Here is a 443,187-nt window from a genome sequence, read left to right as displayed (position 1 = left end):
CAATGCGGGAGACCTGGGTTCAACCCCTGGGTTTGGAAGATGCCCTGAAGGAGGACATGGCGACCCACTCCAGTATTCTTGCCTGGAGAATCCCCACGGGTAGAGGAGCCTGGAGGGCTACAGTCCATGGGGTCGCAAAGAGTCAGACACAACTGAGCAACTGAGAACAGCACAAGCACAAGCACAGCACAGTGGATATGGAGAAAATTGGACCGTATCAAACAAGTACATTTTAGAGGTGGCATTGCAAAGACTTGCAGATGCTCTGGAAGCTGAGGCTGAAGAAGAGGTGAATATCAAGAATAGCATCTAAGTAGACAACAAAGTCCGCATTTCGAAGAATTGGAAGAGGTTTGGTTTTTACCTCCTGTGGTGAGGAAAGGCCTCAAGGCTCTGGCTCTGAAAAAGTGTGGGGAAACCTGAAGGGGTTCTGGTTGCCCGACTGCCAGGGCTTCCTCCTCCCTCCATCCTCAGGCTTGATGTCCTTGAGAATTAGGCATTAACGACCAGGTGGTATGTTGGGTAAATCATCACTGAGCTTAGGCAACTGTAGTGGAAGCAGTCTAGCTGGAATGGGATAGATGACGCCTGGATGAAACAACGATTCTAACTCAGATAATCCTCAAGCCTTGAGAAGCAGATTGCCAATAAGAAATGGCCTTCCTCTACTCTGAGCCTCCCAAACTACATTCTCTTCCACAACAGCTGACTCCTTCCTGATACCTTCTAATCATGAGACCTGGAAATCATATCTTCTCTTAGATCCATTGCCTCATATACAAGGCCAGGGTGAAAACTGCCCTTGCTTACTGAATGCAAAGAAATAGAGGAAAACAACAGAATAGGAAAAAGTAGAGATCTCTTCAAGAAAATTAAAGATACCAAGGGAACATTTCATGAAAAGATGGGCACAATAAAGGACAGAAATGGTATGGATCTAACAGGAGCAGAAGATATTAAGAAGAGGTGGCAAGAATACACTGAAGAACTATACAAAAAAGATCTTAAAGACCCAGATAACCATGATGATGTGATCACTCATCTAGAGCCAGACATCCTGGAATGCAAAGTCAAGTGGTCCTTAGGAAGCATCAGTATGAACAAAGCTAGTGAAGGTGATGGGATTCCAGTTGAGCTATTTCAAATATTTTCTTCAGCTCCAAAATCACCACAGGTGGTGACTGCAGCCATGAAATTAAAAGATGCTTGCTCCTTGGAAGAAAAACTATGACCAACCCAGATAGCACATTAAAAAGCAGAGACCTTACTTTCCCGACAAAGGTCCATCTAGTCAAAGCTATGGTTTTTCCAGTAGTCATGTATGGATGTAAGAGTTGGACCATAAAGAAAGCTGACTGCCAATTGATGCTTTTGAACTGTGGTGTTGGAGAAGACTCTTGAGAGTCCCTTGGACTGCAAGGAGATCCAACCAGTCAATCCTAAAGGAACTCAGTCCTGAATATTCATTGGAAGGATTGATGCTGAAGCTGAAGCTCCAATATTTGGGCCACCTGATGGGAAGAATAGACTCATTGGAAAAGACCCTGATGCTGGGAAAGATTGAGGGCAGGTGGAGAGGGGGATGAAAGAGGATGAAATGGTTGGATAGCATTACTGGCTCAATGGACATGAGTTTGACTAAGCTCCAGGAATTGGCAATGGACAGGGAAGCCTGGCGTGCTGCAGTCCATGGGGTTGCAGAGTCAGACGTGACTGAGTGACTGAACCTACTGAATTACTGACTGAAGGTCATATGAATTATGTTTGTAAAAACCTTAGCCCGTGCCTGACAGATGGAAAGATCTCTACAAGTCCCAGTTGTTCTATTATATTATCTCCTCCTCCACATCTGAACCTTTCTTATTAAAGCCCCAATCTTTTCCTCCCAGCCCCCAAATTCTTGGACAATTTCTCTAATGCTTCCCACCTCATGACCCCCGTACTATTCCTTATCCCCCTTAAATGGGCAAGTATTTATTTTCCACTGACAGGGCAGGGGGCGGAGGGACCAAAAGGAGAAAAAGTCTGTAAAAGTGAAACTTACAGCATTCATGCTCTCTCACATATTTATGAGCCAACTTTCTTTAAATATTTACACCTTGTGTTTACATCTTATTACTTTTTGATTTGTTTCTTATAGCTGATCTGAAGTGTGAAATTGGAAACTTGAAGCTTGCTAACACTTCCATGCTAGAGAAATGCACAGTGAAGAAATCTGAGTTTCATGGGATTTTTCCTCCCCACACCAAGGATGAGATTTTGCAGGAAATCATTGAGATCACTTACACCTGCTCCCTGCACCCCCGCCCCCCTGCCCACGTAGTACTCTTCTTTAATGTGTCCCTGGCTCTAGCACCTGCTACAAGCTGAAGGATCTTTCCTTTTGGGAACCAAATGGGTTTGATTCTGAATGGAGATGGCAAAACTAAGGCAGGACCAAACCCAGAGAGGGGAGTTAAAGTTCAAGAAAACAGCTTTTCTCTATTTAACTCTACTAAAACCTCTTTTCTTTTGCCCTAAGTCCAAATTCCTTCTCTTTTCTCAGCATCTATTTCTCTTTCTGCAATATTACTCAGATATTAACAAAATCTCAATCAAGCCCTAAAATAAATCTGTAAACTCTTATCTCTTACTGAAGTATAATTTTGGTAATGGTAAAATCAAGATCCTTAGGCAAATGCAAAATGTACACATCAGTGATTTTATGTGTTTATTATTTATTAAATCAGAGATCCTGTAATATGCTAAAACTTGCCCAAAGAGCATTTGAGAAGCTAAATATTTATAGGGAATATACAAATTAAAGGAAAAGAGTAGTTTTTATTATGCTGTCAACAGAAGCATCCGTTGAGATGCTCATTTTATGCACAGGAGTGATCTTTATGACCTTGAATAAACTAAGCTAGTGGTTAGTTTTTTTGTCTGTCTTAATAGCCAACCCTTGTATCACCTGAATCAACAGATGGAATGAATATTAATCTCTTGTTCATGGGAGAAACCTCACACAGGATAAGGGTGCAATGGTCTGAAACTGAACTTGGAAAAATGGAATTTCATATCTTTCTTCCTAACATTTCTTGGTGTTGCCAGATAATTTATTAGCCTCATCCACTGACTCACAACACACCCAGAGTTAAATATGGCGGTTCTCGCTTCATGCAATGTCTTTGTCTCTCACAATATCCTCCCATTTTACAACTCTATTTATGGCAGAGAGATAAGTAACTGAAATAAAGAATGAAAAAGAAGAATGGATGACAGCAATGTTTCCAGGTAGAATGTGGCACAGGTGCTTGAACCAGTCTTGACCTATCACAGATGTGATGTGCTCTGTGTGGAAACTGAAAGATCCCTCCTACTCACACTCACACACTGGGGCCCAAGTATTCCTGCCTGAACAACACTTTTGTGAAAAGCAGAGAGAATTGTTCTCAACTCACTAAAAAATCTTTGCATAAAAGGAAAGAGCTTTTTCCTTCCCTAAAAGGTAGAGGTGAGAGTGAATTTTCCTTACCTTGAAAGGTGCTAAATATTTCTGCCTGACAAGGATCCAGGGCATCTTTGGGCAACCACTGTGTGTGGAGAAGAGACCTGTGCAGGGTGGTAAAGAAGCCTAACAGACCATGTGTGCAGGACATCTGGAAGCAGCAGGGTCTCCATCTTCATGGGCTCTGATGAAGACCTGGTCCTGAGAAGCAAAGACCAGAGGCTGCAGCACCAATTCTTGAGCTCATATAATAATCTCTTTGAGAGCTTTTGGCAGGAATGTGACCTTTCAGGGTGAGTAGGTTGGGGCTCATTCACTCACCCAGGCAAATCAGAGGTCAGGATAATTTGGTTATGCAACAAATAGTTATTTTTAGGTTCCTTCTCCAATCTCTCACATCCCTTTTCAGTTGGGTAAACTGAGAGTGAGCTACAGAAACGCAGTGCAGCAGCATGCTACACCCCTATCATCTGTCTGGCTTTTCATGCGTCACGGTCTCCACATTAGAGTAGGGCAGCAGTAGAAAATACAGACATTTTGACTTGTGTAATTTTTTCATGCCCCAAATTCCCATTAATCTCACTGTTTGTCTTCATAAAAGAGAGTTTCCTGAAGGGCACAAGAAGAGAGGAAATTTTGTTTCACTACTTTCCCTTGATTTATTTAGAATGTCTGGCAGAGGCCTTCCTAGCTCGGAGTCAGTATGAGAAATCCAGCCTGGGGGAAGGACTTCATGCCTCTGCTTTTCAATAGAACTATAAACTCTGTGGACCTTACTTCTTTAGCATCCCTTTCAAAAGAAAGCTCCTCTTAGAAAGCTTAACACCATGTAGCCACAATTCCCTATAGAGTTATTATAGCTGTGCTTCTGGGCAATGCAGAGAGTCAATGAATTTTACACCACAGAGGTCTCCTTAGGGGTCACTTACATCATGCCAACCCCAGGCAGATTTAGATTTTATATTATAGTAAGGGAAACTGGGCCAGGGACTTATCCAGAGTTTGGGGTGTTTTGCCTTCAATATGAGAGCAGAGTATCAGTGGTAGAATTCAAGACTGTTCTTTTACTAGATTATCCTCTTATCTCCTGAAAGGTCTGATACATAAGAATGCCTTGAGTATGGAACTTAACCTCTACTTTCAGGCTACTCCATTGCCCTAGGGGAGGCTTTACAAGTCATTGCATCAGGAGCAAATAAACACTGAGAAAAAATGTCCATTCTTTCTATCTCCAAACATCTCAGCTTCCAAGCCTTCTTTTTTTTATCTTTAGTCACTCTATAACTGGACACTCAGACAGGAGGAGTAGGTCACATTGCTTTGTGATTATGTCCCTAGATTCCCAGCCTCTGTAGCCAGGAACAATTTTTACACACAAATGCAAAAGGAGAAGTTGCATATTGTGCTTCACGCACTTTCCTCTGTAATTCTTCAGATTTCTTTTTCTTTTTTTGATACATGGAATGTCTATTGACTATCTGATTTTAAGAAAATTAGTAGGAATTTATAATTCCTACTAATTGAATTTTTGAGAGAAGATCTTTTTTCATAATTGAGAGAAGTTTTTTTTTTTTTTGATACATGGAGTGACTATTGACTACCTGATTTTAAGAAAATTAGTAGGATTAAAGAACCTACAGTGAATCAGAGGTGACGGAGTCTCTAATATTTCCTCCATTTTCCCCATCATTTCTATTTTGGCTCTAAAACACAATAGCATCGGACATAAATTTGAGCAATCTCTAGGAGACAGTGGAGGGCAGTGGAGCCTGGCGTGCTGCAGTCCACGGTGCCATGAAGAGTCGGACACAACTGAGTGACTGAACGACAACACACAGCAGCATGAGGATGTCAAGGAGGAAGAGCAAAGTGCTTTGGATCATGCAATGTCCTAATTTTCCTCTGGAAAATGTCCTGGGTCTGACATTATATAGAGACTGGTAAATGCAGATATTACAGAACAAGAGTAGGTTTATTTCGTGTACCAAACCTCAGTATGAGATATCAAGCCCAGAAAGAACACTTAGGCCTTACAGTGGCTTCTGTGACCTAAATCAGACGAAATCAAAGTCCTGGTCTCGTATAGGTGATAATGACAATCCTTTTTATCTCTTGAACCAAAGCTTGTAACAGGTACTAAATTTAGTCTCTGAGCCTCAGTTTCTCAGATCAATGTGGGGAAGGCTCTATAAATAGGGTTTTAGAATCTTATTTATACGGTATGAGATAAAGAAAAAGGTATGAGATAAAGAAAAAGGAGCTTTATACTTTGGCTACTAACATCTCCTGGGATTTCCAGGTTTCTTTAGTCTAAACTTTAGCTGCTGCTGCTAAGTCGCTTCAGTTGTGTCCGACTCTGTGTGACCCCATAGACGGCAGCCCACCAGGCTCCCCCGTTCCTGGGATTCTCCAGGCAAGAACATTGGAGTGGGTTGCCATTTCCTTCTCCAATGCAGGAAAGTGAAAAGTGAAAGTGAAGTCACTCAGCTGTGTCTGACTCTTAGCGACCCCATGGACTGCAGCCTACCAGGCTCCTCCGTCCATGGGATTTTCCAGGCAAGAGTACTGGAGTGGGGTGCCATTGCCTTCTCTGAACTTTAGCTAGTATACCACAAAACTGAATGAAGCAATATCCTCAGTCCTCATATTTTCCTCCATTTGGCACCCTGTTTTCAAGTCAGACACATTCATGTATAAAATAGAGGATGAAAAAATGAAGAGGATTGAAACTAACAATTCTAAGTACATGCATGCATGCTAAGTTGCTTCAGTCGTTTCTGACTCTTGGCGACCCTATGGACTATAGCCCACCAGGCTTGCTGTCCAGGGCTTCTGCAGGTAAGAATATTGGAGTGGGTTGCTATGCCCTCCTCCAGGGGATCTTCTCAACCCAGGGTTCGAAGCCAGGTCTCCTGTGTCTCCTGCATTGCAGGTAGTTTCTTTACCACTGAGCTACCAGGAAAGCCCAGTTCTAAGTACATGATATGGTTTTTTCTTAGTTCAGAGTCTAGTCTGAGAGACCAAAACGTGAAGAGGAATCCTGATATTGTTTCATTTCCTTTAACAAATATTTGAGTGACATGTCCCCAGCATTGCTAGTGTCCTTTTAGTATGGACATTTCCCCTCTACCTTCACCTCTCAGTAGAGGAGCGATTCTGTGATTGTCCCTGCAAAATCCTCAGTCTTTGTAATTGTGCATGGGAGCTACAATTGGAAACTAGCACTGGACTTTCATTCTCCAATGAAAGTCCTTTAGAATACATCTCACTTCACTTTTCCTCCAGTCTTGGTTTGATTAAAAATTCATCAATAGAACACTGACTCTCACTCCTCCCAGGACCATCCCCAGAAGTTGTTGAGTCTAATCACCAAGATCAAGATCTTTCCAGTCATGCCTTTTGGCAGGACCTCATCTAAACTGTAGGGCAGTCATGGGTATATCCTATGTCTTATGTTATTAAACAGCCTGAGACTGGTTTTCACATGTATACTTTGGTGAACAAATTTGCTATAGGAGAATCAACTGGGACAGAGCTTCATGCTAACTCTTTTATCCTATTCCTGTTTTCAGTCACCTCTATCATGGCCAAGAATGTTAGCACTGAGTGCAGGCCAAAGAACAGTCATGGAATGCTTTGCTTCATGTCTTATACTTATCTCCCCAATACTCCTTTCTACTCTTAATTGAGAATAAAGAAGTATTCAAAGAATGATGGAGATACTTAGAAAGTCAAAGGAGCCAACTTGAAAGAACTCCCACTAGCAAAATCTGGGAAAGTTTCAGCACAAAAATGAATAATTGTAGTAATAGAATATAATATACAGAATAAAATTAGAATCCCATGAGTCCATGCCATCATGAATAAACAAATAAATAAAATGGAATAAATAGGGGAGAAGGGAAAGCTCCCTTCTATAGTAGGATGCCAGTTAATAACTGTAAAAGGAATCACCTATCACTTGGCAAACAGTCATTTAGTCAACATCGTAGCAATATTTTTAGACGTGAATCATCAATGGATGCTGAAAGTAATGAGTAAAAGTTTGATGAGGAAGAGGACATTTAAAGAACCTCAAACTGTTTCACCACAAGGTCCCTCTTTAATTACAAAGACAAAAATAATAACTTTATAGTGATGAAAGTTGGTAGATAACTCTAACCAAGTGATTACAGCACTGAGAACAGGACAAATAGGTCTCATGTGCCTCCTTAACACGATGAACTGAAAAGATCACAACATCCCTTCCAAGAAATCTCTGCCAGACACATGATGCTGCTGCTGCTGCTAAGTCGCTTCAGTTGTGTCCGACTCTGTGCGACCCCATAGATGGCAGCCCACCAGGCTCCCCCATCCCTGGGATTCTCCAGGCAAGCACACTGGAGTGGGTTGTCATTTCCTTCTCCAATGCATGAAAGTGAAAAGCGAAAGTGAAGTCACTCAGTCATGTCTGACTCTTAGCGATGTCATGGACTGCAGCCTACCAGGCTCCTAGGTCCATGGGATTATAGCAATTTTAATCCTCGAGGAAACAGTGAATAAACCCAAATTGAGGGATCTTCTGCAAAATAAGGCTTACATGCTTCAAAAATGTCAAGGTAATAAAAGACAAAGACTGAGAAAATCTTCTAGATTAGAGAAGACTAGAAACATGATTACTAAATGCTTTGGAATCTTGGATTGGATCCTGGGGAATCAAAACAAAATAAAGCAACTTGCCATGAAGGACATTAAGAAGATAATTAGCAATATTTGAATGAAGTATATAGATTAGAATTTATCATTGTTAATTTCTTGATTTTGAGAATTGAATCCTTGTGAAAGAAATAATTCTTGCTTTTAGAAAATATACATGGTACTTAGATGAACAAACATAATGTCTGAGTTTTTCTCTGTAAGTTCTCTTTTTCCTCCCTTCTTTCCCCTCATTTCTTTCTTTCTCCCCGTCCTCCCTGCTCCTCCCAGATTGCTGCAATGATGCTCACAGGAACCTCAAGTACACAGGGTGCAAATGGGATAGAACCAGTCCCTTCTTATGATGATCTTCCACTCTCCCTTTGGCACTGGCTATTGGCAGAGTTTACTGGCCAAGTAGCAGTGGAGTTTGCATAGTCCCAGCCCTAATAACACAAAACAAAGTAGTGAAGGGTGAAACGGAAGCTGAGAGACAATGCTCCCATGTCTCTCAACCCTTCAGAGCTTTCTAGGACATGCCTTCATGACATGCTTCAGGATAAGAGACTCAGCGCTGGAGAGGAAACTTCATGTTGCCTCTTAGGTGGGCAGGATGCTGACTCATGAGTATTCATGTCTCCTGGTGTCATTTTCCTAAAGGGAGCACTCTTATTCCACAGGAAGTAAGCTATATGCTTTATTCTTGTGGTCAGAAGTTTCTATAAAATTCTCAGCAAATTTTTCACTAGTGTTGGGATCTTCAGTGAGAATCAATTATTATGAGCTCCCTCTCCAGGAAAGAACATTTATAGACATTTATAGACAATCTACCTCTCTCTTCCAGCCTTAATGAGATGTAAGATCCCTACACTGCATAATGAGCATCTTTCCCACCCAAGAGCATTACCAGATCTCTCTAAATTTGACCTTCAGGCTATGTTTATTTACTTATTTTTAAAAATATGCCTTCTGGAAGAATACCATCAAATTTTAGATCAGTAAACTGTGTGATATGCTTTATGTTTAGTACCATAGAACTGGGGTGGGCTTTTAAAAAAATAAATAAATAAAATAAATAATTTAGTTATTTACTTATTTTTGGCTACACCACATGCAGCTTGTGGGATCTTAGTTCCCCAATCAGAAATCAAACCTGGGCCATGGCAGTGAAAGTGCTGAGTTCTAACCACTGGACAGACAACAAGGGAACTCTGGGAGTGGGCTTTTATAGCTAGAGTTTGGGGACAAATTCATTGTTGCAGAATTAGGAGGAGTAAAACTTTAAACTGCATCTTCTATTATGCCTCCTGAATTCTCAGGTTTTGTTCTCCATTATTTTAAGCCCTGATGTATAGAGAAGACCCTCAAGGGACAAAAAAAAAAAAACCAACAAAAAAAACAAAAAAAAACAGGATTCTGTGCCTCAACTAATGTCCTCATTCCTTGAGATTCTTGTCTACTTTACACTCATGCTTAAAGGCAGAGTCATGAGGCAGGGAAAGGCTTGCTTCTTACAGGCTCCTCTAAGCCCATCAGAGCTATCTATGAGTGTCTTCATGAACCAGTTCTTAGCATGAGAGACTGTTTGTGAAGAATACTTTAAGAAGCTATATGCATCCAAGTTTCCCACTGCTAAATTAAAGGAGGCAAATTGTCCTGTCAGACCCCTGGGCCTCAGGCATCATCACTGTGGTTGTCATTATCTGCCAAATTTTCACTCAGGCGTCACCACTGTGGTGTGGGTGGCCATGGCAAGTCAGAGCCTCCTCAGTTACATATGGACACTTAGAGCGTGAGTAATTTTATCCTTTCCTCCTGGGTGGGCTAGTTCTAACGTCTTAGCATGAATGCAAAGTCTTTTCAGTGAAAACCTTGGAGATGCTTTAACGGTCAGCATGATGGGAAAAGATTAGCTGAAATAAGGAGAAATGAAGATTCAAGATGTATATCCTAAACTATTCTGCCTTCTCCAGACTACTCACTCAAGCTCAAGTCATGGGACATTGAAAAAGAAAGAACCAAAGGAAGGAGCATTCTCTCTTTTCAGAGTTTCCTGTTCTTTGGTTTCATGGCAGAGGACCATAGATAAGCATGAGAGGCTGCTATCAAATTTTAAGCAGTCTTTTCTTATTCCCCAAGAATTGTCTAAGAATAGTCTTTTTGACCCAGAGGGAAAAAAATAATTCTGAAGAGAGATCTTAATTTTCTTGTACCCAGAAGTATGTGAGCCATGTATGGTCTCTGCTCTACTGTCTCTCATAAGCACCTTAGCTGCTGAACAGTGACTGTAAATCACAGGCTCCCAAGGGCAACAAGTCAACTCAAGTAGAATCAGAAGGCATGTGGTCTCCTAGGCACCTCCAGTACTTGTTCTCTTCTGTAGTTCTCAGTCCCAGCATGTATGGAGTCATAGACAGGTATACCAGAAGGCTGGGTTTTATTTCAGACCCTTTCTTTGTTATAGGGACTTGGTGTAGGTGGGCATTGAAAGACAGTGAACGGAGATACTTTGTGAAGCCTCTCTGGAGCTCCCCACATGGCCCAGGCATTGTCTTTGGGGCCCAGAGCCTATCTGAGAAATCAAGGCTGATGGTGGGACTTGAGTCCAATGAGACACTCACTCTGTGTCCCTCTCTGGATACTTCTCTAGTGTTCCTCCAAGGAACTAATCTTACAGTTATTTCATCATTAATTTGTGTGTGGGGGGGGCGTGGGGTGGGGGGGGTGGGTGGGCGGTAATACTGTGTCAGGTAACTGAGACGTAAAACAAACCAAACATTATACACCTAAAATTCAAGCTGAGTCCCTATAATCAGTTGCAAGTATTGACTATCTGTTTCTCCTTAGTCTTCAGAGCTGAACTGCTCGAAGTGTCCTTTATACTTAAGTCCAGAGTTAATGACTGTACCAGCAAGAGGTTTACAACAGTGTTCTTGGACTCTGCCTCCAGTCCTCTTAAGTAAATCAAAACCCACCTTTCAAAGAGCTGCCTTGCTCTCTTTTCTTTGCCTCTCAAGGTTCTGGATTAAAGAGGTTCCAAAATATCAATGAACTGTCCCTTTTCTTTCAGTGTTTCTTTCCTCTAATTGATTGAGTTCCCTAAGTGCGGGCGGCTGCGACCAGCACATTTAGCGCGGGGGGCTACCCCATGTCTGAGGTCAGGGGCAGAAGCCGGGAGGACCCCATCCCCGAGAGGAGGCGGCCAAGAGGAGTTACCCCATGTCCGAGGTCAGGGGCAGCGGCCAAGAGTGCCAGGCTGCAATGGCGCAGGAACAGCGGAGAGGAGCTACCCCACGTCCGAGGTCAGGGGCAGTGGCCGAGAGTGCCAGGCTGCGACGGCGCAGGAACAGCCAAGAAGAACTACCCCACGTCCGAGGTCAGGGGCGGCGGCCGGGAGGAGCAACCCCCACCTCCAAGGAGTGGTGGCTGTGTGGGCGCAGGAGGGCCCAGAGGAGCTATTCCACGTTCCAGGTCAGATGGGGTGGCAGTGAAGAGATACCCCTCGTCCAAGGTAAGGAGCAGCGGCTGCACTTTGCTGGAGCAGCCGTGAAGAGATAGCCCACGTCCAAGGTAAGAGAAACCCAAGTAAGACGGTAGGTGTTGTAAGAGGGCATCAGAGGGCAGACACACTGAAACCATACTCACAGAAAACTAGTCAATCTAATCACACTAGGCCCACAGCCTTGTCTAACTCAATGAAATTAAGCCATGCCGGTGGGGCCACCCAAGATGGGCGGGTCATGGTGGAGAGGTCTGACAGAATGTGGTCCACTGGAGAAGGGAATGGCAAACCACTTCAGTATTCTTGCCTTGAGAACCCTATGAACAGTATGAAAAGGCAAAACGATAGGATACTGAAAGAGGAACTCCCCAGGTCAGTAGGTGCCCAGTATGCTACTGGAGATCAGTGGAGAAATAACTCCAGAAAGAATGAAGGGATGGAGCCAAAGCAAAAACAATACCCAGTTGTGGATGTGACTGGTGATAGAAACAAGGTCTGATGCTGTAAAGAGCAATATTGCATAGGAACCTGGAATGTCAGGTCCATGAATCAAGGCAAATTGGAAGTGGTCAAACAAGAGATGGCAAGAGTGAACATCGACATTCTAGGAATCAGCGAACTAAAATGGACTGGAATGGGTAAATTTAACTCAGATGACCATAATATTTACTACTGTGGGCAGGAATCCCTCAGAAGAAATGGAGTGGCCATCATGGTCAACAATAGAGTCCGAAATGCAGTACTTGGATGCAATCTCAAAAACGACAGAATGAACTCTGTTCGTTTCCAAGGCAAACCATTCAATATCACAGTAATCCAAGTCTATGCCCCAACCAGTAACATGAAGAAGCTGAAGTTGAACGGTTCTATGAAGACCTACAAGACCTTTAAGAACTAACACCCCCAAAAGATGTCCTTTTCATTATAGGGGACTGGAATGCAAAAGTAAGAAGTCAAGAAACACCTGGAGTAACAGGCAAATTTGGCCTTGGAATATGGAATGAAGCAGGGCAAAGATTAATAGAGTTTTGCCAAGAAAATGCACTGGTCATAGCAAACACCCTCTTCCAACAACACAAGAGAAGACTCTACACATGGACATCACCAGATGGTCAACACTGAAATCAGATTGATTATATTCTTTGCAGCTAAAGATGGAGAAGCTCTATACAGTCAGCAAAAACAAGACAAGGAGCTGACTGTGGCTCAGATCGTGAACTCCTTATTGCCAAATTCAGACTTAAATTGAAGAAAGTAGAGAAAACCACTAGACCATTCAGGTATGACCCAAATCAAATCCCTTAAGATTATACAGTGGAAGTGAGAAATAGATTTAAGAGACTAGATCTGATACATAGAGTGCCTGATGAACTATGGACTGAGGTTCGTGACATTATACAGGAGACAGGGATCAAGACCAACCCCATGGAAAAGAAATGCAAAAAAGCAAAATGGCTGTCTGGGGAGGCCTTACAAATAGCTGTGAAAAGAAGAGAAGCGAAAAGCAAAGGAGAAAAGGAAAGATACCCATTTGAATGCAGAGTTCCAAAGAATAGCAAGGAGAGATAAGAAAACCTTCCTCAGTGATCAATGCAAAGAAATAGAGGAAAACAACAGAATAGGAAAGACTAGAGATCTCTTCAAGAAAATTAGAGATACTAAGGGAAAATTTCATGCAAAGATGGGCTTGATAAAGGACAGAAATGGTATGGACCTAACAGAAGCAGAAGATATTAAGAAGAGATGGCAAGAATACACAGAAGAACTGTACAAAAAAGATCTTCACGACCCAGATAATCACGATGGTGTGATCACTGACCTAGAGCCAGACATCCTGGAATGTGAAGTCAAGTGGGCCTTAGAAAGCATCACTACGAACAAAGCTAGTGGAGGTGATAGAATTCCAGTTGAGCTATTTCAAATCCTGAAAGACGATGCTGTGAAAGTGCTGCAGTCAATATGCCATCAATATTGGAAAACTCAGCAGTGGCCACAGGATTGGAAAAGGTCAGTTTTCATTCCAATCCCAAAGAAAGGCAATGCCAAAGAACGCTCAAACTACCGCACAATTGCACTCATCTCACACGCTAGTAAAGTAATGCTCAAAATTCTCCAAGTCAGGCTTCAGCAATACATGAACTGTGAACTTCCTGATGTTCAAGCTGGTTTTAGAAAAGGCAGAGGAACCAGAGACCAAATTGCCAATATCTGCTGGATCATCAAAAAAGCAAGAGAGTTCGAGAAAAACATCTATTTCTGCTTTATTGACTATGCCAAAGCCTTTGACTGTGTGGATCACAATGAACTGTGGAAAATTCTGAAAGAGATAGGAATACCAGACCACCTGACCTGCCTCTTGAGAAATTTGTATGCAGGTCAGGAAGCAACAGTTAGAACTGGACATGGAACAACAGACTGGTTCCAAATAGGAAAAGGAGTACATCAAGGCTGTATATTGTCACCCTGCTTATTTAACTTATATGCAGAGTACATCATGAGAAATGCTGGACTGGAAGAAACACAAGCTGGAATCAAGATTGCTGGGAGAAATATCAATAACCTCAGATATGCAGATGACACCCCCCTTATGGCAGAAAGTGAAGAGGAACTAAAAAGCCTTTTGATGAAGGTGAAAGAGGAGAGTGAAAAAGTTGGCTTAAAGCTCAACATTCAGAAAACGAAGATCATGGCATTCGGTCCCATCACCTCATGGGAAATAGCTGGGGAAACAGTGGAAACAGTGTCAGACTTTATTTTTCTGGGCTCCAAAATCACTGCAGATGGTGACTGCAGCCATGAAATTAAAAGACGCTTACTCCTTGGAAGGCAAGTTATGACCAACCTAGATAGCATATTGAAAAGCAGAGACATTACTTTGCCAACAAAGGTCCGTCTAGTCAAGGCTATGGTTTTTCCAGTAGTCATGTATGGATGTGAGAGTTGGACTGTGAAGAAGGCTGAGCACCGAAGAATTGATGCTTTTGAACTGTGGTGTTGGAGAAGAGTCTTGAGAGTCCCTTGGACCGCAAGGAGATCCAACCAGTCCATTCTGAAGGAGATCAGCCCTGGGATTTCTTTGGAAGGAATGATGCTAAAGCTGAAACTCCAGTACTTTGGCCACCTCATGTGAAGAGTTGACTCATTGGAAAAGACTGGGAGGGATTGGGGGCAGGAGGAGAAGGGGACGACAGAGGATGAGATGGCTGGATGGCATCACTGACTCGATGGACGTGAGTCTGAGTGAACTCTGGGAGTTGGTGATGGACAGGGTGGCCTGGCGTGCTGCAATTCATGGGATCGCAAAGAGTCGGACACAAATGAGAGACTGAACTGAAGTGAAGATAATGAAGCCAAAGAACAAGTGAGTGAACAAGTTTGTTTATAGCAAATGAGTAAAGAGGAAGTTAGAAGAGGTAGGAAATGAAAGAGAACCTTTCTTCTGTCACCTCTCTCTGACTCCTGAGGTCTTGCTCTATGGCTCTCCCTGACAGGAGTGCTCCCTGAGGTTTTGAATGGCTAAAGGATGGTCTTAGCCTGTACTTGGTCTAGTAACAATTTTCATTGTTAACCAATTTTACAATAAACAAAATTATTCTTCAAGGAAGTACAGTTCAAACACTCCGCAGAGCCTACTTAGGTAAGAGAGTTTAAAAACAGCCAAACTCCAGCCTCCTTGCCCCCAAACCTCACTGCATTGGCATTGATGTAATTTTATGCCAGTCTAAAATAAAAGGAAATGCCCCAAGTATGGTGCAATAAAGTGCATTAGAAATATATTCTCTGGAATAGGAAAGGGTTCCTTGCAGTTAAGCATTTGGGAAGAGAACCCCAGGTGAAAAGGTAAGCAGACATGGCAAGAGCAAATTAAACATGAGGGTACATTTGTTGCAGAATCTGGGTAATCATCCGCAAATGCCATAAGAATCTTTAGAAAGAAGCTCTTTAGTTTGAATCTCCCATTAACATTTATAATAGTCTTATAGTCCAGCAAATCAGTATGCTGCTGCTGCTGCTAAGTCACTTCAGTCGTGTCCAACTCTGTGCGACCTCATAGACGGCAGCCCACCAGGCTCCCCTGTCCCTGGGATTCTCCAGGCAAGAACACTGGAGTGGGTTGCCATTTCCTTCTCCAGTGCATGAAAGTGAAAAGTGGAAGTCACTCAGTTGAGTCTGACTCTTCATGACCCCATGGACTGCAGCCGACCGTGTTCCGGTCGGACACGACTGAGCGACTGAACTGAACGGAACTGAACACATCAAGACATAGCAACACTGAATACAGACTCTTTGTGTTACACATATGGTATAATGCAAACCTTGGCCCATCAATCATTTTTTTCCAATGGCTTTGAGTAAATAAAGGCAGTACTGCTTTCGTAGGAGAATGACTCCTTCCCAGTTTTCCAGAAACATCAACAAAACCCCCTCTTGTTTGCAACAACAAGGATATGCTCATTTAAATTAAGTTGATCTCTGGAGACTGATGGACATGACTTACACTGAGCCTGCCCTGGGCAGCAGATACAACCAGGCGAGAACAGTAGGATGAACAGGTGAAGATTAAGATTTAGAAGCTGGGTCAGGTGATGGCCTAGGTCTACCTGAGACTTAGCAGAGAGAACTGAAAACCTTAGCTGGGATGAAGGGAAGTGAAGTGAAATTGCTCAGTCGTGTCCGACTCTTTGCGACACTGTGGACAGTCTGTCCATGGGATTCTCCAGGCAAGAATACTGGAGTGGGTTGCCATTTCTTCTCCAGGGGATCTTCCCAACTCAGGGATTGAACCTGGGTCTCCTGCATTGCAGGCAGACACTTTACTCTCTGAGCCACCAGGGAAGTCCAGGGATGAAGGGAAAGGAACCCTAAAAATCATTTGAATATTAATATGATAAAGGCATAATTTGAGCCTTGGGAAATCCTATTCTAATGCCTGATTTGGTTTCGCTCTGTTCCTTATTTTATACAATTTGGCCAATCTTGTCCTCAATGTCCCTTATAGCTGTTTTTCCCCTTCTTTTACATTTAATGTGCTCTCCCAGTTCAGGGGAAACAACTTACCCTTGCAAACCTTGCTCACTCACAACTAATTTCAAATTGTTGTCGTAGAGCACACTTCAGTGGCTTCTGTGGCATGGATGCATCATAGAGGTGATACTGACATATACACCATCTCTACTCTGTTTTTAAAAGGGAATTTTAGGTGGGGAATTTGATGACTATTTAATGGTAGCAATCAGAAATCAAGGCATACAGAGGCAGATGTCTCCATCTGATGCACAACCCACTGTTTTCCTTTTTAAGGAATGACCTCTGAAAGTGACCCCTGACATTCCCTTTGTTCTGAAAGGATGGGTGGATAACTACACAGCAACTTCATCGGCAAGTGTCAGGGCCACACTGGGAATCATACCTAGCTGAGGTCTTCCCGCCTCAGTATTCTGGGTTCTAAGAGGAACATCACTTCAGTGCAGATATGTTGACAGTACAGGACTGTCAAGGACACACAGATCAGAGTGCAGAGGGCAGAGTTACCTGCTCCTGCTTTCTCCTTCTATCCCTGCTAGGGAAGTTCACAATTTCCTCTCCTGGGACCAAAGCGCAGATCTCTCACTGCTAAAAGGATCCTGTTACAGTTGCGAGTTTTCTCACAGTGGTAAGTTTTAGTTCCTTGCCTACCACTTGAAACTGACTTCCAGCCAATGCTGTCTTGAGGAAGCAGATGCAGGGTGTTAGGGGACTTTGCTCTGTCCCAGCCTCATTCTCTTTCTGCTCCAGTAACATTCAAATAGAGTATTTCACCCAGATTCCTTAGAACGAACCAAATTATCCCTCTTCTCTCTTTCAGAACTTAACATCATTGATACCAGTCTCTCTCAATGATGTTTGCTTGAAAGTACTTTTTATCAGGTAAGTAACTTCTGGCTTTGAGTTTTTGAATGTCTGAGAGGAAAAGTCTGTCTCACTTTCCAAAATTATCAATTAGTACAGCTCCTTCTTCCTAGTTAGGTGTGCAAAATGCCCATTTTTGTTCCCATAGACACAATTTGTAAGCATGATACACTTCACTGTCTTCCAATAGAACTAGAACTAAATGTGGTCAAGATAGGTAAAGGCAGGAACAAGATATGAGAGCATCATTTACACTGGGCAGGGGTTTGGGAGAATGTTGGTGTGAAACAAGTGGCAAATCAAGCATGGGGACGACACTCTCGAGAGCAGTGATCATCTTTTCCTTGAAGATAACCCTCCTTGATGCTTAGGTCCATCTCCCTGTGCTTCAATTTCCTTTCCTCTCACCCCTAAGAAGCCTTGTTCTTACTGCCTCCTACACTGGAAGCAGAGAGAGGAGGGCAGCAGGCATAAAACCCCCAGACCTTTAGTCTTACCTTCCAAAGGTCTGGCTTTCTTTTTTCCATGGATAGTGGCCCTTCCTCCCATCCTAAATGTGCAGGATTTTATCTACTGAACAGAAGCAACAGCTCATCCAGAGATTCAGGCAACTTCTGGGAGATAAGACTGCTGTCATTCCCTCTCTGGGGCAGCTCTACAGGGACCAGAAAGAAGAGTAAACCTATAGGAAATGAAAGTAAGTCACTGAAGAAGAGAGAAGGACCATTCCCACCAGCATAGACAAACATCACGCACTTTTTCATCTTTTGCACTCCAGTATTCTTGCCTGGAGAATCCCAGGGACGGGGGAGCCTGGTGGGCTGCCGTCTATGGGGTCGCACAGAGTCCAACACGACTGAAGTGACTTAGCAGCAGCAGCAGCTCTCCTAAAAACCCATTTGTATCTCTTTGTTCTTCCCATAGATCCCTTTTCTTCTTCCTCCTTTTCCCCTACTGAGTTAAGCATATACACCTCTAAGTTTAACCATTTAATAAGCTAGTGACTTTTTTGTTAGCTTTTATATGGATATGAATCAGTCATTTTTCTCCTGTCAATCTGTTATGCTGCTGCTGCGGCTAAGTCGCATCAGTCGTGTCCTACTCTGTGCAACCCCATAGACGGCAGCCCACCAGGCTCCCCCGTTCCTGGGATTCTCCAGGCAAGAACACTGGAGTGGGTTGCCATTTCTTTCTCCAATGCAGGCAAGTGAAAAGTGAAAGTGAAGTCGCTCAGTCGTGTCCGACTCTTAGAGACCCCATGGACTGTGGCCCACCAGGCTCCTCCATCCATGGGATTTTTCAGGCAAGCGTGCTGGAGTGGGGTGCCATTATAGATCAGTTTAATTTGTAGACTCCAGTTACTGAACATAATTGGATAAAGAAAAGTTGTCTTTCTCCACACGTCAATTTTTAAATCTCAATTTTCATATAATATGAAAGCAGGAACCCGAACTCTTTAAAAATTTTGGCCACCACAACATTCTTGATATAAATTAACTTTCATTTATTAGAGAAAGTGCTGTGTTTATGTAATACAGAATACAGAAATACTTAGGCCTCAATTACTCCCCCTAGGAAACTCCAACAAACACATAAAGATTAGCACACTTTCTTATAATTCATGATTGACTGTGGTTATAATAAGAGAGGAACCAACATATTTTTATGGGAAATTGGAAGATAACAATTTGGGAGAGCAGGAAAAAATTCATGGGAGGCTTAAAAACTGAGGTAAATGAGGAATTTGGGGGATCCATCCCCAACTCCACTGATCTGAAATATCTGCAAGGTGAGGTTAGGCCACTGAAATTGTAAAGAAACTCTCCAGGGGATTCTCATTGAGTCTAAAATTTGAGAACCAATATCTTAAGTGATGTTTATTAAATAGGTAAAAGTGACAGATAAAAAAGGAATGCAGAAAAACATTAAGGGCTTATAATCACCAGGCTAAATTGGGACCTTCTTTAGTAGACAATGGGTAGCCATTACAGCTTTTTCATTAAAGGACTACTTTAATTATTTTGTGGTTTAGAAGCGAGGGTTCCCGGGTGGCACAGTGGTAAAGAATCTGCCTGCCAATGAAGGAGATGCAGGAGACACAAGTTCAGTCAGTCCCTTGGTTGGGAAGATTCCCTGGAGGAGGAAATGGCAACCCACTCCGGTATTCTTGCCAGGAAAATCCCATGGACAGAGGAGCCTGGTGGGCTACAGTCCATGAGATTGTAAAGAGTTGGACACGACTGAAACGACTAAACACATATGTTTGCATGAAGTGTATAGAGTAGGAGGATATATTGGAAGGAAGACAGGCTGAATAACCTTGGGCAGGTAGAGCACCTAGTGAGTTATATTCAGTCATATCAGCAGTAATGCTGGGCTTCGAGAGGGTGGTATTTGAGGAAATGGAGAAGAGGGGTTAGACTTGAGAGAGTGTTTTAGTAATGGATTCCTTTGTCCAAATTCTATGGAAAATTTTGTTGATCCTCATGTTTTACCTCTACTAGATACCACTGATTTTTTTTTGATGAGCATGCACTGGGGAAGGAGATGTGTGTTTGGCTATGAAACAGATTTACTGACCTAACTCAAATACCTGAGAGTGCTTTAGATGCCTAGAAAATCAAGAAAAGAGGAAAGTTTAGAAGACTTTGGAGAGACCAGGGCTTCTACAGTGGCAGAGATCTTGAAAAAATGTTTGAGAAATTGGCAAGCACATAAAAGGAGCAAAAGAGGGGACACTTGAGAAGAGTTGTATGAAGAAAGAATTCTCAGAGGTCATACCTTCATCTGATAAGCCAAGAAAAAAATGAGACAGATGGAGGGTGTGGGAATAATATGTGTGTGTGTGAGAGAGAGAAATAGAATGGTGGTGGTGGTGGGGGGGAGTTGAGCAATAATGATAATTCAGAGATGTAATGCAGAGGCCAGAGAGCATGGTAGGTTCAGGGAACCTGGAGTAATTACTTTTAAAGAAGGGGAGGCTATAAATGCTGATCTAGATCAAGGCAGTAGCAGTTATAAGTGAGAGATGGACAGAGAGTGTAACATGACAGATAAGCCAAGGAACTCTGCAGTTTTACTAGTTATAACCATGAGTGAATGAGAATCTCAGTTTTCTCATTCCAAAAATGAGGCTCTGGGGGTGGGTTGGGGGGTTGGGGGTGGTTCTTGTGAGAATTCAATGGGACAATGCAAGGGAAGCATTTAACATAGGGTCTGGGACATAGGATTATTACTCAGTACAAGTTAGCTCCTATTATCTTTATTAATTTTCATTAACTTTACAAGACATTAAGGGCTAATTTACATTGTTAAGATTTGAAAGTTGATTTCTATTCAGCCATTTTTTGAGTATTTTAAAGTTCTTCAGAAACCAAAAAAAATTTATTTCAAACATATAGCTGTAAGTTTAAAGAAAAACACATATATCTCAGTAAATAAGAGTTTTTAAAAGCCCTGATATTTAGCATAAGCAGTTCAAAATATAATAACTTACTCTGAATATAGCTTTAAAGAATTACATTCACTATGAAACTTCCTAAATTTTCACTGTCTTTCTCTCTGCTTCTCATTCTCTTTCTATTTAGGTGCTTATCTTTATTATTATTATTATTGTTTTTATACTACACGTTTCCTCTGCATTTTGCTCCTCTAATTTCCACAGGTATGCATTTTTCTTATTTTCCCACTTGTTTTCTTTGTGTTTATTTTTCTGTTTCTAACACAACTGTTTGACAACACAACTAGATTCCTAATCTGCCACTTTTTGTTAGTCTTTTTCTTCCTTCAACAGGGAACAATAAAAAGCCCCCCAAATAGTATTAAGTTTATTTTACATGCCTTATTCATGACTACACATGCAATAAGTAGAACAGTCATCTATAATGTCAGGGGAAACACACTGACTGAAACCGCCCATCCTGGCCAGGCACCATAGTAACCATTTGCATGCGTTGTTTTATGACAGGAGGTCCTGGTAAGGAACACGGAACTAATCAGCCACCATCAACCGGAAGAGTTCAGGAAACATCAAAAGGAGACACCACATGTCCAGCCACCTCCCAGAATCCTCTCTGGCATCCATCTTGGTTGAATAAGGCGTGTACCACCAGGAAGGACTCTGAGTCAAAAGAAGAAGTGAAGTCACTCAGTCATGTCTGACTCTGCAACCCCCATGGACTGTAGCCTGCCAGGCTCCTCCATCCATTGGATTTTCCAGGTGAGAATATTGGAATGGGTTGCCATTTCCTTCTCCAGAGGATCTTCCCAACCCAGGGATTGAACCAGGGTCTCCCTCGTTACAGGCAGACTCCTTACCGTCTGAGCCACCAGGGATGTCCCACAGGGGAATCCAGCGCAGCAGCTATTCTCTCCAGCCCTCTGAGTCAGAATGATTGGCTAAAGACAACCCGGAAACAAATCCCATCACCATAAAACCCAAGACTGCAAGCCACGTGGCAGAGCTGTTCTCCTGGGTTCCCTTACCCTGCTGCTCTCCACCCGGGTGCCCTTTTCCAATAAAGTCTCTTGCTTTGTCAGCACGTGTGTCTCCTTGGACAATTCATTTCCGAGTGTTAGACAAGAGCCCAGTTCCGGGCCCTGGAAGGGGTCCCTGTCCCTGCAACATATAATATTATCATCTTTTTAAAAAATGCATGGCCACAAATGGAGCTCCTCCAAACAGTGTTTTTTGACCTGATCTCCAAATAGCCATTTTTATTTTTGATGTTTGTTGGCTTTCCAGTGAGTGTCTGTTTGTTGAAAAGCAAAAATCTGTATTACTCCTTTTTCATGAACATCATTTTATTACCTCCACTTTTCACATTTTTAGCTAAAAATTAGGTACTGCTTACATAATGAATGAAAACAAAGGAAATTGTTGGCAGTGTAGAGCTTAGGACATTTTTATGTAATTGCCTCCTTTATTATGCAAATACGTTTTATTTTAACTTAGTTGGAATAAGCAAAGATTTTTAGGGGCTAAACTGGGCAAGAGAAATGGAAATAAAATGTTCAATGTTTTTCATGTTCCTATTCTTCAGGAGGCTCCATAAACTCTAAGAAATCATTGACTATAAAAAAAATACTCAAAAAAAGTTTAGTTTCAAACAAGTTTACTTCTCCAATGGACAAAAATATTTTTTTGTATAGTGTTTTTGTCTGATAGCTTTAAATTTCAAATACTAAGGGAAACCGTCCTGCCTTACTTATTTCTCCAGAGAAGGGGAACGTTATAACAGTGGAAGTTGGGTTTACTACCTTATCTTTTACAAGGGCCAAAAAAACCTTCTCCTTTCCGCAAAACTTATTCCCAGCCACTACTCTAGAGTTCTTGTTTTGGGGGTGTGGTTTATAGTTCTGGAATTTTTCTACAGTTAAAAGCAGAGAGATTTTAGTCTGACCTTGTATCCAGTTAAAGAATCTCTTCTGTAAGATAACAATTTAATGATGTAGTGAATTGTTTCTCCTCCTATCATGTACCAGGAGACCTCTTTAGTGAGCTCAAAGGGTTATGAGATGAATAACAACAACAACAACAACAGTTAATCCTTCTTGAACACCTAACTATAAGGTAGGCATTGTGCTGACTTTTCTAAGAGGGACTTGTTATTGTTATTTTTAACCCTATATAAGAGATTAAGGAATTGAGACATTGAGAAATTCTCTGCCTTTTTCCAGGACACATGGTTAAACAGTGGTAAAACCAGATTCCAGCCCAGGACTCTAACCCAGAGTCCTTGATTTTAACCATTATACTATTTGATTTTCTACTGAATCCAAATCAACCTCCCTTTAATCCCTACTCAATTAGTCTAAATTCTACCCTTTGGGGCCAAAAAGAGCATGTTAATTTCTCTTCTTCATTCATTTGTTTGTAAGAAAAAGAATATTAATCAGGCACCTTCTAGATGATAGATACTGTCTTGCAGCCTGTAATACAGCACTGAGAAGAGAGTTTCTGCTTTCATGGTGTTAACACTCTCTCCCTTAAATTGTTTGAAAACAGCCACCAGATTTCTAAAGGTTTGTCTTTCCTCAGACCAAAGTTTCCTATTCTTTCAACCATCTGTCATAGCACAAAGTTGCAAAATCTTCCCTATCATGGTAGCCTCTCTCCTCTAAACACATTTCAGTTGTAAATTTCTTTTTTTAATTAGCATATAATTGCTTTACCATGTTGTGTCAGTTTCTGCTATAGGACAACTGTGAATCAGCCAAATGTATACATATATCTCCTCCTTCTTGAGTCTCCCCCCATGAGCTGCTGAACCAACCAGACATGAAACAGCAAATCAAATAGCAATCCACATGCTTTCTGAAGGGTCTGTTAAAAATAAGGCAACCTGCCCCAAATGGAGTTTCTTAGGCTAAGACCCATGTCACCAACTGAATTAACTTAATTTTAGTTTCCATTCCCAGAAATAGAATCTTAAACTAGTGATCAGAAATTGCCTAATCAGCATCAGTTAAGTAATCTGCCTGATAGACCCCCACCATCCCCTAAAGAAAAGTGACCCTACAATACTCAATCTGCTTTTTGTCTAGTAACTTCTTGTCCCACCTCCTTTCTGAATGCAAATGCCACTTTGCACTGACCCTTGGGGCTCCTTCTTAACTGCTAATTTGGATGCTGCACAATTTGAATCCATTTTTGCTCAAACAGAATTTTTAATATGCCTCAGTTTATCTTAACACAGGTCTGGTGACTAACAGAGAAACAAGGAGACCTTTGACGGCCCTCAGCGGCAATGAGCAACAGCAGCGAAGGTACCTGAGGAGTCCCTAGAGTCGCTGCTTCCTCACTGCCTCTGGAGGTGGTGGGTAAGTTTCCTCTAATCCTCCATCCATAGATTGTGTGTTAGGAGTGTTCACTGTTTTGAGCATTTTTTGCGTTTTGAGCATTTTTTTTCCCCACGGCCTGGATCCCCAAACTGGCCTGAGTTGGGTGGCATGGGACACAGATATAGAACTGTTTCCAGTGGCAGACCTGGTCCGACCCCTAAACCAGACCCGGTGGAGGATCAGACCGGGTCCAATTTACGCTGGATTGGGTCCAGAGTAAGGCCTCCAGCAAGTAAAATTTTGTTTGAAGGCTGTTGTCTTGTTTGAAGCAAGTTAAGCTTCCCAAAGATAATTATGAATTACAACGGCCACAGTGGAGTACTTTTAAGCTAGATAAGCTTATCCATGTATGACATGCCTTTGAGAAGATGTGTCCTGAAGAAAATGGGGTTTTCTCAGCCAACGCTCACCATACAGGATAGAAGCAAAATTCTTTTTCCTTCTTTAAAGTTCCTGGTGGCCACTGGGACACACTACTCTCTCCAGAACCTGCAGAGAGGATCCAGGGAAATCCAGCAGGAGCCAGCCAAAGATGAGAATACTTGTGTGGTGCTAAGTTGCTTCAGTCATATCCAACTCTTTGCAATCCTATGGACTATAGCCCACCAGGCTCTTCTGTCTATGGGATTCTCTGGGCAAGAATACTGGACTGAGTTGCCATGCCCTCCCCCCAGGGGATCTTCCCGAATCAGATCTCAAACCCCTGTCTGTCTCCTGCATTGGTAGGTGGGTTTTTTTTTGTTTTGTTTTGTTTTTTTTTACCACTAGCAGCATGGGAAGCCTGTAAGAATGGTTATGTGGACTTAAAAAAAAAAAAAGGCATGATGTGAGAATTGCTAATTCAGTTTTATTTGGGGCAGAGTGAAAACTGCAGCCCAGGAAACAGCACTTCAGATAGCTCTGAGAAACTGTTCCAAAGAGTTGGTGGGGGGAATGGTCAGTATATACATGATTTTTGGTGAAGGGGGAATACATGCAATCAAGCACATATTTTTCCAGAAAGTTTCTACTAGTCTTGTGAAGCCTTTGCTAATTACAGGGAACAGTCATTACCATGAAGGATTTTAGTGCTTTTCTAGATATGGGGAGATACAAGAACTGGGCTCCTGAAATCATCTATCTGAAAGACCTGTCCTGCCATCCCCCACCCTTGCAACTGAGTGCTTCATTTCTGATCTTCACCCTGAATTCCTTTCAGGGGATGTTGAAGGTCAGCACCCGTAGCAGCATATAACTTAATCCTTGCAGCAGTAGATAGGTAGATGGCAAGTGCCAATTTGTAGTTGACACCAAAATCAGCTGGCTCATCACTGTTACTATCTGTGGTGCCTGCTCCAGAGAGGAAGGTAGGTTTCATTTTGTCCTTTCCTTTCCAAATCCAGATTGGCAGGAAAAAATCATTTGTAAGAAATCAGTCTGTTACTGAAGATAAGGTCATGTGCCCATTGCACAGTAAGGCCAAACAACCAAAACATCAGAGTGTGGAGCAGAAACTTACTGGAGGACCAAGCAACAGGCATGAGGTGGCTTATGCTCAAAAACCCCAACTCTCTGATGCCATTTAGAGAGAAATTTTTATAGCTAAAATTTGGGGTGAGGGCTATAGTGTGTGTGATTCTCTTCTGATTGGTTGGTGGGTGAGATAACAGAGTGGTTCCAGGAACTTTGTGCTCAGCCTGAAGTTACCATCCTCCACCCCAGTGTGGGCCTTAGTTCCTTCAGAAGAACTCAAAGATATCATTAAGTGTATCCCTTGGAAAAGACCCTGATGCTGGGAAAGATTGAGGGCAAGAGGAGAAGTGGGTGATGAGATGGTTGGATAGCATCAACAAGTCAATGGACATGAGTTTGAGCAAGCTCCAGGAGATAGTGAAGGACAGGGAAGCCTGGCGTGCTGCAGTCCATGGGGTCACAGACACGACTTAGCAACTGAACAGCAACAACACCCCTTGAGGAGGAACCAGGACTCGGCTTTAATCACTGAATTATAGTTTCTTGATCATTCTTCCTTTGTTTCTGCATTCTCTTACTTTCCTGATTGAATGTGCTATTTGGAACTCAGGGAAGGCCTAGGAGGCTGAAGCCCTTTTTCTGCAAATGAGAAATATGGGACAGGGAAAGGATTCCTACCCAGGAGGGCCCTCCAGGATCCCTCTGTTTCAGATCCTTGAATCATGTGACTCATAAATTTGCTTTCAGGTGCCATTAGTTGCCCTTCCTTTCTTTCCAGGGGCAGCTGTTTCCTCTTGTGTCTTGTGTCCCAAGAATTTGGCCTAGCAACAGTTAGGTTGGAGGTCTCAAAAATATGGCCAGGCAGAAAGGTGGGTTGCCTAAATTTATTTTTTAACAAGTCAGAAAGTGAGCAGAACCATTAAAGGTAGACAATCTAGGTTTATTTATTGCCTCTGCCTGTAATCTCCAAATCTCTTCTCTCCAGACCGTGACAATTTCTAGCATTCAATGTTTAAATCTGTTTACTAGAGCAAAGTTCCTTACGCTTAGCATTGCCCTTCAAATGTCCTCTAGCATCACAGACAAGATGCTGGAAGCCATCTTGCATCCATAATTTAACCTGGTGAGCTGTGAGGTGTGTTTGGCTGAGTTACTTAGTAGACCACAGCATCCCCTAGTGGTCAGATTTAAACCTCAAGCCATGTATATTCTGAATATCACAAGAAATTAACCTAAACCTTAAGTGTCATGCAACTGTGTTTTGCAAGTGTGGGACAGATTTTATTGGCTACTCTTGGTTCAATGGGTGATGAATTCTCCATTATTTATCAGGGAACCTGATGCATCTCAGGGTCATCTTACCATCTATCTACTTCTCCATTCTGGGCTACTTCTTTGTCTGAGCTTAGGAATTCAAACTGCTTTTCCTTCTCTATTTTTGTGATTATAGATATCTTTTTCCTTTTGAGGCACTTCTTATTTCTACATATGCCATTTATTGTGAGCATGTTACCTAAAGTTCCTGTAGAAATCAGGAAGGGATAGTCTACCTGGGGTGATTGTGGTTTCGACTAAAATGCATTAGATTTGGAGTCTGTCCTGAATTAAAAGCCTAGTTTTGCCACCTTATTTGGTGGTGATATTAGTCAGGTTATCTAACTTTGCTAAGTTTACTCATGAGATAAGGTTAACTACACAGGGTTATTGTGGCTCATAGGTAAAGCGAAGTGAACTACACAGAGGCCTCATGACCATTTCATCTGTGGTCTTGTAGGTCTGAAGTCCCTGTTTTTCACAGCAGATCACCTCTTGGGAGTGCTTTGGTGGCAAAAGTTAAATCAGAATCAGGTCTTAGTTCCTCTTTGTTCATCTCAGCGCAAACCCGTGAGACCCAAAAAAGCAGATCTCCAAGTCAAGCCAGAGATATAGTCCTCGGGTTGCCAGGGAAAATGGGGAGCTGTACATCACTGGCACTCACCTCAGTAACTAGTGGGGAATATAGCCTCTGCTGGGGGAGAATTAAGGCTGAATGCAAAGGCTCCTCCACCACACAGCTGAGAAAATGTAACTTTTGGTTTCCTCAATGATTTAGAGCCTCTTTGAGAAAGTCGTGCCTCACCTCAAATCTACTGTGAGATACATGGAAAATCTTAAGACTAAACTCTATTCCACTGGATAGGCAGCATTTCAAAATCGTATGCCTCTGTGCCTAGACCAGTGCCAGGCACAATAGATGCTCAGTTAAATTCCAAGGAACCCTAAAGAAATTATTTCAATCAGTGAATGGTGTGAGGCAACATGTTTCTGGACTGAGAGCTTTCCAATTGTTTCTTAAAATGCTAGTCTAATCCCCATGGGATTACGATATTTGTGATCAACTGCACATCCTGTAATTTAATGTCTGCCGTCACATTTCCTGGGACAGAGTCCTCAGAATGTGAGGAGGATGGGGAAGGGAAAAGCATCCTGAAAGAAACCCTGTCCAAAATTATAGGATTGCTGTATTTTGTAAAACTCGGTTTATTTTGAGTTTGCCTCCAGCTTCTGTTCTTGGTGTAATCAAACATGCCTTTGAGGAAAAAGCATATAGGAGCAACAGGACGTATTTAGATGCATTTTATTCAGCAATCAGGCCAGCCACGCATTGTAGTGTACTTATGGGATTTCAGAACTTGGGTTCTCAGCAAGGCCCAGATTTTTGAACAAGGACAGGAGTCTGACGTTCCCTGTAGAAGAGATTGGGGAAAAAAAATTAGTTTAAACTTTGCTGAGAAAATGTGACTATGGGGGGAAAACAAGGAAAAGATTCAGCTTTATTTAAAATGAGAGGTTTGGGATTTCCTTCCATTTCTGTTTCTCTTATTCATATATTTATTCACTTATTAAGTCATCAAATACTGATTGAGAACTACTACCTATATTGAGAATACAACAGAAGGGAAAACTGTTCATCCTTATAGAGTTGACAGATCTAGCAGGGCATCATTAAAAGCCTTGAAATGAATCTTTAATCCATTGTTGCTTTTCCTGCTGACGTCATTGTCCTAGCCACCAGATTTCCAGCAGCTGCCCAGGCTACTTTAGGATCTTTGCCTTAGGACTCTGGGGATTCCCATCTGTGAGATTTTGCAAAAGGAAATCATATCCTTATCTCGTAGGATAGTTGCTTTAGTTAGCATCTACACAGAACCCATGGTTGGACTTATTTTCCATAGCTATGCTGTCCATGACAGCTGACATGATCTCATATAGCTGCTTAAATTTAAATCAGTTTAATAATGTTAAAAGTCCAGCTTTTTGGTTATGATAGCCACGTTTTAAATGCTGGTGCCATGACTAGAGGCCTCCATATTGGACAGCATTTCCGTCATTGCAAAAGGTTCTTACAGGAGAATGCTAGTTTATAGAAAAGAATTTGCCAGTGTAGATTGCCTGAGAAGATATAGAGTAATTAGAAAAAAAGTTCTTACTGAATATATCTGCCAGGAGCATAGTGATCAAGGAGATGCAAGCCCTTGTTCTTCTACTCATCTCAAAACTCAACAACTAGGGTCAGAACCTGGATCTAGTTAACCATACAATATATTAACACTTGTTTGGCGGTTTTAATGGGCAGTAGAAAGAAAAGCAAAATGATACATGAGTAGCATTGAAGCGTATATATTACCATATGTAAAATAGATATCTAATAGAAAGTTGCTGAACAACACAGGGAGTTCAACGCAGTACTTTGTGACAGCCTGGAGGGGTGGGACAAGGTGGGGGCAGTTCAAGAGGGAGGAGACGTATGTATACTTACCGCTGATTCACACTGTTGTATAAACATTGTGAAACAACTATCCTCCAACTAAAAATATATTTTTTAAAAATGGTACTTTTGAAAAAGCTACATTTCTCTCTCCTGCTTTCTTATCAGAGAAATATAGGAAGAGAAAGTACTTTTTCGGGCATTCAAATATCACCCCCTTATTTACATATTTTTAAAAGAATAGAAAAAGCAGGCAGGACTGATAGATTTTTACAATCTAAAGAAACTGGGTGTCCCAGCCCTATGCTCATATTTTTCCAGTGTTTCACTCTAAATATTAGGCCGTTTGATCTTGGCACTTGGAAATCGTCCAAGTCTCAAGGCTGTTGTACTGCTTTCCCCTCCCCTTGGACAGAAATATGATGTTTGACTTTAACATCAATAACATAGGCCTTGAGAAAATTAACAGGTGGTATCAACTTTCTTTTATAAGTTTTTAATGTGGGATTTTTTTAAAAGCAGAGAATCTAATGTTTTCGGCCTAAAACTTTAGGATATTAAATATTTCTCCCTGGAAACCTATTTCCACAATCCTTGTTAAATACCAAGAATTTTCTGAAATGATTTAAAGCAGATCAAAGAGAGGGTTCATGATACAATGAATTAGAGCAGTGGAATGATGGAAGTGCATGCAGTCATTTGAGCCTAAATCAAAGTCTTAACACCACATCAGTTCCAAAATAACCGAGTTTTCTAGGTTCCTTGCGGAATCTCTTTTGTTTGACCATTCTACATCTTTAACCTGGAAGGTTTTTGTGATACTATGAAAACAGACCACTGTTTAAATGACTTCCTTTTCATGAATCCTTTCTTGACCCTTTCAGTAAGAAGCAATCTGTCTCTCTCCTTCATTCCTATAGCACATTGCTAACACCCATGTAATGGCATTTGTCACAAGTTACAAGAAGCTACCTTATTTGTGCTATTTTCTCTTAGTTATATTCACAAGGAAAGTGGAGGAGACTAGCACAATGCTTGGCAGAAAGTGTTCAGTAGCAAAGACAGAACATCTGTGGCAAATTTATTTCTCTGAGCTCGTGAGTCTGATTCCCATCACTAGCCACCTATAGTCAGTTCAGAAACTCCACTGAGGCTGGTTCTCACATCCATTAAAAAAAAGCGTTACCAAAATATGTTTTTGGTCACCTAATCAATATAATTCACCTTTGCATATTTTAAGACTTTAGTAAACACGATGATTACTATTGCGAAGAATGTTTTTTTTAAGTATAAGGGAATTTGGGGTATATTGTGAGCTTTAAAAAATCCATACTATCTCGTTTGCTACAAAAGCTTGGGGTTTTTAATCATAGAATTGACTTAAAAAATTAATTGAAAGACGCATTCAAACACTTCCCCTCCTCTACTGCTTGGTAATTTCTTAAACACCTTTTATACTGCACCATATTATTACTTACATTCTGGCTTTTGTTCAGTTTTTTCTTCATATTGGAATGCTTCTCTCTCCTTCTTTAGAATGTCCTAGAGAAAGCCTCCAAACTTCTCAAAATCCTAGCAGGCATGAATAATTCTTTTTGATTTTGTGCTCTCAGAGCACTTTGCTTACGGTACCACTGAGCCCACTGTGTTAGCGCTGAGCGTAAGCAAACCGGGAGACAAAACCTGGGGGATTTGCTTCTGTATCTCACACGTACTTAGGCTGGTACCTGACTTTATCATGGAAAGAGCAAGGATTTCGTACCAGATCTGTCACTCATTGCTGAGCATTATTTAAACCAACTAAATCTCAATTTTCTCCTGGGCATAATAAGCTTAGTATTATTTACCTCATAGAGTCATTATGAATATTAAATGCCTTGCACAATGCTTGACACAATGTATACTCTTTTCTATCATAATGCACACACACGTCTATATAATCTTTACAGATATATAATGAGAAAAAGATCAAGACTGTTTGAGGGAAAACTAGGTATTCTGTTTTTCACATGGTGAAATTCATGTTATTGGCATATTCACTGAGTCTTAGATATATAAAAATCTGAAGACATCTAGCTTAAAATATATATTTTAAAAGAAATTCAAGCTTGTACTCACTTATTTTCCATACATAACAAGCATTCATTAGAATAAGTAACTCCATCTGTCCCACAGACAGGGTTATAGATCCTGGGACATCCGTTCACTTCATTTGTGCACTTGGCCTATAAATGGAATGGAACAGAATCATTTCCCATCATTTTTCATTCTTTGAATTTATAGCACAGCCTCTAAAATCTCCCTGAGTTGATCACCTTAAAAATGGATTGGAAGGATGATACTAAGTGTTCTAAAGGGAAGAATCCAAAATTTGTGTTCAGAAAACCTGGTTTTAAGTAATGCCTCCGCTACTTAGAGGCTGTGTGACATTGGGAAATCTCTTGGTGTCTCTGAACCACAGTCACTTCATTTGCCAAACAAGCATGATGTTGTCCTTTTGCCTACCTGTCTCATCAGGTGTTGTGAGGTTTGAATAGGGTGAGTGAGAGAATGTTCTAGTTTACAGTCACTACAAGTGCCAGCTTCTCTCAGGTCAGCCACACCTTGAAGCACGTTCTTCCTTGCACACAGTAGTCCTGCTTCCCTGGTCTTATCCAAGTCACTTAAAGACGTGCAGTGCCTTCCACCTTTGGAGTTTTTGCACAGCCTGTTTTCTCTACCATCAGTAAGAACTAATAATTATGAAATGACTTTTACAGGGCAGATACTGTCCTAAATGCTTTTTATGTATTATTATATTTAAACTTCACAACTAGCCTATGAACTTTTTTATCATACTTTCCTTCTAGTAAGGATAATGAAGTACAAAGGGAGTAAATCTTCCCAGGTCACACACCTAATAATTACTGGTTCCTGGATTTAAACCCTGTCAATCCAGGTCCTGAACTTTAGCTCTTCACCACTTGACTCTAAGATTTATTTATTTTGGCTGCACTGGGTTTTTGTTGCTGCACAGACTTTGTCTAGTTGCGGTGAGCACCGGCTACTCTAGTTACCGGGTGTGGGCTTCTCATTGCGGTGGCTTCTCCTGTAGCGGAGCATGAGTCTAGGGGCCCATGGGCTTCAGGAGTGGCAGCTTGAAGGCTCAGTAGTTGTGGTTCCTGAGCTCTAGAGCATGAAACCCATTTGCCAATGGTTTTGGCAAACATGTTTTTTGCTCCGCGGCTTGTGGGATCCTCCCCAACCATGGATCGAACCCATGTCTCTTGCACTGGTAGGAGGATTCTTTATCACTGAGCCACCAGGGAAACTCTAGAGTAAGTTGCTGATGGAATCAGAACTTCTTTATAATACATCACAAATGTAGTAATTTATTTACTCATGCACTTTTGGTTTGTCATTGGCCTTCTCACTACATATAAATGTAATGAGAAGAGGACGCTTCTTCCGCTGGTCTCCACTTAAAATTCGTGTCCTACAAGATAGCCCCACTATATAGAAAAACCCCTTTACAGCAAACATAATATGACTACACAGAAATTGCCTGTGTATCTGAGAATTTGTCCCTCAACATAAGCACCTGTGGGGAACTACAGTCACTACCCACATTTAGTAGGTTAAGCCTTGCCAGCGTTCAAACTCCTTGTATTAACTTGAGGCTAAATTGAAAGGTGAGTTAGACTATGCTTTGGTTGGAACAAACACTTCTCGCCCCAGAGGTAAAAAAAATTACAAAATTTTCTCTACCTCTCTTCCCAGGATGTTAGCTCCACTGTTACCTGGAAAACATAAATCAGACATGTGAAGTTGAGTCTTGAATGGGAGAGGACAGATGTATTCTCATTCAGAAATTTCTGCTTCCACTTAAGTCTATGTCTTCTCTGCTGGCCTCTTTCACCACCTAGCCCTTCTTATTTCCATCTTTTTTCCTCAAGGACATCTCACTGCTGTTCACTCACAGCCTGCCTTCTGAAACCTCAAAAAAATTAAGCAAAAATTTGATTAGGACAAAAGTTTTGTATGTTTAAGACAAGTTGACTTGTTTCCTTGAAAATAAAAATGATGTACTTACTGCTTCAGATGTCTCAGGCACAGAGCAAATACCTTCTGAATGCTCACTGACATTCTAGTTAGCAACTTGTTTATTGATGTAGGAAATGTAAGTATCTATCTTAAATTTATAGATAAAGATATGGAGAGTTTCTATAACCAGTAAAACAGTTAACACTAGCAATTACCAGGTCTTATGATGCAAAACTAATTTTTATATTTATGCATAAGTCTTCTTTTGTAAGTGATGCTAAAAAAAGTGGAATCTTCTGACAACTCAAACTTTGGTTCCCAAAGACCTCTTTTCATCCATTGCATTGTGCTATTAGTTTAATTCACATTTTTTGAATTTACAGGTAGATACTTAAAATTGTCATGCTGCATTTTCCAGAAAATAGCAGGTCTTGATGACATCACGTTTATGTAGGATTCGGTGACTCTGGGTGAGCTCATTGTAGGGAAGATGGACTAATTCGATAGTATTAGTCACTTCTTCTAAAGGAAGAAATGTTGGTCAGATTTGATTTTGTTATTAACAATCTCTGAGGTCAACTAGGTAAGGAGGTAGTTTTCCCAAGTTAAATGTTTTGAAAAGGCATAAGACACTCACTGGCCTGGAAAAGAAGGTCCCTGGAATAGTCAGAACCTGATGTGGTGAGAATCCCACTGGATTTTAGAATCTAGTTGAGTCTAAGATTTAATGAGCAGGTGATCGCCACACAGGCATCTATCTGTATTAATTGATATGCATGAGAAATGGAAAAGGGACCACCACTCCCATAAATATATAGCAAATACAACAAATAGCATTGTTCCTTTTTTCATAAAGTGTCGATTTGGTTTCTTTGCTAGATCTGATAAAAAAATTTAACACGTTATCCATTTCCAAAGACAAAAAGGAAGCTGATGCCGATTCTGGAGGTTCAGATCGTCTCTCAGCATTATCAAGACAGTTTGAAGACATACACATACCATCTATTCAAGAAGAATATTTTTTCTAAAATTATTCTGTAGGTCAAAAGTCAAATTCTTAAACTCTGCCCTGTACATTGTAACCTATTTCTACAATTCCATGAGAACATAAAATTTGTAAATTGGCCTTAAACATGTACAGAGTTAGAAGGGTACTTGATGTTGAAATAATCCCTTCATTTTTCTACCATATCTCTTGAAGAGTCAGCTTCATTACCTGAAAAAAAACATTTCATGTCTGAGCACTAGTAAAATTGTTTTCCTGTGTTATGTTAAAATCCCTCTTTCGATATATAATTCTCATCCACTGATCTTATTTCATCTCCCTAGAACCAAAAGATCTGTCCAAGAGTAGACTCTAAGTCTTGAAAGTCATGTGCTCAATAAGGCAACAGGTCAAAAAGGTTTTACTCAAATCAGAAAAATAAGCAAAGATACCTACCAGATAAACTCATCAGAACCAAGGCAGTGAGGAGAAAGATGCTTGCCAGCTTCATGGCTGAAATGCTGGTTCTAGAGCTCAGTTGAAAACTGCACCGAACTTACCACTTCGCTCTGGAACCCTGGGACTGGAAGGGTCATATAGGCAGTGTGGGCTTCCAGTCTCCACCTCCTGCTCTGAGTCACAGATCTCCTTGGTTATTGATTGACTCCGTAGCATAGCCTGTCCTCCAGGTTTGGGGCACACCACCAGTGTAAGAAAGCTGTAGGAGAGGAATGCCCTAGGCCTGAAATGTGCAAGATAAAGACTGTCGGGAAGAGATTATTAGTGGTTACTTGGTTCTTGCCCTAACTTCCTCTGACTATGGAGAGAAAGACCATGGTCAAATTCTGGTTTTCTCATCTGTAAGGTGAACTCAAAAGTTCTTGTCCTCTGTAATTCTGGGTGTATGAAGAGGTATGAATATCTAAAAAAACTCCATTCTTGCTTCTTTTTCTTCAGCTTTTAAAATTCTTTCTCTCTTTTCTGTCTTTTTCTGCCACCCATTCACAAAGCCTAAAGTAGCTGACAGAGGGCCAAGTTAGAGGTAAGGAGGACTCTCTTTCCTAGGTGTGTGTGTACTCCAAGGTAGAGTGGGCTAACCAGAGACTCTTACCAGCTCTATGTCCCTGGACAAGTAGTTCACCTGGGGATGGAAATAATAACAGTACCTACCTCAAAGAATTGATCTTCCATTCCAAAATATGCCTTGTGTATATTTTGGAACCATGTGTGGTTTGGGGAGATAATTCTCAATTCTTTCTCATCTTTCTGCATATCTTATGGGTAGAGACATCGACTGCATGTGGTTCAAACAATCTTTTCAAGAGTGTTTCTACAGGAAATAGCCCTGGAATGTAGAATAGTCTCTCTCTCTGGTGTAAAAGAGAGGTTTGTTTGCCATTGGGTATAAGATAGTATCTCTCACTAGGGCAAAGTTTAGGCAGGTATAATGCTTTTTTTGTGTATCTGCATCACATGGTTTGTGGTATCTTAGTTCCCCAACCAGGGATTGAACCTGGGCCATGGCAGTGAGAGCACCAAGTCCTAACTGTTGGACCACCAGGGAATTTCCAGGCATAGTGCCCTTGAAAAAATTTAGGGATTTTTAAAAGCTGGGCATCCTTCCCTTGTAGCACATTGTGCTTTCTCTGTATGTTTTCTTGGCCCTCTTCGTGTCACGGTATGGAGGCTGGGCCTGGAGAACCAGAGCAAATGCTGGGACTCTGGCTATTGCTATTGAGTAATTACATCCCTTTTCTCTGAGTCAGGAGTCTGTGTCTTCTGTCAGACTGCCTTTAACTGTGGCAGAATAACGTGTCAGCTTCTAACCAGGGTGAAATCTTTAACCCTCCCAGGTCATGATGTATGTTAACTGTATTCAAAAGAAAAAAAAGAACTGTACTAATCTATGGGGATGGATCACTGTTCTCATGAAGCTTCCATGACATTTTAGTTTGAGAGAGATAGGGAATAAAAAAGTAATCAAATAATTACAAAGTATATCAGATCAGATCAGATCAGATCAGTCGCTCAGTCGTGTCCGACTCTTTGCGACTCCATGAATCGCAGCACGCCAGGCCTCCCTATCCATCACCAACTCCCGGAGTTCACTCAGACTCACGTCCATCGAGTCAGTGATGCCATTCAGCCATCTCATCCTCTGTCATCCCTTTCTCCTCCTGCCCCCAATCCCTCCCAGCATCAGAGTCTTTTCCAATGAGTCAACTCTTCGCATGAGGTGGCCAAAGTACTGGAGTTTCAGCTTTAGCATCATTCCTTCCAAAGAAATCCCAGGGCCGATCTCCTTCAGAATGGACCGGTTGGATCTCCTTGCAGTCCAAGGGACTCTCAAGAGTCTTCTCCAACACCATAGTTCAAAAGCATCAATTCTTCAGTGCTCAGCCTTCTTCACAATCTAACTCTCACATGCATACATGACCACAGGAAAAACCATAGCCTTGACTAGACGAACCTTTGTTGGCAAAGTAATGTCTCTGCTTTTGAATGTGCTATCTAGGTTGGTCATAACTTTCCTTCCAAGGAGTAAGCATCTTTTAATTTCATGGCTGCAGTCACCATCTGTAGTGATTTTGGAACCCAGAAAAATAAAGTCTGACACTGTTTCCACTGTTTCCCCATCTATTTCCGATGAAGTGTTGGGACCGGATGCCATGATCTTCGTTTTCTGAATGTTGAGCTTTAAGCCAACTTTTTCACTCTCCACTTTCACTTTCATCAAGAGGCTTTTTAGTTCCTCTTCACTTTCTGCCATAAGAGTGGTGTCATCTGCATATCTGAGGTTATTGATATTTCTCCTGGCAATCTTGATTCCAGCTTGTGTTTCTTCCAGTCCAACATTTCTCATGATGTACTCTGCATATAAGTTAAATAAACAGGGTGACAATATACAGCTTCGATGAACTCCTTTTCCTATTTGGAACCAGTCTTGTTGTTCCATGTCCAGTTCTAACTGTTGCTTCCTGACCTGCATGCAAATTTCTCAAGAGGCAGGTCAGGTGGTCTGGTATTCCTATCTCTTGAAGAATTTTCCACAGATTATACTAAATGTTATGGAGAAAAAGAAGATATTAAGCAGAGGCAGCATGAGGAAGCAGAAGATATTAAGAAGAGATGGCAAGAATACACAGAAGAACTATACAAAAAAGATCTTCATGACCCAGATAACCATGATGGTGTGATCACTCACCTAGAGCCAGACACCTGGAATGTGAAGTCAAGTGGGCCTTAGAAAGCATCACTATGAACAAAATTAGTGGAGGTGGTGGAATTCCAGTTGAGCTATTTCAAATCCTAAAAGATGATGCTATGAAAGTGCTGCACTCAATATACCAGCAAATTTGGAAAACTCAGCAGTGGTCACAGGACTGGAAAAGGTCAGTTTTCATTCCAATCCCAAAGAAAGTCAATGCCAAAGAATGTTCAAATTACTGCACAATTGCACTCATCTAACATGCTAGCAAAGTAATGCTCAAAATTCTCCAAGCGAGGTTCCAACAGTACATGAACCGTGAACTTCCAGATGTTCATGCTGGTTTTAGAAAAGGCAGAGGAACCAGAGATCAAATTGCCAACATCCCCTGGATCATCAAAAAAGCAAGAGAGTTCCAGAAAAACATCTATTTCTACTTTATCAACTACACCAAAGCCTTTGACTATGTTGATCACAACAAACTGTGGAAAATGCTTCAAGAGATGGGAATACCAGACCACCTGACCTGCCTCCTGAGAAATCTGTATGCAGGTCAGGAAGCAACAGTTAGCACTGGACATGGAACAATGGACTGGTTCCAAATCAGGAAAGGAGTACATCAAGGCTGTATATTGTCACCCTGCTTATTTAACTTGTATACAGAGTACATCATGCAAAATGCTGAACTGGATGAAGCACAAGCTGGAATCAAGATTGCCGGGAGAAATATCAATAACCTCAGATACACAGATGACACCACCTTTATGGCAGAAAGTGAAGAAGAACTAAAAAGCCTCTTGATGAAAGTGAAAGAGGAGAGTGAAAAAGTTGGCTTAAAACTCAACATTCAGAAAACTAAGATCATGGCATCCAGTCCAATTATTTCATGGCAAATATATGGGGAAACAAAGGAAACAGTGAGAGAAACTTTATTTTGGGGGCTCCAAAATCACTGCAGATGGTGACTGTAGCCATGAAATGAAAAGAAGCTTGCTCCTTGAAAGGAAAGCTATGATCAGTCTAGACAGCATATTAAAAAGCAGACACATTACTTTGCCAACAAAGATTCATCTAGTCAAAGGTATGGTTTTTTCAGTAGTCATGTATGGATGTGAGAGTTGGATTATAAAGAAAGCTGAGCACTGAAGAATTGATGCTTTTGAACTGTGGTGTTGGAGAAGACTCTTGAGAGTCCTTTGAACTACAAGGAGATCCAATCAGTCTATCCTAAAGGAAATCAGTCCTGAATATTCATTGGAAAGACTGATGCTGAAGCTGAAACTCCAATACTTTGGCCACCTGATGCAAAGAACTGACTCCTTTGAAAAGACCCTGATGCTGGGAAAGATTGAAAGCAGGAGGAGAAGGGGATGATAGAGGATGAGATGGTTGGATGGCATCACCAGCTCAATGGACATGAGTTTGAGTAAGCCCCGGGTATTGGTGATGGACAGGGAGGCCTGGCATGCTGCAGTCCTTGGGATCGAAAAGAACCAGACATGACTGAGTGACTGAACTGAACTGAACTGAGGTGAGCACATTTATCTACCTTATTTAAATTGCATATGTAAAATTGTGTATATTTCTCATATATGTATCTCTTTGCTAGATCTCTCCTCTGATCTTCATACCAGATATTAAGTGCCTTCCTGAAAATTTTGAACATCCTATAGACACTTCAAATTTAATGTTATACTACTGTTTTAATCATTTACCACAGATATTTGTCTCTTCAGCCTCCCAATTGCTTCTCTTTCCTCCAGTTGTTTGGTCAAGATCTAAGTGTTCTCCTTGATGCCTTCCTCCACCCTCACCATGTGCCATCTTCCACTTTTAATTCATTACCAAGGTCTCTTCTTGACTTTGTGTCCAAAATAACCTCAATTCTGGACACTTCTCATTCCCTTACATGGTCCTATCTAAGATGAGGCAATCATTTCCACCTTGACATTCTGAAATTTCTTTCAGGTAGTTTCCCAACAACATCTGTTATTTCATCTTCCAAGCTACCCTCCATAGGATAATTCAGTGATCTTTATAGAGTGTATGCGTGATCATGTGGTGCTCCGGTTCCCCGTGGTTCAGCATCCTAGGGAAGGTTGATGTGAATGACTTGGCTCCTGTCTACATCTCTTACTTTATTCCCATCAGTTTCCTGCTAGTTCAGTCTGTCAGTCTACATTGGTCTTTTCTCTTTTCTCTCTTGAAGGGGGGCGGCGTGGGGGAGCATCTAGCTTTTAACCCTCAGATTCAGGTTACATTTTCTCATGGAGCTGCCTTTCTGAGCATTCCCTAATTCTCTTCTGCGTCTATATTAACTTTTGTTATTTTATTATTTCCTGATACCCTGCATAGCACTTAACTTCCACTCTATAGCTGTTTTTATGGTTATTATGTAATATCTCTTCATGTTTAGGGAGCAAATTTTGTTGTTTTGTTTACTGTAGTAGCAAGCAAAGTACCTGGAAAAGAGTAGGTTCTAAAGAAATATTTACTGAAAAGATAAGTTGAGTAGTACATGTGTATATCTGATTTTCCTAAAGACTCAGTTTTATGCCTTGTTCATTTTTACTCCAGTGTCTGCAATAGAGTAGTCCTTCACTGGCTTCTTTAGTCTTTTATTTGTTCAGCCATTATTATAATTGAATATTCATAGAGCCTTGCTATTTAAAAAGTCTGGCTTGAGTGCAAAGGAAATCCATATGATTTCTGCTCTCATGGAGTTTAGGCTAAGCATTTATAAATATCATCTGAATGAGTAAAGTTTTGTTCATTTCAAATCATAATTTAAATATTAGTTTTATTGTTAATAAGTTTCCAATAGCCACCATAAAGGGTTGGGGCTGTTAATATTTGAATTTTAATAGAAAAGGAATTTTTCTTTGGTTTCACAAGTAGTCTGAGGAGAAAGGATTGACTTGGGACAGGAATTCTTTTTTTCTTTTTTAAAAATTTATTTTAATTGGAGACTGATTACTTCACAATGTTGTGGTGTTTTTTGCCATACATTCATATGAATTACCATGGGTGTACATGTGTTCCCCATCTTGACCCTCCCTCCCACCTTCCTCCCCATCCCATCCCTCAGGGTCATCCCAGTGCATCAACCCTAATTGCCCTGGGACAGAAACTCTTTAGATAATAATAGCAGTAGTAAAACATTCAGATTTAGAACCATCTGATGCCAAAGCCCAGGCTCTTTCCAAAACACTGATTAATAGACATTTTGACTCTGGACCCAAAGTAAAACATAGATTTTGTGTTATGGCCTAGTATATACATACACACACATGTATGTCATAGACAAGTAAGACTGTTAGGAAATAAAACATAATCTTATGATACACGATGGTTCTTGGTACATTTTATTCTGTCCTATCTCATAGTTCACCAGTCCTGACTTGCAATTTGAAAAACATTTTACTACAATGAAATACCATGGACTCCATTCAATCTTGTTTTCTAATTCACGTGGCGGATTCATGTTGATGTATGGCAAAACCAATACAATATTATAAAGTAATTAGCCTCTAATTAAAATAAATAAATTTAAATTAAAAAAAAAAGAATCTGGGTAAAATTCTAGTTAGAAACTGCCCTAAACTATGATAGGAGATGGTTCTTTGGAGGCACAAATCGAAGAGGACATGAAGAGACAAACCTGGCTCTAATTACAATACTGCTGTTTCAACTGTGATAGAACTCTGGGAAAATTATTTTCTTTAACTATAAAAATGTATTTCATAAGATATTTGGTTTGAGTAAAAATAAACCTAGAAAAATAAATATTGTGCAAAAATATTCTTTCATCTCCCTTGGAATAATAATTGCTAACTGGTAATAATATCACTCTTCTTCCATGGATTGGAATAATGGTAAAACATTTAAGCTTCTTATGATCAATGTTTTGACAGAATAAATACTGTTAGAATAAATACTATGTGCCCTAGAGGATGGGATGAGCACTGGTTGGAACAATTCTGCTACTGTTCTAGACGGTTAGTCATATTTAATGTGTTTACATGGCTAGCCTTGTGTAAATTCCTCCTTCACTTTACTTCTCTGTGTACATATCCATCAGTATATTATCAGGAACTCAATCAAATGTATTATGACCTACTGTCCTTTGCGTCAAGGACTAATTATTCACCTGTATAAAGAATGATGACAAACCTTAAGAGAACTGTTGTAATGGGTGCTGAGAGTATTGGCTGGAATGGGGATATTGGTTGAACACCTGTTAATTTTCACATCCTGTTCTCAAGGTTTGACTGGTATAAAAATTACAGAAATTGGAGAGACTCAGCCTCATATATTTAACCTGACACTTGAAGACTTCTTTGACTTAGCTGCATCTTAACTCTTAAATCTCATTTTTCACAATTCATGGACCTTTCTGATTTTTCTTAAATGATCTCTTCTTTTCTTTATACTGCTTACTCTCTTAAAAGGTACCAATGATTTTGTATCCATCCTCTAAAGCTTGGCTAAAATATCTATGGTCCTTGATTCAATTAGTTATGATTCCCCCTCCTCTTTAATCTCTCATAGAAGTTCATAAACCTATCACTTAATAGTTAAAAAAATTAGATCATCATCATTACTATAATTATAATCATTGTGGCTAAAAAATTTCAAATCTTTATGCCAGGCACTGTGGTACTTTATTTCCATCATTTAAAGACCCTATAGCATCATTATTTCCATTTTACAAGTAAGGAAACTAAGGCACAAAGATTTCAATTGTCATGTTTCTGACCACAGAGGTCAAATACTAACATACACATATTTCCTGTAGTCATGTATGGATGTGAGAATTGGACCATAAGGAAGGCTGAGCACCAAAAAATTGATGATTTTGAACTGTGGTTCTGGAGAAGACGCTTGAGAGTTCCTTGGACTGCAAGGAGATCAAACCAGTCAACCCTAAAGGAAATCAACCCTGAATATTCATTGGAAGGACTGATGCTGAAGCTGAAGCTCCGATACTTTGGCCATCTGATGCAAAGAACGGACTCCTTGGGAAAGACCCTGATGCTGGGAAAGAATGAAGGCAGGAGGAGAAGGGGGTAACAGAGGATGAGATGGTTGGATGGCATCACCAACTCGATGGACATGGGTTTGAGCAAGCTCTGGGAGTTGGTGCTGGACAGGGAGGCCTGGCACACGTCAGTCCATGGGGTCACAAAGAGTCAGACACAACTGACTGGCTGAACTGATATATATACACATGTGTATGTGTATATACATTTATATATGTATGTGTGTATGTATACATATGTATATTTATATTATATATATCTGGAGCTTCCCCAGTGGTTCAGTGGTAAAGCATCCACCTGCAATGCAGGAAATGGGGTTTGATTCCTGGGTTGGGAAGATCCCTTGGAGGAGGAAATGGCAACCCACTCCAGTATTCTATGGACAGAGGAGTCTGGCAGGCTACAGTCCATGGGGTTGCAAAGAGTAGGACACTGAGCGACTGAGCACACACGCAGTGTATATCTGACAAATGACTTCAAATCTCCTGTTTGTTCTTTCTAATGCACTTTTTTATGTCCCACCACTTTTCACTTTGAAACAGTTGCTTGAGCATTTGAGTATAGTGACATGGTTAGCACTAGCTTAAGCTTTAGGAGGCCTGGGTTCCTAATTTAATATTGCCACTGACAACCGCTCAAGTTTCTTTAGTCCTCCAGCTTTGGTTTCCTTTTGATCCATGTATTACAAATATGTTCTTCTATTGAGTGGCTTACATTTTCATCTTTTCAGTGATATCTTTTGATGAACAAAGGTCCTTAACCTTAACAGGTTCCAACTTAGCAATCTTTTCCTTTATCATTAGTGTTCTTTTTTGGAGGAGAGTCTCCTGTTTAAGAGAGTTTTGCCTGCTGCAAAATTATGAAGCTATTCTATATAATTCTAGAAGTTCTACAATCTACTGTAATTAATTTTTATAGATGATGTAGATAGATGTCAAGATTCAATCTTTTTTAACATAGATTTGTGGATAATCAATCCATTTTCAATTATTGAAACTACCACTTTCCCCTATCACATGCAGTATCAGTCTTGTTGGAAACCATTGCCCAGGACCACTGTGGGTAAGTTTCTGGTCCCTATTATCTTCTGTCTGTTCTTGCTTAGATATCATACTGAATTTTTTATCTAATGTGTTCTTCTCTCTCTGCAATACCTGCTTGCCCCTCACAGATGCACACCTTTGTTCACTGTGGTGGGCAGTAGATGGCAGCCTTCCCCTCTTATCTCTCCTATTGCCTAATGTTTCGTGACTTTGTAAAGGCCCATCCTGTGGCCATGGAAAATCCACCCTGAGCTATTTCTCCAATTACTTTGGTCTCACTGAAATAGGTCTTTATCTGTTACCACTAAGAATATAACTGGAGTTAAAATATTCTTCTCTTTCTTGGGTTTCTTTTTTTGTAGTCAAAGAATGTTGAAGGCAGGGGGGTTGCACCCTTGTTTTATAGGTGTCAACAGGGTACTGAGCTCACATATTCCTCAGAATTCCAATCAACTGGTTGTTTTAACATCATCATCAGATCCACATCATAAAAGTCTCATAGTTAAAAGTAGGGAACCTGAATGCTGTTTTGTAACAATACAGGTGTAGGGCAAACTAAATGTCAGCCATCTATCGCAACATGACTTTCCAGGGTTGTCACTGTTCTCTAGAATAACCATGTTCTCCACGGGATTGGGGAAGACAAGAATCATCTGTTCTAACTCTTTATCTGATGTTTAAATCTCATCTGTCTGACAGTGGGCATGTGCCAATGTTTAAACACTTCAGGTGACAGGGATTGGCAGTTTCTTCTATGGAGTTGAAACCTTTTCTGGAATTTCCATCTATTTATCCTACTGCTTGACCTCAGGTCAGTTCTGTTTTGCCACATCCTGATCCTCCAAATGTTTGTTAATAATGACTATTGTTCACTTTGAATGTCCTCTTCTGTGAGACAACCCAGTCTGTCAAGTATTCTTACTTGATATTGCTTTAAGTTTTTCTTCCTCAGGGTGGTTCCATTTTGTCTTTGTGCTTTTTAAAGGGAATTATCTGGAATGCTACTGCAGGATGGTTTAACCACTGCAGTGGACTAGAGGATCGTTACCTTTCTCTCACTCCATGTATTAAATTCTAATAATGATGTCTAAAATCTTGTTAATTATCTTCCAACTCAAAGTTATACTCTTACTTACTCTGCCACACAAAATTTACCTGTCTTATCCCCCCCGTCATGAGATATTCCAAAGTTTCTTTAAAAAAAAATCTGTCCTCACAATTACACACTTAGAAAACTTACATACACACACACTCACACACACACTTACTCACACACTTAGAAAACAAACCTATTACCAAAGAGGAAATGTAGGGGGAGGGATAACTTAGAAGTTTGGGATTAACGGATACATACTACTATATATAAAAGAGATAACTAATGACAATCTGCTGTACAGCACAAGGAATTCTACTCAATGTCCTATAATAACCCATGTGGAAAATGAATCTGAAAAAAGAATAGATACATGTATATGTATAACTGGGTCTTCCCAGATAGCACTAGTGGTAAAGAATTGAAACATGTAAAATATCATGTATGAAACGAGTCGCCAGTCCCGGTTCGATGCACGATACTGGATGCTTGGGGCTAGTGCACTGGGACGACCCAGAGGGATGGTATGGGGAGGGAGGAGGGAGGAGGGTTCAGGGTGGGGAACACATGTATACCTGTGGCGGATTCATTTTGATATTTGGCAAAACTAATACAATTATGTAAAGTTAAAAAAAAAAAAGTCTAGTGTACTTTAAAAAAAAAAAAAAAAGAGAAAAAGAACCTGCCTGCCAATGCAGGAGACCTAAGAGACCCAAGTTTGATCCCGAGGTCGAGAAGATCCCTTGGAGGAGGGCATGGCAACCAACTCCAGTATTCTTGCCTGGAGAACCCCATGGATAGCGTAGCCTGGTGGGTTACAGTCTGTAGAGTTGCAAAGAGTCGGACACGACTGAAGTGACTTAGCATGCAAGTCACTGTGTGTAAACTGGATCACTTTGCTGTACCTGTCCTTTAGCTGACACTCAGCGTATCAGTTCATGTGGGGTGAACCAGATGGGGAACTGCCTCAACCTCACCACTTCCTTAGTACATTGAAGTTTTACAACCGATGTACTTTTTCATTCACCAAATACTTATGCAGACTTATTATGTGTTAGGTGCTGGTAGAAGGGATTATATAAATTACATTCAAAGTAAGTTAGAAAGTGAAGAGAATGTGAGAAAATGGAAACGAAGAGAATGACATACATTTGAGGAACTTTTGCTCTAAAGAGAGTAGGGAATAGGTTCCTGAAAGTAGACGTGAGTTCAAAAAGTGTTTTAAGATTGGAAATAATGTGCTTCAAATATAGACTTTTGAAGACAACTATCAGGCTCAATCTACACACTCTTTTCTTTTTAAATTGAAGGACATTTAAATTACAGTACTGAGTTTTAGGTGGACAGCAAAATGATTCAGTTATACATTTAAATGTTTATTCTCTTTCAGATTCTTTTCCATTTTACAAGATATTGAGTATAGTTCCCTGTGCTCTACAGTAGTTTGTTGTTTATTTTATATATGGTAGTGTGCAAATATTTGTATATATTTAATCCCAAACTCCTAATTTATTTCTCCCCTCTCCACTCTGCTATCCTCTTTGGTAACCATAAGTTTGTTTTCTATATCTGTGAGTCTATTTCTTAAATACTCATTTCTGCAAACTCAAAATTCCTAGTTCTTTTAATCATTTACCAGAGTAGCAAGAAAATAATGTCATAAACCCTCTATAGAGCCTTTCTGTATTCAACGCATGAAAGGCAAGTGATAAGTATTTGCCGTTGGGGTAATAAAGGAAAAAATCAATCGAGATGATTTTTTTCTACTGAAGTATAATTGGCATACAACATTATATTGGTTTCAGGTGTAGAACTTAGTGATTTGACATTTTATATGTTGCAAAATGATCACTGCAGTGAGTCTGGTTACCATGTGTCACCAGACAAAGTTGCACATATTTTTCTTTGTCATAGAACTTTTAAAGATTTATGCTCTTAGATCCAAAGGTCTATAAGCAATAAATGCTGGAGAGGGTGTGGAGAAAAGGGAACCCTCTTGCACTGTTGGTGGGAATGCAAACTAGTACAGCCACTATGGAGAACAGCGTGGAGATTCCTTAAAAAACTGGAAATAGAACTGCCTTATGATCCAGCAATCCCACTGCTGGGCATACACACTGAGGAAACCAGAATTGAAAGAGACACGTGTACCCCAATGTTCATCGCAGCACTGTTTATAATAGCCAGGACATGGAAGCAACCTAGATGTGCATCAGCAGATGAATGGATAAGAAAGCTGTGGTACATATACACAATGGAGTATTACTCAGCCATTAAAAAGAATACATTTGAATCAGTTCTAATGAGGTGGATGAAACTGGAGCCTATTATAGAGAGTGAAGTAAGCCAGAAAGAAAAACACCAATACAGTATACTAACGCATATATATGGAATTTAGAAAGATGGTAACGATAACCTTGTATGCGAGACAGCAAAAGAGACACTGATGTATAGAACAGTCTTTTGGACTCTGTGGGAGAGGGAGGTGGGGGGATGATTTGGGAGAATGGCATTGAAACATGTATAATATCATATAAGAAACGAATCACTAGTCCAGGTTCAATGCAGGATATAGCATGCTTGGGACTGGTGCACTGGGATGACCCAGAGGTATGGGGAGGGAGGTGGGAGGGGGGTTCAGGATGGGGAACACGTGTACACTCGTGGTGGATTCATGTTGATGTATGGCAAAACCAATACAATATTGTAAAGTAATTAGCCTCTAATTAAAATAAATAAATTTAAATAAAAAAAAAGATTTATGCCCTTAGCAAATTCCTAGACCAGTAATACTGCAGCAAAACATGTAAAGAAAATAAATAGCCTTACATGATCTCTTGACAGATTTTTCTGTCTAATGAGTTACAAAATAAAACAACAGAAATTTCTGGTTTTCAGAACTCTGCATGGTTTGGTATTATGAATTAGGGACTGTGGACCTATACCTACTTCATGGAGTTGTCATGAGAAATAAAGAAGATGATGCACGTAAAGCTCATGGCTCAGCCCATGGCACTAAGGGCTTAGTACATGGTTACTATTACTACTACTGACACACTATAGCTTATGATAAATTTGGGATCAACCTCCTGCCCGTTCTCTTTTCTCTGATTGGTAAAATCTTTCTTCACTGTATATCTAATTAATAGGAAACTTCTGAACTGCTCTTGCATTAATTTTTTTGAAAGGTGGGGGGGTGGTTCTTGTGTCCCAAGCCAAATAAAAAATTATATATAAAAAAGGGGGCAAGCCATCAGTGTTGGAGATCACCCCTTCTGTCTTTCCTTGTTGACAGAGACCTGAGCCTCATTTTCAGCAGCTTTGCTCTTTTCCCAACCTGGCAGTGATTCCTCTCCAGCAATGATTAACTAAATGCTCAAATAGGGGAGAAGGAAACAGTCTAGTTGAGACATGTAAATGTTTTCTGGAAGAAAACAAAATGGTTTTGTGGTGTAAGGAAACCAAGAAAAATTCCATTGCTAAAGGTAGAAGCGTATATTTAAGGTTGAAAGATCAATAGATGACTAACCATATTTCAAATAAGGAAATGTAGATGGGTGTGGAACAAGCACAGCAAGAGAGAGAATGTGAAGAAAATGAAAACAATTGGAGTAGATTCTGGCTTCTAGTCCTACTTCTGTTAAACTAACCTCTTGCATTTTAATAATGAATTCTTGCCAATTCAAATGATCTTTTCTTAGTCTTTCTCACATCTCTAGATTTATGGTTTATGTCTCCAGACTCTATGTGGCTTCATTCTACTCTGGAGAATTTCCACCGATGCCCTGACATCATTTTCAAACACTTTTGTTGTTGTTCAGTCACTTAGTCATGTTCAACTCTTTGTGATCTCGTGGAATGCAACACACCAGGCTTTCCTGTCCATCACTATCTCCCAGAGTTTGCTCAAACTCATGTTCTTTGAGTCAATGACACCATCCAACCATCTCATCCTCTGTCCTCCCCTTCTCCTCCTCCCTTCAATCTTTCCCAGCATCAGAGTCTTTTCCAGGGACTCAATTCTTTGCATCATGTGGCCAAAGTATTCGAGTTTCAGCTTCAGCATCAGTCTTTCCAATGAATATTCAGTGTTGATTTCCTTTAGGATTGACTGGTTTGATGTCCTTGCAGTCCAAGGGACTCTAAAGAGTCTTCTCTAGCACCACAGTTCAAAAGCATCAATTCTTCAGCACTCAGTCTTCTTTATAGTCCAACTCTCACATCCATGCATGACTACTGGAAAAGCCATAGCTTTGACTATATGGATCTTTGTTGGCAAAGTGATGTCTCTGCTTTTTAATATGCTGTCTAGGTTTGTCATAACTTTTCTTCCAAGGAGCAAGCGTCTTTTAATTTCATGGTTCCAGTCACCATCCACAGTGATTTCAGAGCCCAAGAAAATAAAGTCTGTCACTGTTTCCATTGTTTCCCCATATATTTGCCATGAAGTGATGGAACTGGATGCTATGATCTTTGTTTCTTGAATTGAGTTTTAAGTCAGTTTTTTCACTCTCCTCTTTCACCTTCATTAAGAGTCTTTTTAGTTCCTCTTTGCTTTCTGCCAAACACTGTACCAAACAAATATGATAATCTTTCTTGTCAGTCCTCCTTTTCTAAACTTTTCTTATTCTCTTGAGAGTGTCATCCTCATTTCGGATCTTAGGCTTAAAGCCATCTTTGGTCCTTACTTATCCATGGTACTCAGTCTAATCAACTGCAATGTTCCTAGTTCATCTTTTATCCACATCCTTCTTTCTAGTCTGATCCTATCACTCTGCTCCATGCATGGATTAGTTCCCTATGTTCTTTCAGGTGGGCTCTCCTATATACTATATGCTATGCATCTAATGGTTTTAAAGGGGCAGAGGACCTGGATTTATGACTTGGCTCATCCACTCACCAAAAAGGTTCTCTCTGTCCTCTATCTCTATACACCAGATTCCTTTGTTCCCTAACACAGTCACCAAGTCATGTTCGACCTGCTTTAAAAATCCTGACTCTTTTCTCTGCTGACACAGTGTCTCTCTAATTCAGACTCTTATCAAGTCATTGAAAGAGTCTCTAAACTGTTCTCAATACATCCTGCTCTTTCTTTAAGGGAGCTTCTTATTTTAGGATAGTTTTAGATTTATAGAAATATTGAAAAGATAGTACAGAGTCTGTGTATACCCCCCACCTCGTTATCCATATTGTTACATTATCTTGGTAGCTTTGTCAAAACTAAGGAACCAACACTGGAATATTTCTATTAACTGAACTTCAGATTTTATTCAGATTTTGCTACTTTTCCCACTGCTGCCGAGTCTTTTTTTTGGTCCCAGAATCTCATCCAGGATATGACATCACATTTAGTAGTCATGCTTCGTTAGTCTCCTCTGACCTGAGATGGCTCCTCAGGGATATCCCTTGTTCCTATACCTGAGTTTTGTAAAGTACTAATCACATGTTTTTTAGCATGTCCCTCAATTTGGGTTTGTTTGTGTTTTTTGTTTTTCTCATGATCAGACTGGGGTTATGGATTTGGGGAAAAACACAGAGATGATGAGATACTCTTCTCATCGGATGTCATGGAAACATGCTGTTAACATGACTTGCCACTGATGATGTTAAACTTGGTCACCTGGTTCAAGTAGTGTAGGCCAGTTTCCTCAACTACAAAGTTACGTTTTACCTCCCTTTTCACAGTCTGTTACAGAGAAGGCAATGGCAACCCACTCCAGTACTCTGGCCTGGAAAATCCCATGGATGGAGGAGCCTGGTAGGCTGCAGTCCATGGGGTCGCTGAGTCAGACACGATTGAGCGACTTCACTTTCACTTTCATGCATTGGAGAAGGAAATGGCAACCCACTCCAGTGTTCTTGCCTGGAGAATCCCAGAGACGGGGAAGCCTGGTGGGCTGCCGTCTATGGGGTCGCACAGAGTTGGACACGACTGAAGCTACTTAGCAGCAGCAGCAGCAGCAGCAGCAGCAAGAGATACCTGTCTCTTTCTCCTTATTTGTTTGTTTTTGTGTCCAATAATTAATTTATATCAGTATTTTCAGGGAGGGAGAAATTTCCCCCTCTACCCTTCTTGAGTTCTTTTGGTTGGACCAGTAATAAATTTAACAGAAGACTGATAAATGGGAGAAAAGGAAACAGGTTTAATTTGTGTGCATGAAGTTCTCATAGAAGTGGAGCCTAAAAGGTGGCCAAAGCAAGAAACTTTTATATTTTTTAAACAAAGAAACAATGAATTTATGAGCAATTGACAAGACAAAGAAACTTAGGCTTTGGGTGCTCAATTAGTGAATCTTCTAAAGAGAGTCTGGGCTTTGGGTAGTAAATTAAAGAAGTGACAAGTTTTATTTATACAGGCATTTTGGTGCAAATTCTCTGTCTCTGGTGATAAGGCCATATGGGTGTCCTTATGTTTCCAGATGCAGGGAGGGAAATTTCACATGGGAGATTTATTTCCTACTTTCAGGGAGACAGAGAGGAGGATCAAAGTATCCCTGCTACACTGGGCATTTCTTAAGTCACTTTAATTCAAAATAAGCAATGTGATGGGTCACCTGAACCCCAACAGTTTAGATTTTGACATAAGTAAGTACAAAGTCTAACGAATGAACATGAATGAATATTCATTTAAAAATATGAATATTTATGTTTAAAATAAGCCAATACAATGCGATTTATTTTGTGGGTCAAAAACCCTTCCAACTTTGCCATCGGGAGTAATTTCCACTTGGTTCCTATAGCCCTACGTATATGCCTGCATGCTCAGTCGTGTCCAACTTTTTGCGACCCCAGGACTAGAGCCCGCCAGGCTCCTCTGTCCATGGGATTTCCCAGGCAAGAACACTGGAGTGGGTTGCCATTTCCTTCTTCAGGAGATCTTCCTATCCAGGGATCAAACCTGCATCTCCTGCATCTCCTGCATTGGCAGGCAGACTCTTTACCACTGAGCCACCTGGACATGTTCTTTTTCTTTCTTTTTTTTTTTTTTGAGTATTTACTTAATTTCAGTCACTACAAAATGCTTGAAACTTACCTTGCATTTTTCCTGCCTCAGTCCTAGAATCAATTATTTTTCTCCTGCCAGTTTTTAAGTCTGTTCTTCGCTTGGAAGCAGAATGCTACTGTAACTCCCTCAATTAAAATTTTTCCTTGACTCCATTTTCACAATTACGATAAAATGAGAATTCCTCAACATGGCATAATCAGTCCTTTAGGACTTGTCCTGCTTTTGTGGACCAAATTCACCCACATCTCAGTTTAGATTTTGCTTCTTCTGGGAAACCATTCTTCATCAGTGCCCCTCTCCCCAAACATGGATTTAGAAAACTTTTCTGTGTGCTTTCTTAGTGCTCTGACTGTATAGTGAGAGGCTGTGAATAAACTGTGTTGAATGAGTAATACTGTAATCTTTATAATAGCAACAAACCACTGTGTTCTCATTTGAAAAATGGGCAGGCTGGCTTCTCATTATTAGTTTGAATGTAATGAAATAGGTTTATGAAAATTTTATGTGAATTTTAATCAACTTACAGATATGAATTAGGCTAGAAAACAGGGGTAAACAATTAAATAATGAAACTTCTATCCTCGAAACCCTCTCCTCCCCTTGACAATACAGATCCTAAGACAAGAAGTTTACTTGGTGGAAGCAGGAGGAAAGGAACTGAATGTGTAAGACAAAAAAAGTAGAAAAAGGATGCATTATTGGCCTGATTACCATAGAGGGCAATCGGTGCTCAATCCCCACTGAAAGGTCTGAGGACATACATAAAATCGGAAGCCGGAGTATTTATCTATGGAACTCTAACTCCCATTGCTAAAGGGTTGGTTCCAGAAGAGTGGACTTTCCTGCCTTTGCTTTTAAGCTCCTTAGAGGAAGGAAGATATTCTGAGGCCAAAAGACCGAGAGGCACAATATTGTTCTAAGGTGAGATGTTGTCAGTGTGCACAAAACTGGTCGTTGCAGTGTTCATATTGAAATCAAACGTGGACTGAGTCGTTATGTTGGAAAACATACAAATCACTTGCTATGAAACCATATTCATGGGTCCTCAGGGTAGATAAAGTCATAAAAGACTTAGACCCAGAAATGATATGTTAGAAGAAAATGAAGAACTGTGTTGAATAAGATAGCTATTAGCTTGTATGAATGATCAGCACAGTGTAGAAATTAATACTTGCCAGAGTTTCCTTTTTTTTTTTTTTTGAGACATCATTAAAAAAGTTCTTGAGGTAAGCCTTGAAAGGCACTTAAGATTTGGATTAACAGAGGAAGGAGGAAACTTCAGTTCAATCTTATTTTTAAGGCTGCCTGGGATGTGACCATTTGAGTGTGTTGTTTGACAAAACTTGACAGGTATTGCACCTACCCTTTCTCAAACTTTTATTAGTAATGCCTTGTATTACCAGGCTCTGGTTACATGGGAAAACTTGACTAGCAGCTTCTTTTACTGTTGTGAAAAGTGCACATCAGTATTCAGAGTGTGATATGGGTCAATAGGAACTGTGGAGAGTCCTTAACCTCATTCAAAAGAAAGCTTTTTGTTGGAGGAGGTAAAAACTTTTTCTCTACCGTTTTTTATTAAAAAAAATTTTATTGGAATATAGTTGCTTTACACTGCTGTGCTAGTTTTTACCATATAGCAAAGTCAATCAGCTATATGTACACATATATCCCCTCGTTTGGATTTCCTTCCTATTCAGGTCACGCAAAGCATTGAGTAGAGTTCTCCGTGCTATACAGTAGGTTCTTATTAGTTATTTATTTTATACACAGCATCAATAGTGTATATATGTCAATTCCAATCTCCCAATTCATCCCATATCCTCCTTTCCCCCTTGGTCTCCATACATTTGTTCTCTACATCTGTGTCTCTATTTCTGCTTTGTAAATAAGTTTGTGTATACTTCTGCCCTTTTGAATTCTTCTGTCTGGTCTGAGAATTAAGTTACAGGAGAAAAACGAACAGATATTTAATAGCATGTAGGAGAGATTTTCAGGAGAAAATCAAACAAATATTTAATATTGTGTGTGTGGATCACAATAAACTGTGGAAAATTCTTCAAGAGATGGGAATGCCAGACCACCTGACCTGCCTCTTGAGAAACCTGTATGCAGGTCAGGAAGCAACAGTTAGAACTGGACATGAAACAACAGACTGGTTCCGAATAGGAAAAGGAGTATGTCAAGGCTGTATATTGTCACCCTGCTTATTTAACTTATATGCAGAGTACATCATGAGAAATGCTGGGCTGGAAGAAGCATAAGCTGGAATCAAGAGAAATATCAGTAACCTCAGATATGCAGATGACACCACTCTTATGGCAGAAAGTGAAGAGGAACTAAAAAGCCTCTTGATGAAAGTGAAAGTGGAGAGTGAAAAAGTTGGCTTAAAGCTCAACATTCAGAAAACAAAGATCATGGCATCCGGTCCCATCACTTCATGGGAAATAGATGGGGAGACAGTGGAAACAGTGTCAGACTTAATTTTTTTGGGCTCCAAAATCACTGCAGATGGTGACTGCAGCCATGAAATTAAAAGACGCTTATTCCTTGGAAGGAAAGTTATGACCAACCTAGATAACATATTCAAAAGCAGAGACATTACTTTGCCAACAAAGGCCCGTCTAGTCAAGGCTATGGTTTTTCCTGTGGTCATGTATGGATGTGAGAGTTGGACTGTGAAGAAAACTGAGTGCCGAAGAATTGATGCTTTTGAACTGTGGTGTTGGAGAAGACTCTTGAGAGTCCCTTGGACTGCAAGGAGATCCAACCAGTCCATTCTGAAGGAGATCAGCCCTGGGATTTCTTTGGAAGGAATGATGCTAAAGCTGAAACTCCAGTACTTTGGCCACCTCATGTGAAGAGTTGACTCATGGGAAAAGACTCTGATACTGGGAGGGATTGGGGGCAGGAAGAGAAGGGGATGACAGAAGATAAGATGGCTGGATGGCATCACTGACTCAATGGATGTGAGTCTGAGTGAACGGGAGTTGGTGATGGACAGGGAGGCCTGGCATGCTGCGATTCATGGAGTCTCAAAGAGTCGGACACGACTGAGCGACTGAACTGAACTGAACTGATGGGAGCAAAATATGCTCCCCCAAACTGTGTCTCTTTAACATGAGAGTTAATTTAGGCTGATTATTTTCAAGGCTCAAAAGACTCAGGAAGACACTTTGATCTCTCCGATAACTGCCTAAAGGATATAGATGGAGGATCTGTTCCAGCTAGGGAGCTCTCACTATAGGTAACTATGCTAGGAATTATGTGTGTAAATGAGGAGGAACCTAGCAAAGTCTTTGTTAAAATTTCTTTGTGTCCCTTTGTCTCTGCATGTTCCAGTAAGTATTTCTTTAACAAACATTTGCTTTTCCCTCATTTGAACATCTACTGAGTATGGAGAGAATGTGAAAATGAATGAGACATACCTTTTACCAATTTTTGCTGCTTAAATGGAACATATACAATCCTTTAGTAAAAACTAAAACAAAATCCTAGAGCCCAGATTGGAAAGGATATTACTTGACTATCTGGTCAAAAGTTTGTGTTTTAATGTGGATATATTAAAGGTATTTAAATAGGAGAGTGTTGTCTGAAATAAAAAAGCACTATGTGAGATTGTGAATTTCAGTTTTATTCAGGGGTCTTACTGAGAAATATAGCCTGGAAGACAGTCTCTTAGATAGCTCTGAGGAACTGTTCTAAAGAGGTAAGGGAGGAACTAGGAAATAGAGCCGTTTTTGCTGGAAAAAATGTAGTTGAACATCAAAAGATTACTATTAATCATTAAAACAGACATCTCCAGTTAATGATTTTAGTGCCTTTCTATGTCCGGTAAGATGCAACAATCTGAGGTCATTGAAATTCTTTCTTAGCTATGCATCTTAAGTATCTAGGGGCCCTGTAACCAAAGCACAGAAAGCTTCCTATTTTTTCATCCTGCTGCTGCTGCTGCTGCTGCTAAGTCACTTCAGTCGTGTCCCCTCAGAGTGCAATCTGTGTTGGTCGGTGACTGCAGTGGGTTATGAAAAACCCCTTTGTATAAGGAGATGATGAGGACATTCTTTGTTCTTTTTGTTTAGAGCTTGTTATCTTTTGGTCATAAATTCTACTAAGGTTTGGTAGACATTTTATGATTGGTTTGTCCCACAATATGATAAAGAATCTGCCTTCAGGAAACCTGGGTTCGATCCCTAGGTCGGGAAGATTCCCTGGAGAAGGGAACAGCTAACCACTCCAGTATTCTTGCTTGGAGAATCCCATGAACAGAGGAGACTGGCAGGCTATAGTTCATGGGATCATAAAAAGTCAGACACAACTGAACAACTTTCACTCTGAAGGCTCATTCCTAGTTCAGGTGATGATTTTGTCAATAGGCTATTCATGTACTATATCTAGATTGTGTGTGTGTGTGTTCAGATGCTCAGTCATATCCAACTCTTTGTGACCCCATGAACCATAGCCTACCACGCTTCTCTGTTCATGGAATTTCTCAGGCAAGAATACTGGAGTGGGTTGCCATTTCCTTCTCCAGGGGATCTTCCTGATCCAGGGATCGAACCTGTATCTCCTGTGCCTCCTGCATTGCAGGAGGGTTCTTTACCTGCTGAGCCATTGGGAAAGCCCCTATATCTAGATTAGGCTTTGTTAATAACTTGTAAATTCTCTGGATCATATGTCTTCAGTTCAGTCGCTCAGTCATGTCTGACTCTTTGTGACTCCATGAACCGCAGCACAACAGGCCTCCCTGTCCATCACCAACTCCCAGAGTCCACCCAAACCCATGCATTGAGTCGGTGATGCCATCCAACCATCTCATCCTCTGTTGTTCCTTCTCCTCCTGCCCTCAATCTTTCCCAGCATCAGAGTCTTTTCCAATGAGTCAGCTCTTCACATCAGGTGTCCAAAGTATTGGAGTTTCAGCTTCAGCATCAGTCCTTTCAATGAACACCCAGGACTGGTCTCCTTTAGGATGGACTGGTTGGATCTCCTTGCAGTTGAAGGGACTCTCAAGAGTCTTCTCCAACATCACAGTTCAAAAGCATCAATTCTTTGGCACTCAGTTTTCTTTATAGTCCAACTCTCACATCCATACATGACCACTGGAAAAATCATATGTCTTACTAGTTTATATGATCCAGAAAATGTTTTCCTTATTGCTTCTTCCTGTATCTAGAGTTACATCATAGAATTTATTTTCTTTTTCTTTTTCACTGCACTGCATGGCATGTGGAAGCTTAGTTTCCTAACCAGAGATTGAACTTCTTCCTGCAGTAGAAGCACGGAGCCTTAACCACTCTACTGCCCGGGGAAGTCCCCAGTACAATTAATTTTATGTAGAGCTATATTTTGGAGAAGGCACTGGCATCCCACTCCAGTGTTCTTGCCTGGAGAATCCCAGGGATGGGGGAGCCTGGTGGGCTGCCGTCTATGGGGTCGCACAGAGTCAGACACGACTGAAGCGACTTAGCAGTAGCAGTAGCAGAGCTATATATGTGATCAATTGCCTTAAAATATTTAGTGATCATTAATTTTGTCAGAGTCTTAGTTAACACATGCAAAAAAATGACAATCTTATAAAATAGATAGGATTATGAGTAATACAGCTAATAGCATTAATAAGGTCTTAAGTAGGGATTTAAGCCATGAGCTTCCAGAATTAAACAAATTTTTTAGAAGATGACCAATATTAGGAAGTACATCACTTAAGGCAGAAATCTGATTTTTCATATGGGTCATAAAATGTTTTATATTAGAAGATTCATCTGATATAAAAACACAGCATTCAGTTTGAATTATGGTACAGGTGTCTCATTGAGATGCTAGAAGGATATTGAGGGCTGTATGATCTTGTAAGACCACTTTTATTGTCAAAGTGACCTCAGAATTCAGTAGGCTGATAGCCTGATCACTATTTAAGGCCTGTTGGGTGAATTTTGTAAAGGCTTCAATGTGGGCAATTACATCTTCCAATCTTACTGAAGGCACAAAAACAGGTGCTAAGTGGCCATATCAATGGTATGACTTAATGGTATATTTCCCAGTATGTATTCAGTGACTTCAGTCATGTCTGACTCTTTGTGATCCCATGGACTGTAGCCCACCAGTCTCCTCTGTCCATGGCATTCTCCAGGCAAGAATACTGGAGTGGTTAGCCATTCCCTTCTCCAGGGGATCTTCCCAACCTAGGGATCTAACCCACATCTCCTGTGTCCTCTGCACTGGCAAGCAGATTCTTTACCACTACACCAGAGTTATATCTAAGTTAGCACTCTTGTGGCCTTGAGACAAAAGGAATCCTAGGGTATATTTTCCTTTCCATCTTGGAGAAAGCTAGGGCCACAGATTGATGCTGAAAGCCATTGAGTTCCATTGCTGCTACTGCTGCTGCTAAGTCGCTTCAGTCGTGTCCGACTCTGTGCGACCCCAGAGATGGCAGCCCACCAGGTTCCCCCGTCCCTGGGATTCTCCAGGCAAGAACACTGGAGTGGGTTGCTATTTCCTTCTCCAATACATGAAAGTGAAAAGTGAAAGTGAAGTTGCTCAGTCGTGTCCGACTCTTCGCGACCCCATGGACTGCAGCCTACCAGGCTCCTCCGTCCTTGGGATTTTCCAGGCAGGAGTACTGGAGGGGGGTGCCATTGCCTTCTCCATGAGTTCCATTAGGTGTGACCTAGTATATTTCTGGTTGCCAGACCCAGTTTGTTCCATATCAGTCTCTCTCTTTAGGGGAAACATGTTGGCATTTTTCATAAGGCACACGGCCTAGTTTTCTAGTTTTATTATGCTGGGTATCTCAGTATGATTGAATTGTTCCCAACATAGGGGAACCTTAAACTTAACTGACTATAGCTTGGTGTTAGCCATATAAATCCATCCCATAACTGAGGGTGGGTCCCTCCTGATAATTGGTTAGTTATACTCTTTGACTGAAATTAGCTGGTTGTTCTGATTGAGCTTGAATAACTTGAAAGAAAATTATTATTTATGGACATGGTCAGAGCAAGTATGGTTGATTGGACAAATGAGGGAATCCCATTTAGCAATATCAATAGCAGCCTGAACAAAACTACAATTTCTTTCTTCTAAAATAAATTTTCTAAGGGTCATCCAATCAGAGCTTTGTCAATAAAAAAATCCACCAGGGTAAACCAGAAGTACTGGATGCAAGTAATTAACTACAAACCTGACATTTGAATTGATTTCTCAAATTTGCATGGGATTGTATTCATGATAGAAAAACATTTTTATTCATATGCAGAAGTCCATGAAATAACGAAAACATTCTGAATAATTACTGGTCATGTCTGGCATCTTGGGATAGCTGTCTCCTTCTAATATCATCTTCTTCTCATACTGATGTTGATGTCATTTCTCCTCTGAGTATTAAGATGAGTTCAAGATCAGCAGTTCTCTACGTAGAGCAGTCCAATGTAGGAGTCCTTTTTAAGTGAAGAATATGAATTTGTGAGTTAATTCCCTTCAGTTTTGTTACTCATGAGCTAGTTAAGAGTACCTGATAAGGAGTCAACTGTCTGTTAATAGTTGGAAGACAGTCCTTTAAGTGATGCTTTTTCCAGTGCACATAATCTCCTGGTTTCAGGTCATGGAGCATCTGATCTTCATTCAAAAATATATTAGTGTGATAAGCTTCAGGAAGAAGCTTAGGGTATCTTTTAATAATTCAATTAAACTTTATAATAATGCAACATAGTAACAAGGAGCCATCTATTAATAGAAAGTGAAGCTTAGAATAAATACAAAATCTCACATTTTTCTCTCTTAAATTACCACCTTCATTTCTACCAAATATAGCCAATTTAAGACTCTTTTGTTTGCAAAATAATTCTAGCTTTTAATAAACTTGGCCTGATGATATATGTAAGTGTAAGTGATCATATAGGCTCTTTTATTTATTTTTGTTTGTGTTTTGCTTTTTGTTTTGTTTTTGACAGAGTCTTAACCACTGGACTGTGATGGAAGTCTCAATATAGGCTCTTTTAAATTGACTTTGCTGGAACTTTTCATAAGATATTTCAGACTGAACTTTTAAAAGATCTCTCAAGGCATGGAGAAGCACGTTAAGGACTTGTCATCAGATTTCACCTACAATATCCACAGATTTGTGATCAGTTCCTCTCTTCTTGGGGTTCTCAAACTATTCTGAGGTTTCTGTACTTGCCAGAAAGTGACCTTCATTATTTACTTCAATCATTACGTAATTTATCACTCAGGTTCTGGGAACCCTGTAAGCAAGGTACCAGGTTGTTTTTCCAAGGGCCTTTATGGCTTCATAAAGTTTAGGCGGTAGAGTACAACTGCAATGCAGGAGACCTGGGTTTGAGCCCTGGGTAGGGAAGATCCCCTGAAGAAGGGAATGGCAACCCATTCCAGTATTCTTGCCTGGAGAATCTCATGGTCAGAGGAGCCTGGTGGGTCACAAAGTCAGACATGACTGAGCAACTAACACACATGAAGTCCACCTTGGTTCTTTAAAGCTTTCTGGTCTTATCTGATTCTATGTGCATTGTCAAAAATGACATTCCAGTCAAAATCATGGTAATACGACCAGAATTTCTAATTATGCCCTGTCACAAGAAAAACAGATTCTCATTAAACTTATGCAAATAATTATATTGTCATGAAAATAAGAATCTCACTAAGAATTTCTAGATTCTGGAGGAATCAGAGAGAAAAGATAAATGTTTTAGTTCTGCTCACAGAGGTATAATTTATCAAATTGCTATAAACCATAATTAGCTTAAGGAGAAAGATTTCCTTGTATCTGGAAAACAAATATTAAAGCCAGTAATATTTTAAGAAAAAAGTCATAAAAATTATCATTTGGCCCTATGTAACTAATTCTTGTTGATCTTGATCTTCTGTTAACAGTTTTATGAAGTCATCAGGTTTTCTATTAGAATTCTTTATTACTCAGTTCATTGGTATGATCTGAAAGGTATCAGAAACCTGTGCTTGTCAAAAAGTTCTTTCTATGGTTCTTCTTGAAGATGAGGGTTTTTTGTAAAAGCATCATAGTAAAAGAGTAACTGTCTACAATTGATATGAGACTCAAAAAGTCACAGTTAAAGGCCTGATTACAATGTAATTGTCAAAGACTTTTGGTTATTTTGGTAACATACATTATTGAAATATTAACTAGAATTATGATTGATAACATTATACCAGTATATATTCAATTATTAGAAATTCCATATAGTTTCTATAACATTTATATTAATGACATTTACTCATACAACATAACCTAAGATGGTTTGTCATGACTCATTTGACAATGTTTCCCATGTAATTTAACATATTAAATAAGCCTAATTAGGTTAATATCTGTCTGGGATGTTCCAGGGCCTTCTGAAACATGCCAAAGTTAGCTACAGGTCAAAAGAACTTAATTTATTTAATTTAAGGATATTTATCAGATATCAAATAGTTATAAAACACTTGATCAAACAGGATCATAGGTCACTGTGAAACAATACGTATTCATTCAGCCTAGTGACAATAAAAGATTTCAAAGGCACATACAGAGAGTTGCAAAAGATTACCTAAAAGATAAACAGATTTTATAACCTGTTCTCAAAAGCGGATCACTAAGACAACATTGTAAATCAACTATACTTCAATAAAAAGTAAAAAAACAAAACAAAACAAAAAAACCCAATAGTCCAAGAATACTTTGTCCTCTTAACAGAGAGAAAACCAAATTCTAATTTGGTTTTAATTTCCTTTAATATTACCTTTACCTTTAATATTAAAATTCATTCCCAGCTATGCCAGTTCTAATCACATGTAAAACTCCTATCTCAGGGTTTCTTTTCCACAAAACATCTACAGATTCTCTCTTCACCTTCAGAGCCCTTCCTTTTCTTTTTTTTAACCTCTTTTTAGAATAAAATTATTATCTTCCCTTAACAAATGCACTTCTATTCCTTATACCTTCTTTCTTTTGCATACAATGATTTTTCCCTATTTTTAGTAGTTTTAATTTCATATTTTAATTAGAATTCTTAACCTTTAAAAATCTTAACTTCTAATAAAAACCAGGAAGTAAACAACTATAAACTACCCTTTATATTAGCATTTTGTAGAATGACAATCTTATAAATACTATTTATAGTTTCTAGAAACGTGTGCTTTTTTATAGTAAATGTCTTATTGTGGCACCAAACATATTTATTATTAATAGTCCTAGAAATTTTTAGTTTTCCTGTCAAAAGAAGCCTATTTTCAGTAATGTTTCAGTATCTTATTTTGTTTGGTAATGATCTAGATGTTCAGTAAACTTCCATCATTTGTGGGGTTTTAGTTCCCCAACCTGGAATTGAATCCATGTCCCCTGAATTGGAAGATGTATTCTTAACCACTGTACCACCAGGGAAGTTCCAGGGCTTTAGACTCTTTCCAACAGAATATTTCCCTTGTGAACTGTGGAAACATGCAGAGGAAAGGATGTACCTAGAAATGTAAAAATAAAAAATTTTTTGCATTAAAAAATTATTTTATATTGGAGTATAATTGATATACAGTATTGTGTTAGTTTCAGGTGTACAGCAAGGTGTCTTATTTATACACATCTGTACTCTTTTTCAGATTCTTTTCCCATATAGGTTATTATAGAGTATTGAGTAGAGTTCCCTGTGCTATACAGTAAATCCTTGTTGAAATGTAAGAGTTGAAAGCTTTGGAGTTTCTTTATATGTGTTTAAACTTGGTTCTTAATTAGCTTCTCCCCTAATTTGGGCTTTATCAGAGTTGAGGGGAGAATGGTGCTCAGGCACTGGTGGTCTCCGAGGCTGGTAAAGTGCCAGACTCAGGTATTATCAAAATTTAATCATCACATGTAATGAGTTAAAAATGTCTGCCTCCATAGGTGTGTTTGGTAGGTAGAAGGACTGAAAAGGCAACTTGCATTACTGGTAATTCTTCTGAAGCCAAAAGTAACTCTTCTTTAGTCAATAATAATAGCAAAACCAATAATAATTATTAATGAAAGTACCAGTAGCAATAAAAATCCATGATAAATAATAAAAAGATATACATAATGAAAAGAACTCATTGCATACCAAGAACTATGCCATGTTGCCTAAACTCCTTTGATATTTTAAAACACACTAGGGCCTGTTTAACAGACATTTAACAGACAAGAAATCTAAGGTTATGTGGGTTAAGAATCCTGCTTGCCATGCTTGAGGCCACACTGTCAGGAGTGGCAGCTAAAAGCAGATCCTAGTGAATCCACATCATGTTTTTACACACACTAGAAACCCTCTTCTACACCTACATACTCCATTAAAGAAGCTGGTGCAGAAGAAATATTTGTGTGCCTCTGGAAAGTAGGTTATGCCTTAAACATGTGAGCAAGTCATTCCTTTTTTGTATTAGAAGGGATTAAAGAAGAAATTCGGAGAAGGCAATGGCACCCCACTCCAGTACTCTTGCCTGGAAAATCCCATGGACAGAGGAGCCTGGTAGGCTGCAGTCCATGGGGTTACACAGAGTCGGACACGACTGAGCGGCTTCACATTCACTTTTCACTTTCATGCATTGGAGAAGGAAATGGCAACCCACTCCAGTGTTCTTGCCTGGTGAATCCCAGGGATGGTGGAGCCTGGTGGGCTGCCATCTATGGGGTCACACAGAGTTGGACACGACTGAAGTGACTTGGCAGCAGTAGCAGCAGCAAAGAGGAAATTGCTGAAGAACAGTATGTTGAGTTGCAGGTTGGAATTTGAGCACTCAAGGAAGTTATGAAACACTACATTGTCCATTCAGTTCATACAGAGACTGTGGCAATTAAGAATCTTAAAATCCTGTAAGTCATCTGGTGAACTGTACATTAAGACTTTTAACAAACACTGACTGCTAATACAATGTGTCACTCAGTTGCTTCTGACTCTTTGCGACCCCATGGACTGTAGCCCACCAGGCTCCTCTGTCCATGGAATTTTCCAGGCAAGAATACTGGAATGGGTTGCCACTTCCTACTCCAGGGGACCTTTCTAACTCAAGGATTGAACCCAGTTCTCCTATGTCTCCTGCACTGTGGGCAGATTCTCTACCACTGCACCACTTGGAAAGCCCTAATACATTGTTTACCAAAGGACATTTTTTTTTCTAAAGTTCACAGGAAAGACCCAATGTTTAAAAACATTTAAAAATATAGGTTTTAATATTAAACTGTGAAACATGCTCATGATAAACTTTGGTAAAAGAAAAGCATATACCCTGAAAAACCATAATTCAAAAAGACACATGTACCCCAATGTTCATTGCAGCACTATTTACAATAACCAGGACGTGGAAGCAACCAAATGTCCGTTGACAGATGAGTGGATAAAGAGGATGTGGTACACATACACAATTACTCAGCCACAAAAAGGAATGAAATTTGGTCATTTGTAGCGATGTGGATGGACCTGGAGTCTGTCATAGGTAGTAAAGTAAGTCAGAAAGAAAAGAATAAATATTGCATATTAGTGCATATATGTGGAGTATAGAAAAATGGTAAAGATGAACCTATTTGCAGGGAAGGAATAGAGATGCAGATGTAGAGAATGGACATGTGGAAGTGGGGGAAAGGGGATGGTGGGTTGAACTGGGAGATTAGGGTCGACATATATACTTCCATGTGTAAAATAGGTAGCAAGTAGGAAGTTACGGTATAACCCAGAGAGCTCAGTTCGGTGCTCTGTGATGACCTAGAGGGATGGGATGGTAGGGGGTCCAAAAGGGAGGAGATACATGTATACATATGACTGATTTACTTCTTTGTATAGCAGAAACTAACACAACATTGTAAATCAATTACACTCCAATAAAATACATAGAAGGAGTGAAAAGAGTAAGAAATAGAGTGAACAGTGTACAAATATATATACTCAGTTGTTAATGAAAATAATCAATAAGCAATAAGAATAAAAAAGAAAAAAGCAGTATAAAAGGAAATTTTGTTGTTAGAAAAGATCTCCTTCTTAAGCCTTCGTGGGTCATATAGCTTCTATGTATTTGTTCTGACACAGGCTTTTGGAGACATATGATCCAATTCCCCTATTTTTCTTTGTGATAGCCCATCATGTAACTAGGTTGTCATATCCAGTTACGCTCTCCTACCCTCCTGCCAGGCTGGATCTTCTTTCTACAGTCTAAGTGTGGTAATAAAGAAAATGTGTTGAGTTGAGCATTTTGGCTTTAAAGGAACAGGGACCCACTCAAGAGAAAAGGTCATTCATTAGAAGAGATTCAAATTGATGCTAGAAAGCTATCAGAAGCTGCAATTGCTTTAGGGGTCCGATTCTCTTTCCCCTCTTGTGGGTCACAGGTTGCCATCCTTTAAGGCAATTCTTGCTTCCTCTCTGCTCGATTCTTTTCTCTCAATAGCAACTTCTCTATCTTTTACTTTCTCAAAGTTTCTGCTTTCTTATAATTTCACCTTGCCATAACCCCTCTTGACTCAAAGCAGTCTTTAGGCTTCAGCATCTACTATCTCCTACTTCGTTTTCTTGCATTAACACTTTTTGTTTCTAAAATGCAAATTCTGACCTAGCTCAGTGTGTGTGTGTGTGTTTGTGTACATACCAGGCTATGCTGCTGCTGCTGCTGCTAAGTCGCTTCAGTTGTGTCCGACTCCGTGCGACCCCATAGATGGCAACCCACCAGGCTCCCCCATCCCTGGGATTCTCCAGGCAAGAACACTGGAGTGGGTTGCCATTTCTTTCTCCAATGCATGAAAGTGAAAAGTGAAAGTGAAGTCACTCGGTAGTGTCCAACTCTTTGCGACCCCATGGACTGCAGCCTATCAGGCTCCTCCGTCCATGGGATTCTCCAGACAAGAGTACTGGAGTGGGGTGCCATTGCCTTCTCCAACATACCAGGCTATACTATAGCTCATAATCCTCAATCCAGCTTGTAGCTTTCTCCTTTGGAGCTAGGTGCTCGGTCCCTGGATAAACCCATTAGAGCCTCTGTATTTGGGCCTTGTGGTAAACTTCATGGCTATCTGGCAAACAAGGGCTATGGGAGAGGCAGCTTCCTTCCGTCAGCAAGGAAGGCATCCTGAGGGTCAGCCTATCCAGCGGAATCATAACCCTTACATTGCCTTAAAGATATTTATGGAGAAGGCAATTGCACCCCACTCCAGTATTCGTGCCTGGAAAATCCCATGGATGGAGGAGCCTGGTGGGCTGCAGTCCATGGGGTTGCTGAGGGTCGGACACAACTGAGTAACTTCACTTTCAGTTTTCACTTTCATGCATTGGAGAAGGAAATGGCAACACACTCCAGTGTTCTTGCCTGGAGAATCCCAGGGATGGGGGAGCCTGGTGGGCCGCCATCTATGGGGTCACACAGAGTCAGACACGACCAAAGTGACTTAGCAAAAAAAAAAGATGTTTAAGTACAAAATGTCCTCATGTAATCCACATTATTCATGTAATACTCACCAATACAGCAAGGCTCTACTTTCCCCATTTTAGAGAATAAAAAGCAGCAAAAATGAAGTATCAGGCCCCAAGCCATCATTATTAACAAGAGTTGTCTAGCATTATGGTCTGTTTGATCTTAAGACAAGTGTTCTGTCTTCTATATCAGAGGTTCTCAAACTTTGACATACATCAGAATTTTGACATACATCAGACTTTGTCTCAAAGTCTGACATACATCAGAATTCCTTGGAGGGCTTGTTAAACTCCACATTGTTGGGCTATAGCCCCAAAGTTTCTAATGCAGTTGGTTTAACAGTGAGTCAGAGAATTGGTTGACAGGTTTCTAGGAGAGGCCCTTGATATTAATCTGAGGTATACTTTCAGAATCGCTGTTGTATACAAGTGACTTTATCTGAGTCTCCCATTGATAAGCAGTTGTATCAATGCTTATTGATACAAGGGACCAGGTGACAGGAGAATGTAATTGTATTTATCTTCATAGTTATCTGGAACCTCATAATGTTTTGATTTTCCTGGAAGAGGTTGGGAATAAATCCAATCATTTACAAGGCTGGATCAGGGCCGTGGGTACCTCCTTGAATATCATTGTGATTTGACAGATCTGATCAAACACCTACAGCTATGTAGCTCACACATTTGAGGATGGTCAAACAGCCACATGATAAGCCCTGAGTTTGGCTCAGTGGGTAGCAGGGGAAGAGTTAGAGTAAGATGCAGATGATCTGGATTCTAATCCTAATTAACAGCTCATGGTATGACATTGGGACCATTTCAAATAAACTCAAACCTGTAAATTTTTCTGTGTAATAGAAATATTAATACTTGCCAAATTCCTATATTTCGTGGATATTACATGAAATTATGTATTTGTTTCAAATATATATGCTTTAGAGTTTACAAAAAGTACTTTGTAATCTATAAAACCTAATCCATGATACTGATTATGAGGATGGTGATGATAGTGTTGGCCTTTGAGAGCATCTACTCTGTTCTATTAATAGAGGTGTTGAGTACAAGTTAGAGATAAAAAGGAAATTCAGACTTCACACCTACTGGGAGGGCTACTTTTTTAAAAAAAGGAATAAAATAACAAGTATTGGCCAGGATGTGGAAGGATTGGTACCCTTGCTCATTACTGATGGAAGTGTAAAAGGGTGCAGGCTCTGTGGAAGATAGTGTGAAGTCTCTTCAAAATAATTAAGCCTAGAATTACTATATGATACAGCAACTTTACTTCTGGGTAATACTCAAAAGAAGGCACAGGAAGCTTGGATCAGTGCTCTATGGTAACTTAGATGGGTGGGATGAGGGGTAGGAAAGAGGCTCAAGAGGGAGGGGATATATGTATTGTTGTTTAATCACTCAGTTGTGTCTGACTCTTTGGAACCCCATGGGTTGAAGCACACCAGGCTTCCTTGTCCTTCACCATCTCCCAGAGTTTGCTCAAACTCATGTCCATTGAGTCCATGATGCTATCCAACCATTCATCCTCTGGTGCCCCTTTCTCCTCCTGCCTCAATCTTTTCCAGCATCAAAGTATTTTCCAATGAGTTGGCTCTGCATCAGATGGCCAAAGTATTGGAGCTTCAGCTTCAGTGTCAGTCTTTCCAGTGAATATTCAGGATTGATTTCCTTTAGGATTGACTGGTTTGATCTCCTTGCTGTCCAAGGGACTCTCAAGTCTTCTCCAGCACCACAGTTCAAAAGCATCAATTCTTTGGCCCTCAAACTTCTTTATGGTCCAACTCTTACATCTGTACATGACCACTGTAAAAATCATAGCTTGGACTATATGGACTTTGGTCAGCAAAATAATGTCTCTGCTTTTTTAATATGCTTTCTAGGTTTGTCATAGCTTTTCTTCCAAGGAGCAAGCATCTTTTAATTTTATGTCGGTGGTCACTGTCTGCCATGATTTAAGAGCCCAAGAAAATAGAGTGTGTCACTGTTTCCATTGTTTTCCCATCTATTTGCCATGAAGTGATGGGACCGGATGCCATGATCTTAGTTTTTTGAATGCTGAGTTTTAAGCCAGCTTTTTCACTCTCCTCTTTCACCTTCATCAAGAAGCTCTTTAGTTACCCTTCCCTTTCTGCCATAAGGGTGGTGTCATTTGCACACCTAATGTTATTAATATTTCTCCTGGCTATCTTGATTCCAGCTTGATTTATGTATACATATGGCTGCTTCACTTCATTGTACAGCAGAAACTAACACAACATTGTAAAGCAATTATACTCTAATAAAAGAAAAAGAACTGAAAGTGAGGGCTCAGATGTACATACACCTAATACATATTTGCATTATGAATCATAGCAGCATTATTTACAGTAGCAAAAAGATGAAAAGAACCTAAATGTCCATTGAAAAGTGAATGAATAAGAAGAAGGTAGTATGTATATTCAACAGAATATTATTTGGCCTTAAAGAGGAAGGAAATTCTAATAATTCTAATGTATTAGAATTCATAGATAAAACATGAATGAACCTTGAAGGCATTATGCTAAGTGAAATAAACCAGTCACAAAAAGATATGTATTCTATGATGCCATTTGCATGAACCTAGAGTGTCAGATCACCCCACTTCAGTACTCTTGCCTGGAAAATTCCATAGACGGAGGAGCCTGGTAGGCTGCAGTCCATGGGGTCGCTAAGAGTCGGACACGACTGAGTGACTTTACTTTCACTTTTCACTTTCATGCATTGGAGAAGGAAATGGCGACCCACACCAGTGTTCTTGCCTGGAGAATCCTAGGGACGGGGCAGCCTGGTGGTCTGCTGTCTATGGGGTCACACAGAGTCGGACACGACTGAGGTGACTTAGCAGCAGCAGCGGCAGAGTGTCAGATACACAGATACTCAGATACGCAGATGACACCACTCTTATGGCAGAAAGCAAAGAAGAACTAACGGGCCTCTTGATGAAAGTGAAAGAGGAGAGTGAAAAATTTGGCTTAAAACTCAACATTCAGAAAACTAAGATCATGGCATCTGGTCCCATCACTTCATGACAAGTAGATGGGGAAACAATAGAAACAGTGAGAAACTTTATTTTGGGGGGCTCCAAAATCGCTGCAGATGGTGACTGCAGCCATGAAATTAAAAAACGCTTGCTCCTTCGAAGAAAAGCCATGATCAACCTAGACAGCATATTAAGAAGTGAGGTATTACTTTGCCAACAAAGATCCATCTAGTCAAAGCTATGGTTTTTCCAGTAGTCATGTATGGATGTGAGAGTTGGACTATAAAGAAAGGTGAGCACTGAACAATTGAGGCTTTTGAACTGTGGTGCTGGAGAAGACTCTTGAGAGTCCCTTGGACTGCAAGGAGATCTAACCAGTCCATCCTAAAGGAAATCAGTCCTGAATATTCATTGGAAGGACTGAAGCTGAATGTGAAACTCCAATACTTTGGCCACCTGATGCGAAGAACTGACTCATTTGAAAAGACGCTGATGCTGGGAAAGATTGAAGGCAGGAGGAGAAGGGGTTGACAGAGGATGAGATGGTTGGATGGCATTACTGACTTGTTGAACATGAGTTTGAGTAAACTCAGGGAGTTGGTGATGGACAGGGAAGCCTGGCGTGCTGCAGTCCATGGGGTCGCAAAGAGTTGGACATGACTGAGTCACTAAAGTGAACTGAACTTAGAGTAGTCAAATTCATAGAGTCAGGAAGTAGCATAGTGTTTGTAACGGGCTGGGTCGGGGGACAAGCAATTGGGGAATTACTGCGTGGGAACAAGTTTCAGTTTGGGAAGATTAAAAAGTTCTGGAATGGATGGTGATGATATTTACCCAGCAGTCTATGTGTACTTAATGCCACTGAACTATATACTTAAAAATGATAAATTTTATGTTATGTATATATTGCCACAAGGAAATTTGAGTAGTTGGTAAATTCTGAGCAACTGTGAGTGTTTAGGGACTAGCCTGGCTGCTCTTGTCGAATTAGGAAAAATTTTTTCTAGAAATCCTATAGGCATGTCAGCCTTGCTGTCTGAAATAGCAAGTCTCACTGGGGAAGATTTGAGCAGGGCAGCTGATCTTGGAGGAAGTAACTAGAAAAAAAGCTGATAGGAACTTAGAAATCAGCAGTTACTTGTCACAAGGCTTCAGTGGCTTTTGGCTCTCTGCCTTCTTAGACACCACTCACTCTTTTGAGAGACCTCCAATCTTCTTGATTCCCAAGGAACAGTTCAGGAGTGCTGGGTCAGGGTAGGCAGGTACCATTGTAGATATGTAGACTGTTAGAGCTGGAAGGAGACTTGGGATCATCAAACTCAGAACACTTCATTTAAAACCTTCTGCTCAGAAAGAATGCCTTGGCAAAGTTTACCCAGCCACTGTGAAGCAGAGTAGGGATTAGAAGGCATATGCAAAAGAGACACTGATGTATAGAACAGTCTTATGGACTCTGTGGGAGAGGGAGAGGGTGGGAAGATTTGGGAGAATGGCATTGAAACATGTAAAATATCATGTATGAAACGAGTTGCCAGTCCAGGTTCGATGCACGATACTGGATGCTTGGGGCTAGTGCACTGGTATGACCCAGAGGGATGGAATGGGGAGGGAGGAGGGAGGAGGGTTCAGGATGGGGAACACATGTATACCTGTGGTGGATTCATTTTGATATTTGGCAAAACTAATACAATTTGTAAAGTTTAAGAATAAAATAAAATTAAAAAAAAAAAAAGAAGGCATATGCCCTGTTTCCTGAGTTCTTTCTACGTCAGAATGCCTCATGAGTGCACAATACCTAAAGCATCCAATTCCTGACTCAGAGGAATACTAAGATAGAAATCATGAACATTTTTCCTGTAGTGCTGTGTATTCTTATGCTTTCTCTAACCACCAGCACAAATTCACCCCACCCCACTGCAGGTCACATTGTTGCTAGAGTCAATTTTCTACAAACATGGTTCTCATCATACCATTTACATCTAAATCCTTGCCCCTTATTTCCTCTAGGAAAACTATGTGAATTTCCTATTAAGACATTCAAAATTCAAAATCTGGCCCTTAATAATTAAACATCAATGTATTCTCATATTGGAAATACATACAACTGAAAAAAGAATGATGGAGAAATGCTGCATATTTAGAAAAAAGTTCTAGGTTATATTGCTACAAGTAGAGGAAAAAAGAGATGCATATCATCATTTGGGTGTGAAATAAAGGTTATAAAAGTGTTTATTTATATTCCTCTTAATTACAAAAATAAATGCTCAAAGGATAAATAAGACATATATTCATATTATCCAAACCATGAATACATGATGAATTTTTGAAAATCAAATCTGATCCTTGACTAGCTCTCTTTCTCTTATTAGCTACCAAAATCTTGAACTCCTATAATTTTTGAAATTTTAGTATTTGTAACAATCTCAAATCTCTCATAAATTCTCTCATAAAGAGTCCATTCCAATGCTTATCTTCTTCCCATTTTTAAACTTAGTTTCTATGGAATTTTTTATTGGAGTATAATCACTTTACAATGTTGTATTCGTTTCTGCTGCACAACAAAGTGAATCAGCTATAAGTATACATATATCCCCTCCTTCTTGAGCCTCCCTCCTGTCTGCCCCCTCCATGCCGCCCCTCTAGAGCCTCACAGAGTACTGAACTGGGCTCCTTGTTCTACATCACAGCTTCCCACTCACTGTCTATTTCACACATGGTGGTGTGTACATGTCAAGCTACTCTTTCAATCTGTCCCCCCTCTCCTTCCCCCACTGTGTCCACAAGTCTTTTCTCTCCATCTCTGTCTCTATTCCTGCCCTGCAAATAGTTTCATCAGTATCATTTTTCTAGATTCCATATATAGGAGTTAATATATGATATTTGTTTTTCTCTTTTTGACTTACCTCACTCTTTATGACAGACTCTAGGTTCACCCACATCACTACAAATGACCCAAATTAATTCCTTTTTATGGATGAATAATATTCCATTGTATATATGTACCACATCTTCTTTACCCATTCATCTATTGATAGACATTTAGGTTGCTTCCATGTGGCTATTGTAAATAGTGCTGCAATGTACATTGGGGGGAATTTTTTATATCTTGCATAGATACACCTCTTCTGTGAAACCTTTCTTGCCTCCCCAGATGGAATTTAGTGCCCCCTTCCCTGTGTACTTAGCCCTTCGGCATTCCCACTATTACTCTCCCTCTGTGTTCAAAAAGTTGGACATCTGCATACCGGATGGGGAGTTAATGATAGCAAGGACCACTGCCTCTGGTCCCTGGCACAGTGCTTGCCACAGTGCAGTGGCATGGCTTACTGCACTGGCTTTATCCGATGATTCTTTTGCAAAAGATTTTATTAAGCATGTATTTTGTCACATTAAAATTCTGTCTTTTAGTGCTTGCTTCGGCAGCACATATACTAAAATTGGAACGATACAGAGAAGATTAGCATGGCCCCTGCGCAAGGATGACACGCAAATTCGTGAAGCGTTCCATATTTTTAGGCAAAACACTCTCTGACATACATCACAGCAGGATCCTCTATGACCCACCTCCCAGAATATTGGAAATAAAAGCAAAAATAAACAAATGGGACCTAATTAACCTTAAAAGCTTCTGCACATCAAAGGAAACTATTAGCAAGGTGAAAAGACAGCCTTCAGAATGGGAGAAGATAATAGCAAATGAAGCAACTGAAAAACAACTAATCTCAAAAATATACAAGCAACTCCTACAGCTCAACTCCAGAAAAATAAATGACCCAATCAAAAAATGGGCCAAAGAACTAAACAGACATTTCTCCAAAGAAGACATACAGATGGCTAACAAACACATGAAAAGATGCTCAACATCACTCATTATCAGAGAAATGCAAATCAAAACCACTATGAGGTACCATTTCACACCAGTCAGAATGGCTGCGATCCAAAAGTCTACAAGTAATAAATGCTGGAGAGGGTGTGGAGAAAAGGGAACCCTCTTACACTGTTGGTGGGGATGCAAACTAGTACAGCCACTATGGAGAACAGTGTGGAGATTCCTTAAAAAACTGGAAATAGAACCGCCTTATGATCCAGCAATCCCACTGCTGGGCATACACACTGAGGAAACCAGAAGGGAAAGAGACATGTGTACCCCAATGTTCATCACAGCACTGTTTATAATAGCCAGGACATGGAAGCAACCTAGATGTCCATCAGCAGATGAATGGATAAGAAAGCTGCGGTACATAAACACAATGGAGTATTACTCAGCTATTAAAAAGAATACATTTGAATCAGTTCTAATGAGGTGGATGAAACTGGAGCCTATTATACAGAGTGAAGTAAGCCAGAAAGAGTATACTAATGCATATATATGGAATTTAGAAAGATGGTAACAATAACCCTGTGTACGAGACAGCAAAAGAGACACTGATATATAGAACAGTCTTATGGACTCTGTGGGAGAGGGAGAGGGTGGGAAGATTTGGGAGAATGGCATTGAAACATGTAAAATATCATGTATAAAACGAGTTGCCAGTCCAGGTTTGATGCACGATACTGGATGCTTGGGGCTAATGCACTGGGACGACCCAGAGGGATGGAATGGGGAGGGAGGAGGGAGGAGGGTTCAGGGTGGGGAACACATGTATACCTGTGGCGGATTCATTTTGATATTTGGCAAAACTAATACAATTATGTAAAGTTTAAAAATAAATAAAATTAAAAAAAAAGTCAGAGGGGGACTGAAAGTGAAGGGCTGGAAAAAGATTTTCCATGCAAATAGGGACCAAAAGAAAGCAGGAGTAGCAATACTCATATCAGATAAAATAGACTTTAAAACAAAGACTGTGAAAAGAGACAAAGATGGTCACTACATAATGATCAAAGGATCAATCCAAGAAGAAGATATAACAATTATAAATATATATGCACCCAACACGGGAGCACCGCAGTATGTAAGACAAATGCTAACAAGTATGAAAGAAGAAATTAACAATAACACAATAATAGTGGGAGACTTTAATACCCCACTCACACCTATGGATAGATCAACTAAACAGAAAATTAACAAGGAAACACAAACTTTAAACGATACAATAGACCAGTTAGACCTAATTGATATCTATAGGACATTTCATCCCAAAACAATGAATTTCACCTTCTTCTCAAGCGCACATGGAACCTTCTCCAGGATAGATCACATCCTGGGCCATAAAGCTAGCCTTGGTAAATTCAAAAAAGTAGAAATCATTCCAAGCATCTTTTCTGACCACAATGCAGTAAGATTAGATCTCAATTACAGGAGAAAAACTATTAAAAAATCCAACATATGGAGGCTGAACAACACGCTGCTGAATAACCAACAAATCACAGAAGAAATCAAAAAAGAAATCAAAATTTGCATAGAAACGAATGAAAATGAAAACACAACAACCCAAAACCTGTGGGACACGGTAAAAGCAGTCCTAAGGGGAAAGTTCATAGCAATACAGGCACACCTCAAGAAACAAGAAAAAAGTCAAATAAATAACCTAACTCTACACCTAAAGCAACTAGAAAAGGAAGAAATGAAGAACCCCAGGGTTAGTAGAAGGAAAGAAATCTTAAAAATTAGAGCAGAAATAAATGCAAAAGAAACAAAAGAGACCATAGCAAAAATCAACAAAACCAAAAGCTGGTTCTTTGAAAGGATAAATAAAATTGACAAACCATTAGCCAGACTCATCAAGAAACAAAGGGAGAAAAATCAAATCAATAAAATTAGAAATGAAAATGGAGAGATCACAACAGACAACACAGAAATACAAAGGATCATAAGAGACTACTATCAACAATTATATGCCAATAAAATGGACAACGTGGAAGAAATGGACAAATTCTTAGAAAAGTACAACTTTCCAAAACTGGACCAGGAAGAAATAGAAAATCTTAACAGACCCATCACAAGCACGGAAATTGAAACGGTAATAAAAAATCTTCCAGCAAACAAAAGCCCAGGTCCAGACGGCTTCACAGCTGAATTCTACCAAAAATTTAGAGAAGAGCTAACACCTATCCTGCTCAAACTCTTCCAGAAAATTGCAGAGGATGGTAAACTTCCAAACTCATTCTATGAGGCCACCATCACCCTAATACCAAAACCTGACAAAGATCCCACAAAAAAAGAAAACTACCGGCCAATATCACTGATGAACATAGATGCAAAAATCCTTAACAAAATTCTAGCAATCAGAATCCAACAACACATTAAAAAGATCATACACCATGACCAAGTGGGCTTTATCCCAGGGATGCAAGGATTCTTCAATATCTGCAAATCAATCAGTGTAATACACCACATTAACAAATTGAAAAATAAAAACCATATGATTATCTCAATAGATGCAGAGAAAGCCTTTGACACAATTCAACATCCATTTATGATAAAAACTCTACAGAAAGCAGGACTAGAAGGAACATACCTCAACATAATAAAAGCTATATATGACAAACCCACAGCAAACATTATCCTCAATGGTGAAAAATTGAAAGCATTTCCTCTAAAGTCAGGAACAAGACAAGGGTGCCCACTTTCACCATTACTATTCAACATAGTTTTGGAAGTTTTGGCCACAGCAATCAGAACAGAAAAGAAATAAAAGGAATCCAAATTGGAAAAGAAGAAGTAAAGCTCTCACTGTTTGCAGATGACATGATCCTCTACATAGAAAACCCTAAAGACTCCACCAGAAAATTACTAGAACTAATCAATGACTATAGTAAAGTTGCAGGATATAAAATCAACACACAGAAATCCCTTGCATTCCTATACACTAATAACGAGAAAACAGAAAGAGAAATTAAGGAAACAATTCCATTCACCATTGCAACAGAAAGAATAAAATACTTAGGAATATATCTACCTAAAGAATCTAAAGACCTATATATAGAAAACTATAAAACACTGGTGAAAGAAATCAAAGAGGACACTAACAGATGGAGAAATATACCATGTTCATGGATTGGAAGAATCAATATAGTGAAAATGAGTATACTACCCAAAGCAATCTATAGATTCAATGCAATCCCTATCAAGCTACCAACAGCATTCTTCACAGAGCTAGGACAAATAATTTCACAATTTGTATGGAAAAACAAAAAGCCTCGAATAGCCAAAGCGATCTTGAGAAAGAAGAATGGAACTGGAGGAATCAACCTACCTGACTTCAGGCTCTACTACAAAGCCACAGTTATCAAGACAGTATGGTACTGGCACAAAGACAGAAATATAGATCAATGGAACAAAATAGAAAGCCCAGAGATAAATCCACGCACATATGGACACCTTATCTTTGACAAAGGAGGCAAGAATATACAATGGATTAAAGACAATCTCTTTAACAAGTGGTGCTGGGAAAACTGGTCAACCACTTGTAAAAGAATGAAACTAGAACACTTTCTAACACCATACACAAAAATAAACTCAAAATGGATTAAAGATCTAAACGTAAGACCAGAAACTATAAAACTCCTAGAGGAGAACATAGGCAAAACACTCTCTGACATACATCACAGCAGGATCCTCTATGACCCACCTCCCAGAATATTGGAAATAAAAGCAAAAATAAACAAATGGGACCTAATTAACCTTAAAAGCTTCTGCACATCAAAGGAAACTATTAGCAAGGTGAAAAGACAGCCTTCAGAATGGGAGAAGATAATAGCAAATGAAGCAACTGACAAACAACTAATCTCGAGAATATACAAGCAACTCCTACAGCTCAACTCCAGAAAAATAAATGACCCAATCAAAAAATGGGCCAAAGAACTAAACAGACATTTCTCCAAAGAAGACATACAGATGGCTAACAAACACATGAAAAGATGCTCAACATCACTCATTATCAGAGAAATGCAAATCAAAACCACTATGAGGTACCATTTCACACCAGTCAGAATGGCTGCGATCCAAAAGTCTACAAGTAATAAATGCTGGAGAGGGTGTGGAGAAAAGGGAACCCTCTTACACTGTTGGTGGGAATGCAAACTAGTACAGCCACTATGGAGAACAGTGTGGAGATTCCTTAAAAAACTGGAAATAGACCTGCCTTATGATCCAGCAATCCCACTGCTGGGCATACACACTGAGGAAACCAGAAAGGAAAGAGACACGAGTACCCCAATGTTCATCGCAGCACTGTTTATAATAGCCAGGACGTGGAAGCAACCTAGATGTCCATCAGCAGATGAATGGATAAGAAAGCTGTGGTACATATACACAATGGAGTATTACTCAGCCATTAAAAAGAATACATTTGAATCAGTTCTAATGAGGTGGATGAAACTGGAGCCTATTATAGAGAGTGAAGTAAGCCAGAAAGAAAAACACCAATACAGTATACTAACGCATATATATGGAATTTAGAAAGATGGTAACAATAACCCTGTGTACGAGACAGCAAAAGAGACACTGATGTATAGAACAGTCTTATGGACTCTGTGGGAGAGGGAGAGGGTGGGAAGATTTGGGAGAATGGCATTGCAACATGTAAAATATCATGTATGAAATGAGTTGCCAGTCCAGGTTTGATGCACGATACTGGATGCTTGGGGCTGGTGCACTGGGATGACCCAGAGGGATGGAATGGGGAGGGAGGAGGGAGGAGGGTTCAGGATGGGGAACACATGTATACCTGTGGCGGATTCATTTTGATATTTGGCAAAACTAATACAGTTATGTAAAGTTTAAAAATAAAATAAAATTAAAAAAATAATAAATAAAAAAAATAAAAACACCCAAAAAAAAATAAATAAATAAATTTGAAATACACATGGCCTTTCAATGCTGGTTATCTCTTTTAATATTTTTATTTTTCAACTCTTATTGAAAAATATTTTTAATTAATTAGTCTTGGCTCTTATTTACTATATAGAATCACATGAGCTTATTTTTCTCTTTCTTTTATAATAAACGCTAATCTATTGTTTAGAACCAGGGCCAGGGTGAAGGGAGTAAGATCAAACATCAAGTGCAAAGTTTGATTCCGTCTTCATCTAAAATTTTGTATTTTGTTCATCATGGACTTTTAAAAAATATGTATTTATTTATTTGGCTGCCGTGGGTCTTAGTTGCAGCACACAGGTCTTCACTGGGTCATGGGAGGTCTTCAGTTGGCGGCACCCAGGCTTAGGTGCCTGGGGGCATGTGGAAGCTTAGTTGCCGAACGAGAGATTGAACCTGTGTCCTCTATTGAACCTGTGTCCCCTGACTTCCCTGGTGGTGCAGATGGTAAAGCATCCGCCTACAATGCGGGAGACCTGAGTTTGATCCCTGGGTTGGGAAGATCCCTTGGAGAAGGAAATGGCAACCCACTGCAGTACTCTTGCCTGGAAAATCCCATGGACAGAGGAGCATGGTAGGCTACATACAGCCCATGGGGTCTCAAAGAGTTGGACACGACTGAGCGACTTCACTTTCACTTTCCCCTATTTGAAAGGCAAATTCTTAACCACTTCACCACCAGGGAAGTCCCCATTATGGACTTTTTTGTATTAATTTTGATTTGTAACAAATTATTGCATCAAGGTATTATTTATCTTGAAGCTGGATTATTTTGGTGCTCCCTAAAATTTCGTACCTGAGGTGATTATCATATTAGAGTCACCCTAGTATCAACTCTGCTAGGGTTGTGATTACCAAATATGATTATTCTAGTTGCTCAGGCATTCTGGCACAAATTTGACTAAATGTAGGGTCCCATTAGCACTTGAGTTTCTGGAGGTATTTCCGTGGAGGCTTGTTGAGATAGTCTAGCTGGAATTATTTTCTGCCTTACTCGCTTGTCTGTCATACCATCTGCCCTCACCCACTTGTATGTTCCTAGGGTTTGCTCGTTCCTCTAGGTCTGGCCTCAATTCCCACTCTTATGAAGACTTTTCATACATATCAGTGCGCCTCATTTGTCCAGCCTGGGGGGCCACTAATTCCCATCCTAGCATCACAGTAATGTTGACAGGACTCTGACTCTGCTCCATTTCAAAGTTCTAGTTCTTCAGATTTAGTTATATCTCTGCCACTTTGAATTACGAAGACATGGGGACCTGGGGTGAACCAGATGACAAGGCCATTGCCAGCCAAGGCTAGAAAGAAAGTCACTGAGTAGGCTATCATGGAAAAGATGTCAAGGACAGACTTGACTCTCCAAAGAAACATCATAACTGACATAGGTTTGGAACTCTCCATGGTCAGCAGTTGCAACACAGACATATCCTCCAAGTTGCTATAAAAATAGCCAAAGTTTAGTTAGGCTTAATTTCTACAACTACATACACAGCTTAAATTTCTACTCTCTCTCTTGTAATAACTGCAGAGTATTTTCATGTTCCTGCTTTAGAATGTGTCTTTCTCTACTGCTGATATTCCTTTTTATTCCCTTCTAATCCTTCTCCTCCTTCTCCTCATCTTTTTCATATTCAGCTTCTCTACTACACTTTTTAACACTTATTCTGTGACAGCCACTATCCTACTTACTGTCCGTATGATATTTCATACCATAAGTTATGTACCTAGTATGTGTCCAATGCTTTGCTCATATACTGCATTTAATTCATTTCTCATAGTAAATCTGTGATGTATAAAGAATTATTACAGATGAGGAAAGTAAGGATCAGAGAAGTTAGTAAACTCTTATAGTCAAATATCCTGTAGTTAAAAAAGCAGAACTGAGTTTTAAGCCGACTTCTACTTAATTGAAAATTTACATTCTTGACACTGTTTTTTAGTTCTTTCTGTATGTTCTTCACGGCATAAAGGGGGCCCATAGTTATATTCCCAATTTAGTTTATTATTTAGAGTTTTTCTTTAATTCACAGTATTTAACAATTCCAAAGATGGAACACTAGGCAAAATGTGTTTTGTTATTGACTTCACTTTATATACATGAAACCAAAAACTTAAAGAAGCTGTTGTCAGGCAGCTCACTGCACTAGGAACTAGCACCCTTGAACTAAGACCTCCTAATGCCTAGTGGTGTATGTTCCCCATTTCATTACAAGGCTTCCTTACTATTCCTTATTGTGAGAAAAGTATCTTGAAGTTGCTGTCTTGCGGTGTTGGACTCTGCCCCAGTGACCCTCCGAGTTCTCGTAAGGGAAGATGGTCACATCAGCTGCACATAGGAGGCAGGGACAAGGATAGCACAAATGTCTAACCTTATGAATTATGGTTGAGCTCAGTTGGTAAAGAATCCTCCTGCAATGCAGGAGACCCAGGTTCGATTCCTGGGTTGGGATGATCCACTGGAGAAGGGATAGGCTACCCACTCCAGTATTCTTGGGCTTTCCTTGTGGCTCAGCTGGTAAAGAGTCCACCTGCAATGTGGGAGGCCTGGGTTCAATCCTTGGGTTGGGAAGATGCCCTGGAGAAGGGAAAGGCTACCCACTCCAGTATTCTTGCCTGGAGAATTCCATGGACTGTATAGTTCATGGGGTCTCAAAGAGTCAGACGCGACTGAGCAGCTTTCACGTTCACTTTTCAATCTCTTGTGAGAAACCTAGTGACTTTTGCCTCATGTTGTTGGTATTGTTGACTGCTTCTGTTGCTTTTCTATTTTTGATGTTTAAGCCCCTCAAGTTGTGGAGACAGTCTGTTAGTGCCTATTCAGTCTATTAACACCTCCAGGTTTTTGCTTATTGTGTTCTTGCTGCCTAGAATGACTCCCCCACACCCTTTTCTACTGGTGAATTCCTGCCCACGCATATCCTACTGGATTGAGTTGCTTCTTCCTCTTATTCTTCATAGTACGTGATAGAAGCTTAATTTCAGCAACAACGCATGTGTATCAGAAATCATTGTCTCAGTAAATGTCTTAGATAGCACACTTCTTTTACTTTTCCATCTAATACCTTAGACAAAAGATTTAATGTCTCTGAGCTTTATGTTCCTCCTTTTTAATATAGATAAATAGTATGAATACTTCAGAGCAATGTCGCTAAGTTCTAAAGGAATAAGATCTAAAGGAATATGATCACAAGCTGGAAACAAGATTGCCAGGAGGAATATCAATAACTTCAGATATGCAGATGACACCACCCTAGTGGCAGAAAGCAAAGCAGAATAAAGAACCTCTTGATGAAAGTGAAAGAAGAGAGTGAAAAAGCTGGCTTAAAACTCAACATTCAGAAGACAAGATCATGGTATCTAGTCCCATCACTTCATGGCAAATAGATGGGGAAACAATGAAAACAGTGACACTTTATTTTCTTGGGTTCCAAAATCATGGCTGATGGAGACTGCAGACATGAAATTAAAAGATGCTTACTCCTTGGAAGAAAAGCTATGACCAATCTAGAAAGCATATTAAAAAGTTGAGATATCACTTTGCTGTCAAAGGTCCATATAATCCAAGTTAGGTTTTTCCAGTAGTCATGTATGGATGTAAGAGTTGGACCATAAAGAAGGCTGAGCACCAAAGAATTGATGCTTTTGAACTGTGGTATTGGAGAAGACTCTTGGGAGTCCCTTGGACAGCATGGAGATCCAACTAGTCCATCCTAAAGGAAATCAGTCCTGAATATTCATTGGAAGGAAGCTGAAGCTCCAATACTTTGGCAAAGTATGCGAAGAACCGACTCGCTGGAAAAGACCCTGATGCGGGAAAGATTGAGGGCAAAAGGGGAAGGGTTAGACAGAGGATGAGATGGTTGGATGGCATCACTGACTCAATGGACATGAGTCTGGGCACACTCTAGGAGATGGTGAAGGACAGGGAAATCTGGTGTGTTGCAGTCCATGAGGTCAGACACAAAGAGTCAGATACAACTTAGTGACTGAACAACAACACTCTGATGTATTAATATTTCAGATTGATTCCTTTTCTTCCTTCCTCCGACAGAAGCCTAAGAGATTTTTCTGATACTTACCTTGGGAATCTTGTTGCGCTCCTGGAGATATTGTGCCCTTCCCACTGCCATGACTGGGTCCCTCTGCTGTTTTTAGCTCTCAGAATTGTGCGTGCTGAGCTTCCACCATTTCGTCAGTTATAGTTCAGGTTTCTCCTCCTCCAGCACTAGCTCGCCGGGTGTTTTCCCCTCATGAGTCTGTTCCAGTAAGCTGTGACTCCCTGGAATTGCCTGGCTTCCTCTCCAGTCTTAGAGCAGTTAACCCTGTGCCCTCATGTGTCTAATGGATCTCAGAGTAGTTGTTGATTTAGTAGTCTTCTGAACTTTTTATGTGATAGAACAGAGCAGTAACTTTGAAGCTCCTTATATGTGGAATCAGAAAACAGTTCTAGCTTTTGTAAACACTTTCTACTGTTGCTGATGACAATATCTTGGAAGTCGTGGATTTAGCACCCATAGACTACAGACTGCTGAGAGGACAGAATATGAATGCAGCTTATTTATCAGACTGCCTGTTTATTTATCCAGGTTCTGGCATGACAGAAGGATCTTAAGGGTGTTCCCTGACACTGCTAAATATTTAGAGGTGCTGCGAAAACCTCTGAGGACTAGAGGCTCTCAGGGCTTCCAAGGACATTAGTCTCTTTGCTTTTACCTGGCTATCACTCTGTGCATCTTTCCACTCTCGCACAGATAAATGCCCGCTCAAATCAACACCCACTCTCCCAAATCAACTATAATAGTTTCCAAACCTTCAGCTATGTTTTAGAGTTTCTTATAGCTTATCATTTGAGAAATAAAATGAAAAAGCAAAAACAGTAATTCCCCCATCCTTTTAATTGTGTAATTCATTACTGCCCTGTAGCACAGACTCTGGCATAAGAAATGTATTCATAAATCTCTTTTCTGTTGTTTTGCTTTGTTTTGTAGAACATCTCTGAACTGGCCACAAGGGGGCACTTGTGAACCATTTTGAAAATTAATTTGTGTTCAACATCAAATCCCACAAACCCTCATGGTTTCTCATAGTTTGGAGTTATTCCTCCCTGGAAGAAATAAAATGTACAGTTAAGGGCTTCTAGAGCAGGGAGGCATATCAGACATAATCTAATTCAGCTCGTCAACCTGAAAGCCCCAGATCTCAGGACCTGTGATAGTGTTATTCTTTTAAGTATTGGTGAGGCATTGTGAGCTATTCTAAATATTTCAAAAAAGAAATATTTTAAGTGTTTAAATTGGTATTGGGCATTAAGTTGTTCTGACTTTAAATCATTATAGCCTTACTCATTTGATAGTCAAAACCTTAAAAAAATTGAGACCTATAGGGAAAAATAATTTGTGCATCAGCATATACTGAGTTGGAGACTTCTGCTTGTGACAGAGTCCTAGAAATGGTGGTGAGGGAGCTTCACTGACTTTAAAGTGGCTTATTGCAATCTTGAGCGCTTTCTTCTTAAATTAAGATTCAGGTTAAGGAAGCTATTGGAATCTACGGTAATAAAGATGGTATAATCTATCCTGTTATTTATTATAAGAATCTTTATATAGTAAGTGTGACATTAGCTCACCTCTATTTTTGGGTTTTAATACTGATTCACTAAGCTGTACAATCTTGTCATTTCTAATCATATTTCAAAAGAACTCTTAAATTCTGTTTTACATCCGAGTCTATTCTTCCTTCATTGTGATAGGTCCCCAAGTATTTGAACAATATCTTAAGGTCCCCTTGATTTGTCTTATCTCCAGGCTGGTGTTCCTATATTCATTAACTTTCTCTCATATGATCTTTAAAAAACCTGGACACCCATCTTAATATGGATTTGTTGTGAATTTAATATGGATACGGGTTCCTCCCACCAAGAATTAGAGTGTTTTTCCTCTCTGCTCAGATCTGGACTGGTCCTATGGCTTGACTGGAATAATAGAATGTAGTTTAAAACAGTGGTCCCCAGGAACCAGGGACCAGTTGGCACCACGGACCAGTTTCATGGAAGACAATTTTTCCATGGACCTTGGGGGTGGGGATGGTTTGCGGATGATTCAAATGCATTACATTTATTGTACATTTTATTATTGTTATATCAGCTCCACCTCATATTATCAGGCATTAGATTCAGGAGGTTGGAGACCCCTGTTGTAAAAGAAACTGTGTATATTTTGAGGCTAACCATGATGACATCTTTGATTGCTCTGTGGTAAAGAGCCCACCTGCCAGTGCAGGAGATGAGGGTTCAATCTCTGGGTCAGGAAGATCTCCTGGAAGGAAATGGCAACCCACTCTAGTATTCTTGCCTGGGGAATCCCATGGACAGAGGATCCTGGCGGGCTGCGGTCCATGGGGCCACAAGAGAGTCAGACACGACTTAGCGACTAAACAACAACAAATCAGGACATCTACAGTTGTAATTATATTTTCTTGGAATACACTTTCTGGCACTCATGGACAACAAAGGCCTCTTGCAGACAGCCCACTACTGAGCTGCTGGCCAAAGCCAGCTACAAAGGCCAGTATTTTGTATATCCAGACATCCCAGTGCCTCATAAATAGACAGCAGAAGGATCCAGTCACTTCAAAGAATTATAAGAATAGTAAATGGTTGTTTCAAGCCACTAAGTTTTAGAGTAATTTATTATGCAGCCTTAAATAACTAATAGGTCCAGGTTGCAAATTGCTTCCAAGTATTAGATTCAGATCTAAATAACCTGACTATGACTAATAACCAGTAATGAAATAAATTTTTTTCTTCTTTGATTTTGATACCACATTTTTATAATTCTGGCAGATTTTTTAAGATTAAATTCATCTTTTTTCGACATGTACTCACTGTTTCATTATATACATTTATTTTTGGTTGCACTAGGTCCTCGTTGCTGCATGCAGGCTTTCTCTAGCTGTGGAGAGTGGGGTCTGCTCTCTCGCACAGTGCATGGCTTCTCACTGTGGTGGCTTCTCTTGTGGAGCACTGTCTCTAGGCGCATGGACTTCAGTAGCTGCAGCACGTGGGCTCAGTACTTTGCTGGTTCTAGGGTGCAGAGACTTCAGTAGTTGCTGCACAGGGGCTCCCAGCAGTTGTGGATCCTGGGCTCTAGAGTACAGGCTCAGCAGTTGTGGTGAATGAGTTGCTCCATGGCATGTGGAATCTTCCCAGACCAGGGAACGAACTTGTGTCCCCTGCATTGTCAGGTGGATTCTTATCTACTGTGTCACCAAGGAAGTCCTCATTCCGGTATATTTTTATAGCTGTATTATCAGAGCCTGTGGAGTTTGAAATGATTTTTGAGATTAAAACACTTTTTGCTCATATGGATGTTAAAAAAAAAAAGGATCATTGAAATTAGTTTGGTCTTATTTCTCAGTCCCCTCCTTTGTCAAGAAAGGAATGAGTCCTAAATATTTTTCTAGATGTGATGGAATGATAACCTTCGTTTTCATTATTGTGATACTTACCTGTAAACCAAGAGCCTGAATATACACCATTTCAATTAATCCACGTAACCATATATGCTTAATATTTGATTTTCCTTTACAGGTGAATGAGCTGATATTCAGAAAGGTGAAATGATTTCCTATGGGAATTAAATGAAAGAAATTGATTAGAGATTCTCTGACCACAGTCAACTGTTTTTTCTGTTTCACCATCAGTATAAGCTGTCAAAGCTGGCAAACTGAGGCACAAACATAGGATAAGAACAAAGCAACTTTTTTCCACTGAAGGACTGATTTAACTAAGAGAAGTTAAGAGAGAGCCATGGCATGCCTGGCATGCATGGCATGACTCTCCATGGCATGGAGAGTCATGGCCCGAGTAAGAAGAACATCCACTGAGGGGGTGCTGAATAGCAAAAGAGTCAAAGCCCTTGCAGAGAGAAGAGGTCATTTAAGTATATCTACATGTGTATACATATATTCTCTGGTTCTGTCCACTGGGAGGACCTTGATGCAGGATATCCTGACTGACATGAGTAACCTAGTCCCAGGACGATTCCACAATATTTTAATACCTTTTTTCTAAAAAGAACTAAGGGTCACTTTTTGGAGAAAGGTTTATTCCAGGGTTGGGGCAGAGAAAATTGAAGATGAGCCTGGATCATCTTGGGATTCCCTGGTAGTTCAGCTGGTAGAGTCCATCTGCAATGCAGGTGGACCCAGGTTCGATTCCTGGGTCAGGAAAATCCTCTGGAGAAGGGTTCTCTTTTGGCTCAGTTGGTAAGGAATCTACCTGCAGTGAGGGAGACCTCGGTTCTGTCCTTGGGTTGGGAAGATCCCCTGGAGAAGGGGATGGCTACCCACTCCAGTATCCTGGCCTGGAGAATTCCATGGACTCTATAGTCCATGATGTTGCAAAGAATCGGATATGACTGAGTGACTTTCACTGGATCATCCTGTAGTACCAAGGCAAGCAAAAGCAAGCAAATGCATAAAGAAAAATAGGAACACACCAGAGGCAGAGACCAGCTTGCAGGGGCTTTCACGGGCAATATTTGAGACATTTTGGTTATCAAATATAACGTTATAGTAATGGCTGATACTCCATTTGGTAAGGTAGGAAACCATGAATTGCTTCTGATATTTAAGCAGTAAATTGAATGTTTGCTTGGAAATTGGATATTTACAGAGTTTCAGTGTACATTCCCACAGAACATTTGTTATTTAAACAGGGAAATGAGAAGAATGGAGAAGAGAATGAGAACAATGGAGAAGTCCGGCAGACTTCACCTTAATCAAGGAATCACGATGAATAATACTCGCAGTAGAGGATAAACCCTGTGCCAAACTGATAGTATCCACTGACAATACAGCCTGACTTCTTGCATAACCGGAACCTGGCAATGAGGAAACGTTGGATGAAGCCAAATTGAGCAATAGTCTACAAAAAAAAAAAAGGTGTGTGTGTGGGGGGCTGTGGTCTTTCAAAATGTCATGAAAGTCAAGGCAAGATGGAGCAACTCTTCCAGAGTGAATAAGACTAAAAAGACATAATGACTAAGTGTAATACATGATTCTGAACTGCATCTTTTGCTACAAAAGGACAGGATTCAGATAGTTGGTGAAACTTGAATTAGGTCTAAGTCCCAGTTGGTAGTAATGTATCAACATTAATTTCTAATTATATTCAAGTGGGAGGATGTCTATCCTCATAGTATGCACCAGTATTCCTTAAGTGATGGAGCATTGGATCAATAATTCACTTTCAAATGGTTCCAGAAAGAATTCTTCATACTCTACTCAGATCTTTTCTATAAGCATGAAGTTGTCTCAAATTGAAAAACTTATGCCAAAAAAACCTCAATTCTTTGTTTCCTGGATACACTGATTATTCATTCCCCTCCTTTTATTCTATATAGCAAGCCAAAAGAAATATGGAATTCTTTAAAGAGAAAATTTAAATAAAAATCTCCAAATATTCAAAATTAAATAATTGAGAAGTTGGTGTTCATGAACTTGTTGGTAATGGTGGCTGCTGTGTTTGAGGTTATGGTTAGAAAGTTGGAAAACAAAAAGTAGAGAGGGAGAGAGTGGTAATAATAATAACATCTGATGTATATTGAATGCTCATCCTGCAGTAGTATTTCTTGTAACCATTTTGCGTGTTCATTCCTTCTCTGGTTCATAACAGTCCTATAAGGAAGTCAATTTTGTTAGCCTCATTTTATAAGTTGATAAAACTGAGGTACAGAGAGATAAGGTAATTTCCCTAATGGAGGAACTAGGATGTGAATCCAGGCAAGCTGGCCCCAGGACCTGTGCTCTTAATTACTAAATGAAGAATAAGGGCATTCAAGGGACAAAAAAGCAGTCTCAGCACTGGGAAGATTTGAAGAAGCCCGAGACATTGTTGAGCAAATATCAACTATGCACATTTGTCTGAGGCTTGCCAGGAGCCCACTCATGTTAGTAAAAAGGCCTCTCTCTCCCTGTACTTCTGGTCAAGAGTCATAGTGTAAACACTGGGAAAGGGGGAAGTGATTTATAGCAGAGGCACTGGTTGAGGACCTGTAACTTGGCAAAGTGCACCAGGAACTTTTCATCTTCTTCTGTGTGTGAGTCACACCCACATGGTGAACGTGCAGTCTGCCTGTTTCTTGGAGGGGTGTTAACTCACATATTCAAGAGAAGGCAAGGCTGAGGTCTTGACTGATTTAGTTGCTAAAGGTACAGTGAATCACTCTTAGATTTAGACAGTTTATCACTTTATTGACAGAAAAGAGAAGAATAGACCCAAAGTGTCAGATCCCTATCATCTTTGTCCCATACATTAAAAAGGATAAAAGTGGAGGCTTCCCTGGTTGTCCAGTGGTTAAGAATCTGCCTTGCAATACAGGAGACGTGGGTTCAGTCTCTGGTTGGGGGAAGATTCCACCTGCCAAGGAGCAACTAAGCCCATGTGCCACAACTACTGAAGCCCAAGTGCCCAGAGCCCATGCCCTGCAACAAGAAAAGTCTGCTCACCACAATGAAGAATAGCTGTTGCTCACTGCCACTCGAGAAAGCCCTCGTGGAGCAGTGAAGACTCACCACAGCCAAATAAAGAAATCTTTAAAAAAAATAATAATAAAGGATGAACATGAAACGGAAGGGACTGGATGACTCCAAGGCCAGTTGTGGGGAGCTAATTCTAGACTACAGCTGTGAGGTTTGGTTTGAATTATTCTGCAGCTCTTGTTCCAAGGCAGGTAGGGCAGAAAGTTCCACACCTCGTAGAACCTGGGAGGCAATGTCTTACGCCAGCCACCCAGGAGAGATGTGAAGGTGTGTGGGAGACGGCTCTTGTAGCCCTCCATCCTCTCAGGTTCCAGGAGGATCGCAAGGTGTTCCCCTAAGACTCAGATAAGCTATGGTTCAACCCTTTACCTGTGTGGATCACTGTAAGGTCACCAGGTGATACGGTAAAGTCATTCCCCTATAAAGAGCAGTTGAAAGGTAGGATTTAGAACATGATCTAGTCATGGAGAATGTCTGCTGGGCACTGGAGAGCTGCCTCTGGGAGTGTTGACATCTTTGCTGGAGGGAAGGTGTAGCAGATGCTATTCTGGTCCTCTAACAAGATGGTGACATTAGCTGTGAATGTGAGAATGGGCCATCGATTGGGAGTATGGGGTCATCAGAGCCCAGATTCTTCACTGAAAGACCTTTCTGCTTCCCTTACACTATAAACCCCTCTGACGAAGTTCAGCCCTGCTCAAGAACCCAAACATCTCACTACAGATCAAGTCTTGCCAGATCAAGTCCCAGGCCACCAGAAATTAGTTTTTTATAGCCATACTTTCTCATTAACTCATCTAACACAGTCCATGGGCTGTTTGGTCATAAACTAAAGATTTGTTTGAAATCTGCCATGGTCAGGGCCTGTTAACAAACAGTGCTGGGCAGAGAAAGATGGAAGAGACTTTTCCCACACAACTTCTTTTTAATTTACTTACTTGTCTTAATTAGTTTCTTAAAACATTACGAATTCTAGTTTTAGCTCTCATCTTCTCTACTTATTCAAATCTTTGAATTTAAGAACCACTTGAATTCATGAAGTCATCTTTGAAAACTCCAGCCTGGACAAATTCACGTTTTTACATTTTTGAGGCTTCCTAGATTTTTACTTCAATTTGGTCTTGATTTATGGGTCATTGGAGAAGGCAATGGCACCCCACTCCAGTACTCTTGCCTGGAAAATCCCATGGATGGAGGAGCCTGGAAGGCTGCAGTCCATGGGGTTGCTGAGGGTCAGACACGACTGAGCAACTTCCCTTTCACTTTTCACTTTCATGCATTGGAGAAGGAAATGGCAACCCACTCCAGTGTTCTTGCCTAGAGAATCCCACAGACGGGGGAGCCTGGTGGGCTGCCGTCTATGGGGTCGCACAGAGTTGGACACGACTGAAGTGACTTAGCAGTATGGGTCATTTCCTGTGTTTCTCCCTCATGGGCTCATATTCTATTTGGATTTCCCTGCAGTGTCTATAAAGAGGCTAAAAGTTAGCCTTAAACAATAATGGACTGATTTTCACTAGAAAGTGTGAAAGTGTTAGTCATTCAGTCCTGTCCGACTCTTTGCTTTCCCATAGACTATAGCCCATCAGGCTCCTCTGTCCATGGGATTTCCCAGGCAAGAATGCTGGAGTGGATTGCTATTCCCTTCTCCAGGGGATTATCCCGACCCAGTGATTGAATCTGGGTCTCCTGAATTACAGGCAGATTCTTTACTGTCTGAGACAATAGGGAAGCCCTACTTTTCACTAAATAGGACTCAATCAATATTGTAGACAGTCAGGAATCGATTTTTTTTTTTTTTTTTTTGCTTTTCTCCAAACTCCATGAGGTTGGTATACAAAGCTGTGACATTTGACTGTTACATGCTTGTGGTTTTCAAGACAAATTTTGAGACTCCAGTTCCAGTCCAGTTCAGTTGGTCAGTTGTGTCTGACTCTTTGCGACCCCATGAATCGCAGCACGCCAGGCCTCCCTGTCCATCACCAACTCCCGGAGTTCACTCAGACTCACGTCCATCGAGTCAGTGATGCCATCCAGCCATCTCATCCTCTGTCGTCCCCTTCTCCTCCTGTCCCCAATCCCTCCCAGCATCAGAGTCTTTTCCAATGAGTCAACTCTTTGCATCAGGTGGCCAAAGTACTGGAGTTTCAGCTTTAGCATCAGTCCTTCCAAAGAAATCCCAGGGCTGGTCTCCTTCAGAATGGACTGGTTGGATCTCCTTGCAGTCCAAGGGACTCTCAAGAGTCTTCTCCAACACCATAGTTCAAAAGCATCAATTCTTCGGCTCTCAGCTTTCTTCACAGTCCAACTCTCACATCCATTCATGACCACAGGAAAAACCATAGCCTTGACTAGACGGACCTTTATTGGCAAAGTAATGTCTCTGCTTTTCAATATGGTATCTTGGTTGGTCATGGCTTTTCTTCCAAGGAGCAAGCGTCTTTTAATTTCATGGCTGCAGTCACCATCTGTAGTGATTTTGGAGCCCCCAAAAATAAAGTCTGACACTGTTTCCACTGTTTCCCCATCTGTTTGTCATGAAGTAATGGGACCAGATGCCATGATCTTCGTTTTCTGAATGTTGAGTTTTAAGCCAACTTTTTCACTCTCCTCTTTCATCTTCATCCAGAGGCTTTTTAGTTCCTCTTTACTTTCTGCCATAAGGGTGGTGTCATCTGCATATCTGAGGTTATTGATATTTCTCCTGGTAATCTTGATTCCAGCTTGTGCTTCTTCCAGCCCAGCATTTCGCATCATGTACTCTGCATATAAGTTAAATAAGCAGGGTGACAATATACAGCCTTGACATACTCCTTTTCCTATTAGGCCTTTGCTTTAAGCCATTTTGACCATCTGGTTTACAGCAAGCAGAAGAAAAGATAATGAACTCTACTTCAATGTCTCCAGTGTGACTTTTCAGTTACTGTCTCTTTTCACCTAGAAGGAAGAGTCTGAGATAAAATCTCGGGCTGATTCTTTTATTTTTCTGATCTGTGTCTTGAATCTACATTCGGTTGGCTTCTTTAGAACTATCATTCTTCTCACAGAGACAAAAAGGACACGATATATCGCTCCATCTGTTTGTGTCATCTTCAGTTTCTTTCATCAGCATCTTATTGCTTTTGCCTCCTTAGGTATACTTATTCAGAGGTATTTTATTCTTTTCTGTGAAATGGTAAGTGGGACTGTTTCCTTAATTTCTCTTTCTGACCTTTTGTTGTTAGTGTATAGAAATGCAACCTAATTTTATATCCTGCAGCTTGATCAAACTCATTGATGAGCTCTAGTAGTTTTTCTGGTGGTGTCTTTAGGATCTTCTATGTATAGTATCATGTCATCTGCAAGCTGTGATAATTTTATTTTTTCATTTTTCATTTGGATTCCTTTTAGTTGTTTCTCTGATTGCTATAGCTAGGACTTCCAAAACTATGTTGAATAAAATTGTCAAGAGTGGACATCCTAGATTTGTTCCTGATCTTGGAGGGAATGTTTTCAGCTTTTCACCATTGAGAATAATGTTAGCTGTGGGTTTGTCATATATGGCCTTTATTCTGTTGGACTTAGTTGCTTCTAACAGTTTCCTTTAATATAATCAAGAAGAGACAAGAGTCATGCTATATTTCTAAAATCTACCACAGAAGCACATCAGCCAAACATGCTCAATAAACGCTTGTTGAATGACTAACTGAACTTCCACTCCCAATTATGAACTTAATCTCCACAAGTTCATTCAAAAAACACACCCCAAATTAATTTAGAAACAGTGACATTTGTTTCCTTTTCATTTCTTCTAATGAATTATTTATTAACAAGTGCTTGCTGGAAAAGCTTATACAGTTCAGTTCAATTCAGTTCAGTTCAGTTGAGTTGCTCAGTCGTGTCCGACTCTCTGCGACCCCATGAATTGCAGCACACTAGGCCTCCCTGTCCATAAGTTTTTCAAGGTGAAGAAATATAAATCAGAAGAAAGGGCTCAAATTCGGGCCACATTATATATATTTAAGTGACTCTGGCAATTAATTCATTGCTTTCAGCTTCAGACTTTCTTATTTATAAAATGGGATTAAAACTGTTTATCATCAGGGGTTTTATGAGAATGAAGTGGATACCATATGCAAAGTGTAGGGCCTGGCACTGATTGGTAGTTCCTAATAATATTATCAAGTGTGTAAGATTTTGTGTTAGGATCCAAACACGAACAAGAAAAAGTTCTTTGAGATGTTTACAAATTAGTCCTGGGAAAGAAGAATGTGTTTTATATTTACGCAGGTCATCAGATCAGGAGATGACTGCCATTTTAAAGATAGTTTGTCACAGCGATAGATCCCCAGAAAGGGGGCATGCCACACCCCAGGGCAGTAGGGTGCATGGGAAGCTCTAGCTTTGTCAGGAAGGTGTGGTAGGGGAGTGGGCAGGAGCCTTTACTCTGGTTTCTGTGGGAAGGGATGGGGAAACAGGGTAAGCAGGTTTACGATAGGCTAGTTTGAATAATTTCAGTGGGCTCTGTCTGGGGTGTAGGCACTGTCCCTAGCTGTTTGGTACCTGCCTGGGCCTCAGGGGGTAATTGAAGCAGGCAGACAGTGGCCCAGTGTCGGGGATTCCCCAAGGAGGTGGTTGGCAGTGTGGGCTGTAGATTGGCTGGTTTGCTTAGGAAAGTACATTCCCAGGTGAGTCATTTGCTATCTAAGAATTAGTTAGCCCTGGGAACGGTAGTCCCTCCAAGATCAGCAAGGCCCCAGAATGTCAAAGCATCAGAAATATGGACTAAAAAGACATGAATAATACACGGACTCAGGACACAGGAAGCATCTCTTTTCAGGTCTGACTGTACCCCTAACCCTCTTTTTCTCTACAATCAGTGCACCCTATTAGCTTCATCACAGCACCTAGGACTAGTTCTTTATTTGTTTACATGTTTATTGTTTGTTTATCCCATTACGTTGTCAGTTCCATGAAAGCAGGAAATTAGCTTGCCTTGTTAACTGCTCCAGTCTCAGTTCCTGACAGTGCTGGGCACAAAGATGCTTAATAACTATTTGTTGAACAAAAAAATGAAAACAGTTGTGTTTGATGATTTTGTATGTGTGCCTGTTCACATGCATATATTACTGTTCATGTAAGCATGAAAATGTTTGAGTTTGTGAGAGAGTGTTTGTGTGTTGCATGGAGGAGGTTCCAGTCTTTAGTCTAAGCCATCCATGTTTACAACTAGGTTTTGGTGAAGACAATGTCTGGTTTACTGCTAGATGGGCTCACCAGAAATCTATTAGCATAGGGGTCTGAGGAGCTTCCTGGGAGAGAGCTCACCTCCAGGACCAACAGACCAGCTGGAAACGGTGCCACATACTTCAGAGGTGGAAAAGGAGAAGCATCTGTGTGTGTATCGCTCTGTTTCTCCTGGATTGATCTAGCCTCTTGTGAACTTGTAACTTGGCACTTATGAGAGAGAGGCTGTTTCCAAACTGAAAGAGCTGTTTTGACCAAAAGCTCTATTATATTTTAGTATATGCTGTGTTAGGCAGAATCCAACCAAAAAATCAAAACCATATCCGGTGACCACACAGGAAAAATTTAACTTGAAAGATAATTTACAAGGTGCTAGAAAGGCAGCTGAAGCAACCAGGGGAAAGATGAGTCAACCCAGAGATTAGAAGGTGCAGGAAGCTTCTACTGCTTCTTGGTCAGGAGGGACAGGGAGAGCAAGTGGGGTCCAGGCTGGGGCTGCGCCATGGAAGCTGGGACAGTGGTGGTGCTCCCTGCTTGGGTCGGACCACAGGTGAAAGGGCGTTTCTGGAAGGAGCCATAGAGAAGTGGAGTCACTGCCCGAGATGTCTCCTGAAGCAGAGAGAGGGAGAAGCATCCAGTTGTCTCCCTTTCTCTCCCCTCCAATCTTTCCCCAGGGCCTCCTGTTTGCCCTCCCTAACCAAAATGCCATTGGCCAGGAAGTCTGGAAACCACAGTTTGGAAAACTGAGCTTCCCATAGAGTAGGGCAGAGGGGGTGGATGTGCACAGAGAGGATTTGAGAACAAAATGGAAACAACCAGCAGAGATAAGGGCAGTACTGGTTCCATATTCTGTCAAAATGTCATTAACATAAAAATAAAGGATGACATTGACTCGATACCACTTCACCACATACAGCCTTGGCCATGTGAGAGTTCTGGCTTGGGATAATTCCCCAGGAATAGATGAAGCCTTCTTGGGCAGAGAAAGCAGTAGAAGGGGCAGGATTGAGTATGTGTAATACTCCATACATGCAGTAATACATGATCTCCTCCGTGTAGTTTATAAAGTAGCAGAAAAATAAAGAAATGGCAATTGTAACTCAGCAATGTATGGAAATGAACAACAGGTGACATTTATTAGGTGTTAATCTTGGGTTGGTACAGCTACATCCTGGGTCTACATAATTATATTAAATCCTCATAATAGTACCATACCCTCAAGCAGGGCCCCAATTCCTGGCCTGGCATCTAAAGTGGACTGTGCTTTGATATATCTTCCTCAGAAGGTTCTGAGTACCCACTCAGTGGAGGGGGTGGCCAAGGCCAGCAACATCATTTGGCTAGCTAGCCCTGAGCTGAGACTGGGATCCACCTGGACTCTGATCTCTATTTCTCCCTTTCAAGGTTCATTCTTTCTCTTTTTCTTGCACTAGATACGCCAAGGAGCTCTAGGGCTTGGGCTTACAGATAGGATCCTCCCTGGCCAACAAGTATTTTATTTCCATGATTGCAAGGGACTGGACTGCCAAAAAGGCTTCTGACATGCATGTTTTGGTGACCCAAGTTATTTATATGTATGGGATCTTGTAAAAAAATTTTTTTCCCTCAGGGTCACACCCCTTTGGGACTGTCTTGCTGTTAGCTGCTAAATGTCCTATTTTAGATGAGGAGAACAATACTATAGAGTAACTATTGAATCCCAGGTCTTTAAAAAGGCATTTTTACTTTGGGTCCTGAACTAAATGAGAACACAGAGAAGGCCTGACCCTAGGTGTTCCCCCCAGATAGATGGGAGGCACTAGAAGTGGTAAAATATCTTGCCATGGTAAATATGTGACAGGATTGGGGTGGGTAGAGGTAAATTCCAGAGAAACATGGTTACTAAATGCCATTAAGCTGAGTCTATATTATTTCAGGGCTGAAGGGACCTCAGAATTGTCAACTGGGGCGTTCATCAGGTAATGTGTTTCTCTGAAATTTAAACAAATAGAACACTGGAGGAAAGCAACAGAGCCTTAATCCTTTTAATCCTGATACAAAACCTTCTTTTCCAGGGAAAGGACTCATAGAGCTTTTTGCTTACCACCGTCCCCTATCCCGCTCCATGTCTCATGTAAGAGCTTGTGGTGTGAGAGAGCCTTGAGGGTGCTTTAAGTTAGGGCTTTGTTTCTCATGGGAACCTGAGGGAAAGTGGAAAAAGCCTTCAATTTGTTTAGAGAGGAAACATGACCTTCATGCTGTTCTTCCCAGGGGCAAGTCAAGTGGTCATGACTGAAATCCAAGTCCTTGGCATATAAATATGTGTGCGAGCAGAAGCCACTGCCACACTTGGTACAGCAAGGGGAACCACTGGCTCAGTGGACCCCTTAGGTTTTCCAGTTTAATTTTAAACTCCAGGTAAATATCACAGGTAACCCACCATGAAGCTGGTCACTGTGTTCCTGCTGGTGACCATCGGCATTTGCAGTTACTCTGGTAAGTGGCCTGGAACACACGATCTCTCTCTACTTTCTTGTAACAGGAGCACAACTAGTGAGCCGAGGCTCCTGGTGGCATATGGTGAAGGGAGTTTTAGAGCCACAGATATTGGTAAGGTCAGAAGGGACTTCAGATGCCTCCTGCTCCCAGCTCCAAGCTCTAATCCAACACAAGTTATCCCTGGTGTATCCTACAAAGAAATTAATCAGCTCCCACTGAGGGTCAACAAATGCACTTCATTACTGAACACTGGCCACCATTGATTTCCCTTAATTTTAAATTAAGATTTGATTCTTTCATGTTTCTGAAATTATATGGAGTCATCCTTGCTCTCATCTCTAATCAGATTGCCATGCTGGTTCTCTTGAGACATAGCTACTTTTATATGTTCATACAATCAACAGGTATTTGTTAGATGGCTATAATCTGTTGGGCACTGGGTAGGCTTTGGGAGATTCAGACCTGAATTAGACATGCATATTTCTGTCAAGGTTCTTATAGTCTGGCAGAGGAGTGAAGACTTCTACAGAAGTCACTATTGTACTGGTCCACTGTGATACACAATGAAAGTACAGATAGAGCTCTGTGACAGGGGTGAAGGGTGAACAGTTCCATTTCTAGGTAAGGTATGCTGCTGAGTTGCTTCAGTCGTGTCCGACTCTGTGCGACCCCATAGACAGCAGCCAACCAGGCTTCCCGTCCCTGGGATTCTCCAGGAAAGAACACTGGAGTGGGTTGCCATTTCCTTCTCCAATGCATGAAAGTGAAAAGTGAAAGTGAAGTCGCTCAGTCGTGTCTGACTCTAGCGACCCCATGAACTGCAGCCTACCAGGCTCCTCTATCCATGGGATTTTCTAGGCAAAAGTACTGGAGTGGGGTGCCATTGCCTTCTCCGAGGTAGGGTATAGAAGCTGGCTTTTTGGAGGAGAATGGCAACCAATCCTTTCTTTTTGGAGGAGTCATTTTAGCTACAGGAAGATACATTTGGGTGTATCTGCAGAATACATCATAATGGCTGCTGCTCATTTGGAGAACAGAAAGCTTTGAGGATCTCCCCTCTGAAATATATAAGTAAATACAGAGAAGACACTCACCAAAGTGCTGAAAGTAGGAAGTAGGGAGATTAATCATAAGAAACTGTGTAATACCCACGCTACAATGGTGACTTTGACTTGTGAATTTTTGAACTAATTTGTAACTTCACCTATTTGGGCTATTTTGTCATTCTTTAATGTCTAGGGGTACCTGAGGAAAGGTGGCAGCAGAAAGATGGGTGGGAAGGATATAAATATCCCCTTTCTGGAGGAGAACTTTGGGTGGGAAAATAGGCAGTAGAAAGTGAAGGGAAAATAGGTGTACAAGCTCCATTTTTTTTTTATTTGAATGAGAAAACAGAAAGGATTGCAAAGGAGGATGAAGTGTTGGCCAGCAGTACGGGGGCTGGGAGTGCCAGCAGGAAGATGTGTGTCTCATGTATGTGCTTCTACATCTGTGTATTTACATACATGCACATGTATTTTGTAAAAATATGTATAATATGCATTTCCCCCATTCTCTAACATTGTCTATGTGAAAGTTATCTTGCTGAAGATATAAAATGCAGTGGTCCCATAGAAGAGCCATGGTAGCTCTCTATTACACTTGGGGGAAAAAAAAATCTCAGACTCATTCATATGACATTCAAGTCTGAAAATCTGACCTCACTCAGGTTGCAGCCTCACCTGCTTAGCACATCCAAGTGGAAATCTGAAGAAGACTCACCATCCTGTGTATGATCTTTGATCTTATTATCTTGGTGTCTTGGTCAATTATTTTCCTCTTCCAAATGCTGCTCCCCTTCTTTACCTGTCATCGTGATATTTGACTCAAGACACAACTATGGCAACATCTATTCTGGGAAAATTCCTGTAACACTCTCTTATATTAGAATTAATCATCACTTCTTCCGTGTTTCCATAGAGCTTTGTCCATAATGTTAGCATAGCACGTGCTGCACTGTGGCATACACAGCTCTTTACTGTCCATCAGATTGCATGGGTTCTCTGAGTCAAGTATCTTATTTTATTCATCTGTGTATCTGCACCAACTGACTTAGAGTCCCTACTCAGTTATGTTTGTAGCACTGAGTTGAATTGGTTGGGAGCAGTTTCCTGGGCTCCAGTTGGGTCCATTCATGTGTCCAAGTGGAAGGTCATTATAGCATCTTTCCGTTGGTTTCAAACTCATGGGCTGTGGAGACAGCCACATTCAAAGTATATCCCTGTCCAGTCAATCACTGGTAGCTACTGAGTTCATACTGTATACCAGGGTCTGTTCTAGGCATGGGGTACAGCAGTGAATAAAACTCAGTCCTTATTCTCGAGGAGCGTACATTCTAATGAGAGGATGAAGGTTAAATAAATAAATAAAGGTTTAATATTTTAGGTAGTGGTAAGAAAAATAAAGAAGGAGGGTGACTGGTGATGCCATTTTAGATACATCTCTGAGAATGTAACATTTGAGGAGAGACCAAATAAGTGAAGAAGAAAGACATGTAGCTATCTGGTGAAGGAAAGTTCTAGAGAGATAGAACAGTAGGTGCAGAGGTCCCGAAGCAGAAGTTTTTGGGAAATCAAGATGGAGCCACCGATAGAGTGGAGGGCGGTGAGCTCTCACTTGGGATCTCTTCTGCTCTGCAGCTACCGCCTTCCTCATCAACAGTTTGCCTCTTCCCGTGGACAAGGTCTTGCCTTTGCCTCTGGATGCTCTCCCACTCCTGGACCCACTGAAGCTTCTTCTGAATACTCTGGGCATTTCCGTTGAGCACCTTGTGGAAGGGCTGAGGAAGTGTGTCAATGAGCTGACACCAGAGGCTTCCGAGGCCGTGAAGAAACTACTGGTAACTACAGCCTGTGGGGCTAACTTGGTCAAAGGGCAGGGTTTACCCACCCTGAGTGCCCTTCCTGTCCAGCCCACTCCCACCTGACCTGTTCTCATTTGTGAACCTGTGCTTCCCTGTCGTGGACTGTACCCACACACATTCAGCATGTCCTGGAATCTCAGGGCAAGTGCAGTGTCAACATTTCTAGAAGGAATTTTTGAATGAGAAAGACTTGTGTTCTGGTTGTAAAATGTGTGCTACTTCCCAGCTCTGTGATTCTGGGTGGGACTCAATCACTCTTGAGCTTTTGTTTCCTTGTCAGGATAATGGTGGTGAAATAGGATATTGACTATCTGCTAATGACATGTAAACTGTTCTTATTTTTAATATTGTCCTTTTGACTTTCAGGAGGCGCTCTCATATTTGGTGTGATGGCAGAAAAAGCAAGAGTGGGGGAGGGAGGGAGGGAGATGATGCTCTCCCTCCCTCCCCCGCAGAAACTCTTTCCATCCTAAAATGTAGTGGCCCCAGAAAGAATGAATAAAGCATTGAAAAGTCTTCAGTTTGTCCTGTTTTTGTTTGGGGGACTCTATTCAGAAGGGCCTAGTTAGATAGTTTTGTCCTTGGGTTATAAACTCTAGACAGTCTGTTGTTATAAAGACAACTCACATTTCCTTTTTTCTTTTTTTAAGATGGTACTTTATTTATTTTTGCACATTCATTTCAACATTCTTCACCTTTATTTTTTATTTATTAAAATTAATTTTATTGGAGTATAGTTGCTTTACAACGTTGAGTTAGTTGCTGTACAGTAGAAACTAACCTAACATTGTAAAGACAACTCGAATTTTCAGTAAGGCGTAGTCATTCTTCCCCTTTCCTTTTTCTTCTTATCTGGTGATTTTTCAGACTCCTCATGTTCTTATTCCCCTACTTCTAAAGACATTTTAAAAGGTTTTTGTTGAAGTATAGTTGCTGCACAATATTATAAATTACAAGTATACGATATAATGATTCACAGTTTTTATTTTTATTTATTTATTTTTCTTTTTTTTATTTTATTTTTTAACTTTACCAAGGTTGCACTCTATTTGTAGTTATTTGTACGGGTGTACACAATACACTCTTGTAGCTTATTTTATACATAGTGGTTTGTATCTCTTTATCTTATATCCCTATCTTGCCCCTCCCCACTTTCCTCTTCTCACTGGTTTGTTCTTTATATATTCTATATCTCTATATCTCTATATTCTATATCTCTATATTCTCTTGGTCTCTGTATCTGTGAGCCTGCTTCTTTTATGTTATATTCACTAGTTTGCCGTCTTTTTTAGATCCCCCAGATAAGTGATATTCTACAGTGTCTGTCTCTTTGACTTATGTCACGTATCATAAAGAAACTTTAAAACATGAAATACAATAGAAATTTCCACGTATTGTCTGATAAGACTAAAGTGCTACAAAGCTCGTTGCTTGGGAGTCTACATCAGCAGAATGTGAGCATGTATTAAGTCTGTAGTTAAATAAGGCCACCCCATAGCTTCACAGAACTACCACCAAGTTAGGTTGCTATTACATCATTCTAAAATATCTTCCCTTTCCTCAGTGCTACATGTACAATGACTCCAGAATTATCTTTTCCAAGATAACATTCTAGCTGTATATGACCACCGATAAAACAGATTTCAAGCTCCTTAGCATGGCATATAGGGTCTTTCATGATCTGGACTTATTTTACATGCCTCGTCTCATTAATATTCCTTTCTTCACATGTGCCCCAGCTCCAGTCATGCTGAAAAGATAACTAAATCTCTTTGCTGCTAACACATTTTATGCCTTAATGAAAAATCAAGCTTCTTCTCACCTGGAATGTTGGCCCTGGTCTGCCTCCAGACTTGGACTTGTGCAAATCTGGGACTATTTTCCCTCCAATCCATTCCCCATGTTCCCCATGCTCTACTCCATGTTGGGGGCACTGAGGGGATGAGATACTGACCCATGCAGGTGGTTCCCAGGTCGATCTCTCAGGTAATCATGAAAGTTGACGTTGTTGTTGCTGTTGTTCAGTGGCTAAGTTGTGTCCAACTCTCCACAGCCCCATGAATAGCAGTACGCCAGGCTCCCTGTCCTTCACAATCTCCCTGAGAGGCTCCCTGTCCTTCACAATCTCCCTGAGTTTGCTCAAACTCATGTCCATTGAATCAGTGATGCCATCCAACCACCCTATCCTCTGTCATCCTCTTCCCCTTTTGCCCTCAATCTTTCCCAGCATCAGGGTCTTTTCCAGTGAGTCCGTTCTTCACATACTTTGCCAAAGTATTGGAGCTTCAGCTTCAGCATCAGTCCTTCCAATGAATATTCAGGATTGATTTCCTTTAGGATTGACTGGTTTGATCTTGCTGTTCAAGGGACTCGAGGCACAAGCAGGAGATGGGTAGTGGGAAAAGGGGAAAGACCAGAGTGTGGCTTCCTCTTGCTCTCTATTTGAGAGAAGTCAACTGTCTGTACTGGGTCTGAGCCACCAGTTTCTGCTGGATAAGTTTGTTTTGGTTTTAGTTTTTGCCAGGTGAGCCAGTCCTTGGACTCTGGTTGTACCATCTCTTCTTTTTCTTTCCAGCTGAAGTTCATAGTGGCTTTCTGTTATTATCGGTTTCTAGGTTGCCTTACATCACCTAGTTAATTTTTTTAGGTCTTCTCTCATCTATTGAGTCAATTCTGTGCCTTACATTCCTTCTGTTCTATGCATTAAAACAGTTTCTGTTTCTTGGTTGGTTTCTGACTAATACAATGTTAACTGTCATCTCCTCTCTGGAGAGTATCTTGATTCCTACCCTTCCTTAACCCCATATTGAAAAAATTTTTAAATTTAATTTTATTTTTGTCTGTTTCCTGACCAGGGATCGAAACTGTGCTCTTTACAGTGGAAGCAGAGTCTTAACCACTGAACCTTCCTAGCTGTCAATATAATCTCCATGTTAAGTATGAGGGGACATGGGCAAACCTATAGATGAGTCATGTTTATGTTTGGTAGAAACCAACTCAATACTATAAAGCAATTATCCTTCAATTATAAATAAATAAATTTAAAAAGAACTCTAAAATATATAGCTGCAACCTATATTTTTCCTTTGAGAAGAAGAAAATTAGTTATTTATAAATCACCTCCAACGGAAACTGTTTTTTAACATTCAGCTCAAAAGACATTTATATGGACTTCTTGTCTTTTAAAACATACACAGATGTTCTAATTCCCTACCTCAGTATATAGCACCATTTTCCTTGTTGTATGGGGTCAGAAACTTGGGAATCATTCTAGGTATTCCGTCTTCTCAGAAGCCTAATTTTAGCTGCATCTACTAAGAATAGACTAGGTTGCCTCTCTGTGCTAATGCATGTGTGCATGCCTGCTAAGTCGCCTCAGTGGTGTCTGACTCTTTGGGACCCCATGGGCTGTAGCCCTCCAGACTCCTCTGTCCAAGGGATTGCCAGGCAAGAATAATGGAGTGGGTTGCCATGCCCTCCTCCAGGGGATCTTCCCTATCTAGGGATCGGACTTGCTTCTCCTGTGGCTCCTGCATTGCAGGCAGATTCTTTACTGCTGAGCCACCAGGGAAATCCAGCTGTAGTAATAAATAATTCCAAATCTCATGGGCTTACATCCACAACATTTTAATTTTTTATCATACTGTATGACCATCTTGGGTTGGCTGTAGCTCTCCCTGTGTTGCCTGAATTCTGTGACCCAGAACTGATGGAATAGTCTTTGTCTGGAGCATTTCCGATCATCATGGCACATGGGGAAAGAGAACTTAGGTGATAATTACTTGGAAGTAGTCAAGTAATGTGGTAATTTACATTATTTTAACCCATTTTTGGCATCTTCCATTCACAGAATTGTATATGCCCTTCCTAAATAAGTCAGGCATGGTCATATGACTTGCTTTGGTCAATGAATAGGACAGGATCACTTGAAAGTGGCAGCTTTAAAAGTTGGCTTAAGTTCTCTTTCCCCGTGCGCTGTGATTGGAAATGCAACCCAAGATGGCCATACAGTATGAGAAAAAGCTAAAATGTTGCAGATGTAAGACCATGAGATTTGGCGTTATTTATTACTTTCTAATTGGTAACAAAGCCCTGCTAATTTTAAGACTTTTTCATATCTATCATATACATTTTCATTATCACTACTGCTACTGCTTTCCTCAAAACCTTGTCATTTATCATTTGACTACTCTGTTAATCTCTCAAATATTCTCTGTATTCCCAAAGCTGATCTTTTCCAATCTATCAGCCACACAGAAGGAAAAGTGATTTCTTAAAATAGAAAATTCACTCCATCTTCAAACTCACTGAAAGATTTTTTAGTGCTGATTGAATAAAAAAATAGTCAGACACTATTTTAAACTAACAAACATACTCAAATCACAGATTAGACATACTTATTTTCAAACTTGGTCTTCCCAGGTGGTGCTAGTGGTAAAGAATCCTCCTGCCAATGCAGGAGACATAGGAGATGAGGCTTCAACCCCTGGGTCAGGAAGATGCCCTGGAGGAGGGCACGGCAACCCACTTCAGTATTCTTGCCTGGAGAGTCCCATGGACAGAGGAGACTGGTGAGCTAAAATCCAAAGGGTGGCAAAGAGTCAGACATGGCTGAACCAACTTAGCACACATGCATTTTCATCCTTATATCAAAATCTTCTTTCTCAACTGTGAAATCAGATTGATAGGGACCTGATTTTACTTATGTCTGTATTCTCAGCACATAGTACAGAGTCTGTAGGTGGTCAGTGTTGGGTTTGTGTTTATTGAATGGATGGATTTCTTTCTGTTAAGTTTTATCTTGTTGGGTTGATCCTTTTGTTTTCTCCTATCAGTTGTATTAATAAGCTGTTCATTTCTCCTACTTTGTGGCATTTTACATATTTAAGAAAGATGATAATGCTTTTATTCAAGGTGTTAAATGGAGAAGCCTGGGGCAAAAGTTCTGTTTCACCAAGTTTTAAGTAATAAATGTAACACAGCAGTCTGAAGGATTTTTTTCTGGGGGTGTATCAAAGGGAAGGACTTAGTTATGAAGGACAGACTATGTGAGGGAACATAGGCAGAGCCTGATGATAAACATTTGGCAGAAGTTGACAAAATTTATTATCAAAGTGACAACACCAAATGCTGTCAAGCATATAGAAAAACTGGATCACTCATACATTGCTGGTGTGAATGTAAAGTGGTACAACTACTCTGAAAAATATTTTGACAATTTCTTTAAAAACTAAGCATGGAACTACACCAAACAGCCCAGCAATTGTACTCCTAGGCATTTCTCCAAAGAAATAACATTTATGTTTATGCAAAAGCCTGTACACAAATGTTCATGGCAGTTTCATTTGTAATAGTCAAAACCTAGAAACTATCCAGTTGTCATTAAATGGATGAATGGTTAAACAAACTGCTATATATTTATCTACAGAATTGGAATACTACCAGCAATAAAGAGAGAAGGAACTATCGATACACACAACAGTCCAGATGAAACTTCTGAGAATTATGCTAAAAAAAAAAGTGAATTATATGAAAAAAGTCAATCTCCAAAAGCTAAATACTGTGTAAGTCCATTATATAAATATAAACACTCTCAAAATAACAAAGTTATAGAAAAGGAAAACAGATTTCTGAGTTCCAGGGGTTAAGAAGCAGACAGGAATAAGAGGGAAGTGAGTGTGGTATATAAGGATCCCATGAGAAATGTTTATGGTGATAGAAGTGCTTTGTATTTGTATGTATTGATGTCAATACACTGTTTTTTATATTATAGCATCATTTTGCAAGAAACTTGGTAGAGAATATGGGGCTTCCATGGTGGTTCAAATGGTAAAGAAACTGCCTTCAATTCAGGAGACCCGGATTTGATCCCTGGGTCACGAAGGTCCCCTGGAGAAGGAAATGGCTACCCACTCCAGTATTCTTGCCTGGAGAATCCCATGGACAGAGGAGCCTGGCAGGCTATGGTCCATGGGGTTGCAAAGAATCAGACACTACTGAAGCGACTTAGCACACACTGGGAAGATAATCAGAATACAGAAATACATATTATATGCAATTTAATTAATACAAGCTATATACCTATATATGATATATATTATATGCATATATAATTATATACACATGTGACATGTGTATATACATATGTGTATAATTATATACCCATGTGTATAATTATATATACATGTTTTTTGTTTTTTTTTTAAATTTTATTTTAGTTTTAAACTTTACATAACTGTATTAGATTTGCCAAATATCAAAATGAATCCGCCACAGGTATACATGTGTTCCCCATCCTGAACCCTCCTCCCTCCTCCCTCCCCATTCCATCCCTCTGGGTCGTCCCAGTGCACCAGCCCCAAGCATCCAGTATCGTGCATCGAACCTGGACTGGCAACTCACTTCATACATGATATTTACATGTTTCAATGCCATTCTCCCAAATCTTCCCACCCTCTCCCTCTCCCACAGAGTCCATAAGACTGTTCTATACATCAGTGTCTCTTTTGCTGTCTCGTACACAGGGTTATTGTTACCATCTTTCTAAATTCCATATATATGCGTTAGTATACTGTATTGGTGTTTTTCTTTCTGGCTTATTTCACTCTGTATAATAGGCTCCAGTTTCATCCACCTCATTAGAACTGATTCAAATGTATTCTTTTTAATGGCTGAGTAATACTCCATTGTGTATATGTACCACAGCTTTCTTATCCATTCATCTGCTGATGGACATCTAGGTTGCTTCCATGTCCTGGCTATTATAAACAGTGCTGCGATGAACATTGGGGTACTCGTGTCTCTTTCCCTTCTGGTTTCCTCAGTGTGTATGCCCAGCAGTGGGATTGCTGGATCATAAGGCAGGTCTATTTCCAGTTTTTTAAGGAATCTCCACACTGTTCTCCATAGTGGCTGCACTAGTTTGCATTCCCACCAACAGTGTAAGAGGGTTCCCTTTTCTCCACACCCTCTCCAGCATTTATTACTTGTAGACTTTTGGATTGCAGCCATTCTGACTGGCGTGAAATGGTACCTCATAGTGGTTTTGATTTGCATTTCTCTGATAATGAGTGATGTTGAGCATCTTTTCATGTGTTTGTTAGCCATCTTTATGTCTTCTTTGGAGAAATGTCTATTTAGTTCTTTGGCCCATTTTTTGATTGGGTCATTTATTTTTCTGGAGTTGAGCTGTAGGAGTTGCTTGTATATTCTCGAGATTAGTTGTTTGTCAGTTGCTTCATTTGCTATTATCTTCTCCCATTCTGAAGGCTGTCTTTTCACCTTGCTAATAGTTTCCTTTGATGTGCAGAAGCTTTTAAGGTTAATTAGGTCCCATTTGTTTATTTTTGCTTTATTTCCAATATTCTGGGAGGTGGGTCATAGAGGATCCTGCTGTGATGTATGTCAGAGAGTGTTTTGCCTATGTTCTCCTCTAGGAGTTTTATAGTTTCTGGTCTTACGTTTAGATCTTTAATCCATTTTGAGTTTATTTTTGTGTATGGTGTTAGAAAGTGTTCTAGTTTCATTCTTTTACAAGTGGTTGACCAGAGTTCCCAGCACCACTTGTTAAAGAGATTGTCTTTAATCCATTGTATATTCTTGCCTCCTTTGTCGAAGATAAGGTGTCCATATGTGCGTGGATTTATCTCTGGGCTTTCTATTTTGTTCCATTGATCTATATTTCTGTCTTTGTGCCAGTACCATACTGTCTTGATAACTGTGGCTTTGTAGTAGAGCCTGAAGTCAGGTAGGTGGATTCCTCCAGTTCCATTCTTCTTTCTCAAGATCGCTTTGGCTATTCGAGGTTTTTTGTTTTTCCATACAAATTGTGAAATTATTTGTTCTAGCTCTGTGAAGAATGCTGTTGGTAGCTTGATAGGGATTGCATTGAATCTATAGATTGCTTTGGGTAGTATACTCATTTTCACTACATTGATTCTTCCAATCCATGAACATGGTATATTTCTCCATCTGTTAGTGTCCTCTTTGATTTCTTTCACCAGTGTTTTATAGTTTTCTATATAGGTCTTTAGATTCTTTAGGTAGATATATTCCTAAGTATTTTATTCTTTCCGTTGCAATGGTGAATGGAATTGTTTCCTTAATTTCTCTTTCTGTTTTCTCATTATTAGTGTATAGGAATGCAAGGGATTTCTGTGTGTTGATTTTATATCCTGCAACTTTACTATAGTCATTGATTAGTTCTAGTAATTTTCTGGTGGAGTCTTTAGGGTTTTCTATGTAGAGGATCATGTCATCTGCAAACAGTGAGAGCTTTACTTCTTCTTTTCCAATTTGGATTCCTTTTATTTCTTTTTCTGCTCTGATTGCTGTGGCCAAAACTTCCAAAACTATGTTGAATAGTAATGGTGAAAGTGGGCACCCTTGTCTTGTTCCTGACTTTAGAGGAAATGCTTTCAATTTTTCACCATTGAGGATAATGTTTGCTGTGGGTTTGTCATATATAGCTTTGATTATGTTGAGGTAGGTTCCTTCTATTCCTGCTTTCTGGAGAGTTTTGATCATAAATGGATGTTGAATTTTGTCAAAGGCTTTCTCTGCATCTATTGAGATAATCATATGGTTTTTATTTTTCAATTTGTTAATGTGGTGTATTACATTGATTGATTTGCGGATATTGAAGAATCCTTGCATCCCTGGGATAAAGCCCACTTGGTCATGGTGTATGATCTTTTTAATGTGTTGTTGGATGCTGATTGCTAGAATTTTGTTAAGGATTTTTGCATCTATGTTCATCAGTAATTATATATACATGTATCTATATGTGTATGGAGAAGGCAATGGCACCCCACTCCAGTACTCTTGCCTGGAAAATCCCATGGGCGGAGGAGCCTGGTAGGCTGCAGTCCATGGGGTCACGAAGAGTCGGACACGACTGAGCGACTTAACTTTCATTTTTCACTTTCATGCACTGGAGAAAGAAATGGCAACCCACTCCAGTGTTCTTGCCTGGAGAATCCCAGGGACAGGGGAGCCTGGTTGGCTGCTGTCTATGGGGTTGTACAGAGTTGGACACGACTGAACCGACTTAGCAGCAGCAGCATATGTGTATAATTACATCAGTTCAGTTCAGTCACTCAGTTGTGTCTGACTCTTTGTGACCCCATGGACTGCAGCACACCAGGCTTTCCTGTCCATCACCAACTCCTGAGATTGCTCAAACTCATGTCCATTGAGTCAGTGATGCCATCGAACCATCTCATCTCCTGTTGTCCCCTTCTCCTCCTGCCTTCGATCTTTCTCAGCATCAGGGTCTTTTCCAGTGAGTCAGGTCTTCCCATCAGATGGCCAAAATATTAGAACTTCAGCTTCAGCATTAGTCCTTCCAATGAATATTCAGGACTGGTTTCCTTTAGGATTTACTGGTAGGATCTCCTTGCAGTCCAAGGGACTCTCACAAGTCTTCTCCAACACCACAGTTCAAAAGCATCAATTCTTTGGTGCTCAGCTTTCTTTATGGTCCAACTCTTACATCCATATATGACTACTGGGAAAACCATAGCTTTGATTAGACGGACTTTGTCAGTAAAGTAACGTCTCTGCTTTTTAATATGCTGTCTAGGTTTGTAATTGCTTTTCTTCCAAGGAGCAAGCGTCTTTTAATTTCATGGGTGCAGTCACCACCTGCAGTGATTTTAGAGCCCAAGAAAATAAGGTCTGTCACTGTTTCCCCTGTTTACCATGAAGTGATGGAATATGTAACCTTAATCCCTTTCTTCCATAAATCCAACAAACTATAAGAAACCCATTCATAGTTTTATATGAGTTTTCAAAATATGGGCACATTTAAAAGCAACCAGGATTTCCCTGGTGGTCCAGTGGTTAGGACTCCATGCTTCTACTGCAGGGGGCATGGGTTCGATCCCTTGTTGGGGAACTAGGATCCCACATGCCCTGTGGCCAAAAAAATAAAGAAACATGCATACATGAATAAGCCATACTTAATCTAAACTGACATCAATATGAATATTTAAATCATTTCTAGTATGTTTTTTGTTACTTTGAAGAGTTCTACATATTTGCATTTATTTTTCTGTTTATATTTTCAGAAAAATCTTGGAAGTAGAAATTCAATGCCAAGAATTCTTTAGTGTTTAAAATTTTGATAGCCACTGACAAAGTTCCATGTAAAAGAGCAACTGAGATCTGAGATTATTTAAGTCAGAGAAGATCCATTCCCAAAGATGAATTAGGGACCCAAGACAAGGCTTCTGGTGTAATTGTTCTGCCTAAGAATGCAATAAATTCCTTTACTGGCTTGATATGTTGGAGGGTCGGGAGATGCAATATATGACATTCTATTTCTGGCCTCCGTGTTTAAGTCAAGTAATATTACAAACAAACAGATAAGAAAGTAAAACTTGCTGCGCTTATATACAGCTTGGAAAGGAAAAGCTTGCAGGCTGTTGAAGCAGATTGAAGACAGTAGGGGGCGCTCATAGGTCGTTAGCAACATCAAAGAAATTTTATTTGTTACATATTATCTATTGAAGATATTTAATAAGAAATTTCAGCACCTTCTATTGTATCAAATTTTTCATTTAGAAACATACCTAGATGAAAATGATCTAGATTGTCCTTCCTAGTAACTACCTATGGCTTTATTTTGAGCATTTTAAAAAGGTGCATTCTTTGCCACTAGCTAGGTGTGTGTGTCTGTCTAATGAGAACTTGTTTCCTAATTGAATGACAGTAACCATTAACATGACTAATAGTTATAGTAATGGTTGTTTGTTATTTATTATGTCCTCTATGTATTTTTAATTCAAGTGGTGATGGAATATAAATTACACTAACTTTGCCAAAAATTGAGCACACAATTATAAAACAAAATGAACATGGCCCCACAGATTTTGCAATGTGAAGAAAGACAGAAACTGTGTAAGTAAACACAAGTAAATAGATCATTATGAATTTATGATAAGAACAATGAAAGAAAAGAATAGGATTTTAAGAATAGTAATAGTGACAAGAGGTTCCCTGTTTTATTTTGAGTGGTCAAGGAAGTCCTCTCTTTGGAAATGTTATTTAAGTTGGGACTCGAGGTTATGAAGAATCCATCTTGGCCAAAGAATATTCTGTTGAGTTTCCTGAATATGCAAGTATCCTGAGAGTCACAGGCAGTTTTGGATCCAGTATCTCCATCTCCATCAGTAGCACCACCACAGGTCCAACTGTGCTAGTCAGACAACTGAGAGTCAGATTGTGTTAGTCAGACAACTTTTGATACTTCCATTTCCATGACACATCATATCCAACTCATCATCTTGTCTTGTCCACCTTGCTTCCTAATATTCTCTTGAGTCCTCCCACATGGCTCCATCTGCACTGATACCCCTTCACCCTAGTCTCTCATTTCTTGTAAGAGTTCACTCTCGAGCCCTCAGTCTGATCCTTGCAGCTGCCAAGTGATCTTCTCAAAATTCAACAATGAGCATTCTCATTCTACTGCTTCCAAACCTTTGGTGGCTTCCCATTGTTCTCAAAGTTAAGAATGGAATCCTGACCCTGCCTGTGAGGTCCTCTAGGCCTAGCGTTTGCCTTTCTCTCTGCTCTCACTTGTTTCCCAGCCACCTTGAACCTCTGGCACCGAGGATGCCTGACACAGGGCTTTTGCCTGTTTGCTCATAAGTACTTCCTCTTCATTTACTTCTGCTGAATTTTTTCTCATTATCTCCTTGTCATTTTTTTTCCTTTTTTCTTTTCCTGGATAACAGTTCAGGTTAGGAAAACCTCCTTATCTTAGGAAACCCTCCTCCCTGTCCAAGTGAGATACATTTATTAGAGGCTGTAATATAATCGTGTTCCTTCCCTTTGGAGCATGTATCTCAAAAATAATTGTATACTTACGTGTGATTAGGTGATCATTATTTGTCTCTCCCACTTGTTTGTGAGCTCCAAGAGGGCAGAGTCTAGTACCTAGCATAGTATGCAGTGCGCAGTAATGTTCAGTAAGTATTCTACGATTAAATGAGTAACATGAATTAATATATACCTATCAGATGATCCGTTTTCTAGATATTCTAGAAGGCATTTCATTTAATGAAAGGATAGGAGACTACACTACCTTCAGGTTAGTCTAGTATTAGTCTGCTTTTAAGTGAACAGTGCACTCTCCACCCATGTTGGTAAGAGGAATGCAGGTAAGAGGACTGAAAGCTAGAAGTACCCTGGTTTCCCTCACGTATTACCCGAGCTAGAGGTGTATCGGTCATGTGTTTGGCTTTCCCAAGGTCCCTCAGTACTCACATATGCCAACCAGATCCACTGCGTGTCATTTGTCGTCTCAGTATCTAAGACATGGCTGAAAACGTGGTGAGGAACAAATAAGTACTCCGAAGTCTATCTTATAATTCTAGAAAATGTAAGCTAATCTGTAGTATCAAAAAGCAAATCAGCGGTTCACCGTGGCCAGAATAAGGGGTGGTGAAAGGGAGGAATGAATTACAAATGGATTCATGTTGATATATGGCAAAACCAACACAATATTGTAATTAGCCTCCAATTAAAATAAATAAATTTAAATTAAAAAAAAAAGAAAAATTGGTGGGGGGTAATGGATATTTTCATTATCTTGATTGTGGTGTTGATTTTGTGGAGCTATATATATATATATAAACTTTTCAAATTGTATACTTTAAATATATGCAGTTTTTTATATATCAATTATGCTTCAGTAAAGTTGTAGAAAGTTATTCATACACTGAGAGATATATAGATCTCAGCTAATTTTTGTCAATACAATGTCAATTTGAGACAGTAAGAGAATTGCTACATTTTAAGTTTTTTTTTTTTGACAATATGCATCATAGTTTTTTTTAAAAAAGTCCTTTCATCTAGCAACTTAGTTTTTGGAAGTCTTTTATGAAGAAATAAAGACATCTCGGCAAGTGTTTATATATATAAGAATGGTTATTGCAACATCCTGTAAGAGCTGAAAAAGTAGAAAAAAAAAAGAATCATGAATGTCCAGCAATAGGGAAATTATAGTGTCTTAAGTTTTGAGCTATCAGGTAGCTTTTCAAGGTTGTATCCAGTTATCTAAAGTGAATACAGCGGGATATTGTTAAATGAGAAGGACATGCTGCAGAGCATAGGGCACACACAGACCTCGCTCTACATTTGCATGTACTTTATGATGGACAAGAGAATGGAGTTCCCCTCCACTGGTTGCTGGAGGGCTGGTGGGGATAATGGTGTCTGAGTGGGAGATGGTTAACTGATAAACTAGTTTTTCCCTTAGGGTGAGCAAGTTGCTGTTGTTGTTTAGTCACAAAGTTGTGTCCGACTCTTTGCGAGCCCCCAGGCTCCTCTGTCCACCGGATTCTCCAGGCAGGAATCCTGGAGTGAGATGCTATTTCCTTCTCCAGAGGATTTTCCTGACTCAGGGATCAAACCTGTCTTCTGCATTGGCAGGTGGGTTCTTTTTTTTTACTGCTGAGTCATCGCATATACTACCTTAATCATTTTTGAAGAGGAATTTTGAATAAAATGTCTTGTCAATTAACACCTATTAGATAGTAAGTTCCCTTCCCTCTCAAAAACAACAACAACAACAGAAGGAAATCCTATCACAAACTAAAAAAGCATTGAAGTAAAACCCAGGGGTTTTGGGCTCACAGAGAAATTTTTTTTTAAGTTCAGTCCCCAACAGTGGTGATGTGAGGGATCTTGGGAAATTTCCTTAAACTTTCAGGTTCTCAACTGATTATTTCAAGTGAAAAGTGAAAGTGAAAGTCACTCAGTCATGTCTGACTCTTTGTGACCTGATCGACTGGTCCATGGAATTCTCCAGGCTAGAATACTGGAGTGTGTAGCCTTTCCCTTCTCCAGGGGATCTTCCCAACCCAGGGATCGAACCCAGGTCTCCCACATTGCTTGTGGATTCTTTACCGGCTGAGCCACAAGGGAAGCCCAAGAATACTGGAGTGGGTAGCCTATCCCTTCTCCAGGGTATCTTCCCGACCCAGAATCGAACCGGGGTCTCCTGCACTGCAGGCAGATTCTTTACCAACTGAACTATGAGGGAAGCCCCGATAATTTCAAAAAGGAATACTAATATCTAATTTTTGCACTTACAATGAGGATTAAATGAAGCATCATTTCTGAAGGTCCACATATGGGTGATGTCCCAATGATATCCGTTCCTTTACCAACCCAGGTAGCTTTTGAACAGCTGCCATTGAATGTCAAGCATTGTCACAGTCTGAGCTTTAGTCTAAGTTGTCATCTGTGATTGAATTACCCTTCCTCCACTTTCTCTGTGTCTCCAAATCCTGTCTCATCTGTCCAGATTCTGTCTTCCCAGGGCTTCCAAATGAGAACTGATGGCTGTCCTGGTTCCAGTGCTACCATGTCTGTGCCTCTGTTAGATCAAGCTGAGTGTGGTCACTTGATTATGTGCTCATAACTTCTGCATCAAGACCCTGAACTACTTGAAGGCCAAAATTACAGAGTGTCCAACTTTGTATCCTTACTATCTTGTCCTTATGTATAATTTTTTTTCTTAATATGTTGTTGTTGTTCAGTCACTAAGTCATGTCCAACTCTTTGAGACCCCATGGACTGCAGCACACCAGTTTTCCTTGTCCTCACTATCTCCTGGAGCTTTCAGATTCATGTCCATTGAGTTGGTGATGCTACCTGACCATCTCATCCTCTGATTCTCTCTTCTCCTTTTGCCTTCAATATTTCCCAGCATCAGAGCTTTTTCTAATGAATTGGCTCTTTGCAGCAGGTGGCCAAAGTATTGGAGATTCAGCTTCAGCATCAGTTCTTCCAATGAATATTCAGGGTTGACTTCCTTTAGGATTGACTGGCTTGATCTCCTTCAAGTCCAAGGGACTCTCAAGAGTCTTCTCCATCACCACAATTCGACGGTGCTCTGTCTTCTTTATGGTCCAACTCCCACATCCATACATGACTACTGGAAAAACCATAGCTTTGACTATATGGACTTTTGTTGGCAAAGTGATATCTTTGCTTTTCTAATATGTTGTCTAGGTTAGTCACAGCTTTCCCTTCAAGAAACAAGTGTCTTTTAATTTCTTGGCTGTAGTCACCATTCATAGTGATTTTGGAGCCCAAGAAAATAAAATCTGTCACTGCTTCCATTTTTGTCCCCATCTATTTGCCATGAAATGATGGGACTGAATGCCATGATCCTAGGTTTTTGAATTTTGAGTTTTAAGCCAGCTTTTTCACTTTCCTTGTTTATATTCATCATGAGGCTCTTTAGTTCCTCTTCACTTTCTGCCATTAGAGTGGTATCATCTGTATATCTGAGGTTGTTGATATTTCTCCTGGCTATCTTGATTCCAGCTTGTTATTCATCCACCCCCACATTTCACATAATACTGTGCATATAAGTTAAATAAACAGGATGACGATACATAACTTTGTTGTACTCCTTTCCCAATTTTGACCCAATCAATTGTTCCATGTAAGCCTCTAACTGTTGCTTCTTGACTCACATATAGGTTTTTCAGAAGACAGCTTTCTCAGGAGACAGGTAAGGTGGTCTGGTATTCTCATCTCTCTAAGAGTTTTCCACAGTTTGTTGTGAACCACTCAGTACAAAGCTTTAATGTAGTCAATGAAGCAAAAGTAGATGTTTTTCTGGAATTCTCTTGCTTTCTCTATGATCCAACAAATGTTGGCAATTTGTCTCTGGTTCCTCTGCCTTTTCTAAATCCAGCTTGTGCATCTGGAAGTTCTCAGTTCACCTACTATTGAAGCCTAGCTTGAAGGACTTTGAGTACTACCTTATTAACTTGCAAAAAGAGTGCAATTGTATGTTAGTTTGTACCTTCTTTGGCATTGCCCTTGTTTGGGATTGGAATGAAAATTAACCTTTTCCAGTCCTGTGACCACTGCTGAGTTTTACAAATTTGCTGGCACATTGAGTGCAAGACTTTAACAGCATCATCTTTTAGGATTTGAAATTCTGGAAGTCCATCACTTCCACTAGTAGTAGTACTAGTGGACAACTACTAGTTTGTAGTAATGCTTCCTAAAGCCCATTTGACTTCAGACTCCAGGATGTCAGGCTCTAGGTGAGTGACCACATCATTGTGGTTTTCTCTGTCCTTAAGACCTTTTTTTGTATAGTTTTTTCTGTGTATTCTTGCTACCTCTTTTTAATCTCTTCTGCTTCTGTTAGGTCCTTACCATTTCTGTCCTTTATCGTGGCCATCTTTGCATGAAATATTCCTTTGATATCTCCAATTTTCTTGAAGCAATCTCTAGACTTTTCCATTCCATTGTTTTCCTCTACTTCTTTGCACTGTTCATTTAATAAGGCCTTCTTATGTCTCCTTGCTATTCTCTGTAACTCTGCCTTCAGTTGGGTATATCTTTCCCATTCTCCCTTGCTTTTTGCTTCCCTTCTTTCCTCAGCTATGTGTAAAGTCTCCTCAGACCACCACTTTGCTTGTCGCATTTCTTTGTCTTTGAGTTGGTTTGGTCACTGCCTCCTGTACCATGTTATGAACCTCTGTCCACTATTTCTTCAGGCACTCTGTCTACCAGATCTAACCCCTTGAATCTATTTGTCACCTCCACTGTACAATCATAAGGGATTTGATTTAAGTCATACCTGAATGCCCTAGTGGTTTTTGCTACTTTCTTAAATTTAAGCCTGAATTTTGCAGTAAGGAGCTGATGACCTGAGCCAGTCAGCTCCACGTCTTTCTTTTGCTGATTATATAAACATTTTCCATCATTAGCTGCAAAGAATATAATCAGTCTGATTTCTGTATTGACCATCTAGTGATGTCCAGTGTAGAGTCATCTCTTGTGTTGTTGGAAAACGGTGTTTGCTATGACCAGTGTGTTCTTTTGACAAAACTCTGTTAGCCTTTGCCCTGCTTCATTTTGTACCCCATGGCCAAACTTGCCAGAGCATGGACTTGGTTTACTCTGATGTTGAATGGTTTGCCTTGGAAATGAACCATGATCATTCTGTCAGTTTTGAGATTGCACCCAAGTACTGTATTTCAGACTTTTTTTTTATTGACTATGAGGGCTTCTCCATTTCTTCTAATGGATTCTTGCCTACAGTAGTAGATATAATGGTCATCTGAATTAAATTCACCCATTCAGGTCCATTTTAGTTCACTGATTCCTAAGATGTTGATGTTCACTCTTGCCATCTCCTGCTTGACCACACCCAGTTTACCTTGATTCATGGACCTAACTTTCCAGGTTCCTATGCAATATTGTTCTTTATATCATCAGACTTTACTTTCACCACCAGACACATCCCCATCTGAGCATTGTTTCTGCTTTGGCCCAGCTGCTTCATTCTTTCTGGAGCTATTGGTAATTGACCTCTGCTCTTCCCCAGTATCATAGTGGACACCCTAAGGCTTGGGGGGCTCGTCTTGCAGTGTCATATCTTTTTGCCTTATCATACTGTTCATGGTGTTCTCATGGCAAGAATACTGGAATGGTTTGCCATTCCCTCCTCCAGTGGACTGTATTTTGTCAGAACTCCCCACTATGACCCTTCTGTTTTGGGTAGCCCTGCACAGTATGGCTCATAGCTTCATTGAGTTTTGCAAGCCCCTTTGCCATGACAAGGCAGTGATCCATGAAGGGGTTTGCTTAATATAGAGCACAATAAGTATTTATTGACTAGTTACTCTTTGACAAATGCTGTTCTACTTGCTTCTCATATATATTTCCAGGAATATTGAACAAAAGAAGTAAAAGTATAGGCTCATAGAACTTGTAGTCTATTGAAGGTGCAGAAAAGGGAACAAGATAAATAAAATTCTTAACACGTGTTAAAAGATGAGTGCTATGGACTAAAATATAGCAGCCTAAAGGGATAAGAAATGGTGGGTCAGAAGATGCAACTTTAAGCAAAATACCAAACAAAGGTCTCACTGAGAAGGTAATCTCAAAGAGAAAATGAACTGAGGGAGCAAGCCATGTGGCTGTCTTGGGGAAGGGTATTTTAGGCAATCGAAGCGAAGTCACTCAGTCGTGCCCGACTCTTTGCGACCCCATTGATAGTAGCCTGCACCAAGCTCCTCTGTCCATGGGATTTTAAAGGCAAGAGTACTGGAGTGGGTTGCCATTTCCTTCTCCAGGGAATCTTCCCAACCCAGGGATTGAACCCAGTCTCTCACACTGTAGACAAACTCTTTACTGTTTGAGCCACCAGGGAAGCCCTTTTAGTCAAAGGATACAGTAAATGCAAGGCTCTGAGGAAAGAACATGCCTGAAGTGTTAAAGAAAGGCAAGGATCCCAGATGGCTAGAGTGGAAGGTGCAAAGGAATGAATGGCAGTAGAAGAAATGTGAACTGGGCAACTCAGGGAGGTCCTCAGCCACCACTGTAAAACAATCTGAATAGCTTTTGTTCAGAATGAGATGGGACGTTGCAGAAGGAATCCATACAATTAGAATATTTTAATAGAAGTACTCTTTCTGCATGGCTCAGAAGGTAAAGAATCTGAATTTGAATATTTTAATAGATGTGCTCTTTCTGCATGGCTCAGATGTTAAAGAATATGAATATTTTAATAGAAGTACTCTTTCCCTGGTGGCTCAGACAGTAAAGAATCTGCCTACAATGCAAGAGACCTGGATTCAATCCTTGAGTTGGGAAGATCCCCCGGAAAAGGGAATGGGAACCCACTCCAGTATGCTTGCCTGGAGAATCCCATACAGAGGAGCCTGGTGGGCTATAGTCCACAGAGCTGCAAACAGTTGGACACAACTGAGTGATAAACACCTTATTTTACTTTTCCTGCATGGCATTGCTGTAAAGTGTAAGAGGTAAATTCTCTGAAGTGCTGATGTCAGGGTAGGGACGTTGGGATTGTGGACACAGTGATGCTGTGAACTGTGTCCTCAGGGTGTCACAGGGCAGCAGAGCTGTGCTGGAGATTGGACCAGCCTCACACTCAGCCACCATCGGCTCTCATATCTTAGGCATGATATCCATTAGCTTCCCTAAATCTTGGTTTCCTCACCTAGCTTGTGAAGAAAATAATACTTGGCTCAGGTTACTTCAGTTGTACACTTGGCCCAACTGTACTGCAGTTATAAGGTTACAGTGAGATAATAGTGTCAAGGGATCATAAAAAAGCAAAAGAAAACATCAAGATATGAGAGATTCTTGATCTTCAAAAACAGTTGTTCCTCGAATTTGGGTCATTTGAAGTGATGTGGATGGACCTAGAATCTGTCATACAGAGTGAAGTAAACATATATCTTACATTAATGCATATACCTACGGAATCTAGAAACCTGGTAGAGATGAACCTATTTGAGGGCAGGAATAGGGGTGCAGAAGTAGAGAACAGACTTATGGAACACGGAGGGAAGGAGAGTGCAGGACAAACTGAGAGTAGCGTTGACATATATACCCCATCATGTGCAAAATAGATAGTGACCGGGAAGCTGCCATCTAGCACAGGGAGCTCAGCCCAGTGCTCTGTGATGACATGTGTGTGCTTAGTTGCTCAGTCTTGTCCAACTCTTTGCAATCCCACGCACTGTAGCCCGCCAGACTCCTCTGTCCATGGGGATTCTCCAGGCAAGAATACTGGAGTAGATTGCTATTTCCTTCTCCAGGGGATCTTCCTAACCCAGGGATAGAACCCGGTCTCCTGCATTGCAAGCAGATTCTTTACCATCTGAGCCACCAGGGAAGTCCTCTGTGATGAGCTAGAGGGGTGGAATTTTGGGGGAGGTGGGAGGGAGGCTCAAGAAGAGGGGATATATGTATACATATAGCTGATTCGTGTTGTATACCAGAAACTAACACAATATTGTAAAGCAATTTGACTCCAGTTGAAAAAATAAAAATAAATAAAAAATAGAAAACAAAACAAAAACAAGTGTTCCTGCTGGCTGCAGAGACGGGTCTTATTGGAGGGTGGGAAGAAGTGTAACATAGGGCAGGAAGAGGAAATGTGTATTGTAGAGCAGTTGGGAAATTTCAAAATCTCTACAGGTTGCTGGAGATCTTAGATATTTGCTTGTGTATTAGTTGCTCAGTTGTGTCCAACTCTTTGCAACGCCATGGACTGTAGCCCACCAGGCTCCTCTGTTCATGGAATTCTCCAGGCAAGAATACTGGAATGGGTAGCCATTTCCCTCTCCAGGGGATCTTCCCGACCCAGGGATCAAACCCCGGTATGCTGCATTGCAGGTGGATTCTTTACCATCTGAGCCACCAGGGAAGTCTTACATATTCCTTTGCAGTGCACCAAATCCAGTACCGATTCGGTGCCTGCCTTTTTGCTGTTGTTATTTGTTTTGTTGTGTTGTGTTTTGCTATTTTACCAGCATGAAAGAGGGATTTCAAATTGTACAACAAACGGATGGAGATAATGACAAAAGCTCTGATAGGGCATGTCTCTCTCCCACAGGGAGTACACCAATCATTTTACTTACAGTAAATTTCCTGAGCACAGATTAGGCACTCAGATCTGAAGGAGGATTCTTGGGTCATATTTGTTGGGAAGAAGCAGTCTGCATGTCAGATGCTGAATATAATAGAAATCTTAGATAATTTTAAGATGATGTGATGTTTAAATTTAGCTTAGTTTTGAAATGATAAACAAAATGAAAAGGTAACCTATGGAATGGGAGAAGTGAAAAGTGAAAGTGAAGGTCGCTCAGTCGTGTCCAACTCTGTGAATTCATGGACTATACAGTCCATGGAATTCTCCAGACCAGAATACTGGAGTGGGTAACCTTTCCCTTCTCCAGGAGATCTTCCCAACCCAGGGATCGAACCTAGGTCTCCCACATTGCAGGCAGATTCTTTACCAGCTGAGCCACAAGGGAAGCTCTGAATGGGAGAAAATATTTGCAAATCTTGTATCTGTTAAGGGATTAACTTCCAAAATAGATAAGGAACTCATAGTGATCAACAGCAAAAACAAATTTTTTTTTTTATTAAAAAAATGGGAAAAGGACCCGAAGAGACATTTTTTCCAAAGAAGACATAAAAATGGCTGACAGGTATATGACAAGGTGCTCAACATCACTAATCATCAGGGAAATACAAAACAAGGCCGTGATGAGACATCACTTCGCACCTGTTAGAACGGCTATCATCAAAGATAACAGATAACAAGTGCTGGCAAGGATATGGAGAAAAGGGAACCTTTGTGCACTGTTGGTGGGGGTGTAAATTGGTGCAGTCATAAAGGCTAAAAAATAAAAAACAGAACTACCACAAAAAAATAAAAACAGAACTACCACACGATCCAGCAATCCTACTTCAGAATATATATCAAAGGAAATAAAATCATTATCTCAAAGAAATGTCTGTACCTCCATATTCATTGCAACATTAGTTACAATAAACAAGATATAGAAACAGCCTATGCCTGTCAATGGATGAATGGATAAAGAAGGTGTGGTGTTATATGTAATATTGTTCAACCTTAGAAAAGAAGGAAATCCTGCCATTTGCAGCAATGTTTCCCTGGTAGCTCAGTTGGTAAAGAAGTTACCTGCAGTGCAGGAGACCTGTGTTTGATCCCTGGGTTGGGAAGATCCCCTGGAGAAGGAAATGGCAGCCCACTCTAGTATTCTTGCCTAGAAAATACTATGGACAGAGGAGCCTGGAGGCCTACAGTCTATGGGGTCGCAAGAGTTGGACACGACTGAGCGGCTAAACCACCAGATGAATTGTGATGATGTTATGCTAAAGTGAAGTAAGTTAGACAAGAATACTGGAGTGAGTAGCCATTCACTTCTCCAGTGGATCTTCCTGATCCAGAAATCAAACTAGGGTCTCCTGCATTGCAGGTGGGTTCTTTACCAGCTGAGCTATCAAGTTAGACAAAGGAAGACAAATATTGTATGACCTCATGTATATATGAAATCTTAAAAAAAAGGGAAGTCATTCAAGTAGAGAGTAAACTGGTGGTTGCCAGGGCCAGAGGAAATGGTGACAGAAATGGGTGAAGCTGGTCAAAGTTTACAAACTTCCAGTTATAATATCAGTAAGCTGGGGATCTAATATACAGCATGGTGCTGTAGTTAATAATACTGTATTGTGAACTTGAAAGTTGCTAAGAAAGTAGATCTTAAAAGTTCTCACTATATGGACTTCCCTGGAGGTCCAGGGGTTAAGAATGCACTTTCACTGAAGGGGGTGTGGGGGTCCATCCCTGGTCAGGGAACTAAGCTTGCTGCACTTGGCCAAAAAATAAATTAAAAAATAAAATTAAAAAAAAAGTAACCATGTGAGGCCATGAATGTGTTAACTAACCTTTTCATGGTAATCATTTTGCAGTATACATGTCTATCAAATCAACACATTGTACATCTTAAATTTACACAATGTTTATTAAATGTCAACGGAGTTGGGAATAAAAAACTGGAAGTCTCTGGAAAATGCAGAAGGTGGATTATCTAAATTTATGATAGAAAGTAATGTATTTTTCAGTATTTAGTAGGTATTCACTCTTTGCTTAGCTATCTGCATTATGAGAGTTTCTTTGTGTTGCATGCATACCTATACTGGCTTAAAGGAAGACAAACAAACAAAAGGTTTATTGAAAATACACTGAAGTAATGCTTGGGAAGAACAGGATCCAGGACAGAAGTACCTAGATCTTCTATTCTAGACTATAGCGCTATATGCTGTAGAGCTGTAGAGTGCAATTAATGCCGTAATTGTCATTGTGCTTTACGGTTTCAGTCTTGTCTTACTATCCACATTAAATAATTCTGGGAGAGTCTTCTGGCTCAGCTGGGTCAGATTTGACAGTGGTTTAATCCTTTATGACCAAGTGGGCAAGAACCACACCAGTGGCCACTGAGGACCCACATCTGTGTAACAAGGTTGTGGAAGAAATGAAAAGACTACACTAGACTTGTCAAAATTCTTCCATCCACTCTTTTCAAGTGTCTTCAAGGGCACTCTGCTAGTCCCTGAGAATAACAAAGACTGGTGGGAGTAGTGGTTTACTCACTAAATCACGTCTGACTGTTGCAATCTCAGCAGGCTCCTCTGTCCCTGGGGTTTTTTCAGGCAACCCACAGGAGTGGGTTGCCATTTCCTTTTCCAAGTGATCTTCCTGATCCTGTGTTTCTCCTGTGTTGCAGGTAGATTCTTTACTGCTGAGCCACTAGGGAAACCCAATGAAGACTGTGGAACACCAATAACCTTGTTAATTTTTTTTTAAGGTCAGATTTTAGTTTACTAGCCCAACAACATGGGTTCAGATTTTTTGAAAGACTTTTCCAAAAAGAATTTATGAAACTTTTAACTCTGAAATTTCATACATTTTTAGGGATTAAGGGCTTGTTCTTTGGAGTTAGGTTCAAATCCTTTTTCTTGTCATTTACTGGTTCTGAGACTTTGGACTTACATTATCTGAAATTTAGTTCTCTTAATTTGAAATGTTCTTCAGTTATTCTGGATAATAATAATTTTTATATATTTCATTTTTTTTGCATCATTAAAAACTGTAAACATTTTCTGGAAAAATTACTTCTACCAACAAAACCTTAATGAACTAGGATTTGTGACCCACGGTGGACATATTTATTTTGATTTCTAGAAGCAAAATTGCAAAGTCAGGATGTTCAGAATAAGCTGTGTTTGGTTGAAGCCGGGGCCTGAATTCTGAGCACTCACTGGGAACTGCTTTGAGCCCTCTGTCCTGGAGGACTTGTGAAACAGAACTGGAAAAGCAGGATTTGGTTGCCCTTGGCTTATTCTGGAGCCTTGTAGGTGTGTCCTTAGAAACAAACCAGACACAGAGAAACAATTACCAGCTAGAGACGGCTTAAGACCTAGGAAAAACAAACATTTTTACGTCTCTGTACTGTAGAACATGAGATGATTTATTATAATGAAATCAACTATAATATGTATCTGAAAAAACAAGCAACAGCAACGACAATGAAAATGCAAGATATATGAGGCAAGAATCAAAAAAGGGATGAAGGGAGAAGGCACATATGTTAAACATTGGGATAAACTGAGTCATCAGTTTTTCTTTGAGTTTCTGGATAGACAGGAAAAATAAATGAAATAGACCAAGCTACATAAATCTTATAACCAGAAATGAGGAAGCAGTCCTTAGGGAAGGCTCATTTTTTTTCTTGCTCTAAATTCTAAAAGAAACATTTCCCATCAGACTTCATGGTGTAGATGCTGAGTGGTGTCTTGCCCATCTGCAGTTTTGCTCATTGGTTACTTAAGGATTTCCTATGAAATTTATTTTTCTAGCTCCCTCCTGAGGAAGTTCTGACTCAGCAAGTCTAAGCATGTCATCTAGTGTGTCAGTTACACTTTTTTCTTAATTAAAAAAATGCAAATAGATATTGAGAATTTGCAAAGTGCTTTGCCATCTTTTACTTCTCTTATAACCTTAGTAAGATTCATCAGATTCTTATTTTAACATAAGAAAGGTGTGTTAAATGTCAAATGACTTAAGACATTGGGAGACTTGAATCCCCATGATTTCAAGTGACTCAGGACACTAGGAGGTGAGATTGTAAGGCTATTAACATAAGGAAATTGTGTCAATGTGATTAAGCAGAGGTTGTGAGGACCTCAGATTAATTAGGTGTCTGACTATTAGAAGATTTGTTTGTGAGAACTTGCCCCTTTCTGCTCGTTATCTGAGACTAGACGGAAATGCAGCTTCTTTGCAAAGCCCTTCTAATGCCCACTCCTTCCTCCGGGTCTTCCTTTTTATATCCTTTCTACAAGGCATATCCACGGCACTTGTACATAGAACTTGACCGTTTTCCTGCACAGTCCTGGAGCACACTGTGCTAGGTGATAGCCCAAACTAGAAACTTCTTAATGATGGAACAGTGTTATTTATCTTGGTAGCATTGACAGAATTTGACACATAGCAGGCATGGGTTAAATGAGCGTTAAAGGACTGTGTAAGAAAGAGGCATATGTTACAGGAGAAAGATGGTTTATTTATATATCTACTTATAAATATATAAATATGCATCCCAGAGATGTATAGAACTCAACTAACCAAAGGGGTAGTGTATTATCTCTATGGACACCTCGAGGCATGTCTAAAATCACACAGTTCAGTCACTGTTCTCTGTTCTCCAGTGAGCTCTATTGCTTATGGTGGAGCACAGACTATGGACTCAGGCTGCTTGAATTCAAATCACCTTACTTAAGCTCCCTGAGCTTTGGTTTCCCTATTTATAAAATTTTAGAATGACAATACCTATCTTTCATAGAGAATGTTAGAATTAAATTAGATAACGCATACAGAGCACTGAGCTTAATGCCTAAACTTAAACCTAAAACTAAGCAGGTTCATGCTAGTTACTCATAGAATTCCTTTCCCAGGTCTAACATTTCTATATTTATATTTTGATATCCATTCTCAAGAGAGAACTGGATAAAGAACCAGCAGGTATCTCTGAACACAAACCAGACTGTTTTCATATAAATTAGAGAGCTTATTAGTTCTTTCCGCTGGAAATAGTTTCTGTAAATCTTATTCTCATGAGTAACTAACTGCATGATTTCATGGGTCCTTAGACTTTAGTGCATATAAGCTCCTCTTTTCACAGGCAGAACTTGCACAAATCAAGTTCCAAGCGGAGTTGGGACAAGCCCAGCTCTCCTCACTTCGGTGCTTACTTGTTTCACCCCACAATTGTGCTTTTTCCCTTAAGAGAATCTTACTAAGTCTGTGACTTTGAGATAATAAAAATACATCTATTTAAAATTATTTAAAAAAACAATGCAAGAACAAAGCAAAAACACACACACACACAAAAACACACCTTTTTTGCTATGTTCAGTATACTATTTTTTGATTGTAAGTTTTTAAGTTAAAATCACCTGGGAAAGTCACTTTGATGAATGTTCTCCTTGTTTTTTATCACCATGTTCCAAAAATTCTCTTGAAAAAAAAACAAAGAGAAAACAATGAATTATGATTTAGACTGATCAGGAATGTTAAAAAGATCACTAATTTATACTATTTGAGCAATACTTTTCTTCTCCAGGTTTGCCTGTGTCGTAAAATAATAAGATCTAAGATTTCTACAGTAGTTCATATTTGACAAACCATGCATGCATAATTCTCTCTTTAATTCTGCCAAGAAATCTATCAGTTTGGTGTCTAGTCTTATATAAACTCTATAAAGATAGATATTTTGATCTATTTGTTTCATAATACATCCCCAATACCTAGAACAATACCTGGCATATAGTATGAATTAATAAATATTTGTTGAATAGGTAAGTGATGATTTTTAATCTTTTTACATATGAAAAGACCTCTGAAGCTCACAGAGATCAAATAACCTGTTTAAGTCAAATGGCTGGTAAATTGCAAAGCAGAGTCTAAAACAGGTCTCCAGAAGCATGAATTAATGCCAGAGGTTTCTATACTGTTTAAGGATTGGCTGTGGGGTAGCTGTTGAGAAGGTAAAAGAAAAAAATGCAGTCTATGAGGAAATTCTTATCTAGTGGAGAAAACAGATGCATTCAGAGACAAATAATTTAAAACAGTGAGGTAAGAAAAGCCATATGCCTTCATAATGCCTTTGCAGGAATTTGCCTTCCTGCAAAGGCATTATGAAATCCCAGCATCTGAATATCTGATGCTGGGGTCTGTGGGTCTTCACAGAGCTTGTCTTTGGACTGGATTTTACAAAATGATTAGACTTAGCAGGTGAACAGAGTGGAGCTGGGGTTTGAGGGTGAGGCACTGATGACAGAAAATCATGTGCAAAGATAACTGGAGATTTAAACGAACATTATCTGTTCTGAAACAGAAATTACTTGTCACTGGGGCATCAGGTGTTTGGCTTCAGAAGTGAGAGATTTGACTGAAAGATATATTGGCATCAGGGAAGGCCCTTTAGCATCAGCTGTTGTATTTGCTCCCATTTTGCAGGCAATGGAAGTTCACCGAAAGGGTTTCAAGCATGGCAGAGAGAGAATCAAATTTGTAGCTAGGTAGAGGATGGGTTGGAGTGGGGAGAGACAGAAACAGTGTAACTAATGATAGATCTAATGAGAAGAGCTCTGGAAAGAGATGATGATGGACTCAACTAGCCCTAGGAGTCAGTGGAGTTGAAGAAAAGGAATGGTATAGGAAGAAAAACTTGTTTAGTCACTAAGTTGTGTCCAACTCTTTGCAAACCCATGGACTATAGCCCACCAGGCTCCTCTGTCCATGGGATTTCCCAGGCAAGAATACTAGATTGGGTTGCCATTTCCTTCTCTGTGGAATCTTCCTGACCCAGGGATTGAAACTGCATCTCCTGCATTGGCAGGTGAATTCTTTACTGCTGAGCCACCTGGGAAGCTCTAAGAAAAGCTTAGAAAATTTAGCAATTAGATGGAAGTGTTGATGAGCAGGAAGAATCAAAGAAGACCTGAAGTGTCTAGATTCTGAATAGATGGAAATGTGACTTATTGAGATAAGGAAAAAATGAAGAGGAGCAGATATGTAAGTGAGATGATGGGATTGGGTTTAGACCAGGTGAATCTGATGTATTGACGAAAACCTAAACAAGGTTTTTGTAGCAACCCATGAATTGTTACATTCTGTAGCTCAGGGAAAAGAATGCAATAGACATCTGTATTAGGAACATATCAGACTGTAAATAATATTCCTAAGGTGGAAGCTGTGATGTGAAAAATCAGGGAGGCTCTACATTTGGAACCTTGAGTAGCAATGATGTTTAAGGGGCAGATGCATGAAAAGTCAAATAGAAAGAATGAGAAAGAAAGGCTTGTGGTAGGGAGAGAACAAGGAAAATGTGTCATGGAAACCTGGGGGTCAGGGTGAAATTCACAAGAATTGGAGGCTTCTCAAAGGGCCAGGGGAATTAAGAATATGGATATTTTTAGATCAGTGGTGACCAGAATGCAGTTCATATAGCTCTTAAGTTTACCCAGAGGGTAAGTGGAGGGAGTGAGCTGGTCTATTCATTGTCCTGAAAGCACATACCCAGCATTTGTTACATGATTGACACAGTATGTAGGCATCAGATACACAGGAGTAAACAAAGCAAAACTTCTATCTTTATGAAGGTCCATCATTCTTGTCATTCTCTCTTCTAATCAAATCTCATCGAGTCCTTTAAGATCCAAAGTACATCTTGCTTTTGCCAGAAACATTCCCCTAAGCATCCTTGCCCAGTGCCAGCTCCTTTCCTTAGACCCTTCACTGTGAGGGTTGACTGACATTTACCTAAACATCTTAGCTATCACCAGATCTGCTCATGTCATCTTATACGATAAGGACTGCAATTTCTTTGAGGAGACTTCTAGACTTATAGTCTAGATTGTTTCCTTCACAAGTCCTCCCCCTACTTTCCTAAGCACACATTAAGTTCTTAGGTATAGTTCTTGAGGGTCTCTCCCCACTCCCCATCCTCTGCCGTATTTATGGTATTTTCTTGGACAGAGGGAGGGCAGTTAGATGTGTTGCCTTGAGCAAGGACTGTTGTGTCTTTAATGAAGATCCCTCAAGTTTGAGTTAACAGAGAAAACAAGTGCTATTTTATAATACATCTAGCGAATTCCCCAGGGAAGGAATAAACGGGATTATTATTGTTCTGATTCTTTGCACTGCTATTGTTATGATTTATAACAATTTGAATTCAACTGGAGTCTAATCTGTACTTTGTAGATGAATAGTGTTGCTCTTATTCTTTTCCGTGTCAGTTTTTTCCTTGTTTACATGAACAGTCGTGGGAACTCGACAGTTGCAAAAGTAACCATGATAGGAAAAATGAAAACACAAAATAAATACCTTTAAGTTTTAACAGTTTGTTCTTGATTGTATGCAGACTCCTGCCTATTCACCTGATTGTAATATGTCAATTTAAGCAGATCGGGGATTACAAAATGGCCCCTGATCACTTCTATACAGAAGCGGTCCTTAATCTGTCACTGGTTATAGACTATTTTGAGAATCTTATAAAGTCAGAAGCACTGCCCCTAGAAAATAGAAAGAGTCACATCTACACAAAAATGTGAATATAAATTTAAAGGTAATATGGACCTTTAAGACCCAGCCATGTAGCTCAGAGCATCCAATCAATGGTTAATCAATATTAGAATAACCTGAAAGGTTGTTAAAATGCAAACCTGCAGCTTTGCCCCGGAAAGGTACCACATAGGATGAAGCGGTCCGCATTTTGTGAAGTTCTCCAGGAGATTCTTAAGCAGGTAAGTAATGGTCTATACTTTGTCAAACTCTGCTTAGGGTGTTGTGAAGAGAGAATTAGAGAGCAGAGTCTCAGAGAGGTTAGCACCTAGAAATTCAGGAAAACAAATTAGACCCTGGTGAGCTGAACTGGGAGAGGTTAATGTCAGGAGAATGAAGAACAGGGTGAAGTAGATTTAGAAACCAGAGCTATGTAAATCTAGGTAGGCTGTATTAGGAGTTGGGTACAGGAGCTTGGAAGCAGGTTGAAAATCACAGGAAGTTTATGGGCTGTGCAATTTGCCAGCAAGGCAGTCTCTCAAGATCAAAGCAAACCCTCCCTTCTAAGAGAGGTTCTCTAGGTTGCCTTGGAGGAGAGATAGCTACTGTGTCTGCTAACCCTCCTAAATTACTCAGACTAGAAAATAAAGATAGAACTCCTCATACCCCTTACTACTGAGCACATCCCTACCCACCACCTTCATCAGAGAATTACTGTGTCTGCATTGGGTAGGTCCTTTATTCCTTTAACTTGACAGATTAGCCCACTGAGGCACACAGAGAGGGAGAGTCTAACCGCAGATCACCCAGTAAGTAGCACCTGTGTCAAGACCAGACCCTAGTTTTCTGCCTGTTGGTCTGATGCTCTTCTTCCCCCCTACTTGGTCGTGAAATAAAACATATTTTATGGATCCCCTTGTTTCATAAATTCCTTGGGAATGTTCTCACCCCCAAAGAGTTTAGGGAATTCCATGCAGATGCAAATATATGTTAACGTAGGCAACGTTTCAATTAAAACAGTACATTGGCATGCATGTAATTTTGTTTCTCATTCATTTTAATGCAATGTGGTCATTACCAACAGCCAACTGGACAAAAGCAAGGTTTGTCTCAGCGCTTACGTGCTCCTCGTCATGGAGCGGAGGATGAACTCCACCGCATTCTCAATAATGTCCGAGCCCAAAATGTTTAGGAATTTTGGGAACGCTGGCTCCGAATTTTTGCCTGAGTCATGTGGCTGCTCATCTGGCTTGCCCTCTGGTTTGTCATCTGTAAAACAAAACGGAATCTCAGGGTTGATTCTCAGCAAAAAGATAAGGAAGTTTCTTTCATTGTAAGGAATCCTAGGGCCCTTTATAACACCCCCCATTATATAACCTCATATAATTATATTTAGGGACATCTAATGCCTGCCTATTGTCTTCATGTGCATTATGCCATTTATTCCTAAACAAACAGACCCACAGATATTGATGCCTTTGGTAGACACAGTTTCTCTTTCTGATGAGAAAACCAAAGCTCACAGAAGTTGTTACTTGTTCAGAGTTAAAGCAGCTAGTAAACACCAGTGCTGGGACTGAAATACAGGATGCTTGGTTTTAATGTATTTTTCTCATGTAATCCCTGGACCTCTGGAAATGATAATGAGGAGGATGATATAATAAGAGCTAGCATTTGCTGAGCACATAGGACAGGCAATCCTGGGACAGGCAATCTATGTGCACCGTCTCATTTTATTCTCCCAGCAACCCTATGAGGGAGGCAACATTATTATCCCAAGTTAAAGGTAAGGAAATGGAAGTTGAGAGAAGTCTAGAAGGGGACCAAAGTCACAGTGTTGGAGTGGTAGAATCAGAATTCAGCCCCATGTTTGTCTGGTATTAAAACCTGGGTTCTAAAGCACTCTGTGATGAACTGCATAGTCTTGGACAAAAAAAGGTATGAACTAACTACATGTGTGTTATAAGACTGCAAGTATTATGATGACAAGGAGAAATTCTGTCATTTGTATCCCAGCATGTGATAGTTCTGTAAATAATGATTTTACATCTATATGTAATTTTAAGTTTGATCAATTTTTTGGACTGTGCAGATTTTAGCTCACTGGACTCAGAATCTGAGAACACTGGGTGACTTGCAGAAGATCTTACAAATAGCAGGAGAAGATGTGATTTTAACTGCTGGTCTCTTACTTTTTAAAAACCAGTTTTAATTGGAGGATAATTGTTTTACAATGTGTTGGTTTCTGCCATTCAGTTCAGCCGCTCAGTCGTGTCTGACTCTTTGCGACGCCATGAATCACAGCACGCCAGGGCTCCCTGTCCATCACCAACTCCTGGAGTTTACTCAAACTCATGTCCATCGAGTCAGTGATGCCATCCAGCCATCTCATCCTCTGTCATCACCTCTCCTCCTGCCCCCAATCCCTCCCAGCATCAGGGTCTTTTCCAAGGAGTCAACTCTTCGCATAAGGTGGTCAAAGTATTGGAGTTTCAGCTTTAGCATTAATCCTTCCAATGAACATCCAGGACTGATCTCCTTTAGGATGGACTGGTTAGATCTCCTTGCAGTCCAAGGGACTCTCAAGAGTCTTCAACACCACAGTTCAAAAACATCAATTCTTCAGCGCTCAGCTTTCTTCACAGTCCAACTCTCACGCCATACAACAACCTAAATCAGTCATAAGTATACATATATCCCCTCCCTCTTGAACGTTCCTTCCATCCCCCACCCCATCCCACCTCGCTGGATGTCGCCACAAAGCACTGGGTTGAGGTCCTTGCGTTACATAACAAGTTCCCATTGGCTATTTATTCTGCATATGGTAATGTATACGCTTCAGTGTCACTCAGTTCACCCCATCGTCTCCCTCCCCGCTGTGTCCACAGGCCTGTTCTCTACCTCTGCATCTCTATTCCTGCCCTGCAAGTAGGCTCATCAATACCATTTTTCTAGATTCCATATGTATGTGTTAATGTATGATATTTGTTTTTCTGTTTCTGACTTAGTTTACTGTGGACAACAGGCTCTAGATCTCTTACTTTTGATATTTAATCAAGTGCCTTTTGGAATAAGGCCAAAGATCCAGAAAGTGAAGTTGGTGACATGCAAGGTCCCTTGGTGGGTTTGGCTTTGCTTAGTGGTCTAACAGGTTCAGGGGATTAAAAGCAATGAAGAGCGGCATTTAGAAAGTACGAATGGCCTCCCCTTTGGACCCTGGTGTCAGGATGAAGTAGAACCCTTTATCTTTTGATTTAACTGTAGCCTCACAAGTAGTGCTGGCAGATTTGGTAAACAAAAACACAGATGCCCAGTTAAAACTGAATGTCAGATAAACAACAATACGTTTTTAGTATAAGAATGACCTGTGAAATATTTAGAACATACATAAACTAAAATAGAAAATTGTTATTTATCTGAAATTCAACTTTAACTGGGAGCCTTGTGTTTTATCTGTCAATCTTACCACAAATTTTGACTCAAGAAGTCCCACCCTCTAGACAAAGTACCCCATGACTCTGAATGAAGGAGATGTAACTAGCTTTTGGTGCGGAGGCTGTCAATTAGCGAGAAGAGTTGCATTTGTATCATATCCTAAAATAGAGACTCTTAGTAAAAAATATGGCTTTCAATTCTACAAACATTTATTTTTTACTTTGCCACAAAAAAAGATTCAATAGTCTGAGACCTAAAGACAAGATCAATATACCAACCACCAAGTATTTATTCAGCTGTTGGTTTTCACATTCAATAAGTGCTTTTGAGCCTACTATTATGTACATAGCATATGCTGCTAAGAGTTAAGGCCAAAATGGATGTATATGGACATGATCCTTACATAAAGGGCAGGGCAACCACGGAGACCAGAATTGCTTTGTCTTCATTACAGGAAGGGGAAGGAAAGAGAAGGCATATTTGTAACGTGTAGGTACTAGGATGTACATTCATCACTTTCCTGATCTTTATTCAACTCAGTGACAGCATTACAGTTTTATAGGAGAGAAGACAGATGTTCAGAGAAAATAAATGACTCAGCTAAAGTCACACATCTAGCAAGTGGATGAGCCAGGGTTTGAATCTATTTTTTTTTTTTTTTTTTTTCAAATTTCACAGAACATGTTTCTTACATGAAATCCTGCCTTCAAGTAGTTGTTCTCTGGAGACATTTACCAGCTGCAAATGGAAATTTCTTCCATGAAAAGTGAGTTCTTTTCTCTGGTTCCTATCTGCCTACTTGAATAACAATTTAATTTTATTATTTTTATTGTAACTTAGCAATAGTTACAAGTTTTCAAAATACAAGGAGCCCTGGCTTAGAGTGTATGTGAAGATCAAATCCTTGGCCCTGCCTTTGGATCATATATATGAGAGGTATTACAGTGTGGTGGGTGATGTTTTGAAGTCCTGTATATCTGAGTTTGATTATTGTCTTCAGCAAAAAATTCACCAATGTTTAACTGCTCTGCCTCTCAGTTTCTTCATTGTGTTCTTGTCAAGATGGAAGGATACTTGATGTATCTTTGTATATCATATATATGTGTATATATTACTGGAGTGGGTAGCCATTCCCTTCTCCAGGGGATCAACCCAAACCAGGGCTCAAAATGGGTCACTGGCATTGCAGGTAGATTCTTTACCATCTGAGCCACTAGGGAAGCCCAAATAAAAGCTCCCCCATATTATATTTGAAAGGAGAAAGTATTCAACTATTGGCTTTGATAATTTTTTTTTCTGGTATGTCAAATTTCTTAGTTTTTATTATTTTCCAAAATTTTCAAATTTCTTAATATTTTAGCAGCATTTATTTACATTAATACTTGACTGTGTTTCTTAGTATAATCATAAAGTTCTGAAAAACAATAATGCTGATATTTCTACAGTTTTTGTAGCTTATAAAGTGATTACAAAACCATGTTCATTTCACCTGGTGAAGTTGGTAATTATCTTATTCTACAGATGAGGAAACTGAGATTCAAAGCAGTGAACTGTTTTAACCAGTTTCAGTGTTCATGAGAGACAGACCTGGGACTGGTCTCTAGGATATAAATCTCACTTTTCGCTTTATCACAGTGATTACTTAGGGGTAGATGGACACAGTGGGCTTCCCAGGTGGCTCGGTGGTAAAGATCTTCCTGCAATGCAGGAGAAGTGGGTTCAATTCCTGGGTCAGGAAGATTCCCTGGAGAAGGAAATGGCAACTCATTCCAGTATTCTTGTCTGGGAAATCCCATGGACAGAGGAGTCTGGCAGGTTACAGTCCATGGGATTGCAAAGAGTCAGACATGCCTTAGTGAGTAAAACCAAAACCAAAGAACCAGATGGACACAGTAATCTCTGAGGCCACCTCTGCCATAGCCCTGCTGGAGTGTCTGCCCACATGTGCCAGTGGACGGTGGGTGACCGAGGCTGTGAGTTCTGCCAAATTATATTTAGAATAGCTCAAAAGGTTCTATTACTAATTAGCACTGTCTGTATTTTCTGACCTGTTATTCTGAATAGAGACAGATTAAGGGCTCATTGTCATATGTAGACCAAAAATTAATTAATGAAACTTCTGCCTGCGGTCCTCTATGTGCTTGGAACAGACATGAAAGAAGTAGATGCTTTATAATAGAAAGAATCTAAAGACTTGGGTTTCAGTCCCAGATGTGCCACTTCTGCCTGTGTCAATGCTCAAGTAACTTTCTCTCTGCAAGCCTGGTTTATTTACCTGCAAAAAGGGAAATGATAAAACTGTGCATGTTTACTTAAAAGAATTATGAGAATCAAACGAGATAATACATATCCATAATGGTTAATGTTGGTGTTTATTATGGAACAGTATGTTTTATCTTTAATTTTCATGACAGCTAAATGAGAAACTTAACTAACCCTAACCCTAACCCTAAGCCTAACCCTAACCCCTAACCCTAACCCTAACCCTACTCCCTTTTAAGTGTGAGGCCCATAGAGGTTAAATAGTGTTTCTGAGTCACATTTCTGATTAGTGGTGGAGCCAGGCCCAGGAGTCTTATTCTAGACTCTTCACTTTTGAATATTATTAGTTACAGTCATTAAAAAAACAAAAAACAAATGCCCCCAGCTTTCAAGGAATTTATGGTATAATAGTGTCACTATATCATGTGAGGATATAAGAAAAAAAATCATTCTAAACTTCATACATTCACTGAGGATGGAGGCTGTAAATGATGCACACTTGAATAAAAATCCTACTTGCTTTTTGTTAAATCTGCCTCTGTCTCCCAGTCCAGTGCTCTTTCCGCGGTGCCCTAAGTTCCCCTCATTCCTCTGCATGTTCCAAATCAGTGCCACTGACTTCCTCCAGTCATGGCTGACTACTGCATAAAGCATGAGCTGAGACTTAAAGTACTTACCAGCCTGGCAAGTCAGGATTAAGACAAGCAGTCCCCAGACAATTGTCAGCCGAAGCACTGAGACAGCCATGTTTGTAGCAGTGGGTATCGATGCAGAGAAATTGTTCCGATGCATCCGAAGTCTTGCTCCATTTATAGGGCATTTATAGCTGACATCATCTGCTATGGAATTTAGGTTGTTGCATAATATATCAGTAGAGCTTGCTTCTGAATCTCTACTAATGGGCCCTGCCCTATCTTTAAAACCAAGAGTTTTACAGGTAGGAAAAGAAAAACCCTCTTGGTATTTTTAATGTGTGTTTTATAAATGACACTGCAATCATTCTTTGGCAGTTATTTCTGTGCCAGGGTTGACAATTGGGTGAGGATCATGCAGAATTGCTTTCCTGTGCCAAAGAACAAGCAATAAACCGGTTGGCAAGGTGTGCCTACTCTCCTCCCTGTACACTCTGCTTCCTTCCTTGCTCTGAGCCAGTGACCTGTCCCCACCTGGGCTTGCCCATTCACACCCACATGCTGTGCTCATGCCCTTTTGTTTTTCCTGTATATGTTATCATCCCTATTATCTCCCCTTGCTGCGTCCCCACTTATTCCTCAAGCTCAGGTTCAAATGCCCTCTCTGCAGAACCTCCATCATGGCCATTGCATCCCACTCCAGATAGTTGCTCCGTCACCAGCCATATATCCTCCTTGACTAGTTATTTGGGAGCTAAGTATTTTAATAGTTCTCTTCTCCTTTAGCCTATAGATCTCTTAAAGGCAGGGTACTTTATTCACTTTTGAATCCTCAAGGAGTCTAGCATAGTACTTGACATTAGTCTTGGCTTTCACTTCACTTCCCTGGGAACATTGTTCTGGTTCTCCAGGGAATGGCTAAGTGTTCTTTTTATGTACCCAATAGGCACCTGCTTAAATATCTCCACAAATTGACTGAAGGCTCCTTGAGGGCAAGTTTATCTTTTTCAGAATTTACATATATATATCTATTACTCAAGGCCTATAGCAGACATTAAAAAAGAGAAAAAAATTAAATTACAGCACTCACTGAAAGGTAATATTGGGTTTGACATGCTGTTATGTAAAATATCCTTCCTTTCAGATACAGACATTCAAGAAGATACAATTTGGTTCGAGTCTAGGTGATACTGCTTATTCTGAGGAATGATGTAATAAAACAGTTACCTGGAATAAGGATTTAGGGATGGTCCCTAAACTTACATGTTGAACAAAACTTGTACATCGTGAATGTCAGAGGATCCTTTTAATAAATGATGAAATTAACCAAGCTACAGAAATGGGCATTTCTGGTGTCACAGGGCCTAGGCTAGGTCCTCTTACTCTCAGTTTAGTACTTGAAAGCCATCAAGAAGCTCTGCTTGGATGCTTTCAGGCCTCTCCAACCTATCTTCTGGTTCGGTCTTTCCTATAGAGAGGGTTGTGACCTGGAGATTGTGTTCCTAGTAGGGAGATTTCAGCAAGTTAGATTTATGCCTTCAGGGTCACTGCTTAGGACTGAGCATTGTGCTCTCCAAGAGCCTAGTGGGGAAATAACATTCAAGCTAGCCCTGCCATGGACCCTGACATGTGCCTGTATTTGCAGGCTAACAATTCCTTTTGCTTTGCACAAGCTTCAAGTTCTCAGGGCTTAATCAGCCAAGAGAGTGGTGTGTTTTTCTAATTCACCACAAGGATGCTGTGCAGGCAAGCAAAAGCTCTGGGTATTACAACATAGGGCCTGCTGGCTTATCAAGGATATATCAGCTAAATGGGGCATGGAGATAAGTCTGCATACTCCATGTAAAGGCTCATTTAATGAAGAATGAATGGCTCTTGGTAGTCGGGTGTCAAAGAAATAGCACCATCCTCGGGGTCAGAATAGTGCTTCTTCTCTCTTATTTTTATTATTTTTTAAAAATTCATTTCTGTTGGAGTATAGTTGATTTAGTGTTGTGTTAGTTTCTACTATATAGCAAAGCAAATCAATCATACTCATACATATCCACTCTCTTTTAGATTCTCGTACCGCTGTGTGGCACTGCAGTGGCGGCTGCACGGCACTGGAGCAACTGTGAGGATATAAGCCTGTCCAAGGGCAAAGGCGCCCCAGCAAGACGGTGGGCGCTGGACCAGTGGCTGCGTGGTGCTGGAGCAGTGGCTGTGTGGCACTGAAGCGGCTGTGAGGAGATACCGCATGTCCAAGGGCAAAGGAGAAGCCCCAGCAAGAAGGTAGGAGGGGCAAAATAGTGTTTAGAATCAAACCCATACCTACCAGAGATGCTCAGAGGGCTCAAACAAATCCGTGTGCACCAGGATCCAGAGACCCCATGGAGGCTGAGACAGAACTGTGTTTGAGTGTCTCCTGCAGAGGTACAGGTTGGCAGTGGACTGCGACAGGAGCAGGGGCTCTGGGTGCAGCAGACCTGGGTATGGCATAAGCCCTCTTAGGGGAGGTCGCCATTAACCCCACTACAGAGCTGACAGAACTTACACAGGACTGCGGAAACATACACTTGGAGGGCACACACAGAACCCATGTGTGCACCAGGACCCAGGAGAAAGGAGCAGTGACCCCACAAGTCACTGACCCAGACTTGCCCAGGAATGTCCAGGAGTCTCTGGTGGAGGTGTGGGTCGGTGGTGGCCTGCTGCAGGGCCGTGAAAGGTTGTTGCTGAACCATGAAAGATGCTGGGATTCTTGGCCTCTGGAGGAGAAGAATTCAATCTGGAGCCAGAGAAGAGGCGTGATGGTTCAGAGCTTTTGTGTAATAGAGTTTTATTAAAGTATAAAAGGGATAGAGAAAGCTTCTGACATAGACATCAGAAGAGGGCAGAAAGAGTACCTGCCAGAGTCCAGCTCCAGCAGCCAGGGATTCAACGTGAAGGGGTGAGTGGTGTCGGTGAGAGAGAAACTGAGGCAGCCTCTCAGTTTTCTTGGACTGACTGTTTATTTCAAGCTTATGATTCTCTTTTATACTTTTACAAAAGCGTTAGGTCAGAGGTTTGATATTTTTAGTTCCCATTGACCCAGATTTATTTTTCTCCAGAAATCATTGTTGCCCCTCAAAAGGAGCTCCTTCCTCAGCTATACTCTTATCTACTTTTTCTCATGTGTCCTTGTGAATACACTGTAACTCATGCTAATGTCTGGGCTGCATACCACATTCCTCAGTTTATTTCTTATCTTTCTAAGTTCTGTTTGCCCCTAGTATCCTAAGCTCACGGGCTTCTACCTAATAATATCCCTAAAGTCCCTAATTTCTATAAGCTATAGTAGAATATGCTAACATTACAGCAATCCTTATATCTTTAGCTTCTAACGATTTTAATTATTCCTAAGCCCTAAATTCAGCAAACTCCTTTGCCATAAACACTTTTCTCACAAATGGGCTTTGGATAGCAATCCCTCCCATGCCCTCAAGCTGCAGCCTGTGTGCTCACCCTGGAACATTTTTTTGTAAAAGTCCTGGAACAAATGTCAGTGATTAACTTTATGAATTACTCTTTGAGCACAGCTGCAGAAGGCTTTATGCCTTCTTATGCTTCTCTCAAAAACAATAAGCACCTTAATATTCTCTTCAGTCAACTCAGCCGAGGAAAGGGAAAAACAAGTCAGAATCACAAAGCCTAACTCCTTCATTTCGGGTCAGTGCCTATGGAACAAAGGGAGGGGGTTTAGGGCCGTGCCTCCATTTTGTCAGTAATGCCTAATGCGGCTCTCGACAAGTACCCCCTTACTATTGTTAAGAATGGAGTTATATACCTTTTAATTAGTTATTACAATCAATCAAAAGCATGTGAAAATTTTACCAGACCCACTCCCACAGTTTACATTTTAGGATAACAAGATTAGAATTTAACAATAGAAAGATCCTACCAGACCCACTCCCATAATATACATTCCAAGATATCAGGATTAGTCATAAGGTTTTCAGGAAGGAGAAACTGTCCTATAGCAGGATACATTGTTCTTGTATAATCCCTAGTACCGAGTTTAAACTGAGTTGTGTAATTGACTAAGACTAAGGCTGGATGGCATCACCGACTTGATGGATGTGAGTTTGAGTGAATTCCGGGAGTTGGTGATGGACAGGGAGGCCTGGCATGCTGCAGTTCATGGGGTCGCAAAGAGTGGGACACAACTGAGTGACTGAAATGAACTGAACTGAACTGAAGGGATGTAGAGGAAAAAAAAGTTTGTTCTTTTCTCCTCCTTGAGAATTCCAGACCCCTATCTCCACTTTGAGAGCCTCAGCCCCCTCTCCCCTTGGGGACCCTGGACTTCTCATCAATCTGCCTAGGAAGTGACTCTCAGTTGGGGACACTAAGTGTGGCAGTGCATGCATGGGACCTTTTGAAGGAGGTCACCACTATCTTCATTACCTCCACCAGAGTTTAGCCCCAACTATGGGAGGGAGGGAACACAGCTCCACTCATCCACAGAAAATTCGATTAAAATTTTACTGAGCATAGTCCTGCCCAACAGAACAAGGCCTGGTTTCCCCCTCAGTCAGTCTCTCCCATCAGGAAGCTTCTGTGTCTCTTATCCTTCTTCATCAGAGGGCAGACAGACTGAAAACCACAATCACAGAAAATTATGAGTAGGGGAACCCTAGACATACGTGGAGCGTTCTGACAAAACGTGGTCCACTGGAGAAGAGAAAGGCAAAATCAGTATTTTTGCCTTGAGAACCCCATGAACAGTATGAAAAGGCAAAAAGATAGGACTCTGAAAGAGGAACTCCCCAGGTTGGTAGATGCCCAATATGCTACTGGAGATCAGTAATCTGATCTGGAGTAGCATCTATCTATATCTGGAGAAATAACTCCAGAAAGAATGAAGAGACAAGCCAAAGCAAAAACAATACCCAGTTGTGGATGTGACTGGTGATGGAAGTAAAGTCTGATGCTGTATTGCATAGGAACCTGGGATGTTAGGTCCATGAATCAAGGCAAATTGGAAGTGGTCAAACAGGAGATGGCAAGAGTGAACATCTACATTTTAGGAATCAGTGAACTAAAATGGACTGGAATGGGTGATTTTAACTCAGATGACCTTTATATCTACTACTGTGGGCAAGAATCTCTTAGAAGAAATGGAGTAGCCATCATAGTCAACAAAAGAGTCCAAAATGCAGTATTGCATGCAATCTCAAAAATGACAGAATGATCTCTGTTCATTTCCAAGGCAAACCATTCAATATCACAGTAATCTAAGTCTATGCCCTGACCAGTAATGCTGAAGAACCTGGAGTTGAACAGTTCTATGAAGACTTACAAGACCTTCTAGAACTAACACCCAAAAAAGATGTTCTTTTCATTATAGGGGACTAGAATGCAAAAGTAGGAAGTCAAGAGATACCTGGAGTAACAGGCAAATTTGACCTTTGAGTACAGAATGAAGCAGGGCAAAGGCTAATAGAGTTTTGCCAAGAGAACGCACTGGTCATAACAAACATCCTCTTCCAACAACACAAGAGAAGACGCTACACATGGAGATCACCAGATGGTCAACACCGAAAAAAGATTGATTATATTCTTTGCAGCCAAAGGTGGAGAAGCTCTATACAGTTAGCAAAAACAAGACAGGGAGCTGACTGTGGCTCAGATCATCAACTCCTTATTGCCAAATTCAGACTTAAATTGAAGAAAGTAGGGAAAACCACTCGACCATTTAGGTATGACCTAAATCAAATCCCTTATGATTATACAGTGGAAGTGACAAATAGATTCAAGGGATTAGATCTGATAGATAGAGTGCCTGAAGAACTATGGACGGAGGTTTGTGACATTGTACAGGAGGCAGTGATCAAGACCATCCCCAAGAAAAAGAAATGCAAAAAGGACAATGCTTGTCTGAGGAGGTCTTACAAATAGCTGAGAAAAAACCAGAAACAAAAGGCAAAGGAGAAAAGGAAAGATATACCTATTTGAATGAAGAGTTCCAGAGAATAGCAAGGAGAGATAAGAAAGCCTTCCTCAATGATCAGTGCAAAGAAATAGAGGAAAACAACAGAATGGGAAAGACTAGAGATCTCTTGAATAAAATTAGAGATACCAAGGCAACATTTCATGCAAAGATGGGCACAATAAAGGACAGAAATGATATGGACCTAAGAGAAGCAGAAAATATTAAGAAGAGGTGGCAAGAATACACAGAAGAAGTATACAAAATCTTCATGACTGAGATCTTCATGACCCAGATAATCACGATGGTGTGATTGCTCACCTAGAGCCAGACATCCTGGAATGCAAAGTCAAGTGGGCCTTAGGAAGCATCACTATGAACAAAGCTAGTGGAGGTGATGGAATTCCAGCTGAGCTATTTCAAATCCTAAAAGATGATGCCATGAAAAGTGCTGCATTCAATATGCCAGCAAATTTAGAAAGCTCAGCAGTGGCCACAGGACTGGAAAAGGTCAGCTTTCATTCCAATCCCAAAGAAATGCAATGCCAAAGAATGCTCAAACTACCACACAGTTGTACTCATCTCACATGCTAGCAAAGTAATGCTCAAAATTCTCCAAGCCAGGCTCCAACAGTACGTGAACTGTGAACTTCCAGATGTTCAAGGTGGATTTAGGAAAGGCAGAGGAACCAGAGATCAGATTGCCAACATCCATTGGATCATCAAAAAAAGCAAGAGAGTTCCAGAAAAACATCTACTTTATTGACTATGCCAAAGGCTTTGACTGTTTGATCACAACAAACTGAAAAATTGTTAAAGAGATGGGAATTCCAAACCACCTGACCTGCCTCTTGAGAAATCTGTATGCAGGTCAAGAAGCAACAGTTAGAACTGGACATGGAACAACAGACTGGTTCCAAATTGGGAAATGAGTACATCAAGGCTGTATATTGTCACCCTGCCTATTTAACTTGTATGCAGAGCACATCATGTCAAATGCCAGGCTGGATGAAGCACAAGCTGGAATCAAGATTTCCGGGAGAAATATCAATAACCTCAGATATGCAGAGGCACCACCCTTATGGCAGAAAGCAAAGAAGAACTAAAAAGCCTCTTTAGGAAAGTAAAAGAGGAGACTGAAAAAGTTGGCTTAAAACTCAACATTCAGAAAACTAAGATCATGACATCTGGTCCCATCAGTTCACGGAAAACAGATCGGGAAACAATGGAAACGGAGACATAATTTATTTTTTTGGGCTCCAGAATTACTGCAGCCATGAAATTAAAAGATGCTTACTCCTTGCAAGAAAAGTTATGACCAACCTAGACAGCTTATTAAAGAGCAAAGACAGTACTTTGACAACAAGTGTTCATCTAGTCAAAGCTATGGTTTTCCAGTAGTCATGTATGGGTGTGACAGTTGGCCTATAAAGAAAGCTGAGTGCTGAAGAACTGATGCTTTTCAACTGTGGTGTTGGAGAAGATTTTTGAGAATCCCTTGAACTGCAAGGAGATCCAACCAGTCCATCCTAAAGGAAGTCAGTCCTGAATATTCATTGGAAAGACTGATGCTGAAACTGAAACTCCAATACTTTGGCCACCTGATGTGAAGAACTGACTCATTTGAAAAGACAGTTGCTTGGAAAGATTGAAGGCTGGAAGATCAGGGGATGACGCGGGATGAGATGGTTGGATGGCATCACCGACTCAATGGACATGAGTTTGAGTAAACTCCAGGAGTTGCGATGGACAAGGAGGCCTTGTGTGCTGCAGTCCATGGGGTCGCAAAGAGTTGGACACGACTAGTTACTGAACTTAACTAAACCATATAGGTTATTACAGAGTACTGATTAGGGTTCCCTGTGCTATACAGTAGGTTTCTGTGCTTAGTTCCTGAGCTGCTCAGGAACTGCTGCTCACTCAGTCGTATCTGCCTCTTTCTGACCCTATGGGCTATAGCCCACCAGACTTCTCTGTCCACAGGGATTCTCCAGGAAAGAATACTAGAGTGGGTAGCCTATCCCGTCTTGAAGATATCTTCCAGAGCCAGGAGTCAAACAGGTCTCCTGCATTGCAGGCAGATTCTTTACCAGCTGAGCTACCAGGAAAGCCCACAGTAGGTTCTTAACTAGTTATCCATTTTATATATAGTAGTGTGTGTATATCATTTCCAATCTCCTAATTTATCCCTCCACCCTTTCCTTCCTTGGTAACCATACATTTGTTTTCATCATCTTGGACTCTCTTTTGTAAATAAGTTCATTTGTATCATTTTTATTAGATTCTATATGTGATACCACATATTTGTCTTTCTCTGTTTGACATACTTCACTCATTATGACAGTTTCTAGGTACATCCATGTTACTGCAAATGGCATGATTTCATTCTTTTTAATGGCTTAGTAGTACTCCATTGCATATATGTACCACATCTTTATCCATCCTCTGTTGATGATCATTTAGCCTGCTTGCATGTCTTGTCTATTGTGAACCAATGCTTTGATGAGCATTGGGGTGCATGTAACTTTTTGATTTATGATTTTCTCCAGAATTATGCCCAGGAGTAGGATTTCCAGATGATATGGTAGCTCTATTTATAGTTTCCTTATAGTGCTTATACCAGTTTACATTCTCACCAATAGTGTAGGAGGATACCCTTTTCCAGACCCACTCTAGTATTTATTGTTTGTAGATTTTTTTTGTATATTTTGATTTGTGTGAGGTGATACCTTATTGTAGTTTTGATTTGCCTTTCTCTGATAATTAATGATATTGAGCATCTTTTCATGTACTTTTTAACCATCTGTATGTCTTCTTTAGAGAAATGTCTTTAGGTCTTCCACCCATTTTTTTGATTGGGTTTTTTTTTTTAATACAAAAAACTGCATGAGCTTTTTGTATATTTTGAAGACTAATCCTTTGTCAGTTGCTTCATTTGCAAATATTTTCTCCTACTCTTTGTCTTTTCATGTTTATGATTTCCTTTGCTGTGCAAAAGCTTTTAAATTTAATTAGGTCCCATTTGTTTATATTTGTTTTTATTTTTATTACTTTAGGAGGCGGATCAAAAAAGATCTTGCTGTGATTTATGTCAGCGAGAATAGTTGCCTTTTATTCCTTGCAGCACCCCTGATTGAATACTCTCCAGGCCTGACACTGTTTTCTCTGCTGTGTTCTAATCACTTCTCTTCTTTCAGTTGATTCATTTTAGCTTCAGATTTCAACTAAAATGTCTTTTCTTTTTGGTGAAAACTTTCATGATCCTCTAATTCAACTCATATTGCTCTATTACAATCTTTTCATTTATTTATTTAAAAATTTATTTATTTTAATTGGAGGCTAATTACTTTACAATATTGTAGTGGTTTCTGCCATACATTGACATGAATCAGCCATGGGTTTACATGTGTTCCCCATCCTGAACTCCCCTCCCACCTCCCTCCCCATTGAATACATTTCAGTCAGTTCTAATGAGGTGGGTGAAACTGGAGCCTATTATACAGAATGAAGTAAGCCAGAAAGAAAAACACCAATGCAGTATACTAACACATATATATGGAATTTAGAAAGATGGTAACAATAACCCTATATGTGAGACACCAAAAGAGACACAGATGTACAGAACAGTCTTTTGGAGTCTGTGGGAGAGGGAGAGGGTGGGATGATCTGACAGAATAGCATTGAAACGTGTATATTATCATATGTGAAATAGATCGTCATTCCAGGTTCGATGTATTACAATCTTTTATACACTCTATATTCTTCCTTCTTAGCACTTAAGTATTAATTTTTGTTTATTTTAATGCCTCTCTTTTAAGAAATGCTAAAATCTGTTCTATGTTGTTCACTAAGACAGCACTGCTTTCTAGGATAGTGCCTTAGGTATAAGAGAACCGGCAATATGTGCTAAATACATGAGTTAATAGTTTTCAGAAGAGAAGCATGGACTCATGTAATAGTTCTATCAGTTATTATCTGTGGGACTATGGCAAGTGATGGACACCACTCAAGTCTCAGATTCTTCATCTGTAAAATTGAGTCATAATTTCCTGCCTGTTTATCTGTACTATCTTGAGGATTTAGGAGTTAACAGATAAAATGCCTGATAAACTGTAAAGAACCTTTAATATGTGCCATATTTAAAGCATTTAAGAAGTTGTGACTTACCTTCCACTGGCGTAAGCAAATGAATCCGACTTTATGTAGAGGGGAAACAAATTATGAAAGACAGTTTCACCCAAGCTGGGAAGAGGAAATGGGGGCCTTCTTTCAGAATGCTGTTCTAGTGCTGCAAGAAGATAGGAAAATACAAGGAACATGGCATTCTTAGTTCTTGTGAACATTTCCATGCATAACTGAAAGTCATCACAGTTCTTTCTTCAGGTAATACTTGTAGTCTGCTTTGGAAATCTCATAGACAGATCTTGATGTGTGTGTTAGTGACTAAAGGCATGAGTTTTTGGATCAGACAACTGAGTTAGAGTTTCAGATTGCCACTTACAAGCTGTGTGTTTATGTGATCTTTAGGAATAGTTCCTAATTTCTTTATGCCTTGGATTCAGTGTCTAAAAAGAGGAATAATGTTATCTCTCAGGATTGTTATGAAAATTGGATGAAAAAAACACATGGAAACAGCACAGTATCTTATATATATAAAGTGAAAAATAAATGGTAAACCTGTTTTCCTATCCTGTTCTACCTTGGATTGTCCCAGAGGAGGGTGTGACTGCCATATAAGCAGCATTGGCAATAATAGTAATAATAAAACAACAAAAACAATAGTAATAGACTAATGTTGTTAACTCTGGCCAGGTATCAAACTAGATGAACTATATTGACAAAGCAGTTGAGAGGCTGCCATTATTATCCTGATTTTATATAAGGAATCTCAAGTTTGGGGAAGTTCAGTAATTTGCCTCGCATTGCAAATCATGTGTGTGCCAGAGCAAGGAACTGAACTCAAGGACATGATTTTGAAATTTGTGTTCTTTTTTCAATTTAATTTTTATTGGAGTATAGTTGATTTACAATGTGTTAGTTTCTGCTGTACAGCAGTGAGTCAGTTATGCATATACACATATCTGCTCTGTTTTAGATTTTTCACATATAGGTCTTTACAGGGTATTGAGTAGAGTTCCCTGTCAAAGTTTGTGCTCTTAACTATTACATTATTTGCAATGACACACGCTCAGTGCTGTAACTGATGAAAAGCCTGAGTCAAGCAAGGAGCCCTGCAGTCACCAGCCTGTTTGTGTAGATTCATCTGTTTTCCCCCAGTAAATTCCAGACTGCATGTTGACCTGAATCATTCACCTCTGATTAGCTCAGGTTGATGTATCAACAATTAGGCGTACAGAGTACCTCTAAATCCTTGGCAGAAAGTGAACTAGAGATAGGGCTTCAGAATTAAATACAGGTTACATCATAAAATTTGAGTTTCAGAGAACTAGTGAGAAATTTCTATAAGTATGTCCCAAATATTTCACAGAACATACTTCACTAAAAGAAATTTTGTTGGTTATCTGAAAAATAAATTTAACTGGGCGTACTAAAGTTTTGTTTGCTAAAACTGACAATGCTATCTGGAAAGGCCCTCATCAGTATTTTCTTACATTAAATCTCAGATCAGAGAGTAAAGGACAGGATGGAGAGGGAATCAAAGAAAATATTAAAAGATAGTACGTGAGATGTTAAAATCATACATGGAAGGAGGAAGTTATTGAAAAGCTCCAGTTCTATATTATCAAGTCTAGAGCATATTTCACTCCTGTGTTCATCATAAGGAAATTGTTAACCCCTCTGTTGTTCTTGGTTCAGTCTACCTGAAGTTTCAAACCAGCCCCAGAAGGGACACACATGTTTGCAGGAAGAACTCCCCTTCCCGTGGTATCCATATGCTGAGGAGTGGCTGTAATTTTATCACCCTAATCACCTTTGTACACATAACTTGTAACTTACTCAATCCTCATGCCACCCATCAATTTATTAATTTCTTATTCAGTGGACACATCCTGGGCTTGCACTGTTTGCCAGGTGCTCTGCAAGACTCCGGGGACAAAAGACAAAACAAAACACTAAACACCAGTCCCTGACCTCACCTTTGTTGAGGAGGCAAACAAGTAACCAAACAACTGCAATTTAAATAAGAGAAATGCTGATGGAGGTATGAACAGAAGACTATCAGGGAGTGGTAGCATTGCCCAAGGAGGCAGTTATGGGGGTACCATTTGTGTGGAGCCTGGAAAAGTGGGTGTGTATGTGTTCACTATACAAGCAAGCTATGGAGAAGATACTTCAGGTAGGAGGATGGCATCTGCAAAGGCACAGAGCAGAGCATTTCCAAGAATGACCCCTCAAATTCTTGAGAGTTGAAATCAGAAATGAACATTAAAAGTGAGCTAACTGAAAGTTGAAATGTATTTTTTAAAAAATATGTATTTATTTTTGGCTGCATCAAGTCTCAGTCACGGCAGAAGGGTTCTTCATTGCAGCATGAGGTCTTAGATGCCCCACAGCATGTGGGATCTTAGTTTCCTGACCAAGGATTGAACCCGCATTGCCTGCATTGGAAGCTTGGAGTCTTAGTCACTGGACCGCCAGGGAAGTCCCTATATACTTTAAATATGTGCAGTTTATTATACATCAATTATGCTTCAATAAAGTTAAAGAAGGTTACTCATGTACACTGAGATACAGATCTAAGCTAATTTTTGTCAATACAATGTCAATTTGGGCCAATAAGAGAACTGCTACATTTTGAAAGTTTTTTGACAACATCCATCATAGTTTTCTTTTAAAATTAATTAATGTATTTTAATTGGAGGATAATTACAACATCTTGATGGTTTTTGCCATGCATCAACATGAATTGGCCACAGGTATACATGGGCCCCTTTTGTCCCATATTTCCCCTCCCACCTCCCTCCCCACCTTATCCCTCTGGGTTGTCCCAGAGCTCTGGCTTTGAGTGCCCTGCTTCATGCATCAAACTTTCACTGGTCATCTATTTTACATATGTCATGTATATGTTTCTCTCTCTTTTTTTTTTCATGTATATGTTTCAATGCTATTTTCTCAAATCATCCCACCCTTGCCTTCTTCCACTGAGTCCAAAAGTCTGTTCTTTACATCTGTGTCTCCTTTGCTGCCCTGCATGTAGGATCATAGGTACTGTCTTTCTAAATTCCATGTATTTGTATTAATATATAGTATTTGTCTTTTGCTTTCTGACTGACTTCACTCTGTATAAAAGGTTCCAGGTTCCTCCACCCCACTAGAATCGATGGACATCTAGGTTGCTTCCATGCCCTAGCTATTGTAAATAGTTCTGTAATGAATATTGGGGTACATGTGTCTCTTTCAATTCTGGTTTCCTCTGGTATATGTCCAGCAGTGGGATTCTGGATCATATGACAGTTCTGTTCCAAGTTTTTTAAGGAATCTCTACACTATTCTCCATGGACATACCAGTTTGCATTGCCACCAACAGTGTAAGAATGTTTCCTTTTCTCCACATCCTCTTCAGCTCTTATTGTTTATAGACGTTTTGATAATGGCCATTCTGACCAGGATGAAACGATAGCTCATTGTGGTTTTAATTTGCATTCCTTTGATGAGTGATGTTGAGCATCTTTTCATGAGTTTATTAGCCATCTGTATGTCTTCTTTAGAGAAATGTCTATTTAGGTCTTTTGCCAGCTTTTTGATTGGGTTGTTTATTTTCTGGTATTGAGCTGCTTCAGCTGCTTGTATATCTTGGAAATTAATTCTTTGTCACTTGTTTTATTTGCTATTACTTTCTCCCATTCTGAGGACTGTCTTTACACTTTGCTTCTTGTGTAAAAACTTTCAAGTTTAATTAGGTCCCATTTGTTTATTTTTGTTTTTATTTCCATTACTCTGGGAGGTGCGTCATAGAAGATCTTGCTGTGATTTATGTCAGAGAGTGTTCTGCCTATGTTTTACTCTAAGAGTTTTATAGTTTCTGGTGTTACATTTATGTCTTTAATCCATTTTGAATTTATTTTTTGTGTGTGGTGTTAGAAAGTGTTCTAGTGTCATTCTTTTACATGTAGTTGATCAGTTTTCCCAGCACTGCTTGTTGAAGAGACTGTCTTTTCTCCATTGTACATTTTTGCCTCCTTTGTCAAAGATGCGGTGTCCATAAGTGCAGAGATTTATCTCTGGAGTTTCTATTTTGCTCCATTGATCAGTATTTCTGTTTTTTGTGCCAGTACCATACTGTCTTGACTGTAGCTTTGTAGTATAGTCTGAAGTTGGGAAGGTTGCTTCTTCCAGTTCCATTCTTCTTTCTCAAGATTACTTTGGCCATTCGGGATCATACAAATTGTGATATTATTCTTTTCTAGTTCTGTGAAAAAACACCATTGGTAGTTTGATAGGGATTGCATTGAATCTATAGATTGCTTTGGGTAGCACACTCATTTTCAATATATTGATTCTTCCAATCCAAGAATATGCTATATTTCTCTATCTGTGTCATCTTTGATTTCTTTCATAAGTGTTTTATATTTTTCTGTATACAGGTCTTCTGTTTCTTTAGGTAAATTTATTCCCAAGTATTTTTGTTGTTATTGTTGCAATGGTGAATGGGATTGTTTCCCTTTTTTCTCTTCCTGACTTTTATTACTGTGTAGGAATGAAAGGGATTTCTGTGTATCAATTTTATATTCTGCAACTTTATTATATTTATTGATTCAGTTCAGTTCAGTTGCTCAGTCATGTCCGACTCTTTGTGACCTCATGAACCGCAGCACGCCAGGTCTCCCTGTCCATCACCAGCTCCTGGAGTCCACCCAAACTCATGTTCATTGAGTCAGTGATGCCATCCAACTATCTTATCCTCTGTCATACCCTTCTCCTCCTGCCCTCAATCTTTCCCAGCATCAGGGTCTTTTCCAATGCGTCAGCTCTTCGTATCAGGTGGCCAAAGTATTGGAGTTTCAGCTTCAGCATCAGTCCTTCCAATGAATATTCAGGACTGATTTCCTTTAGAATTGACTAGTTTGATCTCCTTGCAGTCCAAGGGACTCTCAGAGTCTTCTCCAACACCACAGTTCAAGAGCATCAATTCTTTCGCGCTCAGCTTTATTAATAGTCCAACTATCACATCCATACATGACCACTGGAAAAACCATAGCCTTGACTAGACGGACCTTTGTTGGCAAAGTAATGTCTCTGCTTTTAAATATGCTGTCTAGGTTGATCATAACTTTCCTTCCAAGGAGCAAGAGTCTTTTAATTTCATGACTGAAATCACCATCTGCAGTGAGTTTGGAGCCCCAAAAAATAAAGTCTGACACTGTTTCCACTGTTTCCCCATCCATTTGCCATGAAGTTATGGGATTGGATGCCATGATCTTAGTTTTCTGAATGTTGAGTTTTAAGCCAACTTTTTCACTCTCCTCTTTCACTTTCATCAAGAGGCCCTTTAGTTCCTCTTCACTTTCTGCCATAAGGGTGGTGTCATCTTCATATCTGAGGTTATTGATATTTCTCCTGAGAATCTTGATTCCAGCTGTGCTTCCTCCAGCTCAGCATTTCTCATGATGTACTCTGCATATAAGTTAAATAAGTAGGGTGACAATGTACAGCCTTGATGTACTCCTTGTCTAGTAATTTTCTGATGGCATCTTTAGGGCTTTCTATGTAGAGGATCAAGTCATATGCAAACAGTGAGAGTTTTACTTCTTCCTTTTCAGTCTGGATTCTTGTTATTTCTTTTTCTTCTCTGATTGCTGTGGCTAGGACTTCCAGTCTTGTTCCTGATTTTAGAGGAATACTTTCAATTTTTCTCCTTTGAGGACACTGTTTGCTGTGGGCTTTTTATGTATGGCTTTTATTATGTTCAGATATGTTCCTTCTATGCCTCCTTTCTGGAGAGTTTTTATCATAAATGTGTGTTTAATTTTGTCAAAAGCTTTTTCTGCATCTATTGAAATAATCATATGGTTTTTATCTTTCAATTTGTTAATATGGTATATCACATTGATTTGTGAATATTGCATCCCTGGAATAAAGCCCACTTGATCATGATGTATGATTTTTAATATGTTGTTGGATTCTATTTGCTAGAATTTTGTTAAGGATTTTTGCTTCTATGTTCATCAGTGATATTAGCCCGTGGTTTTCTTTTTTTGTGGCATCTTTGTCTGGTTTTGATATCAGGGTGATTGTGGCCTTGTGGAATGAGTTCGGGAGTTTTCCTCCATCATCATAGGGTTTAAAAGCATCCTTTGATCTAGCAACTCAGTTTTTGGAAATCTTTTATAAAGAAATAAAAACATCAGTGCATATGTATAAGGATGGTTATTTCAACATTCTATAAAAGCTGAAAAAATAAAATATGAATGCCCATCAAAAGGGAAATTATAATATCTTAAATTCTGAGCTATCAGGTGGCTTTTTAAAGGTTTTTATCTATGTCTCTAAAGTAAATACAATGACATATTGTAAAATGAGAAGGGCAAGCTGCAGAGTACTGGGAACATATCCTTCTCCCTCTATGTTTGTATGTATATTTGGATTGCCAGGAGAATGGAGTCAACTATTGGTTGTTGGAAGGGCTGATTGGGGATAATGGTGTTTGAGTGGGAGATGGTTACTTTTTTTTTTTTAATATACTGAATGTCATTTAGGCTTTAATGGTTATTTGTTCTTTGACAAATCTGTTCAGAAAGCAGTATAATGAGCACTACCTTTTTGAAATCAGTAAATGCTGAGATTCAAAAGGTGAGAAAAGCAAAGTCCTTGGCTTCTCCATGAATACAGCCTAGTGGAGGAAAATGGATAATTTAATAATCACAGTGACATGTAACTGCAAACTACACGAGTTTCAAGAGTAGAGGAGAGGAAACTATAGACAGGATTGTGGGTGATGGAGCAAGTGATGGAGCATAGGGAATCTCTGAGGAAGCAGTGCATGAACTGAAATCATGAAAAGTGATAGTTTAGTAGGTGAAGTGTGATGAAGTTGGGAAGAATTTCCACTCTGAAACAACAGTATTAAAATATCTCTAGGGCAGAAAGGACCATAGTATGTTGGGAGAACAGATAAAGGTCTGGTAGGACTAAAGTGTGGGGAAGAAGGAGGATGGTATTTTTAGATAAGAGGTAGGCAAAGGCTAGATCATGCATTACCTTCAGGGTGCCAATAGTAATGTTTATTTATTACTAAGATATAGTGTCTAAAAGCTTTGGGAAGCCATAAGAAGGTTTTCATCAAAACTCAGATGTTCAGCATTTGGTTTCAAAAATGTCACTTCACATGCCCCAGTGTGGAAAATCAACTGGGTTAAGGAGAGATAGAGTGGGAACATGCTTGTTAGGAGGCTGCTTAGTATTAATAATGATCAGGCAAGTGATGATTGGGACTAAGGTGGCTGCACCAGATCAGCTAGGCAGCTATTTTAATAATCTAGGCAGGAGATGAGGGTGGTTTGGACTCAGAGCAGTGGTAGAGAAGATGGAGAGGGATGCATGCATTCTCCATAGCTGTTGTGTTTCTTCAGTGTCACATGGACCTCTATAGGCTATCCATGTAATTGATGCAATGAATTAATTGACAAATGCCAGCTGATATGAAATCTGCAGGTGTAATTATAGGTTTAATGGATCCCATTTTGGAGGGCTTTTTTTTTGATTGATATATTTTAAAATTAATTAATTTTTATTGCATTTCAGTAACTTTATTGAAAAGTATATCCCTTAGTACCAAAACATAATGGGAGTTTGGTTAGGTTATCTCTGGCAACTCAAAATTAACACTGATGTATTAAAAATATTGAAATTTATCAGTGTGTTGGAAAAACTGTGAAGTTATCCATAAAACATGGTTTACAAAACTATAAGATATGCTGTGGTTCTTTGGTTTATTTTCTAATGCGTGTATACACATAACATGATGTCAAAATTGGGTACAGCCATTCCTGGATGGATTCAGGCTACACATTGCCCTGAGTTACTCTCTGCAACACTTAAACCCTGTAGATCTCTGAACACTACACCTCAGCAACCTTGTAATTATGAAGTTGCCTACTCACCTTTCTTAATACTTCCATTTGGCACAGTAGGGGCAATTAATGTAAGTATATTCTCTTCCTTTTAAGCAAAATTCTAAGTTAGAACCAACAAGTTTTATAAAAACAATCCTCAGTAAAAACTTATGGAGTGTTAAAAAGTTTTCAGAGTGATGCTAATTTGAGTTACTAGTACAGCAAAAAATAATTTTCTTGATGGGACTAGACTGAGGCAGTAAATTTTGTATAAAACTTTTAAAATCAAAGATATAAACATCACCTGTTTTCTAGAAAAATATTAAAGATAACTTCAGTTCAGTTCATTTCAGTCACTCAGTCGTGTCCAACTCTTTGTGACCCCATGTAAGCCAGGCCTCCCTGTCCATCAACAACTCCAGGAGTTTACCCAAACTCATGTCCATTGAGTCCGTGAGGCCATCCAACCATCCCATTCTCTGTCATTCCCTTCTCCTCCTGCTCTCAATCTTTTCCAGCATCAGGGTATTTTCCAATGAGTCAGCTCTTCGTATCAGGTGGCCAAAGTATTGGAGTTTCATCTTCAACATCAGTCCTTCCAATGAGCACTCAGGACTGATCTCCTTTAGGATGGACTGGTTGGATCTCCTTGCTGTCCAAGGGACTGTCAAGAGTCTTCTCCAACACCACAGTTCAAGAGCATCAATTCTTTCGCGCTCAGCTTTCTTTATAGTCCAACTCTCACATCTATACATGACTACTGGAAAAACCATAGCCTTGACTAGATGGACCTTTGTTGGCAAAATAATATCTCTGCTTTTTAATATGCCGTCTAGGTTGGTCATAACTTTTCTTCCAAGGAGTAAGCATCTTTTAATTTCATGGCTGCAGTCACCATCTGCAGTGAGTTTGGAGCCCCCAAAAATAAAGTCAGCCACTGTTTTTACTATTTCCCCATCTATTTGCCATGAAGTGATGGGACTGTATGCCACGATCTTAGTTTTCTGAATGTTGAGCTTTAAGCCAACTTTTTCACTCTCCTCTTTCACTTTCATCAAGAGGCTCTTTAGCTTTTCTTCACTTTCTGCCATAAGGGTGGTGTCATCTGCATATCTGAGATTATTGATATTTCTGTTGGCAATCTGGATTCCAGCTTGTGCTTCATCCAGCCCAGCGTTTCTCATGATGTACTCTGCATATAAGTTAAATAAGCAGGGTGACAATATACATGTCCTAGCTGTTGTAATGGCACCCCACTCCAGTACTCTTGCCTGGAAAATCCCATGGACAGAGGAGCCTGGTAGGCTGCAGTCCATGGGGTCGCTAAGAGTCGGGCACGACTGAGTGACTTCGCTTTCACTTTTCACTTTCACGCATTGGAGAAGGAAATGGCAACCCACTCCAGTGTTCTTGCCTGGAGAATCCCAGGGATGGGGGAGCCTGGTGGGCTGCCATCAATGGGGTCGCGCAGAGTCGGACACGACTGAAGCGACTTAGCAGCAGCAGCAGCAGCTGTTGTAAACAACGCTGCAATGAACATTGGGGTACATATGGCTTTTTCAATTTTGTTTTCCTCAGGGTATATACCTAGGAGTGGGATTGCTGGTTTTTTCCCTAGTTTTTAAAGGAATCTCCATACTGACTTCCACTACTGGCTATATCAATTTACATTCCCACCAGTAGTGCAAGAGGGTTCCCTTTTCTCTACACCCTCTCCAGAATTTATTGCTCTTGAATTTTTTGATGATGGCCATTCTGACTGGTGTGAGATGGTATCTCTTTGTAGTTTTGATTTGCATTTCTGTAATAATGAGTGATGTTGAGAATCTTTTCATGCGTTGACTAGATCTTTTGCCCACTTTTGATTGGGTTGTTTTTCTAGTATTGGTTTTTATGAGTTGCTTGTATATTTTTGAAGTTAATCCTTTGTCAGTTGTTACATTTGCTATTATTTTCTCCCATTTGGAGGATTGTCTTTTCGCCTTGTTTATAGTTTCCTTTGCTGTGTGAAAGCTTTTATGTTTAATTAGGTCCTACTTGTTTATTTTTGTTTTTATTTCTATTACTCTAGGAGGTGGGTCATAGAGGATCTTGCTGTGATGTATGTCATCGAGTTTCTGCCTATGTTTTTCTCGAAGAGTTTTACAGTTTCTGGTCTTACATTTAGGTCTGTAATCCATTTTGAGTTTCTTTGCTGTATTGTGTTAGGAATTGTTCTAATTTCATTCTTTTACATGTAGTGGTCTGGTTTCCCCACCAGTGCTTACTGAAGAGACTGCTTTTGTCCCATTGCATATTCTTGCCTCCTTTGTCAAAAATAAGGTACTCATAGGTGTGTCAACCCACTCCAGTGTTCTTGCCTGGAGAATCCCAGGGACAGGGGAGCCTGGTTGGCTGCCGTCTATGGGGTCACACAGAGTTGGACACGATTGAAGCGACTTAGCGGTAGCAGCAGCAGCATAGGTGTGTGGGTTTATCTCTGGGCTTTCTATTTTGTTCCATTGGTCTATATTTCTGTTTTTGTGCCAGTACCATACTGTCTTGATGACTGTAGCTTTCAAAGATCTTCATCTATGTTTGTATGTACATTTGGATGGACAGGAGAATGGAACCAACTATTGGTTCTTAGGAGGGCTATTTGGGGATAATAGTGTTTGAGTGGGAGATGGTTAACTTTTAAACTGTATGCATTTTCCCTGCTTTCCCCGTCATTTTTCCCTTTAGAGTGAGTGTATGCTACTTTAATCATTTTCGAAGAGGAATTTTGAATAAAGAATCTTCAAGTATCATATCCTTCATAAAAATATCTTGGTCATATCTTTGAGCTAATCCATGACAGAATTCACCATTTCTGCTATGGGCTCACACTGTACACAGTTCTATTGTAGTATGTATTATTTTGAGTCAGGGATTATTGTTTTATTTCTGACACCTTCATTAATCTACAGTTTCCTCAAGTGTGGGCCATGCCTTATTTATCCTTGAATACCATTTGCCTACAACATGACTAGCAAATAGACAGTGATGAATAAATGTAATAAATGTTCAGTGAATGCTCATTAGATGTGTAAATGGAAATTAAGAGCCAATGGCAGAGTGGTTCAGGAACTCCAGTAGAATGAGAACCAGAGCTCAAATGGAGAGACCAGGTATAAACAAGGAAAGTTAGTTAAGAGTCTAGTGGCTTTGACTCTTCTAGCAGTTAGAGCTACGGTTGAGGATAGAAGCAACATTCCAAAAGAGGTACTTGATCATGCCTTTGGCATATGGGATGGAATGAAAGGGAGTTAACAAAAAATTAAGCATAAAGTAATCACATGGAAATAATGAATTTCCCCCAAATTATGAAGGCCCTTGCTCTGAATTCACAGTATAAAAATTCCTATACCAGTCATATGTAATTTGGGCTTCCCTGGTGGCTTGGCAGTTAAGAATCCACCTGCCAATGCAGGAGACAGGACCTGCAAACAATGCAGGTTTGATCTCTGGGTTGGGAAGATCCCTGGAGAAGGAAATGGCAACCCATTCCAGTATTCTTGCCTGGGAAATCCCATAGACAAGGGAGCCTGGTGGGCTATAGACCATGGGGTCACAAAAAGTCAAACATGACTTGGCAACTAAACAACAACAATAATGTTTATTAACGTATGAAACCCAAAGTTTAAAAGATTCCAATAGAAGAAACTCTAGGATAACTTCACTAGTAAATTCTATCAGGGAATAAATGATAGTGCATCTATAGAAGACTTATTCAGAATGCAGAAAACAGGCTTCTTGGTCCTGTGGCTAAGACTCCATGCTTCTTATGCAGGGGTCCAGGTTTAATCACTAGTCACAGAACAAAATCCCACGTCACAACTAAGAGTTTGCATGCTGCAGCTAAAATCCCTTGTGCCTCAATGAAGATTGAAGATCCTGTATGATGCAATTAAGACTCAGTGAAGCCAAACAGATAAATAAATAAATATATATATTTTAAATGTAGAAGCGGGAACAGTTCTCCACTAATTGTTTTAAGAGCTTTATTGAGATGTAGTTCACATACTATACACTTCAACCTTATAAAGCGTGTAGTTCAATATTTTTTAGTGCATTCATGGAGCCATCATAATCAGTTTTACCATTTTTTTTATTGCCCCTGCAAAGAAACCTATACCCAGTAGTAGTCATTCCTCATTTCTCCCTAATCCATCCACCTCCAGCCCTAGGCAATCATTAATCTGCTCTTGTTCTCTATAGATTTGCCTGTAAGGAACACTTTATACAAATGTAATCATACAATATGTGGCCTTTTGTACCTGGCTTCTTTCACTTAGCATAATGTGTTCAAGGTTCAATCATGTTGTAGTGTGTATTACACTTCATTAAGTTTTATTACTAAATAATATTCTTCTGTATGGATGTACTGAATTTTATTTATTTATTCATCAGTTGATAGAAATATGAGTCATCTCCACTATTTGCCTATTATGGATAATGCTGCTATGGATAGTCTTATACAAGTGCTTAAATGGATGTATGCTTTTATTTCTCTTAAGTATACACATAGGTAGGAATAGAATTGCTGGGTCACATGCTAACTCTGAGTTTAATCTTTTGAGGAACTGCCAGATACTTCCAAAACAGCTGCACTATTTTACATTCTCATTAGCAGGGTATGAGGGTTTCCATTTCTCCATGTCATAACCAGCCCTTGTTGTTATGTCTCTTTTTATTCTAGCCATTCTAGTAGGTGTGAAGTAGTATCTCATTTTGCTTTTGAATTTCCTTAATAACTAATAATAATGAGAATTTTTTGTTGTGCTTGTCAGCCCTCTCATTTTACGAGGCCAACATTGCCCTGCTACCAAAATCAGAAAAAGAAACTACAGGATGAGAAAATTTTCGAAGAGTTGACTCATTGGAAAAGACTCTGATGCTGGGAGGGATTGGGGGCAGGAGGAGAAGGGGATGACAGAGTATGAGATGGCTAGATGGCATCACTGACTCAATGGACATGAGTTTGAGTAAACTCCGGGAGTTGGTGATGGACAGGGAGGCCTGGCATGCTGCGATTCATGGGGTCGCAAAGAGTCGGACACGACTGAGCGACTGAACTGAACTGAACTGATCCCTCATAAGCATGAACACAACATCCCTCCCCAAGAAAGTACTATGAGATCAAGTAAGTAAGGCTTATAACTATTGAAATTGAAAATCAATAAATGCAATTTATCATATGACTAGAGTAAAGAAGAAAAATCATGTAATCATATTAATTGATACAAAAATAATCTAAAAAATTCCATATTTATTCATTATTTATTTATTTTTGGCCACTTAGCATGCAGGATCTTAGTTCCCTGACCAGGAATCGAACTTGTACCCCATGCAGTGGAAGCACAGTGTCCTAACCACTGGACTGCCAGGAAAATCCCTCCATACTTATTACATGTATATACTTCAGCAAACCAGGAATAGAAGGGAAATTCCTCAATTGATAAAAGGTGTCTATAAAATATCCACAGCTAACTTCTTGTTTAATGTTGAAAGACGAATGGTTTCCCTCTTAAATCAGAAACAAAACATAGATATCCTCTGTAATTGCATCTTTCTGATATTGCGCTGGAGGTCCTTACCAATGTAGTACAGCAAGAAAAAGAATTAAAAGGCATACTGATGGAAAAGAAGATATACAACTGTTTCTATTCATAGAAGACATGATTGTCTGTGTAGAAAATCCTGAATAATCTACAAAAATGCTGTTAGAATTGATAAGTGCATTTAACAAGGTTGCAGAATGCAAAACTAAGATACAAAAATCAATTGCATGTGTCTGTGCTTGCAAAGAACAAGTAGAAATTGAGTTAAATATATATCATTTGTAATAGCACCAGAAAAAAATAAAATATATACATCTAACAAAATATATGTGTATTATGCATGCTGGTAACTATACAATTTTGTTAAAAAGAAATTTTAAAATGACCAAAATAAATTAAGACACTTACTATGTTCTTATATTGGAATACTGAATTTTTATTGCTAAAATGTCAATTCTTCCCAAAGTGATTTTGTATAGAAACTGAAAAAGTGATTTTAAAATTTATATGTTAGGGCAAAGAATTGAATAACCAAAAGAATTTTGGGGAAAAAAATGAGCAAAATCTATGGAGTCACTGCTCAGTAATTAACAGAATATTTTATTGGAGAAAGGATAGGTGTATCAATTGAACAGAATAGGGTTGAGAAATATGTGCACACTTGTATGGTCAACTGATATCAACTAAGATGCAAAGATCATCCAGTATAGAAATGATAGTCTTTTCAATGTTTGATGCTAAAACAATTGAACATCAATATAGAAAAAATAGGAAGAGAAATAATAAATTTTCACCTATACCTGTACAATATGAAAATTAATTCAAAATATGTCCTAGACCTACCTGTAAAACACTTAAACTCCAAAATTTCTAGAAAAAAATATAGAGGAAAATACTTTCGTCCTTTGGTAAGAGAAAGATTCCTTAGATATAGCACTAAAAACCTGATCCATACACACACAAAGACAGTATTAAGAAAAAAACAAAATGTGCTTTCTGGTGGGAATGTAAAATGAGAAAGCAATTTCTTATAAAATAATATATGTACTTAACCATATGACCCAAAAATCCCACTCCTAGGTATACTCAAGTGAAATAAATACTTGTGTTCACACAAAAAATATACATGGATATTTATAGTGGCTTTATTGGTAAAAGTCCCAAACTGGAAAGAATCCAGTGTTTATCAACTGGTGAATGGTTAAACCAACCATGGTACATCTATGTAAAGGAAGATTGCTAGTAAGAATGATCTGCTGATATGCGCAACAGTATATTGTATAATGCTAGCTTCATTTATATAATGTTTTCAAAATGGCAAAACTATAAAAAACAAGAAACAGAACTCTGATTGCCAAGCATTGATCAGGGAGAGAAGGGCTTATTATAAGTGGATATAAGGGAATTTTCAGGGTGATGGAAATTTTCTGTTATGAGTATGGTTGTAGTTAGAAAGCTTTTTCTTTGGTACAACTCACAGAACATCATGTTAAAAAGATCAATTTAAACTGTGCAAATTAAACCTTAATATTTTACTATAGGTAAATTATATCCAAATAAAAAGAAAAAATTATTAGCCTTGTTTCTGGTGGTAAACAATTGGACACAACTGAGTGACTAAGCCCTGCATTGCATGGTGGTGGTAGTCAGGGTGGTTAGGATATATAATGGGGTGATAGCTTACATCTGTATTCCAGCCATGCAACTTAACTTACCTTTCCCCTTTCTTTCTTTTTTTTTTTTTAATTTTATTTTATTTTTAAACTTTACATAACTGTATTAGTTTTGCCAAATATCAAAATGAATCCGCCACAGGTATACATGTGTTCCCCATCCTGAACCCTCCTCCCTCCTCCCTCCCCATTCCATCCCTCTGGGTCGTCCCAGTGCACCAGCCCCAAGCATCCAGTATCGTGCATCGAACCTGGACTGGCAACTCGTTTCATACATGATATTTTACATGTTTCAATGCCATTCTCCCAAATCTTCCCACTCTCTCCCTCTCTCACAGAGTCCATAAGACTGTTCTATACATCAGTGTCTCTTTTGCTGTCTGGTACACAGGGTTATTGTTACCATCTTTCTAAATTCCATATATATGCGTTAGTATACTGTATTGGTGTTTTTCTTTCTGGCTTACTTCACTCTGTATAATAGGCTCCAGTTTCATCCACCTCATTAGAACTGATTCAAATGTATTCTTTTTAATGGCTGAATAATACTCCATTGTGTATATGTACCACTGCTTTCTTATCCATTCATCTGCTGATGGACATCTAGGTTGCTTCCATGTCCTGGCTATTATAAACAGTGCTGCGATGAACACTGGGGTACACGTGTCTCTTTCCCTTCTGGTTTCCTCAGTGTGTATGCCCAGCAGTGGGATTGCTGGATCATAAGGCAGGTCTTTTTCCAGTTTTTTAAGGAATCTCCACACTGTTCTCCATAGTGGCTGTACTAGTTTGCATTCCCACCAACAGTGTAAGAGGGTTCCCTTTTCTCCACACCCTCTCCAGCATTTATTACTTGTAGACTTTTGGATCGCAGCCATTCTGACTGGTGTGAAATGGTACCTCATAGTGGTTTTGATTTGCATTTCTCTGATAATGAGTGATGTTGAGCATCTTTTCCTGTGTTTGTGAGCCATCTGTATGTCTTCTTTGGAGAAATGTCTATTTAGTTCTTTGGCCCATTTTTTGATTGGGTCATTTATTTTTCTGGAGTTGAGCTGTAGCAGTTGCTTGTATATTCTCGAGATTAGTTGTTTGTCAGTTGCTTCATTTGCTATTATCTTCTCCCATTCTGAAGGCTGTCTTTTCACCTTGCTAATAGTTTCCTTTGATGTGCAGAAGCTTTTAAGGTTAATTAGGTCCCATTTGTTTATTTTTGCTTTTATTTCCAATATTCTGGGAGGTGGGTACCTTTCCCCTTTCTGGACTCAAGTTTCTCCATTTTTTCCAATGGAAAAAATTGAATCAATAATAACTAGAATAAAATATTTTCTAGTCTTGGCATTCTATGATGCCTGAAGAGTTGATTTCTCTGTGTGTGGTAATCACTTAATCGTGTCCTACCCTTTGTGACCTCATAGACTGTAGCATGCCAAGCTCCTCTGTCCATGGGATTTCCCAGGCAAGAATACTGGAGTGGGTTGCCATTTCTTTCTCCAGGGGATCTTCCCAACCCAGGGATCGAACCTGAGTCTCCTGCATTCCAGGCAGATTCCTTACCATATGAGCCACAAGTGAAGCCCTTGATTCCTCTAGTTGCTTTGTATTCCTTCAGTCTTTGAGACCAGTCACTTTGGTTGAGGTCTGGGCTGGGCTCACATTCAGAGTCATTACCATACATTACAGGTAGGTATGTGTTGTGGATGTCTAGTGCTGCAGTTGATCTGGCCACCACCCTTTATCCTTTGTATGCGTCCTTTACCAAGCTGTTTATGCCTGAGCCGTGAACAGCTACCATCAATAGTTACCCAGAGCCTCGGGGTAAACAAAACAAAGCAAAACATCTGTTGTGCACCCTGCTTGGCATCCTGTTTTCTGTCTCTCTTGATAGAATAGTTCAGTATCGTTTAGTAAACCTAATTCCTATTCCTAAGGCCCTCTTCCTTGTGAGAACTCATGCATTCCTCACAATTACCCTACCTGAAATCTAGGTCAAGATGGGTATAATTATCCTCATTTTGTAAATTATTAAAAAAAAAAGCAACAATGACAATGTAAAACAAACTAAGGTGTAGGCCTTTTAATTCACTAATCTCATGTCATGCTACTTATAAAGGGAGAGCTTAGATGTGAACTCAGTTCTATCCGATGAAAAACCAGTGAAAAGAATGTGTTTTACTTATTTCTATGGGCAGGGAGGCCTGGCGTGCTGCTATTCATGAGGTCGCAAAGAGTCGGACACAACTGAGCGACTGATCTGATCTGATCTGAGTCTGAAATATGGGAACCTGGTTACTTCTCATAAACTTTTGTATTGATTCCTACATTTGCTCATTTATCAACCAATCAATCCTCTCTGACCTTACTCATGAGGTAGGAATTCACATAAGATACAGATTTCGGAGTTATCACTAAAAAATAAAGCCATGGGAATAGCTGAGTTTCTTCAAGGATTGTGGATAGAATTAGAAGTGTACTTACACAGATGCTTGAGAAATATTATCATGTAAGGACCTCACAAAGCAAGAAGGCTCTGTAGGAGAAATTTAGAAAAAGATCTCAGAAAGAAAGAAGTAGAAAAGAGGCTATTTAGATGCTATAGAAACTAAGGGAAGAGAGGCTTAATGGAAGGAGACACTGTTCTGTTCTGTTGTTGTGGCTCCAAGATTCAGGGAGGTAAGTATTATGATATTTTATAAATCCAGCATCAAGGAAGCCTTTGATCATTTGCAGGAGTGCAAGTGGAGTGGTGGTGATAATTCTCAGTACATGCTGTGAGAGAATCCAGGAAGTAAATAGATTCCATGAGAACAAGCATTGCTAAGAGCTGGTTTCCTTCTCCATGAAACACAGGTGTCAGCAGCCCCACTCCTTTTCAGAAGTACGTGAAATGTAAAGAACATTAATATAAAGCAGAATATAATGAAGTCATCATCTTGGCATAGAAGAGAGAGAAAAGTCATATTCTGCGCTTGCTAATTCTACTGCTTTCATCTTATATGTCCTGTTAAACTCATCATTGAATATTATACAACTGTTTAAAATTATAAGTTTCACGTGATTGGGAAGGCTAAAATCAGAATTGGGATTATTCTCAAAGGTCGTATTCAGCTCATCAGCTGTTTAGAGCCTCATTCTGTTGTTCCCCCAGGTGTGCATCTAGACTCTGTTTGTACACGTCTAGAGACGGGCAGTTCACTCCTTCTTTAGATGACATAGTGGCTGTTCCATGGCATAGGCTTGTCTCTGAACTCAGGTCCGGCTGCTAGAAGCTCAAAAATCAATACCCGAGAGGCAAATACTAGTAGAAATGGAAAATGTTGCTTTTAATTAGAAAGCCAGAAAATCTAGGATGAAGGCAGACTCATTGTATCCAAAAACCAATTTCCAAGAGTCTGCTCAGCCATGAGAGGTTTTAAAGGGAAAGAGGGAAGTACTCTCAGTTAATTATTGAGATAGGGAATCAGAACTGTCGCCAATCCCCCATTCCCCTCTGCATGCACGCGCGTCATCTTCTTGTGGTCCTTCTTTAGATGCTATCTCAGTCCCATGGTTTGTTCTGGAGATTACTGAAGGGAAAGCTAGGGAGGAGATCTGGTCAACTGTTAATTACTTTTTCTTCATTTTTACTTTTTGGATCTGTAAAAGAACCAACAGGTTAGGCAAGGTATTATGTGATCAAAAGATCTGGAAGGTGTGCTTGGGCCAGAGATGAGTAGAGGATGAGGGTACCTGGCTTAAGGTTAGTTACAATATAGCTCTGCTAAAGTGACAAGAGAAAAGGGGCCTCCTGCAGAGAATTCTTTCCTGCCAGAAGCTGCTTACAAATCCCGACTGTTAGAACATCATTCCATGTTTGTGAGATTAGGAACAAAGGTCCATCTTCTGTAACTTCTTCATGTTAACACAAGGGGCCAAATTCTGAGCATGAAAGACATTGACAGGGTCTGCCACATCTCTTTGCTGACGGTTGTTTAGGTACCTGCTTACACATACAGGCAGAGCAAGCTACAGTTTTTTGGGTGCCACAAAGATACAGATTATTGTGAGCAATAATATTAATCCCATTTTCTTGAGAGCAATTCTTGGAATTGTGCTAGCTCTGAAAATGGAGGAGCTTATGCCATAGCTACAGTCTAGTCATCATGCAGTTAGCTTTTTAGCTCCGGTGGCAGCTGTCGTATTGGTGAAATGACTCAGGAATGTGCATCAGATACTGCATCTATGACTCCAATCATTAACTGCTTGAGCCTGCTCTTCTATGACTTTAGGGAGGCATGGGAGAGTTCAGTTTTTCTATAAATAAGAGGCAGAGGACATGGAGAAACCTTGGAACCTGGGGACTGGGGAGGCTGCACAGTTCTGCTCTAGTCCAGGCTCTGAGGTCAGACAGGAATAGGTTTGCGTGCTGTTCTACCGGTGATATCTTGGGTTAAGCTCTCTAAACCTCAGTTTTCCTATCTGTAAAGTGGAAATTATAATATTGATACTTAACTCTCAGACTTCTTAAGAGACTCAAGTGTGTTTACATTTGGTAAGAAAACGGCACAGCCGCTGGCACAAAAATATATTAAAGAAATGATAGATTTTATTCCATTGTTTTATTTTTGACAACTTTGACTTGTGGGATATTTCTTAATTGTTTAGGCCTAAAATGTTTTTGTCTCGTTTCTGAACGTTGGCTCTAATTTTTGCTCTTGGGTCTGAGCAGCAGCAGAGTTTAATCTACTTTCTTACAACAGTCCTTCATCATTAAATATTTCCTCCTTTGTGGTAAGCATCCTGATTTATTCAAAATTTCCTCAAAAGCCATGTGTTTTAAAGCCCCTCTCCATCTTTGTTGCTGTTTTTCTCAGTTTACTCCAAAGTGTTTCCATTCCTTCAGAGTGGAGATAGTGGCATTTGACCTGAGACTTGAAAGATTATTAATAGTGAAAGGCATAATTTAGATGTGTGGTTGGGAGTAGGGGGAGCAGGTGGGAAAGGGGCATTGCTGGCTGAGGAACCAGCAAGCAAAGTACCAGGTGGAAAGTTCTGGGGTATGTTCAGAGATGGTGAAGAATTAAGGTGCAGGGAAGCTCTGGGATGAGAAGTATTTAAAATTAAGCTTGAGGATATAGGTTAGAGGCTCAGGTCAGGGAGAGGCTAAATGCCATTCTAAGGAATTAATTCTATTCAATTGATGACAGAGATCCTCTGTGGTGAGTGTGGTCACACAGTCATTTTGGCTCATTACTTTGAAAGTAGCATGAGATGCAGCACAAGGGGTATTGAGAGTTTATAGTGATAGACACGCACATGTAAAAAGAAAGAGATCTTGAATAAACGACCTAACTTCAACCTCGAGGAACCAGAAAAAAAGAACAAATTAAGACCAAAGTTAGCAAAAAGGAAAAATAAAGCAAGGGCTTCCCTGGTGGCTCAGTGGTTAAGAATCCACTTGCCACTGCAGGAGACGTGGATTCGATCCCTGGTGGGGAAGATCTCACATGCTGCAGAGCAGCTCAGCCTGTGCACGACTGCTGCTGCGCCTAGGCTCCGGAGCCCGGGAGCCACAGCTATCGAGCCCAGGTGCCATAGCTGTTGGGGCTGGAATGCTCTGGAGCTCACACAACAAGAGGAAGCCAAGGCAAAGAGAAGCCCTCAGACCGCAATTAGAGAGGAGCCCCCACTCGTCATAATTAGAGAAAACCCTGCATAGCAATGAAGACCCAGTACAGCCAAAAATAAATAAATAAAAATTAAAAATATGAAAAAAGAAAAAACGTAGAAATATAGAATAAAAATCAGCAAACTAAGAATTTTTTTAAAGAAATAAAAATGGACAAATCTTTACCTAGACTAAAAAAAAAAAAAGAGAGAGAAGACTCAAGTAAGTAAAATCAAGAATCAAAGAAAAGAAATTATAATGGATGGCTCAGAAATAAAAAGGATCATAAAAGACTAACAGAAATAAAAAGGATCATAAGAGACTATAAGCCAACAGGCTGGATAACCTGGAAGAAGTGGGTAAATTCCTAGAAACATTCAATGTATCAAATTCAATCAAGAAGAAATAGAAAGCTTGAACAGACCAACAACAGCATGATTTTATCAGTAATCTAAAACATTCCAACAACAACAACAAAAAACCCAGGACAAAATGGCTTCATGGGTGAATTCTACCAAACATTCAGAGAATTAATATCAATCCTTCTTAAGTTCCTTTTAAGAAATTTAAGAAGAGGGACTACTTCCAAACTAATTGTATGAGACCATCATCACCCTTATACCAAAACCAGACAATGACATTTAAAGGAAAAAATATCCTTAATGAACATAGGCGGAGAATAAAATGGCAGTCGCCAGGGGTTGTTGGTAAGGGGAAATGGAGAGACATTGGCCCAAGTAGACAAAGGTTCATTTATGCAAGATAAGTTCTGGAGCTCTGATGCACAACACTGTGCCCATAGTTAATAATACTGTATTATACACTTGACATTCGCTGACAGGACTGGTCTAAAATGTTCTCACCACACACAAAGACAGTGGTAATCATGTGACATGATGGAGATGTTATGTAGGTTGATTGTGTTGATTACTTCACAATGTGTCTGGTTATCAAATCATTAAGTTGTACACCTTATATAGACATGACCTTGAATTGTCAATTAGACCTCAATAAAGACCATGCTTGCACAAAAAGCAATAACTTCAAAGTTTCAAGGAGAGATTGATGAGGAATTTAACACACACACACACACACACACACACACACACACCTCTCATGTCTTTGTGTATTTATATGTTTAGTCACTAAGTCATGTCTGACTCTTTTGCAACCCCATGGACTGTAGCCCACCAGGCTCCTTTGTCCATGGGAATTTTCAAGCAAGAATACTGGAGTGGGTTGCCATTTCCTTCTCCAGGAGATCTTCCTGATCCAGGGATCGAACCTGTGTCTCCTGCATTGCAGGTGGATTCTTTACTGCTGAGCCACTGGGGCTTCTCCCCATGTATGTATATATGTATATGTGTGTATATATATGTCCATGTATGTGTATCTACTGTCATACAAAGAATGTGAAATCCATGTGCTATGTTGCTGAATAGAATTTTTATTTTTTACTTCTACTTTCCATGTGACCAAACAATTAAACACAGATAAACAAATTAAAAAAATAAAAACTCTTCCCCCCAAAAGCAAACAAAAGCCTAACAGCTTTCAATCTAGAGATCTCTGGGTCAGTTTTTAAAATAATCAACTTTCTATTCAAAAAGAAAATCTGATGCTTTTTCATGTTACAGTAAATTTTGTTATTAAAGAAATGTTTAAAACATTATGAAAAATGTATCATATTAAACTTGTGTAAAATAAGTCATGTTTTAGTTGATGGCTAATAACGACTATCAGCTTCCCAGTTGGCTCAGACGGTAAAGTATCTGCTTGCAATGCAGGAGACCTGGGTTTGATCCCTGGGTCAGGAAGATCCCCTGGAGAAGGGAATGGCAAACTACTCCAGTATTCTTGCCTGGAGAGTCCCATGGATAGAGGAGCCTTGTGGGCTACAGTCCATGGGGTCACAAAGAGTCTGACATGACTGAGTGACTAACAGTCAAGTTACCTTACTTTGACTTCCCTTGTGGCTCAGACGGTAAAGCGTCTGCCTACAATGTGGGAGACCCGGGTTCGATCTTCCTGGGTCAGGAAGATCCCCTGGAGAAGGGAATGGCTACCCACTCCAGTATTCTTGCCTGGAAAATCCCATGGATGGAGGAGCCTGGTAAGCTACAGTCCTTAGGGTTGCAAAGAGTCAGACACGACTGAGCGACTTCACTCACTTAATGACTAACAAGTTAAAGATAATGAGAAAAATTAAGATTCTGAATAAATTTTCAGGGAATTTGACAAGGAGATCAATGAAAAATTTTCTCTACACGTAACAACAGATTAATAAAACATTTTTTTATTTAAAAAACTTTATTGGAGGGTAGTTGATTTACAATGTGTTAGTTTCTACTCTAAAGCAAAGTGAATCAATTATACATATATCCACCCTTTTTTGGATTCTTTTCCCATATAGGCCATCACAGAGAATTGAGTAGAGTTCGCTATAGAGTAGTTTCTCATTAGTTATCCATTTTATACACAGTAGTGTATGTATATCTGTCAATCCCAGTCTCCTAATGCTTCCCACCCCACCTTCCTCCCTTGGTAACCATATGTTTGTTCTCTGTGACTCTATTTCGGTTTTGCACATAATTTTATTAGAACCATTTTTTTAGATTCCACATATAAGCAATATTATACAGTGTTTGTTTTTCTCTTTATAACTTACTTCACTCTGTATGACAGTCTCTAGATCCATCCACATCTCTGCAAATGGCACCATTTCATTCTGTTTTGTGATTGAGTAATATTCCACTGTATATATGCATCACGTCTTCTTTATCCATTCCTCTACTGATGGACATTTCGGTTGCTTCCATGTCTTGGTGATTGTAAATAGTGCTGTAGTGAACACTGGGGTGCATGTATCCTTTCAGATTATGGTTTTCTCTGGATATATACCCAGGAGAGAGATTGCTGGATCATCAGTTCAATTCAGTTCAGTTCAGTTACTCAGTCGTGTCCGACTCTTTGCGACCCCATGAATCGCAGCACGCCAGGCCTCCCTGTCCATCACCAACTCCCGGAGTTCACTCAAATGCACGTCCATCGAGTTGGTGATGCCATCCAGCCATCTCATCCTCTGTTGTCCCCTTCTCCTCCTGCCCTCAATCCCTCCCAGCATCAGGGTCTTTTCCAATGAGTCAGCTCTTCGCATGAGGTGGCCAAAGTACTGGAGTTTCAGCTTTAGCATCATTCCTTCCAAAGAACACCCAGGGCTGATCTCCTTCAGAAGGGACTGGTTGCTGGATCATAAGGTAGCTCTATTTTTAGTTTTTTAAGGACCCTCCATGCTGTTCTCCATAGTGGCTGCACCAGTTTACATTCCCACCAACAATGTGGGAGGTTTTCCTTTCCTCTACTCCCTCTCCAGCATTTATTGTTTGTAGATTTTTTAATGATGGCCCTTCTGACCTATGTGAGGTGATACCTCTTTGTACTTTTGATTTGTATTTCTCCAATAATTAGTGATGTTGAGTATGCTTTCATATGTTTTTTAAAGCATCTGTATGTCTTTTTGAAGAAATTTTTGTTTAGATTTTTCACTCTTTTTTTTATTGGATTTTTTTTTATATTGAGCTGTACAAGCTGTTTGTATATTTTGGAGATTAATCCTTTGTTGGTTGCTTTGTTTGCAAATATTTTCTCTCACTCTGTGTATTGTCTTTTTGTTGATGGCTTCCTTTGCTGTTCAAACGCTTATAAGTTTAATTAGGTCCCATTTGTTTATTCTTGTTTTTATTTTCATTACTCTAGGCGGTAGAGCAAAAAAGAACTTGCTGCTATTTATGTTAGAGAGTGTTCTGCCTATGTTTTCCTCTAAGAGTTTTATAGTATCTGGTCTTAACATTTAGGTCTTTAATCCATTTTGAGTTTATTTTTGTGTATGGTGTTAGAGTGTATTCTGATTTAATTCTTTTACATAAAGCTATCCAGTTTCCCACCATTGCTTATTGAAGAGACTTTTTCCTATTGTGTATTCTTGCCTCCTTTGTCATAGATTAAGTGACCATAAGTGTATGGGTTTATTTCTGGACTTTCTGTCCTGCTTCATTGATCTGTATTTCTGTTTTTATGTTAGTACCATACTCTTTTGGATTACTATAGGTAAAGTTTATTTTGAATAATGACAATGTGAAAATAGTAAAATATATTCTTCCTATGAAATGTGACATGTTATTTACTTTCTGTAGAAATAACTGTAATGACCATTTCTTTGCATTAGGGGGTGTGGTTTTTACAATGATGTAGCCATCTTTTCCTTACTTTCAGTTTAGTTCAGTCACTCGTGTCTGACTCTTTGCAACCCCATGGACTGCAGCATGCCAGGCCTCCCTGTCCTTCACCAACTCCCAGAGTTTACTCAAACTCATGTCCATTGGGTCGGTGATGCCATCCCACCACCTCATCCTCTGTCATCCCCTTCTCCTCCTGCCTTCTATCTTTCCCAGCATCAGGGTCTTTTCCAATGAATCAGTTCTTCGCATCAGGTGGCCAAAGTATTGGAGCTTCAGCTTCAACATCAGTCCTTCCAATGAATATTCAGGACTGATTTCCTTTAGGATGAACTGGTTGGATCTCCTTGCAGTCCAAGGGACTCTCAAGAGTCTTCTTTAGAACCACAGTTCAAAAGCATTAATTCTTCGGCACTCAGCTTTCTTACTTAATCCTTCATATTTTCTCTTTCCCTTAAAAACATTCTTTGTTTTCTCCTCTGTCCTTGTCAACATAGTCGTTACAATTTGCATCTTGAAATTCTTCTTTCTTTAAATATGAGGTCTATTTCCCTTGCTCCCTTTCCCAATCCTGAGCTTGATTCATCTGCCCTCATTCTCCTCTTTCTTTTCCTCTTCCTCCTCTTCCTCATGTTCTTTGGGTGGACCAGCTCCATCCTCCACATTATCTTTATTATCTTGTTTTCATCCTCATCCTCTTTCCCTTCAGACCTGATGTTTTTTTTTCTTTCCTACCAACTCCCTGTAAGAGTGTTTTACTGCAGCACTTAAAAAATACTTTAACTTTTAGGATTGCAATCGCATAGCTAAATAAGTCATGATTTTTCTATTTTTTAATGTCTCATGGATCATCATGCCTCTTTCTTTTAAATGCATGCCACAAGGCCTTAAGTCATTTCAACTCTCTGAACATTGCGGATGGGATTTAAAGAATACTGGACCATACATTAGCATATCCTGAAATGTGCTTCATAGAACACCAAACTTTGTGTGCTTCTCCATGGAGAAAATAAAAAAGATAGGTGTAACAAATTAAGTTGGCACACTTATTTCTCTATCAGGAGAGCATGGTACACTTTTACTATATTAAAGGCTTCAAGAAGTTCGAAGTAAAACACTTCTTCAACTTGGAATAATCTGGCATTTCTGTCACTTATTGACAAAGCCTTCTTTCTTTCCTCCTTCCTTCCTTTCTTTCCTTCTCTCCTCCCTTCCTTTCCTTCCTGCCCCCATCTCTCTTTCTTTCCTTCCTTCTTCACTTTGTTCTCTCTCTCTTTCTGTCACAATAATTTGGAGAGATGTTAGACTGGTTCTTTAAAGACATTTGTAAATATTAAAGTTTGTGGGTCTATCTTAGAAAAGTCAGGCAGAAGGAGGATGTTTCTAAGAGTTCCCCTCAGTTGCTGGTCAGGACAACTCCCAGTGGGTATCAGGTTTCCCAAATGGAGGCATCAAAATTTAATAAAAGAGCAGGGGATTTAGGAGCTCCATTGGTGGAAGTCATCATTGAGCAAGTCTTTGGCCTTCAGTTTCTGCCTCTGTCAGAAGATGTGGGATCAGCCTGGTGACTCTGTCATGATCTGAATACTAGGATTACATCTGAGCTGTGTAGGAAATGTCCACTTGCCTGTGAGGGAGGAGAGGACCATGTGTTCATGCTATGAAGTTCAGAGGTGAACTCTAGTGCTCTTCTTGTTTGACTTAGAAGTAGAGTTTTCCCCAGTGAAGGTGGGCTTCCTCTCCCAGTGTAAGGATCTGGGGAGTCCTACATTTGGCTTGAAGAGGGCCTACTGACATAGATTAAGTGCCCAAACCTGTCCCACTTGCTTGACTCTGGGTTTCAAAAATATGGCCACAATCCAGAACAAAGGCCAAAGCTTGTGTCAACAGGTATTTTGATGTTATCCACCCTCCTACACCCTCCTGCATAAAGTTCCCAAGCCTTTAATATGAAGAAAAGAAGGATTCCTTATCAAGTTCCTGAAGTTTCCTTTCCTGTAAAATGATAAGTAGAAACTGTATAAGCTAGTGGATCCTGGTTTAGTGCAGTGAAAAGGAAAGTAGATAGTAGTGCACCAGCAATTTTGACAGGAGATTCGGCAATGATAGGTAGTGGGCATGGAGAAAAGGGTCCTGAGGTCATGGAGAAGGAAATTCTGGTCACATTCAAAGAAATTCTTCTACACGTCCAGATTCGAAACGGAGACTCGGGTCTAAGAACCAGACTAAAGTCCTGCTTATATAGGCGGTGCTGTGTAGTTTTTAAGAATTCAGATTCAGAGGAAGGCAAACCCAGATCCAAACCTGGGGGAAGAGATCATCCAGATGACACGACTGCTGGTCGACCTGAGGGGTGGACCCAGGCAATTGGAAGCTCCTCACCTTCTCCCCTGCCCTTGGAATATCTGTTTTCCCCACTAGTCCCATAGTAGGAGCCATTTGCAAGCCACAGCCTCAAAAGGGTAATAAGTTCTTAAGACCATTGGGACTAGATACATGACTGAACCCTCTTCAAGGCTTCAATATAAACATTTAAGATGCTGGCAGGCAGGTGCAGAGATCTACCTATCTTGTGGTATGCAAGACAAGCCTTGAACCTTAAAGTTCCCGTAGTAAGACTGCCACCTATGAATTTAGAGTGGTCTATCTCTTTAATAATTACTCACATATTTTGATAATTCAGCAAGAGATCTTGAACCTATATTGTATCATGATAAAGGAACCTGTCAGATGTCTCTGTTCAAATCCTGATCCTGCTACCAGTTTGGGAAAGTTACTTTAGCCTCTCTGAAACCTTGGAAGGTTATGAAGATTAAATGGATAATGAATCCATGAACCTGTTATTGGGGTCTTCCTTCTATAAGCATTCAGTGAAAATAGATATTTTCATCACTAATGTAGAATATTGGAGTTCTAAAATACAACTGAATGAAGAAGTTCATAAACATAGGCCCAGAGTGGAAAAATGACTTCTCCAAAGTTACAGAAATGTAAGGACTGGAACCAAGTTCTCCAAGCTCGAAGCTAAGTGTTTTTGCCTCTGAATACTCAGTGGTCTCCATTACATAGTATTTGAAACACATTTGAACAGTGGAGAAGTATGGTGTATGGTGACAAGTCCCATGGAACTCTGTAGACTTAATGAGGTCCTTTAACGTACTGGAACCTGGTGGTCCAGAGTCGATGATAAGAAAGAGAGAGAGAAAGAGGCTGATATTCCTTGGTTTATGCAGAAAACCAATAAAGCCCTTGACACAGGGCTTGTGTAGCTCACGAAGGTACTGAATGCCCTCTCGAGGGGGTGAAGGCACAGTGTGCCTTTTCGAGAGGGTCTTAGCAGCCTGGGCAGGAGAGTGAGCATGACGGGTTTCTACACTCCAGAGAATTAGCTGGGGGGAGAGAGAGAGAGAGAGAGAAAGAAAGAAAGACATGTGGACCCAAGCTCTGATGGAACAAGGGTGTTTTACTCAACATAGTGTTGGTATATATACTGTCTTACAAGGTAGCTTTGTTCAGCAAAGATAAAGATCAAAAGTCCAGACTTACAAATTATCAAGGAAACATAAGGCAATCCATATCAAAGAGAGAGCATTGTAAATAATCACTTTTACCATAGGGTTCATAAAAAGGAAGAGGGTTGTAAATAGTTACTTATCACCATATGGAAAAACTAATGTGGATTGGAAGAATCAATATAGTGAAAATGAGTATACTACCCAAAGCAATTTATAGATTCAGTGCAATCCCTATCAAGCTACCAACGGTATTCTTCACAGAGCTAGAACAAATAATTTCACAATTTGTATGGAAATACAAAAAACCTCGAATAGCCAAAGCTATCTTGAGAAAGAAGAATGGAACTGGAGGAATCAACCTGCCTGACTTCAAGCTCTACTACAAAGCCACAGTCATCAAGACAGTATGGTACTGGCACAAGGAAAGAAATATAGATCAATGGAACAAAATAGAAAGCCCAGAGATAAATCCACGCACATATGGACACCTTATCTTTGACAAAGGAGGCAAGAATATACAATGGATTAAAGACAATCTCTTTAACAAGTGGTGCTGGGAAAACTGGTCAACCACTTGTAAAAGAAGGAAACTAGAGCACTTTCTAACACCATACACAAAAATAAACTCAAAATGGATTAAAGATCTAAACGTAAGACCAGAAACTATACAACTCCTAGAGGAGAACATAGACAAAACACTCTCCGACATACATCACAGCAGGATCCTCTATGACCCACCTCCCAGAATATTGGAAATAAAAGCAAAAATAAACAAATGGGACCTAATTAAAATTAAAAGCTTCTGCACAACAAAGGAAACTATAAGCAAGGTGAAAAGACAGCCTTCAGAATGGGAGAAAATAATAGCAAATGAAGCAACAGAAAAACAACTAATGTCGAGAACATACAAGCAACTCCTACAGCTCAACTCCAGAAAAATAAATGACCCAATCAAAAAATGGGCCAAAGAACTAAATAGATATTTCTCCAAAGAAGACATACAGATGGCTAACAAACACATGAAAAGATGCTCAACATCACTCATTATCAGAGAGATGCAAATCAAAACCACTATGAGGTACCATTTCACGCCAGTCAGAATGGCTGCGATCCAAAAGTCTACAAGCAATAAATGCTGGAAAGGGTGTAGAGAAAAGGGAACCCTCTTACACTGTTGGTGGGAATGCAAACTAGTACAGCCACTGTGGAGAAGAGTGCGGAGATTCCTTAAAAAACTGGAAATAGAACAGCCTTATGACCCAGCAATCCCACTGCTGGGCATACACACTGAGGAAACCAGAATTGAAAGAGACACGTGTACCCCAATGTTCATCGCAGCACTGTTTATAATAGCCAGGACATGGAAGCAAACTAGATGTCCATCAGCAGATGAATGGATAAGAAAGCTTTGGTACATAAACACAATGGAGTATTACTCAGCCATTAAAAAGGATACATTTGAATCAGTTCTAATGAGGTGGATGAAACTGGAGCCTATTATACAGAGTGAAGTAAGCCAGAAAGAAAAACACCAATACAGTATACTAACGCATATATATGGAATTTAGAAAGATGGTAACGATAACCCTGTATACGAGACAGCAAAAGAGACACAGATGTATAGAACAGTCTTTTGGACTCTGTGGGAGAGGGCGAGGGTGGGATGATTTGGGAGAATGGAATCGAAACATGTATAATATCATATATGAAACGAGTCGCCAGTCCAGGTTCGATGCACGATACTGGATGCTTGGGGCTGGTGCACTGAACGACCCAGAGGGATGGTATGGGGAGGGAGGAGGGAGGAGGGTTCAGGATGGGGAACATATGTATACCTGTGGCGGATTCATTTCGATATTTGGCAAAACCAATACAATATTGTAAAGTTTAAAAATAAAATAAAATAAAATAAAAAAAAAAGCGTCCCTTCTCTCTCTCTCTTTTTTAAATGATTCCAAATGTTATTTTATTTTGGGTGAACAAATTTATGCCCATTTACACAGAATAATTTTCTAACAATCAGATCAGATCAGATCAGTCACTCAGTCGTGTCCGACTCTTTGCGACCCTAATGAATCGCAGCACGCCAGGCCTCTCTGTCCATCACCAACGCCCGGAGTTCACCCAGACTCACGTCCATCGAGTCAGTGATGCCACCCAGCCATCTCATCCTCTGGCATCCCCTTCTCCTCCTGCCCCCAATCCCTCCCAGCATCAGAGTCTTTTCCAATGAGTCAACTCTTCGCATCAGGTGGCCAAAGTACTGGAGTTTCAGCTTTAGCATCATTCCTTCCAAAGAAATCCCAGGGCTGATCTCCTTCAGAATGGACTGGTTGGATCTCCTTGCAGTCCAAGGGACCCTCAAGAGTCTTCTCCAACACCACAGTTCAAAAGCATCAATTCTTTGGCGCTCAGCCTTCTTCACAGTCCAACTCTCACATCCATACGTGACCACAGGAAAAACCATAGCCTTGACTAGATGAACCTTTGTTGGCAAAGTAATGTCTCTGCTTTTGAATATGCTATCTAGGTTGGTCATAACTTTCCTTCCAAGGAGTAAGCGTCTTTTAATTTCATGGCTGCAGTCACCATCTGCAACGATTTTGGAGCTCAGAAAAATAAAGTCTGACACTGTTTCCACTGTTTCCCCATCTATTTCCCATGAAATGATGGGACCAGATGCCATGATCTTCGTTTTCTGAATGTTGAGCTTTAAGCCAACTTTTTCACTCTCCACTTTCACTTTAATCAAGAGGCTTTTTAGTTCCTCTTCACTTTCTGCCATAAGGGTGGTGTCATCTGCATATCTGAGGTGATTGATATTTCTCCTGGCAATCTTGATTCCAGCTTGTGCTTCTTCCAGTCCAGCGTTTCTCATGATGTACTCTGCATATAAGTTAAACAAGCAGGGTGACAATATACAGCCTTGATGTACTCCCTTTCCTATTTGGAACCAGTCTGTTGTTCCATGTCCAGATCTAACTGTTGCTTCCTGACCTGCATACAAATTTCTCAAGAGGCAGATCAGGTGGTCTGGTATTCCCATCTCTTTCAGAATTTTCCACAGTTTATTGTGATCCACACAGTCAAAGTCTTTGGCATAGTCAATAAAGCAGAAAAAATAGATGTTTTTTTGAACTCTCTTGCTTTTTCCACGATCCAGTGGATGTTGGCAATCAAAGTTACCCAAATATGGGACAGTCTTCCTTGGAGATAGTAAGTCTTCCTGAGCTGGCTTTCTTAAGCAGTCTTCTGATAATTGGAAGAGATAGTGCAGGGGGTGTGGCTCACTAAAAAGAACCATTAAGGTATTTTCAAATCTTAAGAGTCAGCATTTCTATAGTAAATTTCAAAATGAAATAATTTGTCTGGTTCACAGTAGGCTTCATGGCAAAAGTAATCTTTCAGCTGAATTTGTGCATTAGGTAGGACATTTTTGATTACAAGTGGTAGAAGAAAAACTCTGAAGAAAAACAAAAAAAAGTTAATCATATGGGTCAGAAGATGTCTCAAGAAGTCCACAGGCAGAAGAAAGAACTGAAACTAGGATCTGAAATATCATCTGTTTTTTCTCTCCATCCTGAATTTATGCTCCTGCTTATAGATTATACTTCTTTCTTCTTTACTTCTCTCTAGAACAGGTTTCTCTCAGTTCCTCTGTCCACATGGCAGGAAGTAGATATCCATCTGATTGTTTCTGAGCTGACATGTTACAGATGCTACAATATTGAGAAAAAGAAGGAATTTTTCTTTTGGTTTCAATTCCAACATTTTGGTGGTTCATTTTTAATTTTTTATTTATTTTTTTACTGTGGTAAAGTTCATGTAATATAAAGTTAACCATTTAAAACTGTACAGTTTAATGTCACTTAGTACTTATAGAGTGAAACTATCATCTCTATTTATTTCCAAAGTATTTTCATCACCCCCAAAGAAACTTTTTATCCATTAAGTGGTCACTCCTCAACTCCATGACTCCTGGACCTGGAAGTCACTAACCTGATGTTTGTCTCTACGGATGGACCCATTCTGAATATTTCAAATAAATGGAATAATACCATAGTGACCTTTTGTATCTATCTACTTTCACGTAGCAAAGGTTTTTGAGATTCATCCATGTTGTAGCATGGATCAGCATACCATTCCTTTATATGGCTGAATAATTTCCATTGTATAGGTATCTCACTTTGCTTTCTCCACTTATCTATGGATGGGCATTTGAGTTGTTTCCACGTTTTGGCTATTGTGAATAGTGCTGCAGCTTTTGTTTGAATGCTTGTTTTTAATTCTCTTGCATCTATCCTAGGAGTGGAATTGCTGGATCATATGATAATTTTATGTTTAATGTTTTAGGAAACTGCCAAGTGTTTTCTGCAGTGGCTGCACAATTTTATACTCCTGTCAGCAATGTGTGAAGATTCAAATTTACTACATCTTTGCCAAACTTATTATCTTTGTTTTTTAAAAAATATTATAGCCACTCTAGTTGGTATAAAAAGGTACCTCCTTAAAGTTTTGATTCTTATTTCCCTGTAACTAATGATGTGGATCTCCTTTTTAATGTTCTTGTTGGCCATTTGTATATCTTCTTTGGAGAAATGTGTTTTTAAGTTCGTAACCTTATTTTAAAAATTGTGTTTATCTTTTTCTTGTTGAGTTATAATAGTTCTTAATATATTCTGATAATAGTCCCTAATCAGTTGATTCCCAGCTCTGCAATTTACCTCAGGCAAGTCACTAAACTCTTATGAACTTTGTTTTCTCTTTTTAAAAATACAGAGAAAAGATACACATACATCAAATATATGTGTGTGTGTAGAGAAGGGATCACTTCTCTCTCTATATGTCTCTTCTCACTACATAAAACTTGTGTGTGTGTGTGTGTGTGTGTGTGTGTATCCATCTTAAACTCTATCCATCTATCTGTCTATACCTAGGAGCAATATTTCATTTTTGCTAATTCATTGTTTGTAGTGACTTTTATGGGCTTCCCCGATAGATCAGTTGGTAAAGAATCCGCCTGCAATGCAGGAGACCTCGGTTCGATTCCTGGGTTGGGAAGATCCACTGAAGAAGGGATAGGCTATCCACTCCAGTATTTGTGGGCTTCCCTTGTGGCTCAGCTGATAAAATATTCCACCTGCAATGTGGGAGATCTGGGTTTGATCCCTGGGTTGGGAAGATCCCCTGGGGAAGGAAAGGCTACCCACTCCAGTATTCTGGCCTGAAGAACTCCAGGCAGAATTCTATGCAGTCCATGAGATTCCAAAGAGTTGGACACAACTGAGTGACTTTTACACTTGACTAGTGACTTTTAGAATGTAAGCATCACAATAACATGAATAGACTGTATGATTTACAAATATTTTCTCTCATTTGGTATGTGTCTTTTCACTTTCTTAATAGTATCCTTTGTTGACCTAAAATAAACAGACCTCCAGCAAAAATGGGTTTATTTGGGATCAGAAAGACTTGGAATTTAGAGTCTGTAGCCAGAACCACTGCAAGTCCTTGAAGAGAAAGGGAAAAAAATTCTTTTCAAGAAAGAAGTTGGGAGGCCTATCCTAAACAAAAAAGCCCATGGCTTTTCATTGGCTCAGTCCTTGTCAGGAAAAAGGTCCTTCCTATTGTGTTCTTAAGGGCGTGGGAGCTCCCCTTTCTGGTCTCCTATTTAATTGATATTTTTGTTTATTTATTTTTAAATTTAAATTTATTTTAATTGTAGGCTAATTACTTTACAATATTGTATTGGTTTTGCCATACATCAACATGAATCTGCCACGGGTGTACACGTGTTCCCCATTCTGAACCCCCCTTCCACCTCCCTCCCCATACCATCCCTCTGGGTCATCTCAGTGCACCAGCCCTGAGCATCCTGTATCCTGCATCGAACCTGGCCTGGCAATTTGTTTCTTATACGATATTATACATATTTCAATGCCATTCTCCCAAATCATCCCACCCTCTCCCTCTCCTACAGAGTCCAAAAGACTGTTCTATACATCTTTGTCTCTTTTGCTGTCTCGCATACAGGGTTATCGTTACCATCTTTCTAAATTCCATATATATGCGTTAGTATACTGTATTGGTGTTTTTCTTTCTGGCTTACTTCACTCTGTATAATAGGCTCCAGTTTCATCCACCTCATTAGAACTGATTCAAATGTATTCTTTTTAATAGCTGAGTACAATACTCTATTGTGTATATGTACCACAGCTTTCTTATCCATTCATCTGCTGATAGACATCTAGTTTGCTTCCATGTCCTGGCTATTATAAACAGTGCTACGATGAACACTGGTGTACTAAGTGTCTTTTTCAATTTTTTTCTTACTTTTTCTCCTTTTGATCAAGATCATTCTCTGAAGCATCACTGATCAAATCAGCTTTTCCACTTTTAGTCGCTTTTTCTCTCTCATGCCTAGAAGGACCTTTCTGAGGCATGGTTTCTCATGTTGGTGTACAGATTGGAAACCTGTTGAGGTCACGCTCAAGTGACAAGGAGGGGTAGGAGGAAGAACTCTCGGGGACTTTCTATCTCAAGCCCATAAGTTATCAAGTCATAGATATTGGAGATCATCTGAAGCATTATGCCATCATCAGAGGTTTGGTAACAAACTTCCAATGGTTCTGTTCTAAATAACCTGGGAAAGTGGTCTCATCAAATGTGGTCTGCTTTAATTCAAGGACATCTTTACTTTCAGGTCGCCAGATGACATGCAAGTCTAGTCAGGCTTCAGTGCTTTCATAAGGTGTGAATTCAAGGGTCTATTCTCTTGAATTTGGAGGCATGAGGGTTGTTATAGCAGGACCTGTCAAGGCCCTTTCCAGTGAGGATGAAGAGAGTCTTTCTGGAAGTGTCTTCTCCAATAGATGAAATCTCCAGGTTGCAAGGTGTGATATTTAAGGTCTTTACCTCCTGAGAGTACATTGTGAAAAGACTGTTCCACCAGATCATGATTATTTCTAATAGAAGCAATTAGACCTTAGTAATAGTAGAGTATCTTTCCTTTTACATCATGGGTCACAAAAGGCAGGGACAATTGTCTTGCATGTCCTGTGACTGTCCCCAAGGGCGAGAGCTCATGAGTTTCAAAAAAGGTGGATCTAAGATTTAAAAGGACCAATGGCAAAGGTTTAGGTCAAGGTATTTGAAGAGTCTTTACAAATTTTACCAACTGAGTCTTAATAATGACATTAGTGTGTTCAACTAAGCCAAAGGATTTGAGGGTATTAAGCATAGTGGAAGTGTAAAACCATACAAATGATGTAGACTTGTTGAATGCCTGATCTGTAAAATGGGTTCTTTGAACACTATAAAGTTGAAGAGGATTTCATCAGGTAGGGGTAATCTTTTCTAAGAGAATTTTAATCACAGAAGAGGCAGTAATCTATTTGCAAGGGAAGGCTTCAGTCCAGTGTGAAAGCATATAGACCATGACTAAAACATACTTGTATCCATGAGATGGGGGAAGGTGTATGAAACGCATTTGCCAGACCATGAAAGGTCCATTAGGCAGGTTAGCATGACAGCAAGTAGCACCAACATGCTTCCTTGTGCTGTATTTTGGACAAGTGGGAACAAGTGAGGAAGGCACTTTTCGCAGCTTTGTTCAGTTTCCCTACCAATACTGATTCATGAAAGCTATTATTTTGTCAGTAGACCAATGGTTTAATGCATGTAGAGTGGGGAGGAGTGGTAATTTCAGTCTCCAACAGGACTGAATCATCATTTGGTCCAAACCAGAGCTTTTTCTTTTTATCAAACCAAAAGTTGTTGACTTTCAGTCTTGGTTATTTCTCTTCTGAGGTCAACTTTTGGGCTTCTCTAGCCATTTTTTCTAAGTTATCATCTAGGGAAAATAGTGTTTGTACCAAGCAGAGGTTTGGCTGCTGTTGGTCCCTTTCAGGGCAGCATTCTTTGCAGAAACGTCAACTAGGTGATTTTCTTTAGCTTCCAGAGACTCAAGTTTAGAACACCTTGGAATCTTCATAATGGCAAAAACAGCAGGTTAAAATATTGTATCCAATAATTCTTGAGCATCAAGGCCATTTAAAATTTAATTTCTGTTGAAAATTAGGAAGATATAGTGTTTCCACAATATTCAAAAACCATGAGCTGCTCCAAAAGCATATGTACTATCTAAAATATTGATAGTTTTGCCCTTAACTAAAGTGAAAGCCTATGTTGTTGCTTAGTTGCTAAATTGTGTCTGACTCTTTGACAACTCTATGGACTTTAGCCTGCCAAGCTCCTCTGTCCATAGGATTTCCCAGGCAAGAATACTGGAAGGAGTTGCCTTTTCCTTCTTCAGGGAATCTTCCTAAGAACATATAATTCAACCTGCTGGGCTGAAGTAGCCATAGGTAAAGATGCTGAAATTGAAGATTAAGAATTGTATCTGTACTGACAAATGCATAAAATGTGGTGTGTGTGTATTTCTATATAATATATATATATGAATACTACTCAGCCATAAAAAATATGAGACAATGCCATTTGCAGCAACAAGGATGAACTTAGAGATTATCATATTATGTGAAGTCAGAGAAAGGGGAATACCATATGGTATCACTTATCCATATTATGATAAGTAGAATCCAGATTATGATACAAATGACTTATTTACAAAACAGAAGCAGACCTGCAGACATGGAGAACAAATTTACAATTACCAAAGGGGTAACGAGGTGGATGAATTAGGAGTTTGGAATTAACAGATATAAACTGCACTATATAAAATAGATTAACAAAGTCCAACTGTTTAGCATGGGGAACTATGTTTAATATTTTCTAATAACCTATAGTGAAAAAGTATATATGTATAACCTAATAACTTTACACAAGAAACTGACACAATATTATAAATAAGCTATATTTCAATTTAAAAAATCCTTTAAAAAAAGAGAGAATTTTAGCTGTCTTCCTTTGAGGTGACTCATTCTCCATATGAGAGAGCTGATTTGCAGATTAATTAAATCTGGAATGAACATAATTTCTCATTCCATCCTGGTTGTTTTTCCTAGAAGGGTAAGGTCCTGGTTCATCCTTTAACCATTGGTTTAACACAATGTTAAAAGCTACCTAGGTGGAATCGATATCTGAAGGAATACCAAATTTTTTCTTTAAAAATAATCTGAAGTTGATTGTAATAGTCACGACAAGATTAATCAGACTTTTATGTGCAAACACCAACTTTGTTTCAATCAATACACTTTTGGAAAAACCCTAAAAGTTATTGGATAAAATCACCCGGTTATTGCCTGAGCCTAATATTATAATAAGCTAGCGGTCTGGTCTCCCAGATGTCCTCTTAGAGACCTTTCAGAGTGTTCCCAGTTTCATCCAGTCCTGGGCTGGCCTTCTTTGACAAGCATATGAACTAGCTAACACAAGACAGAAATACCAGGTTGATAGGTTTGAATGATTGTGTTAAATTCCTCTGCAAATCTGTGAGAATCTTCAGTTACTTTGGGAAGATCTTGGACTGTGGCTCATAGTTTAGATTCAGTCTAGGGAATATGAGAAATTAAGGGTTAGCCTCTGGATTCTCGGAAAGTTTAATTTTTTTAAAACTTTTTTATTTTGTATTGGGGTATAGTCGATTAACAATGCTGTGGTAGTTTCAGGTGGACAGTGAGGAAACTCAGTCATACATATACATGTATCCATCCTCCCATAAATTCCTCTCCCATCCAGGTTGCCACATTGAGCTGAGTTCCGTGTGCTTTACAACAGGTCTTTGTTGGTTATCTATTTTAAACATAGCAGTGTATACATGACCTTCTCAAAGTCCCTAACTATCCCTTCCTTCCAGCAACCATAAGTTTGTTTTCTAACTTTGTGAGTCTCTTTCTGTTTTGTACATTTGTATCATTTCTTTTTAGATTGCACATATGAGGGATGTCATTTGATATTTCTCCTTCTCTGTCTGACTTACTTCACTCAGTGTGACACTGTCTAGGTCCATCCACGTTACTACAAATGGCATTATTTCATTCTTTTTAATGGCCGAGTAATATTCCATTATATATATGTAACATATCTTCTTTATCCATCTCTTGATGGACATTTAGGTTGCTTCCATGTCTTGGTTATTGTAACAGTGCTGGGGTGAGCACGGGGTAAATGTATTTTAGATCATGGTTTTCTCCAGATACATGCCCAGGAGTGGGACTGCAGGATCATGTGGTAGCTCTATTTTTATTTTTTAAGAAACCTCCATGCTGTTCTCCATAGCGGCTATTCCAATTTACATTCTCATGAACAGTACAGGGGTATTCCCTCCTCTCCACACCCTCTCCAGCATTTGTCGTTTGTGGATTTTTTGACAATAGCCATTCTGACCAGTGTGAGGTGACATCTCATTGTAGTTTTGATTTACACTTCTCTAATAACTAGTGATGTTCAGCATCTTTTCATATGCCTATTGGCCATCTGTGTGTCTTCTTTGGGGAAAGGTCTATTCAGATCTCTCAGAAAGCTTAGTTTTAAAGCAATATATTCTGACAAGTTCAGTGGAAAAGGGAGTGAGGCATGTTGCTGATAAAAAGGGAAGTTTAGTGGGAGAATTAGTATGGGGGAACTGAGGGTATATAGGTGTAGGCGGCATAGAAGGACAGGAGGAGGATGGGATACAACCTCAGAAAGGAGGCAGGGCTCGGCACAAGGAGTGGAGGCAGACAGAGCCGATGGCGCTGGAGGTGGCACCAGGGGTGAAGGAGCCAAGGAGGAAGCGCCAGTAGCTCTTGGACCCATTTTCACTTTCTTTAATCCTTTATTTGCATCAGTTAATCTTAAAATCTTATTTTGCAGAGAGAGGCAATTTTAGGCTCCTGATAATGTTGGAATCCTCAAAATATACACATCAAAATAGACATTCTATTTAGTTTGAGAAATTTTAGAGCTATGGTAGTCCAATTTAGTTTTAAGAAAATTAAGTTTGGGAGTTTCCCTAGTGGTCCAGTGGCTAACACTCTGCACCCTCAATGTAAGGGAGCTGGGTTCCGATCCCTGGTCAGGGCACTAGATCCCACATGCCACATGAAGATTGAAAATTCTGTGTGCCATAAATAAGACCAAGCACAACCAAATAAATATATTAAACAAACAAACAAAAAAAGAAAAGTAAGTTTAGGTGTTTTAAAAGTTCCTCTCAATGGCCACTGATATATTCTAAATTGCCTTTGGTTAGCTTGGTCCATTTAGTTAGAAACATGCATGAGGAAAGACTATGGTTTTTCAACATAAAATCAGCTCAAATCCCTGAAGGGAGAGTGCCTACAAAATACTTAGACAACTGGAGTCTGATTCTCAGAAGTTTTTCTCTAGGGCAACAGAATAATTTTCAAAACACCTTAACAGCTTATAGCTCAAACAGTTCAAATATCTCTCACAATCTGTAGGCCTAATATTAACCATTTCTGAGTAACAGTCTGGTCCTAGAGGGACCTACGTCAAGGCTTCTCAGCTCAGTCCCCATAGAACAGCCCTTGTTCAAAAAAAAAAAAAAAAAAAAAAAAAAAAAGATGGCTCAAAGGCCAAACCAGTCCAACTGGAACAATCTGGTTTCAAATCAGATCAAAATGCCATGACCTCTTCCATATAGAAGAAGGCCTTCCTAGAAAAGATGAAACCTGAAAATAGATCTAAAAAAGAACTTCAAAATGCAAAAAGTTGGGGGAAGCTTTGATCCAAGAGAGACATCCTTTAAACTCCGGGGTCAGGGAGAAAAGCCATGAGTAATGGTGGGCTCAGTATGGGTACTGCACTTGTTTCTCACCAGCCCTAGAGTTATTGGGGGTCTTCTCTAAATTCCTGTATGTGCCACCAAAGTGTTGATCTAAAATAGACTGCTACCTATTTCTCCAGCAAAAAATGGGTTTATGGGGGATTAGAATTGCAATTTGGGGTCTGCATCCATGACTAGCAAGCCACATGCAAGTCCCCAGACAGCAAGGAGAGGGAAATTCTTTTATAGACGGGAAAAGGAGGTTGGGAGGGCTGTAGTAAATAGAGTCCATGGATTTTCATGGACCGAGTTGTTGCTGGGAAAAAAGAGGAGTCTTTCTTCTCTGTTAGGCTCTGCTATTGTTGCAGGGCATGAGAGCTCCACCTTCTGGTCTCCCAGTTCAGTTCAGTCGCTGAGTCATGTCCAACTGTGTAATCCCAAGGACTGCAGTTGGGAAGCCCAATTGAGGTGTTAATTTATTAATTTTTTACATTTTTGATACATAAAAGTTGTGTGCCTTAGGCTGATGCCTTAGACTTTGTTCAGTTCAGTTCAGTCGCTCAGTTGTGTCTGACTCTTTGCGACCCCATGAATCGCAGCATGCCAGGCCTCCCTGTCCATCACCAACTCCCGGAGTTCACTCAAACTCATGTCCATCGAGTCTGTGATGCCATCCAGCCATCTCATCCTCTGTCATCCCCTTCTCCTCCTGCCCCCAATACCTCCCAGCATCAGAGTCTTTTCCAATGAGTCAACTCTTCGCATGAGGTGGCCAAAGTATTGGAGTTTCATATCCCTAATACTTAGCAGGGGCTTCCCTGGTGGTTCACCGGTAAAGAATCCACTTGCCAATGCAGGAGATACAGATTTGATCCCTGGGTAAGGAAGATCCTCTGGTGCTGGGAGCCGGCATATTGCATATTGAGTGAGGATCTGTAATAGCTCAACTGGAATTCTATCACTGCCGGGAGCCAGCGTGAGGCACTCCGCCCATGACAAAGGTCATGAGGAAGGAGGCTCGGCATACGCAAAGGCGGGATCGAGCCTCAGGAGTCCCCCTGGAAATTCTCGAGCATCTACCCCCAAAACCAGAGTCTGCCTACTTTCTGCTTTGTGCTTTCACCTACACCTCTGACTTTACGGGGGGCTGTCTCCCACTACCTCTCTCTGGAAAAAGAGTTAGCTTACAGCTCCAGTTAATAATTCCTGGGTGTGACAGTGTTTAACCTACAAACTCCTTTGGAAATCCTCTAGCCTGCCTGAATAGGTTTTTCCGGCCACATGTGATTGTTCAGAGCCTCCCAACTGTGAGAGGCAGGAGATGTTCTAAACTGCCTAAACACAGATTCCTTTGAGTAGTTAAAAGATTGATTAGAAAATGTATTGGTGAAGGGTTTTTCACTTGTTGGGCCAATGTTTGCTGCTAAGTCTCCATACTCCTTACCTACTGTGTCTTTGGCAGTGTATTGATTGATATAATGGGTGTATAGAAATGTAAAATGCAGCTTTGTCCAATGCTTTTTGGAAGGCTGGTGCCTGACTTTGGAATAATCACCTTTAGAGAAAAATAAGTTTCTTAAAATGTTAACAGGCCTCCGGGCCAGAAGATGATGTCAATCACCTGAACTTTTGCATATGATAAGTTTGAAAGCCTGGCTTAGATTAGAACCAGGAACTGCTGTCCTTGCATGACTCCACCCCTTCCCCCATTATCCTCTATGCATACCTTAAGGTATAAAAACTACTTTGGAAAATAAAGTGCGGGCCTTGTTCACTGAAACTTGGTCTCCCCATGTCATTCTTCCCTTTAACTTCTGGCTGAGCGTCCATCTGGAGCGCGGATGTCCTCTGCGACCATTTATTTGCCTGGGCTTCTAAGACCCACTCGAGAAGGTGTCTAAAGTGGGGCACCTTCCGCTATTCGAGAGGGCGCCTGTGGCCTCCGTGGTCAGAGCTAACCTGGTGTCACGGGTTATATTGATTTTCCGCGTAAACCAAGCCACTCAGCTTCTTTTCTCCACTGAATTTTCCTACTGAGCTATCCTTATTTCAGCCGCTTTTCTCCACTGAATTTCCTCACTGAGCTATCCTTATTCTATTACTCTTTGTATCCTTAATTAAAGTGTAATTAAGCAGTTATTCCCTGACCCTCGCCTAGCCGTCTCTCCTTCGAATACCCTGGATCAGCCGGGGCTGGTCCCCGGCACTCTGGAAAAGGAAATGGCAACCTACTCCGGTATTCTTGCCTGGAGAATCCCACGAACAGAGGAACCTGGTGGGCTACAGTCCATGGGATTGTGATTTAGGACTGAACGGGGTCGCACAGAATCAGACAGGACTGAAGCGACTTAGCAGTAGCAGCAGCAGCAGCAACAATACTTAGCAGGTTTGCTGTTATCACTAATACTAGACACAAGAGGGTGCTAAAAGATCTTGCTTCTGGTTCTTTAGGCCCAAATATAGTCATGGTCTCTTTCCTTTAATGCAATTTCTATTTTCAGAAAAGAATCTTAATAACAAAACAGGAAACTCTTAAGAGAAAAAATGAAAATACAGTATAATATCAAATGTTTAGATTTTAAGGTTAACTGAGGTGTAGTCCCAGTGTTGCTGATGATTCAGTACCATTTTAGATGAATGTAATAGAAGTTCATTTGCTAGAAAAACACGTGATACTTCCTTTTCTTCCTTCCTACTTCCCTCCATTCCCCGCCCCCCCCCCACCTCTTCTTCCTTCCTGGGACACTTTGATACATGCAATTTTTTCCATTTTGAAAAAGTAAACAAAATATAAGCAGAACTGTTCTTGAAGTGGAGATAGGATGCTGTTTACTATTTGGTCCCTTATAGAAAAAAGTTCACTAATTCCTACTCTAGATGCTCATAATGACTTACTGGGATGAAGGAAAATATATTAAAATTTTGACTGCTATTTTAAAAGTCTAATTATTTAGAAACTTTTGTGGTATGCTTTGTACAATACATAGTATATTCAGATTGAATATTCTTTGGGCTTTCCGGCTGGCTCAGCAGTAAAGAATATACCTGTCAATGAAGGAGATGTGGTTTGATCCCTGGGTCAGGAAGATCCCCTAGAGAAGGAAATGGCAACCCACTCCAATATTCTTGCCTAGGAAATCCCAACAAAAAGCAGGCCTTTTGTTGTTGTTCAGTTGCTCAGTCATGTCCGACTCTGCAGCCCCATGGACTGCAGCATGCCAGGCTTCCCTGTCCTTCACTATCTCCTGGAGCTTGTTCAAACTCATCCGTGATGCCATCCAACCATCTCATCCTCTGTCATTCCCTTCTCCTGCTTTCATTCTTTCTCAGAATCAGGGTCTTTTCTAATGAGTCATCTCTTCATATCAGGTGGCCAAAGTATTGGAGCTTCAGCTTCAGCATCAGTCCTTCCAATGAATATTCAGGATTGATTTCCTTTAGGATTGACTAGTTTGATCTCCTTGCAGTCCAAGGGACTCTCAGAGTCTTATCCAACATCACAGTTCAAAAGCATCAATTCTTTGGTACTCAGCCTTCTTTATGCCCCAACTCTCATATTCATACATGACTACTGAAAAAACCATGGCTTTGACTATAAGACCTTTGTTGGCAAAGTAATATCTCTGCTTTTTAATATGCTGTCTAGGTTGGTCATAACTTTTCTTCCAAGGAGCAAAAGTGTCTTTTAATTTTATGGCTGCAGTCATCATCTGCAATGATTTTGGAGCCCAAGAAAATAAAGTCTGTCACTGTTTCCATTGTTTATCCATCTATTTGCCATGAAGTAACGGGATCGGATGCCATGATCTTAGTCTTTTGAATGGTGAGTTTTAAGCCACTTTTTCACTCTTCTCTTTGACCTTCAAAAAGCTCTTTTGTTCCTCTTCGCTTTCTGCCTTAAGGGTGGTGTCATCTGCATATCTGAGGTTATTGATATTTGTCCCCGCAATCTTGTGCCCAGCTTGTGTTTCATCTTGCCTGGCATTTCATGTGATGTACTCTGCATATAAGTTAAATAGCAGGGTGACAATATACAGCCTTGTGGTACTCCTTTCCCATTTTGAAACCAGTCCATTGTTCAATGTCCAGTTCTAATTGTTGCTTCTTGACCCGCATACAGGTTTCTCAGGAGACAGGGAAGGTGGTCTTGTATTCCCATCTCTTTAAGAATTGTTAAGTTTGTTGTAATCCACATGGTCAAAGGCTTTAGTGTAGTCAAAGAAGCAGAAGTAGATGTTTTTCTGGAATTACCTTGTTTTTTCTATGATCTAACGGATGTTGGCAATTTGATCTCTGGTCCCTCTGCCTTTTCTAGATCCAGCTTGAACATCTGGAAGTTCTCAGTTCACTCACTGTTGAAGTCTGAAATAAAGTGAAAGTGAAAGTTGCTCAGTCATGTCCTACTTTTTGTGACCCCAAGGACTGCAGCCTGCCAGGCAGTTCTGTCCATGAAATTCTCCAGGCTAGAATACTGGAGTGGGTAGCCTTTCCCTTCTCCAGAGGATCTTCTCAACCCAGGGATAGAACCCAGGTTTCCCACATTGCAGGCAGATTCTTAACCAGCTGAGCTACTGTTGAAGCCTCTTGGTGAGTTTTGAGCATTACTTTGCTAGCCTGTGAGATGAATGCAATTGTGTGGTAGTTTGAATATTCTTTGGCATTGCCTTTCTTTGGGTTTGGAATGAAAACAGACATTTTCCAGTCCTGTGGCCATTGCTGAGTTTTCCAAATATGCTGGCATATTAAGTGTAGCACTTTAACAAAATCATCTCTTAGAATTTGAAATAGCTCAGCTGGAATTCTATCATCTCCACTAGCTTTGTTCATAGTGATGTTTCCTAAGGCCCACATGACTTCACACTCCAGGATACCTGGCTTAGGTGAGTGATCACACCATCGTGGCTACCTGGGTCTTGAAGATCTTTTTTGTATAGTTCTTCTATGTATTCTTGCCACCTCTTCTTAATACCTTCTGCTTCTCTTATGTCCATACCATTTCTGTCCTTTATTGTGCCCATCTTTGCATAAAATCTTTCCTTGGTATCTCTAATTTTCTTGAAGAGATCTCTAGTCTTTCCCATTCTATTGTTTTCCTCTAATGTCTTTGCACTGATCACTTAGGAAGGCTTTCTTATCTCTCTTTGCTTTTCTTTGGAACTCTGCATTCAGATGGGTATATCTTTCCTTTTCTCCTTTGCCTTTAACTTCTCTTCTTTTCACAGCTATTTGTAAGGCCTCCTCAGACAACCATTGTGCCTTTTTGCATTTCTTTTTCTTGGGGATGTTTTTCTATCACCGCTTCCTGTACAATGTTATGAACCTCCATCCAGGTACTCTCTATCAGATATAATCCCTTGATTTTTTTTTCCACTTTCAGTGTATAATTATAAGAGATTTGATTTAGGTCATACCTGAATGGCCCAGTGCTTTTTCTTACTTTCTTCAATCTAAGTCTGAATTTGGCAATAAGGAGCCCATGATCTGGGCCACAGTCTTGTTTGAGCCCATGATCTGGGCCACAGCTCCCGGTCTTGTTTTTGCTGACTGTATAGAGCTTCTCCATCTTTGGCTGCAAAGAATAGAATCAGTCTGATTTTGGTGTTGACCATCTGGTGATGTCCATGTGTGGAGTCATCATTTGTGCTGTTGCAAGAGGGTGTTTACTGTGACCAGTGTGTTCTCTTCGCAAAACTCTGGTAACCTTTGCCCTGCTTCATTGTTTCACTCTAAGGCCAAACTTGCCTGTTACTCCACATGTCTCTTGACTTCCTACTTTTGCATCTGGTCCCTATGATGAAATGGACATCTTTATAAATAAATAAAATAGACATAATTTCGCATGCGTCAGCAGAAATGGTTTTTTGATCGAAGTGCATAATCAAATATTTTTAGAAACCACTCTAGTTTAACTGTATTATTTTACATATGGGAAGAATAAAATCCAGAGTGTTAAATGATTGTTCAAAGTCCCAAAGAAAGTTATTGGTAGATCAGCTACAGACTCCTGCCCCTTTCACTGTATTATTCTGCAAACAGGCCCACCTTATCTTTTGCTGTCCTCCAACTGAGGTTTCTGAAGTAGGGGCTCCCCTGTGCTGACTTCACATTCTCTTTTTCACTAAATCTACTGCTGTGTTATACATTCACAAGGCTTTTTCCTCTCCTTATCAACTTCTGTATGCCCTGGTCATGTGAGTGCTCTTTGGGCTCCAGGGAGAAGTTGAGGCACACCCTAAATTAATCCCAAATGTCTTCCCTGAGCTTGTAAGTATCTGGCAGACAGATGAAGTAGAAATCTGCACACATACTGCAAGGTACACTTATCCTTCGCTTTAGGAATGTGGTGTCGGGGACAAGATCAGAGAAGTTTCTGTAGTTGACTTTGGACTTTCCTAGCTGTGATGATACAACTTATTTAGGAAAGTCACAAGTCAAGAGGGACACATGAAGTAATTGTAGATATTCAAAAGTAGGTCCAGGATGACAAAAAATAAGAAACCCCATGTGTGTAAAGAAGAGTAGAAAGAACTTGGTGGTAACTTAGCTCAGCGATGACTCAGATGCCCGAGTAATTATCTTCAGGTATCTTAATGATTGTCCTGGGAAAGAGGAACTTTTAACTGTCTCGTAAGCCCACATCTAGGACCGATGGGTAGAGTTAGCTGGCATTTAGGCTTGAGTTCACTAGTTAGAGATGTCCAATGAATAACTAGATGTTATTTAGACTTTGGCATTAGAGAGAGAGGGCTTCCCTGGTGGCTCAGAGGTTAAAGCGTCTGACTCCAATTCGGGAGACCCAGGTTTGATCCCTGGGTCAGGAAGATCCCTTGGAGAAGGAAATGGTAACTCACTCCTTAGAGAGAGAGGGGTATAATTCCTGGCTTCACCTCTTATTGCCTACTTGACCCTGGGAATTATGGTTATGGAGGAGAATAGTATATTGCAACATTGTATATAGAGCCCTCTTTTTTCCCCCTCTTCTACATGCCCTTGAACCTCATACATCCACTGTCAGTTTATACTATCAGAATTTAGAAACTCAAGGCTGCGAAAGTACTTTGAGAAAAAGGATTTTGAGTCTGGCTTTTAGAAGCAAAAGCCAGAATGTCTGGAAGGAAGTAGAATACAAAGTATGTGCTGAAACAGTTGGTTTGGAAATAGAGTAGGAGTCACATAGCACTGCCTCCTAATATCAAATAAAAATCCCATGGGCTAGAAGTTAAGATGTGGCAGCAAGATGGTGTTGAGAGAGGAGATTGGTGAAGCCTAGCCTGTCTGGGGCTCACAATACCCAAGGGAATGAGAGGGGGTGCTGTGGAATTGGCACTAAGGCCCATCAACTATCGATAGGGAGACATCCTCTATCACAAGATGAGAGTCAGATCATTAATGTACCTCACGGGATCACATTAGGCATTTGAACCACTGTCATGAGTCATCGATGCCATACTGTCCTCTTCACATTTTGTAAAGACCTCCTAATGAGACACTAGCAAAGGCTAGTCAGTGTCCTCTGAGAATTACAGCTCTTTGGGACCAAAACTTTGCTCAGCTCTATTCTTCTTTCCCTGTATGGAAACAACTTTTTTTTTTTTTTACCAGATATATTCTAAGATGTTGGTGAGATGACAGGAGGCCTTCTGAACACCTGTAGGAGGAGAGGTGATATGGAAGGGAAGCCTCACATCGGTACCTTGGTAGGAATGAGTCGAACTGGTTTGAGATCCTGTCTCCTCCTCCCCAGTTGCATCAAAAACAGCAAGTCCAGTTACATGTTAACCATACTTTTACCCTTTCCATGTTGTTACAGTTAACTTTCCTAGATCATTTTTAGTGTTGGCTTCCCAGGTGGTGCTACTGGTAAAGAACCTACCAGGCAATGCAGGAGAATCAAGAGACGAGGGTTCAATCCTGGGTTGGGAAGATCCCCTGGAGGAGGGCACAGCAACCCACTCCAGTATTCTTGCCTGGAGAATCCCATGGACATAGGAACCTGGTGGGCTACAGTCCATAGGGTCGCAAAGAATCAGACACAACTCGAGCAATTTAGCATGCACAACTTATATTATCAATACTTGTTTTATAAGGTTGCTCTAAGATTAAATGAGATAATGCATAAAATATTAGCACATTGATTGTCTTAAGGATATATTCAATAAATGGAAGCTGTATTATTCAAGAGGTGATGACATCATGATCCCTTTAAGTGTTTTTATGAAACTGAGTGACCACTTGGTGTTCATGTGGTAAAGGACAGTAACATTTCTGAATGTGATAGTGGTCTCAGAGACTGATCTGTCAGTTTAGATCCAGTGGTTTTCAACCTGCTGTGCATGGGCTAGTATAGACGGACTATATAGCATAGCCTGAATAGTGTTAAAAATTAGATAAGTCTGGACCCAAATTCAGATAATCTGATTTCGTAGATCTAGAGAAAGGCTCAAGATTCTGTGTTATTAACAAGATGCTTCCCTCTGGAGGTTCTAGGAGAACATGCATTTCTTTGCCTTCAGGTTGTAGAGAATACCCATAGTCTTTGGTTCACAGTCCTACATCACTCCAACTTCCCCTTCCATTGACATAGCTCCCTTTCTGACTCGGACACTCTTACCTTCTTGTTATAAGGACCCTTATAATTACATTGGATCCTCCAGGATATTCCAGGCTTATCGTTCTGTCTTAAAATTCTAAACTCACTTACATCTGCAAAGTCTCCTTTGCTATATAAAGCAACATATTCACAGATTATAGGGATTAGAATGCAGGCATCACTGGGGATCATTATTCTGAAAATCATAGAGGGTAAACTATTTTTTTGATTGTCAGCTACAGGAGAAATCCTGGAGACTTTCTTCATTCCCACCCAGTAAGTCCATGTATTGGGAGAGTTTTTCTTCTAAACTATCAACCCCTCTAAGTATCTATTTCTTTGGTATACAAGTGTCCCAGGAGGCTGATGTAGACTTGACAATTCTATATTTAGATCCACTCTGCTGGTATGCAAAGTTCCAATATAAAGGTGGAAATTACTCTGGAGCAGCAGAATATTTTTACTTTTTTAGAGTGTTGGTTCCCACAATGGATAGAAATGCTTTGAGATCACCCTGGGGAAAACTGGCCTCTGAAGTCTTCATGCGGAATTGGGATGCAGCCATGTAAGACCTTATGTGGCTAAAAGAGATCATAGATAATAATTCTGTGAGTTTGCCACTTTAGTCTCTTCAGTAGCAAACACAGCTCATTCACTGGTCTCTGTTTTCTTCCATCACCCCCAAAGATTATAATAGCATTATTGATCTCTTCCTTTGTGAGCCACAGTATCTTAACATGCTTTATACAATGTATCTACATATTCTATGCTTTTTGACCATAGTGAAGGTGAAAGTCACTCAGCTGTGTCCGACTCTTTGCGACCCTGTGGACTGTATAGCATATGAAATTCTCCAGGCCAGAATACTGGAGTGGGTAGCCTTTCCCTTTTCCAGAGGATCTTCCCAACCCAGGGATTGAACCCAGGTCTCCCGCATTGCAGGTGGATTCTTTACCAGTAGTCATGCAAACAAAGATGTTCAAAAACGCTGGCAGGTACTATTAATAAAAGATCTGGTCAAAATTATTCAACAGGAATCCTACACATATAAAAACCCAGTTACAGAGTTTGTATAATATTTATATGTTAACTTTGACTTTGGTAGGGCTCAGAAAAAGCTGAGGAAATATGAGTCAGTGCCAGTGAATGATTTCTTCTTGGTGACTTGAGGATTTCATTGAAAATGCTGAACTCTTTATATTTGAATTTTTTGTCTCAAAATACACTGTATCCATCAGTGTACCACCATTAACATGTTGGCAGGTAAACTGAATGTAACTCCAGAAGAAACTGAAAGGTGGATTGTAAATTTGATTAGAAATGCAAAACTGGATGCTAAGATTGATTCTGAACTAGGCCGTGTGGTTATGGGTAACAATGCAGTCTCACCCTATCAGGGATTCAAAAGACCAAAAGTATTTCATTTAGAAGACAGAGGTTGGCCATGGATATTGAGAAGAAATTTAAACAGGGGCTTCTAACTGAGCAATTCAGGACTCTGGCTTCTATTGAAGAACTGTACAGAAAAAGTATAAAAGAAAACTATAAAAGAAAAGTGAAACAATGCAACCATTTTATAAAATGAAACATGTTGAAAACAACATACTGAGTATAAATTTTGGAGAATTTGAATACAATTGTTTCATTTAAAAAAATACTCGACAATTCTAGGATAAGCTGGATGGGGATCGCACAAGCTTATGGGCCAGGGTATCAATGGCTTTCACTTGTGCTTGATTATCAGTGTGCTAGATGCTAGCTTCTGTCAAAGGAAGGACCTCAGCATAGCTCCTCAGTACAGGCAGCATGTAAGACTTCATGTCCGAAGGCTGTAGCTTCTATTCCTGGGTCCTGGTTACACATGGTCCTGCTCAGATGGACACTGGTCATTTTTGGATGTTGACTCAGTGCTGTGTTTAAGGTCTCTCCGGCTATTTCTTCTCATTCTTTGTCCAACTGTCTTCTAAGTCTCTTTTATCTTTTTGTTTTTAGCCTTTGGAACCCATCTTTTGCTTTCAAGGTAAACTTTCTCTTATCATTTATATCATCACCATATCATATATTCTTTCAAAACCTTATGCATCTATATCTGAGGCATAATGTGTGGGTTGCTAAACTCCAAACCAGCAACCGACTCCCTTTGCTTTCTCTGCTTTCTTCTGTCACTTCATCTCCACAGCAATGATGGAGAATGCTTAGCTGATTGAATGTGGGAAGAAATGAGGAATTAAGCAAAATTCTGGCAACAAATTCATATTGATTAACATTTCAAAATGTTTTCCATTTGCATGATTTTCAAAGTTTGTTCCAACACTGAAATTCAAAGGTACAATTTCCTAAGTTCAAGGCTACTGCCTGTTTCTACTAAACCACACCCCATTGTATTCGCTGTCATCATTTCAATAGCTTTTTCAACAAATTCAAGACCTTGGATTTCCAAATTGGCATATTTCTCCTTCACCAGTACACCTCCCACTCTTTCTAAATATCTGCTCTCACTGTAGTACGAGCATCCTGCTCCCCAGTTCCTGGGAAAGGCTAAGTAACAAGAAACCTGCACCACCCTCTGTTAAGCTGCCTGTCTACCCTTTCACAATTTCAGCCAACTGTCTGACTCAGCTCTCTGTCTGCCAGGAAAAGACTTGTAGAAAACATTTCCTACTGCTTCTCTTCTCCCAAGGAGTACAGGATTAGCATGCAGTATACCTGAGCACGGGGCAGCTCCTTTTCAGTTTGTTTGTCTGGTATTAAAAGGGGATGGGAACTAGCTTAAGGTCTGAAATGAGTTTCTTCCCACAGATACCTGCCCACCCTCTAATACCCAGGTACACAGCAAGAATGTGGACTTTGCTGGCCGCTCAACTGGTCCAGCTTCCTTAATGCAAGTGGCTGCTTGTCTGATTCTGTCTCATCATTCCAGCTCTTTCCTTTCAATTTTATAATGAAGTAGTACAGAGAGGCAGCCAAGATTAGTATGTAGGTTACTCTTGAGTTTGTATCAAAAAAAAAAAAGTGAATTGAGCTGCTCCTTACTAATTAGGTGGTGTTGGGCAAGTTGTTTAAGTTCCTTAAGCTTCTATCTGCTCCTCTGTAAAATGATACTGAAGACACCTACATCATGGATTGCTAAAAGGGTAAAAATAAACTAGGTAAAACACTTACATGCCTGGTACATGTTATTCCATAAATGGAAGTCATGGCTGTATTTTGTGTTATTTAATAAGGAGATCCAACCAGTCCATTCTAAGGGAGATCAGTCCTGGGTGTTCATTGGAAGGACTGATGCTGAAGCTGAAATTCCAGTACTTTGGCCACCTCATGCGAAGAGTCGACTCATTGGAAAAGACCCTAATGCTGGGAGGGATTGGGGGCAGGAGGAGAAGGGGACGACAGAGGATGAGATGGCTGGATGGCATCACTGACTCGATGGACATGAGTTTGAGTAGACTCTGGGAGTTGGTGATGGACAGGGAGGCCTGGTGTGCTGCGATTCATGGGGTCGCAAAGAGTTGGACACAACTGAGCAACTGAACTGAATTGGACTGAGTCCTTACAATGAAATATACCATGCTTGGCACTATGGAATTAGGGAAAGAAGGAGACATGGTCCCTGCAGAGGACTTTACAGACTATTGGAAGAGAGAAAATATCAAAGTAAGCTAAGGACATGGGTGATGGAGGAGTGTTATGGGGCGAGAACCGAATGGAGATGAAGTTGGAACTATGCAGCAGGGAGGAGGGTCCAGAGGGAAAACTTCATTGCAAAAGTATGGGAAAGGCCACCTTGACATTAAATTCCATTCTGTGGGCAACAGATTTTTCTCATGTTTCTGACATTCTCCTATTCAGTAGTGGTGTATAATGACCGTAAGATGTAAACCTCTATTATTCTGTACTTTTTGGATAACTGTGGGTATCGCAGCTTCCCACTAGTTATCTGGGTGGCTTAGACAGTGAAGAATCTGCAATGCAGGAGGCCTCGATTCAGCCTCTGAGTCAGGAAGATCCCCTGCCTGGAGAAGGGAATGGCTACCCACTTTAGTATTCTTGCCTAGAGAATTCCATGGACAGAGGAACCCCAGCAGGCTACAGTCCATGGAGTCACAAAGAGTTGGACATGACTGAGTGACTCACAGTTACAGGCTAGTTAGGAACAAAGAAGCATTTCTTCCTTTCTCATCCACCCCTCTTTCCCTCATACTACTGTGATCTTCTGGGTCATCTTTAGAAAGCTTAGATTTTTTTTTTTCTGTCTAGATGATAGTTCAATCACAGATAATTTTCTGGGCAGATTTTAGCCATCTCTAAAATTTAGAATGCAAGTTAACTGAAGTGTATATATGCCAAACCAAATGCATGTATGCCTTCTCTACACTCAATAAAGCAAACAGGTTGTCTGAATGCCTGACCAGATAGTCATCACATGTGTGGGCTGAATGGTACTTGGGGAATTGGCTGGGTCATTCTTCAGTTGACTAGCACACGTTACAAAATTCTCCTATTCCCCAACGTCATAAGGAATTTTATAATGAGAATCAGGGCACCTGTATTCTAGTCTAAGCCAGCAGTGATGATTGTATGTAAAATCAGGTAAATCTTCTTGATTGATTTCTCAGTAAGCAAAATAGGTGAAATAACCCCTGCCAATGGCTCTGTGGAGCACAGTTGTGATTTTCTTTGCAGAATCTGGTGCTTCTTATTTATAAAATGGTAAGAAATGATAACTTCTCCTTGAACCATTTTACCTGATTGTCGTTGAAGTCAGACTATAGAAAGGAAAATATTGTACATACACACCACATCTTCGTTGTCTATTCGTCCGTCAGTGGACATCTAGGTGGTTTCCATGTCTTGACTACTGTGAATGGTGCTGCTATGAACATAGGAATTAGAGTTTCTTTTGGATGTATGTCCAGGAGTGGGATTGCTGGGTCATATGGTAATTTTTTTGTTTGTTTTTTATTATTGTTTTAAATTTATTTTTAATTGGAGGATAGTTGCTTTACTGGTAATTTTATTTTTAGTTTTCTGAGGAACCACCGTATTGTTTTCCATAGTGGCTGCGCCAATTTGCATTCCCACCAACAGTGTAGGAGGGTTCCCTTTTCTTCACACCGTCTCCAGCATTTGTTGTTTGTAGACTTTTTAATGATGGCCATCATTTGCTGTACAGTAATAATGCAACATTGTAAATCAACTATACTTTAAAAAAGAAAGGAAAACATTTGGTAGCCTTGTCTCCAAGGCTGGTTTTTAAGTGCCTAAGAAGATTATGTTCCCATTAAGATTTCTATAGGTTGGTCATTTCCTGTTTTTCCAACCTGGCAAGGCAGATTTCCTGGGTGTCTGATTTCCCTCCTATTTTGGTCCTAGACTCTAGGCTGGTGAATTTGTTATCATTACCAGGTATGCATCTATCAGGTCATTTGTCAGCCTCAGGTTTTGCAGTTGTAGTCAACAGACAATAGGAAACAGTGTCTTCTGAGTTTCTTGGAACCAGGCGTTTGTAAATATGATCATCACATTTCAGTGTTCTTAAATCATCCAGTGACTGCTCCTCACACTTGGAATAAAACCCAGATTGTTACCAGAGACTGCCCACGCTCACATGCTGTCGCCCTGGCCTACTTTGGACAACACTGATTGTGATGTAGTCACAGGGGCCTTCTCTCTCCTCTTCGTACATGCCAAACCCATTCCTGCCCCAGGGCTTTGGCTCCTACTCTTTCCTCTCCCTTCGATGCTCTTTCCTCTCTCTTTAATGCTCTTCCCCAAGATCTCTGCGTGGGTGGCTCTCACTCCTTCTTCCCTATTCCTGTCTCAAAAAAATCTCACTTCTGCAAGGAGGCCTTTCCTTATCTTGCTATCTGAGGTCCACCCCTGCTTCACCCCAACTACCATCTCGTTTCTTTAGAGCTCTTATCACAATCTGCTATTGACTTATGCATTGTTTCATCCACTGTTTACTCTGTATCTTCTCAGTAGAATGGAATCTCTTTTCCCAGAGTGATATTCCAAATGTTTAAGAACCAGTGTCGCATGGCACTAATCAGTCAAGATTGACATTGGCCAAAGACTTGAAACAGGGTCCAGGGGGCCCCCTTGACCTTTAAGTTGTTGAGGAGGCCCAGGAGTCCAGAGGGAGGGGTTGGAGTAAATAAGCAGGGCAGGTTAATTACAGGACTCAAGAAAATGTCTATGTACCCACTGTTGTGGAAATATTTCAGTATGTTAGTAATCAGTATGACCATTAGTTTGTCTAGTTGAATATCCACCCTACTTGAGTCTTCTGTACTCAACACTGTATCCCAGGCCTGGAACAGTGACTAGAGTATAGCAACCCTCACATGGGACTTATTTGACCAGCAACACTAAGTTGATGTTTTCTAGAAGAGCTATAAGGTAGCCTGGGTTCATAGGTCACTCATAGGATTAAATAATGGTGTATTTAGGCCATGCAGCCTAATTGTTTTCTTTTAATGGCCACACTGTGTGGTGTTTGGGATCTTAGTTCCCTGACCAAGATCAAACCTGTGTCCCCTGCAGTGGAAGCATGGACAGCTTCCACTGGACCACTGGGAAGTCCATATGGTCTGCTTTAGTGATAACTAATGTGTTGAACTCTTTATTGTTTACAGTTTTTATGTCAATTGTCTCATTTTGTCCTCTCAACCATGCTGAGAGGCTGGTGCGACAAGACATTATATTCATTTCTCGACTGAATAAACTCAGGCTCCTATAAATCAAGTGGTAGCCAGAGGGTGGGCAGAGCTGTGAAACAGTCCATGTCTGGGCTGGGACCATGTTCTTTCCAGCAAGCTATGTGCTCTGTCCCCAGCCTTGGTTCCATCTAAATCTTGAGTGCAGAAGCACCTACTGGGTATATGTGTAAAGATTCTGGGTTTTACAACTACGGTTGTATATAGCCTTATATAATAAATGACTGTGGTTATTTTTACAGCATAGGGTAATTTAAGCAAGAGTGACCAGCCTAAGAGGGCCTAGAGGAACCTAGAAACTCTGTCTAAGAGTTGGAGGAACAGGAAATGACCAACCTTGAGAAGACTTCAGGGAGATAGGGTCTTCTCAGACACTCGAAAACCAGTCCTAAAGACAAGATTGCCAAGACTTTTTCTCTGTAGGCTCTGTAGTTAATACCTGTACCTCTGTAGTTAATACCAACACTGAGAAATAATTGCAAAAATCAAGATTTTGGTTCAAAATATGTATTTAAAAAATTAGAAATAATGTAGCCCTGAACAATGTTTTCCAAAATACAGTATATACAAAATGGTGCTAAGAAAGATTTTTTTTACCTAGGACATGATTTAACATTTTGAAAAAATTTGTTAGTTATAAGTTTACTTTATTACATACTAGGGAAATATATAACTAGTAGACAAGTTTATGATTTCAGATATATAAGAAGTGGTTAAAGTAGATATTTAACTTTTCAAAAAAGTTGAAACAAAAGCATTTAAAGATAAAGTTTTGGTGTGTAACAGTAAAGGTGATTCTCAGACATGTTACAATTGAAACGATTGATGAGTGACTGAAGTTTGTGAAAATCATATTCTTTGAAGCCAGCTCTATCACTTTTCATGGCCTTGGACATATTCCTCACATTATGATGTTTAATTTCCTCATCTGTTTAATAAGTCTGTGTGGCAAGGACTAATGGTTTAATGAATGGAAAGTATTCAGCTTAGTTTGACACACAGTGAGAACCAACTAAATGTCCTCTGTTGTTTTCATTTTTATAAATAACAAAGAGAACTATTGAACCATGGATGGCTACCTCGTGAAGCAGAAAGCTCCTCATTGTGGAAGATGTATAAATAGAACCAGGTGGGCATTTGTTAGGGGTGCTGAAAGGGAGATCCTATGTGGTGTGAACTCAGCTAGAACTCTGAGGTTGTTTCAGATGGGAGATGTCTGTGAGTCTACCCTTAGTGAATTCTCTCTTGATGTAAGAGAGACTTGAAACTAGAGTCTTCCTCCTACAACTTGGGAGGGCACCTAAAGTACTGCTTGATGGGACTCAAAGAGCCATTGCTGTGTGAGCACTATTGTTGGCCTTTATAGAACCCACGTCACAGTCAAGGAGAGTTGTCAGAACCACACGGCTATTGTCCCATGGTTCTTGCCCAACCAGGAAAAATACCTCACAACTGTGAGGAAGGCTGTGAGGGTTCCCATGGGTACAGAGGGGACCTGTCCTGTCTAACCCTCAGCTGGAACCTGGCCTTCACCCGCCAGTGGCTGCTGACAGGCAACCAGGTCCACTTGAGGGCTCTGGCCATGGGAAACACTTCCTTAAGCAAGCTGAAATAGGTTTCTCTGCAGCTTTCACCCACATGTCCTAATTTCGTCTTCTTTGACCACAAAGAACAAGTCTCCCATTGCCTCCCATGAGAATCTTTCAGAAGGCTGCAGACTGATGGAGTGCTTGCCCTGTGGTTATTGATTTCCATGCCGTTCTGAAGTGTTCCCACAGTTACACTGTTTCAGTCATAGTTTCCAGGCCTTCTTAGTCATTGACCAACATGTTCTAATATTTGTCTCTGCCCTTTTTTGAAGGCAAAAGATACTGGAATCTGGGCCCCTTTTCCAGTATAAACAGAGATGCTTTCATTAGCCATTCAGTTACACAAGATCCAGTCACTGTACTTATGTGACTCCATTATGACAGATTATGGTGTGTCTGGTGCTCTTTAGAGCTCGGCCCCTCCCCACCCCTTTTAACTCTGCAAATGATCCTAAAAGATGTCCTCCAGGTCTACTACCCTCGTTTGCATCCACAGACTGAGGATTCTAATGTCTAATTCAAATGCTCTCCTGAATTTCATGATTAAGTATAGCAGCCTTGTGAATATCTATGGATGAGTGTCTTACAGGTGTTTTATCTTACAAAGTTCAAATTGAACCCACCCACTTTCTATCTAGGCTCCATCTCTGCACTGAGGATAGTAATAGTATTTACTTCACAGAGTTGTTCTAAAGTTGAGGGTAGCAATAGTTCTAAGAAGTAAATGAATGAATGAATGTGCATAAAGCACTTAGGATTGTAACTGATGAATTTACTTATATATTGCTATTATCAGAGGATATAGAAAACAAATAAGGTATAAAGTTTGAAGAGGGAATGGTTATATGGAAAAAATGAAACAAGACAGATTGAGAAGTGTTGGTAGAAACAGGATGATGCTACAGGGCAGTTTTGGAAAAAATGACTATATGTTCCTCAGTGCTCTTCTTTGTGAAATACATGTCTGAAGAAATTCTTAGTGTATTCTTAAACACTGGTCATTCTGAGCCTTTTATGTTATTAAAATGCTCAATATGAGGAACCTTCTTTCCTATGGCTGAAGTCACTACTAAGTCCAGGATTTCTCTGAACTCATCAAAAGAAGTGAGTTCATGATAAAGTTAATTTCTGAAGAACAAGGGTTGCATTTGAAGATGGCAACAGCCTGCTTTGTAAGGCTTTATGCAGGTCAAATGTCAACTTGCTACCAAGAAGGATCTTGTGGATCTGGAAGGTGACTGGTTAGGCATGACATTAGAACATTGCTACTCAAAGTGCACTCCTCAGACCAGTGCTGGTCCTCAATCTGTTGCTGTTCTGAATGTGATAAGTATGGGATTGAGAACAAGAATTTAAACAGATGTGTATCAGTCTTACAGAGTGCCTTTATGTCTGTTAAATCTATCAGTAGAGAAATGTGCACTCATATTTGGCACATGTGTGATAAAGGACTTGAGTATCTGTGGATTTTAGTATTCATGAGGAGTCCTGGAATCAATCCCCCATGAAAATGGAGGGCTGGCGGTATACATTTCATTTAATTTAAGGCATTGGTTTGTGATGAATAGAAAACAAACAAGAAGAAAAGAAAAGGAAAGAAAGAAAATAGAGCTGGTTTTTTATGACAGATTGTTTGAAAGCACTGGGCAGTGTGGAGTCATGGGTTCCAGTCCTGGCTCTGACACCAACTCATGTTATTTCCTCATCCTAAGCTATTTCTTCACATTGCAGTTGCTGGTATTGATTATCTTGTGGAGTCAAATATCTTGGCACCTCATTCTTCTTTGGATATTACTGTCTTCATTCATGGATGAAAGGTCTTAGAATAACTGATTTTTAGTTTCCATTTCAGTTCCACAGATGCCATAATCCCAAGAATCTTTAGAAAAAAGTCTAAATAAAAATTGAGTGCCGCTCCATTGTTCTATTTCAAGCTAAATAATCCTGCTTTTTGGTAAAAGCCTAAGTATAGCATAGATTCTGAATGCTTTACTTCAGATCCCCATAAGAAGCATAGTTTTTCTTTCAGTGGTTATCTCTCTGTTGTTTTTTTATTAAAAAGATCTCTTTTTCTTGCTGCTCTCAGGTTTTCCCCATGAATTGCAACATTTTATAGGGAAAAATTTCTCTGCTGGGTATTCATAGACTGACTGACGATTGTCTTGAATTTTCCAAGAGAGTCTCTGAGAATGTTCTCTGAATAAAATCTAACCAGCATTATAAGGAGTTTAGATCTTACTCTATGACTAAAGAGAAAGCATAAGATGGTGCTAAGAAGGAGACTGACAACATAATTTATTTTATCAAATAACATATTGGCGGATCTTTGATTAGACTGTAAGGGTACAGACTATAAACACAGAAATGTTCAAAGGCTATTGCAGTAGTATAGGCAGGCTATAATGGTGGTTTGGCCTATGGGATATAAAGAATAGGTTATGCGATCTAGTTTATTTATCAGCCTTGGCAGTAAAATGCCATGGAATTATTTATAATTCCACATTTATAATTTATAGTTCCACTTATAAAATTTTTCTGAGCTGGATTGGGATCATAGTTTTTTTTTTTTTTTTTTTAAATGGGGTTATAATTAGTAGTTTGTATTGGAATTAACATTAGCTCACACAAAGTCCTATCTTAGATTATTACTGAATGTCCTGTTCATATAAGTGAATGGAATCAGAAAACGTGCGGGTATTGAATAACTATAGATATAGGATTTCAGATGATAGAGGGCTTCTATCTTTCTATCTCCTGCACTGAGAAAACAGACTTCACAAATAAAAGTGCTAGCGTAGAAGTCAGAAGCCATCCCAGACAGTGCTGGTTTGTTGGGTTCTTAGCCCTGGAACTACCCAGAAGATAAAGAGACCTGCCTTTGGAGACAAACTGTCTTCAGTCACGCAGACCCCACTTTAGCTGAGTCAGCATCACAGAGCATGAAGCCATTCAACTCATTTTACTCTGGACTGTATCCAGGCATTTCACTGGGAAGTAAAAGACTGAGAGGAAGAAATAAGGACTCCACCTGGGTAAAAGCATTCTGGTGTAGTAATGATACAAGTGATTGGAGATTTCCATCTAGGGAAATATTTGATTTCACAAGATGACCAATACCAGCGACTACAGAGTGAAGAGATAGCATAGGATGAGGAAGTAGTTCATGAAGCACGTGATGCAAAGAGCCTAGGCTTTAAGGTTTGACTGAGATTAAATTCCCCACTCTTTCCCCTGCTGGCCTCTAATTTCAGGTCATTGTCTAATTATCAGAAACTGTACCACCTTCTGCAAAATGAGATAATTGCATATTTTATGATTGATATGAACCCCAAGTGAGAACTAGATAAAATGTTTCAGTTCAGTTCAGTTCAGTCACTCAGTCGTGTCTGACTCTTTGCAACCCCATGAATCGCAGGACGCCAGGCCTTCCTGTCCATCATCAACTCCCGGAGTTCACTCAGACTCACGTCTGTGAAATGCCTCAGACAATTTTGTTATAATAGTAAGGCTTCCACTGAGTTGCATCAGAATGGCAATACTATTTGCAGAATTCATATGACTTGCTGGGTCACAATGCTGCTAAGTGAAACTTGAAAGACACTGTGAGAAAATACCTGTAGGTGTGGAATTGCATAATATATTAATATGATGATTCTTGTGTATGCATGTGTGAACTTGTTTGCACTACATTGGTGCTATATTTATGCTCAAACATGAACTATATTTTGATGGGATGGGATCAGATGTAATATGGGGCAAGGGTTCAGAGCAAGGGCTTTGGAGTCAGAAAAACCAATGTTCATTCTCCAGCTTACAGGCTTCATGACAAAATTACTTAATCTGCACAAACTTCAGTTTTATCAGTTGCAAAATGGTGATAGTAATACCTACTTCAGGGTGTGGCAATGAGAATGAAATAGTATAAAGAATAAGAAACATTTAGCAAGTACTGAGAAACCGAAGACTCTAATAAATACTAATTGTTGTCATTGTTCTTGTTCTTAAGAATAAAACTCACTTGGTGCTTATGTGTGGAAGGATGGAGACTCTTGCCTGGAATGGGACAAATGAGCAGAGATGACCACTTGTGTGAGGAGGGAACATAATTTCTGGAGTGTGTACCTCCCTGGTGTGTGGAGGAAGTCTCCAGAATCAGAGTCAGGATTTGATTCTCTATCCCTTTCCTCTCTAGCTTCTAGAAATGGAAAAATCTTGTGGGTGCTGGGAATTATGGATGAGGAAAAACAAAAGAATTAAATTTTGTCGATAGCCTCTTCCAAAATCATTCAGTGAATTAAGCTATATGAATAGAGAAGCAAGGAAGGTGACGGTCCTTGATCCAGTAAAGAGGGTAGAGAAGAAATGACACATGGGCAGAGTTGGGACATTTGGTCAAACTCTTTAGGGTCAAGGGGTTTTAGAGTCAGTAAAACATTGTGGTTACAAGAGGTGGCTTTAACGTTAGGCAAAGGAGTGTTCAAATTCCAGTTCTATCACTAAATGTGTGTAGTTGGGCAAATTACTTAAATTCTCTGTAAAGTACACACTGAAAGTAAAAAATAACACACTTCTTACTTGATGAGGTAAGAGTTAAAATGTTTAGCAAACTGGTAATTTGGGGGCTACTTTTAATAGCTAAGAACCTGAAGTTTCTCATTTAGAAACGGATTCATTTCGATGTTTGGCAAAACTAATACAATATTGTAAAGTTTAAAAATAAAATTAAAAAAAATAGAAACTTGCTATTCACTAAAATGATTGCCTTATTTTTCTATTTGGCACAGATTGATAAAGATGTTCATTTCAAAAATGAACAGCCAGCCTATGACCTATGGCAAGCAGTGTAAACGTTTACATGCCTCAATTTCTGCATCTGTAAAATGAAGTTACAATAATATTAATAACTGTTAACAAGAGTGGTTGGAAGGATTAGGTTAAGCCATCACTGTGACATCACTGGAGAAGGCAATGGCACCCCACTCCAGTACTTTTGCCTAGAAACTCCCATGGATGGAGGAACCTGGTAGGCTGCAGTCCATGGGGTCACTAGAGTCGGACACGACTGAGCGACTTCACTTTCACTTTTCACTTTTCACTTTCATGCATTGGAGAAGGAAATGGCAACCCACTCCAGTGTTCTTGCCTGGAGAATCCCAGGGACGGGGAAGCTTGGTGGGCTGCCGTCTATGGGGTCGCACAGAGTTGGACACGACTGAAGCGACTTAGCAGCAGCAGCAGCAGTGACATCAGTAGCACAAAGCCTGGAACATTGTAAGCCCTCACTAAGAATAAGCAGTTATTATTATTAAATCATTCTGTATTATTCTTAAGGAGACAAAAGGGAATACTTTGTTTGTTAGAAGATTTGTTATAAAGGGCTTCATTGGTGGTCCAGTGGTTAAGCCTTCACCTTCTAAATGCAGGAGATGAGGGTTCAATCCTGGATCTTGGAGTTAAAATCCCACATGTGTCTCAGGTAGACAACCAAACCATAAAACAGAAACAATATTGTAACACATTCAGTAAAGACTTTAAAAATGGTCCACATCAAAAAATCTTAAAAGATTTATTTCAACATACATAACAGTTTTTTGAAACTTGGACTAAAATCTGCTCAGAAGACAAAACAGATCCTTATAAAATAAGACTTGAATCTCAGTGTTTCTTTGCATAAAGCGCATGTAATTTTGTTGCCTCTACATGTTATATTCTGAACCCACAAAACGTAATTGTATGACGCCACTGAAAAAGGGAACAGTACCATCATGCTAATTTAAACTCAGCCAGTGGTCTACTCTCTTCTCCCTTATTTGGGTCAAGTGGTGTTTCTTCCAAGCCTGATACGGTCTTTCTCTTCAATTTGTTTTTGATAAATATTGTAACCAGTTTTCTCTTTTAAATACATTTAATTAGCATATTTTGAATGTCTAAGACATTCAATAAAATTATTTTAAGATTTATAATTGTTTGTGGAGATACCAGCTAATATTGTTGCATCAGTGCGGTACTTTATAGTTACCCAAGTGGTAGAACATTACGTTTAAGAGGTTTTTTATTTGTTGAAGTATAGTTGACACAAACCTTAGGTCAAGCTCAGGGGCACAACACACACAGTGATTTGACATTTAGATACATTACGAAATAATCACCACAGTAAGCCTGGTAACCATCTGTGTCCATACTGAATCCTGGCTCTGGCACTCAGAGCTGCGAGGCTGGATGATTCCAGGGATCGCCATATACATAGATAGATAGATTACAGCATCTACAGTGCCAACTCGAGTTTTACACTAGGACAGTTTTCACTGTCATGCTATTTCATCTCTTGTGTCTTGGTTCCTTATTTATTTATTCATCTTTGAACTCTATCAATATTACTTGATTTCTGTACAGTTTATTTAGGTTATGTAGATAAATTATTTAACGCAATGCTTCTCTCTCTCATGTGTGCCCAGTCATGTGCAACTCTTTGGGACCTCATGGCCTGTAGCCTGCCAGGCTCCTCTGTCCATGGGATTTCCCAGGCAAGAATACTTGGGTGGGGTTGCCATTTCCTTCTCCAGGGGATCTTCCCAACCCAGGGATTGAACTCACGTCTTTAACACAGTATTTGGCACACTGTAGACAGCAATGGCAACCCACTCCAGTACGCTTGCCTGGAAAATCCCATGGACGGAGGAGCCTGGTGGGCGGCAGTCCATGGGGTCGCTAAGAGTCAGGCACGACTGAGCGACTTCACTTTCACTTTTCACTTTCATGCATTGGAGAGGGAAATGGCAACCCACTCCAGTGTTCTTGCCTGGAGAATCCCAGGGACGGCGGAGCCTGGTGGGCTGCCGTCTATGGAGTCGCACAGAGTCGGACACGACTGAAGCGACTTAGCAGCAGCAGCAGCAGCAGACCATAAATGGGGGCTATAATTGTTGCTTTCATGATTACTATCTCCCTTAAGCCATAAGGCAATTCTCTGAACTTGATGGCATTATTATATTCACTTTGCACATGAGGAAACTGCAGTACAAAAAATGCATATTCTTTTCCCCAAAGCAGGGACAAAGGCTGAGAGATTTTGCCATAAAATTGGATAGTATAATATTGTTTTTATTTATAATGTTTTAAAATATAAATTTATTTATTTTAATTGTAGGCTAATTACTTTACAATATTGTATTGGTTTTGCCATACATCAACATGAATCTTCCAAGGGTGTACACGTGTTCCCCATCCTGAACCCTCCTCTCTCCTCCCTTTCCATACCATCCCCCTGGGTCATCCCAGTGCACCAGCCTCGAGCATCCTGTATCATGCATCAAACCTGGACTGGCGACTTGTTTCATATATGATATTATACATGTTTCAATGCCATTCTCCCAAATCATCCCACCCTCTTCCTCTCCTACAGAGTCCAAAAGACTGTTCTATACATCTGTGTCTCTTTTGCTGTCTCGCATACAGGGTTATCGTTACCATCTGTCTAAATTCCATATATATGCATTAGTATACTGTATTGGTGTTTTTCTTTCTGGCTTACTTCACTCTGTATAATAGGCTCCAGTTTCATCCACCTCATTAGAACTGATTCAAATGTATTCTTTTTAATGGCTGGGTAATACTCCATTGTGTATATGTACCACAGCTTTCTTATCCATTCATCTGCTGATGGACATCTAGGTTGCTTCCATGTCCTGGCTATTATAAACAGTGCTGCGATGAACATCGGGGTACACGTGTCTCTTTCAATTCTGGTTCCCTCAGTGTGTATGCCCAGCAGTGGGATTGCTGGGTCATAAGGCAGTTCTATTTCCAGTTTTTTAAGGAATCTCCACACTGTTCTCCACAGTGGCTGTACTAGTTTGCATTCTCACCAACAGTGTAAGAGGGTTCCCTTTTCTCCACACCCTCTCCAGCATTTATTGCTTGTAGACTTTTGAATTGCAGCCATTCTGACTGGCATGAAATGGTACCTCATAGTGGTTTTGATTTGCATTTCTCTGATAATGAGTGATGTTGAGCACCTTTTCATGTGTTTGTTAGCCATCTGTATGTCTTCTTTGGAGAAATGTCTGTTTAGTTCTTTGGCCCATTTTTTGATTGGGTTGTTTATTTTTCTGGAGTTGAGCTGTAGGAGTTGCTTGTATATTTTTGAGATTAATTCTTTGTCAATTGCTTCATTTGCTATTATTTTCTCCCATTCTGAAGGCTGTCTTTTCACCTTGCTTATAGTTTCTTTTGTTGTGCAGAAGCTTTTAATTTTAATTAGGTCCCATTTGTTTATTTTTGCTTTTATTTCTAATATTCTGGGAGGTGGGTCATAGAGGATCCTGCTGTGATTTATGTCAGTAGATATTTAATTTTTGTTTAAATTGTGATTTTTTTTTGTTGTTAATTAAATCGGGTTCTTTGCTGTTGTGTGAACATATGCGGAAAATAGTGTTTAAAGCCTGAGCATGAAAGACAGAAAACAAAATAGAACAGAAAAAGAGCCTAAGCGTGAAAAGAGCTGAGAGACTGTTTTAATGCTTTGGCCATGGAAATCTGGGTAGGAATATGCTACCATCTTCACATTCCTGAAGACTGAGAATTCTTAGGCAGGTTAACTCCCAGACACATCACATTGAATGTAGCTCTAGTCTGATGACAGCAAATGTAACAATATGAGCGCCGACTATTACAATTTTCACCCCTTACAGAATAATGTGAAAGTACTCATGGGGAAACTATTTCCTTAGTCATTAGGTTTGTTAATGTCAGGTATTAGTACTTTATGGGTTAAATGAAGCATATATTGTTGAGTGATATTCTGAAAGTTTCTATATAATGACACTGCAAGAATTTGTGATATGTAGTCACAGGGCTAGGGGGAGGGAACAGAATGACTCATGAGTGAGGGATGTTAAGAGTCAAGAAAAAATCCAGAAATTTGTAAAATCCTGGTTAGGTTACCTTTGTGGTATTAATAGAATGATTTCTTCACATAGTTTCAGTTTTTGTATTTTCCATTAAACAAGAAGGCTGCTTCCTAATTTTGTATATTATTTCATCAAGTTGAATGATCTTTTAATAGTTATGTTTTGGAAAAGATTTGTCAAGCACCAACTACACGGGGTGTATTTGTCTAGGAGTTGGGAGTCCATTACAGGATGAAACAGAACTAATTCTTGACCTGAAACTCAAGGAGGGAAGACAGATAATAAAATGAATTACTTTAGATAAAAGAGTACAGAGGAATCGTGTCACAGGGAGCACTTATCTTGTCTAGTCAGTCATGGAGGATATTGCCTGAAGAAGTCCTATGCAAGTTGATATCTAAAAAATGAACAAAAATTAGCTGCACCCTAAGGCAGATCTGGTTCTGTTCATTCATTCATTCACTCATCCATTTTTAAGACTAATGTTTGATGTTTTCCTACAATGAGACATGCCCTATTCTAGGTTCCAAGAACTCAGCAATGAATAAGCACTCCCTTTCTAAAACAGGGGACTAGATAAACAGATACAAAAGAGAATTTCAGGTACTGATAAAGAATAAAAATAAGAAGGAGGAGGGAGGAGGAGAAGATGATTATTATATAGGTAAATGTGTTGGGGGAAGATACCTGGGAACCCGTTGCTCTGGGGAAATGACCCTTAAATAAAGAAGAGTCAACCATGCAAGGAGCCTTTTAAAGTTATCCTCAGTATTTAACTTCCTTTCCTTATTCACAAAGCCTCAGTAAATTCCAGTCAAAAAGTAGAAGCTTTGTTCAGGGACGTTTCGAGTAGCAAAGACACAACCAGTTTAGGGAAACTGCCTTCTCCAGTTGATAACAGAAGAGACTAGTAATGCTGATCTCCCCTGGACAACAGTGTAACCAAAAAAATAATCAATTCCAAGGGTCACTAGCAACAGAAACTTTAGAATGGTGGCTTGATAAAGAACAGAGGGCAGGTGAACTAGAAGATCTATTTCCCAACCACATAAATAGCAAGAATGGGGGGGAAAAAATCTCAGAAGTATTTGAGGAACCTTTGAGATGGGATGATTTTTGAACAGAGGATCATTAATCCCATCATAAATTGGTTATGAAAAGGAAGTATGCCCTCATTTTATTGTCACATCCTGTTTAAGCCTGGAGTGTGTATATTAAAACAATTTTTAATTGGAGTATAGTTGATAAACAATGTGTTACTTTCTGCTCTACAGCAAAATGAATCAGTTAAACATATATATCTTTTATATATATGCATCAGTTATACATATACACGTATCTACTCTCTTTGAGATTCTTTACCCATGTAGGTCATTATAGGGTATTGAGTAGAGTTCCCTGTACTATACAGTAGGTAATTAGTAGTTATATATTTTATAGTGTTTAAAGCATACTTATATAGTGGTGGATGTATGTCAATCCCAACAGCTATAGATATTTTATTCAACATCTGCTCAAATACTACTTACGCTATAATGATTGCTAACACTCTTTGAACATTATGAACTATATGAATCACTCTCCCGCCTAAGTGCTAACATGTGAGCTTCTAGGAGGGAGCTACTACTACTGTTATTATTTTTTTCTTTTTTGTATTTTTTATCTCAGACACAGAGGACTTAACAGAATTTGGCTAAGTTCACAGTACTTGTTCAGGAGTCCAATGCAAGCAGTCCAGATCCAGGGCTCTGAATCATTTTGCAAGCCTGATTCTTATATTCCAGGTCTGTGTTTTTTTTTTCCCCCTTAGCAGCTGCTAGGTAAGTAATACCTAGCAGTGTGTGGTATTCTTTATATGATGAAGAGTGAATTGTGGGAAAAAGAGATGGAGAAAGAGAGGGAAAGGGAGGGAGGGAGAGAGAAAGGAGAAGAAAGCATGTGGATAGAATTACTCTGTTTAAAAAAAATTCTGAAGAAAAAGAAAAGTGAAATTTTCCAGATATTATTCCAGATGCAGGTGTTATTTCTCTTACACTTCAAAGCAAACAAAGAAACAAGGTATTTTTAGCCCCATTTTACAGATGAGGAAATTAAGCTTAGAGTTCAGCAGCTAGGCTCTGCCTCTCATGCCAAGTTTCTGCTCCTTATGATTTTGTACCCTAGGGATGTCTATAAAAAAGAAAGAAAAGCAAAAATAAAGCAGTATCTAACTTGTCTTCCAGCCCTAGATCTATGATACTGAATTAGGCTTTCACACATAAAGAAAAATGAAGGAAGCTTTAAAAAAATTTTTTTTAATCGAAACAAGTTGACTTACAATGTTGTGTTAGCTTCAGGTGTACAGCAAAATGATCCAGTTATGCGCACACACACCCATATACACACACACATATAAATTATAATTTCTTTAACATTCACTTACATTATAGCTTATTACAAGGCATTGAGTAGAATTCCCTGTGCTATATAGTAGGTTCTTGTTGATTATCTGTTTTACATGTAGTAGTGTGTATATTTTAATCTCAAACTCCTAATTTATCCACCCCACATCCTGTTTGGCAATCATAAGTTTGTTTTCTATGTCTATGAGTCTATTTTGTGAATAAGTTCATTTGAATCTTTTTTTTTTTTTTTAATTTCATATGTACGCCTGACCCAGGGATCAAACCCGGGTCTCCCACATTGTAGGCAGATGCTTTACCATCTGAGCCACCAGGGAAGTATATCATTCACATGTAAGCAATATCATGCAATAGTTGTCTTTTTCTGTCTTATTTCACTAAGTATGATCATTTCTAGGTCCATACATGTTGCTGCAAATAGCATTATTTCATTCTTTTTTATGATTAATATTCCATTGTACATATATACATCACTTCTTTATACATTCATCTGTTGATGGACACTTAGCTTGCTTGAATAAAGCTTTTTTATGGCTGCATAATAGACAGAGGAGTCTGATGGGCTATAGTCCATAAGGTCACAAAGAGTCAGATATGACTGAACAACTGAGCACGCACACACACAACATATATTTGATCTTAGAAAAGCCTATGTGATCCACTACCCAAATCCATTTCATGGGAGAAGTGAGAACACTCCAGCACTCTCAGTGCAGTTCTGGAAGCTTTACTAGTATCACCCTGAGGATGCTGGAGTGTCCTTATTTGGGTGCCAAATATACACACACATGCTGGAGGGAATAATGAAAATTATTTTGTAGTATGCACACCAAGAAATGTACATATTAGTAAGAGTTTTAAGAAAAGTATAAAACATGTAACAGGCTTAACACAATAAGACCCTTTCATTAATTTAGGAAGGTCCCTAAGTATGACTACTGCCTCTATCATAAAACAAAAAAAGAAAAGATAATCACCTTGATTGTTATATTTCCTGTATTATTATTATTCTTAGGCATGTTCAACTTCCTTTTTGCATTGCTTTTGACATTTTGGATGTTTTGATATAAAGTCATCCATGCTGATGGCACTATATTAAAAACCCATACTCCTTTAAATGACCAGTTTACTAATATATACTCCCTTCCATAGTACAAAGTTTGTGCTCAGTTGTGTCCAACTCTTGTGACCCAATAGATGTACCCTGCCAGGCTCCTCTGTCCATGGGATTCTCCAGGCAAGAATACTGGAGTGGGTTGCCATTTCCTTCTCCAGGGGATCTTCCCGACCCAGGAATCAAACCCAGGTCTCCTGCATTGCAGGCAGACTCTTTACTGACTGAGCTACGAGGGAAGCCCAGTACCAAGTTTATGCATTGCTCTTTTCTTAATTAGCTTCCATGATTTGTTTCTTCTTCTTCTTCTTCTTTTTTTTTTTTTTTGTTGATAGTGCTGTTAAGGGCTTCCCTTGTAGCTCAGCTGGCAAAGAATCCACCTGCAATGCAGGAGACCCTGGTTTGATTCCTGGGTCAGGAAGATCCACTGGAGAAGGGATAGCCTACCCACTCCAGTATTCTTGGGTTTCTCTGGTGGCTCAGCTGGTAAAGAATCCGCCTGTAATGTGGGAGACCTGGATCTGATCCCTGGGTTGGGAAGATCCCCTGGAGAAGGGAAAGGCTACCCACTCCAGTATTCTGGCCTGGAGAATCCATACATGGGGTCGCGGCTGAGTGACTTTCACTTTCATAGTACTATTAATTTTTAAGGAGTTGGTCATGATTAATTTAAATGTGCCTCTAATTTATTTGATGTAAAAATGTTTCAGGTTAGTTCAGTTGCTCAGTCGTGTCTGACTCTCTTCAACCCCATGGACTGCAGCACCCCAGAATTCCCTAACCATCACCAATTCCTAGAGCTTGCTCAAACTCATGTTCGTTTGTACTCCAAGGTCTCTTTGTAGTCCAAGGGACTCTCAAGAGTCTTCTCCAACAAGCATCAAAACCATCAATTCTTCGGCACTCAGCTTTCTTTATAGTCCAACTCTTACATCCATACATGACTACTGGAAAAACCATAGCTTTGACTAGATGGACCTTTGTTGGCAAAGTAACGTCTCGGCTTTCTAATATTCTATCTAGGTTGGTCATAGCTTTTTTTCCAAGGAGCAAGTGTCTTAGTTTCATGGCTGCAGTCACTATCTGCAGTGAGTTTGGAGCCCCCAAAATAGTCTCTCACTGTTTCCATTGTTTCCCCATCTATTTGCCATGAAGTGATGGGACCAGATGCCATGATCTTAGTTTTCTGAATGTTGAGCTTTAAGTCAACTTTTTCACTCTCTTCTTTCACTTTCATCAAGAGGCTTTTTAGTTCTTTGCTTTCTGCCGTAAGGGTGGTGTCATCGGCATATCTGAGGTTATTGATATTTCTCCCGTCAGTCTTGATTCCATGTGTGCTTCATCCAGCCCAGCATGGACTCATGCCCATTGAGTCAATGATGCCATCCATCCATCTCATATTAATTAAATAATTAGTTTGTAATTTTGTGTTAGAAACGTCTCTTAAAAGCAGTTGCTAAATTTCTTTTCAGTTATATGGAGACTCCTTACATTTGATCAGGAATATTTACCTTTTATATTTAATGACTTTTTCATAATTTGACATTTGTTACCTTTTTGTTTATTTCCTTGAATTTATTTATATTTATTGATTATTTGTTTATCAGTACACCATCTCTTTTTTTGATTTTATACTTAAAATTTTGTGTGAGGAGAAAGTTTTTTTTTCTATGCTATTAGTTATTTCTTAGTATTTCAAACATTGTTAACCACCAGATTATCTATTTATGCTCATGTAAAATCTATTTTAAGCTTAATTTTATAGGGGAAAAGACCATTCTTATTGGCAACCTTTTTGTTTTGTTTAATCAGGAGAATGAGACTATCTTTAACCGCTTTTTAAAAAATTTGGTCAGCATGACTTAAATTTATTCAAAATATTACATTAATTTGGGATATTTAGTAGCTCCAGCTATCCTATTTGCAGTTAATGCTTTATTTTATTTTATTTCTTTTTCTATTGGTTGGTTTTTTGATTATTGGTTTTTTTTTTACCTTTGGTATTTAATGTATCAATTTTCTTTCACTGAGTAACAAATTATCACCAACTCATTGATTTAAAATAGCATAATTTTTTATCTCACAGTTTCTGTGTGTTAGGAATCCAGACATGGGTTAGATGGTTCCTATGGTCAGGACCTCACCAGGATAAAATCAGGATGTCAGTTGACGTTTAAATCTCATCTGTGGCTCTAGGTGTTACTCCTAAGTGATTGGTTGTTGATAGAATTTAGTTCCTTACAGCGTGGAACTGAGGCTCTCGGCTCCTTGTGGTCAGGTTTCATTGTCTGAGACATAGCCCTCTTTAAAATACAGCAGTATTATCCTTTAGGATCTGCAGGAATGTGTATGCTCCTGCTTTGAAATGTGCTGACCTTATGTCTCTGACCTCCTGCTACACTGTCATTTAAGGGTTTACCTGATCAAGTCAGGCCTACTTAGGATTATCTGCTTTTAATTAATTTAGAATTAGTAGATCAAAGACCTTAATGACACCTGCAAAATTCCTTTACTTAGTTCTATAACATAGTGTAAGCTTGGTGGTGGTTTGCTCTCATATTCACAGGACCTGCCACACTCCAGGACACTCACTGGGTATGTGCAACAGGGGCGGGAATCTTGGGGGCCTTCTTAGAATTCTGCCTACCACAGTGGCTCATTTAAATCATACAAATTCTTCATCAGTTTTGAGAAATATTTGTAAAGACTTGCTAGAGGATTTCTTTCATATAAATATGTTCTATGATGTTTGAAAAGAAGTTCTTGAGATACATCTCTAAATGTTTTATAAAAGTACTGCTTTTATATACAAATGAAATATATACATTGTGCAATATAGGTAAATTTGTAATGAAATGTATATTTTAAAACATTAATTCTAATACTTATTGGCATCATTATAAATTAGTATAACATTATACAAGATTAAGTTGCCTTAGGTTGTTTAAGCTTATGGGGTCGATAATCCCACTCATAAAAATCCACAGTAAGGAAAGGATTAAAGACAAGGAAAAATTCTTATGTACAAAAATGTTTAACAGTCTATCATAGTGAATGTTTCAAGTAAGATCAAATTAAAAAGCTGGGGAAATGTTAAGGAACTTCATGTGGATTCCCTAAATATATATTGTATGATCATTAGGAATGCCATAAGAATATGAAAAATGTGTACAGCATATGTGAAATAAGGAGCACAAAATTATATGTGTACTATGATTACAGCTTTGTAAAATATGTATGTGATTGCTGTACGACCATAATAATGTATGAGAAAACAGTAGCAGTTGATGAAACAGGTTGGTGTAACATATGCACATTTTTAAACAATTTATTTAATTGCCAGCAAAGGCTTTATACAAGGTACAAAGCAAAACTAGGTCAGTTTCCCACATCTCTAGAAAAGGGTAGGTGTGGACCTCCTTGACTTCTGATTCTCTTTCATCTGAAATCTGCTGAGCCTTTACTAATTGAAGGGTGAAATCTTCTATTGCCATTGATGAGAACTGAGTGAATTATATTGGGAGTAGACAGACCTGGCCCTTCCCTCAAGATGATGACTAATTGACAAACCCTTCTGATGGGGTGTGACCTAGGGCTGACCCTTGATGACTAGGGTTGAATTACACACAGAATCCTCAGTTTTCCCTGACTTTTCTTTGAGGTTTCAAATGGGATGGGAGTATTGTGAGCAAGAAGGAATTACTAGATCCTCTTCATAAAGACATCAGTGCTAAAGGGTGTAGAGATGATAGTTAAAAGTTCTTTCATCCAGGCTGAAAATCCCTGCCTGCATGTGTGAGGGGATCACCATCCTTCTGCTTGTATAGCATGTATTTGCTACCACTGAATGTAGCCTATGTCTTTGATAAGCAGCAAACTTCTTTGACCACTTTTTCATGGAACACATCCTACCTGCACTGTCCCCAGGTAGATCATTTGAGAAAGACTGAGTTACAAATAATCCTTTTATCTTTGTACAAAGATCCATGTCAAACAAAGAAACTTGGGATGTAACAGAGGAATTATACTTATTTCTCAAGGGCCCAAGAAGGTTAAAACTTGACTGAAAATGTAAAATTATATAATGAGTTAGATAACTAGAAAAAGATGGTTTTGTTCCAGAAATCAGGCTTCCCATTACTAGTAGTTCTCAAACATGGATTTGATCATCATTTGCTGTGACTATCATGGGGAGGATACAAGAGTTAGGCCCGAAATTAGAATTTGGACGATTTGTGATTTTCAGCCCTGTCTGAGCATCAGAATCTTCTGACTAATTTAACTAAACAAACAAAACAGGAAGGATGGATGGAAGGACAGAAGTACCTGGGCCCTATTTAAGGTCTACTGAATTGGAATATCTAGGTTTGGGGCCAAAATTTTTGAATTTTTAATAAGCTGCCTAGGTGACTCTTCCATATTCAGTTCAAGGGACTAACCATTGAAAACCAATGGGCCACATGACTTTTGACAGATAAGGTCTGTTTCCATGATACCAATAAACAATATGGCAAAGTAGGTAACTGGGAATGCTGCAGAGGTGGCATTGCTTGTCTTCCAGGAATCAGAAAATAGAAATTCAGTTTCTGAGATTTCCAGTCCAGGCGCACTGGAACCAGTCCGTGCTACTGAACTTCTTATTCTAAGAAACAGAAGGGCAGGTGAGACCTAGGGAAGAAGGAAGTTGCCTAGGAAGGTAATTTTGGAATCCCTTTTTGCACACTATGCAAACCCAAGATTTTGATTACTTGAATCTGTGCCTATTGCCTCATGGAGTTTATCGAGGTTCATCCCTTTCAGAGAGGCTACAGGACTTCCCAGATGGTTATCACAGGGAGTGGCTTCTTGGGTCAGAGCAATTCACATAACCTCTCCTCTATTGGCAAGGGTCTGGCAGGATGCGTCTGCACTGCTGGACTTCCTGTTCTAATAGTGCCAACTGGTTTTGCCCAAACCAAGGGAGGGACCTCAGACAGGGTTTGCCACAAATTTCAGTTTTAGCTGGAACACATAGTTCTGTCTAGTGTTATATAGCGATCTAGGAAAAGAGGGAGCCACTTGTGGAGAAGTGCATCTAGACACAGGGTCTGGACGTGGCTAGGAAACCTGGACACCCTCCCAGACATCCCACACTCCCGACCCAGTCATGTGAGAGATCACTGCTCCTCAGAGATACCTAAAATCTGGGCAGCTGGAAGGTATTTGCCAAATCCATTTATTTATTCAATTACCTATATTTGTCCAGTGTCAACTGTGTGCCTTCCCTATATATATATATATATATATATATACACTACAGGTACTGAAGATAAAATAATGGATAAAAACAGCCAAGAGTTTAGTCTGGCTAAATTTCTGTACTTGCTCCAACTGGGAATTGTCAAGCTCTTCCTGGTCATCATTGTCTCCTCATTAACATAACAATAGTTACCCTTTATGGAACTGGCACCTATGTGCTCAAAACTTTTTAATGGCATATGTCTAACAAGATCAGATCAGATGAGATCAGTCGCTCAGTCGTGTCCGACTCTTTGCGACCCCATGAATCGCAGCACGCCAGGCCTCCCTGTCCATCACCAACTCCCGGAGTTCACTCAGACTCACGTCCATTGAGTCAGTGATGCCATCCAGCCATGTCATCCTCTGTCATCCCCTTCTCCTCTTGCCCCCAATCCCTATTATTATATCCATTTTTCAGCTGTGGAAGTACAGATATGTGGATAAGGACCAAGATTTATAGCCTCCCTTTGTCCTGAGGGTGGGTGGGAGAAAGCGGAGATTTAAGACTCCTTCACCACATCCTAGGAAGGTGGGTCGTCTTGGTTCTTGATTGCTGTGCTTAGGGTCTGAACCAGTCCAGGCTCCGTTAGTATAGCATTAGTAAAATGTAGTCTCCAAACCCAATGAGGATCATTCTGAGGAATGGGGATTATGTTCAGGCCTTGAGTAAAAGAAGAGAAATAGGGTTGACAGTAGCTAACTTTGAATCTCAGGGGACCATAGAGGCTCAAGAGAAGAAGGAAGATTCTCAGAGTTTGGACATGGCTGAAAGTTTTCCTTTGGGTGCACCAGAGAGTGAGGCTCTTTCTACTGAACTCGGACACTTTAAAGAGTCAACAGGACACCTAAGTCTGACTTCCTGGATTCTAAGGGTCAGCTGGACCTAACCCCAGTGGGTCAAGGAGAGTAGCCAAACCTGAAGAGCAAGGGGCCTGACCAGGGAGCTCAGATTTAGTTTTATTCAAGTAATATTGAAAAAGTTTCATGGATGTGATTCATTTTAGAAAGATTTAGGTGTAATGCCACAGTATTTAGGTACCTCTGATTTGTGAACTCTCAACTATTTTGCAACAGTAATAATATAATATAAATTATCAGTTCAGTCAGTTCAGTCGTTCAGTCGTGTCCAGCTCTTTGCAACCCCATGAATCGCAGCACGCCAGGCCTCCCTGTCCATCACCAACTCCTGGAGTTCACTCACACTCACGTCCATCGAGTCGGTGATGCCATCCAGCCATCTCATCCTCTGTCGTCCCCTTCTCCTCCTGCCCCCAATCCCTCCCAGCATCAGAGTCTTTTCCAATGAGTCAACTCTTCGCATGAGGTGGCCAAAGTACTGGAGTTTCAGCTTTAGCATCATTCCTTCCAAAGAAATCCCAGGGCTGATCTCCTTCAGAATGGACTGGTTGGAACTCCTTGCAATCCAAGGGACTCTCAAGAGTCTTCTCCAACACCACAGTTCAAAAGCATCAATTCTTCGGTGCTCAGGTTTCTTGACAGTCCAACTCTCACATCCATACATGACGACTGGAAAAACCATAGCCTTGACTAGATGGACTTTTGTTGGCAAAGTAATGTCTCTGGTTTTTAATATGCTATCTAGGTTGGTCATAACTTTTCTTCTGAGGAGTAAGCGTCTTTTAATTTCATGGCTGCAGTCACTATCTGCAGTGATTTTGGAGCCCCCCAAAATAAAGTCTGACACTGTTTCTACTGTTTTCCCAGCTATTTCCCATGAAGTGATGGGACCAGATGCCATGATCTTTGTTTTCTGAATGTCGAGCTTTAAGTCAACTTTTTCACCCTCTACTTTTACTTTCATCAAGAGGCTTTTTAGTTCCTCTTCACTTTCTGCCATAAGGGTGGTGTCATCTGCATATCTGAGGTTATTGATATTTCTCCCGGCAATCTTGATTCCAGCTTGTGCTTCTTCCAGTCCAGCATTTCTCATGATGTACTCTGCATAGAAGTTAAATTAGCAGGGTGACAATATACAGCCTTGACGTACTCCTTTTCCTATTTGGAACCAGCCCGTTGTTTCATGTCCAGTTCTAACTGTTGCTTCCTGACCTGCATATAGGTTTCTCAAGAGGCAGGTCAGGTGCTCTGATATTCCCATCTCTTTCAGAATATAAATTATAGTCTCTTTTAAAAACAAGATTCTCCCTAGTGTTCTTAAATTATTAACGTTTTTTGCTGCTCCTACAAAGGAGAAAATACCATATTCTTATTTATAGGTTATACATTTCTCTTTTCCAAGCCAAGGATGGCATTCCAGTCTTTGCAGTTGCATTCAAATATTTACCGACAACTTTTTCAAAATAAAGTTGGAATCAGTATATATGATTTTGTATTAGTTTTTATCCCTTAACATTTTCAATAATATTCTAAAACATTTCCTTCTGTCAATAATTTATTACTGATATTGTTTCAGAGGGGTGTATGATCGTCTGTCACTCAGATAAACTGTAATGATTTAACAGTTTCTCTCTTACTATTCCAAGTTTTCCCCCTTTTATTTTGCCATTCACATTACAATGAGGAAAATCAGGAATAATCTGAATGCTAACACTATTTGGAACACATTTTGTCCATGAATCTTTTCAGTAAGTTATTATACTAGGTCCAATTTTGATACTTGAAATTTTCTTGTTGTATAGAATTTCAGTAATCATCAGAAGGGTCCTATTAATTTAATGTGCATCTGGGAAAGTTTTTAAAGTTTCTGTGCCTCAGCTCCCTCATCTCTAATATAGGAATCACAGTGGTATCCACTTCATGCGGTTGAGGAGACATGTGGAAAGTAATGCACACTCTTTGGAACTGTTTGCAGTCTGTTGTGCTCCCACCAGCAATGTACATTATTGCCACTGTGATGCAAGTTTGACAGCTCTTCCTTTTGTTTTATAGTAAAGAATACTAGCTTAATGGAGAGAAGTTACCCTTTTTATTTGCACTTTGATTACCAGTGGTGTTTGATGTTTTATTTTGTATTTGTTTAGCCCTTTGTAATTCTTTTTTCATGAATTGTATTTGTTAACTGGATTCTCATTTTTTTCCCCATGAATTTTATGAGCTCTTTTTATGGTGACCCTTTCCTATCTATTGTCTATGTTATAGGTATTTTATTGTCTTGTGAGGACCATTTGTTTCACTCTAGTTATTTTTGATTGTGGGTCAGAAGGACTGAGGCTTCAAGAAGACAGTCACACTTGGTCTGACCATTGAGTGGACGTAAATGGTCTATGAACTGCAGGGCCAGTGAGGGTGGTTGAGGAGGAAAAGTCCTGCACTGGGAACCAGAGACCATAGTTTTACTCCAGATCTTGTTCCTTGGATGAGCCAGTTAACAAGTCTGAACTCAAATATTCACCTATAAAATAACTCTTACTAATGACTGCAGAGTACCCATCTAGATCAAATGAGTTAGCATATAGTCACTTGCTGTATAAACTAAATAGAACTCCAAGTAACTGAGCTTATTATTTTCTTTAAAATTTTGCTATCTACATATATGGGAGGTCACTTTTGCATTTGAAGCCTACTCTGTTTTGTCACAACAGACTTCCTAGCCCACCTGCTATTTCTTTGGTAGCAGGAGGTTCCATGGTGACTGCCAGGAATAGGTGGTGCTCCATGAGGGAGAAGAAATGCACAAGAATTTTCTGCAAGAAAGCACAGGAATGGATAAGCTTAAAATTTGTAGTTGAGCTGCTTGTCTTGTCTTTTTTTCCTCACTATAATGTTATACATGTTTGCTATGTCTGAGTAGGCCTTTCATTAATATTTCTCTAATAACTCACGGGAAGGTTGGATATGCATAAAGACATTTCAGAGGGCTTTGTAACAATGTAAGAAACTTGAAAGGAATGTATCTGTCATGTTAGAGTTTATGAAGAGAGAAGGATGTCTGGATTAGAGAGCAGTATATGGAGGAGGATCATGGGTGGTGGGACTGGCCTTGGGTACCGGGGGAAGAGTTTTAGTGATAAAACATGAAGTCAGAGTCATTGAAGAATTTGGAGCAGGTGTGGCATATAAAACACATGTGTAAGGAGGATGCATGTGGCATGTAGAGTGGATTGGAAAATAAAGGAGGAAGCGGGGAACCTGGTTGGGAGTTTGTTGCAATATTTCCTTTTAAAAGCCATTGAACACACGCTTAGGTCTGCTTCCACTGGAGCTAGAGAAGAGTGGGCAAATTTGAGTGACATTTCCAGAAAAAGAATTGACGTTACTGTTGGCATTATATGGTAGAGACTCAGTTTCAATCCCTGGGTCTGAAGAAAGGAATGGCTACCCACTCCAGTATTCGTGCCTGGAGAATCCCATGGACAGAGGAGCCTGGCAGGCTATAGTCCATGGGGTAGCAAAGAGTCGGATATGACTGAGTGGCTAATACTTATATGGTGAAGAGGAAGAGGGAGAAAGTAAATCTCACTACAAGTAGTAAAATATTGGTTCTGGAAGAAGCCTGTTGGATCATCTCAGGTAACTCTCAACTTTACAATTGGAAAGTGGAAGCTGAGAACAGAAACAGAATTGCTCATAGTGCACAGCACACACCATATTAGTAACAGATGGGCCTCATGAACAGTTTTCCTGAATCACACTTACTGTCTTTTTTTACTCAGTGACTTAAGGGAATGTGTCTTTGCAACAAACAATGGAGGGAGTTAGTAAGGGGATTATGAGTTCTGTTTTATATAGGTTTGGTTTGGAAAAATGTTGAGACAATCAACTGAAAATGGCAGGTATGTGGTGGGAAGGGAGTCTGGTAGGGAGGTCAGAGCTGAGGTTACACATTTTAAACTTGGTGGCAGAGATGGTGACTTTAGTTGAGCTGAAATTTTTCATTATGAATTCATTTATTTTCCCTTCAGTTTCCTATTTTTGAAAAAAAAATATGATATTGATTTATTCAGCACTTACCATGTGATAAATACTTAACCAGCACCTTATTTAATCTTGTCATAAACCCTATGAAGGAGATACTATTACTGTTAATGGCTCCATTTTACAATGAGAAAGCAGGGTCACCTTTGTCAATGTTTATCACATTCCTGACAATCTTTTAAAGTGGGCCTTCTAAATCTCAAAACTATAGACAGTTTTGGCTGGGTAATTGTTTTGTTGGAGAAGAGTTGGCGGAAGCTGTCCTATGATTTGTAAGATGTTTGGCAGTGTCCCTAGCCTCTCCTTGTCCAGCTGTGATAATAAAATAGGTCTATGGACACTGACAAATTTCCCCTGGTTTAGTTCAATTAACCTCTTCTATTAAAAATGTTCCCCAGAAGTTTCAGCCTTAGTTAATATGTTCTTCCTCTGTATTCTTGTACCACTTATTAACAAATTCTAAATATTTTGATTTTGTTTTTATACATCTTGCTTCCTAAGAAGCTTATGAAGTTTTTAAAGACTGTCTTTTGCACTTAATACAGTATTAGAAGTGAGCATCTTTCATCTTTGTTCTCGTCTCCATTCCTAATGTCATCCTCTGCCCCTCACCCCAGTTTAGAACCTCACGGTTTCTGAGTAAAGTTCTACATAGGAAAGAAATGCATTATCACTATCATATTTGTGTTTTAGGGAGTGTTTTCAACTAGGGAATGAATGATGTAGTTTGAAGAGGGGAGAAGGTAGGCTGGGAGACAACAAGCTACGTTATTTCTATAGTTCAGGTAAGACTTATGAGGTTCTAAACTGGGGTGAGGGGCAGAGGATGACATTAGGAATGAAGAAGAGAACAAAGATGAAAGATTAAAGGTATCCCACATCCTGGTCTCGGGGCTTCTCTGACAGTTCAGTTGGTAAAGAATCTGCCTGCAATGCAGGAGACCCCAGTTCGATTCCTGGGTCAGGAAGATCCCCTGGAGAAGAGGTAGGCTACCCACTCCATTATTCTGGCCTGGGGAAGTCCATGGACTGTATAGTCCATGGGGTCGCAAAGAGTCGGACATGACTGAGCAACTTAAAAAAAAAATCCTGGTATCAGTATTTCTTTCAAAAGTGATTTTTCATCACTTATTTATGTGTAAGCTTTGCTCCAGTCAAAAATAAAGATGTTCACTCTATATGTCCTTTGACTTTCTGTCTCCATGCTCTTTCTTCCTTTTGTAGTCATTTTATTTCTCTCCATCCTTCAAAGCTAAGCTCAAATACCAAAGGTATACACTCCCACTTTCTCCCCTTAAGTAGAAAGAGGCTTCATTCTTCCTTAGATACCCACAGACTTCTTTCAATACTACTCTTATACTTCTTAGCAATACCTTCTTTGTCAGAATTATGTATGTGTGTATATGTTTTCTTCCTTTTGCTTAGTTTTAAACAGACCAGTATTTGAATTCTAGTATTCACTAGCTAGAGTACTAGTTTAACTCATCAGCCTTTTGTTTTATTTCTTCACACTTAAAATGGGCTAGCTACCTCCTAGCATCGTTTGAGAATTAAACAAAAATGAGGGAATGATGCTTGACATAGAGCTTGGCAGATAGAAAAATAGCAAGTGCTAAGTATTACCTACTAATTTTCAGCATAATTGTCATCATTATTGTCAATTTTTCTCTGAATAGGCACGCTACATCAATTTGTTTTATGCTTTGCCTGATGATGATGAGTAAGAGGTTTACTTGTAAAGACTAACAAGGCAACTGTCAGGCATTTTTATTTTCTTTTTAAAATTTTTAATTGGAGGATAATTGCTTTGCATTACTGTGTTAGTTTCTGCCATACATCAAAGTGAATCAGCCATAAGTATACATATGACCCCTCCCTCTTGAACTTTCTTCCCACCTCCCACCCCATTCCACCCATCTAGGTTGTTAGAGCAACCTAGATGTTTGATTTCCCTGAATCATGCAGCAAATTTACATTGGCTATCTATTTTACACATGGTAATGTATATGTTTCCATGTTACTCTCTCCATACCTCCCATCCTCTCTGTCCTTCCCCCTCCATGTCCATAAGTCGTTTGTTCTCTATATTTGTGTCTGCATTGCAGCCCTGCAAATAGGTTCACCAATACCATCTTTCTAGATTCCATATATATGCATTAATAGATGATATTTGTTTTTCTCTTCCTGGGAAGTCTCAGGAATTTAAAGTTACTGATTATAGAACTGATATAGAAATGATATGTGCCAATTCTAACCTCTCAGAGAAAAGTAGCTTTTGAAAGGATTTCACAATAGACATTTGGGGATTTAGTGGATAATGAGTCTGGCTCTACTGAGAGTGCTCATAGGAGCTGATTGGAAGGTTCCTATGACACGGAGAGAAGGTTGTAAGCTAAAGCAGATGGCACAGCATCAGAGGGAAGTGGGTGGATAAAAAGAGTGGAGCTGAAATGCCAAAGACTGAATGGGAATGCATGGTTCAGGGAACATGAAATGAAACCCTGGTCTTTCAGTCTAAAGTGGCTGCCAGAATCTGTGTCTGTACAAAATCAAATTTTTCAGACAGGCAATATCAAGTTGAAGTTGTAGTTGAAGTCATAACCAGGAGCCCAGCTGATGGATCCATAATGGGCTTATGTCAGAATCCAGGCTAATGCTCTCAGTGAAACAGTGTAGAACAGGAAGGTGAGATTTTGAGACTTGAAACACCTGTAATGTGTCAGACACACAATCAAGCAGAGTTCTATAGGTAATTTAAAAGAGGGCTATGGTATGTCTAGGTGGCTGTGGCCCCATACAGAGTGTAGAACTATACCCAGGTTTCTCGGTGGCTTCAGAAAACAGAGCTAACCCAATATTAATTGACATTTGAGGGTAAGCCACTGGAGAAAATAACATTCATAATGGTTAACATTTATTGAGCAAATACTACACACCTGTGCTGTGCTAAGAGCTGTGTATGCACTGTGTATTTTAACCTACATAGTAACCCTATGAAATAGGTACTATTGTTATCCTCATCTCAAAGATGTGTGAAGCAGGGTTTAAATTGTTTAGCTTTTAAACAATTTGCTCATCATCACATTTGCAGTAAGTAGCAGAGTCAAGTTTTGAATCCAGGTCATTTTTATTTTTCACTAGGACATCTACTCTTAACTGCTAAAATTGTTGCAGCTTAGAAGAGACTAAAAGACCATGTAGTACAATTTTCTGATTCTATAGAAAAGCTGGGCAAAGTTCAAAGGCAGGAGTTATTGCCGTAAGTTCCATAGGGACCAACCAATGGCAAAACTCAGTGGAAGGCTCAGACTTCCTTTATCTTAGGTTTCAGTAGAGAGGAAGCCAGAGTTGGAAAAGCAAGAGGGCTCATGTGACTACTTAGCCTTATACCTTATTTGCTAAGTCACTTCAGTCGTGTCCGACTCTGTGACCCCATAGACGGCAGCCCACCAGACTCCCCAGTCCCTGGGATTCTCCAGGCAAGAATGCTGGAGTGGGTTCCCATTTCCTCCAATGCATGAAAGTGAAAAGTGAAAGTGAAGTCGCTCAGTCGTGTCCGACTCTTTGTGACTCCATGGACTGCAGACTACCAGGCTCCTCCGTCCATGGGACTTGCCAGGCAAGAGTACTGGAGTGGGGTGCCACTGCCTTCTCCGTTATACGTATCCCTTTCTCTCTCTCTCTTTTTTTTTGTGTGTATGGCTCCTGTGGGCCTTCATTGGGGCACTCTGTGGCTTCTCTAGTTGTGGAGCCCAGGCTCTAGAGTGGATGGGCTCAGTAGTTGTGCTTGGTTGTGGCATTTGGGCTTAGTTGTCCTGTTGCACCTGAGATCTTAGTTCCCCAACCAGGGATTGAACTTGGTCCCTTGCATTGGAAGGTGGATGCTTAACCACTGGACAAGAAGAGAAGTCCCTCCAGCCTTATACTTTCTTGACTAGGGCCATGGTTGGCCCAGAGCCTGTGCAGGATAAGCCTGAAGGAGCACCTGTGTGACCAGGACTTAGAGATTTAAAGGCTTCACATGCAGAAAGCCCAACAGCTTGCCCCTCTGTGATCACTAACATAATAGAAGAAGTTAAAGGGGCAGACATGTACTTGCCCCTGTGGTAGTTTTCCTCTTTTTCCTTACCTGAGTAGATTGCCTCATGAATGATCAGTCAGCCCTTATTTTATGAGACAAAGGATGCACTGTTGTTGTCATTCAGTTGCCAAGTTGTTTCCGACTCTTTGCGACCTCATGGACCACAGCCATGGCCAGGCCTCCCTGTCCCCCGCTATCTCCCAGAGTGTGCCCAAATTCATGTCCATTGAATCAGTGATGCCATCCAACCATTTCATCCTCTGTCATCCCCTTCTCCTCCTGCCTTCAATCTTTCCCAGCATCAGGGTTTTTTCAAATCAGTCAGTTCTTTGCATCAGGTGGCCAAAGTATTGGAGTTTCAGCTTCAACAAGAGTCCTTCCAATGAATATTCAGGACTGATTTCCTTTAAGATTGACTGGTTGGATCTCCTTGCAGTCCAAGGGACTCTCAACAGTCTTCTTCAACACTGCAGTTTGAAAGCATCAATTCTTTGGCGCTCAGCCTTCTTTATGGTCCAACTCTCACATCTGTACGACTACTGGAAAGACCCTAGCCTTGACTCTATGGACCTTTGTCAGCAAAATGATGTCATTGTTTTTTAATACACCGTCTAGGTTTGTCATAGCTTTCCTTCCAAGAAGCAGTCATCTTCTAATTTCATGGTGAATCACCATCCACCGTGATTTTAGAGCCTAAGAAGAGGAAATCTGGACAGACTTTAAATGTGCTGTGATTTCTCAGTTGGAGAGAAATTTGACTGCCCTTTGCAGGTGGATCCCCATTAAATATGGGAAAATGGTATTAATCTAAAATACAAAATACACATGTATAAGAAATCACCCATCATAAAGAAAGTATAAAATTACCATGTTGCTGCTGCTACTGCTGCTGCTAAGTCGCTTCAGTCGTGTCCAACTCTGTGCGATCCCATAGAGGCAGCCCGCCAGGCTCCCCCTTCCCTGGGATTCTCCAGGCAAGAACACTGGAGTGGGTTGCCATTTCCTTCTCCAATGCATGAAAGTGAAAAGTGAAAGTGAAGTCGCTCAGTCATCTCCGACTCTTAGCGACCCCACGGACCGCAGCCCACCAGGCTCCTCCGTCCATGGGATTTTCCAGGCAAGAGTACTGGAGTGGGGTGCCGTAAGGCATGATAAATGAGATTAAAACTACTGTTTTTTCGACTTCATGTTTAAGTAATGCTCAGCTAGCATCTTCCTGAGAATGTGATGCCTATTAAAATAATTTTCACAGAATAATTATTGCAATTACAGTGAAAGAGTTTTGATATGTCACATGGTCAAGAGCAATAATTCACCAAATGCCTGTGCTATTTCAATGAGTTGGACCAGAAGTGAAGGAAGCTCAGCAGAGATCTAATGATTAATTTCTGTTGCTAACATTGTATGTTTCCTAGTGCACTGTATTCCACAAATGTCTCCGTGGGTGGGAAAACATTTCGTAGTATTTAGTTTCACTAGTGGATACTAGACATAGGACTTGGATGCCTACTTCCTGAGTGTCTATATGAATGGCCATAGAGAATTATCCCTTATAGTATTTTTGCTCTTGTTGATCTTCTTCTTTAAAATGTCTCCTGTCCCAACCAGAATTGATATTTCATTACATTGTATTATAATTCTGATGATTGTTGTTGTTGTTTTTCAATCAACCAGTTGTGTCCAACTCTTTGCGACCCCATGGACCGCAGCATGCCATGCTGTATAAAAATTCTGATGATAATTCTGTTCAATCACCTATCTCCAAATCTAAGTGACTGCATGTCCCATGGGGACAGAACCAGGTCCCTCTTGTCTCCTACAAAAATAAATTTACTTTTCATATCCAGCTCTAACTTAACCTACACTGTGAAGTTCTCATCAGATTTTACTTGATGTAATTGTTACCTCCCTTTGTTTCTATTACACTTTGTTCTGTTAGTAGTATATATTACATGGTTTTAGAGGTAATTTGATGGGGCATGCTTCTTGCCATATATTGAACTCATTTTAAACAAAAACATTCCCTATTTATATTCCTAGTACAGCACTTGTAATTTGTTGGTGTTTTGAGCTTAGTAACTAGGCCTATCTCAGAAATCCCTCATTCAAACCTTTCCAAAATGAATAATGATTTTATCCCTAAAATATGCCCTTCTTTTTTTTAATCCTAAAGTGTTGTTGATGGATATTCATCTACTCATTCTCATATGCCAGAATTTAATCTTTCCTACCTTTCCACTGGCCATTCTCTACATCCAATTAATCATTAAATTCTATTAAATTTACTTTCTGAATAATCATTGTCTCTAGTCCTTCCATTTCCATGGTTACTTGACAGTTGAAAGTGGTATGATCTATTGCTTTTCACCTGGATCTCCACCTGATCTTTAGCCCATGTTTGGCAAAGTTGCCAAAATTAAACTAAAGAAAATTAATAAAATTAGGTATTTTTTGTACTTAAATTTCTTAAATACTCCGAATCCCAATCTATTACCTACAGAATGTACCCATTACTTTCTAGTGTTTCAAATAAAGATATTTATGGTTCAGATACCTTTCTGGATTAATGCCATGGACCCCATTTTTTTCATTTCACAAACATTCACTATGCATTTTTCTTGCATCCATTCATTGTTAGCCACTGGGTAAAACACTGTGAATAATATATGTTGGATGCATATCATATACATGGGTATCATATTTATTGGGTAAGGTGATGAGAAGGACATAGCAAAGACTTTGAGAATCTAATGCTAGTAGAGAAGACCTTAGGTAAACTCACATGTGACTAGTTGTCATATGACTGATATCATGTGAAAGAAAACACAATTTTATGAGCATGAAAGGAGTGATGTCTCTATCTCAAAAAGTCAAAGATGGCATCAAAGAAGACATTTGAATAGTTCAGCAGGAATTTGTGAAACTGACAGAAGGGAGGGAGTCATTCTAAGCACAGGTGATGGCACAAAGACAAGGACGCCTGTGGTCACTTCCTACACTGGGGAAAAGGCTAGTGTGGGGGTGCCGGCTGTCCTAGCGAGAGGAGACTGGGAAAGTCTGCTGGGCTAGATTTAGAGGAACATTTATGCGACCCTGATGATTATGAACTTTCCCTTACTTAAAAGCCTTTCCAGTTCTTTATTACTCTCTCAGAGAATAATGAAACAATAATATTTGCTTGTCAAATAGATGACCCTGTGTGTAATGAGAAGGAGGACAGATACTGGAAGCACAGAAAGCAATACAAAAACAATTGAAATGACCTGGATTCAAGAAGAATGAGAATGTAAACTAAGGTGCTGTTGATGGCAATGAAGAGTAGATGTTGGATTCTGAAGAGAATCCTAAGTTTGAATTAATAGGACACTGTTAAATTGAGGTATGCTCAAAGCAAAAGGTAGGAAAGAATGTGATATGGTAGGTGAATGAAACTGGTGACCAACATAAAAGGAAGGCATGATTCTTCATAAGTATACACTAACTCTGAAGGTCCCTGACATTCAGTTCAATAAATGAGAATTTTAGTTTTTGAACAATGAAGCAAAACATAATGGAAGACAAAACACAGCAAATAAAAATGGAAGGCTATCTTCTCTTTGTAGTACTCCTTTATAATGACAGATAAATAGGAATTACTGTGAACTATTTCAAGAGCAGTCCAGAAATATTAAATGGGAAATTCCACAAGTAAACAATTCACAAGTTTAAAAGTGCATGCTCTTCTGAGTTGTATGATGAAATTTCACAGTCTTGTTCCATCATGCTCTGGGTGTGAATCAGCCTTTGAACCTAAGTGGGACCTTATGCCTTAGTTTCTCTGTCTATAAAGAGTTATGAGTATAGAGAAGCCTTGTCACTTCTGGGTTGAACATTTCATTGTGTGTTCCCTCCAGAACACCCTGCCTGAGTATTACCTGGCAGCTTTCAATATTGTGAGTGCTCTGCAGCCTGGGTCATTGAGTCAAAGAATAAGCAAAGTCCCTGTTCTTCAATGGACATGTGATGTTTTAAGAAATAACTTTTGTAGTTCAAAGATACTGAGATATTAGGGCTGTTTGCAATGCAGCATCACCTACCATATCCCCATTGATACATTTGGGTCCTATATAATCCAAAAAGCAAGACTGGTAGTAACAAATATGTAAGACAAGTTCTGATTTTTATGTGAATCATAAATAGTTTTTGAAGTTTTATCTGTTTTTAGAGGTTTTCTTTGACAGTCAAAAAAACAAAGATCTTCTTGGTCCTCTACAATAAAAATTAAAGGCTTTTTAACTGGCAGTGTATCGATTGTTTTATTTTTAAGAACTTGACTGAGGTATAATTGACAGAATAATCTGCACAAAGTTAAGAGAATATAACTTGATATGTTTTGACACTTGCATATACCCTTCAAAGCTTTACCTCAATCAAAACAATGAGCATTTCCACAACTTTCGAATTGTTCTTTAAGACCCGTATAACTCATGTCTCCCACTCCTCCCTCCCTCCCCAGACTACTGATACTTTCATCATTGTACATTAGTTTGCATTTTCTTGAGTTTTACATAAGATCATGCAGTATGCAGTCTAGTTTCTTCCCCTCGGAATGATTCTTTTGAGATTCACTCATATCAATTGCTTGTATGAATGCTGTGTGCTGTTCTTAGTCACTCAGTCGTGTTTGATTCTTTGTGACCCCATGGACCATAGCCCACCCCCCCCCACCCCCACCCGGCTCCTCTGTCCATGAGGATTCTCCAGGCAAGAATACTGGAGTGGGTTGACATGCCCTCCTCCAGGGGATCTTCCTAACCCAAGGACTGAACCCAAGTCTCCCACATTGCAGGCAGATTCTTTACTATCTGAGGAATCAGGGAAACCCAATAATTCATTTCTTTTTTTTTTATTTTTATTACTGAGTTGTAGTCTGTTGTATGGATATAATACTATATGTTTGTCTACTCACCTGTTGTTGGACACTTGAGTTGATCCCAGTATTTGGCTATTAAAATAAAACTGCTTTGAACATTTCAGTACAAGTCTTTACATAAAAATAGGCTTTCATTTGTCTTGGGAATGTAGGAGCAGAATGGGTGGGTTAAATAGTAGGGCTAAGCTTAATTATCTAAAGAAACTGCAAATTATTTTTTAAGTGGGGTTCCATTCTACAGTACTACTGTGCATCAATGCCACTGTGTTTGAGAGGTCCAATTCCTTCATGTCTTCTCCAACACTCAGTATGGTCAGTCTTTTTAAATATAGTCATTCTGTTAGGTGTGTAAGCATCTGATTGTGGTTCTACTTTTCATTACCCCAATTACTAATGATGCCAAGCATCTTTCCATGTGCTTATGTGCTAATTGTTTCTTTTGGTCCAATATCTATTCAGATCTTTTGCCCATTTTTCATTTTGGCTTGGAATACTGTTCTTACTGTTGGGCTTTGAGAATTCTTTGCAAAGAGATATTAGAAAAATTGGAGGGTAATGGACATATTTGTTCCATTGACTGTAGCAATGGTATTACATATGCCTATGTATGTCCAAATTTATAAAATTGTACATTTGAAATGTTTAGATATGCCAGTTATATCTTGAAAGAATGAGGTATGTGTATTTGTAATTTTATATGCTTATAATAAACAAGAATGTTTAGTTAACTGAAATCACAAACTTGTAAATAAATTTGAAATGGTTAACTTGTCTAAATCGATTTACACATATCCCTTCTGGTTGAGATTTTGTTATATTATTCTCAGTATTGCAGTATCTAAGATAGTTAAGCTTATTAACTTTAATAAATTTATGAAATTCACTAGTACTTAAAAATTATTTGTTAAACAATTAAAATACTTGAAAGGGAAACTAAGTTTGTAAATTTACTTTAAAAATGTTTATAGCCTTGACTATGTTTTAAAAATACGTCAAGTATTTTCAGAGGCTACTTAAAAGTTGTAAAAGAAAGAATGTTGCTCATTGTCCAGTTGTACAAGGTTCAAGTCATTAGCTACTGCAGTCACTGATGGACAGCACCCTGAAAGGAATTTAAGACAGAAAACAGAATAGGGCATTCTGTGCTTTGGAAAAACAGGCCCCTTAGATAGGTAAATGTATATCTCAGGAAAGATTTTAATAGGCCTGAATTCTTGCATCTTCCCATACATAGAAAAGCACTAAAATCAATAATCGAGATACCTGTTCCTTGTAACCAGCAGACTTCTTTTATCAAGATGTGTGCTTGACTTCATGTATTGCACAGCAAAAAAAATCATATATAAACTGTCTTCTTCCCCTGCCTCTTTGGAGCAGTTCCCTCCGAGCTACTGAGAGGTTCTTTCCTCAGGCTGTTGTCCTCAGTAAGGTTCTTGAATAAAACTGAAACCTACAATTCTTGTACTGTGCATTTTTTTCAGTTGGGAAAGTGATTTTTCTTAAAAATTTATATACTTGAGGCCATACCACATGGACTGAGGGATCTGAGGGATCCAACCTACCCTTGTGGTGGAAATGTGGAGTCTTAACCACTGGACTGTCAGGGAAGTCCCAGCAAAGTGATTTTTAAAATTTGATTAATTTAAAATGTTTCATAAATGAAGCAACAAGATTTACAAATTAACTGCTTCAAAGATAACTTCTAAGTTTTAAGTATTTTCTGCAGTTAAGAGAGAAAAACTATTACTCTGTGCCCTCTACAGCAGACCTCCAGGCACTGCAAATCAAGGTTTGGTGTCAGAGCAAATAACCTCAGGACTCGTGATATTTATCAGGAAAACCACAATCTAATAGCACCTAAAGCAGATGGCTTTTTCTCACTTCTGTGTCCATCTTCCCCAAAGGTCCCTGGAGGAGAGCAAAATTTGCCACCCCAGTTGTATCTCTTTGGTAAGGGGATTCAATTTAGGCTGATTATTTTTAAGAAACAGAAGACTAAGGAATTCTTTCTTTTTATCTCCCCCTTGGCTGACTAAAGAATTTAGATAAAACACCTGTTTCAGGAACAGAGCTATCATCAGAAATACCTGCAGAGAATACAAGCTAGGTGTGGTGGGGGGAAACTCAGGAAGACCTAGAGGTCAGAGTACACTCTGGGTCCTGTTGCCTCTGCATGGCTCAGCAAACATTTTTTTTTTTTTTTTTTTTTTTACCATAGATTCACTTTTCCACCACTGTGTGAATTACCTTCCTCCCCTTTGAAGTCTCAAACTTCTTCTTTTGTCTTTAGCTGAAGATGGGGTCTTTGACCATTTGGCTTAGCTATCCATTTTTCCTGGGTCTCTCCAGTATGTTCGTGATATTCAACTTTTGTTTGATCTTTCCTCTCTTAATCTATCTCATGTCAATTTAATTTTTAGGCCAGCCAGCAGAATCTAGAAGGGAAAATTTCTTCCTCCCTGACACATGCAGACATGTGAAACTCAGTCAATTTCTTCTTGCACTCAGGAAGGAAATAAAAATCCTAAAAATGGGATTAGAAAGGATACTTGAAAGCCTGATTAAAAGTTTGGACTTTAAGTAGCTATTAATATATGGAAGGTATTTAAGCAAGAGACATAATGGATCAAAGTTGTTTTCAGGAACATTGGTTTGGTGGTGTTTTGACAGGGTTAGAATTGAGAGGCACCGTACATAGAGGAGAAATAATGTGACCAGAACTACTGATAGTCTGGACAGGAGTGCTGTCATAGAAATCAAGGGATAGATTTAAGAAACAACTCAGAAGAAAACCCTAGAAAAATTTGGTCACTGATTGGATCTGGATATCAGAGATAGGAGAGATTCTCAAGTCTTCATGATTTGGTGATTGATCCCCTAAGAGAACTCTGGAGTCAGAGAAGGATCTGACTGGAGTGATGAACAATTATATGATCATTATAAAACTGATAGCCTAGTGAATATATACATGTAAATATGTTACTATATCAGCATACTGGTGAATCAAAGATGAAATCAGCCTTGCAGAATATATGACAGTGCCTTTCGTCAATAATAAGGGTGTGGGCCTGGAGGTTAAAGTCGCAATGAAAGGTATCCTTTATAAATACACTTAACCCTTGAACAGTGTTGGGGCTGGGGTACCAACCCTTTGCATAGTCGAAAATCCATTTGTGTGTGCATATGTGTGTGTGTGTTTGTGTGTGTATGTATATACATATAACTTTATAATTAGCCATCTGTATCCATGTTTCTACATATGGAGATTCAACCAACACGGACTGTGTTCCCTTGGAGGAGGGCATGGCAACCCACTCCAGTATTCTTGCCTGGAGAATCCCATGGACAGAGGAGACTAGCAGGCTACAGTCAGTGAGGTCTAAAAGAGTCAGACTAAGCACAGATTGTATAGTATTTATAGTACGTACTTAGTGGGAAAAATCCACATATAAGTGACCCAGGCAGTTCAAGAGTTAACTGTAGTGTAATCCTTCTGTAGATCACATTTTTTTTTTTTTAATCCAGATAAAGTCACCATTTCTTCCAAATGTGTATCCAAATGTGTATTGTCAGCAACCTTTCCAAGTACCTGTCTGGACTTTGCTGCTCATGGTTACATGGTCCACCTTCCTCTCCCTTTCCCAGTGTCATGAGGGCTCCTTTTCTTGTGAGTCCATTAAAGTTTTTTCTCACCTCTTCATAAAAAGGCAGTCTCAGATGAGTACTTAAATTGTGTATTAAAGTAAATCTACCAGTTTACTATCTTGAGGAACTCAAATAAGATCCTTGGTTCTCATCTCTTACTGGTGATCATTGATTTTCTTTCTCCCAGCAAAGCTGTTAAAAATAGTTTAATAGATATTCTTTGCTGGTCCAATGGTTAAGACTTGCTGCTTTCACTGCCAGGGCCCAGATTCAGTCCCTGGTTGAGGAATTAAGATCCCACAAGCCAGAGGGGGCAGCTCCCCACCTCCTTCCCCCCCAAAAAATTAGTAAAGGCTACAATCCTTATTGTAAAATTTGAAATCTGTGATCTTACTGGAATTGTAAATAGTTGAGCAACATAAAGTAAATCATGGGGGCAGTTTTAGTTTAAGGGAAAAAAACCCCACTGTGTTTGGGATCTATGATGAGATTTTCCCTATATGGACAACAGTTCTTCTTGTGGGCAAACAGAGGGGCAAAGGACAGATTTAGCACCATCATTCTTGACCCTGATGAAACATAGCTGTATGGGAAAGAGGAGTGCCTAGCAATTTTAAATGCAAGATTCTCAAATTTATTGTTATTCCATCACTCATTCGTGTCTGACTCTTTGCAGCTCTGTGGACTGCAGCATGCCAGGCTTCCCTGCCCTTCACCATCTCCCGGAGCTTGCTCAAACTCATGTCCATTGAGTCAGTGATTCTCAAATTGGTAGAGAGCAAAATAGGGTAGAAATTTGAGAATTGAGTGGAATTGGAAGACCTGAATGAATAACTAGAAATATCCTTTTGAATCTGAAGTCTACTCTTTACAGGAAACAGTGCTCCTGCTATGGAAATTGTTTTGTTTTCATTTTAAGCTACCAAAACTAAGACTTGAGAAGGTCAGATTTCACCAATAAATCTAAGACCCCCCAAGAGTATAGGAAGAGTTATAGTAAAGCTTACTTAGTTTCCCTAAATGACCTAGCCTTGAAGTTGTGTGGTAGTCACAAGATTAAACACAGTTTTTTGTAAAGGATTTTTAGTAAATACTTTTGGCTCTGCAGTTTGCAGCTACTCAGCTCTGCCATTTTAGCATTTACCATCATCAATACTTGGCCAAATGAGTGTGGCTTTGCGACAATAAAACTTTATTTGCAAAACAACAGGGCAGATTTGGCCCATGGGCCACAGTTTAATGATCTCTGGGGATGGAAAGACATTGGCATAAAAATCAGTTTGATTGTAATCTGGTCTTAATGTTGCTTTTGAACAAGTTTGTGATTTCAAGAAATGGTGTTTCCTTCTCAAGAACTTATAGTTAATATGAATTGAACACTTTTTATTTTGCAATACTTTATGAGCTTCATCTATTTAATATGTATAGCAATCTAATATGCAGGCAATTTTATTAGTTTAAAACACAGCTAGTGGGTTTCAGAATGACAATTTAAACTTAAGTCTATTTATCTCTAAAGTTCATATTATTCAGTTCAGTCACTTAATTGTGCCCAACTCTTTTGACCCCATGGACTGCAGCACACCAGGCTTCCCTGACATCACCAACTCCCGGAGTTTACTCAAACTCATGTCCATTGAGTTGGTGATGCCATCTAACTATCTCATCCTCTGTCATCCCCTTCTCCTCCTGCCTACAGTCTTTTCCAGAATTAGAGCTTTTACAGTAAGTCAGTTCTTTGCATCAGATAGCCAAAGTATTTGAGCTTCTGCTTTAGCATCAGTCCTTCCAGTGACTATTCAGGACTGACTTCCTTTAGGATTGACTGGTTTGATCTCCTTGCAGTCCAAGGGAATCTCAAGAGTCTTCTCCAACACCACAGTTCAAAAGCATCGATTGTTCAGTGCTCAGCTTTCTTTATAGGCCACTCTCACATCCATGCATGACCACTGGAAAAACCATAGCTTTGACTAGGCAGACCTTTATTGGCAATGTAATGTCTCTGCCTTTTAATATGCTGTCTAGGTTGGTTATAGCTTTTCTTCCAAGGAGAAAGCATCTTTTAATTTCATGGCTGCAGTCACCATCTGCAGTGAGTTTGGAGCCCCCAAAATAAAGTCTCTCACTGTTTCCACTGTTTCCCCATCTATTGCCATGAAGTGATGGAACTGGATGCCATGATCTTAGTTTTCTGAATGTTGAGCTTTAAGCCAACATTTTCACTCTTCTCTTTCACTTTCATCAAGAGGCTCTTTAGTTCTTCTTTGCTTTCTGACATCAGGTGGTGTTATCTGCATATCTGAGGTTATTGATATTTCTGCCGGCAATCTTGATTCCAGCTTGTGCTTCATCCAGCCCAGCATTTCACATGATGTATTCTGCATAGAAGTTAAATAAGCAGGGAAAAAATATACAGCCTTGAAGTACTCCTTTCCTGATTTGGAACCAGTCTGTTGTTCCATGTCCAGTTCTAACTGTTGCTTCTTGACCTGCATACAGATTTCTCAGGAGTCAGGTAAGGTGGTATGGTATTCCCACCTCTTAAAGAATTTTCCACAGTTTATTGTGATCCACACAGTCAGAGGCTTTGGCGTAGTCAATGAAGCAGAAATAGATGTTTTTCTGGAAATATCTTACCTTTTTGATGATCCAGCGAATACTGGCAATTTGATCTCTGGCTCCTCTGCCTTTTCTAAATAGATGGTTCTAAATAGCTTGAACAACTGGAAGTTCATGGTTTATGTACTGTTGAAACCTAGCTTGGAAGGTTTTGAGCAGTAGTTTGCTTGTGTGTGAAATGAGTGCAATTGTGCGGTAGTTTGAACATTCTTTGGCACTGCCTTTCTTTGGGATTGGAATGATCACATGGACCACAGCCTTGTCTAATTCAATGAATCCATGAGCCATGCCATGTAGTGTCACCCAAGAAGGATGGGTCCTGGTGAAGACTTCTGACAAAACCGGAGAAGGGAATGGCAAATCACGTCAGTATTCTTGCCTTGAGAACCCCATGGACAGTATGAAAAGGCAAAAAGAGAGGACACTGAAAGATGAACTCCGCAGGATGGTAGGTGACCAATAAGCTACTGGAGAACAGTGGAAAAGTAACTCCAGAAAGAATGAAGAGATGGAGCCAAAGCAAAAACAACACCCCTTTGTGCATGTGTGACTGGTGATGGAAGTAAAGTCCAATGCTGTAAAGAACAATATTGCATAGGAATCTGGAATGTTAGGTCCATGAATCAAGGCAAATTGGAAGTGGTCAAACAGGAGATGGCAAGAGTGAACATCAACATTTTAGGAATCAGTGAACTAAAATGGACTGGAATGGGTGATTTTAACTCAGATGACCTTTATATCTACTACTGTGGGCAAGAATCCCTTGGAAGAAATGGAGGAGCCCTTATAGTCAACAAGAGAGTCCAAAATGCAATACTTGGATGCAATCTCAAAAACGACAGAATGATCTCTGTTCGTTTCCAAGGCAAACCATTCAGTATCACGGTAATCCAAGTCTATGCCCCAACCAGTAATGTTGACGAAGCTGAAGCTGAATGGGTCTGTGAAGACCTACAAGACCTTCTAGAACTATGTTAGTTTTAGATGTCCTTTTCATTACAGGGGACTGGAATGCAAAAGTAGGAAATCAAGAGATACCTTGGCCTTGGGGTACAAAATGAAGCAGGGCAAAGGCTAAGAGAGTTTGTCAAGAGAACACACTGGTCATAGCAAACACCCTCTTCCAACAACACAAGAGAAGACTCTACACATGGACATCACCAGATGGTCAATACTGAAATCAGATTGATTATATTCTTTGCAGCCAAAGATGGAGAAGCTCTATACAGTCAGCAAAAACAAGACTGGGAGCTGACTGTGGCTCAGATCATGAACTCCTTATTGCCAAATTCAGACTTAAATTTAAGAAAGTAGGGAAAACCACTAGACCATTCAGGCATGACCTATATCAAATCCCTTCCATTATTATACAGTGGAAGTAACAAATAGATTCAAGGGATTTGATATGATAGACAGAATGCCTGAAGAACTATGAATGGAGGTTTGTGACATTGTACAGGAGGCAGTGATCAAGATCATCCCCAAAAAAAGAAATGCAAAAAAGCAAATTGTTTATGTAAAATAGATAGCCTATGGGAATTTTCCACATGGCTCAGGAAGCTGAAATAGGGACTCTGTATCAACCTAGAGGGATGGGATGGGGAGGGAGAATGGGAGGGAGGTTCAAAAAGGAGGGGATATATGTATACCTATGGCTGATTCATGTTGAGGTTTGACAGAAAGCAACAAAATTCTGTAAAGCCATTATCCTTTAGTGAAAAATAAATTAATTTAAAATAAAGGCAAATGTTTGTTGAGGGGGCCTTACAAATATCTGTGAAAAGAAGAAAAGCTAAAGGCAAATGAGAAAAGGAAAGATATACAAATTTGAATGCAGAGTTCCAAAGAATAATAAGGAGAGATAAGAATCCTTCCTCAGTGATCAATGCTAAGCAATGGAAGGAAACAATAAAATGGGAAACACTGGAGATCTCTTGAAGAAAATTAGAGATAGCAAGGGAACATTTCATGCAAAGATGGGCACAATAAAGGACAGAAATGGTATGAACCTAAAAGAAGCAGAAAATGTTAAGAAGAGATGGCAAGAATACACAGAAGAACTACACAAAAAAGATCTTGATGACCCAGATAATCACAATGGTGTGATCACTCACCTAGAGCCGGACATCCTGGAATGAGAAGTCAAGTGGGCCTTGGGAAGGATCACTACAAACAAAGCTAGTGGAGGTGATAGCATTCCAGTTGAGCTATTTCAAATCCTAAAAGATGATGCTGTGAAAGTGCTGCACTCAGTATGCCAGCAAATTTGGAAAACTCAGCAGTGGCCACAGAACTGGAAAAGGTCCATTTTCATACCAATCCCAAAGAAAGACAATGCCAAAGAATGTTCGTATTCTTAATTATAACCAAGTGACTCCTGGTAAAATGGCAGATTTGAACTTAATATTCCCTAAGTGCTCTTCTGTAGTAATTTTGTGGTAAAAATAAGAGAGTTGTCTGTAGTATGTTTCCATTTTTTCTGGTCTGGTAATTAGGGATTTTCTTAAAGAGATTTGCTGAATTTCTTTTGTATGTTAGTTCCAAGCTTGTTTTTGAACTTGGTCAGCCACTGGGATGACAGACTTTGAGGAGATGCTTCTCTACTATAAGGAGGTTAACCAGGCTTCTCCACCCTCTGCAGTATGCCTTTCCTACGCTTTTATGTTCTGTTTTTAAAGAAAGGTCATTCCACTCTTTTTCAGCATAAATTTTTATATTTCTACACTGATGAGAGGTAAGGTACAGACAGTCTTTAAGAAAGTCATTCAGAGGCCTCTACAAGGTCACACATAATTTTTCCACCCAAGACCAGCAGGTATTCAAGGTTCATTAAAAGATAGTAAAAGTGTCCATGCTCTAATTAGCCTGTGCTCATTTAAAAACAATGTTTCCCATGAAATATCTTTAGAAATCAGATTATGTGTAAAGATAGATAGGAAAAATCAAAGGCTTTAGAAGTTGAGTACTATATTAAGCAATGTATACATAGTAGATGTTCAACACATGACAAGATTAATTTTTGTGTGTGTGTCATTGCATGCTAGGCTTAAATTTAAAAAGAACTATGTTTGATAAGATTATCCATTTGGACGTTATGACACATTTATAAAGCCAGCTGCAGAATAATTTGTAGGATTTCATTACTATGTATGTGATAGAATTTTTTTTTAAGCTATTGCCTTTAGATTAAATAAATCACTTTGCTATTTATTTGAAAGGTCTCTTCAGGGGGAAAGTGCTCTAAAATTTTTTCAATTAAAAAAATTGAAGGTGATGTATGTCAGGAAGTAAAGGATACAGAAGGCGAAATTTGAAGGATAAGGAGAAGGAGGACCAAGGAAAGAGGAGGAAAATAGTGTTCAAGATAAAGTTAATTCTTCTGGAATCTAGTTGAGAGAGGGAGGCGGGAATGAGACAGAAGAAAACAAATTCAGAGAGAGATCATGGAACAATTTAAAAGGCAGGAGGAAATGTAAGGAGGAAGTTGGGAAAGAAAGAGGTTGGCAGAGGAGAAAGGGAGACAAGGTCAGAAAAGGAAACAGAGAAGGAATGAGAAGCTGGAATGAGATGGGCATGAGGGAGAGCAATCACGGAGAGAATTAGTCAGAAGGAAACAGAAGAAACTCCAGGGAAGAAAGAAAGGGGAGGAGGTGGAATGTGAGAGCAGATTATGGCAGGCCCTCCCTACCCTCCTCTTTGCAAATTTGCCCTCCCACAGAGCTTCCTCACTTCCTCTTCCTGCTCTTATTCACTGCTCTGTTTCAATCTTGAGGCCGAAAGGGGGCTGTTGAGATACTTGAAAGTAGGGCAGAAAGTAGGGCTTCTGGGAGGAAGGCAGTGGTCATTGTGTCTCATGACCGCCTCTGGGCTGGCAAATGAGTTCCACTTTTCACGCTGGCTTTGATTGTTGACAGTGATGCTGCCATGGAGGAGTCCTCTGGGCTCAGCAGAAAAGGGTACAGAGATCAAACCTGGAAGCTCTTGGTAATAGGTGCCAGCTGAATAAGTGTTTGTCATCCTTGGGCTAGAGCCAGAAATAAAGACCCTAGTTTTGTCTCTTTTTTTCCCCCTTAAATTCTTTTGTTTTGAGAATGATTTTCCCAGTTTTTGATATCTCTCCTCTGAATATAGATAAGTTGAAAGTCATGTTTTTTTCATGACTTCTCCAGTGGCTCAGTGGTAAAGAATTTGCCTGCAATGCAGAAGACACAAGAGACACAGGTTCAATTCCTGAGTTGAGAAGATCCCCTGGAGAAGGAAATGACAACCCACTTCAGTATTCTTGCCTGGAGAATCCCATGGACAGAGGAGCCTGGCAGGCTACAGACGAGCCTTGGTCAGACACGACTTAGCAACCAAACCACCACATTAGGGAATGAAAGTTAGTTCAGCATGGTTGAAAAGAAGAGAAAGAGACTGTGTTCAAATGATATGTGCTATGGAACAGCAGTGTATTGGTAAATCTGTTCTCAAATAGAAAGAACATTCATTTGTAACTTTTGCCAATTTTCGTGGTGTAAAAATTCTCACCAAGGCCAAAATCAAGCTACCAACAGTTTATAAACTGACTTGAAAACTTGTATTTAACAGTCATTTTTCAAACACCAGTGGAGCTAGCTCTAGCACAGCAGAAGTAAGGAATAGCCAGACCAAGATGGATTTCTAAGCCTTTAATTTTTTTTCCCAAACATTTCTGAAAGATAATGAATCTAAAAGTGGCATGGTCAGATCTGTCCTTTAGAAAGATTGTGCCACCAGCTCTGTAAGGGAATGCATTGAGTCAGGGCAAAGCTAAGGCCAGAGGCAGCCTCTTAACTAGCCGTCCAGAGTTCAAACCTTGTCTCTGCTCCTTTTGGCTGTATGAAGTTGAACAAACCATTTAACCTCTTTGGTCTCTTGTTTCTTTAACAAAATATGGTTGATAACATTATACAGTGTTTGGAGGAACACGAAAAGTGATTCTATGGAAACACGTTTTAAAGGTAAAATTATTAATTTATTCTTTTTCTCTCTCTTTCTACCTGTGCTGTGCTTAGTCAATCACTCGTGTCCGACTCTTTGAGACCCCATGGACTGTAGCCCACCAGATGCCTCTGTCCATGGGATTCCTCAGGCAAAGAATACTGGGGTGGGTTGCCATTCCCTCCTTCAAGGGATCTTCCGAACCCAGGGATCAAACCCAAGTCTCTCACATTGCAGGTGGATTCTTTACCATCTGAGCTGCCTTGTTCTTTTCTCTCTCTTTCTCTGTCTACCTACCATTTCCCAGATTCTTTTCTCTGGCCCAGAGTGCTAGAAAGAGTATTAGATGGGAAGCAAGAATGCCTTGGGTCTGCACATTCCTCAACCACCAACCTAACTCTCTGGTCCTTTCTTATGTCATGAATTAGGTAACTGCCTCCTAATTAAAAAAAAAAAAAAGTATTTATTTATTTGGCTGCACCTGGTCTTTGATGCAGCATGCAGGACCTTTGCTTTTGGCATGTGAACTCGTAGTTGCAGCATGTGGGATCTAGTTCCCTGACCAGGGATTGTGTCCAGGCCGCCTGCATTGGAAATATGGAGTCTTAGCCACTGGACTCCCAAGGAAGTCCTGTGCCTTGTAATTTTAAAGAGATAAAAACATTTGCTGAAAAAAAAAAATTGATGTAATTATCTACATGTCTTTTGTAGAGAAGATGGATTAGTTAACATGATTGAAAGCTGATGCTCTCCCCACCCTGCTTTTTTTGTTAGCAAGGCAAGTAATGTGTGAGCAACAGTGAAGCAACATTAATTGTGACTTAGTAGATAAGAAAATGCCTTGTAGACAGAGTATGCTATAAAACAGAATGAAATCCTGCTACCTTTATTCATTAGGTGATTTAAATCTTGGAAAGTCAGCTACTTATGTTAACATTTTTCTTGGCTGGTAAATCAAATACTTTTGCAAGGTATGTGTCAGAATTAGTTTATGCCTTTTCAGAAATTTGTTTTAGCACAGTAGTCTGTTTTTTTTTCCATAGAATTTATTGTCTATGGTTTTAAGAGCTCACCAGGAAATCTCCCAAGGTATGCAAATGGACCACAGGAACTTTTTGTTTGGTTAGGTGATAGAGCAGGGGTGTTTAAACCTTTTTTTTTTTTAATTCTTATTTCTTCCTTTTTAAAAAAAATTTTTTTAAATTTTATTTTATTTTTAAACTTTACATAATTGTATTAGTTTTGCCAAATATCAAAATGAATCCACCACAGGTACACATGTATACCTGTTTAAACCTTTTGTGTGTTCTATGGACAGCTGAGGCAGTGTGATAATGCCAGTGTTTTTTGTCTCAGAATGCTTGTAAATGCATAACCTAAAATATATAAGATTATAAGGAAATTAATTATATTGAAATGTAGTTATAAAAATACTACGCATTTGAGATATAGTAATAAATTTGCTCCTATTTAATATGCTCATAACAATATTCTCTAATAACTATCTTAAATCTCTAAGTGCCAAAGAATATAAATACTTCAAGAGCCATCATGTGCAAATGGCTGTGATTTCTATTACTGACAAAGTCAGTACTGCTTATACTACTGCCCTACATCATAATTAACATGTATGCTAAATTTTAGTTTGAGTAGAATAAAGGCATTACAATATTTAAAACAAATTATTAAAAGTCATAAACCATAGAGGTTAAAAACTCCTTTAGAGGAAACTTAAGCCTGGGTGAGTGGCGTCTGGGGAAGGTTAGAGTAGATAAATTTTAGAGGTTTTTAGTGTTTGCTTTTTAAATTTTTAAAACAAATTTTATTTTTTGTAATCATATATTGGTTAGGGTAAAAGACATTCTATTCTGGAAAACATGTTGCTTTTATTTGTATTTATTTTAATTTGTATTGGCATACAGTTGATTTACATTATTGTGTTAATTTTAGGTATACAGCAAGATGAATCAGTTTTATACATATATTCGTTCTTTTTTAGACTCTTTTCCCATATAGGTAATTACAGAATATTGTGTAGAGTTCCCTGTGATATATAGCAAGTCTTTGTTAGTTATCCATTTTATATATAGTAGTATGTATATGTTAATACCAATCTCCTAATTTATCTCTTTCCTCACATTTCCTCCTTGGTAACCATAAGTTTCGTTTTAAGATCTGTTAGTTTCTTTCAGCTTGTAAATAAGTTTACTTATATTATTTTTATTAGATTTCACATATAAGTGATATGTGAAGTATGATATCTTTCTCTGACTTACTTCACTTGGTGCGACAATCCCTAGATCCATCCACATTTCTCCAAATGGCATTATTTCATTCTTTTTATGGCTAAGTAATATTCTATGGCATATATATGTACCATATTTTCCTTGGGACCTGTAATGTTAGGTCCATGAATCAAGGCAAATTAGAAGTGGTCAAACAGGAGATGGCAAGAGTGAACATTGACATTTTAGGAATCAGTGAACTAAAATGGACTGGAATGGGTGAATTTAACTCAGACGATCTTTATATCTACTACTGTGGGCAAGAATCCCTTAGAAGAAATGGAGTAGCCATCATAGTCAACAAAAGAGTCCGAATGCAGTACTTGGATGCAATCTTAAAAATGACAGAATGATCTCTGTTCATTTCCAAGGCAAACCATTCAGTATCACAGTAATCCAAGTCTATGCCCCAACCAGCAATGCTGAAGAAGCTGAAGTTGAATGGGTCTGTGAAGACCTACAAGACCTTCTAGAACTATGTTAGTTCTAGATGTCCTTTACATTACAGGGGACTGGAATGCAAAAGTAGGAAGTCAAGAAACACCTGGAGTAACAGGCAAATTTGGCCTTGGAGTACAAAACAAAGCAGGGCAAAGGCTAAGAGAGTTTTGTCAAGAGAACACACTGGTCATAGCAAATAGCCTCTTCCAACAACACAAGAGAAGACTGCACACATGGACATCACCAGATGGTCAATACTGAAATCAGATTGATTATATTCTTTGCAGCCAAAAATGGAAAAGCTCTATACAGTCAGCAAAAACAAGACCAGAAGCTTACTGTGGCTCAGATCATGAACTCCTTATTGCCAAATTCAGACTTAAATTTAAGAAAGTAGGGAAAACCACTAGACCATTCAGGCATGACCTAAATCAAATCCCTTCCATTATTATACAGTGGAAGTGACAAATAGATTCAAGGGATTAGATTTGATAGACAGAATGCCTGAAAGAACTATGGATGGAGGTTTGTGACATTGTACAGGAGTCAGTGATCAAGATCATCCCCAGAAAAAGAAATGCAAAAAGGCATATGGTTTATGTAAAATAGTTAGCCAATGGGAATTTGCTGTATGGCTCAGGAAACTCAAACAGAGGCTCTGCATCAAACTAAAGGGGAAGGATGGGGAGGGAGGTTCAAAAAGGAGGGGATATATGTATACCTATGGCTGATTCATGTTGAGGTTTGACAGAAAGCAACAAAATTCTGTAAAGCAATTATCCTTTAATAAAAGATAAATTAATTTAAAATAAATAGGCAAATGGCGTCTGACGAGGCCTTACAAATAGCTGAGAAAATAAAAGAAGTTAAAGGCAAAGGAGAAAAGGAAAGATACACCCATTTGAATGCAGAGTTCCAAAGAATAACAAGGAGAGGTAAGAAAACCTTGCTCAGTGATCAATGTAAAGAAATAGAGAAACACAATAGAATGGGGAGTGCTAGAGATCTCTTCAAGAAAATTAGAGACACCAAGGGAACATTTCATGCAAAGATGGGCACAATAAAGGACAGAAATGGTATGGACCTAACAGAAGCAGAAGATATTAAAAAGAGGTGGTAAGAATACACAGAAGAGAACTATACAAAGAAGATCTTCATGACCCAGATAACCATGATGGTGTGATCACTCACCTAGAGCCAGACATCCTGGAATGTGAAGTCAAGTGGGCCTTAGGAAGTATCACTATGAACAAAGCTAGTGGAAGTGATGGAATTACAGTTGAGTTATTTCAAATCCTAAAAGATGATGTTGTGAAAGTGCTGCACTCAATATGCCAGCAAATTTGGAAAACTCATCAGTGGCCACAGGACTAGAAAAGGTCTGTTTTCACTCTAATCCCAAAGAAAGGCACTAACAAAGAATGTTCAAACTACTGCACAATGGTACTCATCTCACTTCTAGCAAAGTAATGCTCAAAGCTCTCCACGCCAGGCTTCAACGGTATGTCAGCCATGAACTTCCAAATGTTTAAGCTATTTAGAAAAGGCAGAGAAACCAGAGATCAAATTGCCAACATCCATTTGATCATCGAGAAAGAAAGAGAGTTCAAGAAAAACATCTACTTCTGCTTTATTCATTATGCCAAAGTCTTTGACTGTGCAGATCACAACAAACTGTGGAAAATTCTTAAAGAGATGGGAATACCAGACAACTTTACCTGCCTACTGAGAAATCTGTATGCAGGTCAAGAAGCAACAGTTAGAACTGGACATGGAAGAATGAACTGGTTCCAAATAGGAAAAGGAGTATGTCAAGGCTGTATATTTTCTCCCTGCTTATTTAACTTCTATGCAGAGTATATCATGTGAAATGCTGGGCTGGATGAATCACAAGCTGGAATCAAGATTGCCAGGAGAAATATTAATAACCTCAGATATGGAGATGACAGCATGCTTATGGCAGAAAGTGAAGAGGAACTAAAGAGCCTGTTGATGAAACTGAAAGAGAAGAGTGAAAAAGTTGGCTTAAAACTCAACATTCAGAAAACTAAGATCATGGCATCCAGTTCCATCACTTCATGGCAAATAGACAGGGCAACAATGGAAACAGTGGCAGACTTATTTTTGTGGGCTCCAAACTCACTGCAGATGGTGACAGCAGCCATGAAATTAAAAGATGCTTGCTCCTTGGAAGAAAAAGCTATGACCGGCCTAGACAGCATATTAGAGAGTAGAGACATTACTTTGCCAATAAAGGTCCATCTAGTCAAAGTTATGGTTTTTTCCAGTAGTCATGTATGGATGTGTGAGTTGGACCATAAAGAAAGTTGAGTGTCAAAGAATTGATGCTTTGAACTGTGGTGTTGGAGAAGATTCTTGAGAGTCCCTTGGACTGCAAGGAGATCAAACCAGTCAATCCTAAACGAAATTAGTCCTGAATATTCATTGGAAGGACTGATGCTGAAGCTGAAACTCCATACTTTAGCTACCTAATGGGAAGAAATGAGTCATTGCATAAGACCCTGATGGTGGGAAAGATTGAAGGCAGGAGAAGGGGACGACAGATCATGAGATGGTTGGATGGCGTCACCAGCTCAATGGACGGGAATTTGAGTAAGCTCCAGGAGTTGGTGCTGAACAGGGAAGCCTGGCATGCTGCAGGCCATAAGGTCACAAAAAGTCGGACATGACTGAGTGACTGAACTGAATTGATATCTTCCTTATCCATTCCTCTGTTGATGGACATTTAAGTTGTTGGCATGTCTTGGCTATTGTAAAGAGTGCTGCAGTGAATATTGGGGTGCATATATCTTTTCTAATTATGGTTTTCTCTGGATATATGCTCAGGAGTGGGTATATGGAATTGCTGAATCATACAGTAGTTGTAAATTTAGTGTTTTAAGGACCCTCCATACTGTTCTCTATAACAATTGTACATTCCCACCAATGGTGTAGGAGGGTTCTCTTTTCTCCATACTCTCAGATGTTGGGGTCTGGGGAAGGTTCACTTAGATAAATTTTAGAGTTTTTTTTTTTAATTCCTTAGGTTTTTATAATCTATGATTCTATAAAATAAAATATATCAACATTCCTTAGTCAAGGTGATGGTGGTGCTGCCATTGCTGATAAAATAGCAGTTGGCACTTGCTGATCACTCACCATAAGCCAGGCAGTGTGGTAAGAACCTGAAAATGATCATTTTGTTAGTCGTCACAGCAAACCATGGGTGGGCACCTCAAATGTTCTCATTTTGCCATCAGTAAACGTAAATCACTGAAATAATATATGTTACTCCACGTCTTATACCTCTAGAAGTTGCATTCGAATTCCATGTGTATTTGACTCCAGAATCTGTCTTGAACCATTTCATCATTTAAAATCATTCTCATACCATTTTGATGATTTTTTTTGTCATGTCACTTATACTATTAATTGCTTGATATTTTTCAGTTGATTGATTTTTTAAAAGAAAAATTCATATAACTATGATATTTGCAAAGCTTATGCAACTTTCCATAAAGAAAAGGTGACCATGAGTATAAAAATACAATTAAACTAAACAGACCTGCTTATTGTGAGTTTCTTAAAAAGGGAGATTATCAAGTCACAGAGTTACTAAGGCTATATTAGAACCATCCTGAGACTTTCTCTTTGAAGTAAGTACATTTTTTTTTAATTGACAAGGAAATTATTTTTCTTTTATGTGATTCAACATTATTTAAAACCAAATAAATCTTCTTGTAGTTGACTAGAGGGCTTCCCTGGTAGCTCAGCTGATAAAGAATCTGCCTACAATGCAGTAGATCCTGGTACTTTTCCTGGGTCTGAAAGATCCGCTGGAGAAGGGATAGGCTACCCACTCCAGTATTCTTGGGTTTCTCTGGTGGCTCAGTTGGTAAAGAATTCACCTGCAATGTGGGAGACATGGGTTCAGTCCCTGGGTTGGGAAGATCCCCTGGAGAAGGGAACAGCTACCCACTTCAGTATCCTGACCAGTATTTCAGTATTCTGGTAGTTGACTAGAGGACAGGGTCCTAAGCTTTGGAAAATGCTGCCCTGCTCCCAGGCCACAGGCTAAGGTTACTGTTGTAGAAAACACATAGCTATAGCAGCACTAACACTGCTTTAAGCAAGCAGAGACTAAATGCACAAGCATTCATTAGGTGGAGTAGATTAACACAGGAGTATTCCACTGGGTCCATTCACTGGCTGGTTTTATCATCTATAAAAATCAAAGAGGGTTAAAATAAATATTTTAATGCCCTTTATTTATTATTTATCACTTTAAATAATTTGGGGAAACTTATTTAACTTGTACTTTAGTAGCCATCTAAAAGAAATTAGGAGTGACATTATGGAAAGCTCTTAGAGAGATGGGAATACCAGACCATCTTACCTGTCTCCTGAGAAACCTGTATGTGAGTCAAGAAGCAACAGTTAGAACCCTGTATGAAACAACTGATTGGTTCAAGGTTGAGAAAGGAGTACAACAGGGCTGTCTGCTGTCACCCTGTTTGTTTAACTTATACACTGAGCAAATCATGAGAAATACCTGGCTGGATGAGTTACAAGCTGGAATCAAGATAGGCGGAAGAAACATCAACAATGTTAGTATGTGGATTATACCACTCAAATGGCAGAAAGCAAAGAGGAACTAAAGAGCTTCTTGAGAGTGAAGGAGGAGAGTGAAAGGGCCAGCTTAAGACTAAATATTAAAAAAAAACAAAACTAAGATCGTATCATGCAGCCCCATTACTGCATGGCAAACAGAAGGGGAAAAGGTAGAAGTTGTGACAGATTTCACTACTCATCCTCTGAGTTTCAATTTTCACATCAGTAAAACGGTAGTAATAATAATAGTACTAATAGTAGTAGTAATAGTAATAATACCTATTCAGGGGTTTTCTGATGATTAAATAAGATTGTATTTGTATTGTGTCTAAGTACTTAAAACATGAGCTCATGTTTTTTATTATTAGTTTTTAAACTAAGCTTTGATTTTCACTTTTAGATGATTGGATTACTCTTTTTATTAAATTAATTTTTAATTGGAGTATAGTTACTTTACATTGTTGTGTTTACATTTCTGCCGTAGAGCAAAGTGAATTGTCTATATGCGTACATACATCCCTTCTTTTCTGGATTTCCTTCCCATTTAGTCACCACAGAGCACTGAGTAGGGCTCCCTGAGCTATAAATTAGGATAGTATCAATAGTGTTTATGTGTCAATCCCAATCTCCCAATTTATCCTACCCACCTCCCCGTGTGTCTACTTCTGCTTTGCAAATAAGATCATCTATACCATTTTTATAGATTCCACATATAAGTGTTAATATATCATATTTTTATCTTTCTGACTTCACTCTGTATGGCAGTCTCTAGGTCCATCCACATCTCTACAAATGACCCAATTTCATTCGTTTTTATGGCTGAGTAATATTCCATTGTATATATGTACCACGTCTTTATCCATTCCGCTTTTGATGGACATTTAGGTTGCTTGTATGTCCTTACTGTGAATAGTGCTGCAGTGAACATAGAAGTACATGTGTCTTTTGAAATTACGATTCTTTATAGAGAACTGGCTGTCATACCTTCAACAAATACATCTTATAGTTAGTTAGCTGTCAGTCTGCTGGCCTTGTTAGAACTGCACTTGGGAAAATCGTCACGCTACCTATCTATGTCTTTATGCAATTTCATTTTGCAAGTGGAATATGACACTTAATACTTAGGGTCTATGTAACAGGATCAATAATAAAGATTCTCCATTTTACTGCTACTAAGATCAAAGTATGCATATGCTTATTTATTACATTTATTATTTCTCATCATATATGGGTATACTTGACCCCAGGGTATTGAACCATCTTCCCATCCTACTTTGTACAGAATAAAAAGAAGAATGCTTCATTGTGATAACTTGCACCTGCCTCCACCCGCTCCCTTAACACACATCCATTGATGAATTTACGTTGGTATGCTCATTGGGCTTACCAGATAGCTCAGTGGTAAAGAATCTGCCTGCAATACAGGAGACCCAGGAGACATGAGTTTGATCACTGGGTTGGGAAGATTCCCTTGGAGGAGGAAATGGCAACCCACTTCAATATTCTTGCTGGGAAAATCCCATGGACAGAGGAACCTGGCTGGATACAGTCCATGGGGTGACAAAGAGTTAGACACGACTGAGCACACACATACACACAAACACAAACTCACTGTCTAGAACTCTACGCAGCATGCAGCACTTTCTCACTGACAACTCATTAAATTGATTAGTGAACTTTGTGAATGAATGACAAAAGCTATCATGCTGTTACTGTAATTTTTGCATCCTTACAAATGATAATTTTCTGTCATTCAAGTTAATAATGTAAATGTATTTATTGTACTGTCACTCTAAAATATGAAGTATTGATTTTCATTTTTTTTAAATTGGAGTATAGTTGCTTTACAATATTGTTTCTACTGTACAGTGAAGTGAATCAACTATATGTATACATATATCCCCTCCCTCTTGGACCTTCCTTCTACCCCACACCCCCATCTCACCCATCTAGGTCACCACAGAGCCCTAAACTGAGCTCCCTGTGCTATACAGCAGGTTCCCACTAGCTAGCTATTTTGTATACGGTAGTATATATATTGGAGAAGGAAATGGCAACCTACTCCAGTACTCTTGCCTAGAGAATCCCATGGACAGAGGAGCCTGGTAGGCTGCAGTCCATGGGGTCGCAAAGAGTCAGACAGGACTGAGCAACTTCACTTTCACTTTTCACTTTCATGTGTTGGAGAAGCAAATGGCAACCCACTCCAGTGTTCTTTCCTGGAGAATCCCGTGGACAGAGGAGCCTGGTGGGCTGCTGTCCATAGGGTCGCACAGAATCAGACATGACTGAAGCGGTGTAGCATGCATACATGCATTGGAGAAGGAAATGGCAACCCACTACAGTATTCTTGCCTGGAGAATCCAGAGACAGCAGAGCCGGGTAGGCTGCTGTCTATGGGATCGCACAGAGTCGGACATGACTGAAGCAACTTAGCAGCAGCAGCAGCAGCAGTGTATATATATCAGTCCCAGTCTCCTGATTCATCCCACCCTCTTTTCCCTTCCCTCCCACATCCATATGTGTGTTCTCGACATCTAGATCTCTACTGCTGTCCTGCAAATAAGTTCATCCCTACCATTTTTCTAGGTTCCACATATATGCATTAATATTTTGTTTTTCTCTTTCTCACTGACTTTGCTGTGTATAACAGTCTCTAGGCCCATCCGCATCTCTATAAATAACCCAATTTCCTTCCTTTTAATGGCTGAGTAATATTCCATTTGCTGAGTAATATTTGAATTACTTTGAATTTGTAAAACAAAAACTATCATCTAATCTGAGGACTTCTATTAAGCATTCCTTCAAGTAGGCCTTGTTTCCACACTGGAGATAAGCCCATGTATTGGCCTCTAGTGACCAATGCTGTTTTCTATTCAGCATGTGTTCCTTGCTCCTCCTACCAGAATCCTGATTGTGTTCTCTACTCATCTCTGCAGAGAGCCTTATGTCTCTCGAGAAGCTGACCTCATGCACAGCTCTAGGCTGGGCCTTACTGATGTGAGAGAAATATTATACTATTTCCTAGCCATTAGTGATTAGCTTAGAAGTAGCCTGAACTCAGTGCAAGCCAAGGCAGCAACTGTTAGAGGCTTCTGGAAGAGGTTCCTCTCCCTGTAAGGATGCCTGAGGATGGCATGGTCTTTTTCTTCTCTGGCTTCATACCTAGAACTGCTGTACCCGGTTGACCCCCTGACTGAGGATGATACAAACTGCTACTGAGTCATCCAGTCTTGAAGCCTGTTCCACCTCTGACTTCCTGTTTTGTGAAATAATGATTCCCTCTCTGATTAAGATATTGTAATTAAGACAACCCTAGGCTTGACCTTAACTGTATTAACATAGTGGTTCCCAATAAAAAAGGATTGAGTTTCTGTGATGAGAAGGGGTTCCTGAGGTTTCGCAAGCTGCTAATGTGGGAACCACAGGTTTGATCCATGGGTCCGATCTGTGGGTCAGGAACCTCTGGAGTAGGAAATGGCAACCCACTCCAGTGTTCTTTCCTGGGAAATATTATGTACAGAGGAGCCTGGCTGGCTACAGTCCATGGAGCCACAAAGAGTTGGATCCAACTGAGCATGCACGCAATGAGTCAGTATTCATATTAGACATTGTGGGTATTGTTAAAGATGAAATTTCTGACTTGTGCAATCCAAAAAGATTATTTGATAATTTAAAAAATAATGTATTCTGAGAATATCAAAGAGTAATGAAGCAACTGATATTCAGTTCTAGGAAATAAAATTTATGTTTCAGAAAAATTCCTTAACTTGTAATCTGAACTTCTCCAGTCCCTATACAAGAGACCTCAGACAATATATTTAACCTCCCCAAACTTTAGATTTGTTGTTGTTGTTTATTCACTAAGTCTTATCCAACTCTTTACAACCCCATGGACTGTAGCCTGCCAGGCTCCTCTGTCCATGGGATTTCCCAGGCCAGAATACTGGAGTGGGTTGCCATATCTTTCTCCAGGGATCTTCCTGACCCAAGGATTAAACCCATGTCTCCTGTGTTGGCAGGCAGATCCTTTACCACTAAGCCACGAGGGAAGCCCGAACTTGAGATACTTGTTTGTAAATGGAGAAAATATGTATTACTGACTTGGCTCCCTAGCAGTGTTGTGAGGATGAAATGAGATACAGAAAATAAAAGAGCATTGTAAATTTAAAAGCACTGTCCACATGGAAGAGGTGATTTTTGTTAGGACATTATTGCTAAAGCTAATAATTTACTCTGTCCAGTGCTCCCCCTATTTCCACCCATCTCCAGACTGGTTTCTTGCCACAGCTTTCCAGATAGTTCCAGTTCCAGTTCAGTCTCTCAGTTGTGTCTGACTCTTTGCAACCCCATGAAACGCAGCATGCCAGGCCTCCCTGTCCATCACCAACTCCCAGAGTCCAGCCAAACCCATGTCCATTGAGTCGGTGATACCATCCAACCATCTCATCCTCTCTCATCACCTTCTCCTCCTGCCCTCAATCTTTCCTAGCATCAGGGTCTTTTCAAATGAGTCAGTTCTTCCCATCAGGTGGCCAAAGTATTGGACTTTCAGCTTCAGCATCAGTCCTTCCAATGAATATTCAGGACTAATTTCCTTTAGGACGGACTGGTTGGATCTCCTTGCAGTCGAAGGGACTCTCAAGAGTCTTCTCCAACACCACAGTTCAAAAGCATCAGTTCTTTGGTGCTCAGCTTTCTTTATAGTCCAACTCTCACATCCATACATGACTACTGGAAAAAACATAGCCTTGACTAGACAGACCTTTGTTGACAAAGTAATGTCTCTGCTTTTTAATATGCTGTCTAGGTTGGTCATAACTTTCCTTCCAAGGTGTAAGTATTTTTTAATTTCATGGCTGCAATCACCATCTGCAATGAGTTTGGAGCCCCCAAAAATAAAGTCAGCCACTGTTCCCACTGTTTCCCATCTCTTTGCCATGAAATGATGGGACTGGATGCCATGATCTTAGTTTTCTGAATGTTGAGCTTTAAGCCAACTTTTTCACTCTCCTCTTTCACTTTCATCAAGAGGCTCTTTAGTTCTTCCTCACTTTGTGCCATAAGGGTGGTGTCATCTGCATATCTGAGGTTATTGATATTTCTTGTGGCAATCTTGATTCCAGCTTGTGCTTCTTCCAGCCCAGTGTTTCTCATGATGTACTCTGTATAGAAGTTAAATAAGTAGGGTGGCAATATACAGCCTTGACGTACTCCTTTTCCTATTTGGAACCAGTCTGTTGTTCTATGTCCAGTTCTAACTGTTGCTTCCTGACCTGCATACAGGTTTCTCAAGAGGCAGGTGAGGTGGTCTGGTATTCCCATATCTTTCAGAATTTTCCAGTTTATTGTGATCCACACAGTCAGATAGTAATTTGAGGAATTTCCCCCTTTTTAAAGTTTGCCAGTTTTTTAATTGACTTTCAATGACAATACTTCTGCATGAAAATGTCACATCATCAAAATTTGAACTCCTAACTTGTGCCAGACATTGTATACACCCATAAGATTATAGCTGATTATTCCTGTCTGCCTATAAGTTAAAGACAGTAAAATAACCACATCCTCAGTTCAAAGACTTCTAATTCACAGGCTTTATATTTAGGACTGGACCTTGAATCCCATAAGCGAAAGATGCACACATATTTACTACAGAAAATACTGGAAGATCTAGAAAAAAATAAATAAAAACAAAAGGAAAACGTATCTGTTCATTTTAAAAGGTAGTTGAAGCATAAATCACAAGTCAGAATATTGAAAAAGTAGAATCCTAAGCCTTGCCACCCATAGTAGGTGCAAAGGCACAAATGTCAGATGTGTGAACGTTGGCAGATATAGGCAGGAGGAAGTGGGAAGAGGTGAATTTTCATAGGAAGTAAAATTAGGGCAGGTATGGTACATCCTGGAGGAATGCTCCTGTGGTCACAGGCTACAACTGAGTCAAACTGGGCACAGACAGCTAAACTAGAAATGTGCATAAATATACACATACACACACACCATTCATTTATCCATGCATGGACATACATACATGTGTGCCTCCCTATACATATACATGTATATACATACAAAGACACACATATAGCGCACCAGGAATTTCAGTAATTAGAGGCTGATATTAATAATATAGAATGTAAACTGTGGCTAAAAACCAATTTTGCATTTTCCTCATAAATCTGAAGCTTAGAGATTATTAATATTTTCATATGAATGAAGGAACTGAAACTGAGATTAATTTGTCTAAGGATGTAGAATGGGTTGAGTTAAAATTTTAACTGATATTTCTGGACTCGGAGTTCAAGGCTTATTCCACTCTACTTGAATCAAAGAGCCTCAAATGTTTCTAGGAATCTTAGAGTGATTTGGTCTAACCCACCTTTAATTTAAAGACTAATCCTACATTTGATTAATTATTGACCAGTTCATTATTTTATACTCTAAATAAAATGAAGATAGAAATATAGTTACTGTAGCCAATGGGATATATAAAAATTTTCACCACCTCTTCTTGCCAAAAAAATGTTCAGAATGCTAAGAACACAAAAATCATCTTAGTATCTTGCTTTCATTTTGTCTAGCTCATAAATGATCAAGTTCTGAAGCATACTAATAAAATGTGAAATAATAATAAGAAAAACTTCAGTTATATAACTTCTAAGAGGAAGGCAGGGAGAAGGAAATGGCAACCCACTCTGGTATTCTTGCCTGGAGAATCCCAAGGACAGAGGAGCCTGGCAAGCCATGGTCCATAGAGTCGCAGAGAGTGGGACACAACTGAAGTGACTAAGCATGCAAGAGGAAGGCAGAGTACAATGGGTGCTTATGCCCCAGCTTGGAGAGTGACTCACTGTGTGACCTTGGGCAAGTCATTTATTCTTTCTGTGCATCAGTTGCATCATCTGTAACCTGAGAGAGTTACAAGGGATGACCTTTAAGATCCTTCCTACTCAAAGGTTCCACGCTTCTCTGAAGAGCTAAATGGAGATGAGTATGTCTCCAAGTAAGGGTACAGAATGACTGGCTTCTATAGGTTTCTTGTCTCCTTATAATTTTTCCAAAAAAACGGCAAGGGTTGGATAGAAGTCTCCATATGTATCATCGCCTTCAATGTTGTTTGTTTCTGCTTCTCTGGTAAAACATAAAATGTCAACTTGGCTCAGCCAAAGCTAGTTTGGGAACCCCAGGCTACCCTTATTTTACCACAGTTCTTCCAATCCCATGAACAAAATCTTTCCTTTCCTGATTCCTGTCCAGATCCACCCAGCGATCTTACGCATTTCACTGTTACTTCATTCCTTGTTTTTCTTCTTCCATCAATTATATAATTTCATTCAAATCTCCTGGCCATATGTTCTGGAGCTTTGAACTTGGCTGAGTCATTCAGTGAATGGGTTATTGTTCTAGCAGATGGGCTAATGTGGCACAAAGATGTGGTGCGTAGAGGTAAAGAGGCTGGTAGCATTTTAGCCTCAAGCAATCTAATTAATACAAAACCGAATTTCTGTGTACTTCAGTATTGTGATGGATTGGATTCTGTGCATATTATTTTCCACATTCTTTCCCCAACTTAAGTGCATTTGAGGGAAGTTTAATGTACAGTGTTTTGGTGTTTGCATCAGGAAGCTTGGGTATGGTCATGGTTTTGCTACTTGCCAGCTATATAACACAGACTTCTTGTTCAGCTGCTAAACCTGGCTAACTTCAGTGGAATTTAATAACTGGGAGAAGCTGGAACCTGGAACTCTATCCACCCACTTGGATTCGATAGTGACAGGCCGGGACTCAGTTGCAGATGGTGAAGTTAGGAATTGGAGACCAACCAACACAGTTCAATGTTTGTAAGAATAGTATGGTGGGTCCAAATATTGGACTGTCATAGAATATTCTTCTCTAAGGCAGTTTCTGGGTCTCAGTCTGATGAGAGATATTTGGCCTTTATTTTTTCCTCTGCTTCCTTAAAGGAAACATCGGCATTGAGTCTGCAATGAATTAAAACACACTCTCTGATTTTTCATACACCATTAAGAGAATTTTAAATTTCATCAAGTACAGTTCCTATATTTGACAGGTGAGGAAATTGTGGTGTAGTGGAAAAAAAAATTTGCCCTTGCCTCTTAGCTTTGTGACCTCCTGTAAGCCACTTAACCATCCTGAACTATATTCTTCTGATAGGAAAAAAGAGGAGGTAATTGTAGATAAATGTAAAAGTGCATAGAACAACAGTGAAGTATACTTTGTTGGTAAATGGTTAATCAGTTTCTGAGACTCTGACATGTTATAAATCTAGACTCAAGGATCAGTTTCTTTCCTACTTCTGGGAATATGTTGACTTGTATTAGCTATTTGCCTTCCTGTTGTTGTTGTTTAGTCGCTAAGTTGTCTCCAATTCTTTTGTCACCCTATGAACTGTAGCCCGCCAGGTCCTCCATTCATGAGATTTCCCAGGCAAGAATACTGGAGTAGGTTGCCATTTCTCCAAGAGATCTTTCCGATCCAGAGATCGAACCCCTGTCTCCTGCATTGGCAGGCAGATGCTTTACCGCTGAGTCACCAGGGAAGCCCATTTGCCTTTCTAAATTCAATTAAAAATTTAAATCCTTGCTTTTCCCTTTCCATTCCCTCAAGATTGTGCTTCTCAAATTTCATATTAGTGAGAATTAGGAAATGAATAAATACAGTTTTCATAACCCTTCCCCAAGAGATTCTGACTTAGTAGGTCTAGATAAGGGCCCAGGATTCCACAACTGATAGACAAGGACCTCAGTTACAGATGTATGAGCTGAAATTGGTCCCCGTGAATTAATTTGATATTAAAGCTTGGCTGCACACATTGTTGCACAAGAGCCGTTCTGGAGATCAGGATTCTATTTCTGGTTCAGATACCAAAGCAGTACTTCACACAAGGTAGGAGTTCAATGAATATTTACCTTAGTGAGTGAATCAAATAACTTGTCCTGCAACCTTGGATAAGTACCCCTCCCCCACTGAGCCTCATCATCAGTACAAGGAAAGTGTTGAATTAGATCATCTCGAGTGTCCTTTCCAGTTTTGAATGTCTTTGACCCTTTCAACTCTGAGGTCTGTCAAGGAATCAAGGAACAGCTTCCTAGAAATTATTTAAGCATCTTAAGAAGCTGTGCTTATTCTTTCCAGCAAATAAAGTTTTTGAGTGGTATAACTGAACAGTCAAGTTGGCATCCTGTTGACCTGAGTTTATGTAATTTGTTAGTGTGACTCATTTCATTTCATAGAATATCTTCAGCTAAAAGGAAATATTGTGGTTAATTTCTAAAGCCATTATACTTTATTTTTAGAAATTTAAAGATAACTCCTTTTAAAATCCCCATGTATTTTTCATGCTACTGGTAAATGAGCATGTTCTATCTCAAGTTAATCTGCAGCTCTGGGATTTGGTAACTAACCCATACTTAATAATACCAAAAATAGGAGAGATTAAACAGATGCCTAATTAGTCTGATCAAGCTACTTTCTTAGTCCTGATCTTTCTGTCTCTTTCCATAGCCTCTAAATTGTTTTTCCTAGTCTCCATTCCAATCTATCCTTTGTTCTTTTCTCATGGTTCTTTTCCCAAAACATCTTTTTTTCTTTTTTTAACAGTACAAATCTTAGTAACTCTCTTATTAGGATAAAAGTCTCATATTAGGATATTGGGATGACATTATTTTGTGTGTGTGTTTTCCCTTTATTTTTTTATTTTATTTTTTAACTTTACAATATTGTATTGGTTTTGCCATATATCAACATGAATCCGCCACAGGTATACACATGTTCCCCATCCTGAACCCTCCTCCCTCCTCCCTCCTCCCTCCCCGTATCATCCCTCTGGGTCCTCCCAGTGCACCAGCCCCAAGCATTTGAAATGTCTCTCTCTCTCTAAATTTCTAACTCATACTTTTCTGTTCTTATTCTTCTCTTCAGCCATACTGGATTCTTTGAGCTTTTTATTATTCACTATGTTTTAGTTCAAGCTGTTTCCTCTGCCCTGAATAATCTTTTTTTGACTCTGTTTACACTTCTCAAATCTTAAAGGGTAGTTCAAATGTCACTTCCGCTTTGTGACCTTTCTTTGTTACCTGTCCTGAATTAAACTTCCCCCTCTGAACTTCAATAGTTCTTTTTAAAATGTTTCCACTAAGTGGAAAAGAAAGGAGGTCATTTTAGGCAAAAGGAACCACAAAAACTAAATTTTTTTAAAAAAATGGTATAAGTTTACATATGTGAAATAAATAACCAATGGGAATTTGCTGTATGACTCAGGGAACTCAAACTGGGGCTCTGTAATACCCTAGAGGGGTGGGATGGTATGGAAGGTGGGAGAGAGGTTCAAGAGGGAGGGGACATACGTATACCTACAGCTGATTCATGTTGATGTATGGTAGAAACTAGCACAATATTGTAAACCAATTATCCTTCAATTAAAAATAAATAGATTTTTAAAAATTAAAAAAATATATGGTATCAGTTTAAAACATTTACTACATATGAATAATAGTTTATTTATTTATTTATTTGGCTGTGCCACTTTGCATGTGAGATCTTAGTTCCTTAATCAGGGATGGAACCCATGATTCCTGCAGCAGAAGTGCAGAGTCTTAACCACTGGACCACCAGGGAAGTCCCTACATATAAATAATGTATACATAGACCAATCTTATATACAATAAAAAGAATACTATAATGAAGACTTGTGTACCCATGTTTCATCTTAAGAAGTAGTATATTACCAAATATACTGAAGATTCTAGATCTCATGGCCTTTTTTTCCCTTTAAAAATGACCACTATTCTGAATGTGTTTGTGATTGTTTTACTTTCCTTTACATACAGGTTTGTTTCTTAAATATGGGCATCTGAATAATTTGTTTAGGTGTTTATATGTTTTGAACTGCATACCAATGTTATTATATGCTAGTTATACTCAAACTACTTGCATTTTTCTTAATATTATACTTGTGAGATTTTGTCCATGTTGATATGTATATTTCTGTGCATATAACATTTAATTGCTCTGTATTATCCCATTGTATAAATAAGCCACAACTCATTTATCTAAGTCTCTTACTGATGGATTTTTGTATTGATTTATCTCTTTCCCTCTATTCTTTTCTCCTGTTGCCCAGAAATGGTATTTAAGTATTCTTGTACACATCTCCTAGTGAAGAGGTGCAAGAGTATCTCTGAGATATACATCTAGGATTTGCATTGCTTGTCCACAGGGTATATGTCTTCTCAATTTTGCTGGATAGTGTCCAGTTGTTTTCCAAAGTATTTTTGGAAATTAGCATTTTGTCATTAGTAATTGCTAGCCATAATTAAGCTTTTGTGTTTGGGAAGACTATTGGGAAATAAAGCTGGAAAGGAAGGGTGGAATCAGATTGGGCAGTAAGTTGACATGACAAAGTGTTTGGATTTTATTCTCCAGGCAAAAGGAGAATAAAAACCCTGTTGGTTATTTATTTTCTTTGAATCTTAGTTTCCTTTTCAGTAAAATGGGGACAATAACACCTTTCTCACAAGGTTGTCATGAAAACCATGACTTGGAATAATTACTCAATACATTTGTAGATATTGTAATAATATCAGAAAAATTATGAACTTGGTGTGATATAAATAGATGTATATTTTAGAATTGGGTATAAATAGCAACTGGTATAGAATAGATATTTTTAGGAAGACAGAAAGTTATTGCTATCTAGATAGTAGGAAATCCTCATTAATTTTTGAAGATCTAATTCAGAATTTCTCAAGCTTGGCCCATTTGAAGTTTTGAGCCGGATAACCCATTCTTTGGGGGTTGCTGTAATGTATATTGCAGGATGATTCCTGGTCTTTACCCACCTGGGTATCAACAACAATCTCCTTCTTCCCCAGTTGTGATGATTGAAACATCTCTAGACATTGCCAAATGCCCTTGGGAGCAAAATTGGAACCTTTTGAGAACCTCTGATTTAATTCCAATGTCAGTTTCTCCATGAAGACGTCCTTACCTCCTTTCAGTTCAGTTCAGTTCAGTCACTCAGTTGTGTCTGACTCTTTGTGACCCCACGAATTGCAGCACGCCAGGCCTCCCTGTCCATCACCAACTCCCGGAGTTCACTCAGACTCACGTCCATCGAGTCAGTGATGCCATCCAGCCATCTCATCCTCTGTCGTCCCCTTTTCTTCCTGCCCCAATCCCTCCCAGCATCAGGGGCTTTTCCAATGAGTCAACTTTTCTCATGAGGTGGCCAAAGTATTGGAGTTTCAGCTTTAGCATCAGTCCTTCCAAAGAACACCCAGGACTGATCTCCTTTAGAATGGACTGGTTGGATCTCCTTGCAGTCCAAGGGACTCTCAAGAGTCTTCTCCAACACCACAGTTCAAAAGCATCAATTCTTCAGCTCTCAGCTTTCTTCACAGTCCAACTCTCACATCCATACATGACCACTGGAAAAACCATAGCCTTGACTAGACAGAACTTTGTTGGCAAAATAATGTCTCTGGTTTTCAATATGCTATCTAGGTTGGTCATAACTTTCCTTCCAAGGAGTAGGCATCTTCTAATCTCATGGCTGCAATCACCATCTGAAGTGATTTTGGAGTTTGCCTCCTTTAGGAAGACCAAATTGTCCTTTTCCTACCAATGCCTCTTTATGGCATTTCCCACATAATTTTGTAATCCTTTGTCTACTTCTGTATAAGAATGCCTGTTCTTAAAAACTACATTGATCATTTTCTGTATGTCAAGCACTTAGAACATAGTAGAAACTAATGTAGATTTTTCAAATGTGAATTATCAGGCAAATGGTTTAACAATTATTATTGAGCATATCCCATGATCTGGGGACAGTATCAAGTGCTGAAGCCATAATGTTGAAAAGAAAAGCATGGTCTTTGACTTTGTAAACTATGTAATGCATTGGAAGAGAAGCAATGGACAAATAATAAATTAACAAAATGGTTATAGATATGATAAATGCCATGAAGGAAATTAAAATGGTGCTTTGACAGAAAATAATGAGGGCCTTAACTTTAGATGTGTTTTTCATGGAAAATAGCCACAATTAGTTTGAGACACGAAAGCTGAGATAAGAAGTCAGGCAGGGATGACTTAGGCAGAACAGTTTTCGAGATGAAGGAACTAACATGAGCAACTTCCCTGAGTTAGGAGAGAGTTTATGATATCTTATAAACAGCAAGGAAGGTAGTGCAGTCAAAGCCAGGTGAACACAGATAAGAATAGCATTATGAAAATGAAGAGATAGGTAAGAAGGAGATTATGCAGGGCATTGCTGGCTACACTAAACAGTTTGTATTTAGCTATAAATGGTGGCTCAGATGGTAAAGCATCTGCCTGTAATGTGGGAGACCTGGGTTCAATCCCTGGGTTGGGAAGATATCCTGGAGAAGGAAATGGCAACCCAGTCCAGTATTCTTGCATGGAGAATCCCATGGATGGAGGAGCCTGGTAGGCTACAGTCCCTGGAGTCACAAAGAGTTGGACATGACTGAGTGACTTCATTTTCTTTCTATAAATGTAGAAGGCCTAAAGATGGCAGAGGAGTAGGTGGGTGTGTAGTACATCTCTCTCTACAGATATATCAAGAATACACCTTCAGACACAGAAATGCATGCAGAACACCAGCTGAGAGCAGACAGGAGTACCTGACCAGCAGAAAAGAATATATAGAACCAGCCATGCAAAACTCGGTAGGACCAAAGATCTAAGGGGAAAAACAGGGGTGTTAGTAGGACTGGACCTGCCCTGGGTGGGTGGGGGAACTGAAGCAGGGGTCTGATCCCCGCATTGGGGCAATTGTCTGAGTCAGAGGAGAAACATTTAAAGCTGAGAGTGAAACAGCTGATCTGTGGCAGCCTAAATGGAATGAGGATCAGACAGTCCTTGCTGCAGCTATACCCCTGACAGGGATGCAGGTCTCCAAGAAGGTGCAGTGGCTGGGAGCTAGTGTTAGGGATTGTGGAGCAACCTCAGGGTGAGGGCTGTTGTTGACTGCAGTGAGACAGATCTAGGGGATGTAAGGGAGGAGATTGTGGTGGGAAATGCCTGTGGAGGAAAGCCAGGCAGCCATGGAAGCAAGAGGATACTGCTGAGTCACTAGTAGGGCGTGGAGCCATCACCGTAGCCTCTCCCCACACGCCAGTATCAGAGTAGTTGAACGAGAGAGAGGCTGGCCCATCAGATGCCTGTAGCACTGAACTACAGAGTAGGACCCCAGCCAGGGTGCCCCTTTAAGTGCCTGACATGCCAATCTACAGAGTAGGACCCCAGTCAGGGGAGCCCCTCTATGTGCCTGACATGCGGAATAACAGAGAAGGACTGCAGACAAGGGAGCCCTCCAAGTCCCTGAATGGGCAGAGCTATGGAGAAAGACTGGCCAAAGAGGCTTGACTGCCAGCTACAGGAGGCTCAAGGAAAGACTTGAATAGGGCCATAACTCCTGTGGCGGAGGCAGTCTGTGTCCCTACACACTTGGCGCCGCCAGGATCCCCACAAACCAGGCAGCTGCGCCTCCATCACGCTCAACCCTCACTAGGGCAGAGCTGCCATGAGCAAAAAATGTCTTGCATCTGCATCTGCAGGGTTGCTTCAGTCATGTCCAACTCTTTGTGACCCTGTGGACTGTGGCCTGCCAGACTTCTCTGTCAGGGGGTTTCTCCAGGCAAGAATACTGGAGCATATTGGCCAATACTGGTTGCCATATGCTTCTAGAGCACTATATTTCCTGCTGCCCTAGCTGCCAACTTCCCTTGAGTACCTGGTGCTGCCAGAACCCCTGCTACCTAAGCAGCTACACCACCTTAAAATTTGGCCCTCAGAGGGGCAGACCCAAGTCTTCTAGGGCAGCCTCAGGAGCAAATCCCAGTGGAGGACCCACATGCAGAGGTGGAAATAAAACCACAATTGAAACCCAGAGGCAATGTGGCTAAGGAAGAAGACCCAAAACCTTCCCACCAGCTGTACAAGCTGCAGATTAAATCCACATGATCACTGAGGCAGACTCTGTATCTATGGAATATATAAAAGGAACTGAGAGCTCCCACAAAAGAAAACACACTAGTTCTGATAGCTGTGGACAGTGGAGGCAAGAACACACAGGATCAGATTAGAATCTGAACTGCCCCTACGGCAAGTCCAGAAACCAGCACAGTATTGGAGGGCATCCTAGAGAGGTTGAGGTGGACTGTGACTCCCAGAGAGGAAAAAGGCTCTGACAACAGTGACTCAAGAAACACATTTATCATTCTTATGTTTTGACTTGTTTTGTAGATTCTTTGGGATTTTTTTCTTTTTTCTTTTCCTCTCCCCATCCCCCCAACCCCTCCCCACCCCCGCTTCCCATTGTAGTTGTCAGTTTTATTGGCACTAAAGACTCTGATGGAGAAGGCAATGGCACCCCACTCCAGTACTCTTGCCTGGAAAATCCCATGGACGGAGGAGCCTGGTAGGCTGCAGTCCATGGGGTCGCTAAGAGTCGGACACGACTGAGCGACTTCACTTTCACTTTTCACTTTCATGCATTGGAGAAGGAAATGGCAAGCCACTCCAGTGTTCTTGCCTGGAGAATCCCAGGGACGGGGGAGCCTGGTGGGCTGTCATCTCTGGGGTTGCACAGAGTCGGACATGACTGAAGCGACTTAGCAGCAAAGACTCTGATGCTGGGAGGGATTGGGGGCAGGAGGACAAGGGGATGGCAGAGGATGAGATGGCTGGATGGCATCACTGACTTAATGGATGTGAGTCTGAGTGAACTCCGGGAGTTGGTGATGGACAGGGAGGCCTGGCGTGCTGCAATTCATGGGGTCGCATTGAGTCCGATACGACTGAGCGACTGAACTGAACTGACTGAAGAAATCGAAGCTTTTGAGCTTTTTTTTTGTTTGTTTGTTTTTTGAGCATTTTTTATTGTTATTGTAAGCCTCTGCCTCTATGTTGGGCTTTTTCAATTCTGTGGAGTTTACCTTTTTTTTTTTTTCTTTTGTTTCTCCTTTTAAAAAAATTTTAACTTTTTAAACCTATTATTATTTTTTCTACATTTATTACATTGCTTTTCCTACTTTTCTTTTCCCCTTTAATGTAGTTAAATCTTTAATGTATATTTAAATCTTCTTTATCTAACTCTATTTAACTTTGCATATCTATTCTTTCTTTTCCTTGTTTCCTTTCCTCTCAATATATTTGTTAGTTTTATTTTCATTGTTTTATTCCCTACTTGGCACCTTGCTTTAGTTTTGTTTTCCAGTTTGTGCTTTAGTTAGTTTTGTTCTTAACTGATAGATATAATTTTTGGTTTCCTTTCTTTGCAGGGTCAATCTATTGTTACTTTATTTTTGTTGGACTGTGTTGATTTTGCATATGGGAGTATATGTATATGTGTATATTCTGTCACACTTGTTAAAACCTCTGCCTCTACGTTGGGCTTTTGCAGTTCTGTGGCGTTTTCCATTTTTCTTTTTTTTTCTTTTATCTTTCTTTTCTCTTTTTAAAAATTTTTTATTTTTAATTATATCCTTGCATACTTGGGGAAAACTCAATTTTAATATATCGTCCTCTTTTTCTCTCCTCATCCTCATATTTAAATATGTTAAGGGTTTTTGTGTCTATGTTCATGTAAGAGCTGTTTTCTAATTTTCCTTTCTTGTATTATCTCTGTCGGTTTTGGAATTAATGTTATGTTGGCTTCATAAGCAGAGTTAATGGTTGTTTCCTCTTTCTTTGTGAAATGTTTAACAGTTTTTATTTTCTTAATGAATGTCAGGTGATTTAGATTTCTAACTTATTCTTGTGTGTTAGGGAAATGGAGGAAATCTTGTTCAGGCTTCAGAGGCAGGGGGGCAGGGCTCTGACCTTATTTCTGACCTGCCTGGACGCTGCCCAGATCCCATGCTGGCCCACAAGCACAGCTCGTCAGGTGGCACTTTAGATAAGAAAGAGAGTGGGTCTTGGAATTCTTGAGGTCTGGGCAACCACTTAGGGTTTAACAAAATATATGACTCACAAGATAAAACAAACAGCATTGTAAAAAGGTTAAAGTAAAATGAGAGCTGCATTTTTGCATGCAAACTAATGATGATATCCGTTTGCTCTCTGGGATTGTTAAGTGGGAACCTCCAAAATTGCAGTTCAAAATCTCACCTGTGGAGTGGACACACTGCCTGGAACCCTTTTCGAACAGGGACTCCAGATTGCTGTTAACCAGTGACTTCTCAGTGCTCTTTTTAAATCTGGATGTTGGTTGGCCCAGGGTAAAGCATCTTTCTGCAATGCCAGAGACCTGGGTTTGATCCCTGGGTCAGGAAGATCCCCTGGAGAAGGAAATGACAACCCACTCCAAAACTGTTGCCTGGAAAATCCCATGGATGGAAAAGCCTGGTAGGCTACAGTCCATGGGGTCCCAGAGAGTTGGACACAACTGAACAACTTCACTTTCACTTTCTTTCTCTATGCTGTTACAGTCTTCTGTTGTTTCTATTTCTTTATCTTTTTAAATGATATTATTTTGCTTATTTTTGAACATAATATAAATGAAATCACATATATAATCATGCTTTGGTGTCTGGCTTCTTTCATTCAATGTAATGTTTTTGAAATTTATTTATTTAAATGGATGTAGGTATGTTGCTATTTATTGATGAATATTATATTGTATAAATATACTGCAATATATTTACTCTATTGTTAATGGGCCTTTGGATTTTTCTCTTATGGAGGAGCTGATGTACAGTTTGTACATGTCTTTTAGTGGAAATACACTTTGTTTCTCTTGAGTTTACACCTAAAAGTTTAATGGGTGTATCACAAGGTAGGCAATAGTTTTCCGAAGAGGTAGAACAAATTTACACTCCCACCAGGAATGCAGGAGAGTTCAAGTTGCTCAATATACTACATGAGGTAGTAGTGACAGTAGTAATGACGATACATGACGTTATCAGTCCTCTAAATTTTAGCTCTTTTGGTGGAGGAATAGTGATACATTATTGTGATTTTGTGTTTAATTATTTATAATGCTTTGTGCCTTTTGATATGCACATTGGCCTCTTGGATATTCCTTTTTTTTAAAATGTTTTAAATTTTATTTTATTTTTAAACTTTACATAATTGTATTAGTTTTGCCAAATATCAAAATGAATCCGCCACAGGTATACATGTGTTCCCCACCCTGAACCTTCCTCCCTCCTCCCTCCCTATACCATCCCTCTGGGTCATCCCAGTGCACTAGCCCCAAGCATCCAGTATCGTGCATCGAACCTGGACTGGCATTTTGTTATTTAAGGCTTTTGCCCACTTACTAGTTAGGTTGCTTTTCTTATTAGTTCATATAATATTTCTGGTTTCAGTATTCTTTTCCATTGGTCTATTTTTCTATCTCTGCATCAAATCCATATTGTCTTAGCTTGTTGCTTTCTGGAAGGTCTTGTAGTTTAAGTCTTCCAAATTTATTCTCCCTTTTAAATATTATCCTTGCTGTTCTATATCCTTTGAATTTGTAGATAAACTTTGGAATCAGAATATTAATTTTCAAAAACTTACAAAAAAAGGCTAGCAAAACTGGCCTTTTCAAACAAAAACTGGCCTTTTAAAATGGGTTTACATTGTAGTTATAGACCAATTTAGGGAGAATTAACATCTTGAATGCTGAGTTTTTTGACCCATGAACAGAGAATATCTATCCATTTATGTGGGTCTTCAATTTCTTTCAGAATTTTTTTTTTAGTTCAGAGATCTTGCACAACTTTCTTAAGACTTATTCCTAAGTATTTGATTTTCTTAAAAATTCTATTATAAATGGTTTCACTTTATACTATAATTATTTTTTGAAGAACAGTTGATATACAATGTTGTGTTAATTTCTGCTGCATAGCAAAGCAATTCAGTTATACACACACACACACACACACACACACACACACTCCCTTTAATATTCTTTTCCATTAAGGTTTATCACAGGATATTGAATATAGTTCCCTGGGCTATACAGTAGGACCTAATTTATCCATTCTCTATATAACAGGTTACATCTGCTAACTCCAACCATGAACTCCATCCCGACCCCACGCCTGTTCCTCTTGGCAACCACAGTTCTGTTCTCTGTGTCTGCGAGTCTGTTTGTTTCATAGGGATGTCCATTAGTGTCATATTTTAGATTCCACATGTAAATGATATCAAATGGTATTTGTCTCTCTCTTCCTGACTCATTTCACTTAGTATAATAATCTCTAGTTGCATCCATGTTGCTACAAATGGCATTATTTCATTATTTCTCGTGGTTGAGTAGTATTTTAGTTATAGCTTTTTTCTGGATGTATGCCCATGAATAGGATCGCTAGATTATATGATATCCATTTTTAGTTTTTTTGAGAAACCTTCATAGTGTTTTCCAAGTGGCTACACCAACTTACAAAGGATGTAACAGTGAGTTGCTACCTAACAAGAGTGTAAGATGATTCCCTTTTCTTAACAACCACTCCAGAATTTGTTATTCGTAGACTTTAACAATGGTCATTGACCAGTGTGCCATGTACCTCATTATAGTTTTTACTTGCATTTCTATAATAATTAGCAGTGTTGAGCATGTTTTCATGTGCCTATTGGTCACTTTCATTTCTTCTTTGGAGAAATGGCTATTTAAGTTTTCTGCCCATTTTTCAACTGTATTTTTGTTTTATTGGTTATTGAGTTCTGTGTTGTTGCTCATTTGCGTCCAACTCCTTATGACCCTGTGGACGACAGCACACCAGGCTTCCCTGTCCTTCTCCATCTCCCAGAGCTTGCTCAGATTCATGTCCATTGAGTCGGTGATGTCAACCAACCATATCAACTTCTATAACCCCCTTCTCCTCCAGCCTTCAATCTTTCCCAGCATCAGGGTCTTTTCTTATGAGTCAGCTCTTCGCATCAGGTGGCCAAAGTGTGGTGCTTCAGCTTCAGCATCAGTCTTTCCAGTGAATATTCAGGACTGATTTCCTTTAGGATGGACTGGTTTGATCTCTTTGCAGTCTAAGGGACTCTCAAGAGTTTTCTCCAACACCACAGTTCAAAAGCATCAATTCTTTGGCGCTCAGCCTTCTTCACAGTACAACTCTCACATCCATACATAACTACTGGAAAAACTATAGCTTTGACTAGACGGGCCTTAGTTGGCAATGTAATGTCTCTGCTTTTGAATATACTGTCGAGGTAGGTCATAACTTTCCTTCCAAGGAGCAAGTGTCTTTTAATTCCATGGCTGCAATCACCATCTGCAGTGATTTTGGAGCCCCCAAAACTAAAGTCAGCCACTGTTTCCACTGTTTCCCCATCTATTTGCCATGAAATGATGGGACCATATACCATAATCTTAGTTTTATGAATGTTGAGCTTTAAGCCAACTTTTTCACTCTCCTCTTTCACTTTCATCAAGAGGCTCTTTAGTTCTTCTTCATTTTCTGCCATAAGGGTGGTGTCATCTGCATATCTGAGGTTATTGATATTTCTCCCAGCAATCTTGATTCCAGCTTGTGCTTCTTCCAGTCCAGCGTTTCTCATGATGTACTCTGAATAGAAGTTAAATAAGCAGGGTGACAATATACAGCCTTGACGTACACCTTTTCCTATTTGGAACCAGTCTGTTGTTCCACGTCCAGTTCTACCTGTTGCTTCCTGACCTGCATACAGGTTTCTCAAGAGACAAGTCAGGTGGTCTGGTATTCCCATCTCCTTCAGAATTTTCCACAGTTTATTCTGATCCACATAGTCAAAGGCTTTGGCATAGTCAATAAAACAGAAATAGATGTTTTTCTGGAACTCTCTTGCTTTTTTGATGATCCATCAGATGTTGGCAATTTGATCTCTGATTCCTTTGCCTTTTCTAAAACCAGCTTGAACATCTGGAAGTTCATGGTTCACATATTGCTGAAGCCTGGTTTGGAGAATTTTGAGCATTACTTTACTAGCATGTGAGATAAGTGCAATTGTGCGGTAGTTTGAGCATTCTTTGGCATTGCCTTTCTTTGGGATTGGAATGAAAACTGACCTTTTCCAGTCCTGTGGCCACTGCTGAGTTTTCCAAATTTGCCTTTCACACTGCTCCTCCCCCAAAATAAATTGAGTGCCTATCATGTGAAAGACTGTGTAATTTGTACAAATGATGGTGAAGTTGACCTTTGAATATGAATTATCTAGCTTGAGACTCAGTACCTTTGTTTTTTGTACTGTGTTTTCCAAAAGTGTTGCCAGGGACTTCACTAAAAACTTTTAATTTCAGGCATTTCTAAGCCATTATGAGATGAAATGTAAAATCCAAACCTAGTCTTTTCCTTATTATATGATCTTGAGTAAATTTCTTCCCTGTGGTACAGAGTAATTTTTTTTTGTATACAATCCTAAATGTAATTCTAAATATATGAAGAAATAGTCTCTGGGTATTATTCAGTGGAAGATGAGTGAGCATCTTAGGATGATGTAAGACTTAAGACAAGCATCTTAATATGTAGGCATTTATTTTCTTCTTTCATTTTCTTTTTAGATAGAAGTTGCATATACTAAAATTTGCAAATCTTAAGTGTGCATTTTGAGGCATTTTATGTATGTATATATCTTTGTAATCATCATTCAGATCAAAGTATAGACATTTTTTTTATTGCCTTAAAGGTTTCTTTGTGCCTCTTAATAGCAAATGTCTCTTCCCCCCAGTCACAGGTGTTACCCTTATTTGAATTCCTATCACTACATATTTGTTTTATCCGTCTGGAACTTTATATTAAAGAAATTGTATATCATGTAGTTTAAAAACAGTAGGCTTAAATTTCCTTGTAAAATTTTACATGGTGGCCCCATCTTTTGTATCTGGCTTCTGTCACCCCACATACTGTCTTTGTGATTCATCCAAGTTGCTACCGTACATTTTAACGTCAGTTGGATTCCATTTCTTAATCTATACAATGAATAGGTTGGGCTAGATGAACTCTAAGGAGTTTTTGACTTCTGACAATAGGTGAGACATTCTTTCCACTGTTTGGCAAGAATTAAAATGCAGGAATTCTGACCTGAATCAGTTGCCATGATACCATAATAATATTGGGAATGACAGCTATGAACATATAAGCCAGTGACAGCATTAATGTTGCATGTCTAGGCTGGAAACATTTTATGCACCTGTGTTATGTAAGGACAGAAACATTGTTCTATCTCAGGATGCCCTCATTGACTTCTGAGCCCTCCCTTAGCCAGCATTCTCCCTGTGTGAATTACAAGTTGTACTCTCCATATTGCAATTTAAAAAGTCATTTATAAACAGGCTTAAAATAAGACTCTGGTACAGAGTACTCTGCTCCTCCTAGTTTTGTTTAGGAATTCGTATGAGTAGTGTTTAAGAGTAGTCGATGGCATTAGAGAAACTCATATTCAAATCCTGGTGTTTTACTTCTACTCCTGTGCATGACCTTGGGTAAGTCTTTTTCTTTTTTAATTTAAATTTATTTATTTTAATTGGAGGCTAATTACTTTACAATATTGTATTGGTTTTGCCATACAGCAACATGAATCCGCCACGGGTGTACACGTGTTCCCCATCCTGAACCCCCCTCCCACCTCCCTCCCCGTACCCTCCCTCTGGGTCATCCCAGTGCACCAGCCCCAAGCAACCAGTATCATGCATCGAACCTGGACTGGTGATTCATTTCTTATATGATATTATACATGTTTCAATGCCATTCTGCCAAATCATCCCACCCTCTCCCTCTCCCACAGAGTCCAAAAGACTGTTCTATACATCTGTGTCTCTTTTGCTGTCTTGCATACAGTGTTATCGTTACCATCTTTCTAAATTCCATATATAGGCATTAGTATACTGTATTGGTGACCTTGGGTAAGTCTTAAACTCTGTCGCCTCACTTCAGAATGGAGATAATTATAGCTACCTCATAGGATTATTATGAAGATCCAAATGAGGCACGCTGAGTGCTCAGAGTGCTTGTAATAAGATAGTGCTCCATCCAGGACAGCTATTATTGCTGGTGCTTCTCAGCCAAATCTGCCAGCCTAGCTCCTGAGACCACACATTCTCCCTGAAGTTCCTTTTCTATGCCAGTCCCATTTGTTCACATGTGCTGGGACATGGATGTAACAGTGAGTAGTGGACAACCACAGGATTTTTAATCAATCCCACGAGGAAGAAAACTTTCAATAGAGAATGAGCAAACAGTGAATGGGCGGTAAGAAGTGGGCTCTGACAGCATCTCTCATCACGAAACATTTCATTATCTTGACTGAGGCACCAGATCTCTTTGGAATAGACAGGATAGTTTAATAAATTAATAGAGTACATGTTTTTCATTCAAATCTTGTTCTGCCATGTACTCTCAAATTCCTCAAACTCTAAGGAAATTTCTTCATACATGAAAGTAATATAGAAGTTAAGAAAAGTTAAGAAATGAAGTTAAGCAATATAATAAAGAAGTTAATATAATATATAAGTTAAAATCAACATACTATAAAAGTTAAAGGAATATATGGAGTCAGATGAATTGGGTTTGAATTCTGACATTGCCATTAACAATACTTGCAAAATATTGGACAACTTAATTTATTTGCTTCTTGGCTTCCTGATCTGTAGAATGTGGTGTTAGTTGTTTTGAAGATTGGTTAACATAAGGAGAACAAATTTAACAGTGTTCTGTACTAGGTGCTAAGTCACTTCAGTCATGTGCAACTCTTTGAGACCCTATGGACTGTAGCCCACCAGGCTCCTCTGTGCATGGAATTCTCCAGGCAAGAATACTAGAGTGGGTTGCCAGTTCCTCCTCCAGGGGATCTTCCTGACCCAGGGATTGAACCCACGTCTCTCATGTCTCCTGCATTGGCAGACAGGTTCTTTACCATTTAGTCAGCAAATGTTATCTCTTACTCACAGACATAATATTTCCTGTCTTTTCGGATTGTTAAGTATAGTTATATGAAATAAGATAGGTTAAATGACTGACACGGTTTTTAAAGATTTTTCAAGTCCTATTGTGATATATTAATATTCTAATTTATAAAAATACGACAGTGATGAGAAGATTGAAGGAAAAATAAAAATCATCAGCACCAGATTAATGGATTTACTATTTTTTAAATGGGAGTGTAAGAAAAAATAAGTGGGAGAAGCTATATGGTTTATGAGATCTATGTAAAGAAATGCTCTTGTTTTTTGCTCTGAAATAGTGAAAACCATGTAAAGATTCTTAAGTCAGACAATAAACAATAATAATGATAATGATAATAATAATAACAATAATCATGAAATACCTTTTCATGGAGTAAAATCTGAGAAATAATCCAGAGTTCTCTCTTAGGTAATGTCCTTGCGTTATGGAGTCTATATTTAAGTGGACTGGACTTAGTCACTCAGTTGTATCTGACTTTTTGTGATCCCAAGGACCTGTAGCCCACCAGGCTCCTCTGTATGTGGGATTCACAGGCAAGAATACTGGAATGCGTTGTCATTCCCTTCTCCAGGGGATCTTCCTAGGAAAAGAAAAATAGTAAAGAAGTAAACAGATTAATAGTGAAGAAGTAAACAGGCTTCCCTGGTGGTCAGACAGTAAAGAATCTTCCTGCAATGTAGAAGGCCTGGGTTCGATCCCTGATTGTAAGATTTCCTGGAGAATAGAATGGCAACCCACTCAAGTCTTGCCTTGGAGAATTCCATGGACAGAGGAGCCTGGTGGGCTACAATCAATGGGGTCGCAATGAGTCAGATATGACCGAGCAAGTAATGCACACAAGCAGATTAATAGCAAGAGGATTCCAAATATTATTCTACAAAGACAATAAACTGTGTCATGAAAATGTATGGGAATGGGGAGGAAGTAGATGGAGGGACTGCTTTAGATTTGGTTGTGAAGAAAGATCTGAGAAGAAATATTTAAGTTGACCCTGTAAAGAAATCAACCACTCACAAATCTAGGGGAGAGACTTTCTAGGCAGAGGGTAAGCTGGTATAAGATTCTAAGGTAGGAACAAGCTTGGCATGCTGGAGAAACAGTAAGAGGGTTGATGGTACTGGAATATAGTACACGAGAAGAAACAACAGCACGGGATGACATTGGAAAGATTCACTAGCATATTGTAGACCACAGCTGAAAATCTGTATCTATCTCTGCATGTGAGGTTTGATGGGGAGTAATCAGAAGCTCGAAGATGTTTTAATTGATCTTATTTATATTTTTAAGACATCTCAGACTACTCTGTGAAAACTTCATTGGCATGGAAGCAAAGAAACTGAGGAGGAGGCTATAGCAGCAGTCCATATGAGAGATGAAAATGGCTTAGCTCAGTTGGTAACGACTGAGTAATTTAGAGTATGTAATAGAAGAATTGGTGGGACTTACCGAAAGTCTGTAGCTCTCCTTAGCTCAGCCCTCCTTATCTCTCCTTAATTACTTCTCCTTCACTTTCATGTATTGGAGAAGGAAATGGCAACCCACTCCAGGGTTCTTGCCTGGAGAATCCCAGGGATGGGGGACCCTGGTGGGCTGCCGTCTATGGGGTTGCAGAGTCGGATACGACTAAAGCGACTTAGCAGCCCCAGCAAGTAACTGGTGGCTCAGACGGTTAAGCGTCTGTCTACAATGTGGGAGACCCGGGTTCGATCCCTGGGTTGGGAAGATCCCCTGGAAAAGGAAATGGCAATCCACTCCAGTACTTTTGCCTGGAAAATCCCATAGACAGAGGAGCCTGGTAGGCTACAGTCCATGGGGTCGCAAAGAGTCGGACATAACTGAGCGACTTTACTTACCGAAAGATTATATAGAAAGGATAGAAAGGAGTCAGGTAGGAATCGTAAGCTTTAGGAGAAATTGAATTGAAGCTGGAGATGTTTACTGAGATAGGCTATAGTAATGGAGAGTGAGGCTTCAGGGACTTATGGGCACACACTTGTGAATATTCTATAGTTTATTTTACCATTTTCCTTTTGGTATAGGTTGAAGTTGATATTTCCTTTTATATAAAGGTGTGCAATTACCAATCTTATATGTTCAGGTTAGTGCATTTGCTCTATTATTTCACTGGCATAACAAAGTTAAATTGCTCTGCAATGCTCTTTAGAAACACTTTTCCAATTCACACTTTTGCCAGAGTTTAGTACACTAAACTCTATAAATTCTGCTGATTTCCACAAACTCTCCTGGCACGGTCAGTGTTTTTCTTTTTAACCTTTGTGAACCCAAACTGAATCCTATTTCAAGTCACTAAGTACTAAAGGACCATTTTTTATTTTATTTTATTTTTAAACTTTACATAATTGTATTAGTTTTGCCAAATATCAAAATGAATCCGCCACAGGTATACATGTGTTCCCCATCCTGAACCCTCCTCCCTCCTCCCTCCCCATTCCATCCCTCTGGGTCGTCCCAGTGCACCAGCCCCAAGCATCCAGTATCGTGCATCGAACCTGGACTGGCAACTCGTTTCATACATGATATTTTACATGCTTCAATGCCATTCTCCCAAATCTTCCCACCCTCTCCCTCTCTCACAGAGTCCATAAGACTGTTCTATACATCAGTGTCTCTTTTGCTGTCTCGTACACAGGGTTATTGTTACCATCTTTCTAAATTCCATATATATGCGTTAGTATACTGTATTGGTGTTTTTCTTTCTGGCTTACTTCACTCTGTATAATAGGCTCCAGTTTCATCCACCTCATTAGAACTGATTCAAATGTATTCTTTTTAATGGCTGAGTAATACTCCATTGTGTATATGTACCCCAGCTTTCTTATCCATTCATCTGCTGATGGACATCTAGGTTGCTTCCATGTCCTGGCTATTATAAACAGTGCTGCGATGAACATTGGGGTACACGTGTCTCTTTCAATTCTGGTTTCCTCAGTGTGTATGCCCAGCAGTGGGATTGCTGGGTCATAAGATGGTTCTATTTCCAGTTTTTTAAGGAATTGCCACACTGTTCTCCATAGTGGCTGTACTAGTTTGCATTCCCACCAACAGTGTAAGAGGGTTCCCTTTTCTTCACACCCTCTCCAGCATTTATTACTTGTAGACTTTTGGATCGCAGCCATTCTGACTGGTGTGAAATGGTACCTCATAGTGGTTTTGATTTGCATTTCTCTGATAATGAGTGATGTTGAGCATCTTTTCATGTGTTTGTTGGCCATCTGTATGTCTTCTTTGGAGAAATGTCTATTTAGTTCTTTGGCCCATTTTTTGATTGGGTCATTTATTTTTCTGGAGTTGAGCTGTAGGAGTTGCTTGTATATTCTCGAGATTAGTTGTTTGTCAGTGGCTTCATTTGCTATTATCTTCTCCCATTCTGAAGGCTGTCTTTTCACCTTGCTAATAGTTTCCTTTGATGTGCAGAAGCTTTTAAGGTTAATTAGGTCCCATTTGTTTATTTTTGCTTTTATTTCCAATATTCTGGGAAGTGGGTCATAGAGGATCCTGCTTAAAGGACCCTTTCTTTGACCAGATAATGCTAAATGTTTTGAAAGGGAGTTGGGGAGAAGGTTATCAAAGAAAACTAAAAATGAAATAATAATGATAAGCAAATACTATCTGAAATTGAGAGCTTTTGATTGTCAAGAACTATTCTAAGTACTTAATGTAAGTGTTAATTTAATTATGAGAACTCCTTTTACATCAGAATTTAAGTATAAATAAACTGAGGCAAGGAGAGATAAAGTAACATGCCAAGTTTTAAGCAGTCTGTTGGTGGCAGATACAATCCTTCCAAAATACATACTTCTAATCATTAACTTCCATCAACAGTCTCCAAAACATCTGATTAGTGAATGTTTTATTTACATAAAGACAACAGCATGAGATAGAATTTTGTCTTTCAGTCCTCAGTCATGTCTGACTGTGCAACCCCATGGACTGCAGCACATCAGGCTTCCCTGCCCTTCACCATCTCCAGGAGCTATATGAGAAAGAATATAGGGTTTAGATATCAGGTATTCTAGTAGTTAGGGAAAAACACATGCAAGCTAAATAAGTAAGTATTGATTAACTTAGGACTTAGTTGAAGTTTTTATTCAGAGAGAGACTTTCTCTACTCTCTGAAAATCTGCTCAGTGGTCAAAAACCCATCATCCTCAGTATTACCATCACTTCCAACTAGTAGGTGTCTGTATGTGCATGCTAAGTCACTTTGGTCATGTCCAACTCTTTGCAATCCTATGGACTGTAGTCCATGGATCCTCCAGGCTAGAATACTGGAGTGGGTTTCTATGCCCTCCTTCAGGGGATCTCCTTGACCCCGGGATTGAATCTGTGACTTTAACGTCTCCCGCATTGGCAGGCAGGTTCTTTACCACTAGTGCCCCCTAGGAAGCCCTACGTGAGTGCCTACTATATGTCAAGTCCTGAGTTATAAGCACTACGGGTATTATCAGCAACCCTTATATTACCATCACCTTTTCACAGATGAAGCTAGGTTAAATGAAATGTGTACAGTCCCATGGGTATGAAGAGGCAGAACCTGGATTCAAACTCAATTTGTATCTAGCTTAAAATTCTTACTCTTCCTACAGTAACAAAAAGAGGAATAGCAGATATATTCATAAGCCAAGGTATGATCAAGGTCCAAGATCTCACATAGATTCACATATATTCCAATAAGTAAGTGATAGCCAAATTATGTAAATTTTACAAAACAGAGATGAATAGGAATATTTTGAAGCTTGGAGGAGTCATTGGAAGACTTTTGAGGATGGAATTTTTTTTTAAATTTTTAATTAGGACTTAATATTTTAGAGCTTTCAGAATCTCAATTAAATTAAGGGGAAGATTCAGGTAAATTTTTATTATCTACAGCTTATCAATTATTTCTTTCATGGATCATTCCTTTGGTGTTATGTCTAAGAAGTCATCACTGCACCCAAAGTTGTCTAGGTTTTCTCCAGTGTTGTCTTCTAGGAGTTTTATAGTTTTGTATTTTACATTTTGAAGTAATGTTTCTATTGAGTTAATCTTTGTGAAGGGTGTAAAGTCCATCTTATTTATTTATTTTTTGCTTGTGGATGTTCACTTGTTCCAGCATTATATATTTAAAAGACTATGTTTGTCTCATTTTACTGCCTTTTTCTCCTTTTGTCAAAGATAAGTTGACTATATTTATGTGTGTGTATTTCTGGGTTCTCTATTCTGTTCCATTGATCTGCATGTCTTGTAGCCAATACCACATTGTCTTGATTACTGTAGCTTTGTAAGTCTTAAAGTCAGGTAACATCACTCTTTTAACTTTATTTTATGTCTTCAACAGAGTATTGACTACTCTGTGTTTTTACCTCTTTATATAAATTTTAGAATCAGTTTGTCAATATCCACAAAATAATTTGCTGATATTTTGATTGGAATTGCATTGAATCTATGGATCAAATTTGGAAGAATCTTGTCATAATTGTTTATTAGTTCCAGGAATCTTTTTATGGTTCTTTTGAGCTTCCTGTGTAAACAATCATGTCATTTCTGAATAAACATGGATTTATGTTTTCCTTCCCAGTACCTTAATTTTTTCAATACCTTTATTTTAATGGAACTAATAGCTATCATTTATTAAGCACCTACAAAGTCCAAGGAATTTTCAAATATTTTCTAAATAATCCTCATGATAATTCTATGAAATACCTTAATCTCAACCACGGCTCAGAAATTTTAAGTAATTTTCTGAAGCTTTCATGGCTGGTAATGTTGGGTTTAGACCCTAAAACTAATCTATCTATTGTGCCTCACTTGGCATGTGTCCTGGCTATAAAATGTTATAAAAATGTAGATCAAACAAAACTGTGCATGATCTAAGATTATTGGAAGCATCAAATACAATCATTAAGGTAAAAGTGTTTTATTGTTACAATGTCTGAGACCAATAAAATGACAGAAAATTGTCTGTGTGGACCAGGAAACATTCATAATTGTAAGCAGATTCAAGGAATTTAAATTTTTTAATTTGGGGAGAAAAAAAGGTTTCCCTTATCAGCAAGTATTCACTGTTATTTGGTATTTTATTAGGTATTTTGGTTATGAAAGTGTATAAGGTATTGACTTTGTTCTGTTAGATATACAGCTTTAAAAACAAAAGCAAATTATAACTTAATCATTAAAATAATGTGTCAAATGGGTGAGCAAGTCAGTATGTATATGCTAGAGGAGGTCAGAGGAGGGAGTGTTCTCTGAGGCCAGTTGGAGAGGGGAGGCTCTTTTTACCAGCTGGAACTCTCCTCCACTTGAATTCTGATTGATGCTCTTCCCACATGACAATGTTACATCATAATATTGAGAAGAAAATGAAGGATCCGCTAATCCCCATTTCTTATTTAGCCAATGTGGAAATTGGGGCTCAGAAACTGCAGATATTTAGGATGAAGTTGTTCTTGATGATGAAATCAGTTTTTATTGTTCAGTTGCTAAGTCATGTCAGATTCTTTGTGACCCCATGGACTGTAGCCTGTCAGGCTCCTCCACTATCTCACAGATGAAATCAGTGCTCATTTCTAAATGTATGTGGCTTTCAGATCTTTGTACCTTAGCACTTCTTTCCTTTTCTGTAGGCAATTGTTTGCTTGGAAACAATTCCTTGGAGACCTCAGAAAGAATAAGCTGTCTTATGTTTATGTTCGGAGAAGGCAATGGCAACCCACTCCAGTATTCTTGCCTGGAAAATCCCATGGACAGAGGAGCCTGTTTATATTCAGGAAATTTGATTTAGAAGTTGAGTTGCTGGCCTCAAATACTTTTTAGAAGAAGGTGGGGTAGAAATAAATTAGCAAGTGAACATAAATAGACATGAGTAGTCCTGGATAAAATGACATTCTTTAAATCTAAGGAAATCCTATATGATGAATCATACTCCATGCATTTTACATTATGATTTGACCTTGGAGAGTTTGGTGACTATTCAGGACAGTGTGATTTAATTCTTAAAAAGAATTGGGTGGGATCTGGAATGGAAGAGGAAGAGAATAGTCATTTATTGGACATCTTTTATTTGCCAATTATTGAGCTAGATTTCATTTAACTTTAATCCTCACATTATTTTGTGAGATCAATGTCATTATTTCTCCTCTTCTGAAGAGATGCCATAGTTAATATACCTGGTATGTGGAGAAGTTTGGCTCTAAAGCATGTCCTCTGAATTAGTTTGTCTCTAGATTTGCTGGAATATTAGGTTTCCTCATCTGTAAAATGAGAATGTTATTATCTTTCTCATTTATCTCCCACATAGGAACATAAAACAGTTCTATTATTCAATGAACTAAATATATGAAAATATTTTGAAAAATATTATGCTATTATTTTCAGCCAGAAGTGTGTGATTACAACATGCTGGTATCAAAAAAAATTTTTTTTGATTAAAATATAGTTGATTTATGACACTGTATTAGTTTCTGGTATACAGCAAAGTAATTCAGTTATACAGGTATGCTGCTGCTGCTGCTGCTAAGTCACTTCAGTCATGTCTGACTCTGTGTGACCCCATAGACGGCAGCCCACCAGGCTCCTCCGTCCCTGGGATTCTCCAGGCAAGAACGCTGGAGTGGGTTGCCGTTTCCTTCTCCAATGCATGAAAGTGGAAATTGAAAGTGAAGTCGCTCAGTCGTGCCCGACTCTTAGTGACCCCATGGACTACAGCCTACCAGACTTCTCTGTCCATGGGATTTTCCAGGCAAGAGTACTGGAGTGGGTTCCCATTGCCTTCTCCATACATGTATAAATATATTATCTTCATATCCTTTTCCTTATGGTCTATTACAGGGTATTGAATATAGTTCCATGTGCTATAGGACCAGTAAGACCTTGTTGTTTATCTGTTTTACATATAGTAGTTTGTATTCGCTAATCTTAAACTCCTAATTTGTCCCTCCCCACCCCCTATCCCCTTTGGTAACCATAAGTTTGCTTTCTATGTCTGTGGGTCTATTTCTGTTTCATAAATAAGTTCATTTGTACAATATTTTAGATTCTACATATAAGTGGCATCATATGGTCGTTCTTTATCTGACTTACTTCACTTAGTATAATAATCTCTAGTTGCATCCATGTTGCTGCAAATGGCATTATTTCATTCTTGAGAGTATGTATTACATTGTTTATATGAATCACATCTTTATCCGTCCTTCAGTTATAGACATTTGGGTTTCCATGTCTTGGCTATTGTAAATAATGCTGTGAACATTGGGGTCATGTATTTTCTTGAATTACAGTCTTCTCCAAATATGTGCCCAGAAGTGGGATTGCTGGATCATATGGTAGCTCTGTTTTCAGGTTTTTTTTAAGAACCTCTATACTGTTCTCCATAGGCTTCACCAGTTTACGTTCCCACTGTTGGTGTTTCAAATCTGGAAGGCAGCACAATAGCATGGCCTCTGTGGTCACATGTCTCTAGGTTTGAATCCAGTCTGTGCTACTCTCTAGTTTTATGATTTAGGTTAAGATTCTTAACCTCAGTTTCTAATTTTATAATGGAGAAAAAACAATTCATAGGTCTATGGGGAACATTAAATAAGATGACAGGTGAAAAACATAGTTCTCTAGGCCCTCAGGAGAAGTTTTACCCAAGCTACCTCTAGTAATGAGAACGTATTGTGAGGATAACATGTGCCAATAAGAAAGAAGGATAATAGGTGGAAAATGTGGTATACACATACAATGGGATGTTATTCAGCCACAGAAAAGAAGGAAGTCCTATCACATGCTACAACATAGATGAACCTTGATGATATTATGCTAAGTGAAACAAGACAGACACAGATAGACAAATGTTCCATGATTCCACTTTATCCACGGTAGTCAAACTCATTGAAATGGGAAGTAGAAGGATGGGTTCCAGGGGCTAGGGGGAGGGATAAATGGGCAGTAGTTGTTTAATCAGTTTAGAGCTTTAGGCATGCAAGATGAAAAATCTTAGAGATCAGCTGTACAGCTTTGTGCTTATAGTTAATACTGTACAGTACACTGAAGCTTTTTTTTTAAGAGGGTGAATCTGAAGTTATGTAGTTTCTACTGAAGTTGAATAAAAAAGAAGAAAGAAGGATAGTAGGGGAACTCCCAAAAGGCTTTGGTTGAAGACTGAAAGCAGTTCAAATAAATGATGCAATAGGAAAACTGACAGTATACTTAAGGAACCTACAAAGCTGAGGTACCAGAGTTTTATTTTTTAAGGTTTTGATATTACATTACAATCAATGCATAGTCACCAAGGTAAAATTCAAGTGTGTTGAACTGCTGTAGACATGTTTTGGTGATTAGTAATTTTACGATTTTGAGTTTCATATTTTGTCGAGAGTTCTGTTGATGTAATCGCAATACTTAGAACCCCTGTCCTGCCTTTATTTCTGGGAACAACAGATTTCCTTTCTGCAGCCCTTCATTAGTTCTTCTGACTTCACTATTATCCTAGCTTTAAGCTACTTTTTTATGTCTTATTTATTTTTTTGTTTGTCAGTATTTTGATTTTCTCCATATTGTACCACTCATATTCCATCAGGAAAATTTAGCTAAAATAGAGGGTTATTTAGCTAAAATAGCATCCATTACCTCTCTTATTCAGAGCAAAGTATTCTCAACCTATGGATTGACTGCCCTAGGACCATATGTCCACCTTTGTCCAGCTAATGCCCTTGTCTTCCCGTACTCAAAAAATATCCTAGAGCTGCTTTTTCCTCAGATGAATTGGGCAGGGCAATTTCCTCATAGACAGGTAATGCATCATGGGAGACAAAATTACTATTATTGTTATTATTTGAAATTAGAAGTCAGTTGGTCTAGTCTCTCTGTGGCATAAATGAATAATCTTTGTTCTGAGAGGACAATGTAACTTGTCCAAGGCCAGATGACTTGTAATTAGTCAATGTTCCAATGTTTCTCCTAAAGCAGGTATGTTTGGCATGGTAATCAGCATTGTTAAGGGAAATTATCACATGGCAACACTTTTTCTTAGCACCACCAATCTGTTATGGCATTTGCCATAGTAATTGTTATCATGATTGAATATTGGGATAGATAGAGAGAAAGAGATAAAGATAGAATACTGATAGCTCAGTTGGTAAAGAATCCGCCTGTAATGCAGGAGACCCCGGTTTGATTCCAGGGTTGGGAAAATCCCGTGGAGAATGGATAGGCTACCCACTCCAGTATTCTTGGGATTCCCTTGTGGCTCAGCTGGTAAAGACTCTGCCTGCAATGTGGGAGACGTAGGTTTGAACCCTAGTTTGGGAAGAACCCCTGGGGAAGGGAAAGGTGACCAACTCCAGTATTCTGGCCTGTAAAATTCCATGGACTGTATACTCCATGGGGTCCCAAAGAGTTGGACACAACTGAGTAACTTTCACTTCTCTTAAATATATTTCAAAACCACAGCTTGTAATATTTTTTTCAAACAACTTTGATAATTTTTCATTTTACTTTTTTTCCAAATATTACTCATAAAGCTTAGCTCATTCCCATTAAAATATCTTTTTCAACTCCACTTTAAATGTCATTTGTTCTAATTTTGGCCAAGTATTAAAATAATATTCCCTTATTATATGTAAGTGAGAACAGTTTCCATTTATTATATTCTCTAATTTATAAAGGTATATCATATTGCTCTTCAATTTGGCATGCCAAAAGTTGTCCATACTCAGCAAATATTTAAAGCAGAATAAGTAACAAAGATGTTTATTTTAATAGAGCATTAATATGGTATTCAGACTTCCTATAAAATATTTGATACTAAAAAATATCAGGTAGAAGAAGCCATGGGAGATAAAGCTGAATGAGTCCCGAGATCCAGGTATTACGTCCTTTACATTGGGTCCCAATATCCTTTTCTTGCTTTTTTATATGGAACTCTTGACGAATTTGCATGTCATCCTTGTGCAGGGACCATGCTAATCTCTGTATCATTCCAATTTTAGTATATGTGCCGCCGAAGTGAGCACCTAATATCTTTTCCTAATTATATTTGTTGTTATTTCATTCACCTTTTGTTACAGTCAAATTAAACTCTGTAATATCACTGTTCATCCAGATATACATATCCTGAGTCTTACCCCACATATCTCTATGTTGACACCATTTCTCAAGGTTCATTTCATTTCTCAAGGCTTTTTTTTTTTTTTCAGATTTCATGTCTCCTATAAACATTTTCTTCATATTTCAGCTGATAGTACAATTTTTCATTCTAAATTCCCATGCCACTATATTGTTTGGCAATTAACACTTTTTATTTCAAAATAGAGCTACATTGGGCATACGCCTTGCCTACCTTATTATAAGATCCTCGAAGGCAAGACTTGTATCTGATTCATCTTCAGTAACTTCCACCAACTTTGAAATTGATGTTCAGTAATGACTCAGCAAATCAGTGAATGAATAGTTTCATTATGTGTGCTGCTGAAGCAAGTACAGTGAATGAACAGTTTTGATATAATGGGAAATGAGAAGACATCTTTAAAAATGAAGAGAAGGGATGGCTAATCTGAATAATGTGTTCAATGAAGAAAAATACAGTTCTTCATAACAGGAATATTTAGCATACCTCTGAGCAACTGAGATATAGGAGGAAAATAGGGAGAAAAGTACACACTTGACATTGTTGTGATTTTTCAAACAGTTTATATCTTTTTCTTCTTTCATTTTGATCAATAAAGTATATAAGTCTTGGCAGGTACCCCCATCCTAAATGCTAGATGTGTACAAATGATTTGAAAAGTTATGGTCTTTGTACTTGGCTGCCTAATGTGAAGAGCTGACTCATTGGAAAAGACTCTGGTGCCAGGAAAGACTGAGGGCAAGAGGAGAAGGGAGCAACAGATGATGAGATGGTTGGATGGCATCACTGACTCGATGGATAAGTTTGAGCAAGTCTGGGAGATAGTGAAGGACAAAGAACCCTGGTATGCTGCTGTTCATGGGGTCGCAGAGTTAGACAGGACTTAATGACTGAACAACTGTACTTGTAATGTAGGGGGAGGCTAGGTGAAGCATACTAGTCCTCCCATCTCTGTTTGGAAACAAAACACTTTTATTTATTATGTATGTTATGGTTATATTCAGGCTTCTCTGTTGACTCAGACAGTAAAGAATTTACCTGCAGTTTACCTGCAGGAGACCCGGGTTGAATCCCTGGATTCAGAAGATTCCCTGGAGAAGCGACTGGCAACCCACTCCAATATTCTTGCCTGGAGAATTCCATGGACAGAGGAGTCAGGAGGACTGCAGTCCATGGGGTTGCAATGAGTCAGACACGACTGACTAACATTTTCACTTTTTCACTTGCATCATTATATTCAAGGTTATATTTGAACAAATTCTGTTGTTTAAACATTGAACTACATATAGCAAAGACAGAAATGTTGCCACCTCCAAAGTAAGAACAGAAGACACTTAGGAAAATTCTGAAGAAGCAGGAAGAATGGAAGTGAGGAAAGCACCCTTGGGAATGCAAATATAAGGTAAACCATGGTTTTAACAGTGAAAAGGATCAGAAATACAAATAAACCTTTGTATGTGACCAGCTGTGAATCCCTAGGTAAGTAACTTGGTGAAGTTTCATCAAAGGTGAAAAGTCACTCATGAAAGATCCTTGGAAGGAAAGGATCTTGACATTAGATCTACAAGAAGTTCAGCTCTGGAGATGCTTTTGAAAAAGTAATGATTGGAAAGCATGGAGGAAACAGAAGACCTAAGTAAAATGCCCAGTATTCTACATGTTTTTTAATGGTTCTTTCTCTCAAAAATGTGTTATTGATGGATTTAAGATTTGTTCATATGTTCTGTACTCAGGGGAGGATTTTATTTTTAAAATCAGAAATAAGAAATTGGCTAATCCTGTAAAACATTCAAAAATAAGTATCACTTGACTTTTCTATCAGTACATTATACTCCCTGTGGAATATAGCCAAATTCCTTGTTCTAGAATCAACTGTATAATCACCAAGATAATCAATGAAGCTTTGTAGTTAGTTCTGGTTAATAGCGCTAGAGTATAGTCTCTGAACATCTCTATTGGCATTTTAGATTGGATAATTCTTTGTTTGGGTGGGGAGAGTTGTGCCTTTCAGAATGTTTAACAGCATTCCCAGTCACTTTCTGCTAGGGGCCATAGAATATCCCTAATTGTGATAAACAAAAACATCTCCATACATTGCTAAGTGTCCCGGGGGTGGGGGGGGCGGGGCGCAAAACTGCCTCTACTTAAAATAAATTAAAACTATTTAAAATGTAAATGAGCAGTCAAATCCCATTATGAGTCTGAGTTTATTCCCTGACATACAGTGTGTTGAACAGTCAATCCTCAAATCAGGCAATGAATGAGTGAGTGAAAAAGTTGTGATTGGGAAAAATTACATGAAGCTAGGAGTCAGGAGAAGTGAAATGAGGTTCTAGCTCTCCTAGTCTCTAGCTATTTGTCCTTGAATCTATGGCTTCCCCTTACTGATAAAATGAAGATATTTTAATATAGTAGCATATACTATGACCCATTCCTGCTCAAAGACTATGACACATTTGTGACTATTCATAAATTTATATATCAATACACCTGGTTCTTCGGGTATTGAACTCTTGCAAAGACTGGAGACTCAAGAGGGCTGTGTGTTTTCTTGTTAGGGTCTGACCTGAAAGGTTTTCAGTATTTTTTCCTTTGGTGAGAGGATTCACCTCATATCTACTCTCACTGTTTACTTCCATGAGAAATGAAAGGAAAAAGTGAACTCTGACAAAGGCATTTATTTGGCCCTAAGATGATATTAATTTTTTCCACCCCTGGAGAAGAGGCCTGGGGCTAAGCTGCTTGGGTTATGCAAGCACCTTCTGCTGAGCTCAGAAGCCTAGGCCAAGTGGGCAAGGAATCAAGAGTGAACTTCCATGGGAATTACAGTGCCCATTTCTCTCCTCTTGCCTCCCTTCCCAGAAAACCAACGTCAGAGGATGTTCCTCATTTCCGCCCTAAGTAGGTTGCCATTTTCCCATTGCATCACAGGTCTAAGATGAGAGATTATTTTGACTCCCAAGAGTTGTTTTCAGAGCACACCAGTTAATTAGGTGACAAGACAACAGGGTGGAGTGATACTTTATTATTCTGGATGTCTCCACACCCACAATGGATTTGGCCTGGTGCCGAAGTCAGTCACCCTCACAGCAGTGGCATCTTACAATGCAACCTCGCCCAGATGACAACAAATTGTATTTTTTAAGGACTAACTTTAATTTAAAAATTGCATATAGTCATTCATCTAGAGGCAAAAAAAAAAAAAAAAATTGTGTCAGAGCTTCCCTCTCTTCTTCTCCAAACCTCACATACTTGTTTGAGATTTTGAGATGTGACGAGCTAGACTTGTAGGTAAATATATAATACCTGATAAAGACAGGAGCTGAGGCACACAATACCAGTCTTCACCAAGAAGAGTGACTGGCTTCTTCTTAACACCTTATGGCTCAGAAATTCCTTCCTTTTATATTGTTTAATTATATCTTCATTCAGGTTCACTTTTGTATTTATTTTTTTAAAAACTTTTAATTTTATATTGGAATATAGTTTCAGGTGGACAGCAAAGGGACTCAGCCATATATATACATGTATTAGGGCTCCCTCTTGATAGTGTACATTCTATGGGTTTGGACAAATGTATAAAATGTATAATGCCTGTTTCCACCATTATAGGATTATACAGAGTATTTTCAGTATCTTAAATATTTTCTGTGAAGCAATATTATTATATTGGTTGATACATTTCATTAGTACAGTTTAATTGGTCTACCTTCTTTTTGTTCCCTTTTTTCATTTCCCAGTGTGCCTCACCTCATTAGTAATTTAGGAATTTAATCTCCCTCACTTTGGATAAAAGTGAGGACTGGAATTAAAAGGCTTCCTAATTCCATATCAAACACTATTTTGACTTTATTCATGAACTTGCAAATGAGCTAAAGGCGTAAGAGGCTGGTAACAGAAAGAAAAGGCATTCCCTCCAGTCTCATTCCCTGCTGGATAATAAGCCACTTCCTCTCTTTTCAACAGGTGAAGTATTTGAAAACTTATGGGCTTAGAGTGAGCTGTTTGATTTTCTAAACGATTTGAAAAGGTATTGCTTCTTGATGACTCAGAAGACCTGTCAGTCTGTCCAGCCATGTGCGGCTATTGTTCATTAAGAGCGACCCAGTTCCTTACAAAACTATACCAGCTGGAGTACAATAAGTTGTCCAAAGCAAGGGGTACCAAGAAGGAAATAACTCCCCTCACCTGGAGTCTATTAGTTCAGTTCAGTTCAGTCACTCAGTCATGTCCAACTCTTTGCACGCCAGGCCTCCCTGTCCATCACCAACTCCCGGAGTTCACTCAGACTCATGTCCATCGAGTCCGTGATACCATCCAGCCTTCTCATCCTCTGTCGTCCCCTTCTCCTCCTGCCCCCAATCCCTCCCAGCATCAGAGTCTTTTCTAATGAGTCAACTCTTTGCATACGGTGGCCAAAGTATTGGAGTTTCAGCTTTAGCATCAGTCCTTCCAATGAACACCCAGGGCTGATCTCCTTTAGAATGGACTGGTTGGACCTCCTTGCTGTCCAAGGTACTCTCAAGAGTCTTCTCCAACATCACAGTTCAAAAGCATCAATTCTTCAGCACTCAGCTTTCTTCACAGTCCAACTCTCACATCCATACATGACCACTGGAAAAACCATAGTCTTGACTAGACGGACCTTTGTTGGCAAAGTAATATCTCTGCTTTTGAACATGCTATCTAGGTTGGTCATACCTTTCCTTCCAAGGAGTAAGCGTCTTTTAATTTCATGGCTGCGATCACCATCTGCAGTGATTTTGGAGCCCCCAAAAATAAAGCCTGACACTGTTTCTCCATCTATTTTCCATGAAGTGATGGGACCAGATGCCATGATCTTCGTTTTCTGAATGTTGAGCTTTAAGCCAACTTTTTCACTCTCCTCTTTCACTTTCATCAAGAGGCTTTTTAATTCCTCTTCACTTTCTGCCATAAGGGTGGTGTCATCGGCATACCTGAGATTATTGATATTTCTCCTAGCAATCTTGATTCCAGCTTGTGCTTCTTCCAGCCCAGGGTTTCTCATGATGTACTCTGCATAGAAGTTAAATAAGCAGGGTGACAATATACAGCCTTGACATACACCTTTTCCTATTTGGAACCAGTCTGTTGTTCCATGTCCAGTTCTACCTGTTTCTTCCTGACCTGCATACAGGTTTCTCAAGAGGCAGGTCTGGTGGTCTGGTATTCCCATCTCTTTCAGAATTTTCCACAGTTTATTGTGATCCACACAGTCAAAGGCTTTGACATAGTCAATAAAGCAAAAATAGATATTCTTCTGGAACTCTCTTGCTTTTTCGATGATCCATCAGATGTTGGCAATTTAATCTCTGGTTCCTCTATCTTTTCTAAAACCAGCTTGAACATCTGGAAGTTCATGGTTCATGTATTGCTGAAGCCTGGTTTGGAGAATTTTGAGCATTACTTTACTACTGTGTGAGATGAGTGCAATTGTGCAGTAGTTTGAGCATTCTTTGGCATTGCCTTTCTTTGGGATTGGAATGAAAACTGACCTTTTCCAGTCCTGTGGCCACTGCTGAATTTTCCAAATTTGCTGGCATATTGAGTGCAACACTTTCACAGCATCATCTTTCAGGTTGAAATAGCTCAACTGGAATTTCATCACCTCCACTAACTTTGTTCATAGTGATGCTTTCTAAGGCCCACTTGACTTCACATTCCAGGATGTCTGGCTCTAGGTCAGTGATCACACCATCGTGATTATCTGGGTTGTGAAGCTCTTTTTTGTATAGTTCTCCTGTGGAGAAGGTAATGGCACCCCACTCCAGTACTCTTGCCTGGAAAATCCCATGGGCGGAAGAGCCTGGTAGGCTGCAGTCCATGGGGTCGCTAAGAGTCGGACACGACTGAGCGACTTCACTTTCACTTTTCACTTTCATGCATTGGAGAAGGAAATGGCAACCCACTCCAGTGTTCTTGCCTGGAGAATCCCAGGGACGGGGGAGCCTGGTAGGCTGCTGTCTATGGGGTCACACAGAGCCGGACATGACTGAGGTGACTTAGCCGTTAGCCTGTGTATTCTTGCCACCTCTTCTTAATATCTTCTGCTTCTGTTAGGTCCCTACCATTTCTGTCCTTGATTGAGCCTGTCTTTACATGAAATGTTCCCTTGGTATCTCTAACTTTCTTGAAGAGATCTCTAATCTTTCCCATTCTGTTGTTTTCCTCTATTTCTTTGCATTGATCGCTGAGGAAGGCTTTCTTATCTCTCTTCGCTATTCTTTGGAACTCTGCATTCAGATGCTTATATCTTTCCTTTTTTCCTTTGCTTTTCACTTCTCTTCTTTTCACAGAAGCAGAGTCTATTAGGTGTGTACCTAAAATTAAGCACTGGTTTTTAGCACTTCCTACAAAATATTTCAACAGTTTAAAAGACCCAGAAGTGGATTTCCCAGTTGTGGTCTCTAATTCAATGTTGTCAGCAGCCTAATGAAACGACCTTTCTAACAACAGATAGCACTGGGCACTCTCCATACTCGAGGTACCATCTAAAGACTTTACATGAAATACCTCATGTAATCCTCATGGCAATCATGTAACACTTCTCAGGTTAGTGTTTAAGAAACTGAGACAGAGAGTTTAGGAAAAGTATCCCTGGTCACACAGCCAAAAAGTCAGTTTTTGAATTCAGATAGCATTGCTCCAGGAGAAGGCAATGGCACCCCACTCCAGTACTCTTGCCTGGAAAATCCCATGTATGGAGGAGCCTGGTAGGCTGCAGTCCATGGGGTTGATAAGAGTCCAACATGACTGAGCGACTTAACTTTCACTTTTCACTTTCATGCATTGGAGAACGAAATGGCAACCCACTCCAGTATTCTTGCCTGGAGAATCCTAGGGACCGGGGAGCCTGTGGGCTGCCGTCTATGCCGTCGCACAGAGTTGGACACGACTGAAGCAATTTAGCAGCAGCAGCATTGCTCCAAAGCCAACATTTCTAAGTTATATCTCCATTGACTCTCAAGTAGGCTTCAGCATGTATAACTTGAACTGCTACCAATAATAATAGCTGTTTTAACCTTTTCACAAATCATGTCAGTCTGCTCAACAATTCTATAAAGTGAATGATTCTCTTATCATGTTTGCTGAGATCAATATGCTAGCAAGTTACACATTTCCAAAAACTACTCGTCTTCTGTGGTACAGGTTAGAGAATTAATCTTCTCTGTCCAGACAGTATTGGGATCCACCTGCAGGAGATCGGCCAGGAATCCTGAAACACTTTGCTTTGGCATTAAGAAGCAGGAGTCTGGAAGGATGAAAACTGCGCCCTCTATCAAAATAAATTATGACATTTGCAGTTAGATCATACAACTTAGGAGATCAAGGTACTGTGGATGTGTGGTTTTAAATTTAAATAATTAGGAAAAATCATTCTGTTAGTCTTAGCAAATGGTGCTTTGTGACCCCATGAACTGTAACCCACCAGGCTCCTCTGTCCTTGGGATTCTCCAGGCAAGAATAATCGAGTGGGTTGCCATTTCTTTCTCCAGGGGACCTTCCTGATCCAGAGATTGAACCTGTATCCCTTTCATCCCCTGCATTGGCAGGCAGATTCTTTACCATTGAGCCACCTGGTAAACCCTTTAAATTTAAGTAATTAGGAAAAATCATTCTATTTGTCTTAACCCTCATATCTTCATCTGTAAACTAAACAAGAGAGCTGGATGACTTTGTGTCCTATCCTGCCCTAAAAATGCTTAACTAATTTTTAAAATTAGCATTTTTGTTCTTAAAGATAATACCCACTTGGTGCAAAAAACTTATCAGACAAGAAAAATGAAAGAGAAATATGAAAAATCATAGGTAATTCTCTCAGAGATAACAAATGTTAGGATTGTCATGTAAATCCATTTCTGTCTTCCTTGAGAGAGATATACATATATATATAAATTTTTTGAAATAGTATGATATTGAATGTCAATTTTTTTTGCTAAAGTTGAGTTTATTGAAGTGAAATTTATAAAGGCAAAATTCAAAGTTTTGGGTGTATATTTGCATAAGTTACGACTAACAGTCACTTGTGTAACACACTTTACCACAGAGTATTTTCATGTGCACCTTTGTGGTCAATTCTGTATCCTGTCCTTTGGTTCATGGCCCCTGGAAGCCACTGATCTGACTTCTGCCCTTGTAATTTTGTCACTTTAAAACTGTCATATGAATGGAATTTTGTATCTGGTTTCTTTCACTTAGAATAATGTTCTTAATGTTCATCCATGGTGGAGTAGTTCATTTCTTTTTATTCTTGAATAAAAATCCACTGTAAGGATGTGCAATAGTTTTTTTTTAATCCATTCACCAACTGACGTACATTTGGATCATGTCTGTTTCTCAGTGATTATGAACAAAATTGCTATAAATATTCTTTTATAAGTTTTATATGAACATATATTTTAATTTTCTTTTGAATAAATACTTAAAAGTGAGATTTCTGAGTCCAATGATAAGTATATGGTTAGCTTTATAGAAAAAAAGGATTTTGTAATCTACATGTTTTAAAACCTTTTTTTTTTTTGGAATTTTGCTAAGATAGTACCATATGAAGAAGTCCTGTATATTCTTTACCCAGTTTCCCCCATAATGAAATCTTACATAATTATAGTATAAAAGCAAAACTAGGAATTTTATTTTGATGAAATGTATCAGAGTGGTTCCATGTTATTTTATTGAATGCAGAGTTGTGTCATCAATCAGGATATAGGATTTTCCATCACCACAAAGATTTCCCTCATGCTACTTCAGTAGAGTCCATCCATACCCTCCATTCCCTCTCCAACAGCCATCCTTCACCTCTGACAATCTGTTTTCCATGTCTGTAATTTTGAATGTTATATAAATTGACCTACATTATATGCATTTTGGAGATAGCCTTCCTTCACTTAGAATAATGCCCTTGAAATCCATCCAAGTGGTTACATGTATACATAATTGATTCCTTTTTATTGCTGAATAGGATTCCATGGCTCGGTGTACTAAAATTTGTTTAGATGCTCAGTTGCTTTAGTTGTATCCAACTTGTTGCAACCGCATGGACTATAGCCTGCCAGGCTCCTCTGTCCGTGGGATTTCCCAGGTAAGAATACTGGAGTGGGTTGCCATTTCCTCCTCCAGGGGATCTTTTCAACTGACCCAGGAATGAAATTTGAGTCTCTTGCATTGGCAGACAAATTCTTTATCACTGAGCCACCAGGGAAGCCCAAAGTTTGTTTAACCATTCACCTATTGAGGGACATTGTAGTTGTTTCCAATTTGGAGATATTATAAATAAAGCTACTGCAGGTTTTTGTGTGGATGTAAGTTTTCATTTTTCTGGGATAATTGCCCAGGAGTGCAATTACTGGGTAGTATAATTAGTATATGTTTAGTTTTGTAAGCAGCTGCCAACTTACTTTCCAGAGCGGCTGCACCATTTACATTCCTACCAGAAACATATGAGAGATCTGGTTTCTCCAAACACTTGCCAGCATTCTGTGGTCACTATTGTTTATTTTAGTCATTCTGGCATCCCACTCTTCTAAAGTTACTTTCTGCTCTTTCCTTTCTCATATATCAACACAGTCAAAAGGAGTACTACATATTCTTTCATAGACACCCCACATTATTTTGCTCCTGGAATTTTGTGTGTGTCATTCTGCTGAAAAATCAGTTACATTACCATCCCCACATGTTCAAATATTCTTAATCCTCAAGGCCCACTGCTATCTTCCAGATAGAAATAATACATCTTTCCTGGACATTTCACTTGTACTTTTTTTATGACACGTTAATATTTTATGTTCTGTTGAATCATTTCTGAGGCAAGTATTGGCTTCCTTACCAGGGTGCTAGATTCCTTAATGCAGAAAATTTTTTTTTTAATATTTTTATTCTTCCAGAAACTATGATTTTCAAGCTTTCAATTAATAAAATTCAACATGATGCCTACAAATTGATATTGATCTAAATTTGTGGTTGGCATTAGTATCCTTATATATAAGGATCCAAGAGAAAAATGCTTAATTTCAAATCTCTATGTTGAACGCTTTCTTAATCCTATACCAACCCCATTGTTTCTAGTTATTTCTACATAGGTTTCTATATAGCATTCAAATTTTATAGTTTAAAATCCACTTATTCTACCCAGGCTCAAATAGTAGCAGCCCGTGCATGTGATCTCCTAAGTGTTAGTTGTGGTTTTTCTGCCATCTCTGGTGTAAAAGACAATCTCTCTAAGACAACCACCTGCTTTATTTCTGGACAGATTTCATTGCTAGAGAGATTTCCCTTTCAGTGGAGTCATAACAGCCTCTAACTTTGGTCAGATTCTAGCTCTACTCTCTTGGGTTACATGGAGTAAATTTTTTTTTTTCCTACTTGATCATAAGGAATTTCAAGACTTTCCTAAGTATTCAAAATGCCAGTGGGTAACAATTCTGTCTTCAAGTGAGTTATAAACTATGAATTTATAAACATATGAATAGTTTTCATCTAATGAAACAATAAGAAATATTCTCTCATTTAATTTTTATAAGTCTAGGTCTCCTTTGTTAGGTACAAACATTAAGAGTAGTAAGAGAGTCGTCTTTGGTAAACTGATCTCTTTGTCATGTTGAAATGATTCTCCTTATCCCTGGTAATATTCTTTGCTCTGAAATCTACATTTTCTGATATTCATATAGCCAATCAAGCTTTCTTTTGATTAATGTTAATCATCTTTTTACTTTCAACCTATTTCTATCTTTATATTTCGGAGAAGGCAATGGCACCCCACTCCAGTACTCTTGCCTGGAAAATCCCATGGACGGAGGAGCCTGGTAGGCGGCAGTCCGTGGGGTTGCTAAAAGTCAGGCACGACTGAGCGACTTCACTTTCACTTTTCACTTTAATGCATTGGAGAAAGAAATGGCAACTCACTCCAGTGTTCTTGTCTGGAGAATCCCAGGGACGGGGGAGCCTGGTGGGCTGCCGTCTATGGGGTCGCACAGAGTCAGACACGACTGAAGCGACTTAGCAGCAGCAGCAGCATCTTTATATTTAAAGTGCATTTATTGAAAGCAGCAAATAGCTGCATTTTCCTTTTTCATCTAATTTGACAATCTGTCTTTCAATTTACACACTTACATATAACACACATATTTTATGTCTAATACACTTTTTGTTGTTCAGTCACTAAGTCGTCTCTTACTCTTTGTAACTCCATGGTCTGCAAAACACCAGGCTTTCTTGTCCTTCACTATCTCCCGGAGTTTGTTCAAATTCATGTCTATTGAGTTGGTGATGCTATCTAACCATCTCATCCTCTGCCACCCTCTTCTCCTCCTGCCGTAATCCATCCCAGCATCTGGGTCTCTTCCAATGAGTCGGCTCTTTGCATCAGATGGCCATAGTATTGGAGCTTTAGCAACAGTCCTTCCCATGAATATTCAGAGTTGCTTTCCTTTAGGATTGACTGGTTTGATCTTCCTTGAAATTTTATATAAAACATATTTACATTTAATATATATTTTTAATAAAATACATAGATTTAAATATAGATTATTGAGTCTGCCATCTTTATGTTTCCTATTGGTCCCATCTGTTTTCTTACTACCTTTATCCTTTTTTCTGCTTTTGGATAAATCAAGTATTTTATGATTTCATTGCATCTCCTTTGTTAATTTATTATCATGTATAGATTTTTAGTTTTTTATTATTAAAGCAGTTGTTTTTAAAAGAGTTGTAAATAATAAGAAAAATTCTTATATATTTCCCCATGTAGTTACTCTTTCTAATGATACTCTTTCCTTTGTGTAGATCCATATTTTCATGTGATATGTATTTTTCTCTTGCCTGAAAATCTACCTTTAACATTTCTTTTAGTAAAGGTATGCAGTAAGGGATGAATTCTTTCAACTTTTATATATGTGAAAAAGTCTTTATTTCACCATCATTTTTTTTTTCACCATCATTTTTAAAAGATGTTTTTATTGGGCACAGAGTCCTAGATTGACAGTATTTTCTTTCATGCTTTAAAGATCTTTAAAGATGTTGCTTCACTGTGTTTTTACTTGTGCTGTTTCCAAAGAGAAAAACTGTCATTCTCCTAGTCTTTATTATTCTATATATAACAGCCTTTCTATACCCACCCTCTGGCCCTGTAGTTGCTATAAGGACTTCCTCACTGTTTTTGAGCAACTTGCTAATGATATGCCTTGGTATGGGTTCTTTCTATTTCTTATATTTAGAGTTCATTAAGATTCTTGACCTGTTGGTTTATAGTATGGAAAATTTGGGGCCATTATTACTTCAAATATTTTTTCTGCTTTCCCAGGCCAACTTTTGAGAACTCTAGTTAAATTGATATCAGTCTTCTTTTATTAGTTGTCCCACAGACCACTGATGTTCTTATCTTTTTCCTCTGTGTTTTATTTTGCATCATTTATATCATATGTCTTTTATAATTAATCTTTTTATGATGACATCCAATTTACCATTAATCATATGTAGTATATTTTAAATTTTGTGCTCCAAGGTCCAATTTTTATTTTTTGTAATTTGTATCTTCCATGTCTCTTCCTTATATTTTCAAACATATGGAGCATGGTTATAACTGTTTTGTTGCCCTTGTCTGATAATTACAACATCTGTGACAGTTTTGAGTTAGTTTTAATTGATTGATTTTTCTCCTCACTATTTTCTTCTTTAGCATGCTTGGTAATTTTTATTGAATACCAGACATTATTTTATATTATTGAGTAGAGAATGATTTTTTATTTCTGTAAATAATTTTTAATTTTGTTCTCAGATACAGTTCTGTTCATCGAAAACTGTGAGTTCTTTTGGGTCTTGCTATTACCATTTGTTAGGTAAGAGGGGAGAAATATTCACACTAGAGCTAATTATCATTTAGTACTGTGACACAGCCCGTATGAGTACTCTGTCCAGTAGGGTTGAGTTGCCTTATGAATTTTGAGATTTTTCCAGTGTGATTGATAGGAACAGGTACTAGTCCTGATCCTGTATAAACATAGGGTACTGTTCTCTTTAATCATTTCAGATGGACCTTTCTTTGATCTTGACTAGTTACTCATATGTGTTTGGTGATCAGAATTCTGCAGAATCCTTAGGGTTATTCATATTTTTAGGGTTTCCACTCATCAGCTCTCTCATCTCCAATATTCTGTTTTGATAAATTTCAACTGACTTCACCTTCCTGGAGTCTCAGCTGTCTCCTTAACACAGGGTCTGCATGGCTGTACCTGAGTTTCTCCTCCATTCTCTGTGACCTGTAAATTTTCTAAGGACAGTGAACTGGGGCAATTTTAAGGTTCATCTTGTTTGTTTACTATCTGTTTATCATGGGTCACTTGTCTCCATTTCAAGAGACTGCTGTTCAGTATCTTGAAAACCATTGTTTCATCTATTTTATGTGTTTGTTTTTATTTGTTTACTTACTACAGAAGTGTAGTAAGTTCTGCAGTACTGCAGAAGTGTATCTCCAGTTCCTATTACTTTGCTGGAATCATGAGTCCAGCCAATTCTTTGGATTGAATTTTCCTTCTTAACATGAATTCCATTTCCTGTTTCTTGGTCTGTCTGTGGTAATTGTGGATTGTATGCTAGTCATTTTCTGTTTACTTTGTTAGGTGATGCATATTTTTCTTTCCTCTAAATGTCCTTGAAGTTGGTTCTGGAACATAGTAAAATTACTTGAAAATACTTAGATAATTTCTAGCCTTGCTTTTAAGCTTTGTTAGGTAGAAGCAGAGCAGCCTTTTGTGGATTATTTTGTCCCCCTACTAGAGAAATATCTTCTCAGATTTCTATCCGAATGACATATTTTTTCCCCCATTTTATTGGTGGGAACACAAGCCATCTCCTCTCCTGTTTAAACTCGAATATTATTCCCTCTACTTCTTAGGGTGATTTTTTCCCCCAGCCTTGAGTAGTTTTCTCATATAGAATTATTTATTACCACTCATTTGAAGACTCTAGGTGGATAATTTGCTACAAATCTCTCCTTGAAGTTCTCTCCTCTTGGTACCATGCCACGTAAATTTTAGTTCTCTTGGTCTCCCCAACTTTCAGCTTTCTATCCTCATCTCAGGGAGACTGCTGTGCTCTATCTGTGTTTTCTCTATGCAAAAGCCTAGAAACTATAGACAGTAAACTGTGGCAATGTAGCTCTAACTGGGGTTTTATTCTCACTCCCAGGGATCATGACCTGCATTATCTAATATCCAGTATCAGAAAACTATTGTTTAATGTAGTTTTTATCCTAATTAAAAAAAAATTATTTCAGGGGGAGGAAACCTCCTTTCCTTGTTCCTGTATCTTGGCCAGAAACAGGAATCTTATAATTAAAACAAAATAAAAGACAAAACCCCTGGTGTATCCTTTAGCATGAGCTTCCCAGGTGGTGCTAGTGGTAAAGAACCTGCATGCCAATGCAGGAGACGTAAGCGACACGGGTTCGATCTGTGGGTTGGGAAGATTCCCTGGAAGAGGAAATGGCAACCCACTCCAGTATTCTTGCCTGGAGAATCCCATGAACAAAAGAGCTTGGTGAGCCACTGTCCATAGGGTCCCAAAGAGTCGGATATGACTGAGTGACTTAGTACGCATCTCTTAGCATACATATTAATTTTTTGTTTCTCTTTTCAGAGAATAAAATAGGTATTTAGTTTTCTTATTTGCCTTCTCATCATTTCCTTTCTAATGAAATTATGAAAGCTGTACCTTCAAACATCTTTCACAGTGTTAGAAAAGCCTAAGGGCATAGGGAAAAGGCAATGGAATCTTGATTGAACAGACTTCTGTTGAACTCCAGCTTTCACCACTTACTGTTTGTATCTTTGAGAAAGTTACTATATCTCTAAGTTTTGCTAAAATGAGAATGTTAACAATAATATAGGTCCAGCCTGCTCAAAAGTTGATCTTGAGGCCCAAATGAGAATATGTATTAAAAGTTATAATTTGTGGGACTTCTCTGGTGGTCCAGTGGTTTAGAACTTCACCTTTCAATGTAGGGGGTGCAGGTTCAATCCCTGGTCAGGGAGCTAAGATCCCACATGCCAAGTGGCAAAAAAAAAAAACCCCAGAAACATAAAACAGAAACAATGTTATAACAATGAAGACCTTCAAAATGGTCCGCATCAAAAAAATCTTTAACAGTTGTAATTTGGAAAGCATTTGACATGTTAATATTTGCCCTTCATCACCAAGATTGGTTCAAATTGAATTATTTCTCTCTTTCAGTGTACTTGGTGTCCTTCTCTTTATTTTCTTTCTGAATACCTGCCTCTCTTTTGTACTCTTTTCATGTTTTCTTCATTCTTATCCTAATCTCACTGAATTGGTGTTTAGACCTCATGGGAGAGTATAAAAAATATATGTATCAGAATGTATATATATACACATACATGTGTATATATATATGGATATTAGGAGACTTGAATTCCTGACAGTGATTCCATTTATGGCTAACAGACATGAAGGAAATCATTCAACTGGGCTTATTTTCAGTTTTACTGACTATGAGTGGAAACCAGACATTATCTGCTTATCTGAAAGAGTTAATGTGAGGATCAGGTATATAAAATATAGACAGTATATACATATTTCTATATATACATGTCCAAATTGGTATTGTACTATTGTTGTTGTTATTTATTTTCTGAGTCATGTCCAACTCTTTGTGAGCCTGTGGGCTGTAACATGCCAGGCTCCTCTGTCCATGGGATTTCCCAGGCAAGAATACCAGAGTGGGTTGCCATTTCTTCCTCCATGGGAACTTGCTGATGCAGGCATTGAACCTACATTTCCTACTTGGCAGGTGGGTTCTTTACCACTGAGTCACCTGGCAACATCCTTATTGTACTGTGTTATTCTATAAATATTATTATTATATTATAAAATAAATCTTATACAATATTGCTCTGTAAGTACAATAATGTAAATGCCTTTATTAATGCTAGTAAGTGCATAGAGTTCTCAAATAATTTCCTATACCCTTTTATAATACTTCTCAGAAGCATAAGTAGTATTTTCTGTCTAGAAGTGAAAGAAAAATAATCTTATCTTACACTGTAGGCTAATCCAAGGCTGTGTATGTAGATAAATGTTCACTACATACAACTTCTTGCTCAGAAATATTAAAATTACTTTCTGGAAAATACTTTCTTAAATAGAGGTGTTTTATAGTAAGGACTTGGTGATGCAATGCCTTAACATCATGCAGGAGGTGTCACTCAAAAGAAACAAAACCCCACTAAATGCAAAGTGATTTCTACATTCACTTTTAGACTCAACTCCTGCCCCCAAAATACTGTTAGTTAGCTAACACTTTTAGTGTTTGTTAGTGATATAGTGGAAGCTAAAAATTCAGATAAAAGAATTTACTAAAGCAAAATGTTGGTTTTCTTCATTATTTAAGGAGTGATTCATTATTTAAAACAAAAAAATATTGGAGTATACTTGATTTACAATGTTATGTTAATTTTAGGTGTACAGCAAAGTGAATCATTTATACATATACATATAACCACTTGTTTTTAAGATTCTTTTTCCAGATAGGCCATAACAGAGTATTGAGTAGAGTTCTCTATTCTATACAGTTGGTCCTTATGAGTTATCTATTTTATATGTAGTAGTGTGTTTAGGTCGATCTCATTCTCCCAATTTATACCTCCTTGCCCCTTACTCTCTAATAACCATAAGTTTATTTTTTTACAAGGAATGATCCATTTTGATTTACTGAATTTTTCATATGGGTGAAGTCTATATACCTTTTTAACTCCAGCTTATTTTTTAGAATTGAGATTATCATCAGGGAACGCCCTTCTAGGGGTCAGATATCTTATTTTATGCTAGTTTGACTCAATGGACACCCTTTTAAGAAGATTTTCACAGATTCAGGTGAACAATGATTTGTATGATTATTTTCTACTTTTTCAATTAGACTATATTTTCTTAGAGATTAGAGACCGTATCTTTTATTCACAAGTATAACACTGGGCTCTCAAATGATATCAAATAAATGTAGGCATTTATTTTTAAAGAGATGGGAATACCAGACCCCCTGACCTGCGTCTTGAGAAACCTATATGCATGTCAGGAAGCAACAGTTAGAACTGGACATGAAATAACAGACTGGTTCCAAATAGGAAAAGGAGTACATCAAGGCTGCATATTGTCACCCTGCTTATTTAACTTATACGCAGAGTACATCATGAGAAAGCTGGGCTGGAAGAAGCACAAGCTGGAATCAAGATTGCCGGGAGAAATATCAATAACCTCAGATATGCAGATGACATCACCCTTATGGCAGAAAGTGAAGAGGAACTAAAAAGCCTCTTGATGAAAGTGAAAGAAGATAGTGAAAAAGTTGGCTTAAAATAAAGCTCAACATTCAGAAAACTAAGATCATGGCATCTGGTCTAATCACTTCATGGGAAATAGATGGGGAAACAGTGGAAACAGTGGCAGACTATTTTTGGGGGCTCCAAAATCGCTGCAGATGGTGATTGCAGTCATGAAATTAGAAGACACTTACTCCTTGGAAGGAAAGTTATGACCAACTAGATAGTATATTCAAAAGCAGAGACATTACTTTGCCAACAAAGGTCCATCTAGTCAAGGCTATGGTTTTTCCACAGTGGTCATGTATGGATGTGAGAGTTGGACTGTGAAGAAAGCTGAGCGCCGAAGAATTGATGCTTTTGAACTGTGGTGTTGGAGAAGACTCTTGAGAGTCCCTTGGACTGCAAGGAGATCCAACCATTCCACTCTAAAGGAGATCAGTCCTAGGTGTTCTTTGGGAGGACTGATGCTAAAGCTGAAACTCCAATACTTTGTCCACCTCATGCGAAGAGTTGACTCACCGGAAAAGGCCCTGATGCTGGGAGGGATTGGAGGCAGGAGGAGAAGGGGACAACAGAAGATGAGATGGCTGGATGGCATCACTGACTCGATGGACATGAGTTTGAGTGAACTCTGGGAGTTGGTGATGGACAGGGGGGCCTGGTGTGCTGCAATTCATGGGGTCGCAAAGAGTCAGACATGACTGAGTGACTAAACTGAACTGAGTGGATATGTGTTGTATTCATGTGGGCAATATTATGGAATCCATTGGAATACCATAACACCTAACTTTGGACTTACATTTAAAACTTTTTAAAACCACAGTTTGGTAATTTAGTCCCATACTTGACAATTCTCTAATTTATTAATCCTTTTTTCTGTCTAATGAATCAGAATTGTGATATGACACAATGGTTGGTGCTATTTAACTTGCTGCTTTTAGAACAAAATTTTAAGTCTTAAAACCTAGACATGAGCTCCATCTTGACCACATACAAACCATGTGGCCTGGGGTAAGTCCCTGTGCACAGGCATCCATCGAGTCTGTGTCCAAATTTCTTCTTATAAGGGCACCAATCAGTTGGGTTAGGGCTCAACCCTAATGGCCTCATTTTTAACATGATCATCTTATGAAAGGATTTTTTTCTTAAATACAGTCATGTTCTGAGATACTAGGGGTTGATTAAGACTTAAAACATATGAATTCTGGAGGGACATGGTTCAGTCTATTGCAAGGAGTGTCTGAGATAAGTTAGTTATAGGTGTAGATACTATGGTCACTACAATGTGTGGTAGTTTGGAGTTTGGGCTCTGGATTTAACTGCCTCTATTTGTACTGACTGTTAGCATTTTCAACAACCACTGCTTACAGGCTATATGACTTTGGAAAAGTAATAGAGTCTCACCAAACCTCACATCACCAGATGGTCGACACCAAAATCAGATTGATTATATTCTTTGCAGCCAAAGATGGAGAAGTTCTATACAGTCAGCAAAAACAAGACCGGGAGCTGACTGTGGCTCAGATCATGAACTCCTTATGGCCAAATTAAAAATTAAATTGAAGAAAGTGGAGAAAAGAACTAGACCATTCAGGTACGACCTAAATCAAATGCTTTATGACTATACAGTGGAAGAGAGAAATAGATTTAAGGGACTAGACCTGATAGACAGAGTGCCTGATGAACTATAGATGGAGGTTCATGACCTTGTATAGGAGACAGGGAGCAAGATCACTCCCCCAGAAAAAGAAATGCCAAAAAGTAAAATGGCTGTCTGAGGAGGCCTTACAAATAGCTGTGAAAAGAAGGGAAGTGAAAAGCAAAGGGAAAAAGGAAAGATATACCCATTTGAATGCAGAGTTCCAAAGAATAGAAAGGAGAGATAAGAAAGGTGTCCTCAGCAATCAGTGCAAAGAAATAGAGGAAAACAATAGAATGGGAAAGATTAGAGATCTCTTCAAGAAAATTGGAGATACCAAGGCAACATTTCATGCAAAGATGGGCTCAATAAAGGACAGAAATGGTAGGGACCTAACAGAAGTAGAAGATATTAAGAAGAGGTGGCAAGAATACACAGAAGAACTGTACAAAAAAAGATCTTCATGACCCAGATAATCACGATGGTGTGATTACTCACCTAGAGCCATTCACATCCTGGGATGTGAAGTTAGATGGGCCTTAGAAAGCATCACTATGAATAAAGCTAGTGCAGGTGATGGAATTGCAGTTGAGTTATTTCAAATCCTGAAAGATGATGCTGTGAAAGTCCTGCAGTCAATATGCCAGCATTTTTTGGAAAACTCAGCAGTGGCCACAGGCCTGGAAAAGGTCAGTTTTTATCCCAATCCCAAAGAATGGCGATGCCAGAGAATGCTCAAACTACCACACAATTGTACTCATCTCACATGCTAGTATACTTTACTATGCTTGAAATTCTCCAAGCCAGGCTTCAGCAATACATGAACCATGAACCTCCAGATGTTCAAGCTGGTTCTAGAAAAGGCAGAGGAACCAGAGATTAAATTGCCAACATCTGACGGATCATCGAAAAAGCAAGAGAGTTACAGAAAAACATCTATTTCTGCTTTATTGACGATGCCAAAGCCTTTGACTGTGTGGATCACAATAAACTGTGGAAAATTCTGAAAGAGATGGGAATACCAGACCACCTGACCTGCCTCTTGAGAAACCTGTATGCAGATTAGGAAGCAACAGTTAGAACTGGACGTGGAACAGCAGACTGGTTCCAAATAGGAAAAGGAGTATGTCAAGCCAGTATATTATCACCCTGCTTATTTAACTTGGACTTCCCTGGTGGATCAGATGGTAAAGCATCTGCCTACAATGTGGGAGACCCAGGTTCAATCCCTGGGTTGGGAAGATCTCCTGGAGAAGGAAATGGCAACCCACTCCAGTATTCTTGCCTGGAAAATCCCATGGATGGAAGAGCCTGGTAGGCTACAGTCCATGGGGTTACAAAGAGTTGAACACGACTGAGTGACTTCACTTTCACTTTTATTTAACTTATATGCAGAGTACATCATGAGAAATGCTGGGCTGGAGGAAGCACAAGCTGGAATCAAGATTGCTGGGAGAAATATCAATAACCTCAGATATGCAGATGACACCACCCTTATGGCAGAAAGTGAAGAAGAACTAAAGAACCTCTTGATGAAAGTGAAAGAGGAGAGTGAAAAAGTTGGCTTAAAGCTCAACATTCAGAAAACTAAGATCATGGCATCCGGTCCCATCACTTCATGGCAGATAGATGGGGAAACAGTGGAAACTGTCTGACTTTATTTTTTTGGTCTCCAAAATCACTGTAGATGGTGATTGCAGCCATGAAATTAAAAGACGCTTACTCCTTGGAAGGAAAGTTATGACCAACCTAGATAGCATATTGAAAAGCAGAGACATTACTTTGTCAACCAAGGTCCGTCTAGTCAAGGCTATGGTTTTTCTAGTGGTCAAGCATGGATGACCATGAGTTGGACTATAACAAGAGCTGAGCACCAAAGAATTGATGCTTTTGAACTGTGGTGTTGGAGAAGACTCTTGAAAATCCCCTGGACTGCAAGGAGATTCAACCAGTCCATCATCCTAAAGGAGATCAGTCCTGGGTGTTCACTGGAAGGACTGATGCTGAAGCTGAAACCCCAATTTTTGGGCCACCTGATGCAAAGATCTGACTCATTGGAAAAGACCCTGATGCTGGGAAAGATTGAGGGCAGGGGTCAACAGAGGATGAGATGGTTGGTTGGCATCACCGACTCAATGGACATGGGTTTGGCTGGACTCCAGGAGTTGGTGATGGACAGGGAGGCCTGGCATGCTGCAGTTCATGGGGCTGCAAAGAGTTGGACACAACTGAGTGGCTGAACTGAACTGAAACCTCTATTTTTCATCCTGTAAAAACAGAACAAAATGGTATTTACTCTTTATTGTTGTTCCTGTCACTTAGTAAGTACACCTTAATGATGTACTTTATGTATGTACTTTATGTAATGATGTACATTATAGTACATAAAATGATGTACCATAAATGATAGCAAATTTTGTTTCTTTGCAAACAATTGAATAAAGAAAGCTGAGCACTGAAGAATTGATGCTTTTGAACTGTGGTGTTGGAGAAGACTCTTGAGAGTCCCTTGGACTGCAAGGAGATCTAACCAGTCTATCCTAAAGGAGATCAGTCCTGGGTGTTCATTGGAAGGACTGATGCTGAAGCTGAAACTCTAATACTTTGGCCACCTCATGAGAAGAGTTGACTCATTGGAAAAGGCCCTGATGCTGGGAGGGATTAGGGACTGGAGGAGAAGGGGACGACAGAGGATGAGATGGCTGGATGGCATCACCGACTCGACGGACATGAGTTTGGGTGAACTCTGGGAGTTGGTGATGGATGGGGAGGCCTGGCGTGCTGTGATTCATGGGGTTACAAAGAGTTGGACATGACTGAGTGACTGAACTGAACTGAAATATATTTTCCTAATTTTACTTACAAATCTGACAATTTTCTTATTGTAAGTATGCACATAAAATATTTCAGTATAAAATACGCATTACTCTTTTACCTAAATTCAGTATACTAGCTACTTCAGAATTAAGTCATTGTAATTTTTCCCCAAAGGACTTTGGCTTCAGAAACCTGTTTTCTGCAGTCAGAATAAATCCTAGGAGACTTCAGAACATACAGAATTCCCAGGTAATGGATAGTATAGTGTCATGGAACAAGGGTCTCTGTAGTAACAACTGCAGGAGAAGCTGAGTATTGTATTTAAGAACCAAATATTACCCCAACACGTGAAACTTAATACGGTCAAACATTAGGTATTGAATCATTCTGTTTTCTTAATCCTAATCTAACAAAAGCAACAATTATATCTATAAATAGTAAGGTCTGTATGCTTAGTGATCAAACAGCACCCATCTCATCTTGTTCTTAGATAAAATGATATGCTTATCTCTATAGTCTCTTAGCCTTTCTAGACAGACAAAAAGAAATTCTCATAGAGGGAGTAAGGTACAAAGAGGTGATTAAATATGTAATCCCACTAAGGGATTTTAGGCTTCCCTAGAGACTCAGATAGTAAAGCATCTGCCTGCAATGTGGGAGACCCAGGTTAAATACCTGGGTTAGTAAGAACCCCTGGAGAAGGAAATGGCAACCCACTCTGGAACCCTTGCCTGGAAAATCCCATGGACAGAGGAGCCTGGTAGACTACAGTCCATGGGGCCTCAAAGAGTAGGACATGACTGGGTGATTTCATTATTCATTATAAGATATTGTAAGTAGAAAAAAATATGGGAGACCCCTATAAGTTAATGGATAACTCAAGAAAACAGATTTACTTAGCAATAAACCATGCAAGAAGCACGAGACAGACCTCAAAACAATAAAACAGTGGTGACATGAGATCCCCATCCTGCCCAGTGAGCTCGGTAAGTTAATGATCTCCAGGACATGCTCTCTGCACACATAAAAAACAATAATTTGTGCACCTAGCTTGACCATGTAGGGACAAGAAAACTCCCTTGCTCAACCTGGAGGAGGAGCTGATGATGGAAGCCTAACATCTACTTAAGAAAGACAAAGAAGGTCTTCTCTCTCTCCCCGCTTTTCCTTTGATTGTAAAACTGTAGCTCCATAAGTTCTCAGAGCATGGCATTTCTCACTTGTCCACTTGTAAACTTCAGAAGAATCCTATTCTAAAAAAATCACTTCTTAATCTATCACTTTGCTCACACTGAATTCTTCTCTGCACTGAAACTGTGGTAACAGAGCTCTTCAGAGCCCCAGAAAAAAACACAATTGGTTTCAATACCTGTTAATAGGACTTTCAAAAAAAAAGAAGGAGGGTAAAGGCTGTTTTCCAGTTAGTGTCTTCAAAAAAGGAGAATTCAGTCTTGTTAGTCAGGAAAAACATGAGAATCTTAGGAAAGGAAACAAAAAATTAAGAAAATAAAAAATTAATTCATCTTCTAAGAACTATTAGGTTATATACTTTGTCAATCATGGTCACAGCATGCTTCTTTTTATCATCATGGGTTTATGGTTGTGTGTATCTATGAATATGTGAGAGCAGGCAATAAATAGAAAGGACCACATTAGCAATAAAATGTTGTATCTAGTTTAAAGCTCTATAACATCCAGATTCTCTTGAACTGCCTGAAAATCTATGTGCTGGCAATGTAGGGTGTAAAAAATAAGAAAGTGGCAAGGCTGGGACTACCATTGAGGCTAGTTCCTACTCTGAGGTTTATGAATGGCACCATTTTTGGCAGGTAAGGAAAGGACAATGACACCTACTATGCTGCCTCACAGCATTGAATAAACAAGTCAACACAGCTCATGGGAGACAGATTGTTTGGAAAGATGCAGAAGGTGGTTTAACTGTAAGGGACTATAGTTATTTATTCAACTGTTGTGATCATCAAGGAAATCTCAGCATAGAAAAAGAGACCATCTGAACAGTGATCTGCTAACTTTGGATTTTAGAAGTGACCTTTGTCTTTAGTTACACTGCTGATCTGCAAAGTCTTGTTTCCTTCATAGTTTTCTCGTCTCTTCCCCATGTCAATATCCTTGATGAGGATTCAGATTCTGGGCCACTTGATACCTGTGTTGAATTGTAAAGTCTATACTTTTTGCAACCTAACTCCATTCCTTTTTAATGGGAAGGAAAAGGGTTGTGCATATTTGATGAAAAACTAAAAGAGCTGGGGAAAAAATTTAGAATTTAAGGAAAGTATTCTGACAACCTAATACAAAAATACTCTATTAACCCAGCTCTCTAAAACCTTGGTTCCTTTCATTCGAATTTCAAGTCTATGGTTTTCGAAGTAAGACGTGATTAACAGAGTGTGTGATCAATCACCTCTGGATTTACATGTCTAAAATGAAGTGGAGAAGTAGCTCTGATGACAAGAGCCAGCTGACACGTGCTTCTGGTATTGCAGTGCTCGCTGAATCTTCTCTTGACGATTTTATTCTCCTGGAAGAGGTTATGAGTTTCAATCCTCTTATGCATCATTTCATAAGGTTCTGGGTGTCCGTGAGGAACTCTTCTCCAGTAAGAAGGGAACTAACTCCTTCAATCCTTCCTCATAGCTGGGATACTTTAGAGACACAATCATCTTTCGGTTCTTTGTTACACCCTCTCACCACTTCCACTCCTGGGAAGACTGTCCGTTTGGGCTAGATTTGATTTTCATCATTGCATATTACATAGTCACCAATTCAATTGTAAACTTTCCTACTATCAATAATGGGCTTCACTGGTGGCTCAGTGGTAAAGGATCTGCCTGCCAGTGCAGTAGACATGGGTTCAATCCCTGGGTCAGGAAGATGCCCTGGAAATGGCATCCCACTCCAGTATTCTGGAAATCCCATGGACAGAGGAGCCTGAAAAGCTACAGTGCATGGGGTTGCAAAGAGTTGGACATGACTGACAGCACACCCACACACACACCATCAGTAAGAGTGTATGGTTAGGACACATTTCATATGTTCTACCAGAATAAATGGAAGATTAAAAAATTAGTATTGGCATGTCATTATACAGAAGATGATTTTTACAGGAATCAATGACGACCAAAATCTAGCAACAGCTTTGGCAAATTTAAATGGCTAATACTTTGATTTGTTTTAGGTATCATGGTTTAGAACACAATGACAGGATGAAAAAGAGAGCTTGTATCTTGACTTTTTGATTTTACTTCAGAATGTTTTGGGATTGTTATTTCTATGCTGAGCAAACTTAAATCTGTCATTGTGGACCACGTCTAAGAGATGTTGACTTTTCTTGGAGTCTTAGAAATTACCTAGGAAGCCACATTATTATAATGAGATGAAAATGCAAGACCAGCTATCAACTATAAAGCTTATCACATGTACTTGGAATTTTCCTGAACATTGCACACACACACACACACACACACACACACACACGATTTACCTCTAACTCTTATAACAATTGTACAATATAGTTTTACTATCTCTGCTTTACATATTTGGAAACAGGCTGAAAGAAAATAAGTGATTTGCCCAAGGCAACATGGCTGGTAACTCATGATCAAGATTTGAACCCAGGTTTACCATGAGCCAAAACCATGTTCATTTCCATTTCACTGTAGAGTTGCAAAGACAGAAATAGAAAAATTTTCTGATTCCCTGTACCATTCTCTTTCCATTAAGCTATGACAGATATCAATTTTCTAACCTGTAATAGTAATGCAATCTGAACTTGCTTTCTATGGTCACTAATTTTACTAAACTGTTGGAAAGAAATACAGAAATACAGTATAGACTTTGAGACCAATGATTATATTTTATAGGAAAGAAATTATTTCATGAAAGAAAGAAAAGGAAACAGTATGGCTTTGATGGTGTATTCAGAATATTGACACGACCTCAGCATTGGCTAGCCTTAGATCAGTTTTCTGAAACAATCTTTAAAAGGGCTTTGATCCCATTGAATCCAAAATTTCCTTTCTATAGATTTGGAAATGTATAGAATACCAGAATCCAACCATTTGGCTTTGATTTCAGTCACCTTTGCTTAATTCTCCAGGTGCTTTATTGAATGGAGTAAAATAAACCAGTAGACAAAAGGCATTGCTTATAGAATGGAAGAAGGAACTAAGGAGAAGATACTTTCTCTGGAAAAGTTATCTATACTTTTAAATATTTTGTTTCTTCTTTACTTCTTGGGAAACTAAATAATGAAGTATTACAGGAGTAAACTTAATCTAAAACTGATTTAAGTGAAAATTTCCAAACAGTAATTTGGAAAGTGATGGACTGTGGAAAGTTAAACTGTGCATCTCTAATGTTTATGATTATGATGTTTGACTAGCTACAGATAAAGCTTGCACATTTAAACTGTCTTTCAGATTGAAAAACTTTAAAAGTAGCTGTGTGCAAGCTTTTTTTTTTTTTTTTTTTTGGTGGAGAACGTGAGTAGCTATGCACAGGTTTCGATTTCACGTCTTTCTGCCTTTACTAATGTATAGTGGTGAAGCAGCGTATGGAGTTGAAAAAATGTTGAAATTGTGGTCTTCTCTTCCATCTCAATGGTGTGTTTTTGGGAAACTCATAGCTTCTTCTGTTGGTTTCTGTTTCCCCAAGTCTTCAGTGTTTGAATTTTGATAGTTATCCCTTAGGGTCATTTTATAACTTACATATGAGTCTGTGACACTGAATTGAAACACTCTAGGACAGATGCAGATGGAAGCAAAAGGAACCCTAGGTGCTCTTGCTATCAGCAGCTTTCTCCAGATGTCTTTAAATCTTTACCTGACTTGTAGGACATCCCATCTGCCTTATTTTCCCCTCCCTTCTCACTTATGAAGGGAGCTGAATTAGAAACACGTTTGTGTATGAGGAAATGTGTCTAGGGTTGGTGAGAAATTCAGTTCTCATATTGGACTCTGGAGTGTTAAACTTTGAGTTTTGGACATAATCTCTTGCCTTCTAGGGCAGGTATCTTGAAAACACATTAGAACTACTTTAGACATAGCTTTTGTGCAAATCTGCCACCTTGACAGGATCCTAAAAGATGGAAACTAAATTGATGTGGTATATTAAGTTTAGCATGACCTTGAACAACTGGTTTTGCAGTGTTGGCTGTTGTGGGTGTTACCCAGAGTTATATTATAAAAGTGAGCGGCATCTCCACGGCTTCAGTCTTAGAGCACCAGCTGGTGAGCAATGCAAGAAGCAGACTGGTAACCAACTTACACCATCATCAACATGAAGATAACCACAGTGCCAGTGCTTCTGACCCTGGCTGTTTGTCTCATACAAGGTGAGCAATTTGCCTGTAATCTAAGCCTCTTGCCACACATTCCAAAGCTCTAGGCAGAGACTTCTCTCCCTTCCTCCCTCTTCAGTGTGTGTGAGTGTGTGTGTGCGCGCGTGCGCATGCGTGTGTGAGCACATACATGTGTATACAAAACCCTGAACTATCTTGCCAGACATAGAGTTTTGAAGAATTACACATGCAACTTTATAAATAGGGTATCTTTAAAAAGGACATGTAAAAAAAAAAAAAAATAAATAAAAATAAAAAGGACATGTAGTGTGAGATAATCTGAATGTTTATCCATCAGAAATTCTTCCATTAATTCAACATTAATTCTGAAAAGCTAATCTCCATATTCCCCTCACCAAACATATAAGTTCATAGTGATATGAATTATATATATTATACATATTTAGAATATTAAATGTATGAAACATAATTACATGAATTATGTATACAACAGATATTTAAAACTTAGATGTACTTAATATGTATACTTTAATACTCTACTTATAAATAAACATTAAAAAATCAAATTCAATCATCTGGTTTTAAACCAGCATGCTTTCTAGCAAATTTTATTTTTGTGTTTTCAAATCCTAAATGAATTGAAAGTATTTCTTCTACATGGTAAGGGTCTTTTCTTCTTTGGGTGCCAGGAGATGATAGGTTTTTGCTTTTGCTATCTGAATTTGAAGGGAACACAGATTACCTAGACTTAACTTGCTGTGAAGTGTTTACGTATTTTAAAAGGAAACTTCAGAGATGGAGAGTGAGGAGACTATTACACACAAATGATACCCACTTTCCTAAAATGAGTGTCTTGGTACCAAAAATAGTCTGTTAATGAGAAAGCGTATTAGTCTGTAATTTTAATTTTAATGTTCTGTGATAAACACCTTCATATTAATAATACAGACATATTATACTGATGGGCACTAATAGCTTTGTTAAAAACACAGAAACAGGTGTTTATGAATCAAGGTATAATATTTACCAGATCTCTAAATTTTGTGGCTGTGACGAGGAGACAGTATTACCAGAATCCAGAAAATTTAATTTTATGTATATAGGATATAAACTTTATGCTACATTATTCCTTAAAACTGTGATTGATATATTGGATATGTGTGTTATAATTTTAAAAGAAGCCTACAATACTTTGTTCTGAAAGGATTTTTTAAGAAGTTAGATATTTTGAGGGGGTCAGAAAGTATATGAATATTATTTTTTGAAGAAATTGGCACTTTATGAATGAGAGATCTTTGTTATTGTATATACTGCTGGTGCGATGCCCTCACTTTATCTGCCATGGTGCATTTTAATGTGTTCAAATCAATTTGTGGTTTTAAAATATATTGTTGTTAAAATAAGCAAGATACTACACTCAGCGGATTGTTCATTTTACTTATTAAATGTTGTACATTCCCTTAACTTTGGTTTCTGTATTTTTGTCCCAGATGCTGCCAGTGAAGATGTAAATCAGGTTAGTCCTGCTTTTTCTGTTCATTGAATTCATTCCAAGATCCCTGAAGAAAAATGTTCTGTGACCAACACCTTCATATTAATAATACAGACATATTATACTGATGGGCACTAATAGCTTTGTTAGAAACACAGAAACAGGTCTTTATGAATCAAGGCATAAATCACACACACACAGACCCACACACACACGTCAATGCATTAATGATAACAGAGGTTGGCAAGAGGTTGTCTATCACACTAAAGGAATGCTTTACAATTCCACAAACAAACACATTAGTGAATTACTCTTGTTCAGCTTAACAGCTGAAAAAGTCATGACACACACAGGAAGCTGAAATAAGTTTTCTTATGATCACTATGCAAAAAGGAATTGTCTATATCTTGTATATATTCAGTGTATATAGTTCATTCAGTACATATTTTCTGAGCATCTTTTGTATGTCAGGTCCTGTTTGAGGTGCCAGGAATATAAAAACAAAAAAGAATCCTGCCATCATGGAGTTTACCTTGTAAGGGAAGAAAACAGACCAGTTAGTAAGTAACTTAGCAAAATATACAGTACATTAAATAATGATTAGTGCTAGAAGGATAGAAGATAGGAATTTCTGTGGATGGAAATGGTATCAGTTCTTCTCAATAGTCAACTAAGTTTCCTCTGAGAAGATAGCCTTAGAACAAGGATAGCATAAGATGCAGAGGGAGTGAATCATGAAGATACTTGTAACTCACAGCAGACTGAGCAGAAGCACTTGTGTTTAATTTCTATAGAAATTAAATATTTTTTAATATATTTGAAAGCCACATTGAGAGAGTCAATTATACACACACACACACACACACACACACACACATGCATGCACAACTGTGCCATTATTTCAGATTTAAAATATTTCTGGTTATGAAGCAGATATTTATGTCTCTCAAAGATCATGAACATTAAAAGAATAAAATAATACAAAGATTGTTTTCTACACCAAAACTCATAAACATGATTAAAATACTCTTGCTGTATTTTATTGTTAACTTTTTTTAAAAGAAACTTGTTACAGGAATATTCTAGAGAATTCCAGTATAGTCTCTATTATTTCATTGGAGTTTGCTGATTAAAGAGGTTCAGAAACTTCCATTGCATAAGTAGAGTGGGATGATAGGGTAGGAAGAAAGACTGGATTTTTGAGAATCAAAGAGCACGCTTGTTTGGATATTTTATACTCAAAAAAGAAGGGTATTGTGTAAATCTCTCTGTGCATGAAGAAATATGTTTCTTTTTTCAGAGTCTATGATAATGGGTGGTAGTTTCTAGTGCATACTTCAAATTTTGCACTGATTTTTCTCATACTGTTAAATTCTTATTTCACTGAAAAGCATTTTAAAAACAGAAATTTAGCCTCCTCTTATGTTGACAAAAGCAAAAAGAATATGAAAAGGGATTATTTATCTGGAAATATTTCAGATCATAGTCTGAATATTTTGTCAGAAATGAAAACTATTGATTTGGTCTTCCTTACAATGCTGGATTTTTTTATTTTCCGAGTTTGGTAGCTCGAGGTCTTTCTAGTACCACAAAACATGTTGAATGTTACAAACATGAGCTAGAGCAGCACAGAAAAGCACCAGATTGATCTACAAGGATCCTTACTAAATGCTTACATTTGTCATCCCAGAAGGGTAATTACAAAGCCACATCAACCTTGTTGGTGCTTTAACATAGAGCAGGGGTGATGCCAGCTCCTGGGGGTTTATTTTGATGCCTGGGGAGGAACAATGGAAGACAATGAGACGGATATCATAGCCAGTGAAAGAAAACAGAAAGAGCTTGGCCCTACAGGGCTCCAGTTTTTCTGAAATAAGTGGAGAAAACACAGAGAGCAACAAACAAAATTGAGCCAAAGACTGGAAATTACATCATGAGTAAACACTTGCAGAGAAGTCATCTCCCCACCTCAGAACCCCTGATGGTCCAGACCTGTTCCTGTTTCAACCTTCTCTATTATGGTCTTTGGGAAGCTATTTCACTTTTCCCAAAGAAAAATGCAACTGTTTCTTTCAATTTTCATGGACTTTTCCTCTTGCCCAAGAGAATACACTGGATAACCTCATAACTCAGAAAAATAGCACTGAGTTCCATCTTTACTGATTACAAACTGTGAACAAATTTCTAAACCTATTCTCTGGGACTCTGTTGTCCATTTGTGTGGGAAAAAAAATAAAAGAAGAGGGTCTTTCTCGGATTTAGGAATTTATCTAATTGTGATATTGGAGAAATCCAATTCAGGAATTATTTTCATTGATAATGTTCTTTTAGAGTTGACCAATAGAAACTATTTAAAGCTTCATTCTTCATGAATTTTTGTTTCTAGTACGTTCTTAAGACCTGCCTCACAAGAAATATATATTTATTACAAAGACACCAGGCTCTTCTCTCATTCCATGACAGGAATTTTATTTGGACTTTGTAGGTTCAGTTATATCCGGCCAGTTAAGCAGTAACTTGCAATATTGGCATAAAATACTACAGAATCAGAGACCAGATATGGATCTCAAGAGACCTAGTTGTCAGTCTGCTGCCATAAATTGTTGTTGTGCTACTCAGATAAAATCACTGGTTGGTGATCATAATCTTAGAGATGTCTTAGTAGGTTACCCTTAGCAAAATTTCCCAGGGCTGGTCTCTGAAATTATGTATTCTTCTTCACCATTAATCATTCTTCATTCTGCAAGTGCTATCACCTGTCTCCCAAATGTGGGATGCTGGGTTAGGTACATCATTGTCCATTAGATGGTAAACACCATTTAGGCCAAGGATCCTTCTGCTTTATTTACTGCTATATCCATGGCACCTAGAAGAGTATAGTATCCTCATAGTGTTTGTTGACTGACTGAATGATTACTATAAAGATATAGGAGGTTGAGTGGAATTCTATAATCAATCCTTTGGAAGAGGTGCATTTGTCAGCATTGGCTCAAAGGCTTGATTTAATTACTTATGTTTTCTGTTACAAGGATATTGAAGCCTTTTTTCAAAGTCAAAACAAAACAAAATATAGACCAGTGAATTTCCTAAACTAATAGGCAATGTAACATTTTAAATCAGTGCTTTACTAGGTAGTGCAAATGCACCATTAATACTAAGCTCCTAGAAAAAAATTGAGTGTCATATACCCGGCCTTCATTAAATATATTGAGTAACTCAGAGGTTAAAGCGTCTGCCTGCAATGTGGGAGACCTGGGTTCGATCCCTGGGTCAGGAAGATCCCCTGGAGAAGGAAATGGCAACCAACTCCAGTACTTTTGCCTGGAGAATCCCATGCACGAGGAGCCTGGTAGGCTGCAGTCCAAGGGGTCATAAAGAGTTGGACACGACTTCACTTTCACCTTCACTTTCTAACCTTCTCAGCAACCTTTACATATACCTTTCAATGACAATTATTATTGAACTGTGACATTAGACATTTTTATATGTGTGAGCTTAGCATATTCCAATAATAAGCACGGCAACAACAACAGCTATACTAAGCAGGAAGAAGAGGTGAAGTAGAACCTAATTATTGAATATCTACAAAGTATCAGGCCCTCTTTGAGGGATTTACATGCTTATGATATTTAATCCACACAAAACTTATGAAGCATGTATACTTACAAGTGGGCCTTTGAGAATTTCATTTGCCATGACTATTGGACTTATAAATGAGAACCCTGTCATATAGGCTCAGATTTTTTGACTCCAAGTCCCTTGTTCTTTCCATTTTGCTAATGGTTTTAGACGAATGCTTTCAGGTGAATTTTCAATCTCCAACAGACAATCCAGATTCATTATTTTTATTTGTATTATCTGTATCAAGTTGAGTGAATGTCTTCCATACAAAGAGGGTAGTGGTTATGAAATAACACTGTTCTTAGAAGGTAAAACTTGCTGTGATGAGGTTTGTGTAAACACTTTTTTCATATTTTTCCTAAGGAAACATGCAGTGAATATCGAGCATTGATGAAAAATGGAAAACTGTTCTGTTCCCAAGATAAAAAACCTTTTCAAAGTCCTGATGGAATGATGTTTGTCAACAAATGTGCTATGTGCAAAATGATATTGTGAGTAAAGTTTATCTTTCTTTCAATTGTTTTGAATTACCACTATTCTGTGAACTCAATATATTTTTATTTTCTGTCACGTATATTTTTCTGAATCTCAGTTGGTAAATAATAATGCTCAGCAGATGATACCTTTTGTCAAGTAAAGTTGGATAAATGCCACCCACCCACAAAGATTTTAATAAGCACTCATGGTGCTCCAAAATATCCCAGAGGACTCAGTATCAATACCTTATGTAGTACTTAATAGTCTTTTGAGGATGTAGTTCCAAGTTGAGTTTCTCACCTTGGGAGAAAAGGATTCTTGGGCCTGTTAAGACCTGATACTGTTATACCCCTGAGAATGATGTCAGAGCCAACCAGGAGAAGCAGGATATAGCCTGACTCTGGGAGCTCCCAGTAGGGCTTTAGACCTCTAGGATTATGCTAGCATGAAGGGACTCTAGAATCGATTGTGGCTTCCAACTGCCTGCAACACAGAATTAATATCCTGGAAGTTTACTGACATCTTTGCAATGCTTCCTAACTTGATTTCCTTCTCTCCAGTGACACCCAAAAAAAGTTTGGGTTGGAAAAGGAAAATCCTCAAATCAAAGAAACTTAATTTACTTTTGAACAGGGAATCCATTCTCAGTTTCTGACAGTCAAAACTTCAACTCTGGTACCAAGACAACACTAAGCTAACCCATTGAAGATAATTATGTTATAACTGGTAATGTGTCAAGGGATTTTATCTGACATACTTATTAATATTGGGATAACAAAGCTCTGATCACATATGCTTCTAATGAAGACATTTTGGAAGATAAAGGAAGGCAGGGCAAAATTTAGGGAGGGGAGACTCCCAGGGCAAGCTGAAGAATCCTTAGTCTTTTGAAAGCTGACTGTAAACCAGTAGGTGTATTACTTACTAAAGAGTTTTTCTACTTGTTAACATAAGATGTTTAGATAGGGGACTGAAACTCTGAGTAAAATAAATTTATTGAAAAATAAAACAAAAATACAATGCCTTTAAATATGCAAGGCAGGTTATTTATCACTTTGAAGTCACTCAGTCAATTATTATGTTACTTATGTAAATTACATTGAGATAAACTTGGTTTCTTAACCTGGAAAGAAGGAGACTGCATGAGGCATTAAGGTTTTCTTTAAATTGCTCTGTGTGCTCTGTGGGTCCTTAAGAGGCTGGAGCCTAAGACCAAGACAGGCAAGCAGATTTGGGGTTGATGTGAATATAGCCTTTCAAAGAGAGCCTTCTAAAAATAGTACAAATGGCTTTTAGAGCTGGTGACCACCTGGATGTTGGCAGTATTTAAGGTGGTTAGTGTGTTGTGCCAGAGAAGGCAATGGCACCTCACTCCAGTACTCTTGCCTGGAAAATCCCATGGACGGAGGAGCCTGGTGGGCTGCAGTCCATGGGGTCGCTAAGAGTCAGACACGACTGAGTGACTTCACTTTCACTTTTCACTTTCCTGCATTGGAGAAGGAAATGGCAACCCACTCCAGTGTTCTTGCCTGGAGAATCCCAGGGACAGGGGAGCCTGGTGGGCTGCCGTCTATGGGGTCACACAGAGTCGGATACGACTGAAGTGACTTAGCAGCAGCAGCAGCAGCAGTGTGCTGTGCAGTTAACAATAGAGATTGTTGCCTTCAATAGGAATACATTTAAGATGGATGTATTTCAGTACTCAGGAGAAGTCTGTGGTACCTGTGGTCAATTCTGGACATACTTCCATTTCTGACAAGCTAGACTGGGCTGAGAACAGCCAAAATTCAGTTTACCATGTATGATGTTAGTCCTAAAAATTGGGCAAGCATGTCTGAGCTATTCTATTCTTTGCTATCTTCCAGGGAAAAAGAAGCAAAATCCCAGAAAAGGTACAGACTTTTAACAAGAGCCTCCAGGGCTACTGCCCCAGGAAAGGTGAGACTGTTTTGAGTCAACTTGTCATATTTGCTTTGGAGATCACATTCAACTCTATTCAGATCTGTTTATTTCCTTATTACTAGGTCATCACCTGTTGTAAAGCCAGCTACTTAGAAGGGAGGGAACAGGGCTTAGTCCAGGGGTGGGCTAAATATCTGGTACAGCTTGTCCATAGGCCCAACCCATGACCCAACTCTCTGAAAACATTCTGGGCACTAACAGATGCTAAGAGTAAACCAGTGTGGTGACTGCCTTGCATGGTCATTTCTCATTCCTACTATCCTGTCTTGGTTCCAACAAGGTCTTCATGGGACTATAGAACTAAGTTCAAGTCTCAGAATTTGGACAATTTATGTATCTCTGGGTCTCAGTTTATTCACTTTTGATATGGAACATGGGTCAAGTGAGAATCTAAATTTAAAATGTCAGCTACAGTGTTTAACATGTGTTAGCAGGCATGTGACTCATTTCCTTTCTCTTTTCCTCTGAACATATTTTCTAATACTTGGAGATTTCCTCTAATTCAAGTAGACTGGCTTGTTTATATCTATTTTGCAAATTGGAATTCAGGCTAATATTTGTTGGAGAAAACTGTTCTGTGGTAAAATTTTTAAAAAAATAAATAAAATGAAAAAAACTATACAGATGCAACCCAACACACAACCACTTCCCTTTATACATAATTTTTCCATGATACAAAAATTTTTATTTGTATAAAAAAATAAAAATTCTAAGCCTTGATTAGGCAAAGTCTCTGGCTGGCCTACAACATCTCACAATAAGGTATTGACAAAGCTGGGGCTATCACAAGGTGTTCTGACAACTAGTCATATTATTCCAGGTCTCCTATGTAGCTTCTTCTCCAATATCTTCTTTCTCTTCCTCCTCTCGTGCCTCTGACACATAACCAAAATGATCAGTCAAGGAAGGCACACCCAAATTACCTTAATATCCCTGGTCTAACCAAGCTAACATCTTCCTTGTCGGTGTTACTCAGGACTGTCTGAGCACCTCGGCTTCCACAATTGACCTAGTCAACCAAAGTCTTTGCCTGGGCTCAAACGGTCTCACTTTTAAAACAATAACGCAGTGACCATGCAACTGATCAATAACTACAAACTCTGAGGAAAAGGGGGCTGCTTTTATGCTCCCCAAATCTGTGAGGGTCAGAAAAGTTTACTTGATTTTTCAAATCTGCCTTTCTTAGTCATATGTAGAGAGAGGCTTATAATGTAAAATCCATTCTCCTCCTCCTCCTCTTTTTTCTTCATGAAAAGCATATATATCAATGGTGCTTTAAAAAATACAGAATACAAGTAAATGACAAAAATCCCCCAAATACACCACACACACACACACACACACATGCGCATATATCATTTTTAATACTACTGTATTAAAACATGAGTAGTGATATGTTTTCATACATAGACATATATTTGCTGAATTTTAAAATAAGAGCTTTAAGAAAATTCTAGAATATCTACACAATATACTTCTCTGTTATCACTTTATGCCTGAATTATAATTTTGACCTCTCAATAAAGTTCTTATGGTTACATATTTTGCTACCTAGGAAATGATTTACTTATAAATGAAGGCAGTTAATATTTGGCTGTGTGCCTTAAAGTAATTCCCGTCTAGATTTTTACATGTCTGTGAATAGATTAATGCAACTATACAGTTTTATTGTTATTTTTATCCTCACTATAAAAGAAAACAATCTACTCTCTCTGTTTAGATTTCTCCCATCAAAAATTAACCCTGTCTCTTACTCTCAGAGTAAGATGCTCTACTGTTCAAAGAAAGTTTCTCCTACAGACATCCTCTCTCTTGCATCATCAATCTATTCTTCATTAGTGTATCTGTCATTCTTTAACCTTATAATTCTGATATCCATTCCATCAACAAGACTTGTTGGTTTTGCCTCCAACTAATATTTCAATTTGACTCCTTTTCATGATTTCCATTCTTACCACCCAAGTTTTCTGAATTTCCATAATTTCTAAGCACTAACATCTTTGGTCTATGTAGAAACTTTTGTTTTTTAATTGATCAGTTCATTCATTCAGTATTTCTCATTGATTTAGGTTGCCAGCTTTCTAGTATATTAAGTAGGGTTACATGTATGTGTTTCAAAGTTCCTTATTTGTTCATATTAGTTCATTTCTTTAATAACTAATAACGCATTCCTCTTTCTCACTTTTTCAAAGTTGACTTACCTATGCACAGGAAATATATTTTCCACATGAATATTTGAAATAAAAAAATTTACTAAGTTTATTAAAAAATCAAACTTGAGTTTGGGAACTCGATATAGTTCAGGCTACAGAGAATTTATAAATTAATTTGCATAAAATTGACTTTTTACAATAGTAACTTGCCTACGCCAAAGGCATAGAATATCATATCATTAATTCATGTAATTTTTGTGGCTTCCCTGGTGGCTCAGAGGTTAAAGTGTCTGCCTGCAATGCGGGAGACCCAGGTTCGATCCCTGGATTGGGAAGATCCCCTGGAGAAGGAAATGGCAACCCACTCCAGTATTCTTGCCTGGAGAATCCCATGGACAGAGGAGCCTGGTAGGCTACAGTCCATGGGGTTGCAAAGAGTCAGACATGACTGAGCAACTTCACTTTATGAGATCCATAAAATATTCTCCACGGGTATTTTTATGTTTTTGCTAAGACCTAGAAAATTGGCAATTTTACTGCTCTTTTGAGTGGTATTTTTGTTGTTTATGGTATTTATACCTGATTATTGTTGGCATAGACAAATTCTATTGATTTCTATAAGTTGATCTTATATTAAAAACCTTTATGATACCTTGTTAATTATTATTTTTTACATGTTAATTCTCTTGTATTTTTCTTGGAAGTTGATCACATCATCTGTAAATAACAGAAGTTCTATAACTTCCTTTTCAATTTTGTTACTTTATTTCTTTTTCTTTCCTTATATCATTGGCAATAATCTAGAGTTCATACAGTAGTTCAACAGTAGCAATGATAATGAACTTCAAACTGCCCTTTCTTGTTGTGAAGTTGCTCAGTCGTGTCTGACTCTTTGCAACCCCACAGACTGTAGCCTGCCAGGCTCCTCCGTTCATGGGATTTTCCCGACAAGAATACTGGAGTGGGTTGCCATTTCCTTCTCCAGAGGCTCTTCCCGACCCAGGGATCGAACCTGGGTCTCCCACTTTGTAGGCAGACGCTTTTACCGTCTGAGCCACCAGGGAAGTCCTTAAGATAGCCCTTTCTTGGCCCATCTTAAATGCCATATATCTACAAAGTTTCTCCATTATATATAATGTTTACTATAGGTATTTTTTTTCTGTAAACTTTAATAAGTTTAGAAGTTCCTTTCTGTTTTTATTCTTCTGAATATGTTTTCATCATTATCACATGCCTTCTTGGCAACTATTGAAATAATTTTATAATTTTTCTCTTTCAATCAATTAATATAATACATTTCTGGATAACCACACTAATGCTAAATCATTATTTTCTCAGAGTAAATCATACTAATCACATTGCATTTTTAGTACACTGTTGAATTTGCATTGTTAATTTTAGAAAATTTGAAGCTATTTTTATAAGTGAAATGAGTCTCTACTTTTCCCTTTTAATTATTCTCATGTGGTTGGGAATCAATGTAAAATTACCCTGAGGGGTGGCACTTCAAACTATTGCTGAATCAGGAGTTCAGCAAATTCCCTCCCCAAGGAACAACAATAATGCTACACAAAATTGAGTAAAATAACCACTTTAGCACTCTAGAAATTGACCAGCAGCCTATGTTAATCTGATAATCAGTTATGTTTTAAAAACTGTTGAACTTTGGATAAGAATGATGGGAGTCTATGGTCCTCTTGCTTAATAATAATCACATCTCACCCCCATGGCTTGGTTGATATGAAGGGTCTACCAAAGAAGAGAAGACTATGTGGATCAGTAACTGCATCGCCAATGTTGAAAGGGGTCTATTTAATTTGGAGTTGTGGGGAACTGTCATATCCAGAGATATTTTTGGTTGCTTCAGTAAGGAGAAAGATCTTAGGGCTGTAGCAGTAAGCATATTTCTGGCTAAGTCTTCATAAAGGGGCAGCAGAGGCAAAAAGGGACTAAGCAAGTCACAAAGTCCTGGCCAATCATGAAGCTATGTGCAAGCACTTAAAAGACACAAGAATATCCTCAAGAAAAGCAAATGCTGAGGCAGATATAAAAATAGCCTGAGTTTTTAATATTCTCCCATACATACATAGGTCCTTCTGTGGAGGATGAAAACTTTACTGGCTTTGAGAAGTTTGTGCATAAACTGTGTCCAATCATTGGCCTGCTGCTAAGTTACACAGATCTAGGGAGAAGCAGCTCTGAGACTGCACTAAAAAAGAATTAGTAGGAGACTTCTCTGGTGGTCCAGTGGCTGGGAATCTGTGCTTCCAGTGCTGGGGGCCCTGGTTCAATCCCTGGTCTGGGAGCTATATCCCACCTGCCGTGGCCGAGAGTCTGTATGCTGCGACCAAGAATCCTCATGCTGAAAGTAGGAGTCCGCGTACGACAACTAAAGATCCCTCATGCTGCAATGAAGATTGAAGATCCTGTGTGCTCCAGCTGGGACTGGGCACAGCCAAATAAATAAATAAAAGCAAATGTTAAGAAATTAGGAAACTTGAAGATAGATGAATAAAGTTTAACAGAAGTAGTACAGAAGGAAAAAAATATTGACCAAAAATGTACAGAGTCACAGAGTCCTTGAGACAAGTATATCAATACATGTGAAACAGGGATGTCAGAAATAAAAGAGGGAGACTGGATAGAAAAGTTATTTGAAGAAAACAATAGCTTAAAATGTATCAAATTACTGGGCTTCCCTGAGAGCTCAGTTGATAAAGAATCTGCCTGCAATGCAGGAGACACTGGTTCGATTCCTGGGTTGGGAAGATCCCCTGGAGAAGGGAAGGCTACCCACTCCAGTATTCTGGCCTGGAGAATTCCATGGACTGTGTAGTCCATGGGGTTGCAAAGAGTTGGACACGACTGAGTGACTTTCACTTCATGTATCAAATTGGATGAAAAAATTAATCTTTATAGTCAAGGACTTCAACAAATTCTAAATAGGATAAAGGAGATTTACAGCTAGGCTCAGGCTTCCCTGGTGGCTCAGTGGTAAATAATCTGCCTGCCTATACAGGAGATTTGAGTTCCATCCCTGGGTTGGGAAGATCCCCTGGAGAAGAAAATGCAACTCAATTCAGTATTCTTGACTGGAAAATTCCATGGACAGAGGAGCCTGGCTGGCTACAGTCCATGGGGTCACAAAAGACTCAGACATGACTTATGATTAAACAGTACCTCCACCACCACCTAGGCTCCTCATGATGAAAATGCTGAGATCAAGAAAGAATTTTAAAAGCAGCAAAAGAAAAAACAATGCATTATATATACAGGTTATAATTGATGACTGGCTTGTCATTTAAAATAATGAGGTTCAGAAGGCAATGGAATGAGATGCTCAAAGTGCTGAAAGAAAAAAAAAATGTTAACCAATATTCTATATCCACAAAAATTATCCTGTAAAATTAAGTCAAAATAAAGATATTCCCATATCAATGAAATCTGAGAGAATTTGTTGCCTACAGATTTTACAAGTAATAATATAGTTCTTTAGAAAAAGGAATGACCACCAGATGATAACCTGGAATTATACAAAGAAATAAAAAGCACTAGAAATGGTAAATATGGTATACTCTATAAATATATGTTGCTTATTTTCACCTAGCTTCTTTTGAAGATATTACATACAGCAATGATTATAATGCTGTTTTACTGGGTGTATAAATATTATATAACATATATAATAGTTATAGTACAAAAAGGGATAGAGGAAATAGAGCTACAATTAGGGCAAAGTTTCTATATTTTACTAAAATTAAGTATTAATTGGTAGTAAATAGTGATCAGTTAGGATGCTTATTATAATCACCAGAGTAACCAATCAGAAGTGACATGTATACCTCCAATTAAAAATAAATTTAAAAAAAGAAATGACATGTATAATAAATACATAAAATCAACATGAGAATAAAAGAGACACACTAGTAATATTTAACCCAAAATAAGGCAGTAGTAGAAGAATAAAGAAGTAAAAAGAATAAGAGTGTATTGAAAACAAATAGAAACATAGCATATATAGATACTATCCTATGAATAATTATATTAAGTGAAATGGTTTTGACATCCCAATCAAAACGCTGAGATTGTTATATGCTAAGAAAAAAAAGCAACTGTGCCTCTAGTACATACTCCTTGAATTCAAAGGTTTAGAAAAATGGATTTTAAAGCTATTTGAACTGGGGCATTTTGGGGAGAGAATATCTTAGACTAATATATCTGCTGCTGCTAAGTCACTTCAGTCGTGTCCGACTCTGTGTGACCCCATAAACGGCAGCCCACCAGGCTCCCCCGTCCCTGGGATTCTCCAGGCAAGAACACTGGAGTGGGTTGCCATTTCCTTCTCCAATGCATGAAAGTGAAAAATGAAAGTGAAGTCACTCAGTCATGCCCAACTGTGGGGTGCCATTGCCTTCTCCGAGACTAATATATCAGTTAATATTTATTCATGTGTTCAACTTTCCTCCTGCTTATTATCCCAGTGTAGATATTTTATATGATTTTTATAGCCATGTCTCCATTTTGATATCCATACAGATACTCACAGTATGCTTCAACTGTGTTTCTCAATGTTGATACAATTATTTCTAATATCATTGTGCATGGGTGCTAAGTCGCTATCCTTAAACTGTTATCCTCTCTTTCATCAGTTGTACTAGAAACTATAACCTTAGATTTTTAGAAGAGCATTAATTTGCTTTTGGCTACGCTGGGTCTTCATCGCCCTGCGGACTTTTCTCTAGCTGCGCTGAGCAGGGGCTCACTCTTCAGTTGCAGCGCGTGGCTTCTCTTGAGGAACACAGGCGGCAGGTTACATGTGCTTTAGTAGTTAACTACTGAGCCACCAGAGAAGCCCAACATTAGCTTTTATATTAATTTTCTCTGTAGTTTCTGTTCTTTATGTCATTCATTTCTATTTATGTCTGCTCTGCTGCTCATTTTACAATGAATTGAGCAATACTTTGGTCTTTAAATTTTCCTTTTTTAAGTTTCATGACAAGGGTATTTGAAGGTATCGGTGATCATCTACTTCAGATTTGCTCCTGAAGTGTTTTCCTGTGTCATTCTTTGCCAGTCATTTCTTAATTTTCCTCCCTCCCAAAGTTATTTAGTAGTACATTATTTGATTTTCAAATATGCAATAATTTTTCCATTTAAAATTAACCTTTAATGTGATTGAATTATGTCCAAAGCACATAGGCCATTTGACATTGATCCTCTGGAATTTCGTAAAACTTTGTGGCCTGATAAATATTCTGCTTTTATAAATGTTTTATATGTTCTGAAAAAATTGTTTATTTTCTGTTTCTTGGATGTAGTTTTCTATTAAAATCTAATAACTTAAACATCTTAATTTTTTCCTTTGATATGTCAGTTTCTGAGAAGTGTGTGTTAAAACCTCTAATATCAGTTATTGATTTATGTAATGATTACATTATATTGCTTATTGTTTGACATATTTAGAACCTATATTATTGAATATATGCTGATGATTATTATGCTTTCTCATTATGTTCTTCCCTTATGTAATGTCCTTCTTTGTTATCTGTGATGCATTTTGGACTGAATTCTATATATTAAGTATTATTATTGTTGCTTCTGCTCTCTTCTTAGTTACTTTTCTTATCCTATTATATTTGTGTATTTTTCAACTTTAATTTTTTTTAGTAATTTTTTTTCTGCTAAAGTGAGCTAGAAAATATTCAAGGCCAAGCTTCAGCCTCTGCCTCTCCTGGTGAGTGTCAGGAGAGGACAAGGGTAAGTCCCAGAGCTGAAGGTTCTAGAACCAGTGTTGCTAACTCTAGTTTGCTGCCTCTTGACCAGGTCAGGAATCCAGCTCTCAGAAATTGTCAGCATCAGGAAGAGGTGTTCTCTGTGGGCTGTGATCCACCAGCCCTTGGAGTTTGGAGGAGGAGGTGGAGGTGGAATAGTAAATGCTTGCACCTGTTCTCACCACCTCCCAGCTGGGCTTTTCATCTGCCAACACCTGTGACTTAGTATCTGCTGTTGAGTTCATTGGTGAAGGGGCAGAGGAGGGATGGCCCCAAGCTAATTGCTTGGATCCTTATCCCCTTGCTTCTTCAGTTTCTCCAGAAATAATTTTTGAGAGACAGTCAACAGCTTTTCTTCATGTTCCTGCTTTTTCCTTATGTTCCAGCAACACGTCTCTTCCCTCTGCTCCGTAAGCAGGAGAATCTAGTTCCTATCCCCAGTCCTTTGCAATTCTCCATGCCTGGAATGTTCTTCCCACGGATCTTTAATGCCTGGCTCCTGCTCATGAATCTCATCTCACAGTAAATGTTACCTTTGCAGAAAGATCTGTCTCGACACTATATTTAAAATAGCCACCGTCTGGATGCTACATTTCATAGCACTTATTATAATTTAACGTTGTTGTGTTTACTGGCTATCTTGTCCCATTAGAATGTAAATCCCTTGGAGTATGTATTCCATTTCTCTTTTTTGCTATGCTAGGGTCATAGTCTAGTGGAATACGTAGAGACTAGTAAATATATAATGGGTTTTGAGGAATAAATGAACCGCCAAATGAATAACATAGCACATACGGCCATGGCTTATCCTGTTTTCTCTCTATTTTTAACTTCTTCTTAAACATTCGACATGAAGATTGGGCTATGTTTAAAGATTTTCTTTTCTAGTTTAAATTCTTTTTCCTTTTTAATTGTCTTCTAGGAGAGTTCCTCAGTGTAATCTTCTATGTTCACAAGTGTATTTTACATTTGTGTCTGTGCTACTTTTATCTTTGGTATTATGTGGCATACTAGGTCATGGGACCATATTCTAAGTTTTCAAATCTATAATTAAAACATTTTGTTATGACAATAATGACATTTTTTTTGATAAATGTGATATCATATTCTTTGGTTTTAGATAGAGATTAAATACAAGTTAACGCTGTATGTTCTTTAGCTAGCGTATGTCACAATAATGAGTTGCCAAATAATGTTTCACAACTATTTCTTTCTTTCCCACCACAAGCCTGTAAAGTGGATGGGGTGTGAATTCCCATTTTTCAGATTAGGGAAGTAAGGTTCAAAGAGGTGAAGTGAGTAGGTGGCAAATCTGAGATCTGAATACTAGTCTTCAGTTGTTACCTAGTGTGGTTGATTTCCTCACCAAACAGGTTTGTCGCTTTGTATATGTCATATTATTAGAGCAGAGATTTTGGAATTGCTCTCATCATCCCTAAAAGGTGTTTAGCTTTGTTGGCTTATCAGTATAGAAAACATTTAAAATAAGAACAGCAACAACAATAATAAATGGCCAGGATATGTTTGGTACTGTTCTAAGAGCTGTATGTGTGTCAATACATTTAAATATCTTCATAATCCTGAGAATCTGGTAATATATGCATTTTACAAATGAGGACTCGACAGCATAGAGTGGTTAAGTAACTGTCCCAAATCACACAACTAGTAAGTGGCAGATTTAAAATTATGAACCCAGCAATCTGGCTCTTAATCATTACTGTAATCTATAATACTATAAAAACTTTATTGGAGCTTATAGTTTACAGAGAGCTTTCATATCCACTGTCTACTGGACCTTATGACTACTCTGTAGAGAAGGCAGGCAGGCTTTGACAAACAGTTTTCTAAATATCAGAGAAGTGACTTGGCCCACCTCACCCACATAGCAGGTGTCTGAAATCTTACTGAAATGATTTCTTTTGAAATTAGACTATATCTCTGTTCTTGGACCATGTTTTATTATTCATTATTTTGTTAGCTCACTGCAACCTCCTTATTATATTTTCCTTCTCCACTGTATTATACTGTTGTGGGCTTAAAACATTAATCGATTTATGTATCTGAGGAATATCTTCTCTCTTACATTTTGATGTTCCTTGATTATGTCTCTTGCAGTTGAATTGTGATGATTTCAAGCAAGGAGAAGGGCCTGGGGATTTTATCTGTACCCTTGGTGGAACAGCTGTCTGTGGCACAGATGGGAAAACCTACAGTAACAGATGTGTGCTGTGTGCTATGAATGCGTGAGTATTCTCCGAAGGTTTTCTCCCTGAAGCATGTTCCCTGTATAGTTATGACACAGTTTTTGTACATCTTTAAGGTATCAATTCATTTTGTGGGAGTTAGCCATCTATAAATTATTAGGATCACTTCTTTTACTATTCTTAAGAGAAAAAATACGTATGTAATACAACACTCTATATTTAACAAAGCACACTTGTGTGCGATTTATCAGATGGTTAACACTTTCTGTGAAGTAGACAGATATCTGATATATCTGTAGCTGTATACACATACACACACAATTATATATTTATATATACATATACACGGGCTTCCCTGATAGCTCAATTGGTATTGAGTCCACCTGCAATGCAGGAGACCCTGGTTCAATTCCTGGGTCGGGAAGATCTGCTGGAGAAGGGATAGGTTAACCACTCTAGTATTCTTGGGCTTCCCTTGTGGCTCAGCTGGTAAAGAATCCGCCCGCAATGCGGGAGACCTGGGTTGGATCCCTGGGTTGGGAAGATCCTTGGAGAAGGGAAAGGCTACCCACTCCAGTATTCTGGCCTAGAGAATCTCATGGACTGTATAGTCCATGGGGTCGCAAAGAGCTGGACACGACTGAGCAACTTGCACTTCACTTCACTTCACTTCATACATATACACATCTATCTGTTTTCTTTCTACCTATCTATTTAGGTATATCTTTTTTTCATAGAGAATTATTTAATCATCAAAAGATACTTACTTACTAAATTCTCAGTAATTTATCATATTAAGGTAATGGGGCTTAATGCTTAACCCCGTCCCATCTACTCAGTGTTCACCATATATAGCTAAAGCATCTCATTGCCCTGCATTTTGTCCTTGTTCAATTCTTACTCCACCCTCAGCGCTAGGTTTGGTTATCAGTTGTCTTCAGCCAACAAGACGGCATACCTGCTTTGCAGGTTCTGGCTTATGATCTCCGTCTCGAATTGGCTGCTCTTCAGTTTTAGCAAATACAACAACCAATGTTTGAGAAGGCTAATTAGAGATGCTGATAAATATTCAGTCTTGAGGTCTACAAGCTTTGTCCCTCCTTATAATGAATATTTTTACCAAGCACAACTGAATTAAATCACTCTGATCTTTCACATGATTGCATTTTCAGAAATACACACTAAAACTGTATCTTCAACTTTCACCAAGGGTCAACATAAAGAAACAGAAAGCAAAAATAGGCACAGAAAGAACAAGTTGTTATACAAGTTGTTATTAGGAGTGCATTTGTAACACCACTATGACCACACTGTGTATTAGTTCTGACCTTGTTTTATGTGGGGAATCTTACCATGTTTTGTGTGGAGAGCTTATTTGAGCCTCTCATTTCTGGTATATGACTTTTTGATTATACAGTGAGAATCAGCTTGCTCACTGCATTTCCTTCTTAGCTCTGTCTGCTAAGAAACTCTGTAATGTCACTGGAATTCAATTTTTATATTTTCCTTCAGCTGATACCTTTTGGTATGATTTTTTTCCTATCAGTTTTAACTACTTAGTTTTTTTAAATTTTATTTTTATTATATTTTTATTGGTATATAGATGCTACAGATCTTTTTAGAATAGAAAATGTATCTTATATTTGTGCTACTATGTTCTCAGGCATGCTTTTAATGCTCTGTTAGGCAGAACAATATTAATTAGGGCCTTATGTATTTCCCATGAAAAACAAAATATTATCATAACCCCAATAAAGAATGGTAGAAAGTCTGAATCTTACCTCCAACATGCTCTCCAAATTTCTTTGACTGTAATTTATAGAAATGGGATTTCATTAGAAAGAGTAAGTAAAGGATTCAATGTGCTACCTATTTTCAAAAGCAAAGGAGGATCAAAATACAATGAACAGAAACTGCATATGCTGAGAAGTTCCATGATATTAAACTGCTGTGTCTACTAACTTTGAATTCCAGTGAAACCAGAGCTCAAGTTGGCATAAAAAGCGAAGGAGAATGTGAGAACACTAAGCCAGAACAGGTGAGGACAAATGTCAGAATGGGGGGAGACATGGGGGGACTGACTGTGACAAGAAAGAAGATGCTCTCTTCTTCCTTCTTTGATGGACGTGTTTGGAAAGAACGAATTCTTGCTGCACCGGAAGTAGAATACTGCTCATTTAGATGAAAAGCAACTGATAGCTCCTGAAACTGGAGTGGATTACTTTGGTAGTTAGACCTTTCATCTCTATTTCTGCTTTCTATGAAGAAAAGAGAAAAGAAAAGGAGGGAAGGAGGGAAAGAAAGAAGCTACATGTGTTGTACAAAGGGATCTACTTCAGCTACTGAACCTGAGTAGAAACCCCTGTCACTGACAGTCAGGATCTCAGGCAGATTACTCAACCACACTTTACCAGTGTTTCCATATCTACAACGAGAATTGGACCACATACCTTCTTTTGATGCTAAAATTCTGTGAGCCTGTGATAATAGGGGAAGTGAGTGAGTGTCTCGTACACCTCACACTTGATTTTTTATAGTTGGATGATTTTCCCAAGTCAAAATCTGGTGACCTTCCAATATGCAAGTGCAGCACTTGAGGTTACCTCCACCGAGACATTTAACACATTGTATTTTTTTTTCTTCATATTCATTTAAACTATATTTTTGTCATTTTTAAAATTGAAGTACAGTTGATTTACAATGTTGTATCAGTTTCTTCTGTACACCAAAGTGATTCAGTTACACACACACACACACATTCTTTTTAATATTCTTTTCCATTATGGTTTATCATAGGATACTCAATACAGTTCTCTGCAGCACACTGTATTTTAAAAGTCTCTTTGTATCATCCAGTAGATTGTGAACGAGTTCAGGGCAAGGACTGTGTTCTACCTTGGTTCTAGCACATCACAGGCTATCCACGTTTACTAACAAATGAATAAACAAGTAAATGAGCTCTATAGTGAACCATGTGAATTACACAGCACTTAATGACCTGCTTCTACACACTGGCACTGCTCCAGGTAGCTAGTGTGTCCTGGGCAGAGGGCCACTGGGCTCTATAAAATTTCTGAAGACAGTGTGGTAAGCATTACCATCAGAATGGTAAATGTCAAGTTCCTTTCTCTGTTCTTCAGGATATATGTAGTGATTTTCGGCCTTATGTGAAGGATGGAAGACTTGGATGCACAAGGGAAAATGACCCAGTTCTTGGTCCTGATGGAAGGACGCACGGCAACAAGTGTGCAATGTGCGCCGAGCTTTTGTAAGTATCCTTACCCCCTTGCAGGCTCGCAGGTGAGTCTGTTGAGAATGCACTTGGTTGCTGTTCTGAGAACCACCCCACAGAGCAAGAAAGTCCTTTTCCTGAAGCATGTTATCCTTGATCTTTATAAGGTGAAATGGTCCCTGCTTCCACAGTGTCTTCTTCTCTTTTTAATTCATATTATCTGCTAATGTTTCTTAAAAGGAGTGGATAAAGTGGTTGTACTAGTTATCTAATTCAAGACTGTTCATTTGTTTAATGATAATGATTTACATGATAGTGTTGTTTAAGGCACAATATTTCAAAATTTAAAAGGTGCTCTCTTCTGGAATAATCTAAATAAGTCATTTGACATGCACTGCTTTATTCAGGCATGTGTAGATAATCTTTCTGAAAATGGCAGTTGAAAATAATTATGTCGTGTGCCTAAATGTATTAGTTGTATAAAAGGTGGGGTGGGCTTTGTGAAAGGGAAGAACTCTTGGGTTAATCTTTCTCTCAGTGCTTGATGCTACCCTGAACACTGAGCCCCAGATATGAATAAGATCCAGTTAGTCTTTAATATTCTGGCTGTTAAACAAAGCACAGACTCTAATCTGTGTGTTAGAAAGCCTTAAATGCTCTGTTTACATTGTTGGATCTTTAAAATCAGGACAGAGAAAGACTCAACAGATTAAAGAACTTTGCACCTGTCTTTGAAAATCACAGTATGCTACTGTAGAATTCAGGCCTTCCCTGGTAGCTCAGCTGGTAAAGAATCTGCCTGCAACGCAGGAGACCCAGGTTCAATTCCTGGGCCAAGAAGATCCCCTGGGGAAGGGATAGGCTATCCACTCCAGTATTCTTGGGTATCCCTGGTGGCTCAGACTATAAAGAATCCGCCTGCAATGCAGGAGACCTGGGTTCGATCCCTGGGTTGGGAAGATCCCCTGGAGAAGGGCATGGCAACCCACTCCAGTATTCTTGCCTGGAGAATCCCCTTGGACAGAGGAGCCTGATGGGCTACAGTCCATGGGGTCACAAAGAGTCAGACATGACTGAGCGACTAAGCACAGCACATTGTGGATTTCAAGGGCGTGTCCTCTCAGGTTTACAAAGCAGAGACTAACTGGTTTCCAGACAGGAAATCATCCTCATTTCCACTTTTTTATCTACAAGGCATGTACTTTTAGTGCTCAAACCTGCCTTAATTCTGTGATTTTGTGTTTCTTTTCATTCCCTAGCTAAAAAAGAGAATTTGACCTCCTTGACTCCTGGTTGGTTTCTTGCTCCATAGAACTAAGATAATCATGCCTATTTCTAAGATAAAATTGCAATTATATAATAGATCTGAAAGGATTTCCAAGCTTTGTTCAATGTAACTTTTTAGTGACAAGGGTGCTTCTACATGAAGACAAACAAATACTTTACAAGGTATAAAAAGCTATACATAAGGGTGTGTTTAACAACATGTACTTCAGATGCTTAGTTCGGTTTCATGCTTGTCACAGGATTGTTTTAAAGCTCTTGGTTCTGCTTGTTAAAGCAAGTTTTCCTGACAGTCATATGTTTGTCAATCAAGTAGTCACACCCATCCAATTTTACAGAACAAAGCTTCTAATTGACTGTCGGTGAGTCAGTTTCACACCCACCCTTATCTCTGGCAATTTTCTGGCTCAAACATTTGAGACAGGGGAAAGCTTGTCTCATGTAAGTGGATGGGTTTAGCAAGCTAGAGCACAGGGTATAGAACTGCTTAGCACAGAACTGGACATTGAAAATCTGATACAGTCATAAATCAATCAACTGTTTTCTTAACAGCTTAAAAGAAGCTGAAGAAAATGCCAAGCGAGAAAATGAAACTAGAATTCGACGTAGTGCTGAAAAGGTAAATTTCTCATCAACATAATTTAGTTCCTGTGGACATAAATATTAACAACTTATACTTGAACCTTTAAGGTAATTCAGTAATGTCACGGTCCATTATTATATTGAGCTTTTTTCCTTAAAGTTCCCCAAGTTGAATTCCTGCTATACTACTCCTAGAATAATCTTCCTAGTATATTAATCATTAGATTCAACTTTAAAATAGCTTTTCCCACCTAAAGCTCAAAATGTGCAATTTCTGTCCTTACTTAAAAAAAAAAAAAAAAAAAGACAAAATTTATACAAATTAAATACTATTTCATTTCCACCAGTCTTCTCTTTGGCTTAAATTACTTTTGCTTTGACTAGGTTAGTTTAAAAGGCAATATAATATAAATTTGACAGAAATAACTTTAAAACAATTCCAGAGTCTTTTCAACAGTATATTCACTGGTGTCTTCATTGTATAATCCTACTAATGCAAGTTAGTTATTCATTTTTCCATTATGGTTATTATGTTCAGAGAGGCCTGCATTTATAAAGGTCATGCTTCTAATTAAACAAAAACTTCAAATACTGATATTGTGGTTTTTAAAATACCTTTAAAATTAAGGATTTTTCAAATTATTTGATGATTTAGCTTTTCAATCTAATATAAAAAAATTATTCTTTTTGTTAATTGAATACTCACTGTAGGCAACGTAGCCTGGATTTCTTAAATCACCAAGGTTATTAAACTTTACTGTCAATGAAAATGATGGTAGTTATTTTGGTAATAAGGTTCCCTGGTGGCTCAGTGGTAAAAAAGCCACCTGCCAATGCAGAAGACATGAGTTCAATCCCTGGGTTGGGAAGGTCCCCTGGAGAAGGAAATGCCAACCCACTCCAGTATTCTTGCCTGGAGAATTCCCATGGACAGAGGAGCCTGGCAGGCTACAGTCCATGGGGTCACAAAGAGTCAGACACGACTGAGTGACCAAACAACAACAAAGTCTTTTGCTGAAAAGTGAGGACACTTGAGTTTTAGTCCTGCTCTGAGTGTGTCAAACTGAGCAACTCATCTCTTCTGTCCATGTCTCAATTTTCTTATTAGTAAAATATGGAGGCTGGGTAAATGATTTAAATCGCACCCTCCTGTTGGATTCCAATTCTGTGTCCTGCGCTCTTTTGTGCTAATATAAGGATACTATTTTTGCGGGTTGTAGGGCCTGTATTTTCCTAAAGGGACACGCAGGTCCAATTCTTGGTAGTTAAGAGCTGAACTTCCACTTTATAATGCAATTCAACGGATCAAATGTCCCACCCTAAATAGGGCACTCAGAGTTTAAGAAACACAGAACACTCGTAATTATCAATACTTTGTTCAACACTCACTGAGATTTCAAAAACACTTCTTTTGTGGTGGTTGTTAAATGTCAGTTTAACACTTTGGGTCATCTTGTGAGATCAATTTTGCATTACTTCATCAACAGACAGTTCCTTTTCCCTTGTCTTTCATCCTGTCTCAGCTACTTTTCCTTCTTTTACTCTCAATGGCTGGGGTCATTGTTTTGATGGGGTCACTAGATGTGATTTTGTTGAATGGGACTGCATTAGAGTGATGGCTCAGTATTTACCCCATGATTAACCTGTCAGTGGGTTGATCACACAGTATGTGTTTAGAATCTCCTTGGATGAATCATAACTTATAAACTGAAATTATCATTGTTTCTTTTATGGGAACCATTGAGCATTAATTTTATTACGATGCTATGATTATCAGATGACAGTCTTCTGTGTCTGTATTCCTAGATTGTTACAATCAGGAAGTTGAGAGCATACCTATTACTCCTCCAAAAACAAGTATCTTCTCATTAGATTCTCTTTTAAAGTATTCTAGTGAAATGTGAGTTATTTTTTTAAAATTAGAGAATACTAGATCTAGGAAAGGTCCTAAAGAGCAGCTGTTCTGAAAACCTCCTTTGTGTTGGTAGTGAGACTGAAGTCTCAAAGGTGAGGCGACTTTGCTATGGTTTCCCAGTGAGTTAGAGCCACAATTTAATTTCACTTCTGACTTCAAATCACATTCTTTTATTAAATAAGGTTTTTAATTGAAGTATAATTAACATACGGTATCACATTAGTTTCAGGTATGCGTCATAGTGATTCGATATATACATATATATGCCAAAATAGTTTTATTTAATTATATATATTATAAATATATAAAAAGTTTAAAATATATATTTATTCCAAAACATTACTTATAGACATCATTATTCATATATACATATATATATGCCCTCACCAAATAGAATTATATATATATATGTGCACAAACATATATATACACATATATATATATATTTATGTGTATACATTTATGGCCCTCATCTAATAGAATTTTGAAAACACAGAGAGAAATACTGAAAATACTGAAAAATACTGAAAGCATCAATCAGGAAATTTGTGGATATAGACTTCTTCCGAATTTGGGGATTAAGTCGCAACCTTCTTAGGTTTTCTAAATAGATATATCTACTACTGTGGTGTTGGAGAAGACTCTTGAGAGTCCCTTGGACTGCAAGGAGGTCCAACCAGTCCATTCTGAAGGAGATCAGCCCTGGGATTTCCTTGGAAGGAATGATGCTAAAGCTGAAACTCCAGTACTTTGGCCACCTCATGCGAAGAGTTGACTCATTGGAAAAGACTCTGATGCTGGGAGGGATTGGGGGCAGGAGGAGAAGGGGACGACAGAGAATGAGATGGCTGGATGGCATCACTGACTCGATGGACGTGAATCTGAGTGAACTCTGGGAGTTGTTGATGGACAAGGAGGCCTGGCGTGCTGCGATTCATGGGGTCGCAAAGAGTCGGACACGACTGAGTGACTGAACTGAACTGAACTGAACTACTGTGGGCAAGAATCCCTTAGAAGATATGGAATAGCCCTCTTAGTCAGCAAGAGTCCGAAATGCAGTACTTGGGTGCAATCTCAGAAACCACAGAATGATCTCAGTTCATTTCCAAGGCAAACCATTCAGTGTCCCAGTAATCCAAGTATATACCCCAACCACTAATGCTGAAGAAGCTTAAGTTAAACAGTTTTATGAAGACCTACAAGACCTTCTAGAACTAATACCAAAAAAAAAAAAAAAAAAAAAAGATGTCCTTTTCATCATAGGGGATTGGAAAGCAAAAGTAGGAAGTCAAGAGATACCTGGAATAACAGGAAAGTTTGGTCTTGGAGTACAAAATAATGCAGGACAAAGTCTAACAGTTTTGCCAAGACAACACTCTGGTAATAGCAAGAGACGATTCTGCACTGTGACTTAGGTCAATACCTAAGTCAGATTGATTATATTTTTTGTAACCAAAGATAGAGTAGCTCTAAACAATCAGCAAAAACAGGACCAGGAGTTGACTGTGGCTCAGATCATGAACTCCTTATTGCCAAATTCAGGCTTAAATTGAAGAAACTAGGGAAAACATTAGGCCATTCAGATATGACCTAAATCAAATCCCTTACAATTATACAGTGGAAGTGACAAATAGATTCAAGGGATTAGATTTGATAGACAGTGTGCCTGAAGAACTATGGACAGAGGTCCATAACATTGTACAGGTGGTGATCAAAACCACCCCTAAGAAAAAGAAATACAAAAGGCAAAATGGCTGTCTGAGGAGGCCTTAAAAATAGCTAAGAAAAGGAGAGAAGCAAAAGGCAAAGGAGAAAAGGAAAGATATATCCATCTGAATGCAGAGTTCCAGAGAATAGCAAGGAGAGATAAGAAAGCCTTTTTAAGTGAACAATGCAAAAAAATAGAATAGGAAAGACAATAGAAAAATAGAAGAATAGAAAAACAATAGAATAGGAAAGACTAGAGATCTCTTCAAGAAAATTAGAGATACCAAGGGAACATTTCATGCAAAGATGGGCACAATAAAGGACAGAAATGGTATGCACCTAATTGAAGCAGAAGAAATTGAGAATGAGTGGAAGAATACGCAGAAGAACTATACAAAAAAGATCTTAATAACCCAGATAACCATGATAGTGTGATCACTCCCCTAGGCCCAGACATCCTGAAGTGTGAAGTCAAGTGGGTCTTAGGAAACATCACTACAAAGATAGTAGAGGTGATGGAATTCCAGCTGAGCTATTTCAAACCATTAAAAATGTTGCTGTGAAAGTGCTGCACTCAGTATCCCAGCAAATCTGGAAAACTCAGCAGTGGTCACAGAACTGGAAAAGGTCAGTTTTCATTCCCAAAGAAAGACAATGCCAAAGAATATTCAAACTTCCACACAATTGCACTCATATCACATGCTAGCAAAGTAATGCTCAAAATCCTTCAAGCTAGGCTTTAACAGTGAAGTGAGAACTTCCAGATATACAAGCTGGATTTAGAAAAGGCTAAAAAGATCAAATTGCCACCATCTGCTGGATCATAGAAAAAGCAAGCGAATTCCAGAAGAAAACCTACTTCTGCTTCATTAACTATGCCAAAGCCTTTGACTGTGTGGATCACAACAAACTGTGGAAAATTCTTAAAGAGATGAGAGTACCAGACCACCTTACCTGCCTCCTGAGATATCTGTATGCAGATCAAGAAGCAGCAGTTAGGACTAGACATGGAATAACAGACTGGTTCCAAAATGGGACCAGTAATCATTTAGTATGTCAAGGCTGTATGTTGTCACCCTGCTTATTTAACTTATATGCAGAGTACATCATATGAAATGCCAAGCTGGATGGAGCACAAGCTGGAATCAAGATTGCTAGGAGAAATATCAGTAACCTCAGATATGCAGATTTCACCACCCTTATGGCAGAAAGAGAAGAAGAACTGAAGAACCTCTTGATGAAAGTGAAAGAGGAAAGTGAAAAAGCTGGCTTAAAACTCAACATTCAAAAAACAAAGATCATGGCATCCCATCCCATTACTTCATGGCAAATAGATGGGGAAACAATGGAAACAGTGACAGACTTTATTTCCTTGGGCTCCAAAATCACTGCAGACAGTGACTGCAGCCATGAGATTAAAAGATGCTTGCTCCTTGGAAGAAAAGCTATGACAAACCTAGACAGAGTATTAAAAAGCAGAGATATTACTTTGCCTACAAAGGTCCATCTAGTCAAAGCTATGTTTTTTCCCGTAGTCATGTATGGATATGAGAGGTAGATGATAAAAAAGACTGAGTGCCAAAGAATTGATGCCTTCGAACTGTGGTGCTGAAGACTCTTGAGAGTCCTTTAGACTGCAAGGAGATCAAACCAGTCAATCCTAAAGAAAATCAACTGTAAATATTCATTGGAAGGACTGATGCTGAAGCTGAAGCTCCAATACTTTGGCCACCTGATGGGAAGAGCCAACTCGTTGGAAAAGACCCTGATGCTGGGAAAGATTGAGGGCAGGAGTAGAAGGAGACGACAGAGGATGAGATGGTTGGTTTTCATCACTGACTCAATGGACATGATCTTGAGCAAACTCCAGGAGATGGCGAAGGACAGGGAATCCTGGAGTGCTGTAGTCCATGGGGTCACAAATAGTCAGACATGACTGAGCAACTGAACAGCAACAAAAGATAAAGATTAGTCTTGATGGCCCACAATTCTAAGTGAAAAGTGAAGAAAATTAGGTTCACTCTCTGAGGTTTCCACGTGCAGTGTTAGAAATGAGCACTGATGAGGAAGAGTAAATTAAAATGATCCACAGAGTGAAAAACAGAGTAAGCATACTGTTGGATGCCATCTTATTTCTTTTCCCTTGCAGATTATGCAGATTGTTCTTGACTTGTTCCTATTAAGCAGCTCTTAAATATCTTATCTCACAGATTCTATATTCTGCTTATTGGCAACATTTCTCTTGTCTTGGCTGCTGTGTTTTGTTATGTTCTTATTCTTTGGAACCCCATGACAGACCTTTTATTTTTTTCACAGATTTGAAAGTTAACAGTAACTATCTGATCTTAGAAAATATTTCCTCAGCCTGATTCTTTCCTAGGCTCTTTTACCTTTTAGTATATGAACCACACAGTAGATACAAGTACCAAGTAATTTGACAATATAATTTCTATTTTCTCATTAACTCCCCTTAATATATGTGTTTATTAGCACCTTCTGGATATAACATTCTTTGAAAATAAATACATGATGTACATTTTTCTAGGTTAAAGGGTAGAAAAGTGCGAAATGTAATTACTTGTCTTTTTTAAAGGATCTTTGCAAGGAATATGAAAATCAAGTGAGGAATGGAAGACTTTTCTGTACACGGGAAAGTGACCCTGTCCGTGGCCCTGATGGCAGGATACATGGCAACAAATGTGCCCTGTGTGCTGAAATTTTGTAAGTATAGATGTGGTTTCTTTGGAGTGACTCAAAAGGTGAAGTAAAGATTGACTAAAATGATGGGATAAGAACAGTGTTTATGGGAAGATTTGCTGTTGAGAACTTCTGAGCAATGTTATATCCTCTACAGATCATAATACCACCTAACAAGCAAGCTCTAATATTTCTTTTTTAATACAAGTGGATTCTAGTTTCCAGTGAGATGACTGGATCACAAAATACTTGTTACCATTTCTTCCCATCACCTTTGTAAGCCTTCTTGTGGGCTAGTCATAGTGTGTGTGTGCTCAGTCATGTCCCACTCTTTGCAAACCTATGTACAGATCGAGAGTTAAAAGTAGGCACCAGGACTGATTATTTTCCTTCAGTTATTACCACATTAGGGCTTCTCAAGTGGTGCAGTGGTAAAGAATCTGCCTGCCAATGCAGGAGACACAAGAGATGTGGATTTGTTCCCTGGGTCAGGAAGATCCCCTGCAATAGGAAATGGCAACCTGCTCCAGTATTCTTGCCTGGGAAATTCCATGGACAGAGCAGCCTGGAGGGCTATACAGTCCTTAGGGTTGCAAAAGAGTTGGACGTAATTAAGCAACTGAGCACACACATACATACATTCCCCCACTGTGGCAGAATAGATGGGATGCCCACAAAAAAATTCATGTTCATATGTGAACTAGATTAACTCTATCTTTTCATCTTGGATATCTGGCCCTGGGAAAAGAGCAGATCCCACAACACATAAATTAGGACATATATAAAGATGGCTCAGGAAAGGTCTCATCACACTTTCTTTCAGATCCTTGAACTCTATAAGCTCTTTCCTTTGAACTGCTAGTTCTTCTGTTGGTCAGCTAATGTCTCTTCTGTGTATTTCATATCAAAATTATACTTTCTTGGATAAGGTCTCTTAAAATCACTAATTAAATTCAATCTTTATAACATTTAATAGTTTTATAACAATCATAATAGTTTATATTTGTATAATTATTTCTAGTACTATCTATCGACTATCACTCTGCTCTACTGGTCTGTAAGTTCTAAGAAGATAGAATATGTGCTCATATTGCAAAGTACTCTATGCCCAGGGTGCTATCTAATGCTTGCCAGAAAATAATTACTAACCAAATGTTGAATAAATAATGGATGAATGTATGGACAAAGATCCTGGCTCTCAAGAAGCTTTTTTAAGGCTAACAGCAATACATGGATGTGTATGCACATGTGCACATGTGTATGCGTGCACACACACTCTGCCAAAGAGAATGAAAACTATCCTATAAGAGAAGAAAATCCAATATGAAAACACAGTAAAAGATGTATAACTCATTTCCATTCTGAGGTATGGGATGTCTTCTTAAAGAAGGTAGAATTTAAGTTGGGGGAGATTTAAAAGAGAAGATGACAAAAAAAAAAAAAAAGATTGCTACAATGGGAAGAAATGGCAAACAGCAAACTTGAAGGCAAAATGAAAGGGGTTCTTTGGGAAAATAGTAAAGATTTCAATTTAATCAGGGCTTTAGGGTGATTTGAAACTGTTTGTTCTAAAACTCAGGAACACTTAGTTGTTTGTTTCTACCTGCATCTAAATGACTGTTTTGCTGCTTGAAGATTCAAAACATCTATATTCATTCCCCTTTTCATTTCTGTCTCCAGCAAACAGCAGTTTTCAGAAGAAAAAAATAAAGCAGATGAAATCTTGAAAAAGGATAATGAAAAAGCTAAAAGAGATACTGAGGTAAGGATTAGTTTGATCAACTTAGTTATGACTTTTATAGGGTGTGTGTGTGTGCCTTTTACTCCAGAATGGAATGGCTACCTGCTCCAATATTTTGACCTAGAGAATTCTATGGACTGTATATAGGCCATGGGGTTGCAAAGAGTCGGACACAACCGAGCAACTTTCACTCACTCACTCACCATCTTAGCTCAGACACCTACCAGCTTTCCTTTGCACTGATGCATAGGCATCCTGCCTGGTCTCTGTACTTCTAGCCAGCATCCTCCTCAATCCTCAAGATTCATCTTCCATGTTGTTTTCAGAGTAGGAAACATCCACGAACCAATGGCATTATGGAAATCTAATGTTTAAAGTATACTGGGCCATTTCACTCCATGAAGAAACTCTACTTAACATAGCTCACTCCCTTAGTCCACCTTCTGTCTTCACATAACTCTTATTGTTAAGGTCTCAGTTTCAGTTGCTTTCTCCTTTCAATTCTGTGTTACAAAGGCCTTTTGATTTTAGCTATCAAATGCCCCCCAGCTATCCTTTTATGTTTCATTTTCAGTTTCTTCCTTCTTCTCTTTCCCTTCCTTCCCTCTCCCTCCCTCCCTTGTCTTCTAGAGTTTCCCTAACTTCAGTCTTTAGTCACCTAAACCCTCCACACATCTGACTGGACAAATTTTTTTATAACAAAAATCTGATTAGATTTTTCTCTGCTATAAATATTGTTTTCCTGTTTCCGATGAATAAAGTGCAGACGTCTTTTCAAAGTTTAGTGGTCTGTTTCTGACTTATCTTCAAATTCTCCTTTTGACCAGTTCCCAAACCTTCCTCTTTGTGTCCTGATAATTCTTTAGCCATTGTACTCATGGCTGTGATAGATTATCTGAAAATAACCTGTTCTTTTACACCTCTGGCTTTGCATATCATAATTCCTCCTGGAGTACATTTTTGCCACATTGTTTTCCTAGACACATTCTAAAGATACAACTCATGTATAAGTTCTTCTGTGAACTTCCTTGAATCATTCTTTCCTTTATGCTGGTGCACACTTAACTTTAGACATGTGTCATATCCCTTAGCTTTTCATATTGTAATCCCTTATCCTCTTCATTCAACATAAAAGGGCCAAATCACATTCATATTTAATCCCTCTAACTTAATACATTTGTTGAATACTTAAGTGAATGAATCTTTTAAGGAGAAATATCACAAATTTTAGAAAATTCTAAACCCCAAAAGTTTTATTTTTGATCCTTAATTCCTCTTTTCTAACATCTTTGATAAAGAATATCATACATTTATAAAGAATATCATACATTTATAAACAAAGAACCATCTCTAAACTGTCTGATTTCCATTATTCAGAAACTGTGCAGTGAGTATCAGGATCGTGCCAAGAATGGAGTACTTTTCTGTACCAGAGAAAACGACCCTGTTCGTGGACCAGATGGGAAAATGCATGGCAACCTGTGTTCCATGTGTCAAGCCTTCTAGTGAGTATAGACTTTTAGAATGTTGAGGAGTAAAAGGATCCTACAGTAATTTAATAGAACTAGCCTGTTTTCAGAACTGGGGACGGAGCTACAGAAGTTACACGGAGAATGTTAATAATAGAGGCGGGAGTACGTATCTAGAGCTATTTATGCCAAGATGTCTGTTTCCCCCAACATCTATTCCTTCGCACTGGAACATCCTGATTTACACAAATATCAAATTCTCCTACTGCTGAAGCTTCATATTGTGAACCTGTTGTACAAGTTTATAGGCATTTAGTCTTCCCCAAATTAACACATAAACTGCAGAAATTGATTATTAAAGTTGCCCATGAAACATCCATGAACTCATAAAATAACAGTACATGTTGCTTTTTATACTGTGACATTTCTCAGTAAGTTATAATTGAGTTTGGTTTCAAAATCTGGGATTGGGCTCAGTTTATTTGATTGAGTTCAGATTAAGTAGTTCACTATATTTAGTTTGACCTTTTGCTTTGACTGACAACCATGTATAGTTGAAATACCATCAGTTAACTGTACATATCATACAATTCCATTGTAGAGAACAAATAGGCTCATTTGGCTTATCAAGGTATGGCCATTATTAATCTTTTTCTATCCATCCTACATTTCCTTATAGAGAACACAGTCCTGAGTAGGCAGTACATATAAATTGAATGAATAAATCTAGGGTATACATGAGGTGGTAGATTGAACATAGACTTGAGGAAAGTTCTTGGTTAGCTGTGGTCATGTCCTGAGATCACAAGCAAAGCCCTCACTACTTCACCTTGTCTCTGAAACAAGGGGACCAGTCGGTGGGCTTTGTTAAGGCCACTTTCAGCCTCCAGGGGTAATGTCACCAAGCTAGTAGTTTTGGTATCTCCTTGATGAATGCTGATGATGTTCCTTTTCTGAGCGTGGTCAATAAAGGTAATTTTCAGAAAGCAAGTCTCCCAGTATTGCTATCTTTATTTCAATGTTAAACAGAAACTATGAAGAAGATAAGGTACTTTACCACAATGGAGGCTGTTGTGTGCTGTTTCTCATTAATATGTAGTGATAAAGGGGCCACGTTGCTCCTTCCTAAGGATGGAGGACAGATTAGCAGTGCAGGAACATGGAGAAGCCATTGCCTGGGTTTGGTTCTATGGATCTGTCCTTTTTCCACCCCCTCATTCAGCCAAGCAGAAGCTGAAGAAAAGAAAAAGGCTGAAGCAAAAGCAAGAAGTAAAAGAGAATCTGGAAAAGCACCCTCATATGCAGTGAGTAGACTATAATTTGAACACACTTCAAAGAACCTAAATGCTGGCATACTGCCCTGCAAAAATCCCCAGAAAACCTTAACCCTTCAATCTAGAGATGACATTGAGATGCATGCTATGCAGACTGATCAATTCTTGCTGCTTCAGAGACTAACTCTGTACAATGAAAAGGACTTATTTGCAGTCTGGGGAAAAAAAAATGAGTACTAGTTCTACTTTTATCATGTAACAGACTGGACTAGCTTTTGCTACTCAGTTTTCAGAGACACTTGGTGTGTATTTTCTACAGGTGAATTTTTGAAATTTCACCTCTGAGTTGGGTTAAAAAATACCTTGTACACCTGGAAAAAACATGGTTTTTACCTTTGAAATGCTACAATATTCATTTTCATGGACCTATGTAAGTTATTTTAAATGATAAAAGTCGAATCCTCCTTTTCTAATTTTTTTTTTCCTTATCCAGCCATTCTCCCTAACACAGCTGGACTAAAGTTTCAAAATATCAACCAGATCATAATACTTATCTTCTTAAAATGCACAAATAACTCATTATCAACTGAAGGATGCATTTTAGTCTCCTTAGCTCTCTTATTTGGCTCCGTACTGCTGTTCAGAAATTCACATGCTGCTATATATGCCATGTAGTCTCCAACATGTGCCCCTCAGCTCATTTTAGCAATCTCAAATGTATATTTCTCAATCTATTTCTTAACCAGGAAAATCCTACTTACTCTTCAAAGTCTCACTCAAATTATTGTAATTCCCAGAAAACATCTTCCCTGATTTCCACAATCAGATTTCATGGTCCCAACATTTGGGTTCTCAGATTTTCTTGGACCTGTATGTGTGTACTTGTTTCATCCTATGTCTAGTAGAGTTTACTTGCCTCCCTCTTTTATTATGCATCCTCTGATGTCTTGTTTGTTTCCGTCTCTTAGCAAATCATGAGTTTTGCTCCTTGAGTTGAATTTTATATTTGAGAGAAACACAACTAAAGTCCTGGACTCAAAAGATTAGTTTCTACCAGTGGAAATGCTTTGAACTTCTGCTTTGAATGGGGATGAAATGTATTTCTAGATTACCTTCTCTATTTTGGCAGGAGGTATGCAGTGAATACCGCCAGTTTGTGAGAAATGGGAAACTCCCATGCACCAGAGAGAACGATCCTGTACAGGGCCCAGATGGGAAGATGCATGGCAACACCTGCTCCATGTGTGAGGCCTTCTTGTGAGTAGAGCAGATGCTGGGAAAATGAGGGAGGGTTCTGCCCTTTCTGCTTCATCTCTCTCTTTGGGAGCTTTATTCTCTTTCTTAAATTGTGTCTGTTCTTGTCAATGGCGTTTGTATGTGTGTGTGTGGCACATTTTAGCACAATGTTGTAAGAATCCAAGAATGATTCTTGCATATCACTTGCTGGTTGAGTTCCCATGGGAGTGTAAAATGATCTGAAACAAGGATAACACCCTTGTGGAGTGGGATATGAAATCATCAGAAATCATGTGACAGATCACTAGCAAACATACCAATATGCCCAAGAGTGCATACATAGTTCATAATTTATATCAACTGTAATAATCAAATATTTGAGTACTTTACATCACTTTAAATCTGGATAGTCTAGAATTCTTACTCATTTCTCTTTAAATGACTCTCTTTTAGCCAAGCAGAAGAAAAAGAAAAGAAAAAGAAGGAAGGTGAATCAAGAAATAAAAGACAAACTGAGACCACACCTTCCTTTGAGGTAAGAGGACCTTCTGCAACAAGTCAGAGGCATATGGACCTGGGATCCATAGGTGGCATTCAGGGCACCCATAAATTCTCTAAAACCGTATGAAACACGAATACAGTTTGTGTTTGTGTATTTGTTTATATGTGTGCATGCACACATGTGCATAGATAACTGTTTCTAGGTTGAGGGTCTATAACTTCCATCATTTAAAATTGCTTGTGTCCTCAAAGTTATTCTAAAATTTACCAACTGATGAACCCAATTTGAGAAAAAAAGTCTAAACTTCAGGATTTTTTGCAATCTGATCCAACTTGTGTTCAACAGCTCAGACTTCCCTCCTTGATTTCACAGGAGCTGTGCAGCGAATACCGCAAATCCAGGAAGAATGGACAGCTTCTCTGTACTCGAGAGAACGATCCCGTCCAGGGCCCAGATGGGAAGATACATGGCAACACCTGCTCCATGTGCGAGGCCTTCTTGTGAGTACAGCCCAGGGCTTCTGAGGCTTGGGGGCAGGGAACTGCTAAGGGAAGTTTTCAAATAATTGTGAATAATACATTTTCCACTTAGGCATAGCTAGCCTTTTTTTCTGTGTCACATTTAAATGAACTGAAAAACAAAAACAAAACAAATCCAAAACTGAAAAACAAATGGAGAATTTTTAGATGATAACTTCTGTGATGCAAAGAATACATAATTATTTCAGGACATTTCAGAAAGAACTTTTTTTCAGAGCAGAGACTACTCTGTGAAAACCACACTAAATGCTTTTAGTTTTATGAAGGATTATTAACTGAGAGAGGAAATACATGAGATTATATACATTGATATCATTATGGAATACAGCGGATTTTAGGAATTTTTTGTTTTGGTTCACTATTTTTCTTTCTACTCATTCTGTGTGACCGCAAGCAACAGGATTAAAACTGATGAGAGATACAGGGAGACAGATTTGGATACAACATGAAGATGAACTCTGCAATAGTTAGAGAAGGACTGCTTCAGGAATGATGATTTTATTGTGCAGGAGTTCAATACCCCATTATAGGGACTAAAGTATGACTCTATTCTCAATAGACAACGTGGTATGTCCTCTTAAACCGGAGTCAATGATTTTCCTTAAGTCTTTTGCTCTTTGTCCCAAGGGATACTCTATTTTCTATATGCCTAGAATTTCTGAAGGAGAAGGCAATGGCAACCCACTCCAGTACTCTTGCCTGGAAAATCCCATGGATGGAGGAGCCTGGTAGGCTGCAGTCCATGGGGTCGCTAACAGTCGGACACGACTGAGCGACTTCACTTTCACTTTACACTTTCATGCATTGGAGAAGGAAATGGCAACCCACTCCGGTGTTCTTGCCTAGAGAATCCCAGGGATGGGGGAGCCTGGTGGGCTGCTGTTTATGGGGTCGCACAGAGTCGGACATGACTAAAGCAACTTGGCAGCAGCCACAGAATTTCTGAAAGGACTCAGTCATTCCATCTCCCCTAGCTGAGAGCAATATAACCCAGGAGATTTGTCCCATAGTGTGAGAGAGCCATGGAAACATTAAAAAAATCTGTTACATGGAAATCATGACAATGACCATATAATTATCATAACCAACATTTATTGAATGCATATAATCAGCATATACTTGTTGAGGGCTTTGCTGCCCAGTCTCATTTAATCTTTACAACAACCGTATGTAATGGGTTTGGTATTATCACAAGTTATAGATGAAAAAAAATTAAGGCCCAGAGAAGATGAGGATGATATAAATTTTGGCACAGGAAAAATGAAGAAAATGATAAGATTTCTCATTGTTTTGGTAGTAACATTTACATGTATTTAGGCTTATTTCAGTCTATTCTTGATATTAATCTTTCAGAGATGAGGAAGTAAGACTGCCACCTAATGGTCATCTCTGCTCTTTCCTCTAACTACATTATGAAAGGGAAATATGTTACATCTTACAGACAATTTACACTCATCATAGTAAAGTTTGGATCAGTTTTCAAATAATGAAGTTTAAGAAACTCCACAATTTTGGAGCTATTTTAGTTAGTTTCTTCCATCAATGTAAAAATTCTTTATTCAATTAAAGTTTTATTATCTCATATTTTAAGGATATGTTAGCAAAGGCTATTGCCTTTCTTAAGAATCATGCTTTCCTCCATAGTCATTTCTTGCACACTTTAATAGCATATACAAATAGAGTTCTCAACTTTTTAAGTTTTAATTTGATCAATAAGAATTTATGCTGATTGTAACATATAAAATTATTTTTGTCTCTATATGATTGAATTATCTGCATTATAGATCAAATTATGCTCTAGACTGAGCATATTAAACTCAGTTTGCAACACTGTTACTTTTCCAAAAGGGCTAAAAGCTGTTACTCTCATTTAAACATATGCCTGTTCTTGGAGAGTTAATTTTCAATAATGCTGATAATGCTGATGATATTGATCACTTTTATCAATCCCTTTATTATATACCAGATACTTATTCTCATTGCTTGGCTATGTATCAACTCATGTAATGCTCACACAGTCCTATGAGAGAAGTATTCTTATTACTTCTCCTATCCTTCCACTCTATCTCCCGCACTTAAAGATGACAAAGACACAGACAGGTTGACACTTTCTGTGTTTCTTGTTCAATTTTGCTGCAGAGTCTTTCTTCTTAATCATCATGCTATACTCCTCCCAGAAGCTAAATATTACCACTTTATAAAGAGTTTTTTTTTGGAGGGGGACTTCCTTGGTGGCTCAGACAGTAAAGAATCTGCCTGCAACGCAGAAGACCCAGGTTCAATCCCTGGGTCTGGAAAATCCCCTGGAGAAGAGAATGGCAACCCACTCCAGCATTACTGCCTGGAGAATTCCATGGACAGAGATGCCCAATGGGCTACAATCCATTGAGTAGCAAAAAGTCGGACATGACTGAGCCACTAACGCCTTGACTTGCATGAAGAGTTTTGTACCTTTTGCAAATGCAAAAGAATCAGCAAGTAATAAAGTCCTATTGCAAGTTATTTGCTGAGAAGCTAAATAAGTTTCCTTGTTAATTAAGTGATTATTTCTTGAATACCATTCTCTTGAGATGAAATAAATCATTCTAATTATTACCCAATAAAATGACACCTACTATAACTGGATCATTGGAGTTGCTTGAGAATAATGAAAGCAACGAATGATCAACCAGTGAGTGTTAAGAATCTACCATATTAAGATTCATTTCTTTTCTCTTTTTTCCTATTTCTTACAGTCAGCAAGAAGACAGAGCAAAAGCAAAGACTAAAAGAGAAGATGCAAAGGTAATTTTCTCACAAGTTCTTATATTATACCCTGACATGATTTCTCTACAATAACACTCTAGGTATCTCATTAGCGTAAATGCTCCCCTGTTTAATTTTTATGGGACACAGAAAGACAAATACCTGATATTGCTTGTATGTGGAATCTAAAAAAGGTGGTACAAATAAACCTATTTAAAAACCAGAAATTGAGTCACAGATGTAGAAAACAAATTTAAAGTTACCTAGAGGCAAAGTTGGGAGGGGCGGTAAACTGAGAGATTGGGAGTGACATATACACATTACTATATATAAAAACTGGGATTCCCTGGTGGCTCAAATGGTAAACTGTTTACCCGCAATGAGGACACCTGGGTTCGATCCTTGGGTCGGGAAGATCCCCTGGAGAAGGAAATGGTAACCCACTCCAGTTCTCTTGCTTAGAAAATTCCATGGATGGAGGAGCCTGGAGGCTACATTTCACTGAGTCGCAAAGAGTTGGACACGACTGAGTGACTTCACTTTCTTTTATAAATAAAATAGATAACTAACAGGAACCTACTGTATAGTACAGGGAACTCTCTCTATATATATAATTTCAGTTCCGTTCGGTCACTCAGTCGTGTCCAACTCTTTGTGACCTCATGGACTGCAGCACACCAGGCTGCCCTATCCATAAAAAACTCCCGGAGTTTACTCAAGCTCATGTCCATTCAGTCAGTGATGTCATCCAACCATCTCATCCTCTTTCGTCCCCTTCTCCTCCTGCCTTCAATCTTTCCCAGCATCAGAGTCTTTTCAAATGAGTCAGTTCTTTGCATCAGGTGGCAAAAGTATTGGAGTTTCAGCTTCTGCGTCAGTCCCTCCAATGAATATTCAGGATTGATTTCCTTTAGGATGGACTGGTTTGATATCATTGCAGTACAAGGGACTCTCAGGAGTCTTCTCCAACACCACAGTTCAAAAACATCAATTCTTCAGCGCTCAGCTTTCTTCACAGTCCAACTCTCACATCCATACATGACCAGTGGAAAAGCCATAGCTTTGACTAGATGGACCTTTGTTGGCAAAGTAATGCCTCTGCTTTTCAATATGCTGTCTAGGTTGGTCATAACTTTTCTTCCAAGGAGCAAGTGCCTTTTAATTTCATGGCTGCAGTCACCATCTGCAGTGATTTTGGAGCCCCCCAAAATAAAGTCTGTCACTGTTTCCACTGTTTCCTCATGTCATAATTCCAGATGTCATGATCTTAGTTTTCTGAATGTTGAGCTTTAAGCCAATTTTTTCACTCTCCTCTTTCACTTTCATCAAGAGGCTCTTAAGTTCTTTGCTTTCTGCCATAAGGGTGGTGTTATCTACATATCTGATATTATTGATATTTCTCCCAGCAATCTTGAATCCAGCTTGTGCTTCATCCAGCCCAGCATTTCACATGATGTACTCTGCATATAAGCAGGGTGACAATATACAGCCTTGATGTACTCCTTTTCCTATCTGGAACCAGTCTCTTGCTTCCTGACCTGCATACATATTTCTCAAGAGTCAGGTCAGGTGGTCTGGTATTCCCATCTCTTTCAGATTTTTCCACAGTTTATTTTGATCAACACAGTCAAAGGCTTTGGCATAGTCAATAAAGCAGAAGTAGATGTTTTTCTGGAACTCCCTTGCTTTTTTGATGATCCAACAGATGTTGGCAATTTGATCTCTGGTTCCTCTGCCTTTTCTAAAACCAGCTTGAACATCTGGAAGTTCACAGTGCATGTACTGTTGAAGCCTGGCTTGGACAATTTTGAGCATTACTTTACTAGCGTGTGAGATGAGAACAATTGTGTGGTAGTTTGAGCATTCTTTGGCATTGCCTTTCTTTAGGATTGGAATGAAAACTGACCTTTTCCAATCCTGTGACCACTGCTGAGTTTTCCAAATTTGTTGGCATATTGAGTGCAGCACTTTCACAGAATCATCTTTTAGGATTTGAAATAGCTCAACTGGAATTCCATCACCTCCGTTAGCTTTGTTCGTAGTGATGCTTCCTAAGGCCCACTTGACTTTGCATTTCAGGATGTCTGGCTCTAGGTGAGGGATCACACCATTGTGATTATCTGGGTCATGAAGATCTTTTTTGTTTAGTTCTGTGTATTCTTGCCACCTCTTGTTAATATCTTCTGCTTCTTTTAGGTCCATACCATTTCTGTCCTTTATCATACCCACCTTTGCATGAAATGTTCCTTTCGTATCTCTAATTTTCTTCAAGAGATTTCTAGTCTTTCCCATTCTGTTGTTTTCCTCTATTTCTTTGCATTGATCACTGAGGAAGGCTTTCTTATCTCTCTTTGCTATTCTTTGGAACTCTGCATTCAAATGGGTATATCTTTCCTTTTCTGCTTAGCCTTTCGCTTCTCTTCTTTTCACAGCTATTTGTAAGGCCTCCTCAGACAGCCATTTGGCCTTTTTGCATTTCCTTTTCTTGGGGATAGTGTTGATCCCTGCCTCCTGTGCAGTGTCACAAACCTCCATCCGTAGTTTTTCAGGCCCTCTATCAGCTCTAATCCCTTGAATCTATTTGTCATTTCCACTGTAAGGGATTTGATTTACGTCATACCTGAATGGTCCAGTGGCTTTCCCTAGTTTCTTCATTTTATGTCTGAATTTGGCAATGAGGAGTTCATGATCTGAGTCACAGTCAGCTGACTGAGTCACAGTCAGCTGACTGAGTCACAGTCAGCTGACTGAGTCACAGTCAGCTCCCGATCTTGTTCTTGCTGACTGTATAGAGCTTTTCATCTTTGGCTGCAAAGAATATAATCAATATGATTTTTGTATTATATATATATATATATATAATTTTATATTTATATAAATACATAATGTATGTTTTATATATATAAAAAATATATATATATAATTGATTCACTTTGCTGTACACTAACATAACATTGTAAATCAACTATACTTCACCTATCCACATTAGTTCAATTTACAAAACAAAGTGCACGTATAATAAAAGCTACTGGAGGTGATGGAATTCCAGTTGAGCTATTTCAAATCCTGAAAGATGATGCTGTGAAAGTGCTGCACTTGATATGCCAGCAAATTTGGAAAACTCAGCAGTGGCCACAGGATTGGAAAAGGTTAGTTTTCATTCCAATCCCAAAGAAAGGCAATGCCAAAGAATGCTCAAACTACTGCACAATTGCACTCATCTCACACGCTAGTAAAGTAATGCTCAAAATTCTCCAAGCCAGGCTTCAGCAATACATGAACCATGAACTTCCAGATGTTCAAGCTGGTTTTAGAAAAGGCAGAAGAACCAGAGATTAAATTGCCAACATCCACTGGATCATGGAAAAAGGAAGAGAGTTCCAGAAAAACATCTATTTCTGCTTTATTGACTATGCCAAAGCCTTTGACTGTGTTGATCAAAATAAACTGTGGAATATTCTGAAAGAGATGGGAATACCAGACCACCAGACCTGCCTCTTGAGAAACCTGTATGCAGGTCAGGAAGCAACAGGTAGAACTGGACATGGAACAACAGATTGGTTCCAAATAGGAAAAGGAGTGTGTTAAGGCTATATATTGTCACCCTGCTTATTTAACTTATATGCAAAGTACATCATGAGAAACCCTGGGCTGGAAGAAGCACAAGCTGGATTCAAGATTGCTGGGAGAAATATCAATAACCTCAGATAAGCAGATGATACCACCCTTATGGCAGAAAGTGAAGAGGAACTAAAAAGCTTCTTGATGAAAGTGAAAGAGGAGAGTGAAAAAGTTGGCTTAAAGCTCAACATTCAGAAAACAAAGATCATGGCATCTGGTCCCATCACTTCATGGCAAATAGATGGGGAAACAGTGGAAACAGTGTCAGACTTTATTCTTTTGGGCTCCAAAATCATTGCAGATGGTGACTGCAGCCATGAAATTAAAAGACACTTACTCCTTGGAAGGAAAGTTATGACCAACCTAGATGGCATATTCAAAAGCAGAGACATTACTTTGCCAACAAAGTTCCATCTAGTCAAGGCTATGGTTTTTCCTGTGGTCATGTATGGATGTGAGAATTGGACTGAAGAAAGCTGAGTGCCGAAGAATTGATGTTTTTGAACTATGGTGTTGGAGAAGACTCTTGAGAGTCCCTTGGACTGCAAGGAGATCCAACCAGTCCATTCTAAAGGAGATCAGTCCTCAGTGTTCTTTGGAAGGACTGATGCTAAAGCTGAAACTCCAATACTTTGGCCACCTGATGTGAAGAGTTGACTCACTGGAAAAGACCCTTATGCTGGGAGGGATTGGGGGCAGGAGGAGAGGGGGACGACAGAGGATGAGATGGCTGGATGGCATCACGAACTTGATGGACATGAGTTGGGGTGAACTCCAGGAGTTGGTGATGGACAGGGAGGCCTGGCATGCTGCAATTCATGGGGTCGTAAAGAGTTGGACACGACTGAGTGACTGAACTGAATCATATTTGATCTTTGTCAGGATCCAGCTATGGATGAATACTCATATTCCCACCTTCAAATATGATTATTAAGTAATCCTTTGACTCTTTATTTTAAACCTACATCACATGATTTTATAATTGTACATTTTTACAAGTAGCAGAGCAAACTATGTTGGATTACTCTCAGTTCAGTTCAGTCGCTCAGTCATGTCCAACTCTTTGCGACACCATGGACTGCAGTACACCAGACTTCCCTGTCCATCACTGACTCCCGGAGCTTGCTCAAATGATGTCCACTGAATTGGTGATGTCATCCAATCATTTCAACCTCTGTCATCCCCTTCTCCTCCTGCCTTAAATTTTCCCAGCATCCAGGTCTTTTCCAATGAGTCAATTCATCACATCAGGTGGCCAAAGTATTGGTGCTCAGCCTCAGTATCAGTCCTTCCAATGAATATGCAGGGTTGCTTTCCTATAGGATTGACTGGTTGGATCTCCTTGTTGTCCTAGGGACTATCAAGAGTCTTCTCCACCACCACAGTCAAATAGTCTTATAGAAAGTTTATCTTTATTCTAGTTCCTAACAAGAGTTACAAAAGTATAAGCCTAATAATTTTGGAAGGTGGGGGGTGGGGCAGAGTCAACAGAAATTAAAAGTTTTCCTTTATACTGACTAATTTTCTCAATAACTCTGTTACCTGGAATGATCTTTTTATTAATATTAGTAATTCAGAATTGAAAATTTGTTCTATCCAGAATGTCTGATCAGTTTCTAAAATCCTCTAAGCTTTTGGAATGATCTTAACACATTCCTCCTTCTCTCCACTCCCACTGTTATTCTTCTTGTTTCAAATATGCCTCCTCCAACCCTGGACTCTATCTGTCAAGTAACTCTCAGAAAGATGTTAACCAGTTTCTCCAGCCATTATACTTTCCTATTTGCTCTCCCCAGATCTTTATTTCAGATATGTCTTTATTTCTTAGTTTGAGAATGTTTTTTCTCTTCTTTCTTAGCCTTTTAAAGACAAATGGAGGTCATAATATTCTTTGGGGGTGGGCACATTCATTTAAAAATGTCCAGCTTTACTGAGATATAATTGAATTACAACATTGGGCAAGGTGTATAGCTTGTTGATTTGGTACCTTATAAATTGGAAAATGCTTGCCACCAAAGCCTTGGTGAACAAATCCATCATGTCACATAATTACATTTGTCTTTTGTGTGGAGAACATTTAGTCTCTTAGGAACTTTTACATATATAATACAGTATTGTTTACTATAATCACCATGAACTAGAACTTATAACTGCAAGATTGTATCCTTTGATTACTTTCTCTCTCTCTCTCTCTCACACACACACACACACACACAGTAAACACCATCTAATTCAGTTTCTGTGAATTTGGCTTTTGGGGATTCCACAGATAAGTGATACTACACAGTACTTGTTTTTCTCTGACTTATTTTACTTAGCATAATACACTCAAGTTTTGTCCAAATTGTTGTAAATGGCAGGATTTCCTTCTTTTTCATGAAGACCTAGTAATATTCTGTTTTTCCAGGAAGCCTCCTCTTCTAGGCCTGTTGAATTTCCTCCCCTTTGATCTTTCCTAGCTTTTATAGACTGTGATGTGCGACACATCATAAACATATATATTTTATTTTGGTCTCCACCAATTTTATCAGCCTTCCTCTGCACCTCTATTGTAAGCACCCTCAAGAAGATGCTGACGTTAAACATTTTCAGATCCACTAAACCGTCAGTACAATTCTGAGTCCACGATAGAAGACTTTTAAATGCTTACTGATTTACTGCTACATGTAATCACTTTTTTCCCCCTTAACTCTGCATTACTTCTTATTCATAACAGACAGAAGTGTAGGAAGGGTAGAAAACCACTCTGAGAGTGTATTTTCTTCATTTTCTAGGAACTCTGCAGTGAGTTTCGGAACCAGGTGAGGAACGGAATGCTCATATGCACCAGGGAGAATGACCCTGTCCGTGGCCCGGATGGCAAAATACACGGAAACAAGTGTGCCATGTGTGCGAGCCTGTTGTGAGTGTCTAAGCTCTTCTCTCCCCTTCATTCTCTTTATAACTTATCAGCCCTGAATCTCAGTTTCTTCATAAATGTGTAGAATATAGACCATGACTTGAATGCTAGACAATTTTAAAAGCACATGGAAAAGACATTAAGTAACACTGAATCACAGTGACAATGTTATTCTCTATTCAGCTATCTTTCTATCTTCTAGCTAAGGCATGGGAAGAGTCTTAATTTAGTGCAAATATGTTTTTAACACTTGACAATCATCATTTGTAACAAAAAGCAACCAGAAGTTTGATGATCTGGGTGAGAATAAGTGTTTGGTCCCCCACCCCTGAAATTTTATGATTCTGTGAGTATACTCAGATGCCAGTTAAAGGAAAACCAGGTGAACAGAAGTCTCGGGGGTCAGTGTGTAAACACATCTAAAATAGCCTAAACAAGAAATGGAATAGAATGGATTGCATTTATCTTTTCAGGGGCATTACCATATGCAGGTGAAATAAATACTCTGATAAATGGCTTACTGTAAGAGAGTAAAATCTGTAAGAGGCAGGCCCCATGATGGATGTTTACTAAAAGTCTTCTTCTTTAGCCATGTCCAGGTCTTCTGGGCCACTGTTTTTCTAAGTGGAGCCAGAGCTCTATTGTGTAGGACAATACAGAGATGGATTATTACCACCTCTGCTTCACCTCCTCTTTAGATTCTCAATCCTCTAGTGAGCCTCACACTAAAATGCTGATAAATATTTAAATAATATTTGTGTAAAGAAGTGCAGAGCTATTGCCCCTTAACTTTCACATGTCGTGGTCTAATCTAAGTATATTCACATAGTTCCTTAGAAGAAAGATTAACAGGGGCAGTCAATAAAAAGTGCCTGAGATTCAAGAAATCAGGGTTCTCCACTTATCTGCTTGATTTGCTAGTACTGTATTAGATGACTATATTAGATGCGACAAATGCTAAGGATTTTTCCAGCTCTGATATGCTATATGTCAGTAGAAAATAACAAGAATGTCAGAATTTTAGGCTCATGATTGACCTCAAAATGTTAGTTGTTGAATCTTCTTGGACTTGAATCATTATTATACTCTAAAACTTCAGTTTCAATTTGAATATTAATTCCATGAAAATTAAAAATTTTAATTCTATATTAAAACATGATTCATTACCATTATGAGCCCCTCATCTGCTATGGTGTCACCCCTTGCTCTCATCATTAATATGGTAATTATTTAGATATAAAAAGCAATTTAAAATTTTTTAAAAAATTAAAAAGAAAATCAAGGCAACTGTGACTTTTTTCCAGATCATTGATTGAAGTCACTGAAAAAAAAAAAAAAATACTAGCCAAGGTTCACATACTGATAAAAAAGCATACTAGGTTTATTTTTTTAAAGGATGATTATAAACTACTGAATTTATCTGTATTATTGGGCAAAGTATTAGCACATCTTGATTGGATAAATTTGTACTGAAGACTGAATCTGACGTTTGGTCTGGAAGATTCTTACTCCTTTTTAAAATACATTACTGAAGAGAATGAGAAATTGCATTTAGCTTGTATCTTCTGTATTTTATTGCAGCAAACTTGAAGAAGTAGAGAAGAAAAATAATGGCAAGGAAGAAAAGGATAAAGCTAGGTCTACGAAAGTTAAGAGAGAAGCAGTGCAGGTAATTGTTTCATGTCATCAGAGCCACATAAACATTCCATTTTCTCTGGGCAAGGCTCCTGCTTCCACTGTCCTCAGTGACTCTGCAAACTGAAGAGCTATATTTGGATCCCCATACTTAAGAAGGTTCCTTCTTCTTTACTCAGCTTATCTATCTCATATCTGATCTAGTGCTTGCGCATTTAAGAAGATAACCACCCTTTCCTCCACTGACCACGTGAATTATAGTAATCTCGGGAAAGATGTATCTGAATGCAAACTAACAGAGGTAGAGTTTAGACTTTTCTCCACATTGTTTTGTATTAGAATATTTAGTTAAAACAAAATCCCAGTTAATTCTCTACCATCTTGAGAAAATTACTTAAAAGCATCTTTAAGCCTCAAGTTTACATTCTATAACATCTCACATGATGATGACAACGATGATGGTCATGGCTCTTAATTATGTAGTGGCTACTGTATGACATGTTGCATAACAATTTTATAACTGATCTTTGTAGTAACCATTCAAGGTATATATTATTATCTGTATTTTTTTTTTTTAAAAAAAGGAACTGGAGGCTTAGATAACAAGTTAGGAAATATATATTTAATGACTATATATGTGTGTGTATATATACATACACACACACACACACACACACGGTAACTTGGGAGCTAACAGTTGAACCACATGTTCTGGCTCTGAAGCCTATGATGCTCTTTAGATGTTGCCCCCAACCTCCATGTGTGATATTTCTGAAGGCTGTGCTTCCAGTCTTCATCACTCCTTTCCTTTTTATCTAACTTGGAAGATCTTGTTTCTAACTGTTTTTTCTGCTCTCATCTTTGGTTCCGACTTTGAAGAAAGACTAATTACTTACAAATGTAAGGCAGGTTATTTGTGCCACCCAGTGGCTTCTCCTCTCACTCAGAGTAAGAACCAAGGTCGTTCCAGTGACTGACAGTGCTGTATGGAACCTGACCTCTGTCACCTCTCAGACCCAGTTTCCTGCTCTTCTATCCAGTGCTGTACTGGTCACCTGGTTGCTTCATGGACATGCCAAGCATTGATTCCTGGCTTTCCAGCCTGTAAACTCAAGAACACACTGGGTTAGAGTCCTGGGCTCTGGACTCAGACTGTCAGGGTTCAATACTGGTTCCATCTCCCTACCAGTAGAGTCAGACAGTTAACATCTATGCATTTCATCTCATTTATAAAATAATAATATAGTTATAATTATGTATATTATGTTTATGGAGTCCCCAGAAACCTACCCAAGAATAACAGCATAGCCCTACACACATTAGGTCCTTAGTATTGTACATACAGTGAGCTCTACCTTCTATGTGGCTTTCTTCCTACTCAGTCATGAGTGTTTATTTCCACCAGCTGTCAAAATTCTGACCATTTCTCATGACTCAGATTAAGTATTTTCTATTTCTTAAAGATTTTCCCCATTTATTCCATAGATGTAATAGCTCTAATATCTATTATTTCTCAATTATACCATTTTAAAATTGTAACATATAGATGCATCTATGTATTTTATCCAAAGAAACTAAAACCTGTGTTCTAGTTTTTTTTTTTAATGGTTTCTCTGACAAATTACCACAAACTGGGTAGCTTAAAACAGCACACACGTATAATCTTATGATTATTTAGGTTATAATCTGGCATGGATCCCAAGGGGCTAATAGGGCTGGCTTCCTCCCTGGAATCTGTATGAAAGGTCCTTTGCTTTTTCTAGCTTCTGGAGGCTGTTGTTGTTCCTTGATTCCTGGACTTTTTCCATCATCTTCAAAGCTGACAACACTGCATCTCTAATTGTTCTCCCTCTAATTAATTTCAAAGACAGGGTACAAGAGGCCTGTCATTCACATTAGTTTAATTTACAAAACAAAGTGCACATAAATTATCATATTTTCTGTTTGTCATCATCCAGCTATGGAGGAATACCAGTACTCCCATCTGCAGTTACGCTTATTCAGTAATCTTTTGACTATTTTATATCGACTTCACATTATTTTATAATTTTACAATTTACAAGTAGCACAGCAAACTCTGCGTCTACTCTCACATAGTCTTAGGTAAACCTCACAAGGTTTATTCTATTTCCTAACAACAGCTGCCAAAGTATAACTCTAATAATTGGGTTTTTTTGAGGGGGGGATAGTTGACACAGCCTAAAAATTTGCCTCTAAACTGACTCATTCTCTTAATAATTTTTTGTTACTTGGAACCATCTTTTTGTTAGTAATTCAGAACTGAAAGTGTTTTATCCATAATGTCTGAAGAGTTTCTAAATGCTCATAGGTTTTTTTGAATGGTCTTAACACAATCTTCCTTCTCTCCATTGCCATTGTTATTCTTCTGTTTCAAATATGCATCTCCCATCCCTGTACTTTATCAAAAAACTCCCAGAAAGTTGTCAGTTTCTCTAGGTATTGTACCTATATTTTTCTCTCCGCATATTTTTATTTCAGATATGTATTTCTAAGCTTAGGAATGTCTGCTTTTTCAGCCTTTTAAAGACAAAAGAAGGGTCATAATATTTGTTTTTTGGGCACATTATTTTAATTTAAAAAAGTCCAACTTTATTGAGATACAATTGGATTATAACATTGGGTAAGTTGAAGGTGTATACACTGGACACTTATAAATTGAAAAGTGTTTGTCACCATAGCATTAGCAAAAGTTCCATCGTGTCACATAATTGCAACTGTTTTCTGTATGGAGAATATGGAATCTCTTAGGAACTTTTAAGTATGTAATACAGTATTCTTAACTATAAGCACCATGAACTAGAATGTATTCATCTTATATCTGCAAGTTTGTACTTCTGACTACTTTCTCTCTCGCTCACACACACACACACACACACATACATACATGTAGCCACCATCTGCTTTCTATGTCTGTGAATTTTGGCTTTTGGGGATTCTACAGATAAGTGATACCATGTAGTATTTGTCTTTCTCTGACTAATTTTACTTAGCATAATACTTTCAAGTTTTTTTTTTGACTCCCTGATATGACATTTATTGATCTAATATATGATGTTTATTGATATAGTAATAAATTGACAGCTAAGGAGACTAAAGTAGAGAGAGTTCAAGGCCAACAGTTGGACAATACACTGTCACACAGTCTTACTACTATTCACCATAATGCCTACTAAATTTTATATTATTTCAGCTTCATAGCTCATTTTTTAAAAAATTTTGATTTTAAATTTTTGGGGCTGTGCTGGGTCTTCACTGCTGCTCGGACTTTTCTCTAGTTGTGGTGCACAGGCTTCTCGTTGCAGTGGCTTCTCTTGTTGCAAAGCAAAGGCTTTAGGGCACATGGGCTTCAGTAGCTGCAGCATATGGGCTCAGTGTTATGGTTCCCAAGCTCTAGGGCACAGGCTCCATAGTTGTGACATACGGGCTTAGTTGCTCCATGGCATGTGGGATCTTCCCAGACAAGGGATTGAACCCATGTCTCCTGCATTGGCGGGAGATTTAAAAAAAATTTTTTTTTTAATTTATAAAAAATTTATTTATTTATTTTAATTGGAAACTAATTACTTTACAATATTGTGGTTTTTGCCATACATTGACATGAATCCGCCACGGGTATATTATGTGTCCCCCATCCTGAACAACCCCCATCCCCATCCCATCCCTCTGGGTTGTCCCAGTGCACCGGCATTGAATGCCCTGTTTCATGCATCAAACTTGGACTGGTGATCTATTTCACATGTTTCAATGCTATTCTCTCAAATCATCCCACCCTTGCCTTCTCCCACAGAGTCCAAAGTCTGTTCTTTATATCTATGTCTCTTTTACTGTCTCATGTATAGGGTCATTGTTACTATCATTCTAAATTCCATATATATATGCATTAATATACTGTATTGGTGTTTTTCTTTCTGACTTCACTCTGTATAATAGGCTCCAGTTTCATCCACCTCATTAGACCTGATTCAAATGTGTTCTTTTTAATAGCTGAGTAATATTCCACTGTGTATATGTACCACAATTTTCTTATCCATTCGTCTGCTGATGGACATCTAGGTTGCTTCCATGTCCTGGCTATTGCAAACAGTGCTGCAATGAACATTGGGGTACACGTGTCTCTTTAAATTCTAGTTTCCTTGGTGTGTATGCCCAGCAGTGGGATTGCTGGGTCATAAGGCAGTTCTATTTAAGTAATCTCCACACTGTTCTCCATAGTGGCTGTACTAGTTTGCATTCCCACTAAGTGTAATCCCTCAGTGTAAGAGGGTTCCTTTTTCTCCATACCCTCTCCAGCATTTATTGTTTGTAGACTTTTTGATAGCAGCCATTCTGACCGGCATGAGATGGTACCTCATTGTGGTTTTGATTTGCATTTCTCTGATAATGAGTGATGTTGAGCATCTTTTCATGTGTTGGTTAGCCATCTGCATGTCTTCTTTGGAGAAATGTCTGTTTAGTTTTTTTGGCCCATTTTTAGATTGGGTCTTTTATTTTTCTGGTATTGAGCTTCATGAGCTGCTTGTATATTTTTTGAGATTAATTCTTTGTCAGTTGCTTCATTTGCTATTATTTTCTCCCATTCTGAATGCTGTCTTTTCACCTCACTTATAGTTTCCTTTATTGTGCAAAAGCTTTTAAGTTTAATTAGGTCCCATTTGTTTATTTTTGCTTTTATTTCCATTACTCTGGGAGGTGGGTCATAGAAGATCTTGCTGTAATTTATGTCAGAGAGAATACACTCATTTTATCCAAATTGTAAATGGCAGGATTTCCTTCTTTCTCATGAAGGTCCAGTAATATTCTAAGTTTTTCTAGGAATCCTCCCCTTCTAGGCCTGTTGAGTCTCCTCCCCTTTGATGTTTCCTAGCTTTTATAGATTGTGATATGTGACACATCATAAACATATATATTTTATATTGGTCTCCACCAATTTTATCAGCCTTCCTCTGCACCTCTGTTGTAAGCACCCTCAAGAGGATGCTGACATTAAACATTTTCAGATCCACTTATAGAGTCAGCACAATTTTGAGTCCACCATAGAAACTTTTTAAATGCTTTTGATTTACTGCTACATGTATTCACTTTTCTTTTTCCTTCTTACTCTGCATTAGTTATTCTTCAAAACAGACAGAAGTGTAGAGAGGGTGGAAAACCACTCTCTGAGAGCATATTTTCTTCATTTTCCAGGAACTCTGCAGTGAGTTTCAGAACCAGGTGAGGAACGGAATGCTCATATGCACCAGGGAGAATGACCCTGTGCGTGGCCCGGATGGCAAAATGCACGGAAACAAGTGTGCCATGTGTGCAAGCCTGTTGTGAGTGTCTAAGCTCTCCCCTCCCTTTCAATCTCTTCATGATTTATCAGCCCTGAGTCTGTTTCTTCATAAATGTATAGAATATAGACTATTACTTGGATGCTAGACAATTTTAAAAGCACATGGAAAAGACATTAAGTAACACTGAATCCCAGTGACAATGTTATTCTCTATTCAGCTATCTCTCTATCTTCTACCTAAGGCATAGGGAGAGTCTTAATTTAGTGCAAATATATTTTTACACCTGACAATCATCATTTGTAATAAAAAGAGACCAGCAGTTTGATGATTAACTGTTTTTAACGCTTGACAATCATCATTCATAACAAAAAGCAGAAATTGGATGATCTGGGTGGGATTATATCTTTGGTTCTTTTCCCACCCCTGACATTTTATGGTTCTTGAATATATTCAGATAGTGGTTAAGGGAAAACCAGCTGAACAGAGGTCTCTGGGATCAGTGTGTAAACACTTCTAAAATAGCCTGAACAGAAATGGAATAGAATGGATTGTATTTATCTTTTCAGGGGCATTACCATATGCATTATTACCATATGAAATAAATATTTGTATAAGTGAGTTACTGTAAAGATTGAAAGCCTTAAGACTTAGAGCCACATAATAGATGTTTACTGAACTGTCTTCTTTTTAAGCAACATCCATGTTCCTCTGGGCCTCTGTTTTCCTGAGCGGGGCCAGAGCTCCACCGTGTGGGACAATATAGAAGTGCGATCATTATCACCTCTGATTCTACTCCTTCTTAGATTCTGAATCCTCTAGTGAGCCCCACACTAAAATAAACGCTGAAAAAAATACTTAAGTAATATATCTGTTTAAAGAGGTGCAGAGTTATTGTCTCTTAACTGTCATATGTTTTGGTCTAATATAAGTATATTCACATAGTTCCTTAGAGGAGAGATTGACAGAAGCAGCCAGTAGATTAAACAGTGCCTGAGATTCAAGAAATCAGGGATCTCCTCTCACACGCTTGATTTGCTAATGCTGTATTAATGACTATACTAGATGTGATATATGCTAAGAATTTTTCCAGTTCTGATAATGGTACATGTCAGTAGAAAATAGCTAGGATGCCAAAATCTTAGGCTTATGATTTCCCTCAAAATATGAGCTGTCAAATCTTCTTGGACTTGAATCATTATTATACTCTAAAACTTGAATTCAAAATTGAATTTTAATTCAAGATAATATTTAAATTTTTAATTTTATAGTGAGACATGGTTTATTTTGATTATGGGTCCGTCATAGGATTGTATCACTCCTTAGTCTCATATAATTATAATTATTTAGATAGAAATTTTGAAAAATCAAGGCAATTGTTGCTCTTTTTCAGATCATTGATTGAAGTCACTGATAGAAAAAAGTCCACCCAAGGGTCACATACTGATTAAAAAAAAAATACCAGTTTTGTATTTTTAAGGGCAATTTTTAACTACTGAAGTTATCTGCATTATTGGGCAAAGTATTAGCACCTCTTGATTGGATAAATTTGTACTGAAGACTGAATCTGATTTTTGGTCTGGAAAACTCTCATTCTTTCTTAAAATATATTACCAAAGAGAATGGAAAACTGAATTTAGTTTGTATCTTTTTTTTTTTTTTAATTGCAGCAGACTTGAAGAAGAGAAGAAAAATGTTGGCAAGGAAGAAAACGAGAAAGCCGAGACTGAGAAAGTTAAGAGAGAAGCAGTACAGGTAACTGTTTCAGGTCCTTGGAGCCTCATGACACCCCATTCTCTCTGGGCAAGAAAGAGAGAGACCCCATGTACTAGTTTTTTTATGGTTTCTCTGACAAATTACCAGAAACTTACTGGCTTAAACCTTACAAACTTTTGATTTTATGTTTGTTTAGGTTAAAACTCTGACATGGACCCAAGGGGCTAAATCACAGGGTTGGCAGGGCTGTGTTCCTTTCTGGAATCTCTACAGGAGAGCCTGTCTCTGCTTTTTCTAGCTTCTAGAGGCCTTTCATGAAAGTGCTTTGGGTCTTGGACTCTTTCCATCATCCTTAAACACTGCATCTCTAGTTGTTCTTCTGTAGGCACAGCTCCCTCTCACTGTGCAGTCTTAACTTGTCCAGTCTTAAGGTTTGACCCTTGTGATTTCATTGGGCACACTAAGATAATCCATGATAATATCCCCATCTCTAGGTCCTTAACTTTTTCACAACTGCAAAGTCGCCTTTGCTCTGTAACATATTCACAGGTCCTGGATATCAAGACTCGGACAGATTTCGGGTCAGGAGCTAATATTCTGCCATCCACAAACTGCTTTATGAAAGGGACAATAAATTACTGTTTTTAATCTCTCACAGTGCTTACCTCAGAATAATATTTGAATTAAGTTGAAGGTTTTCTAATGAGATAAGTGACAGTAATCTTATATTCCACAATAATGTGTGACCTCAGCATCTGAAAAGTGTCTTGTCTAGTATTGACGTTCTGTGTCACCATCTTGATGCATCCATTATGTTTGGGGCATTATATCCTAGTTTTCAAAGGGGTAACGTGGAGGAAGCGTTCAGTATTCCATTACCTGATGCTTAACTCCTCCCTCGTTCGGCAGGAGCTGTGCAGTGAATATCGTAACTACATGAGGAATGGACAACTTCCGTGCACCAGAGAGAACGACCCCATTGAGGGCCCCGACGGGAAAATCCACGGCAACACTTGCTCCATGTGTGAGGCCTTCTTGTGAGTAGAGCTGCGGCCACTGTTCTCCTAAGTGCTGGAGGGGCTAGGCCTGTGGTGGGCGAGAGAGAGCATGTTGAAGGCTTCCTCTCTGAGGCAGACCGTGAAGATGACCTTTTCACTGAGTTTGGGGATTTACTATTACAAAGCTGTCTACTTAGTGCATTTCTTTATAGTGTTCTCAGTGTTCTGAAAGGTACTTGAATTGCTCTTAAGGGGGGACCATGTACTAAGGGGAAATTCCCCCAGAGTTAATGGCATACAAGGATTGGCCATTTTTGTTCTGCATACATACTGTCATGAATAACCCAAAGATGTAATCACTGAATGCTAACAAATTGAAAGTACCCTATCGTCTCATCAATTTTTTAAGTATCCTCATTGCTTCCTGGGAAGAAGGACCACATCTTTGTTTTCCAAAGGAAGTAGAGTAGTGAAAATTTATTTACTGGTTGCCCACGCCTGTGTCTTTGCTGCTGCTGCTGCTGCTAAGTCGCTTCAGTCGTGTCTGACTCTGTGCGACCCCATAGACGGCAGCCCACCAGGCTCCCCCGTCCCTGGGATTCTCCAGGCAAGAACACTGGAGTGGGTTGCCATTTCCTTCTCCAATGCATGAAAGTGAAAAAATAAAGTGAAGTTGCTCAGTCATGTCCGACTCCTAGCGACCCCATGGACTGCAGCCCACCAGGCCCCTCCATCTATGGGATTTTCCAGGCAAGAGTACTGGAGTGGGGTGCCATTGCCTTTTCTGCCTGTCTTTAGGTAACACTAAAAATAAGAGGTGCAGAAGTAATGGAATATATCTATCTGGAGAGATCCCCTTTAGGATAATAGGTTTCGGTACTAGGAATGGATTGATCCCCTTGCCTTTCTCTTACAGCCAGCAAGAAGCAAAAGAAAAAGCAGCAGCTAAATCCAGAAAAGCTAAGAGAGAAGCTGAAAAGGTAGTTATCCTGGGAGCTTCATACCACAATGAAGCTTTGTAGTTTCTCTTTAAAAATAACTCACGGGATCACTGAAGGCCTATGTGAGAGAACTCAGGTTCAGTTAGTCCAGGCCTCGATAAAATTTTCTTAAAGAGTCAGACAGTAGATATTTTAGGTTGCGACTATTTGGTCTCTGTCATGACTACTCAGCTCTACTACTGTAGCTCTAAGGCAGCCATGGATAATATGCAAACAAATGGGCATTTATTTTGCATAAATAAAAATTTCCAGTAACTTTTTATTTATGCAATAAGGTGGTGGGCCAGGTTTTGCTCACAGGCCATAGTCTGCAGACTTCTAATTTACTCCATTGCCCTATTTTTAAATGATTTAAAATCCAGAGAGAGGAAGAACTTGCGTACAAAGGTAGTGAGAGTATTGGTTTCAGAATCTTTATGTTTTTCCAAATTTGTCACACTTGAAAAATGGGAACAACAGAATTCAAGACACCAAATCTAGCATTACCTCCATACAACATGGAGCTTTGGATGAACACATTTGGTCAAACCAGGAGTGTCCCTTGCTTTCATTATTTCTGGGGCCAGCATTTGAGCAAAAATTAGAACAACATTCCCAAATAATATTTTCTTGGTTCCAAAAGGAACTCCAGGTAGATTTTTCCAGGTTTGTGGTCATTTCTTGCCCCCATCAAAAACTATTGATGTTAAAAATAATCTCTAATGAAATATCACTTGGAATTCTGAATGATTTGGTTTATTTTACAACTGTATTTCCCACAATTGAGAATTTTTAAAATATTAGCTCATATGCTTTCCTTTTTTTCAACATCATTAGGAGACTAGTCTTTAGCATCAGATGATTTCTGATTTCACATTAGCTACTACCATAAACTATCCTCTTATATTTCTTTTGCTAAATATGACCAGTTAGGGAATCTGGCAGTGAACCTTGCAGCAGAGCTAGGAAAAGTCACTCTTGTCTTCACTGAGTTTCGACTTGAACTGAAAGATACAGAAAAAAATGCAAAGTCAATCTTACTTGCCATCAGTAATTAATTATATGATCTTAAGTATTTGCTTATTCCATCTCAATTCCTCATAAATTTACTGAGTACTTCTGAAATGTCAGTCATTGTAGATACGTGTAGAAATATATCATCTCACTTTATTGTCATAACAATTCAGCACATGTACTGAATACTTAATATTGGCATTATTATTTTAACTGTGTGGAATTTATATTATTTTCATGTTATAGAAGAGGCAGTTGAGTCACAGAGAGGGCAAGACCCCTCACCCAAGGTCGCAGGGCAACAGATTAGAATTCTAACTAACAATATTAAATAGCCATCAACACATTGGGTTTGTCTGGACATACCTGGAATATTATGTTAAATTCTGTAGGAAAGGGAAAGAAATCAGAATAAGAAATGGTGCAAATGACTGAAAAAGACTGGAACAGAATGACTGAAGTATCTGGGGGTGCTTTGCTATGGGAGAAGGACAAGAGGATTTTCTCCAGATATTTGAAGGAGTCCATGTGGAAGAAGAAAAATATCCTCAGGTTTTCTGAGGGAAATAAGATATGTTGACTTTGCTTACTGGTTTGAAGGAACATACTCATCCTATTTGCAATGACATCTTAGAAAAATAAAACGCTATGAATAAGGATCCTATAGGAGTGACTAGAGTTCCCTTCCAAGATCCTCCTAAGTAGCACATGGCTAATTTGTGGGAATGATCTAATAGAAATTCTGGAATGAACTATCTGGAGGGTAATGAACTCCTTATCACTGCAGGTGTTACAGTGCAAATTACACAACTTATTGGCAGGCGCGACATAAAGGGGATTATCAGGTGAACTTCAAAGTTCTACCTAAACCTTAATTCTTTAAAATTCTATGCTATATACAGTGTTCTTATTGCATTATAATATAATAGAGATAGACAATGAAGTCTTGATTAAGAACTGTGTCCAATCCTCTGAGAACCCAGTTTATTAAGAGATTCTTGCTTATGTGTGACTGCCAGGTTCAGTCTGGACTTGGAAGCTAAATCTCAAGGAAAAAGAAACAGGAACCTCTTTTTAAGTCCTGTGGTCTTAGTAGGAATTGAACAAAACAACTGCCAGAAAGAAACATTCATAGGTCATCTTCCTTTTCCTTTTTTTTTCTCCAGGAAGCACTTAGTAGGGACCCAGTAGGGTTATTTTCAAGAAAATACCCAAGCTCTTGCCTTTTCTCCTCCTTTTAGGATGCATGCAGTGAATTTCGGAGCCTTCTTCAAAATGGAAATCTTTTCTGCACTCGAGAAAATGACCCTGTGCGTGGCCCAGACGGCAAGACCCACGGCAACAAGTGTGCCATGTGCAAAGCAGTCTTGTGAGTGTGCAGATCAAGTCCATGCTGTGGGTGGCAGAGCTGGGAGGATAATATATAGTGTTGGTTCTTTCCTTACATGTATTGTAAAAGCAACAAATGATCATGTGTAAATCATTTTAGGGTGACTCTTTCTTTACAGAGGCTCAGATTCACAATTCTAGAAACAGACAACAGATGGCCAAGTTATTACACTACATTCTCCATTAGCCCTGGGCCACCGCCTCACAGTGGATCACACCATCTTTCTTGATAAAATTCTAAGTCCTGTGCTCTCAGGTGGATCCCTTCTCTGGATTATTTTGTCATCCCCATCGGAAAGAATGCACAGATTTTACTATCAATCTAACTCCTCTACCTACATTTTTTAACAAATCACATTTTTAGGAAATTAAAGATAGCTCTTTACACAAGGTTTGGAAGTATATCTGAAATATTTGTCATTTAACAGTCATTTGCTGAACATCTAGAATGTTTACGTGTATAATGGTTATACAAAGATGAATGAAATAGTATTACCAGAAATGATATAGTTCAGTAAGGATTAGACGTGGGAATAAATTAATATAATACAAAGGAGTAATTGCTAAATGAAAAATGATGTATGCAATGTGTTATGGTAGTTCAGGAAAGGGAGAGTTAATAGAAAGTTTTATGGAGGGATAAAACTGGATCTGGTAATTTGGATATGTGAACAGTACAGGAAGGAATGAGGATAAAACAGGGAACAGCATAGGTAAAATCTAAAATTAAGCAAGGTGTAGTATGTACATAGAAGAGAAAGTCATTTTAATTAGAACTTATCCACTTCACCAGCTTTGAATGCCAGGTCATGGATTTTGAAGCCAATTCTGTATATAGTGGTGAGCTGCTAAAATTTTTCAGCTAGGAGAATAAGTGGCATAAATGTGGTTCCTTTTTGGAAGATTCATATGTTAGCAGTAAAAAGAAAAGCAAGGTACCAAAATTCAGAATACTGTTGGTGATAGTAGGGAGTTACAGTAATCCAGCAAGAGGTAACTAGAACACAGAGCTAGAATAGAAGGTGAGTACATCAACACGGGAGACACAGCAAAGTGAAACCAATGTAAACAGCCATGTGAGCTAAAGAAGAGGGAGCAGTTAGGGATGGCTCCAGTGTTTCGTCCTTTCTGAAGGAGAATTCAGGAGGAAGAACACATTTGGTAGAGGAGATAATTATGTTGGGACCTCTTTAATATGAGGTGTTTGAGAGAAATCCCTCTGGAGATTCACGGAGCATTTACAAAATGCTAATTAATTGCTCACCAAGTCTTGCTTGTGGTTCCATAAATGCTGGTTTTCTTCTACTGCAATAAGAGTCTTCCAGGCAAAAGGATGCAACGTAATGCATTTTTCTATTTTCAAAGAATAGGGCCTGCAGTGTAACAGATGTTCAATAAAAGCTGGTGGATTCTATAAAAATCTAATATGGTCATAGGATGAGAAACTCATAGAAATGCATTCCACTTTCTGTAATCTATTATTCCCTACCTCCCACTTTCTAATTTTCAGCCAGAAAGAAGATGAAGAAAGAAAGAGAAAAGAAGAGGAAGATCAGCGGAATGCTGCGGGCCATGGTTCCAGTGGTGGTGGAAGAGGGAAAGCTAAGGTGAGAGCTGCCTCTAAGTTCCATAACCAGAGTGGGCTCAACTCAGTGGCACTAGGCCATGGCAGAGCCTGTGGTCAAAGGCTACGAGTGTACACAGTGCTGAATTGGAGAGCATCCTTGGAAGGACAGGGGATTTCCCCCTTATGACTGCAGAGTAATATCCAAGCAATTTTTAGTTTCTCTAGGGCTCACTCTGACTTCTCTGAACTTGAAAATAATTAACATGATGACCTGATCCCAGTCTCCTGACTCCTCTTTCTGTCATCTAGCTTTGAAGCCAATACATGATCCTAGGAGAGGAAGTGGCATAAATATAATGATGATCCACATCACGTGCTCTTTAGTTCCTTTCATTATGCACTCTCTGACTGGAGCCACTTTTGGGAGGTATATTTGCTATTGTTCCAAGACAGGATAATATGGTGCAAGAGCATAGGTTTTTGAGTCAGGTAGTTTAGGGTGTGATCCTACCTTTGCCACCTGGACTTGCAAAGCATTGAATAAATCACTTCATCTCACTCAACTCTACAGTTTCTCATATTTAGCAGTACTCTTATAGGGATACAGTAACTTAGGCGAGTGTTGGCACATTTCCTGAGATGTTTTAAATGTCACTATGACAATGTTGCATGCAAGCCCACTCCTCAGGCATGTGAACACAATTGCTAAGATCACAGACACCTTGTCTTTAGTCGTATGACCTGGTCACAGCCATCTTATCTCTAGTCGTGTGACCTGGGGATGTCAAGACTCTCTCTTTGCCTCCAGATCTGACATAGGCCCAGTGTTGCCTCTGAAAAATTTTGGATTTTCTGTTTGTGCATATTTTCTCCTGTAGGAGGTTTGAGTTCTTACTTTCAAGTACAGACTTGTTAAGACCCTTTGTCTATCTTGTCTATAATTTACTCAAGCCTGTCTTCTTTGGCATTTTGCATGATTTTATGCTTTCTCCTAGCACTTCTTTCTCTTTTCGATCTACATTAGAGGTCAGCATTTTTTTGTTTGTTTGTTTTCTGTAAAAGGCCAGATAGCAAATATTTTAGGTATTGCAGGTTACACAGTTTCTGTTACAACTATTCAACTCTGCCACGTCTATGGGAAATCAGCCATAAATAATACTTAAATGAATGAGTGAAGGGGTGTGTTTCAAGTTTTATATATAAAACTTCCTATATAAGAACAGACAGCAAAACAGATTAATGTTGTAGGCTATAGTCTGCTTACCCTTGATCTATGCGATTAAATTCCAGCCAGCTTTATAATTTCCTTGTGTAAAACCTTAAAAGCAACATTACCCATGACAGCTAACCTCTTAGAATATGGATGATTCCAGCCCCTTTTCTGTTGACAGCAATCCTAGGCATTACGTGCTGTATAAGAGGAGATAGATAAGAACTTCTGACTCAGATTATTTAAGAAACTTAATAAACATACAACAGACCAAGTCATCCAGGGGGCCTGCTCTCTTTTCCCTTTTCAGGACCAATGTGCTGAGTATCGGGAAAAAATGAAAGATGGAAAACTCAGCTGCACTCGCGAGAGTGATCCTGTCCGTGACGCAGATGGCAAATCATACAACAACAAGTGTACCATGTGTAAAGAGATACTGTAAGTACTTTGCTCAACCTGCTTGTCTAAAAGATAGCCACATAATCCTCCTGAATTAATGGCTGTTTCTCATTTGCCTGTAGTTTCTTTCATGGAATTTCTGTTAATTCTCAAATATTATCTCCTTCACTTGCATCCCCTAAGGAACAATGAGCCCAAGCAAGGGCAGCTAACCAGTGGCTGATTCCTATTTTGTATCATAATTCTGTGAACTATAAGCCACTGGAGATTTTTTATCAGATCCGTGACTGTAAATTGAATTCCACCAGACTGAATCATTAGTCTCTTTTTCCTAATATTTTGTTAAGGTTCCATGACTTAATGTTTGTTTGAATCTTCAGGTTACACTGACTACCGCTTCCCTATTTTTATTTTCAATTGAAGGATAATTGCTTTACAGTATTGTATAGGTTTCTACCAAACATCAACATCAGTCAGCCATAGGTTTACCCATGTCCCCTTCCACTTGAACATTCCTCCCACCTCCATCCCCATCCCACCCCTCTATGTTGTTTGAAAGAAATGAAACTCAAACCAAGCCCCGGTTTGAGTTCTCTGAATCATATAACAACCTATTTCTTATATATGAAAAGGGAGCTCCCTAAAATACACACACACCTATATTCATGTTATATATATTCATACACATTTCTTTTAAGCATAAAGCCAAATGGAACTTTGAAAGAGATATACAGGTACCAGAGTTCTGTACTGTTTGGATCTTGGATCAGAATCACCTGGGTTATTAAAAGTCAGATTACTGAATCTCAATGTAGATCCTGTCAGTAAAACTGTTGGGATTGACAGTGAATCTGATTTTTAAAATCTCACAGGTCATTCTTAATGTACATGAAAACTTAGGAACCACTAGCATAAATATTTTATCAGAAAGGTAAAAGATTAAAGAAACCCCCGCCCCCAAACCATAATCCTAAGGTACTTCCTATATCACTTGTCTTCTATCTTGGAATCCAATGATAACCTAGATAAATTGAAATATTAGTGCTAGTCACTCAGTCATGTCCAACTCTTTGTGACCCCATGGACTATAGCCTACCAGGCTCTTCTGCTCATGGAATTCTTCAGGCAAGAATACTGGAGTGGATTGCCATTTCCTTCTCCAGGAGATCTTGCCAACCCAGGGATCAAACTTGGGTCTCCTGCATTGCAGGCAGATTCTTTACCATCTGAGCCACCAGGGAAGCTTAGGAACAAGGAACAAGAATGGTGAATTGGTAAGGAATTAAAACTACAACTTATGAAAAAAACGGTGAAAGAACTGAGGAAGCTGGATTTGGAGACCTGAAGCTTGCTGTTAAATATCTGAAGGATTAATATCAGGAAGAGATAATGGATTTAGCAGGCTTGTTCCATGCTTTCCTGTGGATGTGAAGTAAGGATGAAAGCTCCAGGGAGATTAATTTGGACATATATAAAGGAGACTTTGACATTAACTGAGTTGATCTCGCTAGAATATCTTGTAATGGGGAGCTTCTTAATACTCAAGGTGACTGTCCATCTCTGAGAGGTGCAGAGAGATTCTCTATGAAGAAGATGGATTAGGATACATAAACTCTTAGGCCTCTTCCAAACCTGGATATGTGTTAACAACATGACTACTGAACTCTTCTTTTTTAGGCAAAGAGAAGCAGAGGAAAAAAACAAGCAATCTGTCTACAGATCAAATGGGACTAATTCAGCATCAGGAAAGGTAAATCATTAACTAGGTTTTGGCAAGAATGGTCTTTCTGTAAGTCATTACTTGACTATCAAAAATGTGGAAAGAGCATGCCAGTTGTTGCCAGTCAAGATCTTATGCTTAGAAGCTCAGAAGTCATCATGAATGTGAATATCACTGATAACTTGTTCAGTGCGGAAATTTAACACCAAATGGAAATCTTCCAGCCTAACATTTTATAAAACACTTTTATAAAGAGTAGTTTATTTAATTATCTCAATAGCCTGGTCAACTAAGATTTTCCCTATCTCATTTTATAGATGGGGAAAATGAGGTTTGGCTGCTATTACAAATTATTACCAACAATAGCTTAAAACAACCCTGATTCAGCATCATACATTTCTGGAGTTCAGAAGTCCTAAACAGGTCTTACTGTGTTAAAGCCAAGGTGTCAGAGAAAGGCTGCTTGCCTTGGTGGAGGTTCTGGGGAAGGTCTTTTTCTTTGCCCTTTTTTTTTTTTTTTTTTTTTTTTAAACTTCTAGAAGTGCCTGCATTCTTTGGTTTGTGGTCATCTTTAAAATCAGCAGGGGCCAGTAGATTTTTTTTTTTAAATGTTGTATCATTCTGACTCTGGTTTTCCTGCCTTCTTCCTGTTTCACTCATAAGAATCTTTTTGACTACACTGGGCCCACCCAGATAATCCAGCATAATCTTCTCATTCTAAAGTAACCTTGTTATAAAGGCATCTAACCTTGATGTGGGGGAGCTCTACACTGGACCACAGAGGTGTCCAAGTGATCATTTCTGGACTATGTAGCCTTACATGGCAAGCAGAAATTAAGGCTGAAGATGGAATTCATCTTCAGAAATTACCACTTGGACACCTCTGTGGTCCAGTAAAGAGCCTCCCACAGCAAGATTAGGTGGCTGCCCAACTCCTAAGTCAAAATCTTCAAAATTTTCAAGTTCAAATACTATGTGAAAATAGCCATCTCCAATATAATTTTTCCTTCTTTTCAGGATGTATGCGATGAGTTTAGAAGTCAAATGAAAAATGGAAAGCTTATTTGTACCCGAGAAAGTGACCCTGTACGGGGTTCAGATGGCAAGACACATGGTAACAAGTGTGCTATGTGTAAGGAAAAGCTGTGAGTATTTTTCAAAAATGAGCTTTTAATTGTTGAGTCTTAAATAATCACTCATCCGTTCAAGACAACATTTTTTTTTTAAAGCATACCTGAGGTGTTTGTTCATTTTGGTTGAAAAGTTTCTTCTCATTTTTCTCTTCAAGGGAAAGGGAAGCAGCTGAAAAAAAGAAGGAAGAGGGGGAGTACACGAGGAATACAACCGGAAAGGACAAGGAAAAACAGGTAACACACGCCAGACGTGTCTTGTGCTCAACTGCTGTCACATCTGACTCTGCAACCTCATGGACTGCAGCCCTCCAGGCTCCTCTCGTCTATGGGATTTCCCAGGCAAAAATAGTGGAGTGGGCTGCCATTTTCTTCTCCAGGGGATCTTCCCGACTCAGGAATCAAACCCACGTCTCTTGCATCCCCTGTATTGGCAGGTGGATTCTTTACCATTAGTGCCACCTGAGCATGCTTAGACTTAAATTTGGATGAGTGGTTGCAAGCTTGGTTTATTCAACAAATAAACAGAATGCATATTATGGAATGCATACTCTGTCCCAGTTATTGTGAACTTGATAAACAAGAAAGACATGACCAGATAGTCAAAGAAATAACATGGAATTTAATTGTCCTTGAGATGGCTGGATGGCATCACCGACTCGATGGACATGAGTCTGGGTGAACTCCGGGAGTTGGTGATGGACAGGGAGGCCTGGTGTGCTGAGGTTCATGGGGTCGCAAAGAGTTGGACACGACCAGCGACTGAACTGAAGAACAACTCTGATGCAGTTACCACATATTATAGGAACAATGGCAATTGTCAAATTATTGTTATTATCAACTTGATCTCCCCCCTGAAGTTTAAAAACAATTATGCAAATAGACGCCAAATTTATAAACAAGAAAAGGATCTAAAGCTTGGAGCTCCAGATGGTAAATTCTTGGCACTCTAGTGCCATCTTGTCTTCAACTTGGGGTTTTAAAAATGAGGTTCAATGCTTTACAACACCAGCACATAGATGACACAGTGCAACCTCTTCTAATCCATCTATGGACTGAGAAAAGTAAAACAGTGAAATTTCCCCAGGAAAGTTTTCTCATTAAAGAGGCAACTTTTCATTAGTTTTATACTGACTAAGCAAAATGAAACATTAGTAGTAATGGTCATTTTTGAAAAATGAATTGGGAATATCTGTTACCCATATGTTGCTAGATCAATGGCTTTGAGAAAATACTTTGTTGTACAACTTCCAATGATCTCTACTGGACATCTATTCTAGATTGGTAAATTTCTTTCAAGTTTAAAAATATCTATTTCAAGAATTTCAAACAAGGGAAAAACCTATATATAAGTATAGAAAACACCTAGGTATTTTTTGTGCCTGTGGCAAAAAGAAAGCTACGGTCTTAACTACAAATGCAAACTAAAATAAGCTTTACAAAGTACATGCACCATCGTATTTAAATCTGCCCACAATCAATGCAGTAGGTGGTAGTGTTCCAATTTTACAGTTGAGGAAAAAATTCAGAGAAGTTAACTACCCACAGATAACAAATGGAAGAGCTAGAGATTTACACCCGAAGAGCAGAGGCTGCAATATACTCACAGGGGTGCTATCATAGACACAGATGCATGTGGCATTTTAGGTACCTGGAAGAGGAAAACAAAATTCTAGCAAATTTAAAAATGATGGCGCTGAGACATTTCATATGTTGATCAGGTATTCAGTTCCAGAGAATAGTTAAAATGCTATTAAACAGAGAAAAGTAGGTCTGGAGTTGTTCATGGTACCACAATTTAAAGAAAGGTAACTCCAATCTAGGTTAAAGATAATTTTCCCATATACTGTAACTCTTTGGGCTTAAAAAAATGTTTAAGACAAACTTCTATGGATGTTCAAAAAGTTCAACAGGGGTTAAATCCTGTGGGCCCAGTTCCATTGCCTTCTTTTTAAGGTTCTTATTTTTCAAGGAGCAAAGACAGCAGCTAGCTCCATGTTCTTTGAGATGTACCAGGAGTCTTATCTTCTGCCATGTAAAGGCAAAGAAGGCAAGGAATCTATAGCCTGGTTATTAATAGGTTTCTGACCTCTGTTCCAACACTGATTTTAATCACTTAATATCTGTGAACTTTTTTTCTCTCATCTGTAAAATGGGGATAATGTGTTCTTATCTTACAGACTTTTTAACGACAACCAAAAGAAATCCATTACCACACACAACAAAATGCTAAGAATACAATACAGATTTGATGAAACAATTTTAAAAAAATTTTGTTCTTGAGGAACAAAGCTAAAACTTTAGATGTTTATATGCCGCCTTGCCAAAGGATGTCTTTCAATTCAGTCTAGGGCTTTTTAATGTGTGAAGTAATGAGTTGAGGTTCAGTGCAACAGGTTTGGGGTTCAACCCAATGAAACTGTATAAAAATGGCACAGGCTGCCTTAGGTGGCAGTGAAATTCCACTGGGGCTGACAAGTATTTGAAAGGGATGCTGTGGAGAGGATTCAGACTTCTTAAGCAGATACTGAACATAGTGCCTGTAAAATGGTCCCCAGCCTCCGGGATCTAATGTCTGATGATCTGAGGTGGAGCTAATGTAATAATAACAGAAATAAAGTGCACAATAGATGTAATGTGCTTGAATCATCCCAAAACCATCCCCCGAGCCCCAGTCCATGGAAAAATCATCTTCCACAAACTGGTCCCTGGTGCCAAAGAGGTTGGGAACCGCTGCTTTAAAATACATTTCATCTCTAAAATTTTATTTTCTCTAGATTTTAATTTTCCTCCTCAAGAGTTATGAGTTTACATATAACCAACCGATCATATTTTCTGTTTTAAAGATCAGATGATTGTAGAAACATCTCTTTTTTGTTGTTGTTCTTATTGGCAGGATCAGTGTCATGAATTCCGGAACATGGTGAGAGATGGAAAGCTTATTTGCACCAGAGAAAACAACCCTGTTCGAGGCCCATATGGCAAGACGTATGCCAACAAGTGTGCTATGTGTCAGAGCATCTTGTGAGTAGAGAGGTTTATGGATCAGTTTGATATGCTGTGTCTGCTTCCCAGAAATCAGTTCCTTTTGATTTAAAACGTATGGTGTTTGGCATCACACATTAAAAATATATACTAATAGCTCCTCAGTTTAGAAGAGGACAGTAAGTTTCCAAAGCACTTTCATAAGAAATTTCTATTTTGAATAATATGAGAAGCATAATCATACCAGGAGCAGCTGGGATAGGAGAACACCCTGTTGTATCATGCCAACATCACTGACCTTCAAGGAGGAAGTGTCTCAGATAAGTGACATGGGACAGACCCGTTCACTCTGCAGAGCCTCCTGTATATACAGAGAATAATAACTACACAATAGAGTTTTGGTAGGGATTCAAGGAGATAATATTTTTAAAATGTTTATAAACCTTAAAGCATAATAGCAATATAAAGAACAATCAATACAGGAGAGTTATTGTAATTCAATAAAAAAAATAAAAAGGAGAAATGAAGCAACTCTCTACCTGAGAGTCATAAATAATCCTATTAGGAAAAAATGTAATGACGCTTCAGATGTATATCACTTTAGATGATGGTATAGAAACTGGGTTTATGGAAGTTGACAGCACCATTACAGATATATTATGAAAACCCCAATGATCAGAACTTATTTGTTTAAAAAGAATCTCATGTATTTTTTAGATACTAGCAAACAGTGTTAGATATTCTAATGTTTAGAATTGGAGAAATAGTTGGTTAAACAATTCAATAATGACTCTGGAAAAACTACTCTCTCCCTTTCATAAAATTTTTCAGTGAGCGAGAAGCTAAAGAAAGAAAAAAGAATGAAGAAGAAAGATCAAGAGCCAAGCCCTCAAATGATGCAAAGGTTATTTTTTAAGATACGAAGATAACTATTTTACTTTTCGTCCTCAGATTCTTGTCTTCCCCTTCACTTTTTGGATAATAAAGTTGCTAATTTTCTGCTTCAAAGAAAATTGATTTTGCCAATATTGTCATGTTGGGTTATAATGAGATTTATCTCCTGGCTTTGAAGTTTAATGTTTTTTCTCAATTTTATAGAGAATTCTCCTGCAGTGTGTATTGATTATTGCTTTGGTCTCTCCTGTTTGGGAGAATTGTGGACTGAAAAATAGTGGGTAAAATTCTTTACCACCTTAACTGCATGCTTATGTCTGACACTTTAAATGTGAAATGAGGCTTCATGTTGCTTGTTGACACTGATTTTAACAATTTATGTAAAATAAACTAGTCTCAAAGTCTCTCTTTTAGCGTCTCTCCTTGATGCCTTTCCCATTTTCTCCAGAGGGTCTTCTGAGCATCAGTGAATCAATAGTGCACGTGCATGGTGCTGCCTTTTCTATTTGCTTTTCAAGATCACAAAGAAGACATCTTCAATCAGTCTTTTGCCAGTGATAATGTCATTCATAGAGTTAGACAACTGTGGGATTGTCCTCTGGTCAAGAGCGTATCTCCTGTAAAAAGTAGAGGAAAGGAAAGATTGATGGAAAGGGCGAGCAAGACGAGGAGGTCTTTCAAGTATTGTTTTATGTTTCCCTGTATTTCCAGGACCAGTGCAGAGAGGTTCGGAATGAAGCGGAGGATGGGAAGTTTAGAGAGTCTGGGCGTTCCTTGGCCTCCATTGCCAGGATAAGTGCAGTGAGTCTGAGACCAGAGCCAAGAGAGGAATTCCTAAAACCAAGTTTAAGAAAGTAACCAAGTCACAAAGGGAAAAAGCCATGCCCACTTCCCTTTTCTTATTTTCTAGGATGAGTGCAGTAACTTTCGGCAGTATGTGAGGAATGATGAGTTCATGTGCACTAGAGAGAACGACCCTGTGCTTGGTGCTGATGGAAAGTTATACAAAAACAAGTGCTACATGTGCAGAAGCATCTTGTGAGTAATAGGATCCGGTACCCCCTTCAGCTAGTGCGGGGACTGCATTTTTAGAGACTGTTGATTAAATACTCATGTGCTCATGAATCCATGCAGGCTTTAAACCAAGTCTTTAGATGCAATGCTTTTAAGTTGACAACACCCAGTACAGGAGAAAGAACAGTTGGACTTGAAGACAGGAAATCCAGATGGAAGTTCTAATCATATTTACTAGCTATGTCACTTAAAAAAAAAATGTTTCCAACCCTCAGTATCATAGTTACAAGAAATTATTCCAAATCATTCTACAACTAGATCACACTTAAGAGAGGTCTTACACACACACACACACACACACAGATTAGTCCTTCAAAATAAGTTAGAGTCTCCAAGGCTAAGGAATTTGTTTTTTAGAAAGGGTTTCTAGTTTATTCTGATGAACAACTATATTTGGGGACCTATGAACATGATGGATGATGATGGTTCTGAAAAAAACACTATGCACACAACAGTTATATATATTATATATACATATAATATATATATGTGTATATATTAGCTCCTCATAGTACATTCCTTGAGGAAGGAATTACCAGAACTATCATCTTTTTATGGGACTTCCCTGGTAGCTCAGATGGTAATAACTCCACCTGCAATGCAGGAGACTCAGGTTTGATCCCTGGGTCGGGAAGATCCCCTGGAGAAAGGAATACTCGAAACAACTTGTCCAAGGTCACACATCTGTTAAGTGAAGGGAGTGCCAAGCCAGTTCCCAGCTGTGTACTTTTCTTAACATGTCTTCCTGGACACTTTCTCAATGTTCTGTGGTTCCATCATATATTATTAGAAATGTTTAACTTCCAACTAGAAATTACAGGAGCCAGTCTTTGTGGACGTAAATTTACTTTTGTCTTCTTTTCTAGTGAAAAAGAAGCTTTGGGAAGGATAAGACTTGAAGAAAAACCATCCCACTTTAGATCTTCTGAAGAGGAAGACAGCTCAGAGTCTTCCATTTCTTCTCTGGTAAGAACTGCTGTTTCTAAAAAGTTACTTATTAACTTAATTCACTTATTCTGAGGGGGGGGCAGTGCTGTTGCCACTTGCCCTCCATAAACCTCATTTCATGTAAAGGCCTAGGAAAGACTGATTCAGCACAGCCTCAAGTCCTTTCAAGGAATCCATGGAGTTCATGCCTAGTAAGAGTCTCAAGATTACTCACTGGTGCATTATTCTGTGCTCTTTGAGATTATTAGTCTTGCTCCAAATGAATTTATTTTGAAATTTAAAAAAGTGGGTGTACAGTGCATGTAACTTCTGGCACATGCAGTCAAATAAGTAGTTAGGAGTCTCAACCCTATAATTTCAGCAGACCAGAAAGGCTCCTCACCCACTTCCTACTCCCCCTCTAAACCTAGTCCTTTTCCCAATAAACTGAAATTTATGCTGAACATATTTATACTTATTATACATTTATAAGAAGTGTTAAATGACATACTTATATTTACATATTTACATTGACCCTATTTGGGATTGCCTTTTTAGAGCTTTGTCAAGGTCAGGAGTAGAAAGAAGAAGATATAAGAGCATGAAGTATATTCATTCACAAAGGGCAATCTCAAGTTGGTCCCTAGAAGGGAGACTTTAGCACCTAGTCTGATGACCCAAAAAAGAAGAAAGAAAGGTATCAAACATGAATTTTATCTAATTATTTTCCCAAATCAAGTATAATAACAGATGAGTTACACTAACAAAATACTAATTACAAATTTCTAGTAAATCAAACTAGGGATCCCTAAGCATGGAGAAGTGCGAGCCACAAAATCTGCTCCTTTCCCCCCAGCTTTACTGTGTTGTGTGTGTGTGTGTGTGTGTGTGTGTGCTTAATTGCTCAGTTGTATCCGACTGTTTGTGACCCTTTGGACTGTAGTCTGCCAGGCCATCTGTTCATGGGATTTTTCAGGCAAGAAAAGTGACACTGAAGTGGGTTGTCATTTCCTTCTTCAGGGGGTCTTCCTGACCCAGGGATCAAACCCACATCTCCTGCATTGCAGGGAGATTCTTTACCTGCTGAGCCATCGCAAGCCCTTACTGTATGTGTGTTGACATGTAACATATGTAAACTTGTGTACAACATATTGATTTGATAGACTTATTATAAAATAAGACATTATAAAATGATTACCACTATAGTGTTAGCTAACATCTCCATCACCTCATATAATTACCATTTCTTTTTTGTGGTGAGAATATTTGAAGTCTACTCACAGACTCTGAGTATATTACACATTACTATTTCCTATAGTTTTCCTGTTTGTTTCCAAGGCAAACCATTCAATATCATGGTAATCCAAGTCTATGCCCCAACCAGTAATGCTGAAGAAGCTGAAGTTGAACAGATCTATGAAGACCTACAAGACCTTCTAAAATTAACACCCCAAAAGATGTCCTTTTCATTATAGGGGACTGGAATGCAAAAGTAGGAAGTCAAGAAAACCTGGAGTAACAGGCAAATTTGGCTTTGGAGTATAGAATGAAGCCAGACAAATGCTAATAGAGTTCTACCAAGAGAAAGCACTGGTCATAGCAAACACCCTCTTCCAAAAATACAAGAGAAGACTCTGCACATGGACATCACCAGATGGTCAACACCGAAATCAGATTGATTATATTCTTTGCAGCCAAAGATGGAGAAGCTCTATACAGTCAGCAAAAACAAGACCAGGAGCTCTGACTGTGGCTCAGATCATGAACTCCTTATTGCCAAATTCAGACTTAAATTGAGGAAAGTAGGGAAAACCATTAGACCATTCAGGTATAACCTAAATCAAATCCCTAACGATTATACAGTGGAAGTGAGAAATAGATTTAAGGGACTAGATCTGATGGACAGAGGTTCGTGACATTGTACAGGAGACAGGGAGCAAGATCATCCCCCCAAAAAAGAAATGCAAAAAAGCAAAATGGCTGTCTGAGGAGGCCTTACAAATAGCTCTGAAAGAAGAGAAGCAAAAAGGAAAGGAGAAAAGGAAAGATACACCCATTTGAGTGCATTGTTCCAAAGAATAGCAAGGAGAGATAAGAAAGCCTTCCTCAGTGATCAATGCAAAGAAATAGAGGAAAACCATAGAATGGGAAAGACTAGGGATCTCTTCAATAAAATTAGAAATACCAAGGGAATATTTCAGGCAAAGATGGGCTCAATAAAGGACAGAAATGGTATTGGCCTAACAGAAGCAGAAGATATTAAGAAGAGGTGGCAAGAATACACAGAAGAACTGTACAAAAATCTTCACGACCCAGATAATCATGATGGTGTGATCACTTGCCTTGAGGCAGATATCCTGGAATGTGAAGTCAAGTGGGCCTTAGGAAGCATCACTATGAACAAAGCTAGTGGAGGTGACAGAATTCCAGTTGAGCTATTTCAAATCATAAAAGATGATGTTGTGAAAGTGCTGCACTCAATATGCCAGCAAATTTAGAAAGCTCAGCAGTGGCCACAGGACTGGAAAAGGTCAGATTTCATTCCAATCCCTAAACAAGGCAATGCCAAAGAATGCTCAAACTACTGCACAATTGCACTCATCTCACATGCTAGTAAAGTAATCCTCAAAATTCTCCAAGCCAGGCTTCAACAATACGTGAACTATGAACTTCCACATGTTCAAGCTTGTTTTAGAAAATGCAGAGGAACTAGAGATCAAATTGCCAACATCCCCTGGATCATTGAAAAAGCAAGAGAGTTCCAGAAAAACATCTACTTCTGCTTTATTGACTATGCCAAAGCCTTTGACTGTGTGGATCACAATAAACTGGAATATTCTGAAAGAGATGGGAATACCAGACCACCTGACCTGCCTCTTGAGAAATCTGTATGCAGGTCAGGAAGCAACAGTTAGAACTGGACATGGAATAACAGACTGGCTCCAAATAGGAAAGAAGTACATCAAGGCTATATATTGTCACCATGCTTATTTAACTTATATACAGAGTACATCATGAGAAACGCTGGGCTGGAAGAAGCACAGGCTGGAATCAAGATTGCTGGGAGAAATATCAATAACCTCAGATATGCAGATGACACCACCCTTATGGCAGAAAGCGAAGAAGAACTAAAGAGCCTCTTGATGAAAGTGAAAGAGGAGAGTGAAAAAATTGGCTTAAAGTTCAACATTCAGAAAACTAAGATCATGCTATCCGTTCCCATCACTTCATGGCAAATAGATGGGGAAACAGTGGAAACAGTGGCTGACTTTATTTTTTTAGTCTCCCAAATCACTGCAGATGGTGACTGCACCCATGAAATAAAAAGGCACTTACTCCTTGGAAGAAAAGTTATGACCAACCTAGACAGCATATTAAAAAGCAGAGACATTACTTTGCCAACAAAGGTCCATCTAGTCAAGGCTATGGTTTTTCCATAGTCATGTATGTATGTGAGTCATGTATGGATGTGAGAGTTGGACTATAAAGAAAGCTGAGCGCCGAAGAATTGATGCTTTTGAACTGTGGTGTTGGAGAAGATTCTTGAGAGTCCCTTGGACTACAAGGAGATCCAACCAGTCCATCCTATATGAAAACAGTCCTGAATGTTCGTTGGAAGGACTTATGTTGAAGCTGAAAGTGCAATACTTTGGCCACCTGATGTGAAGAGCTGGCTTATTAGAAAAGACCCTGATGCTGGGAAAGATTGAGGGTGAGAGGAGAAGGGAACGACAGAGGATGAGATGGTTTGATGGCATCACTGACTCAATGGACATGAGTTTGAGTAAACTCTGGGAGATGATGATTGACAGGGAGGCCCTGCATGCTGCAGTCCATAGGACACGACTGAGCAACTGGACTGAACTGATTGCCTGTAATCATCACACCATATATTAGACTGCCATAAATTGTATCTAAAAATTTATATCCTTTGACCAATGTCTCCTTATTTTCTCCAATCCCCTAGTAATCACCATTCTATTCTCTGTCTCTATGTGATTGGCTTTATTGTACAGTATTTGTCTTTCTTTGTCTGACTTATTTAACTTAGCATAGAATCCTTGGGGTTCATCCAAGTTGTCATTAAAGGAAGGATTTTCTTCTTTCTCATGTCTGAATAATATCCTATTGTTTCTATGTGTGTTTGTGTGTGTGTATCTTGGCTATCATAATAAAATCTGTTATTTAACATTTTACTGCAGTATAATAGTCAAAGAAAAAGTGTACCTATCATAAGTATATAACTAAATATTACAAAGTGATCACATCTGTGATATTGACACGTAGGTCAAGAAATAATGTATTACCAGCAGACCAGAAATCCCATCGTGCTTATTCCTGTGTAACCTGGTTTTGAGCTGAGCTTTCTCTTGGAGAAGAGAACAACATTCTTTATTCAGTTTGTCATTTAGCCATCATTTATGCATGCTACAAATAATTATTGAGCACTTGTTATTTTCCAAGCTTTACCATGTGTATGATTAAAACGGTGGTGCTGGTGGTTTAGTTGCTAAGTTGTGTCCCACTCTTTTGCAACCCATGGACTGTAGCCCACCAGGCTCTTCTGTCTATGCAATTTCCCAGGAAAAAATACTAGAGGGGGTAGCCATTTCCTTCTCTAGAGGATGTTCCTGACCCAGGGATTGAACCTGAGGCTCCTGCACTGGCAGGCAGATTCTTCACCACTGAGCCACCAGAGAAGCCTTATGAGAACAATAGCCGTAAACAAAATAGATAAAACTCTCTACAATAGATCACAGGCGATGTGACTCAATAGAAAAATGACATAGTAAATGCTGAGATACAATTTTAACTATCTTGTACAGAAAAGATCTCCCTGAGAAGGTGCCATTTGCACCTCCTAGGGACATTAATTCCATACATGTAAGTGAGGGAAGAACATTCCAGGAAGAGGAACAGCAAAGCCTTGAGACAGGGCTTACAGTACAGCAAGAAGCCCAGTACAGCTGACACAGAGTGACCTCAGTGAGAGTTATACAGGAAGATATCATTCCAATAACAGGAGGCCTGTTATGTAAGGTTGTGTAGACCATTTTAAGGATGTTGTCTACTAGTCTGAATGAAAGTTTTGAAAAGAGGAGTAACATGATCTATGTTTTAAAAGGATACTGCACCTGCTGTATTGAAAATACACTGCAGGAAGGCAAGAGCAAAAGCTGGACAGCTAGTTAGCCACAGCACTAACCAGACAGGCTGGTTTATGGTGGTGGTAGTGAAGGTTATAAGAAGTAGCTGAATCCTAGGTCTATTTTGAAGGTGGATAATTTGTTCAGAGTTGATGTACTATGTAAGAAAAAAAGGCATAATTCTGCTTGTTGCTTCTTTATCACCCTTTATTTTGGTAGTTTTCAACCTTGGAGTGGCAGATACCTGAAAAATATTAAGGATATACTTGGTTCAGTCCTACCTTTGCCAGTGACTTACAGAAGGTGCTTGTTTAAACTCTCCCTGAATATCTCTATTGACATGGAATTCACCTCAATCTAAAGCAGTCCCTTTAGATGTTTGAATTATTTTAGAATACAAATTAGTAAATACTTCTTTACACCTCTGAAATGATTATCAATAGATATGCTGCTACTGCTAAGTCGCTTCAGTCGTGTCTGACTCTGTGCGACCCCAGAGACGGCAGCCCACCAGGCTCTGCCATCCCTGGGATTCTCCAGGCAAAAACTATACTACTATTAAATATCTACTCAGTGTCTGTTTCAGAAATTAGTTTTCAAGGAATTTATTAAGTTGTCAAATTTATTGACATTCAGTTATTCATAACATTTTCACATTATCCTTTTAATATCTATATATAAGGCACCACTTTTTAATATTGGTAATCCGTGTTTCTTGACTTTTGTCAATTTTGCAAATAGTTTATCAATTTATTAATCTTTTCAAACAACCATTTGGCCTTCTGTTTTCTATTTCATAAATTTATTCATTTTCTTCTATTTTCTTTGAGCTTATTTTGCCTATTATTTGCTAGCTTCTTGAAATGGAGGTTTAAATTGATTTTAAGATTTTTTCTATTTATATATCTACCTAAAACTTTCCTTCAAATCACTGAATTAACTACTGAGTATTTTTTATTTTCATTATTATTCAGTTCAAAACATTTCTGTATTCCATTATGACTACTTTAGTCATGATTTATTTAGCAGTATGTTGCATAACTTCTAAATACCTAGTAGCTTCATAGCTATCATATATATTACTAATATTATTTCACTGTGATCCTAAAACTTGCATTTTATGACTTCAGTTTTCAAATTTATCAATACTGGCTTAATGGCCCAGAATGTGGTCTATTTGGGCAACAATTTCACGTCTACTTAAGAAGAATGTGTAGTCTGCAGTTGTTGGATATAAAGATCTACAAATATCATTGAGGTCAAGCTGATTATATTGTTTTTCAAATACATATTTTTATATTTGTGTCTGTGGTATTAATTACAAAAAGAAGTGTTAAATATAAACATAAAGTTTGATAAATTTGCCTTTTTCTCCTTTCAGCTAATTTTGCCTCATGGGGCTAGTGCACTGGGACGACCCAGAGGGATGGTATGGGGAGGAAGGAGGGAGGAGGGTTCAGGATGGGGAACACATGTATACCTGTGGCGGATTCATTTTGATATTTGGCAAAACTAATACAATTTTGTAAAGTTTAAAAATAAAAAAGACTCTACTGTAGGTACATAAATGTTTGAGATTGTTAATTATGGAATCTATTATTTTATAATTAGAAATCCTCTTCTTTATCTCTGACATTAGTTCTTATCCTAAATTCTACTTTGTGTGATATTAATATAGATATATCACCTTTTGTGTGATGAGTGTTTGTACACATCTATTTTCCATCCTTTCATGTTCACCCTATTAGTTGAAATATAAAGATATAAAGTATACTTCTTTTAAATATTATAAGTTGAGTCATTTTGTTTCTCCAGACTAAGAGTCTCTGTTCTTTATCTGGAGTAGTTAGTCCTGCTGATACTTAATGTAATTTTTGACACCACTGAATTTGTCTTCCATAATCCTATTTTTAAAATTTCTGTGTTTTTTCCTTTTTCCTGCTTCTTTTAAGATTAATAAATTTATTATCATCATGAAACTCACAATTCCAAAAAACTACTAAGAACAAATATGTTCCTTTTTCTACATGAAAAATTTATGTATTTTTTACCTTAGGAAACTAACAACTATATACTGAGCACTTAGTATGTGCCAAACACTGTATTATGTATGCATATAAGTGCATTATCTGATTTGATTCCCTAAAACAACAATATGAAGCAAGAGCTATTATTATTCATGTTTTTCAGATGAGAAGCTAAGGCTCAAAGAAATCAAGTAAATCACTCACTCTAGTTAGTGGCAGAGCTGGAACTCAAAACTCCATGTGATTACCTAGCATTTATTTTTTGAGTCTTTCCTTTCTAGATTGTATATAACCAATGTCCTCATTGGTTATATAGGACAAAAAAATATATATAAGGACAAAAAAAAAAGATATTATTCTCTGTATGGGAGTTTTCTCCCATACCTCAGTTTATCTGTGCCTAGGTGGCTCGGATGGTAAAGAATCCACCTGCAATGCGGGAAACCCGGAGACCTGGGATCTACCCCTGGGTTGGGAAGATTTCCCTGGAGGAGGGCATGGCAACCCACTCCAATATTCTTGCCTGGAGAATCGCCATGGACAGAGGAGCCTGGCGGGCTACAGTCCAGGAGGTTGCAAAGAGTCAGACATGACTGAGTGACTAAGCACAGCACTGCTGCTGCTGCTGCTAAGTCGCTTCAGTCGTGTCCGATTCTGTGACCCCATAGACAGCAGCCCACCAGGCTCCTCCGTCCATGGGATTTTCCAGGCAAGAGTACTGGAGTGGGATGCCATGCCTTCTCCAAAGCACGGCACTATCTGGTAGGATGTCTGCTTTCTAATTGCTTTGTTCTTCCTTGTATCTTGGTTTGGCTACTTCCTTAATAAAAAAGAAACTAAATCCAGGTTACCTAACAGTGATGGGAAATGAATATATGAGTTTGTATAACCTATGTTACACTTCCTTTACTGTTTAGTCACACATTATTGAGGAAATCAAGAGGTTTTCACCAAGTCCGTATCTCTTAAGTGCCATTGAGCAAATCTACTTTATGTTTTGTTTGTTCAGAATTCTGAGATGTGCAAACACTACCGAATATTACCCAGGATGGGTTACCTTTGTCCAAAGAATTTACAGCCTGTCTGTGGTGATGACGGCCAGACATACAACAATCCCTGCATGCTCTGCCATGAAAATCTGTACGTATACGAGTCCATCTTCTAGTGTAGAGGTTGTTGAAGACAGTGTTGACCCACAGTAGAGTACTGACATGAATGCAAGGTACTGCAACTCATCGTAGAAGTTTAAAATTCAGATGTGAATGATCCTGTTCATGCATCAAATAGAGAATATCTATGGGTATGCCTTTAATAAAATTGTTCATATGCTTTACTGAGTGGACGAGAAAGGGAAAAGTGGTGGGGTTACAACGTAATTAGAGAAAATCTCTCTAAGCCCATGTTCACTCATGGGAGTGTGAACATCATCTATACTTTGTGTAAAGAGAAAAAAGTTGAGAATCATTGCTGTACAGAGTCAGCCCAGGCGCTAATCTCTAATCACCTTATGACTAGCTTCTAGTCACAGATTTCCCTTCATTCTCTACCTGTTTCTAGCCTTCATTTCACCAGCTTTAAATAAGGGCATGGTGGCAAATCTTGCCTTTTCTACCACATCCCACCTCAGGAACATGCAGTCCCTGAATGTTCATCCTGTCCTTCTTTTTTTTTTTTTTTTCATCCTGTCCTTCTTAGAACACTATAAACAAGGCCCAGAATATGAAGATGGGCCTGATATCCTCCTTTTCAATTCTGGAAAGATATTTGAATTTACATTTATTTCTTTAAAATCAACTAATTCACAAAAGAAAAAAAAAACATTCTACAGTTCATATATGTAGACTAAAATTTGAATATGAGTGCTTTATGTGTTATATCTGTAAGTAAGACACTTTAATATTCTCAGTTTCACTGACCTCACTACTTACTATAGAGTGGTATTATTTTCATTGTACAGAAGGTTAATCTGAGGCTCAGAGAGTCCAGGTAATCTGTTTAAAATGACAACGCTTTGGAAATAGAACGGATCGGATTGTAACCTTGTTGATTTGGGTTTAAATACAGTTTGCTTTTCTGTCTACTACAATACTGTTATATCAAAGGTAAACAAAAGGAGATCAAAGATTTCTTTGATAATATGGAGAAAGTTACCTCTTTCTACAAAAGAAAAAAATGATGAAACATTAAAAATCTGTATGCATAATATCTGTGGGCACATAAATCTCTTGAAGTCCATCTATGGATATTACACAGTTTTAATAACTAAGGAATCTTAATTCTTAAATGTCTTAAACATTTAAGAAATGAATAAAACCATTCATGAATCTGTTACAATATGTGTCTTATTCTCTCCCAGAAATCCTTCCATTTCTCTTTATTGTAAATACCAGGCCCTAAATTATCCAAGCGATGCTCTGCAAACATTCCATTAACTGTTTAAACCTGTAATAAGTTATACTTTATTCAAAGGAACTTTAGAAATTACAGAAATGCCCATGATCAAAATACTGATAAAGGATGTCTCAAGACGGATTGTTTAGCCAAAGAACTGAGAACACATGTTATAAAGAGAAGATTTAGGCTGTCCCAGGCAAGATGGAACATTACTGGTTTCTGAGGTCTTAGAAGAAGCTAGAGGGAAGAAATTTCAATTTTTGCAATGTTCAAAGACTAGATGAACTGTCCTGATAGACAGTTAGTCTCCTATCACCAAAGCACACAAGTAGATGTTTCCTATATAATATTTCTTATGAGAAAGGCATTAAAATTCATATATCTTAAGATTCTTTCCAAGTATAAAATTTGTGATGACCATATAGTTATGTTTTATAACATATATACATAATTTATATATATTTATGTAAAACTTATTTTGTAAAATGTGCCCTATTTTATAATCCCAAAGTCACATTATAGATATCAAATAAAGTCAAATTCCTCTCTGGGATCCAGTTTTCTCATCTATAAAATAATGGCTTTTGTGTTAGATGATGTTTATTTCTAACATTCAACAATTCCATGAGTATATAGTGTATAGGAGAATGAAATATGATGAAATAGATCCAGGCCTGGGGCATAAATCTGGAGCTAAATCAGAAGAGGGAGAATAACCCTGAATGATGCCTACTAGGAAATGGATACCAGTTCCTACCCCTGATTTCAGTTTTGATTTGATGCCCAAATGTCATTCATATTGATGCTTGGTTGTATTTTGTTTTGTTTTCATTATAACGGAGTTTTCCCAGCTTTGAAACTTCCTGTTCTGTTTTAGAATACGCCAAACGAATACACACATACGCAGTAAAGGAAGGTGTGAGGAGAATAGCATCAAAGAAACAACACCTCTTGACGTAAGTTCTCTGGCATTCAGAATCACAGTGTTAGAACCAGGTGGTTCAGCTGCTGTTCTCTTGTATTAAGTGATGGATATTTCTCTGGCCAGGGAGATGATAGTAAGTCACATAACCCCAGAATTATCTTCATTGTGAAGATAATTAATTACTGAAATGTGTGGGATTTAAAATATAGTAGTTAACATTTCTAAATGTTTATAGTTTACTGGGATTGATAACAGACTGTTTATGAGCAATGTACATAATGCCACCAACACTTCTTTAGAGTAGCTTTTATTTTCTGTGAACTATGATACAGAGGCCAAGAGAGGTCAGACAGGGATAGAAGCAGACTTAAACTTTCTATCCTTGTACTTTGCATTAAACTGTTCCCCAACATGAAAAATTGACCTTTTCATTTAAGTCCCTATAAGGAAGTTTCTGGAATCAACTTTGGAATCTTCTGGAATCAAGATTGCCAGGAGAAATATCAATAACCTCAGATATGCAGATGACACCACCCTTATGGCAGAAAGCGAAGAGGAACTGAAGAGCCTCTTGATGAAAGTGAAAGAGTAAAGTGAAAAATCTGGTTTGAAACTCAACATTCAGAAAATTAAGATCATGGCATCTGGTCCCATCACTTCATGGCAAATAGATGGGGAAACAATGGAAACAGTGACAATCTTTATTTTCTTGGGCTCCAAAATCACTGCAGATGGTGACTGTAGCCATGAAATTAAAAGACCCTTGCTCCTTGGAAGAAAAGCTATGACCAACCTAGACAGTATATTAAAAAGCAGAGACATTACTTTGTTAACAAAGGTCCATCTAGTCAAAGCTATGGTTTTTCCAGTAGTCATGTATAGATGTCAGAGTTGGACCATAAAGAAAAGTGAGCACAGAAGAATTGATACTTTCAAACTGTGGTGCTGGAGAAGATGCTTGAGAGTCCCTTGGACTGCAAGGAGATCCAACCAGTCCATTCTAAAGGAAGTCAATCCTGAATATTCATTGGAAAGACTGATGCTGAAGCTGAAACTCCAGGGCTTTGGCCACCTGATGTGAAGAACTGACTCATTTGAAAAGACTCTGATGCTGGGAAAGATTGAAAGCAGAAGGAGAAGAGGATGAGATGGTTGGATAGCACCATCGACTCGATTGAAATGAGTTTGAGCAAGCTCTGGGTGTTGGTGATGGACAGGGAAGCCTGGTATGCTGCAGTCCATGGGGTCGCAAAGAGTTAGACATGACTAAGCGACTGAACTGAAGGATGTTTTGACACACCCTACGGTAATCTCACCTTATTTGAGGTTTTGTTTTCCATAGTTTTAGTTACCCAAAGTTCACAAATACTAAATGGGAAACGCCAAAAATAAATAATTCATAAGTTTTAAATCATTTGCTGTTCTGAGTAGCATGATGAAATCCTGCACCGTCCTGCTCCATCTCACCCAGGAGGTAAATCACCCTTTGTCCAGCACATCCCATCTCCTAGTCACTTAGTAGCTATCTAGGTTATCAGATCAACTCTTGTGATATTACCATCTTTTGTTCCAGAGACCCTTATTTTGCTAAATAATGCCCCTTAGAGTGCAAGGGTAGTGACACTGGCAATTTGTATATGCCAAAGAGAAGCCAAAAAGTTCCTTATGTGCAAAGTGGGAGTTCTCAACTTAATAAGGAAAGAAAAAAACCACGTGCTGAGGTTGCTCAGGTCTTTTGTAAAAATGAATCTTCTATCCATGAAATTGTGAAGAAGGAGAAAGAAATTTATTTTAGTTTTGCTGCTTCATCTCAAATGGCAAAAGTTAAAGACACATTATGTGATAAGTGCTTAGTTAAGATGGAAAAGGCATTATATTTATTGGATGGAAGACATGAACAGCAAATGAGTTCTGACTGGTGACAAGGTGTTTGGCCAAAAAGCATTAAGACTATAATGAGATTTCAGCAAGGAATCCCCTGAAATTAGTGACACCAAGCCATTTACTATAAGTAAAGTATGGTTACACAGATTCAGGAATAGGTCTGGACTGAAAAATATAAAAATGAGTGGAGTGGATGCATCTGCCATGAAGAAGCTGCTGCCACATTTCTAGCAGAGTTGAAAGGTTGGTTAAAGAGAAAGACTATCCTTCAAAGCACGTCTTCAATTACAATGAGACTGGGCTCCTCTGAAAGAAGATATCCAATAGAACCTGCATTTGCAGAAGCACAAAGGAAACACCAAGTCATAAAAGCAGGGAAGGACAGATTAACTCTGCTACTACATAGTAATGCCACAGGGGATTAAGGCCGGCAAAGTGTGAAGAGCAAATAACCCACCTGCTCTGAAGAACAAATATTAACTTCCCATGTTCTGGTAACAAAATCAGAAAGCGTGGGGGACAGTCATCTTATTTATGGAATAGTACCACCAGTGCTGCATCCCAGAAGTGAAAAATATTTGGAAGAGGAAAGTTTGGGATTTAAAGTACTACTAATAAAAGACAATGGCCTTAGACCTCCTGAATCTATCTGCTATGAAAATAAAAACACTGAGGTTGTATTTTTGCCTCTAAATACAATCTCATTGCTTCAGTCCCTTGATCAGAGCATTGTTCAATTTGTCAAAGTCACATACACCTGCCTGGTGTTTAATTACATTTGATCAGCAATTGATGCAGACGCTCATTTGGACAAAAAACACTGCTGGAAATCATTCGCTATTGCTGACACAGTAACATTCCTCAAAGCTACAATGGATAAATTAGAACGAGAAAGTGTAAATGCTTGCTGGAAAAATGAATGGAATGAAGTTGTGAATGATTTTAAAGGCTTCCTGGGGATTGATGGAGAAGTTAGGAAATTCATTCACAGGACAAGACAAGTTGATGGAGAAGGATATTCTGACATGCTTGATGAAGTGGAAGAACATATTGAAGGCCATCAACAAGTATCCAAGAATGAGGAATTAGAACTTATTGAGTCATCAACAGAGGGAGAGGAAGACAAAGAAGAAACTGAAGCAGAACCACCAATGTAAACGTTAGCAAAATTTGCCAGTATTTTAAGCTGCACAAACATTAAGGCAAAATTATGGAGTATAATGGTGGGCTGCTGTCTATGGGGTCGCACAGAGTCGGACACGACTGAAGCGACTTAGCAGCAGCAGCAGCAGCAAGGAGTATAATCCTTGAATGGAAGCCAGCATTAAAGTCACCCATATGATCACCAAAGGACTGCAACTTTTGCAGCAACACTTTGAGTTAGAAAGAGCAACAACTTCTAACTACAATATCCTTTCAAAAGTTTTACTCAAAAAAAAACCTTTTGCTATCAAAGATTCCTAACCATGGATATCAGCTCCTGACATCCAGCCATGCACACCATCACAGTTTGATGATACAGGATCGCTTGAAGCAGATGATCCTCTGGCTGATGTATTCAGAAAGTCAGTGATAGCCTAATGCTATGTCACAAAACCTCCCTCTTTCACATCATCTCAATTACACAAGCACTGTATTGTATCATTACAGAAGGGGTGGGTACAGTGAAATAAGATATTTAGAGAGAGAGAGAGGGGACTACATTCACATAATGTTCTGTTTTAGATTTATTGTTGTTAATCTCTTACTATGCCTAACTTATAAATTAAACTTTATCATAGGTGTGTAGGCATAGGAAAAAACATACACGAGATTCAGTTTACACATAGTATATCTATGGTCTCAGGCATCCACTGAGGGTCTTGGAATGTATACCTCTGGGGTAAAGAGAACTACTGTATTGAGTTTTACATTGTCCCTGGTGATGGCATTTGAGTAATCTCCTCCTCAAGCAAGAGGATATTTGACTTGGGTAAAAATATTAGGAAGTTTCAAATAAGAGAAAAATTTTGTTACCAGATAAGTATAAGTTCAGAGTTTTGGTGTTTTTCACATATGAGACCTTTGGCAAATCACATAAATATGTAAACCAAAGTTCTCACTGGGTTACTGAAAATTTTTAGTAAATACTTTTAAGCATTTGGCAATAACACTTTGGCAATAATGGAATTAAAAACGATTCTACCACATTTGAGGATCTCAAGCAACACTAGATGAGACCATATTCAAAAGAACTACTCAGTAAGCACTGATATTGGAAAGTGGAAAAATAAAAGAGCTATAAGCTAGATGTTTCTGCTTTTACACTGGCAGCTGGAAGGCAGGGGACTGGAACGAAATGAGGAGACCTTTGCTGTTTCTTCTTCTGGGTTAAAAAAGTCATTTATCTACTCTGGGTCTTTACACATGTACAAACAGAGGTTTTAAACTTTTACCCTAGTCCCTGTATGGTGTTTGCTATCTTACTACATATAAACTGTTAGTGGTTTGCTTCTCATTTTATTGCCAGAATATACTGTCTCCCCATCTTACAAACACATCTGGTCACATATATCTCAAATCAGGAAGGTAAAAATAATCTTTCTGCAAGCCCTACAGACCACACCTTAGACCATGCCTTGCTGTAATCTCACATAGACAACTTGATGAAAACTACTTTATGGGGAATTTGCCATAAAATAATACTAAGATGTTTTTATTCAAATAATGACGTATCTTGCCAGAGATAAGATCAAAACATTTTGTAAATTCCTTCCTTTCATATGAGGGTGTTTTCTTTCCACTGGAGTTATATAATGGATATTACTTATGGTTTTATCTGATGGAACAAAGATCTTGGATACACCAAGGTGGCATGGGTGGGTCATGGTCCAGCATTGCTCTGATAACTATTATGGGTGTAAATCCCAGAGGTTGAAACTTATTGCCTGAACCTAGTTCATGAGTAGATGATTCTCTAAGAGAGTCTAGAATCCCAAGAATGAATAAAAGACCCGACAGTAACAACTTTCCTGGAAAAACAGACTGAAAACCCAATATTCTAAGAAATATTTTTCATTATATGGTAACTTCTAAGATTTATATAACTCTTTAGAGAGTTCCCTGTGCTCTTTCCTTTTGCATCCTCGTAGTAGATCTGTATTTAGAGCAGGGATCGTTATCTTTCCCATTTTAAAGAAAATCAGCCTGGGAGAAATCCTGCCATTTACCACAAGTTCATTAGAATTAAGTTCTGGGTCCACTGCAGACCTGCCACCATCCTTTAGTTGTCAGGAGATTCTGAAAACCGAGGGCTCTAGAAAAGGCATTATCTGAACGAAATAAAGATTAGCTACACTGGAAGGAAATTCCTATATTAAGAAAAATATCAATACTATTTTGAGATGAAGAAATGACTATTCTCAATTCCATGACAAAGATTTTCAAGGATTCAAGACCATAAGTTGCCAACCCAAATCAAAGAAAGCCTGATGTGTTCAATGTGAGAACTAAAACGGAGGTTTGAGTTTGTAATAATAATGCTGCTAGTGTTCCAGGCAGTACCAGCAGACAAAATGCAGTTACCATTTTAAAACGTTTAAATGTTGACTTAATGTTTTAAATGTTGATTTTAAGAATATGCATGGATGAGTCAGGCACAAAGACAGCTACTTAAATGCTTATGGTCTAAAACTATAATAGTAAAGCATTAATTGTTAGAGGAATTAGACTTAAGTCCTGACCAAATGCGAGACCTTGGCAAGTCAGTGAACTTCTCTGAAGCTCAATTGCTTCCTTTTTGAAAAGATATGAATGACACTCCTTCTTTCATTATCATGAGGGTCACAAGTAATCAAGAGCAGAGGTCATTTTTGCATCCACCTCAATAGGTAAAATGTACTACTCTATAAATACTCATTGAATCAATTAAATAAAATGTGAAAGTGATTTGAAATCCTGTATTCTTGGCAGAATGCAGGAATCTACAGATTTCTTTGACTATGTTTCAATAATACATGTGTAGCCAGCATTTCTACAATGTCTTTGAGTTTCTAACATCTAACCTCTTCATCTTCTTGTCTAGGTCAAATGATGCAAAAGTTGGTAAAAGCCATGAGGGAAAATGTGTACCTCGATTCTGAATTACCTACCTTCACCATCTGTATATACAAAGAATTCTTCAGAGCTCATCTTATTTACTATAGAAAACAATACAGAACTGTTGGGGGAATGGACTCACTGACTTTCAGTCTATTCCATCTCTTCCCTCCTAGATTCTGTGATCTAAGGGCACAGAGACATCTTAACCAGTTTGTGCTGTGGAAGCCTTCTGATCACAATGCTGTCTATTCAACTGCTTGTTCAATAAAAGTAAACCCAGCAGAATGCCATTTCTGGGATTTTTTTGTCAATGTCTGGATAATAGGAATTTTTTTTTTTGAAGAAAATTAACTATACCCTTTTTTTTCTTTAATCCTTTTCTCAAATTCTAGTTGCTCTCAGAGTTCAGAAGAAATGTCTAGCAGAGAGGTGACGAGGTAAGGGCTCCTAGGCTATGACTCAACCTCAACTTCACTGTTACCTTACCAGCTCCTCTATCTAGCTTCTTTATTTCCATGGATAGCGTAACTATCTCAGTTACTTGGGTCTCATCCAATGACACAAATAATTAGTAATTTCTCATAGTAATCATGCAAGGAGATCCAACCATGCAAGAAGATTCATCCTAAAGGAGATCAGTCCTGGGTGTTCTTTGGAAGGACTGATGTTGAAGCTGAAACTCCAGTACTTTGACCACCTCATGCGAAGAGTTGACTCATTGGAAAAGACTGTGATGCTGGGAGGGATTGGGGGCAGGAGGAGAAGGGGACGACAGAGGATGAGATGGCTGGATAGCATCACCAACTCGATGGACGTGGGTTTGAGTGAACTCCAGGAGTTGGTGATGGACAGGGAGGCCTGGCGTGCTGCAATTCATGGGGTTGCAAAGACTTGGACACAACTGAGCGACTGAAATGAACTGAACTGAACTGAACTGAATCATGCTACCTCTTGATAATTTCCTGTATCAGAGCCTTGAACCCATACATAGTCTGGGGGAAGACTAATGCAACAAGAGTAACCAATGTATGCAAGTCTGAGCAGCACTGACTAGTAGAAATATAATAGTAGTTACATGTGTAATTTCAAATTTTCTAGTAGCTACAAAAGAAATGGGTAAAATAAATTTTAGGAATATATTTTATGTAGCCCAATATATCAAAACTATTATCATTTCAAAATACATACATAATATGATAATCATAATATCAATATAAACTTGTTGTTACTAAGTCTTTGATATTGGTGTGTATTTTAAACTTCCAGCACGTTGAAATTTGGACCAGACACATTTCAAGTGCTCAAGAGCTACGTGTAGCTGGAAGCTACTAGTGACTTATAACACATGAGAAAACCACTAGAGAAAGTAAGCGCTGGACAGGAGTGGGACAGAACAATGTGTGAGCTCCTGCCTCGATGCTGAAACAGTCAAGCCCAGACTCTTGTTACAGCTTGCACCTAGTTCCCTCTCACCCTCAGACTCTGTTCCCATGCAGATTCTGGACTGATGCTGAACACACGATAGATGCAGGAAAGTAAAAGTGTGTGTCACTCAGTCGTATCCGACTCTGTGCGACCCCATGAACTGCAGCCTGCCAGGCTCCTCCATCCATCGGATTCTCCAGGCAAGAATATTGGAGTGGGTTGCCGTTCCCTTCTCCAGGGGATCTTCCTGATGCAAGGACTTGGGCTTCCCTGGTGGCTTAGATGGTAGATGGAGGAAGCTATGGGGAACCCATTGTGCTTCAAACTGTTCTTAGCTCTAGAACTATGCCAGGAATAGTTGGCTTATCTGGATTTGGGAAGTTAATTTTGTATTTATTATGCTGTCCTTTTTCTTTTAGATAAGTTGCCACTAAGCCAATTATAGCAAAATTTTGTGATCTTTGTCCTTTTTAACTAAAGTGAAGATAAATCATTCCCTAGGTGGTTTTTTTTTTTCCTATGATATCATTAAGAAAAAAGAAAGAAGGCTTACATATCATTTTTCAAGCATGAAAAACACAGGGGCATTTTAGGGGGAAAAAGTGAGAAAACACCATTGCTATTTTCTTTGGTAATTCCAGGATATACAGAATGGGTTTTGAGATTCTAGAACATATGAGATTGTATCTCTTTCCTGGTTATTTCTGAGGAATCCCAAAACACTATTTTCCTGACCAAGATATACAATTGTTTGAGAAATAGTTACTTTATTATATCATTATGAATATTTTATTGAGATAAAAATAGCAAATTCCTTGTACTGCTTTGATCATTATTATGATTATGGTCATAAGGTTACATGCACAAAAGACTATGTTATCGCACACTCAAGACTTAAGCAACCTTTGACAACCATATTGAGCACCAGGGAAAGAGTGTGGCTCAGGGATACTGTGAAGTGAAGGATAAGGTAGTCTAGAACTGGATGAGACACAGGAATGGAGAAATGCCTAAGGACCCAGTGAAAGTCAAGGGTGAAGTAGGGATGCAGAGGTCAAGAAAGGAATGGGGACCAAGGAGGCTCAGGAATTGGGGTTAAGGATGTGAATGTGTGAAAGCTGTTTATTTTGGAGACACAACCTGGAGGCAAGCATAAAACGTCACCTGTGTCCAAACGGTCACAAGAAAATAGCGGCATTAAGTATTAAGTAAACTAATTTCTGGGTTGCTACTTGAATTATATCTTGATATCCATATGGGAGGCAAATGAAAACCAGACCCATCTCACTGAGGTTCCCCAAACCAGCCCTAAACTTCTAAACCGGGAAGTGACAACTGATCCTGAAATGGAACTAAAGAAAGCCAAACTATTTCTATTATCTCTTCCTGTCACTACCACAGACTGATGCATTTCTCTATAATTGATATTTCAGATTTCATTTGTAGAATGCGGGTTTTCAGAGAAGTATCACTGTCAAACTCCTTATCTTTCCTATAAGGAACTCACCTGAAGTCTCCCCCTCTTTCTCTCAAGGCTTCAGAAACAAGTGCAGAGAGCACTTGTGTAGATTACAGGCCAACAAGCTTTTCCACTGAAGAGCCAGATACACCTTGTGAGACATACAATCTCTGTCACAGCCACTCAATGCTGCTGTTGTAGAAATATATGAATTTACATTATGTAAGATCATATGGACAGCTGTGTTCCAATAAAACTGTATTTACAAAAACAGGTGGTGGGCCAAGTTTGACCTGTGGGCTGTAGCTCAGTAATGGTTAAGAATCGGTCTCTTTAGCTACATGTAAATCAATGACATTAGAAGGCTCCCTAATACCATACACAAAAATAAACTCACAATGGTTTAAAGACATAAATATAACACCATAAAATTCCTAGAGGAGAACACAGGCAAAACATTTTCTGACATAAATCACAGAAATATTTTCTTACATCAGTCTCCCAAGGAAAAGAAAGAAAAAATAAAACGGGACCTAACTAAACTTAAACGTTTTTGCACAGTGAAGGTAATATTAACAAAATAAAAAGACCACCCAGGGAACAAGAGAATATATTTGGATACATTGTGATGGACAAGGAATTTCCAAAATATACAAACATCTCATTAAAAAACAAACCCAATCAAAAGATGGGCAGAAGATCTAAGCAGACATTTTATCAAAGACACACAGATGGTCAACAGGCACAAGAAAAGATGTTCAACATCACTAATCATTCAGTTCAGTTCAGTTGCTCAGTTGTGTCCGACTCTTTGCAACCCCATGAATTGCAGCACGGCCAGGCCTCCTTGTCCATCAGGAAGGATGGACATTTCATTTCCGTCCAATGCAAATCAATATCAGGATGAATTATCACCTCACACTGACCAGAATGGCTATTACTGAAAAGCATACAAATAACAAATGTTGGCAAGGATATGGAGAAAAGGGAACTCCTGTACACTGTTGGTGGGAATGTAAACTGGCTCAACCACTATGAAGAAGAGTATGCAGGTTCCTTAAAAACTAAAAACAGAACTACCATATGATTCAGCAATCTCACTCCTTGGTATATGGCCAGAAAAGACAAAAATGCTAATTCAAAAAGATACATGCACCCTCAACGTTCACAGCTGCACTATTTATAATTGCCAAGACATAGAAGCAACCTAAGTATACATCACTAGATGATTGGTTTAAGAAGATGTGGTATATATATATATATATATATATATATACACACACACACACACACAATGGAATATTACTCAGCCACAAAATGAATGAAATACTGCCATTTTCAAGCAACGTGAACAGACCTAGAGAATATCATACTAAGTAAAGTCAGACAAAGAAGTATTATATGATATCACTTATATGTGAAGTCTAAAAACAAATGTAAGTAAATCTACATACAAAGCAGAAACAGACTCACAGACATAGAAAAGAAAGTTATAATTACCAAAGGTGAAAGGAAGGGGTGGAGAGATAAATGAGGAATACGAGATTAACATATACGGACTACTGTACATAAGGGCTTTCCCAGGTGGCACAGTGGTAAAGAATCTGCCTGCCAGTGGAGGAGATGCAAGAGACAGGGTTTCAATCTCTGGGTTGGGAAGATCCCCTGCAGGAGGAAAATGGCAACCCACTCCAGTATTCTTGCCTGAAAATTTCCATGGACAAGAGGAGCCTGGGGGCTACAGTCTACCACAAAGAGTCAGACATGACTGAGCAACTGAACTCACAGACACACACACTTTACATAAAATAGACAAGCAACAAGGATTTACTGTGGCTCAGGGCACTCTATTCGATGCCTTACAGTAACCTATAGTGAAAAATAACCTGAAAAATATATATCTATGTAGATAGATAACTAAGTCACTTTGCTATATACCCAAAACTAATGCGATATTGTAAATTAACTACATTTCTTTTTTTTTTAAAAAGAATCTCTTGTCCTTCTTTGTAAGTTATTAGTAGTTGTCTTCTCTTTGCTCCTTTCTATACATTTAAATACAAACCACACTTATTCGATGAAAATAATAATAAAAAGTAACAAATGTTGACATTTAAACATTTAATATGTGCCTAAAACTGAGACAAGCATATAATCAGACTAACATTTGTACCCCAATCCAACACTCTCTGTGGCCTTGCTGATTGACTTTGACCAAGGCCATTCTTGTATATAACATAGATTATGGTAAATGAAGTGAATGTACCCTCAAATTACACTCCCTGTGACCTTTACCAGTAATGGATAATACTTGTTTCCCTCATAGTAAAGAGCATAACAAGGCATCTTATTCTTTCCCTGGTACCATCCTGCCACAGAAATACCTTTTTCTTTGCAATATTGTAGTTAAAGCTCAATATAAATAATATGTAACCATAAGTCACTCTTCAAGCATGAAGGGAGGACAGAGAGAAAGACTTGGTCATCTGAAAATCAGTCATAGGGAAAAGAATCTAATAAAACATTAGTCATCCTTGAGGGACTTTTCACAAGACGGTAGTTCCTTGTGGATTATTTTGCGGGATGATGTGCTGTCTTCCTCCAGGCTCTTCTATACACTCTGTCCTATTACAGTCCTTGTAAATACCTTTCAAGCCTAAAGACAATTTACTTTTTAACTTTTTTTCTTTAATGAATTTTAGACCCTCTATCTTTTTAGTGGACTTTTTCAATGGCCTACCAGACGTGCTTGTCGCCATCCTTTACAGCCCTCTCTTTTAAAACAATCTTCCAATGACCTCTTTGAAACACAGATCTGCTTAATTCCCCAGTTTAATTTTTTTGTTTTGTTTTTTTGGAAAATTCCTACTAAGCAGCCAGGGTGCACTAAAACACAGTAAAACAAGACAAACCTGAAACCAAGGCAATGTATTTCCTACTCCCTTTTGTCCTCTATTCAGTTATCAATAAATTTATTAACTCTTTCGTTTAAGCCATCATCCTTTTATGATTGACTGTAACAACTCTATACATGATCTCCCTGCAGAGTACTGATCTGAAATCCAAATTTGGTAGTATTATGCATAAAACCTTTAAGTGATTTCTCTAGTCCCCAAGATGAATACCAAAGTCCCTCTGACATGCAAGGCCTCTGTCTACCTCTTTAGTCTCAGCTCTTATATTATCTTCTTTCCCTTCTACCCTTGAATAATTTCCTGAAATTTATTTATATATGTCCTCTCCTCCTAACATATCCTCTGTATTCACCTCTGGTCCTTCTCCCATTTTTTTCCTTCCATCTTATAAGGTTCATTCCTTTAAACTCTAGGATAAATTTATTCTCACCTCATTAAAGGTGCAGCTTTTTTCTACAAACCTTCCACAACTTCTTTCCCCTCTGAATGTGAATTAGTTATTCCTCTCTTATGCTCCCATAACCTCTTCTCCCTACACCCAGATTACCAGCTGTCTCATGTTTCCTAGTTGCTTATTTACAAGTCTGTCTCTCTCACTAGACTGTGACTGCTTTAAAAGAAGAAGAGATGGTTTAATATTCTTGCTTTTCTTTCTAGTTCATACATACTGTAATACTTAACTTGGAGCTATTACTTATTAAAGTTGTTGGGTAAAGCTATACTCGTTTAGAGTTTTTAAAGGAAATTTAGAACAGGCCTCTTAGTTACTGTCAATGCCTACAAGGACTTTTCAAAAACTGCTGGCAATGATGGTTGGAAACAAGCTAGTTAAATGAAAATATGAACTTATAAAATGTATCTCCTCTCTAGACAAAGGCTAGATTCATCAGGTATTTCTCAGAATATTAGAAAAGGCTATAGCTAAAGAGGGATGCAAAAGCAGTAGGAGCCCAGAAAAAAAAAAAAAAAGCTATGAAGTATATTGTTATAATTAACCTTAATTTCAACTAATTAACTGCTCTTAATCAGCTAAATATATGATACATAGTGATAAAGAAAATCTCAATTATTTTATTTCAGGTTGATCAACTCCTAGATTGACAGAGCTAGAATAAAACTACCCCATGATTTATCCAGCATGTTTAATATATAGGAATCCTAAAGCCAAAAGAAAGGAAGTGATTTTCTGAGCTTACCCAGATGGGAGTAAATGAGGTATAAATTTAAGTAAATGGTTTTTAATTTCATGTCCCTTACACCACTCCCTCTGGCCTCATGAACCACAGTTTTACACTTCTCATGAAAATAACTAACCATCTGATTATGTTTTCAGACAAAAGGGTGGCGTTTATATCCAGTGATCCTAGAAAACTGTTTATTACCTACAGAAATGTCACTTCTGTTCATTTGTGGAATACTTCAATTCCAAATCTATGGGGTATGTGGCAGGAGAAAGTACACATGCCGATTTGTTAGCAAAGAGTAACAGAATTAACAACGAAAAGTAAATTCTAATGACAACACAAAAGAAGTCCTTGGAATAGTAATGAAACAGAAAACTGCCAGCTAGTATATTCTCATCTTGATTCTTTCTGCTCCTAAAATTTTAAGTGAGAAAAGTTGCCTAAACTCCATTGCAGAAGTCTCTAAAATGAGCTGTTGACAATTGTGCTTGCAAAGGATATTTGCTTAGGGCCCAGCCTGTGGTCGCAAGACGGGCATTGATGAATCAAGCAGGAAATGCCACATCCGTCTCTGCCCAGACGCTGTGCCAGGCACTCAGAAGATGTGTAGGCAGTTGGATAACCTCCAGTTATAATTGCCCCCTGAAGAATTTCTGGTAGAGCTCTTCCCCCCGCCCCCCATATTAGCACTTACCCCACTCCAGTACTCTTGCCTAGAAAATCCCATGGACGGAGGAGCCTGGTAGGCTGCAGTCCATGGGGTCGCAAAGAGTCGGATATGACTGAGTGACTTCCCTTTCACTTTTCACTTTCATACATTGGAGAAGGAAATGGCAACCCACTCCAGTGTTCTTGCCTGGAGAATCCCAGGGATGGGGGAGCCTGGTGGGCTGCCATCTATGGGGTCACACAGAGTCGGACACGACTGAAGCGACTTAGCAGTAGCAGCAGCAGAAGCACAAGATAAGACTCTAAAGAAGAATGGAATCGTGATACAGTCATTTTAATGCCAGTATGTCAAACAAGAAATAGTAACACAGCATCAACAACTCAAGCCGTAGTTAAAAGCTATTAACTAGTTTTCTTTGTATCTTTCCTTTACCATCAAGCACAAAGCTTGCAAAAAATGATATGAATTTTTGCCTTAGTAATTCCCTGGACAAAACTTGCAAAAAATGATATGAATTTTTGCCTTAGTAATTCCCTGGACAAAAACATAAAAACAGGTAAAATATTACTCCTAGTGTTGCAGCAAAAATAGAAATGGAGTTTTTCCTCTCCTGAGAACAAGGAAAGTAAAGGGAACAAAGAACAGACTAAAGAAGAAACATTAATGTACGTGAAAAAGTTAATAACACCTAGTTTTATTTATTTTTTTGTTATTTTATTTAAAAGAAAAAAATGATTTAGTAAAATGCTGCTTTATTTTCACTGTGACTGATAGTATATTCTCATTAAATATTCATGATCAACCTTGAAGAAAAATCATAGGATGAGGTAAAAATATTATTGAAAAATTGATATTATATAACAAAGACAAGATATTATAAGCACAGTAGGAAATGCCAACACAAAGTGTGAAAATTTCACTAAGAATGCTTTTTTCTTGACTGCTCTATCGAAAAAATTTTTTTACATTTTACTTTAACTGTTACTAACCTGTAGTCTCTATTTCACAAAACTAACTTGACACTATGTAAATTACATCTCAGACCTACCACCCTTTAACTCTATGCAAATTACACCCTGTACCCGGTTCTTTCCTTCCTGGCACTCCCTTTGCAGACCTTGTCAAGCAGTTCAGTCGCTTAGTCTTTTCTGCCTCTTTGCAACCCCAGCTTCCCTGTCCATCTCCAACTCCCACAGCCTACTCAGACTCATGTCCATTAAATCAGTCATGCCATCCAACCATCTCATCCTCTGTTGTCCCCTTCTCCTCCTGCCTTCAATCATTCCCAGCATCAGGGTCTTTACAAATTTATTAGTTCTTCGCATCAGGTGGCCAAAGTATTGGAGTTTCAGCTTCAGCATCAGTCCTTCCAATGAATGTAATAAATACAGTGACTACAAGCAGACCTTGTCGCTTTCTGCATTTCAGAAAGTAGGCCCAGTAGGATGAACATGCAAGACTCACTACTTTGGTCTTTATCACTTACCCCAGACTTGGAGCCCCATCTTACAGGATCCCCTCAGATTCCCCATGTGGGGAGGTGGGGGTAGGGTAGGGGGAGAACCACGGTTCTTGAGGCACCAGCCTGCTGTGTTCTCTCTCCGCTAGGCCAGCTGAGGATCAAAACAGCCTTTCTATTTCCTCCAGACTTTGTCTCTGTGGTATTTATTTGGCATCAGAGGGCAGAGAAAGCCAAGATTTGGGTGGTAACATTAGTGGCTTGAGTACTTTAGAAAGGAATGCAAAAACAGAAGAAATTAAATTTTCAAGAGAAATCAAAAGGACTGAGTTCTAACACTGACCAAGACTACTGCTGGCCGCTTCCTGAAGAGGCAGAGACTGCTGAGTGCCTGCCTATACAAAGTATCTGCTGAACCCTGGACTCAGGAGTTTCTCAATCTCAGTCCAAAATCACCCTGTCTCCTGTGTGGCATGGAATAGGGAGCTGCCTCAGTGAAGGGAGCCATTTAAGGCTGGCATGCACGACAGAGATGCAGGTAGCAACCATGCCTGTCCAGAGATAAGAGGGCCTGCTCTCATTTCCCATGCACTGCTTACGCATTTCAGATCCTCACAAACTCCAATAATGAATGAGACTAAATCTACTCAAATCCAAGCAGAGTGAAGAGCTCAGAATTCTGTAATTTTATTTAGAGAAAAAGATAGACAGTATTGTATATCTACATTTACTGATCAAAACTGACACCTACTCCGTGGAACCATGTTGGGGATTGCTAGGAATTCACATGCAGTGCATGTCTGCATCAAGGCCTACCTCAGAATCACAGCCAACCTAGCAGTTTTGAAACAAAAACTTTGTGCCTGTTAAGGAACTGGTAATAGAAATAGGTGTGGATTTACTGATGGGTTTTTTGATATGGGCAATGTATTATGAGGATGTTGAGTTTAATGTAATTCTACATACTATTTTTAAATCCTTAGTTACTGAATAGATAAAGGAAGAAAGAGAAATGGAGTCTTATTAGTTTGTTGAGCAGATTCATTTTTTTTTTATGAAGATTTCCAGAAAGAGAAGAACATGGGAGGTAGACATATAGGTCATTCTTCTTAAACTCTGGATTTAAAGGAATGAATCAATGAAACAAAGTTTAAAAAAAAAAAAAACACTTCATGGAGAGGAAAGCACATACACAAATTAAAACCTAATTGTTGAGAGATTAGATGGTGTGAAAATTAGACAGGATATGAAGACTCCTAAATTTTCCTGGGTTGGGTTACTACTGACAGCTATTAGCACAGTGAAACTGGAGAGAAGCCTAAAAGTGAGATTAAGCAGCAAGGTTTTGGGGGAGCAAGTTGACCTGGAAGATCCTACAGGATGCCCAGAAGGCACTCCTCAGTAAACAGTAGAGACCTGAGTCTAGGACCCAGGTAGCAAATCTTCCCTCATCTTATTTCGGAAAGTAAGTCACACCAGACATGTTGACTTAGAGCTGTGTGCTCGTGAGAAGATATGAAGTAGCAGGAAGGATCCTGTACTCTAATCAGGTGATCTAATTCACTGAATGGCCTCATCATGGTACTCTTCCTCTGAGGGCCTCACTTCCTTCTTTTCTTTTCCAAATTGATTTCCATGGAGCCTTGAAGTGCATGGTAGAAATGCAAGTGCTCTTGAGCCCTATATTGCTTCCATTTAACTTAGTTTAAAAAAAAAAAAAAATCTGCTTCTTTAGCATTTGCCTCATAAAAGTGCATTTGAGTGTGGAAAAAGTTCCCTTTTTAAATCTGACAACAATAACAAAAATGACAAACATAGACAGCACATTAAAAAGCAGAGACATCACTTTGCCATCAAAGGTCCATACAGTCAAAGCTATGATTTTTCCAGTAGTCATGTACAGATGTGAGAGTTGGACCATAAAGAAGACCAAGCGCCAAAGAATTGATGCTTTTGAACTGTGGTGATGGAAAAGACTCTTGACAGTCCCTAGGACAGCAAGGAGATCAAACCAGTCAATCCTGAAGGAAATCAGTCCTGAATATTCATTGGAAGGACTGATGCTGAAGCTGTAGCTCCAATACCTTGGCCACCTGATGCGAAGAGCCAACTCACTGGAAAAGATCCAGATGCTGAAAAAGATGGAGGGCAGGAGGAGAAGGGGGTGACACAAGATGGGATGGCTGGAGGGCATCACTGCCTCAATAGACATGAGCTTGAGCAAACTCTGGGAGATAGTGAAGGACAGGGAAGACTGGTGTGCTGCAGTCCAGGGGCCGCAAAGAGTCGGACACAACTTAGCGACTGAACAACAACAACAGAAAGTCTGAAGACCACAGATCCAGATGTTTGTTCTGGGACTCACCAATTCTCACATTCTGTGAGTCATTGTTCTCATTTCTGTTACCTGCTTAGAACACGGTCCCTCTAAACAGGTGTTTCACTATAACCTGGAAAGATGACCATTTACCCCATTCAGAAAACCTTCTGGATTGCACTTCATTGTGGTATACATATTTCAAATGTTGATAAAGCCTTGAAATATATGTAAAATGTAAGTATTCAAATTTTTACAGTAAACTAAAACTGTAGAATTCAGAGAGAAAAGAGGTGGTATTGGAAAATGGGAAGTATGAATGAGAGAAACATATCTTAAAAAATTAGAAACAAATACAGTCATTACTGGAAGATAGTAAGATCTGAAACTGGAAGATCTGGTTTCAGTGAAGATCACAATAGCTATCTATTTTGGGGAATTTGCTTACCTCCTCCAATCTCTGAATCTGTCCTTTGTGAATGAATTTTTCCTTTATATTAACTCTGTCTTCTGGAGAGCTGATATGAAGAGCACAAGGGATAACAGAGGTGAAAATGCTAAATAATTGGAAATCACTGGGTGTGATTGAAAAAATACTGGTCATGTGGATAAACAGAATATTTATAGATATGGGTGCAGGAGAATGGGTCATACACACTCATGGTATGATCTTAAAAGGCATGAGATAACATGTTGAATATGGGTTTTCATTATAAATATCCATTTTAGTGACCAAAGTAGTATATCGTAGTTTTTTGTTTTTTTAAAGTATAGGTAGGCCTAGAATTGGAAGGGACCAGCTCTCCTAACTGTTAAGAATGTGACTAAAAAGAATATACTTAATCTTTCTGATTTTGTTCTTTTATTTGCAAAATAGCAATAATACTTGTCTTCACATTTCATAAGGTTAATCATTTAACAAGCCTTCACAGAATGTTGTAAAGTGTGTTCATACTCTACAAAAGCAAGGTTTATGGTGCTATTAATGTTGTCTATTACAGTACATTTTAAAGAAATGTCCTCATCGTTTCTCTGATCTATTTCAACATTCTTGCATTTCACATAACTGTAAAATCCTTTTACGTGTCATTTAAAAGTCCATTTGCTATTCACTTCACCTATGACTTTATTTGTCCTCAAATATAGCCATGCCATTATAACTGCTGAGCGATCAAAGGATTATTATGGAAAACATCTGGTAGTTGGTATCAGGATGTAACTATTCCAATTGTCTGTAACTCAAGATAATAAGGAAGTTTTGTTTGACAAATGAAAAGAAACAACCTTGCTTGGATTAACAGCCAATCATCACTGCAAAGACCAGTTTTAATGAGGGTAGGTCTCTGCTCTGAGTGTATATATACATGCATCTGTCAGACTGCTTTTTGTCTGTTTCTCTCTGAACTTCTTGATTCGGGGCAGCGGCTCTCGAATACCCTCATTCATCATCACTATGAACAGCATCACTACTTTTGCCATCCTTGCTCTGGCAGCCATGACATGGGCTGTCACTCCACCCGGTGAGTTAGGATTCCTTTTCAATATTCATTCTCTTATGTTAACTGCAGTATATTTGGCCTTCAGTAATTATAGAATATTAAGTGAAAGTGAAATACTGGAGTGGGTAGCCTTTCCCTTCTCCAGGGGATCTTCCCAACCACAGGGATCAAACCCAGGTCTCCCACATTGCAGGTGGATTCTTTGCCAGCTGAGCCACAAGGGAAGCCCATAGAATGTTAAAGTCAAAAGAAAATTTAGTAGGCATCTATTTAGATTGGTCTGATCAACAGAGTAGGGGTAAATCAGACCTTCAGGAAGAGGAAGAGAGACTGAGAAGAAAAGGACTGAGAAGTTCCTGCTCAGTTCCTCATTAGATCTCTCAGGTTTCTGACTTGCCCTTTTAGAAATCAACTATGCAACCCTGAGACCTTAAGTCCAACTCTTCCTGGGCATGCCCACAGGATCTCCTGGATTCCTCTACAGTTCCTTCTCCAGTGATCAGAGATTCCTGCCCCCAACTTCATTTTTTTTTTTTTTTTTTGGTGGGGGCAGGAGGTCAGGATCATATTTCTCTGACTTCACCCTTAGCTGGCCTGACTAAAGAAGTGACCTCTTTTGGGTCTGGTCTGGGCAAGAGATGTTGGGAAATGGGTTTTAGTCACTGTGAACAATGAATTCAGCTTTGCATTTCTAACTGTAGAATTTACTATTTCTCTAATTCCTTCTCTCCAAATGCATCTCATCGTAGTCTCTTCTGGTGATCAAGAAATAGGGATAGAGGTGAGTACCTTTTTGGCATGCTCTTTGTAAAAATGAAATCAGGGTGAATGTGTAAATGAGTGGTGAAGGTGTCTAAATAGACTCACAGTGGGCTGAAATAATTCCGTGGGAGGTAAAAACTGTTTCTACTCTACTTTTCTAATGGTGTTTCTTTAAACAAATCTCTGTGCAAAAGGAGAACAGGAGATCAAGGAAGCTCTTACTTTTAGGTAGTATTTTAAACTTTTCTCAGTATCATTCATTATTCTACTGGACTCTCATTATAACCCTAAAAAAAAAAAAGAGAGAGGGAGACTAATATTTCTTGCTTAAACTGCTAATTCTCATTTAAAGACTGTTCTAGGTCTGATTTATTTTTGCAGCACAGCACCTGGTCCACAAAAGGCCTTCTAGACATGTTTGCTGAAAAGCTGAGGAGGGAATCTTCCTACTCTCTTCTCACTCTTCACCATCTAGATATAAGAATGATAACAGAATTGAAGGAACAGAATGCAGAGTATTATTTTGTCCCAATTACAGGTGAACTGCACCAAATATAACATAAAAGGTACCGGGATTGCGTGCACAAAGATATGGAGTCCAATATGTGGCATAGATAAAAAAACTTACAGTAATGAATGTATGTTCTGTTTCCTAAATAGGTAAGTATTATACTCAATTTGGAGCCCAGTTTTGTTTTGCTTTACAATCACAAAAGTCACATTGGCCAAAATCTACTCAGCTTTTGAAAACATGGTTTGACATCTTACCTTTTGTCATATTCCTCTAGTACTCTGTGGACATTGTTTTGTTTAAAAAAACCCCAAAACTAGTTATATTAGGGATATATATTATGTATATTCCTTTGCTATCCGGCCAAATTCTCATGTATATTATATTACATGGTATCCCTCAGGCATTAGCTGTTACATATAGACATTTTTATTCCCAAATTACATTTAAGGAAACTGGGTCTCTGGCAGGAAACATATTTTTGGTCAAACTTTCATGATCTTTCTTATCAGTTAATGGAAACTCAGAAGAGAGCTGTTGCTACTTGGGCTGTAAGCCATGGACACTATTGTAACACTCTGATCTACCCTTCACACCCCAGAGGAAAATCATGTTGCTTCTCTGATTGTCTGGAAAAATCTAGGGAAGATAATGAAAGTACAAATGGATAGTTAGAATTTGTGGGGACCCTCACCACCACCATCCCCACACATTAAATATTAAGTTCTCACTATAAACAACATCTCAGCTTCTAGGAGACTTTACAATAATGATTATTACCAGTCGCTCCATCAACTTGAACTCACTGCTTTCCGACTAGCAGTTAAAACCGTGGACTTTTGTGTCAGACATCTGGATTTGAATCCAGGCTGCACTTAGTAGATCTGTGACATTAGGCAAATAAATACCCATTCTGCTATGTACTTCTGTATTCAGCAAAGCAGAAATTATAATAGTGTTTAGGATTCATTGTGAGAAAACACGTCAAATCTTAACTAAGCAGCTGACACACAGTGAATACTCAAAGAAATGAGCTCTTCTTCCTTTTAATCATTTTCCTCCTTCTTTTCTAGCCTTTCTGAAAAATCATAGTCAAATATAATAGCAAGTGTTAGTCAAATAAAACCCCTCAGAATATGCAGTACCAGAGACTAAACACTGAGATGGGATTAATTATATTATCTCGTATCTTTTTAGAAGGAGGAAATCTAATACTCAGAAAGGAGAAGTGACTATAACAAAATTACACAGACTATAAGTGCCAGATATGGATATGTGAATATTTTCTTTTAAAACTGCAAAAATATCCACATACTTTATTATACCTTTGATTTCCATCTGAGTATTCATGGACTATTTTAAAAATGCCCAATCTACTTTCCTTTTAGTGTTGATCTTATTTTTTTATATTTTAATTTGTTCCCAAAATGATCATTTATCAAAGATGCTAATGACAAATATTAACTAACTAGGGAAGAATATTAACCAGAACTACTTAGTTCAGGTCAGACAACACAGAATGACATATGACCATGTTTTACTCTGTAGATTAAGAAATATCAAATTACTGATTCAGTAAAATCTTCTTTTTCAGTGATAAAGGATCTCAACTCAGGAAACTTCATGATAATGAATGCGTAAGTATACACAAAAATTTTACATATCCTTAATATAAAATGTTTCAACAATTCCTCCCTTTCATTAAGAACAACTATTTTAAGATATTTATTCTACAAATTATCTATGACTATGAGTAGTCACAGGTAACACACCTGGCCAGCCTAAACAGAAAATCTGAAATATAATTTATTTACCCAGAAGACTCCAGAAACTTTATTTATACTCCTTTATTCATAAGCCACAGGATGGATTCTGTTCATTAGCTACACGGGAGAATGAGAGAGAGGGCAGCCTTGAACTTGGGCTGAGCAATCTCTTGCTGTGATGGTATTCTCACCAATGTCGGGTCAGGTTATGTAAACTGCAGAAAATACACCTTTCTGCAAGTGGGATTCTGAACTAATGATCCTCTCAAGGCTTTAAAAGAGTTTCTTTTCTATGATTTAATGGTTTTTTTTTTTTTTTTTTTGAACAGAGGGAGGTTGAGTGCACCACATATTCAGAAATATGCACCATGGAGTACATACCTCACTGTGGATCTGATGGGATAGTATATGGCAACAGATGTGCATTTTGCAATGCTGTTGTGTAAGTGCTTAATTCAGTATTTTATTTGTAGAAAGAGCCCCTCACACAGAACCAGAAGCCATCTTAGCTACGTAAGCCAGATGCTGCTATGAAGCCTAAGAGATGGCTGACTGAAAATCATAATATTTTACAAAAGGAAGGAAAAAGAGAGAAAATGAGAGAGAAAGAAAATGCCTAAAAATAAGAATTGAAGTTAGGGGAAGAAACATTTGATCGTCATCATAATATTATTCAGTGGCAGATAAAAGAGAAACTTACAGAATTTTTGGCTCCTAACACTGGCTTTTACTGGTACACTGAATTCCCTTTTTTCCACCATGCTGAAGCTTGGTAACTAATTGTTCAGCTTTCATGTTATGTATTCTTTCATGTTATGTATCTGGCTGGCTTGATCTAAGATGATGCAACTTTCAACTTAAGATTTCCAAAGCTCCCCTTTTAAAAGTATTATTTTTCTTGTAGGAAGAGCCGTGGCACACTTTATTTTGTAAAATATGGACCATGCTCTGAGTCTCCCTGATGTTCAAGGGCACCAAGTTTCCTTTGGCAGAGAACCAGTTTCTCTAGGATGGCTATGGGGACAAGTATATGGAGCTTAATTCTTCAATAAAAGATTCTCAGCAGAAAAAGTTGTCACGCTTATCTCTGTGGATGCAGTTCTTCTCACATCTATGGTCCTTTCCCTAAACTATAAGTCATACAGAAATATTTCCTCTATTTCTACTCCAGTTGGAAGCTAGAAAAGATTATACATAGAGTGGTGAAAAAAGAATCTGCTCTCAGCATCCCATTAAAAAAATATTTTTTTAAAGTAAACATGGATCAAAGTGTGTATCTGACCATTACTATTACATTACCTTTAGCTACACTAATGAAAAGTGGAAAATCCAGATTTGGAGAAAGATAAGAGTGAGAATCCTTAACACTATAAATGAATCAGAACAGGCTAGGAATAACATAATACTTTAGGTATCACCATTTAAACAGAGCTCAGTCACATGTGAGCATCTGCAAAGGAAGGTACCTTATGGTTCATGTTGGGGAAGAGATTTTATATATATATATATATATATATATATATATATATACACACACTCTAAATGGTGAAGTCACTAACAATGCCTGAGAAATATGAGGCTATGTGCTGGACTCTCAGGAAGTAGAGATATGAGAACTTTCTCATGGCTGTGTCTCCACAGAGTACTCAGCTGAATACAGTGTGCACAGATAAATATTTAACTTGGTAAAGAATTTTTTAATAGCGAGTCTGCAAATAAGCACACAGTGATGCCCTATAAGTTCATGTTTCCAAAGCACAATGTATTTTTAGCAAAGAGTGGTTAAACGCTTGCCAGCTATGCTGTAAATATTTGTGTGACTTTTCTAACAACACATATAGAAAGGTCACTAGAGAGGGGACCTTGTGGGGAGAGGGAATACAATGAGGCAAAGAGAAGCGTGCATGGCATTAAGGAATTTGTAGGCTAGTCAAAGAGACAGACTTTGTAAAGAGCTGATTACTAAATATAAAAACAGTATGCTTCAGAATTAATAAAATTCCAGCAAGAACTGACGGGGTGGGGGACAGTCTTAATCACACAATGAGTTTGTATATTAGTATGCCCAGGCTGCCATAACAAAATACAGATCTCCCTCCACTTAGGATGGGGTTCAGTTCAGTCACTCGGTCATGTCCGACTCTCTGCGACCCCGTGAATCGCAGCACACCAGGCCTCCCTGTCCATCACCAACTCCCGGAGTTCACTCAAACTCACGTCCATCGAGTCAGTGACGCCATCCAGCATCTCGTCCTCTGTCGTCCCCTTCTCCTCCTGCCCCCAATCCCTCCCAGCATCAGAGTCTTTTCCAATGAATCAACTCTTCGCATGAGGTGGCCAAAGTACTGGAGTTTCAGCTTTAGCATCAGTCCTTCCAAAGAAATCCCAGGGCTGATCTCCTTCAGAATGGACTGGTTGGATCTCCTTGCAGTCCAAGGGACTCTCAAGAGTCTTCTCCAACACCACAGTTCAAAAGCATCAATTCTTCAGCGCTCAGCCTTCTTCACAGTCCAACTGTCACATCCATACATGACCACAGGAAAAACCATAGCCTTGACTAGATGGACCTTTGTTGGCAAAGTAATGTCTCTGCTTTTGAACATGCTATCTAGGTTGGTCATAACTTTCCTTCCAAGGAAAACCCATCATAAATTGGAAATGTCATACATTGAAAATACACCTTACCTACCAGCCTCACCTACCTTAAATGTGCTCAGAATACTTATATTGGCTTACAGTTGGGGAAAGTCATATAACACAAAGCCTATTTTATTTATTTATTTTTTTCCTCTCTCTCTCTTTTATTTTTTTTAAATTTTATTTTATTTTTAAACTTTACAATATTGTATTAGTTTTGCCAAATATCGAAATGAATCCGCCACAGGTATACATGTGTTCCCCATCCTGAACCTTCCTCCCTCCTCCCTCCCCATACCATCCCTCTGGGCCGTCCCAGTGCACCAGCCCCAAGCATCCAGTATCGTGCATCGAACCTGGACTGGCAATTCGTTTCATACATGATATTATACATGTTTCAATGCCATTCTCCCAAATAATAAGGTATTGAATATCCTTTTCCTGGTGGCTCAGAAATTAAGAATCCACATGCCAATGCAAGAGATGCAGGTTCGATCCCTGGGTCAGGAAGATCCCTTTGAGAAGGCAATGACAACCTACTCCAGTATTCTTGTCTGGGAAATCCCATGGACACAGAGGCCTGGTGGGCTACAATCCATAGGGTTGCAGAGCCAGACATGACTTAGTGACAAACAACAACACTGAATATCTCATGTACTTTCCTGAATACTGCAAAAGCGGAAAACAGGATGGCTGTGTGGGTACAGAATGGTTGTCAGCATATGAGCTGTTTACCCTGGTGATCGTCTGGCTGGCTGAATAGGCACTGTAGCTCACTGCCCAGCATCACAAGAGAATACTATACTACTTATCACTAGCTCAGGAAAATATAAAAGTTCAAAGTAAATCTTCTACTAAATGTGTATTGCTTTCACATCACCATAAAGTCAAAAAATTGTTAAGAAACTGTCTATAGCAGAGATTGGGTGGCTTAAACAATAGGAATTTATATTCTCACAGTTCTAGAAACAGGGAAGTCCAAGATTAAGACACAGAAGGTTTGGCGTCAGGCAAGAGCCCACTTCCAGATTCACAGGCTACTGTCTTCTTGCTGTGTCTTCTCATGGTAGAAGGGGTAAGGGTGATCTCTAGACTCTGTTTAGGCCTCTAATTCCATTCATGAGGGCTGTGCCTTCATGACCTAACCATCCCCCAACAGTTCTACCTCCTAACACCATCACACTGAGGATTAGGCTTCAACATACGAATTTGGAGCTGGTGAGAGGGGCAGGGGCAGACACAAACATTCAGGCAGTAACACACGGGAGACTTAAAGGTTGATGGCCATTCTAGGTCATGACTGGAATGGTGGGTACATGGGGGTTGACCCTATAATAATAAGCAATTGACCTAACTGAAAACAACAATAAGACAAAGTCTACATATTGTAGGCACCTGGGAGGCGGATCAGCCCCAGGGAAGCCAGTGGCAATGGTCAGGCCAGGGAGCCCTCTGTCCCTGGGCATCCTCCAACATCAATCAGCTTTAGCCAACACCAGCAGCAGGGCCTTTGCCCTGGACCCCCGGCCGCATGTTGACCAACACCTGGTGGCCCATGAAGCTTTACAGTCCCAAGAGGACCAGCAGTGGGAGAAACAGGGCACTGGGCATGTCTTCCACCTAAGTGAAGCAGCTGAAGGGCATGGCCCTGGTAGTCAGGTCCTGACAAAATGTGGTCCACTGCAGAAGGGAATGGGAAAGCAGTTCAGTGTTCTTGCCTGGAGAACCCCATGAACAATATGAAAAGGCAAAAAGGTAAGACACTGAAAGATGAGTCTCCCAGGTCAGTAGGTGTCCAATACGCTACTGGAGAAGAGGGGAAATATAGCTACAGAAGCAATGAAGAGGCTGAGCCAAAGCAGAAAGGACACCCAGGTGTGGATGTATCAGGTGGTGAAAGTAAAGTCCGATGCTGTAAAGAACAATATTGCATAGGAACCTGGAATAGGTCCATGAATCAAGGTAAATTGGATGTGATCAAACAGGAGATGGCAAGAGTGAACATTGACATTTTAGGAAACAGTGAACTAAAATGGATGGGAATGGGCAAATGTAATTCAGATGACCATTATATCTACTACTGTGGGCAAGAATCCCTTAGAAGAAATGGAGTAGACCTCATAGTCAAAAAAAGAGTCCAAAATCCAGTACTTGGGTGCAGTCTCAAAAACCACAGAATGATATCCGTTTGTTTCAAAGGCAAACCATTCAACATCACAGTAATCCAAGTCTATGCCCCAACCACTAATGCCAAAGACGCTGAAGCTGAACGGTTCTATGAAGACGCACAAGACCTTCTAGCACTAACACCAAAAAAATGATGTCCTTTTCATCACAGAGACTGGAATGCAAGAGTCCCCACAGGGGACTGGAATGCAAACGCAAGACATACCTGGAATAACAGGTAAGTTTGGCCTTGGAGTACACAATGAAGCAGGAAAAAGTTAACAGAGTTTTGCCAAGAGAACGCACTGGTCATAGCAAACACTCTCTTCCAACAACAGAAGAGATGACTCTACACATAGACATTACCAGATTGTCAATACTGAAATCAGATCAATTATACTCTTTGCTGCCCAAGCTGGAGAAGCTCTATTCAGCCAGCAAAAACAAGACCTTGAGCTGACTGTGGCTCAAATCATCAGCTTCTTATTGCAAAATTCAGGCTCAAATTACTGAAAGTAGGGAAAACCACTAGGCCATTCAGGTATCAGTTTAGTTCAGTCATTCAGTCATGTCCAACTCTTTGTGACCCCATGGACTGCAGCACCCCAGGCTTCCCTGTCCATCACCAACTCCTGGAGCTTACTCAAACTCATGTCCATTGAGTCGATGATGGCATCCAACCATCTCATCTTCTGTTGTCCCTTTCTCCTCCCACCTTCAATCTTTCCCAGCATCAAACACCTTATGATTATACAGTGGAGGTGATGAATAGATTCAAGGGATTACATCTGATAGAGTGCCTGAAGAACTATGGACAGAGATTTGTAACATTGTACAAAAGCTGGTGAACAAAACCATCCCCAAGAAAAAGAAAGCAAGAAGGTGAAGTGGTTGTCTGAGGAGGCCTTACAAATAGCTGAGAAAAGAAAAGAAGCAAAGACAAAGGAGAAAGGGAAAGATACACCCAACTGAATGCAACGTTCCAAAGAAGAGCAAGGAAAGATAAGAAAGCCTTCTTAAGCAAACAATGCAAAGAAATAGAGAAAAACAATAGAATGGGAAAGACTAGAGATCTCTGCAAGGAAATTAGCGATACCAGGGGAACATTTCATGCAAAGATGGGCACAATGAGGGGTTCCTTTGTGGCTCAGTTGGTAAAGAATCCTCCTGCAATGCGGGAGACCTGGGTTCAATCCCTGGGTTGGGAAGATCCCCTGGAGAAGAGAAAGACTACCCATTTTAGTATTCTGTCCTGGAGAATTCCATGGACTGTATAGTCCATGTAGTCCATGGGGTGACAAAGAGTCAGACATGACTGAGTGACTTTCACTTGGCACTTGGGCACAATAAAGGACAGAAATGGCAAGGACCTAATAGAAGCAGAAGAGATTAAGAAGAGATGGCAAGAATACACAGAATTGTACAAAAAAGTTCTTAAGAAACTAAAAAAAAAAAAACACCGAAAGCTTTCCTTTCTACTTAATGACCCAGATAACCACGATGGTGTGGTCACTCACCCACAGCCAGACATTGTGGAGTGTGAAGTCAAGTGGGCCTTAGGAAGCATCACTATGAACAAAGCTAGAAGAGGTGATGGAATTCCAGCTGAACTATTTCAAATTCTAAAAGATGATTCTGTGAAAAGCTACACTCAATATGTCAGTGAATCTGGAAAATTCAGCAGTGGCCACAGGACTGGAAAAGGTCAGTTCCCATTCCAATCCCAAAGAAAGGAGATGCCAAGGAATGTTCAAACTACCACACAATTGGACTCATTTCACATGCTCAAAATTCTCCAAGCTAGGCTTCACCAGTACATGAACTGAGAACTTCCAGATTGGATTTAGGAAAGGCAGAGGATCCAGAGATCAAATTACCAACATAAGCTGGATCATAGAAAAAACAAGGGAATTCCAAAAAAAATCGACTTCATTGACTATGCTAAAGCATTTGACTGTGTGGATCATGACAAACTGTGGAATATTCTGAGAAATGTGAATACCAGACCACATTACCTGCCTTCCGAGAAACCTGCATGCAGGACAGGAAGCAACAGTCAGAACTGGACATGGAACAACAGACTGCTTCAAAATTGGGAAAGGAGTATGTCAAGGCTGTATATCACCTGTTTATTTGATGAGCTGGATGAATCACAAGCTGGGATCAAGATTGCCAGGAAATATACCAACAACCTCAGATATGCAGATGATACCACTTTAATGGCAGAAAGGGAAGAGCTAAAGAACTTCTTGATGAAGGTGAAAAAGAAGAGTGAAAAAGCTTGCTTAAAACTCAACATTCAAAAACTAAGATCATGGCATCTGGTCCCATCACTTCATGGCAAACAGATGGGGAGAAACTGCAAACAGTGACAGATTTTTTTTTTTTTTTAGGGGGGGTGGCTCCAAAATCACTGCAGATGGTGATTACAGCCACAAAATGAAATTAAAAGACACTTGCTCCTTGGAAGAAAAGCTATGACAAGCCTAGACAACATATTAAAAATCAGAGACATCACTTTGCCAATAAAGGTCCTTAAGGTCAAAGTTATAGTTTTTCCAGTAGTCATGTATGGATGTGAAAGCTGGACAATAAAAAAGGCTGAGTGCCAAAGAATTGATGCTTTTGAACTGTGGTGCTGGAGAAGACTCTTGAGAGTCCTTTGGACAGCAAGGAGATCAAATCAGTCAATCCTAAAGGAAATCAACCCTAAATGTTCATTGGAAGAACTGAGGCTGAAGCTGAAACTCCAATACTTTGGCCAGGTGATGCAAAGAGCCAACTCACTGAAAAGACCCTGATGTTGGGAAAGACTGAAGGCAAGAGGAGAGGGCCGACAGAGCATAAGATGGTTGGATCCAATTACTGAGTCAATTTACATGAATTTGAGCAAACTCAGGGAGATGCTAAAGGACAGGGAAGCCTGGCATGCTGTAGCTCATGGGGTTGCAGGGAGTTGGACATGACTTGGTGACTGAATGACAACAACATATTGTAGTCTAGTATATGGTAGATAGACTATAGAGTACATTACTTATGTTTTAAAACAATAATTATAAAATAGTTACATAATTTTATTTTTTTTTAACCTATAAGTTGAAAAAGTGAGTTTACTTACATAAACTCTGTTTTTGTCTAAACAAAATTTTCCTTGGCAGATATGCAAGTTTGGACAATGTTGTCCTGTGGCTTCCATAAAACACTTGAGAAGGGAAACCCTTTACCCTACAGCCCAGAGTGAGACTGATTACTTGTGTGGTGCCTTTTCTCTGATGGGAGGAACATCTCCGGGGACCTAAAGAAAGGCAGCTTAGTATTGCAGTGGTGTTATAATTGATTAGAGAATGGGCTAGATTGTGACAGTTCTATGGTTTAGACAGAGGAAATCGAGACTTTCCTTTCTACTGGAGAACATGGAATCTTAGGTTAAATCCTATGAAGGATTTTTACATCCCTAAAGGTAGTAAGAATCTGCTTTGGCCACATAAATATGGTCAATTAATCTTTAACAAAGGAGGCAAGAATGTACAATGGAAAAAGACAATTGCTTCATTAAGTGGGAAAATTGGACAGCTATGTGTAAAATTATGAAATTAGAACATTCTCTAACATCATGTACAAAAATAAACCCCAAATGGATTAAAGACCTAAATGTAAGACTGGATATTATAAAACTCATAGAGAAAAACATCGGCAGAACACTCTTTGACATAAACCTCAGCAATATTTTTTTGGACCCTTCTTCTAGAGTTACAGAATTAAAAGCAAAAATAAACAAATGGGACCTAATTAAACTTAAAAGCTTTTGCACAGCAAAGGAAAGCACAAACAAAATGAAAAGATAACCTGCAGAATGGAGGAAAACATTTGCAAATGATGCAACTGACAATGGATTAATTTCCAAAATACACACTGTTCATACAGCTTAATAATAATTTAAAAAACCCAAACAACAAAATCAAAATATGGGCAGAAGACGTAAATAGACATTTCTCCAAAGAAGACATATAGATGGCCAACAGGCACATAAAAAGATGCTCAACACTGCTAATCATTAGAAAAATACAAATTAATCAGAACTACAACGAGCTGTCACCTCACACCAGTCAGAATAGCCATCGTTAAAAACTCTGGAGATGGAGTGGAAAAAACAATACACTTACTCTGTTGGTGGGGATGCAAACTGCTGCAGTCACTATAGAGAACAATATGGAGACTCTTTAAAAACTAAAAATAGATCTATCATATGATCTAGCAATCCCACTTTTGAACATCCATCTGGAAAAAACTATAATTCAAAATGACATATGCACCTCTATGTTCACAGCAGCACTATTCACAGTAGCCCAAACATGGAAACAATCTAGATGTCCACTGGCAGAGGAGTGAATAAAGAAGGTGTGGCGCATGCATACAAAGGAACACTGTGCAGCCATTACATTAAAATAGAAAGCAATGAAACGATACCACTTATAGCCACATGGCTGGATGGCATCACTGACTCGATGGACGTGAGTCTCAGTGAACTCCGGGAGTTGGTGATGGACAGGGAGGCCTGGCGTGCTGCGATTCATGGGGTCGCAAAGAGTCGGACACGACTGAGTGACTGATCTGATCTGATCTGATAGCCACATGGATGCACTTAGAGATTATCATACTGAAAGAAGCAAGTCAGATAGTAAAAGATAAGTATCAGATCAATATAGTATCACTTATATGTGAAAACTTAAAAAATATATACAAATGAACTTATTTAAAACAACAGAAACAGACAGATGTAGAAAACAAAGTTACTGTTACCAAAAGGGAAGGAGGAGGGAGGGATAAAATAGGAGATTCAGGCTAACAGATACACACTACTATATATGAAATAAACAATAAGGACCTGCTGTATAGCATGGGGAACTATATTTAATGTTGTGTAATAATCTATAATGGAAAAAATCTGAAAAAGAATATATATATATATATTCTATGTATTCTATTATATATATATATATATGACTGGATCACCTTGCTGTATACCTGAAACTAACACAACATTGTAAATCGACTATACTTCAATGAAAAAAAGAAAAAGAAAAAGAATCTGCTTTGGACTACAGAGTGAGGAGTTAGTTTTTTAAAGTATTCATTTGAGATGATATTGGAACAAACAAATTGAATTATTTCCTAGCTAGGAAAAGGGGCCTGACATCCAGGGACAAAGCCCCAAATTGTGGCTTCTGGAAGTAAACCATGGGTATGACAGATGGTGAAGAAGTCACAGACTAAGGATTCTTTGATCCCTCAGTCTTACCTACTGTCCACTCATAATATTAGTTCAACTGGAATTTGGCGGTCATTGGAAAAGCTAAAAATATTTCAGTCTGATTTCTTTCTTATGTTTTACTTTTTCTTCTGTGAGCTTTAGGTTTAAATACTGTTTGTATACCTTCTATATTATCTTATTTTTGCATCTATTAAACAGAGTCACATGGTGAAAACATGCAATTTATTTTATTTAACATGGTGTTGCAAAGAGTCAGATACAACTGAGCGACTGAACTGTACGGTATTGGCACTGAAAGTACAGCAGTGAAAAAGAATGGCATCTCTTTACTCTAATGGAGTTTATACCTTGGCAGGAGAATATCACTGCAACCCCAGTTCCTTTTATTATTTAACTGCATAGTCTATGGGGTCTCAAAGAGTTGGACACGACTGAGTAACTTTCACTTTCACTAGGAAAGTTTGCTTCACTTTTACCTAATCAATGTATTAGACTTGTAGGATTTATTCATTTTTTAATTGGAGTATAATTGGCTTCCAATATTGTGTTAGTGTGGAATTTAATATTTGATTTCTCAGTCTGATATAGCTCAGCTGGTAAAGAATCCACCTGCAATGCGGGAAACTGCAGTCTATCCCTGGGGTGGGAGGATACCCTGCAGAAGGGAACAGCTACCCATTCCAGTATTCTGGCCTGGAGAATTCCATGGACTGTATAGTCCATGGGGTCTTAAAGAGTTGGACACGACCAAGCAACTTTCACTTTCACTAGGAAAGTTTGCTTCACTTTTACTTAGCCAATGTATTAGACTTGTGGGATTTATTTTTTTAACAGGAGTATAATGGCTTATAATGCTGTGTTATTGTAGAATTCAATGTTGATTTATCAGTGTTGATATGGATGAGAATCTGAGGGGCCATGATTATTACTGGAGTGTTGCAAAATTCAGAAACCTCAAATATTAAATTTTCTTAAGTCTGTCTTCCAGGAGTGAATATTTGTTTAATGATATTCTCCTGCCAAGGTATAAGCTCTACTAGGGTAAAGAAGATGCCATTATTATTCACTACTGTACTTTCAAAGCTGATACAATACAGTTCAGTCTCTCAGTCGTGTCTGACTCTTTGGACCTCATGGACTGCAGCATATCAGGCTTCCCTATCTATCACCGACACCTGGAGCTTGCTCAAAGTCATGTGCATTGAGTCAATGATGCCATCCAATCATCTCATCCTCTGTCATTCCCTTCTCTTCCTGCCTTCAATGTTTCCCATCATCAGGATCTTTTCAAATGACTCAGCTCTTCACACCAGGTGGCCAAAGTATTGGAGTTTCAGCTTCAGCATCAGTCCTTTCAGTGAATATTCAGGACTGATTTCCTTTAGGGTTGATGGGTTTGATCTCCTTGATGTCCAAGGGACTCTCAAGATCAATACCACAGGTCAAAAGCATCAATTCGTCAGCACTCAGCTTTCTTTATAGTCCAACTCTGACATCTATACATGACTACTGGAAAATCCATAGCTTTGATTAGACAGACCTTTGTTGGCAAAGTAATGTCTCTCTCTGCTTTTGAATATGCTGTCTAGGCGTATCATAGTTTTTCTTCCAAGGAGCAAGCATTTTTTAATTTCATGGCTGCAGGCACCATCTGCAGTGATTTTGGAGCCCAAAAAAATAAAGTCTGTAACTGTTTCCACTGTTTCCCCATCTGTTTGCCATGAAGTGATGGGACCAGATGCCATGATCTTAGTTTTTGAATGTTGAATTTTAAGCCACCTTTTTCACTCTCCTTTTTTACTTTATCAAGAGACTCTTTAGTTCCTCTTCGCTTTCTGCCATAAGGGGGTCATGTGCATATCTGAGATTATTGATACATCTCCTGGCAATCTTGATTACAGCCTACACTTCATCCAGTTTGGCATTTTGCACAAAGTACTCTGCATATATTTAAATAAGCAAGGTGACCATATACAGCCTTGACGTACTCCTTTCCCAGTTGGGAACCAGTAGGGTGTTCCACGTCTGGTTCTAACTGTTGCTTCTTGACCTGCATACAGATTTCACAGGAAGTAGGTAAGGTGGTCCAGTATTCCCCTCTCTTGAAGAATTTTCCACAGTTTCTGGTGCTCCACACAGTCAAAGGCTTTAGCATAGTCAGTGAAGCAGAAGTAGATATTTTTCTGGAATTCTCTTGCTTTTTCTATTATCCAACAGATGTTGGCAATTTGATCTCTGGTTTCTCTGCCTTTTCTAGATCCAGCTTAAGTATCTGAAAGTTCTCAGTTCACGTACTATGGAAGCCTAGCTTGGAGAATTTTCAGCATTACTTTGCTAGTGAGTAAGATGAGTACAATTGTGTGGCAGTTTGCATTATTTAGCATTGCTTTTTTGGGGGGATTAGAATGAAAATGGACCTTTTCCATTTCTTTGGCCACTGCTGAGTTATCCAGACTTGCTGGCATATTAAGTGCATCACTTTCACAGCATCATCTTTTAGGATTTGAAATAGTTCAGCTGGAATTCCATCACCTCCACCAGCTTTGTTTGTAATGATGCTTCCTAAGGCCCACTTGACATCACACTCCGGGATGTCTGGCTTTAGGTGAGTGATCACACCATTGTAGTTATCTGGGTCATGAAGATCTTTTTTGTATAGTTCTTCAGTGTATTCTTGGTACCTCTTAATAACTTCTGCTTCTGATAGGTCCATACCATTTCTGTCCTTTATTGTGCCCATGGGGCAACCCAGGATGGGCAGGTCATGGTGGAGAGATTTGGCGGACTGTGGTCCACTGGAGAAGGGAATGGAAAACCACGTCAGTATTCTTGCCTTGAGAACCCCATGAACAGTATGAAAAGGAAAAATGATAGGATACTGAAAGAGAAACTCCCCAGGTCAATAAGTTGGTGATGGACAGGGAGGCCTGGCGTGCTGTGATTCATGGGGTCGCAAAGAGTTGGACATGACTGAGCGACTGATCTGATCTGATCTGATCTTTGCATGATATTCCCTTCAGTTCAGTCAGTTCAGTCATTCAGTCATGTCCGACTCTTTGGGACCCCATGGACAGCAACACAGCAGGCCTCCCTTGTCCATCACCAACTCCCGGAGTTTACTCAAACTCATGTCCATTGAGTTGGTGAGGCCATCCAACCATCTCATCCTCTGTTGTCCCCTTACCCTCCTGCCTTTAATCTTTCCTAGCATCAGGGTCTTTTCAAATGAGTCAGTTCTTTGCGTCAGGTGGCCAAAGTATTGGAGTTTCAGCTTCATCATCAGTCCTTCCAATAAATATTCAGGACTGATTTCCTTTAGGATGAACTGGTTGGATCTCCTTGCAGGGACTCTCAAGAGACATCTCCAACACCACTGATCAAAAGCATCAATTCTTCAGCAGTCAGCTTTCTTTATACTCCAACTCTCACATCCATATATGACTACTGGAAAAACCATAGCTTTGACTAGACAGAGCTTTGTTGGCAAAGTAATGTCTCTGCTTTTTAATATGCTGTCTAGGTTGTTCATAACTTTTCTTCCAAGGAGCAAGCATCCTTTAATTTCATGGCTGCAGTCACTATCTGCAGTAATTTTGGAGCCCCCCAAAATTGTCTGTCACTGTTTCCCGTTTATCCATCTATTTGCCATGAAGTGATGGGACCAGATGCCATGATCTTAATTTTTTGAATGTTGAGTTTTATGGCAATGTTTTCCCTCTCTTCTTTCACTTTCATCAAGAGGCTCTTTAGTTCTTCTTTGCATTCTGCCATAAGGTTGGTGTCATCTGCATAATAAGGTTATTGATTATTCCCAGCAATCTTGATTCCAGCTTGTGCTTCATCCAGCCCAGCATTTCTCATGATGTACTCTGCATATAAGTTAAATAAGCAGGGTGACAATATACAGCCTTGACATACTCCTTTCCTGATTTGGAACCAGTCTGTTGTTCCATGTCCAGTTCTAACTGTTGCTTCCTGACCTACATACAGAATTCTCAGGAGGCAGGTCAGGTGGTCTAGCATTTCCATCTAATCTAATACAGTTATGTTAAGTCTAAAAATAAAATAAAATTAAAAAAAAAAAGAATTTTACACAGTTTGTTGTTATCCACACAGTCAAAGGCTTTGGCATAGTCAATAAAGCACAAATAGATGTTTTTCTGGAACTCTCTTGCTTTTTTGATGATCCAATAGATATTGACAATTTGATCTCTGGTTCCTCTGTCTTTTCTAAATCCAGCTTGATGCACATGGAACCTTCTCCAGGATAGATCACATCCTGGGCCATAAAGCTAGCCTTGGTAAATTCAAAAAAATAGAAATCATTCCAAGCATCTTTTCTAACCACAATGCACTAAGATTAGATCTCAATTACAAGAGAAAAACTATTAAAAATTCCAACATATGGAGGCTGAACAACATGCTGCTGAATAACCAACAAATTACAGAAGAAATCAAAAAAAAAAATCAAAATTTGCATAGAAACGAATGAAAATGAAAACACAACAACCCAAAACCTGTGGGACACGGTAAAAGCAGTCCTAAGGGGAAAGTTCATAGCAATACAGGCACACCTCAAGAAACAAGAAAAAAGTCAAATAAATAACCTAACTCTACACCTAAAGCAACTAGAAAAGGAAGAAATGAAGAACCCAAGGGTTAGTAGAAGGAAAGAAATCTTAAAACTTAGAGCACAAATAAATGCAAAAGAAACAAAAGAGATCATAGCAAAAATCAACAAAACCAAAAGTTGGTTTTTTGAAAGGATAAATAAAATTGACAAACCATTAGCCAGACTCATCAAGAAACAAAGGGAGAAAAATCAAATCAATAAAATTAGAAATGAAAATGGAGAGATCACAACAGACAACACAGAAATACAAAGGATCATAAGAGAGTACTATCAACAATTATATGCCAATAAAATGGACAACGTGGAAGATGTGGACAAATTCTTAGAAAAGTACAACTTTCCAAAACTCGACCAGGAAGAAATAGAAAATCTTAACAGACCCATCACAAGCACAGAAATTGAAACTGTAATCAAAAATCTTCCAGCAAACAAAAGCCCAGGTCCAGACGGCTTCACAGCTGAATTCTACCAAAAATTTAGAGAAGAGCTAACACCTATCCTGCTCAAACTCTTCCAGAAAATTGCAGAGGATTGTAAACTTCCAAACTCATTCTATGAGGCCACCATCACCCTAATACCAAAACCTGACAAAGATCCCACAAAAAAAGAAAACTACAGGCCAATATCACTGATGAACATAGATGCAAAAATCTTTAACAAAATTCTAGCAATCAGAATCCAACAACACATTAAAACATACACCAGGACCAAGTGGGCTTTATCCCAGGGATGCAAGGATTCTTCAATATCCACAAATCAATCAATGTAATACACCACATTAACAAATTGAAAAATAAAAACCATATGATTATCTCAATAGATGCAGAGAAAGCCTTTGACAAAATTCAACATCCATGTATGATAAAAACTCTCCAGAAAGCAGGAATAGAAGGAACATACCTCAACATAATAAAAGCTATATATGACAAACCCACAGCAAACATTATCCTCAATGGTGAAAAATTGAAAGCATTTCCTCTAAAGTCCGGAACAAGACAAGGGTGCCCACTTTCACCATTACTATTCAACATAATTTTGGAAGTTTTGGCCACAGCAATCAGAGCAGAAAAAGAAATAAAAGGAATCCAAATTGGAAAAGAAGAAGTAAAGCTCTCACTGTTTGCAGATGACATGATCCTCTACATAGAAAACCCTAAAGACTCCACCAGAAAATTACTAGAACTAATCAATGACTATAGTAAAGTTGCAGGATATAAAATCAACACACAGAAATCCCTTGCATTCCTATACACTAATAATGAGAAAACAGAAAGAGAAATTAAGGAAACAATTCCATTCACCATTGCAACAGAAAGAATAAAATACTTAGGAATATATCTACCTAAAGAAACTAAAGACCTATATATAGAAAACTATAAAACACTGGTGAAAGAAATCAAAGAGGACACTAACAGATGGAGAAATATACCATGTTCATGGATTGGAAGAATCAATATAGTGAAAATGAGTATACTACCCAAAGCAATCTATAGATTCAATGCAATCCCTATCAAGCTACCAACAGTATTCTTCACAGAGCTAGAACAAATAATTTCACAATTGGTATGGAAATACAAAAAACCTCGAATAGCCAAAGCGATCTTGAGAAAGAAGAAGGGAACTGGAGGAATCAACCTACCTGACTTCAGGCTCTACTACAAAGCCACAGTTATCAAGACAGTATGGTACTGGCACAAAGACAGAAATATAGATCAATGGAACAAAATAGAAAGCCCAGAGATAAATCCACGCACATATGGACACCTTATCTTTGACAAAGGAGGCAAGAATATACAATGGATTAAAGACAATCTCTTTAACAAGTGGTGCTGGGAAATCTGGTCAACCACTTGTAAAAGAATGAAACTAGAACACTTTCTAACACCATACACCAAAATAAACTCAAAATGGATTAAAGATCTAAACATAAGACCAGAAACTATAAAACTCCTCGAGGAGAACATAGGCAAAACACTCTCCGACATACATCACAGCAGGATCCTCTATGACCCACCTCCCAGAATATTGGAAATAAAAGCAAAAATAAACAAATGGGACCTAATTAACCTTAAAAGCTTCTGCACATAAAGGAAACTATTAGCAAGGTGAAAAGACAGCCTTCAGAATGGAAGAAGATAATAGCAAATGAAGCAACTGACAAACAACTAATCTTGAGAATATACAAGCAACTCCTACAGCTCAACTCCAGAAAAATAAATGACCCAATCAAAAAAATGGGCCAAAGAACTAAATAGACATTTCTCCAAAGAAGACATACAGATGGCTAACAAACACAGGAAAAGATGCTCAACATCACTCATTATCAGAGAAATGCAAATCAAAACCACTATGAGGTACCATTTCACACCAGTCAGAATGGCTGTGATCCAAAAGTCTACAAGTAATAAATGCTGGAGAGGGTGTGGAGAAAAGGGAACCCTCTTACACTGTTGGTGGGAATGCAAACTAGTACAGCCACTATGGAGAACAGTGTGGAGATTCCTTAAAAAACTGGAAATAGACCTGCCTTATGATCCAGCAATCCCACTGCTGGGCATACACACTGAGGAAACCAGAAGGGAAAGAGACACGTGTACCCCAATGTTCATCGCAGCACTGTTTATAATAGCCAGGACATGGAAGCAACCTTGATGCCCATCAGCAGATGAATGGATAAGAAAGCTGTGGTACATATACACAATAGAGTATTACTCAGCCATTAAAAAGAATACATTTGAATCAGTTCTAATGAGGTGGATGAAACTGGAGCCTATTATACAGAGTGAAGTAAGCCAGAAAGAAAAACACCAATACAGTATACTAACACATATATATGGAATTTAGAAAGATGGTAACAATAACCCTGTGTACAAGACAGCAAAAGAGACACTGGTGTATATAGAACAGTCTTATGGACTCTGTGGGAGAGGGAGAGGGTGGGAAGATTTGGGAGAATGGCATTGAAACATGTAAAATATCATGTATGAAACGAGTTGCCAGTCCAGGTTCGATGCACGATACTGGATGCTTGGGGCTGGTGCACTGGAACAACCCAGAGGGATGGAATGGGGAGGGAGGAGGGAGGAGGGTTCAGGATGGGGAACACATGTATACCTGTGGTGGATTCATTTTGATATTTGGCAAAACTAATACAATTAATAAAGTTTAAAAATAAAATAAATAAAAAAAAAAATAAATCCAGCTTGAACATCTGGCAGTTCACAGTTCATGTACTGTTGAAGCCTGACTTGGAGAATTTTGAGCATTACTTTACTAGCGTTTGAGATGAGTGCAATTCTGTAGTTTGAGCATTCTTTGGCATTGCCTTTCTTAGGGATTGGAGTGAAAACTGACCTTTTTCAGTCCTGTGGCCACTGCTGAGTTTTTCAAAATTTGTTGGCATATTAACTGCCGGACTTTAATAGCATCATCTTTTAGGATTTGAAATAGTTGAACTGGAATTCCATCACCTCCACTAGCTTTGTTTGTAGTGATGCTTCCTAAGGCCCACTTGACTTTGCATTCCAGGATGTCTGGCTCTAGGTGAGTGATCACACCATTGTGGTTATCTGGGTCATGAAGAACTCTTTTGTATAGTTCTTCTGTGTATTCTCGTCATCTCTTCTTAACATCTTCTGCTTCTGTTTGGTCCATACCATTTCTGTATTCTTTATTGTGACATTCTTTGCATGACATGTTCCCTTGGTATCTCTGATTTTCTTCAAGAGACCTCTAGACTTTCCCATTCTATTGTTTTCCTCTATTTCTTTGCATTGATCACTGAAGAAGGCCTTCTTATCTCTCCTTGCCATTCTTTGGAACTCTGCATTCAAATGGGTATATCTTTCCTTTCTCCTTTGCCTTTCACTTCTCTTCTTTTTTGCAGCTGTTTGTAAGGCCTCCTCAGACAACCATTTTGCCTTTTTGCATTTCTTTCTCCTGGGGATTGTCCTGATCCTTGCTTCCTGTACAATGTCATGAACCTCCATCCATAGTTCTTCAGGCACTCTGACTATCAGATCTAATCCCTTGAATCTATTTCTTACTTCCACTATATAATTGTAAGGGATTTGATTTAGGTTATACCTGAATGGGATTGGGGGCAGGAGGAGAAGGGGATGGCAGAGGATGAGATGGCTGGATGGCATCACTGACTCGATGGACGTGAGTCTCAGTGAACTCCGGGAGTTGGTGATGGACAGGGAGGCCTGGCGTGCTGCGATTCATGGGGTCGCAAAGAGTCGGACACGACTGAGCTACTGATCTGATCTGATCTGATACCTGAATGGTCTAGTGGTTTTCCCTACTTTCTTCAATTTAAGTCTGAATTTGGCAATAAGGAGTTCATGATCTGAGCCACAGTCAGCTTCCAGTCTTGTTTTTTGCTGACTATATAGAGCTTCTCCATCTTTGGCTGCAAAGAATAGAATCAATCTGATTTTGGTGTTGGCCATCTGGTGATACCCATGTGTAGAGTCTTCTCTTCTGTTGTTGGAAGAGGCTGTTTGCTATGACCAGTGGATTCTCTTGGCAAAACTCTGTTAGCCTCTGCCCTGCTTCATTCTGTATTCCAAGGCCAAATTTGCCTGTTACTCCAGATGTTTCTTGACTTCCTACTTTTGTATTCCAGTCCCCTATAATGAAAAGGACATCTTTTTTGGGTGTTAGTTCTAAAAGGTCTTGTAGGTCTTCATAGAACCATTCAACTTCAGCTTCTTCAGCATTACAGGTCAGGGCATAGACTTGGATTACCATGATATTGAATGGTTTGCCTTGGAAACGAACTGAGATCATCCTGTGGTGTTTGAGATTGCATCCAAGTGCTGTATTTCAGACTCTTTTGTTGACTATGAGGGCTACTCCATTTCTTCTAAGGGATTCTTTCCCACAGTAGTAGATATATTGGTCATCTGAATCAAATTGGCCCATTCCAGTCCATTTTAGTTTTCAAGGTGACAAAATATTGTAACTTGGTTTTCAGCTTTTAAGTCCAGAATTCTTTCTAAACAATGGAGTGCCTCTACCTCTGTGTACTGCAAGATGAATGACTTACTTAGGAAAGTGACAGGGTATATCTAAAATGTTCCATATTAGACTTACAAGAACAGAGCCTACAGGTTGGATGAAAACCACTTTTTTCATATTTTAGGTGACCCAAGTCCTTTCTGGAAGTTTCCAGTAGGTTTATTGTTAAGTTTTATTAAAATAATGAGACAAATAAACTTGGGTAAATAAAAATTTGTCCATTCCAGCATTGCTAATAATAATGAAATTGGAATCAACCTAGTTGAGCAACTGTAGAAAAATTTTAATATAATAAAAATCCATATATGTGACAGAACACAATACTAGGCATCTAAATTCATGTTCTATATGACTGTATTTGAACATCAAGACATTTCTAAGTCAAAAAAGCAGAAAATAATGTATACTACAAAAATATGATTAAATATGACAAAAATATGTGTATATGTGCATCTCTGTGTATGCATAAATACATATTTTTTTTTTTACAAAACTGGAATGATACAATTCAATGCAGTGTATGTTTCACAGTTATTTATGGGTTTTAAGGTTTCTTGTCTTTTACTTCTTTGCCAATATTTTTGCTTTCTGAATTTTCTAAATTTGTATTTCCTTGATATAAGAAGAATTGTTTTTGTTTTTTTTTTTTTACAAAACATTACGTAAAGGCAAGAAGTTCAGAAAGCAGGAGGAAACCCACCATGACAAGGTATCTTCCCTGTTACAAAGCTGCAAAGGTCTGGAATGTTGCAGGACATGCTGGACCCACTGCAAATGGCATCCACAGACCTAATCTGTCACTGCAGCCTCCTCTCTTTCTCAGCTGTTCCTACATTTTTTCATTCGGGCCAAAGGTGCTAATTATTGCTGTGGAACATTCTATATTTTTTCTGCTATGCTCCTTCTTTCTGTGGTATGTTCCTTCTGCTCCTGCCTCTTTGGATTGCCTGCCCAGGGCTACCTTAGTGATCTGTTCTCACCTCCTCCCCCCCCATCCCCCACTCCCACTTGGCCAAGTCCAATAGACATCTCAGTGCTCCCTTCCCAGTACCTCCTGCTGAGTTTGCCTTTAACTCACACTAAGTGTTTGACCTCCCAGGGCCTGCTCAGCCCAGCATACAATGCATCAGTGCCTTCTCTCTCCTACGTAGCTATGCTATCCCCCTCTCGAGGCTCTAACATGTGTTCCTTAAGGAGAGGTATCAGCCACAAAGGAGCACATTACATCTCTCTTCCTTTCTGAGGTAAGTCAACCTGGGTGCACGCTGTAGGGAGAGTGGGCATTGTGTTCTAGTGCACCTGGATCTTTCACTGTTGAAGCTCCACTCCTGAAGGAAGCCAGGGAAGACGTCAGGAAGAGATGGGGGTCCACTTAAGCAAAACATGGAGTCACAGACTGACTCAGAAGCAGGCCAAGTAGACAGCTCTGGACACAGTGCCAAGAGCCTTCAGCCATCCTTGACAGTAGAGTACTTCAGAGACATTCAGTGATATTTGATAACAAATATCATACCATAACATAAAGGCAAAGAGTTTATGTAAATTACATAATCAGCATATGCTACAAAGCAGAGATTAAGGCCTCTGGGACAGTAGGGAGGACTAGCTCACTTTTGCAGAATTAGGAAGATGGGGAGAGTTCATTGTGGTCCTTAGTCAACCCTGGAACCTCCATACACCATTCTCTAGGGTTGGAAAAGCTGCTACAAAGACAGGCAACCCCAAGGGAAGATTTGCTCACTGCATTCTCCCTTTCTGTGTATGGAGGAAAATAGCTTTTATTCCTATGGGAATAATTCTTTTTTTCTCCCTATGCACTCTCTCAGAATGCTCCAAGAGAGTTTAGCTTTCCAAGCCAGAAGATTCTCAGCACAGCCAAGTAGGCCTGGATTTGCTGTATTACAAATCTCTGTCTTAATCCCAAGAGACAATCTCTGCTTTATGACTGTGTACCTCTGCTTTATGACTGCTTCCTCTATTAAGAAGCTCTTTTTTCTAGAAGCCTCTAGCAGCCTCATCATTTTCTTTGTATCCTCTCAAACAACAACAACAAAAAAAAAAAAATAGAGAGAGAGAGAGAGAATCATCAGGTAAGATGCCTGTTCAATACACTTAAAATATCTCCATACTAAAATAATACAATTATTCCCAAACAGTATCCTCTCATTTACTTCTAAGTAGCCACAGATCTGTCACTGAGAGCTCTATATTTATTTATGACTAGTCAAAGTTTAACTTTTCCTGAGCATTTGTCCTTGGGGAATTAGCATGCAATGGGTAGACTGGAGATGAATATTCACTTCAAAAGTGGTCTCAATATCCTGGTAACCCCTTCTTTGGTGACTGCCTCAAAAGGTAACGACATCCTGAAACAACATCTCAGAGCATCACTTTGAGGACATGCCAGGAGGGAAAATGGCCATACCCTTTGAAGTACTCTGCTCACAACTGTTCTTTATCCCAATATATTTGGCGTTACCTTCTGGTGAGTAAGGCAGCTGTTTTGGGCAGGGATGTAATAAGGTTGATTGCTGGGTTCTGACATTATAATCTGAAAAAGAATGCTTTGAAATTCTTACTTACATTTTTATTTAAGTGTTTCATTTTACTATGTTTATGTATCTGTATCTATGGAGAAAGATACAATGAAGTGTGATTTAAAAAAAAAAAAAAGGCCCTGGGTCAAAGGGCAGGGGCCTTAACTTTCCCACCTGTTAATGCAAATTATGAGACCTAACTCACGGGGATGACGTGTGTGGGTGACTGGGTGAAGTAACACTTGAAAGTGACTGGTAATAAGCCTCCACCACAGTGCACCACAAAAATTCAGAACTTTAAAAAAATTTTTGCCATATATTTGAGTGGGTAATTATCTTTTGTGTCCTTTTTAGAGAAGTCATGTAGGGAAATCTGGCTTCAAGGATTGAAGAGCTTAGTTTTTTCCTATATCTGTCATGAATTCTTGGGCAAGTCATAAGATAATGGGAAGGGGTTAAAAGATCTCTTTAAAATTCCAGCATTTCTTGAAATTTCCTAATACCATACACAAAGATAAACTTGAAATGGATTAAAGACCTAAACGTAAGACCAGAAACTATAAAACTCTTACAGGAAAATATAGGCAGAACACTGTATGATATAAATCATAGCAAGGTTCTTTATGACCCACCTCCTAGAATAATAGAAATAAAAGCAAAGATAAAGAAGTGGGACCTAGTTAAACTTATAAGCTTTTGCACAGCAAAGGAAACTATAAGCAAGGTGAAAAGACAGCTCTCAGAATGGGAGAAAATAATAGCAAATGAAACAACTGACAAAGGATTAACTTCCAAAATATACAAGCAGTTCATACAATGCCAGAAAAACAAACAACCCAATCAAAAAGTGGCAAAAAACCTAAACAGACATTTCTCCAAAGAAGACACAGAGATGGCTAATAAACACATGAGATGCTCAACATCACTCATTATTAGAGAAATACAAATCAAAACTACAGTGAGATATCACCTTACATTGGTCAGAATGGCCACCATCAAAAAATCCACAAAGAACAAGTACTGGAGAGGGTGTGGCGAAAAGGGAACATTCTTGCACTGCTGGTGGGAATGTGAATTGATACAGTCACTATAGAAGACAGTATGGAGATTCTTTAAAATAAAAAACTAGGCATAAAATCATCATACAACCCAGCAACAACACTTCTAGGCATATACCCTGAGGAAACCAAAACTGAAAAAGACAAATGTACCTCAATGTTCACTGTAGCACTATTATTTACAACAGCTAGAACATGGAAGGAATCCATGTTCTACATGTCCCTTGACAGATGAATGGATAAAGAAGCTGTGGTGTATATATATATATATATATATGTATATATATATATATACACACATACACACACACACACACACACCAGAATACTACTCAGTCATTAAAAGAAATGCATTTGAGTCAGTTCTAATGACGTGATGAACCCAAAGCCTATTAGAGAGAGTGAAATAAGTCAGAAAGAGAAAAGCAAATATCGTACATTAACACATGTATATGGCATCTATAAAGATGGTACTGATGAGCCTATTTGCAGGGCAGTAATGGAGATGCAGACATAGAGAACAGACTTATGGACAAGGGCAGGGGAGCATAAGGAGAGGGTGAGGTGAATGGAGAGAGTAGCATGGGAGTATATGCATTACCATATGTAAATAGACAGCCAATGGAGATTTGCTGTGCAACTCAGAGAACTCAAACTGGGACTCTGTAATAATCTAGAGGGGTGGGGAAGGGTGGGAGATGGGAGGGAGATTCAAGAGGGAGGGGACATATGTATACCTATGGTTTATTCATGTTGATGTATGACAGAAATCAAACCAATATTGTAAAGCAATCAATCAATTAAACATAAATAATTATAAAAAATTTTCTAGCATTTCTTGATTTCTTTCATATACTGGCTGTCAGCTCTGAATCTTCTCAAGCCCAGGCTAATTAGTTAATCAAAGCAATTAGCTGGTACACTGACTGGTAGTGATGCACCTGTAGAGTCGTCTGCTGATTATCTACCAGGAGTAAAAGAGTTATCCCACATTTTAAGAAAATGAATGAATATATGTATAAATGAAACAATGTTTTCATTGTTGCATGCTTTCTTGGTACTACATTAGAACTACATTCTGTCAACAGATTAAGGCTATATGACTTATCAGACACCAGATTCTGTAACTATTTTCATTTGTTATGGTTTCAGGCCCTCCATGCTGGTAGCCACCACATGGAAATATTAAGATAATCTTCCTTCAAATTCCCTAGGAATGAAACTCTAATCTGAGTTTTGTTTGGAATTACTGTCTTAGAACTTTACTGAGGCAAGTGATGTTCTTCAAGGTTCAGACACATGAAAAGGACAGGCATGCTGTAGGTAGAGGGGCCCATAGGAGAGTAATCCCAACCGGGACCCAAGCTGAGACTTGGTCATGGGTACACCACAGAACCCTCCGCAGTGCCTGGAAAATGCTTGTGGACACTGGCAGTTGCCAGGGGGCATGGCAGGTTCTTACATGCCCACAGACTTGAGCATTGCATGGTTTCTTCTCTGGAGGGGATTGCAGTTTGATGAAGAGTATGCTCCTAACTGCCCTATAAGTTGCAGAGAATGCCTAGGGGAGTTGTGAATGGCAAACGCCAACTCTGAGATATAGACTGAGGATATGTGAAGGAACAGCCTATCTCTAAACAGAGCCTCAGATTCTGTTTCCAACTTGTATGAGGGCAAAGTGATGGAGGTACCTTTTTCATTTTCAGCTATACTTCTGAGCACTGAACATATTGTGAGGTAAAATAACGTTTAATAAATGGGGGAAACGGAGAAATGAAAGATTGTTTTGGTGTGGATTAATGTTCCTGTACTCCTTCATTTTAGGAGCATTTTCACTTCAAGCTTTAGCCTCTCTAGTAAATTTTAAATTTTACTTCTTAAAAAAAAATGCATTCATGAGTTGACTGGTGACAAAGATGCTTTGAGGGCAGCTTAGCCTTCAGGGGACCCAGAGTGCTGAACCTGTCAGGGGCTATAACTCCAGCCAAAGAGTCTGTAGAATTGGTCTAGACTTTAGTCTCACAGAGTTCAGTCCTAGAGTTTTCCTCTTCTGAAGGTTGCCAGTAAGAATACTCCTTCACTTGTCCATCAATTTACAAACAAAAATAAACTTACTCATTCTTTCTTAGTTTCTTTAAGAAATATTTATCATCTGTGCTGTGCCCTAGGATACAATACTGAGGGAAAAAAAGACATATTCCCTTCTCCCATGAAGCTTACAAATAGCCAGAAAACAGAAAGAGAGAGACTGTTATTTGTAGCAAATTTTGTAAATAAAATAGGATGTTACAACAGAGAATATCTACTGAAAGTAGAGATACTACAGTCAACAATGTGATCAGTGAAGGCTTATTGGGCATGGGGATATCAGATGTGACGGAGAAAAGGAGTCACCCAGGCAGAGAGCAGTGAGGAGCATTTACCTACCTGAGTCACTGGAGACTTGTGAGGTTGGAACAGAATGAAGGAGCGGCTACATTGCATAACAGATGAATGCATAGTCCGCTCTCCATGAACAGGCTCATATTCTCTTTAAAACAGGAGGAATATATACATCCTACTGTAAAGAGGAAAAAAAAAAAAGCTGTATTTACAGATGGTACTAGCTACTCTTGCTGTTATTTGATTATATTCATTCTGTTTGAACTATTTTATATCTTATTCACTTTGCACATATTTAAGGGCAATGATTAAGTGCCAATATATGTGCTGCTCAAATAAAGGTTAGTCTAATCAGACACAGACTTAACCGTTATGGACTTACAGTTCTTTGCGCTGTGCAGTTAGTCAAATAATTATACAAATACTTTATTGTACACTGATTAGAGGTATTAAAGAGAATGGAAAGCTGGAATTGTATTTTGAGAAGTATCTCTGAGAAAGTAGGCCATAACCTGAGCTCTGAAGGTAGAATGAGTTTGTTCTTGTTTGGTTGTGTCTGACTCTTTGCAACCCCATGGACTGTAGCCTGCCAGGCTCCTTTGTTGATGGGATTTCCCCAGGTAAGAATACTGGAGTGGGTTGCCATTTCCTTCTCCGAGGGATCTTTCCAATCCAGGGATCTAACCTGCATTTCCTGAATTGGTGGGCAAATTCCTTACCAATGAGCCACCTGGGAAGCCCTAGAATCAGTTTAGGTTCAAGGAAAAAGAGAATACATTTGATGGGGT

At 39.1% G+C, this 443,187-nt stretch overlaps 5 protein-coding genes, 1 long non-coding RNA gene, 3 other non-coding genes and 1 pseudogene across 15 annotated transcripts; 5 read left to right on the top strand and 5 right to left on the bottom strand.

The window, feature by feature from the left end:
• Positions 1 to 28,450: 28,450 nt before the first annotated feature.
• On the bottom strand, positions 28,451 to 35,213 carry SPINK1 (serine peptidase inhibitor Kazal type 1). 2 transcript variants are annotated; one of them, XM_006069404.4, is made up of 4 exons: positions 35,060 to 35,213; positions 33,343 to 33,374; positions 31,714 to 31,820; positions 28,451 to 28,573 (listed from the first exon to the last, which is right to left on the bottom strand). In XM_006069404.4, the coding sequence occupies exons 1-4, from the start codon at positions 35,112 to 35,114 to the stop codon at positions 28,528 to 28,530; spliced, it is 240 nt and encodes a 79-aa protein (XP_006069466.1). In that variant the 5' UTR covers positions 35,115 to 35,213; the 3' UTR covers positions 28,451 to 28,527. The 2 variants fall into 2 exon arrangements, with proteins under 2 accessions (XP_006069466.1, XP_044803443.1); XM_044947508.2 differs by lacking the exon at positions 28,451 to 28,573 and adding an exon at positions 30,324 to 31,167.
• Positions 35,214 to 36,095: 882 nt separating this feature from the next.
• TRNAE-CUC lies at positions 36,096 to 36,167 on the bottom strand. Its single transcript has one exon. It is a non-coding gene; the product is annotated as a tRNA-Glu (tRNA).
• Positions 36,168 to 72,820: 36,653 nt separating this feature from the next.
• On the top strand, positions 72,821 to 72,927 carry LOC112587203. Its single transcript, XR_003111719.2, has one exon. It is a non-coding gene; the product is annotated as a U6 spliceosomal RNA (small nuclear RNA).
• Positions 72,928 to 96,338: 23,411 nt separating this feature from the next.
• SCGB3A2 (secretoglobin family 3A member 2) lies at positions 96,339 to 99,857 on the top strand. The gene is made up of 3 exons (XM_006069406.3): positions 96,339 to 96,474; positions 99,156 to 99,355; positions 99,746 to 99,857. The coding sequence occupies exons 1-3, from the start codon at positions 96,420 to 96,422 to the stop codon at positions 99,767 to 99,769; spliced, it is 279 nt and encodes a 92-aa protein (XP_006069468.1). The 5' UTR covers positions 96,339 to 96,419; the 3' UTR covers positions 99,770 to 99,857.
• A 23,049-nt stretch (positions 99,858 to 122,906) lies between these two features.
• On the bottom strand, positions 122,907 to 134,822 carry C9H5orf46 (chromosome 9 C5orf46 homolog). Of its 3 annotated transcripts, none has more exons than XM_006069407.4 (4): positions 134,702 to 134,822; positions 129,449 to 129,596; positions 125,219 to 125,279; positions 122,907 to 123,125 (listed from the first exon to the last, which is right to left on the bottom strand). In XM_006069407.4, exons 1-3 carry the CDS (start codon positions 134,814 to 134,816, stop codon positions 125,228 to 125,230), a joined length of 315 nt encoding a protein of 104 aa, XP_006069469.2. In that variant the 5' UTR covers positions 134,817 to 134,822; the 3' UTR covers positions 122,907 to 123,125; positions 125,219 to 125,227. The 3 variants fall into 3 exon arrangements, 2 of the variants coding, with proteins under 2 accessions (XP_006069469.2, XP_045022501.1); XR_328527.4 differs by having other exon boundaries at positions 125,161 to 125,279; XM_045166566.1 differs by lacking the exons at positions 129,449 to 129,596; positions 134,702 to 134,822 and adding an exon at positions 128,489 to 128,620.
• A 1,975-nt stretch (positions 134,823 to 136,797) lies between these two features.
• LOC112586879 lies at positions 136,798 to 200,335 on the top strand (annotated as a pseudogene).
• Positions 136,805 to 401,012, top strand: SPINK5 (serine peptidase inhibitor Kazal type 5). 4 transcript variants are annotated; one of them, XM_006069409.4, is made up of 37 exons: positions 136,805 to 136,927; positions 314,060 to 314,246; positions 315,704 to 315,729; positions 319,690 to 319,817; positions 321,669 to 321,741; positions 331,805 to 331,932; positions 333,868 to 333,931; positions 335,034 to 335,161; positions 336,962 to 337,028; positions 343,207 to 343,334; positions 344,991 to 345,072; positions 346,429 to 346,556; positions 347,743 to 347,824; positions 348,924 to 349,051; positions 349,484 to 349,565; positions 349,905 to 350,032; positions 352,807 to 352,855; positions 359,212 to 359,339; positions 360,918 to 361,005; positions 366,177 to 366,304; positions 367,936 to 368,017; positions 368,888 to 369,015; positions 369,893 to 369,956; positions 372,212 to 372,339; positions 373,870 to 373,966; positions 375,447 to 375,574; positions 377,213 to 377,285; positions 378,273 to 378,400; positions 378,544 to 378,622; positions 381,282 to 381,409; positions 382,202 to 382,274; positions 382,976 to 383,065; positions 383,175 to 383,302; positions 384,205 to 384,304; positions 392,449 to 392,579; positions 394,711 to 394,789; positions 400,706 to 401,012. In XM_006069409.4, the coding sequence occupies exons 2-37, from the start codon at positions 314,192 to 314,194 to the stop codon at positions 400,712 to 400,714; spliced, it is 3,465 nt and encodes a 1,154-aa protein (XP_006069471.3). In that variant the 5' UTR covers positions 136,805 to 136,927; positions 314,060 to 314,191; the 3' UTR covers positions 400,715 to 401,012. The 4 variants fall into 4 exon arrangements, with proteins under 4 accessions (XP_006069471.3, XP_006069470.3, XP_006069472.3 ...); XM_006069408.4 differs by having other exon boundaries at positions 367,933 to 368,017; XM_044947505.2 differs by having other exon boundaries at positions 136,807 to 136,927; positions 314,126 to 314,246; positions 367,933 to 368,017.
• On the bottom strand, positions 286,873 to 286,976 carry LOC112587138. The gene has a single exon (XR_003111672.3). It is a non-coding gene; the product is annotated as a U6 spliceosomal RNA (small nuclear RNA).
• Positions 370,697 to 378,597, bottom strand: LOC123335046. Its single transcript, XR_006553320.1, has 4 exons — positions 378,490 to 378,597; positions 375,276 to 375,336; positions 373,624 to 373,732; positions 370,697 to 370,960 (listed from the first exon to the last, which is right to left on the bottom strand). It is a non-coding gene; the product is annotated as an uncharacterized LOC123335046 (long non-coding RNA).
• A 12,514-nt stretch (positions 401,013 to 413,526) lies between the features above and the next one.
• LOC102400278 (double-headed protease inhibitor, submandibular gland-like) lies at positions 413,527 to 417,760 on the top strand. Its single transcript, XM_006069413.3, has 6 exons — positions 413,527 to 413,671; positions 414,400 to 414,431; positions 414,951 to 415,072; positions 416,518 to 416,560; positions 417,019 to 417,131; positions 417,594 to 417,760. The coding sequence occupies exons 1-6, from the start codon at positions 413,605 to 413,607 to the stop codon at positions 417,649 to 417,651; spliced, it is 435 nt and encodes a 144-aa protein (XP_006069475.1). The 5' UTR covers positions 413,527 to 413,604; the 3' UTR covers positions 417,652 to 417,760.
• The last annotated feature ends 25,427 nt before the right edge of the window (positions 417,761 to 443,187 follow it).

The sequence above is a fragment of the Bubalus bubalis genome, chromosome 9, assembly GCF_019923935.1.
Source record: "Bubalus bubalis isolate 160015118507 breed Murrah chromosome 9, NDDB_SH_1, whole genome shotgun sequence".
Lineage (NCBI taxonomy): Eukaryota > Metazoa > Chordata > Mammalia > Artiodactyla > Bovidae > Bubalus > Bubalus bubalis.
Note: the sequence above shows the minus strand (reverse complement) of the source record. Positions and strands in the feature narration are given on the sequence as shown.

Bases quoted from the DNA above. Each gene is read 5' to 3' on its own strand.
- SCGB3A2 (XM_006069406.3), top strand. From the start codon at position 96,420: ATGAAGCTGGTCACTGTGTTCCTGCTGGTGACCATCGGCATTTGCAGT. The intron at 96,475-99,155 runs GTAAGTGGCCTG...TCTGCTCTGCAG, and splicing joins CGGCATTTGCAGTTACTCTG to CTACCGCCTTCCTCATCAAC. The intron at 99,356-99,745 runs GTAACTACAGCC...TTTGACTTTCAG, and splicing joins AGGCCGTGAAGAAACTACTG to GAGGCGCTCTCATATTTGGT.
- LOC102400278 (XM_006069413.3), top strand. From the start codon at position 413,605: ATGAACAGCATCACTACTTTTGCCATCCTTGCTCTGGCAGCCATGACA. The intron at 413,672-414,399 runs GTGAGTTAGGAT...ATCTCATCGTAG, and splicing joins ATGGGCTGTCACTCCACCCG to TCTCTTCTGGTGATCAAGAA. The intron at 416,561-417,018 runs GTAAGTATACAC...TTTTTTGAACAG, and splicing joins AACTTCATGATAATGAATGC to AGGGAGGTTGAGTGCACCAC.
- C9H5orf46 (XM_006069407.4), bottom strand. From the start codon at position 134,816: ATGCATCGGAACAATTTCTCTGCATCGATACCCACTGCTACAAACATG. The intron at 129,597-134,701 runs GTAAGTACTTTA...TTTGTTTTACAG, and splicing joins AATCCTGACTTGCCAGGCTG to ATGACAAACCAGAGGGCAAG. The intron at 125,280-129,448 runs GTAAGCGCTGAG...TTTTTTTTCAAG, and splicing joins CGCTCCATGACGAGGAGCAC to AGAATTTTTGGAACATGGTG.
- SPINK1 (XM_006069404.4), bottom strand. From the start codon at position 35,114: ATGAAGCTGGCAAGCATCTTTCTCCTCACTGCCTTGGTTCTGATGAGT. The intron at 33,375-35,059 runs GTAGGTATCTTT...TATGTTTTCCAG, and splicing joins GGTTCTGATGAGTTTATCTG to GTAACAGTGGAGCTAACATC. The intron at 31,821-33,342 runs GTAGAGAAAATT...TTCCATTTATAG, and splicing joins CTAACATCCTGGGAAGAGAG to GCCAAGTGCACAAATGAAGT.
- SPINK5 (XM_006069408.4), top strand. From the start codon at position 314,192: ATGAAGATAACCACAGTGCCAGTGCTTCTGACCCTGGCTGTTTGTCTC. The intron at 333,932-335,033 runs GTGAGGACAAAT...TCTGTTCTTCAG, and splicing joins AGAACACTAAGCCAGAACAG to GATATATGTAGTGATTTTCG. The intron at 352,856-359,211 runs GTAATTTTCTCA...TTCATTTTCTAG, and splicing joins CTAAAAGAGAAGATGCAAAG to GAACTCTGCAGTGAGTTTCG.